This window comes from Leuresthes tenuis, unplaced genomic scaffold (genome assembly GCF_036924035.1).
Source record: "Leuresthes tenuis unplaced genomic scaffold, fLeuTen1.0.hap1 SCAF_15, whole genome shotgun sequence".
In the NCBI taxonomy this organism is placed as follows: domain Eukaryota; kingdom Metazoa; phylum Chordata; class Actinopteri; order Atheriniformes; family Atherinopsidae; genus Leuresthes; species Leuresthes tenuis.
This window is the reverse complement of record NW_027325369.1, coordinates 12,050,274-12,626,989: the sequence shown is the minus strand read 5'-3', so window position 1 is coordinate 12,626,989 and position 576,716 is coordinate 12,050,274. Positions and strand designations below refer to the sequence as shown.

Below are 576,716 nucleotides of genomic sequence, written 5' to 3'. Positions count from 1 at the left end.
CGCTATTGATTGTGTACAGTTGGGTATTTTAACCTTTTCTTACCCGCTTTTTACCAACTATGGTCGGACATTCACACCGTCTTACAGCGGAACATCTCCGCTCCCGCTTTTGATGGTGTATAGTCAGGCATTTGAACCTTTTCTTACCCGCTTTTTACAAACTATGGTCGGACATTCAAACCTTCTTGTAGCCGAAAACCTCTGCTCCCTCTTTTGATTATACATTGTCGGGCATTCGCACCTTATCTTACCCGCTTTTTACAAACTATAGTCAGACATTCACACCTTGGTGCTGAACCACCTCAGCTCCCTGTTTTGATAGTGTATGGTCTGGCAATACTACCTTTTCTTACCCGTTTGTGAGTAATTATGGCTGGACATTCACACCTACTTGCAGTCGAACAGCTCTGCTCCCGCTTTTGATTATGTTTGGTTGGATATTTGAACCTTTTCTTAACTGCTTTTTACAAACTTTGGTCGGACGTTCACACCTTCTTGCAGCCGAACACCTCCGCTTCCGCTTTTGATGGTATATATTCGGGCATTCGAACCTTTTCTTACCAGCTTTTTACAAACCATGGTTGGACTTTCACACCTTCTTGTAGCCGAACAACTCCGCTCCCCCTATTGATTGTGTACACTCGGGTATTTTAACCTTTTCTTACCCACTTTTTACCAACTATGGTCGGACATTCACACCTTCTTACAGCGGAACACCTCCGCTCCCTCTTTTGATGGTGTATGTTTGGGCATTCGAACCTTTTCTTACCCGCTTTTTACAAACTATGCTCGGACATTCAAACCTTCTTGTAGCCGAACACATCCACTCCTTCTTTTGATGATGTATGCTTGGGCATTCAAACCTACTTTTTGCCCGCTATTCATTAATTTTGGGTGGACATTCACACCTTGTCACAGCCAAACACCTCCGCTCCCTGTTTTGATCATGTATGGTTGGACATTCGCACCTTGTCTCACCCGCTTTTTGCAAACTATGGTCGGCTGTTCACAGCTTCCTCTCCACCATACTTGTATGGAGGGATGTTCACACCCAGTTGCATCCGAAGACCTCCGCCCCCACTTTTGTTGATATTTAGTTGGTCATTCGCAGCTTACCCGCTTTTGGCAAACTATGGCCTTCTTGCAGCCAAACACCTCTGATCTCGCTTTTGATAATGTAAGGTTGGGCATTCAGACCTTGCTTCACCTGCTTTTCACCAAATATAGTCGGACATTCACACCTTCTTGCAGCCGAACACTTCCGCTCCACCTTTTAGTGTTCTATCACACCTTTTTTTCACCGAATTTTATAGATTATGGTTGGAAATTCTCAACCACTCTCATCCGAAGACCTCTCCTCCCGCTTTTGTTAATATATTTGAACTTTAGTCGGACATTCACACCTTCTTGCAGCTGAACCACCTCCGCTCCCTGTTTTGATCATGTATGGTCTGGCAATACTACCTTTTCTTACCCGTTTGTGAGTAATTATGGCTGGACATTCACACCTACTTGCAGCCGAACACCACCTCTCTCGCTTTTGATGATGTATGGACCGGCATTCTTACCTTTTCTAACACATTTTTCAGAAATTACGGTCGGAGATTCACACCTACTCACAGCCGAACAACTCCGCTCCCGCATTTGATGGTGTGCAGTCGGACATTCTCACCCTTTCTCATCAGCTTTTTGCAAATTATGATCTGACATTCACACCTACTTGCAGTCAAAAAGCTATGCTCCCGCTTTTGATTATGTTTGGTTGGATATTCAAACCTTTTCTTAACTGCTTTTTACAAACTTTGGTTGGACGTTCACACCTTCTTGTAGCCGAACACATCCACTCCTGCTTTTGATGATGTATGGTTGGGCATTCGCACCTTTTTTTACCCATTTGTCAGGAATAATGGGTGGACATTCACACCTTCTTGCAGCTGAACACCTCCTCTCCCACTTATGATCATGTGCGGTTTGATTTTCGAAAATTTTCTTTCATGTTTTCTAGCAATTATTGATGGACATTTAGACCTTCTTGCAGCTGAACACCTCCGCTCCTGCTTTTGATCATACCTTGTCAGGCATTCGCACCATGTCTTACCCACTTTTTACAAACTTTAGTCGAACATTTACACCTTTTTGCAGCCGAACACCACCTCTCTCGCTTTTGATGATGTATGGTCCGGCATTCTTTCCTTTTCTAACACATTTTTCAGCAATTATGGTCGGACATTCACACCTACTCAGAGCCGAACACCTCCGCTCCCGCATTTGATGGTGTATAGTCGGGCATTCTCACACTTTCTCATCAGCTTTTTGCAAATTATGATCTGACATTCACACCTGCTTTTGATAATGTATGGTTGGGCATTCGCACCTTTTTTTACCCATTTTTCAGGAATTATGGGTGGACATTCACACCTTCTTGCAGCTGAACACCTCCTCTCCTTCTTATGATCATGTGCGGATGATATTCGAAAATTTTCTTTCATGTTTTAAAGCAATTATTGATGGACATTCAGACCTTCTTGCAGCTGAACCACTCTGCTCCCGCTTTTGATGGTGTATAGTCGGGCTTTCGAGCCTTTCCTTCCCGGTTTTTACAAACTATGGTCAGACATTCAACCCTTCTTGGAGCCGAACACATCCACTCCTGCTTTTGATTATGAATAGTTGGGCATTCGCACCTTTTCTTACCCATTTTTCAGTAATTATGGGTGTACATTCACACCTTCTTGCAGCCGAACACCTCCGCTCCCTCTTTTGATCATACATTTTCGGGCATTCGCACCTTTTCTTACCCGCTTTTTACAAACCATGGTCGGACTTTCACACCTTTTAGTAGCCGAACAACTCCGCACCCGCTACTGATTGTGTACAGTCGGGTATTTTAACCTTTTCTTACCCGTTTTTTACCAACTATGGTCGGACATTCACACCTTCTTACAGCGGAACACCTCCGCTCCCTCCTTTGATGGTGTATGTTCGGGCATTCGAACCTTTTCTTACCCGCTTTTTACAAACTATGGTCAGACGTTCAAACCTTCTTGTAGCCGAACATATCCACTCCTGCTTTTGATGATGTATGGTTGGGCATTCGAACCTACTTGTTGCCCGCTTTTCATTAATTATGGGTGGACATTCACACCTTGTCTCAGCCAAACACCTCCGCTCCCTGTTTTGATCATGTATGGTTTGACATTCGCACCTTTGCTTACCCTCTTTTTATACTGATTGCTCAAGATTAAGTTGTTCTTTCTCAAACTACAAATTTTTTTTAATTGTTGAAACTTGATTTGAAGTGGATAAATAAGGAAGACAAACAGTTTTAAGTCAGGCTGATAGCAATTAATTTTATAGCAAAATCTGTATTTCGTCATTTGTCGAGAGATGCTTATTGCTGAAGAAGTTCTTTCTCATTCTACAAAGTACAACGTTGTTTATCATTGAAACTTGATTAGACATGAATAAATATGAAGGACAAAGCAGTCTTAACTTGGTTTGAGTTAAGGAATTCGTTTTATAGGAGAATCCGAATTCGTGCATAACTCGTAAAATAGAGCTTATTTTCGGATTCCTGAAGAATGAGTCTGGTTCTTTCTCATAATACAAAGTTTGTTGTTTATTGTTGAAACTTCATCAGACCGTTAGATATAGTCGGACTCACCTCGACGCACGGCTTGGGATCTGGAACCAGTACTCTTGAGAGGGGTTGGACTCTCTTCCACTCTGGAGTTGCCCGTGGTGAGAGGCGCAGAGCAGGTGTGGGCATACTTATTGCCCCCCGGCTGTGTGCCAGTACATTGGGGTTTACCCCAGTGAACGAGAGGGTAGCCTCCCTCCGCCTTTGGGTGGGGGGACGAGTCCTGACTGTTGTTTGTGCCTATGCGCCAAACAGCAGTTCAGAGTACCTACCCTTTTTGGAGTCTCTGGGGGAGGCACTGGAGAATGCTCCTACCGGAGACTCCCTCATTCTGCTGGGGGACTTCAATGCTCACGTGGGCAATGACAGTGAGACCTGGAGGGGTGTGATTGGGAGGAACGGCCCCCCCGATCTGAATCAGAGTGGTGTTATGTTGTTGGACTTCTGTGCCAGTCATAGACTGTCCATAACGAACACCATGTTCAGGCATAAGGGTGTCCATATGTGCACTTGGCACCAGGACACCCTTGGCCGCAGTTCGATGATCGACTTTGTGGTTGTATCATCGGACTTGCGGCCGTATGTCCTGGACACTCGGGTGAAGAGAGGGGCGGAGCTGTCAACTGATCACCACCTGGTGGTGAGTTGGCTCCGCTGGTGGGGGAGGATGCCGATCAGACCTGGCAGGCCCAAACGTATTGTGAGGGTCTGCTGGGAGCGTTTGTCAGAATCCCCCGTCAGAAGGAGCTTTAACTCCCACCTCCGGCAGAGCTTCAACCATATTTGAGGTGGGGGACATTGAGTCCGAATGGGCCATGTTCCGTGACTCCATTGCCGATGCAGCTGGTCGGAGTTGTGGCCGTAAGGTGGTCGGTGCCTGTCGTGGCGGCAACCCTCGAACCTGCTGGTGGACACCAGTGGTGAGGGAAGCCATCAAGCTGAAGAAGGAGTCCTATCGGGCCTTTTTGGCCAGTGGGACCCTGGAAGAAGCTGATAGGTACCGACGGGCCAGACAGGCCACGGCTTCGGCAGTTGCTGAGGCAAAAACTCGGGCCTGGGAGGAGTTCGGTGAGACCATGGAGAACGATTTCCGGACGGCATCGAAAAGATTCTGGTCCACCATCCGGCGTCTCAGGGGGGGGGAAGCGGCTCACAGTCAACACTGTTTACAGTGGGGACGGGGCTTTGCTGACCTCAACTAGGGATGTTGTGAGTCGGTGGGGGGAGTACTTCGAGGAACTCCTCAATCCTACCAACACGTGCTCGGAAGAGGCAGAGTCGGAGAGCTCGGAGAAGGGGCCTCCCATTTCTGGGGCTGAGGTTGCCGAGGTGGTTAAAAAGCTCCTCGGTGGCAAGGCCCCGGGGGTGGATGAGGTCCGTCCTGAGTTTCTCAAGGCTCTGGATGTTGTAGGGCTGTCTTGGCTGACACGCCTCTGCAGTATCGCGTGGACATCGGGGACAGTGCCTCTGAACTGGCAGATTGGGGTGGTGGTCCCCCTCTTTAAAAATGGGGACCGGAGGGTGTGTTCCAACTATAGGGGTATCACACTCCTCAGCCTCCCTGGTAAGGTCTATTCGGGGGTATTGGAGAGGAGGATCCATCGGATAATCGAGCCTCGGATTCAGGAGATGCAGTGTGGCTTTCGTCCTGGCCGTGGAACAGTGGACCAGCTCTATACCCTCGGCAGGATCCTGGAGGGTGCATGGGAGTTCGCCCAACCAGTCTACATGTGTTTTGTGGACTTGGAGAAAGCGTTCGACCGTGTCCCTCGTGGAGTCCTGTGGGGGGTGCTCCGGGAATATGGAGTGCCGGACCCCTTGATAGGGGCCGTTCGGTCTCTGTATGACCGGTGCCAGAGTTTGGTCCGCATTGCCGGCAGTAAGTCGGATACATTTCCGGTGAGAGTTGGACTCCGTCAGGGCTGCCCTTTGTCACCGATTCTGTTCCTAACTTTTATGGACAGAATTTCTAGGCGGAGCCAGGGCGTTGAGGGTGTCCCATTTGGCGACCTCAGAATCGGGTCTCTGCTTTTTGCAGATGATGTGGTTCTGTTAGCGTCGTCAGGCCGTGACCTTCAGCTCTCACTGGAGTGATTCGCAGCCGAGTGTGAAGCGGCTGGGATGAGAATCAGCACCTCCAAATCCGAGACTATGGTTCTCAGCCGGAAAAGGGTGGAATGCTCTCTCCGGGTCGGGAATGAGATCCTTCCCCAAGAGGAGGAGTTCAAGTATCTCGGGGTCTTGTTCACGAGTGACGGACGAATGGAGCGGGAGATTGACGGGCGGATCGGTGCGGCGCCTGCAGTGTTGCAGGCTCTGCACCGACCCGTCGTTGTGAAGAGGGAGCTGAGCCAGAAGGCGAAGCTCTCTACTTACTGGTCAATCTACGTTCCCATCCTCACCTATGGTCACGAGTTGTGGGTAGTGACCGAAAGAACAAGATCGCGAATACAAGCGGCCGAAATGGGTTTCCTCCGCAGGGTGTCTGGGCTCTCCCTTAGAGATAGGGTGAGAAGCTCAGTCATCCGGGAGGGGCTCGGAGTAGAACCGCTGCTCCTCCGCATTGAGAGGAGTCAGATGAGGTGGCTCGGGCATCTGGTTAGGATGCCCCCTGGGCGCCTCCCTGGGGAGGTGTTCCGGGCACGTCCCACTGGGAGGAGACCCCGGGGGAGACCCAGGACACGTTGGAGAGACTATGTCTCTCGGCTGGCCTGGGAACGCCTCGGGGTCCCCCCGGAAGAGCTGGAGGAAGTGGCCGGGGACAGAGACGTCTGGGTTTCTCTGCTCAAGCTGCTGCCCCCGCGACCCGACCCCCGGATAAGCGGCAGATGATGGATGGATGGATGGATATATCCTCCACCAACCAGACTTACAACCCCCGACTAGGGTAGCAGAATTTCTAAGCATCTGTACCCCAAAACTACTATCAAAAAATATATAAATTATTGTCTAAGATAGATGACACAATGTCTCTTCCATCCTCAAAATGGGAGGCAGATTTATCCATCAGTTCTGGTCATAGCTTCTAACCACAAATATGTTTGAACACCTTCATAAAGACTCGAAATCCTAATTTACAGCTCATACAATACAAAATCCTTCATAGAACACACTATACAGGACAAAGGATGTTCAGGATGGGTCTAACACACTCAAACATCTGCTCACATTGCACAGATAACACACCTGATGATTATGCACACGCTTTGTGGTTTTCTGCGCCTGTCCAGAAGTTCTGGCTTGAAGTCTGTGAGGACCTATCAACATGGCTAAAGTGTAGCATCCCTGCATGCCCCACACTGTGCATACTGGGTGACTTAGACAACATCAACATGGAAATTAACTCAGCACACATGGTTGTCACAGTGTTATGTATCGCAAAGAAAACTATTCTCATGAACTGGAAAGCGAAGAACAATCTGTGTATTAACCAGTTTAGAAATTTTCTTTTAGATTATATTAGCATGGAAACAATGTCTGCCTCCTCAAAACATCAATTGGCTGAATTTCATTCTCTCTGGTCCCCTCTGATTAGTTTTATCACATAGTGGTGGTGGTGGGTTGCTGGGTGATGGTGGGTCTCAGGCCCGGGCTGCTGCGACTGGTGTGACCGGGTGGTTTGTTTGTTTGTTTTTTGATGTTGTTTGTTTGTTTTTTGTAGAGGTCCTCCTGGGTGGGGTTGGGTTGAGTGGGGTGGGGCGGGATGGGTACCTTCTGGGGGTACAGTAGCTCCCGGAATATGGTCGCTGCAGGCCCCGAGCCTGGTGGACATCAGGCCCTCCTGCCCATTGTTGGCTCCCAGGTAGCGGGGATGCCTATTGCAGCCAGTCCCTGGCTGCCCTCTCTGGGGGAGAGTAGCTCCCCCGGTATATATCCCCATACCCCTCTCCCTTCTGGCTCCTGTACACAGCACACACTCACACATGAAGGGTTTTGGGGGCCTGTGTGTTCGGTGGGGTGTAGTGGATGGGGCCACGTAGGTGGTCCCCTTTGGTTGCACTCTGCAGTTCCCTGCCCCTGTTTTAATTACACCTTAGACATTACTACTTATCAAACTCACTCACACACACACATTAGGTCTTGGGGGGTGTTTACACTGAGTGGCATCTGGTGGGCGGGGCTCTTTGGGTATGTAGGCTGCCCAGAGTGCCGCGCTCCCAGTTCTACAAGTTTGGCTGCCCCTCAATTTTAATTGCTCACTATTAGAAAATATTGAAGAGCCAGAAGGGTGAGGGGAGGGGTCTTCTTCGCACACCCCTGCTTCCTGGTGTCTGCTCGGGGCAGGAGGGGCCAGGAGGATTAATTAATTGTTCTGCTGGTTCGGGGTCTGTGGTGGCTGGGGGGTTGCTGGCCTCCTGGTGTGCCCGCTGCACTACACCCCAGCAGAGTCGAGGGAGGTAGGATGTGTGGATGTGTGGATGTATGGGACGTGAAAGTGTGTGTGGTAATGATTGGGCCTGGATCTGGGACTTGCTGTCGCCTGGCCTGCCTGTGTTTCTCCCGATGGGGCATCAGCGTTGCCTCTCCCCACTGCTCGCGACTTCACCCACCTGTGGGCACGTCTTGACTCCCAGGGCACTTGGCCAGGGGCGCTGGGGCAGGCGCTGACCCACTTTGTGGCTGTCTGGGGCGCTTGGCCCTCCTGGGTATTGGGTGGGGCCTCTGCCGGGGGGTTTGGGGGCGCTCGGGCTCCTGGGGCCCAGGTCCAGTGCACGGCCCATGTCTGGGCGGCTGGGGCCTGGCGGGGTCGGGGGGCTGTTACCCCTGGTTCCCGGAGTGCCTCTGCCCTATGCTTATGGGGGCTCTTTCCGGGGGCTTCCTCTGCAGTCTTCTGGGTGGATGCGTGGTTGCCCCTGCAGTGGGCTGCCTGGGTTCTGTGCTCTGTGGGGGCTGCTGGTGGCCTGGGTCTTGTGGCCCTCTCTGCCTGCTTCTGATTGCTTGGGGGGGGGGGCTGTGGATTGTGGCCCTGTACGCTTATACACTCATAACTAAGCACGGTTTTCATGTAGGTCCTGTGCCATGGGTGTTGCATGTTCTCACACACACACACACACATTCATTAGTCCAGTAGCATGGTCACTAAGCAGTTGATGTATTATCATGTCGTCTCAGGTCATCTATATCCACAGCTGTGTTGTATGCGATTGCCGCTTCTTGTGCTTGTTTTTATTTGTTTGTGTGTTTGTTTTTTCTCTGCTTGTCTGCTTTCAGGTGCTCCTGGTGGCGCTAAGGCTGGATTCCCCTCATAGGCCATGGATTGTTGTCTGTTTTGTTTTTTACAGGTGTAGCAGCTGGTTGTCTGGTTTTTGTTTCTATTTTTGTTCTGTTTCCTCTTCTTTCCTCTTCTTCTTTCCTTGTCCCCCGGTCCGGTTCAGTTCAGTTCATGTCATATATTGTAAACAGAAATAAATAAATGGGCATCAAGGGGAGCTTTACATTTATAAAACTTCCCTTGGCAAAACAAATCTGTTTGGCATCAAAGGTATTCAGACTACAATTCTTCTGACATAATGCTGAACAGGACAAGGGGAAAAAAAAGTAAAGAAGACAGTTCTGCCGAAAGCCAGGGATAGACCTGTTCTAAGTTCTATACTTTTTAAAAGGGGCGTGTTTATCAACTATGGAATTAGAAGATTTACAAAAACGGTCAAGTGCTAGATCTTCATCTGGGATTTTAACAGTGTCATATAACTATTCAACAGATCAGTTAAAAAAAAGCCTGCTCATGGAGATGTTTCAGGATCTGGATACCAAGCGTGGACCTAATGTTTTCATTTTTGCAATTCTGATACAGGCTATTGAGCAGTGATAACTAACACCAAGTTCAGATACTGCGGATTTTCTACCTTTGATATGTTAAGATTGAGCCAATCAGGGACAACCTTAAAGGATCTCTTTGGTTTTGTAGGATCAGTAATTACCTGAGAAAGGTTGATATTGGTACACACCTTTTTTAAATGATCAGAGGCAGAGTTCAACTTGTTTAAATTAAAATTGCCACACAGAGATTGGGTTTAGGCCACATGCACACAGAATGACATCAACAAATATAAGAAATATTAAACATTTACACATAGATTTTTGAATACATGTAGAGGAATGATACTTTGAAATGTGCTCATTGCGGAGTTATGATCAGTTGAGTAATGAAGGTTGAACTATTCTAGGAAAGAGGTTCTATTCCCAGCATCATGATGGACACTCCTGATATAGAAGGTTTCGCTAACGCATTGGAATTGTTTTACTATTTTCATATGCATGTGCAATGAAGAATTGCTTGCTGCTGATAAATGCAAAGAAGAACAGCTTACACATAGATGCTCACATATAGGCTGCTGAATGCAATGAAGACCTGCTTATCAAGTAAAGTTCAATGTCAATGTGTAATATTCAATTAGGATTTGCAAAACAGTGAAGTTAAACAATGAATGGGTCCATAGTCGGTATGAGAAGACTACAGGAATATTTACCTGGGTGTACGTTCAAACAGAGATGAGAAAATTGCGATAAATAATTGTTTGTTTGTTTGTTAGTATGTATAGGAATGTTATGTGTATAAACTGTGTTGAGTTATAGTTACTCAGTAGTGTCTCAGTGAAACAACCGACGGGGGAAGCCTTGCGGTGACAACAAAAGCAGTGTTTTACTGATCAGTCAAGTTGCTCCAGTGTACTCCATACAAACTGGTTGGCTACTGAAGGGATAGAAAATGGGGAATACTTGTTTTAAAGCAAACAAGGAATTAGATGGGAAAAATACATGTTTTAACGGGACCCAGACAATATTAAATACTCAGACAGATGGGAGAAGAAGTGTAGTTTTGTAGGAAATCACAAAATTATTACATAGAATTAGTGAAATCAATTGAAGAATGCCTTTCTGAAGAGCTGTTTACCACAGATGAGCAGCTTTGCGACCAAGCACATTGTAGATCGCTTTACTGCCAAAATGATCTAATTTAATGGATTGGTTTAGACATGCATAACAGCATTTTAAGAATAAAGAGAGAAACAAAAAGGGACAACGCTTCATGGTGGAAGGGGATGTATAAATAACTGTGTATATGATGAAGGGGGTGGCAACACCCATTCCGAAATCCCGCCATTCCGACATTCCGCTATTCTGACATCCCACCATTCCGACATACCACCATTCCGACATACCACCATTCCGACATGCAAACGTCCCACCATTCCGACATCCCACCATTGCGACATCCCGCTATTCTGACGTTCAAATGTCCCACCATTCCGACAAGGCTTTCCGTATAAGGAAATGTGTGTTACTCAACAGGTGAGTCCCTTCTTTCTGTTCATGCAATTTATATGTTTAACACATGTTTATAGACAAGCGTTATTAAAAACACAAAGTCTCGGCAACTGGAGGAGGAGAAGCAGTCCGCGGTGGTTTTCAATCACACACTCCAATGCCACTTGTTTCAACTTCCGAAAATTTAATCCAGGAAAAAAAGGCTTACAAACATGGACCAAAACGGCTCCATAACACGCACAAGAATCCAAAAGAAACGAAAGTTAACTAAAAGAAAGCAAATAAACAGTATGAAGTGGTCAAAATTGGTTTTACGCATGCCTATGTGCGTCTGGCACATGCGTCTTCGGGCTCTCCCACGTTGGTTTGTGGATGAAAGCTATATGTTCAGCTGTAATGTCATGTAAAAACAATCTCTACATGACATTTACTCCCAGGTGTGACCAGTTAGGTCCTTAAGATATCAACAGGCTGTATAAAGCTACAACCGTTGCGGCTGTGTGTTTGTGCCAAATGCGCAAAGCCCATCCGCGCTTCCCAAAATTGGAGTGAGTACTCATAAATCACGTGAATAACATGAATAAACGTTTTTACTGAATTTTGTTGTGTTTTATACGTTCTATGCTGTCATTTCTCTCTTCTCCTATTAGCAAGGCAAGGCAGAGTGCTCGCAACTGTGTCCTGTGCAGTAGCCGTGATATCTGTAATTGCAATTATTACTTTTGCATATGATGACAGCGTGCAAAAGACGCATGGGCTTTGTGGAGAGCTCCGCTCCAGCTGGCTGCTGTGACAGCTCACTGACACTGTATTTCTGCTTAATCAGTTTCAGTCTCGCCAGAGTTACATTAATATCTGTATTTTTATATTTGAAATTCAGGGGATTTTGATAATAGATTATTAAAGTTTGTTTGCGAGGCTGTGGCCTCTGCATGTGCAAAGCTTGTGCGCCAAACTTTAGGGCGTATTTGCGCCGGCATATCATTAGTGCAAAATGTTTTGGGTAAAAAATAGGCTATTAAAAGGAACTGTCGGAATGGCGGTATGTTAAAAAAAACAAAAAACATACCGCCATTCCGACCATAGGAGGAAAAAAGTGTCGGAATGGTGGGACGTTTGATAAAAAATTAAGTGTCGCCATTCCGACAATTGGAGACCCATGTCGGAATGGCGAGATGTCGGAATGGCAGCATGTAACCATGATGAAGGAGAGACCATTTGAGCAGCACAGCCATTTCGCAGCACAGGGACAGCAGTCCAAGTTACAGGATCTCCCACGTGGTATCACCTGTCACATTGTGTCAAGGCATCAAAAGAAGAAAAAATCACCAAACTCAAGGACAAAAAGACAAAGACTCCGGTGAACGAAGACAGAGGACTGACAAACCAGAAATACAAAAGGATTCTCGATATCAAGATCCAGAAGAAGAGGCTAACAATGCCACGAACACTTATGATGCTGGGAATGATGCCAGCAATGAACAGAGAAGAAGATTCAGTGTCATCAATCTGCATTACGTGCCTCTAATGAGGGGGTGAATATAGAATCCTCAACGATTACAACGTCTCTGGGAACTGTGACAACAACAAGGTTTAAACCATTTTGATATATATTGTAACCTATTGTCTAAGGAATAGTGCTGAAAATGAGGTAAATCTAATCCACCGCTGTCCTTGGTCTTCTGTAGGGTTTTTAAACTGGTTTGTTTTTCCACAGAAATTTGGAGATGCATGAATCTAGTGACTTAAACCAAGTAGCAGATGGTTTTATGGGGATCATTGAGAACAAATAGTTAACTTTTGGTAGTATCATCATTTTAATGGATGTAACTCTCCCCATAAGTGATATAGGTAAGGACTTCCAACGAGAGATCGTTCTCTACTGTCTTTAATAATTGCACATAATTTAGCTTTGTTAGCTCTGAGAGCCTGGAGGAAATGTTTATGCCTAAATATCTAATATTTCCTGACTGTAAAGTGATCGCAGGTATATTATGGACCCTACAGTTAATGGGCAGAACTGTGGTCTTAGACCAGTTGATAGAGTAGTCAGAAAGTGCTGAGAATTTATTTATGAGTGTGATCGTGTGACTGAGAGACGTCTGTGAGTTCTGAAGGAAAAGTAATACATCATCAGCACAAAGACTTATTTTATGCTCAATATTTTGGGATTAATTACTCACAAACGGGTAAGAAAAGGTAGTATTGCCACACCATACATGATCAAAACAGGGAGCGGAGGTGGTTCAGCTGCAAGGTGTGAATGTCTGACTATAGTTTGTAAAAAGCGGGTAAGATAAGGTGCGAATGCCCGACAATGTATGATCAAAAGAGGGAGCGGAGGTTTTCGGCTGCAAGAAGGTCTGACTGTCCACCCAAAATTCCTGAAAAATGGGTAAAAAAAGGGTGCGAATGCCAAACCATACATCATCAAAAGCAGGAGTGGATGTGTTCGGCTACAAGAAGATTTGAATGTCCATCAATAATTGCTTTAAAACATGAAAGAAAATTTTCGAATATCAAACCGCATATGATCATAAGCGGGAGAGGAGTTGTTCAGCTGCAAGAAGGTGTGAATGTCCACCCATAATTACTGAAAAATGGGTAAGAAAAGGTGAAAATGCCCAACCATACATCATCAAAAGCAGGAGTGGATGTGTTCGGCTACAAGAAGGTTTGAATGTCCGACCATAGTTTGTAAAAAGCGGGTAAGAAAAGGTTCGAATGCCCGAACATAGACCATCAAAAGAGGGAGCGGAGGTGTTCCGCTGTAAGAAGGTGTAAATGTCCGACCATAGTTGGTAAAAAGCGGGTAAGAAAAGGTTAAAATACCCGACTGTACACAATCAATAGCGGGAGCGGAGTTGTTTGGCTACAAGAAGGTGTGAAATTCCGACCACGGTTTGTAAAAAGCGGGTAAGAAAAGGTTCGAATGCCCGAATATATACCATCAAAAGTGGAAGTGGATGTGTTCGGCTGCAAGAAGGTGTGAACGTCCGACCAAAGTTTGTAAAAAGCAGTTAAGAAAAGGTTCGAATATCCAACCAAACATAATCAAAAGCGGGAGCAGAGCTGTTCGACTGCAAGTAGGTGTGAATGTCCAGCCATAATTACTCACAAACGGGTAAGAAAAGGTAGTATTGCCAGACCATACATGATCAAAACAGGGAGCTGAGGTGGTTCAGCACCAAGGTGTGAATGTCTGACTATAGTTTGTAAAAAGCGGGTAAGATAAGGTGCGAATGCCCGACAATGTATAATCAAAAGAGGGAGCAGAGGTTTTCGTCTACAAGAAGGTTTGAATGTCCGACCATAGTTGGTAAAAAGCGGGTAAGAAAAGGTTAAAATACCCGACTGTACACAATCAATAGCGGGAGCGGAGTTGTTCGGCTACAAGAAGGTGTGAAAGTCCAACCATCGTTTGTAAAAAGCTGGTAAGAAAAGGTTCGAATGCCCGAATATATACCATCAAAAGCGGAAGCGGAGGTGTTAATTTTATAGCAAAATCCCAAATCATGCAGAACGTATGAAAATAAGCTTGTTTTCGGATTCCTGATCCTTCAGTGTTGCTATTTCTTCTACTGCAAAATACAATGTTGTTCTTTGTTGAAGTCAATCTAGACATTGATAAATATGAAGGACAAAGCAGTTTTAACATAGTTTGAGTAAAGGAATTCATTTAATACATAAAATCCCAAATCATGCAGAACGTATGAAAATAAGCTTATTCTCGGATTCCTGATCCTTCAGTGTTGCTCTTTCTACTACTGCAAAATACAATGTTGTTCTTTGTTGAAGTCGATCTAGACATTGATTAATATGAAGGACAAAGCAGTTTTAACTTGGTTTGAGTGAAGGAATTAATTTTATACATAAAATCCCAAATCATGCAGAACGTATGAAAATAAGCTTATTCTCGGATTACTGATCCTTCAGTGTTGCTCTTTCTTCTACTGCAAAATCCAGTGTTGTTCTTTGTTGAAGTCAATCTAGACATTGATAAATATGAAGGACAAAGCAGTTTTAACATAGTTTGAGTGAAGGCATTCATTTATAGTAAAATCAATAATCGTGCAGAACTCATGAAAATAAGCTTATTCTCGGATTCCTAAAACTTTTGATTTGCTCTTTCTTTACTGCAAAGTACAATGTTGTTCTTTGTTGAAGTCGATCTAGACATTGATAAATATGAAGGACAAAGCAGTTTTCACTTGGTTTGAGTGAAGGATTTGCAGCTGAAAACCTCCCGCTCCCGCTTTTGATTGTGTATAGTCGGGCTTTCGAGCCTTTTCTTACCCGGTTTTTAGAAATTATGGTTGGACATTCAGACCTTGCAGCCGAAGACCTCCACTCCCTCTTTTGATCATACATTGTCGGGCATTCGCACCTTGTCTTACCCGCTTTTTACAAACTATAGTCAGACATTCACACCTTGCAGCTGAACCACCTCAGCTCCCTGTTTTGATCATGTATGGTCTGGCAATACTACCTTTTCTTACCCGTTTGTGAGTAATTATGGCTGGACATTCACACCTACTTGCAGTCGAACAGCTCTGCTCCCGCTTTTGATGGTATATATTCGGGCATTCGAACCTTTTCTTAACTGCTTTTTACAAACTTTGGTCGGACGTTCACACCTTCTTGCAGCCGAACACCTCCGCTTCCGCTTTTGATGGTATATATTCGGGCATTCGAACCTTTTCTTAGCAGCTTTTTACAAACCATGGTTGAACTTTCACACCTTCTTGTAGCCGAACACCTCCGCTCCCGCTTTTGATGGTGTATAGTCAGGCATTTGAACCTTTTCTTACCCGCTTTTTACAAACTATGGTCGGACATTCAAACCTTCTTGTAGCCGAAAACCTCCGCTCCCTCTTTTGATTGCACATTGTCGGGCATTCGCACCTTTTCTTACCGGTTTTTTACAAACCATGGTCGGACTGTCACACATTTTTGTAGCCAAACACCTCCTCTCCCGCTATTGATTGTGTACAGTCGGGTATTTTAACCTTTTCTTACCCGTGTTTTACCAACTATGGTCGGACATTCACACCTTCTTACAGCGGAACACCTCCGCTCCCTCTTTTGATGGTGTATGTTTGGGCATTCGAACCTTTTCTTACCCGCTTTTTACAAACTATGCTCGGACATTCAAACCTTCTTGTAGCCGAACACATCCATTCCTGCTTTTGATGATGTATGGTTGGGCATTCAAACCTACTTGTTGCCCGCTTTTCATTAATTTTGGGTGGACATTCACACCTTGTCACAGCCAAACACCTCCGCTCCCTGTTTTGATCATGTATGGTTGGACATTCGCACCTTTTCTCACCCGCTTTTTGCCAACTATGGTCGGCTGTTCACAGCTTCCTCTCCACCATACTTGTATGGTGGGATATTCACACCCACTTGCATCCGAAGACCTTTTGTTGATATTTAGTCGGTCATTCGCAGCTTACCCGCTTTTGGCAAACTATGGCCTTCATGCAGCCAAACACCTCTGATCTCGCTTTTGATGATGTAAGGTTGGGCATTCAGACCTTGCTTCACCTGCTTTTCACCAAATATAGTCGGACATTCACACCTTCTTGCAGCCGAACACTTCCGCTCCACCTTTTAGTGTTCTATCACACCTTTTTTTTCACCGCATTTTATAGATTATGGTTGGAAATTCTCAACCACTCTCATCCGAAGACCTCTCCTCCCGCTTTTGTTAATATATTTGAACTTTAGTCGGACATTCACACATTCTTGCAGCTGAACCACCTCCGCTCCCTGTTTTGATCATGTATGGTCTGGCAATACTACCTTTTCTTACCCGTTTGTTAGTAATTATGGCTGGACATTCACACCTACTTGCAGCCGAACACCACCTCTCCCGCTTTTGATGATGTATGGACCGGCATTCTTACCTTTTCTAACACATTTTTCAGCAATTATGGTCGGAGATTCACACTTACTCACAGCCGAACAACTCCGCTCCCGCATTTGATGGTGTATAGTCGGGCATTCTCACCCTTTCTCATCAGCTTTTTGCAAATTATGATCTGACATTCACACCTGCTTTTGATAATGTATGGTTGGGCATTCGCACCTTTTCTTACCCATTTTTCAGTAATTATGGGTGGACATTCACACCTTCTTGCAGCTGAAAACCTCCTCTCCCGCTATTGATTGTGTACAGTCGGGTATTTTAACCTTTTGTTACCCGCTTTTTACCAACTATGGTCGGACATTTACACCGTCTTACAGCGGAACACCTCTGCTCCCGCTTTTGATGGTGTATAGTCAGGCATTTGAACCTTTTCTTACCCGCTTTTTACAAACTATGGTCGGACATTCAAACCTTCTTGTAGCCGAAAACCTCCGCTCCCTCTTTTGATTATACATTGTTGGGCATTCGCACCTTATTTACAAACTATAGTCAGACATTCACAACTTGCAGCTGAGCCACCTCAGCTCCCTGTTTTGATAGTGTATGTTCGGGCATTCGAACCTATTCTTACCCCCTTTTTACAAACTATGCTCGGAGATTCACACCTACTCACAGCCGAACAACTCCGCTCCCGCATTTGATGATGTCTTGTCCGGCATTCTAGTCTCTTCTAACACATTTTTCAGCAATTATGGTCGGACATTCACACCTACTCACAGCCGAACACTTCCGCTCCCGCATTTGATGGTGTATAGCCGGGCATTCTCACCCTTTCTCATCAGCTTTTTGCAAATTATGATCTGACATTCACACCTACTTGCAGTCGAACAGCTCTGCTCCCGCTTTTGATTATGTTTGGTTGGATATTCGAACCTTTTCTTAACTGCTTTTTACAAACTTTGGTCGGACGTTCACACCTTCTTGCAGCCGAACACATCCACTTCCACTTTTGATGGTATATATTCGGGCATTCGAACCTTTTCTTACCCGCTTTTTACAAACCGTGGTCGGACTTTCACACCTTCTTGTAGCCAAACAACTCCGCTCCCGCTATTGATTGTGTACAGTCGGGTATTTTAACCTTTTCTTACCCGCTTTTTACCAACTATGGTTGGACATTTACACCTTCTTACAGCGGAACACCTCCGCTCCCTCTTTTGATGGTCTATGTTCGGGCATTCGAACCTTTTCTTACCCGCTTTTTACAAACTATGGTCGGACATTCAAACCTTCTTGTAGCCGAACACATCCACTCCTGCTTTTGATGATGTATGGTTGGGCATTTTCACCTTTTCTTACCCATTTTTCAGTAATTATGGGTGGACATTCACACCTTCTTGCAGCTGAACAACTCCTCTCCCGCTTATGATCATGTGCGGTTTGATATTCGAAAATTTTCTTTCATGTTTTAAAGCAATTATTGATGGACATTCAAATCTTCTTGTAGCCGAACACATCCACTCCTGCTTTTGATGATGTATGGTTTGGCATTCGCACCCTTTTTTTACCCATTTTTCAGGAATTTTGGGTGGACATTCAGACCTTCTTGCAGCCGAAAACCTCCGCTCCCTCTTTTGATCATACATTGTCGGGCATTCGCACCTTATCTTACCCGCTTTTTACAAACTATAGTCAGACATTCACACCTTGCAGCTGAACCACCTCCGCTCCCTGTTTTGATCATGTATGGTCTGGCAATACTACCTTTTCTTACCCGTTTGTGAGTAATTAATCCCAAAATATTGAGCATAAAATAAGTCTTTATGCTGATGATGTATTACTTTTCCTTCAGAACTCACAGACATCTCTCAGTCACACGATCACACTCATAAATAAATTCTCAGCACTTTCTGACTACTCTATCAACTGGTCTAAGACCACAGTTCTGCCCATTAACTGTAGGGTCCATAATATACCTGCGATCACTTTACAGTCAGGAAATATTAGATATTTAGGCATAAACATTTCCTCCAGGCTCTCAGAGCTAACAAAGCTAAATTATGTGCAATTATTAAAGACAGTAGAGGACGATCTCTCGTTGGAAGTCCTTACCTATATCACTTATGGGGAGAGTTACATCCATTAAAATGATGATACTACCAAAAGTTAACTATTTGTTCTCAATGATCCCCATAAAACCATCTGCTACTTGGTTTAAGTCACTAGATTCATGCATCTCCAAATTTCTGTGGAAAAACAAACCACCACGTATTAGTTTAAAAACCCTACAGAAGACCAAGGACAGTGGTGGATTAGATTTACCTCATTTTCAGCACTATTCCTTAGACAATAGGTTACAATATATATCAAAATGGTTTAAACCTTGTTGTTGTCACAGTTCCCAGAGACGTTGTAATCGTTGAGGATTCTATATTCACCCCCTCATTAGAGGCACGTAATGCAGATTGATGACACTGAATCTTCTTCTCTGTTCATTGCTGGCATCATTCCCAGCATCGTAAGTGTTCGTGGCATTGTTAGCCTCTTCTTCTGGATCTTGATATCGAGAATCCTTTTTTATTTCTGGTTTGTCAGTCCTCTGTCTTCGTTCACCGGAGTCTTTGTCTTTTTGTCCTTGAGTTTGGTGATTTTTTCTTCTTTTGATGCCTTGACACAATGTGACAGGTGATACCACGTGGGAGATCCTGTAACTTGGATTGCTGTCCCTGTGCTGCGAAATGGCTGTGCTGCTCAAATGGTCTCTCCTTCATCATGGTTACATGCTGCCATTCCGACATCTCGCCATTCCGACATGGGTCTCCAATTGTCGGAATGGCGACACTTAATTTTTTATCAAACGTCCCACCATTCCGACACTTTTTTCCTCCTATGGTCGGAATGGCGGTATGTTTTTTTTTTTTTTTTTAACATACCGCCATTCCGACAGTTCCTTTTAATAGCCTATTTTTTACCCAAAACATTTTGCACTAATGATATGCCGGCGCAAATACGCCCTAAAGTTTGGCGCACAAGCTTTGCACATGCAGAGGCCACAGCCTCGCAAACAAACTTTAATAATCTATTATCAAAATCCCCTGAATTTCAAATATAAAAATACAGATATTAATGTAACTCTGGCGAGACTGAAACTGATTAAGCAGAAATACAGTGTCAGTGAGCTGTCACAGCAGCCAGCTGGAGCGGAGCTCTCCACAGAGCCCATGCGTCTTTTGCACGCTGTCATCATATGCAAAAGTAATAATTGCAATTACAGATATCACGGCTACTGCACAGGACACAGTTGCGAGCACTCTCCCTTGCCTAGCCAATAGGAGAAGAGAGAAATGACAGCATAGAACGTATAAAACACAACAAAATGCAGTAAAAACGTTTATTCATGTTATTCACGTGATTTATGAGTACTCACTCCAATTTTGGGAAGCGCGGATGGGTTTTGCGCATTTGGCACAAACACACAGCCGCAACGGTTGTAGCTTTATACAGCCTGTTGATATCTTAAGGACCTAACTGGTCACACCTGGGAGTAAATGTCATGTAGAGATTGTTTTTACATGACATTACAGCTGAACATATAGCTTTCATCCACAAACCAACGTGGGAGAGCCCGAAGACGCATGTGCCAGACGCACATAGGCATGCGTAAAACCAATTTTGACCACTTCATACTGTTTATTTGCTTTCTTTTAGTTAACTTTCGTTTCTTTTGGATTCTTGTGCGTGTTATGGAGCCGTTTTGGTCCATGTTTGTAAGCCTTTTTTTCCTGGATTAAATTTTCGGAAGTTGAAACAAGTGGTATTGGAGTGTGTGATTGAAAACCACCGCGGACTGCTTCTCCTCCTCCAGTTGCCGAGACTTTGTGTTTTTAATAACGCTTGTCTATAAACATGTGTTAAACATATAAATTGCATGAACAGAAAGAAGGGACTCACCTGTTGAGTAACACACATTTCCTTATACGGAAAGCCTTGTCGGAATGGTGGGACATTTGAACGTCAGAATAGCGGGATGTCGCAATGGTGGGATGTCGGAATGGTGGGACGTTTGCATGTCGGAATGGTGGTATGTCGGAATGGTGGGATGTCGGAATGGTGGGATGTCGGAATAGCGGGATGTCGGAATGGCGGGATTTCTGAATGGGTGTTGCCACCCCCTTCATCATATACACAGTTATTTATACATCACCTTCCACCATGAAGCGTTGTCCCTTTTTGTTTCTCTCTTTGTTCTTAAAATGCTGTTATGCATGTCTAAACCAATCCATTAAATTAGATCATTTTGGCAGTAAAGCGATCTACAATGTGCTTGGTCGCAAAGCTGCTCATCTATGGTAAACAGCTCTTCAGAAAGGCATTCTTCAATTGATTTCACTAATTCTATGTAATAATTTTGTGATTTCCTACAAAACTACACTTCTTCTCCCATCTGTCTGAGTATTTAATATTGTCTGGGTCCCGTTAAAACATGTATTTTTCCCATCTAATTCCTTGTTTGCTTTAAAACAAGTATTCCCCATTTTCTATCCCTTCAGTAGCCAACCAGTTTGTATGGAGTACACTGGAGCAACTTGACTGATCAGTAAAACACTGCTTTTGTTGTCACCGCAAGGCTTCCCCCGTCGGTTGTTTCACTGAGACACTACTGAGTAACTATAACTCAACACAGTTTATACACATAACATTCATATACATACTAACAAACAAACAAACAATTATTTATCGCAATTTTCTCATCTCTGTTTGAACGTACACCCAGGTAAATATTCCTGTAGTCTTCTCATACCGACTATGGACCCATTCATTGTTTAACTTCACTGTTTTGCAAATCCTAATTGAATATTACACATTGACATTGAACTTTACTTGATAAGCAGGTCTTCATTGCATTCAGCAGCCTATATGTGAGCATCTATGTGTAAGCTGTTCTTCTTTGCATTTATCAGCAGCAAGCAATTCTTCATTGCACATGCATATGAAAATAGTAAAACAATTCCAATGCGTTAGCGAAACCTTCTATATCAGGAGTGTCCATCATGATGCTGGGAATAGAACCTCTTTCCCAGAATAGTTCAACCTTCATTACTCAACTGATCATAACTCCGCAATGAGCACATTTCAAAGTATCATTCCTCTACATATATTCAAAATTCTTATATTTGTTGATGTCATTCTGTGTGCATGTGGCCTAAACCCAATCTCTGTGTGGCAATTTTAATTTAAACAAGTTGAACTCTGCCTCTGATCATTTAAAAAAGGTGTGTACCAATATCAACCTTTCTCAGGTAATTACTGATCCTACAAAACCAAAGAGATCCTTCAAGGTTGTCCCTGATTGGCTCAATCTTAACAAATCAAAGGTAGAAAATCCGCAGTATCTGAACTTGGTGTTAGTTATCACTGCTCAATAGCCTGTATCAGAATTGCAAAAATGAAAACATTAGGTCCACGCTTGGTATCCAGATCCTGAAACATCTCCATGAGCAGGCTTTTTTTTAACTGATCTGTTGAATAGTTATATGACACTGTTAAAATCCCAGATGAAGATCTAGCACTTGACCATTTTTGTAAATCTTCTAATTCCATAGTTGATAAACACGCCCCTTTTAAAAAGTATAGAACTTAGAACAGGTCTATCCCTGGCTTTCGGCAGAACTGTCTTCTTTACTTTTTTTCCCCTTGTCCTGTTCAGCATTATGTCAGAAGAATTGTAGTCTGAATACCTTTGATGCCAAACAGATTTGTTTTGCCAAGGGAAGTTTTATAAATGTAAAGCTCCCCTTGATGCCCATTTATTTATTTCTGTTTACAATATATGACATGAACTGAACTGAACCGGACCGGGGGACAAGGAAAGAAGAAGAGAAAAGAAGAGGAAACAGAACAAAAATAGAAACAAAAACCAGACAACCAGCTGCTACACCTGTAAAAAACAAAACAGACAACAATCCATGGCCTATGAGGGGAATCCAGCCTTAGCGCCACCAGGACCACCTGAAAGCAGACAAGCAGAGAAAAAACAAACACACAAACAAACAAAAACAAGCACAAGAAGCGGCAATCGCATACAACACAGCTGTGGATATAGATGACCTGAGACGACATGATAATACATCAACTGCTTAGTGACCATGCTACTGGACTAATGAATGTGTGTGTGTGTTTGTGAGAACATGCAACACCCATGGCACAGTACCTACATGATAACCGTGCTTAGTTATGAGTGTATAAGCGTACAGGGCCACAATCCACAGCCCCCCCCAAGCAATCAGAAGCAGGCAGAGAGGGCACGACCCAGAACACCAGCAACCCCCACAGAGCACAGAACCCAGGCAGCCCACCGCAGGGGCAACCACGCATCCACCCAGAAGACTGCAGAGGAAGCCCCCGGAAAGAGCCCCCATAAGCATAGGGCAGAGGCACTCCGGGACCTGGGCCCCAGGAGCCCGAGCGCCCCCAAACCCCCCGGCAGAGGCCCCACCCAATACCCAGGAGGGCCAAGCGCCCCAGACAGCCACAAAGTGGGTCAGCGCCTGCCCCAGCGCCCCTGGCCAAGTGCCCTGGGAGTCAAGACGTGCCCACAGGTGGGTGAAGTCGCGAGCAGTGGGGAGAGGCAACGCTGATGCCCCATCGGGAGAAACACAGGCAGGCCAGGCGACAGCAAGTCCCAGATCCAGGCCCAATCATTACCACACACACTTTCACGTCCCATACATCCACACATCCACACATCCTACCTCCCTCGACTCTGCTGGGGTGTAGTGCAGCGGGCACACCAGGAGGCCAGCAACCCCCCAGCCACCACAGACCCCGAACCAGCAGAAAAATTAATTAATCCTCCTGGCCCCTCCTGCCCCGAGCAGACACCAGGAAGCAGGGGTGTGCGAAGAAGACCCCTCCCCTCACCCTTCTGGCTCTTCAATATTTTCTAATAGTGAGCAATTAAAATTGAGGGGCAGCCAAACTTGTAGAACTGGGATCGCGGCACTCTGGGCAGCCTACATACCCAAAGAGCCCCGCCCACCCGATGCCACCCCCCAAGACCTAATGTGTGTGTGTGAGTGTGTTTGATAAGTAGTAATGTCTAAGGTGTAATTAAAACAGGGGCAGGGAACTGCAGAGTGCAACCAAAGGGGACCACCTACGTGGCCCCATCCACTACATCACGTCATCTATCTTAGACAATAATTTATATATTTTTGATAGTAGTTTTGGGGTACAGATGCTTAGAAATTCTGCTACCCTAGTCGGGGGTTGTAAGTCTGGTTGGTGGAGGATATATCCATCCATCCATCCATCATCTGCCGCTTGTCCGGGGGTCGGGTCGCGGGGGCAGCAGCTTGAGCAGAGAAACCCAGACGTCTCTGTCCCCGGCCACTTCCTCCAGCTCTTCCGGGGGGACCCCGAGGCGTTCCCAGGCCAGCCGAGAGACATAGTCTCTCCAACGTGTCCTGGGTCTCCCCCGGGGTCTCCTCCCAGTGGGACGTGCCCGGAACACCTCCCCAGGGAGGCGCCCAGGGGGCATCCTAACCAGATGCCCGAGCCACCTCATCTGACTCCTCTCAATGCGGAGGAGCAGCGGTTCTACTCCGAGCCCCTCCCGGATGACTGAGCTTCTCACCCTATCTCTAAGGGAGAGCCCAGACACCCTGCGGAGGAAACCCATTTCGGCCGCTTGTATTCGCGATCTTGTTCTTTCGGTCACTACCCACAACTCGTGACCATAGGTGAGGATGGGAACGTAGATTGACCAGTAAGTAGAGAGCTTCGCCTTCTGGCTCAGTTCCCTCTTCACAGCGACGGGACGGTGCAGAGCCTGCAACACTGCAGGCGCCGCACCGATCCGCCCGTCAATCTCCCGCTCCATTCGTCCGTCACTCGTGAACAAGACCCCGAGATACTTGAACTCCTCCTCTTGGGGAAGGATCTCATTCCCGACCCGGAGAGAGCATTCCACCCTTTTCCGGCTGAGAACCATAGTCTCGGATTTGGAGGTGCTGATTCTCATCCCAGCCGCTTCACACTCGGCTGCGAATCACTCCAGTGAGAGCTGAAGGTCACGGCCTGACGACGCTAACAGAACCACATCATCTGCAAAAAGCAGAGACCCGATTCTGAGGTCGCCAAATGGGACACCCTCAACGCCCTGGCTCCGCCTAGAAATTCTGTCCATAAAAGTTAGGAACAGAATCGGTGACAAAGGGCAGCCCTGACGGAGTCCAACTCTAACCGGAAACGTATCCGACTTACTGCCGGCAATGCGGACCAAACTCTGGCACCGGTCATACAGAGACCGAACGGCCCCTATCAAGGGGTCCGGCACTCCATATTCCTGGAGCACCCCCCACAGGACTCCACGAGGGACACGGTCGAACGCTTTCTCCAAGTCCACAAAACACATGTAGACTGGTTGGGCGAACTCCCATGCACCCTCCAGGATCCTGCCGAGGGTATAGAGCTGGTCCACTGTTCCACGGCCAGGACGAAAGCCACACTGCATCTCCTGAATCCGAGGCTCGATTATCTGACGGATCCTCCTCTCCAATACCCCCGAATAGACCTTACCAGGGAGGCTGAGGAGTGTGATACCCCTATAGTTGGAACACACCCTCCGGTCCCCCTTTTTAAAGAGGGGGACCACCACCCCAATCTGCCAGTCCAGAGGCACTGTCCCCGATGTCCACGCGATACTGCAGAGGCGTGTCAGCCAAGACAGCCCTACAACATCCAGAGCCTTGAGAAACTCAGGACGGACCTCATCCACCCCCGGGGCCTTGCCACCGAGGAGCTTTTTAACCACCTCGGCAACCTCAGCCCCAGAAATGGGAGGCCCCGTCTCCGAGCTCTCCGACTCTGCCTCTTCCGAGCACGTGTTGGTAGGATTGAGGAGTTCCTCGAAGTACTCCCCCCACCGACTCACAACATCCCGAGTTGAGGTCAGCAAAGCCCCGTCCCCACTGTAAACAGTGTTGACTGTGAGCCGCTTCCCCCCCCTGAGACGCCGGATGGTGGACCAGAATCTTTTCGAGGCCGTCCGGAAATCGTTCTCCATGGTCTCACCGAACTCCTCCCAGGCCCGAGTTTTTGCCTCAGCAACCGCCGAAGCCGCGGCCCGTCTGGCCCGTCGGTACCTATCAGCTTCTTCCAGGGTCCCACTGGCCAAAAAGGCCCGATAGGACTCCTTCTTCAGCTTGACGGCTTCCCTCACCACTGGTGTCCACCAGCAGGTTCGAGGGTTGCCGCCACGACAGGCACCGACCACCCTACGGCCACAACTCCGACCAGCTGCCTCGGCAATGGAGTCACGGAACATGGCCCATTCAATGTCCCCCACCTCAAATATGGTTGAAGCTCTGCCGGAGGTGGGAGTTAAAGCTCCTTCTGACGGGGGATTCTGACAAACGCTCCCAGCAGACCCTCACAATACGTTTGGGCCTGCCAGGTCTGATCGCCATCCTCCCCCACCAGCGGAGCCAACTCACCACCAGGTGGTGATCAGTTGACAGCTCCGCCCCTCTCTTCACCCGAGTGTCCAGGACATACGGCCGCAAGTCCGATGATACAACCACAAAGTCGATCATCGAACTGCGGCCAAGGGTGTCCTGGTGCCAAGTGCACATATGGACACCCTTATGCCTGAACATGGTGTTCGTTATGGACAGTCTATGACTGGCACAGAAGTCCAACAACATAACACCACTCTGATTCAGATCGGGGGGGCCGTTCCTCCCAATCACACCCCTCCAGGTCTCACTGTCATTGCCCACGTGAGCATTGAAGTCCCCCAGCAAAATGAGGGAGTCTCCGGTAGGAGCATTCTCCAGTGCCTCCCCCAGAGACTCCAAAAAGGGTAGGTACTCTGAACTGCTGTTTGGCGCATAGGCACAAACAACAGTCAGGACTAGTCCCCCCACCCAAGGCGGAGGGAGGCTACCCTCTCGTTAACTGGGGTAAACCCCAATGTACTGGCACACAGCCGGGGGGCAATAAGTATGCCCACACCTGCTCTGCGCCTCTCACCACGGGCAACTCCAGAGTGGAAGAGAGTCCAACCCCTCTCAAGAGTACTGGTTCCAGATCCCAAGCCGTGCGTCGAGGTGAGTCCGACTATATCTAACGGTCTGATGAAGTTTCAACAATAAACAACAAACTTTGTATTATGAGAAAGAACCAGACTCATTCTTCAGGAATCCGAAAATAAGCTCTATTTTACGAGTTATGCACGAATTCGGATTCTCCTATAAAACAAATTCCTTAACTCAAACCAAGTTAAGACTGCTTTGTCCTTCATATTTATTCATGTCTAATCAAGTTTCAATGATAAACAACGTTGTACTTTGTAGAATGAGAAAGAACGTCTTCAGCAATAAGCATCTCTCGACAAATGACGAAATACAGATTTTGCTATAAAATTAATTGCTATCAGCCTGACTTAAAACTGTTTGTCTTCCTTATTTATCCACTTCAAATCAAGTTTCAACAATTAAAAAAAATTTGTAGTTTGAGAAAGAACAACTTAATCTTGAGCAATCAGTATAAAAAGAGGGTAAGCAATGGTCGAATGTCAAACCATACATGATCAAAACAGGGAGCGGAGGTGTTTGGCTGAGACAAGGTGTGAATGTCCACCCATAATTAATGAAAAGCGGGCAACAAGTAGGTTCGAATGCCCAACCATACATCATCAAAAGCAGGAGTGGATATGTTCGGCTACAAGAAGGTTTGAACGTCTGACCATAGTTTGTAAAAAGCGGGTAAGAAAAGGTTCGAATGCCCGAACATACACCATCAAAGGAGGGAGCGGAGGTGTTCCGCTGTAAGAAGGTGTGAATGTCCGACCGTAGTTGGTAAAAAACGGGTAAGAAAAGGTTAAAATACCCGACTGTACACAATCAGTAGCGGGTGCGGAGTTGTTCGGCTACTAAAAGGTGTGAAAGTCCAACCATGGTTTGTAAAAAGCGGGTAAGAAAAGGTGCTGATGCCCGAAAATGTATGATCAAAAGAGGGAGCGGAGGTGTTCGGCTGCAAGAAGGTGTGAATGTACACCCATAATTACTGAAAAAGGGGTAAGAAAAGGTGCGAATGCCCAACTATTCATAATCAAAAGCAGGAGTGGATGTGTTCGGCTCCAAGAAGGGTTGAATGTCTGACCATAGTTTGTAAAAAGCAGGTAAGAAAAGGTTTGACTGCCCGAACATACACCATCAAAAGAGGGAGCGGAGGTGTTCCGCTGTAAGAAGGTGTGAATGTTCGACCATAGTTGGTAAAAAGCGGGTAAGAAAAGGTTAAAATACCCGACTGTACACAATCAATAGCGGGAGCGGAGTTGTTCGGCTACTAAAAGATGTGAAAGTCCGACTATGGTTTGTAAAAAGCGGGTAAGAAAAGGTGCTAATGCCCGATAATGTATGATCAAAAGAGGGAGTGGAGGTTTTCGGCTGTAAGAAGGTCTGAATGTCCAACTATAATTTGTAAAAACCGGGTAAGAAAAGGCTTGAAAGCCCGACTATACACCATCATAAGCGGGAGAGGAGGTGTTCAGCTGCAAGAAGGTGTGAATGTCCACCCATAATTACTGAAAAATGGGTAAGAAAAGGTGCGAATGCCCAAACATACATCATCAAAAGCAGGAGCGGAGGTTTTTGGCTACAAGAAGGTTTGAATGTCCAACCATAGTTTGTAAAAAGCGGGTAAGAAAAGGTTCAAATGCCTGACAATACACCATCAAAAGCGGGAGCGGAGGTGTTCCGCTGTAAGACGGTGTGAATGTCCGACCATAGTTGGTAAAAAGCGGGTAAGAAAAGGTTAAAATACCTGACTGTACACAATCAATAGCGGGAGCGGAGTTGTTCGGCTACAAGAAGGTGTGAAAGTCAAACCATGGTTTGTAAAAAGCTGCTAAGAAAAGGTTCGAATGCCCGAATATATACCATCAAAAGCGGAAGCGGAGGTGTTCGGCTGCAAGAAGGTGTGAACGTCCGACCAAAGTTTGTAAAAAGCAGTTAAGAAAAGGTTCGAATATCCAACCAAACATAATCAAAAGCGGGAGCAGAGCTTTTCGACTGCAAGTAGGTGTGAATGTCCAGCCATAATTACTCACAAACGGGTAAGAAAAGGTAGTATTGCCAGACCATACATGATCAAAACAGGGAGCTGAGGTGGTTCAGCACCAAGGTGTGAATGTCTGACTATAGTTTGTAAAAAGCGGGTAAGATAAGGTGCGAATGCCCGACAATGTATGATCAAAAGAGGGAGCGGAGGTTTTTGGCTACAAGAAGGTTTGAATGTCCGACCATAGTTTGTTAAAAGCGGGTAAGAAAAGGTTCAAATGCCTGACTTTACACCATCAAAAGCGGGAGCGGAGGTTTTCCGCTGTAAGACGGTGTGAATGTCCGACCATAGTTGGTAAAAAGCGGGTAAGAAAAGGTTAAAATACCCGACTGTACACAATCAATAGCGGGAGCGGAGTTGTTTGGCTACAAGAAGGTGTGAAAGTCCGACCACGGTTTGTAAAAAGCGGGTAAGAAAAGGTTCGAATGCCCGAATATATACCATCAAAAGTGGAAGTGGATGTGTTCGGCTGCAAGAAGGTGTGAACGTCCGACCAAAGTTTGTAAAAAGCAGTTAAGAAAAGGTTCGAATATCCAACCAAACATAATCAAAAGCGGGAGCAGAGCTGTTCGACTGCAAGTAGGTGTGAATGTCAGATCATAATTTGCAAAAAGCTGATGAGAAAGGGTGAGAATGCCCGGCTATACACCATCAAATGCGGGAGCGGAAGTGTTCGGCTGTGAGTAGGTGTGAATCTCCGACCATAGTTTGTAAAAATGGGGTAAGAATAGGTTCGAATGCCCGAACATACACTATCAAAACAGGGAGCTGAGGTGGCTCAGCTGCAAGGTGTGAATGTCTGACTATAGTTTGTAAATAAGGTGCGAATGCCCAACAATGTATAATCAAAAGAGGGAGCGGAGGTTTTCGGCTACAAGAAGGTTTGAATGTCCGACCATAGTTTGTAAAATGCGGGTAAGAAAAGGTTCAAGCGACTGACTATACACCATCAAAAGCGGGAGCAGAGGTGTTCCGCTGTAAGACGGTGTGAATGTCCGACCATATTTGGTAAAAAGCGGGTAAGAAAAGGTTAAAATACCCGACTGTACACAATCAATAGCGGGAGAGGAGGTGTTCAGCTGCAAGAAGGTGTGAATGTCCACCCATAATTACTGAAAAATGGGTAAGAAAAGGTGCGAATGCCCAACCATACATTATCAAAAGCAGGTGTGAATGTCAGATCATAATTTGCAAAAAGCTGATGAGAAAGGGTGAGAATGCCCGACTATACACCATCAAATGCGGGAGCGGAGTTGTTCGGCTGTGAGTAAGTGTGAATCTCCGACCATAATTGCTGAAAAATGTGTTAGAAAAGGTAAGAATGCCGGTCCATACATCATCAAAAGCGGGAGAGGTGGTGTTCAGCTGCAAGTAGGTGTGAATGTCCAGCCATAATTACTAACAAACGGGTAAGAAAAGGTAGTATTGCCATACCATATATGATCAAAACAGGGAGCGGAGGTGGTTCAGCTGCAAGAAGGTGTGAATGTCCGACTAAAGTTCAAATATATTAACAAAAGCGGGAGGAGAGGTCTTCTGATGAGAGTGGTTGAGAATTTCCAACCATAATCTATAAAATGCGGTGAAAAAAAGGTGTGATAGAACACTAAAAGGTGGAGCGGAAGTGTTCGGCTGCAAGAAGGTGTGAATGTCGTCCTATATTTAGTGAAAAGCAGGTGAAGCAAGGTCTGAATGCCCAACCTTACATCATCAAAAGCGAGATCAGAGGTGTTTGGCTGCATGAAGGCCATAGTTTGCCAAAAGCGGGTAAGCTGCGAATGACCGACTAAATATCAACAAAAGGTCTTCGGATGCAAGTGGGTGTGAATATCCCACCATACAAGTATGGTGGAGAGGAAGCTGTGAACAGCCGACCATAGTTGGCAAAAAGCGGGTGAGAAAAGGTGCGAATGTCCAACCATACATGATCAAAACAGGGAGCGGAGGTGTTTGGCTGTGACAAGGTGTGAATGTCCACCCAAAATTAATGAAAAGCGGGCAACAAGTAGGTTTGAATGCCCAACCATACACCATCAAAAGCAGGAGTGGATGTGTTCGGCTACAAGGTTTGTATGTCCGAGCATAGTTTGTAAAAAGCGGGTAAGAAAAGGTTCGAATGCCCAAACATACACCATCAAAAGAGGGAGCGGAGGTGTTCCGCTGTAAGAAGGTGTGAATGTCCGACCATAGTTGGTAAAAAACGGGTAAGAAAAGGTTAAAATACCCGACTGTACACAATCAATAGCGGGAGCGGATGTGTTTGGCTACAAGAATGTGTGACAGTCCGACCATGGTTTGTAAAAAAAGGGTAAGAAAAGGTGCGAATGCCCGACAATGTATGATCAAAAGAGGGAGCGGAGGTTTTCGGCTACAAGAAGGTTTGAATGTCCGACCATAGTTTGTAAAAAGCGGGTAAGAAAAGGTTCAAATGCCTGACTATACACCATCAAAAGCGGGAGCGGAGGTGTTCCGCTGTAAGACGGTGTGAATGTCCGACCATAGTTGGTAAAAAGCGGGTAAGAAAAGGTTAAAATACCTGACTGTACACAATCAATAGCGGGAGCGGAGTTGTTCGGCTACAAGAAGGTGTGAAAGTTCAACCATGGTTTGTAAAAAACGGGTAAGAAAAGGTGCGAATGCCCGACAATGTATGATCAAAAGAGGGAGCGGAGGTTTTCGGCTACAAGAAGGTTTGAATGTCCGACCAAAGTTTGCAAAAAGCAGTTAAGAAAAGGTTCGAATGCCCGAATATATACCATCAAAAGCGGGAGCAGAGCTTTTTCGACTGCAAGTAGGTGTGAATGTCCAGCCATAATTACTCACAAACGGGTAAGGAAAGGTAGTATTGCCAGACCATACATGATCAAAACAGGGAGCTGAGGTGGTTCAGCTGCAAGGTGTGAATGTCTGACTATAGTTTGTAAAAAGCGGGTAAGACAAGGTGCGAATGCCCGACAATGTATGATCAAAAGAGGGAGTGGAGGTCTTCGGCTGCAAGGTCTGAATGTCCAACCATAATTTCTAAAAACCGGGTAAGAAAAGGCTCGAAAGTCCGACTATACACAATCAAAAGCGGGAGCAGGAGGTTTTCAGCAGCAAATCCTTCACTCAAACCAAGTGAAAACTGCTTTGTCCTTCATATTTATCAATGTCTAGATCGACTTCAACAAAGAACAACATTGTACTTTGCAGTAAAGAAAGAGCAAATCAAAAGTTTTAGGAATCCAAGAATAAGCTTATTTTCATGAGTTCTGCACGATTATTGATTTTACTATAAATGAATGCCTTCACTCAAACTATGTTAAAACTGCTTTGTCCTTCATATTTATCAATGTCTAGATTGACTTCAACAAAGAACAACACTGGATTTTGCAGTAGAAGAAAGAGCAACACTGAAGGATCAGTAATCCGAGAATAAGCTTATTTTCATACGTTCTGCATGATTTGGGATTTTATGTATAAAATGAATTCCTTCACTCAAACCAAGTTAAAACTGCTTTGTCCTTCATATTTATCAATGTCTAGATCGACTTCAACAAAGAACAACATTGTATTTTGCAGTAGAAGAAAAAGCAACACTGAAGGATCAGGAATCCGAGAATAAGCTTATTTTCATACGTTCTGCATGATTTGGGATTTTATGTATAAAATGAATTCCTTCACTCAAACCAAGTGAAAACTTCTTTGTCCTTCATATTTATCAATGTCTAGATTTACTTCAACAAAGAACAACATTGTATTTTGCAGTAGAAGAAATAGCAACACTGAAGGATCAGGAATCCGAAAACAAGCTTATTTTCATACGTTCTGCTTGATTTGGGATTTTGCTATAAAATTAATTCCTTCACTCAAACAAAGTGGAAACTGCTTTGTCCTTCATATTTATCCATGTCTATATCGATTTCAACAAAGAACAAGGCTGTATTTTGCAGTATAGTAAAGAGCAACACTGGAGGATCAGGAATCCGAGAATAAGCTTACTTTCATGAGTCCTGCACGATTTCGGATTTTCCTATAAAATGAATTGCTTTGCTCAAACCAAGTTAAAATTGCTTTGTCCTTCATAGTTATCCATGTCTAAAATGTATCAAGCATAAAGTTCCTCATATTACCCTGAATGAGAAAGAAGCATCCCTTTGGTTGAGCAATACGTTCCTTTTGCGGAGTTATGCATGATTTCGGATTTTGCTATAAAATTCATTCCTATTGATTGTGTACGGTCGGGTATTTTAACCTTATCTTACCCGCTTTTTACAAACTATAGTCAGACATTCACACCTTGGTGCTGAACCACCTCAGCTCCCATTTTGATCATGTATGGTCTGGCAATACTACCTTTTCTTACCCGTTTGTGAGTAATTATGGCTGGACATTCACACCTACTTGCAGTCGAACAGCTGTGCTCCCGCTTTTGATTATGTTTGGTTGGATATTCGAACCTTTTCTTAACTGCTTTTTACAAACTTTGGTCGGACGTTCACACCTTCTTGCAGCCGAACACCTGCGCTTCCGCTTTTGATGGTATATATTCGGGCATTCGAACCTTTTCTTAGCAGCTTTTTACAAACCATGGTTGGACTTTCACACCTTCTTGTAGCCGAACAACTCCGCTCCCCCTATTGATGGTGTATAGTCAGGCATTTAAACCTTTTCTTACCCGCTTTTTACAAACTATGGTCGGACATTCAAACCTTCTTGTAGCCAAAAACCTCCGCACCCTCTTTTGATCATACATTGTCGGGTATTCGCACCTTTTCTTACCCGTTTTTTACAAACCATGGTCGGACTTTCACACATTCTTGTAGCCAAACACATCCGCTCCCGCTATTGATTGTGTACAGTCGGGTATTTTAACCTTTTCTTACCCACTTTTTACGAACTATGGTCGGACATTCACACCGTCTTACAGCGGAACATCTCCGCTCCCGCTTTTGATGGTGTATAGTCAGGCATTTGAACCTTTTCTTACCCGCTTTTTACAAACTATGGTCGGACATTCAAACCTTCTTGTAGCCGAAAACCTCTGCTCCCTCTTTTGATTATACATTGTCGGGCATTCGCACCTTATCTTACCCGCTTTTTACAAACTATAGTCAGACATTCACACCTTGGTGCTGAACCACCTCAGCTCCCTGTTTTGATCATGTATGGTCTGGCAATACTACCTTTTCTTACCCGTTTGTGAGTAATTATGGCTGGACATTCACACCTACTTGCAGTCGAACAGCTCTGCTCCCGCTTTTGATTATGTTTGGTTGGATATTCGAACCTTTTCTTAACTGCTTTTTACAAACTTTGGTCGGACGTTCACACCTTCTTGCAGCCGAACACTTCCGCATCCGCTTTTGATGGTATATATTCGGGCATTCGAACCTTTTCTTAACTGCTTTTTACAAACTTTGGTCGGACGTTCACACCTTCTTGCAGCCGAACACTTCCGCATCCGCTTTTGATGGTATATATTCGGGCATTCGAACCTTTTCTTAACTGCTTTTTACAAACTTTTGTCGGACGTTCACACCTTCTTGCAACCGAACACTTCCGCTTCCGCTTTTGATGGTATATATTCGGGCATTCGAACCTTTTCTTAGCAGCTTTTTACAAACCATGGTTGGACTTTCACACCTTCTTGTAGCCGAACAACTCCGCTCCCCCTATTGATTGTGTACAGTCGGGTATTTTAACCTTTTCTTACCCGCTTTTTACCAACTATGGTCGGACATTCACACCGTCTTACAGCGGAACACCTCCGCTCCCGCTTTTGATGGTGTATAGTCAGGCATTTGAACCTTTTCTTAGCAGCTTTTTACAAACCATGGTTGAACTTTCACACCTTCTTGTAGCCGAACAACTCCGCTCCCGCTATTGATTGTGTACAGTCAGGTATTTTAACCTTTTCTTACCCGCTTTTTACCAACTATGGTCGGACATTCACACCGTCTTACAGCGGAACACCTCCGCTCCCGCTTTTGATGGTGTATAGTCAGGCATTTGAACCTTTTCTTACCCGCTTTTTACAAACTATGGTCGGACATTCAAACCTTCTTGTAGCCGAAAACCTCCGCTCCCTCTTTTGATCATACATTGTCGGGCATTCGCACCTTTTCTTACCCGCTTTTTACAAACCATGGTCGTACTTTCACACCTTTTAGTAGCCGAACAACTCCGCACCCGCTACTGATTGTGTACAGTCGGGTATTTTAACCTTTTCTTACCCGTTTTTTACCAACTATGGTCGGACATTCACACCTTCTTACAGCGGAACACCTCCGCTCCCTCCTTTGATGGTGTATGTTCGGGCATTTGAACCTTTTTTTACCCGCTTTTTACAAACTATGGTCAGACGTTCAAACCTTCTTGTAGCCGAACATATCAACTCCTGCTTTTGATGATGTATGGTTGGGCATTCGAACCTACTTGTTGCCCGCTTTTCATTAATTATGGGTGGACATTCACACCTTGTCTCAGCCAAACACCTCCGCTCCCTGTTTTGATCATGTATGGTTTGACATTCGCACCTTTGCTTACCTTCTTTTTATACTGATTGCTCAAGATTAAGTTGTTCTTTCTCAAACTACAAATTTTTTTTAATTGTTGAAACTTGATTTGAAGTGGATAAATAAGGAAGACAAACAGTTTTAAGTCAGGCTGATAGCAATTAATTTTATAGCAAAATCTGTATTTCGTCATTTGTCGAGAGATGCTTATTGCTGAAGAAGTTCTTTCTCATTCTACAAAGTACAACGTTGTTTATCATTGAAACTTGATTAGACATGAATAAATATGAAGGACAAAGCAGTCTTAACTTGGTTTGAGTTAAGGAATTCGTTTTATAGGAGAATCCGAATTCGTGCATAACTCGTAAAATAGAGCTTATTTTCGGATTCCTAAAGAATAAGTCTGGTTCTTTCTCATAATACAAAGTTTGTTGTTTATTGTTGAAACTTCATCAGACCGTTAGATATAGTCGGACTCACCTCGACGCACGGCTTGGGATCTGGAACCAGTACTCTTGAGAGGGGTTGGACTCTCTTCCACTCTGGAGTTGCCCGTGGTGAGAGGCGCAGAGCAGGTGTGGGCATACTTATTGCCCCCCGGCTGTGTGCCAGTACATTGGGGTTTACCCCAGTGAACGAGAGGGTAGCCTCCCTCCGCCTTGAGTGGGGGGACGAGTCCTGACTGTTGTTTGTGCCTATGCGCCAAACAGCAGTTCAGAGTACCTACCCTTTTTGGAGTCTCTGGGGGAGGCACTGGAGAATGCTCCTACCGGAGACTCCCTCATTCTGCTGGGGGACTTCAATGCTCACGTGGGCAATGACAGTGAGACCTGGAGGGGTGTGATTGGGAAGAACGGCCCCCCCGATCTGAATCAGAGTGGTGTTATGTTGTTGGACTTCTGTGCCAGTCATAGACTGTCCATAACGAACACCATGTTCAGGCATAAGGGTGTCCATATGTGCACTTGGCACCAGGACACCCTTGGCCGCAGTTCGATGATCGACTTTGTGGTTGTATCATCGGACTTGCGGCCGTATGTCCTGGACACTCGGGTGAAGAGAGGGGCGGAGCTGTCAACTGATCACCACCTGGTGGTGAGTTGGCTCCGCTGGTGGGGGAGGATGCCGATCAGACCTGGCAGGCCCAAACGTATTGTGAGGGTCTGCTGGGAGCGTTTGTCAGAATCCCCCGTCAGAAGGAGCTTTAACTCCCACCTCCGGCAGAGCTTCAACTATATTTGAGGTGGGGGACATTGAATGGGCCATGTTCCATGACTCCATTGCCGAGGCAGCTGGTCGGAGTTGTGGCCGTAAGGTGGTCGGTGCCTGTCGTGGCGGCAACCCTCCAACCTGCTGGTGGACACCAGTGGTGAGGGAAGCCGTCAAGCTGAAGAAGGAGTCCTATCGGGCCTTTTTGGCCAGTGGGACCCTGGAAGAAGCTGATAGGTACCGACGGGCCAGACGGGCCGCGGCTTCGGCGGTTGCTGAGGCAAAAACTCGGGCCTAGGAGGAGTTCGGTGAGACCATGGAGAACGATTTCCGGACGGCCTCGAAAAGATTCTGGTCCACCATCCGGCGTCTCAGGGGGGGGAAGCGGCTCACAGTCAACACTGTTTACAGTGCGGACGGGGCTTTGCTGACCTCAACTAGGGATGTTGTGAGTCGGTGGGGGGAGTACTTCGAGGAACTCCTCAATCCTACCAACACGTGCTCGGAAGAGGCAGAGTCGGAGAGCTCGGAGACGGGGCCTCCCATTTCTGGGGCTGAGGTTGCCGAGGTGGTTAAAAAGTTCCTCGGTGGCAAGGCCCCGGGGGTGGATGAGGTCCGTCCTGAGTTTCTCAAGGCTCTGGATGTTGTAGGGCTGTCTTGGCTGACACGCCTCTGCAGTATCGCGTGGACATCGGGGACAGTGCCTCTGGACTGGCAGATTGGGGTGGTGGTCCCCCTCTTTAAAAAGAGGGACCGGAGGGTGTGTTCCAACTATAGGGGTATCACACTCCTCAGCCTCCCTGGTAAGGTCTATTCGGGGGTATTGGAGAGGAGGATCCGTCGGATAATCGAGCCTCGGATTCAGGAGATGCAGTGTGGCTTTCGTCCTGGCCGTGGAACAGTGGACCAGCTCTATACCCTCGACAGGATCCTGGAGGGTGCATGGGAGTTCGCCCAACCAGTCTACATGTGTTTTGTGGACTTGGAGAAAGCGTTCGACCGTGTCCCTCGTGGAGTCCTGTGGGGGGTGCTCCGGGAATATGGAGTGCCGGACCCCTTGATAGGGGCCGTTTGGTCTCTGTATGACCGGTGCCAGAGTTTGGTCCGCATTACCGGCAGTAAGTCGGATACGTTTCCGGTGAGAGTTGGACTCCGTCAGGGCTGCCCTTTGTCACCGATTCTGTTCCTAACTTTTATGGACAGAATTTCTAGGCGGAGCCAGGGCGTTGAGGGTGTCCCATTTGGCGACCTCAGAATCGGGTCTCTGCTTTTTGCAGATGATGTGGTTCTGTTAGCGTCGTCAGGCCGTGACCTTCAGCTCTCACTGGAGTGATTCGCAGCCGAGTGTGAAGCGGCTCGGATGAGAATCAGCACCTCCAAATCCGAGACTATGGTTCTCAGCCGGAAAAGGGTGGAATGCTCTCTCCGGGTCGGGAATGAGATCCTTCCCCAAGAGGAGGAGTTCAAGTATCTCGGGGTCTTGTTCACGAGTGACGGACGAATGAAGCGGGAGATTGACGGGCGGATCGGTGCGGCGCCTGCAGTGTTGCAGGCTCTGCACCGACCCGTCGTTGTGAAGAGGGAGCTGAGCCAGAAGGCGAAGCTCTCTACTTACTGGTCAATCTACGTTCCCATCCTCACCTATGGTCACGAGTTGTGGGTAGTGACCGAAAGAACAAGATCGCGAATACAAGCGGCCGAAATGGGTTTCCTCCGCAGGGTGTCTGGGCTCTCCCTTAGAGATAGGGTGAGAAGCTCAGTCATCCGGGAGGGGCTCGGAGTAGAACCGCTGCTCCTCCGCATTGAGAGGAGTCAGATGAGGTGGCTCGGGCATCTGGTTAGGATGCCCCCTGGGCGCCTCCCTGGGGAGGTGTTCCGGGCACGTCCCACTGGGAGGAGACCCCGGGGGAGACCCAGGACACGTTGGAGAGACTATGTCTCTCGGCTGGCCTGGGAACGCCTCGGGGTCCCCCCGGAAGAGCAGGAGGAAGTGGCCGGGGACAGAGACGTCTGGGTTTCTCTGCTCAAGCTGCTGCCCCCGCGACCCGACCCCCGTATAAGCGGCAGATGATGGATGGATGGATGGATATGTCCTCCACCAACCAGACTTACAACCCCCGACTAGGGTAGCAGAATTTCTAAGCAGCTGTACCCCAAAACTACTATCAAAAATATATAAATTATTGTCTAAGATAGATGACACAATGTCTCTTCCATCCTCAAAATGGGAGGCAGATTTATCCATCAGTTCTGGTCATAGCTTCTAACCACAAATATGTTTGAACACCTTCATAAAGACTCAAAATCCTAATTTACAGCTCATACAATACAAAATCCTTCATAGAACACACTATACAGGACAAAGGATGTTCAGGATGGGTCTAACACACTCAAACATCTGCTCACATTGCACAGATAACACACCTGATGATTATGCACACGCTTTGTGGTTTTCTGCGCCTGTCCAGAAGTTCTGGCTTGAAGTCTGTGAGGACCTGTCAACATGGCTAAAGTGTAGCATCCCTGCATGCCCCACACTGTGCATACTGGGTGACTTAGACAACATCAACATGGAAATTAACTCAGCACACATGGTTGTCACAGTGTTATGTATCGCAAAGAAAACTATTCTCATGAACTGGAAAGCGAAGAACAATCTGTGTATTAACCAGTTTAGAAATTTTCTTTTAGATTATATTAGCATGGAAACAATGTCTGCCTCCTCAAAACATCAATTGGCTGAATTTCATTCTCTCTGGTCCCCTCTGATTAGTTTTATCACATAGTGGTGGTGGTGGGTTGCTGGGTGATGGTGGGTCTCAGGCCCAGGCTGCTGCAACTGGTGTGACCGGGTGGTTTGTTTGTTTGTTTTTTGTAGAGGTCCTCCTGGGTGGGGTTGGGTTGAGTGGGGTGGGGCGGGATGGGTACCTTCTGGGGGTACAGTAGCTCCCGGAATATGGTCGCTGCAGGCCCCGAGCCTGGTGGACATCAGGCCCTCCTGCCCATTGTTGGCTCCCAGGTAGCGGGGATGCCTATTGCAGCCAGTCCCTGGCTGCCCTCTCTGGGGGAGAGTAGCTCCCCCGGTATATATCCCCATACCCCTCTCCCTTCTGGCTCCTGTACACAGCACACACTCACACATGAAGGGTTTTGGGGGCGTGTGTGTTCGGTGGGGTGTAGTGGATGGGGCCACGTAGGTGGTCCCCTTTGGTTGCACTCTGCAGTTCCCTGCCCCTGTTTTAATTACACCTTAGACATTACTACTTATCAAACACACTCACACACACACATTAGGTCTTGGGGGGTGGTTACACTGAGTGGCATCTGGTGGGCGGGGCTCTTTGGGTATGTAGGCTGCCCAGAGTGCCGCGCTCCCAGTTCTACAAGTTTGGCTGCCCCTCAATTTTAATTGCTCACTATTAGAAAATATTGAAGAGCCAGAAGGGTGAGGGGAGGGGTCTTCTTCGCACACCCCTGCTTCCTGGTGTCTGCTCGGGGCAGGAGGGGCCAGGAGGATTAATTAATTGTTCTGCTGGTTCGGGGTCTGTGGTGGCTGGGGGGTTGCTGGCCTCCTGGTGTGCCCGCTGCACTACACCCCAGCAGAGTCGAGGGAGGTAGGATGTGTGGATGTGTGGATGTATGGGACGTGAAAGTGTGTGTGGTAATGATTGGGCCTGGATCTGGGACTTGCTGTCGCCTGGCCTGCCTGTGTTTCTCCCGATGGGGCATCAGCGTTGCCTCTCCCCACTGCTCGCGACTTCACCCACCTGTGGGCACGTCTTGACTCCCAGGGCACTTGGCCAGGGGCGCTGGGGCAGGCGCTGACTCACTTTGTGGCTGTCTGGGGCGCTTGGCCCTCCTGGGTATTGGGTGGGGCTTCTGCCGGGGGGTTTGGGGGCGCTCGGGCTCCTGGGGCCCAGGTCCAGTGCACGGCCCATGTCTGGGCGGCTGGGGCCTGGCGGGGTCGGTGGGCTGTTTCCCCTGGTTCCCGGAGTGCCTCTGCCCTATGCTTATGGGGGCTCTTTCCGGGGGCTTCCTCTGCAGTCTTCTGGATGGATGCGTGGTTGCCCCTGCGGTGGGCTGCCTGGGTTCTGTGCTCTGTGGGGGCTGCTGGTGGCCTGGGTCTTGTGGCCCTCTCTGCCTGCTTCTGATTGCTTGGGGGGGGGGGGGCTGTGGATTGTGGCCCTGTACGCTTATACACTCATAACTAAGCACGGTTATCATGTAGGTCCTGTGCCATGGGTGTTGCATGTTCTCACACACACACACACACATTCATTAGTCCAGTAGCATGGTCACTAAGCAGTTGATGTATTATCATGTCGTCTCAGGTCATCTATATCCACAGCTGTGTTGTATGCGATTGCCGCTTCTTGTGCTTATTTTTGTTTGTTTGTGTGTTTGTTTTTTCTCTGCTTGTCTGCTTTCAGGTGCTCCTGGTGGCGCTAAGGCTGGATTCCCCTCATAGGCCATGGATTGTTGTCTGTTTTGTTTTTTACAGGTGTAGCAGCTGGTTGTCTGGTTTTTGTTTCTATTTTTGTTCTGTTTCCTCTTCTTTCCTCTTCTTCTTTCCTTGTCCCCCGGTCCGGTTCAGTTCATGTCATATATTGTAAACAGAAATAAATAAATTGGCATCAAGGGGAGCTTTACATTTATAAAACTTCCCTTGGCAAAACAAATCTGTTTGGCATCAAAGGTATTCAGACTACAATTCTTCTGACATAATGCTGAACAGGACAAGGGGAAAAAAAAGTAAAGAAGACAGTTCTGCCGAAAGCCAGGGATAGACCTGTTCTAAGTTCTATACTTTTTAAAAGGGGCGTGTTTATCAACTATGGAATTAGAAGATTTACAAAATTGGTCAAGTGCTAGATCTTCATCTGGGATTTTAACAGTGTCATATAACTATTCAACAGATCAGTTAAAAAAAAGCCTGCTCATGGAGATGTTTCAGGATCTGGATACCAAGCGTGGACCTAATGTTTTCATTTTTGCAATTCTGATACAGGCTATTGAGCAGTGATAACTAACACCAAGTTCGGATACTGCGGATTTTCTACCTTTGATTTGTTAAGATTGAGCCAATCAGGGACAACCTTGAAGGATCTCTTTGGTTTTGTAGGATCTGTAATTACCTGAGAAAGGTTGATATTGGTACACACCTTTTTTAAATGATCAGAGGCAGAGTTCAACTTGTTTAAATTAAAATTGCCACACAGAGATTGGGTTTAGGCCACATGCACACAGAATGACATCAACAAATATAAGAAATATTAAACATTTACACATAGATTTTTGAATATATGTAGAGGAATGATACTTTGAAATGTGCTCATTGCGGAGTTATGATCAGTTGAGTAATGAAGGTTGAACTATTCTGGGAAAGAGGTTCTATTCCCAGCATCATGATGGACACTCCTGATATAGAAGGTTTCGCTAACGCATTGGAATTGTTTTACTATTTTCATATGCATGTGCAATGAAGAATTGCTTGCTGCTGATAAATGCAAAGAAGAACAGCTTACACATAGATGCTCACATATAGGCTGCTGAATGCAATGAAGACCTGCTTATCAAGTAAAGTTCAATGTCAATGTGTAATATTCAATTAGGATTTGCAAAACAGTGAAGTTAAACAATGAATGGGTCCATAGTCGGTATGAGAAGACTACAGGAATATTTACCTGGGTGTACGTTCAAACAGAGATGAGAAAATTGCGATAAATAATTGTTTGTTTGTTTGTTAGTATGTATATGAATGTTATGTGTATAAACTGTGTTGAGTTATAGTTACTCAGTAGTGTCTCAGTGAAACAACCGACGGGGGAAGCCTTGCGGTGACAACAAAAGCAGTGTTTTACTGATCAGTCAAGTTGCTCCAGTGTACTCCATACAAACTGGTTGGCTACTGAAGGGATAGAAAATGGGGAATACTTGTTTTAAAGCAAACAAGGAATTAGATGGGAAAAATACATGTTTTAATGGGACCCAGACAATATTAAATACTCAGACAGATGGGAGAAGAAGTGTAGTTTTGTAGGAAATCACAAAATTATTACATAGAATTAGTGAAATCAATTGAAGAATGCCTTTCTGAAGAGCTGTTTACCACAGATGAGCAGCTTTGCGACCAAGCACATTGTAGATCGCTTTACTGCCAAAATGATCTAATTTAATGGATTGGTTTAGACATGCATAACAGCATTTTAAGAACAAAGAGAGAAACAAAAAGGGACAACGCTTCATGGTGGAAGGTGATGTATAAATAACTGTGTATATGATGAAGGGGGTGGCAACACCCATTCCGAAATCCCGCCATTCCGACATCCCGCTATTCCGACATCCCACCATTCCGACATACCACCATTCCGACATACCACCATTCCGACATGCAAACGTCCCACCATTCCGACATCCCACCATTGCGACATCCTGCTATTCTGACGTTCAAATGTCCCACCATTCCGACAAGGCTTTCCGTATAAGGAAATGTGTGTTACTCAACAGGTGAGTCCCTTCTTTCTGTTCATGCAATTTATATGTTTAACACATGTTTATAGACAAGCGTTATTAAAAACACAAAGTCTCGGCAACTGGAGGAGGAGAAGCAGTCCGCGGTGGTTTTCAATCACACACTCCAATGCCACTTGTTTCAACTTCCGAAAATTTAATCCAGGAAAAAAAGGCTTACAAACATGGACCAAAACGGCTCCATAACACGCACAAGAATCCAAAAGAAACGAACGTTAACTAAAAGAAAGCAAATAAACAGTATGAAGTGGTCAAAATTGGTTTTACGCATGCCTATGTGCGTCTGGCACATGCGTCTTCGGGCTCTCCCACGTTGGTTTGTGGATGAAAGCTATATGTTCAGCTGTAATGTCATGTAAAAACAATCTCTACATGACATTTACTCCCAGGTGTGACCAGTTAGGTCCTTAAGATATCAACAGGCTGTATAAAGCTACAACCGTTGCGGCTGTGTGTTTGTGCCAAATGCGCAAAACCCATCCGCGCTTCCCAAAATTGGAGTGAGTACTCATAAATCACGTGAATAACATGAATAAACGTTTTTACTGCATTTTGTTGTGTTTTATACGTTCTATGCTGTCATTTCTCTCTTCTCCTATTGGCAAGGCAAGGCAGAGTGCTCGCAACTGTGTCCTGTGCAGTAGCCGTGATATCTGTAATTGCAATTATTACTTTTGCATATGATGACAGCGTGCAAAAGACGCATGGGCTCTGTGGAGAGCTCCGCTCCAGCTGGCTGCTGTGACAGCTCACTGACACTGTATTTCTGCTTAATCAGTTTCAGTCTCGCCAGAGTTACATTAATATCTGTATTTTTATATTTGAAATTCAGGGGATTTTGATAATAGATTATTAAAGTTTGTTTGCGAGGCTGTGGCCTCTGCATGTGCAAAGCTTGTGCGCCAAACTTTAGGGCGTATTTGCGCCGGCATATCATTAGTGCAAAATGTTTTGGGTAAAAAATAGGCTATTAAAAGGAACTGTCGGAATGGCGGTATGTTAAAAAAAACAAAAAACATACCGCCATTCCGACCATAGGAGGAAAAACGTGTCGGAATGGTGGGACGTTTGATAAAAAATTAAGTGTCGCCATTCCGACAATTGGAGACCCATGTCGGAATGGCGAGATGTCGGAATAGCAGCATGTAACCATGATGAAGGAGAGACCATTTGAGCAGCACAGCCATTTCGCAGCACAGGGACAGCAATCCAAGTTACAGGATCTCCCACGTGGTATCACCTGTCACATTGTGTCAAGGCATCAAAAGAAGAAAAAATCACCAAACTCAAGGACAAAAAGACAAAGACTCCGGTGAACGAAGACAGAGGACTGACAAACCAGAAATACAAAAGGATTCTCGATATCAAGATCCAGAAGAAGAGGCTAACAATGCCACGAACACTTACGATGCTGGGAATGATGCCAGCAATGAACAGAGAAGAAGATTCAGTGTCATCAATCTGCATTACGTGCCTCTAATGAGGGGGTGAATATAGAATCCTCAACGATTACAACGTCTCTGGGAACTGTGACAACAACAAGGTTTAAACCATTTTGATATATATTGTAACCTATTGTCTAAGGAATAGTGCTGAAAATGAGGTAAATCTAATCCACCACTGTCCTTGGTCTTCTGTAGGGTTTTTAAACTAATACGTAGTGGTTTGTTTTTCCACAGAAATTTGGAGATGCATGAATCTAGTGACTTAAACCAGATCATTGAGAACAAATAGTTAACTTTTGGTAGTATCATCATTTTAATGGATGTAACTCTCCCCATAAGTGATATAGGTAAGGACTTCCAACGAGAGATCGTCCTCTACTGTCTTTAATAATTGCACATAATTTAGCTTTGTTAGCTCTGAGAGCCTGGAGGAAATGTTTATGCCTAAATATCTAATATTTCCTGACTGTAAAGTGATCGCAGGTATATTATGGACCCTACAGTTAATAGGCAGAACTGTGGTCTTAGACCAGTTGATAGAGTAGTCAGAAAGTGCTGAGAATTTATTTATGAGTGTGATCGTGTGACTGAGAGACGTCTGTGAGTTCTGAAGGAAAAGTAATACATCATCAGCATAAAGACTTATTTTATGCTCAATATTTTGGGATTAATTACTCACAAACGGGTAAGAAAAGGTAGTATTGCCAGACCATACATGATCAAAACAGGGAGCGGAGGTTTTCGGCTACAAGAAGGTTTGAATGTCCGACCATAGTTTGTAAAAAGCGGGTAAGAAAAGGTTCAAATGCCTGACTATACACCATCAAAAGCGGGAGCGGAGATGTTCCGCTGTAAGACGGTGTGAATGTCCGACCATAGTTGGTAAAAAGCGGGTAAGAAAAGGTTAAAATACCCGACTGTACACAATCAATAGCGGGAGCGGAGTTGTTCGGCTACAAGAAGGTGTGAAAGTCCAACCATCATTTGTAAAAAGCTGGTAAGAAAAGGTTCGAATGCCCGAATATCTACCATCAAAAGCGGAAGCGGAGGTGTTCGGCTGCAAGAAGGTGTGAATGTCCGACCAAAGTTGTCAAAAAGCAGTAAAGAAAAGGTTCGAATATCCAAACATAATTAAAAGCGAGAGAGATTGTGTTCAGCTGCAAGTAGGTGTGAATATCCAGCCATAATTACTCACAAACGGGTAAGAAAATGTAGTATTGCCAGACCATACATGATCAAAACAGGGAGCGGAGGTGGTTTAGCTGCAAAAAGGGGTGAATGTCCAACTAAAGTTCAAATATATTAACAAAAGCGGGAGGAGAGGTCTTCGGATTAGAGTGGTTGAAATTTCCAACAATAATCTATAAAAGGCGGTGAAAAAAATAGGTGTGAAGGAATGAATTTTATAGCAAAACCGAAATCATGCATAACTCCGCAAAAGGAACGTATTGCTCAACCAAAGGGATGCTTCTTTCTCATTCAGGGTAATATGAGGAACTTTATGCTTGATACATTTTAGACATGGATAACTATGAAGGACAAAGCAATTTTAACTTGGTTTGAGCAAAGCAATTCATTTTATAGGAAAATCCGAAATCGTGCAGGACTCATGAAAGTAAGCTTATTCTCGGATTCCTGATCCTCCAGTGTTGCTCTTTCCTATACTGCAAAATACAGCCTTGTTCTTTGTTGAAATCGATATAGACATTGATAAATATGAAGGACAAAGCAGTTTCCACTTTGTATGAGTGAAGGAATTAATTTTATAGCAAAATCCCAAATCATGCAGAACGTATGAAAATAAGCTTGTTTTCGGATTCCTGATCCTTCAGTGTTGCTATTTCTTCTACTACAAAATACAATGTTGTTCTTTGTTGAAGTCAATCTAGACATTGATAAATATGAAGGACAAAGCCGTTTTAACATAGTTTGAGTAAAGGAATTCATTGTATACATAAAATCCCAAATCATGCAGAACGTATGAAAATAAGCTTATTCTCGAATTCCTGATCCTTCAGTGTTGCTCTTTCTACTACTGCAAAATACAATGTTGTTCTTTGTTGAAGTAAATCTAGACATTGATAAATATGAAGGACAAAGCAGTTTTCACTTGGTTTGAGTGAAGGAATTAATTTTATACATAAAATCCCAAATCATGCAGAACGTATGAAAAGAAGCTTATTCTCGGATTCCTGATCCTTCAGTGTTGTTTTTTCTTCTACTGCAAAATACAATGTTGTTCTTTGTTGAAGTCGATCTAGACATTGATAAATATGAAGGACAAAGCAGTTTTAACTTGGTTTGAGTGAAGGAATTCATTTTATACATAAAATCCCAAATCATGCAGAACGTATGAAAATAAGCTTATTCTCGGATTACTGATCCTTCAGTGTTGCTCTTTCTTCTACTGCAAAATCCAGTGTTTTTCTTTGAACTCATGAAAATAAGCTTATTCTCGGATTCCTAAAACTTTTGATTTGCTCTTTCTTTACTGCAAAGTACAATGTTGTTCTTTGTTGAAGTCGATCTAGACATTGATAAATATGAAGGACAAAGCAGTTTTCACTTGGTTTGAGTGAAGGATTTGCAGCTGAAAACCTCCCGCTCCCGCTTTTGATTGTGTATAGTCGGGCTTTCGACCCTTTTCTTACCCGGTTTTTAGAAATTATGGTTGGACATTCAGACCTTGCAGCCGAAGACCTCCACTCCCTCTTTTGATTATACATTGTCGGGCATTCGCACCTTGTCTTACCCGCTTTTTACAAACTATAGTCAGACATTCACACCTTGCAGCTGAACCACCTCAGCTCCCTGTTTTGATCATGTATGGTCTGGCAATACTACCTTTTCTTACCCGTTTGTGAGTAAATATGGCTGGACATTCACACCTACTTGCAGTCGAACAGCTCTGCTCCCGCTTTTGATGGTATATATTCGGGCATTCGAACCTTTTCTTAACTGCTTTCTACAAACTTTGGTCGGACGTTCACACCTTCTTGCAGCCGAACACCTCCGCTTCCGCTTTTGATGGTATATATTCGGGCATTCGAACCTTTTCTTAGCAGCTTTTTACAAACCATGGTTGAACTTTCACACCTTCTTGTAGCCGAACACCTCCGCTCCCGCTTTTGATGGTGTATAGTCAGGCATTTGAACCTTTTCTTACCCGCTTTTTACAAACTATGGTCGGACATTCAAACCTTCTTGTAGCCGAAAACCTCCGCTCCCTCTTTTGATCATACATTGTCGGGCATTCGCACCTTTTCTTACCCGTTTTTTACAAACCATGGTCGGACTGTCACACATTCTTGTAGCCAAACACCTCCTCTCCCGCTATTGATTGTGTACAGTCGGGTATTTTAACCTTTTCTTACCCGTGTTTTACCAACTATGGTCGGACATTCACACCTTCTTACAGCGGAACACCTCCGCTCCCTCTTTTGATGGTGTATGTTTGGGCATTCGAACCTTTTCTTACCCGCTTTTTACAAACTATGCTCGGACATTCAAACCTTCTTGTAGCCGAACACATCCACTCCTGCTTTTGATGATGTATGGTTGGGCATTCAAACCTACTTGTTGCCTGCTTTTCATTAATTTTGGGTGGACATTCACACCTTGTCACAGGCAAACACCTCCGCTCCCTGTTTTGATCATGTATGGTTGGACATTCGCACCTTTTCTCACCCGCTTTTTGCCAACTATGGTTGGCTCTTCACAGCTTCCTCTCCACCATACTTGTATGGTGGGATATTCACACCCACTTGCATCCGAAGACCTTTTGTTGATATTTAGTCGGTCATTCGCAGCTTACCCGCTTTTGGCAAACTATGGCCTTCATGCAGCCAAACACCTCTGATCTCGCTTTTGATGATGTAAGGTTGGGCATTCAGACCTTGCTTCACCTGCTTTTCACCAAATATAGTCGGACATTCACACCTTGCAGCCGAACACTTCCGCTCCACCTTTTAGTGTTCTATCACACCTTTTTTTTCACCGCATTTTATAGATTATGGTTGGAAATTCTCAACCACTCTCATCCGAAGACCTCTCCTCCCGCTTTTGTTAATATATTTGAACTTTAGTCGGACATTCACACCTTCTTGCAGCTGAACCACCTCCGCTCCCTGTTTTGATCATGTATGGTCTGGCAATACTACCTTTTCTTACCCGTTTGTTAGTAATTATGGCTGGACATTCACACCTACTTGCAGCCGAACACCACCTCTCCCGCTTTTGATGATGTATGGACCGGCATTCTTACCTTTTCTAACACATTTTTCAGCAATTATGGTCGGAGATTCACACTTACTCACAGCCGAACAACTCCGCTCCCGCATTTGATGGTGTATAGTCGGGCATTCTCACCCTTTCTCATCAGCTTTTTGCAAATTATGATCTGACATTCACACCTGCTTTTGATAATGTATGGTTGGGCATTCGCACCTTTTCTTACCCATTTTTCAGTAATTATGGGTGGACATTCACACCTTCTTGCAGCTGAACACCTCCTCTCCCGCTATTGATTGTGTACAGTCGGGTATTTTAACCTTTTCTTACCCGCTTTTTACCAAATATGGTCGGACATTCACGCCGTCTTACAGCGGAACACCTCTGCTCCCGCTTTTGATGGTGTATAGTCAGGCATTTGAACCTTTTCTTACCCGCTTTTTACAAACTATGGTCGGACAATCAAACCTTCTTGTAGCCGAAAACCTCCGCTTCCTCTTTTGATTATACATTGTTGGGCATTCGCACCTTATTTACAAACTATAGGCAGACATTCACACCTTGCAGCTGAGCCACCTCAGCTCCCTGTTTTGATAGTGTATGTTCGGGCATTCGAACCTATTCTTACCCCCTTTTTACAAACTATGCTCGGAGATTCACACCTACTCACAGCCGAACAACTCCGCTCCCGCATTTGATGATGTCTTGTCCGGCATTCTAGTCTCTTCTAACACATTTTTCAGCAATTATGGTCGGACATTCACACCTACTCACAGCCGAACACTTCCTCTCCCGCATTTGATGGTGTATAGCCGGGCATTCTCACCCTTTCTCATCAGCTTTTTGCAAATTATGATCTGACATTCACACCTACTTGCAGTCGAACAGCTCTGCTCCCGCTTTTGATTATGTTTGGTTGGATATTCGAACCTTTTCTTAACTGCTTTTTACAAACTTTGGTCGGACGTTCACACCTTCTTGCAGCCGAACACATCCACTTCCACTTTTGATGGTATATATTCGGGCATTCGAACCTTTTCTTACCCGCTTTTTACAAACCGTGGTCGGACTTTCACACCTTCTTGTAGCCAAACAACTCCGCTCCCGCTATTGATTGTGTACAGTCGGGTATTTTAACCTTTTCTTACCCGCTTTTTACCAACTATGGTCGGACATTTACACCTTCTTACAGCGGAACACCTCCGCTCCCTCTTTTGATGGTGTATGTTCGGGCAGTCAAACCTTTTCTTACCTGCTTTTTACAAACTATGGTCAGACGTTCAAACCTTCTTGTAGCCGAACATATCCAATCCTGCTTTTGATGATGTATGGTTGGGCATTCGAACCTACTTGTTGCCCGCTTTTCATTAATTATGGGTGGACATTCACACCTTGTCTCAGCCAAACACCTCCGCTCCCTGTTTTGATCATGTATGGTTTGACATTCGCACCTTTGCTTACCTTCTTTTTATACTGATTGCTCAAGATTAAGTTGTTCTTTCTCAAACTACAAATTTTTTTTAATTGTTGAAACTTTATTTGAAGTGGATAAATAAGGAAGACAAACAGTTTTAAGTCAGGCTGATAGCAATTAATTTTATAGCAAAATCTGTATTTCGTCATTTGTCGAGAGATGCTTATTGCTGAAGAAGTTCTTTCTCATTCTACAAAGTACAACGTTGTTTATCATTGAAACTTGATTAGACATGAATAAATATGAAGGACAAAGCAGTCTTAACTTGGTTTGAGTTAAGGAATTCGTTTTATAGGAGAATCCGAATTCGTGCATAACTCGTAAAATAGAGCTTATTTTCGGAATTCTAAAGAATGAGTCTGGTTCTTTCTCATAATACAAAGTTTGTTGTTTATTGTTGAAACTTCATCAGACCGTTAGATATAGTCGGACTCACCTCGACGCACGGCTTGGGATCTGGAACCAGTACTCTTGAGAGGGGTTGGACTCTCTTCCACTCTGGAGTTGCCCGTGGTGAGAGGCGCAGAGCAGGTGTGGGCATACTTATTGCCCCCCGGCTGTGTGCCAGTACATTGGGGTTTACCCCAGTGAACGAGAGGGTAGCCTCCCTCCGCCTTGGGTGGGGGGACGAGTCCTGACTGTTGTTTGTGCCTATGCGCCAAACAGCAGTTCAGAGTACCTACACTTTTTGGAGTCTCTGGGGGAGGCACTGGAGAATGCTCCTACCGGAGACTCCCTCATTCTGCTGGGGGACTTCAATGCTCACGTGGGCAATGAGAGTGAGACCTGGAGGGGTGTGATTGGGAGGAACGCCCCCCCGATCTGAATCAGAGTGGTGTTATGTTGTTGGACTTCTGTGCCAGTCATAGACTGTCCATAACGAACACCATGTTCAGGCATAAGGGTGTCCATATGTGCACTTGGCACCAGGACACCCTTGGCACAGTTCGATGATCGACTTTGTGGTTGTATCATCGGACTTGCGGCCGTATGTCCTGGACACTCGGGTGAAGAGAGGGGCGGAGCTGTCAACTGATCACCACCTGGTGGTGAGTTGGCTCCGCTGGTGGGGGAGGATGCCGATCAGACCTGGCAGGCCCAAACGTATTGTGAGGGTCTGCTGGGAGCGTTTGTCAGAATCCCCCGTCAGAAGGAGCTTTAACTCCCACCTCCGGCAGAGCTTCAACCATATTTGAGGTGGGGGACATTGAGTCCGAATGGGCCATGTTCCGTGACTCCATTGCCGAGGCAGCTGGTCGGAGTTGTGGCCGTAAGGTGGTCGGTGCCTGTCGTGGCGGCAACCCTCGAACCTGCTGGTGGACACCAGTGGTGAGGGAAGCCGTCAAGCTGAAGAAGGAGTCCTATCGGGCATTTTTGGCCAGTGGGACCCTGGAAGAAGCTGATAGGTATCGATGGGCCAGACGGGCCACGGCTTCGGCGGTTGCTGAGGCAAAAACTCGGGCCTGGGAGGAGTTCGGTGAGACCATGGAGAACGATTTCCGGACGGCCTCGAAAAGATTCTGGTCCACCATCCGGCGTCTCAGGGGGGGGGAAGCGGCTCACAGTCAACACTGTTTACAGTGGGGACGGGGCTTTGCTGACCTCAACTAGGGATGTTGTGAGTCGGTGGGGGGAGTACTTCGAGGAACTCCTCAATCCTACCAACACGTGCTCGGAAGAGGCAGAGTCGGAGAGCTCGGAGACGGGGCCTCCCATTTCTGGGGCTGAGGTTGCCGAGGTGGTTAAAAAGCTCCTCGGTGGCAAGGCCCCGGGGGTGGATGAGGTCCGTCCTGAGTTTCTCAAGGCTCTGGATGTTGTAGGGCTGTCTTGGCTGACACGCCTCTGCAGTATCGCGTGCACATCGGGGACAGTGCCTCTGGACTGGCAGATTGGGGTGGTGGTCCCCCTCTTTAAAAAGGGGGACCGGAGGGTGTGTTCCAACTATAGGGGTATCACACTCCTCAGCCTCCCTGGTAAGGTCTATTCGGGGGTATTGGAGAGGAGGATCCGTCGGATAATCGAGCCTCGGATTCAGGAGATGCAGTGTGGCTTTCGTCCTGGCCGTGGAACAGTGGACCAGCTCTATACCCTCGGCAGGATCCTGGAGGGTGCATGGGAGTTCGCCCAACCAGTCTACATGTGTTTTGTGGACTTGGAGAAAGCGTTCGACCGTGTCCCTCGTGGAGTCCTGTGGGGGGTGCTCCGGGAATATGGAGTGCCGGACCCCTTGATAGGGGCCGTTCGGTCTCTGTATGACCGGTGCCAGAGTTTGGTCCGCATTGCCGGCAGTAAGTCGGATACGTTTCCGGTGAGAGTTGGACTCCGTCAGGGCTGCCCTTTGTCACCGATTCTGTTCCTAACTTTTATGGACAGAATTTCTAGGCGGAGCCAGGGCGTTGAGGGTGTCCCATTTGGCGACCTCAGAATCGGGTCTCTGCTTTTTGCAGATGATGTGGTTCTGTTAGCGTCATCAGGCCGTGACCTTCAGCTCTCACTGGAGTGATTCGCAGCCGAGTGTGAAGCGGCTGGGATGAGAATCAGCACCTCCAAATCTGAGACTATGGTTCTCAGCCGGAAAAGGGTGGAATGCTCTCTCCGGGTCGGGAATGAGATCCTTCCCCAAGAGGAGGAGTTCAAGTATCTCGGGGTCTTGTTCACGAGTGACGGACGAATGGAGCGAGAGATTGACGGGCGGATCGGTGCGGCGCCTGCAGTGTTGCAGGCTCTGCACCAACCCGTCGTTTTGAAGAGGGAGCTGAGCCAGAAGGCGAAGCTCTCTACTTACTGGTCAATCTACGTTCCCATCCTCACCTATGGTCACGAGTTGTGGGTAGTGACCGAAAGAACAAGATCGCGAATACAAGCGGCCGAAATGGGTTTCCTCCGCAGGGTGTCTGGGCTCTCCCTTAGAGATAGGGTGAGAAGCTCAGTCATCCGGGAGGGGCTCGGAGTAGAACCGCTGCTCCTCCGCATTGAGAGGAGTCAGATGAGGTGGCTCGGGCATCTGGTTAGGATGCCCCCTGGGTGCCTCCCTGGGGAGGTGTTCCGGGCACGTCCCACTGGGAGGAGACCCCGGGGGAGACCCAGGACACGTTAGAGAGACTATGTCTCTCGGCTGGCCTGGGAACGCCTCGGGGTGCCCCCGGAAGAGCTGGAGGAAGTGGCCGGGGACAGAGACGTCTGGGTTTCTCTGCTCAAGCTGCTGCCCCCGCGACCCGACCCCCGGATAAGCGGCAGATGATGGATGGATGGATGGATATATCCTCCAACAACCAGACTTACAACCCCCGACTAGGGTAGCAGAATTTCTAAGCATCTGTACCCCAAATCTACTATCAAAAATATATAAATTATTGTCTAAGATAGATGACACAATGTCTCTTCCATCCTCAAAATGGGAGGCAGATTTATCCATCAGTTCTGGTCATAGCTTCTAACCACAAATATGTTTGAACACCTTCATAAAGACTCGAAATCCTAATTTACAGCTCATACAATACAAAATCCTTCATAGAACACACTATACAGGACAAAGGATGTTCAGGATGGGTCTAACACACTCAAACATCTGCTCACATTGCACAGATAACACACCTGATGATTATGCACACGCTTTGTGGTTTTCTGCGCCTGTCCAGAAGTTCTGGCTTGAAGTCTGTGAGGACCTATCAACATGGCTAAAGTGTAGCATCCCTGCATGCCCCACACTGTGCATACTGGGTGACTTAGACAACATCAACATGGAAATTAACTCAGCACACATGGTTGTCACAGTGTTATGTATCGCAAAGAAAACTATTCTCATGAACTGGAAAGCGAAGAACAATCTGTGTATTAACCAGTTTAGAAATTTTCTTTTAGATTATATTAGCATGGAAACAATGTCTGCCTCCTCAAAACATCAATTGGCTGAATTTCATTCTCTCTGGTCCCCTCTGATTAGTTTTATCACATAGTGGTGGTGGTGGGTTGCTGGGTGATGGTGGGTCTCAGGCCCGGGCTGCTGCGACTGGTGTGACCGGGTGGTTTGTTTGTTTGTTTTTTGATGTTGTTTGTTTGTTTTTTGTAGAGGTCCTCCTGGGTGGGGTTGGGTTGAGTGGGGTGGGGCGGGATGGGTACCTTCTGGGGGTACAGTAGCTCCCGGAATATGGTCGCTGCAGGCCCCGAGCCTGGGGACATCAGGCCCTCCTGCCCATTGTTGGCTCCCAGGTAGCGGGGATGCCTATTGCAGCCAGTCCCTGGCTGCCCTCTCTGGGGGAGAGTAGCTCCCCCGGTATATATCCCCATACCCCTCTCCCTTCTTGCTCCTGCACACAGCACACACTCACACATGAAGGGTTTTGGGGGCGTGTGTGTTCGGTGGGGTGTAGTGGATGGGGCCACGTAGGTGGTACCCTTTGGTTGCACTCTGCAGTTCCCTGCCCCTGTTTTAATTACACCTTAGACATTACTACTTATCAAACACACTCACACACACACATTAGGTCTTGGGGGGTGGTTACACTGAGTGGCATCTGGTGGGCGGGGCTCTTTGGGTATGTAGGCTGCCCAGAGTGCCGCGCTCCCAGTTCTACAAGTTTGGCTGCCCCTCAATTTTAATTGCTCACTATTGGAAAATATTGAAGAGCCAGAAGGGTGAGGGGAGGGGTCTTCTTCGCACACCCCTGCTTCCTGGTGTCTGCTTGGGGCAGGAGGGGCCAGGAGGATTAATTAATTGTTCTGCTGGTTCGGGGTCTGTGGTGGCTGGGGGGTTGCTGGCCTCCTGGTGTGCCCGCTGCACTACACCCCAGCAGAGTCGAGGGAGGTAGGATGTGTGGATGTGTGGATGTATGGGACGTGAAAGTGTGTGTGGTAATGATTGGGCCTGGATCTGGGACTTGCTGTCGCCTGGCCTGCCTGTGTTTCTCCCGATGGGGCATCAGCGTTGCCTCTCCCCACTGCTCGCGACTTCACCCACCTGTGGGCACGTCTTGACTCCCAGGGCACTTGGCCAGGGGCGCTGGGGCAGGCGCTGACCCACTTTGTGGCTGTCTGGGGCGCTTGGCCCTCCTGGGTATTGGGTGGGGCCTCTGCCGGGGGGTTTGGGGGCGCTCGGGCTCCTGGGGCCCAGGTCCAGTGCACGGCCCATGTCTGGGCGGCTGGGGCCTGGCGGGGTCGGTGGGCTGTTACCCCTGGTTCCTGGAGTGCCTCTGCCCTATGCTTATGGGGGCTCTTTCCGGGGGCTTCCTCTGCAGTCTTCTGGGTGGATGCGTGGTTGCCCCTGCAGTGGGCTGCCTGGGTTCTGTGCTCTGTGGGGGCTGCTGGTGGCCTGGGTCTTGTGGCCCTCTCTGCCTGCTTCTGATTGCTTGGGGGGGGGGGCTGTGGATTGTGGCCCTGTACGCTTATACACTCATAACTAAGCACGGTTATCATGTAGGTCTTGTGCCATGGGTGTTGCATGTTCTCACACACACACACACACATTCATTAGTCCAGTAGCATGGTCACTAAGCAGTTGATGTATTATCATGTCGTCTCAGGTCATCTATATCCACAGCTGTGTTGTATGCGATTGCCGCTTCTTGTGCTTGTTTTTGTTTGTTTGTTTTTTCTCTGCTTGTCTGCTTTCAGGTGCTCCTGGTGGCGCTAAGGCTGGATTCCCCTCATAGGCCATGGATTGTTGTCTGTTTTGTTTTTTACAGGTGTAGCAGCTGGTTGTCTGGTTTTTGTTTCTATTTTTGTTCTGTTTCCTCTTCTTTCCTCTTCTTCTTTCCTTGTCCCCCGGTCCGGTTCAGTTCAGTTCATGTCATATATTGTAAACAGAAATAAATAAATGGGCATCAAGGGGAGCTTTACATTTATAAAACTTCCCTTGGCAAAACAAATCTGTTTGGCATCAAAGGTATTCAGACTACAATTCTTCTGACATAATGCTGAACAGGACAAGGGGGAAAAAAAGTAAAGAAGACAGTTCTGCCGAAAGCCAGGGATAGACCTGTTCTAAGTTCTATACTTTTTAAAAGGGGCGTGTTTATCAACTATGGAATTAGAAGATTTACAAAAATGGTCAAGTCCTAGATCTTCATCTGGGATTTTAACAGTGTCATATAACTATTCAACAGATCAGTTAAAAAAAAGCCTGCTCATGGAGATGTTTCAGGATCTGGATACCAAGCGTGGACCTAATGTTTTCATTTTTGCAATTCTGATACAGGCTATTGAGCAGTGATAACTAACACCAAGTTCAGATACTGCGGATTTTCTACCTTTGATATGTTTAGATTGAGCCAATCAGGGACAACCTTGAAGGATCTCTTTGGTTTTGTAGGATCAGTAATTACCTGAGAAAGGTTGATATTGGTACACACCTTTTTTAAATGATCAGAGGCAGAGTTCAACTTGTTTAAATTAAAATTGCCACACAGAGATTGGGTTTAGGCCACATGCACACAGAATGACATCAACAAATATAAGAAATATTAAACATTTACACATAGATTTTTGAATACATGTAGAGGAATGATACTTTGAAATGTGCTCATTGCGGAGTTATGATCAGTTGAGTAATGAAGGTTGAACTATTCTAGGAAAGAGGTTTTATTCCCAGCATCATGATGGACACTCCTGATATAGAAGGTTTCGCTAACGCATTGGAATTGTTTTACTATTTTCATATGCATGTGCAATGAAGAATTGCTTGCTGCTGATAAATGCAAAGAAGAACAGCTTACACATAGATGCTCACATATAGGCTGCTGAATGCAATGAAGACCTGCTTATTAAGTAAAGTTCAATGTCAATGTGTAATATTCAATTAGGATTTGCAAAACAGTGAAGTTAAACAATGAATGGGTCCATAGTCGGTATGAGAAGACTACAGGAATATTTACCTGGGTGTACGTTCAAACAGAGATGAGAAAATTGCGATAAATAATTGTTTGTTTGTTTGTTAGTATGTATAGGAATGTTATGTGTATAAACTGTGTTGAGTTATAGTTACTCAGTAGTGTCTCAGTGAAACAACCGACGGGGGAAGCCTTGCGGTGACAACAAAAGCAGTGTTTTACTGATCAGTCAAGTTGCTCCAGTGTACTCCATACAAACTGGTTGGCTACTGAAGGGATAGAAAATGGGGAATACTTGTTTTAAAGCAAACAAGGAATTAGATGGGAAAAATACATGTTTTAACGGGACCCAGACAATATTAAATACTCAGACAGATGGGAGAAGAAGTGTAGTTTTGTAGGAAATCACAAAATTATTACATAGAATTAGTGAAATCAATTGAAGAATGCCTTTCTGAAGAGCTGTTTACCACAGATGAGCAGCTTTGCGACCAAGCACATTGTAGATCGCTTTACTGCCAAAATGATCTAATTTAATGGATTGGTTTAGACATGCATAACAGCATTTTAAGAACAAAGAGAGAAACAAAAAGGGACAACGCTTCATGGTGGAAGGGGATGTATAAATAACTGTGTACATGATGAAGGGGGTGGCAACACCCATTCCGAAATCCCGCCATTCCGAAATCCCGCTATTCCGACATCCCACCATTCTGACATACCACCATTCCGACATACCACCATTCCGACATGCAAACGTCCCACCATTCCGACATCCCACCATTGCGACATCCCGCTATTCTGACGTTCAAATGTCCCACCATTCCGACAAGGCTTTCCGTATAAGGAAATGTGTGTTACTCAACAGGTGAGTCCCTTCTTTCTGTTCATGCAATTTATATGTTTAACACATGTTTATAGACAAGCGTTATTAAAAACACAAAGTCTCGGCAACTGGAGGAGGAGAAGCAGTCCGCGGTGGTTTTCAATCACACACTCCAATGCCACTTGTTTCAACTTCCGAAAATTTAATCCAGGAAAAAAAGGCTTACAAACATGGACCAAAACGGCTCCATAACACGCACAAGAATCCAAAAGAAACGAAAGTTAACTAAAAGAAAGCAAATAAACTGTATGAAGAGGTCAAAATTGGTTTTACGCATGCCTATGTGCGTCTGGCACATGCGTCTTCGGGCTCTTCCACGTTGGTTTGTGGATGAAAGCTATATGTTCAGCTGTAATGTCATGTAAAAACAATCTCTACATGACATTTACTCCCAGGTGTGACCAGTTAGGTCCTTAAGATATCAACAGGCTGTATAAAGCTACAACCGTTGCGGCTGTGTTTGTGCCAAATGCGCAAAGCCCATCCGCGCTTCCCAAAATTGGAGTGAGTACTCATAAATCACGTGAATAACATGAATAAACGTTTTTACTGCATTTTGTTGTGTTTTATACGTTCTATGCTGTCATTTCTCTCTTCTCCTATTGGCAAGGCAAGGCAGAGTGCTCGCAACTGTGTCCTGTGCAGTAGCCGTGATATCTGTAATTGCAATTATTACTTTTGCATATGATGACAGCGTGCAAAAGACGCATGGGCTCTGTGGAGAGCTCCGCTCCAGCTGGCTGCTGTGACAGCTCACTGACACTGTATTTCTGCTTAATCAGTTTCAGTCTCGCCAGAGTTACATTAATATCTGTATTTTTATATTTGAAATTCAGGGGATTTTGATAATAGATTATTAAAGTTTGTTTGCGAGGCTGTGGCCTCTGCATGTGCAAAGCTTGTGCGCCAAACTTTAGGGCGTATTTGCGCCGGCATATCATTAGTGCAAAATGTTTTGGGTAAAAAATAGGCTATTAAAAGGAACTGTCGGAATGGCGGTATGTTAAAAAAAACAAAAAACATACCGCCATTCCGACCATAGGAGGAAAAAAGTGTCGGAATGGTGGGACGTTTGATAAAAAATTAAGTGTCGCCATTCCGACAATTGGAGACCCATGTCGGAATGGCGAGATGTCGGAATGGCAGCATGTAACCATGATGAAGGAGAGACCATTTGAGCAGCACAGCCATTTCGCAGCACAGGGACAGCAGTCCAAGTTACAGGATCTCCCACGTGGTATCACCTGTCACATTGTGTCAAGGCATCAAAAGAAGAAAAAATCACCAAACTCAAGGACAAAAAGACAAAGACTCCGGTGAACGAAGAGAGAGTACTGACAAACCAGAAATACAAAAGGATTCTCGATATCAAGATCCAGAAGAAGAGGCTAACAATGCCACGAACACTTACGATGCTGGGAATGATGCCAGCAATGAACAGAGAAGAAGATTCAGTGTCATCAATCTGCATTACGTGCCTCTAATGAGGGGGTGAATATAGAATCCTCAACGATTACAACGTCTCTGGGAACTGTGACAACAACAAGGTTTAAACCATTTTGATATATATTGTAACCTATTGTCTAAGGAATAGTGCTGAAAATGAGGTAAATCTAATCCACCACTGTCCTTGGTCTTCTGTAGGGTTTTTAAACTAATACGTGGTGGGTTTTTTTTCCACAGAAATTTGGAGATGCATGAATCTAGTGACTTAAACCAAGTAGCAGATGGTTTTATGGGGATCATTGAGAACAAATAGTTAACTTTTGGTAGTATCATCATTTTAATGGATGTAACTCTCCCCATAAGTGATATAGGTAAGGACTTCCAACGAGAGATCGTCCTCTACTGTCTTTAATAATTGCACATAATTTAGCTTTGTTAGCTCTGAGAGCCTGGAGGAAATGTTTATGCCTAAATATCTAATATTTCCTGACTGTAAAGTGATCGCAGGTATATTATGGACCCTACAGTTAATGGGCAGAACTGTGGTCTTAGACCAGTTGATAGAGTAGTCAGAAAGTGCTGAGAATTTATTTATGAGTGTGATCGTGTGACTGAGAGACGTCTGTGAGTTCTGAAGGAAAAGTAATACATCATCAGCATAAAGACTTATTTTATGCTCAATATTTTGGGATTAATTACTCACAAACGGGTAAGAAAAGGTAGTATTGCCAGACCATACATGATCAAAACAGGGAGCGGAGGTGGTTCAACTGCAAGGTGTGAATGTCTGACTATAGTTTGTAAAAACCGGGTAAGATAAGGTGCGAATGCCCGACAATGTATGATCAAAAGAGGGAGCGGAGGTTTTCGGCTGCAAGAAGGTCTGAATGTCCACCCAAAATTCCTGAAAAATGGGTAAAAAAAGGGTGCGAATGCCAAACCATACATCATCAAAAGCAGGAGTGGATGTGTTCGGCTACAAGAAGATTTGAATGTCCATCAATAATTGCTTTAAAACATGAAAGAAAATTTTCGAATATCAAACCGCACATGATCATAAGCGGAAGAGGAGTTGTTCAGCTGCAAGAAGGTGTGAATGTCCACCCATAATTACTGAAAAATGGGTAAGAAAAGGTGAAAATGCCCAACCATACATCATCAAAAGCAGGAGTGGATGTGTTCGGCTACAAGAAAGTTTGAATGTCCAAGCATAGTTTGTAAAAAGCGGGTAAGAAAAGGTTCGAATGCCCAAACATACACCATCAAAAGAGGGAGCGGAGGTGTTCCGCTGTAAGAAGGTGTGAATGTCCAACCATGGTTTGTAAAATGCTTGTAAGAAAAGGTTCGAATGCCCGAATATATACCATCAAAAGCGGAAGCGGAGGTGTTCGGCTGCAAGAAGGTGTGAACGTCCGACCAAAGTTTGTAAAAAGCAGTTAAGAAAAGGTTCGAATATCCAACCAAACATAATCAAAAGCGGGAGCAGAGCTGTTCGACTGCAAGTAGGTGTGAATGTCCAGCCATAATTACTCACAAACTGGTAAGAAAAGGTAGTATTGCCAGACCATACATGATCAAAACAGGGAGCTGAGGTGGTTCAGCACCAAGGTGTGAATGTCTGACTATAGTTTGTAAAAAGCGGGTAAGATAATGTGCGAATGCCCGACAATGTATAATCAAAAGAGGGAGCAGAGGTTTTCGGCTACAAGAAGGTTTGAATGTCCGACCATAGTTTGTAAAAAGCGGGTAAGAAAAGGTTCAAATGCCTGACAATACACCATCAAAAGCGGGAGCGGAGATGTTCCGCTGTAAGACGGTGTGAATGTCCGACCATATTTGGTAAAAAGCGGGTAAGAAAAGGTTAAAATACCCGACTGTACACAATCAATAGCGGGAGCGGAGTTGTTTGGCTACAAGAAGGTGTGAAAATCCGACCACGGTTTGTAAAAAGCGGGTAAGAAAAGGTTCGAATGCCCGAATATATACCATCAAAAGTGGAAGTGGATGTGTTCGACTGCAAGAAGGTGTGAACGTCCGACCAAAGTTTGTAAAAAGCAGTTAAGAAAAGGTTCGAATATCCAACCAAACATAATCAAAAGCGGGAGCAGAGCTGTTCGACTGCAAGTAGGTGTGAATGTCCAGCCATAATTACTCAAAAACGGGTAAGAAAAGGTAGTATTGCCAGACCATACATGATCAAAACAGGGAGCTGAGGTGGTTCAGCTGCAAGGTGTGAATGTCTGACTATAGTTTGTAAAAAGCGGGTAAGATAAGGTGCGAATGCCCGACAATGTATAATCAAAAGAGGGAGCAGAGGTTTTCGGCTACAAGAAGGTTTGAATGTCCGACCATAGTTTGTAAAAAGCGGGTAAGAAAAGGTTCAAATGCCTGACTATACACCATCAAAAGCGGGAGCGGAGATGTTCCGCTGTAAGACGGAGTGAATGTCCGACCATAGTTGGTAAAAAGCGGGTAAGAAAAGGTTAAAATACCCGACTGTACACAATCAATAGGAATGAATTTTATAGCAAAATCCGAAATCATGCATAACTCCGCAAAAGGAACGTATTGCTCAACCAAAGGGATGCTTCTTTCTCATTCAGGGTAATATGAGGAACTTTATGCTTTATACATTTTAGACATGGATAACTATGAAGGACAAAGCAATTTTAACTTGGTTTGAGCAAAGCAATTCATTTTATAGGAAAATCCGAAATCGTGGCCGTAAGGTGGTCGGTGCCTGTCGTGGCGGCAACCCTCGAACCTGCTGGTGGACACCAGTGGTGAGGGAAGCCGTCAAGCTGAAGAAGGAGTCCTATCGGGCCTTTTTGGCCAGTGGGACCCTGGAAGAAGCTGATAGGTACCGATGGGCCAGACGGGCCACGGCTTCGGCGGTTGCTGAGGCAAAAACTCGGGCCTGGGAGGAGTTCGGTGAGACCATGGAGAACGATTTCCGGACGGCCTCGAAAAGATTCTGGTCCACCATCCGGCGTCTCAGGGGGGGGGAAGCGGCTCACAGTCAACACTGTTTACAGTGGGGACGGGGCTTTGCTGACCTCAACTAGGGATGTTGTGAGTCGGTGGGGGGAGTACTTCGAGGAACTCCTCAATCCTACCAACACGTGCTCGGAAGAGGCAGAGTCGGAGAGCTCGGAGACGGGGCCTCCCATTTCTGGGGCTGAGGTTGCCGAGGTGGTTAAAAAGCTCCTCGTGGCAAGGCCCCGGGGGTGGATGAGGTCCGTCCTGAGTTTCTCAAGGCTCTGGATGTTGTAGGGCTGTCTTGGCTGACACGCCTCTGCAGTATCGCGTGCACATCGGGGACAGTGCCTCTGGACTGGCAGATTGGGGTGGTGGTCCCCCTCTTTAAAAAGGGGGACCGGAGGGTGTGTTCCAACTATAGGGGTATCACACTCCTCAGCCTCCCTGGTAAGGTGTATTCGGGGGTATTGGAGAGGAGGATCCGTCGGATAATCGAGCCTCGGATTCAGGAGATGCAGTGTGGCTTTCGTCCTGGCCGTGGAACAGTGGACCAGCTCTATACCCTCGGCAGGATCCTGGAGGGTGCATGGGAGTTCGCCCAACCAGTCTACATGTGTTTTGTGGACTTGGAGAAAGCGTTCGACCGTGTCCCTCGTGGAGTCCTGTGGGGGGTGCTCCGGGAATATGGAGTGCCGGACCCCTTGATAGGGGCCGTTCGGTCTCTGTATGACCGGTGCCAGAGTTTGGTCCGCATTGCCGGCAGTAAGTCGGATACGTTTCCGGTGAGAGTTGGACTCCGTCAGGGCTGCCCTTTGTCACCGATTCTGTTCCTAACTTTTATGGACAGAATTTCTAGGCGGAGCCAGGGCGTTGAGGGTGTCCCATTTGGCGACCTCAGAATCGGGTCTCTGCTTTTTGCAGATGATGTGGTTCTGTTAGCGTCATCAGGCCGTGACCTTCAGCTCTCACTGGAGTGATTCGCAGCCGAGTGTGAAGCGGCTGGGATGAGAATCAGCACCTCCAAATCTGAGACTATGGTTCTCAGCCGGAAAAGGGTGGAATGCTCTCTCCGGGTCGGGAATGAGATCCTTCCCCAAGAGGAGGAGTTCAAGTATCTCGGGGTCTTGTTCACGAGTGACGGACGAATGGAGCGAGAGATTGACGGGCGGATCGGTGCGGCGCCTGCAGTGTTGCAGGCTCTGCACCGACCCGTCGTTGTGAAGAGGGAGCTGAGCCAGAAGGCGAAGCTCTCTACTTACTGGTCAATCTACGTTCCCATCCTCACCTATGGTCACGAGTTGTGGGTAGTGACCGAAAGAACAAGATCGCAAATACAAGCGGCCGAAATGGGTTTCCTCCGCAGGGTGTCTGGGCTCTCCCTTAGAGATAGGGTGAGAAGCTCAGTCATCCGGGAGGGGCTCGGAGTAGAACCGCTGCTCCTCCGCATTGAGAGGAGTCAGATGAGGTGGCTCGGGCATCTGGTTAGGATGCCCCCTGGGTGCCTCCCTGGGGAGGTGTTCCGGGCACGTCCCACTGGGAGGAGACCCCGGGGGAGACCCAGGACACGTTAGAGAGACTATGTCTCTCGGCTGGCCTGGGAACGCCTCGGGGTGCCCCCGGAAGAGCTGGAGGAAGTGGCCGGGGACAGAGACGTCTGGGTTTCTCTGCTCAAGCTGCTGCCCCCGCGACCCGACCCCCGGATAAGCGGCAGATGATGGATGGATGGATGGATATATCCTCCAACAACCAGACTTACAACCCCCGACTAGGGTAGCAGAATTTCTAAGCATCTGTACCCCAAATCTACTATCAAAAATATATAAATTATTGTCTAAGATAGATGACACAATGTCTCTTCCATCCTCAAAATGGGAGGCAGATTTATCCATCAGTTCTGGTCATAGCTTCTAACCACAAATATGTTTGAACACCTTCATAAAGACTCGAAATCCTAATTTACAGCTCATACAATACAAAATCCTTCATAGAACACACTATACAGGACAAAGGATGTTCAGGATGGGTCTAACACACTCAAACATCTGCTCACATTGCACAGATAACACACCTGATGATTATGCACACGCTTTGTGGTTTTCTGCGCCTGTCCAGAAGTTCTGGCTTGAAGTCTGTGAGGACCTATCAACATGGCTAAAGTGTAGCATCCCTGCATGCCCCACACTGTGCATACTGGGTGACTTAGACAACATCAACATGGAAATTAACTCAGCACACATGGTTGTCACAGCGTTATGTATCGCAAAGAAAACTATTCTCATGAACTGGAAAGCGAAGAACAATCTGTGTATTAACCAGTTTAGAAATTTTCTTTTAGATTATATTAGCATGGAAACAATGTCTGCCTCCTCAAAACATCAATTGGCTGAATTTCATTCTCTCTGGTCCCCTCTGATTAGTTTTATCACATAGTGGTGGTGGTGGGTTGCTGGGTGATGGTGGGTCTCAGGCCCGGGCTGCTGCGACTGGTGTGACCGGGTGGTTTGTTTGTTTGTTTTTTGATGTTGTTTGTTTGTTTTTTGTAGAGGTCCTCCTGGGTGGGGTTGGGTTGAGTGGGGTGGGGCGGGATGGGTACCTTCTGGGGGTACAGTAGCTCCCGGAATATGGTCGCTGCAGGCCCCGAGCCTGGTGGACATCAGGCCCTCCTGCCCATTGTTGGCTCCCAGGTAGCGGGGATGCCTATTGCAGCCAGTCCCTGGCTGCCCTCTCTGGGGGAGAGTAGCTCCCCCGGTATATATCCCCATACCCCTCTCCCTTCTTGCTCCTGTACACAGCACACACTCACACATGAAGGGTTTTGGGGGCGTGTGTGTTCGGTGGGGTGTAGTGGATGGGGCCACGTAGGTGGTACCCTTTGGTTGCACTCTGCAGTTCCCTGCCCCTGTTTTAATTACACCTTAGACATTACTACTTATCAAACACACTCACACACACACATTAGGTCTTGGGGGGTGGTTACACTGAGTGGCATCTGGTGGGCGGGGCTCTTTGGGTATGTAGGCTGCCCAGAGTGCCGCGCTCCCAGTTCTACAAGTTTGGCTGCCCCTCAATTTTAATTGCTCACTATTGGAAAATATTGAAGAGCCAGAAGGGTGAGGGGAGGGGTCTTCTTCGCACACCCCTGCTTCCTGGTGTCTGCTTGGGGCAGGAGGGGCCAGGAGGATTAATTAATTGTTCTGCTGGTTCGGGGTCTGTGGTGGCTGGGGGGTTGCTGGCCTCCTGGTGTGCCCGCTGCACTACAACCCAGCAGAGTCGAGGGAGGTAGGATGTGTGGATGTGTGGATGTATGGGACGTGAAAGTGTGTGTGGTAATGATTGGGCCTGGATCTGGGACTTGCTGTCGCCTGGCCTGCCTGTGTTTCTCCCGATGGGGCATCAGCGTTGCCTCTCCCCACTGCTCGCGACTTCACCCACCTGTGGGCACGTCTTGACTCCCAGGGCACTTGGCCAGGGGCGCTGGGGCAGGCGCTGACCCACTTTGTGGCTGTCTGGGGCGCTTGGCCCTCCTGGGTATTGGGTGGGGCTTCTGCCGGGGGGTTTGGGGGCGCTCGGGCTCCTGGGGCCCAGGTCCAGTGCACGGCCCATGTCTGGGCGGCTGGGGCCTGGCGGGGTCGGTGGGCTGTTACCCCTGGTTCCCGGAGTGCCTCTGCCCTATGCTTATGGGGGCTCTTTCCGGGGGCTTCCTCTGCAGTCTTCTGGGTGGATGCGTGGTTGCCCCTGCGGTGGGCTGCCTGGGTTCTGTGCTCTGTGGGGGCTGCTGGTGGCCTGGGTCTTGTGGCCCTCTCTGCCTGCTTCTGATTGCTTGGGGGGGGGGGGGGGGGGGGGGGGGGGGGGGGGCTGTGGATTGTGGCCCTGTACGCTTATACACTCATAACTAAGCACGGTTATCATGTAGGTCCTGTGCCATGGGTGTTGCATGTTCTCACACACACACACACACATTCATTAGTCCAGTAGCATGGTCGCTAAGCAGTTGATGTATTATCATGTCGTCTCAGGTCATCTATATCCACAGCTGTGTTGTATGCGATTGCCGCTTCTTGTGCTTGTTTTTGTTTGTTTGTTTTTTCTCTGCTTGTCTGCTTTCAGGTGCTCCTGGTGGCGCTAAGGCTGGATTCCCCTCATAGGCCATGGATTGTTGTCTGTTTTGTTTTTTACAGGTGTAGCAGCTGGTTGTCTGGTTTTTGTTTCTATTTTTGTTCTGTTTCCTCTTCTTTCCTCTTCTTCTTTCCTTGTCCCCCGGTCCGGTTCAGTTCAGTTCATGTCATATATTGTAAACAGAAATAAATAAATGGGCATCAAGGGGAGCTTTACATTTATAAAACTTCCCTTGGCAAAACAAATCTGTTTGGCATCAATGGTATTCAGACTACAATTCTTCTGACATAATGCTGAACAGGACAAGGGGAAAAAAAAGTAAAGAAGACAGTTCTGCCGAAAGCCAGGGATAGACCTGTTCTAAGTTCTATACTTTTTAAAAGGGGCGTGTTTATCAACTATGGAATTAGAAGATTTACAAAAATGGTCAAGTGCTAGATCTTCATCTGGGATTTTAACAGTGTCATATAACTATTCAACAGATCAGTTAAAAAAAAGCCTGCTCATGGAGATGTTTCAGGATCTGGATACCAAGCGTGGACCTAATGTTTTCATTTTTGCAATTCTGATACAGGCTATTGAGCAGTGATAACTAACACCAAGTTCAGATACTGCGGATTTTCTACCTTTGATATGTTAAGATTGAGCCAATCAGGGACAACCTTGAAGGATCTCTTTGGTTTTGTAGGATCAGTAATTACCTGAGAAAGGTTGATATTGGTACACACCTTTTTTAAATGATCAGAGGCAGAGTTCAACTTGTTTAAATTAAAATTGCCACACAGAGATTGGGTTTAGGCCACATGCACACAGAATGACATCAACAAATATAAGAAATATTAAACATTTACACATAGATTTTTGAATACATGTAGAGGAATGATACTTTGAAATGTGCTCATTGCGGAGTTATGATCAGTTGAGTAATGAAGGTTGAACTATTCTGGGAAAGAGGTTCTATTCCCAGCATCATGATGGACACTCCTGATATAGAAGGTTTCGCTAACGCATTGGAATTGTTTTACTATTTTCATATGCATGTGCAATGAAGAATTGCTTGCTGCTGATAAATGCAAAGAAGAACAGCTTACACATAGATGCTCACATATAGGCTGCTGAATGCAATGAAGACCTGCTTATCAAGTAAAGTTCAATGTCAATGTGTAATATTCAATTAGGATTTGCAAAACAGTGAAGTTAAACAATGAATGGGTCCATAGTCGGTATGAGAAGACTACAGGAATATTTACCTGGGTGTACGTTCAAACAGAGATGAGAAAATTGCGATAAATAATTGTTTGTTTGTTTGTTAGTATGTATAGGAATGTTATGTGTATAAACTGTGTTGAGTTATAGTTACTCAGTAGTGTCTCAGTGAAACAACCGACGGGGGAAGCCTTGCGGTGACAACAAAAGCAGTGTTTTACTGATCAGTCAAGTTGCTCCAGTGTACTCCATACAAACTGGTTGGCTACTGAAGGGATAGAAAATGGGGAATACTTGTTTTAAAGCAAAAAAGCTATTCAAACCTTCTTGTAGCCGAAAACCTCCGCTCCCTCTTTTGATTATACATTGTTGGGCATTCGCACCTTATTTACAAACTATAGTCAGACATTCACACCTTGCAGCTGAGCCACCTCAGCTCCCTGTTTTGATAGTGTATGTTCGGGCATTCGAACCTATTCTTACCCCCTTTTTACAAACTATAGTCAGACATTCACACCTTGGTGCTGAACCACCTCAGCTCCATGTTTTGATCATGTATGGTCTGGCAATACTACCTTTTCTTACCCGTTTGTGAGTAATTATGGCTGGACATTCACACCTACTTGCAGTCGAACAGCTCTGCTCCCGCTTTTGATTATGTTTGGTTGGATATTCGAACCTTTTCTTAACTGCTTTTTACAAACTTTGGTCGGACGTTCAGACCTTCTTGCAGCCGAACACCTCCGCTTCCGCTTTTGATGGTATATATTCGGGCATTCGAACCTTTTCTTACCAGCTTTTTACAAACCATGGTTGGACTTTCACACCTTCTTGTAGCCGAACAACTCCGCTCCCCCTATTGATTGTGTACGGTCGGGTATTTTAACCTTTTCTTACCCGCTTTTTACCAACTATGGTCGGACATTCACACCGTCTTACAGCGGAACACCTCCGCTCCCGCTTTTCATGGTGTATAGTCAGGCATTTGAACCTTTTCTTACCCGCTTTTTACAAACTATGGTCGGACATTCAAACCTTCTTGTAGCCAAAAACCTCCACTCCCTCTTTTGATCATACATTGTCGGGCATTCGCACCTTTTCTTACCCGTTTTTTACAAACCATGGTTGGACTTTCACACATTCTTGTAGCCAAACACATCCGCTCCCGCTATTTATTGTGTACAGTCGGGTATTTTAACCTTTTCTTACCCACTTTTTACCAACTATGGTCGGACATTCACACCGTCTTACAGTGGAACATCTCCGCTCCCGCTTTTGATGGTGTATAGTCAGGTATTTGAACCTTTTCTTACCCGCTTTTTACAAACTATGGTCGGACATTCAAACCCTCTTGTAGCCGAAAACCTCTGCTCCCTCTTTTGATTATACATTGTCGTGCATTCGCACCTTATCTTACCCGCTTTTTACAAACTATAGTCAGACATTCACACCTTGGTGCTGAACCACCTCAGCTCCCTGTTTTGATCATGTATGGTCTGGCAATACTACCTTTTCTTACCCGTTTGTGAGTAATTATGGCTGGACATTCACACCTACTTGCAGTCGAACAGCTCTGCTCCCGCTTTTGATTATGTTTGGTTGGATATTCGAACCTTTTCTTAACTGCTTTTTACAAACTTTGGTCGGACGTTCACACCTTCTTGCAGCCGAACACCTCCGCTTCCGCTTTTGATGGTATATATTCGGGCATTCGAACCTTTTCTTACCAGCTTTTTACAAACCATGGTTGGACTTTCACACCTTCTTGTAGCCGAACAACTCCGCTCCCGCTATTGATTGTGTACAGTCGGGTATTTTAACCTTTTCTTACCCACTTTTTACCAACTATGGTCGGACATTCACACCGTCTTAAAGTGGAACATCTCCGCTCCCGCTTTTGATGGTGTATAGTCAGGTATTTGAACCTTTTCTTACCCGCTTTTTACAAACTATCGTCGGACATTCAAACCTTCTTGTAGCCGAAAACCTCTGCTCCCTCTTTTGATTATACATTGTCGGGCATTCGCACCTTATCTTACCCGCTTTTTACAAACTATATTCAGACATTCACACCTTGGTGCTGAACCACCTCAGCTCCCTGTTTTGATCATGTATGGTCTGGCAATACTACCTTTTCTTACCCGTTTGTGAGTAATTATGGCTGGACATTCACACCTACTTGCAGTCGAATAGCTCTGCTCCCGCTTTTGATTATGTTTGGTTGGATATTCGAACCTTTTCTTAACTGCTTTTTACAAACTTTGGTCGGACGTTCACACCTTCTTGCAGCCGAACACCTCCGCTTCCGCTTTTGATGGTATATATTCGGGCATTCGAACCTTTTCTTACCAGCTTTTTACAAACCATGGTTGGACTTTCACACCTTCTTGTAGCCGAACAACTCCGCTCCCCCTATTGATTGTGTACAGTCGGGTATTTTAACCTTTTCTTACCCGCTTTTTACCAACTATGGTCGGACATTCACACCGTCTTACAGCGGAACACCTCCGCTCCCGCTTTTGATGGTGTATAGTCAGGCATTTGAACCTTTTCTTACCCGCTTTTTACAAACTATGGTCGGACATTCAAACCTTCTTGTAGCCAAAAACCTCCACTCCCTCTTTTGATCATACATTGTCGGGCATTCGCACCTTTTCTTACCCGTTTTTTACAAACCATGGTCGGACTTTCACACATTCTTGTAGCCAAACACATCCGCTCCCGCTATTTATTGTGTACAGTCGGGTATTTTAACCTTTTCTTACCCACTTTTTACCAACTATGGTCGGACATTCACACCGTCTTACAGTGGAACATCTCCGCTCCCGCTTTTGATGGTGTATAGTCAGGTATTTGAACCTTTTCTTACCCGCTTTTTACAAACTATGGTCGGACATTCAAACCCTCTTGTAGCCGAAAACCTCTGCTCCCTCTTTTGATTATACATTGTCGGGCATTCGCACCTTATCTTACCCGCTTTTTACAAACTATAGTCAGACATTCACACCTTGGTGCTGAACCACCTCAGCTCCCTGTTTTGATCATGTATGGTCTGGCAATACTACCTTTTCTTACCCGTTTTTGAGTAATTATGGCTGGACATTCACACCTACTTGCAGTCGAATAGCTCTGCTCCCGCTTTTGATTATGTTTGGTTGGATATTCGAACCTTTTCTTAACTGCTTTTTACAAACTTTGGTCGGACGTTCACACCTTCTTGCAGCCGAACACCTCCGCTTCCGCTTTTGATGGTATATATTCGGGCATTCGAACCTTTTCTTACCAGCTTTTTACAAACCATGGTTGGACTTTCACACCTTCTTGTAGCCGAACAACTCCGCTCCCCCTATTGATTGTGTACAGTCGGGTATTTTAACCTTTTCTTACCCGCTTTTTACCAACTATGGTCAGACATTCACACCGTCTTACAGCGGAACACCTCCGCTCCCGCTTTTGATGGTGTATAGTCAGGCATTTGAACCTTTTCTTACCCGCTTTTTACAAACTATGGTCGGACATTCAAACCTTCTTGTAGCCAAAAACCTCCACTCCCTCTTTTGATCATACATTGTCGGGCATTCGCACCTTTTCTTACCCGTTTTTTACAAACCATGGTCGGACTTTCACACATTCTTGTAGCCAAACACATCCGCTCCCGCTATTGATTGTGTACAGTCGGGTATTTTAACCTTTTCTTACCCACTTTTTACCTACTATGGTCGGACATTCACACCGTCTTACAGCGGAACATCTCCGCTCCCGCTTTTAATGGTGTATAGTCAGGCATTTGAACCTTTTCTTACCCGCTTTTTACAAACTATGGTCGGCCATTCAAACCTTCTTGTAGCCGAAAACCTCTGCTCCCTCTTTTGATTATACATTGTCGTGCATTCGCACCTTATCTTACCCGCTTTTTACAAACTATAGTCAGACATTCACACCTTGGTGCTGAACCACCTCAGCTCCCTGTTTTGATCATGTATGGTCTGGCAATACTACCTTTTCTTACCCGTTTGTGAGTAATTATGGCTGGACATTCACACCTACTTGCAGTCGAACAGCTCTGCTCCCGCTTTTGATTATGTTTGGTTGGATATTCGAACCTTTTCTTAACTGCTTTTTACAAACTTTGGTCGGACGTTCACACCTTCTTGCAGCAGAACACTTCCGCTTCCGCTTTTGATGGTATATATTCGGGCATTCGAACCTTTTCTTACTCGCTTTTTACAAACTATGGTCGGACATTCAAACCTTCTTGTAGCCGAAAACCTCCGCTCCCTCTTTTGATTATACATTGTTGGGCATTCGCACCTTATTTACAAACTATAGTCAGACATTCACACCTTGCAGCTGAGCCACCTCAGCTCCCTGTTTTGATAGTGTATGTTCGGGCATTCGAACCTATTCTTACCCCCTTTTTACAAACTATGCTCGGAGATTCACACCTACTCACAGCCGAACAACTCCGCTCCCGCATTTGATGATGTCTTGTCCGGCATTCTAGTCTCTTCTAACACATTTTTCAGCAATTATGGTTGGACATTCACACCTACTCACAGCCGAACACTTCCGCTCCCGCATTTGATGGTGTATAGCCGGGCATTCTCACCCTTTCTCATCAGCTTTTTGCAAATTATGATCTGACATTCACACCTACTTGCAGTCGAACAGCTCTACTCCCGCTTTTGATTATGTTTGGTTGGATATTCGAACCTTTTCTTAACTGCTTTTTACAAACTTTGGTCGGACGTTCACACCTTCTTGCAGCCGAACACATCCACTTCCACTTTTGATGGTATATATTCGGGCATTCGAACCTTTTCTTACCCGCTTTTTACAAACCGTGGTCGGACTTTCACACCTTCTTGTAGCCAAACAACTCCGCTCCCGCTATTGATTGTGTACAGTCGGGTATTTTAACCTTTTCTTACCCGCTTTTTACCAAATATGGTCGGACATTCACACCGTCTTACAGCGGAACATCTCCGCTCCCGCTTTTGATGGTGTATTGTCAGGCATTTGAACCTTTTCTTACCCGCTTTTTACAAACTATGGTCGGACATTCAAACCTTCTTCGAGCCGAAAACCTCTGCTCCCTCTTTTGATTATACATTGTCGGGCATTCGCACCTTATCTTATCCGCTTTTTACAAACTATAGTCAGACATTCACACCTTGGTGCTGAACCACCTCAGCTCCCTGTTTTGATCATGTATGGTCTGGCAATACTACCTTTTCTTACCCGTTTGTGAGTAATTATGGCTGGACATTCACACCTACTTGCAGTCGAACAGCTCTGCTCCCGCTTTTGATTATGTTTGGTTGGATATTCGAACCTTTTCTTAACTGCTTTTTACAAACTTTGGTCGGACGTTCACACCTTCTTGCAGCCGAACACCTCCGCTTCCGCATTTGATGGTATATATTCGGGCATTCGAACCTTTTCTTACAAGCTTTTTAAAAACCATGGTTGGACATTCACACCTTCTTACAGCGGAACACCTCCGCTCCCTCTTTTGATGGTGTATGTTTGGGCATTCGAACCTTTTCTTACCCGCTTTTTACAAACTATGCTCGGACATTCAAACCTTCTTGTAGCCGAACACATCCACTCCTGCTTTTGATGATGTATGGTTGGGCATTTTCACCTTTTCTTACCCATTTTTCAGTAATTATGGGTGGACATTCACACCTTCTTGCAGCTGAACAACTCCTCTCCCGCTTATGATCATGTGCGGTTTGATATTCGAAAATTTTCTTTCATGTTTTAAAGCAATTATTGATGGACATTCAAATCTTCTTGTAGCCGAACAAATCCACTCCTGCTTTTGATGATGTATGGTTTGGCATTCGCACCCTTTTTTTACCCATTTTTCAGGAATTTTGGGTGGACATTAAGACCTTCTTGCAGCCGAAAACCTCCGCTCCCTCTTTTGATCATACATTGTCGGGCATTCGCACCTTATCTTACCCGGTTTTTACAAACTATAGTCAGACATTCACACCTTGCAGCTGAACCACCTCCGCTCCCTGTTTTGATCATGTATGGTCTGGCAATACTACCTTTTCTTACCCGTTTGTGAGTAATTATGGCTGGACATTCACACCTACTTGCAGTCGAACAGCTCTGCTCCCGCTTTTGATTATGTTTGGTTGGATATTCGAACCTTTTCTTACCAGCTTTTTACAAACCATGGTTGGACTTTCACACCTTCTTGTAGCCGAACAACTCCGCTCCCCCTATTGATTGTGTACAGTCGGGTATTTTAACCTTTTCTTACCCGCTTTTTACCAACTATGGTCGGACATTCACACCGTCTTACAGCGGAACACCTCCGCTCCCGCTTTTGATGGTGTATAGTCAGGCATTTGAACCTTTTCTTACCCGCTTTTTACAAACTATGGTCGGACATTCAAACCTTCTTGTAGCCAAAAACCTCCGCTCCCTCTTTTGATCATACATTGTCGGGCATTCGCACCTTTTCTTACCCGTTTTTTACAAACCATGGTCGGACTTTCACACATTCTTGTAGCCAAACACATCCGCTCCCGCTATTGATTGTGTACAGTCGGGTATTTTAACCTTTTCTTACCCACTTTTTACCAACTATGGTCGGACATTTACACCTTCTCACAGCGGAACACCTCCGCTCCCTCTTTTGATGGTCTATGTTCGGGCATTCGAACCATTTCTTACCCGCTTTTTACAAACTATGGTCGGACATTCAAACCTTCTTGTAGCCGAACACATCCACTCCTGCTTTTGATGATGTATGGTTTGGCATTTTCACCTTTTCTTACCCATTTTTCAGTAATTATGGGTGGACATTCACACCTTCTTGCAGCTGCACAACTCCTCTCCCGCTTATGATCATGTGCGGTTTGATATTCGAAAATTTTCTTTCATGTTTTAAAGCAATTATTGATGGATATTCAAATCTTCTTGTAGCCGAACACATCCACTCCTGCTTTTGATGATGTATGGTTTGGCATTCGCACCCTTTTTTTACCCATTTTTCAGGAATTTTGGGTGGACATTCAGACCTTCTTGCAGCCGAAAACCTCCGCTCCCTCTTTTGATTATACATTGTTGGGCATTCGCACCTTATTTACAAACTATAGTCAGACATTCACACCTTGCAGCTGAGCCACCTAAGCTCCCTGTTTTGATAGTGTATGTTCGGGCATTCGAACCTATTCTTACCCCCTTTTTACAAACTATGCTCGGAGATTCACACCTACTCACAGCCGAACAACTCCGCTCCCGCATTTGATGATGTATTGTCCGGCATTCTAGTCTCTTCTAACACATTTTTCAGCAATTATGGTCGGACATTCACACCTACTCACAGCCAAACACTTCCGCTCCCGCATTTGATGGTGTATAGCCGGGCATTCTCACCCTTTCTCATCAGCTTTTTGCAAATTATGATCTGACATTCACACCTACTTGCAGTCGAACAGCTCTTTTCCCGCTTTTGATTATGTTTGGTTGGATATTCGAACCTTTTCTTAACTGCTTTTTACAAACTTTGGTCGGACGTTCACACCTTCTTGCAGCCGAACACATCCACTTCCACTTTTGATGGTATATATTCGGGCATTCGAACCTTTTCTTACCCGCTTTTTACAATCCGTGGTCGGACTTTCACACCTTCTTGTAGCCAAACAACTCCGCTCCCGCTATTGATTGTGTAGAGTCGGGTATTTTAACCTTTTCTTACCCGCTTTTTACCAACTATGGTCGGACATTTACACCTTCTTACAGCGGAACACCTCCGCTCCCTCTTTTGATGGTCTATGTTCGGGCATTCGAACCATTTCTTACCCGCTTTTTACAAACTATGGTCGGACATTCAAACCTTCTTGTAGCCGAACACATCCACTCCTGCTTTTGATGATGTATGGTTTGGCATTTTCACCTTTTCTTACCCATTTTTCAGTAATTATGGGTGGACATTCACACCTTCTTGCAGCTGAACAACTCCTCTCCCGCTTATGATCATGTGCGGTTTGATATTCGAAAATTTTCTTTCATGTTTTAAAGCAATTATTGATGGACATTCAAATCTTCTTGTAGCCGAACACATCCACTCCTGCTTTTGATGATGTATGGTTTGGCATTCGCACCCTTTTTTTACCCATTTTTCAGGAATTTTGGGTGGACATTCAGACCTTCTTGCAGCCGAAAACCTCCGCTCCCTCTTTTGATCATACATTGTCGGGCATTCGCACCTTATCTTACCCGCTTTTTACAAACTATAGTCAGACATTCACACCTTGCAGCTGAACCACCTCCGCTCCCTGTTTTGATCATGTATGGTCTGGCAATACTACCTTTTCTTACCCGTTTGTGAGTAATTAATCCCAAAATATTGAGCATAAAATAAGTCTTTATGCTGATGATGTATTACTTTTCCTTCAGAACTCACAGACGTCTCTCAGTCACACGATCACACTCATAAATAAATTCTCAGCACTTTCTGACTACTCTATCAACTGGTCTAAGACCACAGTTCTGCCCATTAACTGTAGGGTCCATAATATACCTGCGATCACTTTACAGTCAGGAAATATTAGATATTTAGGCATAAACATTTCCTCCAGGCTCTCAGAGCTAACAAAGCTAAATTATGTGCAATTATTAAAGACAGTAGAGGACGATCTCTTGTTGGAAGTCCTTACCTATATCACTTATGGGGAGAGTTACATCCATTAAAATGATGATACTACCAAAAGTTAACTATTTGTTCTCAATGATCCCCATAAAACCATCTGCTACTTGGTTTAAGTCACTAGATTCATGCATCTCCAAATTTCTGTGGAAAAACAAACCACCACGTATTAGTTTAAAAACCCTACAGAAGACCAAGGACAGTGGTGGATTAGATTTACCTCATTTTCAGCACTATTCCTTAGACAATAGGTTACAATATATATCAAAATGGTTTAAACCTTGTTGTTGTCACAGTTCCCAGAGACGTTGTAATCGTTGAGGATTCTATATTCACCCCCTCATTAGAGGCACGTAATGCAGATTGATGACACTGAATCTTCTTCTCTGTTCATTGCTGGCATCATTCCCAGCATCGTAAGTGTTCGTGGCATTGTTAGCCTCTTCTTCTGGATCTTGATATCGAGAAACCTTTTGTATTTCTGGTTTGTCAGTCCTCTGTCTTCGTTCACCGGAGTCTTTGTCTTTTTGTCCTTGAGTTTGGTGATTTTTTCTTCTTTTGATGCCTTGACACAATGTGACAGGTGATACCACGTGGGAGATCCTGTAACTTGGACTGCTGTCCCTGTGCTGCGAAATGGCTGTGCTGCTCAAATGGTCTCTCCTTCATCATGGTTACATGCTGCCATTCCGACATCTCGCCATTCCGACATGGGTCTCCAATTGTCGGAATGGCGACACTTAATTTTTTATCAAACGTCCCACCATTCCGACACTTTTTTCCTCCTATGGTCGGAATGGCGGTATGTTTTTTGTTTTTTTTAACATTCCAACAGTTCCTTTTAATAGCCTATTTTTTACCCAAAACATTTTGCACTAATGATATGCCGGCGCAAATACGCCCTAAAGTTTGGCGCACAAGCTTTGCACATGCAGAGGCCACAGCCTCGCAAACAAACTTTAATAATCTATTATCAAAATCCCCTGAATTTCAAATATAAAAATACAGATATTAATGTAACTCTGGCGAGACTGAAACTGATTAAGCAGAAATACAGTGTCAGTGAGCTGTCACAGCAGCCAGCTGGAGCGGAGCTCTCCACAGAGCCCATGCGTCTTTTGCACGCTGTCATCATATGCAAAAGTAATAATTGCAATTACAGATATCACGGCTACTGCACAGGACACAGTTGCGAGCACTCTGCCTTGCCTTGCCAATAGGAGAAGAGAGAAATGACAGCATAGAACGTATAAAACACAACAAAATTCAGTAAAAACGTTTATTCATGTTATTCACGTGATTTATGAGTACTCACTCCAATTTTGGGAAGCGCGGATGGGCTTTGCGCATTTGGCACAAACACACAGCCGCAACGGTTGTAGCTTTATACAGCCTGTTGATATCTTAAGGACCTAACTGGTCACACCTGGGACTAAATGTCATGTAGAGATTGTTTTTACATGACATTACAGCTGAACATATAGCTTTCATCCACAAACCAACGTGGGAGAGCCCGAAGACGCATGTGCCAGACGCACATAGGCATGCGTAAAACCAATTTTGACCACTTCATACTGTTTATTTGCTTTCTTTTAGTTAACTTTCGTTTCTTTTGGATTCTTGTGCGTGTTATGGAGCCGTGTTGGTCAATGTTTGTAAGCCTTTTTTTCCTGGATTAAATTTTCGGAAGTTAAAACAAGTGGCATTGGAGTGTGTGATTGAAAACCACCGCGGACTGCTTCTCCTCCTCCAGTTGCAGAGACTTTGTGTTTTTAATAACGCTTGTCTATAAACATGTTAAACATATAAATTGCATGAACAGAAAGAAGGGACTCACCTGTTGAGTAACACACATTTCCTTATACGGAAAGCCTTGTCGGAATGGTGGGACATTTGAACGTCAGAATAGCGGGATGTCGCAATGGTGGGATGTCGGAATGGTGGGACGTTTGCATGTCGGAATGGTGGTATGTCGGAATGGTGGTATGTCGGAATGGTGGGATGTCGGAATAGCGGGATGTCGGAATGGCGAAATTTCGGAATGGGTGTTGCCACCCCCTTCATCATATACACAGTTATTTATACATCACCTTCCACCATGAAGCGTTGTCCCTTTTTGTTTCTCTCTTTGTTCTTAAAATGCTGTTATGCATGTCTAAACCAATCCATTAAATTAGATCATTTTGGCAGTAAAGCGATCTACAATGTGCTTAGTCGCAAAGCTGCTCATCTGTGGTAAACAGCTCTTCAGAAAGGCATTCTTCAATTGATTTCACTAATTCTATGTAATAATTTTGTGATTTCCTACAAAACTACACTTCTTCTCCCATCTGTCTGAGTATTTAATATTGTCTGGGTCCCGTTAAAACATGTATTTTTCCCATCTAATTCCTTGTTTGCTTTAAAACAAGTATTCCCCATTTTCTATCCCTTCAGTAGCCAACCAGTTTGTATGGAGTACACTGGAGCAACTTGACTGATCAGTAAAACACTGCTTTTGTTGTCACCGCAAGGCTTCCCCCGTCGGTTGTTTCACTGAGACACTACTGAGTAACTATAACTCAACACAGTTTATACACATAACATTCCTATACATACTAACAAACAAACAAACAATTATTTATCGCAATTTTCTCATCTCTGTTTGAACGTACACCCAGGTAAATATTCCTGTAGTCTTCTCATACCGACTATGGACCCATTCATTGTTTAACTTCACTGTTTTGCAAATCCTAATTGAATATTACACATTGACATTGAACTTTACTTGATAAGCAGGTCTTCATTGCATTCAGCAGCCTATATGTGAGCATCTATGTGTAAGCTGTTCTTCTTTGCATTTATCAGCAGCAAGCAATTCTTCATTGCACATGCATATGAAAATAGTAAAACAATTCCAATGCGTTAGCGAAACCTTCTATATCAGGAGTGTCCATCATGATGCTGGGAATAGAACCTCTTTCCCAGAATAGTTCAACCTTCATTACTCAACTGATCATAACTCCGCAATGAGCACATTTCAAAGTATCATTCCTCTACATATATTCAAAAATCTATGTGTAAATGTTTAATATTTCTTATATTTGTTGATGTCATTCTGTGTGCATGTGGCCTAAACCCAATCTCTGTGTGAAAATTTTAATTTAAACAAGTTGAACTCTGCCTCTGATCATTTAAAAAAGGTGTGTACCAATATCAACCTTTCTCAGGTAATTACTGATCCTACAAAACCAAAGAGATCCTTCAAGGTTGTCCCTGATTGGCTCAATCTTAACAAATCAAAGGTAGAAAATCCGCAGTATCTGAACTTGGTGTTAGTTATCACTGCTCAATAGCCTGTATCAGAATTGCAAAAATGAAAACATTAGGTCCACGCTTGGTATCCAGATCCTGAAACGTCTCCATGAGCAGGCTTTTTTTTAACTGATCTGTTTAATAGTTATATGACACTGTTAAAATCCCAGATGAAGATCTAGCACTTGACCATTTTTGTAAATCTTCTAATTCCACAGTTGATAAACACGCCCCTTTTAAAAAGTATAGAACTTAGAACAGGTCTATCCCTGGCTTTCGGCAGAACTGTCTTCTTTACTTTTTTTTCCCCTTGTCCTGTTCAGCATTATGTCAGAAGAATTGTAGTCTGAATACCTTTGATGCCAAACAGATTTGTTTTGCCAAGGGAAGTTTTATAAATGTAAAGCTCCCCTTGATGCCCATTTATTTATTTCTGTTTACAATATATGACATGAACTGAACTGAACCGGACCGGGGGACAAGGAAAGAAGAAGAGGAAAGAAGAGGAAACAGAACAAAAATAGAAACAAAAAACAGACAACCAGCTGCTACACCTGTAAAAAACAAAACAGACAACAATCCATGGCCTATGAGGGGAATCCAGCCTTAGCGCCACCAGGAGCACCTGAAAGCAGACAAGCAGAGAAAAAAACAAACACACAAACAAAAAAAAACAAGCACAAGAAGCGGCAATCGCATACAACACAGCTGTGGATATAGATGACCTGAGACGACATGATAATACATCAACTGCTTAGTGACCATGCTACTGGACTAATGAATGTGTGTGTGTGTGTGTGTGTGAGAACATGCAACACCCATGGCACAGGACCTACATGATAACCGTGCTTAGTTATGAGTGTATAAGCGTACAGGGCCACAATCCACAGCCCCCCCCCCCAAGCAATCAGAAGCAGGCAGAGAGGGCCACAAGACCCAGGCCACCAGCAGCCCCCACAGAGCACAGAACCCAGGCAGCCCACCGCAGGGGCAACCACGCATCCACCCAGAAGACTGCAGAGGAAGCCCCCGGAAAGAGCCCCCATAAGCATAGGGCAGAGGCACTCCGGGAACCAGGGGTAACAGCCCACCGACCCCGCCAGGCCCCAGCCGCCCAGACATGGGCCGTGCACTGGACCTGGGCCCCAGGAGCCCGAGCGCCCCCAAACCCCCCGGCAGAGGCCCCACCCAATACCCAGGAGGGCCAAGCGCCCCAGACAGCCACAAAGTGGGTCAGCGCCTGCCCCAGCGCCCCTGGCCAAGTGCCCTGGGAGTCAAGACGTGCCCACAGGTGGGTGAAGTCGCGAGCAGTGGGGAGAGGCAACGCTGATGCCCCATCGGGAGAAACACAGGCAGGCCAGGCGACAGCAAGTCCCAGATCCAGGCCCAATCATTACCACACACACTTTCACGTCCCATACATCTACACATCCACACATCCTACCTCCCTCGACTCTGCTGGGGTGTAGTGCAGCGGGCACACCAGGAGGCCAGCAACCCCCCAGCCACCACAGACCCCGAACCAGCAGAACAATTAATTAATCCTCCTGGCCCCTCCTGCCCCGAGCAGACACCAGGAAGAAGGGGTGTGCGAAGAAGACCCCTCCCCTCACCCTTCTGGCTCTTCAATATTTTCTAATAGTGAGCAATTAAAATTGAGGGGCAGCCAAACTTGTAGAACTGGGAGCGCGGCACTCTGGGCAGCGTACATACCCAAAGAGCCCCGCCCACCAGATGCCACTCAGTGTAACCACCCCCCAAGACCTAATGTGTGTGTGAGTGTGTTTGATAAGTAGTAATGTCTAAGGTGAAATTAAAACAGGGGCAGGGAACTGCAGAGTGCAACCAAAGGGGACCACCTACGTGGCCCCATCCACTACACCCCACCGAACACACACGCCCCCAAAACCCTTCATGTGTGAGTGTGTGCTGTGTACAGGAGCCAGAAGGGAGAGGGGTATGGGGATATATACCGGGGCAGCTACTCTCCCCCAGAGAGGGCAGCCAGGGACTGGCTGCAATAGGCATCCCCGCTACCTGGGAGCCAACAATGGGCAGGAGGGCCTGATATCCACCAGGCTCGGGGCCTGCAGCGACCATATTCCGGGAGCTACTGTACCCCCAGAAGGTACCCATCCCGCCCCACCCCACTCAACCCAACCCCACCCAGGAGGACCTCTACAAAAAACAAACAAACAACATCAAAAAACAAACAAACAAACCACCCGGTCACACCAGTCGCAGCAGCCCGGGCCTGAGACCCACCATCACCCAGCAACCCACCACCACCACTATGTGATAAAACTAATCAGAGGGGACCAGAGAGAATGAAATCCAGCCAATTGATGTTTTGAGGAGGCAGACATTGTTTCCATGCTAATATAATCTAAAAGAAAATTTCTAAACTGGTTAATACACAGATTGTTCTTCGCTTTCCAGTTCATGAGAATAGTTTTCTTTGCGATACATAACACTGTGACAACCATGTGTGCTGAGTTAATTTCCATGTTGATGTTGTCTAAGTCACCCAGTATGCACAGTGTGGGGCATGCAGGGATGCTACACTTTAGCCATGTTGATAGGTCCTCACAGACTTCAAGCCAGAACTTCTGGACAGGCGCAGAAAACCACAAAGCGTGTGCATAATCATCAGGTGTGTTATCTGTGCAATGTGAGCAGATGTTTGAGTGTGTTAGACCCATCCTGAACATCCTTTGTCCTGTATAGTGTGTTCTATGAAGGATTTTGTATTGTATGAGCTGTAAATTAGGATTTTGAGTCTTTATGAAGGTGTTCAAACATATTTGTGGTTAGAAGCTATGACCAGAACTGATGGATAAATCTGCCTCCCATTTTGAGGATGGAAGAGACATTGTGTCATCTATCTTAGACAATAATTTATATATTTTTGATAGTAGTTTTGGGGTACAGATGCGTAGAAATTCTGCTACCCTAGTCGGGGGTTGTAAGTCTGGTTGGTGGAGGATATATCCATCCATCCATCCATCATCTGCCGCTTATCCGGGGGTCGGGTCGCGGGGGCAGGAGCTTGAGCAGAGAAACCCAGACGTCTCTGTCCCCGGCCACTTCCTCCAGCTCTTCCGGGGGGACCCCGAGGCGTTCCCAGGCCAGCCGAGAGACATAGTCTCTCCAACGTGTCCTGGGTCTCCCCCGGGGTCTCCTCCCAGTGGGACGTGCCCGGAACACCTCCCCAGGGAGGCGCCCAGGGGGCATCCTAACCAGATGCCCGAGCCACCTCATCTGACTCCTCTCAATGCGGAGGAGCAGCGGTTCTACTCCGAGCCCCTCCCGGATGACTGAGCTTCTCACCCTATCTCTAAGGGAGAGCCCAGACACCCTGCGGAGGAAACCCATTTCGGCCGCTTGTATTCGCGATCTTGTTCTTTTGGTCACTACCCACAACTCGTGACCATAGGTGAGGATGGGAACGTAGATTGACCAGTAAGTAGAGAGCTTCGCCTTCTGGCTCAGCTCCCTCTTCACAACGACGGGTCGGTGCAGAGCCTGCAACACTGCAGGCGCCGCACCGATCCGCCCGTCAATCTCCCGCTCCATTCGTCCGTCACTCGTGAACAAGACCCCGAGATACTTGAACTCCTCCTCTTGGGGAAGGATCTCATTCCCGACCCGGAGAGAGCATTCCACCCTTTTCCGGCTGAGAACCATAGTCTCGGATTTGGAGGTGCTGATTCTCATCCCAGCCGCTTCACACTCGGCTGCGAATCACTCCAGTGAGAGCTGAAGGTCACGGCCTGACGACGCTAACAGAACCACATCATCTGCAAAAAAGCAGAGACCCGATTCTGAGGTCGCCAAATGGGACACCCTCAACGCCCTGGCTCCGCCTAGAAATTCTGTCCATAAAAGTTAGGAACAGAATCGGTGACAAAGGGCAGCCCTGACGGAGTCCAACTCTCACCGGAAACGTATCCGACTTACTGCCGGCAATGCGGACCAAACTCTGGCACCGGTCATACAGAGACCGAACGGCCCCTATCAAGGGGTCCGGCACTCCATATTCCCGGAGCACCCCCCACAGGACTCCACGAGGGACACGGTCGAACGCTTTCTCCAAGTCCACAAAACACATGTAGACTGGTTGGGCGAACTCCCATGCACCCTCCAGGATCCTGCCGAGGGTATAGAGCTGGTCCACTGTTCCACGGCCAGGACGAAAGCCACACTGCATCTCCTGAATCCGAGGCTCGATTATCCGACGGATCCTCCTCTCCAATACCCCCGAATAGACCTTACCAGGGAGGCTGAGGAGTGTGATACCCCTATAGTTGGAACACACCCTCCGGTCCCCCTTTTTAAAGAGGGGGACCACCACCCCAATCTGCCAGTCCAGAGGCACTGTCCCCGATGTCAACGCGATACTGCAGAGGCGTGTCAGCCAAGACAGCCCTACAACATCCAGAGCCTTGAGAAACTCAGGACGGACCTCATCCACCCCCGGGGCCTTGCCACCGAGGAGCTTTTTAACCACCTCGGCAACCTCAGCCCCAGAAATGGGAGGCCCCGTCTCCGAGCTCTCCGACTCTGCCTCTTCCGAGCACGTGTTGGTAGGATTGAGGAGTTCCTCGAAGTACTCCCCCCACCGACTCACAACATCCCTAGTTGAGGTCAGCAAAGCCCCGTCCCCACTGTAAACAGTGTTGACTGTGAGCCGCTTCCCCCCCCCCCCTGAGACGCCGGATGGTGGACCAGAATCTTTTCGAGGCCGTCCGGAAATCGTTCTCCATGGTCTCACCGAACTCCTCCCAGGCCCGAGTTTTTGCCTCAGCAACCGCCGAAGCCGTGGCCCGTCTGGCCCGTCAGCTTCTTCCAGGGTCCCACTGGCCAAAAAGGCCCGATAGGACTCCTTCTTCAGCTTGACGGCTTCCCTCACCACTGGTGTCCACCAGCAGGTTCGAGGGTTGCCGCCACGACAGGCACCGACCACCTTACGGCCACAACTCCGACCAGCTGCCTCGGCAATGGAGTCACGGAACATGGCCCATTCGGACTCAATGTCCCCCACCTCAAATATGGTTGAAGCTCTGCCGGAGGTGGGAGTTAAAGCTCCTTCTGACGGGGGATTCTGACAAACACTCCCAGCAGACCCTCACAATACGTATGGGCCTGCCAGGTCTGATCGGCATCCTCCCCCACCAGCGGAGCCAACTCACCACCAGGTGGTGATCAGTTGACAGCTCCGCCCCTCTCTTCACCCGAGTGTCCAGGACATACGGCCGCAAGTCCGATGATACAACCACAAAGTCGATCATCGAACTGCGGCCAAGGGTGTCCTGGTGCCAAGTGCACATATGGACACCCTTATGCCTGAACATGGTGTTCGTTATGGACAGTCTATGACTGGCACAGAAGTCCAACAACATAACACCACTCTGATTCAGATTGGGGGGGCCGTTCCTCCCAATCACACCCCTCCAGGTCTCACTGTCATTGCCCACGTGAGCATTGAAGTCCCCCAGCAGAATGAGGGAGTCTCCGGTAGGAGCATTCTCCAGTGCCTCCCCCAGAGACTCCAAAAAGGGTAGGTACTCTGAACTGCTGTTTGGCGCATAGGCACAAACAACAGTCAGGACTCGTCCCCCCACCCAAAGGCGGAGGGAGGCTACCCTCTCGTTCACTGGGGTAAACCCCAATGTATTGGCACACAGCCGGGGGGCAATAAGTATGCCCACACCTGCTCTGCGCCTCTCACCACGGGCAACTCCAGAGTGGAAGAGAGTCCAACCCCTCTCAAGAGTACTGGTTCCAGATCCCAAGCCGTGCGTCGAGGTGAGTCCGACTATATCTAACGGTCTGATGAAGTTTCAACAATAAACAACAAACTTTGTATTATGAGAAAGAACCAGACTCATTCTTCAGGAATCCGAAAATAAGCTCTATTTTACGAGTTATGCACGAATTCGGATTCTCCTATAAAACAAATTCCTTAACTCAAACCATGTTAAGACTGCTTTGTCCTTCATATTTATTCATGTCTAATCAAGTTTCAATGATAAACAACGTTGTACTTTGTAGAATGAGAAAGAACTTCTTCAGCAATAAGCATCTCTCGACAAATGACGAAATAAAGATTTTGCTATAAAATTAATTGCTATCAGCCTGACTTAAAACTGTTTGTCTTCCTTATTTATCCACTTCAAATCAAGTCTCAACACTTAAAAAAATTTTGTAGTTTGAGAAAGAACAACTTAATCTTGAGCAATCAGTATAAAAAGAGGGTAAGCAAAGGTGCGAATGTCAAACCATACATGATCAAAACAGGGAGTGGAGGTGTTTGGCTGAGACAAGGTGTGAATGTCCACCCATAATTAATGAAAAGCGGGCAACAAGTAGGTTCGAATGCCCAACCATACATCATCAAAAGCAGGAGTGGATATGTTCGGCTACAAGAAGGTTTGAACGTCTGACCATAGTTTGTATAAAGCGGGTAAGAAAAGGTTCGAATGCCCGAACATACACCATCAAAGGAGGGAGCGGAGGTGTTCCGCTGTAAGAAGGTGTGAATGTCCGACCATAGTTGGTAAAAAACGGGTAAGAAAAGGTTAAAATACCCGACTGTACACAATCATTAGCGGGTGCGGAGTTGTTCGGCTACTAAAAGGTGTGAAAGTCCGACCATGGTTTGTAAAAAGCAGGTAAGAAAAGGTGCGAATGCCCGAAAATGTATGATCAAAAGAGGGAGCGGAGGTGTTTGGCTGCAAGAAGGTGTGAATGTACACCCATAATTACTGAAAAATGGTTAAGAAAAGGTGCGAATGCCCAACTATACATAATCAAAAGCAGGAGTGGATGTGTTCGGCTCCAAGAAGGGTTGAATGTCTGACCATAGTTTGTAAAAAGCAGGTAAGAAAAGGTTTGACTGCCCGAACATACACCATCAAAAGAGGGAGCGGAGGTGTTCCGCTGTAAGAAGGTGTGAATGTCCGACCATAGTTGGTAAAAAGCGGGTAAGAAAAGGTTAAAATACCCAACTGTACACAATCAATAGCGGGAGCGGAGTTGTTCGGCTACTAAAAGATGTGAAAGTCCGACTATGGTTTGTAAAAAGCGGGTAAGAAAAGGTGCTAATGCCCGACAATGTATGATCAAAAGAGGGAGCAGAGGTGTTCGGCTGCAAGAAGGTCTGAATGTCCAACCATAATTTGTAAAAACCGGGAAGGAAAGGCTCGAAAGCCCGACTATACACCATCAAAAGCGGGAGCAGAGTGGTTCAGCTGCAAGAAGGTCTGAATGTCCATCAATAATTTCTTTAAAACATGAAAGAAAATTTTCGAATATCATCCGCACATGATCATAAGAAGGAGAGGAGGTGTTCAGCTGCAAGAAGGTGTGAATGTCCACCCTTAATTCCTGAAAAATGGGTAAAAAAAGGTGCGAATGCCCAACCATACATTATCAAAAGCAGGTGTGAATGTCAGATCATAATTTGCAAAAAGCTGATGAGAAAGGGTGAGAATGCCAGACTATACACCATCAAATGCGGGAGCGGAGGTGTTCGGCTCTTAGTAGGTGTGAATGTCCGACCATAATTATTGAAAAATGTGTTAGAAAAGGAAAGAATGCCGGACCATACATCATCAAAAGCGAGAGAGGTGGTGTTCGGCTGCAAAAAGGTGTAAATGTTCGACTAAAGTTTGTAAAAAGCGGGTAAGACATGGTGCGAATGCCTGACAAGGTATGATCAAAAGCAGGAGCGGAGGTGTTCAGCTGCAAGAAGGTCTAAATGTCCATCAATAATTGCTAGAAAACATGAAAGAAAATTTTCGAAAATCAAACCGCACATGATCATAAGTGGGAGAGGAGGTGTTCAGCTGCAAGAAGGTGTGAATGTCCACCCATTATTCCTGACAAATGGGTAAAAAAAGGTGCGAATGCCCAACCATACATCATCAAAAGCAGGAGTGGATGTGTTCGGCTACAAGAAGGTGTGAACGTCCAACCAAAGTTTGTAAAAAGCAGTTAAGAAAAGGTTTGAATATCCAACCAAACATAATCAAAAGCGGGAGCATAGCTTTTCGACTGCAAGTAGGTGTGAATGTCAGATCATAATTTGCAAAAAGCTGATGAGAAAGGGTGAGAATGTCCGACTGCACACCATCAAATGCGGGAGCGGAGTTGTTCGGCTGTGAGTAGGTGTGAATCTCCGACCGTAATTTCTGAAAAATGTGTTAGAAAAGGTAAGAATGCCGGTCCATACATCATCAAAAGCGAGAGAGGTGGTGTTCGGCTGCAAGTAGGTGTGAATGTCCAGCCATAATTACTCACAAACGGGTAAGAAAAGGTAGTATTGCCAGACTATACATGATCAAAACAGGGAGCGGAGGTGGTTCAGCTGCAAGAAGGTGTGAATGTCTCACTAAAGTTCAAATATATTAACAAAAGCGGGAGGAGAGGTCTTCGGATGAGAGTGGTTGAGAATTTCCAACCATAATCTATAAAATTCGGTGAAAAAAAGGTGTGATAGAACACTAAAAGGTGGAGCGGAAGTGTTCGGCTGCAAGAAGGTGTGAATGTCCGACTATATTTGGTGAAAAGCAGGTGAAGCAAGGTCTGAATGCCCAACCTTACATTATCAAAAGCGAGATCAGAGGTGTTTGGCTGCATGAAGGCCATAGTTTGCCAAAAGCGGGTAAGCTGCGAATGACCAACTAAATATCAACAAAAGTGGGGGCGGAGGTCTTCGGATGCAACTGGGTGTGAACATCCCACCATACAAGTATGGTGGAGAGGAAGCTGTGAACAGCCGACCATAGTTTGCAAAAAGCGGGTGAGACAAGGTGCGAATGTCCAACCATACATGATCAAAACAGGGAGCGGAGGTGTTTGGCTGTGACAAGGTGTGAATGTCCACCCAAAATTAATGAAAAGCGGGCAAAAAGTAGGTTTGAATGCCCAAGCATACATCATCAAACGAAGGAGTGGATGTGTTCGGCTACAAGAAGGTTTCAATGTCCGAGCATAGTTTGTAAAAAGCGGGTAAGAAAAGGTTCGAATGCCCAAACATACACCATCAAAAGAGGGAGTGGAGGTGTTCCGCTGTAAGAAGGTGTGAATGTCCGACCATAGTTGGTAAAAAGCGGGTAAGAAAAGGTTAAAATACCACTGTCCTTGGTCTTCTGTAGGGTTTTTAAACTAATACGTGGTGGTTTGTTTTTCCACAGAAATTTGGAGATGCATGAATCTAGTGACTTAAACCAAGTAGCAGATGGTTTTATGGGGATCATTGAGAACAAATAGTTAACTTTTGGTAGTATCATCATTTTAATGGATGTAACTCTCCCCATAAGTGATATAGGTAAGGACTTCCAACGAGAGATCGTCCTCTACTGTCTTTAATAATTGCACATAATTTAGCTTTGTTAGCTCTGAGAGCCTGGAGGAAATGTTTATGCCTAAATATCTAATATTTCCTGACTGTAAAGTGATCGCAGGTATATTATGGACGCTACAGTTAATGGGCAGAACTGTGGTCTTAGACCAGTTGATAGAGTAGTCAGAAAGTGCTGAGAATTTATTTATGAGTGTGATCGTGTGACTGAGAGACGTCTGTGAATTCTGAAGGAAAAGTAATACATCATCAGCATAAAGACTTATTTTATGCTCAATATTTTGGGATTAATTACTCACAAACGGGTAAGAAAAGGTAGTATTGCCAGACCATACATGATCAAAACAGGGAGCGGAGGTGGTTCAGCTGCAAGGTGTGAATGTCTGACTATAGTTTGTATAAAGCGGGTAAGATAAGGTGCGAATGCCCGACAATGTATGATCAAAAGAGGGAGCGGAGGGTTTTGGCTACAAGAAGGTTTGAATATCCGACCGTAGTTTGTAAAAAGCGGGTAAGAAAAGGTTACCATACATCATCAAAAGCAGGAGTGGATGTGTTCGGCTACAAGAAGATTTGAATGTCCATCAATAATTGCTTTAAAACATGAAAGAAAATTTTCGAATATCAAACCGCACATGATCATAAGGGGGAGAGGAGTTGTTCAGCTGCAAGAAGGTGTGAAAGTCCACCCATAATTACTGAAAAATGGGTAAGAAAAGGTGAAAATGCCCAACCATACATCATCAAAAGCAGGAGTGGATGTGTTTGGCTACAAGAAAGTTTGAATGTCCGACCATAGTTTGTAAAAAGCGGGTAAGAAAAGGTTCGAATGCCCGAACATAGACCATCAAAAGAGGGAGCGGAGGTGTTCCGCTGTAAGAAGGTGTAAATGTCCGACCATAGTTGGTAAAAAACGGGTAAGAAAAGGTTAAAATACCCGACTGTACACAATCAATAGGGGGAGCGGAGTTGTTTGGCTACAAGAAGGTGTGAAAGTCCGACCACGGTTTGTAAAAAGCGGGTAAGAAAAGGTTCGAATGCTCGAATATATACCATCAAAAGTGGAAGTGGATGTGTTCGGCTGCAAGAAGGTGTGAACGTCCGACCAAAGTTTGTAAAAAGCAGTTAAGAAAAGGTTCGAATATCCAACCAAACATAATCAAAAGCGGGAGCAGAGCTGTTCGACTGCAAGTAGGTGTGAATGTCAGATCATAATTTGCAAAAAGCTGATGAGAAAGGGTGAGAATGCCCGGCTATACACCATCAAATGCGGGAGCGGAAGTGTTCGGCTGTGAGTAGGTGTGAATGTCCAACCATAATTGCTGAAAAATGTGTTAGAAGAGACTAGAATGCCGGACAAGACATCATCAAATGCGGGAGCGGAGTTGTTCGGCTGTGAGTAGGTGTGAATCTCCGAGCATAGTTTGTAAAAAGGGGGTAAGAATAGGTTCGAATGCCCGAACATACACTTTCAAAACAGGGAGCTGAGGTGGCTCAGCTGCAAGGTGTGAATGTCTGACTATAGTTTGTAAATAAGGTGCGAATGCCCAACAATGTATAATCAAAAGAGGGAGCGGAGGTTTTCGGCTACAAGAAGGTTTGAATGTCCGACCAGAGTTTGTAAAAAGCGGGTAAGAAAAGGTTCAAATGCCTGACTATACACCATCAAAAGCGGGAGCAGAGGTGTTCCGCTGTAAGACGGTGTAAATGTCCGACCATATTTGGTAAAAAGCGGGTAAGAAAAGGTTAAAATACCCGACTGTACACAATCAATAGCGGGAGAGGAGGTGTTCAGCTGCAAGAAGGTGTGAATGTCCACCCATAATTACTGAAAAATGGGTAAGAAAAGGTGCGAATGCCAAACCATACATTATCAAAAGCAGGTGTGAATGTCAGATCATAATTTGCAAAAAGCTGATGAGAAAGGGTGAGAATGCCCGACTATACACCATCAAATGCGGGAGCGGAGTTGTTCGGCTGTGAGTAAGTGTGAATCTCCGACCATAATTGCTGAAAAATGTGTTAGAAAAGGTAAGAATGCCGGTCCATACATCATCAAAAGCGGGAGAGGTGGTGTTCGGCTGCAAGTAGGTGTGAATGTCCAGCCATTATTACTAACAAACGGGTAAGAAAAGGTAGTATTGCCAGACCATACATGATCAAAACAGGGAGCGGAGGTGGTTCAGCTGCAAGAAGGTGTGAATGTCCGACTAAAGTTCAAATATATTAACAAAAGCGGGAGGAGAGGTCTTCGGATGAGAGTGGTTGAGAATTTCCAACCATAATCTATAAAATGCGGTGAAAAAAAAGGTGTGATAGAACACTAAAAGGTGGAGCGGAAGTGTTCGGCTGCAAGAAGGTGTGAATGTCCGACTATATTTGGTGAAAAGCAGGTGAAGCAAGGTCTGAATGCCCAACCTTACATCATCAAAAGCGAGATCAGAGGTGTTTGGCTGCATGAAGGCCATAGTTTGCCAAAAGCGGGTAAGCTGCGAATGACCGACTAAATATCAACAAAAGGTCTTCGGATGCAAGTGGGTGTGAATATCCCACCATACAAGTATGGTGGAGAGGAAGCTGTGAACAGCCGACCATAGTTGGCGAAAAGCGGGTGAGAAAAGGTGCGAATGTCCAACCATACATGATCAAAACAGGGAGCGGAGGTGTTTGGCTGTGACAAGGTGTGAATGTCCACCCAAAATTAATGAAAAGCGGGCAACAAGTAGGTTTGAATGCCCAACCATACATCATCAAAAGCAGGAGTGGATGTGTTCGGCTACAAGAAGGTTTGAATGTCCGAGCATAGTTTGTAAAAAGCGGGTAAGAAAAGGTTCGAATGCCCGAATATATACCATCAAAAGCGGAAGCGGAGGTGTTCGACTGCAATGTCCAGCCATAATTACTCACAAACGGGTAAGAAAAGGTAGTATTGCCAGACCATACATGATCAAAACAGGGAGCTGAGGTGGTTCAGCTGCAAGGTGTGAATGTCTGACTATAGTTTGTAAAAAGCGGGTAAGACAAGGTGCGAATGCCCGACAATATATGATCAAAAGAGGGAGTGGAGGTCTTCGGCTGCAAGGTCTGAATGTCCAACCATAATTTCTAAAAACCGGGTAAGAAAAGGCTCGAAATTCCGACTATACACAATCAAAAGCGGGAGCGGGAGGTTTTCAGCTGCAAATCCTTCACTCAAACCAAGTTAAAACTGCTTTGTCCTTCATATTTATCAATGTCTAGATCGACTTCAACAAAGAACAACATTGTACTTTGCAGTAAAGAAAGAGCAAATCAAAAGTTTTAGGAATCCGAGAATAAGCTTATTTTCATGAGTTCTGCACGATTATTGATTTTACTATAAATGAATGCCTTCACTCAAACTATGTTAAAACTGCTTTGTCCTTCATATTTATCAATGTCTAGATTGACTTCAACAAAGAACAACACTGGATTTTGCAGTAGAAGAAAGAGCAACACTGAAGGATCAGTAATCCGAGAATAAGCTTATTTTCATACGTTCTGCATGATTTGGGATTTTATGTATAAAATGAATTCCTTCACTCAAACCAAGTTAAAACTGCTTTGTCCTTCATTTTTATCAATGTCTAGATCGACTTCAACAAAGAACAACATTGTATTTTGCAGTAGAAGAAAAAGCAACACTGAAGGATCAGGAATCCGAGAATAAGCTTCTTTTCATACGTTCTGCATTATTTGGGATTTTATGTATAAAATGAATTCCTTCACTCAAACCAAGTGAAAACTGCTTTGTCCTTCATATTTATCAATGTCTAGATTTACTTCAACAAAGAACAACATTGTATTTTGCAGTAGTAGAAAGAGCAACACTTGAAGGAACAGGAATCCGAGAATAAGCTTATTTTCATACGTTCTGCATGATTTGGGATTTTATGTATAAAATGAATTCCTTTACTCAAACTATGTTAAAACTGCTTTGTCCTTCATATTTATCAATGTCTAGATTGACTTCAACAAAGAACAACATTGTATTTTGCAGTAGAAGAAATAGCAACACTGAAGGATCAGGAATCCGAAAACACGCTTATTTTCATACGTTCTGCTTGATTTGGGATTTTGCTATAAAATTAATTCCTTCACTCAAACAAAGTGGAAACTGCTTTGTCCTTCATATTTATCAATGTCTATATCGATTTCAACAAAGAACAAGGCTGTATTTTGCAGTATAGGAAAGAGCAACACTGGAGGATCAGGAATCCGAGAATAAGCTTACTTTCATGAGTCCTGCACGATTTCGGATTTTCCTATAAAATGAATTGCTTTGCTCAAACCAAGTTAAAATTGCTTTGTCCTTCATAGTTATCCATGTCTAAAATTTATCAAGCATAAAGTTCCTCATATTACCCTGAATGAGAAAGAAGCATCCCTTTGGTTGAGCAATACGTTCCTTATGCGGAGTTATGCATGATTTCGGATTTTGCTATAAAATTCATTCCTTCACACCTTTTTTTTTCACCGCATTTTATAGATTATGGTTGGAAATTTCAACCACTCTAATCCGAAGACCTCTCCTCCCGCTTTTGTTAATATATTTGAACTTTAGTTGGACATTCACCCCTTTTTGCAGCTAAACCACCTCCGCTCCCTGTTTTGATCATGTATGGTCAAGCAATACTACATTTTCTTACCCGTTTGTGAGTAATTATGGCTGGATATTCACACCTACTTGCAGCTGAACACAATCTCTCTCGCTTTTAATTATGTTTGGATATTCGAACCTTTTCTTTACTGCTTTTTGCCAACTTTGGTCGGACGTTCACACCTTCTTCAAGTGGCTCAGCGCTAACAACTTAAAGCTGGCCCCGAAGAAATGCCATTTTCTAAGGAGATCAGTGAAATTCCTGTGGCACATTGTGACAGGTGATGGCATCAGCTCAGACCCGGAGAAAGTAGCCGCCATTACATCACTGACTGAAGCGGATCTGATGGAAGACCAGTCAGATGTCCCGTCCCCGCGAAAGATCCGGTCATTCCTAGGAATGGTAGTGTTCTACCTGCAGTTTATTGAAAGATGTTCGTCATTAGCTAAACCGCTGTTCGGGCTGGCATCAAATGTGAAGGGTCCCCGTGGAAAGGGTAGGAAGCGCCTCAAAACGCGGAGAGTGCTGAGGGCGGAGGACTGGACTGAGGAGTGCAGCCGGTCCTTTACTCAACTGAAGCAGGCTCTGCTGGATCAAGTCATCCTGGCTCACCCAGACTTCGAGAAGCCCTTCTTGTTGTCTGTGGATGCGTCGACAAACGGTCTCGGGGCGGTGCTGTCACAGGTTCCAGAGGGAGAATCGACCGCTAGACCAATTGCATTCGCTAGCAAGTCCCTCAGTCATGCACAGTCCAAATATCCAGCGCACAGACTGGAGTTTTTCGCACTGAAGTGGGCTGTGTGTTATAAATTCCATCATTGGCTGAGAGGACACACGTTTATGGTCTGGACGGATAACAACCCTCTGACTTACATTTTTTCTAAGCCGCGTCTGGATGCCTGTGAGCAGCGATGGATCGCAAAGCTGGCGTCCTTCATGTTTGGCATCAGCTACATACCAGGGCCGCAGAACATCGTGGCTGATGCCCTGAGCCGGGAGCCGTTCGTAGAGAGTACTGTGTCTCATAGGTTGACCAGAGTGGCTTGCGGAGATATCCTGGCGGAAGCAGCAGCCGTGTATGCATATGGTGTGCAGGACGCTTTTCGCTGCTCTGCTCACCCCGGAGAAAAGGCTGTGGATGGGTGCAAGTCAGTGACTTCAGAGGGCTCAGCTGCGGCAGTGGCTGGATCTCAGACAGCAGATGAAGTTTCAGCAGTTCTTCAGGTGCACGAGCGAACGGAGCCCAAGCTGTGTCACCAAGCCTTCCTTCTGCCACACTTCCCTCGGACGGTGCAGCCCCCAGATTACTCCGGCCTGAAGATCATTTCTCATGAGGAACTGCTGGAGAAGCAATGTGCTGACACTGTGCTGTGTAGGGTGCTCTTTTACGTGGAGAGGGGACGGAGACCCTCCCGGAGAGAGCGGGCTAAGGAGCCAGAAGAGGTCAATAGACTCCTGAGAGACTGGGACAAGTTGACAGTCAGAGATGGTATACTGTACCGCGTGGCGAGGAACGTGGTGACGAAAAACAAAACCTATCTGTATGTGGTCCCCACGTCGCTGCAAATCAGAGTCTTGAAAGGTGTTCACGATGAGGCTGGCCACCAGGGCCAACAGCGGATGCTGTACCTGGTGAGACAGAGATTCTATTGGCTCGGGCTGAGCAAGGATGTGGTGGATTATGTGCGGCGCTGTAGGCAGTGTGTCGTGGCGAAGTCACCAGATCCTGAGGCGAGAGCACCACTAGAAAACATTAGGACATCTGAACCCCTGGAGCTGGTGTGTGTAGACTTCTGGACAGCCGAGGATTCTTCCAACAGGTCGCTGGACGTCTTAGTGGTAACGGATCATTTTACCAAGATGGCCCACGCGTTCTTGTGTCCCAACCAGTCGGCGAAAGCTGTGGCACATCAACTTTGGCACAACTATTTTTCCATCTATGGTTTCCCCAAGATAATACACTCAGATCAGGGGGCCAATTTTGAGAGTGCCTTAATCGCTGAGCTGTTGGAGGCTTCCGGGGTCCAGAAATCGCACACCACTCCTTACCACCTCATGGGCAATGGTTCCTGTGAGAGAATGAATAGGACTCTGGGGAACATGATTCGAGCCTTACCACCGAAGGCTAAGCAGAAGTGGCCCACATCATTGAAGTCTCTCACGTTTGCCTACAATTGTACGGTTCACGAGACAACTGGCTACCCGCCATTCCTGCTGATGTTCGGCCGTGTCCCGAGGCTGCCTGTGGACCTAATCTTTGGCACTGTCCTGGACGTCCCAGAGGTTACCGATTACGACGATACATTCAGTCGTTAAGGACAGATCTGAAGGAGGCCATTGATGTGGTGAAGACTGTGGCAGCAAAACAGTTACACCGTCATGCTGTGCTATATAATAAGAAAGTGAGAGGTGCACCTGTGGAGATGGGAGACAGGGTGTTGCTGGTAAACAAAGGAGAACGTGGGAAGAGGAAGCTCGCTGACCGTTGGGAGAATGTGGTCTACGTGGTGACTGGGATACACGAAGGCAGTCACACCTTCAGGATCCAGAACCCTTCCACAGGTCAGGAGAAAGTGGTTCACCGCAACCTGATTATGCCAGTGAATTTTCTCCCATTGTGTGATCCAGCTTCTGGAGATGAGGTGGAGGATTCAACCCTGTCGGAATCGGATGATTCGGATGTGGAAGGAGCATCAGTGGATGTGTCGGAGGGCTTGTCAGACTATAGGACCAGAGTGTGGGTGTCCGGTTTGCCATCAGCGTTGACTGGAGGGACTGATGTTGAGGATTCGGTCTCAGTGATGGATGAGGATTCAGCTGCGCTGGATGGTGATGTTGCACCCCAGTCTTCTCCTGCTTCTGTGTTGGATGGTTTAGAGACCATTGCGGATTCTGGGCCGGGTTCTGGGTCAGTTGGGCCCGCAGAAGATCCATCATGTGGATCGGGAGTGGAGGATCTGGGTCCTCCGAGGATGGTAACGGCTACGGTTGTGGGTACCGTGCCTGTTCAGGACACCAGGAGTCGTGTCATGTCTCGGGCTGATAGAAATGATGCACCAGAGGATTGAGATGGCGTCATAAAAAAAAAATTTTTCTTCCTTTTTTGAGTCACAGACTTAAAGGTGCTTTAGCATTTTAGTGTCATGTTGATTTCCATTTTTTTGAAGGGTCTATTTGCATACTGTCTGTCTGATTATTCTGAGGTACTTAATGGGACATGGTGTGTATTATATGTAACTGGCATATTTTGCTCTGTGTGTGAATTGAGGTTTGGCCAACCCTTTTCTTCATACTGACTCCTTGGGAGTAGTCTTGTTGACTGAGTTTCTGTGTCCATTAGTGTGGTTACCTAAGCAGTGTAATAGTGTGCAAATTTACTGTTTTTGTTTAGTTTTTTTTGTGCTTATTTCCTGTACTTGTTTTGTAAAAGAGTGCTGGTCATTTTTTTTTTTTGAGTGTTAATCGGCAAGTGGAATTTGGCAGAGGGGAATGTAACGGAGTGAATGGTTGTCATTCCACTTGTGTTTATTGTTGTTGTGTGTGGCATGTTGGCTCTTGGGCGTGTCCTCCTTAATGCTGGCGTGGTTACGTCATCAGTTGCATCTGATGGACGTCAGTATTGGGACGGATGCGCCCGAGGTAAGTCGGTTCCTAGTTCCCAGTTTGTATGCTAGTTATTTTTAAATTCCTTTATTAAGTATTTCCATTCCTCTGCAGCTTGTGTGAGTTAACCGTGTCTGACCAGCATTCTCGCGTGTGTTATACAGGTAAATGTGTATTTTGTTCATTGTGTATATGTCAGTATTGGGACGGATGCGCCCGAGCTTGTGTGAGTTAACCGTGTCTGACCAGCATTCTCGCGTGTGTTATACAGGAGAGAATAAACGGCCGGTGCAGGCGAAACCAACAAGTTTCAATTGCTAACAAAACACAACGCAGGGTATCATTAAAGAGAACTGAACCTGTCATTACCAAGGGCTGGCATGGTTACATTCACACCTTCTGGTAGCCGAGCACATCCAGTCCCAATTTGATGATGTATGGTTGGACATTCGCAACTTTTCTCACCCGCTTTTTGCAAACTATGGCCGGCCATTCACAGCTTCCTCTCCACCATACTTGCATGGTGGGATATTCACACCCACTTGCATCCGAAGACCTCCGCCCCCACTTTTGTTGATATTTAGTCGGTCATTCGCACCTTACCCGCTTTTGGCAAACTATGGCCTTCTTGCAGCCAAATACCTCTGATCTCGCGTTTGATGATGTAAGGTTGGGCATTCAGACCTTGCTTCACCTGCTTTTCACCAAATATAGTCGGACATTCACACCTTCTTGCATCCGAACACTTACGCTCCTTTTAGTGTTCTACCACACCTTTTTTTTCACCGCATTTTATAGATTATGGTTGGAAATTCTCAACCACTCTCATCCGAAGACCTCTCCTCCCGCTTTTGTTAATATATTTGAACTTCAGTCAGACATTCACACCTGAATGTCCATCAATAATTGCTAGAAAACATGAAAGAAAATTTTCGAATATCAAACCACACTTGATCATAAGCGGTAGAGGAGGTGTTCAGCTGCAAGAAGGTGTGAATGTCCACACATAATTACTGAAAAATGGGTAAGAAAAGGTGCCAATGCCCAACCGTACATCATCAAAAGAGGGAGCGGAGGTGTTCGGCTGCAAGAAGGTGTGAACGTCCGACCAAATTTTTTAAAAAGCAGTTAAGAAAAGGTTCGAATATCCAACCAAAGATAATCAAAAGCGGGAGCAGAGCTGTTCGACTGCAAGTAGGCGTGAATGTCAGATCATAATTTGCAAAAAGCTGAAGAGAAAGGGTAAGAATGCCCGACTAAACACCATCAAATGCGGGAGCGGAAGTGTTCGGCTGTGAGTAGGTGTGAATGTCCGACCATAATTGCTCACAAACGGGTAAGAAAAGGTAGTATTGCCAGACCATACGTGATCAAAACAGGGAGCGGAGGTGGTTCAGCTGCAAGGTGTGAATGTCTGACTAAGGTTTGTAAAAAGCGGGTAAGACAAGGTGCGAATGCCCGACAATGTATGATCAAAAGAGGGAGCGGAGGTGTTCGGCTGCAAGGTCTGAATGTCCAACCATAATTTCTAAAAAGCGGGTAAGAAAAGGTTCGAATGCCCGAACATACACCATCAAAAGAGGCAGCTGAGGTGCTCCGCTGTAAGACGGTCTCAATGTCCATCAATAATTGCTAGAAAACATGAAAGAAAATTTTCGAATATCAAACCTTACTTGATCATAAGCGGGAGAGGAGGTGTTCAGCTGCAAGAAGGTGTGAATGTCCACCCATAATTACTGAAAAATGGGTAAGAAAAGGTGTCAATGCCCAACCATACATCATCAAAAGCAGTAGTGGAGGTGTTCGGCTACAAGAAGGTTTGAATGCCCGACCATAGTTTGTAAAAAGCGGGTAAGAAAAGGTTAGAATATCCAACCAAACATAATAAAAAGCGGGAGCAGAGCTGTTCGACTGCAAGTAGGTGTGAATGTGAGATCTTAATTTGCAAAAAGCTGATGAGAAAGGGTGAGAATGCCCGACTATACACCATCAAATGCGGGAGCGGAGTTTTTCGGCTGTGAGTAGGTGTGAATCTCCGACCATAATTGCTGAAAAATGTGTTAGAAAAGGTAAGAATGCCGGTCCATACATGATCAAAAGCGGTAGCGGAGGTGTTCAGCTGCAAGGTGTGAACGGTCGACCAAAGTTTGTAAAAAGCGGGTAAGAAAAGGTTAGAATTTCCAACCAAACATAATCAAAAGCGGGAGCAAAGCTGTTCGACTGCAAGTAGGTGTGAATGTCCAGCCATAATTACTCACAAACGGATAAGAAAAGGTAGTATTGCCAGACCATATATGATCAAAACAGGGAGAGGAGGTGGTTCACCTGCAAGGTGTGAATGTTCGACTAAAGTTTGTAAAAAGCAGGTAAGACAAGGTGCGAATGCCTGACAATGTATGATCAAAAGAGGGAGCGGAGGTGTTCATCTTCAAGAAGGTCTGAATGTCGATCAATAATTGCTAGAAAACATGAAAGAAAATTTTCGAATATCAAACCGCATATGATCATAAGCAGGAGTGGATGTGTTCGGCTACAAGAAGTTGTGAAAGTCCGACCATGGTTTGTAAAAAGCAGGTAAGAAAATCTTCAAATGCCCGAATATATACCATCAAAAGCGGAAGCGGAGGTGTTCCGCTGTAAGACGGTGTGAATGTCCGACCATAGTTGGTAAAAAGCGGGTAAGAAAAGGTTAAAATACTCGACTGTACACAATCAGTAGTAGGAGCGGAGTTGCTCAGCTACAAGATGGTGTGAACGTCCGACCAAAGTTTGTAAAAAGCGGGTAAGAAAAGGTTCGAATATCCAACCAAACATAATAAAAAGCGGGAGCAGAGCAGTTCGACTGCAAGTAGATGTGAATGTCCAGCCGTAATTACTCACTAACGGGTAAGAAAAGGTAGTAATGCCAGACCATACATGATCAAAACAGGGAGCGGAGGTGGTTCACCTGCAAGGTGTGAATGTTCGACTAAAGTTTGTAAAAAGCGGGTAAGACAAGGTGCGAATGCCTGACAATGTATGATCAAAAGAGGGAGCGGAGGTGTTCATCTTCAAGAAGGTCTGAATGTCCATCAATAATTGCTAGAAAACATGAAAGAAACTTTTAGAAAATCAAACCGCACATGATCATAAGTGGGAGAGGAGGTTTTCAGCTGCAAGAAGGTGTGAATGTCCACCCATACATCATCAAAAGCAGGAGTGGATGTGTTCGGCTACAAGAAGGTGTGAACGTCAAACCAAAGTTTGTAAAAAGCAATTAAGAAAAGGTTCGAATATCCAACCAAACATAATTAAAAGCGGGAGCAGAGCTGTTCGACTGCAAGTAGGTGTGAATGTCAGATGATAATTTGCAAAAAGCTGATGAGAAAGGGTGAGAATGCCCGACTATACACCATCAAATGCGGGAGCGGAGTTGTTCGGCTGTGAGTAGGTGTGAATCTCCGACCATAATGGCTGAAAAATGTGTTAGAAAAGGTAAGAATGCCGGTCCATACATCATCAAAAGCGAGAGAGGTGGTGTTCGGCTGCAAGTAGGTGTGAATGTCCAGCCATAATTATTCACAAACAGGTAAGAAAAGGTAGTATTGCCAGACCATACATGATCAAAACAGGGAGCGGAGGTGGTTCACTCGCAAGAATGTGTGAATGTCCGACTAAAGTTCAAATATATTAACAAAAGCGGGAGGAGAGGTCTTCGGATGAGAGTGGTTGAGAATTTCCAACCATAATCTATAAAATGCGGTGAAAAAAAAGGTGTGATGGAACACTAAAAGGTGGAGTGGAAGTGTTCGGCTGCAAGAAGGTGTGAATGTCCGACTATATTTGGTGAAAAACAGGTGAAGCAAGGTCTGAATGCCCAACCTTACATCATCAAAAGCGAGATCAGAGGTGTTTGGCTGCAAGAAGGCCATAGTTTGTCAAAAGCGGGTAAGGTGCGAATGACCGACTAAATATCAACAAAAGTGGGGGCGGAGGTCTTCGGATGCAAAAGGGTGTGAATATCCCACCATACAAGTATGGTGGAGAGGAAGCTGTGAATGGCCGACCATAGTTTGCAAAAAGCGGGTGAGAAAAGGTGCGAATGTCCAACCATACATGATCAAAACAGGAAGCGGAGGTGTTTGGCTGCGACAAGGTGTGAATGTTCACCCATAATTAATGAAAAGCGGGCAACAAGTAGGTTCGAATGCCCAACCATATATCATCAAAAGCAGGAGTGGATGTGTTCGGTTACAAGAAGGTTTGAATGTCCGAGCATAGTTTGTAAAAGGCGGGTAAGAAAAGGTTCGAATGCCCGAACATACACCATCAAAAGAGGGAGCGGAGGTGTTCCGTTGTAAGAAGGTGTGAATGTCCGACCATAGTTGGTAAAAAGCGGGTAAGAAAAGGTTAAAATACCCGACTGTACACAATCAAAAGAGGGAGCGGAGTTGTTCAGCTACAATAAAGGTGTGAAAGTCCGACCATAGTTTGTAAAAAGCGGGTAAGAAAAGGTTCGAATGCCCGACTGTACACAATCAAAAGAGGGAGCGGAGTTGTTCGGCTACAATAAGGTGTGAAAGTCAGACCATGGTTTGTAAAATGCGGGTAAGAAAAGGTTCGAATGCCCGAATATATACCATCAATAACGGAAGCGGAGGTGTTCGGCTGCAAGAAGGTGTGAACGTCCGACCAAAGTTTGTAAGAAGCAGTTAAGAAAAGGTTCGAATATCCAACCAAATATAATCAAATGCGGGAAAAGAGCTGTTCGACTGCAAGTAGGTGTGAATGTCAGATCATAATTTGCAAAAAGCTGATGAGAAAGGATGAGAATGCCTTACTATACACCATCAAATGCGGGAGCAGAAGTGTTCGGCTGTGGGTAGGTGTGAATATCCGACCATAATAGCTGAAAAATGTGTTAGAAAAGGTAAGAATGCCGGACCGTACATCATCAAAAGCGGGAGAAGTGGTGTTCGGCTGCAAGAAGGTGTGAATGTCCGACCATAGTTGGTAAAAAGCGGGTAAGAAAAGGTTAAAATACCCGACTGTACACAATCAAAAGAGGGAGCGGAGTTGTTCGGCTACAATAAAGGTGTGAAAGTCCGACCATAGTTTGTAAAAAGTGGGTAAGAAAAGGTTCGAATGCCCAACTGTACACAATCAAAAGAGGGAGCGGAGTTGTTCGGCTACAATAAGGTGTGAAAGTCAGACCATGGTTTGTAAAAAGCGGGTAAGAAAAGGTTCGAATGCCCAAATATATACCATCAATAACGGAAGCGGAGGTGTTCGGCTGCAAGAAGGTGTGAACGTCCGACCAAAGTTTGTAAGAAGCAGTTAAGAAAAGGTTCGAATATCCAACCAAACATAATCAAATGCGGGAAAAGAGCTGTTCGACTGCAAGTAGGTGTGAATGTCAGATCATAATTTGCAAAAAGCTGATGAGAAAGGATGAGAATGCCTTACTATACACCATCAAATGCGGGAGCGGAAGTGTTCGGCTGTGGGTAGGTGTGAATATCCGACCATAATAGCTGAAAAATGTGTTAGAAAAGGTAAGAATGCCGGACCGTACATCATCAAAAGCGGGAGAAGTGGTGTTCGGTTGCAAGAAGGTGTGAAAGTCCGACCATGGTTTGTAAAAAGCGGCTAAGAAAAGGTTCGAATGCCCGAATATACATCATAAAAAGCGGAAGCGGAGGTTTTCGGCTGCAAGAAGGTTTGAACGTCCGACCAAAGTTTGTAAAAAGCAGTGAAAAGCGAGAAAAAGACTTTCGTGAGTTCTGCATGATTTGGGATTTTGCTTATAAAATGCATTCCTTCACTCAAAATATGTTAAAACTGTTTTGTCCTTCATATTTACCATGTCTAGAAAGATTTAAACAAAAAAAACAAAAAACAACGTTGTACTTTGCAGTAAAAGAAAGAGCAAATCTAAAGTTTCAGGAATCCGAGTATAAGCTTGCTTTCATGAGCTCTGAACGATTTCGGATTTTGCTATAATATGAATTCCATCCCTCAAACCGAGTGAAAACTGCTTTTACCTTCATATTCATCAATGTCAAATTTTATAGGAAAATCCGAAATCGTGCAGAACTCTTGAAAGTAAGCTTGTTCTCGGATTCCTGATCCTCCAGTGTTGCTCTTTCCTATACTGCAAAATACAACGTTCTTCTTTGTTGAAATCGATCTAGACATTGATAAATATGAAGGACAAAGCAGTTTTCACTTGGTTTAAGTGAAGGAATTCATTTTTGTATAAATCTTTCTAGACATGGTAAATATGAAGGACAAAGCAGTTTTAACATAGTTTGAGTGAAGGAATTCATATTATAGCAAAATCCCAAATCATGCAGAACGTATGAAAATAAGCTTATTCTCGGATTCCTGATCCTAGAGTGTTGCTCTTTCTTCTACTGCAAAATACAATGTTGTTCTTTGTTGAAGTCGATCTAGACATTGATAAATATGAAGTTAAAAGCAGTTTTAACATAGTTTGAGAGAAGGAATTAATTTTAAAGTAAAATCCCAAATCATGCAGAACTCCTCAAAAGGGGCGTATGGCTTAATCACAAGTGTGGTTCTTTCTCATTCAGGGTAATATGAAGAAGTTTATGCTTGAAATGGGTACATATGAAGGACAAAGCAGTTTTCACTTGGTTTGAGTGAAGGAATTCATTTTATACATAAAATCCCAAATCATGCAGAACGTATGAAAATAAGCGTATTCTCGGATTCCTGATCCTTCAGTGTTGCTCTTTCTTCTACAGCAAAATACAATGTTGTTCTTTGTTGAAGTCGATCTAGACATTGATAAATATGAAGGACAAAGCAGTTTTAACTTGGTTTAAGTGAAGGAATTCACTTTATACATAAAATCCCAAATCATGCAGAACGTATGAAAAGAAGCTTATTCTCGGATTCCTAAAACTTTTGATTTGCTCTTTCTTTTACTGCAAAGTACAACGTTGTTTTTTTTTTTGTTTAAATCCATCTAGACATTGACAAATATGAACGTAAAAGCCGTTTTAACATAGTTTGGGTGAAGGAATTCATTTTATAGATACAATCCCAAATCATGCAGAACTCCTCAAAAGGGGCGTATGGCTTAATCACAAGTGTGGTTCTTTGTCATTCAGGGTAATATGAGGAAGTTTATGTTTTAAATATATGTAGAAATGGGTACATTTGAAGGACAAAGCAGTTTTAACATAGTTTGAATGAAAGAATTAATTTTAAAACAAAATCCCAATACATGCAGAACTCATGAAAAGCTTATTCTCGGATTCCTGATCCTTCAGTGTTGCTCTTTCTTATATTGCAAAGAACAACGTGGTTTTGTTTTGTTTAAATCTATCTCGACATTGATAAATATGGAAGGACAAAGCAGTTTTAACTTAGTTTGAGTGAAGGAATTCATATTATAGAAAAATCCCAAATCATGCAGAATGTATGAAAATAAGCTTATTCTCGGATTCCTCATCCTAGAGTGTTGCTCTTTCTTCTACTGCAAAATACAATGTTGTTCTTTGTTGAAGTCGATCTAGACATTGATAAATATGAAGTTAAAAGCAGTTTTAACATAGTGTGAAGGAGTGAAGGAATTAATTTTATAGTAAAATCCCAAATCATGCAGAACTCCTCAAAAGGGGCGTATGGCTTAATCACAAGTGTGGTTCTTTCTGAAGAAGTTTATGCTTGAAATGGGTACATATGAAGGACAAAGCAGTTTTAACATAGTTTGAGTGAAGGAATTCATTTTAAAACAAAATCCCAACACATGCAGAACTCATGGAAAGCTTATTCTTGGGTTCCTGATCCTTCAGTGTTGCTCTATCTTAAATTGCAACGTTGTTTTTTGTTGAAATCTATCTAGACATTGATAAATACCAGCCGAAAATCTCTGCTACCGCTTTTGATAATTTGTGGTTGGGCATTCTTACCTTTTCTTACCCGCTTTTTACAAATTATGATCTGACATTCACACCTACTTGTAGTCGAACACCTTCTCTCCCGCTTATGATCATGTGCGGTTTGATATTCATACATTTTCTTTCATGTTTTCTAGCAATTATTGATGGACATTCAGACCGTCTTACAGCGGAGCACCTCCGCTCCCGCTTTTGATAGTGTATATTTTGGCATTCAAACCTTTTCTTACCCGCTTTTTACAAACTATGGTCAGACATTCAAACCTTCTTGTAGCTAAACACATCCACTCCGGCTTATGATCATGTGCGGATTGATATTCGAAAATTTTCTTTCATGTTTTCAAGCAATTATTGATGGATATTCAGAACTTCTTGCAGCTGAACTCCTCCGCTCCCGCTTTTGATGGTATATAGTCGGGCTTTCGGTTTTTAGAAATTCTGGTTGGACATTCAGACCTTCTTGACGCCGAAAACCTCCGCTCCCTCTTTTGATCATACACTGTCGGGCATTCGCACCTTTTCTTACCCGCTTTTTAAAAACCACGGTTGGACATTCACACCTACTTACAGCGGAACACCTCCGCTCCCTCTTTTGATGGTGTATGTTCGGGCATTCAAACCTTTTCTTACCCGCCTTTTACGAACTATGCTCGGATATTCAAACCTTCTTGTAGCCGAACACATCCACTCCTGCTTTTGATGATATATGGTTGGGCATTTGAACCTACTTGTTGCCCGCTTTTCATTAATTATGGGTGGACATTCACACCTTCTTGCAGCCGAAAACCTCCGCTCCCTCTTTTGATCATACATTGTCGGGCATGCGCACCTTGTCTTACCCGCTTTTTACAAACTATAGTCAGACATTCACACCTTGCAGCTGAACCACCTCCGCTCCCTGTTTTGATCATGTATGGTCTGCCAATACTACCTTTTCTTAACCGTTTGTGAGTAATTATGGCTGGACATTCACACCTACTTGCAGTCGAACAGCTCTTCTCCCGCTTTTGATTATGTTTTGTTGGATATTCAAACCTTTTCTTAACTGCTTTTTACAAACTTTGGTTGGCCGTTCACACCTTCTTGCAGCCGAACACCCCCGCTCCCGCTTTTGATTATGTTTGGTTGGATATTCGAACCTTTTCTTATCCGCTTTTTACAAACTTTGGTTGGACGTTCACACCTTCTTGTAGCCGAACAACTCCGCTCCCGCTATTGATTGTGTACAGTCGGGTATTTTAACCTTTTCTTACCCGCTTTTTACCAACTATGGTCGGACATTCACACCTTCTTACAGCGGAGCACCTCCGCTCCCTCTTTTGATGGTGTATGTTCGGGCATTTGAACCTTTTCTTACCCACTTTTTACAATCTATGGTTGGACATTCAAACCTTCTTGTAGCCGAACACATCCACTCCCGCATATGATCATGTGCGGTTTGATATTCGAAAATATTCTTTCATGTTTTCTAGCAATTATTGATGGAAAATTCAGACCTTCTTGCAGCTGAACTCCTCCGCTCCCGCTTTTGATGATGTATAGTCTGGCTTTCGAGCCTTTTCTTCACCGGTTTTTACAAATTATGGTTGGACATTCACACCTTGTTGCAGCCAAACACCTCCGCTTCCTGTTTTGATCATGTATGGTTGGACATTCGCACCTTTTCTCACCCGCTTTTTGGAAACTATGGTCGGCCATTCATTCTTTCATTCATGTACATTGAGCTCCGTTTCATGGTGGGATATTCACACCCACTTGCATCCGAAAACCTCCGCCCCCACTTTTGTTGATATTTAGTCGGTCATTCGCACCTTACCCGCTTTTGGCAAACTATGGCCTTCTTGCAGCCAAACACCTCTGATCTCGCTTTTGATGATGTAAGGTTGGGCATTCAGACCTTGCTTCACCCGCTTTTCACCAAATATAGTCGGACATTCACACCTTCTTGCATCCGAACACTTCCGCTCCACCTTTTAGTGTTCTATCACACCTTTTTTTTCACCGCATTTTATAGATTATGGTTGGAAATTCTCAACCACTCTCATCCGAAGACCTCTCCTCCCGCTTTTGTTAATATATTTGAACTTTAGTCGGACATTCACACCTTCTTTCAGCTGAACCACCTCCGCTCCCTGTTTTGATCATGTATGGACCGGCATTCTTACCTTTTCTAACACATTTTTCAGCAATTATGGTCGGAGATTCACACCTTCTCACAGCCGAACAACTCCGCTCCCGGACAGCTCTTTTCTTAACTGCTTTTTTAAAACTTTGGTTGGACGTTCATGTAACGGTTGTCATTCCACTTGCGTTTATTGTTGTTGTGTGTGGTATGTTGGCTACTTACCTTTATTAAGTATTTCAATTCCTCTGCAGCTTCTGTGAGTTAACCGTGTCTGACCAGCATTCTCGCGTGTGTTATACAGGTAAATGTGTATTTTGTTCATTGTGTATATGTCAGTATTGCGACGGATGCGCCCGAGCTTGTGTGAGTTAACCGTGTCTGACGAGCATTCTCGCGTGTGTTATACAGGAGAGAATAAACGGCCGGTGCAGGCGAAACCAACAAGTCTCAATTGCTAACAAAACACAACGCAGGTTATCATTAAAGAGAACTGAACCTACCAGTACCAAGGGCTGGCATGGTTACACTGGTGCCGTGACCCGTTTAGCTTCTTTCTTCGTCGAGTTGGGTCGTCGGGTCCGTCTATTCCTTTGAGCTGTTGCTGCGGGCAGAGCCAGGCCGCGCAGTTGAGCGCGCTGCGGTGAGATCAAAGACTGCTAGACAATCGGTGGCGGGAACGGAGTCCCATGTTCATTGGTCAAGTCTACGTCAACTGTCTGCGTCAGGTGTAGTCACACATTACACCACGTGGGGACAGAGTGGTGCGCTGCAGTTCGCGGCGGCTTTGAGGAGTGTGAGTGTGTCATTCTGGATGCAGCGATCTCCAGCAGCTTCGACTTTTAAATGGTGGTGTATCCTAGTGATGACTGTATGGTTAGGCAGTCCAGGTTGTTAATGAACATTGTTGATATATTCAGAGTCGTTTGACTTAGGAGCCCCACCCAGCAGCCAGACGGGCACAAGCGCAGCAGCTCGGCTGAAAGGAAACTAGATGGCCTACGTTCAGAGGGGGAAAATGTGTGGCCAGAGAACGAGCCCCCTGTGTGTACTGAGAATGACCATGATTTGGAGTCGGTCTACAGGAGTGTATGTGAGGAGAGAGACCTGGGACGTAGACCGGTTCTCCAATACACTCAGAGATTAAAATCACATGATGACCTGTTTTATGAGACTGTTATGTTGGGTGGTAAACTACCGGTGAGAGCCATGATAGACAGTGGTTCAATGGTCTGTACATTGAGCTCCACGGTAATCCCACGACTGTGTGAATGTAATGTACTGAAAGGAAACGTTTTGGACCCCACTGATGTAGTCAGTGGTTCCAAAACGGTTCCATCTGGTATGTGTGAGCTATAGGTGGGGATATACGGCTGCAGAATGATCGTACCGACTCTGGTAGTTGATGGCCAGAGTGATGACATCATTTTGGGCAGTAATATCCTGCACTGCTTGGTTCACCAGTTGAAGTCAAAACAGAGTGAGCAGACTGGGGGCTCCTCCACTCCTACAGATGGGAGCATCCCTGAGAGAAAGCTGTTTAGCCTGTTGGCTGGGATGGAGAAGTACACTGAGGATCTGCCAGACAAAGTAGGTACTGTTAAGACGAAAAGAGCTATTGCGCTGGAGCCGCTGACCGAGCACCTGGTATGGGGTAAATTGCAGCGGTCAAGTGACATGCCCGCTGGCAGTACAGTGATGATGGAACCAACCAGTGCTGGGTCGGGTCCCAGGTCGGTAATAGTGGGCAGAACTGTCGCAGTATAATGCCCAATGGGATGGAGTCTGGGTTTCACTGAGGTTAAACTCATTGATCAATGTTGGTTCTGTTTATATTAATATGAATATAATTGATGAATGAGGCTGGGTTTCACTGAGGTTAAGCTTTGTGATCAATGATGATTCTGTTTATATTAATATGAATATAATTGATGAATGAGGCTGGGTTTCAATGAGGTTCAGCTTTGTGGTCAATGTTGGTTCTGTTTATATTAATATGAATATTATTGATGAATGAGGCTGGGTTTCACTGAGGTTCAGCTTTGTGATCAATGTTGGTTCTGTTTATATTAATATGAATATAATTGATGAATGAGGCTGGGTTTCACTGAGGTTCAGCTTTGTGATCAATGTTGGTTCTGTTTATATTAATATGAATATTACTGATGAATGAGGCTGCTTTTCACTGAGGTTCAGCTTTGTGATCAATGTTAGTTCTGTTTATATTAATATGAATATAATTGAGGAATGAGAATGGGTTTCAATGAGGTTAAACTCATTGATCAATGTTGGTTCTGTTTATATTAATATGAATATAATTGATGAATGAGGCTGGGTTTCAATGAGTTTAAGCTTTGTGATCAATGTTGATTCTGTTTATATTAATATGAGTATAATTGAGGAATGAGGCTGGGTTTCAATGAGGTTCAGCTTTGTGGTCAATGTTTTTTCTGTTTCTATTAATATGAATATAATTGATGAATGATACTGCTTTCACTGAGGTTCAGCTTTGTGATCAATGTTGGTTCTGTTTATATTAATATGAATATAATTGATGAATGAGGCTGGGTTTCACTGAGGTTCAGCTTTGTGATCAATGTTGGTGCTGTTTATATTAATATGAATATAATTGAGGAATGAGGCTGGGTTTCACTGAGGTTAAACTCATTGATCAATGTTGGTTCTGTTTATATTAATATGAATATAATTGAGGAATGAGGCTGGGTTTCAATGAGGTTAAACTCATTGATAAATGTTGGTTCTGTTTATGTTAATATGAATATAATTGATGAATGAGGCTGGGTTTCACTGAGGTAAAGCTTTGTGATCAATGTTGGTTCTGTTTATATTAATATGAAGATAACTGATGAATGAGGCTGGGTTTCAATGAGGTTCAGCTTTGTTGTCATAGTTTTTTCTGTTTCTATTAATATGAATATAATTGATGAATGATGCTGCTTTCACTGAGGTTCAGCTTTGTGATCAATGTTGGTTCTGTTTATATTAATATGAATTTAATTGAGGAATGAGGCTGGGTTTCAATGAGGTTAAACTCATTGATCAATGTTGGTTCTGTTTATATTAATATGAATATAATTGATGAATGAGGCTGGGTTTCACTGAGGTTAAACTCATTGATCAATGTTGGTTCTGTTTATATTAATATGAATATAACTGATGAATGAGGCTGGGTTTCACTGAGGTTCAGCTTTGCGATCAATGTTGGTTCTGTTTATATGAATATGAATATAATTGAGGAATGAGGCTGGGTTTCACTGAGGTTAAACTCATTGATCAATGTTGGTTCTGTTTATATTAATATGAATATAATTGAGGAATGAGGCTTTGTTTCAAAGAACTTAAACTCATTTATCAATTTTGGTTCTTTTTATATTAATATGAATATAATTGATGAATGAGGCTGGGTTTCACTGAGGTTAAACTCATTGATCAATGTTGGTTCTGTTTATGTTAATATTAATATAATTGATGAATGAGTCTGGGTTTCACTGAGGTAAAGCTTTGTGATCAATGTTGGTTCTGTTTATATGAATATGAATATAATTGAGGAATGAGGCTGGGTTTCACTGAGGTTAAACTCATTGATCAATGTTGGTTCTGTTTATATTATTATGAATATAATTGAGGAATGAGGCTGGGTTTCAATGAGGTTAAACTCATTGATCAATGTTGGTTCTGTTTCTATTAATATGAATATAATTGATGAATGAGGCTGGGTTTCACTGAGGTTCAGCTTTGTGATCAATGTTGGTTCTGTTTATAAGAATATGAATATAATTGAGGAATGAGGCTGGGTTTCACTGAGGTTAAACTCATTGATCAATGTTGGTTCTGTTTATACTAATATGAATATAATTGAGGAATGAGGCTGTGTTTCAAAAAACTTAAACTCATTTATCAATGTTGGTTCTTTTTATATTAATATGAATATAATTGATGAATGAGGCTGGGTTTCACTGAGGTTAAACTCATTGATCAATGTTGGTTCTGTTTATATTAATATGAATAAAATTGAGGAATGAGGCTGCTTTTCACTGAGGTTAAACTCATTGATCAATGTTGGTTCTGTTTATATTAATATTAATATAATTGATGAATGAGGCTGGGTTTCACTGAGGTACAGCTTTGTGATTAATGTTGGTTCTGTTTATATTAATATGAATATAATTGATGAATGAGGCTGGGTTTCAATGAGGTTCAGCTTTGTGGCCAATGCTGGTTCTGTTTCTATTAATATGAATATAATTGATGAATGAGGCTGGGTTTCACTGAGGTTCAGCTTTGTGGTCCATGTTTGTTCTGTTTCTATTAATATGAATATAATTGATGAATGAGGCTGGGTTTCACTGAGGTTAAGCTTTGTGATCAATGTTGGTTCTGTTTATACTAATATAAATATAATTGATGAATGAGTCTGGGTTTCAAAGAGGTTAAACTAATTGATCAATGTTGGTTCTTTTTATATTAATATGAATATAATTGATGAATAAGAGTGGGTTTCAATGAGGTTAAACTCATTGATCAATGTTGGTTCTGTTTATATTAATATGAATATAACTGATGAATGAGGCTGGGTTTCAATGAGGTTCAGCTTTGTGATCAATGTTGGTTCTGTATATATTTATATGAATATAATTAATGAATGAGGCCGTTTTTCAAAGAAGTTAAACTCATTGATCAATGTTGGTTCTGTTTATATTAATATGAATATAATTGAGGAATGAGGCTGGGTTTCAATGAGGTTAAACTCATTGATCAATGTTGGTTCTGTTTATATTAATATGAATATAATTGATGAATGAGGCTGGGTTTCAATGAGTTTAAGCTTTGTGATCAATGTTGATTCTGTTTATATTAATATGAGTATAATTGATGAATGAGGCTGGGTTTCAATGAGGTTCAGCTTTGTGGTCAATGTTGGTTCTGTTTCTATTAATATGATTATAATTGATGAATGATGCTGCGTTTCACTGAGGTTCAGCTTTGTGATCAATGTTGTTTCTGTTTATATTAATATGAATATAATTGAGGAATGAGGCTGGGTTTCAATGAGGTTATACTCATTGATCAATGTTGGTTCTGTTTATATTAATATGAATATAATTGATGAATGAGGCTGGGTTTCAATGAGGTTCAGCTTTGTGGCCAATGCTGGTTCTGTTTATATTAATATGAATATAATTGATGAATGAGGCTGGGTTTCACTGAGGTTCAGCTTTGTGGTCCATGTTTGTTCTGTTTCTATTAATATGAATATAATTGATGAATGAGGCTGGGTTTCACTGAGGTTAAGCTTTGTGATCAATGTTGGTTCTGTTTATACTAATATGAATATAATTGATGAATGAGTCTGGGTTTCAAAGAGGTTAAACTAATTGATCAATGTTGGTACTTTTTATATTAATATGAATATAATTGATGAATAAGAGTGGGTTTCAATGAGGTTAAACTCATTGATCAATGTTGGTTCTGTTTATATTAATATGAATATAACTGATGAATGAGGCTGGGTTTCAATGAGGTTCAGCTTTGTGATCAATGTTGGTTCTGTATATATTTATATGAATATAATTAATGAATGAGGCCGTTTTTCAAAGAAGTTAAACTCATTGATCAATGTTGGTTCTGTTTATATTAATATGAATATAATTGAGGAATGAGGCTGGGTTTCAATGAGGTTAAACTCATTGATCAATGTTGGTTATGTTTATATTAATATGAATATAATTGATGAATGAGGCTGGGTTTCAATGAGGTTCAGCTTTGTGGTCAATGTTGGTTCTGTTTCTATTAATATGAATATAATTGATGAATGATGCTGCGTTTCACTGAGGTTCAGCTTTGTGATCAATGTTGGTTCTGTTTATATTAATATGAATATAATTGAGGAATGAGGCTGGGTTTCAATGAGGTTATACTCATTGATCAATGTTGGTTCTGTTTATATTAATATGAATATAATTGATGAATGAGGCTGGGTTTCACCGAGGTTCAGCTTTGTGATCAATGTTGGTTCTGTTTATATGAATATGAATATAATTGAGGAATGAGGCTGGGTTTCACTGAGGTTAAACTCATTGATCAATGTTGGTTCTGTTTATATTAATATGAATATAATTGAGGAATGAGGCTGGGTTTCAATGAGGTTAAACTCATTGATCAATGTTGGTTCTGTTTATATGAATATGAATATAATTGAGGAATGAGGCTGGGTTTCACTGAGGTTAAACTCATTGATCAATGTTGGTTCTGTTTATATGAATATGAATATAATTGAGGAATGAGGCTGCGTTTCACTGAGGTTGAACTCATTGATCAATGTTGGTTCTGTTTATATTAATATGAATATAATTGATGAATGAGGCTGGGTTTCACTGAGGTTCATGTTTGTGGCCAATGTTGGTTCTGTTTCTATTAATATGAATATAATTGATGAATGAGTCTGGGTTTCACTGAGGTTCAGCTTTGTGGTCCATGTTTGTTCTGTTTCTATTAATATGAATATAATTGAGGAATGAGGCTGGGTTTCACTGAGGTTAAACTCATTGATCAATGTTGGTTCTGTTTATATTAATATTAATATAATTGATGAATGAGGCTGGGTTTCACTGAGGTACAGCTTTGTGATTAATGTTGGTTCTGTTTATATTAATATGAATATAATTGATGAATGAGGCTGGGTTTCAATGAGGTTCAGCTTTGTGGCCAATGCTGGTTCTGTTTCTATTAATATGAATATAATTGATGAATGAGGCTGGGTTTCACTGAGGTTCAGCTTTGTGGTCCATGTTTGTTCTGTTTCTATTAATATGAATATAATTGATGAATGAGGCTGGGTTTCACTGAGGTTAAGCTTTGTGATCAATGTTGGTTCTGTTTATACTAATATGAATATAATTGATGAATGAGTCTGGGTTTCAAAGAGGTTAAACTCATTGATCAATGTTGGTTCTGTTTATATTAATATGAATATAACTGATGAATGAGGCTGGGTTTCAATGAGGTTCAGCTTTGTGATCAATGTTGGTTCTGTATATATTTATATGAATTTAATTAATGAATGAGGCCGTTTTTCAAAGAAGTTAAACTGATTGATCAATGTTGGTTCTGTTTATATTAATATGAATATAATTGAGGAATGAGGCTGGGTTTCAATGAGGTTAAACTCATTGATCAATGTTGGTTCTGTTTATATTAATATGAATATAATTGATGAATGAGGCTGGGTTTCAATGAGTTTAAGCTTTGTGATCAATGTTGATTCTGTTTATATTAATATGAGTATAATTGATGAATGAGCCTGGGTTTCAATGAGGTTCAGCTTTGTGGTCAATGTTGGTTCTGTTTCTATTAATATGAATATAATTGATGAATGATGCTGCGTTTCACTGAGGTTCAGCTTTGTGATCAATGTTGTTTCTGTTTATATTAATATGAATATAATTGAGGAATGAGGCTGGGTTTCAATGAGGTTATACTCATTGATCAATGTTGGTTCTGTTTATATTAATATGAATATAATTGATGAATGAGGCTGGGTTTCAATGAGGTTCAGCTTTGTGGCCAATGCTGGTTCTGTTTATATTAATATGAATATAATTGATGAATGAGGCTGGGTTTCACTGAGGTTCAGCTTTGTGGTCCATGTTTGTTCTGTTTCTATTAATATGAATATAATTGATGAATGAGGCTGGGTTTCACTGAGGTTAAGCTTTGTGATCAATATTGGTTCTGTTTATACTAATATGAATATAATTGATGAATGAGTCTGGGTTTCAAAGAGGTTAAACTAATTGATCAATGTTGGTTCTTTTTATATTAATATGAATATAATTGATGAATAAGAGTGGGTTTCAATGAGGTTAAACTCATTGATCAATGTTGGTTCTGTTTATATTAATATGAATATAACTGATGAATGAGGCTGGGTTTCAATGAGGTTCAGCTTTGTGATCAATGTTGGTTCTGTATATATTTATATGAATATAATTAATGAATGAGGCCGTTTTTCAAAGAAGTTAAACTCATTGATCAATGTTGGTTCTGTTTATATTAATATGAATATAATTGAGGAATGAGGCTGGGTTTCAATGAGGTTAAACTCATTGATCAATGTTGGTTCTGTTTATATTAATATGAATATAATTGATGAATGAGGCTGGGTTTCACTGAGTTTAAGCTTTGTGATCAATGTTGATTCTGTTTATATTAATATGAGTATAATTGATGAATGAGGCTGGGTTTCAATGAGGTTCAGCTTTGTGGTCAATGTTGGTTCTGTTTCTATTAATATGAATATAATTGATGAATGATGCTGCGTTTCACTGAGGTTAAGCTTTGTGATCAATGTTGGTTCTGTTTATATTAATATGAATATAATTGAGGAATGAGGCTGGGTTTCAATGAGGTTATACTCATTGATCAATGTTGGTTCTGTTTATATTAATATGAATATAATTGATGAATGAGGCTGGGTTTCACTGAGGTTCAGCTTTGTGATCAATGTTGGTTCTGTTTATATGAATATGAATATAATTGATGAATGATGCTGCGTTTCACTGAGGTTCAGCTTTGTGATCAATGTTGGTTCTGTTTATATTAATATGAATATAATTGAGGAATGAGGCTGGGTTTCAATGAGGTTATACTCATTGATCAATGTTGGTTCTGTTTATATTAATATGAATATAATTGATGAATGAGGCTGGGTTTCACCGAGGTTCAGCTTTGTGATCAATGTTGGTTCTGTTTATATGAATATGAATATAATTGAGGAATGAGGCTGGGTTTCACTGAGGTTAAACTCATTGATCAATGTTGGTTCTGTTTATACTAATATGAATATAATTGAGGAATGAGGCTGGGTTTCAATGAGGTTAAACTCATTGATCAATGTTGGTTCTGTTTATATGAATATGAATATATTTGAGGAATGAGGCTGGGTTTCACTGAGGTTAAACTCATTGATCAATGTTGGTTCTGTTTATATGAATATGAATATAATTGAGGAATGAGGCTGCGTTTCACTGAGGTTGAACTCATTGATCAATGTTGGTTCTGTTTATATTAATATGAATATAATTGATGAATGAGGCTGGGTTTCACTGAGGTTCATGTTTGTGGCCAATGTTGGTTCTGTTTCTATTAATATGAATATAATTGATGAATGAGTCTGGGTTTCACTGAGGTTCAGCTTTGTGGTCCATGTTTGTTCTGTTTCTATTAATATGAATATAATTGAGGAATGAGGCTGGGTTTCACTGAGGTTAAACTCATTGATCAATGTTGGTTCTGTTTATACTAATATGAATATAATTGAGGAATGAGGCTGCGTTTCACTGAGGTTAAACTCATTGATCAATGTTGGTTCTGTTTATATTAATATGAATATAATTGAGGAATGAGGCTGGGTTTAATTGAGGTTAAACTCATTGATCAATGTTGGTTCTGTTTATATTAATATGAATAAAATTGAGGAATGAGGCTGCTTTTCACTGAGGTTAAACTCATTGATCAATGTTGGTTCTCTTTATATTAATATGAATATAATTGAGGAATGAGGCTGCTTTTCACTGATCTTCAGCTTTGTGATCATTGTTGGTTCTTTTTATATGAATATGAATATAATTGAGGAATGAGGCTTGGTTTCAATGAGGTTAAACTCATTGATCAATGTTGGTTCTGTTTGTATTAATATGAATATAATTGATGAATGAGGCTGGGTTTCACTGAGGTTCAGCTTTGTGATCAATGTAGGTTCTGTTTATATGAATATAAATATAATTGATGAATGAGGCTTGGTTTCACTGAGGTTAAACTCATTGATCAATGTTGGTTCTGTTTATACTAATATGAATATAATTGAGGAATGAGGCTTTGTTTCAAAGAACTTAAACTCATTTATCAATGTTGGTTCTTTTTATATTAATATGAATATAATTGATGAATGAGGCTGGGTTTCACTGAGGTACAGCTTTGTGATCAATGTTGGTTCTGTTTATATTAATATGAATATAATTAATGAATGAGGCTGTGTTTCAAAGAACTTAAACTCATTGATCAATGTTGGTTCTTTTTATATTAATATGAATATAATTGATGAATGAGGCTGGGTTTCACTGAGGTTCAGCTTTGTGTTCAATGTTGGTTCTGTTTATATTAATATGAATATAATTGATGAATGAGGCTGGGTTTCACTGATGTTCAGCTTTGTGATCAATGTTGGTTCTGTTTATATTAATATGAATATTATTGAGGAATGAGAATGCGTTTCACTGAGGTTAAACTCATTGATCCATGTTGGTTCTGTTTATATTAATATGAATATAATTGATGAATGAGGCTGGGTTTCACTGCGGTTCAGCTTTGTGATCAATGTTGGTTCTGTTTATATTAATATGAATATAATTGATGAATGAGGCTGGGTTTCACTGAGGTTCAGCTTTGTGATCAATATTGGTTCTGTTTATATGAATATGAATATAATTGAGGAATGAGGCTGGGTTTCACTGAGGTTAAACTCATTGATCAATGTTGGTTCTGTTTATATTAATATGAATAAAATTGAGGAATGAGGCTGCTTTTCACCGAGGTTAAACTCATTGATCAATGTTGGTTCTCTTTATATTAATATGAATATAATTGATGAATGAGGCTGGGTTTCACTGAGGTATAGCTTTGTGATCAATGTTGGTTCTGTTTATATTAATATGAATATAATTGATGAATGAGGCTGGGTTTCACTGAGGTTCAGCTTTGTGGCCAATGTTGGTTCTGTTTATATTAATATGAATATAATTGATGAATGAGGCTGGGTTTCACTGAGGTTCAGCTTTGTGGTCCATGTTTGTTCTGTTTATATTAATATGAATATAATTGATGAATGAGGCTGGGTTTCACTGAGGTTAAACTCATTGATCAATGTTGGTTCTGTTTATATTAATATGAATAAAATTGAGGAATGAGGCTGCTTTTCACTGAGGTTAAACTCATTGATCAATGTTGGTTCTGTTTATATTAATATGCATATAATTGATGAATGAGGCTGGGTTTCACTGAGGTACAGCTTTGTGATCAATGTTGGTTCTGTTTATATTAATATGAATATAATTGATGAATGAGGCTGGGTTTCACTGAGGTTCAGCTTTGTGGCCAATGCTGGTTCTGTTTCTATTAATATGAATATAATTGATGAATGAGGCTGGGTTTCACTGAGGTTCAGCTTTGTGGTCCATGTTTGTTCTGTTTCTATTAATATGAATATAATTGATGAATGAGGCTGGGTTTCACTGAGGTTAAACTCATTGATCAATGTTGGTTCTGTTTATACTAATATGAACATAATTGATGAATGAGTCTGGGTTTCAAAGAGGTTAAACTAATTGATCAATGTTGGTTCTGTTTATATTATTATGAATATAATTGATGAATAAGAGTGGGTTTCAATGAGGTTAAACTCATTGATCAATGTTGGTTCTGTTTATATTAATATGAATATAACTGATGAATGAGGTTGGGATTCAATGAGGTTAAGCTTTGTGATCAATGTTGGTTCTGTTTATATTAATATGAATATAATTGATGAATGAGGCTGGGTTTCACTGAGGTTCAGCTTTGTGATCAATGTTGCTTCTGTTTATATTAATATGAATAAAATTGAGGAATGAGGCTGGGTTTCACTGAGGTTAAACTCATTGATCAATGTTGGTTCTGTTTATATTAATATGAATAAAATTGAGGAATGAGGCTGCTTTTCACTGAGGTTCAGCTTTGTGATCAATGTTGGTTCTGTTTATATTAATATGAATATAATTGATGAATGAGGCTGGGTTTCACTGAGGTTCAGCTTTGTGATCAATGTTGGTTCTGTTTATATGAATATGAATATAATTGAGGAATGAGGCTGGGTTTCACTGAGGTTAAACTCATTGATCAATGTTGGTTCTGTTTATATTAATATGAATAAAATTGAGGAATGAGGCTGCTTTTCACCGAGGTTAAACTCATTGATCAATGTTGGTTCTCTTTATATTAATATGAATATAATTGATGAATGAGGCTGGGTTTCACTGAGGTATAGCTTTGTGATCAATGTTGGTTCTGTTTATATTAATATGAATATAATTGATGAATGAGGCTGGGTTTCACTGAGGTTCAGCTTTGTGGCCAATGTTGGTTCTGTTTATATTAATATGAATATAATTGATGAATGAGGCTGGGTGTCACTGAGGTTCAGCTTTGTGATCAATGTTGGTTCTGTTTATATTAATATGAATATAATTGATGAATGAGGCTGGGTTTCAATGAGGTTCAGCTTTGTGATCATTGTTGGTTCTGTTTATATCAATATGATATGATTGAGAAATGAGGCTGGGTTTCACTGAGGTTAAACTCATTGATCAATGTTGGTTCTGTTTATACTAATATGAATATAATTGAGGAATGAGTCTGGGTTTCAAAGAGGTTAAACTAATTGATCAATGTTGGTTCTGTTTATATTAATATGATATAATTGAGGAATGAGGCGGCGTTTCACTGAGGTTAAACTCATTGATCAATGTTGGTTCTGTTTATACTAATATGAATATAATTGAGGAATGAGGCGGCGTTTCACTGACGTTAAACTCATTGATCAATGTTGGTTCTGTTTATATTAATATGAATAAAATTGAGGAATGAGGCTGCTTTTCACTGAGGTTAAACTCATTGATCAATGTTGTTTCTGTTTATATTAATATGAATATAATTGATGAATGAGGCTGGGTTTCACTGAGGTTCAGCTTTGTGGTCAATGCTTGTTCTTTTTATATTAATATGTATATAATGGATGAATGAGGCTTGTTTCACTGAGGTTCAGCTTTGTGATCAATGTTGGTTCTGTTTATATTAATATGAATATAATTGAGGAATAAGGCTGCGTTTCACTGAGGTTAAACTAATTGATCAATTTTGGTTCTGTTTATATTAATATGAATATAATTGATGATTGAGGCTGGGTTTCACTGAGGTTAAGCTTTGTGATCAATGTTGGTTCTGTTTATACTAATATGAATATAATTGATGAATGAGTCGGGGTTTCTAAGAGGTTAAACTAATTGATCAATGTTGGTTCTGTTTATATTAATATGAATATAATTGATGAATGAGGCTGGGTTTCACTGAGGTTCAGCTTTGTGATCAATGTTGGTTCTGTTTATATTAATATGAATATAACTGATGAATGAGGCTGGGTTTCGCTGAGGTTCAGCTTTGTGATCAACGTTGGTTCTGTATATATGTATATGAATATAATTAATGAATGAGGCTGTTTTTCAAAGAAGTTAAACTCATTGATCAATGTTGGTTCTGTTTATATTAATATGAATATAATTTTGTATGAGGCTGGGTTTCACTGAGGTTCATCTTTGTGATCAATGTTGCTTCTGTTTATATTAATATGAATAAAATTGAGGAATGATGCTGGGTTTCACTGAGGTTAAACTCATTGATCAATGTTGGTTCTGTTTATATTAATATGAATAAAATTGAGGAATGAGGCTGCTTTTCACTGAGGTTAAGCTTTGTGATCAATGTTGGTTCTGTTTATATTACTATGAATATAACTGATGAATGAGGCTGGGTTTCACTGAGGTTCAGCTTTGTGGTCAATGTTGGTTCTGTTTATATTAATATGAATATAATTGATGAATGAGGCTGGGTTTCACTGAGGTAAACTCATTGATCAATGTTGGTTCTGTTTATATTCATATGAATATAATTGATGAATGAGGCTGGGTTTCACCGAGGTTCAGCTTTGTGATTAATGTTGGTTCTGTTTATATGAATATGAATATAATTGATGAATGAGGCTGGGTTTCACTGAGGTTCAGCTTTGTGATCAATGTTGGTTCTGTTTATATTAATATGAATATAATTGAGGAATGAGGCTGGGTTTCAATGAGGTTATACTCATTGATCAATGTTGGTTCTGTTTATATTAATATGAATATAATTGATGAATGAGGCTGGGTTTCACCGAGGTTCAGCTTTGTGATCAATGTTGGTTCTGTTTATATGAATATGAATATAATTGAGGAATGAGGCTGGGTTTCACTGAGGTTAAACTCATTGATCAATGTTGGTTCTGTTTATATTAATATGAATATAATTGAGGAATGAGGCTGGGTTTCAATGAGGTTAAACTCATTGATCAATGTTGGTTCTGTTTATATGAATATGAATATAATTGAGGAATGAGGCTGGGTTTCACTGAGGTTAAACTCATTGATCAATGTTGGTTCTGTTTATATGAATATGAATATAATTGAGGAATGAGGCTGCGTTTCACTGAGGTTGAACTCATTGATCAATGTTGGTTCTGTTTATATTAATATGAATATAATTGATGAATGAGGCTGGGTTTCACTGAGGTTCATGTTTGTGGCCAATGTTGGTTCTGTTTCTATTAATATGAATATAATTGATGAATGAGTCTGGGTTTCACTGAGGTTCAGCTTTGTGGTCCATGTTTGTTCTGTTTCTATTAATATGAATATAATTGAGGAATGAGGCTGGGTTTCACTGAGGTTAAACTCATTGATCAATGTTGGTTCTGTTTATATTAATATGAATAAAATTGAGGAATGAGGCTGCTTTTCACTGAGGTTAAACTCATTGATCAATGTTGGTTCTGTTTATATTAATATTAATATAATTGATGAATGAGGCTGGGTTTCACTGAGGTACAGCTTTGTGATTAATGTTGGTTCTGTTTATATTAATATGAATATAATTGATGAATGAGGCTGGGTTTCAATGAGGTTCAGCTTTGTGGCAAATGCTGGTTCTGTTTCTATTAATATGAATATAATTGATGAATGAGGCTGGGTTTCACTGAGGTTCAGCTTTGTGGTCCATGTTTGTTCTGTTTCTATTAATATGAATATAATTGATGAATGAGGCTGGGTTTCACTGAGGTTAAGCTTTGTGATCAATGTTGGTTCTGTTTATACTAATATGAATATAATTGATGAATGAGTCTGGGTTTCAAAGAGGTTAAACTAATTGATCAATGTTGGTTCTTTTTATATTAATATGAATATAATTGATGAATAAGAGTGGGTTTCAATGAGGTTAAACTCATTGATCAATGTTGGTTCTGTTTATATTAATATGAATATAACTGATGAATGAGGCTGGGTTTCAATGAGGTTCAGCTTTGTGATCAATGTTGGTTCTGTATATATTTATATGAATATAATTGATGAATGAGGCCGTTTTTCAAAGAAGTTAAACTCATTGATCAATGTTGGTTCTGTTTATATTAATATGAATATAATTGAGGAATGAGGCTGGGTTTCAATGAGGTTAAACTCATTGATCAATGTTGGTTCTGTTTATATTAATATGAATATAATTGATGAATGAGGCTGGGTTTCAATGAGTTTAAGCTTTGTGATCAATGTTTATTCTGTTTATATTAATATGAGTATAATTGATGAATGAGGCTGGGTTTCAATGAGGTTCAGCTTTGTGGTCAATGTTGGTTCTGTTTCTATTAATATGAATATAATTGATGAATGATGCTGCGTTTCACTGAGGTTCAGCTTTGTGATCAATGTTGTTTCTGTTTATATTAATATGAATATAATTGAGGAATGAGGCTGGGTTTCAATGAGGTTATACTCATTGATCAATGTTGGTTCTGTTTATATTAATATGAATATAATTGATGAATGAGGCTGGGTTTCAATGAGGTTCAGCTTTGTGGCCAATGCTGGTTATGTTTATATTAATATGAATATAATTGATGAATGAGGCTGGGTTTCACTGAGGTTCAGCTTTGTGGTCCATGTTTGTTCTGTTTCTATTAATATGAATATAATTGATGAATGAGGCTGGGTTTCACTGAGGTTAAGCTTTGTGATCAATGTTGGTTCTGTTTATACTAATATGAATATAATTGATGAATGAGTCTGGGTTTCAAAGAGGTTAAACTAATTGATCAATGTTGGTTCTTTTTATATTAATATGAATATAATTGATGAATAAGAGTGGGTTTCAATGAGGTTAAACTCATTGATCAATGTTGGTTCTGTTTATATTAATATGAATATAACTGATGAATGAGGCTGGGTTTCAATGAGGTTCAGCTTTGTGATCAATGTTGGTTCTGTATATATTTATATGAATATAATTAATGAATGAGGCCGTTTTTCAAAGAAGTTAAACTCATTGATCAATGTTGGTTCTGTTTATATTAATATGAATATAATTGAGGAATGAGGCTGGGTTTCAATGAGGTTAAACTCATTGATCAATGTTGGTTCTGTTTATATTAATATGAATATAATTGATGAATGAGGCTGGGTTTCAATGAGTTTAAGCTTTGTGATCAATGTTGATTCTGTTTATATTAATATGAGTATAATTGATGAATGAGGCTGGGTTTCAATGAGGTTCAGCTTTGTGGTCAATGTTGGTTCTGTTTCTATTAATATGAATATAATTGATGAATGAGGCTGGGTTTCAATGAGTTTAAGCTTTGTGATCAATGTTGATTCTGTTTATATTAATATGAATATAATTGATGAATGATGCTGCGTTTCACTGAGGTTAAGCTTTGTGATCAATGTTGGTTCTGTTTATATTAATATGAATATAATTGAGGAATGAGGCTGGGTTTCAATGAGGTTATACTCATTGATCAATGTTGGTTCTGTTTATATTAATATGAATATAATTGATGAATGAGGCTGGGTTTCACTGAGGTTCAGCTTTGTGATCAATGTTGGTTCTGTTTATATGAATATGAATATAATTGATGAATGATGCTGCGTTTCACTGAGGTTCAGCTTTGTGATCAATGTTGGTTCTGTTTATATTAATATGAATATAATTGAGGAATGAGGCTGGGTTTCAATGAGGTTATACTCATTGATCAATGTTGGTTCTGTTTATATTAATATGAATATAATTGATGAATGAGGCTGGGTTTCACCGAGGTTCAGCTTTGTGATCAATGTTGGTTCTGTTTATATGAATATGAATATAATTGAGGAATGAGGCTGGGTTTCACTGAGGTTAAACTCATTGATCAATGTTGGTTCTGTTTATATTAATATGAATATAATTGAGGAATGAGGCTGGGTTTCAATGAGGTTAAACTCATTGATCAATGTTGGTTCTGTTTATATGAATATGAATATAATTGAGGAATGAGGCTGGGTTTCACTGAGGTTAAACTCATTGATCAATGTTGGTTCTGTTTATATGAATATGAATATAATTGAGGAATGAGGCTGCGTTTCACTGAGGTTGAACTCATTGATCAATGTTGGTTCTGTTTATATTAATATGAATATAATTGATGAATGAGGCTGGGTTTCACTGAGGTTCATGTTTGTGGCCAATGTTGGTTCTGTTTCTATTAATATGAATATAATTGATGAATGAGTCTGGGTTTCACTGAGGTTCAGCTTTGTGGTCCATGTTTGTTCTGTTTCTATTAATATGAATATAATTGAGGAATGAGGCTGGGTTTCACTGAGGTTAAACTCATTGATCAATGTTGGTTCTGTTTATACTAATATGAATATAATTGAGGAATGAGGCTGCGTTTCACTGAGGTTAAACTCATTGATCAATGTTGGTTCTGTTTATATTAATATGAATATAATTGAGGAATGAGGCTGGGTTTCATTGAGGTTAAACTCATTGATCAATGTTGGTTCTGTTTATATTAATATGAATAAAATTGAGGAATGAGGCTGCTTTTCACTGAGGTTAAACTCATTGATCAATGTTGGTTCTCTTTATATTAATATGAATATAATTGAGGAATGAGGCTGCTTTTCACTGATCTTCAGCTTTGTGATCATTGTTGGTTCTTTTTATATGAATATGAATATAATTGAGGAATGAGGCTTGGTTTCAATGAGGTTAAACTCATTGATCAATGTTGGTTCTGTTTGTATTAATATGAATATAATTGATGAATGAGGCTGGGTTTCACTGAGGTTCAGCTTTGTGATCAATGTTGGTTCTGTTTATATGAATATAAATATAATTGATGAATGAGGCTTGGTTTCACTGAGGTTAAACTCATTGATCAATGTTGGTTCTGTTTATACTAATATGAATATAATTGAGGAATGAGGCTTTGTTTCAAAGAACTTAAACTCATTTATCAATGTTGGTTCTTTTTATATTAATATGAATATAATTGATGAATGAGGCTGTGTTTCAAAGAACTTAAACTCATTGATCAATGTTGGTTCTTTTTATATTAATATGAATATAATTGATGAATGAGGCTGGGTTTCACTGAGGTTCAGCTTTGTGTTCAATGTTGGTTCTGTTTATATTAATATGAATATAATTGATGAATGAGGCTGGGTTTCACTGATGTTCAGCTTTGTGATCAATGTTGGTTCTGTTTATATTAATATGAATATAATTAATGAATGAGGCTGTGTTTCAAAGAACTTAAACTCATTGATCAATGTTGGTTCTTTTTATATTAATATGAATATAATTGATGAATGAGGCTGGGTTTCACTGAGGTTCAGCTTTGTGTTCAATGTTGGTTCTGTTTATATTAATATGAATATAATTGATGAATGAGGCTGGGTTTCACTGATGTTCAGCTTTGTGATCAATGTTGGTTCTGTTTATATTAATATGAATATTATTGAGGAATGAGAATGCGTTTCACTGAGGTTAAACTCATTGATCCATGTTGGTTCTGTTTATATTAATATGAATAAAATTGAGGAATGAGGCTGCTTTTCACTGAGGTTAAACTCATTGATCAATGTTGGTTCTGTTTATATTAATATGAATATAACTGATGAATGAGGCTGGGTTTCAATGAGGTTCAGCTTTGTGATCAATGTTGGTTCTGTATATATTTATATGAATATAATTAATGAATGAGGCCGTTTTTCAAAGAAGTTAAACTCATTGATCAATGTTGGTTCTGTTTATATTAATATGAATAAAATTGAGGAATGAGGCTGCTTTTCACTGAGGTTAAGCTTTGTGATCAATGTTGGTTCTGTTTATATTACTATGAATATAACTGATGAATGAGGCTGGGTTTCACTGAGGTTCAGCTTTGTGGTCAATGTTGGTTCTGTTTATATTAATATGAATATAATTGATGAATGAGGCTGGGTTTCACTGAGGTAAACTCATTGATCAATGTTGGTTCTGTTTATATTCATATGAATATAATTGATGAATGAGGCTGGGTTTCACCGAGGTTCAGCTTTGTGATTAATGTTGGTTCTGTTTATATGAATATGAATATAATTGATGAATGAGGCTGGGTTTCACTGAGGTTCAGCTTTGTGATCAATGTTGGTTCTGTTTATATTAATATGAATATAATTGAGGAATGAGGCTGGGTTTCAATGAGGTTATACTCATTGATCAATGTTGGTTCTGTTTATATTAATATGAATTTAATTGATGAATGAGGCTGGGTTTCACCGAGGTTCAGCTTTGTGATCAATGTTGGTTCTGTTTATATGAATATGAATATAATTGAGGAATGAGGCTGGGTTTCACTGAGGTTAAACTCATTGATCAATGTTGGTTCTGTTTATATTAATATGAATATAATTGAGGAATGAGGCTGGGTTTCAATGAGGTTAAACTCATTGATCAATGTTGGTTCTGTTTATATGAATATGAATATAATTGAGGAATGAGGCTGGGTTTCACTGAGGTTAAACTCATTGATCAATGTTGGTTCTGTTTATATGAATATGAATATAATTGAGGAATGAGGCTGCGTTTCACTGAGGTTGAACTCATTGATCAATGTTGGTTCTGTTTATATTAATATGAATATAATTGATGAATGAGGCTGGGTTTCACTGAGGTTCATGTTTGTGGCCAATGTTGGTTCTGTTTCTATTAATATGAATATAATTGATGAATGAGTCTGGGTTTCACTGAGGTTCAGCTTTGTGGTCCATGTTTGTTCTGTTTCTATTAATATGAATATAATTGAGGAATGAGGCTGGGTTTCACTGAGGTTAAACTCATTGATCAATGTTGGTTCTGTTTATATTAATATGAATAAAATTGAGGAATGAGGCTGCTTTTCACTGAGGTTAAACTCATTGATCAATGTTGGTTCTGTTTATATTAATATTAATATAATTGATGAATGAGGCTGGGTTTCACTGAGGTACAGCTTTGTGATTAATGTTGGTTCTGTTTATATTAATATGAATATAATTGATGAATGAGGCTGGGTTTCAATGAGGTTCAGCTTTGTGGCAAATGCTGGTTCTGTTTCTATTAATATGAATATAATTGATGAATGAGGCTGGGTTTCACTGAGGTTCAGCTTTGTGGTCCATGTTTGTTCTGTTTCTATTAATATGAATATAATTGATGAATGAGGCTGGGTTTCACTGAGGTTAAGCTTTGTGATCAATGTTGGTTCTGTTTATACTAATATGAATATAATTGATGAATGAGTCTGGGTTTCAAAGAGGTTAAACTAATTGATCAATGTTGGTTCTTTTTATATTAATATGAATATAATTGATGAATAAGAGTGGGTTTCAATGAGGTTAAACTCATTGATCAATGTTGGTTCTGTTTATATTAATATGAATATAACTGATGAATGAGGCTGGGTTTCAATGAGGTTCAGCTTTGTGATCAATGTTGGTTCTGTATATATTTATATGAATATAATTGATGAATGAGGCCGTTTTTCAAAGAAGTTAAACTCATTGATCAATGTTGGTTCTGTTTATATTAATATGAATATAATTGAGGAATGAGGCTGGGTTTCAATGAGGTTAAACTCATTGATCAATGTTGGTTCTGTTTATATTAATATGAATATAATTGATGAATGAGGCTGGGTTTCAATGAGTTTAAGCTTTGTGATCAATGTTTATTCTGTTTATATTAATATGAGTATAATTGATGAATGAGGCTGGGTTTCAATGAGGTTCAGCTTTGTGGTCAATGTTGGTTCTGTTTCTATTAATATGAATATAATTGATGAATGATTCTGCGTTTCACTGAGGTTCAGCTTTGTGATCAATGTTGTTTCTGTTTATATTAATATGAATATAATTGAGGAATGAGGCTGGGTTTCAATGAGGTTATACTCATTGATCAATGTTGGTTCTGTTTATATTAATATGAATATAATTGATGAATGAGGCTGGGTTTCAATGAGGTTCAGCTTTGTGGCCAATGCTGGTTATGTTTATATTAATATGAATATAATTGATGAATGAGGCTGGGTTTCACTGAGGTTCAGCTTTGTGGTCCATGTTTGTTCTGTTTCTATTAATATGAATATAATTGATGAATGAGGCTGGGTTTCACTGAGGTTAAGCTTTGTGATCAATGTTGGTTCTGTTTATACTAATATGAATATAATTGATGAATGAGTCTGGGTTTCAAAGAGGTTAAACTAATTGATCAATGTTGGTTCTTTTTATATTAATATGAATATAATTGATGAATAAGAGTGGGTTTCAATGAGGTTAAACTCATTGATCAATGTTGGTTCTGTTTATATTAATATGAATATAACTGATGAATGAGGCTGGGTTTCAATGAGGTTCAGCTTTGTGATCAATGTTGGTTCTGTATATATTTATATGAATATAATTAATGAATGAGGCCGTTTTTCAAAGAAGTTAAACTCATTGATCAATGTTGGTTCTGTTTATATTAATATGAATATAATTGAGGAATGAGGCTGGGTTTCAATGAGGTTAAACTCATTGATCAATGTTGGTTCTGTTTATATTAATATGAATATAATTGATGAATGAGGCTGGGTTTCAATGAGTTTAAGCTTTGTGATCAATGTTGATTCTGTTTATATTAATATGAGTATAATTGATGAATGAGGCTGGGTTTCAATGAGGTTCAGCTTTGTGGTCAATGTTGGTTCTGTTTATATTAATATGCATATAATTGATGAATGAGGCTGGGTTTCACTGAGGTACAGCTTTGTGATCAATGTTGGTTCTGTTTATATTAATATGAATATAATTGATGAATGAGGCTGGGTTTCACTGAGGTTCAGCTTTGTGGCCAATGCTGGTTCTGTTTCTATTAATATGAATATAATTGATGAATGAGGCTGGGTTTCACTGAGGTTCAGCTTTGTGGTCCATGTTTGTTCTGTTTCTATTAATATGAATATAATTGATGAATGAGGCTGGGTTTCACTGAGGTTAAACTCATTGATCAATGTTGGTTCTGTTTATACTAATATGAACATAATTGATGAATGAGTCTGGGTTTCAAAGAGGTTAAACTAATTGATCAATGTTGGTTCTGTTTATATTATTATGAATATAATTGATGAATAAGAGTGGGTTTCAATGAGGTTAAACTCATTGATCAATGTTGGTTCTGTTTATATTAATATGAATATAACTGATGAATGAGGTTGGGATTCAATGAGGTTAAGCTTTGTGATCAATGTTGGTTCTGTTTATATTAATATGAATATAATTGATGAATGAGGCTGGGTTTCACTGAGGTTCAGCTTTGTGATCAATGTTGCTTCTGTTTATATTAATATGAATAAAATTGAGGAATGAGGCTGGGTTTCACTGAGGTTAAACTCATTGATCAATGTTGGTTCTGTTTATATTAATATGAATAAAATTGAGGAATGAGGCTGCTTTTCACTGAGGTTCAGCTTTGTGATCAATGTTGGTTCTGTTTATATTAATATGAATATAATTGATGAATGAGGCTGGGTTTCACTGAGGTTCAGCTTTGTGATCAATGTTGGTTCTGTTTATATGAATATGAATATAATTGAGGAATGAGGCTGGGTTTCACTGAGGTTAAACTCATTGATCAATGTTGGTTCTGTTTATATTAATATGAATAAAATTGAGGAATGAGGCTGCTTTTCACCGAGGTTAAACTCATTGATCAATGTTGGTTCTCTTTATATTAATATGAATATAATTGATGAATGAGGCTGGGTTTCACTGAGGTATAGCTTTGTGATCAATGTTGGTTCTGTTTATATTAATATGAATATAATTGATGAATGAGGCTGGGTTTCACTGAGGTTCAGCTTTGTGGCCAATGTTGGTTCTGTTTATATTAATATGAATATAATTGATGAATGAGGCTGGGTGTCACTAAGGTTCAGCTTTGTGATCAATGTTGGTTCTGTTTATATTAATATGAATATAATTGATGAATGAGGCTGGGTTTCAATGAGGTTCAGCTTTGTGATCATTGTTGGTTCTGTTTATATCAATATGATATGATTGAGAAATGAGGCTGGGTTTCACTGAGGTTAAACTCATTGATCAATGTTGGTTCTGTTTATACTAATATGAATATAATTGAGGAATGAGTCTGGGTTTCAAAGAGGTTAAACTAATTGATCAATGTTGGTTCTGTTTATATTAATATGATATAATTGAGGAATGAGGCGGCGTTTCACTGAGGTTAAACTCATTGATCAATGTTGGTTCTGTTTATACTAATATGAATATAATTGAGGAATGAGGCGGCGTTTCACTGACGTTAAACTCATTGATCAATGTTGGTTCTGTTTATATTAATATGAATAAAATTGAGGAATGAGGCTGCTTTTCACTGAGGTTAAACTCATTGATCAATGTTGTTTCTGTTTATATTAATATGAATATAATTGATGAATGAGGCTGGGTTTCACTGAGGTTCAGCTTTGTGGTCAATGCTTGTTCTTTTTATATTAATATGTATATAATGGATGAATGAGGCTTGTTTCACTGAGGTTCAGCTTTGTGATCAATGTTGGTTCTGTTTATATTAATATGAATATAATTGAGGAATAAGGCTGCGTTTCACTGAGGTTAAACTAATTGATCAATTTTGGTTCTGTTTATATTAATATGAATATAATTGATGATTGAGGCTGGGTTTCACTGAGGTTAAGCTTTGTGATCAATGTTGGTTCTGTTTATACTAATATGAATATAATTGATGAATGAGTCGGGGTTTCTAAGAGGTTAAACTAATTGATCAATGTTGGTTCTGTTTATATTAATATGAATATAATTGATGAATGAGGCTGGGTTTCACTGAGGTTCAGCTTTGTGATCAATGTTGGTTCTGTTTATATTAATATGAATATAACTGATGAATGAGGCTGGGTTTCGCTGAGGTTCAGCTTTGTGATCAACGTTGGTTCTGTATATATGTATATGAATATAATTAATGAATGAGGCTGTTTTTCAAAGAAGTTAAACTCATTGATCAATGTTGGTTCTGTTTATATTAATATGAATATAATTTTGTATGAGGCTGGGTTTCACTGAGGTTCATCTTTGTGATCAATGTTGCTTCTGTTTATATTAATATGAATAAAATTGAGGAATGATGCTGGGTTTCACTGAGGTTAAACTCATTGATCAATGTTGGTTCTGTTTATATTAATATGAATAAAATTGAGGAATGAGGCTGCTTTTCACTGAGGTTAAGCTTTGTGATCAATGTTGGTTCTGTTTATATTACTATGAATATAACTGATGAATGAGGCTGGGTTTCACTGAGGTTCAGCTTTGTGGTCAATGTTGGTTCTGTTTATATTAATATGAATATAATTGATGAATGAGGCTGGGTTTCACTGAGGTAAACTCATTGATCAATGTTGGTTCTGTTTATATTCATATGAATATAATTGATGAATGAGGCTGGGTTTCACCGAGGTTCAGCTTTGTGATTAATGTTGGTTCTGTTTATATGAATATGAATATAATTGATGAATGAGGCTGGGTTTCACTGAGGTTCAGCTTTGTGATCAATGTTGGTTCTGTTTATATTAATATGAATATAATTGAGGAATGAGGCTGGGTTTCAATGAGGTTATACTCATTGATCAATGTTGGTTCTGTTTATATTAATATGAATATAATTGATGAATGAGGCTGGGTTTCACCGAGGTTCAGCTTTGTGATCAATGTTGGTTCTGTTTATATGAATATGAATATAATTGAGGAATGAGGCTGGGTTTCACTGAGGTTAAACTATTTGATCAATGTTGGTTCTGTTTATATTAATATGAATATAATTGAGGAATGAGGCTGGGTTTCAATGAGGTTAAACTCATTGATCAATGTTGGTTCTGTTTATATGAATATGAATATAATTGAGGAATGAGGCTGGGTTTCACTGAGGTTAAACTCATTGATCAATGTTGGTTCTGTTTATATGAATATGAATATAATTGAGGAATGAGGCTGCGTTTCACTGAGGTTGAACTCATTGATCAATGTTGGTTCTGTTTATATTAATATGAATATAATTGATGAATGAGGCTGGGTTTCACTGAGGTTCATGTTTGTGGCCAATGTTGGTTCTGTTTCTATTAATATGAATATAATTGATGAATGAGTCTGGGTTTCACTGAGGTTCAGCTTTGTGGTCCATGTTTGTTCTGTTTCTATTAATATGAATATAATTGAGGAATGAGGCTGGGTTTCACTGAGGTTAAACTCATTGATCAATGTTGGTTCTGTTTATATTAATATGAATAAAATTGAGGAATGAGGCTGCTTTTCACTGAGGTTAAACTCATTGATCAATGTTGGTTCTGTTTATATTAATATTAATATAATTGATGAATGAGGCTGGGTTTCACTGAGGTACAGCTTTGTGATTAATGTTGGTTCTGTTTATATTAATATGAATATAATTGATGAATGAGGCTGGGTTTCAATGAGGTTCAGCTTTGTGGCAAATGCTGGTTCTGTTTCTATTAATATGAATATAATTGATGAATGAGGCTGGGTTTCACTGAGGTTCAGCTTTGTGGTCCATGTTTGTTCTGTTTCTATTAATATGAATATAATTGATGAATGAGGCTGGGTTTCACTGAGGTTAAGCTTTGTGATCAATGTTGGTTCTGTTTATACTAATATGAATATAATTGATGAATGAGTCTGGGTTTCAAAGAGGTTAAACTAATTGATCAATGTTGGTTCTTTTTATATTAATATGAATATAATTGATGAATAAGAGTGGGTTTCAATGAGGTTAAACTCATTGATCAATGTTGGTTCTGTTTATATTAATATGAATATAACTGATGAATGAGGCTGGGTTTCAATGAGGTTCAGCTTTGTGATCAATGTTGGTTCTGTATATATTTATATGAATATAATTGATGAATGAGGCCGTTTTTCAAAGAAGTTAAACTCATTGATCAATGTTGGTTCTGTTTATATTAATATGAATATAATTGAGGAATGAGGCTGGGTTTCAATGAGGTTAAACTCATTGATCAATGTTGGTTCTGTTTATATTAATATGAATATAATTGATGAATGAGGCTGGGTTTCAATGAGTTTAAGCTTTGTGATCAATGTTTATTCTGTTTATATTAATATGAGTATAATTGATGAATGAGGCTGGGTTTCAATGAGGTTCAGCTTTGTGGTCAATGTTGGTTCTGTTTCTATTAATATGAATATAATTGATGAATGATGCTGCGTTTCACTGAGGTTCAGCTTTGTGATCAATGTTGTTTCTGTTTATATTAATATGAATATAATTGAGGAATGAGGCTGGGTTTCAATGAGGTTATACTCATTGATCAATGTTGGTTCTGTTTATATTAATATGAATATAATTGATGAATGAGGCTGGGTTTCAATGAGGTTCAGCTTTGTGGCCAATGCTGGTTATGTTTATATTAATATGAATATAATTGATGAATGAGGCTGGGTTTCACTGAGGTTCAGCTTTGTGGTCCATGTTTGTTCTGTTTCTATTAATATGAATATAATTGATGAATGAGGCTGGGTTTCACTGAGGTTAAGCTTTGTGATCAATGTTGGTTCTGTTTATACTAATATGAATATAATTGATGAATGAGTCTGGGTTTCAAAGAGGTTAAACTAATTGATCAATGTTGGTTCTTTTTATATTAATATGAATATAATTGATGAATAAGAGTGGGTTTCAATGAGGTTAAACTCATTGATCAATGTTGGTTCTGTTTATATTAATATGAATATAACTGATGAATGAGGCTGGGTTTCAATGAGGTTCAGCTTTGTGATCAATGTTGGTTCTGTATATATTTATATGAATATAATTAATGAATGAGGCCGTTTTTCAAAGAAGTTAAACTCATTGATCAATGTTGGTTCTGTTTATATTAATATGAATATAATTGAGGAATGAGGCTGGGTTTCAATGAGGTTAAACTCATTGATCAATGTTGGTTCTGTTTATATTAATATGAATATAATTGATGAATGAGGCTGGGTTTCAATGAGTTTAAGCTTTGTGATCAATGTTGATTCTGTTTATATTAATATGAGTATAATTGATGAATGAGGCTGGGTTTCAATGAGGTTCAGCTTTGTGGTCAATGTTGGTTCTGTTTCTATTAATATGAATATAATTGATGAATGAGGCTGGGTTTCAATTAGTTTAAGCTTTGTGATCAATGTTGATTCTGTTTATATTAATATGAATATAATTGATGAATGATGCTGCGTTTCACTGAGGTTAAGCTTTGTGATCAATGTTGGTTCTGTTTATATTAATATGAATATAATTGAGGAATGAGGCTGGGTTTCAATGAGGTTATACTCATTGATCAATGTTGGTTCTGTTTATATTAATATGAATATAATTGATGAATGAGGCTGGGTTTCACTGAGGTTCAGCTTTGTGATCAATGTTGGTTCTGTTTATATGAATATGAATATAATTGATGAATGATGCTGCGTTTCACTGAGGTTCAGCTTTGTGATCAATGTTGGTTCTGTTTATATTAATATGAATATAATTGAGGAATGAGGCTGGGTTTCAATGAGGTTATACTCATTGATCAATGTTGGTTCTGTTTATATTAATATGAATATAATTGATGAATGAGGCTGGGTTTCACCGAGGTTCAGCTTTGTGATCAATGTTGGTTCTGTTTATATGAATATGAATATAATTGAGGAATGAGAATGGGTTTCACTGAGGTTAAACTCATTGATCAATGTTGGTTCTGTTTATATTAATATGAATATAATTGAGGAATGAGGCTGGGTTTCAATGAGGTTAAACTCATTGATCAATGTTGGTTCTGTTTATATGAATATGAATATAATTGAGGAATGAGGCTGGGTTTCACTGAGGTTAAACTCATTGATCAATGTTGGTTCTGTTTATATGAATATGAATATAATTGAGGAATGAGGCTGCGTTTCACTGAGGTTGAACTCATTGATCAATGTTGGTTCTGTTTATATTAATATGAATATAATTGATGAATGAGGCTGGGTTTCACTGAGGTTCATGTTTGTGGCCAATGTTGGTTCTGTTTCTATTAATATGAATATAATTGATGAATGAGTCTGGGTTTCACTGAGGTTCAGCTTTGTGGTCCATGTTTGTTCTGTTTCTATTAATATGAATATAATTGAGGAATGAGGCTGGGTTTCACTGAGGTTAAACTCATTGATCAATGTTGGTTCTGTTTATACTAATATGAATATAATTGAGGAATGAGGCTGCGTTTCACTGAGGTTAAACTCATTGATCAATGTTGGTTCTGTTTATATTAATATGAATATAATTGAGGAATGAGGCTGGGTTTCATTGAGGTTAAACTCATTGATCAATGTTGGTTCTGTTTATATTAATATGAATAAAATTGAGGAATGAGGCTGCTTTTCACTGAGGTTAAACTCATTGATCAATGTTGGTTCTCTTTATATTAATATGAATATAATTGAGGAATGAGGCTGCTTTTCACTGATCTTCAGCTTTGTGATCATTGTTGGTTCTTTTTATATGAATATGAATATAATTGAGGAATGAGGCTTGGTTTCAATGAGGTTAAACTCATTGATCAATGTTGGTTCTGTTTGTATTAATATGAATATAATTGATGAATGAGGCTGGGTTTCACTGAGGTTCAGCTTTGTGATCAATGTTGGTTCTGTTTATATGAATATAAATATAATTGATGAATGAGGCTTGGTTTCACTGAGGTTAAACTCATTGATCAATGTTGGTTCTGTTTATACCAATATGAATATAATTGAGGAATGAGGCTTTGTTTCAAAGAACTTAAACTCATTTATCAATGTTGGTTCTTTTTATATTAATATGAATATAATTGATGAATGAGGCTGTGTTTCAAAGAACTTAAACTCATTGATCAATGTTGGTTCTTTTTATATTAATATGAATATAATTGATGAATGAGGCTGGGTTTCACTGAGGTTCAGCTTTGTGTTCAATGTTGGTTCTGTTTATATTAATATGAATATAATTGATGAATGAGGCTGGGTTTCACTGATGTTCAGCTTTGTGATCAATGTTGGTTCTGTTTATATTAATATGAATATAATTAATGAATGAGGCTGTGTTTCAAAGAACTTAAACTCATTGATCAATGTTGGTTCTTTTTATATTAATATGAATATAATTGATGAATGAGGCTGGGTTTCACTGAGGTTCAGCTTTGTGTTCAATGTTGGTTCTGTTTATATTAATATGAATATAATTGATGAATGAGGCTGGGTTTCACTGATGTTCAGCTTTGTGATCAATGTTGGTTCTGTTTATATTAATATGAATATTATTGAGGAATGAGAATGCGTTTCACTGAGGTTAAACTCATTGATCCATGTTGGTTCTGTTTATATTAATATGAATAAAATTGAGGAATGAGGCTGCTTTTCACTGAGGTTAAACTCATTGATCAATGTTGGTTCTGTTTATATTAATATGAATATAACTGATGAATGAGGCTGGGTTTCAATGAGGTTCAGCTTTGTGATCAATGTTGGTTCTGTATATATTTATATGAATATAATTAATGAATGAGGCCGTTTTTCAAAGAAGTTAAACTCATTGATCAATGTTGGTTCTGTTTATATTAATATGAATAAAATTGAGGAATGAGGCTGCTTTTCACTGAGGTTAAGCTTTGTGATCAATGTTGGTTCTGTTTATATTACTATGAATATAACTGATGAATGAGGCTGGGTTTCACTGAGGTTCAGCTTTGTGGTCAATGTTGGTTCTGTTTATATTAATATGAATATAATTGATGAATGAGGCTGGGTTTCACTGAGGTAAACTCATTGATCAATGTTGGTTCTGTTTATATTCATATGAATATAATTGATGAATGAGGCTGGGTTTCACCGAGGTTCAGCTTTGTGATTAATGTTGGTTCTGTTTATATGAATATGAATATAATTGATGAATGAGGCTGGGTTTCACTGAGGTTCAGCTTTGTGATCAATGTTGGTTCTGTTTATATTAATATGAATATAATTGAGGAATGAGGCTGGGTTTCAATGAGGTTATACTCATTGATCAATGTTGGTTCTGTTTATATTAATATGAATATAATTGATGAATGAGGCTGGGTTTCACCGAGGTTCAGCTTTGTGATCAATGTTGGTTCTGTTTATATGAATATGAATATAATTGAGGAATGAGGCTGGGTTTCACTGAGGTTAAACTCATTGATCAATGTTGGTTCTGTTTATATTAATATGAATATAATTGAGGAATGAGGCTGGGTTTCAATGAGGTTAAACTCATTGATCAATGTTGGTTCTGTTTATATGAATATGAATATAATTGAGGAATGAGGCTGGGTTTCACTGAGGTTAAACTCATTGATCAATGTTGGTTCTGTTTATATGAATATGAATATAATTGAGGAATGAGGCTGCGTTTCACTGAGGTTGAACTCATTGATCAATGTTGGTTCTGTTTATATTAATATGAATATAATTGATGAATGAGGCTGGGTTTCACTGAGGTTCATGTTTGTGGCCAATGTTGGTTCTGTTTCTATTAATATGAATATAATTGATGAATGAGTCTGGGTTTCACTGAGGTTCAGCTTTGTGGTCCATGTTTGTTCTGTTTCTATTAATATGAATATAATTGAGGAATGAGGCTGGGTTTCACTGAGGTTAAACTCATTGATCAATGTTGGTTCTGTTTATATTAATATGAATAAAATTGAGGAATGAGGCTGCTTTTCACTGAGGTTAAACTCATTGATCAATGTTGGTTCTGTTTATATTAATATTAATATAATTGATGAATGAGGCTGGGTTTCACTGAGGTACAGCTTTGTGATTAATGTTGGTTCTGTTTATATTAATATGAATATAATTGATGAATGAGGCTGGGTTTCAATGAGGTTCAGCTTTGTGGCAAATGCTGGTTCTGTTTCTATTAATATGAATATAATTGATGAATGAGGCTGGGTTTCACTGAGGTTCAGCTTTGTGGTCCATGTTTGTTCTGTTTCTATTAATATGAATATAATTGATGAATGAGTCTGGGTTTCACTGAGGTTAAGCTTTGTGATCAATGTTGGTTCTGTTTATACTAATATGAATATAATTGATGAATGAGTCTGGGTTTCAAAGAGGTTAAACTAATTGATCAATGTTGGTTCTTTTTATATTAATATGAATATAATTGATGAATAAGAGTGGGTTTCAATGAGGTTAAACTCATTGATCAATGTTGGTTCTGTTTATATTAATATGAATATAACTGATGAATGAGGCTGGGTTTCAATGAGGTTCAGCTTTGTGATCAATGTTGGTTCTGTATATATTTATATGAATATAATTGATGAATGAGGCCGTTTTTCAAAGAAGTTAAACTCATTGATCAATGTTGGTTCTGTTTATATTAATATGAATATAATTGAGGAATGAGGCTGGGTTTCAATGAGGTTAAACTCATTGATCAATGTTGGTTCTGTTTATATTAATATGAATATAATTGATGAATGAGGCTGGGTTTCAATGAGTTTAAGCTTTGTGATCAATGTTTATTCTGTTTATATTAATATGAGTATAATTGATGAATGAGGCTGGGTTTCAATGAGGTTCAGCTTTGTGGTCAATGTTGGTTCTGTTTCTATTAATATGAATATAATTGATGAATGATGCTGCGTTTCACTGAGGTTCAGCTTTGTGATCAATGTTGTTTCTGTTTATATTAATATGAATATAATTGAGGAATGAGGCTGGGTTTCAATGAGGTTATACTCATTGATCAATGTTGGTTCTGTTTATATTAATATGAATATAATTGATGAATGAGGCTGGGTTTCAATGAGGTTCAGCTTTGTGGCCAATGCTGGTTATGTTTATATTAATATGAATATAATTGATGAATGAGGCTGGGTTTCACTGAGGTTCAGCTTTGTGGTCCATGTTTGTTCTGTTTCTATTAATATGAATATAATTGATGAATGAGGCTGGGTTTCACTGAGGTTAAGCTTTGTGATCAATGTTGGTTCTGTTTATACTAATATGAATATAATTGATGAATGAGTCTGGGTTTCAAAGAGGTTAAACTAATTGATCAATGTTGGTTCTTTTTATATTAATATGAATATAATTGATGAATAAGAGTGGGTTTCAATGAGGTTAAACTCATTGATCAATGTTGGTTCTGTTTATATTAATATGAATATAACTGATGAATGAGGCTGGGTTTCAATGAGGTTCAGCTTTGTGATCAATGTTGGTTCTGTATATATTTATATGAATATAATTAATGAATGAGGCCGTTTTTCAAAGAAGTTAAACTCATTGATCAATGTTGGTTCTGTTTATATTAATATGAATATAATTGAGGAATGAGGCTGGGTTTCAATGAGGTTAAACTCATTGATCAATGTTGGTTCTGTTTATATTAATATGAATATAATTGATGAATGAGGCTGGGTTTCAATGAGTTTAAGCTTTGTGATCAATGTTGATTCTGTTTATATTAATATGAGTATAATTGATGAATGAGGCTGGGTTTCAATGAGGTTCAGCTTTGTGGTCAATGTTGGTTCTGTTTCTATTAATATGAATATAATTGATGAATGAGGCTGGGTTTCAATGAGTTTAAGCTTTGTGATCAATGTTGATTCTGTTTATATTAATATGAATATAATTGATGAATGATGCTGCGTTTCACTGAGGTTATGCTTTGTGATCAATGTTGGTTCTGTTTATATTAATATGAATATAATTGAGGAATGAGGCTGGGTTTCAATGAGGTTATACTCATTGATCAATGTTGGTTCTGTTTATATTAATATGAATATAATTGATGAATGAGGCTGGGTTTCACTGAGGTTCAGCTTTGTGATCAATGTTGGTTCTGTTTATATGAATATGAATATAATTGATGAATGATGCTGCGTTTCACTGAGGTTCAGCTTTGTGATCAATGTTGGTTCTGTTTATATTAATATGAATATAATTGAGGAATGAGGCTGGGTTTCAATGAGGTTATACTCATTGATCAATGTTGGTTCTGTTTATATTAATATGAATATAATTGATGAATGAGGCTGGGTTTCACCGAGGTTCAGCTTTGTGATCAATGTTGGTTCTGTTTATATGAATATGAATATAATTGAGGAATGAGGCTGGGTTTCACTGAGGTTAAACTCATTGATCAATGTTGGTTCTGTTTATATTAATATGAATATAATTGAGGAATGAGGCTGGGTTTCAATGAGGTTAAACTCATTGATCAATGTTGGTTCTGTTTATATGAATATGAATATAATTGAGGAATGAGGCTGGGTTTCACTGAGGTTAAACTCATTGATCAATGTTGGTTCTGTTTATATGAATATGAATATAATTGAGGAATGAGGCTGCGTTTCACTGAGGTTGAACTCATTGATCAATGTTGGTTCTGTTTATATTAATATGAATATAATTGATGAATGAGGCTGGGTTTCACTGAGGTTCATGTTTGTGGCCAATGTTGGTTCTGTTTCTATTAATATGAATATAATTGATGAATGAGTCTGGGTTTCACTGAGGTTCAGCTTTGTGGTCCATGTTTGTTCTGTTTCTATTAATATGAATATAATTGAGGAATGAGGCTGGGTTTCACTGAGGTTAAACTCATTGATCAATGTTGGTTCTGTTTATACTAATATGAATATAATTGAGGAATGAGGCTGCGTTTCACTGAGGTTAAACTCATTGATCAATGTTGGTTCTGTTTATATTAATATGAATATAATTGAGGAATGAGGCTGGGTTTCATTGAGGTTAAACTCATTGATCAATGTTGGTTCTGTTTATATTAATATGAATAAAATTGAGGAATGAGGCTGCTTTTCACTGAGGTTAAACTCATTGATCAATGTTGGTTCTCTTTATATTAATATGAATATAATTGAGGAATGAGGCTGCTTTTCACTGATCTTCAGCTTTGTGATCATTGTTGGTTCTTTTTATATGAATATGAATATAATTGAGGAATGAGGCTTGGTTTCAATGAGGTTAAACTCATTGATCAATGTTGGTTCTGTTTGTATTAATATGAATATAATTGATGAATGAGGCTGGGTTTCACTGAGGTTCAGCTTTGTGATCAATGTTGGTTCTGTTTATATGAATATAAATATAATTGATGAATGAGGCTTGGTTTCACTGAGGTTAAACTCATTGATCAATGTTGGTTCTGTTTATACTAATATGAATATAATTGAGGAATGAGGCTTTGTTTCAAAGAACTTAAACTCATTTATCAATGTTGGTTCTTTTTATATTAATATGAATATAATTGATGAATGAGGCTGTGTTTCAAAGAACTTAAACTCATTGATCAATGTTGGTTCTTTTTATATTAATATGAATATAATTGATGAATGAGGCTGGGTTTCACTGAGGTTCAGCTTTGTGTTCAATGTTGGTTCTGTTTATATTAATATGAATATAATTGATGAATGAGGCTGGGTTTCACTGATGTTCAGCTTTGTGATCAATGTTGGTTCTGTTTATATTAATATGAATATAATTAATGAATGAGGCTGTGTTTCAAAGAACTTAAACTCATTGATCAATGTTGGTTCTTTTTATATTAATATGAATATAATTGATGAATGAGGCTGGGTTTCACTGAGGTTCAGCTTTGTGTTCAATGTTGGTTCTGTTTATATTAATATGAATATAATTGATGAATGAGGCTGGGTTTCACTGATGTTCAGCTTTGTGATCAATGTTGGTTCTGTTTATATTAATATGAATATTATTGAGGAATGAGAATGCGTTTCACTGAGGTTAAACTCATTGATCCATGTTGGTTCTGTTTATATTAATATGAATAAAATTGAGGAATGAGGCTGCTTTTCACTGAGGTTAAACTCATTGATCAATGTTGGTTCTGTTTATATTAATATGAATATAACTGATGAATGAGGCTGGGTTTCAATGAGGTTCAGCTTTGTGATCAATGTTGGTTCTGTATATATTTATATGAATATAATTAATGAATGAGGCCGTTTTTCAAAGAAGTTAAACTCATTGATCAATGTTGGTTCTGTTTATATTAATATGAATATAATTGAGGAATGAGGCTGGGTTTCAATGAGGTTAAACTCATTGATCAATGTTGGTTCTGTTTATATTAATATGAATATAATTGATGAATGAGGCTGGGTTTCAATGAGTTTAAGCTTTGTGATCAATGTTGATTCTGTTTATATTAATATGAGTATAATTGATGAATGAGGCTGGGTTTCAATGAGGTTCAGCTTTGTGGTCAATGTTGGTTCTGTTTCTATTAATATGAATATAATTGATGAATGAGGCTGGGTTTCAATGAGTTTAAGCTTTGTGATCAATGTTGATTCTGTTTATATTAATATGAATATAATTGATGAATGATGCTGCGTTTCACTGAGGTTAAGCTTTGTGATCAATGTTGGTTCTGTTTATATTAATATGAATATAATTGAGGAATGAGGCTGGGTTTCAATGAGGTTATACTCATTGATCAATGTTGGTTCTGTTTATATTAATATGAATATAATTGATGAATGAGGCTGGGTTTCACTGAGGTTCAGCTTTGTGATCAATGTTGGTTCTGTTTATATGAATATGAATATAATTGATGAATGATGCTGCGTTTCACTGAGGTTCAGCTTTGTGATCAATGTTGGTTCTGTTTATATTAATATGAATATAATTGAGGAATGAGGCTGGGTTTCAATGAGGTTATACTCATTGATCAATGTTGGTTCTGTTTATATTAATATGAATATAATTGATGAATGAGGCTGGGTTTCACCGAGGTTCAGCTTTGTGATCAATGTTGGTTCTGTTTATATGAATATGAATATAATTGAGGAATGAGGCTGGGTTTCACTGAGGTTAAACTCATTGATCAATGTTGGTTCTGTTTATATTAATATGAATATAATTGAGGAATGAGGCTGGGTTTCAATGAGGTTAAACTCATTGATCAATGTTGGTTCTGTTTATATGAATATGAATATAATTGAGGAATGAGGCTGGGTTTCACTGAGGTTAAACTCATTGATCAATGTTGGTTCTGTTTATATGAATATGAATATAATTGAGGAATGAGGCTGCGTTTCACTGAGGTTGAACTCATTGATCAATGTTGGTTCTGTTTATATTAATATGAATATAATTGATGAATGAGGCTGGGTTTCACTGAGGTTCATGTTTGTGGCCAATGTTGGTTCTGTTTCTATTAATATGAATATAATTGATGAATGAGTCTGGGTTTCACTGAGGTTCAGCTTTGTGGTCCATGTTTGTTCTGTTTCTATTAATATGAATATAATTGAGGAATGAGGCTGGGTTTCACTGAGGTTAAACTCATTGATCAATGTTGGTTCTGTTTATACTAATATGAATATAATTGAGGAATGAGGCTGCGTTTCACTGAGGTTAAACTCATTGATCAATGTTGGTTCTGTTTATATTAATATGAATATAATTGAGGAATGAGGCTGGGTTTCATTGAGGTTAAACTCATTGATCAATGTTGGTTCTGTTTATATTAATATGAATAAAATTGAGGAATGAGGCTGCTTTTCACTGAGGTTAAACTCATTGATCAATGTTGGTTCTCTTTATATTAATATGAATATAATTGAGGAATGAGGCTACTTTTCACTGATCTTCAGCTTTGTGATCATTGTTGGTTCTTTTTATATGAATATGAATATAATTGAGGAATGAGGCTTGGTTTCAATGAGGTTAAACTCATTGATCAATGTTGGTTCTGTTTGTATTAATATGAATATAATTGATGAATGAGGCTGGGTTTCACTGAGGTTCAGCTTTGTGATCAATGTTGGTTCTGTTTATATGAATATAAATATAATTGATGAATGAGGCTTGGTTTCACTGAGGTTAAACTCATTGATCAATGTTGGTTCTGTTTATACTAATATGAATATAATTGAGGAATGAGGCTTTGTTTCAAAGAACTTAAACTCATTTATCAATGTTGGTTCTTTTTATATTAATATGAATATAATTGATGAATGAGGCTGTGTTTCAAAGAACTTAAACTCATTGATCAATGTTGGTTCTTTTTATATTAATATGAATATAATTGATGAATGAGGCTGGGTTTCACTGAGGTTCAGCTTTGTGTTCAATGTTGGTTCTGTTTATATTAATATGAATATAATTGATGAACGAGGCTGGGTTTCACTGATGTTCAGCTTTGTGATCAATGTTGGTTCTGTTTATATTAATATGAATATAATTAATGAATGAGGCTGTGTTTCAAAGAACTTAAACTCATTGATCAATGTTGGTTCTTTTTATATTAATATGAATATAATTGATGAATGAGGCTGGGTTTCACTGAGGTTCAGCTTTGTGTTCAATGTTGGTTCTGTTTATATTAATATGAATATAATTGATGAATGAGGCTGGGTTTCACTGATGTTCAGCTTTGTGATCAATGTTGGTTCTGTTTATATTAATATGAATATTATTGAGGAATGAGAATGCGTTTCACTGAGGTTAAACTCATTGATCCATGTTGGTTCTGTTTATATTAATATGAATATAATTGATGAATGAGGCTGGGTTTCACTGCGGTTCAGCTTTGTGATCAATGTTGGTTCTGTTTATATTAATATGAATATAATTGATGAATGAGGCTGGGTTTCACTGAGGTTCAGCTTTGTGATCAATATTGGTTCTGTTTATATGAATATGAATATAATTGATGAATAAGAGTGGGTTTCACTGAGGTTAAACTCATTGATCAATGTTGGTTCTGTTTATATTAATATGAATAAAATTGAGGAATGAGGCTGCTTTTCACCGAGGTTAAACTCATTGATCAATGTTGGTTCTGTTTATATTAATATGAATATAATTGATGAATGAGGCTGGGTTTCACTGAGGTTCAGTTTTGTGGCCAATGTTGGTTCTGTTTATATTAATATGAATATAATTGATGAATGAGGCTGGGTTTCACTGAGGTTCAGCTTTGTGGTCCATGTTTGTTCTGTTTATATTAATATGAATATAATTGATGAATGAGGCTGGGTTTCACTGAGGTTAAACTCATTGATCAATGTTGGTTCTGTTTATATTAATATGAATAAAATTGAGGAATGAGGCTGGGTTTCACTGAGGTACAGCTTTGTGATCAATGTTGGTTCTGTTTATATTAAGATGAATATAATTGATGAATGAGGCTGGGTTTCACTGAGGTTCAGCTTTGTGGCCAATGCTGGTTCTGTTTCTATTAATATGAATATAATTGATGAATGAGGCTGGGTTTCACTGAGGTTCAGCTTTGTGGTCCATGTTTGTTCTGTTTCTATTAATATGAATATAATTGATGAATGAGGCTGCGTTTCACTGAGGTTAAACTCATTGATCAATGTTGGTTCTGTTTATACTAATATGAACATAATTGATGAATGAGTCTGGGTTTCAAAGAGGTTAAACTAATTGATCAATGTTGGTTCTGTTTATATTATTATGAATATAATTGATGAATAAGAGTGGGTTTCAATGAGGTTAAACTCATTGATCAATGTTGGTTCTGTTTATATTAATATGAATATAACTGATGAATGAGGTTGGGTTTCAATGAGGTTAAGCTTTGTGATCAATGTTGGTTCTGTTTATATTAATATGAATATAATTGATGAATGAGGCTGGGTTTCACTGAGGTTCAGCTTTGTGATCAATGTTGCTTCTGTTTATATTAATATGAATAAAATTGAGGAATGAGGCTGGGTTTCACTGAGGTTAAACTCATTGATCAATGTTGGTTCTGTTTATATTAATATGAATAAAATTGAGGAATGAGGCTGCTTTTCACTGAGGTTCAGCTTTGTGATCAATGTTGGTTCTGTTTATATTAATATGAATATAATTGATGAATGAGGCTGGGTTTCACTGAGGTTCAGCTTTGTGATCAATGTTGGTTCTGTTTATATGAATATGAATATAATTGAGGAATGAGGCTGGGTTTCACTGAGGTTAAATTCATTGATCAATGTTGGTTCTGTTTATATTAATATGAATAAAATTGAGGAATGAGGCTGCTTTTCACCGAGGTTAAACTCATTGATCAATGTTGGTTCTCTTTATATTAATATGAATATAATTGATGAATGAGGCTGGGTTTCACTGAGGTATAGCTTTGTGATCAATGTTGGTTCTGTTTATATTAATATGAATATAATTGATGAATGAGGCTGGGTTTCACTGAGGTTCAGCTTTGTGGCCAATGTTGGTTCTGTTTATATTAATATGAATATAATTGATGAATGAGGCTGGGTGTCACTGAGGTTCAGCTTTGTGATCAATGTTGGTTCTGTTTATATTAATATGAATATAATTGATGAATGAGGCTGGGTTTCAATGAGGTTCAGCTTTGTGATCATTGTCGGTTCTGTTTATATCAATATGATATGATTGAGAAATGAGGCTGGGTTTCACTGAGGTTAAACTCATTGATCAATGTTGGTTCTGTTTATACTAATATGAATATAATTGAGGAATGAGTCTGGGTTTCAAAGAGGTTAAACTAATTGATCAATGTTGGTTCTGTTTATATTAATATGATATAATTGAGGAATGAGGCGGCGTTTCACTGAGGTTAAACTCATTGATCAATGTTGGTTCTGTTTATACTAATATGAATATAATTGAGGAATGAGGCGGCGTTTCACTGACGTTAAACTCATTGATCAATGTTGGTTCTGTTTATATTAATATGAATAAAATTGAGGAATGAGGCTGCTTTTCACTGAGGTTAAACTCATTGATCAATGTTGTTTCTGTTTATATTAATATGAATATAATTGATGAATGAGGCTGGGTTTCACTGAGGTTCAGCTTTGTGGTCAATGCTTGTTCTTTTTATATTAATATGTATATAATGGATGAATGAGGCTTGTTTCACTGAGGTTCAGCTTTGTGATCAATGTTGGTTCTGTTTATATTAATATGAATATAATTGAGGAATAAGGCTGCGTTTCACTGAGGTTAAACTAATTGATCAATTTTGGTTCTGTTTATATTAATATGAATATAATTGATGATTGAGGCTGGGTTTCACTGAGGTTAAGCTTTGTGATCAATGTTGGTTCTGTTTATACTAATATGAATATAATTGATGAATGAGTCGGGGTTTCTAAGAGGTTAAACTAATTGATCAATGTTGGTTCTGTTTATATTAATATGAATATAATTGATGAATGAGGCTGGGTTTCACTGAGGTTCAGCTTTGTGATCAATGTTGGTTCTGTTTATATTAATATGAATATAACTGATGAATGAGGCTGGGTTTCACTGAGGTTCAGCTTTGTGATCAACGTTGGTTCTGTATATATGTATATGAATATAATTAATGAATGAGGCTGTTTTTCAAAGAAGTTAAACTCATTGATCAATGTTGGTTCTGTTTATATTAATATGAATATAATTTTGTATGAGGCTGGGTTTCACTGAGGTTCATCTTTGTGATCAATGTTGCTTCTGTTTATATTAATATGAATAAAATTGAGGAATGAGGCTGGGTTTCACTGAGGTTAAACTCATTGATCAATGTTGGTTCTGTTTATATTAATATGAATAAAATTGAGGAATGAGGCTGCTTTTCACTGAGGTTAAGCTTTGTGATCAATGTTGGTTCTGTTTATATTACTATGAATATAACTGATGAATGAGGCTGGGTTTCACTGAGGTTCAGCTTTGTGGTCAATGTTGGTTCTGTTTATATTAATATGAATATAATTGATGAATGAGGCTGGGTTTCACTGAGGTAAACTCATTGATCAATGTTGGTTCTGTTTATATTCATATGAATATAATTGATGAATGAGGCTGGGTTTCACCGAGGTTCAGCTTTGTGATCAATGTTGGTTCTGTTTATATGAATATGAATATAATTGATGAATGAGGCTGGGTTTCACTGAGGTTCAGCTTTGTGATCAATGTTGGTTCTGTTTATATTAATATGAATATAATTGAGGAATGAGGCTGGGTTTCAATGAGGTTATACTCATTGATCAATGTTGGTTCTGTTTATATTAATATGAATATAATTGATGAATGAGGCTGGGTTTCACCGAGGTTCAGCTTTGTGATCAATGTTGGTTGTGTTTATATGAATATGAATATAATTGAGGAATGAGGCTGGGTTTCACTGAGGTTAAACTCATTGATCAATGTTGGTTCTGTTTATATTAATATGAATATAATTGAGGAATGAGGCTGGGTTTCAATGAGGTTAAACTCATTGATCAATGTTGGTTCTGTTTATATGAATATGAATATAATTGAGGAATGAGGCTGGGTTTCACTGAGGTTAAACTCATTGATCAATGTTGGTTCTGTTTATATGAATATGAATATAATTGAGGAATGAGGCTGCGTTTCACTGAGGTTGAACTCATTGATCAATGTTGGTTCTGTTTATATTAATATGAATATAATTGATGAATGAGGCTGGGTTTCACTGAGGTTCATGTTTGTGGCCAATGTTGGTTCTGTTTCTATTAATATGAATATAATTGATGAATGAGGCTGGGTTTCACTGAGGTTCAGCTTTGTGGTCCATGTTTGTTCTGTTTCTATTAATATGAATATAATTGAGGAATGAGGCTGGGTTTCACTGAGGTTAAACTCATTGATCAATGTTGGTTCTGTTTATATTAATATGAATAAAATTGAGGAATGAGGCTGCTTTTCACTGAGGTTAAACTCATTGATCAATGTTGGTTCTGTTTATATTAATATTAATATAATTGATGAATGAGGCTGGGTTTCACTGAGGTACAGCTTTGTGATTAATGTTGGTTCTGTTTATATTAATATGAATATAATTGATGAATGAGGCTGGGTTTCAATGAGGTTCAGCTTTGTTGCCAATGCTGGTTCTGTTTCTATTAATATGAATATAATTGATGAATGAGGCTGGGTTTCACTGAGGTTCAGCTTTGTGGTCCATGTTTGTTCTGTTTCTATTAATATGAATATAATTGATGAATGAGGCTGGGTTTCACTGAGGTTAAGCTTTGTGATCAATGTTGGTTCTGTTTATACTAATATGAATATAATTGATGAATGAGTCTGGGTTTCAAAGAGGTTAAACTAATTGATCAATGTTGGTTCTTTTTATATTAATATGAATATAATTGATGAATAAGAGTGGGTTTCAATGAGGTTAAACTCATTGATCAATGTTGGTTCTGTTTATATTAATATGAATATAACTGATGAATGAGGCTGGGTTTCAATGAGGTTCAGCTTTGTGATCAATGTTGGTTCTGTATATATTTATATGAATATAATTAATGAATGAGGCCGTTTTTCAAAGAAGTTAAACTCATTGATCAATGTTGGTTCTGTTTATATTAATATGAATATAATTGAGGAATGAGGCTGGGTTTCAATGAGGTTAAACTCATTGATCAATGTTGGTTCTGTTTATATTAATATGAATATAATTGATGAATGAGGCTGGGTTTCAATGAGTTTAAGCTTTGTGATCAATGTTGATTCTGTTTATATTAATATGAGTATAATTGATGAATGAGGCTGGGTTTCAATGAGGTTCAGCTTTGTGGTCAATGTTGGTTCTGTTTCTATTAATATGAATATAATTGATGAATGATGCTGCGTTTCACTGAGGTTCAGCTTTGTGATCAATGTTGTTTCTGTTTATATTAATATGAATATAATTGAGGAATGAGGCTGGGTTTCAATGAGGTTATACTCATTGATCAATGTTGGTTCTGTTTATATTAATATGAATATAATTGATGAATGAGGCTGGGTTTCAATGAGGTTCAGCTTTGTGGCCAATGCTGGTTCTGTTTATATTAATATGAATATAATTGATGAATGAGGCTGGGTTTCACTGAGGTTCAGCTTTGTGGTCCATGTTTGTTCTGTTTCTATTAATATGAATATAATTGATGAATGAGGCTGGGTTTCACTGAGGTTAAGCTTTGTGATCAATGTTGGTTCTGTTTATACTAATATGAATATAATTGATGAATGAGTCTGGGTTTCAAAGAGGTTAAACTAATTGATCAATGTTGGTTCTTTTTATATTAATATGAATATAATTGATGAATAAGAGTGGGTTTCAATGAGGTTAAACTCATTGATCAATGTTGGTTCTGTTTATATTAATATGAATATAACTGATGAATGAGGCTGGGTTTCAATGAGGTTCAGCTTTGTGATCAATGTTGGTTCTGTATATATTTATATGAATATAATTAATGAATGAGGCCGTTTTTCAAAGAAGTTAAACTCATTGATCAATGTTGGTTCTGTTTATATTAATATGAATATAATTGAGGAATGAGGCTGGGTTTCAATGAGGTTAAACTCATTGATCAATGTTGGTTCTGTTTATATTAATATGAATATAATTGATGAATGAGGCTGGGTTTCAATGAGTTTAAGCTTTGTGATCAATGTTGATTCTGTTTATATTAATATGAGTATAATTGATGAATGAGGCTGGGTTTCAATGAGGTTCAGCTTTGTGGTCAATGTTGGTTCTGTTTCTATTAATATGAATATAATTGATGAATGATGCTGCGTTTCACTGAGGTTCAGCTTTGTGATCAATGTTGGTTCTGTTTATATTAATATGAATATAATTGAGGAATGAGGCTGGGTTTCAATGAGGTTATACTCATTGATCAATGTTGGTTCTGTTTATATTAATATGAATATAATTGATGAATGAGGCTGGGTTTCACTGAGGTTCAGCTTTGTGATCAATGTTGGTTCTGTTTATATGAATATGAATATAATTGATGAATGATGCTGCGTTTCATGGAGGTTCAGCTTTGTGATCAATGTTGGTTCTGTTTATATTAATATGAATATAATTGAGGAATGAGGCTGGGTTTCAATGAGGTTATACTCATTGATCAATGTTGGTTCTGTTTATATTAATATGAATATAATTGATGAATGAGGCTGGGTTTCACCGAGGTTCAGCTTTGTGATCAATGTTGGTTCTGTTTATATGAATATGAATATAATTGAGGAATGAGGCTGGGTTTCACTGAGGTTAAACTCATTGATCAATGTTGGTTCTGTTTATATTAATATGAATATAATTGAGGAATGAGGCTGGGTTTCAATGAGGTTAAACTCATTGATCAATGTTGGTTCTGTTTATATGAATATGAATATAATTGAGGAATGAGGCTGGGTTTCACTGAGGTTAAACTCATTGATCAATGTTGGTTCTGTTTATATGAATATGAATATAATTGAGGAATGAGGCTGCGTTTCACTGAGGTTGAACTCATTGATCAATGTTGGTTCTGTTTATATTAATATGAATATAATTGATGAATGAGGCTGGGTTTCACTGAGGTTCATGTTTGTGGCCAATGTTGGTTCTGTTTCTATTAATATGAATATAATTGATGAATGAGTCTGGGTTTCACTGAGGTTCAGCTTTGTGGTCCATGTTTGTTCTGTTTCTATTAATATGAATATAATTGAGGAATGAGGCTGGGTTTCACTGAGGTTAAACTCATTGATCAATGTTGGTTCTGTTTATACTAATATGAATATAATTGAGGAATGAGGCTGCGTTTCACTGAGGTTAAACTCATTGATCAATGTTGGTTCTGTTTATATTAATATGAATATAATTGAGGAATGAGGCTGGGTTTCATTGAGGTTAAACTCATTGATCAATGTTGGTTCTGTTTATATTAATATGAATAAAATTGAGGAATGTGGCTGCTTTTCACTGAGGTTAAACTCATTGATCAATGTTGGTTCTCTTTATATTAATATGAATATAATTGAGGAATGAGGCTGCTTTTCACTGATCTTCAGCTTTGTGATCATTGTTGGTTCTTTTTATATGAATATGAATATAATTGAGGAATGAGGCTTGGTTTCAATGAGGTTAAACTCATTGATCAATGTTGGTTCTGTTTGTATTAATATGAATATAATTGATGAATGAGGCTGGGTTTCACTGAGGTTCAGCTTTGTGATCAATGTTGGTTCTGTTTATATGAATATAAATATAATTGATGAATGAGGCTTGGTTTCACTGAGGTTAAACTCATTGATCAATGTTGGTTCTGTTTATACTAATATGAATATAATTGAGGAATGAGGCTTTGTTTCAAAGAACTTAAACTCATTTATCAATGTTGGTTCTTTTTATATTAATATGAATATAATTGATGAATGAGGCTGGGTTTCACTGAGGTACAGCTTTGTGATCAATGTTGGTTCTGTTTATATTAATATGAATATAATTAATGAATGAGGCTGTGTTTCAAAGAACTTAAACTCATTGATCAATGTTGGTTCTTTTTATATTAATATGAATATAATTGATGAATGAGGCTGGGTTTCACTGAGGTTCAGCTTTGTGTTCAATGTTGGTTCTGTTTATATTAATATGAATATAATTGATGAATGAGGCTGGGTTTCACTGATGTTCAGCTTTGTGATCAATGTTGGTTCTGTTTATATTAATATGAATATTATTGAGGAATGAGAATGCGTTTCACTGAGGTTAAACTCATTGATCCATGTTGGTTCTGTTTATATTAATATGAATATAATTGATGAATGAGGCTGGGTTTCACTGCGGTTCAGCTTTGTGATCAATGTTGGTTCTGTTTATATTAATATGAATATAATTGATGAATGAGGCTGGGTTTCACTGAGGTTCAGCTTTGTGATCAATATTGGTTCTGTTTATATGAATATGAATATAATTGAGGAATGAGGCTGGGTTTCACTGAGGTTAAACTCATTGATCAATGTTGGTTCTGTTTATATTAATATGAATAAAATTGAGGAATGAGGCTGCTTTTCACCGAGGTTAAACTCATTGATCAATGTTGGTTCTCTTTATATTAATATGAATATAATTGATGAATGAGGCTGGGTTTCACTGAGGTATAGCTTTGTGATCAATGTTGGTTCTGTTTATATTAATATGAATATAATTGATGAATGAGGCTGGGTTTCACTGAGATTCAGCTTTGTGGCCAATGTTGGTTCTGTTTATATTAATATGAATATAATTGATGAATGAGGCTGGGTTTCACTGAGGTTAAACTCATTGATCAATGTTGTTTCTGTTTATACTAATATGAATATAATTGAGGAATGAGTCTGGGTTTCAAAGAGGTTAAACTAATTGATCAATGTTGGTTCTGTTTATATTAATATGATATAATTGAGGAATGAGGCGGCGTTTCACTGAGGTTAAACTCATTGATCAATGTTGGTTCTGTTTATACTAATATGAATATAATTGAGGAATGAGGCGGCGTTTCACTGACGTTTAACTCATTGATCAATTTTGGTTCTGTTTATATTAATATGAATATAACTGAGGAATGAGGCTGGATTTCAATGAGGTTCAGCTTTGTGATCAATGTTGGTTCTGTTTATATTAATATGAATATAACTGATGAATGAGGCTGGGTTTCACTGAGGTTCAGCTTTGTGATCAACGTTGGTTCTGTATATATGTATATGAATATAATTAATGAATGAGGCTGTTTTTCAAAGAAGTTAAACTCATTGATCAATGTTGGTTCTGTTTATATTAATATGAATATAATTTTGTATGAGGCTGGGTTTCACTGAGGTTCATCTTTGTGATCAATGTTGCTTCTGTTTATATTAATATGAATAAAATTGAGGAATGAGGCTGGGTTTCACTGAGGTTAAACTCATTGATCAATGTTGGTTCTGTTTATATTAATATGAATAAAATTGAGGAATGAGGCTGCTTTTCACTGAGGTTAAACTCATTGATCAATGTTGTTTCTGTTTATATTAATATGAATATAATTGATGAATGAGGCTGGGTTTCAATGAGGTTCAGCTTTGTGATCAATGTTGGTTCTGTTTATATTAATATGATATAATTGAGGAATGAGGCACGGTTTCACTGAGGTTAAACTCATTGATCAATGTTGGTTCTGTTAATACTAATATGAATATAATTGAGGAATGAGGCTGTGTTTTACTGACGTTAAACTCATTGATCAATGTTGCTTCTGTTTATATTAATATGAATAAAATTGATGAATGAGGCTGGGTTTCACTGAGGTTCAGCTTTGTGATCAATGTCGGTTCTGTTTATATTAATATGAATATAATTGATGAATGAGGCTGGGTTTCACTGAGGTTCAGCTTTGTGGCCAATGCTTGTTCTGTTTATATTAATATGTATATAATTGATGAATGAGGCTGGGTTTCACTGAGGTTCAGCGTTGTGATCAATGTTGGTTCTGTTTATATTAATATGAATATAATTGAGGAATGAGGCTGCGTTTCAAAGAGGTTAAACTAATTGATCAATGTTGGTTCTGTTTATATTAATATGAATATAATTGATGAATGAGGCTGGGTTTCACTGAGGTTCAGCTTTGTGATCAATGTTGGTTCTGTTTATATTAATATGAATATAATTGATGAATGAGGCTGGGTTTCACAGAGGTTAAGCTTTGTGATCAATGTTGGTTCTGTTTATATTACTATGAATATAACTGATGAATGAGGCTGGGTTTCACTGAGGTTCAGCTTTGTGGTCAATGTTGGTTCTGTTTATATTAATATGAATATAATTGATGAATGAGGCTGGGTTTCACTGAGGTTAAACTCATTGATCAATGTTGGTTCTGTTTATATTCATATGAATATAATTGATGAATAAGAGTGGGTTTCAATGAGGTTAAACTCATTGATCAATGTTGGTTCTGTTTATATTAATATGAATATAACTGAGGAATGAGGCTGGATTTCAATGAGGTTCAGCTTTGTGATCAATGTTGGTTCTGTTTATATTAATATGAATATAACTGATGAATGAGGCTGGGTTTCACTGAGGTTCAGCTTTGTGATCAACGTTGGTTCTGTATATATGTATATGAATATAATTAATGAATGAGGCTGTTTTTCAAAGAAGTTAAACTCATTGATCAATGTTGGTTCTTTTTATATTAAAATGAATATAATTGATGAATGAGGCTGGGTTTCACTGAGGTTCAGCTTTGTGTTCAATGTTGGTTCTGTTTATATTAATATGAATATAATTGATGAATGAGGCTGGGTTTCACTGATCTTCAGCTTTGTGATCATTGTTGGTTCTGTTTATATTAATATGAATATAATTGAGGAATGAGGCTGGGTTTCACAGAGGTTAAGCTTTGTGATCAATGTTGGTTCTGTTTATATTACTATGAATATAATTGATGAATGAGGCTGGGTTTCACTGAGGTTCAGCTTTGTGATCAATGTTGGTTCTGTATATATTTATATGAATATAATTAATGAATGAGGCTGTGTTTTAAAGAAGTTAAACTCATTGATCAATGTTGGTTCTTTTTATATTAATATGAATATAATTGATGAATGAGGCTGGGTTTCACTGAGGTTCAGCTTTGTGATCAATGTTGGTTCTGTTTATATTAATATGAATATAATTGATGAATGAGGCTGGGTTTCACTGAGGTTCAGCTTTGTGATCAATGTTGGTTCTGTATATATTTATATGAATATAATTAATGAATGAGGCTGTGTTTTAAAGAAGTTAAACTCATTGATCAATGTTGGTTCTTTTTATATTAATATGAATATAATTGATGAATGAGGCTGGGTTTCACTGAGGTTCAGCTTTGTGATCAATGTTGGTTCTGTTTATATTAATATGAATATAATTGAGGAAGGAGGCTGCGTTTCACTGAGGTTAAACTAATTGATCAATGTTGGTTCTGTTTATATTAATATGAATATAATTGATGAATGAGGCTGGGTTTCACAGAGGTTAAGCTTTGTGATCAATGTTGGTTCTGTTTATATTACTATGAATATAATTGATGAATGAGGCTGGGTTTCACTGAGGTTCAGCTTTGTGGTCAATGTTGGTTCTGTTTATATTAATATGAATATAATTGAGGAATGAGGCTGTGTTTCACTGACGTTAAACTCATTGATCAATGTTGCTTCTGTTTATATTAATATGAATAAAATTGATGAATGAGGCTGGGTTTCACTGAGGTTCAGCTTTGTGATCAATGTCGGTTCTGTTTATATTAATATGAATATAATTGATGAATGAGGCTGGGTTTCACTGAGGTTCAGCTTTGTGGCCAATGCTTGTTCTGTTTATATTAATATGTATATAATTGATGAATGAGGCTGGGTTTCACTGAGGTTCAGCGTTGTGATCAATGTTGGTTCTGTTTATATTAATATGAATATAATTGAGGAATGAGGCTGCGTTTCAAAGAGGTTAAACTAATTGATCAATGTTGGTTCTGTTTATATTAATATGAATATAATTGATGAATGAGGCTGGGTTTCACTGAGGTTCAGCTTTGTGATCAATGTTGGTTCTGTTTATATTAATATGAATATAATTGATGAATGAGGCTGGGTTTCACAGAGGTTAAGCTTTGTGATCAATGTTGGTTCTGTTTATATTACTATGAATATAACTGATGAATGAGGCTGGGTTTCACTGAGGTTCAGCTTTGTGGTCAATGTTGGTTCTGTTTATATTAATATGAATATAATTGATGAATGAGGCTGGGTTTCACTGAGGTTAAACTCATTGATCAATGTTGGTTCTGTTTATATTCATATGAATATAATTGATGAATAAGAGTGGGTTTCAATGAGGTTAAACTCATTGATCAATGTTGGTTCTGTTTATATTAATATGAATATAACTGAGGAATGAGGCTGGATTTCAATGAGGTTCAGCTTTGTGATCAATGTTGGTTCTGTTTATATTAATATGAATATAACTGATGAATGAGGCTGGGTTTCACTGAGGTTCAGCTTTGTGATCAACGTTGGTTCTGTATATATGTATATGAATATAATTAATGAATGAGGCTGTTTTTCAAAGAAGTTAAACTCATTGATCAATGTTGGTTCTTTTTATATTAAAATGAATATAATTGATGAATGAGGCTGGGTTTCACTGAGGTTCAGCTTTGTGTTCAATGTTGGTTCTGTTTATATTAATATGAATATAATTGATGAATGAGGCTGGGTTTCACTGATCTTCAGCTTTGTGATCATTGTTGGTTCTGTTTATATTAATATGAATATAATTGAGGAATGAGGCTGGGTTTCACAGAGGTTAAGCTTTGTGATCAATGTTGGTTCTGTTTATATTACTATGAATATAATTGATGAATGAGGCTGGGTTTCACTGAGGTTCAGCTTTGTGATCAATGTTGGTTCTGTATATATTTATATGAATATAATTAATGAATGAGGCTGTGTTTTAAAGAAGTTAAACTCATTGATCAATGTTGGTTCTTTTTATATTAATATGAATATAATTGATGAATGAGGCTGGGTTTCACTGAGGTTCAGCTTTGTGATCAATGTTGGTTCTGTTTATATTAATATGAATATAATTGATGAATGAGGCTGGGTTTCACTGAGGTTCAGCTTTGTGATCAATGTTGGTTCTGTATATATTTATATGAATATAATTAATGAATGAGGCTGTGTTTTAAAGAAGTTAAACTCATTGATCAATGTTGGTTCTTTTTATATTAATATGAATATAATTGATGAATGAGGCTGGGTTTCACTGAGGTTCAGCTTTGTGATCAATGTTGGTTCTGTTTATATTAATATGAATAAAATTGAGGAAGGAGGCTGCGTTTCACTGAGGTTAAACTAATTGATCAATGTTGGTTCTGTTTATATTAATATGAATATAATTGATGAATGAGGCTGGGTTTCACAGAGGTTAAGCTTTGTGATCAATGTTGGTTCTGTTTATATTACTATGAATATAATTGATGAATGAGGCTGGGTTTCACTGAGGTTCAGCTTTGTGGTCAATGTTGGTTCTGTTTATATTAATATGAATATAATTGATGAATAAGAGTGGGTTTCAATGAGGTTAAACTCATTGATCAATGTTGGTTCTGTTTATATTAATATGAATATAACTGATGAATGAGGCTGGGTTTCACTGAGGTTCAGCTTTGTGATCAACGTTGGTTCTGTATATATGTATATGAATATAATTAATGAATGAGGCTGTTTTTCAAAGAAGTTAAACTCATTGATCAATGTTGGTTCTGTTTATATTAATATGAATATAATTTTGTATGAGGCTGGGTTTCACTGAGGTTCATCTTTGTGATCAATGTTGCTTCTGTTTATATTAATATGAATAAAATTGAGGAATGAGGATGGGTTTCACTGAGGTTAAGCTTTGTGATCAATGTTGGTTCTGTTTATATTACTATGAATATAACTGATCAATGAGGCTGGGTTTCACTGAGGTTTAGCTTTGTGGTCAATGTTGGTTCTGTTTATATTAATATGAATATAATTGATGAATGAGGCTGGGTTTCACTGAGGTTAAACTCATTGATCAATGTTGGTTCTGTTTATATTCATATGAATATAATTGATGAATAAGAGTGGGTTTCAATGAGGTTAAACTCATTGATCAATGTTGGTTCTGTTTATATTAATATGAATATAACTGATGAATGAGGCTGGGTTTCACTGAGGTTCAGCTTTGTGATCAACGTTGGTTCTGTATATATGTATATGAATATAATTAATGAATGAGGCTGTTTTTCAAAGAAGTTAAACTCATTGATCAATGTTGGTTCTGTTTATATTAATATGAATATAATTTTGTATGAGGCTGGGTTTCACTGAGGTTCATCTTTGTGATCAATGTTGCTTCTGTTTATATTAATATGAATAAAATTGAGGAATGAGGCTGGGTTTCACTGAGGTTAAACTCATTGATCAATGTTGGTTCTGTTTATATTAATATGAATAAAATTGAGGAATGAGGCTGCTTTTCACTGAGGTTAAACTCATTGATCAATGTTGTTTCTGTTTATATTAATATGAATATAATTGATGAATGAGGCTGGGTTTCAATGAGGTTCAGCTTTGTGATCAATGTTGGTTCTGTTTATATTAATATGATATAATTGAGGAATGAGGCTGGGTTTCACTGAGGTTAAACTCATTGATCAATGTTGGTTCTGTTAATACTAATATGAATATAATTGAGGAATGAGGCTGTGTTTCACTGACGTTAAACTCATTGATCAATGTTGGTTCTGTTTATATTAATATGAATATAATTGATGAATGAGGCTGGGTTTCACTGAGGTACAGCTTTGTGATCAATGTTGGTTCTGTTTATATTAATATGAATATAATTGATGAATGAGGCTGGGTTTCACTGAGGTTCAGCTTTGTGATCAATGTTGGTTCTGTATATATTTATATGAATATAATTAATGAATGAGGCTGTTTTTCAAAGAAGTTAAACTCATTGATCAATGTTGGTTCTTTTTATATTAATATGAATATAATTGATGAATGAGGCTGGGTTTCACTGATCTTCAGCTTTGTGATCATTGTTGGTTCTGTTTATATTAATATGAATATAATTGAGGAATGAGGCTGGGTTTCACTGAGGTTCAGCTTTGTGATCAATGTTGGTTCTGTTTATATTACTATGAATATAACTGATGAATGAGGCTGGGTTTCACTGAGGTTCATCTTTGTGATCAATGTTGCTTCTGTTTATATTAATATGAATAAAATTGAGGAATGAGGCTGGGTTTCACTGAGGTTAAGCTTTGTGATCAATGTTGGTTCTGTTTATATTACTATGAATATAACTGATGAATGAGGCTGGGTTTCACTGAGGTTTAGCTTTGTGGTCAATGTTGGTTCTGTTTATATTAATATGAATATAATTGATGAATGAGGCTGGGTTTCACTGAGGTTAAACTCATTGATCAATGTTGGTTCTGTTTATATTCATATGAATATAATTGATGAATAAGAGTGGGTTTCAATGAGGTTAAACTCATTGATCAATGTTGGTTCTGTTTATATTAATATGAATATAACTGATGAATGAGGCTGGGTTTCACTGAGGTTCAGCTTTGTGATCAACGTTGGTTCTGTATATATGTATATGAATATAATTAATGAATGAGGCTGTTTTTCAAAGAAGTTAAACTCATTGATCAATGTTGGTTCTGTTTATATTAATATGAATATAATTTTGTATGAGGCTGGGTTTCACTGAGGTTCATCTTTGTGATCAATGTTGCTTCTGTTTATATTAATATGAATAAAATTGAGGAATGAGGCTGGGTTTCACTGAGGTTAAACTCATTGATCAATGTTGGTTCTGTTTATATTAATATGAATAAAATTGAGGAATGAGGCTGCTTTTCACTGAGGTTAAACTCATTGATCAATGTTGTTTCTGTTTATATTAATATGAATATAATTGATGAATGAGGCTGGGTTTCAATGAGGTTCAGCTTTGTGATCAATGTTGGTTCTGTTTATATTAATATGATATAATTGAGGAATGAGGCTGGGTTTCACTGAGGTTAAACTCATTGATCAATGTTGGTTCTGTTAATACTAATATGAATATAATTGAGGAATGAGGCTGTGTTTCACTGACGTTAACCTCATTGATCAATGTTGGTTCTATTTATATTAATATGATATAATTGATGAATGAGGCTGGGTTTCACTGAGGTTCAGCTTTGTGATCAATGTTGGTTCTGTATATATTTATATGAATATAATTAATGAATGAGGCTGTTTTTCAAAGAAGTTAAACTCATTGATCAATGTTGGTTCTTTTTATATTAATATGAATATAATTGATGAATGAGGCTGGGTTTCACTGAGGTTCAGCTTTGTGTTCAATGTTGGTTCTGTTTATATTAATATGAATATAATTGATGAATGAGGCTGGGTTTCACTGATCTTCAGCTTTGTGATCATTGTTGGTTCTGTTTATATTAATATGAATATAATTGAGGAATGAAGCTGGGTTTCACTGAGGTTCAGCTTTGTGATCAATGTTGGTTCTGTTTATATTAATATGAATATAATTGATGAATGAGGCTGGGTTTCACTGAGGTTAAGCTTTGTGGTCAATGTTGGTTCTGTTTATATTAATATGAATATAATTGATGAATGAGGCTGTTTTTCAAAGAAGTTAAACTCATTGATCAATGTTGGTTCTGTTTATATTAATATGAATATAATTGAGGAATGAGGCTGGGTTTCAATGAGGTTAAACTCATTGATCAATGTTGGTTCTGTTTATATCAATATGAATATAATTGATGAATGAGGCTGGGTTTCAATGAGTTTAAGCTTTGTGATCAATGTTGATTCTGTTTATATTAATATGAGTATAATTGATGAATGAGGCTGGGTTTCAATGAGGTTCAGCTTTGTGGTCAATGTTGGTTCTGTTTCTATTAATATGAATATAATTGATGAATGATGCTGCGTTTCACTGAGGTTCAGCTTTGTGATCAATGTTGGTTCTGTTTATATTAATATGAATATAATTGAGGAATGAGGCTGGGTTTCAATGAGGTTATACTCATTGATCAATGTTGGTTCTGTTTATATTAATATGAATATAATTGATGAATGAGGCTGGGTTTCACTGAGGTTCAGCTTTGTGATCAATGTTGGTTCTGTTTATATGAATATGAATATAATTGAGGAATGAGGCTGGGTTTCACTGAGGTTAAACTCATTGATCAATGTTGGTTCTGTTTATATTAATATGAATATAATTGAGGAATGAGGCTGGGTTTCAATGAGGTTAAACTCATTGATCAATGTTGGTTCTGTTTATATTAATATGAATATAATTGATGAATGAGGCTGGGTTTCAATGAGTTTAAGCTTTGTGATCAATGTTGATTCTGTTTATATTAATATGAGTATAATTGATGAATGAGGCTGGGTTTCAATGAGGTTCAGCTTTGTGGTCAATGTTGGTTCTGTTTCTATTAATATGAATATAATTGATGAATGATGCTGCGTTTCACTGAGGTTCAGCTTTGTGATCAATGTTGGTTCTGTTTATATTAATATGAATATAATTGATGAATGAGGCTGGGTTTCACTGAGGTTCAGCTTTGTGATCAATGTTGGTTCTGTTTATATGAATATGAATATAATTGAGGAATGAGGCTGGGTTTCACTGAGGTTAAACTCATTGATCAATGTTGGTTCTGTTTATATTAATATGAATATAATTGAGGAATGAGGCTGGGTTTTAATGAGGTTAAACTCATTGATCAATGTTGGTTCTGTTTATATTAATATGAATATAATTGATGAATGAGGCTGGGTTTCACTGAGGTTCAGCTTTGTGATCAATGTTGGTTCTGTTTATATGAATATGAATATAATTGAGGAATGAGGCTGGGTTTCACTGAGGTTAAACTCATTGATCAATGTTGGTTCTGTTTATACTAATATGAATATAATTGAGGAATGAGGCTTTGTTTCAAAGAACTTAAACTCATTTATTAATGTTGGTTCTTTTTATATTAATATGAATATAATTGATGAATGAGGCTGGGTTTCACTGAGGTACAGCTTTGTGATCAATGTTGGTTCTGTTTATATTAATATGAATATAATTAATGAATGAGGCTGTGTTTCAAAGAACTTAAACTCATTGATCAATGTTGGTTCTTTTTATATTAATATGAATATAATTGATGAATGAGGCTGGGTTTCACTGAGGTTCAGCTTTGTGTTCAATGTTGGTTCTGTTTATATTAATATGAATATAATTGATGAATGAGGCTGGGTTTCACTGCTGTTCAGCTTTGTGATCAATGTTGGTTCTGTTTCTATTAATATGAATATAATTGATGAATGAGGCTGGGTTTCACTGAGGTTCAGCTTTGTGATCAATGTTGGTTCTGTTTATATGAATATGAATATAATTGAGGAATGAGGCTGGGTTTCACTGAGGTTAAACTCATTGATCAATGTTGGTTCTGTTTATATTAATATGAATATTATTGTGGAATGAGAATGCGTTTCACTGAGGTTAAACTCATTGATCCATGTTGGTTCTGTTTATATTAATATGAATATAATTGATGAATGAGGCTGGGTTTCACTGCGGTTCAGCTTTGTGATCAATGTTGGTTCTGTTTATATTAATATGAATATAATTGATGAATGAGGCTGGGTTTCACTGAGGTTCAGCTTTGTGATCAATGTTGGTTCTGTTTATATGAATATGAATATAATTGAGGAATGAGGCTGGGTTTCACTGAGGTTCAGCTTTGTGGCCAATGTTGGTTCTGTTTCTATTAATATGAATATAATTGATCAATGAGGCTGGGTTTCACTGAGGTTCAGCTTTGTGGTCCATGTTTGTTCTGTTTATTTTAATACGAATATAATTGATGAATGAGGCTGGGTTTCACTGAGGTACAGCTTTGTGATCAATGTTGGTTCTGTTTATATTAATATGAATATAATTGATGAATGAGGCTGGGTTTCACTGAGGTTCAGCTTTGTGGCCAATGTTGGTTCTGTTTCTATTAATATGAATATAATTGATGAATGAGGCTGGGTTTCACTGAGGTTCAGCTTTGTGGTCCATGTTTGTTATGTTTCTATTAATATGAATATAATTGATGGATGAGTCTGGGTTTCAAAGAGGTTAAACTAATTGATCAATGTTGGTTCTGTTTATATTAATATGAATATAATTGATGAATAAGAGTGGGAATCAATGAGGTTAAACTCATTGATCAATGTTGGTTCTGTTTATATTAATATGAATATAACTGATGAATGAGGTTGGGTTTCAGAGAGGTTAAGCTTTGTGATCAATGTTGGTTCTGTTTATATTAATATGAATATAACTGATGAATGAGGCTGGGTTTCACTGAGGTTCAGCTTTGTGATCAATGTTGGTTCTGTATATATTTATATGAATATAATTAACGAATGAGGCTGTTTTTCAATGAAGTTAAACTCATTGATCAATGTTGGTTCTGTTTATATTAATATGAATATAAATGATGTATGAGGCTGGGTTTCACTGAGGTTCAGCTTTGTGATCAATGTTGCTTCTGTTTATATTAATATGAATAAAATTGAGGAATGAGGCTGGGTTTCACTGAGGTTAAACTCATTGATCAATGTTGGTTCTGTTTATATTAATGTGAATAAAATTGAGGAATGAGGCTGCTTTTCACTGAGGTTAAACTCATTGATCAATGTTGTATCTGTTTATATTAATATGAATATAATTGATGAATGAGGCTGGGTTTCAATGAGGTTCAGCTTTGTGATCATTGTTGGTTCTGTTTATATTAATATGATATGATTGAGGAATGAGGCTGGGTTTCACTGAGGTTAAACTCATTGATCAATGTTGGTTCTGTTTATACTAATATGAATATAATTGAGGAATGAGTCTGGGTTTCAAAGAGGTTAAACTAATTGATCAATGTTGGTTCTGTTTATATTAATATGATATAATTGAGGAATGAGGCGGCGTTTCACTGAGGTTAAACTCATTGATCAATGTTGGTTCTGTTTATACTAATATGAATATAATTGAGGAATGAGGCGGCGTTTCACTGACGTTAAACTCATTGATCAATGTTGCTTCTGTTTATATTAATATGAATAAAATTGATGAATGAGGCTGGGTTTCACTGAGGTTAAACTAATTGATCAATGTTGGTTCTGTTTATATTAATATGAATATAATTGATGATTGAGGCTGGGTTTCACTGAGGTTAAGCTTTGTGATCAATGTTGGTTCTGTTTATACTAATATGAATATAATTGATGAATGAGTCTGGGTTTCAAAGAGGTTAAACTAATTGATCAATGTTGGTTCTGTTTATATTAATATGAATATAATTGATGAATGAGGCTGGGTTTCACTGAGGTTCAGCTTTGTGATCAATGTTGGTTCTGTTTATATTAATATGAATATAATTGATGAATGAGGCTGGGTTTCACAGAGGTTAAGCTTTGTGATCAATGTTGGTTCTGTTTATATTACTATGAATATAACGAATGAATGAGGCTGGGTTTCACTGAGGTTCAGCTTTGTGGTCAATGTTGGTTCTGTTTATATTAATATGAATATAATTGATGAATGAGGCTGGGTTTCAATGAGGTTAAACTCATTGATCAATGTTGGTTCTGTTTATATTAATATGAATATAACTGATGAATGAGGCTGGGTTTCACTGAGGTTCAGCTTTGTGATCAACGTTGGTTCTGTATATATTTATATGAATATAATTAATGAATGAGGCTGTTTTTCAAAGAAGTTAAACTCATTGATCAATGTTGGTTCTGTTTATATTAATATGAATATAATTTTGTATGAGGCTGGGTTTCACTGAGGTTCATCTTTGTGATCAATGTTGCTTCTGTTTATATTAATATGAATAAAATTGAGGAATGAGGCTGGGTTTCACTGAGGTTAAACTCATTGATATGTTGGTTCTGTTTATATTAATATGAATAAAACTGAGGAATGAGGCTGCTTTTCACTGAGGTTAAACTCATTGATCAATGTTGTTTCTGTTTATATTAATATGAATATAATTGATGAATGAGGCTGGGTTTCAATGAGGTTCAGCTTTGTGATCAATGTTGGTTCTGTTTATATTAATATGATATAATTGAGGAATGAGGCACGGTTTCACTGAGGTTAAACTCATTGATCAATGTTGGTTCTGTTAATACTAATATGAATATAATTGAGGAATGAGGCTGTGTTTCACTGACGTTAAACTCATTGATCAATGTTGCTTCAGTTTATATTAATATGAATAAAATTGATGAATGAGGCTGGGTTTCACTGAGGTTCAGCTTTGTGATCAATGTCGGTTCTCTTTATATTAATATGAATATAATTGATGAATGAGGCTGGGTTTCACTGAGGTTCAGCTTTGTGGCCAATGCTTGTTCTGTTTATATTAATATGTATATAATCGATGAATGAGGCTGGGTTTCACTGAGGTTCAGCGTTGTGATCAATGTTGGTTTTGTTTATATTAATATGAATATAATTGAGGAATGAGGCTGCGTTTCACTGAGGTTAAACTAATTGATCAATGTTGGTTCTGTTTATATTAATATGAATATAATTGATGAATGAGGCTGGGTTTCACTGAGGTTCAGCTTTGTGATCAATGTTGGTTCTGTATATATTTATATGAATATAATTAATGAATGAGGCTGTTTTTCAAAGAAGTTAAGCTCATTGATCAATATTGGTTCTTTTTATATTAATATGAATATAATTGATGAATGAGGCTGGGTTTCACTGAGGTTCAGCTTTGTGTTCAATGTTGGTTCTGTTTATATTAATATGAATATAATTCATGAATGAGGCTGGGTTTCACTGATCTTCAGCTTTGTAATCATTGTTGGTTCTGTTTATATTAATATGAATATAATTGAGGAATGAGGCTGCGTTTCACTGAGGTTAAACTCATTGATCAATGTTGGTTCTGTTTATATTAATATGAATATAATTGATGAATGAGGCTGGGTTTCACTGAGGTTCAGCTTTGTGATCAATGTTGGTTCTGTATATATTTATATGAATATAATTAATGAATGAGGCTGTGTTTGAAAGAAGTTAAACTCATTGATCAATGTTGGTTCTTTTTATATTAATATTAATATAATTGATGAATGAGGCTGGGTTTCACTGAGGTTCAGCTTTGTGATCAATGTTGGTTCTGTTTATATTAATATGAATATAATTGAGGAAGGAGGCTGTTTTTCAATGAGGTTAAACTTATTGATCAATGTTGGTTCTGTTTATAATAATATGAATATAACTGATGAATGAGGCTGGGTTTCAATGAGGTTCAGCTTTGTGATCAATGTTGGTTCTGTTTATATTAATATGAATATAACTGATGAATGAGGCTGGGTTTCACTGAGGTTCAGCTTTGTGATCAATGTTGGTTCTGTATATATTTATATGAATATAATTAATGAATGAGGCTGTTTTTCAAAGAAGTTAAACTCATTGATCAATGTTGGTTCTGTTTATATTAATATGAATATAATTGATGTATGAGGCTGGGTTTCACTGAGGTTCAGCTTTGTGATCAATGTTGGTTCTGTTTATATGAATATGAATATAATTGAGGAATGAGGCTGGGTTTCACTGAGGTTAAACTCATTGATCAACGTTGGTTCTGTTTATACTAATATGAATATAATTGATGAATGAGTCTGGGTTTCACTGAGGATAAACTAATTGATCAATGTTGGTTCTGTTTATATTAATATGAATATAATTGATGAATGAGGCTGGGTTTCACTGAGGTTCAGCTTTGTGATCAATGTTGGTTCTGTTTATATTAATATGAATATAATTGAGGAAAGAGGCTGTTTTTCAATGAGGTTAAACTCATTGATCAATGTTGGTTCTGTTTATAATAATATGAATATAATTGATGAATGAGGCTGGGTTTCATTGAGGTTCAGCTTTGTGGCCAATGCTTGTTCTGTTTATATTAATATGAATATAATTGATGAATGAGGCTGGGTTTCACTGAGGTTCAGCTTTGTGGCCAATGCTTGTTCTGTTTATATTAATATGTATATAATTGATGAATGAGGCTGGGTTTCACTGAGGTTCAGCGTTGTGATCAATGTTGGTTCTGTTTATATTAATATGAATATAATTGAGGAATGAGGCTGCGTTTCACTGAGGTTAAACTAATTGATCAATGTTGGTTCTGTTTATATTAATATGAATATAATTGATGAATGAGGCTGGGTTTCACTGAGGTTCAGCTTTGTGATCAATGTTGGTTCTGTATATATTTATATGAATATAATTAATGAATGAGGCTGTTTTTCAAAGAAGTTAAACTCATTGATCAATGTTGGTTCTTTTTATATTAATATGAATATAATTGATGAATGAGGCTGGGTTTCACTGAGGTTCAGCTTTGTGTTCAATGTTGGTTCTGTTTATATTAATATGAATATAATTGATGAATGAGGCTGGGTTTCACTGATCTTCAGCTTTGTGATCATTGTTGGTTCTGTTTATATTAATATGAATATAATTGAGGAATGAGGCTGCGTTTCACTGAGGTTAAACTCATTGATCAATGTTGGTTCTGTTTATATTAATATGAATATAATTGATGAATGAGGCTGGGTTTCACTGAGGTTCAGCTTTGTGATCAATGTTGGTTCTGTATATATTTATATGAATATAATTAATGAATGAGGCTGTGTTTTAAAGAAGTTAAACTCATTGATCAATGTTGGTTCTTTTTATATTAATATGAAGATAATTGATGAATGAGGCTGGGTTTCACTGAGGTTCAGCTTTGTGATCAATGTTGGTTCTGTTTATATTAATATGAATATAATTGAGGAAGGAGGCTGGGTTTCACTGAGGTTAAACTAATTGATCAATGTTGGTTCTGTTTATATTAATATGAATATAATTGATGAATGAGGCTGGGTTTCACTGAGGTTCAGCTTTGTGATCAATGTTGGTTCTGTATATATTTATATGAATATAATTAATGAATGAGGCTGTTTTTCAATGAGGTTAAACTCATTGATCAATGTTGGTTCTGTTTATAATAATATGAATATAACTGATGAATGAGGCTGGGTTTCAAAGAGGTTAAACTAATTGATCAATGTTGGTTCTGTTTATATTAATATGAATATAATTGATGAATGAGGCTGGGTTTCACTGAGGTTCAGCTTTGTGATCAATGTTGGTTCTGTTTATATTAATATGAATATAATTGATGAATGAGGCTGGGTTTCACTGAGGTTCAGCTTTGTGATCAATGTTGGTTCTGTTTATATTAATATGAATATAATTGATGAATGAGGCTGGGTTTCACTGAGGTTAAGCTTTGTGATCAATGTTGGTTCTGTTTATATTACTATGAATATAACTGATGAATGAGGCTGGGTTTCACTGAGGTTCAGCTTTGTGGTCAATGTTGGTTCTGTTTATATTAATATGAATATAATTGAAGAATGAGGCTGGGTTTCACTGAGGTTAAACTCATTGATCAATGTTGGTTCTGTTTATATTTATATGAATATAATTGATGAATAAGAGTGGGTTTCAATGAGGTTAAACTCATTGATCAATGTTGGTTCTCTTTATATTAATATGAATATAACTGATGAATGAGGCTGGGTTTCAATGAGGTTCAGCTTTGTGATCAATGTTGGTTCTGTTTATATTAATATGAATATAATTGATGAATGAGGCTGGGTTTCACTGAGGTTCAGCTTTGTGATCAATGTTGGTTCTGTTTATATTAATATGAATATAATTGATGAATGAGGCTGGGTTTCACTGAGGTTAAACTCATTGATCAATGTTTGTTCTGTTTATATTTATATGAATATAATTGATGAATAAGGCTGGGTTTCAATGAGGTTAAACTCATTGGTCAATGTTGGTTCTGTTTATACTAATATGAATATAATTGAGGAATGAGGCTGCGTTTCACTGAGGTTAAACTCATTGATCAATGTTGGTTCTGTTTATATTAATATCAATATAACTGATGAATGAGGCTGCTTTTCACTGAGGTTCACCGTTGTGATCAATGTTGGTTCTGTTTATATTAATATGAATATAATTGATGAATAAGGCTGGGTTTCAATGAGGTTAAACTCATTGATCAATGTTGGTTCTGTTTATACTAATATGAATATAATTGAGGAATGATGTTGCGTTTCACTGAGGTTAAACTCATTGATCAATGTTGGTTCTGTTTATATTAATATGAATATAATTGATGAATGAGGCTGGGTTTCACTGAGGTTCAGCTTTGTGATCAATGTTGGTTCTGTTTATATGAATATGAATATAATTGAGGAATGAGGCTGGGTTTCACTGAGGTTAAACTCATTGATCAATGTTGGTTCTGTTTATATTAATATGAATAAAATTGAGGATTGAGGCTGCTTGTCACTGAGGTTAAACTCATTGATCAATGTTGGTTCTGTTTATATTAATATGAATATAATTGATGAATGAGGCTGGGTTTTACTGAGGTACAGCTTTGTGATCAATGTTGGTTCTGTTTATATTAATATGAATATAATTGATGAATGAGGCTGGGTTTCACTGATGTTCAGCTTTGTGATCAATGTTGGTTCTGTATATATTTATATGAATATAATTAATGAATGAGGCTGTTTTTCAAAGAAGTTAAACTCATTGATCAATGTTGGTTCTTTTTATATTAATATGAATATAATTGATGAATGAGGCTGGGTTTCACTGAGGTTCAGCTTTGTGTTCAATGTTGGTTCTGTTTATATTAATATGAATATAATTGATGAATGAGGCTGGGTTTCACTGATCTTCAGCTTTGTGATCATTGTTGGTTCTGTTTATATTAATATGAATATGATTGAGGAATGAGGCTGGGTTTCACTGAGGTTCAGCTTTGTGATCAATGTTGGTTCTGTTTATATTAATATGAATATAATTGATGAATGAGGCTGGGTTTCACTGAGGTTAAGCTTTGTGATCAATGTTGGTTCTGTTTATATTAATATGAATATAACTGATGAATGAGGCTGGGTTTCAATGAGGTTCAGCTTTGTGATCAATGTTGGTTCTGTTTATATTAATATGAATATAATTGATGAATAAGGCTGGGTTTCAATGAGGTTAAACTCATTGATCAATGTTGGTTCTGTTTATACTAATATGAATATAATTGAGGAATGAGGCTGCGTTTCACTGAAGTTAAATTCATTGATCAATGTTGGTTCTGTTTATATTAATATGAATATAATTGATGAATGAGGCTGGGTTTCACTGAGGTTCAGCTTTGTGATCAATGTTGGTTCTGTTTATATGAATATGAATATAATTGAGGAATGAGGCTGGGTTTCACTGAGGTTAAACTCATTGATCAATGTTGGTTCTGTTTATATTAATATGAATAAAATTGAGGATTGAGGCTGCTTGTCACTGACGTTAAACTCATTGATCAATGTTGGTTCTGTTTATATTAATATGAATATAATTGATGAATGAGGCTGGGTTTCACTGAGGTACAGCTTTGTGATCAATGTTGGTTCTGTTTATATTAATATGAATATAATTGATGAATGAGGCTGGGTTTCACTGAGGTTCAGCTTTGTGGCCAATGTTTTGTTTCTATTAATATGAATATAATTGATGAATGAGGCTGGGTTTCACTGAGGTTAAACTCATTGATCAATGTTGGTTCTGTTTATATTAATATGAATAAAATTGAGGAATGAGGCTGCTTTTCACTGAGGTTAAACTCATTGATCAATGTTGGTTCTGTTTATATTAATATGAATATAATTGATGAATGAGGCTGGGTTTCACTGAGGTTATGCTTTGTGGCCAATGCTGGTTCTGTTTCTATTAATATGAATATAATTGATGAATGAGGCTGGGTTTCACTGAGGTTCAGCTTTGTGGTCCATGTTTGTTCTGTTTCTATTAATATGAATATAATTGATGAATGAGGCTGGGTTTCACTGAGGTTAAGCTTTGTGATCAATGTTGGTTCTGTATATATTTATATGAATATAATTAATGAATGAGGCTGTTTTTCAAAGAAATTAAACTCATTGATCAATGTTGGTTCTGTTTATATTAATATGAATATAATTGATGTATGAGGCTGGGTTTCACTGAGGTTCAGCTTTGTGATCAATGTTGCTTCTGTTTATATTAATATGAATACAATTGAGGAATGAGGCTGGGTTTCACTGAGGTTAAACTCATTGATCAATGTTGGTTCTGTTTATATTAATATGAATAAAATTGAGGAATGAGGCTGCTTTTCACTGAGGTTAAACTCATTGATCAATGTTGTTTCTGTTTATTTTAATATGAATATAATTGATGAATGAGGCTGGGTTTCAATGAGGTTTAGCTTTGTGATCAATGTTGGTTCTGTTTATATTAATATGATATAATTGAGGAATGAGGCTGGGTTTCACTGAGGTTAAACTCATTGATCAATGTTGGTTCTGTTTATACTAATATGAATATAATTTATGAATGAGTCTGGGTTTCAAAGAGGTTAAACTAATTGATCAATGTTGGTTCTGTTTATACTAATATGAATATAATTGAGGAATGAGGCGGCGTTTCACTGACGTTAAACTCATTGATCAATGTTGCTTCTGTTTATATTAATATGAATATAATTGATGAATGAGGCTGGGTTTCACTGAGGTTCAGCTTTGTGATCAATGTCGGTTGTGTTTATATTAATATGAATATATTTGATGAATGAGGCTGGGTTTCACTGAGGTTCAGCTTTGTGGTCAATACTTGTTCTGTTTATATTAATATGAATATAATTGATGAATGAGGCTGGGTTTCACTGAGGTTCAGCTTTTTGGTCCATGTTTGTTCAGTTTCTATTAATATGAATATAATTGATGAATGAGGCTGGGTTTCACTGAGGTTAAACTCATTGATCAATGTTGGTTCTGTTTATATTAATATGAATAAAATTGAGGAATGAGGCTGCTTTTCACTGAGGTAAAACTCATTGATCAATGTTGGTTCTGTTTATATTAATATGAATATAATTGATGAATGAGGCTGGGTTTCACTGAGGTTCAGCTTTGTGGCCAATGCTGGTTCTGTTTCTATTAATATGAATATAATTGATGAATGAGGCTGGGTTTCATTGAGGTTCAGCTTTGTGGCCAATGCTTGTTCTGTTTATATTAATATGAATATAATTGATGAATGAGGCTGGGTTTCACTGAGGTTCAGCTTTGTGGCCAATGCTTGTTCTGTTTATATTAATATGTATATAATTGATGAATGAGGCTGGGTTTCACTGAGGTTCAGCATTGTGATCAATGTTGGTTCTGTTTATATTAATATGAATATAATTGAGGAATGAGGCTGCGTTTCACTGAGGTTAAACTAATTGATCAATGTTGGTTCTGTTTATATTAATATGAATATAATTGATGAATGAGGCTGGGTTTCACTGAAGTTCAGCTTTGTGATCAATGTTGGTTCTGTATATATTTATATGAATATAATTAATGAATGAGGCTGTTTTTCAAAGAAGTTAAACTCATTGATCAATGTTGGTTCTTTTTATATTAATATGAATATAATTGATGAATGAGGCTGGGTTTCACTGAGGTTCAGCTTTGTGTTCAATGTTGGTTCTGTTTATATTAATATGAATATAATTGATGAATGAGGCTGGGTTTCACTGATCTTCAGCTTTGTGATCATTGTTGGTTCTGTTTATATTAATATGAATATAATTGAGGAATGAGGCTGCGTTTCACTGAGGTTAAACTCATTGATCAATGTTGGTTCTGTTTATATTAATATGAATATAATTGATGAATGAGGCTGGGTTTCACTGAGGTTCAGCTTTGTGATCAATGTTGGTTCTGTATATATTTATATGAATATAATTAATGAATGAGGCTGTGTTTTAAAGAAGTTAAACTCATTGATCAATGTTGGTTCTTTTTATATTAATATGAAGATAATTGATGAATGAGGCTGGGTTTCACTGAGGTTCAGCTTTGTGATCAATGTTGGTTCTGTTTATATTAATATGAATATAATTGAGGAAGGAGGCTGCGTTTCACTGAGGTTAAACTAATTGATCAATGTTGGTTCTGTTTATATTAATATTAATATAATTGATGAATGAGGCTGGGTTTCACTGAGGTTCAGCTTTGTGATCAATGTTGGTTCTGTATATATTTATATGAATATAATTAATGAATGAGGCTGTTTTTCAATGAGGTTAAACTCATTGATCAATGTTGGTTCTGTTTATAATAATATGAATATAACTGATGAATGAGGCTGGGTTTCAAAGAGGTTAAACTAATTGATCAATGTTGGTTCTGTTTATATTAATATGAATATAATTGATGAATGAGGCTGGGTTTCACTGAGGTTCAGCTTTGTGATCAATGTTGGTTCTGTTTATATTAATATGAATATAATTGATGAATGAGGCTGGGTTTCACTGAGGTTCAGCTTTGTGATCAATGTTGGTTCTGTTTATATTAATATGAATATAATTGATGAATGAGGCTGGGTTTCACTGAGGTTAAGCTTTGTGATCAATGTTGGTTCTGTTTATATTACTATGAATATAACTGATGAATGAGGCTGGGTTTCACTGAGGTTCAGCTTTGTGGTCAATGTTGGTTCTGTTTATATTAATATGAATATAATTGAAGAATGAGGCTGGGTTTCACTGAGGTTAAACTCATTGATCAATGTTGGTTCTGTTTATATTTATATGAATATAATTGATGAATAAGAGTGGGTTTCAATGAGGTTAAACTCATTGATCAATGTTGGTTCTCTTTATATTAATATGAATATAACTGATGAATGAGGCTGGGTTTCAATGAGGTTCAGCTTTGTGATCAATGTTGGTTCTGTTTATATTAATATGAATATAATTGATGAATGAGGCTGGGTTTCACTGAGGTTCAGCTTTGTGATCAATGTTGGTTCTGTTTATATTAATATGAATATAATTGATGAATGAGGCTGGGTTTCACTGAGGTTAAACTCATTGATCAATGTTTGTTCTGTTTATATTTATATGAATATAATTGATGAATAAGGCTGGGTTTCAATGAGGTTAAACTCATTGATCAATGTTGGTTCTGTTTATACTAATATGAATATAATTGAGGAATGAGGCTGCGTTTCACTGAGGTTAAACTCATTGATCAATGTTGGTTCTGTTTATATTAATATCAATATAACTGATGAATGAGGCTGCTTTTCACTGAGGTTCAGCGTTGTGATCAATGTTGGTTCTGTTTATATTAATATGAATATAATTGATGAATAAGGCTGGGTTTCAATGAGGTTAAACTCATTGATCAATGTTGGTTCTGTTTATACTAATATGAATATAATTGAGGAATGATGTTGCGTTTCACTGAGGTTAAACTCATTGATCAATGTTGGTTCTGTTTATATTAATATGAATATAATTGATGAATGAGGCTGGGTTTCACTGAGGTTCAGCTTTGTGATCAATGTTGGTTCTGTTTATATGAATATGAATATAATTGAGGAATGAGGCTGGGTTTCACTGAGGTTAAACTCATTGATCAATGTTGGTTCTGTTTATATTAATATGAATAAAATTGAGGATTGAGGCTGCTTGTCACTGAGGTTAAACTCATTGATCAATGTTGGTTCTGTTTATATTAATATGAATATAATTGATGAATGAGGCTGGGTTTTACTGAGGTACAGCTTTGTGATCAATGTTGGTTCTGTATATATTTATATGAATATAATTAATGAATGAGGCTGTTTTTCAAAGAAGTTAAACTCATTGATCAATGTTGGTTCTTTTTATATTAATATGAATATAATTGATGAATGAGGCTGGGTTTCACTGAGGTTCAGCTTTGTGTTCAATGTTGGTTCTGTTTATATTAATATGAATATAATTGATGAATGAGGCTGGGTTTCACTGATCTTCAGCTTTGTGATCATTGTTGGTTCTGTTTATATTAATATGAATATAATTGAGGAATGAGGCTGGGTTTCACTGAGGTTCAGCTTTGTGATCAATGTTGGTTCTGTTTATATTAATATGAATATAATTGATGAATGAGGCTGGGTTTCAATGAGGTTCAGCTTTGTGATCAATGTTGGTTCTGTTTATATTAATATGAATATAATTGATGAATGAGGCTGCTTTTCACTGAGGTTCAGCTTTGTGATCAATGTTGGTTCTGTTTATATTAATATGAATATAATTGATGAATGAGGCTGCTTTTCAATGAGGTTCAGCTTTGTGATCAATGTTGGTTCTGTTTATATTAATATGAATATAATTGATGAATAAGGCTGGGTTTCAATGAGGTTAAACTCATTGATCAATGTTGGTTCTGTTTATACTAATATGAATATAATTGAGGAATGAGGCTGCGTTTCACTGAAGTTAAATTCATTGATCAATGTTGGTTCTGTTTATATTAATATGAATATAATTGATGAATGAGGCTGGGTTTCACTGAGGTTCAGCTTTGTGATCAATGTTGGTTCTGTTTATATGAATATGAATATAATTGAGGAATGAGGCTGGGTTTCACTGAGGTTAAACTCATTGATCAATGTTGGTTCTGTTTATATTAATATGAATAAAATTGAGGATTGAGGCTGCTTGTCACTGACGTTAAACTCATTGATCAATGTTGGTTCTGTTTATATTAATATGAATATAATTGATGAATGAGGCTGGGTTTCACTGAGGTACAGCTTTGTGATCAATGTTGGTTCTGTTTATATTAATATGAATATAATTGATGAATGAGGCTGGGTTTCACTGAGGTTCAGCTTTGTGGCCAATGTTTTGTTTCTATTAATATGAATATAATTGATGAATGAGGCTGGGTTTCACTGAGGTTAAACTCATTGATCAATGTTGGTTCTGTTTATATTAATATGAATAAAATTGAGGAATGAGGCTGCTTTTCACTGAGGTTAAACTCATTGATCAATGTTGGTTCTGTTTATATTAATATGAATATAATTGATGAATGAGGCTGGGTTTCACTGAGGTTATGCTTTGTGGCCAATGCTGGTTCTGTTTCTATTAATATGAATATAATTGATGAATGAGGCTGGGTTTCACTGAGGTTCAGCTTTGTGGTCCATGTTTGTTCTGTTTCTATTAATATGAATATAATTGATGAATGAGGCTGGGTTTCACTGAGGTTAAGCTTTGTGATCAATGTTGGTTCTGTATATATTTATATGAATATAATTAATGAATGAGGCTGTTTTTCAAAGAAGTTAAACTCATTGATCAATGTTGGTTCTGTTTATATTAATATGAATATAATTGATGTATGAGGCTGGGTTTCACTGAGGTTCAGCTTTGTGATCAATGTTGCTTCTGTTTATATTAATATGAATACAATTGAGGAATGAGGCTGGGTTTCACTGAGGTTAAACTCATTGATCAATGTTGGTTCTGTTTATATTAATATGAATAAAATTGAGGAATGAGGCTGCTTTTCACTGAGGTTAAACTCATTGATCAATGTTGTTTCTGTTTATTTTAATATGAATATAATTGATGAATGAGGCTGGGTTTCAATGAGGTTTAGCTTTGTGATCAATGTTGGTTCTGTTTATACTAATATGAATATAATTGATGAATGAGTCTGGGTTTCAAAGAGGTTAAACTAATTGATCAATGTTGGTTCTGTTTATACTAATATGAATATAATTGAGGAATGAGGCGGCGTTTCACTGACGTTAAACTCATTGATCAATGTTGCTTCTGTTTATATTAATATGAATAAAATTGATGAATGAGGCTGGGTTTCACTGAGGTTCAGCTTTGTGATCAATGTCGGTTGTGTTTATATTAATATGAATATATTTGATGAATGAGGCTGGGTTTCACTGAGGTTCAGCTTTGTGGTCAATACTTGTTCTGTTTATATTAATATGAATATAATTGATGAATGAGGCTGGGTTTCACTGAGGTTCAGCTTTGTGGTCCATGTTTGTTCAGTTTCTATTAATATGAATATAATTGATGAATGAGGCTGGGTTTCACTGAGGTTAAACTCATTGATCAATGTTGGTTCTGTTTATATTAATATGAATAAAATTGAGGAATGAGGCTGCTTTTCACTGAGGTAAAACTCATTGATCAATGTTGGTTCTGTTTATATTAATATGAATATAATTGATGAATGAGGCTGGGTTTCACTGAGGTTCAGCTTTGTGGCCAATGCTGGTTCTGTTTCTATTAATATGAATATAATTGATGAATGAGGCTGGGTTTCACTGAGGTTCAGCTTTGTGGTCCATGTTTGTTCTGTTTCTATTAATATGAATATAATTGATGAATGAGGCTGGGTTTCACTGAGGTTAAGCTTTGTGATCAATGTTGGTTCTGTTTATACTAATATGAATATAATTGATGAATGAGTCTGGGTTTCAAAGAGGTTAAACTAATTGATCAATGTTGGTTCTGTTTATATTAATATGAATATAACTGATGAATGAGGCTGGGTTTCAATGAGGTTCAGCTTTGTGATCAATGTTGGTTCTGTTTATATTAATATGAATATAACTGATGAATGAGGCTGGGTTTCACTGAGGTTCAGCTTTGTGATCAATGTTGGTTCTGTATATATTTATATGAATATAATTAATGAATGAGGCTGTTTTTCAAAGAAATTAAACTCATTGATCAATGTTGGTTCTGTTTATATTAATATGAATATAATTGATGTATGAGGCTGGGTTTCACTGAGGTTCAGCTTTGTGATCAATGTTGCTTCTGTTTATATTAATATGAATACAATTGAGGAATGAGGCTGGGTTTCACTGAGGTTCAGCTTTGTGATCAATGTTGGTTCTGTTTATATTAATATGAATATAATTGATGAATGAGGCTGGGTTTCACTGAGGTTAAACTCATTGATCAATGTTGGTTCTGTTTATACTAATATGAATATAATTGAGGAATGAGGCTGCGTTTCACTGAGGTTAAACTCATTGATCAATGTTGGTTCTGTTTCTATTAATATCAATATAACTGATGAATGAGGCTGCTTTTCACTGAGGTTCAGCTTTTTGATCAATGTTGGTTCTGTTTATATTAATATGAATATAATTGATGAATAAGGCTGGGTTTCAATGAGGTTAAACTCATTGATCAATGTTGGTTCTGTTTATACTAATATGAATATAATTGAGGAATGAGGCTGCGTTTCACTGAGGTTAAACTCATTGATCAATGTTGGTTCTGTTTATATTAATATGAATATAATTGATGAATGAGGCTGGGTTTCACTGAGGTTCAGCTTTGTGATCAATGTTGGTTCTGTTTATATGAATATGAATATAATTGAGGAATGAGGCTGGGTTTCACTGAGGTTAAACTCATTGATCAATGTTGGTTCTGTTTATATTAATATGAATAAAATTGAGGATTGAGGCTGCTTGTCACTGAGGTTAAACTCATTGATCAATGTTGGTTCTGTTTATATTAATATGAATATAATTGATGAATGAGGCTGGGTTTCACTGAGGTACAGCTTTGTGATCAATGTTGGTTCTGTTTATATTAATATGAATATAATTGATGAATGAGGCTGGGTTTCACTGAGGTTAAACTCATTGATCAATGTTGGTTCTGTTTATATTAATATGAATAAAATTGAGGAATGAGGCTGCTTTTCACTGAGGTAAAACTCATTGATCAATGTTGGTTCTGTTTATATTAATATGAATATAATTGATGAATGAGGCTGGGTTTCACTGAGGTTCAGCTTTGTGATCAATGTTGGTTCTTTATATATTTATATGAATATAATTAATGAATGAGGCTGTTTTTCAATGAGGTTAAACTCATTGATCAATGTTGGTTCTGTTTATAATAATATGAATATAACTGATGAATGAGGCTGGGTTTCAATGAGGTTAAGCTTTGTGATCAATGTTGGTTCTGTTTATATTAATATGAATATAACTGATGAATGAGGCTGGGTTTCACTGAGGTTCAGCTTTGTGATCAATGTTGGTTCTGTATATATTTATATGAATATAATTAATGAATGAGGCTGTTTTTCAATGAGGTTAAACTCATTGATCAATGTTGGTTCTGTTTATAATAATATGAATATAACTGATGAATGAGGCTGGGTTTCACTGAGGTTCAGCTTTGTGGTGCATATTTGTTCTGTTTATATTAATATGAATATAATTGATGTATGAGGCTGGGTTTCACTGAGGTTCAGCTTTGTGATCAATGTTGGTTCTGTTTATATGAATATGAATATAATTGAGGAATGAGGCTGGGTTTCACTGAGGTTAAACTCATTGATCAATGTTGGTTCTGTTTATACTAATATGAATATAATTAATGAATGAGTCTGGGTTTCAAAGAGGTTAAACTAATTGATCAATGTTGGTTCTGTTTATATTAATATGAATATAATTGATGAATAAGAATGGGTTTCACTGAGGTTAAACTCATTGATCAATGTTGGTTCTGTTTATATTAATATGAATATAACTGATGAATGAGGCTGGGTTTCAATGAGGTTCAGCTTTGTGATCAATGTTGGTTCTGTTTATATTAATATGAATATAATTGATGAATGAGGCTGGGTTTCACTGAGGTTAAACTCATTGATCAATGTTGGTTCTGTTTATATTTATATGAATATAATTGATGAATAAGGCTGGGTTTCAATGAGGTTAAACTCATTGATCAATGTTGGTTCTGTTTATATTTATATGAATATAATTGATGAATAAGAGTGGGTTTCAATGAGGTTAAACTCATTGATCAATGTTGGTTCTGTTTATATTAATATGAATATAACTGATGAATGAGGCTGGGTTTCAATGAGGTTCAGCTTTGTGATCAATGTTGGTTCTGTTCATATGAATATGAATATAATTGAGGAATGAGGCTGGGTTTCACTGAGGTTAAACTCATTGATCAATGTTGGTTCTGTTTATATTAATATGAATAAAATTGAGGATTGAGGCTGCTTGTCACTGAGGTTAAACTCATTGATCAATGTTAGTTCTGTTTATATTAATATGAATATAATTGATGAATGAGGCTGGGTTTCACTGAGGTTCAGCTTTGTGATCAATGTTGGTTCTGTTTATATGAATATGAATATAATTGAGGAATGAGGCTGGGTTTCACTGAGGTTAAACTCATTGATCATTTTTGGTTCTGTTTATATTAATATGAATAAAATTGAGGATTGAGGCTGCTTGTCACTGAGGTTAAACTCATTGATCAATGTTGGTTCTGTTTATATTAATATGAATATAATTGATGAATGAGGCTGGGTTTCACTGAGGTACAGCTTTGTGATCAATGTTGGTTCTGTTTATATTAATATGAATATAATTGATGAATGAGGCTGGGTTTCACTGAGGTTAAACTCATTGATTAATGTTGGTTCTGTTTATATTAATATGAATAAAATTGAGGAATGAGGCTGCTTTTCACTGAGGTTAAACTCATTGATCAATGTTGGTTCTGTTTATATTAATATGATTATAATTGATGAATGAGGCTGGGTTTCACTGAGGTTCAGCTTTGTGGTGCATATTTGTTCTGTTTCTATTAATATGAATATAATTGATGAATGAGGCTGGGTTTCACTGAGGTTAAGCTTTGTGATCAATGTTGGTTCTGTTTATACTAATATGAATATAATTGATGAATGAGTCTGGGTTTCAAAGAGGTTAAACTAATTGATCAATGTTGGTTCTGTTTATATTAATATGAATATAATTGATGAATAAGAGTGGGTTTCAATGAGGTTAAACTCATTGATCAATTTTGGTTCTGTTTATATTAATATGAATATAACTGATGAATGAGGCTGGGTTTCAATGAGGTTCAGCTTTGTGATCAATGTTGGTTCTGTTTATATTAATATGACTATAACTGATGAATGAGGCTGGGTTTCACTGAGGTTAAACTCATTGATCAATGTTGGTTCTGTTTATATTTATATGAATATAATTGATGAATAAGAGTGGGTTTCAATGAGGTTAAACTCATTGATCAATGTTGGTTCTGTTTATATTAATATGAATATAACTGATGAATGAGGCTGGGTTTCAATGAGGTTCAGCTTTGTGATCAATGTTGGTTCTGTTTATATTAATATGAATATAATTGATGAATGAGGCTGGGTTTCACTGAGGTTAAACTCATTGATCAATGTTGGTTCTGTTTATATTTATATGAATATAATTGATGAATAAGGCTGGGTTTCAATGAGGTTAAACTCATTGATCAATGTTGGTTCTGTTTATATTTATATGAATATAATTGATGAATGAGGCTGGGTTTCACTGAGGTTCAGCTTTGTGGCCAATGCTGGTTCTGTTTCTATTAATATGAATATAATTGATGAATGAGGCTGGGTTTCACTGAGGTTCAGCTTTGTGGTCCATGTTTGTTCTGTTTCTATTAATATGAATATAATTGATGGATGAGGCTGGGTTTCACTGAGGTTAAACTCATTGATCAATGTTGGTTCTGTTTATACTAATATGAATATAATTGAGGAATGAGGCTGGGTTTCACTGAGGTTAAACTCATTGATCAATGTTGGTTCTGTTTATACTAATATGAATATAATTAATGAATGAGTCTGGGTTTCAAAGAGGTTAAACTAATTGATCAATGTTGGTTCTGTTTATATTAATATGAATATAATTGATGAATAAGAATGGGTTTCACTGAGGTTAAACTCATTGATCAATGTTGGTTCTGTTTATATTAATATGAATATAACTGATGAATGAGGCTGGGTTTCAATGAGGTTCAGCTTTGTGATCAATGTTGGTTCTGTTTATATTAATATGAATATAATTGATGAATGAGGCTGGGTTTCACTGAGGTTAAACTCATTGATCAATGTTGGTTCTGTTTATATTTATATGAATATAATTGATGAATAAGGCTGGGTTTCAATGAGGTTAAACTCATTGATCAATGTTGGTTCTGTTTATATTTATATGAATATAATTGATGAATAAGAGTGGGTTTCAATGAGGTTAAACTCATTGATCAATGTTGGTTCTGTTTATATTAATATGAATATAACTGATGAATGAGGCTGGGTTTCAATGAGGTTCAGCTTTGTGATCAATGTTGGTTCTGTTCATATGAATATGAATATAATTGAGGAATGAGGCTGGGTTTCACTGAGGTTAAACTCATTGATCAATGTTGGTTCTGTTTATATTAATATGAATAAAATTGAGGATTGAGGCTGCTTGTCACTGAGGTTAAACTCATTGATCAATGTTAGTTCTGTTTATATTAATATGAATATAATTGATGAATGAGGCTGGGTTTCACTGAGGTTCAGCTTTGTGATCAATGTTGGTTCTGTTTATATGAATATGAATATAATTGAGGAATGAGGCTGGGTTTCACTGAGGTTAAACTCATTGATCATTTTTGGTTCTGTTTATATTAATATGAATAAAATTGAGGATTGAGGCTGCTTGTCACTGAGGTTAAACTCATTGATCAATGTTGGTTCTGTTTATATTAATATGAATATAATTGATGAATGAGGCTGGGTTTCACTGAGGTACAGCTTTGTGATCAATGTTGGTTCTGTTTATATTAATATGAATATAATTGATGAATGAGGCTGGGTTTCACTGAGGTTAAACTCATTGATTAATGTTGGTTCTGTTTATATTAATATGAATAAAATTGAGGAATGAGGCTGCTTTTCACTGAGGTTAAACTCATTGATCAATGTTGGTTCTGTTTATATTAATATGATTATAATTGATGAATGAGGCTGGGTTTCACTGAGGTTCAGCTTTGTGGTGCATATTTGTTCTGTTTCTATTAATATGAATATAATTGATGAATGAGGCTGGGTTTCACTGAGGTTAAGCTTTGTGATCAATGTTGGTTCTGTTTATACTAATATGAATATAATTGATGAATGAGTCTGGGTTTCAAAGAGGTTAAACTAATTGATCAATGTTGGTTCTGTTTATATTAATATGAATATAATTGATGAATAAGAGTGGGTTTCAATGAGGTTAAACTCATTGATCAATTTTGGTTCTGTTTATATTAATATGAATATAACTGATGAATGAGGCTGGGTTTCAATGAGGTTCAGCTTTGTGATCAATGTTGGTTCTGTTTATATTAATATGACTATAACTGATGAATGAGGCTGGGTTTCACTGAGGTTAAACTCATTGATCAATGTTGGTTCTGTTTATATTTATATGAATATAATTGATGAATAAGAGTGGGTTTCAATGAGGTTAAACTCATTGATCAATGTTGGTTCTGTTTATATTAATATGAATATAACTGATGAATGAGGCTGGGTTTCAATGAGGTTCAGCTTTGTGATCAATGTTGGTTCTGTTTATATTAATATGAATATAATTGATGAATGAGGCTGGGTTTCACTGAGGTTAAACTCATTGATCAATGTTGGTTCTGTTTATATTTATATGAATATAATTGATGAATAAGGCTGGGTTTCAATGAGGTTAAACTCATTGATCAATGTTGGTTCTGTTTATATTTATATGAATATAATTGATGAATGAGGCTGGGTTTCACTGAGGTTCAGCTTTGTGGCCAATGCTGGTTCTGTTTCTATTAATATGAATATAATTGATGAATGAGGCTGGGTTTCACTGAGGTTCAGCTTTGTGGTCCATGTTTGTTCTGTTTCTATTAATATGAATATAATTGATGGATGAGGCTGGGTTTCACTGAGGTTAAACTCATTGATCAATGTTGGTTCTGTTTATACTAATATGAATATAATTGATGAATGAGTCTGGGTTTCAAAGAGGTTAAACTAATTGATCAATGTTGGTTCTGTTTATATTAATATGAATATAATTGATGAATAAGAGTGGGAATCAATGAGGTTAAACTCATTGATCAATGTTGGTTCTGTTTATATTAATATGAATATAACTGATGAATGAGGTTGGGTTTCAGAGAGGTTAAGCTTTGTGATCAATGTTGGTTCTGTTTATATTAATATGAATATAACTGATGAATGAGGCTGGGTTTCACTGAGGTTCAGCTTTGTGATCAATGTTGGTTCTGTATATATTTATATGAATATAATTAACGAATGAGGCTGTTTTTCAAAGAAGTTAAACTCATTGATCAATGTTGGTTCTGTTTATATTAATATGAATATAAATGATGTATGAGGCTGGGTTTCACTGAGGTTCAGCTTTGTGATCAATGTTGCTTCTGTTTATATTAATATGAATAAAATTGAGGAATGAGGCTGGGTTTCACTGAGGTTAAACTCATTGATCAATGTTGGTTCTGTTTATATTAATATGAATATAATTGATGAATGAGGCTGGGTTTCACTGAGGTTCAGCTTTGTGGCCAATGCTGGTTCTGTTTCTATTAATATGAATATAATTGATGAATGAGGCTGGGTTTCACTGAGGTTCAGCTTTGTGGTCCATGTTTGTTCTGTTTCTATTAATATGAATATAATTGATGAATGAGGCTGGGTTTCACTGAGGTTAAGCTTTGTGATCAATGTTGGTTCTGTTTATACTAATATGAATATAATTGATGAATGAGTCTGGGTTTCAAAGAGGTTAAACTAATTGATCAATGTTGGTTCTGTTTATATTAATATGAATATAATTGATGAATAAGAGTGGGTTTGAATGAGGTTAAACTCATTGATCAATGTTGGTTCTGTTTATATTAATATGAATATAACTGATGAATGAGGCTGGGTTTCAATGAGGTTCAGCTTTGTGATCAATGTTGGTTCTGTTTATATTAATATGAATATAACTGATGAATGAGGCTGGGTTTCACTGAGGTTCAGCTTTGTGATCAATGTTGGTTCTGTATATATTTATATGAATATAATTAATGAATGAGGCTGTTTTTCAAAGAAATTAAACTCATTGATCAATGTTGGTTCTGTTTATATTAATATGAATATAATTGATGTATGAGGCTGGGTTTCACTGAGGTTCAGCTTTGTGATCAATGTTGCTTCTGTTTATATTAATATGAATACAATTGAGGAATGAGGCTGGGTTTCACTGAGGTTCAGCTTTGTGATCAATGTTGGTTCTGTTTATATTAATATGAATATAATTGATGAATGAGGCTGGGTTTCACTGAGGTTAAACTCATTGATCAATGTTGGTTCTGTTTATACTAATATGAATATAATTGAGGAATGAGGCTGCGTTTCACTGAGGTTAAACTCATTGATCAATGTTGGTTCTGTTTCTATTAATATCAATATAACTGATGAATGAGGCTGCTTTTCACTGAGGTTCAGCTTTTTGATCAATGTTGGTTCTGTTTATATTAATATGAATATAATTGATGAATAAGGCTGGGTTTCAATGAGGTTAAACTCATTGATCAATGTTGGTTCTGTTTATACTAATATGAATATAATTGAGGAATGAGGCTGCGTTTCACTGAGGTTAAACTCATTGATCAATGTTGGTTCTGTTTATATTAATATGAATAAAATTGAGGATTGAGGCTGCTTGTCACTGAGGTTAAACTCATTGATCAATGTTGGTTCTGTTTATATTAATATGAATATAATTGAGGAATGAGGCTGGGTTTCACTGAGGTTAAACTCATTGATCAATGTTGGTTCTGTTTATATTAATATGAATAAAATTGAGGATTGAGGCTGCTTGTCACTGAGGTTAAACTCATTGATCAATGTTGGTTCTGTTTATATTAATATGAATATAATTGATGAATGAGGCTGGGTTTCACTGAGGTACAGCTTTGTGATCAATGTTGGTTCTGTTTATATTAATATGAATATAATTGATGAATGAGGCTGGGTTTCACTGAGGTTAAACTCATTGATCAATGTTGGTTCTGTTTATATTAATATGAATAAAATTGAGGAATGAGGCTGCTTTTCACTGAGGTAAAACTCATTGATCAATGTTGGTTCTGTTTATATTAATATGAATATAATTGATGAATGAGGCTGGGTTTCACTGAGGTTCAGCTTTGTGATCAATGTTGGTTCTTTATATATTTATATGAATATAATTAATGAATGAGGCTGTTTTTCAATGAGGTTAAACTCATTGATCAATGTTGGTTCTGTTTATAATAATATGAATATAACTGATGAATGAGGCTGGGTTTCAATGAGGTTAAGCTTTGTGATCAATGTTGGTTCTGTTTATATTAATATGAATATAACTGATGAATGAGGCTGGGTTTCACTGAGGTTCAGCTTTGTGATCAATGTTGGTTCTGTATATATTTATATGAATATAATTAATGAATGAGGCTGTTTTTCAATGAGGTTAAACTCATTGATCAATGTTGGTTCTGTTTATAATAATATGAATATAACTGATGAATGAGGCTGGGTTTCACTGAGGTTCAGCTTTGTGGTGCATATTTGTTCTGTTTATATTAATATGAATATAATTGATGTATGAGGCTGGGTTTCACTGAGGTTCAGCTTTGTGATCAATGTTGGTTCTGTTTATATGAATATGAATATAATTGAGGAATGAGGCTGGGTTTCACTGAGGTTAAACTCATTGATCAATGTTGGTTCTGTTTATACTAATATGAATATAATTAATGAATGAGTCTGGGTTTCAAAGAGGTTAAACTAATTGATCAATGTTGGTTCTGTTTATATTAATATGAATATAATTGATGAATAAGAATGGGTTTCACTGAGGTTAAACTCATTGATCAATGTTGGTTCTGTTTATATTAATATGAATATAACTGATGAATGAGGCTGGGTTTCAATGAGGTTCAGCTTTGTGATCAATGTTGGTTCTGTTTATATTAATATGAATATAATTGATGAATGAGGCTGGGTTTCACTGAGGTTAAACTCATTGATCAATGTTGGTTCTGTTTATATTTATATGAATATAATTGATGAATAAGGCTGGGTTTCAATGAGGTTAAACTCATTGATCAATGTTGGTTCTGTTTATATTTATATGAATATAATTGATGAATAAGAGTGGGTTTCAATGAGGTTAAACTCATTGATCATTGTTGGTTCTGTTTATATTAATATGAATATAACTGATGAATGAGGCTGGGTTTCAATGAGGTTCAGCTTTGTGATCAATGTTGGTTCTGTTCATATGAATATGAATATAATTGAGGAATGAGGCTGGGTTTCACTGAGGTTAAACTCATTGATCAATGTTGGTTCTGTTTATATTAATATGAATAAAATTGAGGATTGAGGCTGCTTGTCACTGAGGTTAAACTCATTGATCAATGTTGGTTCTGTTTATATTAATATGAATATAATTGATGAATGAGGCTGGGTTTCACTGAGGTTCAGCTTTGTGATCAATGTTGGTTCTGTTTATATGAATATGAATATAATTGAGGAATGAGGCTGGGTTTCACTGAGGTTAAACTCATTGATCATTTTTGGTTCTGTTTATATTAATATGAATAAAATTGAGGATTGAGGCTGCTTGTCACTGAGGTTAAACTCATTGATCAATGTTGGTTCTGTTTATATTAATATGAATATAATTGATGAATGAGGCTGGGTTTCACTGAGGTACAGCTTTGTGATCAATGTTGGTTCTGTTTATATTAATATGAATATAATTGATGAATGAGGCTGGGTTTCACTGAGGTTAAACTCATTGATTAATGTTGGTTCTGTTTATATTAATATGAATAAAATTGAGGAATGAGGCTGCTTTTCACTGAGGTTAAACTCATTGATCAATGTTGGTTCTGTTTATATTAATATGATTATAATTGATGAATGAGGCTGGGTTTCACTGAGGTTCAGCTTTGTGGTGCATATTTGTTCTGTTTCTATTAATATGAATATAATTGATGAATGAGGCTGGGTTTCACTGAGGTTAAGCTTTGTGATCAATGTTGGTTCTGTTTATACTAATATGAATATAATTGATGAATGAGTCTGGGTTTCAAAGAGGTTAAACTAATTGATCAATGTTGGTTCTGTTTATATTAATATGAATATAATTGATGAATAAGAGTGGGTTTCAATGAGGTTAAACTCATTGATCAATTTTGGTTCTGTTTATATTAATATGAATATAACTGATGAATGAGGCTGGGTTTCAATGAGGTTCAGCTTTGTGATCAATGTTGGTTCTGTTTATATTAATATGACTATAACTGATGAATGAGGCTGGGTTTCACTGAGGTTAAACTCATTGATCAATGTTGGTTCTGTTTATATTTATATGAATATAATTGATGAATAAGAGTGGGTTTCAATGAGGTTAAACTCATTGATCAATGTTGGTTCTGTTTATATTAATATGAATATAACTGATGAATGAGGCTGGGTTTCAATGAGGTTCAGCTTTGTGATCAATGTTGGTTCTGTTTATATTAATATGAATATAATTGATGAATGAGGCTGGGTTTCACTGAGGTTAAACTCATTGATCAATGTTGGTTCTGTTTATATTTATATGAATATAATTGATGAATAAGGCTGGGTTTCAATGAGGTTAAACTCATTGATCAATGTTGGTTCTGTTTATATTTATATGAATATAATTGATGAATGAGGCTGGGTTTCACTGAGGTTCAGCTTTGTGGCCAATGCTGGTTCTGTTTCTATTAATATGAATATAATTGATGAATGAGGCTGGGTTTCACTGAGGTTCAGCTTTGTGGTCCATGTTTGTTCTGTTTCTATTAATATGAATATAATTGATGGATGAGGCTGGGTTTCACTGAGGTTAAACTCATTGATCAATGTTGGTTCTGTTTATACTAATATGAATATAATTGATGAATGAGTCTGGGTTTCAAAGAGGTTAAACTAATTGATCAATGTTGGTTCTGTTTATATTAATATGAATATAATTGATGAATAAGAGTGGGAATCAATGAGGTTAAACTCATTGATCAATGTTGGTTCTGTTTATATTAATATGAATATAACTGATGAATGAGGTTGGGTTTCAGAGAGGTTAAGCTTTGTGATCAATGTTGGTTCTGTTTATATTAATATGAATATAACTGATGAATGAGGCTGGGTTTCACTGAGGTTCAGCTTTGTGATCAATGTTGGTTCTGTATATATTTATATGAATATAATTAACGAATGAGGCTGTTTTTCAAAGAAGTTAAACTCATTGATCAATGTTGGTTCTGTTTATATTAATATGAATATAAATGATGTATGAGGCTGGGTTTCACTGAGGTTCAGCTTTGTGATCAATGTTGCTTCTGTTTATATTAATATGAATAAAATTGAGGAATGAGGCTGGGTTTCACTGAGGTTAAACTCATTGATCAATGTTGGTTCTGTTTATATTAATGTGAATAAAATTGAGGAATGAGGCTGCTTTTCACTGAGGTTAAACTCATTGATCAATGTTGTATCTGTTTATATTAATATGAATATAATTGATGAATGAGGCTGGGTTTCAATGAGGTTCAGCTTTGTGATCATTGTTGGTTCTGTTTATATTAATATGATATGATTGAGGAATGAGGCTGGGTTTCACTGAGGTTAAACTCATTGATCAATGTTGGTTCTGTTTATACTAATATGAATATAATTGAGGAATGAGTCTGGGTTTCAAAGAGGTTAAACTAATTGATCAATGTTGGTTCTGTTTATATTAATATGATATAATTGAGGAATGAGGCGGCGTTTCACTGAGGTTAAACTCATTGATCAATGTTGGTTCTGATTATACTAATATGAATATAATTGAGGAATGAGGCGGCGTTTCACTGACGTTAAACTCATTGATCAATGTTGCTTCTGTTTATATTAATATGAATAAAATTGATGAATGAGGCTGGGTTTCACTGAGGTTAAACTAATTGATCAATGTTGGTTCTGTTTATACTAATATGAATATAATTGATGAATGAGTCTGGGTTTCAAAGAGGTTAAACTAATTGATCAATGTTGGTTCTGTTTATATTAATATGAATATAATTGATGAATAAGAGTGGGAATCAATGAGGTTAAACTCATTGATCAATGTTGGTTCTGTTTATATTAATATGAATATAACTGATGAATGAGGCTGGGTTTCACTGAGGTTCAGCTTTGTGATCAATGTTGGTTCTGTATATATTTATATGAATATAATTAACGAATGAGGCTGTTTTTCAAAGAAGTTAAACTCATTGATCAATGTTGGTTCTGTTTATATTAATATGAATATAAATGATGTATGAGGCTGGGTTTCACTGAGGTTCAGCTTTGTGATCAATGTTGCTTCTGTTTATATTAATATGAATAAAATTGAGGAATGAGGCTGGGTTTCACTGAGGTTAAACTCATTGATCAATGTTGGTTCTGTTTATATTAATGTGAATAAAATTGAGGAATGAGGCTGCTTTTCACTGAGGTTAAACTCATTGATCAATGTTGTATCTGTTTATATTAATATGAATATAATTGATGAATGAGGCTGGGTTTCAATGAGGTTCAGCTTTGTGATCATTGTTGGTTCTGTTTATATTAATATGATATGATTGAGGAATGAGGCTGGGTTTCACTGAGGTTAAACTCATTGATCAATGTTGGTTCTGTTTATACTAATATGAATATAATTGAGGAATGAGTCTGGGTTTCAAAGAGGTTAAACTAATTGATCAATGTTGGTTCTGTTTATATTAATATGATATAATTGAGGAATGAGGCGGCGTTTCACTGAGGTTAAACTCATTGATCAATGTTGGTTCTGTTTATACTAATATGAATATAATTGAGGAATGAGGCGGCGTTTCACTGACGTTAAACTCATTGATCAATGTTGCTTCTGTTTATATTAATATGAATAAAATTGATGAATGAGGCTGGGTTTCACTGAGGTTAAACTAATTGATCAATGTTGGTTCTGTTTATATTAATATGAATATAATTGATGATTGAGGCTGGGTTTCACTGAGGTTAAGCTTTGTGATCAATGTTGGTTCTGTTTATACTAATATGAATATAATTGATGAATGAGTCTGGGTTTCAAAGAGGTTAAACTAATTGATCAATGTTGGTTCTGTTTATATTAATATGAATATAATTGATGAATGAGGCTGGGTTTCACTGAGGTTCAGCTTTGTGATCAATGTTGGTTCTGTTTATATTAATATGAATATAATTGATGAATGAGGCTGGGTTTCACAGAGGTTAAGCTTTGTGATCAATGTTGGTTCTGTTTATATTACTATGAATATAACGAATGAATGAGGCTGGGTTTCACTGAGGTTCAGCTTTGTGGTCAATGTTGGTTCTGTTTATATTAATATGAATATAATTGATGAATGAGGCTGGGTTTCACTGAGGTTAAACTCATTGATCAATGTTGGTTCTGTTTATATTCATATGAATATAATTGATGAATAAGAGTGGGTTTCAATGAGGTTAAACTCATTGATCAATGTTGGTTCTGTTTATATTAATATGAATATAACTGAGGAATGAGGCTGGATTTCAATGAGGTTCAGCTTTGTGATCAATGTTGGTTCTGTTTATATTATTATGAATATAACTGATGAATGAGGCTGGGTTTCACTGAGGTTCAGCTTTGTGATCAACGTTGGTTCTGTATATATTTATATGAATATAATTAATGAATGAGGCTGTTTTTCAAAGAAGTTAAACTCATTGATCAATGTTGGTTCTGTTTATATTAATATGAATATAATTTTGTATGAGGCTGGGTTTCACTGAGGTTCATCTTTGTGATCAATGTTGCTTCTGTTTATATTAATATGAATAAAATTGAGGAATGAGGCTGGGTTTCACTGAGGTTAAACTCATTGATATGTTGGTTCTGTTTATATTAATATGAATAAAACTGAGGAATGAGGCTGCTTTTCACTGAGGTTAAACTCATTGATCAATGTTGTTTCTGTTTATATTAATATGAATATAATTGATGAATGAGGCTGGGTTTCAATGAGGTTCAGCTTTGTGATCAATGTTGGTTCTGTTTATATTAATATGATATAATTGAGGAATGAGGCACGGTTTCACTGAGGTTAAACTCATTGATCAATGTTGGTTCTGTTAATACTAATATGAATATAATTGAGGAATGAGGCTGTGTTTCACTGACGTTAAACTCATTGATCAATGTTGCTTCAGTTTATATTAATATGAATAAAATTGATGAATGAGGCTGGGTTTCACTGAGGTTCAGCTTTGTGATCAATGTCGGTTCTCTTTATATTAATATGAATATAAATGATGAATGAGGCTGGGTTTCACTGAGGTTCAGCTTTGTGGCCAATGCTTGTTCTGTTTATATTAATATGTATATAATTGATGAATGAGGCTGGGTTTCACTGAGGTTCAGCGTTGTGATCAATGTTGGTTCTGTTTATATTAATATGAATATAATTGAGGAATGAGGCTGCGTTTCACTGAGGTTAAACTAATTGATCAATGTTGGTTCTGTTTATATTAATATGAATATAATTGATGAATGAGGCTGGGTTTCACTGAGGTTCAGCTTTGTGATCAATGTTGGTTCTGTATATATTTATATGAATATAATTAATGAATGAGGCTGTTTTTCAAAGAAGTTAAACTCATTGATCAATATTGGTTCTTTTTATATTAATATGAATATAATTGATGAATGAGGCTGGGTTTCACTGAGGTTCAGCTTTGTGTTCAATGTTGGTTCTGTTTATATTAATATGAATATAATTGATGAATGAGGCTGGGTTTCACTGATCTTCAGCTTTGTAATCATTGTTGGTTCTGTTTATATTAATATGAATATAATTGAGGAATGAGGCTGCGTTTCACTGAGGTTAAACTCATTGATCAATGTTGGTTCTGTTTATATTAATATGAATATAATTGATGAATGAGGCTGGGTTTCACTGAGGTTCAGCTTTGTGATCAATGTTGGTTCTGTATATATTTATATGAATATAATTAATGAATGAGGCTGTGTTTGAAAGAAGTTAAACTCATTGATCAATGTTGGTTCTTTTTATATTAATATTAATATAATTGATGAATGAGGCTGGGTTTCACTGAGGTTCAGCTTTGTGATCAATGTTGGTTCTGTTTATATTAATATGAATATAATTGAGGAAGGAGGCTGTTTTTCAATGAGGTTAAACTTATTGATCAATGTTGGTTCTGTTTATAATAATATGAATATAACTGATGAATGAGGCTGGGTTTCAATGAGGTTCAGCTTTGTGATCAATGTTGGTTCTGTTTATATTAATATGAATATAACTGATGAATGAGGCTGGGTTTCACTGAGGTTCAGCTTTGTGATCAATGTTGGTTCTGTATATATTTATATGAATATAATTAATGAATGAGGCTGTTTTTCAAAGAAGTTAAACTCATTGATCAATGTTGGTTCTGTTTATATTAATATGAATATAATTGATGTATGAGGCTGGGTTTCACTGAGGTTCAGCTTTGTGATCAATGTTGGTTCTGTTTATATGAATATGAATATAATTGAGGAATGAGGCTGGGTTTCACTGAGGTTAAACTCATTGATCAACGTTGGTTCTGTTTATACTAATATGAATATAATTGATGAATGAGTCTGGGTTTCACTGAGGATAAACTAATTGATCAATGTTGGTTCTGTTTATATTAATATGAATATAATTGATGAATGAGGCTGGGTTTCACTGAGGTTCAGCTTTGTGATCAATGTTGGTTCTGTTTATATTAATATGAATATAATTGAGGAATGAGGCTGTTTTTCAATGAGGTTAAACTCATTGATCAATGTTGGTTCTGTTTATAATAATATGAATATAATTGATGAATGAGGCTGGGTTTCATTGAGGTTCAGCTTTGTGGCCAATGCTTGTTCTGTTTATATTAATATGAATATAATTGATGAATGAGGCTGGGTTTCACTGAGGTTCAGCTTTGTGGCCAATGCTTGTTCTGTTTATATTAATATGTATATAATTGATGAATGAGGCTGGGTTTCACTGAGGTTCAGCGTTGTGATCAATGTTGGTTCTGTTTATATTAATATGAATATAATTGAGGAATGAGGCTGCGTTTCACTGAGGTTAAACTAATTGATCAATGTTGGTTCTGTTTATATTAATATGAATATAATTGATGAATGAGGCTGGGTTTCACTGAGGTTCAGCTTTGTGATCAATGTTGGTTCTGTATATATTTATATGAATATAATTAATGAATGAGGCTGTTTTTCAAAGAAGTTAAACTCATTGATCAATGTTGGTTCTTTTTATATTAATATGAATATAATTGATGAATGAGGCTGGGTTTCACTGAGGTTCAGCTTTGTGTTCAATGTTGGTTCTGTTTATATTAATATGAATATAATTGATGAATGAGGCTGGGTTTCACTGATCTTCAGCTTTGTGATCATTGTTGGTTCTGTTTATATTAATATGAATATAATTGAGGAATGAGGCTGCGTTTCACTGAGGTTAAACTCATTGATCAATGTTGGTTCTGTTTATATTAATATGAATATAATTGATGAATGAGGCTGGGTTTCACTGAGGTTCAGCTTTGTGATCAATGTTGGTTCTGTATATATTTATATGAATATAATTAATGAATGAGGCTGTGTTTTAAAGAAGTTAAACTCATTGATCAATGTTGGTTCTTTTTATATTAATATGAAGATAATTGATGAATGAGGCTGGGTTTCACTGAGGTTCAGCTTTGTGATCAATGTTGGTTCTGTTTATATTAATATGAATATAATTGAGGAAGGAGGCTGCGTTTCACTGAGGTTAAACTAATTGATCAATGTTGGTTCTGTTTATATTAATATGAATATAATTGATGAATGAGGCTGGGTTTCACTGAGGTTCAGCTTTGTGATCAATGTTGGTTCTGTATATATTTATATGAATATAATTAATGAATGAGGCTGTTTTTCAATGAGGTTAAACTCATTGATCAATGTTGGTTCTGTTTATAATAATATGAATATAACTGATGAATGAGGCTGGGTTTCAAAGAGGTTAAACTAATTGATCAATGTTGGTTCTGTTTATATTAATATGAATATAATTGATGAATGAGGCTGGGTTTCACTGAGGTTCAGCTTTGTGATCAATGTTGGTTCTGTTTATATTAATATGAATATAATTGATGAATGAGGCTGGGTTTCACTGAGGTTCAGCTTTGTGATCAATGTTGGTTCTGTTTATATTAATATGAATATAATTGATGAATGAGGCTGGGTTTCACTGAGGTTAAGCTTTGTGATCAATGTTGGTTCTGTTTATATTACTATGAATATAACTGATGAATGAGGCTGGGTTTCACTGAGGTTCAGCTTTGTGGTCAATGTTGGTTCTGTTTATATTAATATGAATATAATTGAAGAATGAGGCTGGGTTTCACTGAGGTTAAACTCATTGATCAATGTTGGTTCTGTTTATATTTATATGAATATAATTGATGAATAAGAGTGGGTTTCAATGAGGTTAAACTCATTGATCAATGTTGGTTCTCTTTATATTAATATGAATATAACTGATGAATGAGGCTGGGTTTCAATGAGGTTCAGCTTTGTGATCAATGTTGGTTCTGTTTATATTAATATGAATATAATTGATGAATGAGGCTGGGTTTCACTGAGGTTCAGCTTTGTGATCAATGTTGGTTCTGTTTATATTAATATGAATATAATTGATGAATGAGGCTGGGTTTCACTGAGGTTAAACTCATTGATCAATGTTTGTTCTGTTTATATTTATATGAATATAATTGATGAATAAGGCTGGGTTTCAATGAGGTTAAACTCATTGATCAATGTTGGTTCTGTTTATACTAATATGAATATAATTGAGGAATGAGGCTGCGTTTCACTGAGGTTAAACTCATTGATCAATGTTGGTTCTGTTTATATTAATATCAATATAACTGATGAATGAGGCTGCTTTTCACTGAGGTTCAGCGTTGTGATCAATGTTGGTTCTGTTTATATTAATATGAATATAATTGATGAATAAGGCTGGGTTTCAATGAGGTTAAACTCATTGATCAATGTTGGTTCTGTTTATACTAATATGAATATAATTGAGGAATGATGTTGCGTTTCACTGAGGTTAAACTCATTGATCAATGTTGGTTCTGTTTATATTAATATGAATATAATTGATGAATGAGGCTGGGTTTCACTGAGGTTCAGCTTTGTGATCAATGTTGGTTCTGTTTATATGAATATGAATATAATTGAGGAATGAGGCTGGGTTTCACTGAGGTTAAACTCATTGATCAATGTTGGTTCTGTTTATATTAATATGAATAAAATTGAGGATTGAGGCTGCTTGTCACTGACGTTAAACTCATTGATCAATGTTGGTTCTGTTTATATTAATATGAATATAATTGATGAATGAGGCTGGGTTTTACTGAGGTACAGCTTTGTGATCAATGTTGGTTCTGTTTATATTAATATGAATATAATTGATGAATGAGGCTGGGTTTCACTGATGTTCAGCTTTGTGATCAATGTTGGTTCTGTATATATTTATATGAATATAATTAATGAATGAGGCTGTTTTTCAAAGAAGTTAAACTCATTGATCAATGTTGGTTCTTTTTATATTAATATGAATATAATTGATGAATGAGGCTGGGTTTCACTGAGGTTCAGCTTTGTGTTCAATGTTGGTTCTGTTTATATTAATATGAATATAATTGATGAATGAGGCTGGGTTTCACTGATCTTCAGCTTTGTGATCATTGTTGGTTCTGTTTATATTAATATGAATATAATTGAGGAATGAGGCTGGGTTTCACTGAGGTTCAGCTTTGTGATCAATGTTGGTTCTGTTTATATTAATATGAATATAATTGATGAATGAGGCTGGGTTTCACTGAGGTTAAGCTTTGTGATCAATGTTGGTTCTGTTTATATTAATATGAATATAAACTGATGAATGAGGCTGGGTTTCAATGAGGTTCAGCTTTGTGATCAATGTTGGTTCTGTTTATATTAATATGAATATAATTGATGAATGAGGCTGCTTTTCACTGAGGTTCAGCTTTGTGATCAATGTTGGTTCTGTTTATATTAATATGAATATAATTGATGAATGAGGCTGCTTTTCACTGAGGTTCAGCTTTGTGATCAATGTTGGTTCTGTTTATATTAATATGAATATAATTGATGAATAAGGCTGGGTTTCAATGAGGTTAAACTCATTGATCAATGTTGGTTCTGTTTATACTAATATGAATATAATTGAGGAATGAGGCTGCGTTTCACTGAAGTTAAATTCATTGATCAATGTTGGTTCTGTTTATATTAATATGAATATAATTGATGAATGAGGCTGGGTTTCACTGAGGTTCAGCTTTGTGATCAATGTTGGTTCTGTTTATATGAATATGAATATAATTGAGGAATGAGGCTGGGTTTCACTGAGGTTAAACTCATTGATCAATGTTGGTTCTGTTTATATTAATATGAATAAAATTGAGGATTGAGGCTGCTTGTCACTGACGTTAAACTCATTGATCAATGTTGGTTCTGTTTATATTAATATGAATATAATTGATGAATGAGGCTGGGTTTCACTGAGGTACAGCTTTGTGATCAATGTTGGTTCTGTTTATATTAATATGAATATAATTGATGAATGAGGCTGGGTTTCACTGAGGTTCAGCTTTGTGGCCAATGTTTTGTTTCTATTAATATGAATATAATTGATGAATGAGGCTGGGTTTCACTGAGGTTCAGCTTTGTGGTCCATGTTTGCTCAGTTTCTATTAATATGAATATAATTGATGAATGAGGCTGGGTTTCACTGAGGTTAAACTCATTGATCAATGTTGGTTCTGTTTATATTAATATGAATAAAATTGAGGAATGAGGCTGCTTTTCACTGAGGTTAAACTCATTGATCAATGTTGGTTCTGTTTATATTAATATGAATATAATTGATGAATGAGGCTGGGTTTCACTGAGGTTATGCTTTGTGGCCAATGCTGGTTCTGTTTCTATTAATATGAATATAATTGATGAATGAGGCTGGGTTTCACTGAGGTTCAGCTTTGTGGTCCATGTTTGTTCTGTTTCTATTAATATGAATATAATTGATGAATGAGGCTGGGTTTCACTGAGGTTAAGCTTTGTGATCAATGTTGGTTCTGTATATATTTATATGAATATAATTAATGAATGAGGCTGTTTTTCAAAGAAGTTAAACTCATTGATCAATGTTGGTTCTGTTTATATTAATATGAATATAATTGATGTATGAGGCTGGGTTTCACTGAGGTTCAGCTTTGTGATCAATGTTGCTTCTGTTTATATTAATATGAATACAATTGAGGAATGAGGCTGGGTTTCACTGAGGTTAAACTCATTGATCAATGTTGGTTCTGTTTATATTAATATGAATAAAATTGAGGAATGAGGCTGCTTTTCACTGAGGTTAAACTCATTGATCAATGTTGTTTCTGTTTATTTTAATATGAATATAATTGATGAATGAGGCTGGGTTTCAATGAGGTTTAGCTTTGTGATCAATGTTGGTTCTGTTTATATTAATATGATATAATTGAGGAATGAGGCTGGGTTTCACTGAGGTTAAACTCATTGATCAATGTTGGTTCTGTTTATACTAATATGAATATAATTGATGAATGAGTCTGGGTTTCAAAGAGGTTAAACTAATTGATCAATGTTGGTTCTGTTTATACTAATATGAATATAATTGAGGAATGAGGCGGCGTTTCACTGACGTTAAACTCATTGATCAATGTTGCTTCTGTTTATATTAATATGAATAAAATTGATGAATGAGGCTGGGTTTCACTGAGGTTCAGCTTTGTGATCAATGTCGGTTGTGTTTATATTAATATGAATATATTTGATGAATGAGGCTGGGTTTCACTGAGGTTCAGCTTTGTGGTCAATACTTGTTCTGTTTATATTAATATGAATATAATTGATGAATGAGGCTGGGTTTCACTGAGGTTCAGCTTTGTGGTCCATGTTTGTTCAGTTTCTATTAATATGAATATAATTGATGAATGAGGCTGGGTTTCACTGAGGTTAAACTCATTGATCAATGTTGGTTCTGTTTATATTAATATGAATAAAATTGAGGAATGAGGCTGCTTTTCACTGAGGTAAAACTCATTGATCAATGTTGGTTCTGTTTATATTAATATGAATATAATTGATGAATGAGGCTGGGTTTCACTGAGGTTCAGCTTTGTGGCCAATGCTGGTTCTGTTTCTATTAATATGAATATAATTGATGAATGAGGCTGGGTTTCACTGAGGTTCAGCTTTGTGGTCCATGTTTGTTCTGTTTCTATTAATATGAATATAATTGATGAATGAGGCTGGGTTTCACTGAGGTTAAGCTTTGTGATCAATGTTGGTTCTGTTTATACTAATATGAATATAATTGATGAATGAGTCTGGGTTTCAAAGAGGTTAAACTAATTGATCAATGTTGGTTCTGTTTATATTAATATGAATATAATTGATGAATAAGAGTGGGTTTGAATGAGGTTAAACTCATTGATCAATGTTGGTTCTGTTTATATTAATATGAATATAACTGATGAATGAGGCTGGGTTTCAATGAGGTTCAGCTTTGTGATCAATGTTGGTTCTGTTTATATTAATATGAATATAACTGATGAATGAGGCTGGGTTTCACTGAGGTTCAGCTTTGTGATCAATGTTGGTTCTGTATATATTTATATGAATATAATTAATGAATGAGGCTGTTTTTCAAAGAAATTAAACTCATTGATCAATGTTGGTTCTGTTTATATTAATATGAATATAATTGATGTATGAGGCTGGGTTTCACTGAGGTTCAGCTTTGTGATCAATGTTGCTTCTGTTTATATTAATATGAATACAATTGAGGAATGAGGCTGGGTTTCACTGAGGTTCAGCTTTGTGATCAATGTTGGTTCTGTTTATATTAATATGAATATAATTGATGAATGAGGCTGGGTTTCACTGAGGTTAAACTCATTGATCAATGTTGGTTCTGTTTATACTAATATGAATATAATTGAGGAATGAGGCTGCGTTTCACTGAGGTTAAACTCATTGATCAATGTTGGTTCTGTTTCTATTAATATCAATATAACTGATGAATGAGGCTGCTTTTCACTGAGGTTCAGCTTTTTGATCAATGTTGGTTCTGTTTATATTAATATGAATATAATTGATGAATAAGGCTGGGTTTCAATGAGGTTAAACTCATTGATCAATGTTGGTTCTGTTTATACTAATATGAATATAATTGAGGAATGAGGCTGCGTTTCACTGAGGTTAAACTCATTGATCAATGTTGGTTCTGTTTATATTAATATGAATATAATTGATGAATGAGGCTGGGTTTCACTGAGGTTCAGCTTTGTGATCAATGTTGGTTCTGTTTATATGAATATGAATATAATTGAGGAATGAGGCTGGGTTTCACTGAGGTTAAACTCATTGATCAATGTTGGTTCTGTTTATATTAATATGAATAAAATTGAGGATTGAGGCTGCTTGTCACTGAGGTTAAACTCATTGATCAATGTTGGTTCTGTTTATATTAATATGAATATAATTGATGAATGAGGCTGGGTTTCACTGAGGTACAGCTTTGTGATCAATGTTGGTTCTGTTTATATTAATATGAATATAATTGATGAATGAGGCTGGGTTTCACTGAGGTTCAGCTTTGTGATCAATGTTGGTTCTGTATATATTTATATGAATATAATTAATGAATGAAGCTGTTTTTCAAAGAAGTTAAACTCATTGATCAATGTTGGTTCTTTTTATATTAATATGAATATAATTGATGAATGAGGCTGGGTTTCACTGAGGTTCAGCTTTGTGTTCAATGTTGGTTCTGTTTATATTAATATGAATATAATTGATGAATGAGGCTGGGTTTCACTGATCTTCAGCTTTGTGATCATTGTTGGTTCTGTTTATATTAATATGAATATAATTGAGGAATGAGGCTGCGTTTCACTGAGGTTAAACTCATTGATCCATGTTGGTTCTGTTTATATTGATATGAATATAATTGATGAATGAGGCTGGGATTCACTGAGGTTCAGCTTTGTGATCAATGTTGGTTCTGTATATATTTATATGAATATAATTAATGAATGAGGCTGTGTTTTAAAGAAGTTAAACTCATTGATCATTGTTGGTTCTTTTTATATTAATATGAATATAATTGATGAATGAGGCTGGGTTTCACTGAGGTTCAGCTTTGTGATCAATGTTGGTTCTGTTTATATTAATATGAATATAATTGAGGAAGGAGGCTGCGTTTCACTGAGGTTAAACTAATTGATCAATGTTGGTTCTGTTTATATTAATATGAATATAATTGATGAATGAGGCTGGGTTTCACTGAGGTTAAACTCATTGATCAATGTTGGTTCTGTTTATACTAATATGAATATAATTGAGGAATGAGGCTGCGTTTCACTGAGGTTAAACTCATTGATCAATGTTGGTTCTGTTTCTATTAATATCAATATAACTGATGAATGAGGCTGCTTTTCACTGAGGTTCAGCTTTTTGATCAATGTTGGTTCTGTTTATATTAATATGAATATAATTGATGAATAAGGCTGGGTTTCAATGAGGTTAAACTCATTGATCAATGTTGGTTCTGTTTATACTAATATGAATATAATTGAGGAATGAGGCTGCGTTTCACTGAGGTTAAACTCATTGATCAATGTTGGTTCTGTTTATATTAATATGAATATAATTGATGAATGAGGCTGGGTTTCACTGAGGTTCAGCTTTGTGATCAATGTTGGTTCTGTTTATATGAATATGAATATAATTGAGGAATGAGGCTGGGTTTCACTGAGGTTAAACTCATTGATCAATGTTGGTTCTGTTTATATTAATATGAATAAAATTGAGGATTGAGGCTGCTTGTCACTGAGGTTAAACTCATTGATCAATGTTGGTTCTGTTTATATTAATATGAATATAATTGATGAATGAGGCTGGGTTTCACTGAGGTACAGCTTTGTGATCAATGTTGGTTCTGTTTATATTAATATGAATATAATTGATGAATGAGGCTGGGTTTCACTGAGGTTCAGCTTTGTGATCAATGTTGGTTCTGTATATATTTATATGAATATAATTAATGAATGAAGCTGTTTTTCAAAGAAGTTAAACTCATTGATCAATGTTGGTTCTTTTTATATTAATATGAATATAATTGATGAATGAGGCTGGGTTTCACTGAGGTTCAGCTTTGTGTTCAATGTTGGTTCTGTTTATATTAATATGAATATAATTGATGAATGAGGCTGGGTTTCACTGATCTTCAGCTTTGTGATCATTGTTGGTTCTGTTTATATTAATATGAATATAATTGAGGAATGAGGCTGCGTTTCACTGAGGTTAAACTCATTGATCCATGTTGGTTCTGTTTATATTGATATGAATATAATTGATGAATGAGGCTGGGTTTCACTGAGGTTCAGCTTTGTGATCAATGTTGGTTCTGTATATATTTATATGAATATAATTAATGAATGAGGCTGTGTTTTAAAGAAGTTAAACTCATTGATCATTGTTGGTTGTTTTTATATTAATATGAATATAATTGATGAATGAGGCTGGGTTTCACTGAGGTTCAGCTTTGTGATCAATGTTGGTTCTGTTTATATTAATATGAATATAATTGAGGAAGGAGGCTGCGTTTCACTGAGGTTAAACTAATTGATCAATGTTGGTTCTGTTTATATTAATATGAATATAATTGATGTATGAGGCTGGGTTTCACTGAGCTTCAGCTTTGTGGTCTATGTTTGTTCTGTTTCTATTAATATGAATATAATTGATGAATGAGGCTGGGTTTCACTGAGGTTAAGCTTTGTGATCAATGTTGGTTCTTTATATATTTATATGAATATAATTAATGAATGAGGCTGTTTTTCAATCAGGTTAAACTCATTGATCAATGTTGGTTCTGTTTATAATAATATGAATATAACTGATGAATGAGGCTGGGTTTCAATGAGGTTAAGCTTTGTGATCAATGTTGGTTCTGTTTATATTAATATGAATATAACTGATGAATGAGGCTGGGTTTCACTGAGGTTCAGCTTTGTGATCAATGTTGGTTCTGTATATATTTATATGAATATAATTAATGAATGAGGCTGTTTTTCAATGAGGTTAAACTCATTGATCAATGTTGGTTCTGTTTATAATAATATGAATATAACTGATGAATGAGGCTGGGTTTCACTGAGGTTCAGCTTTGTGGTGCATATTTGTTCTGTTTATATTAATATGAATATAATTGATGTATGAGGCTGGGTTTCACTGAGGTTCAGCTTTGTGATCAATGTTGGTTCTGTTTATATGAATATGAATATAATTGAGGAATGAGGCTGGGTTTCACTGAGGTTAAACTCATTGATCAATGTTGGTTCTGTTTATACTAATATGAATATAATTAATGAATGAGTCTGGGTTTCAAAGAGGTTAAACTAATTGATCAATGTTGGTTCTGTTTATATTAATATGAATATAATTGATGAATAAGAATGGGTTTCACTGAGGTTAAACTCATTGATCAATGTTGGTTCTGTTTATATTAATATGAATATAACTGATGAATGAGGCTGGGTTTCAATGAGGTTCAGCTTTGTGATCAATGTTGGTTCTGTTTATATTAATATGAATATAATTGATGAATGAGGCTGGGTTTCACTGAGGTTAAACTCATTGATCAATGTTGGTTCTGTTTATATTTATATGAATATAATTGATGAATAAGGCTGGGTTTCAATGAGGTTAAACTCATTGATCAATGTTGGTTCTGTTTATATTTATATGAATATAATTGATGAATAAGAGTGGGTTTCAATGAGGTTAAACTCATTGATCAATGTTGGTTCTGTTTATATTAATATGAATATAACTGATGAATGAGGCTGGGTTTCAATGAGGTTCAGCTTTGTGATCAATGTTGGTTCTGTTCATATGAATATGAATATAATTGAGGAATGAGGCTGGGTTTCACTGAGGTTAAACTCATTGATCAATGTTGGTTCTGTTTATATTAATATGAATAAAATTGAGGATTGAGGCTGCTTGTCACTGAGGTTAAACTCATTGATCAATGTTGGTTCTGTTTATATTAATATGAATATAATTGATGAATGAGGCTGGGTTTCACTGAGGTTCAGCTTTGTGATCAATGTTGGTTCTGTTTATATGAATATGAATATAATTGAGGAATGAGGCTGGGTTTCACTGAGGTTAAACTCATTGATCATTTTTGGTTCTGTTTATATTAATATGAATAAAATTGAGGATTGAGGCTGCTTGTCACTGAGGTTAAACTCATTGATCAATGTTGGTTCTGTTTATATTAATATGAATATAATTGATGAATGAGGCTGGGTTTCACTGAGGTACAGCTTTGTGATCAATGTTGGTTCTGTTTATATTAATATGAATATAATTGATGAATGAGGCTGGGTGTCACTGAGGTTCAGCTTTGTGGCCAATGTTTTGTTTCTATTAATATGAATATAATTGATGAATGAGGCTGGGTTTCACTGAGGTTCAGTTTTGTGGTCCATGTTTGCTCAGTTTCTATTAATATGAATATAATTGATGAATGAGGCTGGGTTTCACTGAGGTTAAACTCATTGATTAATGTTGGTTCTGTTTATATTAATATGAATAAAATTGAGGAATGAGGCTGCTTTTCACTGAGGTTAAACTCATTGATCAATGTTGGTTCTGTTTATATTAATATGATTATAATTGATGAATGAGGCTGGGTTTCACTGAGGTTCAGCTTTGTGGTGCATATTTGTTCTGTTTCTATTAATATGAATATAATTGATGAATGAGGCTGGGTTTCACTGAGGTTAAGCTTTGTGATCAATGTTGGTTCTGTTTATACTAATATGAATATAATTGATGAATGAGTCTGGGTTTCAAAGAGGTTAAACTAATTGATCAATGTTGGTTCTGTTTATATTAATATGAATATAATTGATGAATAAGAGTGGGTTTCAATGAGGTTAAACTCATTGATCAATTTTGGTTCTGTTTATATTAATATGAATATAACTGATGAATGAGGCTGGGTTTCAATGAGGTTCAGCTTTGTGATCAATGTTGGTTCTGTTTATATTAATATGACTATAACTGATGAATGAGGCTGGGTTTCACTGAGGTTAAACTCATTGATCAATGTTGGTTCTGTTTATATTTATATGAATATAATTGATGAATAAGAGTGGGTTTCAATGAGGTTAAACTCATTGATCAATGTTGGTTCTGTTTATATTAATATGAATATAACTGATGAATGAGGCTGGGTTTCAATGAGGTTCAGCTTTGTGATCAATGTTGGTTCTGTTTATATTAATATGAATATAATTGATGAATGAGGCTGGGTTTCACTGAGGTTAAACTCATTGATCAATGTTGGTTCTGTTTATATTTATATGAATATAATTGATGAATAAGGCTGGGTTTCAATGAGGTTAAACTCATTGATCAATGTTGGTTCTGTTTATATTTATATGAATATAATTGATGAATAAGAGTGGGTTTCAATGAGGTTAAACTCATTGATCAATGTTGGTTCTGTTTATATTAATATAAATATAACTGATGAATGAGGCTGGGTTTCAATGAGGTTCAGCTTTGTGATCAATGTTGGTTCTGTTCATATTAATATGAATATAATTGATGAATGAGGCTGGGTTTCACTGAGGTTAAACTCATTGATCAATGTTGGTTCTGTTTATATTTATATGAATATAATTGATGAATAAGGCTGGGTTTCAATGAGGTTAAACTCATTGATCAATGTTGGTTCTGTTTATACTAAAATGAATATAATTGAGGAATGAGGCTGCGTTTCACTGAGGTTAAACTCATTGATCAATGTTGGTTCTGTTTATATTAATATCAATATAACTGATGAATGAGGCTGCTTTTCACTGAGGTTCAGCTTTGTGATCAATGTTGGTTCTGTTTATATTAATATGAATATAATTGATGAATAAGGCTGGGTTTCAATGAGGTTAAACTCATTGATCAATGTTGGTTCTGTTTATACTAATATGAATATAATTGAGGAATGAGGCTGCCTTTCACAGAGGTTAAACGCATTGATCAATGTTGGTTCTGTTTATATTAATATGAATATAATTGATGAATGAGGCTGGGTTTCACTGAGGTTCAGCTTTGTGATCAATGTTGGTTCTGTTTATATGAATATGAATATAATTGAGGAATGAGGCTGGGTTTCACTGAGGTTAAACTCATTGATCAATGTTGGTTCTGTTTATATTAATATGAATAAAATTGAGGATTGAGGCTGCTTGTCACTGAGGTTAAACTCATTGATCAATGTTGGTTCTGTTTATATTAATATGAATATAATTGATGAATGAGGCTGGGTTTCACTGAGGTACAGCTTTGTGATCAATGTTGGTTCTGTTTATATTAATATGAATATAATTGATGAATGAGGCTGGGTGTCACTGAGGTTCAGCTTTGTGGCCAATGTTTTGTTTCTATTAATATGAATATAATTGATGAATGAGGCTGGGTTTCACTGAGGTTCAGCTTTGTGGTCCATGTTTGCTCAGTTTCTATTAATATGAATATAATTGATTAATGAGGCTGGGTTTCACTGAGGTTAAACTCATTGATTAATGTTTGTTCTGTTTATATTAATATGAATAAAATTGAGGAATGAGGCTGCTTTTCACTGAGGTTAAACTCATTGATCAATGTTGGTTCTGTTTATATTAATATGATTATAATTGATGAATGAGGCTGGGTTTCACTGAGGTTATGCTTTGTGGCCAATGCTGGTTCTGTTTCTATTAATATGAATATAATTGATGAATGAGGCTGGGTTTCACTGAGGTTCAGCTTTGTGTTGCATATTTGTTCTGTTTCTATTAATATGAATATAATTGATGAATGAGGCTGGGTGTCACTGAGGTTCAGCTTTGTGGCCAATGTTTTGTTTCTATTAATATAAATATAACTGATGAATGAGGCTGGGTTTCAATGAGGTTCAGCTTTGTGATCAATGTTGGTTCTGTTCATATTAATATGAATATAATTGATGAATAAGAGTGGGTTTCAATGAGGTTAAAGTCATTGATCAATGTTGGTTCTGTTTATATTAATATAAATATAACTGATGAATGAGGCTGGGTTTCAATGAGGTTCAGCTTTGTGATCAATGTTGGTTCTGTTCATATTAATATGAATATAATTGATGAATGAGGCTGGGTTTCACTGAGGTTAAACTCATTGATCAATGTTGGTTCTGTTTATATTTATATGAATATAATTGATGAATAAGGCTGGGTTTCAATGAGGTTAAACTCATTGATCAATGTTGGTTCTGTTTATACTAATATGAATATAATTGAGGAATGAGGCTGCTTTTCACTGAGGTTAAACTCATTGTTCAATGTTGGTTCTGTTTATATTAATATGATTATAATTGATGAATGAGGCTGGGTTTCACTGAGGTTCAGCTTTGTGGTCCATGTTTGCTCAGTTTCTATTAATATGAATATAATTGATGAATGAGGCTGGGTTTCACTGAGGTTAAACTCATTGATTAATGTTTGTTCTGTTTATATTAATATGAATAAAATTGAGGAATGAGGCTGCTTTTCACTGAGGTTAAACTCATTGATCAATGTTGGTTCTGTTTATATTAATATGATTATAATTGATGAATGAGGCTGGGTTTCACTGAGGTTATGCTTTGTGGCCAATGCTGGTTCTGTTTCTATTAATATGAATATAATTGATGAATGAGGCTGGGTTTCACTGAGGTTCAGCTTTGTGGTGCATATTTGTTCTGTTTCTATTAATATGAATATAATTGATGAATGAGACTGGGTTTCACTGAGGTTAAGCTTTGTGATCAATGTTGGTTCTGTTTATACTAATATGAATATAATTGATGAATGAGTCTGGGTTTCAAAGAGGTTAAACTAATTGATCAATGTTGGTTCTGTTTATATTAATATGAATATAATTGATGAATAAGAGTGGGTTTCAATGAGGTTAAACTCATTGATCAATTTTGGTTCTGTTTATATTAATATGAATATAACTGATGAATGAGGCTGGGTTTCAATGAGGTTCAGCTTTGTGATCAATGTTGGTTCTGTTTATATTAATATGACTATAACTGATGAATGAGGCTGGGTTTCACTGAGGTTAAACTCATTGATCAATGTTGGTTCTGTTTATATTTATATGAATATAATTGATGAATAAGAGTGGGTTTCAATGAGGTTAAACTCATTGATCAATGTTGGTTCTGTTTATATTAATATGAATATAACTGATGAATGAGGCTGGGTTTCAATGAGGTTCAGCTTTGTGATCAATGTTGGTTCTGTTTATATTAATATGAATATAATTGATGAATGAGGCTGGGTTTCACTGAGGTTAAACTCATTGATCAATGTTGGTTCTGTTTATATTTATATGAATATAATTGATGAATAAGGCTGGGTTTCAATGAGGTTAAACTCATTGATCAATGTTGGTTCTGTTTATATTTATATGAATATAATTGATGAATGAGGCTGGGTTTCACTGAGGTTCAGCTTTGTGGCCAATGCTGGTTCTGTTTCTATTAATATGAATATAATTGATGAATGAGGCTGGGTTTCACTGAGGTTCAGCTTTGTGGTCCATGTTTGTTCTGTTTCTATTAATATGAATATAATTGATGGATGAGGCTGGGTTTCACTGAGGTTAAACTCATTGATCAATGTTGGTTCTGTTTATACTAATATGAATATAATTGATGAATGAGTCTGGGTTTCAAAGAGGTTAAACTAATTGATCAATGTTGGTTCTGTTTATATTAATATGAATATAATTGATGAATAAGAGTGGGAATCAATGAGGTTAAACTCATTGATCAATGTTGGTTCTGTTTATATTAATATGAATATAACTGATGAATGAGGTTGGGTTTCAGAGAGGTTAAGCTTTGTGATCAATGTTGGTTCTGTTTATATTAATATGAATATAACTGATGAATGAGGCTGGGTTTCACTGAGGTTCAGCTTTGTGATCAATGTTGGTTCTGTATATATTTATATGAATATAATTAACGAATGAGGCTGTTTTTCAAAGAAGTTAAACTCATTGATCAATGTTGGTTCTGTTTATATTAATATGAATATAAATGATGTATGAGGCTGGGTTTCACTGAGGTTCAGCTTTGTGATCAATGTTGCTTCTGTTTATATTAATATGAATAAAATTGAGGAATGAGGCTGGGTTTCACTGAGGTTAAACTCATTGATCAATGTTGGTTCTGTTTATATTAATGTGAATAAAATTGAGGAATGAGGCTGCTTTTCACTGAGGTTAAACTCATTGATCAATGTTGTATCTGTTTATATTAATATGAATATAATTGATGAATGAGGCTGGGTTTCAATGAGGTTCAGCTTTGTGATCATTGTTGGTTCTGTTTATATTAATATGATATGATTGAGGAATGAGGCTGGGTTTCACTGAGGTTAAACTCATTGATCAATGTTGGTTCTGTTTATACTAATATGAATATAATTGAGGAATGAGTCTGGGTTTCAAAGAGGTTAAACTAATTGATCAATGTTGGTTCTGTTTATATTAATATGATATAATTGAGGAATGAGGCGGCGTTTCACTGAGGTTAAACTCATTGATCAATGTTGGTTCTGTTTATACTAATATGAATATAATTGAGGAATGAGGCGGCGTTTCACTGACGTTAAACTCATTGATCAATGTTGCTTCTGTTTATATTAATATGAATAAAATTGATGAATGAGGCTGGGTTTCACTGAGGTTAAACTAATTGATCAATGTTGGTTCTGTTTATATTAATATGAATATAATTGATGATTGAGGCTGGGTTTCACTGAGGTTAAGCTTTGTGATCAATGTTGGTTCTGTTTATACTAATATGAATATAATTGATGAATGAGTCTGGGTTTCAAAGAGGTTAAACTAATTGATCAATGTTGGTTCTGTTTATATTAATATGAATATAATTGATGAATGAGGCTGGGTTTCACTGAGGTTCAGCTTTGTGATCAATGTTGGTTCTGTTTATATTAATATGAATATAATTGATGAATGAGGCTGGGTTTCACAGAGGTTAAGCTTTGTGATCAATGTTGGTTCTGTTTATATTACTATGAATATAACGAATGAATGAGGCTGGGTTTCACTGAGGTTCAGCTTTGTGGTCAATGTTGGTTCTGTTTATATTAATATGAATATAATTGATGAATGAGGCTGGGTTTCACTGAGGTTAAACTCATTGATCAATGTTGGTTCTGTTTATATTCATATGAATATAATTGATGAATAAGAGTGGGTTTCAATGAGGTTAAACTCATTGATCAATGTTGGTTCTGTTTATATTAATATGAATATAACTGAGGAATGAGGCTGGATTTCAATGAGGTTCAGCTTTGTGATCAATGTTGGTTCTGTTTATATTATTATGAATATAACTGATGAATGAGGCTGGGTTTCACTGAGGTTCAGCTTTGTGATCAACGTTGGTTCTGTATATATTTATATGAATATAATTAATGAATGAGGCTGTTTTTCAAAGAAGTTAAACTCATTGATCAATGTTGGTTCTGTTTATATTAATATGAATATAATTTTGTATGAGGCTGGGTTTCACTGAGGTTCATCTTTGTGATCAATGTTGCTTCTGTTTATATTAATATGAATAAAATTGAGGAATGAGGCTGGGTTTCACTGAGGTTAAACTCATTGATATGTTGGTTCTGTTTATATTAATATGAATAAAACTGAGGAATGAGGCTGCTTTTCACTGAGGTTAAACTCATTGATCAATGTTGTTTCTGTTTATATTAATATGAATATAATTGATGAATGAGGCTGGGTTTCAATGAGGTTCAGCTTTGTGATCAATGTTGGTTCTGTTTATATTAATATGATATAATTGAGGAATGAGGCACGGTTTCACTGAGGTTAAACTCATTGATCAATGTTGGTTCTGTTAATACTAATATGAATATAATTGAGGAATGAGGCTGTGTTTCACTGACGTTAAACTCATTGATCAATGTTGCTTCAGTTTATATTAATATGAATAAAATTGATGAATGAGGCTGGGTTTCACTGAGGTTCAGCTTTGTGATCAATGTCGGTTCTCTTTATATTAATATGAATATAAATGATGAATGAGGCTGGGTTTCACTGAGGTTCAGCTTTGTGGCCAATGCTTGTTCTGTTTATATTAATATGTATATAATTGATGAATGAGGCTGGGTTTCACTGAGGTTCAGCGTTGTGATCAATGTTGGTTCTGTTTATATTAATATGAATATAATTGAGGAATGAGGCTGCGTTTCACTGAGGTTAAACTAATTGATCAATGTTGGTTCTGTTTATATTAATATGAATATAATTGATGAATGAGGCTGGGTTTCACTGAGGTTCAGCTTTGTGATCAATGTTGGTTCTGTATATATTTATATGAATATAATTAATGAATGAGGCTGTTTTTCAAAGAAGTTAAACTCATTGATCAATATTGGTTCTTTTTATATTAATATGAATATAATTGATGAATGAGGCTGGGTTTCACTGAGGTTCAGCTTTGTGTTCAATGTTGGTTCTGTTTATATTAATATGAATATAATTGATGAATGAGGCTGGGTTTCACTGATCTTCAGCTTTGTAATCATTGTTGGTTCTGTTTATATTAATATGAATATAATTGAGGAATGAGGCTGCGTTTCACTGAGGTTAAACTCATTGATCAATGTTGGTTCTGTTTATATTAATATGAATATAATTGATGAATGAGGCTGGGTTTCACTGAGGTTCAGCTTTGTGATCAATGTTGGTTCTGTATATATTTATATGAATATAATTAATGAATGAGGCTGTGTTTGAAAGAAGTTAAACTCATTGATCAATGTTGGTTCTTTTTATATTAATATTAATATAATTGATGAATGAGGCTGGGTTTCACTGAGGTTCAGCTTTGTGATCAATGTTGGTTCTGTTTATATTAATATGAATATAATTGAGGAAGGAGGCTGTTTTTCAATGAGGTTAAACTTATTGATCAATGTTGGTTCTGTTTATAATAATATGAATATAACTGATGAATGAGGCTGGGTTTCAATGAGGTTCAGCTTTGTGATCAATGTTGGTTCTGTTTATATTAATATGAATATAACTGATGAATGAGGCTGGGTTTCACTGAGGTTCAGCTTTGTGATCAATGTTGGTTCTGTATATATTTATATGAATATAATTAATGAATGAGGCTGTTTTTCAAAGAAGTTAAACTCATTGATCAATGTTGGTTCTGTTTATATTAATATGAATATAATTGATGTATGAGGCTGGGTTTCACTGAGGTTCAGCTTTGTGATCAATGTTGGTTCTGTTTATATGAATATGAATATAATTGAGGAATGAGGCTGGGTTTCACTGAGGTTAAACTCATTGATCAACGTTGGTTCTGTTTATACTAATATGAATATAATTGATGAATGAGTCTGGGTTTCACTGAGGATAAACTAATTGATCAATGTTGGTTCTGTTTATATTAATATGAATATAATTGATGAATGAGGCTGGGTTTCACTGAGGTTCAGCTTTGTGATCAATGTTGGTTCTGTTTATATTAATATGAATATAATTGAGGAATGAGGCTGTTTTTCAATGAGGTTAAACTCATTGATCAATGTTGGTTCTGTTTATGATAATATGAATATAATTGATGAATGAGGCTGGGTTTCATTGAGGTTCAGCTTTGTGGCCAATGCTTGTTCTGTTTATATTAATATGAATATAATTGATGAATGAGGCTGGGTTTCACTGAGGTTCAGCTTTGTGGAAAATGCTTGTTCTGTTTATATTAATATGTATATAATTGATGAATGAGGCTGGGTTTCACTGAGGTTCAGCGTTGTGATCAATGTTGGTTCTGTTTATATTAATATGAATATAATTGAGGAATGAGGCTGCGTTTCACTGAGGTTAAACTAATTGATCAATGTTGGTTCTGTTTATATTAATATGAATATAATTGATGAATGAGGCTGGGTTTCACTGAGGTTCAGCTTTGTGATCAATGTTGGTTCTGTATATATTTATATGAATATAATTAATGAATGAGGCTGTTTTTCAAAGAAGTTAAACTCATTGATCAATGTTGGTTCTTTTTATATTAATATGAATATAATTGATGAATGAGGCTGGGTTTCACTGAGGTTCAGCTTTGTGTTCAATGTTGGTTCTGTTTATATTAATATGAATATAATTGATGAATGAGGCTGGGTTTCACTGATCTTCAGCTTTGTGATCATTGTTGGTTCTGTTTATATTAATATGAATATAATTGAGGAATGAGGCTGCGTTTCACTGAGGTTAAACTCATTGATCAATGTTGGTTCTGTTTATATTAATATGAATATAATTGATGAATGAGGCTGGGTTTCACTGAGGTTCAGCTTTGTGATCAATGTTGGTTCTGTATATATTTATATGAATATAATTAATGAATGAGGCTGTGTTTTAAAGAAGTTAAACTCATTGATCAATGTTGGTTCTTTTTATATTAATATGAAGATAATTGATGAATGAGGCTGGGTTTCACTGAGGTTCAGCTTTGTGATCAATGTTGGTTCTGTTTATATTAATATGAATATAATTGAGGAAGGAGGCTGCGTTTCACTGAGGTTAAACTAATTGATCAATGTTGGTTCTGTTTATATTAATATGAATATAATTGATGAATGAGGCTGGGTTTCACTGAGGTTCAGCTTTGTGATCAATGTTGGTTCTGTATATATTTATATGAATATAATTAATGAATGAGGCTGTTTTTCAATGAGGTTAAACTCATTGATCAATGTTGGTTCTGTTTATAATAATATGAATATAACTGATGAATGAGGCTGGGTTTCAAAGAGGTTAAACTAATTGATCAATGTTGGTTCTGTTTATATTAATATGAATATAATTGATGAATGAGGCTGGGTTTCACTGAGGTTCAGCTTTGTGATCAATGTTGGTTCTGTTTATATTAATATGAATATAATTGATGAATGAGGCTGGGTTTCACTGAGGTTCAGCTTTGTGATCAATGTTGGTTCTGTTTATATTAATATGAATATAATTGATGAATGAGGCTGGGTTTCACTGAGGTTAAGCTTTGTGATCAATGTTGGTTCTGTTTATATTACTATGAATATAACTGATGAATGAGGCTGGGTTTCACTGAGGTTCAGCTTTGTGGTCAATGTTGGTTCTGTTTATATTAATATGAATATAATTGAAGAATGAGGCTGGGTTTCACTGAGGTTAAACTCATTGATCAATGTTGGTTCTGTTTATATTTATATGAATATAATTGATGAATAAGAGTGGGTTTCAATGAGGTTAAACTCATTGATCAATGTTGGTTCTCTTTATATTAATATGAATATAACTGATGAATGAGGCTGGGTTTCAATGAGGTTCAGCTTTGTGATCAATGTTGGTTCTGTTTATATTAATATGAATATAATTGATGAATGAGGCTGGGTTTCACTGAGGTTCAGCTTTGTGATCAATGTTGGTTCTGTTTATATTAATATGAATATAATTGATGAATGAGGCTGGGTTTCACTGAGGTTAAACTCATTGATCAATGTTTGTTCTGTTTATATTTATATGAATATAATTGATGAATAAGGCTGGGTTTCAATGAGGTTAAACTCATTGATCAATGTTGGTTCTGTTTATACTAATATGAATATAATTGAGGAATGAGGCTGCGTTTCACTGAGGTTAAACTCATTGATCAATGTTGGTTCTGTTTATATTAATATCAATATAACTGATGAATGAGGCTGCTTTTCACTGAGGTTCAGCGTTGTGATCAATGTTGGTTCTGTTTATATTAATATGAATATAATTGATGAATAAGGCTGGGTTTCAATGAGGTTAAACTCATTGATCAATGTTGGTTCTGTTTATACTAATATGAATATAATTGAGGAATGATGTTGCGTTTCACTGAGGTTAAACTCATTGATCAATGTTGGTTCTGTTTATATTAATATGAATATAATTGATGAATGAGGCTGGGTTTCACTGAGGTTCAGCTTTGTGATCAATGTTGGTTCTGTTTATATGAATATGAATATAATTGAGGAATGAGGCTGGGTTTCACTGAGGTTAAACTCATTGATCAATGTTGGTTCTGTTTATATTAATATGAATAAAATTGAGGATTGAGGCTGCTTGTCACTGACGTTAAACTCATTGATCAATGTTGGTTCTGTTTATATTAATATGAATATAATTGATGAATGAGGCTGGGTTTTACTGAGGTACAGCTTTGTGATCAATGTTGGTTCTGTTTATATTAATATGAATATAATTGATGAATGAGGCTGGGTTTCACTGATGTTCAGCTTTGTGATCAATGTTGGTTCTGTATATATTTATATGAATATAATTAATGAATGAGGCTGTTTTTCAAAGAAGTTAAACTCATTGATCAATGTTGGTTCTTTTTATATTAATATGAATATAATTGATGAATGAGGCTGGGTTTCACTGAGGTTCAGCTTTGTGTTCAATGTTGGTTCTGTTTATATTAATATGAATATAATTGATGAATGAGGCTGGGTTTCACTGATCTTCAGCTTTGTGATCATTGTTGGTTCTGTTTATATTAATATGAATATAATTGAGGAATGAGGCTGGGTTTCACTGAGGTTCAGCTTTGTGATCAATGTTGGTTCTGTTTATATTAATATGAATATAATTGATGAATGAGGCTGGGTTTCACTGAGGTTAAGCTTTGTGATCAATGTTGGTTCTGTTTATATTAATATGAATATAACTGATGAATGAGGCTGGGTTTCAATGAGGTTCAGCTTTGTGATCAATGTTGGTTCTGTTTATATTAATATGAATATAATTGATGAATGAGGCTGCTTTTCACTGAGGTTCAGCTTTGTGATCAATGTTGGTTCTGTTTATATTAATATGAATATAATTGATGAATGAGGCTGCTTTTCACTGAGGTTCAGCTTTGTGATCAATGTTGGTTCTGTTTATATTAATATGAATATAATTGATGAATAAGGCTGGGTTTCAATGAGGTTAAACTCATTGATCAATGTTGGTTCTGTTTATACTAATATGAATATAATTGAGGAATGAGGCTGCGTTTCACTGAAGTTAAATTCATTGATCAATGTTGGTTCTGTTTATATTAATATGAATATAATTGATGAATGAGGCTGGGTTTCACTGAGGTTCAGCTTTGTGATCAATGTTGGTTCTGTTTATATGAATATGAATATAATTGAGGAATGAGGCTGGGTTTCACTGAGGTTAAACTCATTGATCAATGTTGGTTCTGTTTATATTAATATGAATAAAATTGAGGATTGAGGCTGCTTGTCACTGACGTTAAACTCATTGATCAATGTTGGTTCTGTTTATATTAATATGAATATAATTGATGAATGAGGCTGGGTTTCACTGAGGTACAGCTTTGTGATCAATGTTGGTTCTGTTTATATTAATATGAATATAATTGATGAATGAGGCTGGGTTTCACTGAGGTTCAGCTTTGTGGCCAATGTTTTGTTTCTATTAATATGAATATAATTGATGAATGAGGCTGGGTTTCACTGAGGTTCAGCTTTGTGGTCCATGTTTGCTCAGTTTCTATTAATATGAATATAATTGATGAATGAGGCTGGGTTTCACTGAGGTTAAACTCATTGATCAATGTTGGTTCTGTTTATATTAATATGAATAAAATTGAGGAATGAGGCTGCTTTTCACTGAGGTTAAACTCATTGATCAATGTTGGTTCTGTTTATATTAATATGAATATAATTGATGAATGAGGCTGGGTTTCACTGAGGTTATGCTTTGTGGCCAATGCTGGTTCTGTTTCTATTAATATGAATATAATTGATGAATGAGGCTGGGTTTCACTGAGGTTCAGCTTTGTGGTCCATGTTTGTTCTGTTTCTATTAATATGAATATAATTGATGAATGAGGCTGGGTTTCACTGAGGTTAAGCTTTGTGATCAATGTTGGTTCTGTATATATTTATATGAATATAATTAATGAATGAGGCTGTTTTTCAAAGAAGTTAAACTCATTGATCAATGTTGGTTCTGTTTATATTAATATGAATATAATTGATGTATGAGGCTGGGTTTCACTGAGGTTCAGCTTTGTGATCAATGTTGCTTCTGTTTATATTAATATGAATACAATTGAGGAATGAGGCTGGGTTTCACTGAGGTTAAACTCATTGATCAATGTTGGTTCTGTTTATATTAATATGAATAAAATTGAGGAATGAGGCTGCTTTTCACTGAGGTTAAACTCATTGATCAATGTTGTTTCTGTTTATTTTAATATGAATATAATTGATGAATGAGGCTGGGTTTCAATGAGGTTTAGCTTTGTGATCAATGTTGGTTCTGTTTATATTAATATGATATAATTGAGGAATGAGGCTGGGTTTCACTGAGGTTAAACTCATTGATCAATGTTGGTTCTGTTTATACTAATATGAATATAATTGATGAATGAGTCTGGGTTTCAAAGAGGTTAAACTAATTGATCAATGTTGGTTCTGTTTATACTAATATGAATATAATTGAGGAATGAGGCGGCGTTTCACTGACGTTAAACTCATTGATCAATGTTGCTTCTGTTTATATTAATATGAATAAAATTGATGAATGAGGCTGGGTTTCACTGAGGTTCAGCTTTGTGATCAATGTCGGTTGTGTTTATATTAATATGAATATATTTGATGAATGAGGCTGGGTTTCACTGAGGTTCAGCTTTGTGGTCAATACTTGTTCTGTTTATATTAATATGAATATAATTGATGAATGAGGCTGGGTTTCACTGAGGTTCAGCTTTGTGGTCCATGTTTGTTCAGTTTCTATTAATATGAATATAATTGATGAATGAGGCTGGGTTTCACTGAGGTTAAACTCATTGATCAATGTTGGTTCTGTTTATATTAATATGAATAAAATTGAGGAATGAGGCTGCTTTTCACTGAGGTAAAACTCATTGATCAATGTTGGTTCTGTTTATATTAATATGAATATAATTGATGAATGAGGCTGGGTTTCACTGAGGTTCAGCTTTGTGGCCAATGTTGGTTCTGTTTCTATTAATATGAATATAATTGATGAATGAGGCTGGGTTTCACTGAGGTTCAGCTTTGTGGTCCATGTTTGTTCTGTTTCTATTAATATGAATATAATTGATGAATGAGGCTGGGTTTCACTGAGGTTAAGCTTTGTGATCAATGTTGGTTCTGTTTATACTAATATGAATATAATTGATGAATGAGTCTGGGTTTCAAAGAGGTTAAACTAATTGATCAATGTTGGTTCTGTTTATATTAATATGAATATAATTGATGAATAAGAGTGGGTTTGAATGAGGTTAAACTCATTGATCAATGTTGGTTCTGTTTATATTAATATGAATATAACTGATGAATGAGGCTGGGTTTCAATGAGGTTCAGCTTTGTGATCAATGTTGGTTCTGTTTATATTAATATGAATATAACTGATGAATGAGGCTGGGTTTCACTGAGGTTCAGCTTTGTGATCAATGTTGGTTCTGTATATATTTATATGAATATAATTAATGAATGAGGCTGTTTTTCAAAGAAATTAAACTCATTGATCAATGTTGGTTCTGTTTATATTAATATGAATATAATTGATGTATGAGGCTGGGTTTCACTGAGGTTCAGCTTTGTGATCAATGTTGCTTCTGTTTATATTAATATGAATACAATTGAGGAATGAGGCTGGGTTTCACTGAGGTTCAGCTTTGTGATCAATGTTGGTTCTGTTTATATTAATATGAATATAATTGATGAATGAGGCTGGGTTTCACTGAGGTTAAACTCATTGATCAATGTTGGTTCTGTTTATACTAATATGAATATAATTGAGGAATGAGGCTGCGTTTCACTGAGGTTAAACTCATTGATCAATGTTGGTTCTGTTTCTATTAATATCAATATAACTGATGAATGAGGCTGCTTTTCACTGAGGTTCAGCTTTTTGATCAATGTTGGTTCTGTTTATATTAATATGAATATAATTGATGAATAAGGCTGGGTTTCAATGAGGTTAAACTCATTGATCAATGTTGGTTCTGTTTATACTAATATGAATATAATTGAGGAATGAGGCTGCGTTTCACTGAGGTTAAACTCATTGATCAATGTTGGTTCTGTTTATATTAATATGAATATAATTGATGAATGAGGCTGGGTTTCACTGAGGTTCAGCTTTGTGATCAATGTTGGTTCTGTTTATATGAATATGAATATAATTGAGGAATGAGGCTGGGTTTCACTGAGGTTAAACTCATTGATCAATGTTGGTTCTGTTTATATTAATATGAATAAAATTGAGGATTGAGGCTGCTTGTCACTGAGGTTAAACTCATTGATCAATGTTGGTTCTGTTTATATTAATATGAATATAATTGATGAATGAGGCTGGGTTTCACTGAGGTACAGCTTTGTGATCAATGTTGGTTCTGTTTATATTAATATGAATATAATTGATGAATGAGGCTGGGTTTCACTGAGGTTCAGCTTTGTGATCAATGTTGGTTCTGTATATATTTATATGAATATAATTAATGAATGAAGCTGTTTTTCAAAGAAGTTAAACTCATTGATCAATGTTGGTTCTTTTTATATTAATATGAATATAATTGATGAATGAGGCTGGGTTTCACTGAGGTTCAGCTTTGTGTTCAATGTTGGTTCTGTTTATATTAATATGAATATAATTGATGAATGAGGCTGGGTTTCACTGATCTTCAGCTTTGTGATCATTGTTGGTTCTGTTTATATTAATATGAATATAATTGAGGAATGAGGCTGCGTTTCACTGAGGTTAAACTCATTGATCCATGTTGGTTCTGTTTATATTGATATGAATATAATTGATGAATGAGGCTGGGATTCACTGAGGTTCAGCTTTGTGATCAATGTTGGTTCTGTATATATTTATATGAATATAATTAATGAATGAGGCTGTGTTTTAAAGAAGTTAAACTCATTGATCATTGTTGGTTCTTTTTATATTAATATGAATATAATTGATGAATGAGGCTGGGTTTCACTGAGGTTCAGCTTTGTGATCAATGTTGGTTCTGTTTATATTAATATGAATATAATTGAGGAAGGAGGCTGCGTTTCACTGAGGTTAAACTAATTGATCAATGTTGGTTCTGTTTATATTAATATGAATATAATTGATGAATGAGGCTGGGTTTCACTGAGGTTAAACTCATTGATCAATGTTGGTTCTGTTTATACTAATATGAATATAATTGAGGAATGAGGCTGCGTTTCACTGAGGTTAAACTCATTGATCAATGTTGGTTCTGTTTCTATTAATATCAATATAACTGATGAATGAGGCTGCTTTTCACTGAGGTTCAGCTTTTTGATCAATGTTGGTTCTGTTTATATTAATATGAATATAATTGATGAATAAGGCTGGGTTTCAATGAGGTTAAACTCATTGATCAATGTTGGTTCTGTTTATACTAATATGAATATAATTGAGGAATGAGGCTGCGTTTCACTGAGGTTAAACTCATTGATCAATGTTGGTTCTGTTTATATTAATATGAATATAATTGATGAATGAGGCTGGGTTTCACTGAGGTTCAGCTTTGTGATCAATGTTGGTTCTGTTTATATGAATATGAATATAATTGAGGAATGAGGCTGGGTTTCACTGAGGTTAAACTCATTGATCAATGTTGGTTCTGTTTATATTAATATGAATAAAATTGAGGATTGAGGCTGCTTGTCACTGAGGTTAAACTCATTGATCAATGTTGGTTCTGTTTATATTAATATGAATATAATTGATGAATGAGGCTGGGTTTCACTGAGGTACAGCTTTGTGATCAATGTTGGTTCTGTTTATATTAATATGAATATAATTGATGAATGAGGCTGGGTTTCACTGAGGTTCAGCTTTGTGATCAATGTTGGTTCTGTATATATTTATATGAATATAATTAATGAATGAAGCTGTTTTTCAAAGAAGTTAAACTCATTGATCAATGTTGGTTCTTTTTATATTAATATGAATATAATTGATGAATGAGGCTGGGTTTCACTGAGGTTCAGCTTTGTGTTCAATGTTGGTTCTGTTTATATTAATATGAATATAATTGATGAATGAGGCTGGGTTTCACTGATCTTCAGCTTTGTGATCATTGTTGGTTCTGTTTATATTAATATGAATATAATTGAGGAATGAGGCTGCGTTTCACTGAGGTTAAACTCATTGATCCATGTTGGTTCTGTTTATATTGATATGAATATAATTGATGAATGAGGCTGGGTTTCACTGAGGTTCAGCTTTGTGATCAATGTTGGTTCTGTATATATTTATATGAATATAATTAATGAATGAGGCTGTGTTTTAAAGAAGTTAAACTCATTGATCATTGTTGGTTCTTTTTATATTAATATGAATATAATTGATGAATGAGGCTGGGTTTCACTGAGGTTCAGCTTTGTGATCAATGTTGGTTCTGTTTATATTAATATGAATATAATTGAGGAAGGAGGCTGCGTTTCACTGAGGTTAAACTAATTGATCAATGTTGGTTCTGTTTATATTAATATGAATATAATTGATGTATGAGGCTGGGTTTCACTGAGCTTCAGCTTTGTGGTCTATGTTTGTTCTGTTTCTATTAATATGAATATAATTGATGAATGAGGCTGGGTTTCACTGAGGTTAAGCTTTGTGATCAATGTTGGTTCTTTATATATTTATATGAATATAATTAATGAATGAGGCTGTTTTTCAATCAGGTTAAACTCATTGATCAATGTTGGTTCTGTTTATAATAATATGAATATAACTGATGAATGAGGCTGGGTTTCAATGAGGTTAAGCTTTGTGATCAATGTTGGTTCTGTTTATATTAATATGAATATAACTGATGAATGAGGCTGGGTTTCACTGAGGTTCAGCTTTGTGATCAATGTTGGTTCTGTATATATTTATATGAATATAATTAATGAATGAGGCTGTTTTTCAATGAGGTTAAACTCATTGATCAATGTTGGTTCTGTTTATAATAATATGAATATAACTGATGAATGAGGCTGGGTTTCACTGAGGTTCAGCTTTGTGGTGCATATTTGTTCTGTTTATATTAATATGAATATAATTGATGTATGAGGCTGGGTTTCACTGAGGTTCAGCTTTGTGATCAATGTTGGTTCTGTTTATATGAATATGAATATAATTGAGGAATGAGGCTGGGTTTCACTGAGGTTAAACTCATTGATCAATGTTGGTTCTGTTTATACTAATATGAATATAATTAATGAATGAGTCTGGGTTTCAAAGAGGTTAAACTAATTGATCAATGTTGGTTCTGTTTATATTAATATGAATATAATTGATGAATAAGAATGGGTTTCACTGAGGTTAAACTCATTGATCAATGTTGGTTCTGTTTATATTAATATGAATATAACTGATGAATGAGGCTGGGTTTCAATGAGGTTCAGCTTTGTGATCAATGTTGGTTCTGTTTATATTAATATGAATATAATTGATGAATGAGGCTGGGTTTCACTGAGGTTAAACTCATTGATCAATGTTGGTTCTGTTTATATTTATATGAATATAATTGATGAATAAGGCTGGGTTTCAATGAGGTTAAACTCATTGATCAATGTTGGTTCTGTTTATATTTATATGAATATAATTGATGAATAAGAGTGGGTTTCAATGAGGTTAAACTCATTGATCAATGTTGGTTCTGTTTATATTAATATGAATATAACTGATGAATGAGGCTGGGTTTCAATGAGGTTCAGCTTTGTGATCAATGTTGGTTCTGTTCATATGAATATGAATATAATTGAGGAATGAGGCTGGGTTTCACTGAGGTTAAACTCATTGATCAATGTTGGTTCTGTTTATATTAATATGAATAAAATTGAGGATTGAGGCTGCTTGTCACTGAGGTTAAACTCATTGATCAATGTTGGTTCTGTTTATATTAATATGAATATAATTGATGAATGAGGCTGGGTTTCACTGAGGTTCAGCTTTGTGATCAATGTTGGTTCTGTTTATATGAATATGAATATAATTGAGGAATGAGGCTGGGTTTCACTGAGGTTAAACTCATTGATCATTTTTGGTTCTGTTTATATTAATATGAATAAAATTGAGGATTGAGGCTGCTTGTCACTGAGGTTAAACTCATTGATCAATGTTGGTTCTGTTTATATTAATATGAATATAATTGATGAATGAGGCTGGGTTTCACTGAGGTACAGCTTTGTGATCAATGTTGGTTCTGTTTATATTAATATGAATATAATTGATGAATGAGGCTGGGTGTCACTGAGGTTCAGCTTTGTGGCCAATGTTTTGTTTCTATTAATATGAATATAATTGATGAATGAGGCTGGGTTTCACTGAGGTTCAGTTTTGTGGTCCATGTTTGCTCAGTTTCTATTAATATGAATATAATTGATGAATGAGGCTGGGTTTCACTGAGGTTAAACTCATTGATTAATGTTGGTTCTGTTTATATTAATATGAATAAAATTGAGGAATGAGGCTGCTTTTCACTGAGGTTAAACTCATTGATCAATGTTGGTTCTGTTTATATTAATATGATTATAATTGATGAATGAGGCTGGGTTTCACTGAGGTTCAGCTTTGTGGTGCATATTTGTTCTGTTTCTATTAATATGAATATAATTGATGAATGAGGCTGGGTTTCACTGAGGTTAAGCTTTGTGATCAATGTTGGTTCTGTTTATACTAATATGAATATAATTGATGAATGAGTCTGGGTTTCAAAGAGGTTAAACTAATTGATCAATGTTGGTTCTGTTTATATTAATATGAATATAATTGATGAATAAGAGTGGGTTTCAATGAGGTTAAACTCATTGATCAATTTTGGTTCTGTTTATATTAATATGAATATAACTGATGAATGAGGCTGGGTTTCAATGAGGTTCAGCTTTGTGATCAATGTTGGTTCTGTTTATATTAATATGACTATAACTGATGAATGAGGCTGGGTTTCACTGAGGTTAAACTCATTGATCAATGTTGGTTCTGTTTATATTTATATGAATATAATTGATGAATAAGAGTGGGTTTCAATGAGGTTAAACTCATTGATCAATGTTGGTTCTGTTTATATTAATATGAATATAACTGATGAATGAGGCTGGGTTTCAATGAGGTTCAGCTTTGTGATCAATGTTGGTTCTGTTTATATTAATATGAATATAATTGATGAATGAGGCTGGGTTTCACTGAGGTTAAACTCATTGATCAATGTTGGTTCTGTTTATATTTATATGAATATAATTGATGAATAAGGCTGGGTTTCAATGAGGTTAAACTCATTGATCAATGTTGGTTCTGTTTATATTTATATGAATATAATTGATGAATAAGAGTGGGTTTCAATGAGGTTAAACTCATTGATCAATGTTGGTTCTGTTTATATTAATATAAATATAACTGATGAATGAGGCTGGGTTTCAATGAGGTTCAGCTTTGTGATCAATGTTGGTTCTGTTCATATTAATATGAATATAATTGATGAATGAGGCTGGGTTTCACTGAGGTTAAACTCATTGATCAATGTTGGTTCTGTTTATATTTATATGAATATAATTGATGAATAAGGCTGGGTTTCAATGAGGTTAAACTCATTGATCAATGTTGGTTCTGTTTATACTAAAATGAATATAATTGAGGAATGAGGCTGCGTTTCACTGAGGTTAAACTCATTGATCAATGTTGGTTCTGTTTATATTAATATCAATATAACTGATGAATGAGGCTGCTTTTCACTGAGGTTCAGCTTTGTGATCAATGTTGGTTCTGTTTATATTAATATGAATATAATTGATGAATAAGGCTGGGTTTCAATGAGGTTAAACTCATTGATCAATGTTGGTTCTGTTTATACTAATATGAATATAATTGAGGAATGAGGCTGCCTTTCACAGAGGTTAAACGCATTGATCAATGTTGGTTCTGTTTATATTAATATGAATATAATTGATGAATGAGGCTGGGTTTCACTGAGGTTCAGCTTTGTGATCAATGTTGGTTCTGTTTATATGAATATGAATATAATTGAGGAATGAGGCTGGGTTTCACTGAGGTTAAACTCATTGATCAATGTTGGTTCTGTTTATATTAATATGAATAAAATTGAGGATTGAGGCTGCTTGTCACTGAGGTTAAACTCATTGATCAATGTTGGTTCTGTTTATATTAATATGAATATAATTGATGAATGAGGCTGGGTTTCACTGAGGTACAGCTTTGTGATCAATGTTGGTTCTGTTTATATTAATATGAATATAATTGATGAATGAGGCTGGGTGTCACTGAGGTTCAGCTTTGTGGCCAATGTTTTGTTTCTATTAATATGAATATAATTGATGAATGAGGCTGGGTTTCACTGAGGTTCAGCTTTGTGGTCCATGTTTGCTCAGTTTCTATTAATATGAATATAATTGATTAATGAGGCTGGGTTTCACTGAGGTTAAACTCATTGATTAATGTTTGTTCTGTTTATATTAATATGAATAAAATTGAGGAATGAGGCTGCTTTTCACTGAGGTTAAACTCATTGATCAATGTTGGTTCTGTTTATATTAATATGATTATAATTGATGAATGAGGCTGGGTTTCACTGAGGTTATGCTTTGTGGCCAATGCTGGTTCTGTTTCTATTAATATGAATATAATTGATGAATGAGGCTGGGTTTCACTGAGGTTCAGCTTTGTGTTGCATATTTGTTCTGTTTCTATTAATATGAATATAATTGATGAATGAGGCTGGGTGTCACTGAGGTTCAGCTTTGTGGCCAATGTTTTGTTTCTATTAATATAAATATAACTGATGAATGAGGCTGGGTTTCAATGAGGTTCAGCTTTGTGATCAATGTTGGTTCTGTTCATATTAATATGAATATAATTGATGAATAAGAGTGGGTTTCAATGAGGTTAAAGTCATTGATCAATGTTGGTTCTGTTTATATTAATATAAATATAACTGATGAATGAGGCTGGGTTTCAATGAGGTTCAGCTTTGTGATCAATGTTGGTTCTGTTCATATTAATATGAATATAATTGATGAATGAGGCTGGGTTTCACTGAGGTTAAACTCATTGATCAATGTTGGTTCTGTTTATATTTATATGAATATAATTGATGAATAAGGCTGGGTTTCAATGAGGTTAAACTCATTGATCAATGTTGGTTCTGTTTATACTAATATGAATATAATTGAGGAATGAGGCTGCTTTTCACTGAGGTTAAACTCATTGTTCAATGTTGGTTCTGTTTATATTAATATGATTATAATTGATGAATGAGGCTGGGTTTCACTGAGGTTCAGCTTTGTGGTCCATGTTTGCTCAGTTTCTATTAATATGAATATAATTGATGAATGAGGCTGGGTTTCACTGAGGTTAAACTCATTGATTAATGTTTGTTCTGTTTATATTAATATGAATAAAATTGAGGAATGAGGCTGCTTTTCACTGAGGTTAAACTCATTGATCAATGTTGGTTCTGTTTATATTAATATGATTATAATTGATGAATGAGGCTGGGTTTCACTGAGGTTATGCTTTGTGGCCAATGCTGGTTCTGTTTCTATTAATATGAATATAATTGATGAATGAGGCTGGGTTTCACTGAGGTTCAGCTTTGTGGTGCATATTTGTTCTGTTTCTATTAATATGAATATAATTGATGAATGAGACTGGGTTTCACTGAGGTTAAGCTTTGTGATCAATGTTGGTTCTGTTTATACTAATATGAATATAATTGATGAATGAGTCTGGGTTTCAAAGAGGTTAAACTAATTGATCAATGTTGGTTCTGTTTATATTAATATGAATATAATTGATGAATAAGAGTGGGTTTCAATGAGGTTAAACTCATTGATCAATTTTGGTTCTGTTTATATTAATATGAATATAACTGATGAATGAGGCTGGGTTTCAATGAGGTTCAGCTTTGTGATCAATGTTGGTTCTGTTTATATTAATATGACTATAACTGATGAATGAGGCTGGGTTTCACTGAGGTTAAACTCATTGATCAATGTTGGTTCTGTTTATATTTATATGAATATAATTGATGAATAAGAGTGGGTTTCAATGAGGTTAAACTCATTGATCAATGTTGGTTCTGTTTATACTAATATGAATATAATTGAGGAATGAGGCTGCGTTTCACTGAGGTTAAACTCATTGATCAATGTTGGTTCTGTTTATATTAATATCAATATAACTGATGAATGAGGCTGCTTTTCACTGAGGTTCAGCTTTGTGATCAATGTTGGTTCTGTTTATATTAATATGAATATAATTGATGAATAAGGCTGGGTTTCAATGAGGTTAAACTCATTGATCAATGTTGGTTCTGTTTATACTAATATGAATATAATTGAGGAATGAGGCTGCCTTTCACAGAGGTTAAACTCATTGATCAATGTTGGTTCTGTTTATATGAATATGAATATAATTGATGAATGAGGCTGGGTTTCACTGAGGTTCAGCTTTGTGATCAATGTTGGTTCTGTTTATATGAATATGAATATAATTGAGGAATGAGGCTGGGTTTCACTGAGGTTAAACTCATTGATCAATGTTGGTTCTGTTTATACTAATATGAATATAATTAATGAATGAGTCTGGGTTTCAAAGAGGTTAAACTAATTGATCAATGTTGGTTCTGTTTATATTAATATGAATATAATTGATGAATAAGAATGGGTTTCACTGAGGTTAAACTCATTGATCAATGTTGGTTCTGTTTATATTAATATGAATATAACTGATGAATGAGGCTGGGTTTCACTGAGGTTAAACTCATTGATCAATGTTGGTTCTGTTTATATTAATATGAATAAAATTGAGGATTGAGGTTGCTTGTCACTGAGGTTAAACTCATTGATCAATGTTGGTTCTGTTTATATTAATATGAATATAATTGATGAATGAGGCTGGGTTTCACTGAGGTACAGCTTTGTGATCAATGTTGGTTCTGTTTATATTAATATGAATATAATTGATGAATGAGGCTGGGTGTCACTGAGGTTCAGCTTTGTGGCCAATGTTTTGTTTCTATTAATATGAATATAATTGATGAATGAGGCTGGGTTTCACTGAGGTTCAGCTTTGTGGTCCATGTTTGCTCAGTTTCTATTAATATGAATATAATTGATGAATGAGGCTGGGATTCACTGAGGTTAAACTCATTGATTAATGTTGGTTCTGTTTATATTAATATGAATAAAATTGAGGAATGAGGCTGCTTTTCACTGAGGTTAAACTCATTGATCAATGTTGGTTCTGTTTATATTAATATGATTATAATTGATGAATGAGGCTGGGTTTCACTGAGGTTATGCTTTGTGGCCAATGCTGGTTCTGTTTCTATTAATATGAATATAATTGATGAATGAGGCTGGGTTTCACTGAGGTTCAGCTTTGTGTTGCATATTTGTTCTGTTTCTATTAATATGAATATAATTGATGAATGAGGCTGGGTGTCACTGAGGTTCAGCTTTGTGGCCAATGTTTTGTTTCTATTAATATGAATATAATTGATGAATGAGGCTGGGTTTCACTGAGGTTCAGCTTTGTGGTCCATGTTTGCTCAGTTTCTATTAATATGAATATAATTGATGAATGAGGCTGGGTTTCACTGAGGTTAAACTCATTGATTAATGTTGGTTCTGTTTATATTAATATGAATAAAATTGAGGAATGAGGCTGCTTTTCACTGAGGTTAAACTCATTGATCAATGTTGGTTCTGTTTATATTAATATGATTATAATTGATGAATGAGGCTGGGTTTCACTGAGGTTATGCTTTGTGGCCAATGCTGGTTCTGTTTCTATTAATATGAATATAACTGATGAATGAGGCTGGGTTTCACTGAGGTTCAGCTTTGTGGTCCATGTTTGTTCTGTTTCTATTAATATGAATATAATTGATGAATGAGGCTGGGTTTCACTGAGGTTAAGCTTTGTGATCAATGCTGGTTCTGTTTATACTAATATGAATATAATTGATGAATGAGTCTGGGTTTCAAAGAGGTTAAACTAATTGATCAATGTTGGTTCTGTTTATATTAATATGAATATAATTGATGAATAAGAGTGGGTTTGAATGAGGTTAAACTCATTGATCAATGTTGGTTCTGTTTATATTAATATGAATATAACTGATGAATGAGGCTGGGTTTCAATGAGGTTCAGCTTTGTGATCAATGTTGGTTCTGTTTATATTAATATGAATATAACTGATGAATGAGGCTGGGTTTCACTGAGGTTCAGCTTTTTGATCAATGTTGGTTCTGTATATATTTATATGAATATAATTAATGAATGAGGCTGTTTTTCAAAGAAATTAAACTCATTGATCAATGTTGGTTCTGTTTATATTAATATGAATATAATTGATGTATGAGGCTGGGTTTCACTGAGGTTCAGCTTTGTGATCAATGTTGCTTCTGTTTATATTAATATGAATACAATTGAGGAATGAGGCTGGGTTTCACTGAGGTTCAGCTTTGTGATCAATGTTGGTTCTGTTTATATTAATATGAATATAATTGATGAATGAGGCTGGGTTTCAATGAGGTTAAACTCATTGATCAATGTTGGTTCTGTTTATACTAATATGAATATAATTGAGGAATGAGGCTGCGTTTCACTGAGGTTAAACTCATTGATCAATGTTGGTTCTGTTTCTATTAATATCAATATAACTGATGAATGAGGCTGCTTTTCACTGAGGTTCAGCTTTTTGATCAATGTTGGTTCTGTTTATATTAATATGAATATAATTGATGAATAAGGCTGGGTTTCAATGAGGTTAAACTCATTGATCAATGTTGGTTCTGTTTATACTAATATGAATATAATTGAGGAATGAGGCTGCGTTTCACTGAGGTTAAACTCATTGATCAATGTTGGTTCTGTTTATATTAATATGAATATAATTGATGAATGAGGCTGGGTTTCACTGAGGTTCAGCTTTGTGATCAATGTTGGTTCTGTTTATATGAATATGAATATAATTGAGGAATGAGGCTGGGTTTCACTGAGGTTAAACTCATTGATCAATGTTGGTTCTGTTTATATTAATATGAATAAAATTGAGGATTGAGGCTGCTTGTCACTGAGGTTAAACTCATTGATCAATGTTGGTTCTGTTTATATTAATATGAATATAATTGATGAATGAGGCTGGGTTTCACTGAGGTACAGCTTTGTGATCAATGTTGGTTCTGTTTATATTAATATGAATATAATTGATGAATGAGGCTGGGTTTCACTGAGGTTCAGCTTTGTGATCAATGTTGGTTCTGTATATATTTATATGAATATAATTAATGAATGAAGCTGTTTTTCAAAGAAGTTAAACTCATTGATCAATGTTGGTTCTTTTTATATTAATATGAATATAATTGATGAATGAGGCTGGGTTTCAATGAGGTTCAGCTTTGTGTTCAATGTTGGTTCTGTTTATATTAATATGAATATAATTGATGAATGAGGCTGGGTTTCACTGATCTTCAACTTTGTGATCATTGTTGGTTCTGTTTATATTAATATGAATATAATTGAGGAATGAGGCTGCGTTTCACTGAGGTTAAACTCATTGATCCATGTTGGTTCTGTTTATATTGATATGAATATAATTGATGAATGAGGCTGGGTTTCACTGAGGTTCAGCTTTGTGATCAATGTTGGTTCTGTATATATTTATATGAATATAATTAATGAATGAGGCTGTGTTTTAAAGAAGTTAAACTCATTGATCATTGTTGGTTCTTTTTATATTAATATGAATATAATTGATGAATGAGGCTGGGTTTCACTGAGGTTCAGCTTTGTGATCAATGTTGGTTCTGTTTATATTAATATGAATATAATTGAGGAAGGAGGCTGCGTTTCACTGAGGTTAAACTAATTGATCAATGTTGGTTCTGTTTATATTAATATGAATGTAATTGATGAATGAGGCTGGGTTTCACTGAGGTTCAGCTTTGTGATCAATGTTGGTTCTGTATATATTTATATGAATATAATTAATGAATGAGGCTGTTTTTCAATGAGGTTAAACTCATTGATCAATGTTGGTTCTGTTTATAATAATATGAATATAACTGATGAATGAGGCTGGGTTTCAATGAGGTTCAGCTTTGTGATCAATGTTGGTTCTGTTTATATTAATATGAATATAATTGATGAATGAGGCTGGGTTTCACTGAGGTTCAGCTTTGTGATCAATGTTGGTTCTGTATATATTTATATGAATATAATTAATGAATGAGGCTGTTTTTCAAAGAAGTTAAACTCATTGATCAATGTTGGTTCTGTTTATATTAATATGAATATAATTGATGTATGAGGCTGGGTTTCACTGAGGTTCAGCTTTGTGATCAATGTTGGTTCTGTTTATATGAATATGAATATAATTGAGGAATGAGGCTGGGTTTCACTGAGATTAAACTCATTGATCAATGTTGGTTCTGTTTATACTAATATGAATATAATTGATGAATGAGTCTGGGTTTCAAAGAGGTTAAACTAATTGATCAATGTTGGTTCTGTTTATATTAATATGAATATAATTGATGAATGAGGCTGGGTTTCACTGAGGTTCAGCTTTGTGATCAATGTTGGTTCTGTTTATATTAATATGAATATAATTGATGAATGAGGCTGGGTTTCACTGAGGTTAAGCTTTGTGATCAATGTTGGTTCTGTTTATATTACTATGAATATAACTGATGAATGAGGCTGGGTTTCACTGAGGTTCAGCTTTGTGGTCAATGTTGGTTCTGTTTATATTAATATGAATATAATTGATGAATGAGGCTGGGTTTCACTGAGGTTAAACTCATTGATCAATGTTGGTTCTGTTTATATTTATATGAATATAATTGATGAATAAGAGTGGGTTTCAATGAGGTTAAAGTCATTGATCAATGTTGGTTCTTTTTATATTAATATGAATATAACTGATGAATGAGGCTGGGTTTCAATGAGGTTCAGCTTTGTGATCAATGTTGGTTCTGTTTATATTAATATGAATATAATTGATGAATGAGGCTGGGTTTCACTGAGGTTCAGCTTTGTGATCAATGTTGGTTCTGTTCATATTAATATGAATATAACTGATGAATGAGGCTGGGTTTCACTGAGGTTAAACTCATTGATCAATGTTGGTTCTGTTTATATTTATATGAATATAATTGATGAATAAGGCTGGGTTTCAATGAGGTTAAACTCATTGATCAATGTTGGTTCTGTTTATACTAATATGAATATAATTGAGGAATGAGGCTGCGTTTCACTGAGGTTAAACTCATTGATCAATGTTGGTTCTGTTTATATTAATATCAATATAACTGATGAATGAGGCTGCTTTTCACTGAGGTTCAGCTTTGTGATCAATGTTGGTTCTGTTTATATTAATATGAATATAATTGATGAATAAGGCTGGGTTTCAATGAGGTTAAACTCATTGATCAATGTTGGTTCTGTTTATACTATTATGAATATAATTGATGAATAAGGCTGGGTTTCAATGAGGTTAAACTCATTGATCAATGTTGGTTCTGTTTATACTAATATGAATATAATTGAGGAATGAGGCTGCGTTTCACTGAGGTTAAACTCATTGATCAATGTTGGTTCTGTTTATATTAATATCAATATAACTGATGAATGAGGCTGCTATTCACTGAGGTTCAGCTTTGTGATCAATGTTGGTTCTGTTTATATTAATATGAATATAATTGATGAATAAGGCTGGGTTTCAATGAGGTTCAGCTTTGTGATCAATGTTGGTTCTGTTTATATGAATATGAATATAATTGAGGAATGAGGCTGGGTTTCACTGAGGTTAAACTCATTGATCAATGTTGGTTCTGTTTATATTAATATGAATAAAATTGAGGATTGAGGCTGCTTGTCACTGAGGTTAAACTCATTGATCAATGTTGGTTCTGTTTATATTAATATGAATATAATTGATGAATGAGGCTGGGTTTCACTGAGGTTCAGCTTTGTGATCAATGTTGGTTCTGTTTATATGAATATGAATATAATTGAGGAATGAGGCTGGGTTTCACTGAGGTTAAACTCATTGATCAATGTTGGTTCTGTTTATATTAATATGAATAAAATTGAGGATTGAGGCTGCTTGTCACTGAGGTTAAACTCATTGATCAATGTTGGTTCTGTTTATATTAATATGAATATAATTGATGAATGAGGCTGGGTTTCACTGAGGTACAGCTTTGTGATCAATGTTGGTTCTGTTTATATTAATATGAATATAATTGATGAATGAGGCTGGGTTTCACTGAGGTTCAGCTTTGTGGCCAATGTTTTGTTTCTATTAATATGAATATAATTGATGAATGAGGCTGGGTTTCACTGAGGTTCAGCTTTGTGGTCCATGTTTGCTCAGTTTCTATTACTATGAATATAATTGATGAATGAGGCTGGGTTTCACTGATGTTAAACTCATTGATCAATGTTGGTTCTGTTTATATTAATATGAATAAAATTGAGGAATGAGGCTGCTTTTCACTGAGTTAAACTCATTGATCAATGTTGGTTCTGTTTATATTAATATGATTATAATTGATGAATGAGGCTGGGTTTCACTGAGGTTATGCTTTGTGGCCAATGCTGGTTCTGTTTCTATTAATATGAATATAATTGATGAATGAGGCTGGGTTTCACTGAGGTTCAGCTTTGTGGTCCATGTTTGTTCTGTTTCTATTAATATGAATATAATTGATGAATGAGGCTGGGTTTCACTGAGGTTAAGCTTTGTGATCAATGTTTGTTCTGTTTCTATTAATATGAATATAATTGATGAATGAGGCTGGGTTTCACTGAGGTTAAGCTTTGTGATCAATGTTGGTTCTGTTTATACTAATATGAATATAATTGATGAATAAGAATGGGTTTCAATGAGGTTAAACTCATTGATCAATTTTGGTTCTGTTTATATTAATATGAATATAACTGATGAATGAGGCTGGGTTTCAATGAGGTTCAGCTTTGTGATCAATGTTGGTTCTGTTTATATTAATATGAATATAATTGATGAATGAGGCTGGGTTTCACTGAGGTTCAGCTTTGTGATCAATGTTGGTTCTGTATATATTTATATGAATATAATTAATGAATGAGGCTGTTTTTCAATGAGGTTAAACTCATTGATCAATGTTGGTTCTGTTTATAATAATATGAATATAACTGATGAATGAGGCTGGGTTTCAATGAGGTTCAGCTTTGTGATCAATGTTGGTTCTGTTTATATTAATATGAATATAACTGATGAATGAGGCTGGGTTTCACTGAGGTTCAGCTTTGTGATCAATGTTGGTTCTGTTTATATGAATATGAATATAATTGAGGAATGAGGCTGGGTTTCACTGAGGTTAAACTCATTGATCAATGTTGGTTCTGTTTATATTAATATGAATAAAATTGAGGATTGAGGCTGCTTGTCACTGAGGTTAAACTCATTGATCAATGTTGGTTCTGTTTATATTAATATCAATATAACTGATGAATGAGGCTGCTTTTCACTGAGGTTCAGCTTTGTGATCAATGTTGGTTCTGTTTATATTAATATGAATATAATTGATGAATAAGGCTGGGTTTCAATGAGGTTAAACTCATTGATCAATGTTGGTTCTGTTTATACTATTATGAATATAATTGATGAATAAGGCTGGGTTTCAATGAGGTTAAACTCATTGATCAATGTTGGTTCTGTTTATACTAATATGAATATAATTGAGGAATGAGGCTGCGTTTCACTGAGGTTAAACTCATTGATCAATGTTGGTTCTGTTTATATTAATATCAATATAACTGATGAATGAGGCTGCTTTTCACTGAGGTTCAGCTTTGTGATCAATGTTGGTTCTGTTTATATTAATATGAATATAATTGATGAATAAGGCTGGGTTTCAATGAGGTTCAGCTTTGTGATCAATGTTGGTTCTGTTTATATGAATATGAATATAATTGAGGAATGAGGCTGGGTTTCACTGAGGTTAAACTCATTGATCAATGTTGGTTCTGTTTATATTAATATGAATAAAATTGAGGATTGAGGCTGCTTGTCACTGAGGTTAAACTCATTGATCAATGTTGGTTCTGTTTATATTAATATGAATATAATTGATGAATGAGGCTGGGTTTCACTGAGGTTCAGCTTTGTGATCAATGTTGGTTCTGTTTATATGAATATGAATATAATTGAGGAATGAGGCTGGGTTTCACTGAGGTTAAACTCATTGATCAATGTTGGTTCTGTTTATATTAATATGATTATAATTGATGAATGAGGCTGGGTTTCACTGAGGTTATGCTTTGTGGCCAATGCTGGTTCTGTTTATATTAATATGAATATAATTGATGTATGAGGCTGGGTTTCACTGAGGTTCAGCTTTGTGATCAATGTTGGTTCTGTTTATATGAATATGAATATAATTGAGGAATGAGGCTGGGTTTCACTGAGATTAAACTCATTGATCAATGTTGGTTCTGTTTATACTAATATGAATATAATTGATGAATGAGTCTGGGTTTCAAAGAGGTTAAACTAATTGATCAATGTTGGTTCTGTTTATATTAATATGAATATAATTGATGAATGAGGCTGGGTTTCACTGAGGTTCAGCTTTGTGATCAATGTTGGTTCTGTTTATATTAATATGAATATAATTGATGAATGAGGCTGGGTTTCACTGAGGTTAAGCTTTGTGATCAATGTTGGTTCTGTTTATATTACTATGAATATAACTGATGAATGAGGCTGGGTTTCACTGAGGTTCAGCTTTGTGGTCAATGTTGGTTCTGTTTATATTAATATGAATATAATTGATGAATGAGGCTGGGTTTCACTGAGGTTAAACTCATTGATCAATGTTGGTTCTGTTTATATTTATATGAATATAATTGATGAATAAGAGTGGGTTTCAATGAGGTTAAAGTCATTGATCAATGTTGGTTCTTTTTATATTAATATGAATATAACTGATGAATGAGGCTGGGTTTCAATGAGGTTCAGCTTTGTGATCAATGTTGGTTCTGTTTATATTAATATGAATATAATTGATGAATGAGGCTGGGTTTCACTGAGGTTCAGCTTTGTGATCAATGTTGGTTCTGTTCATATTAATATGAATATAACTGATGAATGAGGCTGGGTTTCACTGAGGTTAAACTCATTGATCAATGTTGGTTCTGTTTATATTTATATGAATATAATTGATGAATAAGGCTGGGTTTCAATGAGGTTAAACTCATTGATCAATGTTGGTTCTGTTTATACTAATATGAATATAATTGAGGAATGAGGCTGCGTTTCACTGAGGTTAAACTCATTGATCAATGTTGGTTCTGTTTATATTAATATCAATATAACTGATGAATGAGGCTGCTTTTCACTGAGGTTCAGCTTTGTGATCAATGTTGGTTCTGTTTATATTAATATGAATATAATTGATGAATAAGGCTGGGTTTCAATGAGGTTAAACTCATTGATCAATGTTGGTTCTGTTTATACTATTATGAATATAATTGATGAATAAGGCTGGGTTTCAATGAGGTTAAACTCATTGATCAATGTTGGTTCTGTTTATACTAATATGAATATAATTGAGGAATGAGGCTGCGTTTCACTGAGGTTAAACTCATTGATCAATGTTGGTTCTGTTTATATTAATATCAATATAACTGATGAATGAGGCTGCTATTCACTGAGGTTCAGCTTTGTGATCAATGTTGGTTCTGTTTATATTAATATGAATATAATTGATGAATAAGGCTGGGTTTCAATGAGGTTCAGCTTTGTGATCAATGTTGGTTCTGTTTATATGAATATGAATATAATTGAGGAATGAGGCTGGGTTTCACTGAGGTTAAACTCATTGATCAATGTTGGTTCTGTTTATATTAATATGAATAAAATTGAGGATTGAGGCTGCTTGTCACTGAGGTTAAACTCATTGATCAATGTTGGTTCTGTTTATATTAATATGAATATAATTGATGAATGAGGCTGGGTTTCACTGAGGTTCAGCTTTGTGATCAATGTTGGTTCTGTTTATATGAATATGAATATAATTGAGGAATGAGGCTGGGTTTCACTGAGGTTAAACTCATTGATCAATGTTGGTTCTGTTTATATTAATATGAATAAAATTGAGGATTGAGGCTGCTTGTCACTGAGGTTAAACTCATTGATCAATGTTGGTTCTGTTTATATTAATATGAATATAATTGATGAATGAGGCTGGGTTTCACTGAGGTACAGCTTTGTGATCAATGTTGGTTCTGTTTATATTAATATGAATATAATTGATGAATGAGGCTGGGTTTCACTGAGGTTCAGCTTTGTGGCCAATGTTTTGTTTCTATTAATATGAATATAATTGATGAATGAGGCTGGGTTTCACTGAGGTTCAGCTTTGTGGTCCATGTTTGCTCAGTTTCTATTACTATGAATATAATTGATGAATGAGGCTGGGTTTCACTGATGTTAAACTCATTGATCAATGTTGGTTCTGTTTATATTAATATGAATAAAATTGAGGAATGAGGCTGCTTTTCACTGAGTTAAACTCATTGATCAATGTTGGTTCTGTTTATATTAATATGATTATAATTGATGAATGAGGCTGGGTTTCACTGAGGTTATGCTTTGTGGCCAATGCTGGTTCTGTTTCTATTAATATGAATATAATTGATGAATGAGGCTGGGTTTCACTGAGGTTCAGCTTTGTGGTCCATGTTTGTTCTGTTTCTATTAATATGAATATAATTGATGAATGAGGCTGGGTTTCACTGAGGTTAAGCTTTGTGATCAATGTTTGTTCTGTTTCTATTAATATGAATATAATTGATGAATGAGGCTGGGTTTCACTGAGGTTAAGCTTTGTGATCAATGTTGGTTCTGTTTATACTAATATGAATATAATTGATGAATAAGAATGGGTTTCAATGAGGTTAAACTCATTGATCAATTTTGGTTCTGTTTATATTAATATGAATATAACTGATGAATGAGGCTGGGTTTCAATGAGGTTCAGCTTTGTGATCAATGTTGGTTCTGTTTATATTAATATGAATATAATTGATGAATGAGGCTGGGTTTCACTGAGGTTCAGCTTTGTGATCAATGTTGGTTCTGTATATATTTATATGAATATAATTAATGAATGAGGCTGTTTTTCAATGAGGTTAAACTCATTGATCAATGTTGGTTCTGTTTATAATAATATGAATATAACTGATGAATGAGGCTGGGTTTCAATGAGGTTCAGCTTTGTGATCAATGTTGGTTCTGTTTATATTAATATGAATATAACTGATGAATGAGGCTGGGTTTCACTGAGGTTCAGCTTTGTGATCAATGTTGGTTCTGTTTATATGAATATGAATATAATTGAGGAATGAGGCTGGGTTTCACTGAGGTTAAACTCATTGATCAATGTTGGTTCTGTTTATATTAATATGAATAAAATTGAGGATTGAGGCTGCTTGTCACTGAGGTTAAACTCATTGATCAATGTTGGTTCTGTTTATATTAATATCAATATAACTGATGAATGAGGCTGCTTTTCACTGAGGTTCAGCTTTGTGATCAATGTTGGTTCTGTTTATATTAATATGAATATAATTGATGAATAAGGCTGGGTTTCAATGAGGTTAAACTCATTGATCAATGTTGGTTCTGTTTATACTATTATGAATATAATTGATGAATAAGGCTGGGTTTCAATGAGGTTAAACTCATTGATCAATGTTGGTTCTGTTTATACTAATATGAATATAATTGAGGAATGAGGCTGCGTTTCACTGAGGTTAAACTCATTGATCAATGTTGGTTCTGTTTATATTAATATCAATATAACTGATGAATGAGGCTGCTTTTCACTGAGGTTCAGCTTTGTGATCAATGTTGGTTCTGTTTATATTAATATGAATATAATTGATGAATAAGGCTGGGTTTCAATGAGGTTCAGCTTTGTGATCAATGTTGGTTCTGTTTATATGAATATGAATATAATTGAGGAATGAGGCTGGGTTTCACTGAGGTTAAACTCATTGATCAATGTTGGTTCTGTTTATATTAATATGAATAAAATTGAGGATTGAGGCTGCTTGTCACTGAGGTTAAACTCATTGATCAATGTTGGTTCTGTTTATATTAATATGAATATAATTGATGAATGAGGCTGGGTTTCACTGAGGTTCAGCTTTGTGATCAATGTTGGTTCTGTTTATATGAATATGAATATAATTGAGGAATGAGGCTGGGTTTCACTGAGGTTAAACTCATTGATCAATGTTGGTTCTGTTTATATTAATATGAATAAAATTGAGGATTGAGGCTGCTTGTCACTGAGGTTAAACTCATTGATCAATGTTGGTTCTGTTTATATTAATATGAATATAATTGATGAATGAGGCTGGGTTTCACTGAGGTACAGCTTTGTGATCAATGTTGGTTCTGTTTATATTAATATGAATATAATTGATGAATGAGGCTGGGTTTCACTGAGGTTCAGCTTTGTGGCCAATGTTTTGTTTCTATTAATATGAATATAATTGATGAATGAGGCTGGGTTTCACTGAGGTTCAGCTTTGTGGTCCATGTTTGCTCAGTTTCTATTACTATGAATATAATTGATGAATGAGGCTGGGTTTCACTGATGTTAAACTCATTGATCAATGTTGGTTCTGTTTATATTAATATGAATAAAATTGAGGAATGAGGCTGCTTTTCACTGAGTTAAACTCATTGATCAATGTTGGTTCTGTTTATATTAATATGATTATAATTGATGAATGAGGCTGGGTTTCACTGAGGTTATGCTTTGTGGCCAATGCTGGTTCTGTTTCTATTAATATGAATATAATTGATGAATGAGGCTGGGTTTCACTGAGGTTCAGCTTTGTGGTCCATGTTTGTTCTGTTTCTATTAATATGAATATAATTGATGAATGAGGCTGGGTTTCACTGAGGTTAAGCTTTGTGATCAATGTTTGTTCTGTTTCTATTAATATGAATATAATTGATGAATGAGGCTGGGTTTCACTGAGGTTAAGCTTTGTGATCAATGTTGGTTCTGTTTATACTAATATGAATATAATTGATGAATAAGAATGGGTTTCAATGAGGTTAAACTCATTGATCAATTTTGGTTCTGTTTATATTAATATGAATATAACTGATGAATGAGGCTGGGTTTCAATGAGGTTCAGCTTTGTGATCAATGTTGGTTCTGTTTATATTAATATGAATATAATTGATGAATGAGGCTGGGTTTCACTGAGGTTCAGCTTTGTGATCAATGTTGGTTCTGTATATATTTATATGAATATAATTAATGAATGAGGCTGTTTTTCAATGAGGTTAAACTCATTGATCAATGTTGGTTCTGTTTATAATAATATGAATATAACTGATGAATGAGGCTGGGTTTCAATGAGGTTCAGCTTTGTGATCAATGTTGGTTCTGTTTATATTAATATGAATATAACTGATGAATGAGGCTGGGTTTCACTGAGGTTCAGCTTTGTGATCAATGTTGGTTCTGTATATATTTATATGAATATAATTAATGAATGAGGCTGTTTTTCAAAGAAGTTAAACTCATTGATCAATGTTGGTTCTGTTTATATTAATATGAATATAATTGATGTATGAGGCTGGGTTTCACTGAGGTTCAGCTTTGTGATCAATGTTGGTTCTGTTTATATGAATATGAATATAATTGAGGAATGAGGCTGGGTTTCACTGAGGTTAAACTCATTGATCAATGTTGGTTCTGTTTATACTAATATGAATATAATTAATGAATGAGTCTGGGTTTTAAAGAGGTTAAACTAATTGATCAATGTTGGTTCTGTTTATATTAATATGAATATAATTGATGAATAAGAATGGGTTTCACTGAGGTTAAACTCATTGATCAATGTTGGTTCTGTTTATATTAATATGAATATAACTGATGAATGAGGCTGGGTTTCAATGACGTTCAGCTTTGTGATCAATGTTGGTTCTGTTTATATTAATATGAATATAATTGATGAATGAGGCTGGGTTTCACTGAGGTTAAACTCATTGATCAATGTTGGTTCTGTTTATATTTATATGAATATAATTGATGAATAAGGCTGGGTTTCAATGAGGTTAAACTCATTGATCAATGTTGGTTCTGTTTATATTAATATGAATATAACTGATGAATGAGGCTGGGTTTCAATGAGGTTCAGCTTTGTGATCAATGTTGGTTCTGTTCATATGAATATGAATATAATTAGGGAATGAGGCTGGGTTTCACTGAGGTTAAACTCATTGATCAATGTTGGTTCTGTTTATATTAATATGAATAAAATTGAGGATTGAGGCTGCTTGTCACTGAGGTTAAACTCATTGATCAATGTTGGTTCTGTTTATATTAATATGAATATAATTGATGAATGAGGCTGGGTTTCACTGAGGTTCAGCTTTGTGATCAATGTTGGTTCTGTTTATATGAATATGAATATAATTGAGGAATGAGGCTGGGTTTCACTGAGGTTAAACTCATTGATCATTTTTGGTTCTGTTTATATTAATATGAATAAAATTGAGGATTGAGGCTGCTTGTCACTGAGGTTAAACTCATTGATCAATGTTGGTTCTGTTTATATTAATATGATTATAATTGATGAATGAGGCTGGGTTTCACTGAGGTACAGCTTTGTGATCAATGTTGGTTCTGTTTATATTAATATGAATATAATTGATGAATGAGGCTGGGTGTCACTGAGGTTCAGCTTTGTGGCCAATGTTTTGTTTCTATTAATATGAATATAATTGATGAATGAGGCTGGGTTTCACTGAGGTTCAGCTTTGTGGTCCATGTTTGCTCAGTTTCTATTAATATGAATATAATTGATGAATGAGGCTGGGTTTCACTGAGGTTAAACTCATTGATTAATGTTGGTTCTGTTTATATTAATATGAATAAAATTGAGGAATGAGGCTGCTTTTCACTGAGGTTAAACTCATTGATCAATGTTGGTTCTGTTTATATTAATATGATTATAATTGATGAATGAGGCTGGGTTTCACTGAGGTTCAGCTTTGTGGTGCATATTTGTTCTGTTTCTATTAATATGAATATAATTGATGAATGATGCTGGGTTTCACTGAGGTTAAGCTTTGTGATCAATGTTGGTTCTGTTTATACTAATATGAATATAATTGATGAATGAGTCTGGGTTTCAAAGAGGTTAAACTAATTGATCAATGTTGGTTCTGTTTATATTAATATGAATATAATTGATGAATAAGAGTGGGTTTCAATGAGGTTAAACTCATTGATCAATTTTGGTTCTGTTTATATTAATATGAATATAACTGATGAATGAGGCTGGGTTTCAATGAGGTTCAGCTTTGTGATCAATGTTGGTTCTGTTTATATTAATATGACTATAACTGATGAATGAGGCTGGGTTTCACTGAGGTTAAACTCATTGATCAATGTTGGTTCTGTTTATATTTATATGAATATAATTGATGAATAAGAGTGGGTTTCAATGAGGTTAAACTCATTGATCAATGTTGGTTCTGTTTATATTAATATGAATATAACTGATGAATGAGGCTGGGTTTCAATGAGGTTCAGCTTTGTGATCAATGTTGGTTCTGTTTATATTAATATGAATATAATTGATGAATGAGGCTGGGTTTCACTGAGGTTAAACTCATTGATCAATGTTGGTTCTGTTTATATTTATATGAATATAATTGATGAATAAGGCTGGGTTTCAATGAGGTTAAACTCATTGATCAATGTTGGTTCTGTTTATATTTATATGAATATAATTGATGAATAAGAGTGGGTTTCAATGAGGTTAAACTCATTGATCAATGTTGGTTCTGTTTATATTAATATAAATATAACTGATGAATGAGGCTGGGTTTCAATGAGGTTCAGCTTTGTGATCAATGTTGGTTCTGTTCATATTAATATGAATATAATTGATGAATGAGGCTGGGTTTCACTGAGGTTAAACTCATTGATCAATGTTGGTTCTGTTTATATTTATATGAATATAATTGATGAATAAGGCTGGGTTTCAATGAGGTTAAACTCATTGATCAATGTTGGTTCTGTTTATACTAATATGAATATAATTGAGGAATGAGGCTGCGTTTCACTGAGGTTAAACTCATTGATCAATGTTGGTTCTGTTTATATTAATATCAATATAACTGATGAATGAGGCTGCTTTTCACTGAGGTTCAGCTTTGTGATCAATGTTGGTTCTGTTTATATTAATATGAATATAATTGATGAATAAGGCTGGGTTTCAATGAGGTTAAACTCATTGATCAATGTTGGTTCTGTTTATACTAATATGAATATAATTGAGGAATGAGGCTGCCTTTCACAGAGGTTAAACGCATTGATCAATGTTGATTCTGTTTATATTAATATGAATATAATTGATGAATGAGGCTGGGTTTCACTGAGGTTCAGCTTTGTGATCAATGTTGGTTCTGTTTATATGAATATGAATATAATTGAGGAATGAGGCTGGGTTTCACTGAGGTTAAACTCATTGATCAATGTTGGTTCTGTTTATATTAATATGAATAAAATTGAGGATTGAGGCTGCTTGTCACTGAGGTTAAACTCATTGATCAATGTTGGTTCTGTTTATATTAATATGAATATAATTGATGAATGAGGCTGGGTTTCACTGAGGTACAGCTTTGTGATCAATGTTGGTTCTGTTTATATTAATATGAATATAATTGATGAATGAGGCTGGGTGTCACTGAGGTTCAGCTTTGTGGCCAATGTTTTGTTTCTATTAATATGAATATAATTGATGAATGAGGCTGGGTTTCACTGAGGTTCAGCTTTGTGGTCCATGTTTGCTCAGTTTCTATTAATATGAATATAATTGATTAATGAGGCTGGGTTTCACTGAGGTTAAACTCATTGATTAATGTTGGTTCTGTTTATATTAATATGAATAAAATTGAGGAATGAGGCTGCTTTTCACTGAGGTTAAACTCATTGATCAATGTTGGTTCTGTTTATATTAATATGATTATAATTGATGAATGAGGCTGGGTTTCACTGAGGTTATGCTTTGTGGCCAATGCTGGTTCTGTTTCTATTAATATGAATATAATTGATGAATGAGGCTGGGTTTCACTAAGGTTCAGCTTTGTGTTGCATATTTGTTCTGTTTCTATTAATATGAATATAATTGATGAATGAGGCTGGGTGTCACTGAGGTTCAGCTTTGTGGCCAATGTTTTGTTTCTATTAATATGAATATAATTGATGAATGAGGCTGGGTTTCACTGAGGTTCAGCTTTGTGGTCCATGTTTGCTCAGTTTCTATTAATATGAATATAATTGATTAATGAGGCTGGGTTTCACTGAGGTTAAACTCATTGATTAATGTTGGTTCTGTTTATATTAATATGAATAAAATTGAGGAATGAGGCTGCTTTTCACTGAGGTTAAACTCATTGATCAATGTTGGTTCTGTTTATATTAATATGATTATAATTGATGAATGAGGCTGGGTTTCACTGAGGTTATGCTTTGTGGCCAATGCTGGTTCTGTTTCTATTAATATGAATATAATTGATGAATGAGGCTGGGTTTCACTAAGGTTCAGCTTTGTGTTGCATATTTGTTCTGTTTCTATTAATATGAATATAATTGATGAATGAGGCTGGGTGTCACTGAGGTTCAGCTTTGTGGCCAATGTTTTGTTTCTATTAATATGAATATAATTGATGAATGAGGCTGGGTTTCACTGAGGTTCAGCTTTGTGGTCCATGTTTGCTCAGTTTCTATTAATATGAATATAATTGATGAATGAGGCTGGGTTTCACTGAGGTTAAACTCATTGATTAATGTTGGTTCTGTTTATATTAATATGAATAAAATTGAGGAATGAGGCTGCTTTTCACTGAGGTTAAACTCATTGATCAATGTTGGTTCTGTTTATATTGATATGATTATAATTGATGAATGAGGCTGGGTTTCACTGAGGTTATGCTTTGTGGCCAATGCTGGTTCTGTTTCTATTAATATGAATATAATTGATGAATGAGGCTGGGTTTCACTGAGGTTCAGCTTTGTGGTGCATATTTGTTCTGTTTCTATTAATATGAATATAATTGATGAATGAGACTGGGTTTCACTGAGGTTAAGCTTTGTGATCAATGTTGGTTCTGTTTATAGTAATATGATTATAATTGATGAATGAGTCTGGGTTTCAAAGAGGTTAAAGTAATTGATCAATGTTGGTTCTGTTTATATTAATATGAATATAATTGATGAATAAGAGTGGGTTTCAATGAGGTTAAACTCATTGATCAATTTTGGTTCTGTTTATATTAATATGAATATAACTGATGAATGAGGCTGGGTTTCAATGAGGTTCAGCTTTGTGATCAATGTTGGTTCTGTTTATATTAATATGACTATAACTGATGAATGAGGCTGGGTTTCACTGAGGTTAAACTCATTGATCAATGTTGGTTCTGTTTATATTTATATGAATATAATTGATGAATAAGAGTGGGTTTCAATGAGGTTAAACTCATTGATCAATGTTGGGTCTGTTTATATTAATATGAATATAACTGATGAATGAGGCTGGGTTTCAATGAGGTTCAGCTTTGTGATCAATGTTGGTTCTGTTTATATTAATATGAATATAATTGATGAATGAGGCTGGGTTTCACTGAGGTTAAACTCATTGATCAATGTTGGTTCTGTTTATATTTATATGAATATAATTGATGAATAAGGCTGGGTTTCAATGAGGTTAAACTCATTGATCAATGTTGGTTCTGTTTATATTTATATGAATATAATTGATGAATAAGAGTGGGTTTCAATGAGGTTAAAGTCATTGATCAATGTTGGTTCTGTTTATATTAATATAAATATAACTGATGAATGAGGCTGGGTTTCAATGAGGTTCAGCTTTGTGATCAATGTTGGTTCTGTTCATATTAATATGAATATAATTGATGAATGAGGCTGGGTTTCACTGAGGTTAAACTCATTGATCAATGTTGGTTCTGTTTATATTTATATGAATATAATTGATGAATAAGGCTGCTTTTCACTGAGGTTAAACTCATTGTTCAATGTTGGTTCTGTTTATATTAATATGATTATAATTGATGAATGAGGCTGGGTTTCACTGAGGTTCAGCTTTGTGGTCCATGTTTGCTCAGTTTCTATTAATATGAATATAATTGATGAATGAGGCTGGGTTTCACTGAGGTTAAACTCATTGATTAATGTTGGTTCTGTTTATATTAATATGAATAAAATTGAGGAATGAGGCTGCTTTTCACTGAGGTTAAACTCATTGATCAATGTTGGTTCTGTTTATATTAATATGATTATAATTGATGAATGAGGCTGGGTTTCACTGAGGTTATGCTTTGTGGCCAATGCTGGTTCTGTTTCTATTAATATGAATATAATTGATGAATGAGGCTGGGTTTCACTGAGGTTCAGCTTTGTGGTGCATATTTGTTCTGTTTCTATTAATATGAATATAATTGATGAATGAGACTGGGTTTCACTGAGGTTAAGCTTTGTGATCAATGTTGGTTCTGTTTATACTAATATGAATATAATTGATGAATGAGTCTGGGTTTCAAAGAGTTTAAACTAATTGATCAATGTTGGTTCTGTTTATATTAATATGAATATAATTGATGAATAAGAGTGGGTTTCAATGAGGTTAAACTCATTGATCAATTTTGGTTCTGTTTATATTAATATGAATATAACTGATGAATGAGGCTGGGTTTCAATGAGGTTCAGCTTTGTGATCAATGTTGGTTCTGTTTATATTAATATGACTATAACTGATGAATGAGGCTGGGTTTCACTGAGGTTAAACTCATTGATCAATGTTGGTTCTGTTTATATTTATATGAATATAATTGATGAATAAGAGTGGGTTTCAATGAGGTTAAACTCATTGATCAATGTTGGTTCTGTTTATATTAATATGAATATAACTGATGAATGAGGCTGGGTTTCAATGAGGTTCAGCTTTGTGATCAATGTTGGTTCTGTTTATATTAATATGAATATAATTGATGAATGAGGCTGGGTTTCACTGAGGTTAAACTCATTGATCAATGTTGGTTCTGTTTATATTTATATGAATATAATTGATGAATAAGGCTGGGTTTCAATGAGGTTAAACTCATTGATCAATGTTGGTTCTGTTTATATTTATATGAATATAATTGATGAATAAGAGTGGGTTTCAATGAGGTTAAACTCATTGATCAATGTTGGTTCTATTTATATTAATATAAATATAAATGATGAATGAGGCTGGGTTTCAATGAGGTTCAGCTTTGTGATCAATGTTGGTTCTGTTCATATTAATATGAATATAATTGATGAATGAGGCTGGGTTTCACTGAGGTTAAACTCATTGATCAATGTTGGTTCTGTTTATATTTATATGAATATAATTGATGAATAAGGCTGGATTTCAATGAGGTTAAACTCATTGATCAATGTTGGTTCTGTTTATACTAATATGAATATAAGTGAGGAATGAGGCTGCGTTTCACTGAGGTTAAACTCATTGATCAATGTTGGTTCTGTTTATATTAATATCAATATAACTGATGAATGAGGCTGCTTTTCACTGAGGTTCAGCTTTGTGATCAATGTTGGTTCTGTTTATATTAATATGAATATAATTGATGAATAAGGCTGGGTTTCAATGAGGTTAAACTCATTGATCAATGTTGGTTCTGTTTATACTAATATGAATATAATTGAGGAATGAGGCTGCCTTTCACAGAGGTTAAACTCATTGATCAATGTTGGTTCTGTTTATATTAATATGAATATAATTGATGAATGAGGCTGGGTTTCACTGAGGTTCAGCTTTGTGATCAATGTTGGTTCTGTTTATATGAATATGAATATAATTGAGGAATGAGGCTGGGTTTCACTGAGGTTAAACTCATTGATCAATGTTGGTTCTGTTTATATTAATATGAATAAAATTGAGGATTGAGGCTGCTTGTCACTGAGGTTAAACTCATTGATCAATGTTGGTTCTGTTTATATTAATATGAATATAATTGATGAATGAGGCTGGGTTTCACTGAGGTTAAACTCATTGATCAATGTTGGTTCTGTTTATATTAATATGAATAAAATTGAGGATTGAGGCTGCTTGTCACTGAGGTTAAACTCATTGATCAATGTTGGTTCTGTTTATATTAATATGAATATAATTGATGAATGAGGCTGGGTGTCACTGAGGTTCAGCTTTGTGGCCAATGTTTTGTTTCTATTAATATGAATATAATTGATGAATGAGGCTGGGTTTCACTGAGGTTCAGCTTTGTGGTCCATGTTTGCTCAGTTTCTATTAATATGAATATAATTGATGAATGAGGCTGGGTTTCACTGAGGTTAAACTCATTGATTAATGTTGGTTCTGTTTATATTAATATGAATAAAATTGAGGAATGAGGCTGCTTTTCACTGAGGTTAAACTCATTGATCAATGTTGGTTCTGTTTATATTAATATGATTATAATTGATGAATGAGGCTGGGTTTCACTGAGGTTATGCTTTGTGGCCAATGCTGGTTCTGTTTCTATTAATATGAATATAATTGATGAATGAGGCTGGGTTTCACTGAGGTTCAGCTTTGTGTTGCATATTTGTTCTGTTTCTATTAATATGAATATAATTGATGAATGAGGCTGGGTGTCACTGAGGTTCAGCTTTGTGGCCAATGTTTTGTTTCTATTAATATGAATATAATTGATGAATGAGGCTGGGTTTCACTGAGGTTCAGCTTTGTGGTCCATGTTTGCTCAGTTTCTATTAATATGAATATAATTGATGAATGAGGCTGGGTTTCACTGAGGTTAAACTCATTGATTAATGTTGGTTCTGTTTATATTAATATGAATAAAATTGAGGAATGAGGCTGCTTTTCACTGAGGTTAAACTCATTGATCAATGTTGGTTCTGTTTATATTAATATGATTATAATTGATGAATGAGGCTGGGTTTCACTGAGGTTATGCTTTGTGGCCAATGCTGGTTCTGTTTCTATTAATTAGAATATAACTGATGAATGAGGCTGGGTTTCACTGAGGTTAAACTAATTGATCAATGTTGGTTCTTTTTATATTAATATGAATATAATTGATGAATAAGAGTGGGTTTCAATGAGGTTAAACTCATTGATCAATGTTGGTTCTGTTTATATTAATATGAATATAACTGATGAATGAGGCTGGGTTTCAATGAGGTTCAGCTTTGTGATCAATGTTGGTTCTGTTTATATTAATATGACTATAACTGATGAATGAGGCTGGGTTTCACTGAGGTTAAACTAATTGATCAATGTTGGTTCTTTTTATATTAATATGAATATAATTGATGAATAAGAGTGGGTTTCAATGAGGTTAAACTCATTGATCAATGTTGGTTCTGTTTATATTAATATGAATATAACTGATGAATGAGGCTGCTTTTCACTGAGGTTCAGCTTTGTGATCAATGTTGGTTCTGTTTATATTAATATGAATATAATTGATGAATGAGGCTGGGTTTCACTGAGGTTAAACTCATTGATCAATGTTGGTTCTGTTTATATTTATATGAATATAATTGATGAATAAGGCTGGGTTTCAATGAGGTTAAACTCATTGATCAATGTTGGTTCTGTTTATATTTATATGAATATAATTGATGAATAAGAGTGGGTTTCAATGAGGTTAAACTCATTGATCAATGTTGGTTCTGTTTATATTAATATGAATATAACTGATGAATGAGGCTGGGTTTCAATGAGGTTCAGCTTTGTGATCAATGTTGGTTCTGTTCATATGAATATGAATATAATTAGGGAATGAGGCTGGGTTTCACTGAGGTTAAACTCATTGATCAATGTTGGTTCTGTTTATATTAATATGAATAAAATTGAGGATTGAGGCTGCTTGTCACTGAGGTTAAACTCATTGATCAATGTTGGTTCTGTTTATATTAATATGAATATAATTGATGAATGAGGCTGGGTTTCACTGAGGTTCAGCTTTGTGATCAATGTTGGTTCTGTTTATATGAATATGAATATAATTGAGGAATGAGGCTGGGTTTCACTGAGGTTAAACTCATTGATCATTTTTGGTTCTGTTTATATTAATATGAATAAAATTGAGGATTGAGGCTGCTTGTCACTGAGGTTAAACTCATTGATCAATGTTGGTTCTGTTTATATTAATATGATTATAATTGATGAATGAGGCTGGGTTTCACTGAGGTACAGCTTTGTGATCAATGTTGGTTCTGTTTATATTAATATGAATATAATTGATGAATGAGGCTGGGTGTCACTGAGGTTCAGCTTTGTGGCCAATGTTTTGTTTCTATTAATATGAATATTATTGATGAATGAGGCTGGGTTTCACTGAGGTTCAGCTTTGTGGTCCATGTTTGCTCAGTTTCTATTAATATGAATATAATTGATGAATGAGGCTGGGTTTCACTGAGGTTAAACTCATTGATTAATGTTGGTTCTGTTTATATTAATATGAATAAAATTGAGGAATGAGGCTGCTTTTCACTGAGGTTAAACTCATTGATCAATGTTGGTTCTGTTTATATTAATATGATTATAATTGATGAATGAGGCTGGGTTTCACTGAGGTTATGCTTTGTGGCCAATGCTGGTTCTGTTTCTATTAATATGAATATAATTGATGAATGAGGCTGGGTTTCACTAAGGTTCAGCTTTGTGTTGCATATTTGTTCTGTTTCTATTAATATGAATATAATTGATGAATGAGGCTGGGTGTCACTGAGGTTCAGCTTTGTGGCCAATGTTTTGTTTCTATTAATATGAATATAATTGATGAATGAGGCTGGGTTTCACTGAGGTTCAGCTTTGTGGTCCATGTTTGCTCAGTTTCTATTAATATGAATATAATTGATTAATGAGGCTGGGTTTCACTGAGGTTAAACTCATTGATTAATGTTGGTTCTGTTTATATTAATATGAATAAAATTGAGGAATGAGGCTGCTTTTCACTGAGGTTAAACTCATTGATCAATGTTGGTTCTGTTTATATTAATATGATTATAATTGATGAATGAGGCTGGGTTTCACTGAGGTTATGCTTTGTGGCCAATGCTGGTTCTGTTTCTATTAATATGAATATAATTGATGAATGAGGCTGGGTTTCACTAAGGTTCAGCTTTGTGTTGCATATTTGTTCTGTTTCTATTAATATGAATATAATTGATGAATGAGGCTGGGTGTCACTGAGGTTCAGCTTTGTGGCCAATGTTTTGTTTCTATTAATATGAATATAATTGATGAATGAGGCTGGGTTTCACTGAGGTTCAGCTTTGTGGTCCATGTTTGCTCAGTTTCTATTAATATGAATATAATTGATGAATGAGGCTGGGTTTCACTGAGGTTAAACTCATTGATTAATGTTGGTTCTGTTTATATTAATATGAATAAAATTGAGGAATGAGGCTGCTTTTCACTGAGGTTAAACTCATTGATCAATGTTGGTTCTGTTTATATTGATATGATTATAATTGATGAATGAGGCTGGGTTTCACTGAGGTTATGCTTTGTGGCCAATGCTGGTTCTGTTTCTATTAATATGAATATAATTGATGAATGAGGCTGGGTTTCACTGAGGTTCAGCTTTGTGGTGCATATTTGTTCTGTTTCTATTAATATGAATATAATTGATGAATGAGACTGGGTTTCACTGAGGTTAAGCTTTGTGATCAATGTTGGTTCTGTTTATAGTAATATGATTATAATTGATGAATGAGTCTGGGTTTCAAAGAGGTTAAAGTAATTGATCAATGTTGGTTCTGTTTATATTAATATGAATATAATTGATGAATAAGAGTGGGTTTCAATGAGGTTAAACTCATTGATCAATTTTGGTTCTGTTTATATTAATATGAATATAACTGATGAATGAGGCTGGGTTTCAATGAGGTTCAGCTTTGTGATCAATGTTGGTTCTGTTTATATTAATATGACTATAACTGATGAATGAGGCTGGGTTTCACTGAGGTTAAACTCATTGATCAATGTTGGTTCTGTTTATATTTATATGAATATAATTGATGAATAAGAGTGGGTTTCAATGAGGTTAAACTCATTGATCAATGTTGGTTCTGTTTATATTAATATGAATATAACTGATGAATGAGGCTGGGTTTCAATGAGGTTCAGCTTTGTGATCAATGTTGGTTCTGTTTATATTAATATGAATATAATTGATGAATGAGGCTGGGTTTCACTGAGGTTAAACTCATTGATCAATGTTGGTTCTGTTTATATTTATATGAATATAATTGATGAATAAGGCTGGGTTTCAATGAGGTTAAACTCATTGATCAATGTTGGTTCTGTTTATATTTATATGAATATAATTGATGAATAAGAGTGGGTTTCAATGAGGTTAAAGTCATTGATCAATGTTGGTTCTGTTTATATTAATATAAATATAACTGATGAATGAGGCTGGGTTTCAATGAGGTTCAGCTTTGTGATCAATGTTGGTTCTGTTCATATTAATATGAATATAATTGATGAATGAGGCTGGGTTTCACTGAGGTTAAACTCATTGATCAATGTTGGTTCTGTTTATATTTATATGAATATAATTGATGAATAAGGCTGCTTTTCACTGAGGTTAAACTCATTGTTCAATGTTGGTTCTGTTTATATTAATATGATTATAATTGATGAATGAGGCTGGGTTTCACTGAGGTTCAGCTTTGTGGTCCATGTTTGCTCAGTTTCTATTAATATGAATATAATTGATGAATGAGGCTGGGTTTCACTGAGGTTAAACTCATTGATTAATGTTGGTTCTGTTTATATTAATATGAATAAAATTGAGGAATGAGGCTGCTTTTCACTGAGGTTAAACTCATTGATCAATGTTGGTTCTGTTTATATTAATATGATTATAATTGATGAATGAGGCTGGGTTTCACTGAGGTTATGCTTTGTGGCCAATGCTGGTTCTGTTTCTATTAATATGAATATAATTGATGAATGAGGCTGGGTTTCACTGAGGTTCAGCTTTGTGGTGCATATTTGTTCTGTTTCTATTAATATGAATATAATTGATGAATGAGACTGGGTTTCACTGAGGTTAAGCTTTGTGATCAATGTTGGTTCTGTTTATACTAATATGAATATAATTGATGAATGAGTCTGGGTTTCAAAGAGGTTAAACTAATTGATCAATGTTGGTTCTGTTTATATTAATATGAATATAATTGATGAATAAGAGTGGGTTTCAATGAGGTTAAACTCATTGATCAATTTTGGTTCTGTTTATATTAATATGAATATAACTGATGAATGAGGCTGGGTTTCAATGAGGTTCAGCTTTGTGATCAATGTTGGTTCTGTTTATATTAATATGACTATAACTGATGAATGAGGCTGGGTTTCACTGAGGTTAAACTCATTGATCAATGTTGGTTCTGTTTATATTTATATGAATATAATTGATGAATAAGAGTGGGTTTCAATGAGGTTAAACTCATTGATCAATGTTGGTTCTGTTTATATTAATATGAATATAACTGATGAATGAAGCTGGGTTTCAATGAGGTTCAGCTTTGTGATCAATGTTGGTTCTGTTTATATTAATATGAATATAATTGATGAATGAGGCTGGGTTTCACTGAGGTTAAACTCATTGATCAATGTTGGTTCTGTTTATATTTATATGAATATAATTGATGAATAAGGCTGGGTTTCAATGAGGTTAAACTCATTGATCAATGTTGGTTCTGTTTATATTTATATGAATATAATTGATGAATAAGAGTGGGTTTCAATGAGGTTAAACTCATTGATCAATGTTGGTTCTATTTATATTAATATAAATATAACTGATGAATGAGGCTGGGTTTCAATGAGGTTCAGCTTTGTGATCAATGTTGGTTCTGTTCATATTAATAGGAATATAATTGATGAATGAGGCTGGGTTTCACTGAGGTTAAACTCATTGATCAATGTTGGTTCTGTTTATATTTATATGAATATAATTGATGAATAAGGCTGGATTTCAATGAGGTTAAACTCATTGATCAATGTTGGTTCTGTTTATACTAATATGAATTTAATTGAGGAATGAGGCTGCGTTTCACTGAGGTTAAACTCATTGATCAATGTTGGTTCTGTTTATATTAATATCAATATAACTGATGAATGAGGCTGCTTTTCACTGAGGTTCAGCTTTGTGATCAATGTTGGTTCTGTTTATATTAATATGAATATAATTGATGAATAAGGCTGGGTTTCAATGAGGTTAAACTCATTGATCAATGTTGGTTCTGTTTATACTAATATGAATATAATTGAGGAATGAGGCTGCCTTTCACAGAGGTTAAACTCATTGATCAATGTTGGTTCTGTTTATATTAATATGAATATAATTGATGAATGAGGCTGGGTTTCACTGAGGTTCAGCTTTGTGATCAATGTTGGTTCTGTTTATATGAATATGAATATAATTGAGGAATGAGGCTGGGTTTCACTGAGGTTAAACTCATTGATCAATGTTGGTTCTGTTTATATTAATATGAATAAAATTGAGGATTGAGGCTGCTTGTCACTGAGGTTAAACTCATTGATCAATGTTGGTTCTGTTTATATTAATATGAATATAATTGATGAATGAGGCTGGGTTTCACTGAGGTACAGCTTTGTGATCAATGTTGGTTCTGTTTATATTAATATGAATATAATTGATGAATGAGGCTGGGTGTCACTGAGGTTCAGCTTTGTGGCCAATGTTTTGTTTCTATTAATATGAATATAATTGATGAATGAGGCTGGGTTTCACTGAGGTTCAGCTTTGTGGTCCATGTTTGCTCAGTTTCTATTAATATGAATATAATTGATGAATGAGGCTGGGTTTCACTGAGGTTAAACTCATTGATTAATGTTGGTTCTGTTTATATTAATATGAATAAAATTGAGGAATGAGGCTGCTTTTCACTGAGGTTAAACTCATTGATCAATGTTGGTTCTGTTTATATTAATATGATTATAATTGATGAATGAGGCTGGGTTTCACTGAGGTTATGCTTTGTGGCCAATGCTGGTTCTGTTTCTATTAATATGAATATAATTGATGAATGAGGCTGGGTTTCACTGAGGTTCAGCTTTGTGTTGCATATTTGTTCTGTTTCTATTAATATGAATATAATTGATGAATGAGGCTGGGTGTCACTGAGGTTCAGCTTTGTGGCCAATGTTTTGTTTCTATTAATATGAATATAATTGATGAATGAGGCTGGGTTTCACTGAGGTTAAACTCATTGATTAATGTTGGTTCTGTTTATATTAATATGAATAAAATTGAGGAATGAGGCTGCTTTTCACTGAGGTTAAACTCATTGATCAATGTTGGTTCTGTTTATATTAATATGATTATAATTGATGAATGAGGCTGGGTTTCACTGAGGTTATGCTTTGTGGCCAATGCTGGTTCTGTTTCTATTAATATGAATATAACTGATGAATGAGGCTGGGTTTCACTGAGGTTAAACTAATTGATCAATGTTGGTTCTTTTTATATTAATATGAATATAATTGATGAATAAGAGTGGGTTTCAATGAGGTTAAACTCATTGATCAATGTTGGTTCTGTTTATATTAATATGAATAAAACTGATGAATGAGGCTGGGTTTCAATGAGGTTCAGCTTTGTGATCAATGTTCGTTCTGTTTATATTAATATGACTATAACTGATGAATGAGGCTGGGTTTCACTGAGGTTAAACTAATTGATCAATGTTGGTTCTTTTTATATTAATATGAATATAATTGATGAATAAGAGTGGGTTTCAATGAGGTTAAACTCATTGATCAATGTTGGTTCTGTTTATATTAATATGAATATAACTGATGAATGAGGCTGGGTTTCAATGAGGTTCAGCTTTGTGATCAATGTTGGTTCTGTTTATATTAATATGAATATAATTGATGAATGAGGCTGGGTTTCACTGAGGTTAAACTCATTGATCAATGTTGGTTCTGTTTATATTAATATGAATATAACTGATGAATGAGGCTGCTTTTCACTGAGGTTCAGCTTTGTGATCAATGTTGGTTCTGTTTATATTAATATGAATATAATTGATGAATAAGGCTGGGTTTCAATGAGGTTAAACTCATTGATCAATGTTGGTTCTGTTTATACTAATATGAATATAATTGAGGAATGAGGCTGCGTTTCACTGAGGTTAAACTCATTGATCAATGTTGGTTCTGTTTATATGAATATGAATATAATTGAGGAATGAGGCTGGGTTTCACTGAGGTTCAGCTTTGTGGCCAATGTTTTGTTTCTATTAATATGAATATAATTGATGAATGAGGCTGGGTTTCACTGAGGTTCAGCTTTGTGGTCCATGTTTGCTCAGTTTCTATTAATATGAATATAATTGATGAATGAGGCTGGGTTTCACTGAGGTTAAACTCATTGATCAATGTTGGTTCTGTTTATATTAATATGAATAAAATTGAGGAATGAGGCTGCTTTTCACTGAGGTTAAACTCATGGATCAATGTTGTTTCTGTTTATATTAATATGAATATAATTGATGAATGAGGCTGGGTTTCAATGAGGTTCAGCTTTGTGATCAATGTTGGTTCTGTTTATATTAATATGATATAATTGAGGAATGAGGCTGGGTTTCACTGAGGTTAAACTCATTGATCAATGTTGGTTCTGTTTATACTTATATGAATATCATTGATGAATGAGTCTGGGTTTCAAAGAGGATAAACTTATTGATCAATGTTGGTTCTGTTTATATTAATATGATATAATTGAGGAATGAGGCTGGGTTTCACTGAGGTTAAACTAATTGATCAATGTTGGTTCTGTTTATACTAATATGAATATAATTGAGGAATGAGGCGGCGTTTCACTGACGTTAAACTCATTGATCAATGTTGCTTCTGTTTATATTAATATGAATAAAATTGATGAATGAGGCTGGGTTTCACTGAGGTTCAGCTTTGTGATCAATGTCGGTTCTGTTTATATTTATATGAATATAATTGATGAATGAGGCTGGGTTTCACTGAGGTTCAGCTTTGTGGTCAATGCTTGTTCTGTTTATATTAATATGAATATAATTGATGAATGAGGCTGGGTTTCACTGAGGTTCAGCTTTGTGGTCCATGTTTGTTCAGTTTCTATTAATATGAATATAATTGATGAATGAGGCTGGGTTTCACTGAGGTTAAACTCATTGATCAATGTTGGTTCTGTTTATATTAATATGAATAAAATTGAGGAATGAGGCTGCTTTTCACTGAGGTTAAACTCATTGATCAATGTTGGTTCTGTTTATATTAATATGAATATAATTGATGAATGAGGCTGGGTTTCACTGAGGTTCAGCTTTGTGGCCAATGCTGGTTCTGTTTCTATTAATATGAATATAATTGATGAATGAGGCTGGGTTTCACTGAGGTTAAGCTTTGTGATCAATGTTGGTTCTGTTTATACTAATATGAATATAATTGATGAATGAGTCTGGGTTTCAAAGAGGTTAAACTAATTGATCAATGTTGGTTCTGTTTATATTAATATGATATAATTGAGGAATGAGGCTGGGTTTCACTGAGGTTAAACTAATTGATCAATGTTGGTTCTGTTTATACTAATATGAACATAATTGAGGAATGAGGCGGCGTTTCACTGACGTTAAACTCATTGATCAATGTTGCTTCTGTTTATATTAATATGAATAAAATTGATGAATGAGGCTGGGTTTCACTGAGGTTCAGCTTTGTGATCAATGTCGGTTCTGTTTATATTAATATGAATATAATTGATGAATGAGGCTGGGTTTCAGTGAGGTTCAGCTTTGTGGTCAATGCTTGTTCTGTTTATATTAATATGAATATAATTGATGAATGAGGCTGGGTTTCACTGAGGTTCAGCTTTGTGGTCCATGTTTGTTCAGTTTCTATTAATATGAATATAATTGATGAATGAGGCTGTGTTTCACTGAGGTTAAACTCATTGATCAATGTTGGTTCTGTTTATATTAATATGAATATAATTGATGAATGAGGCTGGGTTTCACTGAGGTTCAGCTTTGTGGCCAATGCTGGTTCTGTTCCTATTAATATGAATATAATTGATGAATGAGGCTGGGTTTCACTGAGGTTAAGCTTTGTGATCAATGTTGGTTCTGTTTATACTAATATGAATATAATTGATGAATGAGTATGGGTTTCAAAGAGGTTAAACTAATTGATCAATGTTGGTTCTGTTTATATTAATATGAATATAATTGATGAATAAGAGTGGGTTTCAATGAGGTTAAACTCATTGATCAATGTTGGTTCTGTTTATATTAATATGAATATAACTGATGAATGAGGCTGGGTTTCAATGAGGTTCAGCTTTGTGATCAATGTTGGTTCTGTTTATATTAATATGAATATAACTGATGAATGAGGCTGGGTTTCACTGAGGTTCAGCTTTGTGATCAATGTTGGTTCTGTATATATTTATATGAATATAATTAATGAATGAGGCTGTTTTTCAAAGAAGTTAAACTCATTGATCAATGTTGGTTTTGTTTATATTAATATGAATATAATTGATGTATGAGGCTGGGTTTCACTGAGGTTCAGCTTTGTGATCAATGTTGCTTCTGTTTATATTAATATGAATACAATTGAGGAATGAGGCTGGGTTTCACTGAGGTTAAACTCATTGATCAATGTTGGTTCTGTTTATATTAATATGAATAAAATTGAGGAATGAGAATGCTTTTCACTGAGGTTAAACTCATTGATCAATGTTGTTTCTGTTTATATTAATATGAATATAATTGATGAATGAGGCTGGGTTTCAATGAGGTTCAGCTTTGTGATCAATGTTGGTTCTGTTTATATTAATATGATATAATTGAGGAATGAGGCTGGGTTTCACTGAGGTTAAACTCATTGATCAATGTTGGTTCTGTTTATACTAATATGAATATAATTGATGAATGAGTCTGGGTTTCAAAGAGGTTAAACTAATTGATCAATGTTGGTTCTGTTTATATTAATATGATATAATTGAGGAATGAGGCTGGGTTTCCCTGAGGTTAAACTAATTGATCAATGTTGGTTCTGTTTATACTAATATGAATATAATTGAGGAATGAGGCGGCGTTTCACTGACGTTAAACTCATTGATCAATGTTGCTTCTGTTTATATTAATATGAATAAAATTGATGAATGAGGCTGGGTTTCACTCAGGTTCAGCTTTTTGATCAATGTCGGTTCTGTTTATATTAATATGAATATAATTGATGAATGAGGCTGGGTTTCACTGAGGTTCAGCTTTGTGGTCAATGCTTGTTCTGTTTATATTAATATGTATATTATTGATGAATGAGGCTGGTTTCACTGAGGTTCAGCTTTGTGATCAATATTGGTTCTGTTTATATTAATATGAATATAATTGAGGAATAAGGCTGCGTTTCACTGAGGTTAAAATAATTGATCAATGTTGGTTCTGTTTATATTAATATGAATATAATTGATGAATGAGGCTAGGTTTCACTGAGGTTAAACTCATTGATCAATGTTGGTTCTGTTTATATTAATATGAATAAAATTGATGAATGAGGCTGGGTTTAACTGATGTTCAGCTTTGTGATCAATGTCGGTTCTGTTTATATTAATATGAATATAATTGATGAATGAGGTTGGGTTTCACTGAGGTTCAGCTTTGATGTCAATGCTTGTTTTGTTTATATTAATATGTATATAATTGATGAATGAGGCTGGGTTTCACTGAGGTTCAGCTTTGTGATCAATGTTGGTTCTGTTTATATTAATATGAATATAATTGAGGAATGAGTCTGGGTTTCAAAGAGGTTAAACTAATTGATCAATGTTGGTTCTGTTTATATTAATATGATATAATTGAGGAATGAGGCTGGGTTTCACTGAGGTTAAACTAATTGATCAATGTTGGTTCTGTTTATACTAATATGAATATAATTGAGGAATGAGGCGGCGTTTCACTGACGTTAAACTCATTGATCAATGTTGCTTCTGTTTATATTAATATGAATAAAATTGATGAATGAGGCTGGGTTTCACTGAGGTTCAGCTTTGTGATCAATGTCGGTTCTGTTTATATTAATATGAATATAATTGATGAATGAGGCTGGGTTTCACTGAGGTTCAGCTTTGTGGTCAATGCTTGTTCTGTTTATATTAATAAGAATATAATTGATGAATGAGGCAGGGTTTCACTGAGGTTCAGCTTTGTGGTCCATGTTTGTTCAGTTTCTATTAATATGAATATAATTGATGAATGAGGCTGGGTTTCACTGAGGTTAAACTCATTGATCAATGTTGATTCTGTTTATATTAATATGAATAAAATTGAGGAATGAGGCTGCTTTTCACTGAGGTTAAACTCATTGATCAATGTTGGTTCTGTTTATATTAATATGAATATAATTGATGAATGAGGCTGGGTTTCACTGAGGTTCAGCTTTGTGGCCAATGCTGGTTCTGTTTCTATTAATATGAATATAATTGATGAATGAGGCTGGGTTTCACTGAGGTTAAGCTTTGTGATCAATGTTGTTTCTGTTTATACTAATATGAATATAATTGATGAATGAGTCCGGGTTTCAAAGAGGTTAAACTAATTGATCAATGTTGGTTCTGTTTATATTAATATGATATAATTGAGGAATGAGGCTGGGTTTCACTGAGGTTAAACTAATTGATCAATGTTGGTTCTGTTTATACTAATATGAACATAATTGAGGAATGAGGCGGCGTTTCACTGACGTTAAACTCATTGATCAATGTTGCTTCTGTTTATATTAATATGAATAAAATTGATGAATGAGGCTGGGTTTCACTGAGGTTCAGCTTTGTGATCAATGTCGGTTCTGTTTATATTAATATGAATATAATTGATGAATGAGTATGGGTTTCAAAGAGGTTAAACTAATTGATCAATGTTGGTTCTGTTTATATTAATATGAATATAATTGATGAATAAGAGTGGGTTTCAATGAGGTTAAACTCATTGATCAATGTTGGTTCTGTTTATATTAATATGAATATAACTGATGAATGAGGCTGGGTTTCAATGAGGTTCAGCTTTGTGATCAATGTTGGTTCTGTTTATATTAATATGAATATAACTGATGAATGAGGCTGGGTTTCACTGAGGTTCAGCTTTGTGATCAATGTTGGTTCTGTATATATTTATATGAATATAATTAATGAATGAGGCTGTTTTTCAAAGAAGTTAAACTCATTGATCAATGTTGGTTCTGTTTATATTAATATGAATATAATTGATGTATGAGGCTGGGTTTCACTGAGGTTCAGCTTTGTGATCAATGTTGCTTCTGTTTATATTAATATGAATACAATTGAGGAATGAGGCTGGGTTTCACTGAGGTTAAACTCATTGATCAATGTTGGTTCTGTTTATATTAATATGAATAAAATTGAGGAATGAGGCTGCTTTTCACTGAGGTTAAACTCATTGATCAATGTTGTTTCTGTTTATATTAATATGAATATAATTGATGAATGAGGCTGGGTTTCAATGAGGTTCAGCTTTGTGATCAATGTTGGTTCTGTTTATATTAATATGATATAATTGAGGAATGAGGCTGGGTTTCACTGAGGTTAAACTCATTGATCAATGTTGGTTCTGTTTATACTAATATGAATATAATTGATGAATGAGTCTGGGTTTCAAAGAGGTTAAACTAATTGATCAATGTTGGTTCTGTTTATATTAATATGATATAATTGAGGAATGAGGCTGGGTTTCCCTGAGGTTAAACTAATTGATCAATGTTGGTTCTGTTTATACTAATATGAATATAATTGAGGAATGAGGCGGCGTTTCACTGACGTTAAACTCATTGATCAATGTTGCTTCTGTTTATATTAATATGAATAAAATTGATGAATGAGGCTGGGTTTCACTCAGGTTCAGCTTTTTGATCAATGTCGGTTCTGTTTATATTAATATGTATATTATTGATGAATGAGGCTGGTTTCACTGAGGTTCAGCTTTGTGATCAATATTGGTTCTGTTTATATTACTATGAATATAATTGAAGAATAAGGCTGCGTTTCACTGAGGTTAAAATAATTGATCAATGTTGGTTCTGTTTATATTAATATGAATATAATTGATGAATGAGGCTGGGTTTAACTGATGTTCAGCTTTGTGATCAATGTCGGTTCTGTTTATATTAATATGAATATAATTGATGAATGAGGTTGGGTTTCACTGAGGTTCAGCTTTGATGTCAATGCTTGTTTTGTTTATATTAATATGTATATAATTGATGAAAGAGGCTGGGTTTCACTGAGGTTCAGCTTTGTGTTCAATGTTGGTTCTGTTTATATTAATATGAATATAATTGAGGAATGAGTCTGGGTTTCAAAGAGGTTAAACTAATTGATCAATGTTGGTTCTGTTTATATTAATATGATATAATTGAGGAATGAGGCTGGGTTTCACTGAGGTTAAACTAATTGATCAATGTTGGTTCTGTTTATACTAATATGAATATAATTGAGGAATGAGGCGGCGTTTCACTGACGTTAAACTCATTGATCAATGTTGCTTCTGTTTATATTAATATGAATAAAATTGATGAATGAGGCTGGGTTTCACTGAGGTTCAGCTTTGTGATCAATGTCGGTTCTGTTTATATTAATATGAATATAATTGATGAATGAGGCTTGGTTTCACTGAGGTTCAGCTTTGTGGTCAATGCTTGTTCTGTTTATATTAATAAGAATATAATTGATGAATGAGGCTGGGTTTCACTGAGGTTAAGCTTTGTGATCAATGTTGTTTCTGTTTATACTAATATGAATATAATTGATGAATGAGTCCGGGTTTCAAAGAGGTTAAACTAATTGATCAATGTTGGTTCTGTTTATATTAATATGATATAATTGAGGAATGAGGCTGGGTTTCACTGAGGTTAAACTAATTGACCAATGTTGGTTCTGTTTATACTAATATGAACATAATTGAGGAATGAGGCGGCGTTTCACTGACGTTAAACTCATTGATCAATGTTGCTTCTGTTTATATTAATATGAATAAAATTGATGAATGAGGCTGGGTTTCACTGAGGTTCAGCTTTGTGATCAATGTTGGTTCTGTTTATATTAATATGAATATAATTGAGGAATGAGGCTGGGTTTCACTGAGGCTAAACTCATTGATCAATGTTGGTTCTGTTTATACTAATATGAATATAATTGAGGAACGAGGCTGCGTTTCACTGAGGTTAAACTCATTGATCAATGTTGGTTCTGTTTATATTAATATGAATAAAATTGATGAATGAGGCTGGGTTTCACTGAGGTTCAGCTTTGTGATCAATGTTGGTTCTGTTTATATTAATATGAATAAAATTGATGAATGAGGCTGGATTTCACTGAGATTCAGCTTTGTGGTCAATGTTGGTTCTTTTTATATTAATATGAATATAATTGATGAATGAGGCTGGGTTTCACTGAGGTTAAACTCATTGATCAATATTGGTTCTCTTTATATTAATATGAATATAATTGATGAATTAGGCTGGGTTTCATTGAGGTTCAGCTTTGTGATCAATGTTGGTTCTGTTTATATTAATATGAATATGATTGATGAATGAGGCTGGGTTTCACTGAGGTTCAGCTTTGTGATCAATGTTGGTTCTGTTTATATTAATATGAATATAATTGATGAATGAGGCTGGGTTTCACTGAGATTCAGCTTTGTGATCAATGTTGGTTCTGTTTATATTAATATGAATATAACTGATGAATGAGGCTGGGTTTCACTGAGATTCAGCTTTGTGGTCAATGTTGGTTTTGTTTATATTAATATGAATACAATTGATGAATGAGGCTGGGTTTCACTGCGGTTCAGCTTTGTGTTCAATGTTGGTTCTGTTTATATTAATATGAATATAATTGAGGAATGTGGCTGGGTTTCACTGATGTTCAGCTTTGTGATCAATGTTGGTTCTCTTTATATTAATATGAACATAATTGAGGAATGAGGCTGCGTTTCACTGAGGTTAAACTCATTGATCAATGTTGGTTCTGTAAATATTTATATGAATATAATTAATGAATGAGGCTGTGTTTCACTGAGGTTAAACTCATTGATCAATGTTGGTTCTTTTTATATTAATATGAATATAATTGATGAATGAGGCTGGGTTTCACTGAGGTTCAGCTTTGTGATCAATGTCGGTTCTGTTTATATTAATATGAATATAATTGATGAATGAGGCTGGGTTTCACTGAGGTTAAACTCATTGATCAATATTGGTTCTGTTTATATTAATATGAATATAATTGATGAATTAGGCTGGGTTTCACTGAGGTTCAGCTTTGTGATCAATGTTGGTTCTGTTTATATTAATATGAATATAATTGATGAATGAGGCTGGGTTTCACTGAGGTTCAGCTTTGTGATCAATGTTGGTTCTGTTTATATTAATATGAATATAATTGATGAATGAGGCTGGGTTTCACTGAGATTCAGCTTTGTGATCAATGTTGGTTCTGTTTATATTAATATGAATATAATTGATGAATGAGGCTGGGTTTCACTGAGATTCAGCTTTGTGGTCAATGTTGGTTCTGTTTATATTAATATGAATATAATTGATGAATGAGGCTGGGTTTCACTGAGGTTCAGCTTTGTGTTCAATGTTGGTTCTGTTTATATTAACATGAATATAATTGAGGAATGTGGCTGGGTTTCACTGATGTTCAGCTTTGTGATCAATGTTGGTTCTGTTTATATTAATATGAACATAATTGAGGAATGAGGCTGCGTTTCACTGAGGTTAAACTCATTGATCAATGTTGGTTCTGTAAATATTTATATGAATATAATTAATGAATGAGGCTGTTTTTCACTGAGGTTAAACTCATTGATCAATGTTGGTTCTTTTTATATTAATATGAATATAATTGATGAATGAGGCTGGGTTTCACTGAGGTTCAGCTTTGTGATCAATGTCGGTTCTGTTTATATTAATATGAATATAATTGATGAATGAGGCTGGGTTTCACTGAAGTTCAGCTTTTTGATCAATGCTTGTTCTGTTTATATTAATATGTATATAATTGATGATTGAGGCTTGGTTTCACTGAGGTTCAGCTTTGTGATCAATGTTGGTTCTGTATATATTTATATGAATATAATTAATGAATGAGGCTGTGTTTCAAAGAACTTAAACTCATTGATCAATGTTGGTTCTGTTTATAATAATATGAATATAATTGATGAATGAGGCTGGGTTTCACTGAGGTTAAACTCATTGATCAATGTTGGTTCTGTTTATATTAATATGAATATAATTGATGAATGAGGCTGGGTTTCACTGAGGTTCAGCTTTGTGATCAATGTTTGTTCTGTTTATATTAATATGAATATAATTGATGAATGAGGCTGGGTTTCACTGAGGTTCAGCTTTGTGGTCAATGCTTGTTCTGTTTATATTGATATGTATATAATTGATGAATGAGGCTGGGTTTCACTGAGGTTCAGCTTTGTGATCAATGTTGGTTCTGTTTATATTAATATGAATATAATTGAGGAATAAGGCTGCGTTTCACTGAGGTTAAACTCATTGATCAATGATGGTTCTGTTTATATTAATATGAATATAATTGATGAATGAGGCTGGGTTTTACTGATGTTCAGCTTTGTGATCAATGTTGGTTCTCTTTATATTAATATGAATATAATTGAGGAATAAGGCTGCGTTTCACTGAGGTTAAACTCATTGATCAATGATGGTTCTGTCTATATTAAAATGAATATAATTGATGATTGAGGCTTGGTTTCACTGAGGTTCAGCTTTGTGATCAATGTTGGTTCTGTATATATTTATATGAATATAATTAATGAATGAGGCTGTGTTTCAAAAAAATTAAACTCATTGATCAATGTTAGTTCTGTTTATAATAATATGAATATAATTGATGAATGAGGCTGGGTTTCACTGAGGTTAAACTCATTGATCAATGTTGGTTCTGTTTATATTAATATGAATATAATTGATGAATGAGGCTGGGTTTCACTGAGGTTCAGCTTTTTGATCAATGTTGGTTCTGTATATATTTATATGAATATAATTAATGAATGAGGCTGTGTTTCAAAGAACTTAAACTCATTGATCAATGTTGGTTCTGTTTATAATAATATGAATATAATTGATGAATGAGGCTGGGTTTCACTGAGGTTAAACTCATTGATCAATGTTGGTTCTGTTTATATTAATATGAATATAATTGATGAATGAGGCTGGGTTTCACTGAGGTTCAGCTTTGTGATCAATGTTGGTTCTGTTTATATTAATATGAATATAATTGATGAATGAGGCTGGGTTTCACTGAGGTTCAGCTTTGTGGTCAATGCTTGTTCTGTTTATATTAATATGTATATAATTGATGAATGAGGCTGGGTTTCACTGAGGTTCAGCTTTGTGATCAATGTTGGTTCTGTTTATATTAATATGAATATAATTGATGAATGAGGCTGGGTTTCACTGAGGTTCAGCTTTGTGGTCAATGCTTGTTCTGTTTATATTAATATGTATATAATTGATGAATGAGGCTGGGTTTCACTGAGGTTCAGCTTTGTGATCAATGTTGGTTCTGTTTATATTAATATGAATATAATTGAGGAATAAGGCTGCGTTTCACTGAGGTTAAACTCATTGATCAATGATGGTTCTGTCTATATTAAAATGAATATAATTGATGATTGAGGCTTGGTTTCACTGAGGTTCAGCTTTGTGATCAATGTTGGTTCTGTATATATTTATATGAATATAATTAATGAATGAGGCTGTGTTTCAAAAAAATTAAACTCATTGATCAATGTTAGTTCTGTTTATAATAATATGAATATAATCGATGAATGAGGCTGGGTTTCACTGAGGTTAAACTCATTGATCAATGTTGGTTCTGTTTATATTAATATGAACATAATTGATGAATGAGGCTGGGTTTCACTGAGGTTCAGCTTTTTGATCAATGTTGGTTCTGTATATATTTATATGAATATAATTAATGAATGAGGCTGTGTTTCAAAGAACTTAAACTCATTGATCAATGTTGGTTCTGTTTATAATAATATGAATATAATTGATGAATGAGGCTGGGTTTCACTGAGGTTAAACTCATTGATCAATGTTGGTTCTGTTTATATTAATATGAATATAATTGATGAATGAGGCTGGGTTTCACTGAGGTTCAGCTTTGTGATCAATGTTGGTTCTGTTTATATTAATATGAATATAATTGATGAATGAGGCTGGGTTTCACTGAGGTTCATTTTTGTGATCAATGTTGGTTCTGTTTATATTAATATGAATATAATTGAGGAATGAGGCTGGGTTTCACTGAAGTTCAGCTTTTTGATCAATGCTTGTTCTGTTTATATTAATATGTATATAATTGATGATTGAGGCTTGGTTTCACTGAGGTTCAGCTTTGTGATCAATGTTGGTTCTGTATATATTTATATGAATATAATTAATGAATGAGGCTGTGTTTCAAAGAACTTAAACTCATTGATCAATGTTGGTTCTGTTTATAATAATATGAATATAATTGATGAATGAGGCTGGGTTTCACTGAGGTTAAACTCATTGATCAATGTTGGTTCTGTTTATATTAATATGAATATAATTGATGAATGAGGCTGGGTTTCACTGAGGTTCAGCTTTGTGATCAATGTTTGTTCTGTTTATATTAATATGAATATAATTGATGAATGAGGCTGGGTTTCACTGAGGTTCAGCTTTGTGGTCAATGCTTGTTCTGTTTATATTAATATGTATATAATTGATGAATGAGGCTGGGTTTCACTGAGGTTCAGCTTTGTGATCAATGTTGGTTCTGTTTATATTAATATGAATATAATTGAGGAATAAGGCTGCGTTTCACTGAGGTTAAACTCATTGATCAATGATGGTTCTGTTTATATTAATATGAATATAATTGATGAATGAGGCTGGGTTTCACTGATGTTCAGCTTTTTGATCAATGTTGGTTCTCTTTATATTAATATGAATATAATTGAGGAATAAGGCTGCGTTTCACTGAGGTTAAACTCATTGATCAATGATGGTTCTGTCTATATTAAAATGAATATAATTGATGATTGAGGCTTGGTTTCACTGAGGTTCAGCTTTGTGATCAATGTTGGTTCTGTATATATTTATATGAATATAATTAATGAATGAGGCTGTGTTTCAAAAAAATTAAACTCATTGATCAATGTTAGTTCTGTTTATAATAATATGAATATAATTGATGAATGAGGCTGGGTTTCACTGAGGTTAAACTCATTGATCAATGTTGGTTCTGTTTATATTAATATGAATATAATTGATGAATGAGGCTGGGTTTCACTGAGGTTCAGCTTTTTGATCAATGTTGGTTCTGTATATATTTATATGAATATAATTAATGAATGAGGCTGTGTTTCAAAGAACTTAAACTCATTGATCAATGTTGGTTCTGTTTATAATAATATGAATATAATTGATGAATGAGGCTGGGTTTCACTGAGGTTAAACTCATTGATCAATGTTGGTTCTGTTTATATTAATATGAATATAATTGATGAATGAGGCTGGGTTTCACTGAGGTTCAGCTTTGTGATCAATGTTGGTTCTGTTTATATTAATATGAATATAATTGATGAATGAGGCTGGGTTTCACTGAGGTTCAGCTTTGTGGTCAATGCTTGTTCTGTTTATATTAATATGTATATAATTGATGAATGAGGCTGGGTTTCACTGAGGTTCAGCTTTGTGATCAATGTTGGTTCTGTTTATATTAATATGAATATAATTGAGGAATAAGGCTGCGTTTCACTGAGGTTAAACTCATTGATCAATGATGGTTCTGTTTATGTTAATATGAATATAATTGATGAATGAGGCTGGGTTTCACTGATGTTCAGCTTTGTGATCAATGTTGGTTCTGTTTATATTAATATGAATATAATTGATGAATGAGGCTGGGTTTCACTGAGATTCAGCTTTGTGATCAATGTTGGTTCTGTTTATATTAATATGAATATAATTGATGAATGAGGCTGGGTTTCACTGAGATTCAGCTTTGTGGTCAATGTTGGTTCTGTTTATATTAATATGAATATAATTGATGAATGAGGCTGGGTTTCACTGAGGTTCAGCTTTGTGTTCAATGTTGGTTCTGTTTATATTAATATGAATATAATTGAGGAATGTGGCTGGGTTTCACTGATGTTCAGCTTTGTGATCAATGTTGGTTCTCTTTATATTAATATGAACATAATTGAGGAATGAGGCTGGGTTTCACTGAGGTTAAACTCATTGATCAATGTTGGTTCTGTTTATACTAATATGAATATAATTGATGAATGAGTCTGGGTTTCAAAGAGGTTAAACTAATTGATCAATGTTGGTTCTGTTTATATTAATATGAATATAATTGATGAATGAGGCTGGGTTTCACTGAGGTTCAGCTTTGTGATCAATGTTGGTTCTGTTTATATTAATATGAATATAATTGATGAATGAGGCTGGGTTTCACTGAGGTTAAACTCATTGATCAATATTGGTTCTGTTTATATTAATATGAATATAATTGATGAATTAGGCTGGGTTTCACTGAGGTTCAGCTTTGTGATCAATGTTGGTTCTGTTTATATTAATATGAATATAATTGATGAATGAGGCTGGGTTTCACTGAGGTTCAGCTTTGTGATCAATGTTGGTTCTGTTTATATTAATATGAATATAATTGATGAATGAGGCTGGGTTTCACTGAGATTCAGCTTTGTGATCAATGTTGGTTCTGTTTATATTAATATGAATATAATTGAGGAATAAGGCTGCGTTTCACTGAGGTTAAACTCATTGATCAATGATGGTTCTGTCTATATTAAAATGAATATAATTGATGATTGAGGCTTGGTTTCACTGAGGTTCAGCTTTGTGATCAATGTTGGTTCTGTATATATTTATATGAATATAATTAATGAATGAGGCTGTGTTTCAAAAAAATTAAACTCATTGATCAATGTTAGTTCTGTTTATAATAATATGAATATAATTGATGAATGAGGCTGGGTTTCACTGAGGTTAAACTCATTGATCAATGTTGGTTCTGTTTATATTAATATGAATATAATTGATGAATGAGGCTGGGTTTCACTGAGGTTCAGCTTTTTGATCAATGTTGGTTCTGTATATATTTATATGAATATAATTAATGAATGAGGCTGTGTTTCAAAGAACTTAAACTCATTGATCAATGTTGGTTCTGTTTATAATAATATGAATATAATTGATGAATGAGGCTGGGTTTCACTGAGGTTAAACTCATTGATCAATGTTGGTTCTGTTTATATTAATATGAATATAATTGATGAATGAGGCTGGGTTTCACTGAGGTTCAGCTTTGTGATCAATGTTGGTTCTGTTTATATTAATATGAATATAATTGATGAATGAGGCTGTGTTTCACTGAGGTTCATTTTTGTGATCAATGTTGGTTCTGTTTATATTAATATGAATATAATTGAGGAATGAGGCTGGGTTTCACTGAGGCTAAACTCATTGATCAATGTTGGTTCTGTTTATACTAATATGAATATAATTGAGGAACGAGGCTGCGTTTCACTGAGGTTAAACTCATTGATCAATGTTGGTTCTGTTTATATTAATATGAATATAATTGATGAATGAGGCTGGGTTTCACTGAGGTTCAGCTTTGTGATCAATGTTTGTTCTGTTTATATTAATATGAATATAATTGATGAATGAGGCTGGGTTTCACTGAGGTTCAGCTTTGTGGTCAATGCTTGTTCTGTTTATATTAATATGTATATAATTGATGAATGAGGCTTGGTTTCACTGAGGTTCAGCTTTGTGATCAATGTTGGTTCTGTTTATATTAATATGAATATAATTGAGGAATGAGGCTGGGTTTCACTGAGGTTAAACTCATTGATCAATGTTGGTTCTGTTTATATTAATATGAATATAATTGATGAATGAGGCTGGGTTTCACTGAGGTTCAGCTTTGTGATCAATGTTGGTTCTGTTTATATTAATATGAATATGATTGATGAATGAGGCTGGGTTTCACTGAGGTTCAGCTTTGTGATCAATGTTGGTTCTGTTTATATTAATATGAATATAATTGATGAATGAGGCTGGGTTTCACTGAGATTCAGCTTTGTGATCAATGTTGGTTCTGTTTATATTAATATGAATATAACTGATGAATGAGGCTGGGTTTCACTGAGATTCAGCTTTGTGGTCAATGTTGGTTCTGTTTATATTAATATGAATATAATTGATGAATGAGGCTGGGTTTCACTGCGGTTCAGCTTTGTGTTCAATGTTGGTTCTGTTTATATTAATATGAATATAATTGAGGAATGTGGCTGGGTTTCACTGATGTTCAGCTTTGTGATCAATGTTGGTTCTCTTTATATTAATATGAACATAATTGAGGAATGAGGCTGCGTTTCACTGAGGTTAAACTCATTGATCAATGTTGGTTCTGTAAATATTTATATGAATATAATTAATGAATGAGGCTGTGTTTCACTGAGGTTAAACTCATTGATCAATGTTGGTTCTTTTTATATTAATATGAATATAATTGATGAATGAGGCTGGGTTTCACTGAGGTTCAGCTTTGTGATCAATGTCGGTTCTGTTTATATTAATATGAATATAATTGATGAATGAGGCTGGGTTTCACTGAGGTTAAACTCATTGATCAATATTGGTTCTGTTTATATTAATATGAATATAATTGATGAATTAGGCTGGGTTTCACTGAGGTTCAGCTTTGTGATCAATGTTGGTTCTGTTTATATTAATATGAATATAATTGATGAATGAGGCTGGGTTTCACTGAGGTTCAGCTTTGTGATCAATGTTGGTTCTGTTTATATTAATATGAATATAATTGATGAATGAGGCTGGGTTTCACTGAGATTCAGCTTTGTGATCAATGTTGGTTCTGTTTATATTAATATGAATATAATTGATGAATGAGGCTGGGTTTCACTGAGGTTCAGCTTTGTGTTCAATGTTGGTTCTGTTTATATTAATATGAATATAATTGAGGAATGTGGCTGGGTTTCACTGATGTTCAGCTTTGTGATCAATGTTGGTTCTGTTTATATTAATATGAACATAATTGAGGAATGAGGCTGCGTTTCACTGAGGTTAAACTCATTGATCAATGTTGGTTCTGTAAATATTTATATGAATATAATTAATGAATGAGGCTGTGTTTCACTGAGGTTAAACTCATTGATCAATGTTGGTTCTTTTTATATTAATATGAATATAATTGATGAATGAGGCTGGGTTTCACTGAGGTTCAGCTTTGTGATCAATGTCGGTTCTGTTTATATTAATATGAATATAATTGATGAATGAGGCTGGGTTTCACTGAAGTTCAGCTTTTTGATCAATGCTTGTTCTGTTTATATTAATATGTATATAATTGATGATTGAGGCTTGGTTTCACTGAGGTTCAGCTTTGTGATCAATGTTGGTTCTGTATATATTTATATGAATATAATTAATGAATGAGGCTGTGTTTCAAAGAACTTAAACTCATTGATCAATGATGGTTCTGTTTATATTAATATGAATATAATTGATGAATGAGGCTGGGTTTCACTGATGTTCAGCTTTGTGATCAATGTTGGTTCTCTTTATATTAATATGAACATAATTGAGGAATGAGGCTGCGTTTCACTGAGGTTAAACTCATTGATCAATGTTGGTTCTGTTTATATTAATATGAATATAATTGATGAATGAGGCTGGGTTTCACTGAGGTTCAGCTTTGTGATCAATGTTTGTTCTGTTTATATTACTATGAATATAATTGAGGAATGAGGCTGCGTTTCACTGAGGTTAAACTCATTGATCAATGTTGGTTCTGTTTATATTAATATGAATATAACTGATGAATGAGGCTGGGTTTCACTGAGGTTCAGCTTTGTGATCAATGTTGGTTCTGTTTATATGAATATGAATATAATTGAGGAATGAGGCTGGGTTTCACTGAGGTTAAACTCATTGATCAATGTTGGTTCTGTTTATATTAATATGAATATAATTGATGAATGAGGCTGGGTTTCACTGAGGTTCAGCTTTGTGATCAATGTTTGTTCTGTTTATATTAATATGAATATAATTGATGAATGAGGCTGGGTTTCACTGAGGTTCAGCTTTGTGGTCAATGCTTGTTCTGTTTATATTAATATGTATATAATTGATGAATGAGGCTGGGTTTCACTGAGGTTCAGCTTTGTAATCAATGTTGGTTCTGTTTATATTAATATGAGTATAATTGAGGAATAAGGCTGCGTTTCACTGAGGTTAAACTCATTGATCAATGATGGTTCTGTCTATATTAAAATGAATATAATTGATGATTGAGGCTTGGTTACACTGAGGTTAAGCTTTGTGATCAATGTTGGTTCTGTATATATTTATATGAATATAATTAATGAATGAGGCTGTGTTTCAAAGAACTTAAACTCATTGATCAATGTTGGTTCTGTTTATAATAATATGAATATAATTGATGAATGAGGCTGGGTTTCACTGAGGTTAAACTCATTGATCAATGTTGGTTCTGTTTATATTAATATGAATATAATTGATGAATGAGGCTGGGTTTCACTGAGGTTCAGCTTTGTGATCAATGTTTGTTCTGTTTATATTAATATGAATATAATTGATGAATGAGGCTGGGTTTCATTGAGGTTCAGCTTTGTGGTCAATGCTTGTTCTGTTTATATTAATATGTATATAACTGATGAATGAGGCTGGGTTTCACTGAGGTTCAGCTTTGTGATCAATGTTGGTTCTGTTTATATTAATATGAAGATAATTGAGGAATAAGGCTGCGTTTCACTGAGGTTAAACTCATTGATGAATGATGGTTCTGTTTATATTAAAATGAATATAATTGATGATTGAGGCTTGGTTTCACTGAGGTTCAGCTTTGTGATCAATGTTGGTTCTGTATATATTTATATGAATATAATTGATGAATGAGGCTGGGTTTCACTGAGGTTAAACTCATTGATCAATGTTGGTTCTGTTTATATTAATATGAATATAATTGATGAATGAGGCTGGGTTTCACTGAGGTTCAGCTTTTTGATCAATGTTGGTTCTGTATATATTTATATGAATATAATTAATGAATGAGGCCGTGTTTCAAAGAACTTAAACTCATTGATCAATGTTGGTTCTGTTTATATTAATATGAAAATAATTGATGAATGAGGCTGGGTTTCACTGAGGTTCAGCTTTGTGATCAATGTTGGTTCTGTTTATATTAATATGAATATAATTGATGAATGAGGCTGGGTTTCACTGAGGTTCAGCTTTGTGATCAATGTTGGTTCTGTTTATATTAATATGAATATAATTGAGGAATGAGGCTGGGTTTCACTTAGGTTAAACTCATTGATCAATGTTGGTTCTGTTTATATTAATATGAATAAAATTGATGAATGAGGCTGGGTTTCACTGAGGTTCAGCTTTGTGATCAATGTTGGTTCTGTTTATATTAATATGAATATAATTGATGAATGAGGCTGGGTTTCAATGAGGTTCAGCTTTGTGATCAATGTTGGTTCTGTTTATATTAATATGAATATAATTGATGAATGAGGCTGTGTTTCACTGAGATTCAGCTTTGTGATCAATGTTGGTTCTGTTTATATTAATATGAATATAATTGATGAATGAGGCTTGGTTTCACTGAGGTTCAGCTTTGTGATCAATGTTGGTTCTGTATATATTTATATGAATATAATTAATGAATGAGGCTGTGTTTCAAAGAACTTAAACTCATTGATCAATGTTGGTTCTGTTTATAATAATATGAATATAATTGATGAATGAGGCTGGGTTTCACTGAGGTTAAACTCATTGATCAATGTTGGTTCTGTTTATATTAATATGAATATAATTGATGAATGAGGCTGGGTTTCACTGAGGTTCAGCTTTGTGATCAATGTTGGTTCTGTTTATATTAATATGAATATAATTGATGAATGAGGCTGGGTTTCACTGAGGTTCAGCTTTGTGATAAATGTTGGTTCTGTTTATATTAATAGGAATATAATTGAGGAATGAGGCTGGGTTTCACTGAGGCTAAACTCATTGATCAATGTTGGTTCTGTTTATACTAATATGAATATAATTGATGAATGAGGCTGGGTTTCACTGAGGTTCAGCTTTGTGATCAATGTTGGTTCTGTTTATATTAATATGAATAAAATTGATGAATGAGGCTGGATTTCACTGAGATTCAGCTTTGTGGTCAATGTTGGTTCTTTTTATATTAATATGAATATAATTGATGAATGAGTCTGGAATTCACTGAGGTTAAACTCATTGATCAATATTGGTTCTGTTTATATTAATATGAATATAATTGATGAATTAGGCTGGGTTTCACTGAGGTTCAGCTTTGTGATCAATGTTGGTTCTGTTTATATTAATATGAATATAATTGATGAATGAGGCTGGGTTTCACTGAGGTTCAGCTTTGTGATCAATGTTGGTTCTGTTTATATTAATATGAATATAATTGATGAATGAGGCTGGGTTTCACTGAGATTCAGCTTTGTGATCAATGTTGGTTCTGTTTATATTAATATGAATATAATTGATGAATGAGGCTGGGTTTCACTGAGATTCAGCTTTGTGGTCAATGTTGGTTCTGTTTATATTAATATGAATATAATTGATGAATGAGGCTGGGTTTCACTGAGGTTCAGCTTTGTGTTCAATGTTGGTTCTGTTTATATTAATATGAATATAATTGAGGAATGTGGCTGGGTTTCACTGATGTTCAGCTTTGTGATCAATGTTGGTTCTCTTTATATTAATATGAACATAATTGAGGAATGAGGCTGGGTTTCACTGAGGTTAAACTCATTGATCAATGTTGGTTCTGTTTATACTAATATGAATATAATTGATGAATGAGTCTGGGTTTCAAAGAGGTTAAACTAATTGATCAATGTTGGTTCTGTTTATATTAATATGAATATAATTGATGAATGAGGCTGGGTTTCACTGAGGTTCAGCTTTGTGATCAATGTTGGTTCTGTTTATATTAATATGAATATAATTGATGAATGAGGCTGGGTTTCACTGAGGTTAAACTCATTGATCAATATTGGTTCTGTTTATATTAATATGAATATAATTGATGAATTAGGCTGGGTTTCACTGAGGTTCAGCTTTGTGATCAATGTTGGTTCTGTTTATATTAATATGAATATAATTGATGAATGAGGCTGGGTTTCACTGAGGTTCAGCTTTGTGATCAATGTTGGTTCTGTTTATATTAATATGAATATAATTGATGAATGAGGCTGGGTTTCACTGAGATTCAGCTTTGTGATCAATGTTGGTTCTGTTTATATTAATATGAATATAATTGAGGAATAAGGCTGCGTTTCACTGAGGTTAAACTCATTGATCAATGATGGTTCTGTCTATATTAAAATGAATATAATTGATGATTGAGGCTTGGTTTCACTGAGGTTAAGCTTTGTGATCAATGTTGGTTCTGTTTATATTAATATGAATATAATTGATGAATGAGGCTGGGTTTCACTGAGGTTCAGCTTTGTGATCAATGTTGGTTCTGTTTATATTAATATGAATATAATTGAGGAATGAGGCTGGGTTTCACTTAGGTTAAACTCATTGATCAATGTTGGTTCTGTTTATATTAATATGAATAAAATTGATGAATGAGGCTGGGTTTCACTGAGGTTCAGCTTTGTGATCAATGTTGGTTCTGTTTATATTAATATGAATATAATTGATGAATGAGGCTGGGCTTCAATGAGGTTCAGCTTTGTGATCAATGTTGGTTCTGTTTATATTAATATGAATATAATTGATGAATGAGGCTGTGTTTCACTGAGATTCAGCTTTGTGATCAATGTTGGTTCTGTTTATATTAATATGAATATAATTGATGAATGAGGCTTGGTTTCACTGAGGTTCAGCTTTGTGATCAATGTTGGTTCTGTATATATTTATATGAATATAATTAATGAATGAGGCTGTGTTTCAAAGAACTTAAACTCATTGATCAATGTTGGTTCTGTTTATAATAATATGAATATAATTGATGAATGAGGCTGGGTTTCACTGAGGTTAAACTCATTGATCAATGTTGGTTCTGTTTATATTAATATGAATATAATTGATGAATGAGGCTGGGTTTCACTGAGGTTCAGCTTTGTGATCAATGTTGGTTCTGTTTATATTAATATGAATATAATTGATGAATGAGGCTGGGTTTCACTGAGGTTCAGCTTTGTGATAAATGTTGGTTCTGTTTATATTAATAGGAATATAATTGAGGAATGAGGCTGGGTTTCACTGAGGCTAAACTCATTGATCAATGTTGGTTCTGTTTATACTAATATGAATATAATTGATGAATGAGGCTGGGTTTCACTGAGGTTCAGCTTTGTGATCAATGTTGGTTCTGTTTATATTAATATGAATAAAATTGATGAATGAGGCTGGATTTCACTGAGATTCAGCTTTGTGGTCAATGTTGGTTCTTTTTATATTAATATGAATATAATTGATGAATGAGTCTGGAATTCACTGAGGTTAAACTCATTGATCAATATTGGTTCTGTTTATATTAATATGAATATAATTGATGAATTAGGCTGGGTTTCACTGAGGTTCAGCTTTGTGATCAATGTTGGTTCTGTTTATATTAATATGAATATAATTGATGAATGAGGCTGGGTTTCACTGAGGTTCAGCTTTGTGATCAATGTTGGTTCTGTTTATATTAATATGAATATAATTGATGAATGAGGCTGGGTTTCACTGAGATTCAGCTTTGTGATCAATGTTGGTTCTGTTTATATTAATATGAATATAATTGATGAATGAGGCTGGGTTTCACTGAGATTCAGCTTTGTGGTCAATGTTGGTTCTGTTTATATTAATATGAATATAATTGATGAATGAGGCTGGGTTTCACTGAGGTTCAGCTTTGTGTTCAATGTTGGTTCTGTTTATATTAATATGAATATAATTGAGGAATGTGGCTGGGTTTCACTGATGTTCAGCTTTGTGATCAATGTTGGTTCTCTTTATATTAATATGAACATAATTGAGGAATGAGGCTGGGTTTCACTGAGGTTAAACTCATTGATCAATGTTGGTTCTGTTTATACTAATATGAATATAATTGATGAATGAGTCTGGGTTTCAAAGAGGTTAAACTAATTGATCAATGTTGGTTCTGTTTATATTAATATGAATATAATTGATGAATGAGGCTGGGTTTCACTGAGGTTCAGCTTTGTGATCAATGTTGGTTCTGTTTATATTAATATGAATATAATTGAGGAATGAGGCTGGGTTTCACTTAGGTTAAACTCATTGATCAATGTTGGTTCTGTTTATATTAATATGAATAAAATTGATGAATGAGGCTGGGTTTCACTGAGGTTCAGCTTTGTGATCAATGTTGGTTCTGTTTATATTAATATGAATATAATTGATGAATGAGGCTGGGTTTCAATGAGGTTCAGCTTTGTGATCAATGTTGGTTCTGTTTATATTAATATGAATATAATTGATGAATGAGGCTGTGTTTCACTGAGATTCAGCTTTGTGATCAATGTTGGTTCTGTTTATATTAATATGAATATAATTGATGAATGAGGCTTGGTTTCACTGAGGTTCAGCTTTGTGATCAATGTTGGTTCTGTATATATTTATATGAATATAATTAATGAATGAGGCTGTGTTTCAAAGAACTTAAACTCATTGATCAATGTTGGTTCTGTTTATAATAATATGAATATAATTGATGAATGAGGCTGGGTTTCACTGAGGTTAAACTCATTGATCAATGTTGGTTCTGTTTATATTAATATGAATATAATTGATGAATGAGGCTGGGTTTCACTGAGGTTCAGCTTTGTGATCAATGTTGGTTCTGTTTATATTAATATGAATATAATTGATGAATGAGGCTGGGTTTCACTGAGGTTCAGCTTTGTGATAAATGTTGGTTCTGTTTATATTAATAGGAATATAATTGAGGAATGAGGCTGGGTTTCACTGAGGCTAAACTCATTGATCAATGTTGGTTCTGTTTATACTAATATGAATATAATTGATGAATGAGGCTGGGTTTCACTGAGGTTCAGCTTTGTGATCAATGTTGGTTCTGTTTATATTAATATGAATAAAATTGATGAATGAGGCTGGATTTCACTGAGATTCAGCTTTGTGGTCAATGTTGGTTCTTTTTATATTAATATGAATATAATTGATGAATGAGTCTGGAATTCACTGAGGTTAAACTCATTGATCAATATTGGTTCTGTTTATATTAATATGAATATAATTGATGAATTAGGCTGGGTTTCACTGAGGTTCAGCTTTGTGATCAATGTTGGTTCTGTTTATATTAATATGAATATAATTGATGAATGAGGCTGGGTTTCACTGAGGTTCAGCTTTGTGATCAATGTTGGTTCTGTTTATATTAATATGAATATAATTGATGAATGAGGCTGGGTTTCACTGAGATTCAGCTTTGTGATCAATGTTGGTTCTGTTTATATTAATATGAATATAATTGATGAATGAGGCTGGGTTTCACTGAGATTCAGCTTTGTGGTCAATGTTGGTTCTGTTTATATTAATATGAATATAATTGATGAATGAGGCTGGGTTTCACTGAGGTTCAGCTTTGTGTTCAATGTTGGTTCTGTTTATATTAATATGAATATAATTGAGGAATGTGGCTGGGTTTCACTGATGTTCAGCTTTGTGATCAATGTTGGTTCTCTTTATATTAATATGAACATAATTGAGGAATGAGGCTGGGTTTCACTGAGGTTAAACTCATTGATCAATGTTGGTTCTGTTTATACTAATATGAATATAATTGATGAATGAGTCTGGGTTTCAAAGAGGTTAAACTAATTGATCAATGTTGGTTCTGTTTATATTAATATGAATATAATTGATGAATGAGGCTGGGTTTCACTGAGGTTCAGCTTTGTGATCAATGTTGGTTCTGTTTATATTAATATGAATATAATTGATGAATGAGGCTGGGTTTCACTGAGGTTAAACTCATTGATCAATATTGGTTCTGTTTATATTAATATGAATATAATTGATGAATTAGGCTGGGTTTCACTGAGGTTCAGCTTTGTGATCAATGTTGGTTCTGTTTATATTAATATGAATATAATTGATGAATGAGGCTGGGTTTCACTGAGGTTCAGCTTTGTGATCAATGTTGGTTCTGTTTATATTAATATGAATATAATTGATGAATGAGGCTGGGTTTCACTGAGATTCAGCTTTGTGATCAATGTTGGTTCTGTTTATATTAATATGAATATAATTGAGGAATAAGGCTGCGTTTCACTGAGGTTAAACTCATTGATCAATGATGGTTCTGTCTATATTAAAATGAATATAATTGATGATTGAGGCTTGGTTTCACTGAGGTTAAGCTTTGTGATCAATGTTGGTTCTGTATATATTTATATGAATATAATTAATGAATGAGGCTGTGTTTCAAAGAACTTAAACTCATTGATCAATATTGGTTCTGTTTATAATAATATGAATATAATTGATGAATGAGGCTGGGTTTCACTGAGGTTAAACTCATTGATCAATGTTGGTTCTGTTTATATTAATATGAATATAATTGATGAATGAGGCTGGGTTTCACTGAGGTTCAGCTTTGTGATCAATGTTTGTTCTGTTTATATTAATATGAATATAATTGATGAATGAGGCTGGGTTTCATTGAGGTTCAGCTTTGTGGTCAATGCTTGTTCTGTTTACATTAATATGTATATAATTGATGAATGAGGCTGGGTTTCACTGAGGTTCAGCTTTGTGATCAATGTTGGTTCTGTATATATTTATATGAATATAATTGATGAATGAGGCTGGGTTTCACTGAGGTTAAACTCATTGATCAATGTTGGTTCTGTTTATATTAATATGAATATAATTGATGAATGAGGCTGGGTTTCACTGAGGTTCAGCTTTTTGATCAATGTTGGTTCTGTATATATTTATATGAATATAATTAATGAATGAGGCCGTGTTTCAAAGAACTTAAACTCATTGATCAATGTTGGTTCTGTTTATATTAATATGAAAATAATTGATGAATGAGGCTGGGTTTCACTGAGGTTCAGCTTTGTGATCAATGTTGGTTCTGTTTATATTAATATGAATATAATTGATGAATGAGGCTGGGTTTCACTGAGGTTCAGCTTTGTGATCAATGTTGGTTCTGTTTATATTAATATGAATATAATTGAGGAATGAGGCTGGGTTTCACTGAGGTTAAACTCATTGATCAATGTTGGTTCTGTTTATATTAATATGAATAAAATTGATGAATGAGGCAAGGTTTCACTGAGGTTCAGCTTTGTGATCAATGTTGGTTCTGTTTATATTAATATGAATATAATTGATGAATTAGGCTGGGTTTCACTGAGGTTCAGCTTTGTGATCAATGTTGGTTCTGTTTATATTAATATGAATATAATTGATGAATGAGGCTGGGTTTCAATGAGGTTCAGCTTTGTGATCAATGTTGGTTCTGTTCATATTAATATGAATATAATTGATGAATGAGGCTGTGTTTCACTGAGATTCAGCTTTGTGATCAATGTTAGTTCTGTTTATATTAATATGAATATAATTGATGAATGAGGCTTGGTTTCACTGAGGTTCAGCTTTGTGATCAATGTTGGTTCTGTATATATTTATATGAATATAATTAATGAATGAGGCTGTGTTTCAAAGAACTTAAACTCATTGATCAATGTTGGTTCTGTTTATAATAATATGAATATAATTGATGAATGAGGCTGGGTTTCACTGAGGTTAAACTCATTGATCAATGTTGGTTCTGTTTATATTAATATGAATATAATTGATGAATGAGGCTGGGTTTCACTGAGGTTCAGCTTTGTGATCAATGTTGGTTCTGTTTATATTAATATGAATATAATTGATGAATGAGGCTGGGTTTCACTGAGGTTCAGCTTTGTGATAAATGTTGGTTCTGTTTATATTAATATGAATATAATTGAGGAATGAGGCTGGGTTTCACTGAGGCTAAACTCATTGATCAATGTTGGTTCTGTTTATACTAATATGAATATAATTGAGGAACGAGGCTGCGTTTCACTGAGGTTAAACTCATTGATCAATGTTGGTTCTGTTTATATTAATATGAATATAATTGATGAATGAGGCTGGGTTTCACTGAGGTTCAGCTTTGTGATCAATGTTTGTTCTGTTTATATTAATATGAATATAATTGATGAATGAGGCTGGGTTTCATTGAGGTTCAGCTTTGTGGTCAATGCTTGTTCTGTTTATATTAATATGTATATAATTGATGAATGAGGCTGGGTTTCACTGAGGTTCAGCTTTGTGATCAATGTTGGTTCTGTATATATTTATATGAATATAATTGATGAATGAGGCTGGGTTTCACTGAGGTTAAACTCATTGATCAATGTTGGTTCTGTTTATATTAATATGAATATAATTGATGAATGAGGCTGGGTTTCACTGAGGTTCAGCTTTTTGATCAATGTTGGTTCTGTATATATTTATATGAATATAATTAATGAATGAGGCCGTGTTTCAAAGAACTTAAACTCATTGATCAATGTTGGTTCTGTTTATATTAATATGAAAATAATTGATGAATGAGGCTGGGTTTCACTGAGGTTCAGCTTTGTGATCAATGTTGGTTCTGTTTATATTAATATGAATATAATTGATGAATGAGGCTGGGTTTCACTGAGGTTCAGCTTTGTGATCAATGTTGGTTCTGTTTATATTAATATGAATATAATTGAGGAATGAGGCTGGGTTTCACTGAGGTTAAACTCATTGATCAATGTTGGTTCTGTTTATATTAATATGAATAAAATTGATGAATGAGGCTGGGTTTCACTGAGGTTCAGCTTTGTGATCAATGTTGGTTCTGTTTATATTAATATGAATAAAATTGATGAATGAGGCTGGATTTCACTGAGATTCAGCTTTGTGGTCAATGTTGGTTCTTTTTATATTAATATGAATATAATTGATGAATGAGGCTGGGTTTCACTGAGGTTAAACTCATTGATCAATGTTGGTTCTGTTTATATTAATATGAATAAAATTGATGAATGAGGCTGGGTTTCACTGAGGTTCAGCCTAGTGATCAATGTTGGTTCTGTTTATATTAATATGAATATAATTGATGAATGAGGCTGGGTTTCAATGAGGTTCAGCTTTGTGATCAATGTTGGTTCTGTTTATATTAATATGAATATAATTGATGAATGAGGCTGTGTTTCACTGAGATTCAGCTTTGTGGTCAATGTTGGTTCTTTTTATATTAATATGAATATAATTGATGAATGAGTCTGGAATTCACTGAGGTTAAACTCATTGATCAATATTGGTTCTGTTTATATTAATATGAATATAATTGATGAATTAGGCTGGGTTTCACTGAGGTTCAGCTTTGTGATCAATGTTGGTTCTGTTTATATTAATATGAATATAATTGATGAATGAGGCTGGGTTTCACTGAGGTTCAGCTTTGTGATCAATGTTGGTTCTGTTTATATTAATATGAATATAATTGAGGAATGAGGCTGGGTTTCACTGAGATTCAGGTTTGTGATCAATGTTGGTTCTGTTTATATTAATATGAATATAATTGATGAATGAGGCTGGGTTTCACTGAGATTCAGCTTTGTGGTCAATGTTGGTTCTGTTTATATTAATATGAATATAATTGATGAATGAGGCTGGGTTTCACTGCGGTTCAGCTTTGTGTTCAATGTTGGTTCTGTTTATATTAATATGAATATAATTGAGGAATGTGGCTGGGTTTCACTGATGTTCAGCTTTGTGATCAATGTTGGTTCTCTTTATATTAATATGAACATAATTGAGGAATGAGGCTGCGTTTCACTGAGGTTAAACTCATTGATCAATGTTGGTTCTGTTTATACTAATATGAATATAATTGATGAATGAGTCTGGGTTTCAAAGAGGTTAAACTAATTGATCAATGTTGGTTCTGTTTATATTAATATGAATATAATTGATGAATGAGTCTGGGTTTCAAAGAGGTTAAACTAATTGATCAATGTTGGTTCTGTTTATATTAATATGAATATAATTGATGAATGAGGCTGGGTTTCACTGAGGTTCAGCTTTGTGATCAATGTTGGTTCTGTTTATATTAATATGAATATAATTGATGAATGAGGCTGGGTTTGACTGAGGTTAAACTCATTGATCAATATTGGTTCTGTTTATATTAATATGAATATAATTGATGAATTAGGCTGGGTTTCACTGAGGTTCAGCTTTGTGATCAATGTTGGTTCTGTTTATATTAATATGAATATAATTGATGAATGAGGCTGTGTTTCACTGAGATTCAGCTTTGTGATCAATGTTGCTTCTGTTTATATTAATATGAATATAATTGATGAATGAGGCTGGGTTTCACTGAGGTTCATCAGTTAAACCCAGCCTCATTCATCAATTATATTCATATTAATAGAAACTGAACAAACATGGACCACAAAGCTGAACCTCAGTGAAACCCAGCCTCATTCATCAATTATATTCAGATTAATATAAACAGAACAAGCATTGACCACAAAGCTGAACCTCAGTGAAACCCAGCCTCATTCCTCAATTATATCATATTAATATAAACAGAACCAACATTGATCACAAAGCTGAACCTCATTGAAACGCATCCTCATTCATCAATTATATTCATATTAATATAAACAGAAACAACATTGATCAATGAGTTTAACCTCAGTGAAAAGCAGCCTCGTTCCTCAATTTTATTCATATTAATATAAACAGAACCAACATTGATCAATGAGTTTAACCTCAGTGAAACCCAGCCTCATTCATCAATTATATTCATATTAATAGAAACTGAGCAAACATGGACCACAAAGCTGAACCTCAGTGAAACCCAGCCTCATTCCTCAATTATATCATATTAATATAAACAGAACCAACATTGATCACAAAGCTGAACCTCATTGAAACGCAGCCTCATTCATCAATTATATTCATATTAATATAAACAGAAACAACATTGATCAATGAGTTTAACCTCAGTGAAAAGCAGCCTCGTTCCTCAATTTTATTCATATTAATATAAACAGAACCAACATTGATCAATGAGTTTAACCTCAGTGAAACCCAGCCTCATTCATCAATTATATTCATATTAATAGAAACTGAGCAAACATGGACCACAAAGCTGAACCTCAGTGAAACCCAGCCTCATTCATCAATTATATTCATATTAATAGAAACAAAACATTGGCCACAAAGCTGAACCTCAGTGAAACCCAGCCTCATTCATCAATTATATTCATATTAATATAAACAGAACCAACATTGATCACAAAGCTGTACCTCAGTGAAACCCAGCCTCATTCATTAATTATATTCATATTAATATAAACAGAACCAACATTGATCAATGAGTTTAACCTCAGTGACAAGCAGCCTCAATCCTCAATTTTATTCATATTAATATAAACAGAACCAACATTGATCAATGAGTTTAACCTCAGTGAAACCCAGCCTCATTCCTCAATTATATTCATATTCATATAAACAGAACCAACATTGATCACAAAGCTGAACCTCAGTGAAACCCATCCTCATTCATCAATTATATTCATATTAATATAAACAGAACCAACATTGATCAATGAGTTTAACCTCAGTGAAACGCAGCCTCATTCCTCAATTATATTCATATTAGTATAAACAGAACCAACATTGATCAATGAGTTTAACCTCATTAAAACCCAGCCTTATTCATCAATTATATTCATATTAATATAAACAGAACCAACATTGATCACAAAGCTGAACCTCAGTGAAAAGCAGCCTCATTCATCAGTTATATTCATATTAATATAAACAGAACCAACATTGATCAATGAGTTTAACCTCAGTGAAACCCAGCCTCATTCCTCAATTATATCATATTAATATAAACAGAACCAACATTGATCACAAAGCTGAACCTCATTGAAACCCAGCCTCATTCATCAATTATATTCATATTAATATAAACAGAAACAACATTGATCAATGAGTTTAACCTCAGTGAAAAGCAGCCTCATTCCTCAATTTTATTCATATTAATATAAACAGAACCAACATTGATAAATGAGTTTAACCTCAGTGAAACCCAGCCTCATTCCTCAATTGTATTCATATTAATATAAACAGAAGCAACATTGATCACAAAGCTGAACCTCAGTGAAACCCAGCCTCATATATCAATTATATTCATATTAATATAAACAGAACCAACATTGATCAATGAGTTTAACTTCTTTGAAAAACAGCCTCATTCATCAATTATATTCATATAAATATATACAGAACCAACATTGATCACAAAGCTTAACCTCAGTGAAACCCAGCCTCATTCATCAGTTATATTCATATTAATATAAACAGAACCAACATTGATCAATTAGTTTAACCTCTTTGAAACCCAGACTCATTCATCAATTATATTCATATTAGTATAAACAGTACCAACATTGATCACAAAGCTTAACCTCAGTGAAACCCAGCCTCACTCATCAATTATATTCATATTAATAGAAACAGAACAAACATGGACCACAAAGCTGAACCTCAGTGAAACCCAGCCTCATTCATCAATTATATTCATATTAATAGAAACAGAACCAGAATTGGCCACAAAGCTGAACCTCAGTGAAACCCAGCCTCATTCATCAATTATATTCATATTAATAGAAACAGAACCAGAATTGGCCACAAAGCTGAACCTCAGTGAAACCCAGCCTCATTCATCAATTATATTCATATTAATATAAACAGAACCAACATTGATCAATGAGTTTAACCTCAGTGAAAAGCAGCCTCATTCCTCAATTTTATTCATATTAATATAAACAGAACCAACATTGATCAATGAGTTTAACCTCAGTGAAACCCAGCCTCATTCATCAATTATATTCATATTAATAGAAACTGAACAAACATGGACCACAAAGCTGAACCTCAGTGAAACCAAGCCTCATTCATCAATTATATTCATATTAATATAAACAGAACAAGCATTGACCACAAAGCTGAACCTCAGTGAAACCCAGCCTCATTCATCAATTTTATTCATATTAATATAAACAGAACCGACATTGATCACAAAGCTGAACCTCAGTGAAACCCAGCCTCATTCATCAATTTTATTCATATTAATATAAACAGAACCAACATTGATCAATGAGTTTAACGTCAGTGAAACGCCGCCTCATTCCTCAATTATATTCATATTAGTATAAACAGAACCAACATTGATCAATTAGTTTAACCTCAGTGAAACCCACCCTCATTCCTCAATTATATCATATTAATATAAACAGAACCAACATTGATCAATTAGTTTATCCTCTTTGAAACCCAGACTCATTCATCAATTATATTCATATTAGTATAAACAGAACCAACATTGATCAATGAGTTTAACCTCAGTGAAACCCAGCCTCATTCCTCAATTATATCATATTAATATAAACAGAACCAACATTGATCACAAAGCTGAACCTCATTGAAACCCAGCCTCATTCATCAATTATATTCATATTAATATAAACAGAAACAACATTGATCAATGAGATTAACCTCAGTGAAAAGCAGCCTCATTCCTCAATTATATTCATATTAATATAAACAGAAACAACATTGATCAATGAGATTAACCTCAGTGAAAAGCAGCCTCATTCATCAATTATATTCATATTAATAGAAACTGAGCAAACATGGACCACAAAGCTGAACCTCAGTGAAACCCAGCCTCATTCATCAATTATATTCATAATAATAGAAACAAAACATTGGCCACAAAGCTGAACCTCAGTGAAACCCAGCCTCATTCATCAATTATATTCATATTAATATAAACAGAACCAACATTGATCACAAAGCTGTACCTCAGTGAAACCCAGCCTCATTCATCAATTATATTCATATTAATATAAACAGAACCAACATTGATCAATGAGTTTAACCTCAGTGACAAGCAGCCTCAATCCTCAATTTTATTCATATTAATATAAACAGAACCAACATTGATCAATGAGTTTAACCTCAGTGAAACCCAGCCTCATTCCTCAATTATATTCATATTCATATAAACAGAACCAACATTGATCACAAAGCTGAACCTCAGTGAAACCCAGACTCATTCATCAATTATATTCATATTAGTATAAACAGTAACAACATTGATCACAAAGCTTAACCTCAGTGAAACCCAGCCTCATTCATCAATTATATTCATATTAATAGAAACAGAACAAACATGGACCACAAAGCTGAACCTCAGTGAAACCCAGCCTCATTCATCAATTATATTCATAATAATAGAAACAAAACATTGGCCACAAAGCTGAACCTCAGTGAAACCCAGCCTCATTCATCAATTATATTCATATTAATATAAACAGAACCAACATTGATCACAAAGCTGTACCTCAGTGAAACCCAGCCTCATTCATCAATTATATTCATATTAATATAAACAGAACCAACATTGATCAATGAGTTTAACCTCAGTGACAAGCAGCCTCAATCCTCAATTTTATTCATATTAATATAAACAGAACCAACATTGATCAATGAGTTTAACCTCAGTGAAACCCAGCCTCATTCCTCAATTATATTCATATTCATATAAACAGAACCAACATTGATCACAAAGCTGAACCTCAGTGAAACCCATCCTCATTCATCAATTATATTCATATTAATATAAACAGAACTGACATTGATCAATGAGTTTAACCTCAGTGAAACGCAGCCTCATTCCTCAATTATATTCATATTAGTATAAACAGAACCAACATTGATCAATGAGTTTAACCTCATTGAAACCCAGCCTTATTCATCAATTATATTCATATTAATATAAACAGAACCAACATTGATCACAAAGCTGAACCTCAGTGAAAAGCAGCCTCATTCATCAGTTATATTCATATTAATATAAACAGAACCAACATTGATCAATGAGTTTAACCTCAGTGAAACCCAGCCTCATTCCTCAATTATATCATATTAATATAAACAGAACCAACATTGATCACAAAGCTGAACCTCATTGAAACCCAGCCTCATTCATCAATTATATTCATATTAATATAAACAGAAACAACATTGATCAATGAGTTTAACCTCAGTGAAAAGCAGCCTCATTCCTCAATTTTATTCATATTAATATAAACAGAACCAACATTGATCAATGAGTTTAACCTCAGTGAAACCCAGCCTCATTCCTCAATTGTATTCATATTAATATAAACAGAAGCAACATTGATCACAAAGCTGAACCTCAGTGAAACCCAGCCTCATACATCAATTATATTCATATTAATATAAACAGAACCAACATTGATCAATGAGTTTAACTTCTTTGAAAAACAGCCTCATTCATTAATTATATTCATATAAATATATACAGAACCAACATTGATCACAAAGCTGAACCTCAGTGAAACCCAGCCTCATTCATCAGTTATATTCATATTAATATAAAAAGAACCAACATTGATCACAAAGCTGAACCTCATTGAAACCCAGCCTCATTCATCAGTTATATTCATATTAATATAAACAGAACCAACATTGATCAATTAGTTTAACCTCTTTGAAACCCAGACTCATTCATCAATTATATTCATATTAGTATAAACAGTAACAACATTGATCACAAAGCTTAACCTCAGTGAAACCCAGCCTCATTCATCAATTATATTCATATTAATAGAAACAGAACAAACATGGACCACAAAGCTGAACCTCAGTGAAACCCAGCCTCATTCATCAATTATATTCATATTAATAGAAACAGAACCAGAATTGGCCACAAAGCTGAACCTCAGTGAAACCCAGCCTCATTCATCAATTATATTCATATTAATATAAACAGAACCAATATTGATCAATGAGTTTAACCTCAGTTAAAAGCAGCCTCATTCCTCAATTTTATTCATATTAATATAAACAGAACCAACATTGATCAATGAGTTTAACCTCAGTGAAACCCAGCCTCATTCATCAATTATATTCATATTAATAGAAACTGAACAAACATGGACCACAAAGCTGAACCTCAGTGAAACCCAGCCTCATTCATCAATTATATTCATATTAATATAAACAGAACAAGCATTGACCACAAAGCTGAACCTCAGTGAAACCCAGCCTCATTCATCAATTATATTCATATTAATATAAACAGAACCGACATTGATCACAAAGCTGAACCTCAGTGAAACCCAACCTCATTCATCAATTATATTCATATTAATATAAACAGAACCAACATTGATCAATGAGTTTAACCTCAGTGACAAGCAGCCTCAATCCTCAATTTTATTCATATTAATATAAACAGAACCAACATTGATCAATGAGTTTAACCTCAGTGAAACCCAGCCTCATTCCTCAATTATATTCATATTCATATAAACAGAACCAACATTGATCACAAAGCTGAACCTCAGTGAAACCCATCCTCATTCATCAATTATATTCATATTAATATAAACAGAACCGACATTGATCAATGAGTTTAACCTCAGTGAAACGCAGCCTCATTCCTCAATTATATTCATATTAGTATAAACAGAACCAACATTGATCAATGAGTTTAACCTCATTGAAACCCAGCCTTATTCATCAATTATATTCATATTAATATAAACAGAACCAACATTGATCACAAAGCTGAACCTCAGTGAAAAGCAGCCTCATTCATCAGTTATATTCATATTAATATAAACAGAACCAACATTGATCAATGAGTTTAACCTCAGTGAAACCCAGCCTCATTCCTCAATTATATCATATTAATATAAACAGAAACAACATTGATCAATGAGTTTAACCTCAGTGAAAAGCAGCCTCATTCCTCAATTTTATTCATATTAATATAAACAGAACCAACATTGATCAATGAGTTTAACCTCAGTGAAACCCAGCCTCATTCCTCAATTGTATTCATATTAATATAAACAGAAGCAACATTGATCACAAAGCTGAACCTCAGTGAAACCCAGCCTCATACATCAATTATATTCATATTAATATAAACAGAACCAACATTGATCAATGAGTTTAACTTCTTTGAAAAACAGCCTCATTCATTAATTATATTCATATAAATATATACAGAACCAACATTGATCACAAAGCTGAACCTCAGTGAAACCCAGCCTCATTCATCAGTTATATTCATATTAATATAAAAAGAACCAACATTGATCACAAAGCTGAACCTCATTGAAACCCAGCCTCATTCATCAGTTATATTCATATTAATATAAACAGAACCAACATTGATCAATTAGTTTAACCTCTTTGAAACCCAGACTCATTCATCAATTATATTCATATTAGTATAAACAGTAACAACATTGATCAATGAGTTTAACCTCAGTGAAACCCAGCCTCATTCATCAATTATATTCATATTAATAGAAACTGAACAAACATGGACCACAAAGCTGAACCTCAGTGAAACCCAGCCTCATTCATCAATTATATTCATATTAATATAAACAGAACAAGCATTGACCACAAAGCTGAACCTCAGTGAAACCCAGCCTCATTCATCAATTATATTCATATTAATATAAACAGAACCGACATTGATCACAAAGCTGAACCTCAGTGAAACCCAACCTCATTCATCAATTATATTCATATTAATATAAACAGAACCAACATTGATCAATGAGTTTAACCTCAGTGACAAGCAGCCTCAATCCTCAATTTTATTCATATTAATATAAACAGAACCAACATTGATCAATGAGTTTAACCTCAGTGAAACCCAGCCTCATTCCTCAATTATATTCATATTCATATAAACAGAACCAACATTGATCACAAAGCTGAACCTCAGTGAAACCCATCCTCATTCATCAATTATATTCATATTAATATAAACAGAACCGACATTGATCAATGAGTTTAACCTCAGTGAAACGCAGCCTCATTCCTCAATTATATTCATATTAGTATAAACAGAACCAACATTGATCAATGAGTTTAACCTCATTGAAACCCAGCCTTATTCATCAATTATATTCATATTAATATAAACAGAACCAACATTGATCACAAAGCTGAACCTCAGTGAAAAGCAGCCTCATTCATCAGTTATATTCATATTAATATAAACAGAACCAACATTGATCAATGAGTTTAACCTCAGTGAAACCCAGCCTCATTCCTCAATTATATCATATTAATATAAACAGAAACAACATTGATCAATGAGTTTAACCTCAGTGAAAAGCAGCCTCATTCCTCAATTTTATTCATATTAATATAAACAGAACCAACATTGATCAATGAGTTTAACCTCAGTGAAACCCAGCCTCATTCCTCAATTGTATTCATATTAATATAAACAGAAGCAACATTGATCACAAAGCTGAACCTCAGTGAAACCCAGCCTCATACATCAATTATATTCATATTAATATAAACAGAACCAACATTGATCAATGAGTTTAACTTCTTTGAAAAACAGCCTCATTCATTAATTATATTCATATAAATATATACAGAACCAACATTGATCACAAAGCTGAACCTCAGTGAAACCCAGCCTCATTCATCAGTTATATTCATATTAATATAAAAAGAACCAACATTGATCACAAAGCTGAACCTCATTGAAACCCAGCCTCATTCATCAGTTATATTCATATTAATATAAACAGAACCAACATTGATCAATTAGTTTAACCTCTTTGAAACCCAGACTCATTCATCAATTATATTCATATTAGTATAAACAGTAACAACATTGATCACAAAGCTTAACCTCAGTGAAACCCAGCCTCATTCATCAATTATATTCATATTAATAGAAACAGAACAAACATGGACCACAAAGCTGAACCTCAGTGAAACCCAGCCTCATTCATCAATTATATTCATATTAATAGAAACAGAACCAGAATTGGCCACAAAGCTGAACCTCAGTGAAACCCAGCCTCATTCATCAATTATATTCATATTAATATAAACAGAACCAACATTGATCAATGAGTTTAACCTCAGTGAAAAGCAGCCTCATTCCTCAATTTTATTCATATTAATATAAACAGAACCAACATTGATCAATGAGTTTAACCTCAGTGAAACCCAGCCTCATTCATCAATTATATTCATATTAATAGAAACTGAACAAACATGGACCACAAAGCTGAACCTCAGTGAAACCCAGCCTCATTCATCAATTATATTCATATTAATATAAACAGAACAAGCATTGACCACAAAGCTGAACCTCAGTGAAACCCAGCCTCATTCATCAATTATATTCATATTAATATAAACAGAACCGACATTGATCACAAAGCTGAACCTCAGTGAAACCCAACCTCATTCATCAATTTTATTCATATTAATATAAACAGAACCAACATTGATCAATGAGTTTAACGTCAGTGAAACGCCGCCTCATTCCTCAATTATATTCATATTAGTATAAACAGAACCAACATTGATCAATTAGTTTAACCTCAGTGAAACCCAGCCTCATTCCTCAATTATATCATATTAATATAAACAGAACCAACATTGATCAATTAGTTTATCCTCTTTGAAACCCAGACTCATTCATCAATTATATTCATATTAGTATAAACAGAACCAACATTGATCAATGAGTTTAACCTCAGTGAAACCCAGCCTCATTCCTCAATTATATCATATTAATATAAACAGAACCAACATTGATCACAAAGCTGAACCTCATTGAAACCCAGCCTCATTCATCAATTATATTCATATTAATATAAACAGGAACAACATTGATCAATGAGTTTAACCTCAGTGAAAAGCAGCCTCATTCCTCAATTTTATTCATATTAATATAAACAGAACCAACATTGATCAATGAGTTTAACCTCAGTGAAACCCAGCCTCATTCATCAATTATATTCATATTAATAGAAACTGAGCAAACATGGACCACAAAGCTGAACCTCAGTGAAACCCAGCCTCATTCATCAATTATATTCATATTAATAGAAACAAAACATTGGCCACAAAGCTGAACCTCAGTGAAACCCAGCCTCATTCATCAATTATATTCATATTAATATAAACAGAACCAACATTGATCACAAAGCTGTACCTCAGTGAAACCCAGCCTCATTCATCAATTATATTCATATTAATATAAACAGAACCAACATTGATCAATGAGTTTAACCTCAGTGACAAGCAGCCTCAATCCTCAATTTTATTCATATTAATATAAACAGAACCAACATTGATCAATGAGTTTAACCTCAGTGAAACCCAGCCTCATTCCTCAATTATATTCATATTCATATAAACAGAACCAACATTGATCACAAAGCTGAACCTCAGTGAAACCCAGCCTCATTCATCAATTATATTCATATTAATATAAACAGAACCAACATTGATCAATGAGTTTAACCTCAGTGAAACGCAGCCTCATTCCTCAATTATATTCATATTAGTATAAACAGAACCAACATTGATCAATGAGTTTAACCTCATTGAAACCCAGCCTTATTCATCAATTATATTCATATTAATATAAACAGAACCAACATTGATCACAAAGCTGAACCTCAGTGAAAAGCAGCCTCATTCATCAGTTATATTCATATTAATATAAACAGAACCAACATTGATCAATGAGTTTAACCTCATTGAAACCCACTCTTATTCATCAATTATATTCATATTAATATAAAAAGAACCAACATTGATCAATTAGTTTAACCTCAGTGAAACCCAGCCTCATTCATCAGTTATATTCATATTAATATAAACAGAACCAACATTGATCACAAAGCTGAACCTCATTGAAACCCAGCCTCATTCCTCAATTATATTCATATTAGTATAAACAGAACCAACATTGATCAATGAGTTTAACCTCATTGAAACCCAGCCTTATTCATCAATTATATTCATATTAATATAAACAGAACCAACATTGATCACAAAGCTGAACCTCAGTGAAAAGCAGCCTCATTCATCAGTTATATTCATATTAATATAAACAGAACCAACATTGATCAATGAGTTTAACCTCAGTGAAACCCAGCCTCATTCCTCAATTATATCATATTAATATAAACAGAACCAACATTGATCACAAAGCTGAACCTCATTGAAACCCAGCCTCATTCATCAATTATATTCATATTAATATAAACAGAAACAACATTGATCAATGAGTTTAACCTCAGTGAAAAGCAGCCTCATTCCTCAATTTTATTCATATTAATATAAACAGAACCAACATTGATCAATGAGTTTAACCTCAGTGAAACCCAGCCTCATTCCTCAATTGTATTCATATTAATATAAACAGAAGCAACATTGATCACAAAGCTGAACCTCAGTGAAACCCAGCCTCATACATCAATTATATTCATATTAATATAAACAGAACCAACATTGATCAATGAGTTTAACTTCTTTGAAAAACAGCCTCATTCATTAATTATATTCATATAAATATATACAGAACCAACATTGATCACAAAGCTGAACCTCAGTGAAACCCAGCCTCATTCATCAGTTATATTCATATTAATATAAAAAGAACCAACATTGATCACAAAGCTGAACCTCATTGAAACCCAGCCTCATTCATCAATTATATTCATATTAATAGAAACAGAACCAGAATTGGCCACAAAGCTGAACCTCAGTGAAACCCAGCCTCATTCATCAATTATATTCATATTAATATAAACAGAACCAACATCGATCAATGAGTTTAACCTCAGTGAAAAGCAGCCTCATTCCTCAATTTTATTCATATTAATATAAACAGAACCAACATTGATCAATGAGTTTAACCTCAGTGAAACCCAGCCTCATTCATCAATTATATTCATATTAATAGAAACTGAACAAACATGGACCACAAAGCTGAACCTCAGTGAAACCCAGCCTCATTCATCAATTATATTCATATTAATATAAACAGAACAAGCATTGACCACAAAGCTGAACCTCAGTGAAACCCAGCCTCATTCATCAATTATATTCATATTAATATAAACAGAACCGACATTGATCAAAAAGCTGAACCTCAGTGAAACCGAACCTCATTCATCAATTTTATTCATATTAATATAAACAGAACCAACATTGATCAATGAGTTTAACGTCAGTGAAACGCCGCCTCATTCCTCAATTATATTCATATTAGTATAAACAGAACCAACATTGATCAATTAGTTTAACCTCAGTGAAACCCAGCCTCATTCCTCAATTATATCATATTAATATAAACAGAACCAACATTGATCAATTAGTTTATCCTCTTTGAAACCCAGACTCATTCATCAATTGTATTCATATTAATATAAACAGAAGCAACATTGATCACAAAGCTGAACCTCAGTGAAACCCAGCCTCATACATCAATTATATTCATATTAATATAAACAGAACCAACATTGATCAATGAGTTTAACTTCTTTGAAAAACAGCCTCATTCATTAATTATATTCATATAAATATATACAGAACCAACATTGATCACAAAGCTGAACCTCAGTGAAACCCAGCCTCATTCATCAGTTATATTCATATTAATAGAAACAGAACAAACATGGACCACAAAGCTGAACCTCAGTGAAACCCAGCCTCATTCATCAATTATATTCATATTAATAGAAACAGAACCAGAATTGGCCACAAAGCTGAACCTCAGTGAAACCCAGCCTCATTCATCAATTATATTCATATTAATATAAACAGAACCAACATCGATCAATGAGTTTAACCTCAGTGAAAAGCAGCCTCATTCCTCAATTTTATTCATATTAATATAAACAGAACCAACATTGATCAATGAGTTTAACCTCAGTGAAACCCAGCCTCATTCATCAATTATATTCATATTAATAGAAACTGAACAAACATGGACCACAAAGCTGAACCTCAGTGAAACCCAGCCTCATTCATCAATTATATTCATATTAATATAAACAGAACAAGCATTGACCACAAAGCTGAACCTCAGTGAAACCCAGCCTCATTCATCAATTATATTCATATTAATATAAACAGAACCGACATTGATCAAAAAGCTGAACCTCAGTGAAACCGAACCTCATTCATCAATTTTATTCATATTAATATAAACAGAACCAACATTGATCAATGAGTTTAACGTCAGTGAAACGCCGCCTCATTCCTCAATTATATTCATATTAGTATAAACAGAACCAACATTGATCAATTAGTTTAACCTCAGTGAAACCCAGCCTCATTCCTCAATTATATCATATTAATATAAACAGAACCAACATTGATCAATTAGTTTATCCTCTTTGAAACCCAGACTCATTCATCAATTATATTCATATTAGTATAAACAGAACCAACATTGATCAATGAGTTTAACCTCAGTGAAACCCAGCCTCATTCCTCAATTATATCATATTAATATAAACAGAACCAACATTGATCACAAAGCTGAACCTCATTGAAACCCAGCCTCATTCATCAATTATATTCATATTAATATAAACAGAAACAACATTGATCAATGAGTTTAACCTCAGTGAAAAGCAGCCTCATTCCTCAATTTTATTCATATTAATATAAACAGAACCAACATTGATCAATGAGTTTAACCTCAGTGAAACCCAGCCTCATTCATCAATTATATTCATATTAATAGAAACTGAGCAAACATGGACCACAAAGCTGAACCTCAGTGAAACCCAGCCTCATTCATCAATTATATTCATATTAATAGAAACAAAACATTGGCCACAAAGCTGAACCTCAGTGAAACCCAGCCTCATTCATCAATTATATTCATATTAATATAAACAGAACCAACATTGATCACAAAGCTGTACCTCAGTGAAACCCAGCCTCATTCATCAATTATATTTATATTAATATAAACAGAACCAACATTGATCAATGAGTTTAACCTCAGTGACAAGCAGCCTCAATCCTCAATTTTATTCATATTAATATAAACAGAACCAACATTGATCAATGAGTTTAACCTCAGTGAAACCCAGCCTCATTCATCAATTATATTCATATTAATATAAACAGAACCAACATTGATCAATGAGTTTAACCTCAGTGAAACGCAGCCTCATTCCTCAATTATATTCATATTAGTATAAACAGAACCAACATTGATCAATGAGTTTAACCTCATTGAAACTCAGCCTTATTCATCAATTATATTCATATTAATATAAACAGAACCAACATTGATCACAAAGCTGAACCTCAGTGAAAAGCAGCCTCATTCATCAGTTATATTCATATTAATATAAACAGAACCAACATTGATCAATGAGTTTAACCTCATTGAAACCCACTCTTATTCATCAATTATATTCATATTAATATAAAAAGAACCAACATTGATCAATTAGTTTAACCTCAGTGAAACCCAGCCTCATTCATCAGTTATATTCATATTAATATAAACAGAACCAACATTGATCACAAAGCTGAACCTCATTGAAACCCAGCCTCATTCATCAGTTATATTCATATTAATATAAACAGAACCAAAATTGATCAATGAGTTTAACCTCATTGAAACCCACTCTTATTCATCAATAATATTCATATTAATATAAACAGAACCAACATTGATCAATTAGTTTAACCTCTTTGAAACCCAGCCTCATTCCTCAATTATATTCATATTAGTATAAACAGAACCAACATTGATCAATGAGTTTAACCTCATTGAAACCCAGCCTTATTCATCAATTATATTCATATTAATATAAACAGAACCAACATTGATCACAAAGCTGAACCTCAGTGAAAAGCAGCATCATTCATCAGTTATATTCATATTAATATAAACAGAACCAACATTGATCAATGAGTTTAACCTCAGTGAAACCCAGCCTCATTCCTCAATTATATCATATTAATATAAACAGAACCAACATTGATCACAAAGCTGAACCTCATTGAAACCCAGCCTCATTCATCAATTATATTCATATTAATATAAACAGAAACAACATTGATCAATGAGTTTAACCTCAGTGAAAAGCAGCCTCATTCCTCAATTTTATTCATATTAATATAAACAGAACCAACATTGATCAATGAGTTTAACCTCAGTGAAACCCAGCCTCATTCCTCAATTGTATTCATATTAATATAAACAGAAGCAACATTGATCACAAAGCTGAACCTCAGTGAAACCCAGCCTCATACATCAATTATATTCATATTAATATAAACAGAACCAACATTGATCAATGAGTTTAACTTCTTTGAAAAACAGCCTCATTCATTAATTATATTCATATAAATATATACAGAACCAACATTGATCACAAAGCTGAACCTCAGTGAAACCCAGCCTCATTCATCAGTTATATTCATATTAATATAAAAAGAACCAACATTGATCACAAAGCTGAACCTCATTGAAACCCAGCCTCATTCATCAGTTATATTCATATTAATATAAACAGAACCAACATTGATCAATTAGTTTAACCTCTTTGAAACCCAGACTCATTCATCAATTATATTCATATTAGTATAAACAGTAACAACATTGATCACAAAGCTTAACCTCAGTGAAACCCAGCCTCATTCATCAATTATATTCATATTAATAGAAACAGAACAAACATGGACCACAAAGCTGAACCTCAGTGAAACCCAGCCTCATTCATCAATTATATTCATATTAATAGAAACAGAACCAGAATTGGCCACAAAGCTGAACCTCAGTGAAACCCAGCCTCATTCATCAATTATATTCATATTAATATAAACAGAACCAACATCGATCAATGAGTTTAACCTCAGTGAAAAGCAGCCTCATTCCTCAATTTTATTCATATTAATATAAACAGAACCAACATTGATCAATGAGTTTAACCTCAGTGAAACCCAGCCTCATTCATCAATTATATTCATATTAATAGAAACTGAACAAACATGGACCACAAAGCTGAACCTCAGTGAAACCCAGCCTCATTCATCAATTATATTCATATTAATATAAACAGAACAAGCATTGACCACAAAGCTGAACCTCAGTGAAACCCAGCCTCATTCATCAATTATATTCATATTAATATAAACAGAACCGACATTGATCACAAAGCTGAACCTCAGTGAAACCCAACCTCATTCATCAATTTTATTCATATTAATATAAACAGAACCAACATTGATCAATGAGTTTAACGTCAGTGAAACGCCGCCTCATTCCTCAATTATATTCATATTAGTATAAACAGAACCAACATTGATCAATTAGTTTAACCTCAGTGAAACCCAGCCTCATTCCTCAATTATATCATATTAATATAAACAGAACCAACATTGATCAATTAGTTTATCCTCTTTGAAACCCAGACTCATTCATCAATTATATTCATATTAGTATAAACAGAACCAACATTGATCAATGAGTTTAACCTCAGTGAAACCCAGCCTCATTCCTCAATTATATCATATTAATATAAACAGAACCAACATTGATCACAAAGCTGAACCTCATTGAAACCCAGCCTCATTCATCAATTATATTCATATTAATATAAACAGAAACAACATTGATCGATGAGTTTAACCTCAGTGAAAAGCAGCCTCATTCCTCAATTTTATTCATATTAATATAAACAGAACCAACATTGATCAATGAGTTTAACCTCAGTGAAACCCAGCCTCATTCATCAATTATATTCATATTAATAGAAACTGAGCAAACATGGACCACAAAGCTGAACCTCAGTGAAACCCAGCCTCATTCATCAATTATATTCATATTAATAGAAACAAAACATTGGCCACAAAGCTGAACCTCAGTGAAACCCAGCCTCATTCATCAATTATATTCATATTAATATAAACAGAACCAACATTGATCACAAAGCTGTACCTCAGTGAAACCCAGCCTCATTCATCAATTATATTCATATTAATATAAACAGAACCAACATTGATCAATGAGTTTAACCTCAGTGAAACGCAGCCTCATTCCTCAATTATATTCATATTAGTATAAACAGAACCAACATTGATCAATGAGTTTAACCTCATTGAAACTCAGCCTTATTCATCAATAATATTCATATTAATATAAACAGAACCAACATTGATCACAAAGCTGAACCTCAGTGAAAAGCAGCCTCATTCATCAGTTATATTCATATTAATATAAACAGAACCAACATTGATCAATGAGTTTAACCTCATTGAAACCCACTCTTATTCATCAATTATATTCATATTAATATAAAAAGAACCAACATTGATCAATTAGTTTAACCTCAGTGAAACCCAGCCTCATTCATCAGTTATATTCATATTAATATAAACAGAACCAACATTGATCACAAAGCTGAACCTCATTGAAACCCAGCCTCATTCATCAGTTATATTCATATTAATATAAACAGAACCAAAATTGATCAATGAGTTTAACCTCATTGAAACCCACTCTTATTCATCAATAATATTCATATTAATATAAACAGAACCAACATTGATCAATTAGTTTAACCTCTTTGAAACCCAGACTCATTCATCAATTATATTCATATTAGTATAAACAGAACCAACATTGATCACAAAGCTTAACCTCAGTGAAACCCAGCCTCATTCATCAATTATATTCATATTAATAGAAACAGAACAAACATGGACCACAAAGCTGAACCTCAGTGAAACCCAGCCTCATTCATCAATTATATTAATATTAATAGAAACAGAACCAGCATTGGCCACAAAGCATAACCTCAGTGAAACCCAGCCTCATTCATCAATTATAATCATATTAATATAAACAGAACCAACATTGATCAATGAGTTTAACCTCAGTGAAAGGGCAGCCTCATTCCTCAATTTTATTCATATTAATATAAACAGAACCAACATTGATCAATGAGTTTAACCTCAGTGAAACCCAGCCTCATTCATCAATTATATTCATATTAATAGAAACTGAGCAAACATGGACCACAAAGCTGAACCTCAGTGAAACCCAGCCTCATTCATCAATTATATTCATATTAATAGAAACAAAACATTGGCCACAAAGCTGAACCTCAGTGAAACCCAGCCTCATTCATCAATTATATTCATATTAATATAAACAGAACCAACATTGATCACAAAGCTGTACCTCAGTGAAACCCAGCCTCATTCATCAATTATATTCATATTAATATAAACAGAACCAATATTGATCAATGAGTTTAACCTCAGTGACAAGCAGCCTCAATCCTCAATTTTATTCATATTAATATAAACAGAACGAACATTGATCAATGAGTTTAACCTCAGTGAAACCCAGCCTCATTCCTCAATTATATTCATATTCATATAAACAGAACCAACATTGATCACAGAGCTGAACCTCAGTGAAACCCAGCTTCATTAATCAATTATATTCATATTAATATAAACAGAACCAACATTGATCAATGAGTTTAACCTCAGTGAAACGCAGCCTCATTCCTCAATTATATTCATATTAGTATAAACAGAACCAACATTGATCAATGAGTTTAACCTCATTGAAACCCAGCCTTATTCATCAATTATATTCATATTAATATAAACAGAACCGACATTGATCAATGAGTTTAACCTCAGTGAAACCCAGCCTCATTCATCAATTATATTCATATTAATAGAAACTGAGCAAACATGGACCACAAAGCTGAACCTCAGTGAAACCCAGCCTCATTCATCAATTATATTCATATTAATAGAAACAAAACATTGGCCACAAAGCTGAACCTCAGTGAAATCCAGCGTCATTCATCAATTATATTCATATTAATATAAACAGAACCAACATTGATCACAAAGCTGTACCTCAGTGAAACCCAGCCTCATTCATCAATTATATTCATATTAATATAAACAGAACCAACATTGATCAATGAGTTTAACCTCAGTGAAACGCAGCCTCATTCCTCAATTATATTCATATTAGTATAAACAGAACCAACATTGATCAATGAGTTTAACCTCATTGAAACCCAGCCTTATTCATCAATTATATTCATATTAGTATAAACAGAACCAACATTGATCACAAAGCTGAACCTCAGTGAAAAGCAGCCTCATTCATCAGTTATATTGATATTAATATAAACAGAACCAACATCGATCAATGAGTTTAACCTCAGTGAAACGCAGCCTCATTCCTCAATTATATTCATATTAGTATAAACAGAACCAACATTGATCAATGAGTTTAACCTCATTGAAACCCAGCCTTATTCATCAATTATATTCATATAAATATAAACAGAACCAACATTGATCAATGAGTTTAACCTCAGTGAAACCCAGCCTCATTCATCAATTATATTCATATTAATATGAACAGATCCAACATTGATCACAAAGCTGAACCTCAGTGAAACCCAGCCTCATTCATCAATTATATTCATATTAATATAAACAGAACCAACATTGATCACAAAGCTGAACCTCATTGAAACCCAGCCTCATTCATCAGTTATATTCATATTAATATAAACAGAACCAACATTGATCAATGAGTTTAACCTCATTGAAACCCACTCTTATTCATCAATTATATTCATATAAATATAAACAGAACCAACATTTAATCAATGAGTTTAACCTCAGTGAAACCCAGCCTCATTCATCAATTATATTCATATTAATATAAACAGAACCAACATTGACCACAAAGCTGAACCTCAGTGAAACCCAGCCTCATTCATCCGTTATATTCATAGTAATATAGACAGAACCAACATTGATCACAAAGCTTAACCTCAGTGAAACCCAGCCTCATTCATCAATTATATTCATATTAATAGAAACTGAGCAAACATGGACCACAAAGCTGAACCTCAGTGAAACCCAGCCTCATTCATCAATTATATTCATATTAATAGAAACAAAACATTGGCCACAAAGCTGAACCTCAGTGAAATCCAGCCTCATTCATCAATTATATTCATATTAATATAAACAGAACCAACATTGATCACAAAGCTGTACCTCAGTGAAACCCAGCCTCATTCATCAATTATATTCATATTAATATAAACAGAACCAACATTGATCAATGAGTTTAACCTCAGTGACAAGCAGCCTCAATCATCAATTATATTCATATTAATTTAAACAGAACCAACATTGATCAATGAGTTTAACCTCAGTGAAACCCAGCCTCATTCCTCAATTATATTCATATTCATATAAACAGAACCAACATTGATCACAAAGCTGAACCTCAGTGAAACCCAGCTTCATTAATCAATTATATTCATATTAATATAAACAGAACCAACATTGATCAATGAGTTTAACCTCAGTGAAACGCAGCCTCATTCCTCAATTATATTCATATTAGTATAAACAGAACCAACATTGATCAATGAGTTTAACCTCATTGAAACCCAGCCTTATTCATCAATTATATTCATATTAGTATAAACAGAACCAACATTGATCACAAAGCTGAACCTCAGTGAAAAGCAGCCTCATTCATCAGTTATATTGATATTAATATAAACAGAACCAACATTGATCAATGAGTTTAACCTCAGTGAAACGCAGCCTCATTCCTCAATTATATTCATATTAGTATAAACAGAACCAACATTGATCAATGAGTTTAACCTCATTGAAACCCAGCCTTATTCATCAATTATATTCATATAAATATAAACAGAACCAACATTGATCAATGAGTTTAACCTCAGTGAAACCCAGCCTCATTCATCAATTATATTCATATTAATATGAACAGATCCAACATTGATCACAAAGCTGAACCTCAGTGAAACCCAGCCTCATTCATCAATTATATTCATATTAATATAAACAGAACCAACATTGATCACAAAGCTGAACCTCATTGAAACCCAGCCTCATTCATCAGTTATATTCATATTAATATAAACAGAACCAACATTGATCAATGAGTTTAACCTCATTGAAACCCACTCTTATTCATCAATTATATTCATATAAATATAAACAGAACCAACATTGATCAATGAGTTTAACCTCAGTGAAACCCAGCCTCATTCATCAATTATATTCATATTAATATAAACAGAACCAACATTGACCACAAAGCTGAACCTCAGTGAAACCCAGCCTCATTCATCAGTTATATTCATAGTAATATAAACAGAACCAACATTGATCACAAAGCTTAACCTCAGTGAAACCCAGCCTCATTCATCAATTATATTCATATCAATATAAACAGAACCAACATTGATCACAAAGCTGAACCTCAGTGAAACCCAGCCTCATTCATCAATTATATTCATATTAATATAAACAGAACCAACATTGATCAATTAGTTTAACCTCTTTGAAACCCAGACTCATTCATCAATTATATTCATATTAGTATAAACAGAACCAACATTGATCAATGATTTTAACCTCAGTGAAACCCAGCCTCATTCCTCAATTATATTCATATTCATATAAACAGAACCAACATTGATCACAAAGCTGAACCTCAGTGAAACCCAGCCTCATTCATAAGTTATATTCATATTAATATAAACAGAACCAACATTGATCACAAAGCTGAACCTCATTGAAACCCAGCCTCATTCATCAGTTATATTCATATTATTATAAACAGAACCAACATTGATCAATGAGTTTAACCTAATTGAAAAACAGCCTCATTCATTAATTATATTCATATAAATATATACAGAACCAACATTGATCACAAAGCTGAACCTCAGTGAAACCCAGCCTCATTCATCAGTTATATTCATATTAATATAAACAGAACCAACATTGATCACAAAGCTGAACCTAATTGAAACCCAGCCTCATTCATCAGTTATATTCATATTATTATAAACAGAACCAACATTGATCAATGAGTTTAACCTAATTGAAAAACAGCCTCATTCATTAATTATATTCATATAAATATATACAGAATCAACATTGATCACAAAGCTGAACCTCAGTGAAACCCAGCCTCATTCAACAATTATATTCATATTAATATAAACAGAACCAACATTGATCAATGAGTTTAACCTCAGTGAAACGCAGCCTCCTTCCTCAATTATATTCATATTAATATAAACAGAACCAACATTGATCACAAAGCTGAACCTCAGTGAAACCCAGCCTCATTTATCAATTATATTCATATTAATATAAAAAGAACCAACATTGATCAATGAGTTTAACTTCTTTAAAACACAGCCTCATTCATTAATTATATTCATATAAATATATACAGAACCAACATTGATCACAAAGCTGAACCTCAGTGAAACCCAGCCTCATTCAACAATTATATTCATATCAATATAAACAGAACCAACATTGATCAATGAGTTTAACCTCAGTGAAACGCAGCCTCATTCCTCAATTATATTCATATTAATATAAACAGAACCAACAATGATCACAAAGCTGAAGATCAGTGAAACCCAGCCTCATTCATCAATTATATTCATATTAATATAAAGAGAACCAACATTGAACACAAAGCTGAACCTCAGTGAAACCCAGCCTCATTCATCAATTATATTCATATTAATATAAACAGAACCAACATTGATCAATTAGTTTAACCTCTTTGAAACCCAGACTCATTCATCAATTATATTCATATTAGTATAAACAGAACCAACATTGATCAATGAGTTTAACCTCAGTGAAACCCAGCCTCATTCCTCAATTATATTCATATTCATATAAACAGAACCAACATTGATCACAAAGCTGAACCTCAGTGAAACCCAGCCTCATACATCAATTATATTCATATTAATATAAAGAGAACCAACATTGATCAATGAGTTTAACTTCTTTGAAAAACAGCCTCATTCATTAATTATATTCATATAAATATATCCAGAACCAACATTGATCACAAAGCTGAACCTCAGTGAAACCCAGCCTCATTCATCAGTTATATTCATATTAATATAAACAGAACCAACATTGATCACAAAGCTGAACCTCATTGAAACCCAGCCTCATTCATCAATTATATTCATATTATTATAAACAGAACCAACATTGATCAATAAGTTTAACCTCATTGAAAAACAGCCTCATTCATTAATTATATTCATATAAATATATACAGAATCAACATTGATCACAAAGCTGAACCTCAGTGAAACCCAGCCTCATTCATCAATTATATTCATATTAATATAAACAGAACCAACATTGATCAATTAGTTTAACCTCAGTGAAACGCAGCCTCCTTCCTCAATTATATTCATATTAATATAAACAGAACCAACATTGATCACAAAGCTGAACCTCAGTGAAACCCAGCCTCATTTATCAATTATATTCATATTAATATAAAAAGAACCAACATTGATCAATGAGTTTAACTTCTTTAAAACACAGCCTCATTCATTAATTATATTCATATAAATATATACAGAACCAACATTGATCACAAAGCTGAACCTCAGTGAAACCCAGCCTCATTCATCAATTATATTCATATCAATATAAACAGAACCAACATTGATCAATGAGTTTAACCTCAGTGAAACGCAGCCTCATTCCTCAATTATATTCATATTAATATAAACAGAACCAACAATGATCACAAAGCTGAAGATCAGTGAAACCCAGCCTCATTCATCAATTATATTCATATTAATATAAAAAGAACCAACATTGATCAATGAGTTTAACTTCTTTGAAAAACAGCCTCATTCATTAATTATATTCATATAAATATATACAGAACCAACATTGATCACAAAGCTGAACCTCAGTGAAACCCAGCCTCATTCATCAATTATATTCATATTAATATAAACAGAACCAACATTGATCACAAAGCTGTACCTCAGTGAAACCCAACCTCATTCATCAATTATATTCATATTAATATAAACAGAACCAACATTGATCAATGAGTTTAACCTCAGTGACAAGCAGCCTCAATCCTCAATTTTATTCATATTAATATAAACAGAACCAACATTGATCAATGAGTTTAACCTCAGTGAAACCTAGCCGCATTCCTCAATTATATTCATATTCATATAAACAGAACCAACATTGATCACAAAGCTGAACCTCAGTGAAACCCAGCCTCATACATCAATTATATTCATATTAATATAAAGAGAACCAACATTGATCAATGAGTTTAACTTCTTTGAAAAACAGCCTCATTCATTAATTATATTCATATAAATATATCCAGAACCAACATTGATCACAAAGCTGAACCTCAGTGAAACCCAGCCTCATTCATCAGTTATATTCATATTAATATAAACAGAACCAACATTGATCACAAAGCTGAACCTCATTGAAACCCAGCCTCATTCATCAATTATATTCATATTATTATAAACAGAACCAACATTGATCAATAAGTTTAACCTCATTGAAAAACAGCCTCATTCATTAATTATATTCATATAAATATATACAGAATCAACATTGATCACAAAGCTGAACCTCAGTGAAACCCAGCCTCATTCATCAATTATATTCATATTAATATAAACAGAACCAACATTGATCAATTAGTTTAACCTCAGTGAAACGCAGCCTCCTTCCTCAATTATATTCATATTAATATAAACAGAACCAACATTGATCACAAAGCTGAACCTCAGTGAAACCCAGCCTCATTTATCAATTATATTCATATTAATATAAAAAGAACCAACATTGATCAATGAGTTTAACTTCTTTAAAACACAGCCTCATTCATTAATTATATTCATATAAATATATACAGAACCAACATTGATCACAAAGCTGAACCTCAGTGAAACCCAGCCTCATTCATCAATTATATTCATATCAATATAAACAGAACCAACATTGATCAATGAGTTTAACCTCAGTGAAACGCAGCCTCATTCCTCAATTATATTCATATTAATATAAACAGAACCAACAATGATCACAAAGCTGAAGATCAGTGAAACCCAGCCTCATTCATCAATTATATTCATATTAATATAAAAAGAACCAACATTGATCAATGAGTTTAACTTCTTTGAAAAACAGCCTCATTCATTAATTATATTCATATAAATATATACAGAACCAACATTGATCACAAAGCTGAACCTCAGTGAAACCCAGCCTCATTCATCAATTATATTCATATTAATATAAACAGAACCAACATTGATCACAAAGCTGTACCTCAGTGAAACCCAACCTCATTCATCAATTATATTCATATTAATATAAACAGAACCAACATTGATCAATGAGTTTAACCTCAGTGACAAGCAGCCTCAATCCTCAATTTTATTCATATTAATATAAACAGAACCAACATTGATCAATGAGTTTAACCTCAGTGAAACCTAGCCGCATTCCTCAATTATATTCATATTCATATAAACAGAACCAACATTGATCACAAAGCTGAACCTCAGTGAAACCCAGCCTCATACATCAATTATATTCATATTAATATAAAGAGAACCAACATTGATCAATGAGTTTAACTTCTTTGAAAAACAGCCTCATTCATTAATTATATTCATATAAATATATACAGAACCAACATTGATCACAAAGCTGAACCTCAGTGAAACCCAGCCTCATTCATCAGTTATATTCATATTATTATAAACAGAACCAACATTGATCAATGAGTTTAACCTCATTGAAAAATAGCCTCATTCATTAATTATATTCATATAAATATATACAGAATCAACATTGATCACAAAGCTGAACCTCAGTGAAACCCAGCCTCATTCATCAATTATATTCATATTAATATAAACAGAACCAACATTGATCAATTAGTTTAACCTCAGTGAAACGCAGCCTCCTTCCTCAATTATATTCATATTAATATAAACAGAACCAACATTGATCACAAAGCTGAACCTCAGTGAAACCCAGCCTCATTTATCAATTATATTCATATTAATATAAAAAGAACCAACATTGATCAATGAGTTTAACTTCTTTAAAACACAGCCTCATTCATTAATTATATTCATATAAATATATACAGAACCAACATTGATCACAAAGCTGAACCTCAGTGAAACCCAGCCTCATTCATCAATTATATTCATATCAATATAAACAGAACCAACATTGATCAATGAGTTTAACCTCAGTGAAACGCAGCCTCATTCCTCAATTATATTCATATTAATATAAACAGAACCAACAATGATTACAAAGCTGAATATCAGTGAAACCCAGCCTCATTCATCAATTATATTCATATTAATATAAACAGAACCAACATTGAAAACAAAGCTGAACCTCAGTGAAACCCAGCCTCATTCATCAATTATATTCATATTAATATAAACAGAACCAACATTGATCAATTAGTTTAACCTCAGTGAAACGCAGCCTCCTTCCTCAATTATATTCATATTAATATAAACAGAACCAACATTGATCACAAAGCTGAACCTCAGTGAAACCCAGCCTCATTTATCAATTATATTCATATTAATATAAAAAGAACCAACATTGATCAATGAGTTTAACTTCTTTAAAACACAGCCTCATTCATTAATTATATTCATATAAATATATACAGAACCAACATTGATCACAAAGCTGAACCTCAGTGAAACCCAGCCTCATACATCAATTATATTCATATTAATATAAAGAGAACCAACATTGATCAATGAGTTTAACTTCTTTGAAAAACAGCCTCATTCATTAATTATATTCATATAAATATATCCAGAACCAACATTGATCACAAAGCTGAACCTCAGTGAAACCCAGCCTCATTCATCAGTTATATTCATATTAATATAAACAGAACCAACATTGATCACAAAGCTGAACCTCATTGAAACCCAGCCTCATTCATCAATTATATTCATATTATTATAAACAGAACCAACATTGATCAATAAGTTTAACCTCATTGAAAAACAGCCTCATTCATTAATTATATTCATATAAATATATACAGAATCAACATTGATCACAAAGCTGAACCTCAGTGAAACCCAGCCTCATTCATCAATTATATTCATATTAATATAAACAGAACCAACATTGATCAATTAGTTTAACCTCAGTGAAACGCAGCCTCCTTCCTCAATTATATTCATATTAATATAAACAGAACCAACATTGATCACAAAGCTGAACCTCAGTGAAACCCAGCCTCATTTATCAATTATATTCATATTAATATAAAAAGAACCAACATTGATCAATGAGTTTAACTTCTTTAAAACACAGCCTCATTCATTAATTATATTCATATAAATATATACAGAACCAACATTGATCACAAAGCTGAACCTCAGTGAAACCCAGCCTCATTCATCAATTATATTCATATCAATATAAACAGAACCAACATTGATCAATGAGTTTAACCTCAGTGAAACGCAGCCTCATTCATCAATTATATTCATATTAATATAAACAGAACCAACATTGATCACAAAGCTGAACCTCAGTGAAACCCAGCCTCATTCCTCAATTGTATTCATATTAATATAAACAGAAGCAACATTGATCACAAAGCTGAACCTCAGTGAAACCCAGCCTCATACATCAATTATATTCATATTAATATAAACAGAACCAACATTGATCAATGAGTTTAACCTCATTGAAACCCACTCTTATTCATCAATTATATTCATATTAATATAAACAGAACCAACATTGATCAATTAGTTTAACCTCTTTGAAACCCAGACTCATTCATCAATTATATTCATATTAGTATAAACAGAACCAACATTGATCACAAAGCTTAACCTCAGTGAAACCCAGCCTCATTCATCAATTATATTCATATTAATAGAAACAGAACCAGCATTGGCCACAAAGCTGAACCTCAGTGAAACCCAGCCTCATTCATCAATTATATTCATATTAATAGAAACAGAACCAGCATTGGCCACAAAGCTGAACCTCAGTGAAACCCAGCCTCATTCATCAATTATATTCATATTAATATAAACAGAACCAACATTGATCAATGAGTTTTACCTCAGTGAAAAGCAGCCTCATTCCTCAATTTTATTCATATTAATATAAACAGAACCAACATTGATCAATGAGTTTAACCTCAGTGAAACCCAGCCTCATTCATCAATTATATTCATATTAATAGAACCTGAACAAACATGGACCACAAAGCTGAACCTCAGTGAAACCCAGCCTCATTCATCAATTATATTCATATTAATATAAACAGAACAAGTATTGACCACAAAGCTGAACCTCAGTGAAACCCAGCCTCATTCATCAAATATATTCATATTAATATAAACAGAACCGACATTGATCACAAAGCTGAACCTCAGTGAAACCCAGCCTCATTCCTCAATTGTATTCATATTAATATAAACAGAACCGACATTGATCACAAAGCTGAACCTCAGTGAAACCCAGCCTCATTCCTCAATTATATTCATATTAATATAAACAGAAGCAACATTGATCACAAAGCTGAAACTCAGTGAAACCCAGCCTCATACATCAATTATATTCATATTAATATAAACAGAACCAACATTGATCAATGAGTTTAATTTCTTTGAAAAACAGCCTCATTCATTAATTATATTCATATAAATATATACAGAACCAACATTGATCACAAAGCTCAACCTCAGTGAAACCCAGCCTCATTCATCAGTTATATTCATATTAATATAAACAGAACCAACATTGATCACAAAGCTGAACCTCATTGAAACCCAGCCTCATTCATCAGTTATATTCATATTAATATAAACAGAACCAACATTGATCAATGAGTTTAACCTCATTGAAACCCACTCTTATTCATCAATTATATTCATATTAATATAAACAGAACCAACATTGATCAATTAGTTTAACCTCTTTGAAACCCAGACTCATTCATCAATTATATTCATATTAGTATAAACAGAACCAACATTGATCACAAAGCTTAACCTCAGTGAAACCCAGCCTCATTCATCAATTATATTCATATTAATAGAAAAAGAACAAACATGGACCACAAAGCTGAACCTCAGTGAAACCCAGCCTCATTCATCAATTATATTCATATTAATAGAAACAGAACCAGCATTGGCCACAAAGCTGAACCTCAGTGAAACCCAGCCTCATTCATCAATTATATTCATATTAATATAAACAGAAACAACATTGATCAATGAGTTTTACCTCAGTGAAAAGCAGCCTCATTCCTCAATTTTATTCATATTAATATAAACAGAACCAACATTGATCAATGAGTTTAACCTCAGTGAAACCCAGCCTCATTCATCAATTATATTCATATTAATAGAAACTGAACAAACATGGACCACAAAGCTGAACCTCAGTGAAACCCAGCCTCATTCATCAATTATATTCATATTAATATAAACAGAACAAGTATTGACCACAAAGCTGAACATCAGTGAAACCCAGCCTCAATCATCAAATATATTCATATTAATATAAACAGAACCGACATTGATCACAAAGCTGAACCTCAGTGAAACCCAGCCTCATTCATCAATTTTATTCATATTAATAGAAACAGAAGCAACATTGATCAATGAGTTTAACGTCAGTGAAACGCCGCCTCATTCCTCAATTATATTCATATTAGTATAAACAGAACCAACATTGATCAATTAGTTTAACCTCTTTGAAACCCAGACTCATTCATCAATTATATTCATATTAGTATAAACAGAACCAACATTGATCAATGAGTTTAACCTCAGTGAAACCCAGCCTCATTCCTCAATTATATCATATTAATATAAACAGAACCAACATTGATCACAAAGCTGAACCTCATTGAAACCCAGCCTCATTCATCAATTATATTCATATTAATATAAACAGAAACAACATTGATCAATGAGTTTAACCTCAGTGAAACCCAGCCTCATTCCTCAATTGTATTCATATTAATATAAACAGAAGCAACATTGATCACAAAGCTGAACCTCAGTGAAACCCAGCCTCATACATCAATTATATTCATATTAATATAAACAGAACCAACATTGATCAATGAGTTTAACTTCTTTGAAAAACAGCCTCATTCATTAATTATATTCATATAAATATATACAGAACCAACATTGATCACAAAGCTTAACTCAGTGAAACCCAGCCTCATTCATCAATTATATTCATATTAATAGAAACAGAACAAACATGGACCACAAAGCTGAACCTCAGTGAAACCCAGCCTCATTCATTAATTATATTCATATTAATAGAACCAGAACCAGCATTGGCCACAAATCATAACCTCAGTGAAACCCAGCCTCATTCATCAATTATATGCATATTAATATAAACAGAACAAACATTGATCAATGAGTTTAACCTCAGTGAAAAGCAGCCCCATTCCTCAATTTTATTCATATTAATATAAACAGAACCAACATTGATCAATGAGTTTAACCTCAGTGAAACCCAGCCTCATTCATCAATTATATTCATATTAATAGAAAATGAGCAAACATGGACCACAAAGCTAAACCTCAGTGAAACCCAGCCTCATTAATCAATTATATTCATATTAATAGAAACAAAACATTGGCCACAAAGCTGAACCTCAGTGAAACCCAGCCTCATTCATCAATTATATTCATATTAATATAAACAGAACCAACATTGATCACAAAGCTGTACCTCAGTGAAACCCAGCCTCATTCATCAATTATATTCATATTAATATAAACAGAACCAACATTGATCAATGAGTTTAACGTCAGTGACAAGCAGCCTCAATCCTCAATTTTATTCATATTAATATAAACAGAACCAACATTGATCAATGAGTTTAACCTCAGTGAAACCCAGCCTCATTCCTCAATTATATTCATATTCATATAAACAGAACAAACATTGATCACAAAGCTGAACCTCAGTGAAACCCAGCCTCATTCATCAATTATATTCATATTAATATAAACAGAACCAACATTGATCAATGAGTTTAACCTCAGTGAAACGCAGCCTCATTCCTCAATTATATTCATATTAGTATAAACAGAACCAACATTGATCAATGAGTTTAACCTCATTGAAACCCAGCCTTATTCATCAATTATATTCATATTAATATAAACAGAACCAACATTGATCACAAAGCTGAACCTCAGTGAAAAGCAGCCTCATTCATCAGTTATATTGATATTAATATAAACAGAACCAACATTGATCAATGAGTTTAACCTCAGTGAAACGCAGCCTCATTCCTCAATTATATTCATATTAGTATAAACAGAACCAACATTGATCAATGAGTTTAACCTCAGTGAAACGCAGCCTCATTCCTCAATTATATTCATATTAATATAAACAGAACCAACAATGATTACAAAGCTGAATATCAGTGAAACCCAGCCTCATTCATCAATTATATTCATATTAATATAAACAGAACCAACATTGAAAACAAAGCTGAACCTCAGTGAAACCCAGCCTCATTCATCAATTATATTCATATTAATATAAAAAGAACCAACATTGATCAATGAGTTTAACTTCTTTGAAAAACAGCCTCATTCATTAATTATATTCATATAAATATATACAGAACCAACATTGATCACAAAGCTGAACCTCAGTGAAACCCAGCCTCATTCATCAATTATATTCATATTAATATAAACAGAACCAACATTGATCACAAAGCTGTACCTCAGTGAAACCCAGCCTCATTCATCAATTATATTCATATTAATATAAACAGAACCAACATTGATCAATGAGTTTAACCTCAGTGACAAGCAGCCTCAATCCTCAATTTTATTCATATTAATATAAACAGAACCAACATTGATCAATGAGTTTAACCTCAGTGAAACCTAGCCGCATTCCTCAATTATATTCATATTCATATAAACAGAACCAACATTGATCACAAAGCTGAACCTCAGTGAAAAGCAGCCTCATTCATCAGTTATATTGATATTAATATAAACAGAACCAACATTGATCAATGAGTTTAACCTCAGTGAAACGCAGCCTCATTCCTCAATTATATTCATATTAGTATAAACAGAACCAACATTGATCAATGAGTTTAACCTCATTGAAACCCAGCCTTATTAATCAATTATATTCATATAAATATAAACAGAACCAACATTGATCAATGAGTTTAACCTCAGTGAAACCCAGCCTCATTCATCAATTATATTCATATTAATATAAACAGAACCAACATTGATCACAAAGCTGAACCTCAGTGAAACCCAGCCTCATTCCTCAATTGTATTCATATTAATATAAACAGAAGCAACATTGATCACAAAGCTGAACCTCAGTGAAACCCAGCCTCATACATCAATTATATTCATATTAATATAAACAGAACCAACATTGATCAATGAGTTTAACCTCATTGAAACCCACTCTTATTCATCAATTATATTCATATTAATATAAACAGAACCAACATTGATCAATTAGTTTAACCTCTTTGAAACCCAGACTCATTCATCAATTATATTCATATTAGTATAAACAGAACCAACATTGATCACAAAGCTTAACCTCAGTGAAACCCAGCCTCATTCATCAATTATATTCATATTAATAGAAACAGAACCAGCATTGGCCACAAAGCTGAACCTCAGTGAAACCCAGCCTCATTCATCAATTATATTCATATTAATAGAAACAGAACCAGCATTGGCCACAAAGCTGAACCTCAGTGAAACCCAGCCTCATTCATCAATTATATTCATATTAATATAAACAGAACCAACATTGATCAATGAGTTTTACCTCAGTGAAAAGCAGCCTCATTCCTCAATTTTATTCATATTAATATAAACAGAACCAACATTGATCAATGAGTTTAACCTCAGTGAAACCCAGCCTCATTCATCAATTATATTCATATTAATAGAACCTGAACAAACATGGACCACAAAGCTGAACCTCAGTGAAACCCAGCCTCATTCATCAATTATATTCATATTAATATAAACAGAACAAGTATTGACCACAAAGCTGAACCTCAGTGAAACCCAGCCTCATTCATCAAATATATTCATATTAATATAAACAGAACCGACATTGATCACAAAGCTGAACCTCAGTGAAACCCAGCCTCATTCCTCAATTGTATTCATATTAATATAAACAGAACCGACATTGATCACAAAGCTGAACCTCAGTGAAACCCAGCCTCATTCCTCAATTATATTCATATTAATATAAACAGAAGCAACATTGATCACAAAGCTGAACCTCAGTGAAACCCAGCCTCATACATCAATTATATTCATATTAATATAAACAGAACCAACATTGATCAATGAGTTTAATTTCTTTGAAAAACAGCCTCATTCATTAATTATATTCATATAAATATATACAGAACCAACATTGATCACAAAGCTCAACCTCAGTGAAACCCAGCCTCATTCATCAGTTATATTCATATTAATATAAACAGAACCAACATTGATCACAAAGCTGAACCTCATTGAAACCCAGCCTCATTCATCAGTTATATTCATATTAATATAAACAGAACCAACATTGATCAATGAGTTTAACCTCATTGAAACCCACTCTTATTCATCAATTATATTCATATTAATATAAACAGAACCAACATTGATCAATTAGTTTAACCTCTTTGAAACCCAGACTCATTCATCAATTATATTCATATTAGTATAAACAGAACCAACATTGATCACAAAGCTTAACCTCAGTGAAACCCAGCCTCATTCATCAATTATATTCATATTAATAGAAACAGAACAAACATGGACCACAAAGCTGAACCTCAGTGAAACCCAGCCTCATTCATCAATTATATTCATATTAATAGAAACAGAACCAGCATTGGCCACAAAGCTGAACCTCAGTGAAACCCAGCCTCATTCATCAATTATATTCATATTAATATAAACAGAACCAACATTGATCAATGAGTTTTACCTCAGTGAAAAGCAGCCTCATTCCTCAATTTTATTCATATTAATATAAACAGAACCAACATTGATCAATGAGTTTAACCTCAGTGAAACCCAGCCTCATTCATCAATTATATTCATATTAATAGAACCTGAACAAACATGGACCACAAAGCTGAACCTCAGTGAAACCCAGCCTCATTCATCAATTATATTCATATTAATATAAACAGAACAAGTATTGACCACAAAGCTGAACCTCAGTGAAACCCAGCCTCATTCATCAAATATATTCATATTAATATAAACAGAACCGACATTGATCACAAAGCTGAACCTCAGTGAAACCCAGCCTCATTCCTCAATTGTATTCATATTAATATAAACAGAACCGACATTGATCACAAAGCTGAACCTCAGTGAAACCCAGCCTCATTCCTCAATTATATTCATATTAATATAAACAGAAGCAACATTGATCACAAAGCTGAAACTCAGTGAAACCCAGCCTCATACATCAATTATATTCATATTAATATAAACAGAACCAACATTGATCAATGAGTTTAATTTCTTTGAAAAACAGCCTCATTCATTAATTATATTCATATAAATATATACAGAACCAACATTGATCACAAAGCTCAACCTCAGTGAAACCCAGCCTCATTCATCAGTTATATTCATATTAATATAAACAGAACCAACATTGATCACAAAGCTGAACCTCATTGAAACCCAGCCTCATTCATCAGTTATATTCATATTAATATAAACAGAACCAACATTGATCAATGAGTTTAACCTCATTGAAACCCACTCTTATTCATCAATTATATTCATATTAATATAAACAGAACCAACATTGATCAATTAGTTTAACCTCTTTGAAACCCAGACTCATTCATCAATTATATTCATATTAGTATAAACAGAACCAACATTGATCACAAAGCTTAACCTCAGTGAAACCCAGCCTCATTCATCAATTATATTCATATTAATAGAAACAGAACAAACATGGACCACAAAGCTGAACCTCAGTGAAACCCAGCCTCATTCATCAATTATATTCATATTAATAGAAACAGAACCAGCATTGGCCACAAAGCTGAACCTCAGTGAAACCCAGCCTCATTCATCAATTATATTCATATTAATATAAACAGAACCAACATTGATCAATGAGTTTTACCTCAGTGAAAAGCAGCCTCATTCCTCAATTTTATTCATATTAATATAAACAGAACCAACATTGATCAATGAGTTTAACCTCAGTGAAACCCAGCCTCATTCATCAATTATATTCATATTAATAGAAACTGAACAAACATGGACCACAAAGCTGAACCTCAGTGAAACCCAGCCTCATTCATCAATTATATTCATATTAATATAAACAGAACAAGTATTGACCACAAAGCTGAACATCAGTGAAACCCAGCCTCAATCATCAAATATATTCATATTAATATAAACAGAACCGACATTGATCACAAAGCTGAACCTCAGTGAAACCCAGCCTCATTCATCAATTTTATTCATATTAATAGAAACAGAAGCAACATTGATCAATGAGTTTAACGTCAGTGAAACGCCGCCTCATTCCTCAATTATATTCATATTAGTATAAACAGAACCAACATTGATCAATTAGTTTAACCTCTTTGAAACCCAGACTCATTCATCAATTATATTCATATTAGTATAAACAGAACCAACATTGATCAATGAGTTTAACCTCAGTGAAACCCAGCCTCATTCCTCAATTATATCATATTAATATAAACAGAACCAACATTGATCACAAAGCTGAACCTCATTGAAACCCAGCCTCATTCATCAATTATATTCATATTAATATAAACAGAAACAACATTGATCAATGAGTTTAACCTCAGTGAAACCCAGCCTCATTCCTCAATTGTATTCATATTAATATAAACAGAAGCAACATTGATCACAAAGCTGAACCTCAGTGAAACCCAGCCTCATACATCAATTATATTCATATTAATATAAACAGAACCAACATTGATCAATGAGTTTAACTTCTTTGAAAAACAGCCTCATTCATTAATTATATTCATATAAATATATACAGAACCAACATTGATCACAAAGCTTAACTCAGTGAAACCCAGCCTCATTCATCAATTATATTCATATTAATAGAAACAGAACAAACATGGACCACAAAGCTGAACCTCAGTGAAACCCAGCCTCATTCATTAATTATATTCATATTAATAGAACCAGAACCAGCATTGGCCACAAATCATAACCTCAGTGAAACCCAGCCTCATTCATCAATTATATGCATATTAATATAAACAGAACAAACATTGATCAATGAGTTTAACCTCAGTGAAAAGCAGCCCCATTCCTCAATTTTATTCATATTAATATAAACAGAACCAACATTGATCAATGAGTTTAACCTCAGTGAAACCCAGCCTCATTCATCAATTATATTCATATTAATAGAAAATGAGCAAACATGGACCACAAAGCTAAACCTCAGTGAAACCCAGCCTCATTAATCAATTATATTCATATTAATAGAAACAAAACATTGGCCACAAAGCTGAACCTCAGTGAAACCCAGCCTCATTCATCAATTATATTCATATTAATATAAACAGAACCAACATTGATCACAAAGCTGTACCTCAGTGAAACCCAGCCTCATTCATCAATTATATTCATATTAATATAAACAGAACCAACATTGATCAATGAGTTTAACGTCAGTGACAAGCAGCCTCAATCCTCAATTTTATTCATATTAATATAAACAGAACCAACATTGATCAATGAGTTTAACCTCAGTGAAACCCAGCCTCATTCCTCAATTATATTCATATTCATATAAACAGAACAAACATTGATCACAAAGCTGAACCTCAGTGAAACCCAGCCTCATTCATCAATTATATTCATATTAATATAAACAGAACCAACATTGATCAATGAGTTTAACCTCAGTGAAACGCAGCCTCATTCCTCAATTATATTCATATTAGTATAAACAGAACCAACATTGATCAATGAGTTTAACCTCATTGAAACCCAGCCTTATTCATCAATTATATTCATATTAATATAAACAGAACCAACATTGATCACAAAGCTGAACCTCAGTGAAAAGCAGCCTCATTCATCAGTTATATTGATATTAATATAAACAGAACCAACATTGATCAATGAGTTTAACCTCAGTGAAACGCAGCCTCATTCCTCAATTATATTCATATTAGTATAAACAGAACCAACATTGATCAATGAGTTTAACCTCAGTGAAACGCAGCCTCATTCCTCAATTATATTCATATTAATATAAACAGAACCAACAATGATTACAAAGCTGAATATCAGTGAAACCCAGCCTCATTCATCAATTATATTCATATTAATATAAACAGAACCAACATTGAAAACAAAGCTGAACCTCAGTGAAACCCAGCCTCATTCATCAATTATATTCATATTAATATAAAAAGAACCAACATTGATCAATGAGTTTAACTTCTTTGAAAAACAGCCTCATTCATTAATTATATTCATATAAATATATACAGAACCAACATTGATCACAAAGCTGAACCTCAGTGAAACCCAGCCTCATTCATCAATTATATTCATATTAATATAAACAGAACCAACATTGATCACAAAGCTGTACCTCAGTGAAACCCAGCCTCATTCATCAATTATATTCATATTAATATAAACAGAACCAACATTGATCAATGAGTTTAACCTCAGTGACAAGCAGCCTCAATCCTCAATTTTATTCATATTAATATAAACAGAACCAACATTGATCAATGAGTTTAACCTCAGTGAAACCTAGCCGCATTCCTCAATTATATTCATATTCATATAAACAGAACCAACATTGATCACAAAGCTGAACCTCAGTGAAAAGCAGCCTCATTCATCAGTTATATTGATATTAATATAAACAGAACCAACATTGATCAATGAGTTTAACCTCAGTGAAACGCAGCCTCATTCCTCAATTATATTCATATTAGTATAAACAGAACCAACATTGATCAATGAGTTTAACCTCATTGAAACCCAGCCTTATTAATCAATTATATTCATATAAATATAAACAGAACCAACATTGATCAATGAGTTTAACCTCAGTGAAACCCAGCCTCATTCATCAATTATATTCATATTAATATAAACAGAACCAACATTGATCACAAAGCTGAACCTCAGTGAAACCCAGCCTCATTCCTCAATTGTATTCATATTAATATAAACAGAAGCAACATTGATCACAAAGCTGAACCTCAGTGAAACCCAGCCTCATACATCAATTATATTCATATTAATATAAACAGAACCAACATTGATCAATGAGTTTAACCTCATTGAAACCCACTCTTATTCATCAATTATATTCATATTAATATAAACAGAACCAACATTGATCAATTAGTTTAACCTCTTTGAAACCCAGACTCATTCATCAATTATATTCATATTAGTATAAACAGAACCAACATTGATCACAAAGCTTAACCTCAGTGAAACCCAGCCTCATTCATCAATTATATTCATATTAATAGAAACAGAACCAGCATTGGCCACAAAGCTGAACCTCAGTGAAACCCAGCCTCATTCATCAATTATATTCATATTAATAGAAACAGAACCAGCATTGGCCACAAAGCTGAACCTCAGTGAAACCCAGCCTCATTCATCAATTATATTCATATTAATATAAACAGAACCAACATTGATCAATGAGTTTTACCTCAGTGAAAAGCAGCCTCATTCCTCAATTTTATTCATATTAATATAAACAGAACCAACATTGATCAATGAGTTTAACCTCAGTGAAACCCAGCCTCATTCATCAATTATATTCATATTAATAGAACCTGAACAAACATGGACCACAAAGCTGAACCTCAGTGAAACCCAGCCTCATTCATCAATTATATTCATATTAATATAAACAGAACAAGTATTGACCACAAAGCTGAACCTCAGTGAAACCCAGCCTCATTCATCAAATATATTCATATTAATATAAACAGAACCGACATTGATCACAAAGCTGAACCTCAGTGAAACCCAGCCTCATTCCTCAATTGTATTCATATTAATATAAACAGAACCGACATTGATCACAAAGCTGAACCTCAGTGAAACCCAGCCTCATTCCTCAATTATATTCATATTAATATAAACAGAAGCAACATTGATCACAAAGCTGAACCTCAGTGAAACCCAGCCTCATACATCAATTATATTCATATTAATATAAACAGAACCAACATTGATCAATGAGTTTAATTTCTTTGAAAAACAGCCTCATTCATTAATTATATTCATATAAATATATACAGAACCAACATTGATCACAAAGCTCAACCTCAGTGAAACCCAGCCTCATTCATCAGTTATATTCATATTAATATAAACAGAACCAACATTGATCACAAAGCTGAACCTCATTGAAACCCAGCCTCATTCATCAGTTATATTCATATTAATATAAACAGAACCAACATTGATCAATGAGTTTAACCTCATTGAAACCCACTCTTATTCATCAATTATATTCATATTAATATAAACAGAACCAACATTGATCAATTAGTTTAACCTCTTTGAAACCCAGACTCATTCATCAATTATATTCATATTAGTATAAACAGAACCAACATTGATCACAAAGCTTAACCTCAGTGAAACCCAGCCTCATTCATCAATTATATTCATATTAATAGAAACAGAACAAACATGGACCACAAAGCTGAACCTCAGTGAAACCCAGCCTCATTCATCAATTATATTCATATTAATAGAAACAGAACCAGCATTGGCCACAAAGCTGAACCTCAGTGAAACCCAGCCTCATTCATCAATTATATTCATATTAATATAAACAGAACCAACATTGATCAATGAGTTTTACCTCAGTGAAAAGCAGCCTCATTCCTCAATTTTATTCATATTAATATAAACAGAACCAACATTGATCAATGAGTTTAACCTCAGTGAAACCCAGCCTCATTCATCAATTATATTCATATTAATAGAAACTGAACAAACATGGACCACAAAGCTGAACCTCAGTGAAACCCAGCCTCATTCATCAATTATATTCATATTAATATAAACAGAACAAGTATTGACCACAAAGCTGAACATCAGTGAAACCCAGCCTCAATCATCAAATATATTCATATTAATATAAACAGAACCGACATTGATCACAAAGCTGAACCTCAGTGAAACCCAGCCTCATTCATCAATTTTATTCATATTAATATAAACAGAAGCAACATTGATCAATGAGTTTAACGTCAGTGAAACGCCGCCTCATTCCTCAATTATATTCATATTAGTATAAACAGAACCAACATTGATCAATTAGTTTAACCTCTTTGAAACCCAGACTCATTCATCAATTATATTCATATTAGTATAAACAGAACCAACATTGATCAATGAGTTTAACCTCAGTGAAACCCAGCCTCATTCCTCAATTATATCATATTAATATAAACAGAACCAACATTGATCACAAAGCTGAACCTCATTGAAACCCAGCCTCATTCATCAATTATATTCATATTAATATAAACAGAAACAACATTGATCAATGAGTTTAACCTCAGTGAAACCCAGCCTCATTCCTCAATTGTATTCATATTAATATAAACAGAAGCAACATTGATCACAAAGCTGAACCTCAGTGAAACCCAGCCTCATACATCAATTATATTCATATTAATATAAACAGAACCAACATTGATCAATGAGTTTAACTTCTTTGAAAAACAGCCTCATTCATTAATTATATTCATATAAATATATACAGAACCAACATTGATCACAAAGCTTAACTCAGTGAAACCCAGCCTCATTCATCAATTATATTCATATTAGTAGAAACAGAACAAACATGGACCACAAAGCTGAACCTCAGTGAAACCCAGCCTCATTCATTAATTATATTCATATTAATAGAACCAGAACCAGCATTGGCCACAAATCATAACCTCAGTGAAACCCAGCCTCATTCATCAATTATATTCATATTAATATAAACAGAACAAACATTGATCAATGAGTTTAACCTCAGTGAAAAGCAGCCCCATCCCTCAATTTTATTCATATTAATATAAACAGAACCAACATTGATCAATGAGTTTAACCTCAGTGAAACCCAGCCTCATTCATCAATTATATTCATATTAATAGAAAATGAGCAAACATGGACCACAAAGCTAAACCTCAGTGAAACCCAGCCTCATTAATCAATTATATTCATATTAATAGAAACAAAACATTGGCCACAAAGCTGAACCTCAGTGAAACCCAGCCTCATTCATCAATTATATTCATATTAATATAAACAGAACCAACATTGATCACAAAGCTGTACCTCAGTGAAACCCAGCCTCATTCATCAATTATATTCATATTAATATAAACAGAACCAACATTGATCAATGAGTTTAACGTCAGTGACAAGCAGCCTCAATCCTCAATTTTATTCATATTAATATAAACAGAACCAACATTGATCAATGAGTTTAACCTCAGTGAAACCCAGCCTCATTCCTCAATTATATTCATATTCATATAAACAGAACCAACATTGATCACAAAGCTGAACCTCAGTGAAACCCAGCCTCATTCATCAATTATATTCATATTAATATAAACAGAACCAACATTGATCAATGAGTTTAACCTCATTGAAACCCAGCCTTATTCATCAATTATATTCATATTAATATAAACAGAACCAACATTGATCACAAAGCTGAACCTCAGTGAAAAGCAGCCTCATTCATCAGTTATATTGATATTAATATAAACAGAACCAACATTGATCAATGAGTTTAACCTCAGTGAAACGCAGCCTCATTCCTCAATTATATTCATATTAGTATAAACAGAACCAACATTGATCAATGAGTTTAACCTCATTGAAACCCAGCCTTATTCATCAATTATATTCATATAAATATAAACCGAACCAACATTGATCAATGAGTTTAACCTCAGTGAAACCCAGCCTCATTCATCAATTATATTCATATTAATATAAACAGAACTAACATTGATCACAAAGCTGAACCTCATTGAAACCCAGCCTCATTCATCAGTTATATTCATATTAATATAAAGAGAACAAACATTGATCAATGAGTTTAACCTCATTGAAACCCACTCTTATTCATCAATTATATTCATATAAATATAAACAGAACCAACATTGATCAATGAGTTTAACCTCAGTGAAACCCAGCCTCATTCTTCAATTATATTCATATTAATATAAACAGAACCAACATTGACCACAAAGCTGAACCTCAGTGAAACCCAGCCTCATTCATCAGTTATATTCATAGTAATATAAACAGAACCAACATTGATCACAAAGCTTAACCTCAGTGAAACCCAGCCTCATTCATCAATTATATTCATATTAATATAAACAGAACCAACATTGATCACAAAGCTGAACCTCGGTGAAACCCAGCCTCATTGATCAATTATATTCATATTAATATAAACAGAACCAACATTGATCAATTAGTTTAACCTCTTTGAAACCCAGACTCATTCATCAATTATATTCATATTAGTATAAACAGAACCAACATTGATCAATGAGTTTAACCTCAGTGAAACCCAGCCTCATTCCTCAATTATATCATATTAATATAAACAGAACCAACATTGATCACAAAGCTGAACCTCATTGAAACCCAGCCTCATTCATCAAATATATTCATATTAATATAAACAGAAACAACATTGATCAATGAGTTTAACCTCAGTGAAAAGCAGCCTCATTCCTCAATTTTATTCATATTAATATAAACAGAACCAACATTGATCAATGAGTTTAACCTCATTGAAACCCAGCCTTATTCATCAATTATATTCATATTAATATAAACAGAACCAACATTGATCACAAAGCTGAACCTCAGTGAAAAGCAGCCTCATTCATCAGTTATATTGATATTAATATAAACAGAACCAACATTGATCAATGAGTTTAACCTCAGTGAAACGCAGCCTCATTCCTCAATTATATTCATATTAGTATAAACAGAACCAACATTGATCAATGAGTTTAACCTCAGTGAAACCCAGCCTCATTCCTCAATTATATCATATTAATATAAACAGAACCAACATTGATCACAAAGCTGAACCTCATTGAAACCCAGCCTCATTCATCAAATATATTCATATTAATATAAACAGAAACAACATTGATCAATGAGTTTAACCTCAGTGAAAAGCAGCCTCATTCCTCAATTTTATTCATATTAATATAAACAGAACCAACATTGATCAATGAGTTTAACCTCAGTGAAACCCAGCCTCATACATCAATTATATTCATATTAATATAAACAGAACCAACATTGATCAATGAGTTTAACTTCTTTGAAAAACAGCCTCATTCATTAATTATATTAATATAAATATATACAGAACCAACATTGATCACAAAGCTTAACTCAGTGAAACCCAGCCTCATTCATCAATTATATTCATATTAATAGAAACAGAACAAACATGGACCACAAAGCTGAACCTCAGTGAAACCCAGCCTTATTCATTAATTATATTCATATTAATAGAAACAGAACCAGCATTGGCCAAAAAGCATAACCTCAGTGAAACCCAGCCTCATTCATCAATTATATTCATATTAATATAAACAGAACCAACATTGATCAATGAGTTTAACCTCAGTGAAAAGCAGCCCCATTCCTCAATTTTATTCATATTAATATAAACAGAACCAACATTGATCAATGAGTTTAACCTCAGTGAAACCCAGCCTCATTCATCAATTATATTCATATTAATAGAAACTGAGCAAACATGGACCACAAAGCTGAACCTCAGTGAAACCCAGCCTCATTCATCAATTATATTCATATTAATATAAACAGAACCAACATTGATCAATGAGTTTAACGTCAGTGACAAGCAGCCTCAATCCTCAATTTTATTCATATTTATATAAACAGAACCAACATTGATCAATGAGTTTAACCTCAGTGAAACCCAGCCTCATTCATCAATTATATTCATATTAATAGAAACTGAGCAAACATGGACCACAAAGCTGAACCTCAGTGAAACCCAGCCTCATTCATCAATTATATTCATATTAATATAAACAGAACCAACATTGATCACAAAGCTGTACCTCAGTGAAACCCAGCCTCATTCATCAATTATATTCATATTAATATAAACAGAACCAACATTGATCAATGAGTTTAACATCAGTGACAAGCAGCCTCAATCCTCAATTTTATTCATATTTTTATAAACAGAACCAACATTGATCAATGAGTTTAACCTCAGTGAAACCCAGCCTCATTCCTCAATTATATTCATATTCATATAAACAGAACCAACATTGATCAAAAAGCTGAACCTCAGTGAAACCCAGCCTCATTCATCAATTATATTCATATTAATATAAACAGAACCAACATTGATCAATGAGTTTAACCTCAGTGAAACGCAGCCTCATTCCTCAATTATATTCATATTAGTATAAACAGAACCAACATTGATCAATGAGTTTAACCTCATTGAAACCCAGCCTTATTCATCAATTATATTCATATTAATATAAACAGAACCAACATTGATCACAAAGCTGAACCTCAGTGAAAAGCAGTCTCATTCATCAGTTATATTGATATTAATATAAACAGAACCAACATTGATCAATGAGTTTAACCTCAGTGAAACGCAGCCTCATTCCTCAATTATATTCATATTAGTATAAACAGAACCAACATTGATCAATGAGTTTAACCTCATTGAAACCCAGCCTTATTCATCAATTATATTCATATAAATATAAACAGAACCAACATTGATCAATGAATTTAACCTCAGTGAAACCCAGCCTCATTCATCAATTATATTCATATTAATATAAACAGAACCAACATTGATCACAAAGCTGAACCTCAGTGAAACCCAGCCTCATTCATCAATTATATACATATTAATATAAACAGAACCAACATTGATCACAAAGCTGAACCTCATTGAAACCCAGCCTCATTCATCAGTTATATTCATATTAATATAAAGAGAACCAACATTGATCAATGAGTTTAACCTCATTGAAACCCACTCTTATTCATCAATTATATTCATATAAATATAAACAGAACCAACATTGATCAATGAGTTTAACCTCAGTGAAACCCAGCCTCATTCTTCAATTATATTCATATTAATATAAACAGAACCAACATTGACCACAAAGCTGAACCTCAGTGAAACCCAGCCTCATTCATCAGTTATATTCATAGTAATATAAACAGAACCAACATTGATCACAAAGCTTAACCTCAGTGAAACCCAGCCTCATTCATCAATTATATTCATATTAATATAAACAGAACCAACATTGATCACAAAGCTGAACCTCAGTGAAACCCAGCCTCATTCATCAATTATATTCATATTAATATAAACAGAACCAACATTGATCAATTAGTTTAACCTCTTTGAAACCCAGACTCATTCATCAATTATATTCATATTAGTATAAACAGAACCAACGTTGATCAATGAGTTTAACCTCAGTGAAACCCAGCCTCATTCCTCAATTATATTCATATTCATATAAACAGAACCAACATTGATCAAAAAGCTGAACCTCAGTGAAACCCAGCCTCATACATCAATTATATTCATATTAATATAAACAGAACCAACATTGATCAATGAGTTTAACTTCTTTGAAAAACAGCCTCATTCATTAATTATATTCATATAAATATATACAGAACCAACATTGATCACAAAGCTGAACCTCAGTGAAACCCAGCCTCATTCATCAGTTATATTCATATTAATATAAACAGAACCAACATTGATCACAAAGCTGAACCTCATTGAAACCCAGCCTCATTCATCAGTTATATTCATATTATTATAAACAGAACCAACATTGATCAATGAGTTTAACCTCATTGAAAAACAGCCTCATTCATTAATTATAATCATATAAATATATACAGAACCAACATTGATCACAAAGCTGAACCTCAGTGAAACCCAGCCTCATTCATCAGTTATATTCATATTAATATAAACAGAACCAACATTGATCACAAAGCTGAACCTCATTGAAACCCAGCCTCATTCCTCAGTTATATTCATATTAATATAAACAGAACCAACATTGATCAATGAGTTTAACCTCATTGAAACCCACTCTTATTCATCAATTATATTCATATGAATATAAACAGAATCAACATTGATCAATGAGTTTAACCTCAGTGAAACCCAGCCTCATTCATCAATTATATTCATATTAATATAAACAGAACCAACATTGACCACAAAGCTGAACCTCAGTGAAACCCAGCCTCATTCATCAGTTATATTCATAGTAATATAAACAGAACCAACATTGATCACAAAGCTTAACCTCTGTGAAACCCAGCCTCATTCATCTATTATATTCATATTAATATAAACAGAACCAACATTTATCACAAAGCTGAACCTCAGTGAAACCCAGCCTCATTCATCAATTATATTCATATTAATATAAACAGAACCAACATTGATCAATTAGTTTAACCTCTTTGAAACCCAGACTCATTCATCAATTATATTCATATTAGTATAAACAGAACCAACATTGATCACAAAGCTTGACCTCAGTGAAAACCAGCCTCAATCATCAATTATATTCATATTAATATAAACAGAACCAAAATTGATCAATTACTTTAACCTCAGTGAAACGCAGCCTTATTCCTCAATTATATTCATATTAATATAAACAGAACCAACATTGATCACAAAGCTGAACCTCAGTGAAACAAGCCTCATTCATCCATTATATACATATTAATATAAAAAGAACAAGCATTGACCACAAAGCTGAACCTCAGTGAAACCCAGCCTCATTCATCAATTATATTCATATTAATATAAACAGAACCGACATTGATCACAAAGCTGAACGTCAGTGAAACCCAGCCTCATTCATCAATTTTATTCATATTAATATAAACAGAACCAACATTGATCAATGAGTTTAACCTCAGTGAAACCCAGCCTCATTCTTCAATTATATTCATATTAATATAAACAGAACCAACATTGACCACAAAGCTGAACCTCAGTGAAACCCAGCCTCATTCATCAGTTATATTCATAGTAATATAAACAGAACCAACATTGATCACAAAGCTTAACCTCAGTGAAACCCAGCCTCATTCATCAATTATATTCATATTAATATAAACAGAACCAACATTGATCACAAAGCTGAACCTCAGTGAAACCCAGCCTCATTCATCAATTATATTCATATTAATATAAACAGAACCAACATTGATCAATTAGTTTAACCTCTTTGAAACCCAGACTCATTCATCAATTATATTCATATTAGTATAAACAGAACCAACGTTGATCAATGAGTTTAACATCAGTGAAACCCAGCCTCATTCATCAATTATATTCATATTCATATAAACAGAACCAACATTGATCACAAAGCTGAACCTCAGTGAAACCCAGCCTCATACATCAATTATATTCATATTAATATAAACAGAACCAACATTGATCAATGAGTTTAACTTCTTTGAAAAACAGCCTCATTCATTAATTATATTCATATAAATATATACAGAACCAACATTGATCACAAAGCTGAACCTCAGTGAAACCCAGCCTCATTCATCAGTTATATTCATATTAATATAAAACAGAACCAACATTGATCACAAAGCTGAACCTCATTGAAACCCAGCCTCATTCATCAGTTATATTCATATTATTATAAACAGAACCAACATTGATCAATGAGTTTAACCTCATTGAAAAACAGCCTCATTCATTAATTATAATCATATAAATATATACAGAACCAACATTGATCACAAAGCTGAACCTCAGTGAAACCCAGCCTCATTCATCAATTATATTCATATTAATATAAACAGAACCAACATTGATCAATGAGTTTAACTTCTTTGAAAAACAGCCTCATTCATTAATTATATTCATATAAATATATACAGAACCAACGTTGATCACAAATTTGAACCTCAGTGAAACCCAGCCTCATTCATCAGTTATATTCATATTAATATAAACAGAACCAACATTGATCACAAAGCTGAACCTCATTGAAATCCAGCCTCATTCCTCAGTTATATTCATATTAATATAAACAGAACCAACATTGATCAATGAGTTTAACCTCATTGAAACCCACTCTTATTCATCAATTATATTCATATGAATATAAACAGAATCAACATTGATCAATGAGTTTAACCTCAGTGAAACCCAGCCTCATTCATCAATTATATTCATATTAATATAAACAGAACCAACATTGACCACAAAGCTGAACCTCAGTGAAACCCAGCCTCATTCATCAGTTATATTCATAGTAATATAAACAGAACCAACATTGATCACAAAGCTTAACCTCTGTGAAACCCAGCCTCATTCATCTATTATATTCATATTAATATAAACAGAACCAACATTGATCACAAAGCTGAACCTCAGTGAAACCCAGCCTCATTCATCAATTATATTCATATTAATATAAACAGAACCAACATTGATCAATTAGTTTAACCTCTTTGAAACCCAGACTCATTCATCAATTATATTCATATTAGTATAAACAGAACCAACATTGATCACAAAGCTTGACCTCAGTGAAACCCAGCCTCAATCATCAATTATATTCATATTAATATAAACAGAACCAAAATTGATCAATTACTTTAACCTCAGTGAAACGCAGCCTTATTCCTCAATTATATTCATATTAATATAAACAGAACCAACATTGACCACAAAGCTGAACCTAAGTGAAACAAGCCTCATTCATCCATTATATTCATATTAATATAAACAGAACCAACATTGATCACAAAGCTGAACCTCAGTGAAACCCAGCCTCATTCATCAATTATATTCATATTAATATAAACAGAACCAAAATTGATCAATTAGTTTAACCTCTTTGAAACCCAGACTCATTCATCAATTATATTCATATTAGTATAAACAGAACCAACGTTGATCAATGAGTTTAACATCAGTGAAACCCAGCCTCATTCATCAATTATATTCATATTCATATAAACAGAACCAACATTGATCACAAAGCTGAACCTCAGTGAAACCCAGCCTCATACATCAATTATATTCATATTAATATAAACAGAACCAACATTGATCAATGAGTTTAACTTCTTTGAAAAACAGCCTCATTCATTAATTATATTCATATAAATATATACAGAACCAACATTGATCACAAAGCTGAACCTCAGTGAAACCCAGCCTCATTCATCAGTTATATTCATATTAATATAAAACAGAACCAACATTGATCACAAAGCTGAACCTCATTGAAACCCAGCCTCATTCATCAGTTATATTCATATTATTATAAACAGAACCAACATTGATCAATGAGTTTAACCTCATTGAAACCCAGCCTCATTCATTAATTATAATCATATAAATATATACAGAACCAACATTGATCACAAAGCTGAACCTCAGTGAAACCCAGCCTCATTCATCAATTATATTCATATTAATATTAACAGAACCAACATTGATCAATGAGTTTAACCTCATTGAAAAACAGCCTCATTCATTAATTATATTCATATAAATATATACAGAACCAACGTTGATCACAAAGCTGAACCTCAGTGAAACCCAGCCTCATTCATCAGTTATATTCATATTAATATAAACAGAACCAACATTGATCACAAAGCTGAACCTCATTGAAATCCAGCCTCATTCCTCAGTTATATTCATATTAATATAAACAGAACCAACATTGATCAATGAGTTTAACCTCATTGAAACCCACTCTTATTCATCAATTATATTCATATGAATATAAACAGAATCAACATTGATCAATGAGTTTAACCTCAGTGAAACCCAGCCTCATTCATCAATTATATTCATATTAATATAAACAGAACCAACATTGACCACAAAGCTGAACCTCAGTGAAACCCAGCCTCATTCATCAGTTATATTCATAGTAATATAAACAGAACCAACATTGATCACAAAGCTTAACCTCTGTGAAACCCAGCCTCATTCATCTATTATATTCATATTAATATAAACAGAACCAACATTGATCACAAAGCTGAACCTCAGTGAAACCCAGCCTCATTCATCAATTATATTCATATTAATATAAACAGAACCAACATTGATCAATTAGTTTAACCTCTTTGAAACCCAGACTCATTCATCAATTATATTCATATTAGTATAAACAGAACCAACATTGATCACAAAGCTTGACCTCAGTGAAACCCAGCCTCAATCATCAATTATATTCATATTAATATAAACAGAACCAAAATTGATCAATTACTTTAACCTCAGTGAAACGCAGCCTTATTCCTCAATTATATTCATATTAATATAAACAGAACCAACATTGACCACAAAGCTGAACCTCAGTGAAACAAGCCTCATTCATCCATTATATACATATTAATATAAAAAGAACAAGCATTGACCACAAAGCTAAACCTCAGTGAAACCCAGCCTCATTCATCAATTATATTCATATTAATATAAACAGAACCGACATTGATCACAAAGCTGAACGTCAGTGAAACCCAGCCTCATTCATCAATTTTATTCATATTAATATAAACAGAAGCAACATTGATCAATGAGTTTAACGTCAGTGAAACGCCGCCTCATTCCTCAATTATATTCATATTAGTATAAACAGAACCAACATTGATCAATGAGTTTAACCTCAGTGAAACCCAGCCTCATTCCTCAATTATATCATATTAATATAAACAGAACCAACACTTATCAATTAGTTTAACCTCTTTGAAACCCAGACTCATTCCTCAATTATATTCATATTAGTATAAACAGAACCAACATTGATCAATGAGTTTAACCTCAGTGAAACCCAGCCTCATTCCTCAATCATATCATATTAATATAAACAGAACCAACAATGATCACAAAGCTGAACCTCATTGAAACCCAGCCTCATTCATCAATTATATTCATATTAATATAAACAGAAACAACATTGATCAATGAGTTTAACCTCAGTGAAAAGCAGCCTCATTCCTCAATTTTACTCATATTAATATAAACAGAACCAACATTGATCAATGAGTTTAACCTCAGTGAAACCCAGCCTCATTCCTCAATTTTATTCATATTAATATAAACAGAACCAACATTGATCAATTAGTTTAACCTCTTTGAAACCCAGACTCATTCATCAATTATATTCATATTAGTATAAACAGAACCAACATTGATCACAAAGCTTAACCTCAGTGAAACCCAGCCTCATTCATCAATTATATTCATATTAATAGAAAAAGAACAAACATGGACCACAAAGCTGAACCTCAGTGAAACCCAGCCTCATTCATCAATTATATTCATATTAATAGAAACAGAACCAGCATTGGCCACAAAGCTGAACCTCAGTGAAACCCAGCCTCATTCATCAATTATATTCATATTAATATAAACAGAAACAACATTGATCAATGAGTTTTACCTCAGTGAAAAGCAGCCTCATTCCTCAATTTTATTCATATTAATATAAACAGAACCAACATTGATCAATGAGTTTAACCTCAGTGAAACCCAGCCTCATTCATCAATTATATTCATATTAATAGAAACTGAACAAACATGGACCACAAAGCTGAACCTCAGTGAAACCCAGCCTCATTCATCAATTATATTCATATTAATATAAACAGAACAAGTATTGACCACAAAGCTGAACATCAGTGAAACCCAGCCTCAATCATCAAATATATTCATATTAATATAAACAGAACCGACATTGATCACAAAGCTGAACCTCAGTGAAACCCAGCCTCATTCATCAATTTTATTCATATTAATAGAAACAGAAGCAACATTGATCAATGAGTTTAACGTCAGTGAAACGCCGCCTCATTCCTCAATTATATTCATATTAGTATAAACAGAACCAACATTGATCAATTAGTTTAACCTCTTTGAAACCCAGACTCATTCATCAATTATATTCATATTAGTATAAACAGAACCAACATTGATCAATGAGTTTAACCTCAGTGAAACCCAGCCTCATTCCTCAATTATATCATATTAATATAAACAGAACCAACATTGATCACAAAGCTGAACCTCATTGAAACCCAGCCTCATTCATCAATTATATTCATATTAATATAAACAGAAACAACATTGATCAATGAGTTTAACCTCAGTGAAACCCAGCCTCATTCCTCAATTGTATTCATATTAATATAAACAGAAGCAACATTGATCACAAAGCTGAACCTCAGTGAAACCCAGCCTCATACATCAATTATATTCATATTAATATAAACAGAACCAACATTGATCAATGAGTTTAACTTCTTTGAAAAACAGCCTCATTCATTAATTATATTCATATAAATATATACAGAACCAACATTGATCACAAAGCTTAACTCAGTGAAACCCAGCCTCATTCATCAATTATATTCATATTAATAGAAACAGAACAAACATGGACCACAAAGCTGAACCTCAGTGAAACCCAGCCTCATTCATTAATTATATTCATATTAATAGAACCAGAACCAGCATTGGCCACAAATCATAACCTCAGTGAAACCCAGCCTCATTCATCAATTATATGCATATTAATATAAACAGAACAAACATTGATCAATGAGTTTAACCTCAGTGAAAAGCAGCCCCATTCCTCAATTTTATTCATATTAATATAAACAGAACCAACATTGATCAATGAGTTTAACCTCAGTGAAACCCAGCCTCATTCATCAATTATATTCATATTAATAGAAAATGAGCAAACATGGACCACAAAGCTAAACCTCAGTGAAACCCAGCCTCATTAATCAATTATATTCATATTAATAGAAACAAAACATTGGCCACAAAGCTGAACCTCAGTGAAACCCAGCCTCATTCATCAATTATATTCATATTAATATAAACAGAACCAACATTGATCACAAAGCTGTACCTCAGTGAAACCCAGCCTCATTCATCAATTATATTCATATTAATATAAACAGAACCAACATTGATCAATGAGTTTAACGTCAGTGACAAGCAGCCTCAATCCTCAATTTTATTCATATTAATATAAACAGAACCAACATTGATCAATGAGTTTAACCTCAGTGAAACCCAGCCTCATTCCTCAATTATATTCATATTCATATAAACAGAACAAACATTGATCACAAAGCTGAACCTCAGTGAAACCCAGCCTCATTCATCAATTATATTCATATTAATATAAACAGAACCAACATTGATCAATGAGTTTAACCTCAGTGAAACGCAGCCTCATTCCTCAATTATATTCATATTAGTATAAACAGAACCAACATTGATCAATGAGTTTAACCTCATTGAAACCCAGCCTTATTCATCAATTATATTCATATTAATATAAACAGAACCAACATTGATCACAAAGCTGAACCTCAGTGAAAAGCAGCCTCATTCATCAGTTATATTGATATTAATATAAACAGAACCAACATTGATCAATGAGTTTAACCTCAGTGAAACGCAGCCTCATTCCTCAATTATATTCATATTAGTATAAACAGAACCAACATTGATCAATGAGTTTAACCTCAGTGAAACGCAGCCTCATTCCTCAATTATATTCATATTAATATAAACAGAACCAACAATGATTACAAAGCTGAATATCAGTGAAACCCAGCCTCATTCATCAATTATATTCATATTAATATAAACAGAACCAACATTGAAAACAAAGCTGAACCTCAGTGAAACCCAGCCTCATTCATCAATTATATTCATATTAATATAAAAAGAACCAACATTGATCAATGAGTTTAACTTCTTTGAAAAACAGCCTCATTCATTAATTATATTCATATAAATATATACAGAACCAACATTGATCACAAAGCTGAACCTCAGTGAAACCCAGCCTCATTCATCAATTATATTCATATTAATATAAACAGAACCAACATTGATCACAAAGCTGTACCTCAGTGAAACCCAGCCTCATTCATCAATTATATTCATATTAATATAAACAGAACCAACATTGATCAATGAGTTTAACCTCAGTGACAAGCAGCCTCAATCCTCAATTTTATTCATATTAATATAAACAGAACCAACATTGATCAATGAGTTTAACCTCAGTGAAACCTAGCCGCATTCCTCAATTATATTCATATTCATATAAACAGAACCAACATTGATCACAAAGCTGAACCTCAGTGAAAAGCAGCCTCATTCATCAGTTATATTGATATTAATATAAACAGAACCAACATTGATCAATGAGTTTAACCTCAGTGAAACGCAGCCTCATTCCTCAATTATATTCATATTAGTATAAACAGAACCAACATTGATCAATGAGTTTAACCTCATTGAAACCCAGCCTTATTAATCAATTATATTCATATAAATATAAACAGAACCAACATTGATCAATGAGTTTAACCTCAGTGAAACCCAGCCTCATTCATCAATTATATTCATATTAATATAAACAGAACCAACATTGATCACAAAGCTGAACCTCAGTGAAACCCAGCCTCATTCCTCAATTGTATTCATATTAATATAAACAGAAGCAACATTGATCACAAAGCTGAACCTCAGTGAAACCCAGCCTCATACATCAATTATATTCATATTAATATAAACAGAACCAACATTGATCAATGAGTTTAACCTCATTGAAACCCACTCTTATTCATCAATTATATTCATATTAATATAAACAGAACCAACATTGATCAATTAGTTTAACCTCTTTGAAACCCAGACTCATTCATCAATTATATTCATATTAGTATAAACAGAACCAACATTGATCACAAAGCTTAACCTCAGTGAAACCCAGCCTCATTCATCAATTATATTCATATTAATAGAAACAGAACCAGCATTGGCCACAAAGCTGAACCTCAGTGAAACCCAGCCTCATTCATCAATTATATTCATATTAATAGAAACAGAACCAGCATTGGCCACAAAGCTGAACCTCAGTGAAACCCAGCCTCATTCATCAATTATATTCATATTAATATAAACAGAACCAACATTGATCAATGAGTTTTACCTCAGTGAAAAGCAGCCTCATTCCTCAATTTTATTCATATTAATATAAACAGAACCAACATTGATCAATGAGTTTAACCTCAGTGAAACCCAGCCTCATTCATCAATTATATTCATATTAATAGAACCTGAACAAACATGGACCACAAAGCTGAACCTCAGTGAAACCCAGCCTCATTCATCAATTATATTCATATTAATATAAACAGAACAAGTATTGACCACAAAGCTGAACCTCAGTGAAACCCAGCCTCATTCATCAAATATATTCATATTAATATAAACAGAACCGACATTGATCACAAAGCTGAACCTCAGTGAAACCCAGCCTCATTCCTCAATTGTATTCATATTAATATAAACAGAACCGACATTGATCACAAAGCTGAACCTCAGTGAAACCCAGCCTCATTCCTCAATTATATTCATATTAATATAAACAGAAGCAACATTGATCACAAAGCTGAACCTCAGTGAAACCCAGCCTCATACATCAATTATATTCATATTAATATAAACAGAACCAACATTGATCAATGAGTTTAATTTCTTTGAAAAACAGCCTCATTCATTAATTATATTCATATAAATATATACAGAACCAACATTGATCACAAAGCTCAACCTCAGTGAAACCCAGCCTCATTCATCAGTTATATTCATATTAATATAAACAGAACCAACATTGATCACAAAGCTGAACCTCATTGAAACCCAGCCTCATTCATCAGTTATATTCATATTAATATAAACAGAACCAACATTGATCAATGAGTTTAACCTCATTGAAACCCACTCTTATTCATCAATTATATTCATATTAATATAAACAGAACCAACATTGATCAATTAGTTTAACCTCTTTGAAACCCAGACTCATTCATCAATTATATTCATATTAGTATAAACAGAACCAACATTGATCACAAAGCTTAACCTCAGTGAAACCCAGCCTCATTCATCAATTATATTCATATTAATAGAAACAGAACAAACATGGACCACAAAGCTGAACCTCAGTGAAACCCAGCCTCATTCATCAATTATATTCATATTAATAGAAACAGAACCAGCATTGGCCACAAAGCTGAACCTCAGTGAAACCCAGCCTCATTCATCAATTATATTCATATTAATATAAACAGAACCAACATTGATCAATGAGTTTTACCTCAGTGAAAAGCAGCCTCATTCCTCAATTTTATTCATATTAATATAAACAGAACCAACATTGATCAATGAGTTTAACCTCAGTGAAACCCAGCCTCATTCATCAATTATATTCATATTAATAGAACCTGAACAAACATGGACCACAAAGCTGAACCTCAGTGAAACCCAGCCTCATTCATCAATTATATTCATATTAATATAAACAGAACAAGTATTGACCACAAAGCTGAACCTCAGTGAAACCCAGCCTCATTCATCAAATATATTCATATTAATATAAACAGAACCGACATTGATCACAAAGCTGAACCTCAGTGAAACCCAGCCTCATTCCTCAATTGTATTCATATTAATATAAACAGAACCGACATTGATCACAAAGCTGAACCTCAGTGAAACCCAGCCTCATTCCTCAATTATATTCATATTAATATAAACAGAAGCAACATTGATCACAAAGCTGAAACTCAGTGAAACCCAGCCTCATACATCAATTATATTCATATTAATATAAACAGAACCAACATTGATCAATGAGTTTAATTTCTTTGAAAAACAGCCTCATTCATTAATTATATTCATATAAATATATACAGAACCAACATTGATCACAAAGCTCAACCTCAGTGAAACCCAGCCTCATTCATCAGTTATATTCATATTAATATAAACAGAACCAACATTGATCACAAAGCTGAACCTCATTGAAACCCAGCCTCATTCATCAGTTATATTCATATTAATATAAACAGAACCAACATTGATCAATGAGTTTAACCTCATTGAAACCCACTCTTATTCATCAATTATATTCATATTAATATAAACAGAACCAACATTGATCAATTAGTTTAACCTCTTTGAAACCCAGACTCATTCATCAATTATATTCATATTAGTATAAACAGAACCAACATTGATCACAAAGCTTAACCTCAGTGAAACCCAGCCTCATTCATCAATTATATTCATATTAATAGAAACAGAACAAACATGGACCACAAAGCTGAACCTCAGTGAAACCCAGCCTCATTCATCAATTATATTCATATTAATAGAAACAGAACCAGCATTGGCCACAAAGCTGAACCTCAGTGAAACCCAGCCTCATTCATCAATTATATTCATATTAATATAAACAGAACCAACATTGATCAATGAGTTTTACCTCAGTGAAAAGCAGCCTCATTCCTCAATTTTATTCATATTAATATAAACAGAACCAACATTGATCAATGAGTTTAACCTCAGTGAAACCCAGCCTCATTCATCAATTATATTCATATTAATAGAAACTGAACAAACATGGACCACAAAGCTGAACCTCAGTGAAACCCAGCCTCATTCATCAATTATATTCATATTAATATAAACAGAACAAGTATTGACCACAAAGCTGAACATCAGTGAAACCCAGCCTCAATCATCAAATATATTCATATTAATATAAACAGAACCGACATTGATCACAAAGCTGAACCTCAGTGAAACCCAGCCTCATTCATCAATTTTATTCATATTAATAGAAACAGAAGCAACATTGATCAATGAGTTTAACGTCAGTGAAACGCCGCCTCATTCCTCAATTATATTCATATTAGTATAAACAGAACCAACATTGATCAATTAGTTTAACCTCTTTGAAACCCAGACTCATTCATCAATTATATTCATATTAGTATAAACAGAACCAACATTGATCAATGAGTTTAACCTCAGTGAAACCCAGCCTCATTCCTCAATTATATCATATTAATATAAACAGAACCAACATTGATCACAAAGCTGAACCTCATTGAAACCCAGCCTCATTCATCAATTATATTCATATTAATATAAACAGAAACAACATTGATCAATGAGTTTAACCTCAGTGAAACCCAGCCTCATTCCTCAATTGTATTCATATTAATATAAACAGAAGCAACATTGATCACAAAGCTGAACCTCAGTGAAACCCAGCCTCATACATCAATTATATTCATATTAATATAAACAGAACCAACATTGATCAATGAGTTTAACTTCTTTGAAAAACAGCCTCATTCATTAATTATATTCATATAAATATATACAGAACCAACATTGATCACAAAGCTTAACTCAGTGAAACCCAGCCTCATTCATCAATTATATTCATATTAATAGAAACAGAACAAACATGGACCACAAAGCTGAACCTCAGTGAAACCCAGCCTCATTCATTAATTATATTCATATTAATAGAACCAGAACCAGCATTGGCCACAAATCATAACCTCAGTGAAACCCAGCCTCATTCATCAATTATATGCATATTAATATAAACAGAACAAACATTGATCAATGAGTTTAACCTCAGTGAAAAGCAGCCCCATTCCTCAATTTTATTCATATTAATATAAACAGAACCAACATTGATCAATGAGTTTAACCTCAGTGAAACCCAGCCTCATTCATCAATTATATTCATATTAATAGAAAATGAGCAAACATGGACCACAAAGCTAAACCTCAGTGAAACCCAGCCTCATTAATCAATTATATTCATATTAATAGAAACAAAACATTGGCCACAAAGCTGAACCTCAGTGAAACCCAGCCTCATTCATCAATTATATTCATATTAATATAAACAGAACCAACATTGATCACAAAGCTGTACCTCAGTGAAACCCAGCCTCATTCATCAATTATATTCATATTAATATAAACAGAACCAACATTGATCAATGAGTTTAACGTCAGTGACAAGCAGCCTCAATCCTCAATTTTATTCATATTAATATAAACAGAACCAACATTGATCAATGAGTTTAACCTCAGTGAAACCCAGCCTCATTCCTCAATTATATTCATATTCATATAAACAGAACAAACATTGATCACAAAGCTGAACCTCAGTGAAACCCAGCCTCATTCATCAATTATATTCATATTAATATAAACAGAACCAACATTGATCAATGAGTTTAACCTCAGTGAAACGCAGCCTCATTCCTCAATTATATTCATATTAGTATAAACAGAACCAACATTGATCAATGAGTTTAACCTCATTGAAACCCAGCCTTATTCATCAATTATATTCATATTAATATAAACAGAACCAACATTGATCACAAAGCTGAACCTCAGTGAAAAGCAGCCTCATTCATCAGTTATATTGATATTAATATAAACAGAACCAACATTGATCAATGAGTTTAACCTCAGTGAAACGCAGCCTCATTCCTCAATTATATTCATATTAGTATAAACAGAACCAACATTGATCAATGAGTTTAACCTCAGTGAAACGCAGCCTCATTCCTCAATTATATTCATATTAATATAAACAGAACCAACAATGATTACAAAGCTGAATATCAGTGAAACCCAGCCTCATTCATCAATTATATTCATATTAATATAAACAGAACCAACATTGAAAACAAAGCTGAACCTCAGTGAAACCCAGCCTCATTCATCAATTATATTCATATTAATATAAAAAGAACCAACATTGATCAATGAGTTTAACTTCTTTGAAAAACAGCCTCATTCATTAATTATATTCATATAAATATATACAGAACCAACATTGATCACAAAGCTGAACCTCAGTGAAACCCAGCCTCATTCATCAATTATATTCATATTAATATAAACAGAACCAACATTGATCACAAAGCTGTACCTCAGTGAAACCCAGCCTCATTCATCAATTATATTCATATTAATATAAACAGAACCAACATTGATCAATGAGTTTAACCTCAGTGACAAGCAGCCTCAATCCTCAATTTTATTCATATTAATATAAACAGAACCAACATTGATCAATGAGTTTAACCTCAGTGAAACCTAGCCGCATTCCTCAATTATATTCATATTCATATAAACAGAACCAACATTGATCACAAAGCTGAACCTCAGTGAAAAGCAGCCTCATTCATCAGTTATATTGATATTAATATAAACAGAACCAACATTGATCAATGAGTTTAACCTCAGTGAAACGCAGCCTCATTCCTCAATTATATTCATATTAGTATAAACAGAACCAACATTGATCAATGAGTTTAACCTCATTGAAACCCAGCCTTATTAATCAATTATATTCATATAAATATAAACAGAACCAACATTGATCAATGAGTTTAACCTCAGTGAAACCCAGCCTCATTCATCAATTATATTCATATTAATATAAACAGAACCAACATTGATCACAAAGCTGAACCTCAGTGAAACCCAGCCTCATTCCTCAATTGTATTCATATTAATATAAACAGAAGCAACATTGATCACAAAGCTGAACCTCAGTGAAACCCAGCCTCATACATCAATTATATTCATATTAATATAAACAGAACCAACATTGATCAATGAGTTTAACCTCATTGAAACCCACTCTTATTCATCAATTATATTCATATTAATATAAACAGAACCAACATTGATCAATTAGTTTAACCTCTTTGAAACCCAGACTCATTCATCAATTATATTCATATTAGTATAAACAGAACCAACATTGATCACAAAGCTTAACCTCAGTGAAACCCAGCCTCATTCATCAATTATATTCATATTAATAGAAACAGAACCAGCATTGGCCACAAAGCTGAACCTCAGTGAAACCCAGCCTCATTCATCAATTATATTCATATTAATAGAAACAGAACCAGCATTGGCCACAAAGCTGAACCTCAGTGAAACCCAGCCTCATTCATCAATTATATTCATATTAATATAAACAGAACCAACATTGATCAATGAGTTTTACCTCAGTGAAAAGCAGCCTCATTCCTCAATTTTATTCATATTAATATAAACAGAACCAACATTGATCAATGAGTTTAACCTCAGTGAAACCCAGCCTCATTCATCAATTATATTCATATTAATAGAACCTGAACAAACATGGACCACAAAGCTGAACCTCAGTGAAACCCAGCCTCATTCATCAATTATATTCATATTAATATAAACAGAACAAGTATTGACCACAAAGCTGAACCTCAGTGAAACCCAGCCTCATTCATCAAATATATTCATATTAATATAAACAGAACCGACATTGATCACAAAGCTGAACCTCAGTGAAACCCAGCCTCATTCCTCAATTGTATTCATATTAATATAAACAGAACCGACATTGATCACAAAGCTGAACCTCAGTGAAACCCAGCCTCATTCCTCAATTATATTCATATTAATATAAACAGAAGCAACATTGATCACAAAGCTGAACCTCAGTGAAACCCAGCCTCATACATCAATTATATTCATATTAATATAAACAGAACCAACATTGATCAATGAGTTTAATTTCTTTGAAAAACAGCCTCATTCATTAATTATATTCATATAAATATATACAGAACCAACATTGATCACAAAGCTCAACCTCAGTGAAACCCAGCCTCATTCATCAGTTATATTCATATTAATATAAACAGAACCAACATTGATCACAAAGCTGAACCTCATTGAAACCCAGCCTCATTCATCAGTTATATTCATATTAATATAAACAGAACCAACATTGATCAATGAGTTTAACCTCATTGAAACCCACTCTTATTCATCAATTATATTCATATTAATATAAACAGAACCAACATTGATCAATTAGTTTAACCTCTTTGAAACCCAGACTCATTCATCAATTATATTCATATTAGTATAAACAGAACCAACATTGATCACAAAGCTTAACCTCAGTGAAACCCAGCCTCATTCATCAATTATATTCATATTAATAGAAACAGAACAAACATGGACCACAAAGCTGAACCTCAGTGAAACCCAGCCTCATTCATCAATTATATTCATATTAATAGAAACAGAACCAGCATTGGCCACAAAGCTGAACCTCAGTGAAACCCAGCCTCATTCATCAATTATATTCATATTAATATAAACAGAACCAACATTGATCAATGAGTTTTACCTCAGTGAAAAGCAGCCTCATTCCTCAATTTTATTCATATTAATATAAACAGAACCAACATTGATCAATGAGTTTAACCTCAGTGAAACCCAGCCTCATTCATCAATTATATTCATATTAATAGAAACTGAACAAACATGGACCACAAAGCTGAACCTCAGTGAAACCCAGCCTCATTCATCAATTATATTCATATTAATATAAACAGAACAAGTATTGACCACAAAGCTGAACATCAGTGAAACCCAGCCTCAATCATCAAATATATTCATATTAATATAAACAGAACCGACATTGATCACAAAGCTGAACCTCAGTGAAACCCAGCCTCATTCATCAATTTTATTCATATTAATATAAACAGAAGCAACATTGATCAATGAGTTTAACGTCAGTGAAACGCCGCCTCATTCCTCAATTATATTCATATTAGTATAAACAGAACCAACATTGATCAATTAGTTTAACCTCTTTGAAACCCAGACTCATTCATCAATTATATTCATATTAGTATAAACAGAACCAACATTGATCAATGAGTTTAACCTCAGTGAAACCCAGCCTCATTCCTCAATTATATCATATTAATATAAACAGAACCAACATTGATCACAAAGCTGAACCTCATTGAAACCCAGCCTCATTCATCAATTATATTCATATTAATATAAACAGAAACAACATTGATCAATGAGTTTAACCTCAGTGAAACCCAGCCTCATTCCTCAATTGTATTCATATTAATATAAACAGAAGCAACATTGATCACAAAGCTGAACCTCAGTGAAACCCAGCCTCATACATCAATTATATTCATATTAATATAAACAGAACCAACATTGATCAATGAGTTTAACTTCTTTGAAAAACAGCCTCATTCATTAATTATATTCATATAAATATATACAGAACCAACATTGATCACAAAGCTTAACTCAGTGAAACCCAGCCTCATTCATCAATTATATTCATATTAGTAGAAACAGAACAAACATGGACCACAAAGCTGAACCTCAGTGAAACCCAGCCTCATTCATTAATTATATTCATATTAATAGAACCAGAACCAGCATTGGCCACAAATCATAACCTCAGTGAAACCCAGCCTCATTCATCAATTATATTCATATTAATATAAACAGAACAAACATTGATCAATGAGTTTAACCTCAGTGAAAAGCAGCCCCATCCCTCAATTTTATTCATATTAATATAAACAGAACCAACATTGATCAATGAGTTTAACCTCAGTGAAACCCAGCCTCATTCATCAATTATATTCATATTAATAGAAAATGAGCAAACATGGACCACAAAGCTAAACCTCAGTGAAACCCAGCCTCATTAATCAATTATATTCATATTAATAGAAACAAAACATTGGCCACAAAGCTGAACCTCAGTGAAACCCAGCCTCATTCATCAATTATATTCATATTAATATAAACAGAACCAACATTGATCACAAAGCTGTACCTCAGTGAAACCCAGCCTCATTCATCAATTATATTCATATTAATATAAACAGAACCAACATTGATCAATGAGTTTAACGTCAGTGACAAGCAGCCTCAATCCTCAATTTTATTCATATTAATATAAACAGAACCAACATTGATCAATGAGTTTAACCTCAGTGAAACCCAGCCTCATTCCTCAATTATATTCATATTCATATAAACAGAACCAACATTGATCACAAAGCTGAACCTCAGTGAAACCCAGCCTCATTCATCAATTATATTCATATTAATATAAACAGAACCAACATTGATCAATGAGTTTAACCTCATTGAAACCCAGCCTTATTCATCAATTATATTCATATTAATATAAACAGAACCAACATTGATCACAAAGCTGAACCTCAGTGAAAAGCAGCCTCATTCATCAGTTATATTGATATTAATATAAACAGAACCAACATTGATCAATGAGTTTAACCTCAGTGAAACGCAGCCTCATTCCTCAATTATATTCATATTAGTATAAACAGAACCAACATTGATCAATGAGTTTAACCTCATTGAAACCCAGCCTTATTCATCAATTATATTCATATAAATATAAACCGAACCAACATTGATCAATGAGTTTAACCTCAGTGAAACCCAGCCTCATTCATCAATTATATTCATATTAATATAAACAGAACTAACATTGATCACAAAGCTGAACCTCATTGAAACCCAGCCTCATTCATCAGTTATATTCATATTAATATAAAGAGAACAAACATTGATCAATGAGTTTAACCTCATTGAAACCCACTCTTATTCATCAATTATATTCATATAAATATAAACAGAACCAACATTGATCAATGAGTTTAACCTCAGTGAAACCCAGCCTCATTCTTCAATTATATTCATATTAATATAAACAGAACCAACATTGACCACAAAGCTGAACCTCAGTGAAACCCAGCCTCATTCATCAGTTATATTCATAGTAATATAAACAGAACCAACATTGATCACAAAGCTTAACCTCAGTGAAACCCAGCCTCATTCATCAATTATATTCATATTAATATAAACAGAACCAACATTGATCACAAAGCTGAACCTCGGTGAAACCCAGCCTCATTGATCAATTATATTCATATTAATATAAACAGAACCAACATTGATCAATTAGTTTAACCTCTTTGAAACCCAGACTCATTCATCAATTATATTCATATTAGTATAAACAGAACCAACATTGATCAATGAGTTTAACCTCAGTGAAACCCAGCCTCATTCCTCAATTATATCATATTAATATAAACAGAACCAACATTGATCACAAAGCTGAACCTCATTGAAACCCAGCCTCATTCATCAAATATATTCATATTAATATAAACAGAAACAACATTGATCAATGAGTTTAACCTCAGTGAAAAGCAGCCTCATTCCTCAATTTTATTCATATTAATATAAACAGAACCAACATTGATCAATGAGTTTAACCTCATTGAAACCCAGCCTTATTCATCAATTATATTCATATTAATATAAACAGAACCAACATTGATCACAAAGCTGAACCTCAGTGAAAAGCAGCCTCATTCATCAGTTATATTGATATTAATATAAACAGAACCAACATTGATCAATGAGTTTAACCTCAGTGAAACGCAGCCTCATTCCTCAATTATATTCATATTAGTATAAACAGAACCAACATTGATCAATGAGTTTAACCTCAGTGAAACCCAGCCTCATTCCTCAATTATATCATATTAATATAAACAGAACCAACATTGATCACAAAGCTGAACCTCATTGAAACCCAGCCTCATTCATCAAATATATTCATATTAATATAAACAGAAACAACATTGATCAATGAGTTTAACCTCAGTGAAAAGCAGCCTCATTCCTCAATTTTATTCATATTAATATAAACAGAACCAACATTGATCAATGAGTTTAACCTCAGTGAAACCCAGCCTCATACATCAATTATATTCATATTAATATAAACAGAACCAACATTGATCAATGAGTTTAACTTCTTTGAAAAACAGCCTCATTCATTAATTATATTAATATAAATATATACAGAACCAACATTGATCACAAAGCTTAACTCAGTGAAACCCAGCCTCATTCATCAATTATATTCATATTAATAGAAACAGAACAAACATGGACCACAAAGCTGAACCTCAGTGAAACCCAGCCTTATTCATTAATTATATTCATATTAATAGAAACAGAACCAGCATTGGCCAAAAAGCATAACCTCAGTGAAACCCAGCCTCATTCATCAATTATATTCATATTAATATAAACAGAACCAACATTGATCAATGAGTTTAACCTCAGTGAAAAGCAGCCCCATTCCTCAATTTTATTCATATTAATATAAACAGAACCAACATTGATCAATGAGTTTAACCTCAGTGAAACCCAGCCTCATTCATCAATTATATTCATATTAATAGAAACTGAGCAAACATGGACCACAAAGCTGAACCTCAGTGAAACCCAGCCTCATTCATCAATTATATTCATATTAATATAAACAGAACCAACATTGATCAATGAGTTTAACGTCAGTGACAAGCAGCCTCAATCCTCAATTTTATTCATATTTATATAAACAGAACCAACATTGATCAATGAGTTTAACCTCAGTGAAACCCAGCCTCATTCATCAATTATATTCATATTAATAGAAACTGAGCAAACATGGACCACAAAGCTGAACCTCAGTGAAACCCAGCCTCATTCATCAATTATATTCATATTAATATAAACAGAACCAACATTGATCACAAAGCTGTACCTCAGTGAAACCCAGCCTCATTCATCAATTATATTCATATTAATATAAACAGAACCAACATTGATCAATGAGTTTAACATCAGTGACAAGCAGCCTCAATCCTCAATTTTATTCATATTTTTATAAACAGAACCAACATTGATCAATGAGTTTAACCTCAGTGAAACCCAGCCTCATTCCTCAATTATATTCATATTCATATAAACAGAACCAACATTGATCAAAAAGCTGAACCTCAGTGAAACCCAGCCTCATTCATCAATTATATTCATATTAATATAAACAGAACCAACATTGATCAATGAGTTTAACCTCAGTGAAACGCAGCCTCATTCCTCAATTATATTCATATTAGTATAAACAGAACCAACATTGATCAATGAGTTTAACCTCATTGAAACCCAGCCTTATTCATCAATTATATTCATATTAATATAAACAGAACCAACATTGATCACAAAGCTGAACCTCAGTGAAAAGCAGTCTCATTCATCAGTTATATTGATATTAATATAAACAGAACCAACATTGATCAATGAGTTTAACCTCAGTGAAACGCAGCCTCATTCCTCAATTATATTCATATTAGTATAAACAGAACCAACATTGATCAATGAGTTTAACCTCATTGAAACCCAGCCTTATTCATCAATTATATTCATATAAATATAAACAGAACCAACATTGATCAATGAATTTAACCTCAGTGAAACCCAGCCTCATTCATCAATTATATTCATATTAATATAAACAGAACCAACATTGATCACAAAGCTGAACCTCAGTGAAACCCAGCCTCATTCATCAATTATATACATATTAATATAAACAGAACCAACATTGATCACAAAGCTGAACCTCATTGAAACCCAGCCTCATTCATCAGTTATATTCATATTAATATAAAGAGAACCAACATTGATCAATGAGTTTAACCTCATTGAAACCCACTCTTATTCATCAATTATATTCATATAAATATAAACAGAACCAACATTGATCAATGAGTTTAACCTCAGTGAAACCCAGCCTCATTCTTCAATTATATTCATATTAATATAAACAGAACCAACATTGACCACAAAGCTGAACCTCAGTGAAACCCAGCCTCATTCATCAGTTATATTCATAGTAATATAAACAGAACCAACATTGATCACAAAGCTTAACCTCAGTGAAACCCAGCCTCATTCATCAATTATATTCATATTAATATAAACAGAACCAACATTGATCACAAAGCTGAACCTCAGTGAAACCCAGCCTCATTCATCAATTATATTCATATTAATATAAACAGAACCAACATTGATCAATTAGTTTAACCTCTTTGAAACCCAGACTCATTCATCAATTATATTCATATTAGTATAAACAGAACCAACGTTGATCAATGAGTTTAACCTCAGTGAAACCCAGCCTCATTCCTCAATTATATTCATATTCATATAAACAGAACCAACATTGATCAAAAAGCTGAACCTCAGTGAAACCCAGCCTCATACATCAATTATATTCATATTAATATAAACAGAACCAACATTGATCAATGAGTTTAACTTCTTTGAAAAACAGCCTCATTCATTAATTATATTCATATAAATATATACAGAACCAACATTGATCACAAAGCTGAACCTCAGTGAAACCCAGCCTCATTCATCAGTTATATTCATATTAATATAAACAGAACCAACATTGATCACAAAGCTGAACCTCATTGAAACCCAGCCTCATTCATCAGTTATATTCATATTATTATAAACAGAACCAACATTGATCAATGAGTTTAACCTCATTGAAAAACAGCCTCATTCATTAATTATAATCATATAAATATATACAGAACCAACATTGATCACAAAGCTGAACCTCAGTGAAACCCAGCCTCATTCATCAGTTATATTCATATTAATATAAACAGAACCAACATTGATCACAAAGCTGAACCTCATTGAAACCCAGCCTCATTCCTCAGTTATATTCATATTAATATAAACAGAACCAACATTGATCAATGAGTTTAACCTCATTGAAACCCACTCTTATTCATCAATTATATTCATATGAATATAAACAGAATCAACATTGATCAATGAGTTTAACCTCAGTGAAACCCAGCCTCATTCATCAATTATATTCATATTAATATAAACAGAACCAACATTGACCACAAAGCTGAACCTCAGTGAAACCCAGCCTCATTCATCAGTTATATTCATAGTAATATAAACAGAACCAACATTGATCACAAAGCTTAACCTCTGTGAAACCCAGCCTCATTCATCTATTATATTCATATTAATATAAACAGAACCAACATTTATCACAAAGCTGAACCTCAGTGAAACCCAGCCTCATTCATCAATTATATTCATATTAATATAAACAGAACCAACATTGATCAATTAGTTTAACCTCTTTGAAACCCAGACTCATTCATCAATTATATTCATATTAGTATAAACAGAACCAACATTGATCACAAAGCTTGACCTCAGTGAAAACCAGCCTCAATCATCAATTATATTCATATTAATATAAACAGAACCAAAATTGATCAATTACTTTAACCTCAGTGAAACGCAGCCTTATTCCTCAATTATATTCATATTAATATAAACAGAACCAACATTGATCACAAAGCTGAACCTCAGTGAAACAAGCCTCATTCATCCATTATATACATATTAATATAAAAAGAACAAGCATTGACCACAAAGCTGAACCTCAGTGAAACCCAGCCTCATTCATCAATTATATTCATATTAATATAAACAGAACCGACATTGATCACAAAGCTGAACGTCAGTGAAACCCAGCCTCATTCATCAATTTTATTCATATTAATATAAACAGAACCAACATTGATCAATGAGTTTAACCTCAGTGAAACCCAGCCTCATTCTTCAATTATATTCATATTAATATAAACAGAACCAACATTGACCACAAAGCTGAACCTCAGTGAAACCCAGCCTCATTCATCAGTTATATTCATAGTAATATAAACAGAACCAACATTGATCACAAAGCTTAACCTCAGTGAAACCCAGCCTCATTCATCAATTATATTCATATTAATATAAACAGAACCAACATTGATCACAAAGCTGAACCTCAGTGAAACCCAGCCTCATTCATCAATTATATTCATATTAATATAAACAGAACCAACATTGATCAATTAGTTTAACCTCTTTGAAACCCAGACTCATTCATCAATTATATTCATATTAGTATAAACAGAACCAACGTTGATCAATGAGTTTAACATCAGTGAAACCCAGCCTCATTCATCAATTATATTCATATTCATATAAACAGAACCAACATTGATCACAAAGCTGAACCTCAGTGAAACCCAGCCTCATACATCAATTATATTCATATTAATATAAACAGAACCAACATTGATCAATGAGTTTAACTTCTTTGAAAAACAGCCTCATTCATTAATTATATTCATATAAATATATACAGAACCAACATTGATCACAAAGCTGAACCTCAGTGAAACCCAGCCTCATTCATCAGTTATATTCATATTAATATAAAACAGAACCAACATTGATCACAAAGCTGAACCTCATTGAAACCCAGCCTCATTCATCAGTTATATTCATATTATTATAAACAGAACCAACATTGATCAATGAGTTTAACCTCATTGAAAAACAGCCTCATTCATTAATTATAATCATATAAATATATACAGAACCAACATTGATCACAAAGCTGAACCTCAGTGAAACCCAGCCTCATTCATCAATTATATTCATATTAATATAAACAGAACCAACATTGATCAATGAGTTTAACTTCTTTGAAAAACAGCCTCATTCATTAATTATATTCATATAAATATATACAGAACCAACGTTGATCACAAATTTGAACCTCAGTGAAACCCAGCCTCATTCATCAGTTATATTCATATTAATATAAACAGAACCAACATTGATCACAAAGCTGAACCTCATTGAAATCCAGCCTCATTCCTCAGTTATATTCATATTAATATAAACAGAACCAACATTGATCAATGAGTTTAACCTCATTGAAACCCACTCTTATTCATCAATTATATTCATATGAATATAAACAGAATCAACATTGATCAATGAGTTTAACCTCAGTGAAACCCAGCCTCATTCATCAATTATATTCATATTAATATAAACAGAACCAACATTGACCACAAAGCTGAACCTCAGTGAAACCCAGCCTCATTCATCAGTTATATTCATAGTAATATAAACAGAACCAACATTGATCACAAAGCTTAACCTCTGTGAAACCCAGCCTCATTCATCTATTATATTCATATTAATATAAACAGAACCAACATTGATCACAAAGCTGAACCTCAGTGAAACCCAGCCTCATTCATCAATTATATTCATATTAATATAAACAGAACCAACATTGATCAATTAGTTTAACCTCTTTGAAACCCAGACTCATTCATCAATTATATTCATATTAGTATAAACAGAACCAACATTGATCACAAAGCTTGACCTCAGTGAAACCCAGCCTCAATCATCAATTATATTCATATTAATATAAACAGAACCAAAATTGATCAATTACTTTAACCTCAGTGAAACGCAGCCTTATTCCTCAATTATATTCATATTAATATAAACAGAACCAACATTGACCACAAAGCTGAACCTAAGTGAAACAAGCCTCATTCATCCATTATATTCATATTAATATAAACAGAACCAACATTGATCACAAAGCTGAACCTCAGTGAAACCCAGCCTCATTCATCAATTATATTCATATTAATATAAACAGAACCAAAATTGATCAATTAGTTTAACCTCTTTGAAACCCAGACTCATTCATCAATTATATTCATATTAGTATAAACAGAACCAACGTTGATCAATGAGTTTAACATCAGTGAAACCCAGCCTCATTCATCAATTATATTCATATTCATATAAACAGAACCAACATTGATCACAAAGCTGAACCTCAGTGAAACCCAGCCTCATACATCAATTATATTCATATTAATATAAACAGAACCAACATTGATCAATGAGTTTAACTTCTTTGAAAAACAGCCTCATTCATTAATTATATTCATATAAATATATACAGAACCAACATTGATCACAAAGCTGAACCTCAGTGAAACCCAGCCTCATTCATCAGTTATATTCATATTAATATAAAACAGAACCAACATTGATCACAAAGCTGAACCTCATTGAAACCCAGCCTCATTCATCAGTTATATTCATATTATTATAAACAGAACCAACATTGATCAATGAGTTTAACCTCATTGAAACCCAGCCTCATTCATTAATTATAATCATATAAATATATACAGAACCAACATTGATCACAAAGCTGAACCTCAGTGAAACCCAGCCTCATTCATCAATTATATTCATATTAATATTAACAGAACCAACATTGATCAATGAGTTTAACCTCATTGAAAAACAGCCTCATTCATTAATTATATTCATATAAATATATACAGAACCAACGTTGATCACAAAGCTGAACCTCAGTGAAACCCAGCCTCATTCATCAGTTATATTCATATTAATATAAACAGAACCAACATTGATCACAAAGCTGAACCTCATTGAAATCCAGCCTCATTCCTCAGTTATATTCATATTAATATAAACAGAACCAACATTGATCAATGAGTTTAACCTCATTGAAACCCACTCTTATTCATCAATTATATTCATATGAATATAAACAGAATCAACATTGATCAATGAGTTTAACCTCAGTGAAACCCAGCCTCATTCATCAATTATATTCATATTAATATAAACAGAACCAACATTGACCACAAAGCTGAACCTCAGTGAAACCCAGCCTCATTCATCAGTTATATTCATAGTAATATAAACAGAACCAACATTGATCACAAAGCTTAACCTCTGTGAAACCCAGCCTCATTCATCTATTATATTCATATTAATATAAACAGAACCAACATTGATCACAAAGCTGAACCTCAGTGAAACCCAGCCTCATTCATCAATTATATTCATATTAATATAAACAGAACCAACATTGATCAATTAGTTTAACCTCTTTGAAACCCAGACTCATTCATCAATTATATTCATATTAGTATAAACAGAACCAACATTGATCACAAAGCTTGACCTCAGTGAAACCCAGCCTCAATCATCAATTATATTCATATTAATATAAACAGAACCAAAATTGATCAATTACTTTAACCTCAGTGAAACGCAGCCTTATTCCTCAATTATATTCATATTAATATAAACAGAACCAACATTGACCACAAAGCTGAACCTCAGTGAAACAAGCCTCATTCATCCATTATATACATATTAATATAAAAAGAACAAGCATTGACCACAAAGCTAAACCTCAGTGAAACCCAGCCTCATTCATCAATTATATTCATATTAATATAAACAGAACCGACATTGATCACAAAGCTGAACGTCAGTGAAACCCAGCCTCATTCATCAATTTTATTCATATTAATATAAACAGAAGCAACATTGATCAATGAGTTTAACGTCAGTGAAACGCCGCCTCATTCCTCAATTATATTCATATTAGTATAAACAGAACCAACATTGATCAATGAGTTTAACCTCAGTGAAACCCAGCCTCATTCCTCAATTATATCATATTAATATAAACAGAACCAACACTTATCAATTAGTTTAACCTCTTTGAAACCCAGACTCATTCCTCAATTATATTCATATTAGTATAAACAGAACCAACATTGATCAATGAGTTTAACCTCAGTGAAACCCAGCCTCATTCCTCAATCATATCATATTAATATAAACAGAACCAACAATGATCACAAAGCTGAACCTCATTGAAACCCAGCCTCATTCATCAATTATATTCATATTAATATAAACAGAAACAACATTGATCAATGAGTTTAACCTCAGTGAAAAGCAGCCTCATTCCTCAATTTTACTCATATTAATATAAACAGAACCAACATTGATCAATGAGTTTAACCTCAGTGAAACCCAGCCTCATTCCTCAATTTTATTCATATTAATATAAACAGAAGCAACATTGATCACAAAGCTGAACCTCAGTGAAACCCAGCCTCATACATCGATTATTTTCATATTAATATAAACAGAACCAACATTGATCAATGAGTTTAACTTCTTTGAAAAACAGCCTCATTCGTTAATTATATTCATATAAATATATACAGAACCAACATTGATCACAAAGCTGAACCTCAGTGAAACCCAGCCTCATTCATCAGTTATATTCATATTAATATAAACAGAACCAACATTGATCACAAAGCTTAACCTCATTGAAATTCTCAACCACTCTTCATCCGAAGACCTCTCCTCCCGCTTTTGTTAATATATTTGAACTTTAGTCGGACATTCACACCTTCTTGCAGCTGAACCACCTCCGCTCCCTGTTTTGATCATGTATGGTCTGGCAATACTACCTTTTCTTACCTGTTTGTGAGTAATTATGGCTGGACATTCACACCTACTTGCAGCCGAACACCACCTCTCTCGCTTTTGATGATGTATGGACCGGCATTCTTACCTTTTCTAACACATTTTTCAGAAATTACGGTCGGAGATTCACACCTACTCACAGCCGAACAACTCCGCTCCCGCATTTGATGGTGTGCAGTCGGACATTCTCACCCTTTCTCATCAGCTTTTTGCAAATTATGATCTGACATTCACACCTACTTGCAGTCGAAAAGCTATGCTCCCGCTTTTGATTATGTTTGGTTGGATGTTCAAACCTTTTCTTTACTGCTTTTTACAAACTTTGGTTGGACGTTCACACCTTCTTGTAGCCGAACACATCCACTCCCGCTTTTGATCATGTGCGGTTTGATTTTCGAAAATTTTCTTTCATGTTTTCTAGCAATTATTGATGGACATTTAGACCTTCTTGCAGCTGAACACCTCCGCTCCTGCTTTTGATCATACCTTGTCAGGCATTCGCACCATGTCTTACCCGCTTTTTACAAACTTTAGTCGAACATTTACACCTTTTTGTAGCCGAACACCACCTCTCTCGCTTTTGATGATGTATGGTTCGGCATTCTTTCCTTTTCTAACACATTTTTCAGCAATTATGGTCGGACATTCACACCTACTCAGAGCCGAACACCTCCGCTCCCGCATTTGATGGTGTATAGTCGGGCATTCTCACCCTTTCTCATCAGCTTTTTGCAAATTATGATCTGACATTCACACCTGCTTTTGATAATGTATGGTTGGGCATTCGCACCTTTTTTTACCCATTTTTCAGGAATTATGGGTGGACATTCACACCTTCTTGCAGCTGAACACCTCCTCTCCTTCTTATGATCATGTGCGGATGATATTCGAAAATTTTCTTTCATGTTTTAAAGCAATTATTGATGGACATTCAGACCTTCTTGCAGCTGAACCACTCTGCTCCCGCTTTTGATGGTGTATAGTCGGGCTTTCGAGCCTTTCCTTCCCGGTTTTTACAAATTATGGTTGGACATTCAGACCTTCTTGCAGCCGAACACCTCCGCTCCCTCTTTTGATCATACATTGTCGGGCATTAGCACCTTTTCTTACCCGCTTTTTACAAACCATAGTCGGACTTTCACATCTTTTAGTAGCCGAACAACTCCGCTCCCGCTATTGATTGTGTACAGTCGGGTATTTTAACCTTTTCTTACCCGCTTTTTACCAACTATGGTTGGACATTCACACCTTCTTACAGCGGAACACCTCCGTTCCCTCTTTTGATGGTGTATGTTCGGGCAGTCAAACCTTTTCTTACCTGCTTTTTACAAACTATGGTCAGACATTCAACCCTTCTTGGAGCCGAACACATCCACTCCTGCTTTTGATTATGTATAGTTGGGCATTCGCACCTTTTCTTACCCATTTTTCAGTAATTATGGGTGTACATTCACACCTTCTTGCAGCCAAACACCTCCGCTCCCTCTTTTGATCATACATTTTCGGGCATTCGCACCTTTTCTTACCCGCTTTTTACAAACCATGGTCGGACTTTCACACCTTTTAGTAGCCGAACAACTCTGCACCCGCTACTGATTGTGTACAGTCGGGTATTTTAACCTTTTCTTACCCGTTTTTTACCAACTATGGTCGGACATTCACACCTTCTTACAGCAGAACACCTCCGCTCCCTCCTTTGATGGTGTATGTTCGGGCATTCGAACCTTTTCTTACCCGCTTTTTACAAACTATGGTCAGACGTTCAAACCTTCTTGTAGCCGAACATATCCACTCCTGCTTTTGATGATGTATGGTTGGGCATTCGAACCTACTTGTTGCCCGCTTTTCATTAATTATGGGTGGACATTCACACCTTGTCTCAGCCAAACACCTCCGCTCCCTGTTTTGATCATGTATGGTTTGACATTCGCACCTTTGCTTACCCTCTTTTTATACTGATTGCTCAAGATTAAGTTTTTTTTTAATTGTTGAAACTTGATTTGAAGTGGATAAATAAGGAAGACAAACAGTTTTAAGTCAGGCTGATAGCAATTAATTTTATAGCAAAATCTGTATTTCGTCATTTGTCGAGAGATGCTTATTGCTGAAGAAGTTCTTTCTCATTCTACAAAGTACAACGTTGTTTATCATTGAAACTTGATTAGACATGAATAAATATGAAGGACAAAGCAGTCTTAACTTGGTTTGAGTTAAGGAATTCGTTTTATAGGAGAATCCGAATTCGTGCATAACTCGTAAAATAGAGCTTATTTTCGGATTCCTGAAGAATGAGTCTGGTTCTTTCTCATAATACAAAGTTTGTTGTTTATTGTTGAAACTTCATCAGACCGTTAGATATAGTCGGACTCACCTCGACGCACGGCTTGGGATCTGGAACCAGTACTCTTGAGAGGGGTTGGACTCTCTTCCACTCTGGAGTTGCCCGTGGTGAGAGGCGCAGAGCAGGTGTGGGCATACTTATTGCCCCCCGGCTGTGTGCCAGTACATTGGGGTTTACCCCAGTGAACGAGAGGGTAGCCTCCCTCCGCCTTTGGGTGGGGGGACGAGTCCTGACTGTTGTTTGTGCCTATGCGCCAAACAGCAGTTCAGAGTACCTACCCTTTTTGGAGTCTCTGGGGGAGGCACTGGAGAATGCTCCTACCGGAGACTCCCTCATTCTGCTGGGGGACTTCAATGCTCACGTGGGCAATGACAGTGAGACCTGGAGGGGTGTGATTGGGAGGATCGGGGGGCCCCCCCGATCTGAATCAGAGTGGTGTTATGTTGTTGGACTTCTGTGCCAGTCATAGACTGTCCATAACGAACACCATGTACAGGCATAAGGGTGTCCATATGTGCACTTGGCACCAGGACACCCTTGGCCGCAGTTCGATGATCGACTTTGTGGTTGTATCATCGGACTTGCGGCCGTATGTCCTGGACACTCGGGTGAAGAGAGGGGCGGAGCTGTCAACTGATCACCACCTGGTGGTGAGTTGGCTCCGCTGGTGGGGGAGGATGCCGATCAGACCTGGCAGGCCCAAACGTATTGTGAGGGTCTGCTGGGAGCGTTTGTCAGAATCCCCCGTCAGAAGGAGCTTTAACTCCCACCTCCGGCAGAGCTTCAACCATATTTGAGGTGGGGGACATTGAGTCCGAATGGGCCATGTTCCGTGACTCCATTGCCGAGGCAGCTGGTCGGAGTTGTGGCCGTAAGGTGGTCGGTGCCTGTCGTGGCAGCAACCCTCGAACCTGCTGGTGGACACCAGTGGTGAGGGAAGCCGTCAAGCTGAAGAAGGAGTCCTATCGGGCCTTTTTGGCCAGTGGGACCCTGGAAGAAGCTGATAGGTACCGACGGGCCAGACGGGCCACGGATTCGGCGGTTGCTGAGGCAAAAACTCGGGCCTGGGAGGAGTTCGGTGAGACCATGGAGAACGATTTCCGGACGGCCTCGAAAAGATTCTGGTCCACCATCCGGCGTCTCAGGGGGGGGGGGAAGCGGCTCACAGTCAACACTGTTTACAGTGGGGACGGGGCTTTGCTGACCTCAACTAGGGATGTTGTGAGTCGGTGGGGGGAGTACTTCGAGGAACTCCTCAATCCTACCAACACGTGCTCGGAAGACGCAGAGTCGGAGAGCTCGGAGACGGGGCCTCCCATTTCTGGGGCTGAGGTTGCCGAGGTGGTTAAAAAGCTCCTCGGTGGCAAGGCCCCGGGGGTGGATGAGGTCCGTCCTGAGTTTCTCAAGGCTCTGGATGTTGTAGGGCTGTCTTGGCTGACACGCCTCTGCAGTATTGCGTGGACATCGGGGACAGTGCCTCTGGACTGGCAGATTGGGGTGGTGGCCCCCCTCTTTAAAAAGGGGGACCGGAGGGTGTGTTCCAACTATAGGGGTATCACACTCCTCAGCCTCCCTGGTAAGGTCTATTCGGGGGTATTGGAGAGGAGGATCCGTCGGATAATCGAGCCTCGGATTCAGGAGATGCAGTGTGGCTTTCGTCCTGGCCGTGGAACAGTGGACCAGCTCTATACCCTCGGCAGGATCCTGGAGGGTGCATGGGAGTTCGCCCAACCAGTCTACATGTGTTTTGTGGACTTGGAGAAAGCGTTCGACCGTGTCCCTCGTGGAGTCCTGTGGGGGGTGCTCCGGGAATATGGAGTGCCGGACCCCTTGATAGGGGCCGTTCGGTCTCTGTATGACCGGTGCCAGAGTTTGGTCCGCATTGCCGGCAGTAAGTCGGATACGTTTCCGGTGAGAGTTGGACTCCGTCAGGGCTGCCCTTTGTCACCGATTCTGTTCCTAACTTTTATGGACAGAATTTCTAGGCGGAGCCAGGGCGTTGAGGGTGTCCCATTTGGCGACCTCAGAATCGGGTCTCTGCTTTTTTGCAGATGATGTGGTTCTGTTAGCGTCGTCAGGCCGTGACCTTCAGCTCTCACTGGAGTGATTCGCAGCCGAGTGTGAAGCGGCTGGGATGAGAATCAGCACCTCCAAATCCGAGACTATGGTTCTCAGCCGGAAAAGGGTGGAATGCTCTCTCCGGGTCGGGAATGAGATCCTTCCCCAAGAGGAGGAGTTCAAGTATCTCGGGGTCTTGTTCACGAGTGACGGACGAATGGAGCGGGAGATTGACGGGCGGATCGGTGCGGCGCCTGCAGTGTTGCAGGCTCTGCACCGACCCGTCGTTGTGAAGAGGGAGCTGAGCCAGAAGGCGAAGCTCTCTACTTACTGGTCAATCTATGTTCCCATCCTCACCTATGGTCACGAGTTGTGGGTAGTGACCGAAAGAACAAGATCGCGAATACAAGCGGCCGAAATGGGTTTCCTCCGCAGGGTGTCTGGGCTCTCCCTTAGAGATAGGGTGAGAAGCTCAGTCATCCGGGAGGGGCTCGGAGTAGAACCGCTGCTCCTCCGCATTGAGAGGAGTCAGATGAGGTGGCTCGGGCATCTGGTTAGGATGCCCCCTGTGCGCCTCCCTGGGGAGGTGTTCCTGGCACGTCCCACTGGGAGGAGACCCCGGGGGAGACCCAGGACACGTTGGAGAGACTATGTCTCTCGGCTGGCCTGGGAACGCCTCGGGGTCCCCCCGGAAGAGCTGGAGGAAGTGGCCGGGGACAGAGACGTCTGGGTTTCTCTGCTCAAGCTCCTGCCCCCGCGACCCGACCCCCGGATAAGCGGCAGATGATGGATGGATGGATGGATATATCCTCCACCAACCAGACTTACAACCCCCGACTAGGGTAGCAGAATTTCTAAGCATCTGTACCCTAAAACTACTATCAAAAATATATAAATTATTGTCTAAGATAGATGACACAATGTCTCTTCCATCCTCAAAATGGGAGGCAGATTTATCCATCAGTTCTGGTCATAGCTTCTAACCACAAATATGTTTGAACACCTTCATAAAGACTCAAAATCCTAATTTACAGCTCATACAATACAAAATCCTTCATAGAACACACTATACAGGACAAAGGATGTTCAGGATGGGTCTAACACACTCAAACATCTGCTCACATTGCACAGATAACACACCTGATGATTATGCACACGCTTTGTGGTTTTCTGCGCCTGTCCAGAAGTTCTGGCTTGAAGTCTGTGAGGACCTATCAACATGGCTAAAGTGTAGCATCCCTGCATGCCCCACACTGTGCATACTGGGTGACTTAGACAACATCAACATGGAAATTAACTCAGCACACATGGTTGTCACAGTGTTATGTATCGCAAAGAAAACTATTCTCATGAACTGGAAAGCGAAGAACAATCTGTGTATTAACCAGTTTAGAAATGTTCTTTTAGATTATATCAGCATGGAAACAATGTCTGCCTCCTCAAAACATCAATTGGCTGGATTTCATTCTCTCTGGTCCCCTCTGATTAGTTTTATCACATAGTGGTGGTGGTGGGTTGCTGGGTGATGGTGGGTCTCAGGCCCGGGCTGCTGCGACTGGTGTGACCGGGTGGTTTGTTTGTTTGTTTTTTGATGTTGTTTGTTTGTTTTTTGTAGAGGTCCTCCTGGGTGGGGTTGGGTTGAGTGGGGTGGGGCGGGATGGGTACCTTCTGGGGGTACAGTAGCTCCCGGAATATGGTCGCTGCAGGCCCCGAGCCTGGTGGATATCAGGCCCTCCTGCCCATTGTTGGCTCCCAGGTAGCGGGGATGCCTATTGCAGCCAGTCCCTGGCTGCCCTCTCTGGGGGAGAGTAGCTCCCCCGGTATATATCCCCATACCCCTCTCCCTTCTGGCTCCTGTACACAGCACACACTCACACATGAAGGGTTTTGGGGGCGTGTGTGTTCGGTGGGGTGTAGTGGATGGGGCCACGTAGGTGGTCCCCTTTGGTTGCACTCTGCAGTTCCCTGCCCCTGTTTTAATTTCACCTTAGACATTACTACTTATCAAAGTACACACACACATTAGGTCTTGGGGGGTGGTTACACTGAGTGGCATCTGGTGGGCGGGGCTCTTTGGGTATGTAGGCTGCCCAGAGTGCCGCGCTCCCAGTTCTACAAGTTTGGCTGCCCCTCAATTTTAATTGCTCACTATTAGAAAATATTGAATAGCCAGAAGGGTGAGGGGAGGGGTCTTCTTCGCACACCCCTGCTTCCTGGTGTCTGCTCGGGGCAGGAGGGGCCAGGAGGATTAATTAATTGTTCTGCTGGTTCGGGGTCTGTGGTGGCTGGGGGGTTGCTGGCCTCCTGGTGTGCCCGCTGCACTACACCCCAGCAGAGTCGAGGGAGGTAGGATGTGTTGATGTGTGGATGTATGGGACGTGAAAGTGTGTGTGGTAATGATTGGGCCTTGATCTGGGACTTTCTGTCGCCTGGCCTGCCTGTGTTTCTCCCGATGCCTCTCCCCACTGCTCGCGACTTCACCCACCTGTGGGCACGTCTTGACTCCCAGGGCACTTGGCCAGGGGCGCTGGGGCAGGCGCTGACCCACTTTGTGGCTGTCTGGGGCGCTTGGCCCTCCTGGGTATTGGGTGGGGCCTCTGCCGGGGGGTTTGGCGGCGCTCGGGCTCCTGGGGCCCAGGTCCAGTGCACGGCCCATGTCTGGGCGGCTGGGGCCTGGCGGGGTCGGTGGGCTGTTACCCCTGGTTCCCGGAGTGCCTCTGCCCTATGCTTATGGGGGCTCTTTCCGGGGGCTTCCTCTGCAGTCTTCTGGGTGGATGCGTGGTTGCCCCTGCGGTGGGCTGCCTGGGTTCTGTGCTCTGTGGGGGCTGCTGGTGGCCTGGGTCTTGTGGCCCTCTCTGCCTGCTTCTGATTGCTTGGGGGGGGGGGCTGTGGATTGTGGCCCTGTACGCTTATACACTCATAACTAAGCACGGTTATCATGTAGGTCCTGTGCCATGGGTGTTGCATGTTCTCACACACACACACACACATTCATTAGTCCAGTAGCATGGTCACTAAGCAGTTGATGTATTATCATGTCGTCTCAGGTCATCTATATCCACAGCTGTGTTGTATGCGATTGCCGCTTCTTGTGCTTGTTTTTGTTTGTTTGTGTGTTTGTTTTTTCTCTGCTTGTCTGCTTTCAGGTGCTCCTGGTGGCGCTAAGGCTGGATTCCCCTCATAGGCCATGGATTGTTGTCTGTTTTGTTTTTTACAGGTGTAGCAGCTGGTTGTCTGGTTTTTGTTTCTATTTTTGTTCTGTTTCCTCTTCTTTCCTCTTCTTCTTTCCTTGTCCCCCGGTCCGGTTCAGTTTAGTTCATGTCATATATTGTAAACAGAAATAAATAAATGGGCATCAAGGGGAGCTTTACATTTATAAAACTTCCCTTGGCAAAACAAATCTGTTTGGCATCAAAGGTATTCAGACTACAATTCTTCTGACATAATGCTGAACAGGACAAGGGGAAAAAAAAGTAAAGAAGACAGTTCTGCCGAAAGCCAGGGATAGACCTGTTCTAAGTTCTATACTTTTTAAAAGGGGCGTGTTTATCAACTGTGGAATTAGAAGATTTATAAAAATGGTCAAGTGCTAGATCTTCATCTGGGATTTTAACAGTGTCATATAACTATTCAACAGATCAGTTAAAAGAAAGCCTGCTCATGGAGATGTTTCAGGATCTGGATACCAAGCGTGGACCTAATGTTTTCATTTTTGCAATTCTGATACAGGCTATTGAGCAGTGATAACTAACACCAAGTTCAGATACTGCGGATTTTCTACCTTTGATTTGTTAAGATTGAGCCAATCAGGGACAACCTTGAAGGATCTCTTTGGTTTTGTAGGATCAGTAATTACCTGAGAAAGGTTGATATTGGTACACACCTTTTTTAAATGATCAGAGGCAGAGTTCAACTTGTTTAAATTAAAATTGCCACACAGAGATTGGGTTTAGGCCACATGCACACAGAATGACATCAACAAATATAAGAAATATTAAACATTTACACATAGATTTTTGAATATATGTAGAGGAATGATACTTTGAAATGTGCTCATTGCGGAGTTATGATCAGTTGAGTAATGAAGGTTGAACTATTCTGGGAAAGAGGTTCTATTCCCAGCATCATGATGGACACTCCTGATATAGAAGGTTTCGCTAACGCATTGGAATTGTTTTACTATTTTCATATGCATGTGCAATGAAGAATTGCTTGCTGCTGATAAATGCAAAGAAGAACAGCTTACACATAGATGCTCACATATAGGCTGCTGAATGCAATGAAGACCTGCTTATCAAGTAAAGTTCAATGTCAATGTGTAATATTCAACTAGAAAATTTCTGAAGAAATTTTGATGGGTGCCCAGCTGCTGCCCGTCTTCTGCCCGTCCACACACACACACAGATGAGAGCTGAGAGCTGCTAGTTGCCAGATATTTCAAATCCAGTCTGAAAAATGAGATTTTGGCTTGTTCTGGTGAAACCTGCCTGCTTTATACAGCATGAGTGAGGTTAACCACACAGAAGCCAGAGAGAGACAGAGGAGGACAGGCTGTGTCCCCTGACAACAAACAGCTGTTTCAATGGATTTAAAAGTCAAAATAAAAAAAAAATGAACTTTTCAGTAAGAGAAAGGTCTGCTGAAGACACTGATGTGATTTATATCAAGGTACTGTGTAAAATATAGGTTTTATAGCAGTTTGAATGCAGCCCTCACTGTCACTTTAAATGAGTGAAGGAGGGCCTGTTTATCATGGAAATGTGTGATTTTGCTCTGAATCTGAGGTGATTTGAGAGAAAAAGCATAAGTTAAAGCACAAATATGGAAAGAAGACATAAATAGCTTCATGTTAAGCTAGAATTTATCCAGTTTTAAGAGAAATTGTGGATGTTAAGGAGGTTTTAGGCTGTGATTAGTGTGGTTTCTGTGGATTTCTAATGGAGAGGGCCTGTTTTTAATGAAAATGTGTGACTTTGCTCTGAATCTGAGGTGATTTGAAAGAAAAAGCATAATTTATAGCACAAATATGGAAAGAAGACATAAATAGCTTCATCTTAAGCAATAATTTATCCAGTTTTAACAAAAATAGTGGATGTTAGGGAGGTTTGGGCCTGTGATTAGTGTGGTTTCTGTGGATTTCCCTGTATTTCTAATGGAGAGGGACAGTGCTGATTCTAAGGTCAATTTCTCAAAAAACATTTTAGTAATGAGAGAGAAAGATACAAGCACACTTCTGCAGACCCAGACGCACGTTTTGATGTATGATGTGTATGGGTTTGGCGAAAACTGTGGGAGGAGAAGCGCGTCGACCGTGGTGACACGTGATGGAACTTTCAGTTGTAATGGTAATACTAGAAAATTTCTGAAGAAATTTTGATGGGTGCCCAGCTGCTGCCCGTCTTCTGCCCGTCCACACACACACACAGATGAGAGCTGAGAAGCTGGTAGTTGCCAGTCAAGCATTATATGATCATAATCCAGTCTTATATATGAGATTCAGGCTTGTTCTGGTGAAACCTGCCTGCTTTATACAGCATGAGTGAGGTTAACCACACAGGAGCCAGAGAGAGACAGAGGAGGACAGGCTGTGTCCCCTGAACACAAACAGCTGTTTCAATGGATTTAAAAGTCAAAATTAAAAAAAAATTAACTTTTCAGTAAGAGAAAGGTCTGCTGAAGACACTCATGTGATTTATATCAAGGTCCTGTGTAAAATATAGGTTTTATAGCAGTTTGAATGCAGCCCTCACTGTCACTTTAAATGAGTGAAGGAGGGCCTGTTTCACATGGAAATGTGTGATTTTGCTCTGAATCTGAGGTGATTTGAGAGAAAAAGCATAAGTTAAAGCACAAATATGGAAAGAAGACATAAATAGCTTCACGTTAAGCTAGAATTGATCCAGTTTTAAGAGAAATTGTGGATGTTAAGGAGGTTTTAGGCTGTGATTAGTGTGGTTTCTGTGGATTTCTAATGGAGAGGGCCTGTTTTTAGTGAAAATGTGTGACTTTGCTCTGAATCTGAGGTGATTTTAAAGAAAAAGCATAATTTATAGCACAAATATGGAAAGAAGACATAAATAGCTTCATTTTGAGCAAGAATTTATCCAGTTTTAACAGAAATTGTGGATGTTAAGGAGGTTTTAGGCTGTGATTAGTGTGGTTTCTGTGGATTTCCCTGTATTTCTAATGGAGAGGGACAGTGCTGATTCTAAGGTCAATTTCTCAAAAACCATTTTAGTAATGAGAGAGAAAGATACAAGCACACTTCTGCAGACCCAGACGCACGTTTTGATGTATGATGTGTATGGGTTTGGCGAAAACTGTGGGAGGAGAAGCGCGTCGACCGTGGTGACACGTGATGGAACTTTCAGTTGTAATGGTAATACTAGAAAATTTCTGAAGAAATTTTGATGGGTGCCCAGCTGCTGCCCGTCTTCTGCCCGTCCACACACACACACAGATGAGAGCTGAGAAGCTGGTAGTTGCCAGTCAAGCATTATATGATCATAATCCAGTCTTATATATGAGATTCAGGCTTGTTCTGGTGAAACCTGCCTGCTTTATACAGCATGAGTGAGGTTAACCACACAGGAGCCAGAGAGAGACAGAGGAGGACAGGCTGTGTCCCCTGAACACAAACAGCTGTTTCAATGGATTTAAAAGTCAAAATTAAAAAAAAATTAACTTTTCAGTAAGAGAAAGGTCTGCTGAAGACACTCATGTGATTTATATCAAGGTCCTGTGTAAAATATAGGTTTTATAGCAGTTTGAATGCAGCCCTCACTGTCACTTTAAATGAGTGAAGGAGGGCCTGTTTCACATGGAAATGTGTGATTTTGCTCTGAATCTGAGGTGATTTGAGAGAAAAAGCATAAGTTAAAGCACAAATATGGAAAGAAGACATAAATAGCTTCACGTTAAGCTAGAATTGATCCAGTTTTAAGAGAAATTGTGGATGTTAAGGAGGTTTTAGGCTGTGATTAGTGTGGTTTCTGTGGATTTCTAATGGAGAGGGCCTGTTTTTAGTGAAAATGTGTGACTTTGCTCTGAATCTGAGGTGATTTTAAAGAAAAAGCATAATTTATAGCACAAATATGGAAAGAAGACATAAATAGCTTCATTTTGAGCAAGAATTTATCCAGTTTTAACAGAAATTGTGGATGTTAAGGAGGTTTTAGGCTGTGATTAGTGTGGTTTCTGTGGATTTCCCTGTATTTCTAATGGAGAGGGACAGTGCTGATTCTAAGGTCAATTTCTCAAAAACCATTTTAGTAATGAGAGAGAAAGATACAAGCACACTTCTGCAGACCCAGACGCACGTTTTGATGTATGATGTGTATGGGTTTGGCGAAAACTGTGGGAGGAGAAGCGCGTCGACCGTGGTGACACGTGATGGAACTTTCAGTTGTAATGGTAATACTAGAAAATTTCTGAAGAAATTTTGATGGGTGCCCAGCTGCTGCCCGTCTTCTGCCCGTCCACACACACACACACACACACACACACACACAGATGAGAGCTGTGCTGTGCTGAGAGACCTGCTAGTTGCCAGTCAAGCATTAGGTATTTCAAATCCAGTATTAAACTAAGGTACAGAGATAAGCTGAAACATAGTTTAACATTTCAGATCCTGGCCTGCTGTGGTGAAACCTGCCTGCTTTGGGCAGCATGAGGGACAGACGGCTGGCTTAATAGATGGCTTAAACAAGGTTTTTAATGTCTTAATCACACAATGAACCACTTTACACTTTAAATGGTGGCAGCCATTATGTTTACCTGATTAAGGAGGAGAGTTTAAACAGCCAATCACCTGCTCAGTTACTGGTCTTTTAGCCAACCGAGTCCCCTTTTGGGGGGGTTGAAGCAGAGATCCCAGAGGAGGAGGACAGAAAGTAATGTTCAGACATACTGACAGTTTAAATGTGTTTATTTAGCAACAACAGCTCATTATAATTCAGTCAGTTTTGATAAACTTTAACATGTCACAGTCTATAATAGGGGTCCCTGTGTAGAGAACTATCTGTAAGCATTCACCATCACAGTAAGAGGAAGACATGAGGACATTAAACCCAACAACATTCAAATCTTACCTCTGTCCTATGGTGATAGAAAGTCCAGTCTTCATCGGAGTCCTCGGTCACATCTGTGTTTGCTCAAGGTTGTTTGGGTCACTGCAGCTGATGGGAGTCCTTCTCTGCTTCATAAGACAAAAAGAGAGGAAACCAAATGTTGAGTTTCATGTAGATAAATTTTCTTGTTTTTGATTCATCACAAAAAATATCCAAAGTACAATCAATGTATTGAGTAAAGATAAAAACACTCACCTTTTTTCATAGTTCTTCTCCTTGGACACGTCACGATGCAGTTTGAATCCTCCTGTGGAAGGGCAGGTGTTCGGTTCAGCAGGACCTCAGATGGAAAGCTGGACACACAATCATTAACAGCATTAATCATAAACAGACATCCTTACTGTATGTGAGCTGTGAGGGGAAGTGTCAGTACTTACTTTAGACCTTTTTGTCTGTCTCTGCAGCATCTGCATGATGACTGTAGTCTGGATTCATGCTGGTTGCTCATGTTTTAAAAGCTGGAGACAACAATCATGAAATTAGCACCAAGCACACATGATGAAAAGCACTGAAACTGTCTTCATACATGTAGAAGTCTCACCTGTAAGTGCAGCGTTACATCTAATGAGGTCCTGCTTCTCCAACCGAAGATGCTGCATCAGTGTTTTCTGGTGGGGGGGGGGGTGTTTGGTTTCTCTGACAGAAGAAAAACAAAAGCATGATAACTTGTAATGAATAAATGGAACAATCTGGTGATGTTATGAGTTAAGGATTCACGTTAAACAGAGTGAAGTGTGAGGTGTAACTCTGAACCTTTGACTCCAACATTTACCTCAGTTTCATCTTTTTCTCTGTCTGACTGAAGCTTCTCCGTCTCTGTCCTGTCTGCCTTCTCTGAGCTTCTCATCACTGGTGGTGTAGCTCTCCGACTGAACAAACTCATGATGCTCTTCTCACAAAAACATGGTCAAGGATGATAAACTAATTGTCAAAGCATCACCGTGCCAGCACGGTACAGCAATCAGGAGGAATCACACTCTACTAGTTAAGCCATGATCCTCAAAGTTCATATTTCACTGATTGGAAGATATGTACAATAATTAACATAATTGCCAACTGTCAAATAAAATACCATGATTATAATTCAAAAGTGCTCATGATTTGAGAATATATAGACGAATAAATAGATGAATAAATAGACATAAAAATGGATAAATAAGCAAAATGAGCACTGAACACAAGCCATATTCTGTTCAAATCACAATGCATTCACATTCTGACTCATTCAACACCAGCACATAGCAAAATGAGCAGTCAAAACAAGCCATATTCTGTTCAAATCACAATGCATTCACATTCTGACTCATTCGACACCAGCACATAGCTTTTGCCGTCGAGAGCGTTCAAGTTCAGGCTGCGGGCTAACAATGTAGCATGCTAAACAAGGCAGTCACACCGAAACATCGGCGGAAGGAAAATGAGCAAATACCTTGTCTTTATTTAACTGGAAGACGATCATATTTCCGCCACGATCAACGACAGATAATGTTCAATATAACCACTCAACGTAAATTCATAGCCTTCATAGCATTCCACGCCAAACAGCGGGTTTATAGTGTAGCATGCTAAACAAGGCAGTCACACCGAAACATCGGCGGAAGGAAAATTAGCAAATAGCTCGTCTTTATTTAACTCGAAGACGGTCGTATTTCCGCCACGATCAACGACAGATAATGTTCAATATAATCACAACGTAAATTCATAGCTTTCACAGCATTCCACGCCAGACAGCGGGCTAATAGTGTGGCATGCTAAACAAGGCAGTCACACCGAAACATCGGCGGAAGGAAAATTAGCAAATACCTCGTCTTTATTTAACTCGAAGACGATCGTATTTCCGCCACGATCAACGACAGATAACGTTCAATATAACCACTCAACGTAAATTCATAGCCTTCATAGCATTCCACGCCAAACAGCGGGTTTATAGTGTAGCATGCTAAACAAGGCAGTCACACCGAAACATCGGCGGAAGGAAAATTAGCAAATAGCTCGTCTTTATTTAACTCGAAGACGGTCGTATTTCCGCCACGATCAACGACAGATAATGTTCAATATAACCACAACGTAAATTCATAGCTTTCACAGCATTCCACGCCAGACAGCGGGCTAATAGTGTAGCATGCTAAACAAGGCAGTCACACCGAAACATCGGCGGAAGGAAAATTAGCAAATACCTCGTCTTTATTTAACTGGAAGACGGTCATCTTTCCGCCACGATCAACGACAGATAATGTTCAATATAACCAAACCAAGCAAAAAATAGATCTTACCTGAACAAAGCTCGCCAGACAGAAAGACTACTCAAGAATATTCGAAGAACCAGGGGCGAAGTGACGATCCAACAACCAATGAAAACAGTGGAATTGCTGACGTATGTCGTCAGCGTCTGGTATGAAGCTGTTAAAACAGCTGATGTGTTGATCATAACGGAAAACATATGAGTCCGTGCGCGCTGTCGCGCGCATTTGTCTCGTGAGTGGCACGAACCTGTTATCACAGCTGATGTGTTGATCATAATGGAAAACATATGAGTCCGTGCGCGCTATCGCGCGCATTTGTCTCGTGAGGGCTAGCATGACGCTGTTGATAGCTGATGTGTTGATCATAATGGAAAACATATGAGTCAGTGCGCGCTGTCGCGCGCATTTGTCTCGCTGTTATGATAGCTGATGTGTTGATCATAATGGAAAACATATGAGTCCGTGCGCGCTGTCGCGCGCATTTGTCTCGTGAGTGGCACGAACCTGTTATCACAGCTGATGTGTTGATCATAATGGAAAACATATGAGTCAGTGCGCGCTGTCGCGCGCATTTGTCTCGTGAGGGCTGTTATGATAGCTGATGTGTTGATCATAATGGAAAACATATGAGTCAGTGCGCGCTATCGCGCGCATTTGTTTCGTGAGCGGCTAGCATGACGCTGTTGGGTCAGTGCGCGCTATCGCGCGCATTTGTCTCCTGAGCGGCTAGCATGACGCTGTTGGGTCAGTGCGCGCTGTCGCGCGCATTTGTCTCGTGAGCAGCTGGCATGAAGCGGTTTTCACAGTTTTGGCTGCCTGCTGACAGACAGAGGCTGTCATGTTATATTGTATTAGGAGCACAGATAAAACAGGCTGGCATAATGCTGTTACAGCAGGCCAGCCTGCTTGGCTCTGGCTTCATCAGCTGTGATAGAACAGGGCAGACATCTTGAGTGAGCTCCCAATTAGTTGCTATGGGCAACAGCTGTGCCTGCCAACTGCCATTCTGCACCTCACTTTGTCCCCTTAAAATCATGGGGTTTTCATTTTGAGCAGGAAATCTGGAACAAACGCTCGCTGTTCGAAAAGTAGAAGTCGTATCCGAATAATTCTTTGACCGTGAGCGCCAGAAGGCCCGGGGGAAGCCAGCGGTGTCATTTTTATTCTTCTAACCCCCGTGGCTCCTTTATTATGGCAGTTTTAAAATGATTTTTCCGACTGATTTCAGGCCTCGCCCGTTTTATAATGGGATTTAATGTTCCCTCTCTGCGCTCAGAGGGGATTTGTGAGAAATCTGTGAGGCCCAGCTCAATGACAGTCACATTGGGTGAAAGACAACTAAAATACCTACGTTTTGATGTATAATTTATCCAGATCAGGCAGATATTTTGGACGTGAGAGGCATTTGTTTGAAAAATAATTTTTTAAAGATTTTTAGAGTGAGAGGTAGAGTGCAGAGGCACAAAATGAGCTCCTCTGGACACCTAAAACGTAAACTGCCGTTGTGTCAAAGCCGTATAAGCTATTAACAAGCCCTTTACACCAGTTAAAGCTGAGTCTTTCCTGTCACACACAAACTTTGAATGATGTGTGTATGACCTTGTATGGCTGAGTTCAGAGGCCTCCAAGGGGAGGCAGTTTTGGGCTCTTCGAGCCCAAAACTGCCTCGTTAAGGCCTTCTCCATTCATTTTCCCATTGACAATTTGCCCGCTTTTTCCCATTTATCCGCTATTCCGGTCGAGTAATGAGAGAGAAAAATACAAGCACACCTCTCCCGATCGGCGCGCACGCAGCCATGTATTTTTTATTTGAGTCGGACCTTCGCTGTGGGACGAGTAGCGCGCCGAAAAACGGGCGGAAACGGAAGAATAATAATAAGTATGAGCAATAGTAATATGTGTGCCCTGCCTTTGGCATGGGGCACCCATAACTAGAAAATTTCTGAAGAAATTTTGATGGGTGCCCAGCTGCTGCCCGTCTTCTGCCCGTCCACACACACACACACACACACACACACACACAGATGAGAGCTGTGCTGTGCTGAGAGACCTGCTAGTTGCCAGTCAAGCATTAGGTATTTCAAATCCAGTATTAAACTAAGGTACAGAGATAAGCTGAAACATAGTTTAACATTTCAGATCCTGGCCTGCTGTGGTGAAACCTGCCTGCTTTGGGCAGCATGAGGGACAGACGGCTGGCTTAATAGATGGCTTAAACAAGGTTTTTAATGTCTTAATCACACAATGAACCACTTTACACTTTAAATGGTGGCAGCCATTATGTTTACCTGATTAAGGAGGAGAGTTTAAACAGCCAATCACCTGCTCAGTTACTGGTCTTTTAGCCAACCGAGTCCCCTTTTGGGGGGGTTGAAGCAGAGATCCCAGAGGAGGAGGACAGAAAGTAATGTTCAGACATACTGACAGTTTAAATGTGTTTATTTAGCAACAACAGCTCATTATAATTCAGTCAGTTTTGATAAACTTTAACATGTCACAGTCTATAATAGGGGTCCCTGTGTAGAGAACTATCTGTAAGCATTCACCATCACAGTAAGAGGAAGACATGAGGACATTAAACCCAACAACATTCAAATCTTACCTCTGTCCTATGGTGATAGAAAGTCCAGTCTTCATCGGAGTCCTCGGTCACATCTGTGTTTGCTCAAGGTTGTTTGGGTCACTGCAGCTGATGGGAGTCCTTCTCTGCTTCATAAGACAAAAAGAGAGGAAACCAAATGTTGAGTTTCATGTAGATAAATTTTCTTGTTTTTGATTCATCACAAAAAATATCCAAAGTACAATCAATGTATTGAGTAAAGATAAAAACACTCACCTTTTTTCATAGTTCTTCTCCTTGGACACGTCACGATGCAGTTTGAATCCTCCTGTGGAAGGGCAGGTGTTCGGTTCAGCAGGACCTCAGATGGAAAGCTGGACACACAATCATTAACAGCATTAATCATAAACAGACATCCTTACTGTATGTGAGCTGTGAGGGGAAGTGTCAGTACTTACTTTAGACCTTTTTGTCTGTCTCTGCAGCATCTGCATGATGACTGTAGTCTGGATTCATGCTGGTTGCTCATGTTTTAAAAGCTGGAGACAACAATCATGAAATTAGCACCAAGCACACATGATGAAAAGCACTGAAACTGTCTTCATACATGTAGAAGTCTCACCTGTAAGTGCAGCGTTACATCTAATGAGGTCCTGCTTCTCCAACCGAAGATGCTGCATCAGTGTTTTCTGGTGGGGGGGGGGGTGTTTGGTTTCTCTGACAGAAGAAAAACAAAAGCATGATAACTTGTAATGAATAAATGGAACAATCTGGTGATGTTATGAGTTAAGGATTCACGTTAAACAGAGTGAAGTGTGAGGTGTAACTCTGAACCTTTGACTCCAACATTTACCTCAGTTTCATCTTTTTCTCTGTCTGACTGAAGCTTCTCCGTCTCTGTCCTGTCTGCCTTCTCTGAGCTTCTCATCACTGGTGGTGTAGCTCTCCGACTGAACAAACTCATGATGCTCTTCTCACAAAAACATGGTCAAGGATGATAAACTAATTGTCAAAGCATCACCGTGCCAGCACGGTACAGCAATCAGGAGGAATCACACTCTACTAGTTAAGCCATGATCCTCAAAGTTCATATTTCACTGATTGGAAGATATGTACAATAATTAACATAATTGCCAACTGTCAAATAAAATACCATGATTATAATTCAAAAGTGCTCATGATTTGAGAATATATAGACGAATAAATAGATGAATAAATAGACATAAAAATGGATAAATAAGCAAAATGAGCACTGAACACAAGCCATATTCTGTTCAAATCACAATGCATTCACATTCTGACTCATTCAACACCAGCACATAGCAAAATGAGCAGTCAAAACAAGCCATATTCTGTTCAAATCACAATGCATTCACATTCTGACTCATTCGACACCAGCACATAGCTTTTGCCGTCGAGAGCGTTCAAGTTCAGGCTGCGGGCTAACAATGTAGCATGCTAAACAAGGCAGTCACACCGAAACATCGGCGGAAGGAAAATGAGCAAATACCTTGTCTTTATTTAACTGGAAGACGATCATATTTCCGCCACGATCAACGACAGATAATGTTCAATATAACCACTCAACGTAAATTCATAGCCTTCATAGCATTCCACGCCAAACAGCGGGTTTATAGTGTAGCATGCTAAACAAGGCAGTCACACCGAAACATCGGCGGAAGGAAAATTAGCAAATAGCTCGTCTTTATTTAACTCGAAGACGGTCGTATTTCCGCCACGATCAACGACAGATAATGTTCAATATAATCACAACGTAAATTCATAGCTTTCACAGCATTCCACGCCAGACAGCGGGCTAATAGTGTGGCATGCTAAACAAGGCAGTCACACCGAAACATCGGCGGAAGGAAAATTAGCAAATACCTCGTCTTTATTTAACTCGAAGACGATCGTATTTCCGCCACGATCAACGACAGATAACGTTCAATATAACCACTCAACGTAAATTCATAGCCTTCATAGCATTCCACGCCAAACAGCGGGTTTATAGTGTAGCATGCTAAACAAGGCAGTCACACCGAAACATCGGCGGAAGGAAAATTAGCAAATAGCTCGTCTTTATTTAACTCGAAGACGGTCGTATTTCCGCCACGATCAACGACAGATAATGTTCAATATAACCACAACGTAAATTCATAGCTTTCACAGCATTCCACGCCAGACAGCGGGCTAATAGTGTAGCATGCTAAACAAGGCAGTCACACCGAAACATCGGCGGAAGGAAAATTAGCAAATACCTCGTCTTTATTTAACTGGAAGACGGTCATCTTTCCGCCACGATCAACGACAGATAATGTTCAATATAACCAAACCAAGCAAAAAATAGATCTTACCTGAACAAAGCTCGCCAGACAGAAAGACTACTCAAGAATATTCGAAGAACCAGGGGCGAAGTGACGATCCAACAACCAATGAAAACAGTGGAATTGCTGACGTATGTCGTCAGCGTCTGGTATGAAGCTGTTAAAACAGCTGATGTGTTGATCATAACGGAAAACATATGAGTCCGTGCGCGCTGTCGCGCGCATTTGTCTCGTGAGTGGCACGAACCTGTTATCACAGCTGATGTGTTGATCATAATGGAAAACATATGAGTCCGTGCGCGCTATCGCGCGCATTTGTCTCGTGAGGGCTAGCATGACGCTGTTGATAGCTGATGTGTTGATCATAATGGAAAACATATGAGTCAGTGCGCGCTGTCGCGCGCATTTGTCTCGCTGTTATGATAGCTGATGTGTTGATCATAATGGAAAACATATGAGTCCGTGCGCGCTGTCGCGCGCATTTGTCTCGTGAGTGGCACGAACCTGTTATCACAGCTGATGTGTTGATCATAATGGAAAACATATGAGTCAGTGCGCGCTGTCGCGCGCATTTGTCTCGTGAGGGCTGTTATGATAGCTGATGTGTTGATCATAATGGAAAACATATGAGTCAGTGCGCGCTATCGCGCGCATTTGTTTCGTGAGCGGCTAGCATGACGCTGTTGGGTCAGTGCGCGCTATCGCGCGCATTTGTCTCCTGAGCGGCTAGCATGACGCTGTTGGGTCAGTGCGCGCTGTCGCGCGCATTTGTCTCGTGAGCAGCTGGCATGAAGCGGTTTTCACAGTTTTGGCTGCCTGCTGACAGACAGAGGCTGTCATGTTATATTGTATTAGGAGCACAGATAAAACAGGCTGGCATAATGCTGTTACAGCAGGCCAGCCTGCTTGGCTCTGGCTTCATCAGCTGTGATAGAACAGGGCAGACATCTTGAGTGAGCTCCCAATTAGTTGCTATGGGCAACAGCTGTGCCTGCCAACTGCCATTCTGCACCTCACTTTGTCCCCTTAAAATCATGGGGTTTTCATTTTGAGCAGGAAATCTGGAACAAACGCTCGCTGTTCGAAAAGTAGAAGTCGTATCCGAATAATTCTTTGACCGTGAGCGCCAGAAGGCCCGGGGGAAGCCAGCGGTGTCATTTTTATTCTTCTAACCCCCGTGGCTCCTTTATTATGGCAGTTTTAAAATGATTTTTCCGACTGATTTCAGGCCTCGCCCGTTTTATAATGGGATTTAATGTTCCCTCTCTGCGCTCAGAGGGGATTTGTGAGAAATCTGTGAGGCCCAGCTCAATGACAGTCACATTGGGTGAAAGACAACTAAAATACCTACGTTTTGATGTATAATTTATCCAGATCAGGCAGATATTTTGGACGTGAGAGGCATTTGTTTGAAAAATAATTTTTTAAAGATTTTTAGAGTGAGAGGTAGAGTGCAGAGGCACAAAATGAGCTCCTCTGGACACCTAAAACGTAAACTGCCGTTGTGTCAAAGCCGTATAAGCTATTAACAAGCCCTTTACACCAGTTAAAGCTGAGTCTTTCCTGTCACACACAAACTTTGAATGATGTGTGTATGACCTTGTATGGCTGAGTTCAGAGGCCTCCAAGGGGAGGCAGTTTTGGGCTCTTCGAGCCCAAAACTGCCTCGTTAAGGCCTTCTCCATTCATTTTCCCATTGACAATTTGCCCGCTTTTTCCCATTTATCCGCTATTCCGGTCGAGTAATGAGAGAGAAAAATACAAGCACACCTCTCCCGATCGGCGCGCACGCAGCCATGTATTTTTTATTTGAGTCGGACCTTCGCTGTGGGACGAGTAGCGCGCCGAAAAACGGGCGGAAACGGAAGAATAATAATAAGTATGAGCAATAGTAATATGTGTGCCCTGCCTTTGGCATGGGGCACCCATAACTAGAAAATTTCTGAAGAAATTTTGATGGGTGCCCAGCTGCTGCCCGTCTTCTGCCCGTCCACACACACACACAGATGAGAGCTGTGCTGTGCTGAGAGACCTGCTAGTTGCCAGTCAAGCATTAGGTATTTCAAATCCAGTATTAAACTAAGGTACAGAGATAAGCTGAAACATAGTTTAACATTTCAGATCCTGGCCTGCTGTGGTGAAACCTGCCTGCTTTGGGCAGCATGAGGGAGAGACGGCTGGCTTAATAGATGGCTTAAACAAGGTTTTTAATGTCTTAATCACACAATGAACCACTTTACACTTTAAATGGTGGCAGCCATTATGTTTACCTGATTAAGGAGGAGAGTTTAAACAGCCAATCACCTGCTCAGTTACTGGTCTTTTAGCCAACCGAGTCCCCTTTTGGGGGGGTTGAAGCAGAGATCCCAGAGGAGGAGGACAGAAAGTAATGTTCAGACATACTGACAGTTTAAATGTGTTTATTTAGCAACAACAGCTCATTATAATTCAGTCAGTTTTGATAAACTTTAACATGTCACAGTCTATAATAGGGGTCCCTGTGTAGAGAAATATCTGTAAGCATTCACCATCACAGTAAGAGGAAGACATGAGGACATTAAACCCAACAACATTCAAATCTTACCTCTGTCCTATGGTGATAGAAACTCCAGTCTTCATGGGAGTCCTCGGTGATATCTGTGTTTGCTGAAGGTTGTTTGGGTCGCTGCAGCTGATGGGAGTCTTTCTCTGCTTCATTCTGCTTTGAATCCTCCTGTGGAAGCGCAGGTGTTCGGTTCAGCAGGACCTCAGATGGAAAGCTGGACACACAATCATTAACAGCATTAATCATAAACAGACATCCTTACTGTATGTGAGCTGTGAGGGGAAGTGTCAGTACTTACTTTAGACCTTTTTGTCTGTCTCTGCAGCATCTGCATGATGACTGTAGTCTGGATTCATGCTGCTTTCCATCTGGTTGCTCATGTTTTAAAAGCTGGAGACAACAATCATGAAATTAGCACCAAGCACACATGATGAAAAGCACTGAAACTGTCTTCATACATGTAGAAGTCTCACCTGTAAGTGCAGCGTTACATCTAATGAGGTCCTGCTTCTCCAACTGAAGATGCTGCATCAGTGTTTTCTGGTGGGGGGGGGGTGTTTGGTTTCTCTGACAGAAGAAAAACAAAAGCATGATAACTTCTAATGAATAAATGGAACAATCTGGTGATGTTATGAGTTAAGGATTCACGTTAAACAGAGTGAAGTGTGAGGTGTAACTCTGAACCTTTGACTCCAACATTTACCTCAGTTTCATCTTTTTCTCTGTCTGACTGAAGCTGCTCCATCTCTGTCCTGTCTGCCTTCTCTGAGCTTCTCATCACTGGTGGTGTAGCTCTCCGACTGAACAAACTCATGATACTCTTCTCACAAAAACATGGTCAAGGATGATAAACTAATTGTCAAAGCATCACCGTGCCAGCACGGTACAGCAATCAGGAAGAACCACACTCTACTAGTTAAGCCATGATCCTCAAAGTTCATATTTCACTGATTGGAAGATATGTACAATAATTAACATAATTGCCAACTGTCAAATAAAATACCATGATTATAATTCAAAAGTGCTCATGACTTGAGAATACATAGACGAATAAATAGACATAAAAATGGATAAATAAGCAAAATGAGCACTGAACACAAGCCATATTCTGTTCAAATCACAATGCATTCACATTCTGACTCATTCAACACCAGCACATAGCAAAATGAGCAGTCAAAACAAGCCATATTCTGTTCAAATCACAATGCATTCACATTCTGACTCATTCAACACCAGCACATAGCAAAATGAGCAGTCAAAACAAGCCATATTCTGTTCAAATCACAATGCATTCACATTCTGACTCATTCGACACCAGCACATAGCTTTTGCCGTCGAGAGCGTTCAAGTTCAGGCTGCGGGCTAACAATGTAGCATGCTAAACAAGGCAGTCACACAGAAACATCGGCGGAAGGAAAATGAGCAAATACCTTGTCTTTATTTAACTGGAAGACGGTCATATTTCCGCCACGATCAACGACAGATAATGTTCAATATAACCACTCAACGTAAATTCATAGCCTTCATAGCATTCCACGCCAGACAGCGGGTTTATAGTGTAGCATGCTAAACAAGGCAGTCACACCGAAACATCGGCGGAAGGAAAATTAGCAAATAGCTCGTCTTTATTTCACTCGAAGACGGTCGTATTTCCGCCACGATCAACGACAGATAATGTTCAATATAACCACAACGTAAATTCATAGCTTTCACAGCATTCCACGCCAGACAGCGGGCTAATAGTGTAGCATGCTAAACAAGGCAGTCACACCGAAACATCGGCGGAAGGAAAATTAGCAAATACCTCGTCTATATTTAACTCGAAGACGATCATATTTCCGCCACGATCAACGACAGATAATGTTCAATATAACCAAACCAAGCAAAAAATAGATCTTACCTGAACAAAGCTCGCCAGACAGAAAGACTACTCAAGAATATTCGAAGAACCAGGGGCGAAGTGACGATCCAACAACCAATGAAAACAGTGGAATTTGCTGACGTATGTCGTCAGCGTCTGGTATGAAGCTGTTAAAACAGCTGATGTGTTGATCATAATGGAAAACATATGAGTCCGTGCGCGCTGTCGCGCGCATTTGTCTCGTGAGTGGCACGAACCTGTTATCACAGCTGATGTGTTGATCATAATGGAAAACATATGAGTCAGTGCGCGCTGTCGCGCGCATTTGTCTCGTGAGGGCTAGCATGAAGCTGTTGATAGCTGATGTGTTGATCATAATGGAAAACATATGAGTCCGTGCGCGCTGTCGCGCGCATTTGTCTCGTGAGTGGCACGAACCTGTTATCACAGCTGATGTGTTGATCATAATGGAAAACATATGAGTCCGTGCGCGCTGTCGCGCGCATTTGTCTCGTGAGTGGCACGAACCTGTTATCACAGCTGATGCGTTGATCATAATGGAAAAACATATGAGTCCGTGCGCGCTGTCGCGCGCATTTGTCTCGTGAGGGCTAGCATGACGCTGTTGATAGCTGATGTGTTGATCATAATGGAAAACATATGAGTCAGTGCGCGCTGTCGCGCGCATTTGTCTCGCTGTTATGATCGCTGATGTGTTGATCATAATGGAAAACATATGAGTCCGTGCGCGCTATCGCGCGCATTTGTCTCGTGAGTGGCACGAACCTGTCATCACAGCTGATGTGTTGATCATAATGGAAAACATATGAGTCAGTGCGCGCTGTCGCGCGCATTTGTCTCGTGAGGGCTGTTATGATAGCTGATGTGTTGATCATAATGGAAAACATATGAGTCAGTGCGCGCTATCGCGCGCATTTGTTTCGTGAGCGGCTAGCATGACGCTGTTGGGTCAGTGCGCGCTGTCGCGCGCATTTGTCTCCTGAGCGGCTAGCATGACGCTGTTGGGTCAGTGCGCGCTGTCGCGCGCATTTGTCTCGTGAGCAGCTGGCATGAAGCTGTTTTCACAGTTTTGGCTGCCTGCTGACAGACAGAGGCTGTCATGTTATATTGTATTTGGAGCACAGATAAAACAGGCTGGCATAATGCTGTTACAGCAGGCCAGCCTGCTTGGCTCTGGCTTCATCAGCTGTGATAGAACAGGGCAGACATCTTGAGTGAGCTCCCAATTAGTTGCTATGGGCAACAGCTGTGCCTGCCAACTGCCATTCTGCACCTCACTTTGTCCCCTTAAAATCATGGGGTTTTCATTTTGAGCAGGAAATCTGGAACAAACGCTCGCTGTTCGAAAAGTAGAAGTCGTATCCGAATAATTCTTTGACCGTGAGCGCCAGAAGGCCCGGGGGAAGCCAGCGGTGTCATTTTTATTCTTCTAACCCCCGTGGCTCCTTTATTATGGCAGTTTTAAAATGATTTTTCCGACTGATTTCAGGCCTCGCCCGTTTTATAATGGGATTTAATGTTCCCTCTCTGCGCTCAGAGGGGATTTGTGAGAAATCTGTGAGGCCCAACTCAATGACAGTCGCATTGGATGAAAGACAACTAAAATACCTACGTTTTGATGTATAATTTATCCAAATCAGGCAGATATTTTGGACGTGAGAGGCATTTGTTTGAAAAATAATTTTTTAAAGATTTTTAGAGTGAGAGGTAGAGTGCAGAGGCACAAAATTTGCTCCTCTGGACACCTAAAACGTAAACTGCCGTTGTGTCAAAGCCGTATAAGCTATTAACAAGCCCTTTACACCAGTTAAAGCTGAGTCTTTCCTGTCACACACAAACTTTGAATGATGTGTGTATGACCTTGTATGGCTGAGTTCAGAGGCCTCCAAGGGGAGGCAGTTTTGGGCTCTTCGAGCCCAAAACTGCCTCGTTAAGGCCTTCTCCATTCATTTTCCCATTGACAATTTGCCCGCTTTTTCCCATTTATCCGCTATTCCGGTCGAGTAATGAGAGAGAAAAGTAATAGCACACCTCTCCCGATCGGCGCGCACGCAGCCATGTATTTTTTATTTGAGTCGGACCTTCGCTGTGGGACGAGTAGCGCGCCGAAAAACGGGCGGAAACGGAAGAATAATAATAATAAGTATGAGCAATAGTAATATGTGTGCCCTGCCTTTGGCATGGGGCACCCATAACTAGAAAATTTCTGAAGAAATTTTGATGGGTGCCCAGCTGCTGCCCGTCTTCTGCCCGTCCACACACACACACACAGATGAGAGCTGTGCTGTGCTGAGAGACCTGCTAGTTGCCAGTCAAGCATTAGGTATTTCAGTATTAAACTAAGGTACAGAGATAAGCTGAAACATAGTTTAACATTTGAGATCCTGGCCTGCTGTGGTGAAACCTGCCTGCTTTGGGCAGCATGAGGGAGAGACGGCTGGCTTAATAGATGGCTTAAACAAGGTTTTTAATGTCTTAATCACACAATGAACCACTTTACACTTTAAATGGTGGCAGCCATTATGTTTACCTGATTAAGGAGGAGAGTTTAAACAGCCAATCACCTGCTCAGTTACTGGTCTTTTAGCCAACCGAGTCCCCTTTTGGGGGGGGTTGAAGCAGAGATCCCAGAGGAGGAGGACAGAAAGTAATGTTCAGACATACTGACAGTTTAAATGTGTTTATTTAGCAACAACAGCTCATTATAATTCAGTCAGTTTTGATAAACTGATAAACTTTAACATGTCACAGTCTATAATAGGGGTCCCTGTGTAGAGAAATATCTGTAAGAATTCACCATCACAGTAAGAGGAAGACATGAGGACATTAAACCTAACAACATTCAAATCTTACCTCTGTCCTATGGTGATAGAAACTCCAGTCTTCATCGGAGTCCTCTGTGATATCTGTGTTTGCTGAAGGTTGTTTGGGTCGCTGCAGCTGATGGGAGTCTTTCTCTGCTTCATTCTGCTTTGAATCCTCCTGTGAAAGCGCAGGTGTTCGGTTCAGCAGGACCTCAGATGGAAAGCTGGACACACAATCATTAACAGCATTAATCATAAACAGACATCCTTACTGTATGTGAGCTGTGAGGGGAAGTGTCAGTACTTACTTTAGACCTTTTTGTCTGTCTCTGCAGCATCTGCATGATGACTGTAGTCTGGATTCATGCTGCTTTCCATCTGGTTGCTCATGTTTTAAAAGCTGGAGACAACAATCATGAAATTAGCACCAAGCACACATGATGAAAAGCACTGAAACTGTCTTCATACATGTAGAAGTCTCACCTGTAAGTGCAGCGTTACAGCTAATGAGGTCCTGCTTCTCCAACCGAAGATGCTGCATCAGTGTTTTCTGGTGGGGGGGGGTGTTTGGCTATTTGACAGAAGAAAAACAAAAGCATGATAACTTCTAATGAATAAATGGGACAATCTGGTGATGTTATGAGTTAAGGATTCACGTTAAACAGAGTGAAGTGTGAGGTGTAACTCTGAACCTTTGACTCCAACATTTACCTCAGTTTCATCTTTTTCTCTGTCTGACTGAAGCTGCTCCGTCTCTGTCCTGTCTGCCTTCTCTGAGCTTCTCATCACTGGTGGTGTAGCTCTCCGACTGAACAAACTCATGATACTCTTCTCACAAAAACATGGTCAAGGATGATAAACTAATTGTCAAAGCATCACCGTGCCAGCACGGTACAGCAATCAGGAGGAATCACACTCTACTAGTTAAGTCATGATCCTCAAAGTTCATATTTCACTGATTGGAAGATATGTACAATAATTAACATAATTGCCAACTGTCAAATAAAATACCATGATTATAATTCAAAAGTGCTCATGACTTGAGAATACATAGACGAATAAATAGATGAATAAATAGACATAAAAATGGATAAATAAGCTAAATGAGCACTGAACACAAGCTATATTCTGTTCAAATCACAATGCATTCACATTCTGACTCATTCAACACCAGCACATAGCAAAATGAGCAGTCAAAACAAGCCATATTCTGTTCAAATCACAATGCATTCACATTCTGACTCATTCGACACCAGCACATAGCTTTTGCCGTCGAGAGCGTTCAAGTTCAGGCTGCGGGCTAACAATGTAGCATGCTAAACAAGGCAGTCACACAGAAACATCGGCGGAAGGAAAATGAGCAAATACCTTGTCTTTATTTAACTGGAAGACGGTCATATTTCCGCCACGATCAACGACAGATAATGTTCAATATAACCACTCAACGTAAATTCATAGCCTTCATAGCATTCCACGCCAGACAGCGGGTTTATAGTGTAGCATGCTAAACAAGGCAGTCACACCGAAACATCGGCGGAAGGAAAATTAGCAAATACCTCGTCTATATTTAACTCGAAGACGATCATATTTCCGCCACGATCAACGACAGATAATGTTCAATATAACCACTCAACGTAAATTCATAGCCTTCATAGCATTCCACGCCAAACAGCGGGTTTATAGTGTAGCATGCTAAACAAGGCAGTCACACCGAAACATCGGCGGAAGGAAAATTAGCAAATAGCTCGTCTTTATTTCACTCGAAGACGGTCGTATTTCCGCCACGATCAACGACAGATAATGTTCAATATAACCACAACGTAAATTCATAGCTTTCACAGCATTCCACGCCAGACAGCGGGCTAATAGTGTAGCATGCTAAACAAGGCAGTCACACCGAAACATCGGCGGAAGGAAAATTAGCAAATACCTCGTCTTTATTTAACTCGAAGACGGTCGTATTTCCGCCACGATCAACGACAGATAATGTTCAATATAACCACAACGTAAATTCATAGCTTTCACAGCATTCCACGCCAGACAGCGGGCTAATAGTGTAGCATGCTAAACAAGGCAGTCACACCGAAACATCGGCGGAAGGAAAATTAGCAAATACCTCGTCTTTATTTAACTCGAAGACGATCATATTTCCGCCACGATCAACGACAGATAATGTTCAATATAACCAAACCAAGCAAAAAATAGATCTTACCTGAACAAAGCTCGCCAGACAGAAAGACTACTCAAGAATATTCGAAGAACCAGGGGCGAAGTGACGATCCAACAACCAATGAAAACAGTGGAATTGCTGACGTATGTCGTCAGCGTCTGGTATGAAGCTGTTAAAACAGCTGATGTGTTGATCATAATGGAAAACATATGAGTCCGTGCGCGCTATCGCGCGCATTTGTCTCGTGAGTGGCACGAACCTGTTATCACAGCTGATGTGTTGATCATAATGGAAAACATATGAGTCAGTGCGCGCTGTCGCGCGCATTTGTCTCGTGAGGGCTGGCATGACGCTGTTGATAGCTGATGTGTTGATCATAATGGAAAACATATGAGTCCGTGCGCGCTGTCGCGCGCATTTGTCTCGTGAGTGGCACGAACCTGTTATCACAGCTGATGTGTTGATCATAATGGAAAACATATGAGTCAGTGCGCGCTGTCGCGCGCATTTGTCTCGTGAGTGGCACGAACCTGTTATCACAGCTGATGTGTTGATCATAATGGAAAACATATGAGTCAGTGCGCGCTGTCGCGCGCATTTGTCTCGTGAGGGCTGTTATGATAGCTGATGTGTTGATCATAATGGAAAACATATGAGTCAGTGCGCGCTATCGCGCGCATTTGTTTCGTGAGCGGCTAGCATGACGCTGTTGGGTCAGTGCGCGCTGTCGCGCGCATTTGTCTCCTGAGCGGCTAGCATGACGCTGTTGGGTCAGTGCGCGCTGTCGCGCGCATTTGTCTCGTGAGCAGCTGGCATGAAGCTGTTTTCACAGTTTTGGCTGCCTGCTGACAGACAGAGGCTGTCATGTTATATTGTATTAGGAGCACAGATAAAACAGGCTGGCATAATGCTGTTACAGCAGGCCAGCCTGCTTGGCTCTGGCTTCATCAGCTGTGATAGAACAGGGCAGACATCTTGAGTGAGCTCCCAATTAGTTGCTATGGGCAACAGCTGTGCCTGCCAACTGCCATTCTGCACCTCACTTTGTCCCCTTAAAATCATGGGGTTTTCATTTTGAGCAGGAAATCTGGAACAAACGCTCGCTGTTCGAAAAGTAGAAGTCGTATCCGAATAATTCTTTCACCGTGAGCGCCAGAAGGCCCGGGGGAAGCCAGCGGTGTAATTTTTATTCTTCTAACCCCCGTGGCTCCTTTATTATGGCAGTTTTAAAATGATTTTTCCGACTGATTTCAGGCCTCGCCCGTTTTATAATGGGATTTAATGTTCCCTCTCTGCGCTCAGAGGGGATTTGTGAGAAATCTGTGAGGCCCAGCTCAATGACAGTCACATTGGGTGAAAGACAACTAAAATACCTACGTTTTGATGTATAATTTATCCAGATCAGGCAGATATTTTGGACCTGAGAGGCATTTGTTTGAAAAATAATTTTTTAAAGATTTTTAGAGTGAGAGGTAGAGTGGAGGAGGCACAAAATGAGCTCCTCTGGACACCTAAAACGTAAACTGCCGTTGTGTCAAAGCCGTATAAGCTATTAACAAGCCCTTTACACCAGTTAAAGCTGAGTCTTTCCTGTCACACACAAACGTTGAATGATGTGTGTGTGACCTTGTATGGCTGAGTTCAGAGGCCTCCAAGGGGAGGCAGTTTTGGGCTCTTCGAGCCCAAAACTGCCTCGTTAAGGCCTTCTCCATTCATTTTCCCATTGACAATTTGCCCGCTTTTTCCCATTTATCCGCTATTCCGGTCGAGTAATGAGAGAGAAAAGTAATAGCACACTTCTGCCCATCGGCGCGCACGCAGCCATGTATTTTTTATTTTAGTCGGACCTTCGCTGTGGGACGAGTAGCGCGCCGAAAAACGGGCGGAAACGGAAGAATAATAACTAGAAAATTTCTGAAGAAATTTTGATGGGTGCCCAGCTGCTGCCCGTCTTCTGCCCGTCCACACACACACACAGATGAGAGCTGAGAAGCTGCTAGTTGCCAGATATTTCAAATCCAGTCTGGAAAATGACATTTTGGATTGTTATGGTGAAACCTGCCTGCTTTATACAGCATGAGTGAGGTTAACCACACACAGAAGCCAGAGAGAGACAGAGGAGGACAGGCTGTGTCCCCTGAGAACAAACAGCTGTTTGAATGGATTTAAAAGTCAAAATTAAAAAAAAATTAACTTTTCAGTAAGAGAAAGGTCTGCTGAAGACACTGATGTGATTTATATCAAGGTCCTGTGTAAAATATAGGTTTTATAGCAGTTTTAATGCAGCCCTCACTGTCACTTTAAATGAGTGAAGGAGGGCCTGTTTATCATGGAAATGTGTGATTTTGCTCTGAATCTGAGGTGATTTGAGAGAAAAAGCATAAGTTAAAGCACAAATATGGAAAGAAGACATAAATAGCTTCACGTTAAGCTAGAATTTATCCAGTTTTAAGAGAAATTGTGGATGTTAAGGAGGTTTTAGGCTGTGATTAGTGTGGTTTCTGTGGATTTCTAATGGAGAGGGCCTGTTTTTAATGAAAATGTGTGACTTTGCTCTGAATCTGAGGTGATTTGAAAGAAAAAGCATAATTTATTGCACAAATATGGAAAGAAGACATAAATAGCTTCATTTTGAGCAAGAATTTTTCCAGTTTTAACAAAAATAGTGGATGTTAGGGAGGTTTTAGGCTGTGATTAGTGTGGTTTCTGTGGATTTCCCTGTATTTCTAATGGAGAGGGACAGTGCTGATTCTAAGGTCATTTTCTCAAAAACCATTTTAGTAATGAGAGAGAAAGATACAAGCACACCTCTGCAGACCCAGACGCACGTTTTGATGTATGATGTGTATGGGTTTGGCGAAAACTGTGGGAGGAGAAGCGCGTCGACCGTGGTGACACGTGATGGAACTTTCAGTTGTAATGGTAATACTAGAAAATTTCTGAAGAAATTTTGATGGGTGCCCAGCTGCTGCCCGTCTTCTGCCCGTCCACACACACACACAGATGAGAGCTGTGCTGTGCTGAGAGACCTGCTAGTTGCCAGTCAAGCATTAGGTATTTCAGTATTAAACTAAGGTACAGAGATAAGCTGAAACATAGTTTAACATTTGAGATCCTGGCCTGCTGTGGTGAAACCTGCCTGCTTTGGGCAGCATGAGGGAGAGACGGCTGGCTTAATAGATGGCTTAAACAAGGTTTTTAATGTCTTAATCACACAATGAACCACTTTACACTTTAAATGGTGGCAGCCATTATGTTTACCTGATTAAGGAGGAGAGTTTAAACAGCCAATCACCTGCTCAGTTACTGGTCTTTTAGCCAACCGAGTCCCCTTTTGGGGGGGTTGAAGCAGAGATCCCAGAGGAGGAGGACAGAAAGTAATGTTCAGACATACTGACAGTTTAAATGTGTTTATTTAGCAACAACAGCTCATTATAATTCCGTCAGTTTTGATAAACTTTAACATGTCACAGTCTATAATAGGGGTCCCTGTGTAGAGAAATATCTGTAAGCATTCACCATCACAGTAAGAGGAAGACATGAGGACATTAAACCCAACAACATTCAAATCTTACCTCTGTCCTATGGTGATAGAAACTCCAGTCTTCATGGGAGTCCTCGGTGATATCTGTGTTTGCTGAAGGTTGTTTGGGTCGCTGCAGCTGATGGGAGTCTTTCTCTGCTTCATTCTGCTTTGAATCCTCCTGTGGAAGCGCAGGTGTTCGGTTCAGCAGGACCTCAGATGGAAAGCTGGACACACAATCATTAACAGCATTAATCATAAACAGACATCCTTACTGTATGTGAGCTGTGAGGGGAAGTGTCAGTACTTACTTTAGACCTTTTTGTCTGTCTCTGCAGCATCTGCATGATGACTGTAGTCTGGATTCATGCTGCTTTCCATCTGGTTGCTCATGTTTTAAAAGCTGGAGACAACAATCATGAAATTAGCACCAAGCACACATGATGAAAAGCACTGAAACTGTCTTCATACATGTAGAAGTCTCACCTGTAAGTGCAGCGTTACATCTAATGAGGTCCTGCTTCTCCAAACAAAGATGCTGCATCAGTGTTTTCTGGTGGGGGGGGGTGTTTGGTTTCTCTGACAGAAGAAAAACAAAAGCATGATAACTTCTAATGAATAAATGGAACAATCTGGTGATGTTATGAGTTAAGGATTCACGTTAAACAGAGTGAAGTGTGAGGTGTAACTCTGAACCTTTGACTCCAACATTTACCTCAGTTTCATCTTTTTCTCTGTCTGACTGAAGCTGCTCCATCTCTGTCCTGTCTGCCTTCTCTGAGCTTCTCATCACTGGTGGTGTAGCTCTCCGACTGAACAAACTCATGATACTCTTCTCACAAAAACATGGTCAAGGATGATAAACTAATTGTCAAAGCATCACCGTGCCAGCACGGTACAGCAATCAGGAAGAACCACACTCTACTAGTTAAGCCATGATCCTCAAAGTTCATATTTCACTGATTGGAAGATATGTACAATAATTAACATAATTGCCAACTGTCAAATAAAATACCATGATTATAATTCAAAAGTGCTCATGATTTGAGAATATATAGACGAATAAATAGATGAATAAATAGACATAAAAATGGATAAATAAGCAAAATGAGCACTGAACACAAGCCATATTCTGTTCAAATCACAATGCATTCACATTCTGACTCATTCGACACCAGCACATAGCAAAATGAGCAGTCAAAACAAGCCATATTCTGTTCAAATCACAATGCATTCACATTCTGACTCATTCGACACCAGCACATAGCTTTTGCCGTCGAGAGCGTTCAAGTTCAGGCTGCGGGCTAACAATGTAGCATGCTAAACAAGGCAGTCACACAGAAACATCGGCGGAAGGAAAATGAGCAAATACCTTGTCTTTATTTAACTGGAAGACGGTCATATTTCCGCCACGATCAACGACAGATAATGTTCAATATAACCACTCAACGTAAATTCATAGCCTTCATAGCATTCCACGCCAGACAGCGGGTTAATAGTGTAGCATGCTAAACAAGGCAGTCACACCGAAACATCGGCGGAAGGAAAATTAGCAAATAGCTCGTCTTTATTTAACTGGAAGACGGTCGTATTTCCGCCACGATCAACGACAGATAATGTTCAATATAACCACAACGTAAATTCATAGCTTTCACAGCATTCCACGCCAGACAGCGGGCTAATAGTGTGGCATGCTAAACAAGGCAGTCACACCGAAACATCGGCGGAAGGAAAATTAGCAAATACCTCGTCTATATTTAACTCGAAGACGATCATATTTCCGCCACGATCAACGACAGATAATGTTCAATATAACCACTCAACGTAAATTCATAGCCTTCATAGCATTCCACGCCAAACAGCGGGTTTATAGTGTAGCATGCTAAACAAGGCAGTCACACCGAAACATCGGCGGAAGGAAAATTAGCAAATAGCTCGTCTTTATTTAACTGGAAGACGGTCGTATTTCCGCCACGATCAACGACAGATAATGTTCAATATAACCACAACGTAAATTCATAGCTTTCACAGCATTCAACGGCAGACAGCGGGCTAATAGTGTAGCATGCTAAACAAGGCAGTCACACCGAAACATCGGCGGAAGGAAAATTAGCAAATACCTCGTCTTTATTTAACTGGAAGACGGTCATATTTCCGCCACGATCAACGACAGATAATATTCAATATAACCAAACCAAGCAAAAAATAGATCTTACCTGAACAAAGCTCGCCAGACAGAAAGACTACTGAAGAATATTCGAAGAACCAGGGGGAAGTGACGATCCAACAACCAATGAAAACAGTGGAATTGCTGACGTATGTCGTCAGCGTCTGGTATGAAGCTGTTAAAACAGCTGATGTCTTGATCATAATGGAAAACATATGAGTCCGTGCGCGCTGTCGCGCGCATTTGTCTCGTGAGTGGCACGAACCTGTTGTCACAGCTGATGTGTTGATCATAATGGAAAACATATGAGTCCGTGCGCGCTATCGCGCGCATTTGTCTCGTGAGTGGCACGTACCTGTTATCACAGCTGATGTGTTGATCATAATGGAAAACATATGAGTCAGTGCGCGCTATCGCGCGCATTTGTCTCGTGAGGGCTAGCATGACGCTGTTGATAGCTGATGTGTTGATCATAATGGAAAACATATGAGTCCGTGCGCGCTGTCGCGCGCATTTGTCTCGTGAGTGGCACGAACCTGTTATCACAGCTGATGTGTTGATCATAATGGAAAACATATGAGTCAGTGCGCGCTGTCGCGCGCATTTGTCTCGCTGTTATGATAGCTGATGTGTTGATCATAGTGGAAAACATATGAGTCAGTGCGCGCTATCGCGCGCATTTGTTTCGTGAGCGCTAGCATGACGCTGTTGGGTCAGTGCGCGCTATCGCGCGCATTTGTCTCGTGAGCGGCTAGCATGACGCTGTTGGGTCAGTGCGCGCTGTCGCGCGCATTTGTCTCGTGAGCAGCTGGCATGAAGCTGTTTTCACAGTTTTGGCTGCCTGCTGACAGACAGAGGCTGTCATGTTATATTGTAATAGGAGCACAGATAAAACAGGCTGGCATAATGCTGTTACAGCAGGCCAGCCTGCTTGGCTCTGGCTTCATCAGCTGTGATAGAACAGGGCAGACATCTTGAGTGAGCTCCCAATTAGTTGCTATGGGCAACAGCTGTGCCTGCCAACTGCCATTCTGCACCTCACTTTGTCCCCTTAAAATCATGGGGTTTTCATTTTGAGCAGGAAATCTGGAACAAACGGTCGCTGTTCGAAAAGTAGAAGTCGTATCCGAATAATTCTTTCACCGTGAGCGCCAGAAGGCCCGGGGGAAGCCAGCGGTGTCATTTTTATTCTTCTAACCCCCGTGGCTCCTTTATTATGGCAGTTTTAAAATGATTTTTCCGACTGATTTCAGGCCTCGCCCGTTTTATAATGGGATTTAATGTTCCCTCTCTGCGCTCAGAGGGGATTTGTGAGAAATCTGTGAGGCCGAGCTCAATGACAGTCACATTGGGTGAAAGACAACTAAAATACCTACGTTTTGATGTATAATTTATCCAAATCAGGCAGATATTTTGGACGTGAGAGGCATTTGTTTGAAAAATCATTTTTTAAAGATTTTTAGAGTGAGAGGTAGAGTGCAGAGGCACAAAATTTGCTCCTCTGGACACCTAAAACGTAAACTGCCGTTGTGTCAAAGCCGTATAAGCTATTAACAAGCCCTTTACACCAGTTAAAGCTGAGTCTTTCCTGTCACACACAAACTTTGAATGATGTGTGTATGACCTTGTATGGCTGAGTTCAGAGGCCTCCAAGGGGAGGCAGTTTTGGGCTCTTCGAGCCCAAAACTGCCTCGTTAAGGCCTTCTCCATTCATTTTCCCATTGACAATTTGCCCGCTTTTTCCCATTTATCCGCTATTCCGGTCGAGTAATGAGAGAGAAAAGTAATAGCACACCTCTCCCGATCGGCGCGCACGCAGCCATGTATTTTTTATTTGAGTCGGACCTTCGCTGTGGGACGAGTAGCGCGCCGAAAAACGGGCGGAAACGGAAGAATAATAATAAGTATGAGCAATAGTAATATGTGTGCCCTGCCTTTGGCATGGGGCACCCATAACTAGAAAATTTCTGAAGAAATTTTGATGGGTGCCCAGCTGCTGCCCGTCTTCTGCCCGTCCACACACACACACAGAGAGAAGCTGCACACCATGAACCACTTTACATGGTGGCAGCCATTATGTTTACCTGATTAAGGAGGAGAGTTTAAACAGCCAATCACCTGCTCAGTTACTGGTCTTTTAGCCAACCGAGTCCCCTTTTGGGGGGGTTGAAGCAGAGATCCCAGAGGAGGAGGACAGAAAGTAATGTTCAGACATACTGACAGTTTAAATGTGTTTATTTAGCAACAACAGCTCATTATAATTCAGTCAGTTTTGATAAACTTTAACATGTCACAGTCTATAATAGGGGTCCCTGTGTAGAGAAATATCTGTAAGCATTCACCATCACAGTAAGAGGAAGACATGAGGACATTAAACCCAACAACATTCAAATCTTACCTCTGTCCTATGGTGATAGAAACTCCAGTCTTCATGGGAGTCCTCGGTGATATCTATGTTTGCTGAAGGTTGTTTGGGTCGCTGCAGCTGATGGGAGTCTTTCTCTGCTTCATTCTGCTTTGAATCCTCCTGTGGAAGCGCAGGTGTTCGGTTCAGCAGGACCTCAGATGGAAAGCTGGACACACAATCATGAACAGCATTAATCATAAACAGACATTCTTACTGTATGTGAGCTGTGAGGGGAAGTGTCAGTACTTACTTTAGACCTTTTTGTCTGTCTCTGCAGCATCTGCATGATGACTGTAGTCTGGATTCATGCTGGTTTCCATCTGGTTGCTCATGTTTTAAAAGCTGGAGACAACAATCATGAAATTAGCACCAAGCACACATGATGAAAAGCACTGAAACTGTCTTCATACATGTAGAAGTCTCACCTGTAAGTGCAGCGTTACATCTAATGAGGTCCTGCTTCTCCAACCGAAGATGCTGCATCAGTGTTTTCTGGTGGGGGGGGGGGTGTTTGGCTATTTGACAGAAGAAAAACAAAAGCATGATAACTTCTAATGAATAAATGGAACAACCTGGTGATGTTATGAGTTAAGGATTCACGTTAAACAGAGTGAAGTGTGAGGTGTAACTCTGAACCTTTGACTCCAACATTTACCTCAGTTTCATCTTTTTCTCTGTCTGACTGAAGCTGCTCCGTCTCTGTCCTGTCTGCCTTCTCTGAGCTTCTCATCACTGGTGGTGTAGCTCTCCGACTGAACAAACTCATGATACTCTTCTCACAAAAACATGGTCAAGGATGATAAACTAATTGTCAAAGCATCACCGTGCCAGCACGGTACAGCAATCAGGAGGAATCACACTCTACTAGTTAAGCCATGATCCTCAAAGTTCATATTTCACTGATTGGAAGATATGTACAATAATTAACATAATTGCCAACTGTCAAATAAAATACCATGATTATAATTCAAAAGTGCTCATGACTTGAGAATATATAGACGAATAAATAGATGAATAAATAGACATAAAAATGGATAAATAAGCTAAATGAGCACTGAACACAAGCCATATTCTGTTCAAATCACAATGCATTCACATTCTGACTCATTCGACACCAGCACATAGCTTTTGCCGTCGAGCGCGTTCAAGTTCAGGCTGCGGGCTAACAATGTAGCATGCTAAGCTAAGGCAGGCACACAGAAACATCGGCGGAAGGAAAATTAGCAAATACGTTGTCTTTATTTAACTCGAAGACGTCATATTTCCGCCACGATCAACGACAGATAATGTTCAATATAACTGGTCAACACAAGCCTTATACTGAAATAAACTCATTAAATTCATATTCCAACAAGTTCAATTTGAACAAGCTTTTGCCGTCGAGCGCGTTCAAGTTCAGGCTGCGGGCTAACAATGTAGCATGCTAAGCTAAGGCAGGCACACAGAAACATCGGCGGAAGGAAAATTAGCAAATACCTCGTCTTTATTTAACTGGGAGACGGTCATATTTCCGCCACGATCAACGACAGATAATGTTCAATATAACCACAACGTAAATTCATAGCTTTCACAGCATTCCACGCCAGACAGCGGGCTAATAGTGTAGCATGCTAAACAAAGCAGTCACACCGAAACATCGGCGGAAGGAAAATTAGCAAATACCTCGTCTTTATTTAACTGGGAGACGGTCATATTTCCGCCACGATCAACGACAGATAATGTTCAATATAACCACAACGTAAATTCATAGCTTTCACAGCATTCCACGCCAGACAGCGGGCTAATAGTGTAGCATGCTAAACAAGGCAGCCACACCGAAACATCGGCGGAAGGAAAATTAGCAAATACCTTGTCTTTATTTAACTGGAAGACGGTCATATTTCCGCCACGATCAACGACAGATAATGGTCAATATAACCACAACGTAAATTCATAGCCTTCATAGCATTCCACGCCAAACAGCGGGTTTATAGTGTAGCATGCTAAACAAAGCAGTCACACCGAAACATCGGCGGAAGGAAAATTAGCAAATACCTCGTCTTTATTTAACTGGGAGACGGTCATATTTCCGCCACGATCAACGACAGATAATGTTCAATATAACCACAACGTAAATTCATAGCTTTCACAGCATTCCACGCCAGACAGCGGGCTAATAGTGTAGCATGCTAAACAAGGCAGCCACACCGAAACATCGGCGGAAGGAAAATTAGCAAATACCTTGTCTTTATTTAACTGGAAGACGGTCATATTTCCGCCACGATCAACGACAGATAATGGTCAATATAACCACAACGTAAATTCATAGCCTTCATAGCATTCCACGCCAAACAGCGGGTTTATAGTGTAGCATGCTAAACAAAGCAGTCACACCGAAACATCGGCGGAAGGAAAATTAGCAAATACCTCGTCTTTATTTAACTGGAGGACGGTCATATTTCCGCCACGATCAACGACAGATAATGTTCAATATAACCAAACCAAGCAAAAAATAGATCTTACCTGAACAAAGCTCGCCAGACAGAAAGACTACTCAAGAATATTCGAAGAAGCAGGGGCGAAGTGACGATCCAACAACCAATGAAAACAGTGGAATTGCTGACGTGTGTCGTCAAGCGTCTGGTATGAAGCTGTTAAAACAGCTGAAGTGTTGATCATAATGGAAAACATATGAGTCCGTGCGCGCTGTCGCGCGCATTTGTCTCGTGAGTGGCACGAACCTGTTATCACAGCTGATGTGTTGATCATAATGGAAAACATATGAGTCAGTGCGCGCTATCGCGCGCATTTGTTTCGTGAGGGCTAGCATGACGCTGTTGATAGCTGATCATAATGGAAAACATATGAGTCCGTGCGCGCTGTCGCGCGCATTTGTCTCGTGAGTGGCACGAACCTGTTATCACAGCTGATGTGTTGATCATAATGGAAAACATATGAGTCAGTGCGCGCTGTCGCGCGCATTTGTCTCGTGAGGGCTAGAATGACGCTGTTATGATAGATGTGTTGATCATAATGGAAAGCATATGAGTCAGTGCGCGCTATCGCGCGCATTTGTTTCGTGAGCGGCTAGCATGACGCTGTTGGGTCAGTGCGCGCTGTCGCGCGCATTTGTCTCGTGAGCGGCTAGCATGACGCTGTTGGGTCAGTGCGCGCTGTCGCGCGCATTTGTCTCGTGAGCGGCTAGCATGAAGCTGTTTTCACAGTTTTGGCTGCCTGCTGACAGACAGAGGCTGTCATGTTATATTGTATTAGGAGCACAGATAAAACAGGCTGGCATAATGCTGTTACAGCAGGCCAGCCTGCTTGGCTCTGCCCTCATCCGCCATCTTGGCTCTGCCCTCATCAGCTGTGATAGAACAGGGCAGCCTTCTTGGGTGTGGTCAGCATTAGTTGCTATGGGCAACAGCTGTGCCTGCCAACTGCCAACTGCCGAATTCTGCACCTCACTTTGTCCCCTTAAAATCATGGGGTTTTCATATTGAGGCAGAAATCTGGAACAAAACGCTCGCTGTTCGAAAAGTAGAAGTCGTATCCGAATAATTCTTTCACCGTGAGCGCCAGAAGGCCCGGGGGAAGCCAGCGGTGTCATTTTTATTCTTCTAACCCCCGTGGCTCCTTTATTATGGCAGTTTTAAAATGATTTTTCACACTGATTTCAGGGCTCGGCCGTTTTATAATGGGATGGAATGTTCCCTCTCTGCGCTCAGAGGGGATTTGTGAGAAATCTGTGAGGCCCAGCTCAATGACAGTCACATTGGGTGAAAGACAACTAAAATACCTACGTTTTGATGTATAATTTATCAAGATCAGGCAGATATTTTGGACGTGAGAGGCATTTGTTCGAGAAATTGTTTTTTAAAGATTTTTAGAGTGACAGTTAGAGTGTAACTGACATTAGACGACCTCCTCTGGACACCTAAAACGTAAACTGCCGTTGTGTCAAAGCCGTATAAGCTATTAACAAGCCCTTTACCACAGTTAAAGCTGAGTCTTTCCTGTCACACACAAACTTTGAATGATGTGTGTGTGACCTTGTATGGCTGAGTTCAGAGGCCTCCAATGTGAGGCAGTTTTGGGCTCTTCGAGCCCAAAACTGCCTCGTTAAGGCCTTCTCCATTCATTTTCCCATTGACAATTTGCCCGCTTTTTCCCATTTATCCGCTATTTCTTTCGAGTAATGAGAGAGAAAAGTAATAGCACACTTCTGCCCATCGGCGCGCACGCAGCCATGTATTTTTTATTTTAGTCGGACCAACGCTGTGGGACGAGTAGCGCGCCGAAAAACGTGACGGAAGCGGAAAAATAATAATAAGTATGAGCAATAGTAATATGTGTGCCCTGCCTATGGCATGGGGCACCCATAACTAGAAAATTTCTGAAGAAATTTTGATGGGTGCCCAGCTGCTGCCCGTCTTCTGCCCGTCCACACACACACACAGATGAGAGCTGAGAGCTGCTAGTTGCCAGTCAAGCATTATATGATCATAATCCAGTCTTAAATATGAGATTCAGGTTTGTTCTGGTGAAATCTGCCTGCTTTATACAGCATGAGTGAGGTTAACCACACAGAAGCCAGAGAGAGACAGAGGAGGACAGGCTGTGTCCCCTGACAACAAACAGCTGTTTCAATGGATTTAAAAGTCAAAATTAAAAAAAAAATTGAACTTTTCAGTAAGAGAAAGCTCTGCTGAAGACACTGATGTGATTTATATCAAGGTCCTGTGTAAAATAAAGGTTTTATAGCAGTTTGAATGCAGCCCTCACTGTCACTTTAAATGAGTGAAGGAGGGCCTGTTTATCATGGAAATGTGTGATTTTGCTCTGAATCTGAGGTGATTTGAGAGAAAAAGCATAAGTTAAAGCACAAATATGGAAAGAAGACATAAATAGCTTCATGTTAAGCTAGAATTTATCCAGTTTTAAGAGAAATTGTGGATGTTAAGGAGGTTTTAGGCTGTGATTAGTGTGGTTTCTGTGGATTTCTAATGGAGAGGGCCTGTTTTTAATGAAAATGTGTGACTTTGCTCTGAATCTGAGGTGATTTGATAGAATAGGAATAATTTATAGCACAAATATGGAAAGAAGACATAAATAGCTTCATTTTGAGCAAGAATTCATCCAGTTTTAACAAAAATTGTGGATGTTAAGGAGGTTTTAGGCTGTGATTAGTGTGGTTTCTGTGGATTTCCCTGTATTTCTAATGGAGAGGGACAGTGCTGATTCTAAGGTCAATTTCTCAAAAACCATTTTAGTAATGAGAGAGAAAGATACAAGCACACTTCTGCAGACCCAGACGCACGTTTTGATGTATGATGTGTATGGGTTTGGCGAAAACTGTGGGAGGAGAAGCGCGTCGACCGTGGTGACACGTGATGGAACTTTCAGTTGTAATGGTAATACTAGAAAATTTCTGAAGAAATTTTGATGGGTGCCCAGCTGCTGCCCGTCTTCTGCCCGTCCACACACACACACAGAGAGACAGAGAAGCTGGTAGTTGCCAGATATTTCAAATCCAGTCTGGAAAATGAGATTTTGGCTTGTTCTGGTGAAACCTGCCTGCTTTATACAGCATGAGTGAGGTTAACCACACAGGAGCCAGAGAGAGACAGGAGGACAGGCTGTGTCCCCTGACAACAAACAGCTGTTTCAATGGATTTAAAAGTCAAAATTAAAAAAAAATTAACTTTTCAGTAAGAGAAAGGTCTGCTGAAGACACTGATGTGATTTATATCAAGGTCCTGTGTAAAATATAGGTTTTATAGCAGTTTGAATGCAGCCCTCACTGTCACTTTAAATGAGTGAAGGAGGGCCTGTTTATCATGGAAATGTGTGATTTTGCTCTGAATCTGAGGTGATTTGAGAGAAAAAGCATAAGTTAAAGCACAAATATGGAAAGAAGACATAAATAGCTTCATGTTAAGCTAGAATTTATCCAGTTTTAAGAGAAATTGTGGATGTTAAGGAGGTTTTAGGCTGTGATTAGTGTGGTTTCTGTGGATTTCTAATGGAGAGGGCCTGTTTTTAATGAAAATTTGTGACTTTGCTCTGAATCTGAGGTGATTTGAAAGAGAAAGCATAATTTATAGCACAAATATGGAAAGAAGACATAAATAGCTTCATTTTGAGCAAGAATTTATCCAGTTTTAACAAAAATTGTGGATGTTAAGGAGGTTTTAGGCTGTGATTAGTGTGGTTTCTGTGGATTTCCCTGTATTTCTAATGGAGAAGGACAGTGCTGATTCTAAGGTCATTTTCTCAAAAACCATTTTAGTAATGAGAGAGAAAGATACAAGCACACCTCTGCAGACCCAGACGCACGTTTTGATGTATGATGTGTATGGGTTTGGCGAAAACTGTGGGAGGAGAAGCGCGTCGACCGTGGTGACACGTGATGGAACTTTCAGTTGTAATGGTAATACTAGAAAATTTCTGAAGAAATTTTGATGGGTGCCCAGCTGCTGCCCGTCTTCTGCCCGTCCACACACACACACACAGATGAGAGCTGTGCTGTGCTGAGAGACCTGCTAGTTGCCAGTCAAGCATTAGGTATTTCAAATCCAGTATTAAACTAAGGTACAGAGATAAGCTCAAACATAGTTTAACATTTGAGATCCTGGCCTGCTGTGGTGAAACCTGCCTGCTTTGGGCAGCATGAGGGACAGACGGCTGGCTTAATAGATGGCTTAAACAAGGTTTTTAATGTCTTAATCACACAATGAACCACTTTACACTTTAAATGGTGGCAGCCATTATGTTTACCTGATTAAGGATGAGAGTTTAAACAGCCAATCACCTGCTCAGTTACTGGTCTTTTAGCCAACCGAGTCCCCTTTTGGGGGGGGGTTGAAGCAGAGATCCCAGAGGAGGAGGACAGAAAGTAATGTTCAGACATACTGACAGTTTAAATGTGTTTATTTAGCAACAACAGCTCATTATAATTCAGTCAGTTTTGATAAACTTTAACATGTCACAGTCTATAATAGGGGTCCCTGTGTAGAGAAATATCTGTAAGCATTCACCACCACAGTAAGAGGAAGACATGAGGACATTAAACCCAACAACATTCAAATCTTACCTCTGTCCTATGGTGATAGAAACTCCAGTCTTCATCGGAGTCCTCGGTGATATCTGTGTTTGCTGAAGGTTGTTTGGGTCGCTGCAGCTGATGGGAGTCTTTCTCTGCTTCATTCTGCTTTGAATCCTCCTGTGGAAGCGCAGGTGTTCGGTTCAGCAGGACCTCAGATGGAAAGCTGGACACACAATCATTAACAGCATTAATCATAAACAGACATCCTTACTGTATGTGAGCTGTGAGGGGAAGTGTCAGTACTTACTTTAGACTTTTTTGTCTGTCTCTGCAGCATCTGCATGATGACTGTAGTCTGGATTCATACTGGTTTCCATCTGGTTGCTCATATTTTAAAAGCTGGAGACAACAATCATGAAATTAGCACCAAGCACACATGATGAAAAGCACTGAAACTGTCTTCATACATGTAGAAGTCTCACCTGTAAGTGCAGCGTTACATCTAATGAGGTCCTGCTTCTCCAACTGAAGATGCTGCATCAGTGTTTTCTGGTGGGGGGGGGGGTGTTTGGTTTCTCTGACAGAAGAAAAACAAAAGCATGATAACTTCTAATGAATAAATGGAACAATCTGGTGATGTTATGAGTTAAGGATTCACGTTAAACAGAGTGAAGTGTGAGGTGTAACTCTGAACCTTTGACTCCAACATTTACCTCAGTTTCATCTTTTTCTCTGTCTGACTGAAGCTGCTCCGTCTCTGTCCTGTCTGCCTTCTCTGAGCTTCTCATCACTGGTGGTGTAGCTCTCCGACTGAACAAACTAATGATACTCTTCTCACAAAAACATGGTCAAGGATGATAAACTAATTGTCAAAGCATCACCGTGCCAGCACGGTACAGCAATCAGGAGGAATCACACTCTACTAGTTAAGCCATGATCCTCAAAGTTCATATTTCACTGATTGGAAGATATGTACAATAATTAACATAATTGCCAACTGTCAAATAAAATACCATGATTATAATTCAAAAGTGCTCATGATTTGAGAATATATAGACGAATAAATAGATGAATAAATAGACATAAAAATGGATAAATAAGCAAAATGAGCACTGAACACAAGCCATATTCTGTTCAAATCACAATGCATTCACATTCTGACTCATTCAACACCAGCACATAGCAAAATGAGCAGTCAAAACAAGCCATATTCTGTTCAAATCACAATGCATTCACATTCTGACTCATTCGACACCAGCACATAGCTTTTGCCGTCGAGAGCGTTCAAGTTCAGGCTGCGGGCTAACAATGTAGCATGCTAAACAAGGCAGTCACACAGAAACATCGGCGGAAGGAAAATTAGCAAATACCTTGTCTTTATTTAACTGGAAGACGGTCATATTTCCGCCACGATCAACGACAGATAATGTTCAATATAAGCACTCAACGTAAATTCATAGCCTTCATAGCATTCCACGCCAGACAGCGGGTTAATAGTGTACCATGCTAAACAAGGCAGTCACACCGAAACATCGGCGGAAGGAAAATTAGCAAATAGCTCGTCTTTATATAACTCGAAGACGGTCGTATTTCCGCCACGATCAACGACAGGTAATGTTCAATATAACCACAACGTAAATTCATAGCTTTCACAGCATTCCACGCCAGACAGCGGGCTAATAGTGTAGCATGCTAAACAAGGCAGTCACACCGAAACATCGGCGGAAGGAAAATTAGCAAATACCTCGTCTTTATTTAACTCGAAGACGGTCGTATTTCCGCCACGATCAACGACAGATAATGTTCAACTTAACCACAACGTAAATTCATAGCTTTCACAGCATTCCACGCCAGACAGCGGGCTAATAGTGTAGCATGCTAAACAAGGCAGTCACACCGAAACATCGGCGGAAGGAAAATTAGCAAATACCTCGTCTTTATTTAACTGGAAGACGGTCATATTTCCGCCACGATCAACGACAGATAATGTTCAATATAACCAAACCAAGCAAAAAATAGATCTTACCTGAACAAAGCTCGCCAGACAGAAAGACTACTGAAGAATATTCGAAGAACCAGGGGGAAGTGACGATCCAACAACCAATGAAAACAGTGGAATTGCTGACGTATGTCGTCAGCGTCTGGTATGAAGCTGTTAAAACAGCTGATGTGTTGATCATAATGGAAAACATATGAGTCCGTGCGCGCTGTCGCGCGCATTTGTCTCGTGAGTGGCACGAACCTGTTATCACAGCTGATGTGTTGATCATAATGGAAAACATATGAGTCAGTGCGCGCTGTCGCGCGCATTTGTCTCGTGAGGGCTAGCATGACGCTGTTGATAGCTGATGTGTTGATCATAATGGAAAACATATGAGTCCGTGCGCGCTGTCGCGCGCATTTGTCTCGTGAGTGGCACGAACCTGTTATCACAGCTGATGTGTTGATCATAATGGAAAACATATGAGTCAGTGCGCGCTGTCGCGCGCATTTGTCTCGCTGTTATGATCGCTGATGTGTTGATCATAATGGAAAACATATGAGTCCGTGCGCGCTGTCGCGCGCATTTGTCTCGTGAGTGGCACGAACCTGTTATCACAGCTGACGTGTTGATCATAATGGAAAACATATGAGTCAGTGCGCGCTGTCGCGCGCATTTGTCTCGTGAGGGCTGTTATCACAGCTGATGTGTTGATCATAATGGAAAACATATGAGTCAGTGCGCGCTATCGCGCGCATTTGTTTCGTGAGCGGCTAGCATGACGCTGTTGGGTCAGTGCGCGCTGTCGCGCGCATTTGTCTCCTGAGCGGCTAGCATGACGCTGTTGGGTCAGTGCGCGCTGTCGCGCGCATTTGTCTCGTGAGCAGCTGGCATGAAGCTGTTTTCACAGTTTTGGCTGCCTGCTGACAGACAGAGGCTGTCATGTTATATTGTATTAGGAGCACAGATAAAACAGGCTGGCATAATGCTGTTACAGCAGGCCAGCCTGCTTGGCTCTGGCTTCATCAGCTGTGATAGAACAGGGCAGACATCTTGAGTGAGCTCCCAATTAGTTGCTATGGGCAACAGCTGTGCCTGCCAACTGCCATTCTGCACCTCACTTTGTCCCCTTAAAATCATGGGGTTTTCATTTTGAGCAGGAAATCTGGAACAAACGGTCGCTGTTCGAAAAGTAGAAGTCGTATCCGAATAATTCTTTGACCGTGAGCGCCAGAAGGCCCGGGGGAAGCCAGCGGTGTCATTTTTATTCTTCTAACCCCCGTGGCTCCTTTATTATGGCAGTTTTAAAATGATTTTTCCGACTGATTTCAGGCCTCGCCCGTTTTATAATGGGATTTAATGTTCCCTCTCTGCGCTCAGAGGGGATTTGTGAGAAATCTGTGAGGCCCAGCTCAATGACAGTCACATTGGGTGAAAGACAACTAAAATACCTACGTTTTGATGTATAATTTATCCAAATCAGGCAGATATTTTGGACGTGAGAGGCATTTGTTTGAAAAATCATTTTTTAAAGATTTTTAGAGTGAGAGGTAGAGTGGAGGAGGCACAAAATGAGCTCCTCTGGACACCTAAAACGTAAACTGCCGTTGTGTCAAAGCCGTATAAGCTATTAACAAGCCCTTTACACCAGTTAAAGCTGAGTCTTTCCTGTCACACACAAACTTTGAATGATGTGTGTATGACCTTGTATGGCTGAGTTCAGAGGCCTCCAAGGGGAGGCAGTTTTGGGCTCTTCGAGCCCAAAACTGCCTCGTTAAGGCCTTCTCCATTCATTTTCCCATTGACAATTTGCCCGCTTTTTCCCATTTATCCGCTATTCCGGTCGAGTAATGAGAGAGAAAAGTAATAGCACACTTCTGCCCATCGGCGCGCACGCAGCCATGTATTTTTTATTTTAGTCGGACCTTCGCTGTGGGACGAGTAGCGCGCCGAAAAACGGGCGGAAACGGAAGAATAATAATAATAAGTATGAGCAATAGTAATATGTGTGCCCTGCCTATGGCATGGGGCACCCATAACTAGAAAATTTCTGAAGAAATTTTGATGGGTGCCCAGCTGCTGCCCGTCTTCTGCCCGTCCACACACACACACACACACAGATGAGAGCTGTGCTGTGCTGAGAGACCTGCTAGTTGCCAGTCAAGCATTAGGTATTTCAAATCCACTATTAAACTAAGGTACAGAGATAAGCATGAAACATTTCAGATCCTGGCCTGCTGTGGTGAAACCTGCCTGCTTTGGGCAGCATGAGGGACAGACGGCTGGCTTAATAGATGGCTTAAACAAGGTTTTTAATGTCTTAATCACACAATGAACCACTTTACACTTTAAATGGTGGCAGCCATTATGTTTACCTGATTAAGGAGGAGAGTTTAAACAGCCAATCACCTGCTCAGTTACTGGTCTTTTAGCCAACCGAGTCCCCTTTTGGGGGGGTTGAAGCAGAGATCCCAGAGGAGGAGGACAGAAAGTAATGTTCAGACATACTGACAGTTTAAATGTGTTTATTTAGCAACAACAGCTCATTATAATTCAGTCAGTTTTGATAAACTGATAAACTTTAACATGTCACAGTCTATAATAGGGGTCCCTGTGTAGAGAAATATCTGTAAGCATTCACCACCACAGTAAGAGGAAGACATGAGGACATTAAACCCAACAACATTCAAATCTTACCTCTGTCCTATGGTGATAGAAACTCCAGTCTTCATCGGAGTCCTCGGTGATATCTGTGTTTGCTGAAGGTTGTTTGGGTCGCTGCAGCTGATGGGAGTCTTTCTCTGCTTCATTCTGCTTTGAATCCTCCTGTGGAAGCGCAGGTGTTCGGTTCAGCAGGACCTCAGATGGAAAGCTGGACACACAATCATTAACAGCATTAATCATAAACAGACATCCTTACTGTATGTGAGCTGTGAGGGGAAGTGTCAGTACTTACTTTAGACCTTTTTGTCTGTCTCTGCAGCATCTGCATGATGACTGTAGTCTGGATTCATGCTGGTTGCTCATGTTTTAAAAGCTGGAGACAACAATCATGAAATTAGCACCAAGCACACATGATGAAAAGCACTGAAACTGTCTTCATACATGTAGAAGTCTCACCTGAAAGTGCAGCGTTAAATCTAATGAGGTCCTGCTTCTCCAACTGAAGATGCTGCATCAGTGTTTTCTGGTGGGGGGGGGGGGGGTGTTTGGTTTCTCTGACAGAAGAAAAACAAAAGCATGATAACTTCTAATGAATAAATGGAACAATCTGGTGATGTTATGAGTTAAGGATTCACGTTAAACAGAGTGAAGTGTGAGGTGTAACTCTGCACCTTTGACTCCAACATTTACCTCAGTTTCATCTTTTTCTCTGTCTGACTGAAGCTGCTCCGTCTCTGTCCTGTCTGCCTTCTCTGAGCTTGTCATCACTGGTGGTGTAGCTCTCCGACTGAACAAACTCATGATACTCTTCTCACAAAAACATGGTCAAGGATGATAAACTAATTGTCAAAGCATCACCGTGCCAGCACGGTACAGCAATCAGGAGGAATCACACTCTACTAGTTAAGCCATGATCCTCAAAGTTCATATTTCACTGATTGGAAGATATGTACAATAATTAACATAATTGCCAACTGTCAAATAAAATACCATGATTATAATTCAAAAGTGCTCATGACTTGAGAATATATAGACGAATAAATAGATGAATAAATAGACATAAAAATGGATAAATAAGCTAAATGAGCACTGAACACAAGCCATATTCTGTTCAAATCACAATGCATTCACATTCTTACTCATTCGACACCAGCACATAGCTTTTGCCGTCGAGCGCGTTCAAGTTCAGGCTGCGGGCTAACAATGTAGCATGCTAAGCTAAGGCAGGCACACAGAAACATCGGCGGAAGGAAAATTAGCAAATACGTTGTCTTTATTTAACTCGAAGACGTCATATTTCCGCCACGATCAACGACAGATAATGTTCAATATAACTGGTCAACACAAGCCTTATACTGAAATAAACTCATTAAATTCATATTCCAACAAGTTCAATTTGAACAAGCTTTTGCCGTCGAGCGCGTTCAAGTTCAGGCTGCGGGCTAACAATGTAGCATGCTAAGCTAAGGCAGGCACACAGAAACATCGGCGGAAGGAAAATTAGCAAATACCTCGTCTTTATTTAACTGGGAGACGGTCATATTTCCGCCACGATCAACGACAGATAATGTTCAATATAACCACAACGTAAATTCATAGCTTTCACAGCATTCCACGCCAGACAGCGGGCTAATAGTGTAGCATGCTAAACAAAGCAGTCACACCGAAACATCGGCGGAAGGAAAATTAGCAAATAGCTCGTCTTTATTTAACTGGGAGACGGTCATATTTCCGCCACGATCAACGACAGATAATGTTCAATATAACCACAACGTAAATTCATAGCCTTCATAGCATTCCACGCCAAACAGCGGGTTTATAGTGTAGCATGCTAAACAAAGCAGTCACACCGAAACATCGGCGGAAGGAAAATTAGCAAATACCTCGTCTTTATTTAACTGGGAGACGGTCATATTTCCGCCACGATCAACGACAGATAATGTTCAATATAACCACAACGTAAATTCATAGCTTTCACAGCATTCCACGCCAGACAGCGGGCTAATAGTGTAGCATGCTAAACAAGGCAGCCACACCGAAACATCGGCGGAAGGAAAATTAGCAAATACCTCGTCTTTATTTAACTGGAGGACGGTCATATTTCCGCCACGATCAACGACAGATAATGTTCAATATAACCAAACCAAGCAAAAAATAGATCTTACCTGAACAAAGCTCGCCAGACAGAAAGACTACTCAAGAATATTCGAAGAAGCAGGGGCGAAGTGACGATCCAACAACCAATGAAAACAGTGGAATTGCTGACGTGTGTCGTCAAGCGTCTGGTATGAAGCTGTTAAAACAGCTGATTGTGTTGATCATAATGGAAAACATATGAGTCCGTGCGCGCTGTCGCGCGCATTTGTCTCGTGAGTGGCACGAACCTGTTATCACAGCTGATGTGTTGATCATAATGGAAAACATATGAGTCAGTGCGCGCTATCGCGCGCATTTGTTTCGTGAGGGCTAGCATGACGCTGTTGATAGCTGATCATAATGGAAAACATATGAGTCCGTGCGCGCTGTCGCGCGCATTTGTCTCGTGAGTGGCACGAACCTGTTATCACAGCTGATGTGTTGATCATAATGGAAAACATATGAGTCAGTGCGCGCTGTCGCGCGCATTTGTCTCGTGAGGGCTAGAATGACGCTGTTATGATAGATGTGTTGATCATAATGGAAAGCATATGAGTCAGTGCGCGCTATCGCGCGCATTTGTCTCGTGAGCGGCTAGCATGACGCTGTTGGGTCAGTGCGCGCTGTCGCGCGCATTTGTCTCGTGAGCGGCTAGCATGACGCTGTTGGGTCAGTGCGCGCTGTCGCGCGCATTTGTCTCGTGAGCAGCTGGCATTAAGCTGTTTTCACAGTTTTGGCTGCCTGCTGACAGACAGAGGCTGTCATGTTATATTGTATTAGGAGCACAGATAAAACAGGCTGGCATAATGCTGTTACAGCAGGCCAGCCTGCTTGGCTCTGCCCTCATCCGCCATCTTGGCTCTGCCCTCATCAGCTGTGATAGAACAGGGCAGCCTTCTTGGGTGTGGTCAGCATTAGTTGCTATGGGCAACAGCTGTGCCTGCCAACTGCCAACTGCCGAATTCTGCACCTCACTTTGTCCCCTTAAAATCATGGGGTTTTCATATTGAGGCAGAAATCTGGAACAAAACGCTCGCTGTTCGAAAAGTAGAAGTCGTATCCGAATAATTCTTTCACCGTGAGCGCCAGAAGGCCCGGGGGAAGCCAGCGGTGTCATTTTTATTCTTCTAACCCCCGTGGCTCCTTTATTATGGCAGTTTTAAAATGATTTTTCACACTGATTTCAGGGCTCGGCCGTTTTATAATGGGATGGAATGTTCCCTCTCTGCGCTCAGAGGGGATTTGTGAGAAATCTGTGAGGCCCAGCTCAATGACAGTCACATTGGGTGAAAGACAACTAAAATACCTACGTTTTGATGTATAATTTATCAAGATCAGGCAGATATTTTGGACGTGAGAGGCATTTGTTCGAGAAATTGTTTTTTAAAGATTTTTAGAGTGACAGTTAGAGTGTAACTGACATCAGACGACCTCCTCTGGACACCTAAAACGTAAACTGCCGTTGTGTCAAAGCCGTATAAGCTATTAACAAGCCCTTTACCACAGTTAAAGCTGAGTCTTTCCTGTCACACACAAACTTTGAATGATGTGTGTGTGACGCTGTATGGCTGAGTTCAGAGGCCTCCCGTGTGAGGCAGTTTGGGGCTCTTCGAGCCCCAAACTGCCTCTTTTTGGCCTTCTCCATTCATTTTCCCATTGACAATTTGCCCGCTTTTTCCCATTTATCCGCTATTTCTTTCGAGTAATGAGAGAGAAAAGTAATAGCACACTTCTGCCCATCGGCGCGCACGCAGCCATGTATTTTTTATTTTAGTCGGACCTTCGCTGCGGGCCGAGTAACGCGCCGAAAAACGTGACGGAAACGGAAGAATAATAATAATAAGTATGAGCAATAGTAATATGTGTGCCCTGCCTATGGCATGGGGCACCCATAACTAGAAAATTTCTGAAGAAATTTTGATGGGTGCCCAGCTGCTGCCCGTCTTCTGCCCGTCCACACACACACACAGATGAGAGCTGTGCTGAGAGACCTGCTAGTTGCCAGTCAAGCATTAGGTATTTCAAATCCACTATTAAACTAAGGTACAGAGATAAGCTCAAACATAGTTTAACATTTCAGATCCTGGCCTGCTGTGGTGAAACCTGCCTGCTTTGGGCAGCATGAGGGAGAGACGGCTGGCTTAATAGATGGCTTAAACAAGGTTTTTAATGTCTTAATCACACAATGAACCACTTTACACTTTAAATGGTGGCAGCCATTATGTTTACCTGATTAAGGAGGAGAGTTTAAACAGCCAATCACCTGCTCAGTTACTGGTCTTTTAGCCAACCGAGTCCCCTTTTGGGGGGGTTGAAGCAGAGATCCCAGAGGAGGAGGACAGAAAGTAATGTTCAGACATACTGACAGTTTAAATGTGTTTATTTAGCAACAACAGCTCATTATAATTCAGTCAGTTTTGATAAACTTTAACATGTCACAGTCTATAAATGTAGATACAATGAAACAATGACAAATATGATTGGAAAACAGAAATTGATGATCCTCATGTCCCTCCAGGCTCTGCTCTGCGTGTGTGGGGGGGGTCCCTGTGTAGAGAAATATCTGTAAGCATTCACCATCACAGTAAGAGGAAGACATGAGGACATTAAACCCAACAACATTCAAATCTTACCTCTGTCCTATGGTGATAGAAACTCCAGTCTTCATCGGAGTCCTCGGTCACATCTGTGTTTGCTCAAGGTTGTTTGGGTCACTGCAGCTGATGGGAGTCCTTCTCTGCTTCATAAGACAAAAAGAGAGGAAACCAAATGTTGAGTTTCATGTAGATAAATTTTCTTGTTTTTGATTCATCACAAAAAATATCTAAAGTACAATCAATGTATTGAGTAAAGATAAAAACACTCATCTTTTTTCATAGTTCTTCTCCTTGGACACGTCACGATGCAGTTTGAATCCTCCTGTGGAAGCGCAGGTGTTCGGTTCAGCAGGACCTCAGATGGAAAGCTGGACACACAATCATTAACAGCATTAATCATAAACAGACATCCTTACTGTATGTGAGCTGTGAGGGGAAGTGTCAGTACTTACTTTAGACCTTTTTGTCTGTCTCTGCAGCATCTGCATGATGACTGTAGTCTGGATTCATGCTGGTTGCTCATGTTTTAAAAGCTGGAGACAACAATCATGAAATTAGCACCAAGCACACATGATGAAAAGCACTGAAACTGTCTTCATACATGTAGAAGTCTCACCTGTAAGTGCAGCGTTACATCTAATGAGGTCCTGCTTCTCCAACCGAAGATGCTGCATGAGTGTTTTTCCCGGGGGGGGGGGGTTGTGTTGGTTTCTCTGAGAGAAGAAAAACAAAAGCATGATAACTTCTAATGAATAAATGGAACAATCTGGTGATGTTATGAGTTAAGGATTCACGTTAAACAGAGTGAAGTGTGAGGTGTAACTCTGAACCTTTGACTCCAACATTTACCTCAGTTTCATCTTTTTCTCTGTCTGACTGAAGCTGCTCCGTCTCTGTCCCGTCTGCCTTCTCTGAGCTTCTCATCACTGGTGGTGTAGCTCTCCGACTGAACAAACTCATGATGCTCTTCTCACAAAAACATGGTCAAGGATGATAAACTAATTGTCAAAGCATCACCGTGCCAGCACGGTACAGCAATCAGGAAGAATCACACTCTACTAGTTAAGCCATGATCCTCAAAGTTCATATTTCACTGATTGGAAGATATGTACAATAATTAACATAATTGCCAACTGTCAAATAAAATACCATGATTATAATTCAAAAGTGCTCATGACTTGAGAATATATAGACGAATAAATAGATGAATAAATAGACATAAAAATGGATAAATAAGCTAAATGAGCACTGAACACAAGCTATATTCTGTTCAAATCACAATGCATTCACATTCTGACTCATTCAACACCAGCACATAGCAAAATGAGCAGTCAAAACAAGCCATATTCTGTTCAAATCACAATGCATTCACATTCTGACTCATTCGACACCAGCACATAGCTTTTGCCGTCGAGAGCGTTCAAGTTCAGGCTGCGGGCTAACAATGTAGCATGCTAAACAAGGCAGTCACACAGAAACATCGGCGGAAGGAAAAGTAGCAAATACCTCGTCTTTATTTAACTGGAAGACGGTCATATTTCCGCCACGATCAACGACAGATAATGTTCAATATAACCACTCAACGTAAATTCATAGCCTTCATAGCATTCCACGCCAGACAGCGGGTTTATAGTGTAGCATGCTAAACAAGGCAGTCACACCGAAACATCGGCGGAAGGAAAATTAGCAAATAGCTCGTCTTTATTTAACTCGAAGACGGTCGTATTTCCGCCACGATCAACGGCAGATAATGTTCAATATAACCACAACGTAAATTCATAGCTTTCACAGCATTCCACGCCAGACAGCGGGCTAATAGTGTAGCATGCTAAACAAGGCAGTCACACCGAAACATCGGCGGAAGGAAAATTAGCAAATACCTCGTCTTTATTTAACTCGAAGACGGTCGTATTTCCGCCACGATCAACGGCAGATAATGTTCAATATAACCACAACGTAAATTCATAGCTTTCACAGCATTCCACGCCAGACAGCGGGCTAATAGTGTAGCATGCTAAACAAGGCAGTCACACCGAAACATCGGCGGAAGGAAAATTAGCAAATACCTTGTCTTTATTTAACTGGAAGACGGTCATATTTCCGCCACGATCAACGACAGATAATGTTCAATATAACCAAACCAAGCAAAAAATAGATCTTACCTGAACAAAGCTCGCCAGACAGAAAGACTACTCAAGAATATTCGAAGAACCAGGGGCGAAGTGACGATCCAACAACCAATGAAAACAGTGGAATTGCTGACGTGTGTCGTCAAGCGTCTGGTATGAAGCTGTTAAAACAGCTGACGTGTTGATCATAATGGAAAACATATGAGTCCGTGCGCGCTATCGCGCGCATTTGTCTCGTGAGTGGCACGAACCTGTTATCACAGCTGATGTGTTGATCATAATGGAAAACATATGAGTCCGTGCGCGCTATCGCGCGCATTTGTCTCGTGAGTGGCACGAACCTGTTATCACAGCTGATGTGTTGATCATAATGGAAAAACATATGAGTCCGTGCGCGCTGTCGCGCGCATTTGTCTCGTGAGGGCTAGCATGACGCTGTTGATAGCTGATGTGTTGATCATAATGGAAAACATATGAATCAGTGCGCGCTATCGCGCGCATTTGTCTCGCTGTTATGATAGCTGATGTGTTGATCATAATGGAAAACATATGAGTCCGTGCGCGCTGTCGCGCGCATTTGTCTCGTGAGTGGCACGAACCTGTTATCACAGCTGATGTGTTGATCATAATGGAAAACATATGAGTCAGTGCGCGCTGTCGCGCGCATTTGTCTCGTGAGGGCTGTTATGATAGCTGATGTGTTGATCATAATGGAAAACATATGAGTCAGTGCGCGCTATGGCGCGCATTTGTTTCGTGAGCGGCTAGCATGACGCTGTTGGGTCAGTGCGCGCTGTCGCGCGCATTTGTCTCCTGAGCGGCTAGCATGACGCTGTTGGGTCAGTGCGCGCTGTCGCGCGCATTTGTCTCGTGAGCAGCTGGCATGAAGCTGTTTTCACAGTTTTGGCTGCCTGCTGACAGACAGAGGCTGTCATGTTATATTGTATTAGGAGCACAGATAAAACAGGCTGGCATAATGCTGTTACAGCAGGCCAGCCTGCTTGGCTCTGGCTTCATCAGCTGTGATAGAACAGGGCAGACATCTTGAGTGAGCTCCCAATTAGTTGCTATGGGCAACAGCTGTGCCTGCCAACTGCCATTCTGCACCTCACTTTGTCCCCTTAAAATCATGGGGTTTTCATTTTGAGCAGGAAATCTGGAACAAACGGTCGCTGTTCGAAAAGTAGAAGTCGTATCCGAATAATTCTTTCACCGTGAGCGCCAGAAGGCCCGGGGGAAGCCAGCGGTGTCATTTTTATTCTTCTAACCCCCGTGGCTCCTTTATTATGGCAGTTTTAAAATGATTTTTCCGACTGATTTCAGGCCTCGCCCGTTTTATAATGGGATTTAATGTTCCCTCTCTGCGCTCAGAGGGGATTTGTGAGAAATCTGTGAGGCCCAGCTCAATGACAGTCACATTGGGTGAAAGACAACTAAAATACCTACGTTTTGATGTATAATTTATCCAGATCAGGCAGATATTTTGGACGTGAGTGGCATTTGTTTGAAAAATAATTTTTTAAAGATTTTTAGAGTGAGAGGTAGAGTGGAGGAGGCACAAAATGAGCTCCTCTGGACACCTAAAACGTAAACTGCCGTTGTGTCAAAGCCGTATAAGCTATTAACAAGCCCTTTACACCAGTTAAAGCTGAGTCTTTCCTGTCACACACAAACTTTGAATGATGTGTGTATGACCTTGTATGGCTGAGTTCAGAGGCCTCCAAGGGGAGGCAGTTTTGGGCTCTTCGAGCCCAAAACTGCCTCGTTAAGGCCTTCTCCATTCATTTTCCCATTGACAATTTGCCCGCTTTTTCCCATTTATCCGCTATTCCGGTCGAGTAATGAGAGAGAAAAGTAATAGCACACTTCTGCCCATCGGCGCGCACGCAGCCATGTATTTTTTATTTTAGTCGGACCTTCGCTGTGGGACGAGTAGCGCGCCGAAAAACGGGCGGAAACGGAAGAATAATAAGTATGAGCAATAGTAATATGTGTGCCCTGCCTATGGCATGGGGCACCCATAACTAGAAAATTTCTGAAGAAATTTTGATGGGTGCCCAGCTGCTGCCCGTCTTCTGCCCGTCCACACACACACACAGAGAGGCTATGGTGAAGGTTAAGCATTACATACTTCAAATCCAGTCTGAAAAATGAGATTTTGGCTTGTTCTGGTGAAACCTGCCTGCTTTATACAGCATGAGTGAGGTTAACCACACAGAAGCCAGAGAGAGACAGAGGAGGACAGGCTGTGTCCCCTGACAACAAACAGCTGTTTCAATGGATTTATAAGTCAAAATGAAAACAAAACTGAACTTTTCAATAAGAGAAAGGTCTGCTGGAGACACTGATGTGATTTATATCAAGGTCCTGTGTAAAATATAGGTTTTATAGCAGTTTGAATGCAGCCCTCACTGTCACTTTAAATGAGTGAAGGAGGGCCTGTTTCACATGGAAATGTGTGATTTTGCTCTGAATCTGAGGTGATTTGAGAGAAAAAGCATAAGTTAAAGCACAAATATGGAAAGAAGACATAAATAGCTTCATGTTAAGCTAGAATTTATCCAGTTTTAAGAGAAATTGTGGATGTTAAGGAGGTTTTAGGCTGTGATTAGTGTGGTTTCTGTGGATTTCTAATGGAGAGGGCCTGTTTTTAATGAAAATGTGTGACTTTGCTCTGAATCTGAGGTGATTTGAAAGAAAAAGCATAATTTATAGCACAAATATGGAAAGAAGACATAAATAGCTTCATTTTGAGCAAGAATTTATCCAGTTTTAACAAAAATAGTGGATGTTAGGGAGGTTTGGGCCTGTGATTAGTGTGGTTTCTGTGGATTTCCCTGTATTTCTAATGGAGAGGGACAGTGCTGATTCTAAGGTCAATTTCTCAAAAACCATTTTAGTAATGAGAGAGAAAGATACAAGCACACCTCTGCAGACCCAGACGCACGTTTTGATGTATGATGTGTATGGGTTTGGCGAAAACTGTGGGAGGAGAAGCGCGTCGACCGTGGTGACACGTGATGGAACTTTCAGTTGTAATGGTAATACTAGAAAATTTCTGAAGAAATTTTGATGGGTGCCCAGCTGCTGCCCGTCTTCTGCCCGTCCACACACACACACAGATGAGAGCTGAGACCTACTAGTTGCCAGATATTTCAAATCCAGTCTGAAAAATGAGATTTTGGCTTGTTCTGGTGAAACCTGCCTGCTTTATACAGCATGAGTGAGGTTAACCACACAGGAGCCAGAGAGAGACAGAGGAGGACAGGCTGTGTCCCCTGAGAACAAACAGCTGTTTCAATGGATTTATAAGTCAAAATTTAAAAAAAAATTAACTTTTCAGTAAGAGAAAGGTCTGCTGAAGACACTGATGTGATTTATATCAAGGTCCTGTGTAAAATATAGGTTTTATAGCAGTTTGAATGCAGCCCTCACTGTCACTTTAAATGAGTGAAGGAGGGCCTGTTTATCATGGAAATGTGTGATTTTGCTCTGAATCAGAGGTGATTTGAGAGAAAAAGCATAAGTTAAAGCACAAATATGGAAAGAAGACATAAATAGCTTCATGTTAAGCTAGAATTTATCCAGTTTTAAGAGAAATTGTGGATGTTATGGAGGTTTTAGGCTGTGATTAGTGTGGTTTCTGTGGATTTCTAATGGAGAGGGCCTGTTTTTAATGAAAATGTGTGACTTTGCTCTGAATCTGAGGTGATTTGAAAGAAAAAGCATAATTTATAGCACAAATGTGGAAAGAAGACATAAATAGCTTCATTTTGAGCAAGAATTTATCCAGTTTTAACAAAAATAGTGGATGCTAGGGAGGTTTGGGCCTGTGATTAGTGTGGTTTCTGTGGATTTCCCTGTATTTCTAATGGAGAGGGACAGTGCTGATTCTAAGGTCAATTTCTCAAAAACCATTTTAGTAATGAGAGAGAAAGATACAAGCACACTTCTGCAGACCCAGACGCACGTTTTGATGTATGATGTGTATGGGTTTGGCGAAAACTGTGGGAGGAGAAGCGCGTCGACCGTGGTGACACGTGATGGAACTTTCAGTTGTAATGGTAATACTAGAAAATTTCTGAAGAAATTTTGATGGGTGCCCAGCTGCTGCCCGTCTTCTGCCCGTCCACACACACACACAGATGAGAGCTGGGAGCTGCTAGTTGCCAGATATTTCAAATCCAGTCTGAAAAATGAGATTTTGGATTGTTCTGGTGAAACCTGCCTGCTTTATACAGCATGAGTGAGGTTAAGCACACAGAAGCCAGAGACAGACAGAGGAGGACAGGCTGTGTCCCCTGAGAACAAACAGCTGTTTCAATAAGTCCCATTGAAAAAAAATTTAACTTTTCAATAAGAGAAAGGTCTGCTGAAGACACTGATGTGATTTATATCAAGGTCCTGTGTAAAATATAGGTTTTATAGCAGTTTGAATGCAGCCCTCACTGTCACTTTAAATGAGTGAAGGAGGGCCTGTTTATAATGGAAATGTGTGATTTTGCTCTGAATCTGAGGTGATTTGAGAGAAAAAGCATAAGTTAAAGCACAAATATGGAAAGAAGACATAAATAGCTTCATGTTAAGCTAGAATTGATCCAGTTTTAAGAGAAATTGTGGATGTTAAGGAGGTTTTAGGCTGTGATTAGTGTGGTTTCTGTGGATTTCTAATGGAGAGGGCCTGTTTTTAATGAAAATGTGTGACTTTGCTCTGAATCTGAGGTGATTTGAAAGAAAAAGCATAATTTATAGCACAAATATGGAAAGAAGACATAAATAGCTTCATTTTGAGCAAGAATTTATCCAGTTTTAACAAAAATAGTGGATGTTAGGGAGGTTTGGGCCTGTGATTAGTGTGGTTTCTGTGGATTTCCCTGTATTTCTAATGGAGAGGGACAGTGCTGATTCTAAGGTCAATTTCTCAAAAACCATTTTAGTAATGAGAGAGAAAGATACAAGCACACCTCTGCAGACCCAGACGCACGTTTTGATGTATGATGTGTATGGGTTTGGCGAAAACTGTGGGAGGAGAAGCGCGTCGACCGTGGTGACACCTGATGGAACTTTCAGTTGTAATGGTAATACTAGAAAATTTCTGAAGAAATTTTGATGGGTGCCCAGCTGCTGCCCGTCTTCTGCCCGTCCACACACACACACACACAGATGAGAGCTGAGAAGCTGGTAGTTGCCAGTCAAGCATTATATGATCATAATCCAGTCTTAAATATGAGATTCAGGCTTGTTCTGGTGAAACCTGCCTGCTTTATACAGCATGAGTGAGGTTAACCACACAGAAGCCAGAGAGAGACAGAGGAGGACAGGCTGTGTCCCCTGAGAACAAACAGCTGTTTCAAAGGATTTATAAGTCCCATTGAAAAAAAAAATTAACTTTTCAATAAGAGAAAGGTCTGCTGAAGACACTGATGTGATTTATATCAAGGTCCTGTGTAAAATATAGGTTTTATAGCAGTTTGAATGCAGCCCTCACTGTCACTTTAAATGAGTGAAGGAGGGCCTGTTTATAATGGAAATGTGTGATTTTGCTCTGAATCTGAGGTGATTTGAGAGAAAAAGCATAAGTTAAAGCACAAATATGGAAAGAAGACATAAATAGCTTCACGTTAAGCTAGAATTTATCCAGTTTTAAGAGAAATTGTGGATGTTAAGGAGGTTTTAGGCTGTGATTAGTGTGGTTTCTGTGGATTTCTAATGGAGAGGGCCTGTTTTTAATGAAAATGTGTGACTTTGCTCTGAATCTGAGGTGATTTGATAGAATAGGAATAATTTATAGCACAAATATGGAAAGAAGAAATAAATAGCTTCATTTTGAGCAAGAATTCATCCAGTTTTAACAAAAATTGTGGATGTTAAGGAGGTTTTAGGCTGTGATTAGTGTGGTTTCTGTGGATTTCCCTGTATTTCTAATGGAGAGGGACAGTGCTGATTCTAAGGTCAATTTCTCAAAAACCATTTTAGTAATGAGAGAGAAAGATACAAGCACACTTCTGCAGACCCAGACGCACGTTTTGATGTATGATGTGTATGGGTTTGGCGAAAACTGTGGGAGGAGAAGCGCGTCGACCGTGGTGACACGTGATGGAACTTTCAGTTGTAATGGTAATACTAGAAAATTTCTGAAGAAATTTTGATGGGTGCCCAGCTGCTGCCCGTCTTCTGCCCGTCCACACACACACACAGATGAGAGCTGTGCTGTGCTGAGAGACCTGCTAGTTGCCAGTCAAGCATTAGGTATTTCAGTATTAAACTAAGGTACAGAGATAAGCTCAAACATAGTTTAACATTTGAGATCCTGGCCTGCTGTGGTGAAACCTGCCTGCTTTGGGCAGCATGAGGGAGAGACGGCTGGCTTAAACAAGGTTTTTAATGTCTTAATCACACAATGAACCACTTTACATGGTGGCAGCCATTATGTTTACCTGATTAAGGAGGAGAGTTTAAACAGCCAATCACCTGCTCAGTTACTGGTCTTTTAGCCAACCGAGTCCCCTTTTGGGGGGGTTGAAGCAGAGATCCCAGAGGAGGAGGACAGAAAGTAATGTTCAGACATACTGACAGTTTAAAATGTGTTTATTTAGCAACAACAGCTCATTATAATTCAGTCAGTTTTGATAAACTGATAAACTTTAACATGTCACAGTCTATAATAGGGGTCCCTGTGTAGAGAAATATCTGTAAGCATTCACCACCACAGTAAGAGGAAGACATGAGGACATTAAACCCAACAACATTCAAATCTTACCTCTGTCCTATGGTGATAGAAACTCCAGTCTTCATCGGAGTCCTCGGTGATATCTGTGTTTGCTGAAGGTTGTTTGGGTCGCTGCAGCTGATGGGAGTCTTTCTCTGCTTCATTCTGCTTTGAATCCTCCTGTGGAAGCGCAGGTGTTCGGTTCAGCAGGACCTCAGATGGAAAGCTGAACACACAATCATTAACAGCATTAATCATAAACAGACATCCTTACTGTATGTGAGCTGTGAGGGGAAGTGTCAGTACTTACTTTAGACTTTTTTGTCTGTCTCTGGAGCATCTGCATGATGACTGTAGTCTGGATTCATGCTGGTTTCCATCTGGTTGCTCATATTTTAAAAGCTGGAGACAACAATCATGAAATTAGCACCAAGAACACATGATGAAAAGCACTGAAACTGTCTTCATACATGTAGAAGTCTCACCTGTAAGTGCAGCGTTACATCTAATGAGGTCCTGCTTCTCCAACCAAAGATGCTGCATCAGTGTTTTCTGGGGGGGGGGGGGGGGTGTTTGGTTTCTCTGACAGAAGAAAAACAAAAGCATGATAACTTCTAATGAATAAATGGAACAATCTGGTGATGTTATGAGTTAAGGATTCACGTTAAACAGAGTGAAGTGTGAGGTGTAACTCTGAACCTTTGACTCCAACATTTACCTCAGTTTCATCTTTTTCTCTGTCTGACTGAAGCTGCTCCGTCTCTGTCCTGTCTGCCTTCTCTGAGCTTCTCATCACTGGTGGTGTAGCTCTCCGACTGAACAAACTAATGATGCTCTTCTCACAAAAACATGGTCAAGGATGATAAACTAATTGTCAAAGCATCACCGTGCCAGCACGGTACAGCAATCAGGAGGAATCACACTCTACTAGTTAAGCCATGATCCTCAAAGTTCATATTTCACTGATTGGAAGATATGTACAATAATTAACATAATTGCCAACTGTCAAATAAAATACCATGATTATAATTCAAAAGTGCTCATGATTTGAGAATATATAGACTAATAAATAGATGAATAAATAGACATAAAAATGGATAAATAAGCAAAATGAGCACTGAACACAAGCCATATTCTGTTCAAATCACAATGCATTCACATTCTGACTCATTCAACACCAGCACATAGCAAAATGAGCAGTCAAAACAAGCCATATTCTGTTCAAATCACAACGCATTCACATTCTGACTCATTCGACACCAGCACATAGCTTTTGCCGTCGAGAGCGTTCAAGTTCAGGCTGCGGGCTAACAATGTAGCATGCTAAACAAGGCAGTCACACAGAAACATCGGCGGAAGGAAAATGAGCAAATACCTCGTCTTTATTTAACTGGAAGACGATCATATTTCCGCCACGATCAACGACAGATAATGTTCAATATAAGCACTCAACGTAAATTCATAGCCTTCATAGCATTCCACGCCAAACAGCGGGTTTATAGTGTAGCATGCTAAACAAGGCAGTCACACCGAAACATCGGCGGAAGGAAAATTAGCACATAGCTCGTCTTTATTTAACTCGAAGACGGTCGTATTTCCGCCACGATCAACGACAGATAATGTTCAATATAACCACAACGTAAATTCATAGCTTTCACAGCATTCCACGCCAGACAGCGGGCTAATAGTGTAGCATGCTAAACAAGGCAGTCACACCGAAACATCGGCGGAAGGAAAATTAGCAAATAGCTCGTCTTTATTTAACTCGAAGACGGTCGTATTTCCGCCACGATCAACGACAGATAATGTTCAATATAACCACAACGTAAATTCATAGCTTTCACAGCATTCCACGCCAGACAGCGGGCTAATAGTGTAGCACGCTAAACAAGGCAGTCACACCGAAACATCGGCGGAAGGAAAATTAGCAAATACCTCGTCTTTATTTAACTCGAAGACGGTCGTATTTCCGCCACGATCAACGACAGATAATGTTCAATATAACCACAACGTAAATTCATAGCTTTCACAGCATTCCACGCCAGACAGCGGGCTAATAGTGTAGCATGCTAAACAAGGCAGTCACACCAAAACATCGGCGGAAGGAAAATTAGCAAATACCTCGTCTTTATTTAACTGGAAGACGGTCATATTTCCGCCACGATCAACGACAGATAATGTTCAATATAACCAAACCAAGCAAAAAATAGATCTTACCTGAACAAAGCTCGCCAGACAGAAAGACTACTCAAGAATATTCGAAGAACCAGGGGCGAAGTGACGATCCAACAACCAATGAAAACAGTTGAATTGCTGACGTATGTCGTCAGCGTCTGGTATGAAGCTGTTAAAACAGCTGATGTGTTGATCATAATGGAAAACATATGAGTCCGTGCGCGCTGTCGCGCGCATTTGTCTCGTGAGTGGCACGAACCTGTTATCACAGGTGATGTGTTGATCATAATGGAAAACATATGAGTCAGTGCGCGCTGTCGCGCGCATTTGTCTCGTGAGGGTTAGCATGACGCTGTTGATAGCTGATGTGTTGATCATAATGGAAAACATATGAGTCCGTGCGCGCTGTCGCGCGCATTTGTCTCGTGAGTGGCACGAACCTGTTATCACAGCTGATGTGTTGATCATAATGGAAAACATATGAGTCAGTGCGCGCTGTCGCGCGCATTTGTCTCGCTGTTATGATCGCTGATGTGTTGATCATAATGGAAAACATATGAGTCCGTGCGCGCTGTCGCGCGCATTTGTCTCGTGAGTGGCACGAACCTGTTATCACAGCTGATGTGTTGATCATAATGGAAAACATATGAGTCAGTGCGCGCTGTCGCGCGCATTTGTCTCGTGAGGGCTGTTATGATAGCTGATGTGTTGATCATAATGGAAAACATATGAGTCAGTGCGCGCTGTCGCGCGCATTTGTTTCGTGAGCGGCTAGCATGACGCTGTTGGGTCAGTGCGCGCTGTCGCGCGCATTTGTCTCCTGAGCGGCTAGCATGACGCTGTTGGGTCAGTGCGCGCTGTCGCGCGCATTTGTCTCGTGAGCAGCTGGCATGAAGCTGTTTTCACAGTTTTGGCTGCCTGCTGACAGACAGAGGCTGTCATGTTATATTGTATTAGGAGCACAGATAAAACAGGCTGGCATAATGCTGTTACAGCAGGCCAGCCTGCTTGGCTCTGGCTTCATCAGCTGTGATAGAACAGGGCAGACATCTTGAGTGAGCTCCCAATTAGTTGCTATGGGCAACAGCTGTGCCTGCCAACTGCCATTCTGCACCCCACTTTGTCCCCTTAAAATCATGGGGTTTTCATTTTGAGCAGGAAATCTGGAACAAACGCTCGCTGTTCGAAAAGTAGAAGTCGTATCCGAATAATTCTTTCACCGTGAGCGCCAGAAGGCCCGGAGGAAGCCAGCGGTGTCATTTTTATTCTTCTAACCCCCGTGGCTCCTTTATTATGGCAGTTTTAAAATGATTTTTCCGACTGATTTCAGGCCTCGCCCGTTTTATAATGGGATTTAATGTTCCCTCTCTGCGCTCAGAGGGGATTTGTGAGAAATCTGTGAGGCCCAGCTCAATGACAGTCACATTGGGTGAAAGACAACTAAAATACCTACGTTTTGATGTATAATTTATCCAAATCAGGCAGATATTTTGGACGTGAGAGGCATTTGTTTGAAAAATAATTTTTTAAAGATTTTTAGAGTGAGAGGTAGAGTGCAGAGGCACAAAATTTGCTCCTCTGGACACCTAAAACGTAAACTGCCGTTGTGTCAAAGCCGTATAAGCTATTAAGAAGCCCTTTACACCAGTTAAAGCTGAGTCTTTCCTGTCACACACAAACTTTGAATGATGTGTGTATGACCTTGTATGGCTGAGTTCAGAGGCCTCCAAGGGCAGGCAGTTTTGGGCTCTTCGAGCCCAAAACTGCCTCGTTAAGGCCTTCTCCATTCATTTTCCCATTGACAATTTGCCCGCTTTTTCCCATTTATCCGCTATTCCGGTCGAGTAATGAGAGAGAAAAGTAATAGCACACCTCTCCCGATCGGCGCGCACGCAGCCATGTATTTTTTATTTGAGTCGGACCTTCGCTGTGGGACGAGTAGCGCGCCGAAAAACGGGCGGAAACGGAAGAATAATAAGTATGAGCAATAGTAATATGTGTGCCCTGCCTATGGCATGGGGCACCCATAACTAGAAAATTTCTGAAGAAATTTTGATGGGTGCCCAGCTGCTGCCCGTCTTCTGCCCGTCCACACACACACACAGATGAGAGCTGTGCTGTGCTGAGAGACCTGCTAGTTGCCAGTCAAGCATTAGGTATTTCAGTATTAAACTAAGGTACAGAGATAAGCTGAAACATAGTTTAACATTTGAGATCCTGGCCTGCTGTGGTGAAACCTGCCTGCTTTGGGCAGCATGAGGGACAGACGGCTGGCTTAATAGATGGCTTAAACAAGGTTTTTAATGTCTTAATCACACAATGAACCACTTTACACTTTAAATGGTGGCAGCCATTATGTTTACCTGATTAAGGAGGAGAGTTTAAACAGCCAATCACCTGCTCAGTTACTGGTCTTTTAGCCAACCGAGTCCCCTTTTGGGGGGGTTGAAGCAGAGATCCCAGAGGAGGAGGACAGAAAGTAATGTTCAGACATACTGACAGTTTAAATGTGTTTATTTAGCAACAACAGCTCATTATAATTCAGTCAGTTTTGATAAACTGATAAACTTTAACATGTCACAGTCTATAATAGGGGTCCCTGTGTAGAGAAATATCTGTAAGCATTCACCATCACAGTAAGAGGAAGACATGAGGACATTAAACCCAACAACATTCAAATCTTACCTCTGTCCTATGGTGATAGAAACTCCAGTCTTCATGGGAGTCCTCGGTGATATCTGTGTTTGCTGAAGGTTGTTTGGGTCGCTGCAGCTGATGGGAGTCTTTCTCTGCTTCATTCTGCTTTGAATCCTCCTGTGGAAGCGCAGGTGTTCGGTTCAGCAGGACCTCAGATGGAAAGCTGGACACACAATCATTAACAGCATTAATCATAAACAGACATCCTTACTGTATGTGAGCTGTGAGGGGAAGTGTCAGTACTTACTTTAGACCTTTTTGTCTGTCTCTGCAGCATCTGCATGATGACTGTAGTCTGGATTCATGCTGGTTTCCATCTGGTTGCTCATGTTTTAAAAGCTGGAGACAACAATCATGAAATTAGCACCAAGCACACATGATGAAAAGCACTGAAACTGTCTTCATACATGTAGAAGTCTCACCTGTAAGTGCAGCGTTACATCTAATGAGGTCCTGCTTCTCCAACCGAAGATGCTGCATCAGTGTTTTCTGGTGGGGGGGGGGTGTTTGGCTATTTGACAGAAGAAAAACAAAAGCATGATAACTTCTAATGAATAAATGGAACAATCTGGTGATGTTATGAGTTAAGGATTCACGTTAAACAGAGTGAAGTGTGAGGTGTAACTCTGAACCTTTGACTCCAACATTTACCTCAGTTTCATCTTTTTCTCTGTCTGACTGAAGCTGCTCCGTCTCTGTCCTGTCTGCCTTCTCTGAGCTTCTCATCACTGGTGGTGTAGCTCTCCGACTGAACAAACTCATGATACTCTTCTCACAAAAACATGGTCAAGGATGATAAACTAATTGTCAAAGCATCACCGTGCCAGCACGGTACAGCAATCAGGAGGAATCACACTCTACTAGTTAAGCCATGATCCTCAAAGTTCATATTTCACTGATTGGAAGATATGTACAATAATTAACATAATTGCCAACTGTCAAATAAAATACCATGATTATAATTCAAAAGTGCTCATGACTTGAGAATACATAGACGAATAAATAGATGAATAAATAGACATAAAAATGGATAAATAAGCAAAATGAGCACTGAACACAAGCCATATTCTGTTCAAATCACAATGCATTCACATTCTGACTCATTCAACACCAGCACATAGCAAAATGAGCAGTCAAAACAAGCCATATTCTGTTCAAATCACAATGCATTCACATTCTGACTCATTCAACACCAGCACATAGCAAAATGAGCAGTCAAAACAAGCCATATTCTGTTCAAATCACAATGTATTCACATTCTGACTCATTCGACACCAGCACATAGCTTTTGCCGTCGAGAGCGTTCAAGTTCAGGCTGCGGGCTAACAATGTAGCATGCTAAACAAGGCAGTCACACCGAAACATCGGCGGAAGGAAAATTAGCAAATAGCTCCTCTTTATTTAACTCGAAGACGATCATATTTCCGCCACGATCAACGACAGATAATGTTCAATATAACCACTCAACGTAAATTCATAGCCTTCATAGCATTCCACGCCAGACAGCGGGTTTATAGTGTAGCATGCTAAACAAGGCAGTCACACCGAAACATCGGCGGAAGGAAAATTAGCAAATACCTCGTCTATATTTAACTCGAAGACGATCATATTTCCGCCACGATCAACGACAGATAATGTTCAATATAACCACTCAACGTAAATTCATAGCCTTCATAGCATTCCACGCCAAACAGCGGGTTTATAGTGTAGCATGCTAAACAAGGCAGTCACACCGAAACATCGGCGGAAGGAAAATTAGCAAATAGCTCGTCTTTATTTAACTCGAAGACGGTCGTATTTCCGCCACGATCAACGACAGATAATGTTCAATATAACCACAACGTAAATTCATAGCTTTCACAGCATTCAACGGCAGACAGCGGGCTAATAGTGTAGCATGCTAAACAAGGCAGTCACACCGAAACATCGGCGGAAGGAAAATTAGCAAATACCTCGTCTTTATTTAACTGGAAGACGGTCATATTTCCGCCACGATCAACGACAGATAATATTCAATATAACCAAACCAAGCAAAAAATAGATCTTACCTGAACAAAGCTCGCCAGACAGAAAGACTACTGAAGAATATTCGAAGAACCAGGGGGAAGTGACGATCCAACAACCAATGAAAACAGTGGAATTGCTGACGTATGTCGTCAGCGTCTGGTATGAAGCTGTTAAAACAGCTGATGTGTTGATCATAATGGAAAACATATGAGTCCGTGCGCGCTGTCGCGCGCATTTGTCTCGTGAGTGGCACGAACCTGTTGTCACAGCTGATGTGTTGATCATAATGGAAAACATATGAGTCCGTGCGCGCTGTCGCGCGCATTTGTCTCGTGAGTGGCACGAACCTGTTATCACAGCTGATGTGTTGATCATAATGGAAAACATATGAGTCCGTGCGCGCTATCGCGCGCATTTGTCTCGTGAGTGGCACGTACCTGTTATCACAGCTGATGTGTTGATCATAATGGAAAACATATGAGTCAGTGCGCGCTATCGCGCGCATTTGTCTCGTGAGGGCTAGCATGACGCTGTTGATAGCTGATGTGTTGATCATAATGGAAAACATATGAGTCCGTGCGCGCTGTCGCGCGCATTTGTCTCGTGAGTGGCACGAACCTGTTATCACAGCTGATGTGTTGATCATAATGGAAAACATATGAGTCAGTGCGCGCTGTCGCGCGCATTTGTCTCGCTGTTATGATAGCTGATGTGTTGATCATAGTGGAAAACATATGAGTCAGTGCGCGCTATCGCGCGCATTTGTCTCGTGAGCGGCTAGCATGACGCTGTTGGGTCAGTGCGCGCTGTCGCGCGCATTTGTCTCGTGAGCAGCTGGCATGAAGCTGTTTTCACAGTTTTGGCTGCCTGCTGACAGACAGAGGCTGTCATGTTATATTGTAATAGGAGCACAGATAAAACAGGCTGGCATAATGCTGTTACAGCAGGCCAGCCTGCTTGGCTCTGGCTTCATCAGCTGTGATAGAACAGGGCAGACATCTTGAGTGAGCTCCCAATTAGTTGCTATGGGCAACAGCTGTGCCTGCCAACTGCCATTCTGCACCTCACTTTGTCCCCTTAAAATCATGGGGTTTTCATTTTGAGCAGGAAATCTGGAACAAACGGTCGCTGTTCGAAAAGTAGAAGTCGTATCCGAATAATTCTTTGACCGTGAGCGCCAGAAGGCCCGGGGGAAGCCAGCGGTGTAATTTTTATTCTTCTAACCCCCGTGGCTCCTTTATTATGGCAGTTTTAAAATGATTTTTCCGACTGATTTCAGGCCTCGCCCGTTTTATAATGGGATTTAATGTTCCCTCTCTGCGCTCAGAGGGGATTTGTGAGAAATCTGTGAGGCCCAGCTCAATGACAGTCACATTGGGTGAAAGACAACTAAAATACCTACGTTTTGATGTATAATTTATCCAGATCAGGCAGATATTTTGGACGTGAGAGGCATTTGTTTGAAAAATAATTTTTTAAAGATTTTTAGAGTGAGAGGTAGAGTGCAGAGGCACAAAATGAGCTCCTCTGGACACCTAAAACGTAAACTGCCGTTGTGTCAAAGCCGTATAAGCTATTAACAAGCCCTTTACACCAGTTAAAGCTGAGTCTTTCCTGTCACACACAAACTTTGAATGATGTGTGTATGACCTTGTATGGCTGAGTTCAGAGGCCTCCAAGGGGAGGCAGTTTTGGGCTCTTCGAGCCCAAAACTGCCTCGTTAAGGCCTTCTCCATTCATTTTCCCATTGACAATTTGCCCGCTTTTTCCCATTTATCCGCTATTCCGGTCGAGTAATGAGAGAGAAAAGTAATAGCACACCTCTCCCGATCGGCGCGCACGCAGCCATGTATTTTTTATTTGAGTCGGACCTTCGCTGTGGGACGAGTAGCGCGCCGAAAAACGGGCGGAAACGGAAGAATAATAACTAGAAAATTTCTGAAGAAATTTTGATGGGTGCCCAGCTGCTGCCCGTCTTCTGCCCGTCCACACACACACACAGATGAGAGCTGAGAAGCTGGTAGTTGCCAGTCAAGCATTATATGATCATAATCCAGTCTTAAATATGAGATTCAGGCTTGTTCTGGTGAAACCTGCCTGCTTTATACAGCATGAGTGAGTTTAACCACACAGAAGCCAGAGAGAGACAGAGGAGGACAGGCTGTGTCCCCTGACAACAAACAGCTGTTTCAATGGATTTAAAAGTCAAAATTAAAAAAAAATTAACTTTTCAGTAAGAGAAAGCTCTGCTGAAGACACTCATGTGATTTATATCAAGGTCCTGTGTAAAATATAGGTTTTATAGCAGTTTGAATGCAGCCCTCACTGTCACTTTAAATGAGTGAAGGAGGGCCTGTTTATCATGGAAATGTGTGATTTTGCTCTGAATCTGAGGTGATTTGAGAGAAAAAGCATAAGTTAAAGCACAAATATGGAAAGAAGACATAAATAGCTTCATGTTAAGCTAGAATTTATCCACTTTTAAGAGAAATTGTGGATGTTAAGGAGGTTTTAGGCTGTGATTAGTGTGGTTTCTGTGGATTTCTAATGGAGAGGGCCTGTTTTTAATGAAAATGTGTGACTTTGCTCTGAATCTGAGGTGATTTGAAAGAAAAAGCATAATTTATAGCACAAATATGGAAAGAAGACATAAATAGCTTCATTTTGAGCAAGAATTTATCCAGTTTTAACAAAAATTGTGGATGTTAAGGAGGTTTTAGGCTGTGATTAGTGTGGTTTCTGTGGATTTCCCTGTATTTCTAATGGAGAGGGACAGTGCTGATTCTAAGGTCATTTTCTTAAAAACCATTTTAGTAATGAGAGAGATAGATACAAGCACACTTCTGGCCTGCTGTGGTGAAACCTGCCTGCTTTGGGCAGCATGAGGGAGAGACGGCTGGCTTAATAGATGGCTTAAACAAGGTTTTTAATGTCTTAATCACACAATGAACCACTTTACACTTTAAATGGTGGCAGCCATTATGTTTACCTGATTAAGGAGGAGAGTTTAAACAGCCAATCACCTGCTCAGTTACTGGTCTTTTAGCCAACCGAGTCCCCTTTTGGGGGGGTTGAAGCAGAGATCCCAGAGGAGGAGGACAGAAAGTAATGTTCAGACATACTGACAGTTTAAATGTGTTTATTTAGCAACAACAGCTCATTATAATTCAGTCAGTTTTGATAAACTTTAACATGTCACAGTCTATAATAGGGGTCCCTGTGTAGAGAAATATCTGTAAGCATTCACCATCACAGTAAGAGGAAGACATGAGGACATTAAACCCAACAACATTCAAATCTTACCTCTGTCCTATGGTGATAGAAACTCCAGTCTTCATCGGAGTCCTCGGTCACATCTGTGTTTGCTGAAGGTTGTTTGGGTCACTGCAGCTGATGGGAGTCTTTCTCTGCTTCATAAGACAAAAAGAAAGGAAACCAAATGTTGAGTTTCATGTAGATAAATTTTCTTGTTTTTGATTCATCACAAAAAATATCCAAAGTACAATCAATGTATTGAGTAAAGATAAAAACACTCACCTTTTTTCATAGTTCTTCTCCTTGGACACGTCACGATGCAGTTTGAATCCTCCTGTGGAAGCGCAGGTGTTCGGTTCAGCAGGACCTCAGATGGAAAGCTGGACACACAATCATTAACAGCATTAATCATAAACAGACATCCTTACTGTATGTGAGCTGTGAGGGGAAGTGTCAGTACTTACTTTAGACCTTTTTGTCTGTCTCTGCAGCATCTGCATGATGACTGTAGTCTGGATTCATGCTGGTTGCTCATGTTTTAAAAGCTGGAGACAACAATCATGAAATTAGCACCAAGCACACATGATGAAAAGCACTGAAACTGTCTTCATACATGTAGAAGTCTCACCTGTAAGTGCAGCGTTACATCTAATGAGGTCCTGCTTCTCCAACTGAAGATGCTGCATCAGTGTTTTCTGGTGGGGGGGGGTGTTTGGTTTCTCTGACAGAAGAAAAACAAAAGCATGATAACTTCTAATGAATAAATGGAACAATCTGGTGATGTTATGAGTTAAGGATTCACGTTAAACAGAGTGAAGTGTGAGGTGTAACTCTGAACCTTTGACTCCAACATTTACCTCAGTTTCATCTTTTTCTCTGTCTGACTGAAGCTGCTCCGTCTCTGTCCTGTCTGCCTTCTCTGAGCTTCTCATCACTGGTGGTGTAGCTCTCCGACTGAACAAACTAATGATACTCTTCTCACAAAAACATGGTCAAGGATGATAAACTAATTGTCAAAGCATCACCGTGCCAGCACGGTACAGCAATCAGGAGGAATCACACTCTACTAGTTAAGCCATGATCCTCAAAGTTCATATTTCACTGATTGGAAGATATGTACAATAATTAACATAATTGCCAACTGTCAAATAAAATACCATGATTATAATTCAAAAGTGCTCATGATTTGAGAATATATAGACGAATAAATAGATGAATAAATAGACATAAAAATGGATAAATAAGCAAAATGAGCACTGAACACAAGCCATATTCTGTTCAAATCACAATGCATTCACATTCTGACTCATTCGACACCAGCACATAGCAAAATGAGCAGTCAAAACAAGCCATATTCTGTTCAAATCACAATGCATTCACATTCTGACTCATTCGACACCAGCACATAGCTTTTGCCGTCGAGAGCGTTCAAGTTCAGGCTGCGGGCTAACAATGTAGCATGCTAAACAAGGCAGTCACACAGAAACATCGGCGGAAGGAAAATGAGCAAATACCTTGTCTTTATTTAACTGGAAGACGGTCATATTTCCGCCACGATCAACGACAGATAATGTTCAATATAACCACTCAACGTAAATTCATAGCCTTCATAGCATTCCACGCCAGACAGCGGGTTAATAGTGTAGCATGCTAAACAAGGCAGTCACACCGAAACATCGGCGGAAGGAAAATTAGCAAATAGCTCGTCTTTATTTAACTGGAAGACGGTCGTATTTCCGCCACGATCAACGACAGATAATGTTCAATATAACCACAACGTAAATTCATAGCTTTCACAGCATTCCACGCCAGACAGCGGGCTAATAGTGTGGCATGCTAAACAAGGCAGTCACACCGAAACATCGGCGGAAGGAAAATTAGCAAATACCTCGTCTATATTTAACTCGAAGACGATCATATTTCCGCCACGATCAACGACAGATAATGTTCAATATAACCACTCAACGTAAATTCATAGCCTTCATAGCATTCCACGCCAAACAGCGGGTTTATAGTGTAGCATGCTAAACAAGGCAGTCACACCGAAACATCGGCGGAAGGAAAATTAGCAAATAGCTCGTCTTTATTTAACTCGAAGACGGTCGTATTTCCGCCACGATCAACGACAGATAATGTTCAATATAACCACAACGTAAATTCATAGCTTTCACAGCATTCAACGGCAGACAGCGGGCTAATAGTGTAGCATGCTAAACAAGGCAGTCACACCGAAACATCGGCGGAAGGAAAATTAGCAAATACCTCGTCTTTATTTAACTGGAAGACGGTCATATTTCCGCCACGATCAACGACAGATAATGTTCAATATAACCAAACCAAGCAAAAAATAGATCTTACCTGAACAAAGCTCGCCAGACAGAAAGACTACAAGAATATTCGAAGAACCAGGGGGAAGTGACGATCCAACAACCAATGAAAACAGTGGAATTGCTGACGTATGTCGTCAGCGTCTGGTATGAAGCTGTTAAAACAGCTGATGTGTTGATCATAATGGAAAACATATGAGTCCGTGCGCGCTGTCGCGCGCATTTGTCTCGTGAGTGGCACGAACCTGTTGTCACAGCTGATGTGTTGATCATAATGGAAAACATATGAGTCCGTGCGCGCTGTCGCGCGCATTTGTCTCGTGAGTGGCACGAACCTGTTATCACAGCTGATGTGTTGATCATAATGGAAAACATATGAGTCCGTGCGCGCTGTCGCGCGCATTTGTCTCGTGAGTGGCACGTACCTGTTATCACAGCTGATGTGTTGATCATAATGGAAAACATATGAGTCAGTGCGCGCTATCGCGCGCATTTGTCTCGTGAGGGCTAGCATGACGCTGTTGATAGCTGATGTGTTGATCATAATGGAAAACATATGAGTCCGTGCGCGCTGTCGCGCGCATTTGTCTCGTGAGTGGCACGAACCTGTTATCACAGCTGATGTGTTGATCATAATGGAAAACATATGAGTCAGTGCGCGCTGTCGCGCGCATTTGTCTCGTGAGGGCTGTTATGATAGCTGATGTGTTGATCATAATGGAAAACATATGAGTCAGTGCGCGCTATCGCGCGCATTTGTTTCGTGAGCGGCTAGCATGACGCTGTTGGGTCAGTGCGCGCTGTCGCGCGCATTTGTCTCGTGAGCGGCTAGCATGACGCTGTTGGGTCAGTGCGCGCTGTCGCGCGCATTTGTCTCGTGAGCAGCTGGCATGAAGCTGTTTTCACAGTTTTGGCTGCCTGCTGACAGACAGAGGCTGTCATGTTATATTGTATTAGGAGCACAGATAAAACAGGCTGGCATAATGCTGTTACAGCAGGCCAGCCTGCTTGGCTCTGGCTTCATCAGCTGTGATAGAACAGGGCAGACATCTTGAGTGAGCTCCCAATTAGTTGCTATGGGCAACAGCTGTGCCTGCCAACTGCCATTCTGCACCCCACTTTGTCCCCTTAAAATCATGGGGTTTTCATTTTGAGCAGGAAATCTGGAACAAACGGTCGCTGTTCGAAAAGTAGAAGTCGTATCCGAATAATTCTTTCACCGTGAGCGCCAGAAGGCCCGGGGGAAGCCAGCGGTGTAATTTTTATTCTTCTAACCCCCGTGGCTCCTTTATTATGGCAGTTTTAAAATGATTTTTCCGACTGATTTCAGGCCTCGCCCGTTTTATAATGGGATTTAATGTTCCCTCTCTGCGCTCAGAGGGGATTTGTGAGAAATCTGTGAGGCCCAGCTCAATGACAGTCACATTGGGTGAAAGACAACTAAAATACCTACGTTTTGATGTATAATTTATCCAAATCAGGCAGATATTTTGGACGTGAGAGGCATTTGTTTGAAAAATAATTTTTTAAAGATTTTTAGAGTGAGAGGTAGAGTGCAGAGGCACAAAATTTGCTCCTCTGGACACCTAAAACGTAAACTGCCGTTGTGTCAAAGCCGTATAAGCTATTAACAAGCCCTTTACACCAGTTAAAGCTGAGTCTTTCCTGTCACACACAAACTTTGAATGATGTGTGTATGACCTTGTATGGCTGAGTTCAGAGGCCTCCAAGGGGAGGCAGTTTTGGGCTCTTCGAGCCCAAAACTGCCTCGTTAAGGCCTTCTCCATTCATTTTCCCATTGACAATTTGCCCGCTTTTTCCCATTTATCCGCTATTCCGGTCGAGTAATGAGAGAGAAAAATACAAGCACACCTCTCCCGATCGGCGCGCACGCAGCCATGTATTTTTTATTTCAGTCGGACCTTCGCTGTGGGACGAGTAGCGCGCCGAAAAACGGGCGGAAACGGAAGAATAATAATAAGTATGAGCAATAGTAATATGTGTGCCCTGCCTTTGGCATGGGGCACCCATAACTAGAAAATTTCTGAAGAAATTTTGATGGGTGCCCAGCTGCTGCCCGTCTTCTGCCCGTCCACACACACACACAGATGAGAGCTGAGAAGCTGGTAGTTGCCAGTCAAGCATTATATGATCATAATCCAGTCTTATATATGAGATTCAGGCTTGTTCTGGTGAAACCTGCCTGCTTTATACAGCATGAGTGAGGTTAACCACACAGGAGCCAGAGAGAGACAGAGGAGGACAGGCTGTGTCCCCTGAACACAAACAGCTGTTTCAATGGATTTAAAAGTCAAAATTAAAAAAAAATTAACTTTTCAGTAAGAGAAAGGTCTGCTGAAGACACTCATGTGATTTATATCAAGGTCCTGTGTAAAATATAGGTTTTATAGCAGTTTGAATGCAGCCCTCACTGTCACTTTAAATGAGTGAAGGAGGGCCTGTTTCACATGGAAATGTGTGATTTTGCTCTGAATCTGAGGTGATTTGAGAGAAAAAGCATAAGTTAAAGCACAAATATGGAAAGAAGACATAAATAGCTTCACGTTAAGCTAGAATTGATCCAGTTTTAAGAGAAATTGTGGATGTTAAGGAGGTTTTAGGCTGTGATTAGTGTGGTTTCTGTGGATTTCTAATGGAGAGGGCCTGTTTTTAGTGAAAATGTGTGACTTTGCTCTGAATCTGAGGTGATTTTAAAGAAAAAGCATAATTTATAGCACAAATATGGAAAGAAGACATAAATAGCTTCATTTTGAGCAAGAATTTATCCAGTTTTAACAGAAATTGTGGATGTTAAGGAGGTTTTAGGCTGTGATTAGTGTGGTTTCTGTGGATTTCCCTGTATTTCTAATGGAGAGGGACAGTGCTGATTCTAAGGTCAATTTCTCAAAAACCATTTTAGTAATGAGAGAGAAAGATACAAGCACACTTCTGCAGACCCAGACGCACGTTTTGATGTATGATGTGTATGGGTTTGGCGAAAACTGTGGGAGGAGAAGCGCGTCGACCGTGGTGACACGTGATGGAACTTTCAGTTGTAATGGTAATACTAGAAAATTTCTGAAGAAATTTTGATGGGTGCCCAGCTGCTGCCCGTCTTCTGCCCGTCCACACACACACACACACACACACACACACACAGATGAGAGCTGTGCTGTGCTGAGAGACCTGCTAGTTGCCAGTCAAGCATTAGGTATTTCAAATCCAGTATTAAACTAAGGTACAGAGATAAGCTGAAACATAGTTTAACATTTCAGATCCTGGCCTGCTGTGGTGAAACCTGCCTGCTTTGGGCAGCATGAGGGACAGACGGCTGGCTTAATAGATGGCTTAAACAAGGTTTTTAATGTCTTAATCACACAATGAACCACTTTACACTTTAAATGGTGGCAGCCATTATGTTTACCTGATTAAGGAGGAGAGTTTAAACAGCCAATCACCTGCTCAGTTACTGGTCTTTTAGCCAACCGAGTCCCCTTTTGGGGGGGTTGAAGCAGAGATCCCAGAGGAGGAGGACAGAAAGTAATGTTCAGACATACTGACAGTTTAAATGTGTTTATTTAGCAACAACAGCTCATTATAATTCAGTCAGTTTTGATAAACTTTAACATGTCACAGTCTATAATAGGGGTCCCTGTGTAGAGAACTATCTGTAAGCATTCACCATCACAGTAAGAGGAAGACATGAGGACATTAAACCCAACAACATTCAAATCTTACCTCTGTCCTATGGTGATAGAAAGTCCAGTCTTCATCGGAGTCCTCGGTCACATCTGTGTTTGCTCAAGGTTGTTTGGGTCACTGCAGCTGATGGGAGTCCTTCTCTGCTTCATAAGACAAAAAGAGAGGAAACCAAATGTTGAGTTTCATGTAGATAAATTTTCTTGTTTTTGATTCATCACAAAAAATATCCAAAGTACAATCAATGTATTGAGTAAAGATAAAAACACTCACCTTTTTTCATAGTTCTTCTCCTTGGACACGTCACGATGCAGTTTGAATCCTCCTGTGGAAGGGCAGGTGTTCGGTTCAGCAGGACCTCAGATGGAAAGCTGGACACACAATCATTAACAGCATTAATCATAAACAGACATCCTTACTGTATGTGAGCTGTGAGGGGAAGTGTCAGTACTTACTTTAGACCTTTTTGTCTGTCTCTGCAGCATCTGCATGATGACTGTAGTCTGGATTCATGCTGGTTGCTCATGTTTTAAAAGCTGGAGACAACAATCATGAAATTAGCACCAAGCACACATGATGAAAAGCACTGAAACTGTCTTCATACATGTAGAAGTCTCACCTGTAAGTGCAGCGTTACATCTAATGAGGTCCTGCTTCTCCAACCGAAGATGCTGCATCAGTGTTTTCTGGTGGGGGGGGGGGTGTTTGGTTTCTCTGACAGAAGAAAAACAAAAGCATGATAACTTGTAATGAATAAATGGAACAATCTGGTGATGTTATGAGTTAAGGATTCACGTTAAACAGAGTGAAGTGTGAGGTGTAACTCTGAACCTTTGACTCCAACATTTACCTCAGTTTCATCTTTTTCTCTGTCTGACTGAAGCTTCTCCGTCTCTGTCCTGTCTGCCTTCTCTGAGCTTCTCATCACTGGTGGTGTAGCTCTCCGACTGAACAAACTCATGATGCTCTTCTCACAAAAACATGGTCAAGGATGATAAACTAATTGTCAAAGCATCACCGTGCCAGCACGGTACAGCAATCAGGAGGAATCACACTCTACTAGTTAAGCCATGATCCTCAAAGTTCATATTTCACTGATTGGAAGATATGTACAATAATTAACATAATTGCCAACTGTCAAATAAAATACCATGATTATAATTCAAAAGTGCTCATGATTTGAGAATATATAGACGAATAAATAGATGAATAAATAGACATAAAAATGGATAAATAAGCAAAATGAGCACTGAACACAAGCCATATTCTGTTCAAATCACAATGCATTCACATTCTGACTCATTCAACACCAGCACATAGCAAAATGAGCAGTCAAAACAAGCCATATTCTGTTCAAATCACAATGCATTCACATTCTGACTCATTCGACACCAGCACATAGCTTTTGCCGTCGAGAGCGTTCAAGTTCAGGCTGCGGGCTAACAATGTAGCATGCTAAACAAGGCAGTCACACCGAAACATCGGCGGAAGGAAAATGAGCAAATACCTTGTCTTTATTTAACTGGAAGACGATCATATTTCCGCCACGATCAACGACAGATAATGTTCAATATAACCACTCAACGTAAATTCATAGCCTTCATAGCATTCCACGCCAAACAGCGGGTTTATAGTGTAGCATGCTAAACAAGGCAGTCACACCGAAACATCGGCGGAAGGAAAATTAGCAAATAGCTCGTCTTTATTTAACTCGAAGACGGTCGTATTTCCGCCACGATCAACGACAGATAATGTTCAATATAATCACAACGTAAATTCATAGCTTTCACAGCATTCCACGCCAGACAGCGGGCTAATAGTGTGGCATGCTAAACAAGGCAGTCACACCGAAACATCGGCGGAAGGAAAATTAGCAAATACCTCGTCTTTATTTAACTCGAAGACGATCGTATTTCCGCCACGATCAACGACAGATAACGTTCAATATAACCACTCAACGTAAATTCATAGCCTTCATAGCATTCCACGCCAAACAGCGGGTTTATAGTGTAGCATGCTAAACAAGGCAGTCACACCGAAACATCGGCGGAAGGAAAATTAGCAAATAGCTCGTCTTTATTTAACTCGAAGACGGTCGTATTTCCGCCACGATCAACGACAGATAATGTTCAATATAACCACAACGTAAATTCATAGCTTTCACAGCATTCCACGCCAGACAGCGGGCTAATAGTGTAGCATGCTAAACAAGGCAGTCACACCGAAACATCGGCGGAAGGAAAATTAGCAAATACCTCGTCTTTATTTAACTGGAAGACGGTCATCTTTCCGCCACGATCAACGACAGATAATGTTCAATATAACCAAACCAAGCAAAAAATAGATCTTACCTGAACAAAGCTCGCCAGACAGAAAGACTACTCAAGAATATTCGAAGAACCAGGGGCGAAGTGACGATCCAACAACCAATGAAAACAGTGGAATTGCTGACGTATGTCGTCAGCGTCTGGTATGAAGCTGTTAAAACAGCTGATGTGTTGATCATAACGGAAAACATATGAGTCCGTGCGCGCTGTCGCGCGCATTTGTCTCGTGAGTGGCACGAACCTGTTATCACAGCTGATGTGTTGATCATAATGGAAAACATATGAGTCCGTGCGCGCTATCGCGCGCATTTGTCTCGTGAGGGCTAGCATGACGCTGTTGATAGCTGATGTGTTGATCATAATGGAAAACATATGAGTCAGTGCGCGCTGTCGCGCGCATTTGTCTCGCTGTTATGATAGCTGATGTGTTGATCATAATGGAAAACATATGAGTCCGTGCGCGCTGTCGCGCGCATTTGTCTCGTGAGTGGCACGAACCTGTTATCACAGCTGATGTGTTGATCATAATGGAAAACATATGAGTCAGTGCGCGCTGTCGCGCGCATTTGTCTCGTGAGGGCTGTTATGATAGCTGATGTGTTGATCATAATGGAAAACATATGAGTCAGTGCGCGCTATCGCGCGCATTTGTTTCGTGAGCGGCTAGCATGACGCTGTTGGGTCAGTGCGCGCTATCGCGCGCATTTGTCTCCTGAGCGGCTAGCATGACGCTGTTGGGTCAGTGCGCGCTGTCGCGCGCATTTGTCTCGTGAGCAGCTGGCATGAAGCGGTTTTCACAGTTTTGGCTGCCTGCTGACAGACAGAGGCTGTCATGTTATATTGTATTAGGAGCACAGATAAAACAGGCTGGCATAATGCTGTTACAGCAGGCCAGCCTGCTTGGCTCTGGCTTCATCAGCTGTGATAGAACAGGGCAGACATCTTGAGTGAGCTCCCAATTAGTTGCTATGGGCAACAGCTGTGCCTGCCAACTGCCATTCTGCACCTCACTTTGTCCCCTTAAAATCATGGGGTTTTCATTTTGAGCAGGAAATCTGGAACAAACGCTCGCTGTTCGAAAAGTAGAAGTCGTATCCGAATAATTCTTTGACCGTGAGCGCCAGAAGGCCCGGGGGAAGCCAGCGGTGTCATTTTTATTCTTCTAACCCCCGTGGCTCCTTTATTATGGCAGTTTTAAAATGATTTTTCCGACTGATTTCAGGCCTCGCCCGTTTTATAATGGGATTTAATGTTCCCTCTCTGCGCTCAGAGGGGATTTGTGAGAAATCTGTGAGGCCCAGCTCAATGACAGTCACATTGGGTGAAAGACAACTAAAATACCTACGTTTTGATGTATAATTTATCCAGATCAGGCAGATATTTTGGACGTGAGAGGCATTTGTTTGAAAAATAATTTTTTAAAGATTTTTAGAGTGAGAGGTAGAGTGCAGAGGCACAAAATGAGCTCCTCTGGACACCTAAAACGTAAACTGCCGTTGTGTCAAAGCCGTATAAGCTATTAACAAGCCCTTTACACCAGTTAAAGCTGAGTCTTTCCTGTCACACACAAACTTTGAATGATGTGTGTATGACCTTGTATGGCTGAGTTCAGAGGCCTCCAAGGGGAGGCAGTTTTGGGCTCTTCGAGCCCAAAACTGCCTCGTTAAGGCCTTCTCCATTCATTTTCCCATTGACAATTTGCCCGCTTTTTCCCATTTATCCGCTATTCCGGTCGAGTAATGAGAGAGAAAAATACAAGCACACCTCTCCCGATCGGCGCGCACGCAGCCATGTATTTTTTATTTGAGTCGGACCTTCGCTGTGGGACGAGTAGCGCGCCGAAAAACGGGCGGAAACGGAAGAATAATAATAAGTATGAGCAATAGTAATATGTGTGCCCTGCCTTTGGCATGGGGCACCCATAACTAGAAAATTTCTGAAGAAATTTTGATGGGTGCCCAGCTGCTGCCCGTCTTCTGCCCGTCCACACACACACACAGATGAGAGCTGGGAGCTGCTAGTTGCCAGATATTTCAAATCCAGTCTGAAAAATGAGATTTTGGATTGTTCTGGTGAAACCTGCCTGCTTTATACAGCATGAGTGAGGTTAAGCACACAGAAGCCAGAGACAGACAGAGGAGGACAGGCTGTGTCCCCTGAGAACAAACAGCTGTTTCAATAAGTCCCATTGAAAAAAAATTTAACTTTTCAATAAGAGAAAGGTCTGCTGAAGACACTGATGTGATTTATATCAAGGTCCTGTGTAAAATATAGGTTTTATAGCAGTTTGAATGCAGCCCTCACTGTCACTTTAAATGAGTGAAGGAGGGCCTGTTTATAATGGAAATGTGTGATTTTGCTCTGAATCTGAGGTGATTTGAGAGAAAAAGCATAAGTTAAAGCACAAATATGGAAAGAAGACATAAATAGCTTCATGTTAAGCTAGAATTGATCCAGTTTTAAGAGAAATTGTGGATGTTAAGGAGGTTTTAGGCTGTGATTAGTGTGGTTTCTGTGGATTTCTAATGGAGAGGGCCTGTTTTTAATGAAAATGTGTGACTTTGCTCTGAATCTGAGGTGATTTGAAAGAAAAAGCATAATTTATAGCACAAATATGGAAAGAAGACATAAATAGCTTCATTTTGAGCAAGAATTTATCCAGTTTTAACAAAAATAGTGGATGTTAGGGAGGTTTGGGCCTGTGATTAGTGTGGTTTCTGTGGATTTCCCTGTATTTCTAATGGAGAGGGACAGTGCTGATTCTAAGGTCAATTTCTCAAAAACCATTTTAGTAATGAGAGAGAAAGATACAAGCACACCTCTGCAGACCCAGACGCACGTTTTGATGTATGATGTGTATGGGTTTGGCGAAAACTGTGGGAGGAGAAGCGCGTCGACCGTGGTGACACCTGATGGAACTTTCAGTTGTAATGGTAATACTAGAAAATTTCTGAAGAAATTTTGATGGGTGCCCAGCTGCTGCCCGTCTTCTGCCCGTCCACACACACACACACACAGATGAGAGCTGAGAAGCTGGTAGTTGCCAGTCAAGCATTATATGATCATAATCCAGTCTTAAATATGAGATTCAGGCTTGTTCTGGTGAAACCTGCCTGCTTTATACAGCATGAGTGAGGTTAACCACACAGAAGCCAGAGAGAGACAGAGGAGGACAGGCTGTGTCCCCTGAGAACAAACAGCTGTTTCAAAGGATTTATAAGTCCCATTGAAAAAAAAAATTAACTTTTCAATAAGAGAAAGGTCTGCTGAAGACACTGATGTGATTTATATCAAGGTCCTGTGTAAAATATAGGTTTTATAGCAGTTTGAATGCAGCCCTCACTGTCACTTTAAATGAGTGAAGGAGGGCCTGTTTATAATGGAAATGTGTGATTTTGCTCTGAATCTGAGGTGATTTGAGAGAAAAAGCATAAGTTAAAGCACAAATATGGAAAGAAGACATAAATAGCTTCACGTTAAGCTAGAATTTATCCAGTTTTAAGAGAAATTGTGGATGTTAAGGAGGTTTTAGGCTGTGATTAGTGTGGTTTCTGTGGATTTCTAATGGAGAGGGCCTGTTTTTAATGAAAATGTGTGACTTTGCTCTGAATCTGAGGTGATTTGATAGAATAGGAATAATTTATAGCACAAATATGGAAAGAAGAAATAAATAGCTTCATTTTGAGCAAGAATTCATCCAGTTTTAACAAAAATTGTGGATGTTAAGGAGGTTTTAGGCTGTGATTAGTGTGGTTTCTGTGGATTTCCCTGTATTTCTAATGGAGAGGGACAGTGCTGATTCTAAGGTCAATTTCTCAAAAACCATTTTAGTAATGAGAGAGAAAGATACAAGCACACTTCTGCAGACCCAGACGCACGTTTTGATGTATGATGTGTATGGGTTTGGCGAAAACTGTGGGAGGAGAAGCGCGTCGACCGTGGTGACACGTGATGGAACTTTCAGTTGTAATGGTAATACTAGAAAATTTCTGAAGAAATTTTGATGGGTGCCCAGCTGCTGCCCGTCTTCTGCCCGTCCACACACACACACAGATGAGAGCTGTGCTGTGCTGAGAGACCTGCTAGTTGCCAGTCAAGCATTAGGTATTTCAGTATTAAACTAAGGTACAGAGATAAGCTCAAACATAGTTTAACATTTGAGATCCTGGCCTGCTGTGGTGAAACCTGCCTGCTTTGGGCAGCATGAGGGAGAGACGGCTGGCTTAAACAAGGTTTTTAATGTCTTAATCACACAATGAACCACTTTACATGGTGGCAGCCATTATGTTTACCTGATTAAGGAGGAGAGTTTAAACAGCCAATCACCTGCTCAGTTACTGGTCTTTTAGCCAACCGAGTCCCCTTTTGGGGGGGTTGAAGCAGAGATCCCAGAGGAGGAGGACAGAAAGTAATGTTCAGACATACTGACAGTTTAAAATGTGTTTATTTAGCAACAACAGCTCATTATAATTCAGTCAGTTTTGATAAACTGATAAACTTTAACATGTCACAGTCTATAATAGGGGTCCCTGTGTAGAGAAATATCTGTAAGCATTCACCACCACAGTAAGAGGAAGACATGAGGACATTAAACCCAACAACATTCAAATCTTACCTCTGTCCTATGGTGATAGAAACTCCAGTCTTCATCGGAGTCCTCGGTGATATCTGTGTTTGCTGAAGGTTGTTTGGGTCGCTGCAGCTGATGGGAGTCTTTCTCTGCTTCATTCTGCTTTGAATCCTCCTGTGGAAGCGCAGGTGTTCGGTTCAGCAGGACCTCAGATGGAAAGCTGAACACACAATCATTAACAGCATTAATCATAAACAGACATCCTTACTGTATGTGAGCTGTGAGGGGAAGTGTCAGTACTTACTTTAGACTTTTTTGTCTGTCTCTGGAGCATCTGCATGATGACTGTAGTCTGGATTCATGCTGGTTTCCATCTGGTTGCTCATATTTTAAAAGCTGGAGACAACAATCATGAAATTAGCACCAAGAACACATGATGAAAAGCACTGAAACTGTCTTCATACATGTAGAAGTCTCACCTGTAAGTGCAGCGTTACATCTAATGAGGTCCTGCTTCTCCAACCAAAGATGCTGCATCAGTGTTTTCTGGGGGGGGGGGGGGGGTGTTTGGTTTCTCTGACAGAAGAAAAACAAAAGCATGATAACTTCTAATGAATAAATGGAACAATCTGGTGATGTTATGAGTTAAGGATTCACGTTAAACAGAGTGAAGTGTGAGGTGTAACTCTGAACCTTTGACTCCAACATTTACCTCAGTTTCATCTTTTTCTCTGTCTGACTGAAGCTGCTCCGTCTCTGTCCTGTCTGCCTTCTCTGAGCTTCTCATCACTGGTGGTGTAGCTCTCCGACTGAACAAACTAATGATGCTCTTCTCACAAAAACATGGTCAAGGATGATAAACTAATTGTCAAAGCATCACCGTGCCAGCACGGTACAGCAATCAGGAGGAATCACACTCTACTAGTTAAGCCATGATCCTCAAAGTTCATATTTCACTGATTGGAAGATATGTACAATAATTAACATAATTGCCAACTGTCAAATAAAATACCATGATTATAATTCAAAAGTGCTCATGATTTGAGAATATATAGACTAATAAATAGATGAATAAATAGACATAAAAATGGATAAATAAGCAAAATGAGCACTGAACACAAGCCATATTCTGTTCAAATCACAATGCATTCACATTCTGACTCATTCAACACCAGCACATAGCAAAATGAGCAGTCAAAACAAGCCATATTCTGTTCAAATCACAACGCATTCACATTCTGACTCATTCGACACCAGCACATAGCTTTTGCCGTCGAGAGCGTTCAAGTTCAGGCTGCGGGCTAACAATGTAGCATGCTAAACAAGGCAGTCACACAGAAACATCGGCGGAAGGAAAATGAGCAAATACCTCGTCTTTATTTAACTGGAAGACGATCATATTTCCGCCACGATCAACGACAGATAATGTTCAATATAAGCACTCAACGTAAATTCATAGCCTTCATAGCATTCCACGCCAAACAGCGGGTTTATAGTGTAGCATGCTAAACAAGGCAGTCACACCGAAACATCGGCGGAAGGAAAATTAGCACATAGCTCGTCTTTATTTAACTCGAAGACGGTCGTATTTCCGCCACGATCAACGACAGATAATGTTCAATATAACCACAACGTAAATTCATAGCTTTCACAGCATTCCACGCCAGACAGCGGGCTAATAGTGTAGCATGCTAAACAAGGCAGTCACACCGAAACATCGGCGGAAGGAAAATTAGCAAATAGCTCGTCTTTATTTAACTCGAAGACGGTCGTATTTCCGCCACGATCAACGACAGATAATGTTCAATATAACCACAACGTAAATTCATAGCTTTCACAGCATTCCACGCCAGACAGCGGGCTAATAGTGTAGCACGCTAAACAAGGCAGTCACACCGAAACATCGGCGGAAGGAAAATTAGCAAATACCTCGTCTTTATTTAACTCGAAGACGGTCGTATTTCCGCCACGATCAACGACAGATAATGTTCAATATAACCACAACGTAAATTCATAGCTTTCACAGCATTCCACGCCAGACAGCGGGCTAATAGTGTAGCATGCTAAACAAGGCAGTCACACCAAAACATCGGCGGAAGGAAAATTAGCAAATACCTCGTCTTTATTTAACTGGAAGACGGTCATATTTCCGCCACGATCAACGACAGATAATGTTCAATATAACCAAACCAAGCAAAAAATAGATCTTACCTGAACAAAGCTCGCCAGACAGAAAGACTACTCAAGAATATTCGAAGAACCAGGGGCGAAGTGACGATCCAACAACCAATGAAAACAGTTGAATTGCTGACGTATGTCGTCAGCGTCTGGTATGAAGCTGTTAAAACAGCTGATGTGTTGATCATAATGGAAAACATATGAGTCCGTGCGCGCTGTCGCGCGCATTTGTCTCGTGAGTGGCACGAACCTGTTATCACAGGTGATGTGTTGATCATAATGGAAAACATATGAGTCAGTGCGCGCTGTCGCGCGCATTTGTCTCGTGAGGGTTAGCATGACGCTGTTGATAGCTGATGTGTTGATCATAATGGAAAACATATGAGTCCGTGCGCGCTGTCGCGCGCATTTGTCTCGTGAGTGGCACGAACCTGTTATCACAGCTGATGTGTTGATCATAATGGAAAACATATGAGTCAGTGCGCGCTGTCGCGCGCATTTGTCTCGCTGTTATGATCGCTGATGTGTTGATCATAATGGAAAACATATGAGTCCGTGCGCGCTGTCGCGCGCATTTGTCTCGTGAGTGGCACGAACCTGTTATCACAGCTGATGTGTTGATCATAATGGAAAACATATGAGTCAGTGCGCGCTGTCGCGCGCATTTGTCTCGTGAGGGCTGTTATGATAGCTGATGTGTTGATCATAATGGAAAACATATGAGTCAGTGCGCGCTGTCGCGCGCATTTGTTTCGTGAGCGGCTAGCATGACGCTGTTGGGTCAGTGCGCGCTGTCGCGCGCATTTGTCTCCTGAGCGGCTAGCATGACGCTGTTGGGTCAGTGCGCGCTGTCGCGCGCATTTGTCTCGTGAGCAGCTGGCATGAAGCTGTTTTCACAGTTTTGGCTGCCTGCTGACAGACAGAGGCTGTCATGTTATATTGTATTAGGAGCACAGATAAAACAGGCTGGCATAATGCTGTTACAGCAGGCCAGCCTGCTTGGCTCTGGCTTCATCAGCTGTGATAGAACAGGGCAGACATCTTGAGTGAGCTCCCAATTAGTTGCTATGGGCAACAGCTGTGCCTGCCAACTGCCATTCTGCACCCCACTTTGTCCCCTTAAAATCATGGGGTTTTCATTTTGAGCAGGAAATCTGGAACAAACGCTCGCTGTTCGAAAAGTAGAAGTCGTATCCGAATAATTCTTTCACCGTGAGCGCCAGAAGGCCCGGAGGAAGCCAGCGGTGTCATTTTTATTCTTCTAACCCCCGTGGCTCCTTTATTATGGCAGTTTTAAAATGATTTTTCCGACTGATTTCAGGCCTCGCCCGTTTTATAATGGGATTTAATGTTCCCTCTCTGCGCTCAGAGGGGATTTGTGAGAAATCTGTGAGGCCCAGCTCAATGACAGTCACATTGGGTGAAAGACAACTAAAATACCTACGTTTTGATGTATAATTTATCCAAATCAGGCAGATATTTTGGACGTGAGAGGCATTTGTTTGAAAAATAATTTTTTAAAGATTTTTAGAGTGAGAGGTAGAGTGCAGAGGCACAAAATTTGCTCCTCTGGACACCTAAAACGTAAACTGCCGTTGTGTCAAAGCCGTATAAGCTATTAAGAAGCCCTTTACACCAGTTAAAGCTGAGTCTTTCCTGTCACACACAAACTTTGAATGATGTGTGTATGACCTTGTATGGCTGAGTTCAGAGGCCTCCAAGGGCAGGCAGTTTTGGGCTCTTCGAGCCCAAAACTGCCTCGTTAAGGCCTTCTCCATTCATTTTCCCATTGACAATTTGCCCGCTTTTTCCCATTTATCCGCTATTCCGGTCGAGTAATGAGAGAGAAAAGTAATAGCACACCTCTCCCGATCGGCGCGCACGCAGCCATGTATTTTTTATTTGAGTCGGACCTTCGCTGTGGGACGAGTAGCGCGCCGAAAAACGGGCGGAAACGGAAGAATAATAAGTATGAGCAATAGTAATATGTGTGCCCTGCCTATGGCATGGGGCACCCATAACTAGAAAATTTCTGAAGAAATTTTGATGGGTGCCCAGCTGCTGCCCGTCTTCTGCCCGTCCACACACACACACAGAGAGACAGAGAAGCTGGTAGTTGCCAGATATTTCAAATCCAGTCTGGAAAATGAGATTTTGGCTTGTTCTGGTGAAACCTGCCTGCTTTATACAGCATGAGTGAGGTTAACCACACAGGAGCCAGAGAGAGACAGGAGGACAGGCTGTGTCCCCTGACAACAAACAGCTGTTTCAATGGATTTAAAAGTCAAAATTAAAAAAAAATTAACTTTTCAGTAAGAGAAAGGTCTGCTGAAGACACTGATGTGATTTATATCAAGGTCCTGTGTAAAATATAGGTTTTATAGCAGTTTGAATGCAGCCCTCACTGTCACTTTAAATGAGTGAAGGAGGGCCTGTTTATCATGGAAATGTGTGATTTTGCTCTGAATCTGAGGTGATTTGAGAGAAAAAGCATAAGTTAAAGCACAAATATGGAAAGAAGACATAAATAGCTTCATGTTAAGCTAGAATTTATCCAGTTTTAAGAGAAATTGTGGATGTTAAGGAGGTTTTAGGCTGTGATTAGTGTGGTTTCTGTGGATTTCTAATGGAGAGGGCCTGTTTTTAATGAAAATTTGTGACTTTGCTCTGAATCTGAGGTGATTTGAAAGAGAAAGCATAATTTATAGCACAAATATGGAAAGAAGACATAAATAGCTTCATTTTGAGCAAGAATTTATCCAGTTTTAACAAAAATTGTGGATGTTAAGGAGGTTTTAGGCTGTGATTAGTGTGGTTTCTGTGGATTTCCCTGTATTTCTAATGGAGAAGGACAGTGCTGATTCTAAGGTCATTTTCTCAAAAACCATTTTAGTAATGAGAGAGAAAGATACAAGCACACCTCTGCAGACCCAGACGCACGTTTTGATGTATGATGTGTATGGGTTTGGCGAAAACTGTGGGAGGAGAAGCGCGTCGACCGTGGTGACACGTGATGGAACTTTCAGTTGTAATGGTAATACTAGAAAATTTCTGAAGAAATTTTGATGGGTGCCCAGCTGCTGCCCGTCTTCTGCCCGTCCACACACACACACACAGATGAGAGCTGTGCTGTGCTGAGAGACCTGCTAGTTGCCAGTCAAGCATTAGGTATTTCAAATCCAGTATTAAACTAAGGTACAGAGATAAGCTCAAACATAGTTTAACATTTGAGATCCTGGCCTGCTGTGGTGAAACCTGCCTGCTTTGGGCAGCATGAGGGACAGACGGCTGGCTTAATAGATGGCTTAAACAAGGTTTTTAATGTCTTAATCACACAATGAACCACTTTACACTTTAAATGGTGGCAGCCATTATGTTTACCTGATTAAGGATGAGAGTTTAAACAGCCAATCACCTGCTCAGTTACTGGTCTTTTAGCCAACCGAGTCCCCTTTTGGGGGGGGGTTGAAGCAGAGATCCCAGAGGAGGAGGACAGAAAGTAATGTTCAGACATACTGACAGTTTAAATGTGTTTATTTAGCAACAACAGCTCATTATAATTCAGTCAGTTTTGATAAACTTTAACATGTCACAGTCTATAATAGGGGTCCCTGTGTAGAGAAATATCTGTAAGCATTCACCACCACAGTAAGAGGAAGACATGAGGACATTAAACCCAACAACATTCAAATCTTACCTCTGTCCTATGGTGATAGAAACTCCAGTCTTCATCGGAGTCCTCGGTGATATCTGTGTTTGCTGAAGGTTGTTTGGGTCGCTGCAGCTGATGGGAGTCTTTCTCTGCTTCATTCTGCTTTGAATCCTCCTGTGGAAGCGCAGGTGTTCGGTTCAGCAGGACCTCAGATGGAAAGCTGGACACACAATCATTAACAGCATTAATCATAAACAGACATCCTTACTGTATGTGAGCTGTGAGGGGAAGTGTCAGTACTTACTTTAGACTTTTTTGTCTGTCTCTGCAGCATCTGCATGATGACTGTAGTCTGGATTCATACTGGTTTCCATCTGGTTGCTCATATTTTAAAAGCTGGAGACAACAATCATGAAATTAGCACCAAGCACACATGATGAAAAGCACTGAAACTGTCTTCATACATGTAGAAGTCTCACCTGTAAGTGCAGCGTTACATCTAATGAGGTCCTGCTTCTCCAACTGAAGATGCTGCATCAGTGTTTTCTGGTGGGGGGGGGGGTGTTTGGTTTCTCTGACAGAAGAAAAACAAAAGCATGATAACTTCTAATGAATAAATGGAACAATCTGGTGATGTTATGAGTTAAGGATTCACGTTAAACAGAGTGAAGTGTGAGGTGTAACTCTGAACCTTTGACTCCAACATTTACCTCAGTTTCATCTTTTTCTCTGTCTGACTGAAGCTGCTCCGTCTCTGTCCTGTCTGCCTTCTCTGAGCTTCTCATCACTGGTGGTGTAGCTCTCCGACTGAACAAACTAATGATACTCTTCTCACAAAAACATGGTCAAGGATGATAAACTAATTGTCAAAGCATCACCGTGCCAGCACGGTACAGCAATCAGGAGGAATCACACTCTACTAGTTAAGCCATGATCCTCAAAGTTCATATTTCACTGATTGGAAGATATGTACAATAATTAACATAATTGCCAACTGTCAAATAAAATACCATGATTATAATTCAAAAGTGCTCATGATTTGAGAATATATAGACGAATAAATAGATGAATAAATAGACATAAAAATGGATAAATAAGCAAAATGAGCACTGAACACAAGCCATATTCTGTTCAAATCACAATGCATTCACATTCTGACTCATTCAACACCAGCACATAGCAAAATGAGCAGTCAAAACAAGCCATATTCTGTTCAAATCACAATGCATTCACATTCTGACTCATTCGACACCAGCACATAGCTTTTGCCGTCGAGAGCGTTCAAGTTCAGGCTGCGGGCTAACAATGTAGCATGCTAAACAAGGCAGTCACACAGAAACATCGGCGGAAGGAAAATTAGCAAATACCTTGTCTTTATTTAACTGGAAGACGGTCATATTTCCGCCACGATCAACGACAGATAATGTTCAATATAAGCACTCAACGTAAATTCATAGCCTTCATAGCATTCCACGCCAGACAGCGGGTTAATAGTGTACCATGCTAAACAAGGCAGTCACACCGAAACATCGGCGGAAGGAAAATTAGCAAATAGCTCGTCTTTATATAACTCGAAGACGGTCGTATTTCCGCCACGATCAACGACAGGTAATGTTCAATATAACCACAACGTAAATTCATAGCTTTCACAGCATTCCACGCCAGACAGCGGGCTAATAGTGTAGCATGCTAAACAAGGCAGTCACACCGAAACATCGGCGGAAGGAAAATTAGCAAATACCTCGTCTTTATTTAACTCGAAGACGGTCGTATTTCCGCCACGATCAACGACAGATAATGTTCAACTTAACCACAACGTAAATTCATAGCTTTCACAGCATTCCACGCCAGACAGCGGGCTAATAGTGTAGCATGCTAAACAAGGCAGTCACACCGAAACATCGGCGGAAGGAAAATTAGCAAATACCTCGTCTTTATTTAACTGGAAGACGGTCATATTTCCGCCACGATCAACGACAGATAATGTTCAATATAACCAAACCAAGCAAAAAATAGATCTTACCTGAACAAAGCTCGCCAGACAGAAAGACTACTGAAGAATATTCGAAGAACCAGGGGGAAGTGACGATCCAACAACCAATGAAAACAGTGGAATTGCTGACGTATGTCGTCAGCGTCTGGTATGAAGCTGTTAAAACAGCTGATGTGTTGATCATAATGGAAAACATATGAGTCCGTGCGCGCTGTCGCGCGCATTTGTCTCGTGAGTGGCACGAACCTGTTATCACAGCTGATGTGTTGATCATAATGGAAAACATATGAGTCAGTGCGCGCTGTCGCGCGCATTTGTCTCGTGAGGGCTAGCATGACGCTGTTGATAGCTGATGTGTTGATCATAATGGAAAACATATGAGTCCGTGCGCGCTGTCGCGCGCATTTGTCTCGTGAGTGGCACGAACCTGTTATCACAGCTGATGTGTTGATCATAATGGAAAACATATGAGTCAGTGCGCGCTGTCGCGCGCATTTGTCTCGCTGTTATGATCGCTGATGTGTTGATCATAATGGAAAACATATGAGTCCGTGCGCGCTGTCGCGCGCATTTGTCTCGTGAGTGGCACGAACCTGTTATCACAGCTGACGTGTTGATCATAATGGAAAACATATGAGTCAGTGCGCGCTGTCGCGCGCATTTGTCTCGTGAGGGCTGTTATCACAGCTGATGTGTTGATCATAATGGAAAACATATGAGTCAGTGCGCGCTATCGCGCGCATTTGTTTCGTGAGCGGCTAGCATGACGCTGTTGGGTCAGTGCGCGCTGTCGCGCGCATTTGTCTCCTGAGCGGCTAGCATGACGCTGTTGGGTCAGTGCGCGCTGTCGCGCGCATTTGTCTCGTGAGCAGCTGGCATGAAGCTGTTTTCACAGTTTTGGCTGCCTGCTGACAGACAGAGGCTGTCATGTTATATTGTATTAGGAGCACAGATAAAACAGGCTGGCATAATGCTGTTACAGCAGGCCAGCCTGCTTGGCTCTGGCTTCATCAGCTGTGATAGAACAGGGCAGACATCTTGAGTGAGCTCCCAATTAGTTGCTATGGGCAACAGCTGTGCCTGCCAACTGCCATTCTGCACCTCACTTTGTCCCCTTAAAATCATGGGGTTTTCATTTTGAGCAGGAAATCTGGAACAAACGGTCGCTGTTCGAAAAGTAGAAGTCGTATCCGAATAATTCTTTGACCGTGAGCGCCAGAAGGCCCGGGGGAAGCCAGCGGTGTCATTTTTATTCTTCTAACCCCCGTGGCTCCTTTATTATGGCAGTTTTAAAATGATTTTTCCGACTGATTTCAGGCCTCGCCCGTTTTATAATGGGATTTAATGTTCCCTCTCTGCGCTCAGAGGGGATTTGTGAGAAATCTGTGAGGCCCAGCTCAATGACAGTCACATTGGGTGAAAGACAACTAAAATACCTACGTTTTGATGTATAATTTATCCAAATCAGGCAGATATTTTGGACGTGAGAGGCATTTGTTTGAAAAATCATTTTTTAAAGATTTTTAGAGTGAGAGGTAGAGTGGAGGAGGCACAAAATGAGCTCCTCTGGACACCTAAAACGTAAACTGCCGTTGTGTCAAAGCCGTATAAGCTATTAACAAGCCCTTTACACCAGTTAAAGCTGAGTCTTTCCTGTCACACACAAACTTTGAATGATGTGTGTATGACCTTGTATGGCTGAGTTCAGAGGCCTCCAAGGGGAGGCAGTTTTGGGCTCTTCGAGCCCAAAACTGCCTCGTTAAGGCCTTCTCCATTCATTTTCCCATTGACAATTTGCCCGCTTTTTCCCATTTATCCGCTATTCCGGTCGAGTAATGAGAGAGAAAAGTAATAGCACACTTCTGCCCATCGGCGCGCACGCAGCCATGTATTTTTTATTTTAGTCGGACCTTCGCTGTGGGACGAGTAGCGCGCCGAAAAACGGGCGGAAACGGAAGAATAATAATAATAAGTATGAGCAATAGTAATATGTGTGCCCTGCCTATGGCATGGGGCACCCATAATAATAAGTATGAGCAATAGTAATATGTGTGCCCTGCCTTTGGCATGGGGCACCCATAACTAGAAAATTTCTGAAGAAATTTTGATGGGTGCCCAGCTGCTGCCCGTCTTCTGCCCGTCCACACACACACACAGATGAGAGCTGTGCTGTGCTGTGCTGAGAGACCTGCTAGTTGCCAGTCAAGCATTAGGTATTTCAAATCCAGTACTAAACTAAGGTACAGAGATAAGCTCAAACATAGTTTAACATTTCAGATCCTGGCCTGCTGTGGTGAAACCTGCCTGCTTTGGGCAGCATGAGGGAGAGACGGCTGGCTTAATAGATGGCTTAAACAAGGTTTTTAATGTCTTAATCACACAATGAACCACTTTACACTTTACATGGTGGCAGCCATTATGTTTACCTGATTAAGGAGGAGAGTTTAAACAGCCAATCACCTGCTCAGTTACTGGTCTTTTAGCCAACCAAGTCCCCTTTTGGGGGGGTTGAAGCAGAGATCCCAGAGGAGGAGGACAGAAAGTAATGTTCAGACATACTGACAGTTTAAATGTGTTTATTTAGCAACAACAGCTCATTATAATTCAGTCAGTTTTGATAAACTTTAACATGTCACAGTCTATAATAGGGGTCCCTGTGTAGAGAAATATCTGTAAGAATTCACCATCACAGTAAGAGGAAGACATGAGGACATTAAACCCAACAACATTCAAATCTTACCTCTGTCCTATGGTGATAGAAACTCCAGTCTTCATCGGAGTCCTCGGTGATATCTGTGTTTGCTGAAGGTTGTTTGGGTCGCTGCAGCTGATGGGAGTCTTTCTCTGCTTCATTCTGCTTTGAATCCTCCTGTGGAAGCGCAGGTGTTCGGTTCAGCAGGACCTCAGATGGAAAGCTGGACACACAATCATTAACAGCATTAATCATAAACAGACATCCTTACTGTATGTGAGCTGTGAGGGGAAGTGTCAGTACTTACTTTAGACCTTTTTGTCTGTCTCTGCAGCATCTGCATGATGACTGTAGTCTGGATTCATGCTGCTTTCCATCTGGTTGCTCATGTTTTAAAAGCTGGAGACAACAATCATGAAATTAGCACCAAGCACACATGATGAAAAGCACTGACACTGTCTTCATACATGTAGAAGTCTCACCTGTAAGTGCAGCGTTACATCTAATGAGGTCCTGCTTCTCCAACCGAAGATGCTGCATCAGTGTTTTCTGGGGGGGGGTGTGTGTTTGGTTTCTCTGACAGAAGAAAAACAAAAGCATGATAACTTCTAATGAATAAATGGAACAATCTGGTGATGTTATGAGTTAAGGATTCACGTTAAACAGAGTGAAGTGTGAGGTGTAACTCTGAACCTTTGACTCCAACATTTACCTCAGTTTCATCTTTTTCTCTGTCTGACTGAAGCTGCTCCGTCTCTGTCCTGTCTGCCTTCTCTGAGCTTCTCATCACTGGTGGTGTAGCTCTCCGACTGAACAAACTCATGATGCTCTTCTCACAAAAACATGGTCAAGGATGATAAACTAATTGTCAAAGCATCACCGTGCCAGCACGGTACAGCAATCAGGAGGAATCACACTCTACTAGTTAAGCCATGATCCTCAAAGTTCATATTTCACTGATTGGAAGATATGTACAATAATTAACATAATTGCCAACTGTCAAATAAAATACCATGATTATAATTCAAAAGTGCTCATGATTTGAGAATATATAGACGAATAAATAGATGAATAAATAGACATAAAAATGGATAAATAAGCTAAATGAGCACTGAACACAAGCCATATTCTGTTCAAATCACAATGCATTCACATTCTGACTCATTCAACACCAGCACATAGCAAAATGAGCAGTCAAAACAAGCCATATTCTGTTCAAATCACAATGCATTCACATTCTGACTCATTCAACACCAGCACATAGCAAAATGAGCAGTCAAAACAAGCCATATTCTGTTCAAATCACAATGCATTCACATTCTGACTCATTCGACACCAGCACATAGCTTTTGCCGTCGAGAGCGTTCAAGTTCAGGCTGCGGCAGTCACACAGAAACATCGGCGGAAGGAAAATGAGCAAATACCTTATCTTTATTTAACTGGAAGACGGTCATATTTCCGCCACGATCAACGACAGATAATGTTCAATATAACCACTCAACGTAAATTCATAGCCTTCATAGCATTCCACGCCAGACAGCGGGTTTATAGTGTAGCATGCTAAACAAGGCAGTCACACCGAAACATCGGCGGAAGGAAAATTAGCAAATAGCTCGTCTTTATTTAACTCGAAGACGGTCGTATTTCCGCCACGATCAACGGCAGATAATGTTCAATATAACCACAACGTAAATTCATAGCTTTCACAGCATTCCACGCCAAACAGCGGGTTTATAGTGTAGCATGCTAAACAAGGCAGTCACACCGAAACATCGGCGGAAGGAAAATTAGCAAATACCTCGTCTATATTTAACTCGAAGACGATCATATTTCCGCCACGATCAACGACAGATAATGTTCAATATAACCACTCAACGTAAATTCATAGCCTTCATAGCATTCCACGCCAGACAGCGGGTTTATAGTGTAGCATGCTAAACAAGGCAGTCACACCGAAACATCGGCGGAAGGAAAATTAGCAAATAGCTCGTCTTTATTTAACTCGAAGACGGTCGTATTTCCGCCACGATCAACGGCAGATAATGTTCAATATAACCACAACGTAAATTCATAGCTTTCACAGCATTCCACGCCAGACAGCGGGCTAATAGTGTAGCATGCTAAACAAGGCAGTCACACCGAAACATCGGCGGAAGGAAAATTAGCAAATAGCTCGTCTTTATTTAACTCGAAGACGGTCGTATTTCCGCCACGATCAACGACAGATAATGTTCAATATAACCACAACGTAAATTCATAGCTTTCACAGCATTCAACGGCAGACAGCGGGCTAATAGTGTAGCATGCTAAACAAGGCAGTCACACCGAAACATCGGCGGACGGAAAATTAGCAAATACCTCGTCTTTATTTAACTGGAAGACGGTCATATTTCCGCCACGATCAACGACAGATAATGTTCAATATAACCAAACCAAGCAAAAAATAGATCTTACCTGAACAAAGCTCGCCAGACAGAAAGACTACTGAAGAATATTCGAAGAACCAGGGGGAAGTGACGATCCAACAACCAATGAAAACAGTGGAATTGCTGACGTATGTCGTCAGCGTCTGGTATGAAGCTGTTAAAACAGCTGATGTGTTGATCATAATGGAAAACATATGAGTCCGTGCGCGCTGTCGCGCGCATTTGTCTCGTGAGTGGCACGAACCTGTTGTCACAGCTGATGTGTTGATCATAATGGAAAACATATGAGTCCGTGCGCGCTGTCGCGCGCATTTGTCTCGTGAGTGGCACGAACCTGTTATCACAGCTGATGTGTTGATCATAATGGAAAACATATGAGTCCGTGCGCGCTGTCGCGCGCATTTGTCTCGTGAGTGGCACGTACCTGTTATCACAGCTGATGTGTTGATCATAATGGAAAACATATGAGTCAGTGCGCGCTATCGCGCGCATTTGTCTCGTGAGGGCTAGCATGACGCTGTTGATAGCTGATGTGTTGATCATAATGGAAAACATATGAGTCCGTGCGCGCTGTCGCGCGCATTTGTCTCGTGAGTGGCACGAACCTGTTATCACAGCTGATGTGTTGATCATAATGGAAAACATATGAGTCAGTGCGCGCTGTCGCGCGCATTTGTCTCGCTGTTATGATAGCTGATGTGTTGATCATAGTGGAAAACATATGAGTCAGTGCGCGCTATCGCGCGCATTTGTTTCGTGAGCGCTAGCATGACGCTGTTGGGTCAGTGCGCGCTATCGCGCGCATTTGTCTCGTGAGCGGCTAGCATGACGCTGTTGGGTCAGTGCGCGCTGTCGCGCGCATTTGTCTCGTGAGCAGCTGGCATGAAGCTGTTTTCACAGTTTTGGCTGCCTGCTGACAGACAGAGGCTGTCATGTTATATTGTAATAGGAGCACAGATAAAACAGGCTGGCATAATGCTGTTACAGCAGGCCAGCCTGCTTGGCTCTGGCTTCATCAGCTGTGATAGAACAGGGCAGACATCTTGAGTGAGCTCCCAATTAGTTGCTATGGGCAACAGCTGTGCCTGCCAACTGCCATTCTGCACCTCACTTTGTCCCCTTAAAATCATGGGGTTTTCATTTTGAGCAGGAAATCTGGAACAAACGCTCGCTGTTCGAAAAGTAGAAGTCGTATCCGAATAATTCTTTGACCGTGAGCGCCAGAAGGCCCGGGGGAAGCCAGCGGTGTAATTTTTATTGTTCTAACCCCCGTGGCTCCTTTATTATGGCAGTTTTAAAATGATTTTTCCGACTGATTTCAGGCCTCGCCCGTTTTATAATGGGATTTAATGTTCCCTCTCTGCGCTCAGAGGGGATTTGTGAGAAATCTGTGAGGCCCAGCTCAATGACAGTCACATTGGGTGAAAGACAACTAAAATACCTACGTTTTGATGTATAATTTATCCAGATCAGGCAGATATTTTGGACGTGAGAGGCATTTGTTTGAAAAATAATTTTTTAAAGATTTTTAGAGTGAGAGGTAGAGTGCAGAGGCACAAAATGAGCTCCTCTGGACACCTAAAACGTAAACTGCCGTTGTGTCAAAGCCGTATAAGCTATTAACAAGCCCTTTACACCAGTTAAAGCTGAGTCTTTCCTGTCACACACAAACTTTGAATGATGTGTGTATGACCTTGTATGGCTGAGTTCAGAGGCCTCCAAGGGGAGGCAGTTTTGGGCTCTTCGAGCCCAAAACTGCCTCGTTAAGGCCTTCTCCATTCATTTTCCCATTGACAATTTGCCCGCTTTTTCCCATTTATCCGCTATTCCGGTCGAGTAATGAGAGAGAAAAATACAAGCACACCTCTCCCGATCGGCGCGCACGCAGCCATGTATTTTTTATTTCAGTCGGACCTTCGCTGTGGGACGAGTAGCGCGCCGAAAAACGGGCGGAAACGGAAGAATAATAATAAGTATGAGCAATAGTAATATGTGTGCCCTGCCTTTGGCATGGGGCACCCATAATAACTAGAAAATTTCTGAAGAAATTTTGATGGGTGCCCAGCTGCTGCCCGTCTTCTGCCCGTCCACACACACACACACACAGATGAGAGCTGTGCTGTGCTGAGAGACCTGCTAGTTGCCAGTCAAGCATTAGGTATTTCAGTATTAAACTAAGGTACAGAGATAAGCTGAAACATAGTTTAACATTTCAGATCCTGGCCTGCTGTGGTGAAACCTGCCTGCTTTGGGCAGCATGAGGGACAGACGGCTGGCTTAATAGATGGCTTAAACAAGGTTTTTAATGTCTTAATCACACAATGAACCACTTTACACTTTACATGGTGGCAGCCATTATGTTTACCTGATTAAGGAGGAGAGTTTAAACAGCCAATCACCTGCTCAGTTACTGGTCTTTTAGCCAACCGAGTCCCCTTTTGGGGGGGTTGAAGCAGAGATCCCAGAGGAGGAGGACAGAAAGTAATGTTCAGACATACTGACAGTTTAAATGTGTTTATTTAGCAACAACAGCTCATTATAATTCAGGCAGTTTTGATAAACTTTAACATGTCACAGTCTATAATAGGGGTCCCTGTGTAGAGAAATATCTGTAAGCATTCACCATCACAGTAAGAGGAAGACATGAGGACATTAAACCCAACAACATTCAAATCTTACCTCTGTCCTATGGTGATAGAAACTCCAGTCTTCATCGGAGTCCTCGGTGATATCTGTGTTTGCTGAAGGTTGTTTGGGTCGCTGCAGCTGATGGGAGTCTTTCTCTGCTTCATTCTGCTTTGAATCCTCCTGTGGAAGCGCAGGTGTTCGGTTCAGCAGGACCTCAGATGGAAAGCTGGACACACAATCATTAACAGCATTAATCATAAACAGACATCCTTACTGTATGTGAGCTGTGAGGGGAAGTGTCAGTACTTACTTTAGACCTTTTTGTCTGTCTCTGCAGCATCTGCATGATGACTGTAGTCTGGATTCATGCTGGTTTCCATCTGGTTGCTCATATTTTAAAAGCTGGAGACAACAATCATGAAATTAGCACCAAGCACACATGATGAAAAGCACTGAAACTGTCTTCATACATGTAGAAGTCTCACCTGTAAGTGCAGCGTTACATCTAATGAGGTCCTGCTTCTCCAAACAAAGATGCTGCATCAGTGTTTTCTGGTGGGGGGGGGGGGGTGTTTGGTTTCTCTGACAGAAGAAAAACAAAAGCATGATAACTTCTAATGAATAAATGGAACAATCTGGTGATGTTATGAGTTAAGGATTCACGTTAAACAGAGTGAAGTGTGAGGTGTAACTCTGAACCTTTGACTCCAACATTTACCTCAGTTTCATCTTTTTCTCTGTCTGACTGAAGCTGCTCCGTCTCTGTCCTGTCTGCCTTCTCTGAGCTTCTCATCACTGGTGGTGTAGCTCTCCGACTGAACAAACTCATGATACTCTTCTCACAAAAACATGGTCAAGGATGATAAACTAATTGTCAAAGCATCACCGTGCCAGCACGGTACAGCAATCAGGAGGAATCACACTCTACTAGTTAAGCCATGATCCTCAAAGTTCATATTTCACTGATTGGAAGATATGTACAATAATTAACATAATTGCCAACTGTCAAATAAAATACCATGATTATAATTCAAAAGTGCTCATGATTTGAGAATATATAGACGAATAAATAGATGAATAAATAGACATAAAAATGGATAAATAAGCTAAATGAGCACTGAACACAAGCCATATTCTGTTCAAATCACAATGCATTCACATTCTGACTCATTCGACACCAGCACATAGCTTTTGCCGTCGAGAGCGTTCAAGTTCAGGCTGCGGGCTAACAATGTAGCATGCTAAGCTAAGGCAGGCACACAGAAACATCGGCGGAAGGAAAATTAGCAAATACGTTGTCTTTATTTAACTGGAAGACGGTCATATTTCCGCCACGATCAACGACAGATAATGTTCAATATAAGCACTCAACGTAAATTCATAGCCTTCATAGCATTCCACGCCAGACAGCGGGTTTATAGTGTAGCATGCTAAACAAGGCAGTCACACCGAAACATCGGCGGAAGGAAAATTAGCAAATACCTCGTCTATATTTAACTCGAAGACGATCATATTTCCGCCACGATCAACGACAGATAATGTTCAATATAACCACTCAACGTAAATTCATAGCCTTCATAGCATTCCACGCCAAACAGCGGGTTTATAGTGTAGCATGCTAAACAAGGCAGTCACACCGAAACATCGGCGGAAGGAAAATTAGCAAATAGCTCGTCTTTATTTAACTCGAAGACGGTCGTATTTCCGCCACGATCAACGACAGATAATGTTCAATATAACCACAACGTAAATTCATAGCTTTCACAGCATTCCACGCCAGACAGCGGGCTAATAGTGTAGCATGCTAAACAAGGCAGTCACACCGAAACATCGGCGGAAGGAAAATTAGCAAATACCTCGTCTTTATTTAACTCGAAGACGGTCGTATTTCCGCCACGATCAACGACAGATAATGTTCAATATAACCACAACGTAAATTCATAGCTTTCACAGCATTCCACGCCAGACAGCGGGCTAATAGTGTAGCATGCTAAACAAGGCAGTCACACCGAAACATCGGCGGAAGGAAAATTAGCAAATACCTCGTCTTTATTTAACTGGAAGACGGTCATATTTCCGCCACGATCAACGACAGATAATGTTCAATATAACCAAACCAAGCAAAAAATAGGTCTTACCTGAACAAAGCTCGCCAGACAGAAAGACTACTCAAGAATATTCGAAGAACCAGGGGCGAAGTGACGATCCAACAACCAATGAAAACAGTGGAATTGCTGACGTATGTCGTCGGCGTCTGGTATGAAGCTGTTAAAACAGCTGATGTGTTGATCATAATGGAAAACATATGAGTCCGTGCGCGCTGTCGCGCGCATTTGTCTCGTGAGTGGCACGAACCTGTTATCACAGCTGATGTGTTGATCGTAATGGAAAACATATGAGTCCGTGCGCGCTGTCGCGCGCATTTGTCTCGTGAGGACTAGCATGACGCTGTTGATAGCTGATGTGTTGATCATAATGGAAAACATATGAGTCCGTGCGCGCTGTCGCGCGCATTTGTCTCGTGAGGGCTAGCATGACGCTGTTGATAGCTGATGTGTTGATCATAATGGAAAACATATGAGTCCGTGCGCGCTATCGCGCGCATTTGTCTCGTGAGTGGCACGGACCTGTTATCACAGCTGATGTGTTGATCATAATGGAAAACATATGAGTCCGTGCGCGCTATCGCGCGCATTTGTCTCGTGAGTGGCACGGACCTGTTATCACAGCTGATGTGTTGATCATAATGGAAAACATATGAGTCAGTGCGCGCTGTCGCGCGCATTTGTCTCGCTGTTATGATAGCTGATGTGTTGATCATAGTGGAAAACATATGAGTCAGTGCGCGCTATCGCGCGCATTTGTTTCGTGAGCGCTAGCATGACGCTGTTGGGTCAGTGCGCGCTGTCGCGCGCATTTGTCTCGTGAGCGGCTAGCATGACGCTGTTGGGTCAGTGCGCGCTGTCGCGCGCATTTGTCTCGTGAGCAGCTGGCATGAAGAGGTTTTCACAGTTTTGGCTGCCTGCTGACAGACAGAGGCTGTCATGTTATATTGTATTAGGAGCACAGATAAAACAGGCTGGCATAATGCTGTTACAGCAGGCCAGCCTGCTTGGCTCTGGCTTCATCAGCTGTGATAGAACAGGGCAGACATCTTGAGTGAGCTCCCAATTAGTTGCTATGGGCAACAGCTGTGCCTGCCAACTGCCATTCTGCACCTCACTTTGTCCCCTTAAAATCATGGGGTTTTCATTTTGAGCAGGAAATCTGGAACAAACGCTCGCTGTTCGAAAAGTAGAAGTCGTATCCGAATAATTCTTTGACCGTGAGCGCCAGAAGGCCCGGGGGAAGCCAGCGGTGTAATTTTTATTCTTCTAACCCCCGTGGCTCCTTTATTATGGCAGTTTTAAAATGATTTTTCCGACTGATTTCAGGCCTCGCCCGTTTTATAATGGGATTTAATGTTCCCTCTCTGCGCTCAGAGGGGATTTGTGAGAAATCTGTGAGGCCCAGCTCAATGACAGTCACATTGGGTGAAAGACAACTAAAATACCTACGTTTTGATGTATAATTTATCCAGATCAGGCAGATATTTTGGACGTGAGAGGCATTTGTTTGAAAAATAATTTTTTAAAGATTTTTAGAGTGAGAGGTAGAGTGCAGAGGCACAAAATGAGCTCCTCTGGACACCTAAAACGTAAACTGCCGTTGTGTCAAAGCCGTATAAGCTATTAACAAGCCCTTTACACCAGTTAAAGCTGAGTCTTTCCTGTCACACACAAACTTTGAATGATGTGTGTATGACCTTGTATGGCTGAGTTCAGAGGCCTCCAAGGGGAGGCAGTTTTGGGCTCTTCGAGCCCAAAACTGCCTCGTTAAGGCCTTCTCCATTCATTTTCCCATTGACAATTTGCCCGCTTTTTCCCATTTATCCGCTATTCCGGTCGAGTAATGAGAGAGAAAAGTAATAGCACACTTCTGCCCATCGGCGCGCACGCAGCCATGTGTTTTTTATTTTAGTCGGACCTTCGCTGTGGGACGAGTAGCGCGCCGAAAAACGGGCGGAAACGGAAGAATAATAATAATAAGTATGAGCAATAGTAATATGTGTGCCCTGCCTATGGCATGGGGCACCCATAACTAGAAAATTTCTGAAGAAATTTTGATGGGTGCCCAGCTGCTGCCCGTCTTCTGCCCGTCCACACACACACACACACAGATGAGAGCTGAGAGCTACTAGTTGCCAGATATTTCAAATCCAGTCTGAAAAATGAGCTTTTGGCTTGTTCTGGTGAAACCTGCCTGCTTTATACAGCATGAGTGAGGTTAACCACACAGGAGCCAGAGAGAGACAGAGGAGGACAGGCTGTGTCCCCTGAACACAAACAGCTGTTTCAATGGATTTAAAAGTCAAAATTTAAAAAAAATTAACTTTTCAGTAAGAGAAAGCTCTGCTGAAGACACCGATGTGATTTATATCAAGGTCCTGTGTAAAATATAGGTTTTATAGCAGTTTGAATGCAGCCCTCACTGTCACTTTAAATGAGTGAAGGAGGGCCTGTTTCACATGGAAATGTGTGATTTTGCTCTGAATCTGAGGTGATTTGAGAGAAAAAGCATAAGTTAAAGCACAAATATGGAAAGAAGACATAAATAGCTTCACGTTAAGCTAGAATTTATCCAGTTTTAAGAGAAATTGTGGATGTTAAGGAGGTTTTAGGATGTGATTAGTGTGGTTTCTGTGGATTTCTAATGGAGAGGGCCTGTTTTTAATGAAAATGTGTGACTTTGCTCTGAATCTGAGGTGATTTGAGAGAAAAAGCATAAGTTAAAGCACAAATATGGAAAGAAGACATAAATAGCTTCATGTTAAGCTAGAATTTATCCAGTTTTAAGAGAAATTGTGGATCTTAAGGAGGTTTTAGGCTGTGATTAGTGTGGTTTCTGTGGATTTCCCTGTATTTCTAATGGAGAGGGACAGTGCTGATTCTAAGGTCAATTTCTCAAAAACCATTTTAGTAATGAGAGAGAAAGATACAAGCACACCTCTGCAGACCCAGACGCACGTTTTGATGTATGATGTGTATGGGTTTTGCTGCCCATCTTCTGCCCGTCCACACACACACACAGATGAGAGCTGTGCTGTGCTGAGAGACCTGCTGGTTGCCAGTCAAGCATTAGGTATTTCAAATCCAGTATTAAACTAAGGTACAGAGATAAGCTGAAACATAGTTTAACATTTGAGATCCTGGCCTGCTGTGGTGAAACCTGCCTGCTTTGGGCAGCATGAGGGAGAGACGGCTGGCTTAATAGATGGCTTAAACAAGGTTTTTAATGTCTTAATCACACAATGAACCACTTTACACTTTAAATGGTGGCAGCCATTATGTTTACCTGATTAAGGAGGAGAGTTTAAACAGCCAATCACCTGCTCAGTTACTGGTCTTTTAGCCAACCGAGTCCCCTTTTGGGGGGGTTGAAGCAGAGATCCCAGAGGAGGAGGACAGAAAGTAATGTTCAGACATACTGACAGTTTAAATGTGTTTATTTAGCAACAACAGCTCATTATAATTCAGTCAGTTTTGATAAACTTTAACATGTCACAGTCTATAATAGGGGTCCCTGTGTAGAGAAATATCTGTAAGCATTCACCATCACAGTAAGAGGAAGACATGAGGACATTAAACCCAACAACATTCAAATCTTACCTCTGTCCTATGGTGATAGAAACTCCAGTCTTCATCGGAGTCCTCGGTCACATCTGTGTTTGCTCAAGGTTGTTTGGGTCACTGCAGCTGATGGGAGTCTTTCTCTGCTTCATTCTGCTTTGAATCCTCCTGTGGAAGCGCAGGTGTTCGGTTCAGCAGGACCTCAGATGGAAAGCTGGACACACAATCATTAACAGCATTAATCATAAACAGACATCCTTACTGTATGTGAGCTGTGAGGGGAAGTGTCAGTACTTACTTTAGACCTTTTTGTCTGTCTCTGCAGCATCTGCATGATGACTGTAGTCTGCATTCATGCTGGTTTCCATCTGGTTGCCCATGTTTTAAAAGCTGGAGACAACAATCATGAAATTAGCACCAAGCACACATGATGAAAAGCACTGAAACTGTCTTCATACATGTAGAAGTCTCACCTGTAAGTGCAGCGTTACATCTAACGAGGTCCTGCTTCTCCAACTGAAGATGCTGCATCAGTGTTTTCTGGTGGGGGGGGGGGGGGTGTTTGGTTTCTCTGACAGAAGAAAAACAAAAGCATGATAACTTGTAATGAATAAATGGAACAATCTGGTGATGTTATGAGTTAAGGATTCACGTTAAACAGAGTGAAGTGTGAGGTGTAACTCTGAACCTTTGACTCCAACATTTACCTCAGTTTCATCTTTTTCTCTGTCTGACTGAAGCTTCTCCGTCTCTGTCCTGTCTGCCTTCTCTGAGCTTCTCATCACTGGTGGTGTAGCTCTCCGACTGAACAAACTCATGATGCTCTTCTCACAAAAACATGGTCAAGGATGATAAACTAATTGTCAAAGCATCACCGTGCCAGCACGGTACAGCAATCAGGAGGAATCACACTCTACTAGTTAAGCCATGATCCTCAAAGTTCATATTTCACTGATTGGAAGATATGTACAATAATTAACATAATTGCCAACTGTCAAATAAAATACCATGATTATAATTCAAAAGTGCTCATGATTTGAGAATATATAGACGAATAAATAGATGAATAAATAGACATAAAAATGGATAAATAAGCAAAATGAGCACTGAACACAAGCCATATTCTGTTCAAATCACAATGCATTCACATTCTGACTCATTCAACACCAGCACATAGCAAAATGAGCAGTCAAAACAAGCCATATTCTGTTCAAATCACAATGCATTCACATTCTGACTCATTCGACACCAGCACATAGCTTTTGCCATCGAGAGCGTTCAAGTTCAGGCTGCGGGCTAACAATGTAGCATGCTAAACAAGGCAGTCACACCGAAACATCGGCGGAAGGAAAATGAGCAAATACCTTGTCTTTATTTAACTGGAAGACGATCATATTTCCGCCACGATCAACGACAGATAATGTTCAATATAACCACTCAACGTAAATTCATAGCCTTCATAGCATTCCACGCCAAACAGCGGGTTTATAGTGTAGCATGCTAAACAAGGCAGTCACACCGAAACATCGGCGGAAGGAAAATTAGCAAATAGCTCGTCTTTATTTAACTCGAAGACGGTCGTATTTCCGCCACGATCAACGACAGATAATGTTCAATGTAACCACAACGTAAATTCATAGCTTTCACAGCATTCCACGCCAGACAGCGGGCTAATAGTGTAGCATGCTAAACAAGGCAGTCACACCGAAACATCGGCGGAAGGAAAATTAGCAAATACCTCGTCTTTATTTAACTGGAAGACGGTCATATTTCCGCCACGATCAACGACAGATAATGTTCAATATAACCACAACGTAAATTCATAGCTTTCACAGCATTCCACGCCAGAATGCGGGCTAATAGTGTAGCATGCTAAACAAGGCAGTCACACCGAAACATCGGCGGAAGGAAAATTAGCAAATACCTCGTCTTTATTTAACTCGAAGACGGTCGTATTTCCGCCACGATCAACGACAGATAATGTTCAATATAACCACAACGTAAATTCATAGCTTTCACAGCATTCCACGCCAGACAGCGGGCTAATAGTGTAGCATGCTAAACAAGGCAGTCACACCGAAACATCGGCGGAAGGGAAATTAGCAAATACCTCGTCTTTATTTAACTGGAAGACGGTCATATTTCCGCCACGATCAACGACAGATAATGTTCAATATAACCAAACCAAGCAAAAAATAGATCTTACCTGAACAAAGCTCGCCAGACAGAAAGACTACTCAAGAATATTCGAAGAACCAGGGGCGAAGTGACGATCCAACAACCAATGAAAACAGTGGAATTGCTGACGTATGTCGTCAGCGTCTGGTATGAAGCTGTTAAAACAGCTGATGTGTTGATCATAATGGAAAACATATGAGTCCGTGCGCGCTGTCGCGCGCATTTGTCTCGTGAGTGGCACGAACCTGTTATCACAGCTGATGTGTTGATCATAATGGAAAACATATGAGTCAGTGCGCGCTGTCGCGCGCATTTGTCTCGCTGTTATGATCGCTGATGTGTTGATCATAATGGAAAACATATGAGTCCGTGCGCGCTGTCGCGCGCATTTGTCTCGTGAGTGGCACGAACCTGTTATCACAGCTGATGTGTTGATCATAATGGAAAACATATGAGTCAGTGCGCGCTGTCGCGCGCATTTGTCTCGTGAGGGCTGTTATGATAGCTGATGTGTTGATCATAATGGAAAACATATGAGTCAGTGCGCGCTATCGCGCGCATTTGTTTCGTGAGCGGCTAGCATGACGCTGTTGGGTCAGTGCGCGCTATCGCGCGCATTTGTCTCCTGAGCGGCTAGCATGACGCTGTTGGGTCAGTGCGCGCTGTCGCGCGCATTTGTCTCGTGAGCAGCTGGCATGAAGCTGTTTTCACAGTTTTGGCTGCCTGCTGACAGACAGAGGCTGTCATGTTATATTGTATTAGGAGCACAGATAAAACAGGCTGGCATAATGCTGTTACAGCAGGCCAGCCTGCTTGGCTCTGGCTTCATCAGCTGTGATAGAACAGGGCAGACATCTTGAGTGAGCTCCCAATTAGTTGCTATGGGCAACAGCTGTGCCTGCCAACTGCCATTCTGCACCTCACTTTGTCCCCTTAAAATCATGGGGTTTTCATTTTGAGCAGGAAATCTGGAACAAACGCTCGCTGTTCGAAAAGTAGAAGTCGTATCCGAATAATTCTTTCACCGTGAGCGCCAGAAGGCCCGGGGGAAGCCAGCGGTGTCATTTTTATTCTTCTAACCCCCGTGGCTCCTTTATTATGGCAGTTTTAAAATGATTTTTCCGACTGATTTCAGGCCTCGCCCGTTTTATAATGGGATTTAATGTTCCCTCTCTGCGCTCAGAGGGGATTTGTGAGAAATCTGTGAGGCCCAGCTCAATGACAGTCACATCGGGTGAAAGACAACTAAAATACCTACGTTTTGATGTATAATTTATTCAAATCAGGCAGATATTTTGGACGTGAGAGGCATTTGTTTGAAAAATAATTTTTTAAAGATTTTTAGAGTGAGAGGTAGAGTGCAGAGGCACAAAATGAGCTCCTCTGGACACCTAAAACGTAAACTGCCGTTGTGTCAAAGCCATATAAGCTATTAACAAGCCCTTTACACCAGTTAAAGCTGAGTCTTTCCTGTCACACACAAACTTTGAATGATGTGTGTATGACCTTGTATGGCTGAGTTCAGAGGCCTCCAAGGGGAGGCAGTTTTGGGCTCTTCGAGCCCAAAACTGCCTCGTTAAGGCCTTCTCCATTCATTTTCCCATTGACAATTTGCCCGCTTTTTCCCATTTATCCGCTATTCCGGTCGAGTAATGAGAGAGAAAAATACAAGCACACCTCTCCCGATCGGCGCGCACGCAGCCATGTATTTTTTATTTGAGTCGGACCTTCGCTGTGGGACGAGTAGCGCGCCGAAAAACGGGCGGAAACGGAAGAATAATAATAAGTATGAGCAATAGTAATATGTGTGCCCTGCCTTTGGCATGGGGCACCCATAACTAGAAAATTTCTGAAGAAATTTTGATGGGTGCCCAGCTGCTGCCCGTCTTCTGCCCGTCCACACACACACACACACACAGATGAGAGCTGTGCTGTGCTGAGAGACCTGCTAGTTGCCAGTCAAGCATTAGGTATTTCAAATCCACTATTAAACTAAGGTACAGAGATAAGCATGAAACATTTCAGATCCTGGCCTGCTGTGGTGAAACCTGCCTGCTTTGGGCAGCATGAGGGACAGACGGCTGGCTTAATAGATGGCTTAAACAAGGTTTTTAATGTCTTAATCACACAATGAACCACTTTACACTTTAAATGGTGGCAGCCATTATGTTTACCTGATTAAGGAGGAGAGTTTAAACAGCCAATCACCTGCTCAGTTACTGGTCTTTTAGCCAACCGAGTCCCCTTTTGGGGGGGTTGAAGCAGAGATCCCAGAGGAGGAGGACAGAAAGTAATGTTCAGACATACTGACAGTTTAAATGTGTTTATTTAGCAACAACAGCTCATTATAATTCAGTCAGTTTTGATAAACTGATAAACTTTAACATGTCACAGTCTATAATAGGGGTCCCTGTGTAGAGAAATATCTGTAAGCATTCACCACCACAGTAAGAGGAAGACATGAGGACATTAAACCCAACAACATTCAAATCTTACCTCTGTCCTATGGTGATAGAAACTCCAGTCTTCATCGGAGTCCTCGGTGATATCTGTGTTTGCTGAAGGTTGTTTGGGTCGCTGCAGCTGATGGGAGTCTTTCTCTGCTTCATTCTGCTTTGAATCCTCCTGTGGAAGCGCAGGTGTTCGGTTCAGCAGGACCTCAGATGGAAAGCTGGACACACAATCATTAACAGCATTAATCATAAACAGACATCCTTACTGTATGTGAGCTGTGAGGGGAAGTGTCAGTACTTACTTTAGACCTTTTTGTCTGTCTCTGCAGCATCTGCATGATGACTGTAGTCTGGATTCATGCTGGTTGCTCATGTTTTAAAAGCTGGAGACAACAATCATGAAATTAGCACCAAGCACACATGATGAAAAGCACTGAAACTGTCTTCATACATGTAGAAGTCTCACCTGAAAGTGCAGCGTTAAATCTAATGAGGTCCTGCTTCTCCAACTGAAGATGCTGCATCAGTGTTTTCTGGTGGGGGGGGGGGGGGGTGTTTGGTTTCTCTGACAGAAGAAAAACAAAAGCATGATAACTTCTAATGAATAAATGGAACAATCTGGTGATGTTATGAGTTAAGGATTCACGTTAAACAGAGTGAAGTGTGAGGTGTAACTCTGCACCTTTGACTCCAACATTTACCTCAGTTTCATCTTTTTCTCTGTCTGACTGAAGCTGCTCCGTCTCTGTCCTGTCTGCCTTCTCTGAGCTTGTCATCACTGGTGGTGTAGCTCTCCGACTGAACAAACTCATGATACTCTTCTCACAAAAACATGGTCAAGGATGATAAACTAATTGTCAAAGCATCACCGTGCCAGCACGGTACAGCAATCAGGAGGAATCACACTCTACTAGTTAAGCCATGATCCTCAAAGTTCATATTTCACTGATTGGAAGATATGTACAATAATTAACATAATTGCCAACTGTCAAATAAAATACCATGATTATAATTCAAAAGTGCTCATGACTTGAGAATATATAGACGAATAAATAGATGAATAAATAGACATAAAAATGGATAAATAAGCTAAATGAGCACTGAACACAAGCCATATTCTGTTCAAATCACAATGCATTCACATTCTTACTCATTCGACACCAGCACATAGCTTTTGCCGTCGAGCGCGTTCAAGTTCAGGCTGCGGGCTAACAATGTAGCATGCTAAGCTAAGGCAGGCACACAGAAACATCGGCGGAAGGAAAATTAGCAAATACGTTGTCTTTATTTAACTCGAAGACGTCATATTTCCGCCACGATCAACGACAGATAATGTTCAATATAACTGGTCAACACAAGCCTTATACTGAAATAAACTCATTAAATTCATATTCCAACAAGTTCAATTTGAACAAGCTTTTGCCGTCGAGCGCGTTCAAGTTCAGGCTGCGGGCTAACAATGTAGCATGCTAAGCTAAGGCAGGCACACAGAAACATCGGCGGAAGGAAAATTAGCAAATACCTCGTCTTTATTTAACTGGGAGACGGTCATATTTCCGCCACGATCAACGACAGATAATGTTCAATATAACCACAACGTAAATTCATAGCTTTCACAGCATTCCACGCCAGACAGCGGGCTAATAGTGTAGCATGCTAAACAAAGCAGTCACACCGAAACATCGGCGGAAGGAAAATTAGCAAATAGCTCGTCTTTATTTAACTGGGAGACGGTCATATTTCCGCCACGATCAACGACAGATAATGTTCAATATAACCACAACGTAAATTCATAGCCTTCATAGCATTCCACGCCAAACAGCGGGTTTATAGTGTAGCATGCTAAACAAAGCAGTCACACCGAAACATCGGCGGAAGGAAAATTAGCAAATACCTCGTCTTTATTTAACTGGGAGACGGTCATATTTCCGCCACGATCAACGACAGATAATGTTCAATATAACCACAACGTAAATTCATAGCTTTCACAGCATTCCACGCCAGACAGCGGGCTAATAGTGTAGCATGCTAAACAAGGCAGCCACACCGAAACATCGGCGGAAGGAAAATTAGCAAATACCTCGTCTTTATTTAACTGGAGGACGGTCATATTTCCGCCACGATCAACGACAGATAATGTTCAATATAACCAAACCAAGCAAAAAATAGATCTTACCTGAACAAAGCTCGCCAGACAGAAAGACTACTCAAGAATATTCGAAGAAGCAGGGGCGAAGTGACGATCCAACAACCAATGAAAACAGTGGAATTGCTGACGTGTGTCGTCAAGCGTCTGGTATGAAGCTGTTAAAACAGCTGATTGTGTTGATCATAATGGAAAACATATGAGTCCGTGCGCGCTGTCGCGCGCATTTGTCTCGTGAGTGGCACGAACCTGTTATCACAGCTGATGTGTTGATCATAATGGAAAACATATGAGTCAGTGCGCGCTATCGCGCGCATTTGTTTCGTGAGGGCTAGCATGACGCTGTTGATAGCTGATCATAATGGAAAACATATGAGTCCGTGCGCGCTGTCGCGCGCATTTGTCTCGTGAGTGGCACGAACCTGTTATCACAGCTGATGTGTTGATCATAATGGAAAACATATGAGTCAGTGCGCGCTGTCGCGCGCATTTGTCTCGTGAGGGCTAGAATGACGCTGTTATGATAGATGTGTTGATCATAATGGAAAGCATATGAGTCAGTGCGCGCTATCGCGCGCATTTGTCTCGTGAGCGGCTAGCATGACGCTGTTGGGTCAGTGCGCGCTGTCGCGCGCATTTGTCTCGTGAGCGGCTAGCATGACGCTGTTGGGTCAGTGCGCGCTGTCGCGCGCATTTGTCTCGTGAGCAGCTGGCATTAAGCTGTTTTCACAGTTTTGGCTGCCTGCTGACAGACAGAGGCTGTCATGTTATATTGTATTAGGAGCACAGATAAAACAGGCTGGCATAATGCTGTTACAGCAGGCCAGCCTGCTTGGCTCTGCCCTCATCCGCCATCTTGGCTCTGCCCTCATCAGCTGTGATAGAACAGGGCAGCCTTCTTGGGTGTGGTCAGCATTAGTTGCTATGGGCAACAGCTGTGCCTGCCAACTGCCAACTGCCGAATTCTGCACCTCACTTTGTCCCCTTAAAATCATGGGGTTTTCATATTGAGGCAGAAATCTGGAACAAAACGCTCGCTGTTCGAAAAGTAGAAGTCGTATCCGAATAATTCTTTCACCGTGAGCGCCAGAAGGCCCGGGGGAAGCCAGCGGTGTCATTTTTATTCTTCTAACCCCCGTGGCTCCTTTATTATGGCAGTTTTAAAATGATTTTTCACACTGATTTCAGGGCTCGGCCGTTTTATAATGGGATGGAATGTTCCCTCTCTGCGCTCAGAGGGGATTTGTGAGAAATCTGTGAGGCCCAGCTCAATGACAGTCACATTGGGTGAAAGACAACTAAAATACCTACGTTTTGATGTATAATTTATCAAGATCAGGCAGATATTTTGGACGTGAGAGGCATTTGTTCGAGAAATTGTTTTTTAAAGATTTTTAGAGTGACAGTTAGAGTGTAACTGACATCAGACGACCTCCTCTGGACACCTAAAACGTAAACTGCCGTTGTGTCAAAGCCGTATAAGCTATTAACAAGCCCTTTACCACAGTTAAAGCTGAGTCTTTCCTGTCACACACAAACTTTGAATGATGTGTGTGTGACGCTGTATGGCTGAGTTCAGAGGCCTCCCGTGTGAGGCAGTTTGGGGCTCTTCGAGCCCCAAACTGCCTCTTTTTGGCCTTCTCCATTCATTTTCCCATTGACAATTTGCCCGCTTTTTCCCATTTATCCGCTATTTCTTTCGAGTAATGAGAGAGAAAAGTAATAGCACACTTCTGCCCATCGGCGCGCACGCAGCCATGTATTTTTTATTTTAGTCGGACCTTCGCTGCGGGCCGAGTAACGCGCCGAAAAACGTGACGGAAACGGAAGAATAATAACTAGAAAATTTCTGAAGAAATTTTGATGGGTGCCCAGCTGCTGCCCGTCTTCTGCCCGTCCACACACACACACAGAGAGGCTATGGTGAAGGTCAAGCATTACATACTTCAAATCCAGTCTGAAAAATGAGATTTTGGTTTGTTCTGGTGAAACCTGCCTGCTTTATACAGAGTGAGTGAGGTTAACCACACAGGAGCCAGAGAGAGAGAGGAGGACAGGCTGTGTCCCCTGACAACAAACAGCTGTTTGAATGGATTTAAAAGTCAAAATTTAAAAAAAATTTAACTTTTCAGTAAGAGAAAGCCCTGCTGAAGACACTGATGTGATTTATATCAAGGTCCTGTGTAAAATATAGGTTTTATAGCAGTTTGAATGCAGCCCTCACTGTCACTTTAAATGAGTGAAGGAGGGCCTGTTTCACATGGAAATGTGTGATTTTGCTCTGAATCTGAGGTGATTTGAGAGAAAAAGCATAAGTTAAAGCACAAATATGGAAAGAAGACATAAATAGCTTCACGTTAAGCTAGAATTTATCCAGTTTTAAGAGAAATTGTGGATGTTAAGGAGGTTTTAGGCTGTGATTAGTGTGGTTTCTGTGGATTTCTAATGGAGAGGGCCTGTTTTTAATGAAAATGTGTGACTTTGCTCTGAATCCGAGGTGATTTGAAAGAAAAAGCATAATTTATAGCACAAATATGGAAAGAAGACATAAATAGCTTCATTTTGAGCAAGAATTTATCCAGTTTTAACAAAAATAGTGGATGTTAGGGAGGTTTGGGCCTGTGATTAGTGTGGTTTCTGTGGATTTCCCTGTATTTCTAATGGAGAGGGACAGTGCTGATTCTAAGGTCAATTTCTCAAAAACCATTTTAGTAATGAGAGAGAAAGATACAAGCACACCTCTGCAGACCCAGACGCACGTTTTGATGTATGATGTGTATGGGTTTGGCGAAAACTGTGGGAGGAGAAGCGCGTCGACCGTGGTGACACGTGATGGAACTTTCAGTTGTAATGGTAATACTAGAAAATTTCTGAAGAAATTTTGATGGGTGCCCAGCTGCTGCCCGTCTTCTGCCCGTCCACACACACACACAGATGAGAGCTGTGCTGTGCTGAGAGACCTGCTAGTTGCCAGTCAAGCATTAGGTATTTCAGTATTAAACTAAGGTACAGAGATAAGCTGAAACATAGTTTAACATTTGAGATCCTGGCCTGCTGTGGTGAAACCTGCCTGCTTTGGGCAGCATGAGGGACAGACGGCTGGCTTAATAGATGGCTTAAACAAGGTTTATTATGTCTTAATCACACAATGAACCACTTTACACTTTACATGGTGGCAGCCATTATGTTTACCTGATTAAGGAGGAGAGTTTAAACAGCCAATCACCTGCTCAGTTACTGGTCTTTTAGCCAACCGAGTCCCCTTTTGGGGGGGTTGAAGCAGAGATCCCAGAGGAGGAGGACAGAAAGTAATGTTCAGACATACTGACAGTTTAAATGTGTTTATTTAGCAACAACAGCTCATTATAATTCAGTCAGTTTTGATAAACTGATAAACTTTAACATGTCACAGTCTATAATAGGGGTCCCTGTGTAGAGAAATATCTGTAAGCATTCACCACCACAGTAAGAGGAAGACATGAGGACATTAAACCCAACAACATTCAAGTCTTACCTCTGTCCTATGGTGATAGAAACTCCAGTCTTCATCGGAGTCCTCGGTGATATCTGTGTTTGCTGAAGGTTGTTTGGGTCGCTGCAGCTGATGGGAGTCTTTCTCTGCTTCATTCTGCTTTGAATCCTCCTGTGGAAGCGCAGGTGTTCGGTTCAGCAGGACCTCAGATGGAAAGCTGGACACACAATCATTAACAGCATTAATCATAAACAGACATCCTTACTGTATGTGAGCTGTGAGGGGAAGTGTCAGTACTTACTTTAGACCTTTTTGTCTGTCTCTGCAGCATCTGCATGATGACTGTAGTCTGCATTCATGCTGCTTTCCATCTGGTTGCTCATGTTTTAAAAGCTGGAGACAACAATCATGAAATTAGCACCAAGAACACATGATGAAAAGCACTGAAACTGTCTTCATACATGTAGAAGTCTCACCTGTAAGTGCAGCGTTACATCTAATGAGGTCCTGCTTCTCCAACCGAAGATGCTGCATCAGTGTTTTCTGGGGGGGGGGTGTTTGGTTTCTCTGACAGAAGAAAAACAAAAGCATGATAACTTCTAATGAATAAATGGAACAATCTGGTGATGTTATGAGTTAAGGATTCACGTTAAACAGAGTGAAGTGTGAGGTGTAACTCTGCACCTTTGACTCCAACATTTACCTCAGTTTCATCTTTTTCTCTGTCTGACTGAAGCTTCTCCGTCTCTGTCCTGTCTGCCTTCTCTGAGCTTGTCATCACTGGTGGTGTAGCTCTCCGACTGAACAAACTCATGATACTCTTCTCACAAAAACATGGTCAAGGATGATAAACTAATTGTCAAAGCATCACCGTGCCAGCACGGTACAGCAATCAGGAGGAATCACACTCTACTAGTTAAGCCATGATCCTCAAAGTTCATATTTCACTGATTGGAAGATATGTACAATAATTAACATAATTGCCAACTGTCAAATAAAATACCATGATTATAATTCAAAAGTGCTCATGATTTGAGAATATATAGACGAATAAATAGACATAAAAATGGATAAATAAGCAAAATGAGCACTGAACACAAGCCATATTCTGTTCAAATCACAATGCATTCACATTCTGACTCATTCGACACCAGCACATAGCAAAATGAGCAGTCAAAACAAGCCATATTCTGTTCAAATCACAATGCATTGACATTCTGACTCATTCAACACCAGCACATAGCAAAATGAGCAGTCAAAACAAGCCATATTCTGTTCAAATCACAATGCATTCACATTCTGACTCATTCAATACCAGCATATAGCTTTTGCCGTCGAGAGCGTTCAAGTTCAGGCTGCGGGCTAACAATGTAGCATGTTAAACAAGGCAGTCACACAGAAACATCGGCGGAAGGAAAATGAGCAAATACATCGTCTTTATTTAACTGGAAGACGATCATATTTCCGCCACGATCAACGACAGATAATGTTCAATATAACCACTCAACGTAAATTCATAGCCTTCATAGCATTCCACGCCAGACAGCGGGTTTATAGTGTAGCATGCTAAACAAGGCAGTCACACCGAAACATCGGCGGAAGGAAAATTAGCAAATAGCTCGTCTTTATTTAACTGGAAGACGATCATATTTCCGCCACGATCAACGACAGATAATGTTCAATATAACCACTCAACGTAAATTCATAGCCTTCATAGCATTCCACGCCAGACAGCGGGTTTATAGTGTAGCATGCTAAACAAGGCAGTCACACCGAAACATCGGCGGAAGGAAAATTAGCAAATAGCTCGTCTTTATTTAACTGGAAGACGATCATATTTCCGCCACGATCAACGACAGATAATGTTCAATATAACCACTCAACGTAAATTCATAGCCTTCATAGCATTCCACGCCAGACAGCGGGTTTATAGTGTAGCATGCTAAACAAGGCAGTCACACCGAAACATCGGCGGAAGGAAAATTAGCAAATAGCTCGTCTTTATTTAACTCGAAGACGGTCGTATTTCCGCCACGATCAACGACAGATAATGTTCAATATAACCACAACGTAAATTCATAGCTTTCACAGCATTCCACGCCAGACAGCGGGCTAATAGTGTAGCACGCTAAACAAGGCAGTCACACCGAAACATCGGCGGAAGGAAAATTAGCAAATACCTCGTCTTTATTTAACTCGAAGACGGTCGTATTTCCGCCACGATCAACGACAGATAATGTTCAATATAACCACAACGTAAATTCATAGCTTTCACAGCATTCCACGCCAGACAGCGGGCTAATAGTGTAGCATGCTAAACAAGGCAGTCACACCGAAACATCGGCGGAAGGAAAATTAGCAAATACCTCGTCTTTATTTAACTGGAAGACGGTCATATTTCCGCCACGATCAACGACAGATAATGTTCAATATAACCAAACCAAGCAAAAAATAGATCTTACCTGAACAAAGCTCGCCAGACAGAAAGACTACTCAAGAATATTCGAAGAACCAGGGGCGAAGTGACGATCCAACAACCAATGAAAACAGTGGAATTGCTGACGTATGTCGTCAGCGTCTGGTATGAAGCTGTTAAAACAGCTGATGTGTTGATCATAATGGAAAACATATGAGTCCGTGCGCGCTGTCGCGCGCATTTGTCTCGTGAGTGGCACGAACCTGTTATCACAGGTGATGTGTTGATCATAATGGAAAACATATGAGTCAGTGCGCGCTGTCGCGCGCATTTGTCTCGTGAGGGTTAGCATGACGCTGTTGATAGCTGATGTGTTGATCATAATGGAAAACATATGAGTCCGTGCGCGCTGTCGCGCGCATTTGTCTCGTGAGTGGCACGAACCTGTTATCACAGCTGATGTGTTGATCATAATGGAAAACATATGAGTCAGTGCGCGCTGTCGCGCGCATTTGTCTCGCTGTTATGATCGCTGATGTGTTGATCATAATGGAAAACATATGAGTCCGTGCGCGCTGTCGCGCGCATTTGTCTCGTGAGTGGCACGAACCTGTTATCACAGCTGATGTGTTGATCATAATGGAAAACATATGAGTCAGTGCGCGCTGTCGCGCGCATTTTTCTCGTGAGGGCTGTTATGATAGCTGATGTGTTGATCATAATGGAAAACATATGAGTCAGTGCGCGCTATCGCGCGCATTTGTCTCGTGAGCGGCTAGCATGACGCTGTTGGGTCAGTGCGCGCTGTCGCGCGCATTTGTCTCGTGAGCAGCTGGCATGAAGCTGTTTTCACAGTTTTGGCTGCCTGCTGACAGACAGAGGCTGTCATGTTATATTGTATTAGGAACACAGATAAAACAGGCTGGCATAATGCTGTTACAGCAGGCCAGCCTGCTTGGCTCTGGCTTCATCAGCTGTGATAGAACAGGGCAGACATCTTGAGTGAGCTCCCAATTAGTTGCTATGGGCAACAGCTGTGCCTGCCAACTGCCATTCTGCACCTCACTTTGTCCCCTTAAAATCATGGGGTTTTCATTTTGAGCAGGAAATCTGGAACAAACGCTCGCTGTTCGAAAAGTAGAAGTCGTATCCGAATAATTCTTTGACCGTGAGCGCCAGAAGGCCCGGGGGAAGCCAGCGGTGTAATTTTTATTCTTCTAACCCCCGTGGCTCCTTTATTATGGCAGTTTTAAAATGATTTTTCCGACTGATTTCAGGCCTCGCCCGTTTTATAATGGGATTTAATGTTCCCTCTCTGCGCTCAGAGGGGATTTGTGAGAAATCTGTGAGGCCCAGCTCAATGACAGTCGCATTGGGTGAAAGACAACTAAAATACCTACGTTTTGATGTATAATTTATCCAGATCAGGCAGATATTTTGGACGTGAGAGGCATTTGTTTGAAAAATAATTTTTTAAAGATTTTTAGAGTGAGAGGTAGAGTGGAGGAGGCACAAAATGAGCTCCTCTGGACACCTAAAACGTAAACTGCCGTTGTGTCAAAGCCGTATAAGCTATTAACAAGCCCTTTACACCAGTTAAAGCTGAGTCTTTCCTGTCACACACAAACTTTGAATGATGTGTGTATGACCTTGTATGGCTGAGTTCAGAGGCCTCCAAGGGGAGGCAGTTTTGGGCTCTTCGAGCCCAAAACTGCCTCGTTAAGGCCTTCTCCATTCATTTTCCCATTGACAATTTGCCCGCTTTTTCCCATTTATCCGCTATTCCGGTCGAGTAATGAGAGAGAAAAGTAATAGCACACTTCTGCCCATCGGCGCGCACGCAGCCATGTATTTTTTATTTTACTCGGACCTTCGCTGTGGGACGAGTAGCGCGCCGAAAAACGGGCGGAAACGGAAGAATAATAATAACTAGAAAAAAAGCTGTTCCTGCGAAACAGCTGTGAGAATGCTTATTAGCTGAATGGGGATAGCTGACCATGCTGAAAAAGTTGAAAATAGTGAAAATTGAGCAGAAAACAGTTGCTTAAGTCTGGGTTGAAAGAATTTGAACATTTGAACATTGGAATGACTTGAACTTACTGGAAAAAAGGAAGAATTGATTAAATGTCTTATAAAAAAGTTACAAGACCTAGCAGAAAAAATTGAAGGTTTAAAGAAGGAGATGTGAGATGAATTCTGTTCATAATGCAGAAAAATGTGAATGTTTAAGCCACCTGAAGCTAGATGAAGGCATAAAAGTACAGGAAAGAGAAGGAAAATTCTAAACTAAAAGGGAAAAAGATCAGAAAGATGACAAACAATGCAGGAAAATGTGAATATTTAGCAGAAAATGATTTGCTGGAGTTTCAAAAGGCCTTAAATGTATGTTTGAAAGGAGCTGAAGCTTTATGAAGTCAGAAAAGTACAGAAAAGAGAAGAAACATGCAAAAAGGACTGGTTGTTGGAAGATGCTGTGCTGAGAGGCCAGCTAGTTACCAGTCAAGCATTAAATATGGCAAATCCAGTCTGAAATATGACAGTCATGATGCCAAAAGCAGTAAGGTTTTACCAGGCCAGTATGAGGGAAAGCACACAGAAGGACGTCCTAAGCCAGAGACACAGAGGAGGACAGGTTGTGCCTGTTCAGAACAATCAGCTGCTTCAATAGATTTATAAGTCATAGTAAAAGACAATTTTAACCTGTTAATAGCAGAAAGGTATGCTGCAGACAGTTAAGTCATTTCTATCAAGGTCCTGTGTAGAATACAGGTTTTATGGCAGTTTTAGCACAGCCCTCACTGTCAGTTTAAAGGAGAGAAGTGCAGCTTCTTTATCATGGAAGTTTGTGCTGTGATGGCTGAGAGACAGATAACGCCATGTTACATTGTATTAGGAGCACACGTAACACAGGCTGGCATAAAGCTTTTACATTAGGGCCGCCATGTTGGCTGGAGTAACTGTCAGCAAAGAAAAGCTGAAGGGTTAAAAACAACAAAAGGATTTCAAGCAGGTAATAAGTGAAAAGTCTTGACATTTCTAAAGTGTGACATTTCTAAAACTAAAAATAGTGAAAGTTTAGCAGAAAGCAAGTTGCTGAAATCCTGGTTGAAGCAGTGAAGATGAAAATAAAATAGTGGAATCATTTAAACCTTTTGGAAAAAAAACTGCAGAAGTCTTAGTTGAAGAAGTTGAAAGATTAAAAATTTTTGAGGAAAAATGTGCAGTTGAAATATTAGTAAAAAGTAATTTGCTGCAGTTTCAAAAGGCCAGAAATGTCCTTTTGAAAGGAGCTGGAGCTTTAAGAAGGCAGAAAAGTAGCTGAATGGGATTAGTTGAACATGCTCAAAAAGCTGAATGTAGTGGAAATTTATCAGAAATCAAGTGATTAATAGTTAAAATGGCTTCAGTGTAATATACAGCAGGGAGTGGAAGAGTGATGTCATCAGTGATAGCAATGTTTGTCAACAGCTGCAGCTCTCTCCCTGTATAACCTGCAGAAATTGCATTTTGGATACTATGACCTCCTGTGAGAAAACTGGAAGAGCGAGGAAAATAATTTGAAGACCGTAAGAAGCAGAAGGCTTGGAGGAACGCGGCAATGTAGTTTTTATTTCAATGGAGTGAAAAAAATTTAAACGGCAGCGAGTTGAACACAGTTGAACCTGTCTCTGGCGTTCCACCAAATTTACATTGGAGTTAGTGAGAGAAATTGAAAGGTTTCTCTGGCTTCAAGGCTCATAGCTGAAATTCTGTAAATGTGAGCTATTTAGTAGTTACATCAGCTGAAAGAGGACAAGTGTACCTACATTTTAAGGTATAATTTGTTGGTCTGAGTTAAACAGCATGAAAGTTAGAGTAATTTGTTTGAATATCAGAAAAAGTTAAAATGATCAGTCTGCCACTCTAATCTTCTCATTCATAAAAATCAAGAAGGAGCAAAAATGTTCATGTTTTTTAAACTGTCATATTTCAGAATTGGCTTAATATTTGAAAAAGCCGTATAATCAGATAATAGCTGAATGTCTTGTGAACATTTTAAAGTTTGAATGATGTCTCTGTGATACCGTATGGCTGAGTTACTGCCCTCTAAAATAGGACAGTTTGGGGCTCGTTGAGTGTGGCCTCCTCATTAGTTGCTGTGGGCAACAGCTGCACGTGCCCACTGCCAAATCTGCACCTCACTTTGTCCCCTTAAAATCTGGGGGTTTAATAATGAACGACAAGTCTGGAACAAACGGTCGCTGTTCGAAAAGTAGAAGTCGTATCCGAATAATTCTTTCACCGTGAGCGCCAGAAGGGATGTGGGAAGCCAGAGGTGTAATTTTTATTCTGATCTTGTGTAAGGTTTGTTTTTTATGGCAGTTTTAAAACGAGTCTTTCTCACTGATTTCATTGCTCAGCCTGTTTATAATGGAAAAGTATGTGAGCTGGAGTGCTGCTCTCTGCGCTTAGAGTTGATTTGTGAGAAATCTGTGAGGCCAAGCTCAATGAGAGTGACTTTGTGTGAAAGAGGACTAAAATACCTACGTTTTGATGTATAATTTGTCTAGATCAGGCAGACATTTTGGACGTGAGAGGCATTTGTTTGAGGAAGTTCTTTTTAAATCATTTTAGAGTGGGAATTAGAGTGTGCGCTCCATCAGACGAAGTCCTCTGGCTCCATAAAACGTAAACTGCCGTTGTGTCAAAGCTGTATAAGCTATTGACAAGCCCTTTACCACAGTTAAAGTTGAGTCTTTCCTGTCACATACAAACTTTGAATGATGTCTCTGTGATACCGTATGGCTGAGTTACAGCCCTCTAAAATAGGGCAGTTTGGGGCTCGTTGAGCCCCAAACTGCCCTGCTTTCATGCTTAAAAATCATGAAGGAGCAAAAATGTTCATGATTTTGAAACTGTCATATTTCAAAATTGGCTGAATATTTGAAAAAGCTGAAACATTTGGTAATAGCTGAATGTCTTGTGAACATTTTAAAGTTTGAATGGTGTCTCTAGCTGAACGTATGCTCAACTAGTTAGGTTGGAAAGAGGAGGAAGGTTTTGAAGAGTTGAAAGAAATTGCCATTCATTTGAATGAGGGGGAAATTTGAATAAAAGTTAAATAGTTTAAAAAGTATAAAAGTTATAAATATGAAAAATAATAGCCATCATCTCCTGAAGGAGCTGAACGTTTTGATACCAAATTTGTTGAAATCGGTCAAAGATTGTAGAACTAGTTGAGTGCCAAAAAACGTACGGAATAATAATAATAATAATAAAGAGAAACAGGAAAACAATAGTGAGAATGCCTTAAAGCATTCTCACAATAAGTATGAGCAATAGTAATATGTGTGCCCTGCCTTTGGCATGGGGCACCCATAATAACTAGAAAAAAAGCTGTTCCTGCGAAACAGCTGTGAGAATGCTTTTTAAGTTGAATGGATTAGTTGAACATGCTCAAATAGCTGAATCTAGTGGAAATTTATCAGAAATCAAGTGAATAATAGTTAAAATGGCTTCAGTGTAATATACAGCAGGGAGTGGAAGAGTGATGTCATCAGTGACAGCAATGTTTGTCAACAGCTGCAGCTTAATGAGGAAGGAGCAGGATTTATAACTAAGAGGGATGAAAATAATTTGAAGACAGTCAGCACCAGAAGGCTTGGAGGAACACAGTAATGTAGTTTTTATTTCAATGGAGTGAAAAATTTGTAAACGGCAGCAAGTTGAACAACTTATTACAATAGAGGATCTTATTAATGTGGCAACATTAAGGTTTGGCAGAAAGAAACTTCAACATGAGCCCCAACTGAGAAAATTAAAAAAAAAAAAATAAATAAGGGAAGGATTATAGGCTGAGACTTACCAGCTGGAGGAGGTGCACACAAAGGAAATCTTAAATGGGACAGGGACAGACACGCACGCACGCGCGCGCGCGTTACTCCAGGCTCTCCTTACTTGCTTTATGTTCATAAACTTCAGTTCAGTTGTGTCCCATCCAAAGAGGGAGAGGGGTGAATACAGTCGACGTAGCGGGGGAGACAGCCACCAAACACCATGCGACCAGCAGACTCTTAGAGGGAGAGGAGCGGAAAGCGGCTTAGCACCTGGCTACAAACAATTTAGCATAAAGGCTCACCATGACTCACCTATGCGCCGGTTGGCATTGGTACATGGCCAATACGATCGCATCGACCACAGTGAAAGTGCCGAATCTATAAAGGAGCTATGTTTGCATTAAATAAAAACTGACGAATGTGCACAACAGCACCCAAAGGTGTGCCTACCTGTGGTCCAAGATGAGCGGCGAACACAATGAACCGGAAGCAGAAGGTGCAAAGATGCAGGAAGCGAGAGGTCAGAGGGAGAGACGCAGCCTATTTTTATCCCGTCTACCTGAATGATGATTCGCTAATAAGCCACAGAGAGACAACATGGTGCAACAGAGGCTGGTATTCAATGTGACAGAGATGCCTCATGCCACTACATTAACATGCAAGTATTATTGATGCTATGTCTGCTTGATGGGTTTGCTGGCTAAATTGACAGGATTCTAATGTACATGTTTGGTTGTGTAAGGTTTTTTTCTTTAACATTTTCTGTCTGAATTATTGTTTTTTTCATTTGACACTTAGTTTTTTATCAAAAAAGTTCAGGTTGGATACTCACCTGCCAATGCCAAACTGGCTAAAAGATTAAAGTATTAACCGAATATCAGTTTTAATGCCAAACAGCCGCGATAAACCTGAGCAAACCATTCAGTTAAACCATATAACAATGTTTCACTGAAACATTTAAAATGAATTGAAGATAGTCTTTAGCGTGGGCCTCAGCATTTTGCTGTGAAACAATACCACACCATGCAAAACCATATATCACATACATTTTTATTTCACATTAAACAACTCTTAAGAACACGCAATGATAAATGAACTATTTACAATAACAAGGGAACTTTTCCATCTTTTACACTCTTTTGATTTCACTTATCATTTTCCCTTCAACCTTAATTTCCACTTTGACAGGATGTTTTTGGAGTTCCTCGTCAAAGGGCCTCCACAGCTTCTCCTCGATTTCAAGGCAAGTGTCTTCGGCTTCAAGGAGGAGATGAAGGGTGCCCGGTTTCCCACTCACTTCATCCACACCAATGATGGTCACCTCAGAAAAATCCATTTTCTTTTTCTGTTGAAACAGGAAACACACGTCTTGATATGAGAACTTTGTGAAAACATGAAGCAACAATAATAGCCTGCATACCACAGACTGATGTGCAGGGCTATAGAAAAGAAACTTTCACAAAAATGAAGACATATGCAACTTGGATGTTCATGAGATGAAAAGTTGAAAAATAGAGAACACACCCTGAATCTCTCAGTGAACTGATGGTGTTCATGTGGTAATATGTATAGTTTAAATCCACAATCAAAGTTAACAAAGAGCCATAGGCAACCAGACACACTCAGGCTCATACCTAAAGCTGTTTGGAATGACCAGTTAAGACGATTCATTCTCTGGTTGTGAGAAGAGCCTGGAGCAAACCCTCACAGACACAAGGTGTAAGTAAATGTTCATAAGTAAAGTGTGTGAAGTTTAAAAGAATCTTGATGCTCTGAGATCAAGTACTACATACTCCTTTATAAACAGAGGAAAATGCAGTAGCATTTATTGGCATATAACTTATCTACTTATGTCTTGAACAGCAAAGTACCTCCACTTTAGTGAGGCTAGATGACTGCAGCTGAACCCCATAGCTGGTCCTGGACACCTTCATATGCGTCAGTGTGAGGACTTCTCCCAGGCTGATGTCACTGCTTACTGATGCTTCCCTCCACAGGCAAATGTTCACAGTAACTTGGTCCTGTGGAAGATAATGTAAGAAGAATACATTTTCTTGTATGAAATATCCCAATAACATCTTTGTTAAAAGTAGTTAGACAAAAAAAAAAAGTTAAACCAGGACCAAGTCCTCACACATGACTCTTTAGCATGATTGTATTACACCTATCACCATTTAATTATTTCAGATTTGGTCTACCTGTTGCAGTCTCATGTTCCTCACTGGGATGTGTTCCCTTCCTGAAAGGACCTTCTTCACAGCTGAGACCTAAAAATCACAGCATATAAACGTGTTTCATTTTTCACTTTGTTCTCTGTCTTGATACTTTAAAAGCCCCGACAAAAAAAGAACAATGAAAGTTACCTCCACAACATTTCCTTCCACAGAAATGAGGCCTTTGACGTCCGTGCAGCTCCTCAGATGTGTAAGAGGGGCTGGTGGGTCCAGAACATCATCTACCTGGTTTAGCAGCTCCTCACACACAGTCACCTCCGATCCTCTGAAGAACTGCGTTCTGGATGTGATATTTATGTGGAATGGGGGAGCTTGGCCCCGCAGATTGTGCCCCCTCATTACATAATATGAACCTGCTTTTAGTTTTTCTGCAAATTCCTCATAAACGGTGACTCTGGCAAGGGAGTCACCGTCTGAGATTACAGCCAATTTATTGTTTTTTATTGTGGCTGGCCTGGCTCCAGATTCATCAAATTGCCAAGTAACCACCTTTGGCTGATCAATCAGCTTTAGGACAGCGATTGGAAGGGCTGGCGGTTTAAAATATGGGGTTTGTGGCTTCTCACTCAAAAGTTTTCTTAGAGCCATTCTGGAAAAGAAAAGGATGAAACAGCAGCATAAATGACACAAACTATATGGACATTTGCAACAATGCAGACATATTTTTTATGTATGCTAAGTATGTGTCTCCTCACATCTGCATTAAATGATGTATTATTCATTTAACTATCAGTCAATGTATTTAACTTACATATATATATATATAACATGTAAGTACAAGGCTTGCACATTGCTGACAGATTTTATATGTCTCTGATTATCTCTCTTTAACAGCATCTCTCCAGCATAACACCATTCATTTCATTTCATTTTTTGAAAAAAAATTAATGATGTAAATCCTACAATATACTGGCCTGTATATCTTCTCCCACATAGGATGAATAAATTCACTTACCTCTCAATTTTCTCTCTGTCCAGTGACTTCAAAACCAAATGTCCTTCTAGCAAATGTCCAGGAGAGTGAAGCCCAAGGTTTACAGTTATTTGTCAACACTGACTGTTGGTAAAGGTTACTAATTGGCTAATGCATTTGGTGTTTAATTCCTACTGGCTAAAGGATATGTCATCATGCATGTACAGCACGCTAGTGGTCAAGAAAGTGTAAACTTTGACTGTCATTCTCATGGACACCTGCAAGAAGGACAGTTGCACTCTATTTGTAAATGCAGCTTTGTTCATGTCTACATTTTTAGTTTCATGTTTTGGTGAGGCTTTTCAAAGATGTCATTTGAAGTTTCTTTTTGAAGACCTATACTGGAATTTTAATACCATACAGTCCACATATTCACACAGCAAAGGTTGAACCTGCACACTTCAAAGAACACATCTGCAACAAGGTTAGCCTGTTAAAACATAAAAGAGCTTACAGATACAAAGGCCTTTTCTATGTGCTACACCTTTTTGAGTTATATAAAATTCCATACAATATTCCATACGTTACTTTTAAGTATTATAATCTTCTCCGTTGAAGTGAAAAGTGAAAGAGAATGATTTAAAAGTAATCAACACAACATTAGATATAGGAATATATTTGTAATAAAACCATAAAAGGTAAGTGAAAATGTGTTTAACAGGATGCCTGTTGATGGTTGCTGAGAATAGTGAGCACTAACTTTGAACAAGTCATTGTATGTTATCTGAGTTTTAGGCTGACAGCTTCATTGTGTTTCATATAAGAAAATCTCATTTTGGCATCACAGTGTAAAAATTATATAAAGTGAAATTGGAATGAGTTTGCTATTTAAATTTTTCAGATATGGATTCTTTTTCTGATGAACAGCTAAAACAATACTTTTGATATCAATGACATGATATCACCATCTGGATGGGTTGGGTCAGGCTCGATAAGAGGTGTTCTTTGAAGTGTGCAGGTTCAACCTTTGCTGTGTGAATATGTGGACTGTATGGTATTAAGTTTCCAGTCTAGGTCTTCAAAAAGAAACTTCAAATGACATCTTTGAAAAGCCTCACCAAAACATGAAACTAAAAATGTAGACATGAACAAAGCTGCATTTACAAATAGAGTGCAACTGTCCTTCTTGCAGGTGTCCATGAGAATGACAGTCAAAGTTTACACTTTCTTGACCACTAGCGTGCCGTACATGCATGATGACATATCCTTTAGCCAGTAGGAATTAAACACCAAATGCATTAGCCAATTAGTAACCTTTACCAACAGTCAGTGTTGACAAATAACTGTAAACCTTGGGCTTCACTCTCCTGGACATTTGCTAGAAGGACATTTGGTTTTGAAGTCACTGGACAGAGAGAAAATTGAGAGGTAAGTGAATTTATTCATCCTATGTGGGAGAAGATATACAGGCCAGTATATTGTAGGATTTACATCAAAAAATGAAATGAAATGAATGGTGTTATGCTGGAGAGATGCTGTTAAAGAGAGATAATCAGAGACATATAAAATCTGTCAGCAATGTGCAAGCCTTGTACTTACATGTTATATATATATATATGTAAGTTAAATACATTGACTGATAGTGAAATGAATAATACATCATTTAATGCAGATGTGAGGAGACACATACTTAGCATACATAAAAAATATGTCTGCATTGTTGCAAATGTCCATATAGTTTGTGTCATTTATGCTGCTGTTTCATCCTTTTCTTTTCCAGAATGGCTCTAAGAAAACTTTTGAGTGAGAAGCCACAAACCCCATATTTTAAACCGCCAGCCCTTCCAATCGCTGTCCTAAAGCTGATTGATCAGCCAAAGGTGGTTACTTGGCAATTTGATGAATCTGGAGCCAGGCCAGCCACAATAAAAAACAATAAATTGGCTGTAATCTCAGACGGTGACTCCCTTGCCAGAGTCACCGTTTATGAGGAATTTGCAGAAAAACTAAAAGCAGGTTCATATTATGTAATGAGGGGGCACAATCTGCGGGGCCAAGCTCCCCCATTCCACATAAATATCACATCCAGAACGCAGTTCTTCAGAGGATCGGAGGTGACTGTGTGTGAGGAGCTGCTAAACCAGGTAGATGATGTTCTGGACCCACCAGCCCCTCTTACACATCTGAGGAGCTGCACGGACGTCAAAGGCCTCATTTCTGTGGAAGGAAATGTTGTGGAGGTAACTTTCATTGTTCTTTTTTTGTCGGGGCTTTTAAAGTATCAAGACAGAGAACAAAGTGGAAAATGAAACACGTTTATATGCTGTGATTTTTAGGTCTCAGCTGTGAAGAAGGTCCTTTCAGGAAGGGAACACATCCCAGTGAGGAACATGAGACTGCAACAGGTAGACCAAATCTGAAATAATTAAATGGTGATAGGTGTAAAACAATCATGCTAAAGAGTCATGTGTGAGGACTTGGTCCTGGTTTAACTTTTTTTTTTTGTCTAACTACTTTTAACAATGATGTTATTGGGATATTTCATACAAGAAAATGTATTCTTCTTACCTTATCTTCCACAGGACCAAGTTACTGTGAACATTTGCCTGTGGAGGGAAGCATCAGTAAGCAGTGACATCAGCCTGGGAGAAGTCCTCACACTGACGCATATGAAGGTGTCCAGGACCAGCTATGGGGTTCAGCTGCAGTCATCTAGCCTCACTAAAGTGGAGGTACTTTGCTGTTAAAGACATAAGTAGATAAGTTATATGCCAATAAATGCTACTGCATTTTCCTCTGTTTATAAAGGAGTATGTAGTACTTGATCTCAGAGCATCAAGATTCTTTTAAACTTCACACACTTTACTTATGAACATTTACTTACACCTTGTGTCTGTGAGGGTTTGCTCCAGCCTCTTCTCACAACCAGAGAATGAATCGTCTTAACTGGTCATTCCAAACAGCTTTAGGTATGAGCCTGAGTGTGTCTGGTTGCCTATGGCTCTTTGTTAACTTTGATTGTGGATTTAAACTATACATATTACCACATGAACACCATCAGTTCACTGAGAGATTCAGGGTGTGTTCTCTATTTTTCAACTTTTCATCTCATGAACATCCAAGTTGCATATGTCTTCATTTTTGTGAAAGTTTCTTTTCTATAGCCCTGCACATCAGTCTGTGGTATGCAGGCTATTATTGTTGCTTCATGTTTTCACAAAGTTCTCATATCAAGACGTGTGTTTCCTGTTTCAACAGAAAAAGAAAATGGATTTTTCTGAGGTGACCATCATTGGTGTGGATGAAGTGAGTGGGAAACCGGGCACCCTTCATCTCCTCCTTGAAGCCGAAGACACTTGCCTTGAAATCGAGGAGAAGCTGTGGAGGCCCTTTGACGAGGAACTCCAAAAACATCCTGTCAAAGTGGAAATTAAGGTTGAAGGGAAAACGATAAGTGAAATCAAAAGAGTGTAAAAGATGGAAAAGTTCCCTTGTTATTGTAAATAGTTCATTTATCATTGCGTGTTCTTAAGAGTTGTTTAATGTGAAATAAAAATGTATGTGATATATGGTTTTGCATGGTGTGGTATTGTTTCACAGCAAAGTGCTGAGGCCCACGCTAAAGACTATCTTCAATTCATTTTAAATGTTTCAGTGAAACATTGTTATATGGTTTAACTGAATTGTTTGCTCAGGTTTATCGCGGCTGTTTGGCATTAAAACTGATATTCGATTAATACTTTAATCTTTTAGCCAGTTTGGCATTGGCAGGTGAGTATCCAACCTGAACTTTTTTGATAAAAAACTAAGTGTGAAATGAAAAAAACAATAATTCAGACAGAAAATGTTAAAGAAAAAAACCTTACACAACCAAACATGTACATTAGAATCCTGTCAATTTAGCCAGCAAACCCATCAAGCAGACTTAGCATCAATAATGCTTGCATTAAGAAGATCTTCTGTTGTAATTTGCAAGTCTTTTTCTGTTACAGAAGATATTTGTGGTGTCATTATATAAAAGTAAAAGCCTTTCAGATTTTAAACTTTCATTGATTTCAGCAGGTTAAGTTCAGTTGTTACAGCAGCTCAGAGGTAGAAGCCGAGTGTCAATGAAAAAGTTCCACAGCAGGTATCTCTTCAAGGATGCTGACTCAGTGCATTTACTGTAGCTGACAGTACATCTGCAATTACTCTGGCTGTACTTGATGACCAGGACCTTTGTGTGTGATTTCTTATGTAGCTTCACAGATTTCTGTGTTAAACTGGTTGAGTAATCTTTTTCGAGTAGAATCTTTTATGGTTTTATTGCAAATACATTACTTAAGTCATGCTGTTTGGATAACGTTAACATTAATGTTTGAGTCTCAGTGGCATTTAACTGATTTCATGCCAATTATTGAAGCAGAAATGACATACATGGGAGCACAGAGCTAAAACGGAAGCAGCTTTCTTTGTTGGACAATGGCAACTATATGACATTTCTGATGATTTCCATTTTCATTTAGAAGTACAGATGGTGCTTAGACCTAAACTAATAACCCCGCAACGTCGTAAACACACTTTCAAAAGAGCTAATTGTACAATTACATTTTTCATAGTGGACAGTTTATTAAGAAGTCATTTTGGCTTTTTTTTCTGACATCTAAATCAGCCGTTTGACCTCAGGTGAGTTGCAAAACACAGGCAAACTGACATTGTTCCGTGTATAGATATAGATAAACTTGATATATCTCAAGCTGGGAAATTACAGTGGAGCATTAAATCAATTAGAAAAGGACAACCTGGACAAATTGAAAATAGCAATATTAAAGTGTATCAATAAACGGTGTTCTTCAGAGTCTCAGCTGTTATTGTACAGTGTGATGGCATGTGGCAGGAAAAATTTCCTGAATCTGTCCCTTTGACAGCGGAGCTGCAGCAGCCTGTGAGAGAAGGTACTCCGCTGTGTATCTTAACCTGTGATGGAGAGGGTGCTGGTCACTGTCCATGATGGAGAACAGTTTGGCTGTGTGAGTTTCTCGTGTCCTTTGTTTGATTCCTCGTCTGAAAGTCTAAAGTCTGACAAACAAATTCAACTGGATGACAGTTTGATTCAGTACGGAGTAGAAATACTGAAATAGCATCAGTTATCCCCACCACACATATAGAGATATACACAATTGCTTTTAGATATTCCCTGTTACAAACTGCATCCTCAGCATGGGACTTAGCTCAATGGATAAGCAACAGGTTTAGGATACAGAGCGCTTAGAGAGAAGAATTTCATCCCAGCTGTCAATTTAGAGATGTTCTTTTTTTCCTTTAAACATGAATCATGAAAGTATCTTGGGACACTGACAAACGTGGAAAAAGAAATAGCAAATATTTAGCTGAATGTCTTGTTTTCTGTTCTTACACATTACCTTAAGCCACCCAACTTGAAGGCTCAACACAGTATCTTAGCTGTTCCCAGAACTGAGAGCTTCAAGTTTGGGGCTCATACACCCCAAATTTGTGACTAGACATCTCCACGTGACAATATATAAGCTTGTCAAAGTAGAAAAGCAGGATCTTTTTCTTCTGCTTTGGATAAAAGTGTCTGCCAAATGCAGAAACATCAACAGCATCAACATTCTGCATATGTACTCAGATTCACAGTCACTGAGATTCAGAAAGGACAAAATTAAGAAAATGCTCAATTTCAATCTGCAGTTATTTTATTTAATTTATTTATTTTATTTTAATAATAACAGTAACACAGCCATGAATTGTTGAGTCATATTACAGCATACAAACATGGAGTCATACATAATGCTAATAAACTGATACATCTAAATATTGGTAGTCATTTTAGCACAAAATATGGTCAGAAAGGATAGATAGATAGATTTTGTAAATTACTTGTTGCAACTGTCATACCTTATTGGCCTTGTATACAACAGCCATGGAAAAGTAAACTTAAACTTGTGTGAAAACTTTAATAGTCAAAAGGTCAGATGACACTGATACTAATTATTGATTATCATGCACCCCCATTGTTAATGTGTAAAAAGCAACCTGAGGACACAAGTTAAATTTACAAATAAAATATACGATTTAAATGTTAAGGTTTTCTCTTTTTTTTAAAGAAACATTGGAACAATGTTTATGCTCACTTAATCCTGTTTAGGGTTGAGAGGTGTGGTAAATCTTGGACAGGTCATAAGTCAGTGACAGGGCTAGATCCCTACGATCAATTTAGAATCCTAATTTAACATAACATGCATGTTTTCTCAAATGTGGAAGGAAGCTAAAGAACACATAGAGAACTGAGACAGGGTAGGGGAGAGCATGTCAAGGCCTCAGCCAAGGTTCAGTCCATAAACCTTCTTGTTGGGATGCAACAGTGCACAAATACATGACAAAATGTATCAAAGTAAGAGTAGAACAATGACCAAATAACAACCACAAAACAATGTCTATGAAACTTGCAAAATGAAAATCCACACTGCAATAGTTTTTAAAGTTGGGATTTCAATAATATCAGTCACAATCTGTTACAATATCCTTTCTTCATCCATATTATCTACAATATACTGTTCATAGTAATATAGCGTGCAATAGTAACAAACTTGGAAACACTGATCCTTTGCTGAATATATTATTAATGTGTCAGATAGTTCAACACATCAAGGAGGTTGTGAATTCATATCCATGTGGAATATATATCTTAAACAAAGTAGGTGAAATAAATTTAAAAGATTATTTCCTATCTTTCATCCTCATCATTGTTGAATAAATTGAAAAACAAATAGCCCCCAACCCCAAAAGAAAGAGATAGTACTGAATAAATCAAAATAGTAGTGAAACATACCCCCCTCATCTTCACTAGAGATAGTCATGTTGTAATAATAAATTAATCAACTTGTGATAGTGTTTTTCTTTTAAGACATAAGTCCCCTGTGTGACCAAAGACAAGCAAACCCTCATATTACATGTGGTCTGTGTGACCTGATAGTTGGGAGCATTGTAAAAACATCGCTTAAAACGCTGAATTTAAATTTCACACTGGACTTATGCTGTATATAGATTAGTCTGGCCTAACTGCACAAATACGGAAAACACATCATACCTGTAAACCAGCTGATACCCCACGCTGAGGCAGGATTCACACAGACTTTTTTTCCATGCTTCAGTGGCTTAGCTTCTAATTCATTCATGAATGTCTGATGCTTTTAACTACCAAAGTTATCTTTAGGATCCGCTTTGCCTTGCTTGAATAACTCATTTGGGAAAGTTGTAAGAAGTTAATCTTTTCAAATGGCAGTCACCAGTCAGATTGGGTGAATGATTAAAATCCATTCCCAAACATAATGCATACCAACCATCAAGCTATAACACAAAATATGTATGTGTGAGTCCCGCCTTAAGCCTCCTGCAATTACTAAATGTTATTCTCTGTTATCGAGTTAACTTGCAAACGATAACTATATCAATTACCTTTTAATTTCAGCCTCACTACTTTCTTTACCGTTTAAACACTAAAAAGATACAGAGGAAATATGATTAAATGAAAAGTAAAAATACTGCACTGTTCTGAAACATAAAAAATAAACATACACTATACAGAAATACATAGCATGAAATGGGTTTTAGTTGTTAAATTACTGCTGCTATTCAGAGTCCTACATTTTGTAATGGTTCATTTTGTATTTGCGTTGTTTATTGAATCTTGTGATGCAAACCAAAGAGTCAAAGACGGGCCGTGGCAGTGTAAAGATGTAAGATAAGTTCACCATGTGACATTTTTCATGTTCAGTGACAAACTTCTGCTTCCATGAATCTGCTAATGAAGAGCACAGGCCTTAAAGAAAAAGAGAAATATGTATTTCTAACATCATTTGAGTTGTCAGTTCCTTTCTCAAAGTGAGATCTTTCACTAGTAGTCCGATGCTGCCTGAAGCTGGACAGAGGAGACAAAGGCAGTTTGAAAACAATGACTGATCTCGAGCAGTGTGTGTCCCTGCAGCCAAATGCCTGATCACCTGCTGAAGGGTTAAGAGTAGTCTCTCCCAGAGTGGTGAGGTGGACATGTGCAGACATGAAGACAGAGCTGTTCCTGAGAAAATAAGACAGAACAGATCTTATAATGAACTTTTGTTTAAAAAACACAGGTCAAAATATTACACCATGCAATAATTAAGTACCTTAAAGATTGCCGGAGAGCGTAAAATCACATTTTGTCCAACATGATTTTACATGTAGATGTTTCAGAAGTGTTGATGATAACTTTCTGTGCAACTGTGCGTATCTCAGCTATAAAGGATTCACAGGAGAGGAAGGCCTGAAGAAAGACTGTGAAAATGGACCATGAAATAATAGTTTCAATATAATGATATAAACAGTCAACACACTAGCATTTTTTTCTTTCCAAAGGGAAGATCTCCACTCTACCTTCTGTCAGCTGAGAAGAACCCTGGTCTCTGGCAGGAGGAGGACATGTCTCTGTGTGATGCAGCAGTGCTGAGTTCACTGTTGCTGGTGGTCTGAGGCAGCATGATGTGTGGTTTTTCTCAGGGTCAGCCAGGTGGTCAGGTGAGGGTTAACAGGGGCCATTTTATCCTCTGCTTTGAAGAAAGACTGGGATGGCAGGGTGTGAAAGTTTCTCTGTGATGGGTCTGGTTTGGACTGACAGTTCATGAAGATGACGTTGAAGTGTGTGTTGTTGTGCTGGAGTTGGTGCTGGAGGATGTTGCCATGGAGGATGTTGTCAAGGAGGATACAGGAGAACATGTCTCCTGTCTGGAGTAAATAAAGCTAAACATCTAAACAGTTTTAGTTATAAAACATAGTTATAGTTCTTTGATCGCCCACCCCACCCCCAACCCACTTTGCCCTCCACCCCAGTGGGGTATCAGCTGGTGTTGTTGGTATCAGAAAGCATGTGCTGCACGTAGAGCTCATGCTTTCTGATGTTTCTTCTATATTCTGGTAAATGTAGCAGCTTTTATAGAGCTGCTCAGACAGTTGTGGCCTGTGCATTTATCAACCCTGACCCAACCCACCCAGATAAATGCACAGGCCACAACATGTTGAAGTTCCTATAAATATATTTATATTATTCTATATGTATAAATATTATCATATACTGTGTTATATATTATATTATTTATAGTATACTATATATACTATATAGTATATAGTATAATAGATACTATTATTTTATTATTACGATATTCTATATTATACATTATATTATCAGTGTTATTTTATTATTATTTGTATAATTTATACTATTTATATTATAAGTATTGATATAGCATATGAGTATATATGATTATATACTGTATTATTTGTTATTATATTATTGATATCATCTGTCTATATATTATATTTATATTACTATATTCTACATTATACATTATTATAAGATGTAGTTTTATTATTATTCATTTAATATCTGTAAAATATCTAAATACAATTCTGGAAAAACATCTATTTCTATCAGTGTCTGAAAAATGTTCAATATCGGGTAAAATGTGTCTTTCTGATTAAAATAATTAAGTCCCATAATTTCATCCAACAGTTAAAAAATGAAAACACCAAACTGATACTAGTGTGACACCAAAATCAGATTATCTTCAGACAAATACAAAATACATTAAACAGGAACAGACATATCTCAGCCGTCAGCCTAAAAGTCAGATAACATACAGAGAGTCGTTCAAAGTTAATGCTCATTATTCTCAGCAATCATCAGCAGGCATCATGTTAAACACATTTTGACTATATCAAAACATTGTAAAGAAAACATTATTACCTCTTCACCAAAAATTCAAACTTCAGAAGATAATTTCTTATATTTTTCATGATTTCTAAGACTCACCGACCTCTTCACGGTTCACTGGTGGACAGGACACAGAACACCGGGTTGTGATAGCTGTAATACGTTCTCATGACACCTGAGTGGAGACATCTCTGTGGCTGGGAAATGAAAATGAGATCAAGCAGTGTGTTCTTGTCTGTGGTGGCAGAGGTGATCAGCTGCACATATCCCTTAGACTGAAACAGTTCTAGAATTGGCTTTGTTGACCCGTGCAGCTGATTCTCATTGAAGTCTCCACACACAATAACAGGGTGACAGTCCAACACCTCAAGTGCATCCAAAAGGCTTACCAGGTTTTCCAGGAACGGTCTCAGACTGTAGTCAGGAGGTCTGTACACAGCTGCAATCACTGCACAGAATGGAGCCTCAACCTTCAAAGCCACAAACTCAAGATCAGTCACATTATGCAAATACTGTCTTTCACGCACCTGGATGTGGTTTCTCACATAAACAGTAACTCCACCACCTCCTTTGCTGGCCATCTGAGGATAGTTAGTGTAGGACGTGTGTCTGTTGCGTTTGAACATGTTGTAGCCGTCCAGCTGAAGACTGTCTGCAACAAAGGAGCCTTGCAGGTGAGTCTCTGTCAGACACAGAACATCTGCTAGACACAGCTCATGATGTCTCTTGATGTCACCGATGTGAGATGGCAGTCCCTCTGTGTTGTGATGAACAAGGGTCAGAGTATCGGGCCTGTTTACTGTTTCTCTCACCTGAAGAAGAGGCATCATGTGATCCACATGGGCTTGTCTCATGGTCTCGAGCGCTGCAGTCACTTCAGGATTGGCGTATATTTTCTTTTCATCCAAATCTAGTAAATAAAGACCACTGAGAGACGTCACTCTGCTCAGAGCTACATAAGCCATACCTGCTTCAAAGATTTTCTGCAGTGACACCACAGCTGCACGTGTTGTGAGGCCCTGGGTTTTATGGACAGTGCATGCGAACGCCAGCCTGACAGGAAACTGTCTACGTACCACTCCGTTCTGTTTCAGCTTCTCCTCTGCTCTCTCGATGTAAACCAGATTGACAGATTCTGGAGCTCCACTCTGGTCTCTTGTTACACCGGTCTGATTATCCATCCTCAGGCCCAGCTTAGTGATGTGTTGATCATCCTCAGAAGTCACTACGCTCATCAGTGTGGCAAAAGCACCGTTAACCAGACCATTCTGAACATCAAAGTTTCTGGTGAGCATGACACGAGCACCTTCAGCAACTTTCAGAGTGTCTGCTAAATCATTTCGACCTCCCTTACATGGCGTGTCTTTTCGTGCCATTCTGCCTGTTCGGGGATCTTTCTGGAAGTCATCTGCATCTATGGTTATAATATTGGAATGGAACAGAGTCAGTGTTGCTGAGTTGTGTTCATCAACCAACTTATTTGTGGGGAAAATGTGCAGAACCTCAGTGGGACAACGAGCTGGTTCAGTGATGGCCTGTGACAACAAATCTCTGTCAGCCTGAGACAGCTCATCTGCCTTTTGTTTCACCCGAATCCTGTTCAGCACGTCTGCAAAGGCAACATCATCTTTCTGTCTCATGATCTCAGTCAGAGTGATCATCTGGAAATGTTCCTGCCACAGGTCAATATCTGCTGGATCGTGCACACAGAGCGGTTTAGACTGTCGCACAGGTGGCAGCTGATAAAAATCTCCAACAGCTAAAACTGACATTCCACCAAACGCTCTCTGATTGCCTTTGATCTGTTTCAGTCGTGCGTCCACATATGCAAAAAGAGGCTTTGAAACCATCGAGATCTCATCGATTATGATGATTTGAGCATTAAACAGTTCAGATCTGAGTTCATCCAGTTGGTTACCAAGTCCTTGGATTGGTGGTTTAAGACTGCGTGGAAGCTTCAGGAGGGAGTGAAGTGTTGTGCCACAGATGTTGAAAGCTGCAGTTCCAGTGAAAGAAGAGAGTAAAACAGTTGGGTTTGATATGTCAAACTCCTCTGAGTAGAGCTGCAGTTTGCTCAGTATCTTAGATGCCTCTGAGTAAATGCATTTGATCAGGTGTGACTTTCCTGTTCCTGCACCACCGTTAACATAGAAGAAAAACTGCTCTGGATTTAGCCCACACACAAGTTTATTGCACCAGTCTCTGATCGCATAGAACACACAGGCCTGCTTCTGGTTCAGGTTCTGATACATCTGTCGTAGCACAGCTGGATCCATAGCGGGGGGTTCTCTGGTGGCTCTCATTTCTGTTACAGCATCAGACTGAGGACAATAGTCGGGTACATTTTCCTGTTCATCGTCTGGCTCTCTTTCCTGCAGTTCATCATCACACTGCAACCTCACAACTTCAGATTCAGGAGCAAGATTACACCATTCATCAATCACATGGTCTCTGCTCTCCTCAAACTCTACAAGTGCATTCTCAATCTCCTCAGTGTTTTTCTCATATTTGTCTCTGTTTGCTTTGACAATACTTTTCACACTCTCAGGACGGTTTGAGCCTGGTAGCTGGACCCAGCCAGAGTTGTAAAAAGACTCGTAGGTCGGAAGATCGGCACTTCGTATTTCATACTCAGATCGGTGAGGAAGGTACAGTCTCAGTAATCTGGCATAAAATTGCTCAGGGTGTTTCTCCTTTGAACACTGGTAATATCTGATGATAGAGGGCTTATCATTTTTCCTCCTTTGGACAAATCCCAGCTCATTCAGAAGTGGTAAAACACCATCACGCTTTGAGTGGTCTGCACTGACAAACCTGCAGGTGGCAGCAAAATCAGCCGAGCACATCTCCTCATACTCTGGTGTCTCAGGTCTGGCTTTGTATTTGTCACTGAAACTCGTCATCCACACATTACAAGACTCTGACGGGGTGTCCTCCAAGAATGACATGGGGCGACTCATTTTCACTGGATTGTCATCAGTAGGAACGAACACAACACTGCGTGAACACTTTTTCATCTTTATTCCACATGCACGAGTCACACACTCCTGAGCACTGATCTCTCTCTTTTTTGAATAAGCCTGCATGACAGCTCTCATCTCATCACACTCATTAACTCTGTCCATGTTGGAATTCTCCATGACAGTTTTCAGGTACTCTGACAGACCACTTTCCTTCTTTGTGATGTATTTGGTCAGATACTGTATACACGAGTAAGCATTCAGAATGAAGGACACATCGATGTTACTGTCCCAGGCTTTAAGCAGATGTGGGTTGTACCCATTTATCCAGCTGTCTTTGGGATCACGCTTCAGGTAGATTGCAGTCTTTCTGTTCATACTCTGAAGGCACCGTTCATACTCTGCCAGCGTCAAGTTGCATCGAGAGAGGACCTGCTCTAGACTCAAGGAAGCAATTTCAGGTTGATTCAGCAGCTGCAGCAGAGGTCTGAGTTTGCTCTTTGCAGTTCCAGTGTTATCATCCTCACCGGGTCTGGTGATCATTGTGTTTGTGCAGGGTGGCTTTGGAAAACCAAACCGACAACCAGAGTTCACACTCTTGAAGCAGCTCCTAGTGTGGTTCTTACTGTGCTTCTGAACTTCAGAGACTTTCTGGAACAGTTCAGGTTGTGTTTCTGGGTCAGGCAGTTGTGCTGAGATGTATCTGTCTACAAAATTACACACAGTCTGATCATCACAAACATCCAGTTCAGGTGCTCCATCAACCCAAAGCATTGCATGAATATGTGGACTTCCTCTGTGCTGAAACTCAACTCTGTAGAAAAAGTCAATCACTTTCCCCAGTGGCTGAGCATCTGAGAGCAGCAGATCTCTGAATAGTGCCTCAACACGCTTATCAAACAAACGCATGCAGGTGACAGGGTTGGATCGCAGAATCTCACACTTTACAGTCCAGTCAAGTGATTCAAAATCAACCTGTTCTCCTTGCTGTCTCTTTATTGCTTCAATCACTTCAGGCCATCTGAACTCAGCAGCTGAAAATGTGCAGAAGAACGTCGGAGTTCCCAACTGTCTGATCATGGCAAACAGATCTTTAGTTGTTTTCTCCCAGTATACTGGAGTCCCTCTCAGTGGCTGCATGAATCTGACTGCATCTTTATTTCTCACCAGTCTCTCAACCTCTCGTTTGTCTTGTAACATGCCCGAGGTTATCATGCGTCCATCTCTGGTCATAGTTTTACCTTTTCTCAGCTGTATCGTCATGCTGTTATTAGCCAAGTGTATCTCTATCACAAACTGTGCAAAGAACAAGTAGTTTGGGTCTCTGGCAAAACGATCATCCACATTAAAAAGCCTTGACTTGAAATATCCACTTGGACTGACTTTAATGTGTCTCATTTGATCCAATGTGTTCTCACCCGTAGGAAATTGTACAGGGAATGACATTGATTCCAAATTTGGAGTCCTGAAGAAGCTAACTGGACTATTTCTTTGGGCAGGTGCCACACAATAAGTGTTATCACTGTAACAGAGGATCTCTTCTGATATGTCAAGAGGCTGAAGGCATGATTCTAAAGCAAACCCTCCATTTGGCAGATCACCTTCATCTCCATCATCTCTCTGCTGCTGTGGTTGTTCACATTCACAGTTCTGATCATTTTCAGGCTCATTTTCTGCCTCACACAGTGCATTTCTCTCACACATGTCAATTTCCATCAAATCTGCATCATCATAGTCATCCTCCCCCATGCTGACATCACTATCGTCATCATCCTCATCATCAGGAAGTGTTGGGTCACAGAGTTCTGCTTCATCTCTGATAGTAACGTCCTGATACTCTGGATGAACCTGCTTCAGTTTCAGTAATGCAGAGACTAGTTTAGACCAGGTTACAGTCTGAAAAAGCTGATGCCCTCTGTAAGACAAACGTCTTTTCAGTTTCACTCTCATCACCTGAGACTCACTCCTCAGTCTGGGTAATGCATTGACTGTTTCTTGGACCTCAGATGGTACACACACAACATTTCCCCTGATCAGTCTTTGTCTGCCTCTTGGAAGAGGAATGATCTTAGCAAACGGTATGCACTTAGCAATCAAATGTCTTTCCAGAATATTCAGATCTGACAGTTCACTGGGAATTTCAGACAACTGGAGTTTATTAGCTGCTGCGAGGCTTGGCATGCATCCTTTTTTTAGATGAGCGTGGCACGTGTGACAAATCCACTCTTTCCTTCTCTCATCAGGAACTGTGCATGGTTCATTTCTGCAGGCTTCATCACAAACATGAACATACTTTCCTGTCAGACACTGTGAAACCACATTAGGATTTTTGCCATAATTTGACCTTGTGCAGGTTCGTACCTGGTTGGGAAACGAGGCCTTATGACACACAGTGCAGACATAAGTGGGACCAGCCTTAATATTAGATCTGAACACAGATATGGCTTCATTGATCAACCTGTTCTCAACTGTCTCATGTTGAAGACTCTGCACTTCTCTGGTCTCTGTTTGAGTGTTTCTGTTCATTCGTCTGTATTTTCTTTTAATGCTCATAGCACGTCTGATGTTATCCATCATCCTGAAAGACTGACTGTTCCTGTATCTGTTTCTCATGATTTTTTTCATCAGCTGTCTGTGTCTGATTCTGTATAGTCTGTCATTCCCATAACGTTGAGTAATATAACTTCTCTGCCTCTGTCGAAAGCTTTCACTCTGTCTGTAACGGTTTATTATGTACATCTTTTGTCTTTGTGAAAATCCTTCTTTTTCTCTGTAAGATCTCCTGATGTATGACTTTTGTTTCTCTCTGAATCCTTCTTTTTCTCTGTAAGATCTCCTGATGTATGACTTTTGTTTCTCTCTGAATCCTTCTTTTTCTCTGTAAGATCTCTTGATGTATGACTTTTGTTTCTCTCTGAATCCTTCTTTTTCTCTGTAAGATCTCTTGATATATGACTTTTGTTTCTCTCTGAATCCTTCTTTTTCTCTGTAAGATCTCCTGATGTATGACTTTTGTTTCTCTCTGAATCCTTCTTTTTCTCTGTAAGATCTCTTGATGTATGACTTTTGTTTCTCTCTGAATTCTGCATTCTTTTGATATGACATTCTGATGCGTGATCTTTTCTTTTCTCTCTGCATTTCATTAGATGAATATATTTCCCTTTCTCTCCTTTTTTGATTCTCTTTTCTCTGGCTAGGTTTTTTTCTTGCCATCATTCTCCTTTTCATTTTTCTCCTCTTGTGTTTACTAAGTTTGGACAGATTACATGAGATTCCCTTCAAACCATTATCTGGAAGATCACTGTGACAGATATTTGATCCACTGTGAGAAGCATCATTTGGAGGGCAAACGATTTCAACACATGCTTCATGTTCAACTTGGGCACAAGGAACTGTGTTCTGTTCTTGTCTCACAGATGCTGGAGAAGTGATATCAGTGGATAATTCCTCCAAAACATTGCAACAGAGATCATTAAGAACAGTGGGCATCACTGAGGCAGATAAGTTTGGCTCATTCTGAGGAAAATTCTGTGATGGGAACGTTGTCATTTCAACTTGTTCAACATTTGTGTCAGCTGACATTTCTGGTGAAATGTTCTCAGACTGATCAGTGGCAGTGTGTGTGTTTGATTCATTGACAGCTTCCTGTAACAGAGGAGGTGCATCAACAGCTGTGTGTCTGCAGTCTGTGTCTGAAACAGCATTTCTCTGGTTGGATGTGTTCACACTGTGAAATGACAGAGGCTTGAGTTCGAACATACAAGATGACTGGATGTCAAACATTGTGTAGCACAACTTGATCCTGTCAATCATGTCTCTCAGATGTGTGAATTTCAGCATCACAGCAGTACCAAAGTTCAACAGCCTGGGTGAAAGTGGCAGTCCATCTTTGTTCCTGGAGTGTGGGTCAAAGTATCCGTACTGACCAGATCTGCATCTGAAAACTGCGACACATAACCCTGCCATGATCAGCAGCCCATACTGTACATCTGATGACAAAAAGCTCAGTCCATGTTCAAGGCTGAGAAGCCTCTCTCCACCTCCAAATGTTCCATACACCGACTGCTGAGTCAAGTCCACCTGATACTTTGACCTGCGTGCACTAACTTCATCTGGAAGTTCATCAGATGCCAAATGGACACTGTTAGGAAACCTTTCTCTGGCCTGTCTGTACACAGCATCTCCTTTATCCAGAACTAGGTCAAGATCTGCTCTGCTAATCTTTTCATTCTCATAAAGAAAGGACAGAAACACCAAACTGTTGGCCACACACTGACTGTTCCTGTATTTTCCATATTTTAATGAAGCCTGACTGCGTGAGGCACAGACATGTGTCACTGATGGCTGAGGTTCCACATTCACACTGTGTTGATGAGACGCTCCAGCTGCATCACGTCCTCTCTTTACCATGTCAGCATAAGACACCTGAGGCACACTCTGCTTTACCTGTTGCTCTTTACCATGCTGGAAAGCATTCATGACAGTGTTCCCATCAGAAACTGCACTCTGACCTCTGCTGTTTACCTGCTGTCCATCAGAAGACTCTCCAACACACACACCATCACTGTGATGATCTCTCTTTACAACCTCAGCATAAGATAACTTCTGTGACACTGGCACACGTTCTGGTTGTTCACTCTGAGATTCTTTCTCCTTCTGCCACCTGAGCTTACAAGCCTGAGAACGCCGACCCTTCTTTGGCATTATTGCTGCTTCAAAACCTCAAAACTTTATTTGTAGTGACGTCACCAACACACAGGTTTTATTCACAGTTGTGATATTTCAAATGTAACTTTGTGTAGTTTATTGGTATCAATGATCTTTTCAGTTAACAGATTTACACGTCTATCGATAGCAGAAAAATTCTTATCAAACAGAAAAAACAGACGTTTAGAGAAGAAGTTAAACTTTAATCTGAAGATTCCAACAGACCAAAACTTCAGCTAATTTTATTATGGAATAAGAAAGTATCCAATTAAAAGTTTGAACTTGTTTCACTTCTTTCCAATTTTTAAAATGTCAGGTTAGAATTACGTTCAGTGGTTCTTTATTTTCTTCCAAATTAGAACTATTATTTTGCAAAAAGTATGAAAGTTATGAAAATGTTAGCAGTATCTCAAAAGTAATGTGTTACAGAATGAACAAACCAAATATAAATGATCAGTAGTTCAATCAGCTACAATCTGTTGACGTACTCTCACTATTATTAGCTTCTGAATCACAGATGGATTTATTATTTCAGACAGATTTAATGACAACAAGCTGAATTCAAATCTCTGAAAGCTCTTATATATATATATATATATGAAGGGTTGTGATGCAGATCAGGATCTCAGCAGCAGCAGGATGACAGATGCTTCTGGTAGCTGGATTCCACTTCTGGTCAGTTCAGAGCAGACAGACTCCAATCCTCCTTACAGATGTGTTTTATTTCAACACTTGTATGAACAAACCTGCAGTGAGTCAGCAGCACAGGAACAGATGCAGTGCTTTTATTTGACTTCACTAAATGTGTTTCTTTGGGTCTATAACAAGAATTAACTGTTGAATTTCTGGAAGCACTGTTTTCAGATAGGAATTTATAGATTCAAAGATCAAGAATCTTTTAATTGATCTCTTTCAAATTAGTATCAGAATATCTTATCCAAAACAGAAGTTATGCTTTAGATTTCTACAAATCTGTGTATAAATTATATTTTGGGGGATTTCTCTTCAAGAATTAAATGTGTATCACAATATTTGAGACTTTGAGCCAAATTTGAATAAAGAAAATGTGCCAATTTTCTAAGATGTATGAGACAGGTAGACAGGTAGAGAGAGCAGTGAGAGTAGAGTCTCAGATTCCAAAAACAGCAAGACAAGGTTCCAATCAACCTCAAGTTTCCAAAACTGGAATCAGAACTTTCAACTTCCAAACAATTCGGTATCAGAACTTTGCAACTTCCAAACAATTGGATTTCAAGCTTTTCAAGTGAGTAAGTCTTTGGTCTTTATTAACAGATAGAAGGCGGTATTCAGACAGGAAAGGTAGAATGTCCAATGATAGAGGAGATCCAAAAAATGAGTTAGAGCAGGGATAGATGGATACAAGAGAGAATTTCCAAATATTAGATAGAGCGGGTAGGTGGGACAGGAAAGATAGAATTGCTGGTGATGGAGAAGGAGGAGGAGAAAGAGGTCTTGAACCGCAGGGCACCTGGAAGACACAAAAACATCACACCGTTTAATAGAGCAGATGATCTAAAGAAGTTCCTGCTGAAGAAACTTCTGAAGTGTTTTACTGTGGCTTATTTCCCACTTTCTGACTTAACCTATGATATTATGTTATGAACTATTCTCCAGCCAAGAAAGTGCTGATCTGCATCAATGTCCAGCACAGAAATGTGAATAACATTGAAAATGGCGGTATTTTCTGTCTGTTCTATAAATCAGGCTGTGAAGGAAATATGTTGCTGTGAGGCAGAGCTGCTGAACTGAACATTTGACTCACAGGGAGAGCAAAAACACGCTTCAAGTGAATCAGGATCATAAAATTTCCCTCTGTGCTGGCTTTTTGTTACTGATTCAGACACAACTGTCCAGTTTGGACGTGCTGATGTTGTCATCTTCTCACCACCGATCCCTTTAAGGTGTACTTTTCTTTTGTTTCCCATGCCAGAACAGCACATATGATTAAGTTTATCATAACCTTTACAACAAGATTTATATTAAAGTGTGAACTCGGTTTGAATCAGCAGGTCTGTTAAACCACTAAAACACTGAATTTAATCACAATGGAAAGGTTTTAAATATTAAATGATAAAATATTTGCAAATGAACAAAAGTGTAGGGTAGACTCAAAACATCTGATCTCACAGCTGATTGGTTCTGCTCTGTACTCTACAGGATCACATTTATATTTATATTCATGTGTGAACTCAGCAGTTGTGTTAAACCATAAAAACACTGACTAGAAATCTGCTCACCAGCCAACCAGGAGTTCTGGTCCAGTTCTCTCTGCCTCTGAGTTCTCTTTGGGTCTGAGAGGAGAAACAGTTTGTTAGTATCTGAGCAGAAGACTCTGAACACACACACATCACCTGATCTCACAGCTGATTGGTTCTGCTCCTGTCTGTACAGGATGAGCTTTGGTCCAGACTTTTGTAGACTTTAAGTAGTTAAATGTTGTCGGTTGATGATCACTTCAGAGAGGCTGAATGTGTTCATGATCAGAAACATGGAAACTTTCCCAGTTCTGCTCACAGAGACCATCCAAAGCTTTGGGGATCAGAGATCAGGTGGAAATCAGAGCAGTAACACATCAGCTGTGAAATCTGTTCTCTGACTAATGATCAATGTTTCACTTCATTCATGCAGTTTGAGAAGGACAGGTCTGCCAGATGTTACACAGCTGCACACTGACAGGAAGCAGAGCAGCTATCAGGAACACATCCATCAAAGAACTAACTGTTTGTCCTCACCAGGAGCAGGGGTCAGAGTTCAGGTAGTCTAAAGAAAGGAGGAAAAAAGAGTTGACAGTTAAATGCTTCCAGCTGAGGACACAGCAGGTTCACCAACAGGGAGACAATAAAACACCATGTAATGACACTGCAGCTTAGACTGTGTGTCACTGGGACATGGAGCTGCTGTTGTTGTGGGCTTTTCTAACTCAGCTGTTCCATCAGCATCCAGAACATGTAAAGAGCACAGCTGTGCTGTCATTTCAGCTTTATTTCCAGAGAAAATGACTGATGAGACAAAGTTAGAAGCAGCACAAAGTCCCATCTTCTGTCAGCTGCCCTGCAGTGAACATCATGTGCTGAGCTGCTGCAATTGGCTGCTTTATCTGTCAATCACTGACACCGCCCACAGGAACAGGAGAGTAAAATGGGGATATCCAGATGTGAGGAAATACTTGTTGCTGACATGGGAGACTCGTTGAGACAGTTGAAATATTTCAGTCTGAATGGAAAGTTTGGACTAAAACTGTCTGTGAAACATGCATCATAAACACAGTTTAATCATCACCAGTCCACACATCCATTCAGTATTTCCAGGTGACAGTTTCTGAATCCAACAGAAAATCTACCAACAAAGTGAAGATGTTTCCTAAAAGCTTCCGTAAGTGTGGACAGAATATTTCTGTGTTCATTAAATGTCTGTTCAGGAGGAAATTCACTCACAAACTCTGATGTAACCCAAACAAAGTTCATCTGATCAGAGTCCAATGATCTTTAAATACAGAACATATCAACTCAGTCGGCTTATGTGATCTACAGCCTGTTTAACTTTACAGTAACTCTGTACTTACCAGCCAAAGCAGCGATCAGGTTTCTCTCTCAGTCTGAAAAAAGACACAGTGTAAAGAGTGAATCTAGCTGAACCACAGAACACAGAGGGGGGTACTGCTCATTATCAGTCGTCTCTCTGATAATTTATAGTCATGAATTTAAATGGATTTACTATAATGTCTCAGAGACATTAACATGATGTGGTTTGTGTTATTTAATAGAACCAGTATCATAAAGTCCAGTTCAAGTGTCTGAGCCAAACTCACTATGAAACACAGCTGCTTCATGAGTTTTACTGGGTCTGTGTGATTATTATGTCACATCAACTTTCAATGACACAGAGACCTCCCCCAAGAGAACTGACAGGTTCAGCTTTGACCGACACTAAAAGGCACAATATAAAGACTCAGAAACAGATATTAGCTCTAACATCATTCATTATTCCATTAGCAAACCCAACAGGGGCTGAAAAAATTAAGACGACAGCAGCATATATGGTGTCAATGCCGAGGCATCATGGCACACAAATTACTGTTGTGCACACTTATTCCGCTTCTTCCGTTTCAAATGACGGGTGTTTTTAAACCTGCCATACAAAAAATATACTGTACATAGGAGCAGGATAAAAATGACACCAGTGGCTTCTGCCGTCCCTTTCAGATAAGACAGCCTCATCTAAAAAGAGACTATCCAAAGCTTTGGGAATCACAGATCTGTAACATCAGAACAATGACACATCAGCTGTAACACATGCTTCTTCATGAACTTCTGTCTCAAAGTGAGGGGTGTTTTTAAACTGCCATAACAAAAATACCGTACATACAAAGATACTTTCTTAGCAATTTTTGCCTGGTTAAATAAAGGTTACTACTACTACATAGAAGCAGCATAAAAATTACACCAGTGGCTTCTGCCATCCTTTCAGATTCTACTTATAGTTTTCAAACAAAGACTGTTTTTTCCACAAAGTTTTCTGGAGCCTTTCTGTCTTTTCGACCCATGTGTGGTGTCCTTATTTCCTCTTACATATGCAGCCGTCTTCATATCAACTAATGACCCAGCTGATTCTCATAAGGGCACAAGATGGCCGACAGTCAAAATGGCCGACATGTTATAACAGCCACTGTGTTATTTCTGCTCCTAATACAGCATGAGTAAAACATGGCAGCCTCTGTGTGAGCATTTAACCTCAATTTTTCTTTCTGTAACAATTATTTATATCTTATTGTTCATCAACAAAAATACTTCACATTTCTAACAACTCTCAGTTTAGATATTGTTACACATACATTGAGCCGATTGTCATTAAAAGGGCACAAGATGGCCGACAGTCAAGGTGGCAGACATGTTATAACAGCCACTGTGTTATTTCTGCTCCTAATACAGCATGAGTAAAACATGGCGGCCTCTGTGTGAGCATTTAACCTCTGATAGGATAGTAAAAGCATTCTACGACCTCTGCTTCTCTGAACACACTCACACATGGAGCCTACATACAGACACATGAAGGAAACACACACATTGAGCCGATTGTCATTAAAAGGGCACAAGATGGCCGACAGTCAAGGTGGCAGACATGTTATAACAGCCACTGTGTTATTTCTGCTCCCATTACAGCATGAGTAAAACATGGCAGCCTCTGTGTGAGCATTTAACCTCTGATAGGATAGTAAAAGCATTCTACGACCTCTGCTTCTCTGAACACACTCACGCATGGAGCCTACATACAGACACATGAAGGAAACATACATTGAGCCGATTCTCATTAAAAGGGCACAAGATGGCCGACAGTCAAGATGGCCGACATGTTATAACAGCCACTGTGTTATTTCTGCTCCCATTACAGCATGAGTAAAACATGGCAGCCTCTGTGTGAGCATTTAACCTCTGATAGGATAGTAAAAGCATACTACGACCTCTGCTTCTCTGAACACACTCACGCATGGAGCCTACATACAGACACATGAAGGAAACATACATTGAGCCGATTCTCATTAAAAGGGCACAAGATGGCCGACAGTCAAGATGGCCGACATGTTATAACAGCCACTGTGTTATTTCTGCTCCCATTACAGCATGAGTAAAACATGGCAGCCTCTGTGTGAGCATTTAACCTCTGATAGGATAGTAAAAGCATTCTACGACCTCTGCTTCTCTGAACACACTCACACATGGAGCCTACATACAGACACATGAAGGAAACACATACATTGAGCCGATTGTCATTAAAAGGGCACAAGATGGCCGACAGTCAAGGTGGCAGACATGTTATAACAGCCACTGTGTTATTTCTGCTCCTAATACAGCATGAGTAAAACATGGCAGCCTCTGTGTGAGCATTTAACCTCTGATAGGATAGTAAAAGCATACTACAACCTCTGCTTCTCTGAACACACTCACACATGGAGCCTACATACAGACACATGAAGGAAACACATACATTGAGCCGATTGTCATTAAAAGGGCACAAGATGGCCGACATGTTATAACAGCCACTGTGTTATTTCTGCTCCCATTACAGCATGAGTAAAACATGGCAGCTTCTGTGTGAGCATTTAACCTCTGATAGGATAGTAAAGCATACTACGACCTCTGCTTCTCTGAACACACTCACGCATGGAGCCTACATACAGACACATGAAGGAAACATACATTGAGCCGATTCTCATTAAAAGGGCACAAGATGGCCGACAGTCAAGATGGCCGACATGTTATAACAGCCACTGTGTTATTTCTGCTCCCATTACAGCATGAGTAAAACATGGCAGCCTCTGTGTGAGCATTTAACCTCTGATAGGATAGTAAAAGCATTCTACGACCTCTGCTTCTCTGAACACACTCACACATGGAGCCTACATACAGACACATGAAGGAAACACATACATTGAGCCGATTGTCATTAAAAGGGCACAAGATGGCCGACATGTTATAACAGCCACTGTGTTATTTCTGCTCCCATTACAGCATGAGTAAAACATGGCAGCCTCTGTGTGAGCATTTAACCTCTGATAGGATAGTAAAAGCATACTACGACCTCTGCTTCTCTGAACACACTCACGCATGGAGCCTACATACAGACACATGAAGGAAACATACATTGAGCCGATTCTCATTAAAAGGGCACAAGATGGCCGACAGTCAAGATGGCCGACATGTTATAACAGCCACTGTGTTATTTCTGCTCCCATTACAGCATGAGTAAAACATGGCAGCCTCTGTGTGAGCATTTAACCTCTGATAGGATAGTAAAAGCATTCTACGACCTCTGCTTCTCTGAACACACTCACACATGGAGCCTACATACAGACACATGAAGGAAACACACACATTGAATGAAGCAAACACATATCCACTCAGACAAACATTGTGAGGACATCCTCAGTTTCACCGTAGCAAGCCATTATATCATATGCCAAACTATATTTCGGTATATATATCTGTATCTTTGCTGTTTCATGTTGGATGTAATCTTAGGCAACAATAAGGTACCTAAGCGGATAGTAGCTCCATTGCCAGCCATCAAATGCTCTTCAGATTTTTTTTTTTGTTTTAAATTGTATTGCTTATTAACACCAGCCAGACTTAGCCAACGGTAGCATTGATGCTAATGCTAACGGCGTTAACGATAGCAAGCCAAAATGTCATATGTTACAGTGGCTCACAGAACAAGATATTTAACTGTTAAAAAACCCTATGTCATTTATTTAAACAGCAAAGATGTCACAGGGTTCATGAAATTCTCATTTACAACACGCACAGTTTGAGTTGTCTTACCTGGATCGACGATCGACGAAAAAGGATGAAGTGAAGTCTCCGCGAATGACGAGATAAACATCGAGAGACGTTCAGGGGCACTCGGAAACCTGCCCTTTCCTCCCCACAAGACCTTTCTGAGCAGGCTGCTATCAATCAGGCCAAAAACATCCTCACTGACACATGACGTGTGCTCAGTCCAGAATACACATTATTAAAGTCAGGAAGAAGGTACAGGGTTCCACTCTGTGAACATAATCGCCTCAAATACTAATTTATCCCCCTATCCATTAAGATCATTCATGAGAAGAAAAGGAAAGGAAGCTGAGGCCAAAGTAGTGGTGTATGGGTGTACTTTTCTGAATGTGTTTTGCACATTATGTCGAATTGTTTTGAGTGTATTTATTATGAGTTTTTGAGTGTGTGTCTATACATATGTTTTTAGTGTTTTCTTTTTTGTATTGCACTGCAATTTGGCTTTTATCCAAGACAAATTTCTCCAATGGAGACGAATAAAGTAACCTTGATCTTTACCTAATTTTTTAAAGGACCTGGAGCTAGATGAAGGCAGAAAAGTACAGGAAAGAGAAGATAAATGCTAAACAAAAAGTGAATACATTCAAAAAGAAGAGAAACACTGCAGAAAAATGTGAATATTTAGCAGAAAATTATTTGCTGGAGTTTCAAAAGGCCTGAAATGTATTTTTGAAAGGAGCTGAAGCTTTATGAAGTCAGAAAAGTAAAACATGCAAAAAGGACTGGTTGTTGGAAGATGCTGTGCTGAGAGGCCAGCTACTTACCAGTAAAACATAAAATATAGCAAATCCAGTCTGAAATATGACAGTCATGATGCCAAAAGCAGTAAGGTTTTACCAGGCCAGTATGAGGGAAAGCACACAGAAGGACGTCCTAAGCCAGAGACACAGAGGAGGACAGGTTGTACCTGTTCAGAACAATCAGCTGCTTCAATAGATTTATAAGTCATAGTAAAAGACTATTTTAACCTGTTAATAGCAGAAAGGTATGCTGCAGACAGTTAAGTCATTTCTATCAAGGTCCTGTGTAGAATACAGGTTTTATGGCAGTTTTAGCACAGCCCTCACTGTCAGTTTAAAGGAGAGAAGTGCAGCTTCTTTATCATGGAAGTTTGTGCTGTGATGGCTGAGAGACAGATAATGTCATGTTACATTGTATTAGGAGCACACATAACACAGGCTGGCATAAAGCTTTTACAATAGGGCCGCCATGTTGGCTGGAGTAACTGTCAGCAAAGAAAAGCTGAAGGGTTAAAAACAACAAAAGGATTTCAAGCAGGTAATAAGTGAAAAGTCTTGACATTTCTAAAGTGTGACATTTCTAAAACTAAAAATAGTGAAAGTTTAGCACAAAGCAAGTTGCTGAAATCCTGGTTGAAGCAGTGAAGGTGAAAATAAAATAGTGGAATCATTTAAACCTTTTGGAAAAAACTGCAGAAGTCTTAGTTGAAGAAGTTGAAAGGTTAAATTTTTATTGAGGAAAAATGTGCAGTTGAAATATTAGTAAAAAGTAATTTGCTGCAGTTTCAAAAGGCCTGAAATGTCTTTTTGAAAGGAGCTGGAGCTTTAAGAAGGCAGAAAAGTAGCTGAATGGGATTAGTTGAACATGCTCAAAAAGCTGAATCTAGTGGAAATTTATCAGAAATCAAGTGATTAATAGTTAAAATGGCTTCAGTGTAATATACAGCAGGGAGTGGAAGAGTGATGTCATCAGTGACAGCAATGTTTGTCAACAGCTGCAGCTCTCTCCCTGTATAACCTGCAGAAATTGCATTTTGGATACTATGACCTCCTGTGAGAAAACTGGAAGAGCGAGGAAAATAATTTGAAGACCGTAAGAAGCAGAAGGCTTGGAGGAACGCGGCAATGTAGTTTTTATTTCAATGGAGTGAAAATAATTTAAACGGCAGCGAGTTGAACACAGTTGAACCTGTCTCTGGCGTTCCACCAAATTTACATTGGAGTTAGTGAGAGAAATTGAAAGGTTTCTCTGGCTTCAAGGCTCATAGCGGAAATTCTGTAAATGTGAGCTATTTAGTAGTTACATCAGCTGAAAGAGGACAAGTGTACCTACATTTTAAGGTATAATTTGTTTGTCTGAGTTAAACAGCACGAAAGTTAGAGTAATTTGTTTGAATATCAGAAAAAGTTAAAATGATCAGTCTGCCACTCTAATCTTCTCATTCATAAAAATGAAGAAGGAGCAAAAATGTTCATGTTTTTTAAACTGTTATATTTCAGAATTGGCTTAATATTTGAAAAAGCTGTATAATCACATAATAGCTGAATGTCTTGTGAACATTTTAAAGTTTGAATGATGTCTCTGTGATACCGTATGGCTGAGTTACTGCCCGGCTCGTTGAGTCTGGCCTCCTCATTAGTTGCTGTGGGCAACAGCTGCACGTGCCCACTGGCAAATCTGCACCTCACTTTGTCCCCTTAAAATCTGGGGGTTTAATAATGAACGACAAGTCTGGAACAAACGGTCGCTGTTCGAAAAGTAGAAGTCGTATCCGAATAATTCTTTCACCGTGAGCGCCAGAAGGGATGTGGGAAGCCAGAGGTGTATTTTTATTCTGATCTTGTGTAAGGTTTGTTTTTTATGGCAGTTTTAAAACGAGGCTTTCACACTGATTTCATTGCTCGGCCTGTTTATAATGGAAAAGTATGTGAGCTGGAGTGCGCCTCTCTGCGCTTACAGGTGATTTGAGAGAAATCTGTGAGGCCAAGCTCAATGAGAGTGACTTTGTGTGAAAGAGGACTAAAATACCTACGTTTTGATGTATAATTTGTCTAGATCAGGCAAACATTTTGGACGTGAGAGGCATTTGTTTGAGGAAGTTTTTTTTAAATCATTTTAGAGTGGGAATTAGAGTGTGCGCTCCATCAGACGAAGTCCTCTGGCTCCATAAAACGTAAACTGCCGTTGTGTCAAAGCTGTATAAGCTATTGACAAGCCCTTTACCACAGTTAAAGTTGAGTCTTTCCTGTCACATACAAACTTTGAATGATGTCTCTGTGATACCGTATGGCTGAGTTACAGCCCTCTAAAATAGGGCAGTTTGGGGCTCGTTGAGCCCCAAACTGCCCTGCTTTCATGCTTAAAAATCATGAAGGAGCAAAAATGTTCATGATTTTGAAACTGTCATATTTCGAAATTGGCTGAATATTTGAAAAATCTGTATAATCAGATAATAGCTGAATGTCTTGTGAACATTTTAAAGTTTGAATGGTGTCTCTAGCTGAATGTATGCTCAACTAGTTAGGTTGGAAAGAGGAGGAAGTTTTTGAAGAGTTGAAAGAAATTGCCATTCATTTGAATGAGGGGGAAATTTGAATAAAAGTTAAATAGTTTAAAAAGTATAAAAGTTATAAACATAAAAAATAGTAGCACCAATCTCCTGAAGGAGCTGAACGTTTTGATACCAAATTTGTTGAAATCGGTGAAAGATTGCAGGAGTAGTTGAGTGTCAAAAAACGTACGGAATAATAATAATAATAATAATAATAATAAAGGGAAACAGGAAAACAATAGTGAGAATGCCTTAAAGCATTCTCACAATAAGTATGAGCAATAGTAATATGTGTGCCCTGCCTATGGCATGGGGCACCCATAACTAGAAAATTTCTGAAGAAATTTTGATGGGTGCCCAGCTGCTGCCCGTCTTCTGCCCGTCCACACACACACACAGATGAGAGCTGTGCTGTGCTGAGAGACCTGCTAGTTGCCAGTCAAGCATTAGGTATTTCAAATCCAGTATTAAACTAAGGTACAGAGATAAGCTGAAACATAGTTTAACATTTCAGATCCTGGCCTGCTGTGGTGAAACCTGCCTGCTTTGGGCAGCATGAGGGAGAGACGGCTGGCTTAATAGATGGCTTAAACAAAAGCTGTGAGGGGAAGTGTCAGTACTTACTTTAGACCTTTTTGTCTGTCTCTGCAGCATCTGCATGATGACTGTAGTCTGGATTCATGCTGCTTTCCATCTGGTTGCTCATGTTTTAAAAGCTGGAGACAACAATCATGAAATTAGCACCAAGCACACATGATGAAAAGCACTGAAACTGTCTTCATACATGTAGAAGTCTCACCTGTAAGTGCAGCGTTACATCTAATGAGGTCCTGCTTCTCCAACTGAAGATGCTGCATCAGTGTTTTCTGGTGGGGGGGGGTGTTTGGTTTCTCTGACAGAAGAAAAACAAAAGCATGATAACTTCTAATGAATAAATGGAACAATCTGGTGATGTTATGAGTTAAGGATTCACGTTAAACAGAGTGAAGTGTGAGGTGTAACTCTGAACCTTTGACTCCAACATTTACCTCAGTTTCATCTTTTTCTCTGTCTGACTGAAGCTGCTCCGTCTCTGTCCTGTCTGCCTTCTCTGAGCTTCTCATCACTGGTGGTGTAGCTCTCCGACTGAACAAACTCATGATGCTCTTCTCACAAAAACATGGTCAAGGATGATAAACTAATTGTCAAAGCATCACCGTGCCAGCACGGTACAGCAATCAGGAGGAATCACACTCTACTAGTTAAGCCATGATCCTCAAAGTTCATATTTCACTGATTGGAAGATATGTACAATAATTAACATAATTGCCAACTGTCAAATAAAATACCATGATTATAATTCAAAAGTGCTCATGACTTGAGAATATATAGACGAATAAATAGATGAATAAATAGACATAAAAATGGATAAATAAGCTAAATGAGCACTGAACACAAGCCATATTCTGTTCAAATCACAATGCATTCACATTCTGACTCATTCGACACCAGCACATAGCTTTTGCCGTCGAGAGCATTCAAGTTCAGGCTGCGGGCTAACAATGTAGCATGCTAACATGAGGCAGAGACACAGACACATTAGCCGAAGGAAATGTAGCAAATACCTTATTCTTTGTTTAACTCAAATACGTCCATATTTCCGCCAAGCTCAACGACATATAATGTTCAATATAACCACTAGACACAAGCCTTATACTGAAATAAAGTCATTAAATTCATGTTCCAACAAGTTCAATTGAACAAGCTTTTGCCGTCGAGAGCGTTCAAGTTCAGGCTGCGGGCTAACAATGTAGCATGCTAACATGAGGCAGAGACACAGACACATTAGCCGAAGGAAATGTAGCAAATACCTTATTCTTTGTTTAACTCAAATACGTTCATATTTCCGCCAAGCTCAACGACATATAATGTTCAATATAACCACTAGACACAAGCCTTATACTGAAATAAAGTCATTAAATTCATGTTCCAACAAGTTCAATTGAACAAGCTTTTGCCGTCGAGCGCGTTCAAGTTCAGGCTGCGGGCTAACAATGTAGCATGCTAAGCTAAGGCAGGCACACAGAAACATCGGCGGAAGGAAAATTAGCAAATACCTCGTCTTTATTTAACTGGGAGACGGTCATATTTCCGCCACGATCAACGACAGATAATGTTCAATATAACTAGTCAACACAAGCCTTATACTGAAATAAACTCATTAAATTCATATTCCAACAAGTTCAATTTGAACAAGCTTTTTCCGTCGAGCGCGTTCAAGTTCAGGCTGCGGGCTAACAATGTAGCATGCTAAACAAGGCAGTCACACCGAAACATCGGCGGAAGGAAAATTAGCAAATACCTCGTCTTTATTTAACTGGGAGACGGTCATATTTCCGCCACGATCAACGACAGATAATGTTCAATATAACCACAACGTAAATTCATAGCTTTCACAGCATTCCACGCCAGACAGCGGGCTAATAGCGTAGCATGCTAAACAAGGCAGTCACACCGAAACATCACCGGAAGGAAAATTAGCAAATACCTCGTCTTTATTTAACTCGAAGACGGTCGTATTTCCGCCACGATCAACGACAGATAATGTTCAATATAACCACAACGTAAATTCATAGCTTTCACAGCATTCCACGCCAGACAGCGGGCTAATAGCGTAGCATGCTAAACAAGGCAGACACACCGAAACATCGGCGGAAGGAAAATTAGCAAATAGCTCGTCTTTATTTAACTGGAGGACGGTCATATTTCCGCCACGATCAACGACAGATAATGTTCAATATAACCAAACCAAGCAAAAAATAGGTCTTACCTGAACAAAACTCGCCAGACAGAAAGACTACTCAAGAATATTCGAAGAAGCAGGGGCGAAGTGACGATCCAACAACCAATGAAAACAGTGGAATTGCTGACGTGTGTCGTCAAGCGTCTGGTATGAAGCTGTTAAAACAGCTGATATGTTGATCATAATGGAAAACATATGAGTCCGTGCGCGCTATCGCGCGCATTTGTCTCGTGAGCGGCTAGCATGACGCTGTTGGGTCAGTGCGCGCTGTCGCGCGCATTTGTCTCGTGAGGGCTAGAATGACGCTGTTATGATAGATGTGTTGATCATAATGGAAAGCATATGAGTCAGTGCGCGCTATCGCGCGCATTTGTTTCGTGAGCGGCTAGCATGACGCTGTTGGGTCAGTGCGCGCTGTCGCGCGCATTTGTCTCGTGAGCGGCTAGCATGACGCTGTTGGGTCAGTGCGCGCTGTCGCGCGCATTTGTCTCGTGAGCGGCTAGCATGACGCTGTTGGGTCAGTGCGCGCTGTCGCGCGCATTTGTCTCGTGAGCAGCTGGCATGAAGCTGTTTTCACAGTTTTGGCTGCCTGCTGACAGACAGAGGCTGTCATGTTATATTGTACTAGGAGCACAGATAAAACAGGCTGGCATAATGCTGTTACAGCAGGCCAGCCTGCTTGGCTCTGCCCTCATCAGCTGTGATAGAACAGGGCAGCCTTCTTGGGTGTGGTCAGCATTAGTTGCTATGGGCAACAGCTGTGCCTGCCAACTGCCGAATTCTGCACCTCACTTTGTCCCCTTAAAATCATGGGGTTTTCATATTGAGGCAGAAATCTGGAACAAAACGCTCGCTGTTCGAAAAGTAGAAGTCGTATCCGAATAATTCTTTCACCGTGAGCGCCAGAAGGCCCGGGGGAAGCCAGCGGTGTCATTTTTATTCTTCTAACCCCCGTGGCTCCTTTATTATGGCAGTTTTAAAATGATTTTTCACACTGATTTCAGGGCTCGGCCGTTTTATAATGGGATGGAATGTTCCCTCTCTGCGCTCAGAGGGGATTTGTGAGAAATCTGTGAGGCCCAGCTCAATGACAGTCACATTGGGTGAAAGACAACTAAAATACCTACGTTTTGATGTATAATTTATCAAGATCAGGCAGATATTTTGGACGTGAGAGGCATTTGTTCGAGAAATTGTTTTTTAAAGATTTTTAGAGTGACAGTTACAGTGTAACTGACATCAGACGACCTCCTCTGGACACCTAAAACGTAAACTGCCGTTGTGTCAAAGCCGTATAAGCTATTAACAAGCCCTTTACCACAGTTAAAGCTGAGTCTTTCCTGTCACACACAAACTTTGAATGATGTGTGTGTGACGCTGTATGGCTGAGTTCAGAGGCCTCCCGTGTGAGGCAGTTTGGGGCTCTTCGAGCCCCAAACTGCCTCTTTTTGGCCTTCTCCATTCATTTTCCCATTGACAATTTGCCCGCTTTTTCCCATTTATCCGCTATTCCGGTCGAGTAATGAGAGAGAAAAGTAATAGCACACTTCTGCCCATCGGCGCGCACGCAGCCATGTATTTTTTATTTTAGTCGGACCTTCGCTGTGGGACGAGTAGCGCGCCGAAAAACGTGACGGAAGCGGGAGAATAATAATAAGTATGAGCAATAGTAATATGTGTGCCCTGCCTATGGCATGGGGCACCCATAACTAGAAAATTTCTGAAGAAATTTTGATGGGTGCCCAGCTGCTGCCCGTCTTCTGCCCGTCCACACACACACACACACACAGATGAGAGCTGTGCTGTGCTGAGAGACCTGCTAGTTGCCAGTCAAGCATTAGGTATTTCAGTATTAAACTAAGGTACAGAGATAAGCTGAAACATAGTTTAACATTTGAGATCCTGGCCTGCTGTGGTGAAACCTGCCTGCTTTGGGCAGCATGAGGGAGAGACGGCTGGCTTAATAGATGGCTTAAACAAGGTTTTTAATGTCTTAATCACACAATGAACCACTTTACACTTTACATGGTGGCAGCCATTATGTTTACCTGATTAAGGAGGAGAGTTTAAACAGCCAATCACCTGCTCAGTTACTGGTCTTTTAGCCAACCGAGTCCCCTTTTGGGGGGGTTGAAGCAGAGATCCCAGAGGAGGAGGACAGAAAGTAATGTTCAGACATACTGACAGTTTAAATGTGTTTATTTAGCAACAACAGCTCATTATAATTCAGTCAGTTTTGATAAACTGATCAACTTTAACATGTCACAGTCTATAATAGGGGTCCCTGTGTAGAGAAATATCTGTAAGCATTCACCACCACAGTAAGAGGAAGACATGAGGACATTAAACCCAACAACATTCAAATCTTACCTCTGTCCTATGGTGATAGAAACTCCAGTCTTCATCGGAGTCCTCGGTGATATCTGTGTTTGCTGAAGGTTGTTTGGGTCGCTGCAGCTGATGGGAGTCTTTCTCTGCTTCATTCTGCTTTGAATCCTCCTGTGGAAGCGCAGGTGTTCGGTTCAGCAGGACCTCAGATGGAAAGCTGGACACACAATCATTAACAGCATTAATCATAAACAGACATCCTTACTGTATGTGAGCTGTGAGGGGAAGTGTCAGTACTTACTTTAGACCTTTTTGTCTGTCTCTGCAGCATCTGCATGATGACTGTAGTCTGGATTCATGCTGGTTTCCATCTGGTTGCTCATGTTTTAAAAGCTGGAGACAACAATCATGAAATTAGCACCAAGCACACATGATGAAAAGCACTGAAACTGTCTTCATACATGTAGAAGTCTCACCTGTAAGTGCAGCGTTACATCTAATGAGGTCCTGCTTCTCCAACTGAAGATGCTGCATCAGTGTTTTCTGGTGGGGGGGGGGTGTTTGGTTTCTCTGACAGAAGAAAAACAAAAGCATGATAACTTCTAATGAATAAATGGAACAATCTGGTGATGTTATGAGTTAAGGATTCACGTTAAACAGAGTGAAGTGTGAGGTGTAACTCTGAACCTTTGACTCCAACATTTACCTCAGTTTCATCTTTTTCTCTGTCTGACTGAAGCTGCTCCGTCTCTGTCCTGTCTGCCTTCTCTGAGCTTCTCATCACTGGTGGTGTAGCTCTCCGACTGAACAAACTCATGATGCTCTTCTCACAAAAACATGGTCAAGGATGATAAACTAATTGTCAAAGCATCACCGTGCCAGCACGGTACAGCAATCAGGAAGAATCACACTCTACTAGTTAAGCCATGATCCTCAAAGTTCATATTTCACTGATTGGAAGATATGTACAATAATTAACATAATTGCCAACTGTCAAATAAAATACCATGATTATAATTCAAAAGTGCTCATGATTTGAGAATATATAGACGAATAAATAGATGAATAAATAGACATAAAAACGGATAAATAAGCAAAATGAGCACTGAACACAAGCCATATTCTGTTCAAATCACAATGCATTCACATTCTGACTCATTCAACACCAGCACATAGCAAAATGAGCAGTCAAAACAAGCCATATTCTGTTCAAATCACAATGCATTCACATTCTGACTCATTCAACACCAGCACATAGCAAAATGAGCAGTCAAAACAAGCCATATTCTGTTCAAATCACAATGCATTCACATTCTGACTCATTCAATACCAGCATATAGCTTTTGCCGTCGAGAGCGTTCAAGTTCAGGCTGCGGGCTAACAATGTAGCATGTTAAACAAGGCAGTCACACAGAAACATCGGCGGAAGGAAAATGAGCAAATACCTCGTCTTTATTTAACTGGAAGACGATCATATTTCCGCCACGATCAACGACAGATAATGTTCAATATAACCACTCAACGTAAATTCATAGCCTTCATAGCATTCCACGCCAGACAGCGGGCTAATAGTGTAGCATGCTAAACAAGGCAGTCACACCGAAACATCGGCGGAAGGAAAATTAGCAAATAGCTCGTCTTTATTTAACTGGAAGACGATCATATTTCCGCCACGATCAACGACAGATAATGTTCAATATAACCACTCAACGTAAATTCATAGCCTTCATAGCATTCCACGCCAAACAGTGGGTTTATAGTGTAGCATGCTAAACAAGGCAGTCACACCGAAACATCGGCGGAAGGAAAATTAGCAAATAGCTCGTCTTTATTTAACTCGAAGACGGTCGTATTTCCGCCACGATCAACGACAGATAATGTTCAAAATAACCACAACGTAAATTCATAGCCTTCATAGCATTCCACGCCAGACAGCGGGTTTATAGTGTAGCATGCTAAACAAGGCAGTCACACCGAAACATCGGCGGAAGGAAAATTAGCAAATAGCTCGTCTTTATTTAACTGGAAGACGGTCGTATTTCCGCCACGATCAACGACAGATAATGTTCAAAATAACCACAACGTAAATTCATAGCTTTCACAGCATTCCACGCCAGACAGCGGGCTAATAGTGTAGCATGCTAAACAAGGCAGTCACACCGAAACATCGGCGGAAGGAAAATTAGCAAATACCTCGTCTTTATTTAACTGGGAGACGGTCATATTTCCGCCACGATCAACGACAGATAATGTTCAATATAACCAAACCAAGCAAAAAATAGATCTTACCTGAACAAAGCTCGCCAGACAGAAAGACTACTCAAGAATATTCGAAGAAGCAGGGGCGAAGTGACGATCCAACAACCAATGAAAACAGTGGAATTGCTGACGTGTGTCGTCAAGCGTCTGGTATGAAGCTGTTAAAACAGCTGATGTGTTGATCATAATGGAAAACATATGAGTCCGTGCGCGCTGTCGCGCGCATTTGTCTCGTGACTGGCACGAACCTGTTATCACAGCTGATGTGTTGATCATAATGGAAAACATATGAGTCAGTGCGCGCTATCGCGCGCATTTGTCTCGTGAGGGCTAGCATGACGCTGTTGATAGCTGATGTGTTGATCATAATGGAAAACATGAGTCCGTGCGCGCTATCGCGCGCATTTGTCTCGTGAGTGGCACGAAACTGTTATCACAGCTGATGTGTTGATCATAATGGAAAACATATGAGTCCGTGCGCGCTGTCGCGCGCATTTGTCTCGTGAGTGGCACGAACCTGTTATCACAGCTGATGTGTTGATCATAATGGAAAACATATGAGTCAGTGCGCGCTATCGCGCGCATTTGTCTCGTGAGGGCTAGCATGACGCTGTTGATAGCTGATGTGTTGATCATAATGGAAAACATATGAGTCAGTGCGCGCTGTCGCGCGCATTTGTCTCGTGAGGGCTAGAATGACGCTGTTATGATAGCCGATGTGTTGATCATAATGGAAAACATATGAGTCAGTGCGCGCTATCGCGCGCATTTGTTTCGTGAGCGGCTAGCATGACGCTGTTGGGTCAGTGCGCGCTGTCGCGCGCATTTGTCTCGTGAGTGGCTAGCATGACGCTGTTGGGTCAGTGCGCGCTGTCGCGCGCATTTGTCTCGTGAGCAGCTGGCATGAAGCTGTTTTCACAGTTTTGGCTGCCTGCTGACAGACAGAGGCTGTCATGTTATATTGTATTAGGAGCACAGATAAAACAGGCTGGCATAATGCTGTTACAGCAGGCCAGCCTGCTTGGCTCTGGCTTCATCAGCTGTGATAGAACAGGGCAGACATCTTGAGTGAGCTCCCAATTAGTTGCTATGGGCAACAGCTGTGCCTGCCAACTGCCATTCTGCACCCCACTTTGTCCCCTTAAAATCATGGGGTTTTCATTTTGAGCAGGAAATCTGGAACAAACGGTCGCTGTTCGAAAAGTAGAAGTCGTATCCGAATAATTCTTTCACCGTGAGCGCCAGAAGGCCCGGGGGAAGCCAGCGGTGTCATTTTTATTCTTCTAACCCCCGTGGCTCCTTTATTATGGCAGTTTTAAAATGATTTTTCCGACTGATTTCAGGCCTCGCCCGTTTTATAATGGGATTTAATGTTCCCTCTCTGCGCTCAGAGGGGATTTGTGAGAAATCTGTGAGGCCCAGCTCAATGACAGTCACATTGGGTGAAAGACAACTAAAATACCTACGTTTTGATGTATAATTTATCCAAATCAGGCAGATATTTTGGACGTGAGAGGCATTTGTTTGAAAAATAATTTTTTAAAGATTTTTAGAGTGAGAGGTAGAGTGCAGAGGCACAAAATTTGCTCCTCTGGACACCTAAAACGTAAACTGCCGTTGTGTCAAAGCCGTATAAGCTATTAACAAGCCCTTTACACCAGTTAAAGCTGAGTCTTTCCTGTCACACACAAACTTTGAATGATGTGTGTATGACCTTGTATGGCTGAGTTCAGAGGCCTCCAAGGGGAGGCAGTTTTGGGCTCTTCGAGCCCAAAACTGCCTCGTTAAGGCCTTCTCCATTCATTTTCCCATTGACAATTTGCCCGCTTTTTCCCATTTATCCGCTATTCCGGTCGAGTAATGAGAGAGAAAAGTAATAGCACACCTCTCCCGATCGGCGCGCACGCAGCCATGTATTTTTTATTTTAGTCGGACCTTCGCTGTGGGACGAGTAGCGCGCCGAAAAACGGGCGGAAACGGAAGAATAATAAGTATGAGCAATAGTAATATGTGTGCCCTGCCTATGGCATGGGGCACCCATAACTAGAAAATTTCTGAAGAAATTTTGATGGGTGCCCAGCTGCTGCCCGTCTTCTGCCCGTCCACACACACACACAGATGAGAGCTGAGAAGCTGGTAGTTGCCAGTCAAGCATTATATGATCATAATCCAGTCTTAAATATGAGATTCAGGCTTGTTCTGGTGAAACCTGCCTGCTTTATACAGCATGAGTGAGGTTAACCACACAGAAGCCAGAGAGAGACAGAGGAGGACAGGCTGTGTCCCCTGAACACAAACAGCTGTTTCAATGGATTTATAAGTCCCATTGAAAAAAAATGGAACTTTTCAATAAGAGAAAGGTCTGCTGAAGACACTGATGTGATTTATATCAAGGTCCTGTGTAAAATATAGGTTTTATAGCAGTTTGAATGCAGCCCTCACTGTCACTTTAAATGAGTGAAGGAGGGCCTGTTTATCATGGAAATGTGTGATTTTGCTCTGAATCTGAGGTGATTTGAGCGAAAAAGCATAAGTTAAAGCACAAATATGGAAAGAAGACATAAATAGCTTCATGTTAAGCTAGAATTTATCCAGTTTTAAGAGAAATTGTGGATGTTAAGGAGGTTTTAGGCTGTGATTAGTGTGGTTTCTGTGGATTTATAATGGAGAGGGCCTGTTTTTAATGAAAATGTGTGACTTTGCTCTGAATCTGAGGTGATTTGAAAGAAAAAGCATAATTTATAGCACAAATATGGAAAGAAGACATAAATAGCTTCATGTTAAGCTAGAATTTATCCAGTTTTAAGAGAAATTGTGGATGTTAAGGAGGTTTTAGGCTGTGATTAGTGTGGTTTCTGTGGATTTCCCTGTATTTCTAATGGAGAGGGACAGTGCTGATTCTAAGGTCAATTTCTCAAAAACCATTTTAGTAATGAGAGAGAAAGATACAAGCACACTTCTGCAGACCCAGACGCACGTTTTGATGTATGATGTGTATGGGTTTGGCGAAAACTGTGGGAGGAGAAGCGCGTCGACCGTGGTGACACGTGATGGAACTTTCAGTTGTAATGGTAATACTAGAAAATTTCTGAAGAAATTTTGATGGGTGCCCAGCTGCTGCCCGTCTTCTGCCCGTCCACACACACACACACACACAGATGAGAGCTGTGCTGTGCTGAGAGACCTGCTAGTTGCCAGTCAAGCATTAGGTATTTCAGTATTAAACTAAGGTACAGAGATAAGCTGAAACATAGTTTAACATTTGAGATCCTGGCCTGCTGTGGTGAAACCTGCCTGCTTTGGGCAGCATGAGGGAGAGACGGCTGGCTTAATAGATGGCTTAAACAAGGTTTTTAATGTCTTAATCACACAATGAACCACTTTACACTTTACATGGTGGCAGCCATTATGTTTACCTGATTAAGGAGGAGAGTTTAAACAGCCAATCACCTGCTCAGTTACTGGTCTTTTAGCCAACCGAGTCCCCTTTTGGGGGGGTTGAAGCAGAGATCCCAGAGGAGGAGGACAGAAAGTAATGTTCAGACATACTGACAGTTTAAATGTGTTTATTTAGCAACAACAGCTCATTATAATTCAGTCAGTTTTGATAAACTGATCAACTTTAACATGTCACAGTCTATAATAGGGGTCCCTGTGTAGAGAAATATCTGTAAGCATTCACCACCACAGTAAGAGGAAGACATGAGGACATTAAACCCAACAACATTCAAATCTTACCTCTGTCCTATGGTGATAGAAACTCCAGTCTTCATCGGAGTCCTCGGTGATATCTGTGTTTGCTGAAGGTTGTTTGGGTCGCTGCAGCTGATGGGAGTCTTTCTCTGCTTCATTCTGCTTTGAATCCTCCTGTGGAAGCGCAGGTGTTCGGTTCAGCAGGACCTCAGATGGAAAGCTGGACACACAATCATTAACAGCATTAATCATAAACAGACATCCTTACTGTATGTGAGCTGTGAGGGGAAGTGTCAGTACTTACTTTAGACCTTTTTGTCTGTCTCTGCAGCATCTGCATGATGACTGTAGTCTGGATTCATGCTGGTTTCCATCTGGTTGCTCATGTTTTAAAAGCTGGAGACAACAATCATGAAATTAGCACCAAGCACACATGATGAAAAGCACTGAAACTGTCTTCATACATGTAGAAGTCTCACCTGTAAGTGCAGCGTTACATCTAATGAGGTCCTGCTTCTCCAACTGAAGATGCTGCATCAGTGTTTTCTGGTGGGGGGGGGGTGTTTGGTTTCTCTGACAGAAGAAAAACAAAAGCATGATAACTTCTAATGAATAAATGGAACAATCTGGTGATGTTATGAGTTAAGGATTCACGTTAAACAGAGTGAAGTGTGAGGTGTAACTCTGAACCTTTGACTCCAACATTTACCTCAGTTTCATCTTTTTCTCTGTCTGACTGAAGCTGCTCCGTCTCTGTCCTGTCTGCCTTCTCTGAGCTTCTCATCACTGGTGGTGTAGCTCTCCGACTGAACAAACTCATGATGCTCTTCTCACAAAAACATGGTCAAGGATGATAAACTAATTGTCAAAGCATCACCGTGCCAGCACGGTACAGCAATCAGGAAGAATCACACTCTACTAGTTAAGCCATGATCCTCAAAGTTCATATTTCACTGATTGGAAGATATGTACAATAATTAACATAATTGCCAACTGTCAAATAAAATACCATGATTATAATTCAAAAGTGCTCATGATTTGAGAATATATAGACGAATAAATAGATGAATAAATAGACATAAAAACGGATAAATAAGCAAAATGAGCACTGAACACAAGCCATATTCTGTTCAAATCACAATGCATTCACATTCTGACTCATTCAACACCAGCACATAGCAAAATGAGCAGTCAAAACAAGCCATATTCTGTTCAAATCACAATGCATTCACATTCTGACTCATTCAACACCAGCACATAGCAAAATGAGCAGTCAAAACAAGCCATATTCTGTTCAAATCACAATGCATTCACATTCTGACTCATTCAATACCAGCATATAGCTTTTGCCGTCGAGAGCGTTCAAGTTCAGGCTGCGGGCTAACAATGTAGCATGTTAAACAAGGCAGTCACACAGAAACATCGGCGGAAGGAAAATGAGCAAATACCTCGTCTTTATTTAACTGGAAGACGATCATATTTCCGCCACGATCAACGACAGATAATGTTCAATATAACCACTCAACGTAAATTCATAGCCTTCATAGCATTCCACGCCAGACAGCGGGCTAATAGTGTAGCATGCTAAACAAGGCAGTCACACCGAAACATCGGCGGAAGGAAAATTAGCAAATAGCTCGTCTTTATTTAACTGGAAGACGATCATATTTCCGCCACGATCAACGACAGATAATGTTCAATATAACCACTCAACGTAAATTCATAGCCTTCATAGCATTCCACGCCAAACAGTGGGTTTATAGTGTAGCATGCTAAACAAGGCAGTCACACCGAAACATCGGCGGAAGGAAAATTAGCAAATAGCTCGTCTTTATTTAACTCGAAGACGGTCGTATTTCCGCCACGATCAACGACAGATAATGTTCAAAATAACCACAACGTAAATTCATAGCCTTCATAGCATTCCACGCCAGACAGCGGGTTTATAGTGTAGCATGCTAAACAAGGCAGTCACACCGAAACATCGGCGGAAGGAAAATTAGCAAATAGCTCGTCTTTATTTAACTGGAAGACGGTCGTATTTCCGCCACGATCAACGACAGATAATGTTCAAAATAACCACAACGTAAATTCATAGCTTTCACAGCATTCCACGCCAGACAGCGGGCTAATAGTGTAGCATGCTAAACAAGGCAGTCACACCGAAACATCGGCGGAAGGAAAATTAGCAAATACCTCGTCTTTATTTAACTGGGAGACGGTCATATTTCCGCCACGATCAACGACAGATAATGTTCAATATAACCAAACCAAGCAAAAAATAGATCTTACCTGAACAAAGCTCGCCAGACAGAAAGACTACTCAAGAATATTCGAAGAAGCAGGGGCGAAGTGACGATCCAACAACCAATGAAAACAGTGGAATTGCTGACGTGTGTCGTCAAGCGTCTGGTATGAAGCTGTTAAAACAGCTGATGTGTTGATCATAATGGAAAACATATGAGTCCGTGCGCGCTGTCGCGCGCATTTGTCTCGTGACTGGCACGAACCTGTTATCACAGCTGATGTGTTGATCATAATGGAAAACATATGAGTCAGTGCGCGCTATCGCGCGCATTTGTCTCGTGAGGGCTAGCATGACGCTGTTGATAGCTGATGTGTTGATCATAATGGAAAACATGAGTCCGTGCGCGCTATCGCGCGCATTTGTCTCGTGAGTGGCACGAAACTGTTATCACAGCTGATGTGTTGATCATAATGGAAAACATATGAGTCCGTGCGCGCTGTCGCGCGCATTTGTCTCGTGAGTGGCACGAACCTGTTATCACAGCTGATGTGTTGATCATAATGGAAAACATATGAGTCAGTGCGCGCTATCGCGCGCATTTGTCTCGTGAGGGCTAGCATGACGCTGTTGATAGCTGATGTGTTGATCATAATGGAAAACATATGAGTCAGTGCGCGCTGTCGCGCGCATTTGTCTCGTGAGGGCTAGAATGACGCTGTTATGATAGCCGATGTGTTGATCATAATGGAAAACATATGAGTCAGTGCGCGCTATCGCGCGCATTTGTTTCGTGAGCGGCTAGCATGACGCTGTTGGGTCAGTGCGCGCTGTCGCGCGCATTTGTCTCGTGAGTGGCTAGCATGACGCTGTTGGGTCAGTGCGCGCTGTCGCGCGCATTTGTCTCGTGAGCAGCTGGCATGAAGCTGTTTTCACAGTTTTGGCTGCCTGCTGACAGACAGAGGCTGTCATGTTATATTGTATTAGGAGCACAGATAAAACAGGCTGGCATAATGCTGTTACAGCAGGCCAGCCTGCTTGGCTCTGGCTTCATCAGCTGTGATAGAACAGGGCAGACATCTTGAGTGAGCTCCCAATTAGTTGCTATGGGCAACAGCTGTGCCTGCCAACTGCCATTCTGCACCCCACTTTGTCCCCTTAAAATCATGGGGTTTTCATTTTGAGCAGGAAATCTGGAACAAACGGTCGCTGTTCGAAAAGTAGAAGTCGTATCCGAATAATTCTTTCACCGTGAGCGCCAGAAGGCCCGGGGGAAGCCAGCGGTGTCATTTTTATTCTTCTAACCCCCGTGGCTCCTTTATTATGGCAGTTTTAAAATGATTTTTCCGACTGATTTCAGGCCTCGCCCGTTTTATAATGGGATTTAATGTTCCCTCTCTGCGCTCAGAGGGGATTTGTGAGAAATCTGTGAGGCCCAGCTCAATGACAGTCACATTGGGTGAAAGACAACTAAAATACCTACGTTTTGATGTATAATTTATCCAAATCAGGCAGATATTTTGGACGTGAGAGGCATTTGTTTGAAAAATAATTTTTTAAAGATTTTTAGAGTGAGAGGTAGAGTGCAGAGGCACAAAATTTGCTCCTCTGGACACCTAAAACGTAAACTGCCGTTGTGTCAAAGCCGTATAAGCTATTAACAAGCCCTTTACACCAGTTAAAGCTGAGTCTTTCCTGTCACACACAAACTTTGAATGATGTGTGTATGACCTTGTATGGCTGAGTTCAGAGGCCTCCAAGGGGAGGCAGTTTTGGGCTCTTCGAGCCCAAAACTGCCTCGTTAAGGCCTTCTCCATTCATTTTCCCATTGACAATTTGCCCGCTTTTTCCCATTTATCCGCTATTCCGGTCGAGTAATGAGAGAGAAAAGTAATAGCACACCTCTCCCGATCGGCGCGCACGCAGCCATGTATTTTTTATTTTAGTCGGACCTTCGCTGTGGGACGAGTAGCGCGCCGAAAAACGGGCGGAAACGGAAGAATAATAAGTATGAGCAATAGTAATATGTGTGCCCTGCCTATGGCATGGGGCACCCATAACTAGAAAATTTCTGAAGAAATTTTGATGGGTGCCCAGCTGCTGCCCGTCTTCTGCCCGTCCACACACACACACAGATGAGAGCTGAGAAGCTGTGCTGAGAGACCTGCTGGTTGCCAGTCAAGCATTAGGTATTTCAGTATTAAACTAAGGTACAGAGATAAGCTCAAACATAGTTTAACATTTCAGATCCTGGCCTGCTGTGGTGAAACCTGCCTGCTTTGGGCAGCATGAGGGACAGACGGCTGGCTTAATAGATGGCTTAAACAAGGTTTTTAATGTCTTAATCACACAATGAACCACTTTACACTTTAAATGGTGGCAGCCATTATGTTTACCTGATTAAGGAGGAGAGTTTAAACAGCCAATCACCTGCTCAGTTACTGGTCTTTTAGCCAACCGAGTCCCCTTTTGGGGGGGTTGAAGCAGAGATCCCAGAGGAGGAGGACAGAAAGTAATGTTCAGACATACTGACAGTTTAAATGTGTTTATTTAGCAACAACAGATCATTATAATTCAGTCAGTTTTGATAAACTTTAACATGTCACAGTCTATAATAGGGGTCCCTGTGTAGAGAAATATCTGTAAGCATTCACCATCACAGTAAGAGGAAGACATGAGGACATTAAACCCAACAACATTCAAATCTTACCTCTGTCCTATGGTGATAGAAACTCCAGTCTTCATCGGAGTCCTCGGTGATATCTGTGTTTGCTGAAGGTTGTTTGGGTCACTGCAGCTGATGGGAGTCTTTCTCTGCTTCATTCTGCTTTGAATCCTCCTGTGGAAGCGCAGGTGTTCGGTTCAGCAGGACCTCAGATGGAAAGCTGGACACACAATCATTAACAGCATTAATCATAAACAGACATCCTTACTGTATGTGAGCTGTGAGGGGAAGTGTCAGTACTTACTTTAGACCTTTTTGTCTGTCTCTGCAGCATCTGCATGATGACTGTAGTCTGGATTCATGCTGCTTTCCATCTGGTTGCTCATGTTTTAAAAGCTGGAGACAACAATCATGAAATTAGCACCAAGCACACATGATGAAAAGCACTGAAACTGTCTTCATACATGTAGAAGTCTCACCTGTAAGTGCAGCGTTACATCTAATGAGGTCCTGCTTCTCCAACCGAAGATGCTGCATCAGTGTTTTCTGGGGGGGGGGGTGTTTGGTTTCTCTGACAGAAGAAAAACAAAAGCATGATAACTTCTAATTAATAAATGGAACAATCTGGTGATGTTATGAGTTAAGGATTCACGTTAAACAGAGTGAAGTGTGAGGTGTAACTCTGAACCTTTGACTCCAACATTTACCTCAGTTTCATCTTTTTCTCTGTCTGACTGAAGCTTCTCCGTCTCTGTCCTGTCTGCCTTCTCTGAGCTTCTCATCACTGGTGGTGTAGCTCTCCGACTGAACAAACTCATGATACTCTTCTCACAAAAACATGGTCAAGGATGATAAACTAATTGTCAAAGCATCACCGTGCCAGCACGGTACAGCAATCAGGAGGAATCACACTCTACTAGTTAAGCCATGATCCTCAAAGTTCATATTTCACTGATTGGAAGATATGTACAATAATTAACATAATTGCCAACTGTCAAATAAAATACCATGATTATAATTCAAAAGTGCTCATGATTTGAGAATATATAGACGAATAAATAGACGAATAAATAGACATAAAAATGGATAAATAAGCAAAATGAGCACTGAACACAAGCCATATTCTGTTCAAATCACAATGCATTCACATTCTGACTCATTCAACACCAGCACATAGCAAAATGAGCAGTCAAAACAAGCCATATTCTGTTCAAATCACAATGCATTCACATTCTGACTCATTCGACACCAGCACATAGCTTTTGCCGTCGAGAGCGTTCAAGTTCAGGCTGCGGGCTAACAATGTAGCATGCTAAACAAGGCAGTCACACAGAAACATCGGCGGAAGGAAAATGAGCAAATACCTCGTCTTTATTTAACTGGAAGACGATCATATTTCCGCCACGATCAACGACAGATAATGTTCAATATAACCACTCAACGTAAATTCATAGCCTTCATAGCATTCCACGCCAGACAGCGGGCTAATAGTGTAGCATGCTAAACAAGGCAGTCACACCGAAACATCGGCGGAAGGAAAATTAGCAAATACCTCGTCTTTATTTAACTCGAAGACGGTCGTATTTCCGCCACGATCAACGACAGATAATGTTCAATATAACCACAACGTAAATTCATAGCTTTCACAGCATTCCACGCCAGACAGCGGGCTAATAGTGTAGCATGCTAAACAAGGCAGTCACACCGAAACATCGGCGGAAGGAAAATTAGCAAATACCTCGTCTTTATTTAACTCGAAGACGGTCGTATTTCCGCCACGATCAACGGCAGATAATGTTCAATATAACCACAACGTAAATTCATAGCTTTCACAGCATTCCACGCCAGACAGCGGGCTAATAGTGTAGCATGCTAAACAAGGCAGTCACACCGAAACATCGGCGGAAGGAAAATTAGCAAATACCTCGTCTTTATTTAACTCGAAGACGGTCGTATTTCCGCCACGATCAACGGCAGATAATGTTCAATATAACCACAACGTAAATTCATAGCTTTCACAGCATTCCACGCCAGACAGCGGGCTAATAGTGTAGCATGCTAAACAAGGCAGTCACACCGAAACATCGGCGGAAGGAAAATTAGCAAATACCTCGTCTTTATTTAACTGGAAGACGGTCATATTTCCGCCACGATCAACGACAGATAATGTTCAATATAACCAAACCAAGCAAAAAATAGATCTTACCTGAACAAAGCTCGCCAGACAGAAAGACTACTCAAGAATATTCGAAGAACCAGGGGCGAAGTGACGATCCAACAACCAATGAAAACAGTGGAATTGCTGACGTATATCGTCAGCGTCTGGTATGAAGCTGTTAAAACAGCTGATGTGTTGATCATAATGGAAAACATATGAGTCCGTGCGCGCTGTCGCGCGCATTTGTCTCGTGAGTGGCACGAACCTGTTATCACAGCTGATGTGTTGATCATAATGGAAAACATATGAGTCCGTGCGCGCTGTCGCGCGCATTTGTCTCGTGAGTGGCACGAACCTGTTATCACAGCTGATGTGTTGATCATAATGGAAAACATATGAGTCAGTGCGCGCTGTCGCGCGCATTTGTCTCGTGAGGGCTAGAATGACGCTGTTATGATAGATGTGTTGATCATAATGGAAAACATATGAGTCAGTGCGCGCTGTCGCGCGCATTTGTCTCGTGAGGGTTAGCATGACGCTGTTGATAGCTGATGTGTTGATCATAATGGAAAACATATGAGTCCGTGCGCGCTATCGCGCGCATTTGTCTCGTGAGTGGCACGAACCTGTTATCACAGCTGATGTGTTGATCATAATGGAAAACATATGAGTCAGTGCGCGCTGTCGCGCGCATTTGTCTCGCTGTTATGATCGCTGATGTGTTGATCATAATGGAAAACATATGAGTCCGTGCGCGCTGTCGCGCGCATTTGTCTCGTGAGTGGCACGAACCTGTTATCACAGCTGATGTGTTGATCATAATGGAAAACATATGAGTCAGTGCGCGCTGTCGCGCGCATTTGTCTCGTGAGGGCTGTTATGATAGCTGATGTGTTGATCATAATGGAAAACATATGAGTCAGTGCGCGCTATCGCGCGCATTTGTTTCGTGAGCGCTAGCATGACGCTGTTGGGTCAGTGCGCGCTGTCGCGCGCATTTGTCTCGTGAGCGGCTAGCATGACGCTGTTGGGTCAGTGCGCGCTGTCGCGCGCATTTGTCTCGTGAGCAGCTGGCATGAAGCTGTTTTCACAGTTTTGGCTGCCTGCTGACAGACAGAGGCTGTCATGTTATATTGTATTAGGAGCACAGATAAAACAGGCTGGCATAATGCTGTTACAGCAGGCCAGCCTGCTTGGCTCTGGCTTCATCAGCTGTGATAGAACAGGGCAGACATCTTGAGTGAGCTCCCAATTAGTTGCTATGGGCAACAGCTGTGCCTGCCAACTGCCATTCTGCACCTCACTTTGTCCCCTTAAAATCATGGGGTTTTCATTTTGAGCAGGAAATCTGGAACAAACGGTCGCTGTTCGAAAAGTAGAAGTCGTATCCGAATAATTCTTTCACCGTGAGCGCCAGAAGGCCCGGGGGAAGCCAGCGGTGTCATTTTTATTCTTCTAACCCCCGTGGCTCCTTTATTATGGCAGTTTTAAAATGATTTTTCCGACTGATTTCAGGCCTCGCCCGTTTTATAATGGGATTTAATGTTCCCTCTCTGCGCTCAGAGGGGATTTGTGAGAAATCTGTGAGGCCCAGCTCAATGACAGTCACATTGGGTGAAAGAGAACTAAAATACCTACGTTTTGATGTATAATTTATCCAGATCAGGCAGATATTTTGGACGTGAGTGGCATTTGTTTGAAAAATAATTTTTTAAAGATTTTTAGAGTGAGAGGTAGAGTGGAGGAGGCACAAAATGAGCTCCTCTGGACACCTAAAACGTAAACTGCCGTTGTGTCAAAGCCGTATAAGCTATTAACAAGCCCTTTACACCAGTTAAAGCTGAGTCTTTCCTGTCACACACAAACTTTGAATGATGTGTGTATGACCTTGTATGGCTGAGTTCAGAGGCCTCCAAGGGCAGGCAGTTTTGGGCTCTTCGAGCCCAAAACTGCCTCGTTAAGGCCTTCTCCATTCATTTTCCCATTGACAATTTGCCCGCTTTTTCCCATTTATCCGCTATTCCGGTCGAGTAATGAGAGAGAAAAGTAATAGCACACCTCTCCCGATCGGCGCGCACGCAGCCATGTATTTTTTATTTGAGTCGGACCTTCGCTGTGGGACGAGTAGCGCGCCGAAAAACGGGCGGAAACGGAAGAATAATAAGTATGAGCAATAGTAATATGTGTGCCCTGCCTATGGCATGGGGCACCCATAACTAGAAAATTTCTGAAGAAATTTTGATGGGTGCCCAGCTGCTGCCCGTCTTCTGCCCGTCCACACACACACACACAGATGAGAGCTGAGAGCTGCTAGTTGCCAGATATTTCAAATCCAGTCTGAAAAATGACATTTTGGGTTGTTCTGGTGAAACCTGCCTGCTTTATACAGCATGAGTGAGGTTAACCACACACAGAAGCCAGAGAGAGACAGAGGAGGACAGGCTGTGTCCCCTGAGAACAAACAGCTGTTTGAATGGATTTAAAAGTCAAAATTAAAAAAAAATTAACTTTTCAGTAAGAGAAAGGTCTGCTGAAGACACTGATGTGATTTATATCAAGGTCCTGTGTAAAATATAGGTTTTATAGCAGTTTGAATGCAGCCCTCACTGTCACTTTTAATGAGTGAAGGAGGGCCTGTTTATCATGGAAATGTGTGATTTTGCTCTGAATCTGAGGTGATTTGAGAGAAAAAGCATAAGTTAAAGCACAAATATGGAAAGAAGACATAAATAGCTTCATGTTAAGCTAGAATTTATCCAGTTTTAAGAGAAATTGTGGATGTTAAGGAGGTTTTAGGCTGTGATTAGTGTGGTTTCTGTGGATTTCTAATGGAGAGGGCCTGTTTTTAATGAAAATGTTTGACTTTGCTCTGAATCTGAGGTGATTTGAAAGAAAAAGCATAATTTATAGCACAAATATGGAAAGAAGACATAAATAGCTTCATCTTAAGCAAGAATTTTTCCAGTTTTAACAGAAATTGTGGATGTTAAGGAGGTTTTAGGCTGTGATTAGTGTGGTTTCTGTGGATTTCCCTGTATTTCTAATGGAGAGGGACAGTGCTGATTCTAAGGTCAAATTCTCAAAAACCATTTTAGTAATGAGAGAGAAAGATACAAGCACACTTCTGCAGACCCAGACGCACGTTTTGATGTATGATGTGTATGGGTTTGGCGAAAACTGTGGGAGGAGAAGCGCGTCGACCGTGGTGACACGTGATGGAACTTTCAGTTGTAATGGTAATACTAGAAAATTTCTGAAGAAATTTTGATGGGTGCCCAGCTGCTGCCCGTCTTCTGCCCGTCCACACACACACACACACACAGATGAGAGCTGTGCTGTGCTGAGAGACCTGCTAGTTGCCAGTCAAGCATTAGGTATTTCAGTATTAAACTAAGGTACAGAGATAAGCTGAAACATAGTTTAACATTTGAGATCCTGGCCTGCTGTGGTGAAACCAGCCTGCTTTGGGCAGCATGAGGGAGAGACGGCTGGCTTAATAGATGGCTTAAACAAGGTTTTTAATGTCTTAATCACACAATGAACCACTTTACACTTTACATGGTGGCAGCCATTATGTTTACCTGATTAAGGAGGAGAGTTTAAACAGCCAATCACCTGCTCAGTTACTGGTCTTTTAGCCAACCGAGTCCCCTTTTGGGGGGGGTTGAAGCAGAGATCCCACAGGAGGAGGACAGAAAGTAATGTTCAGACATACTGACAGTTTAAATGTGTTTATTTAGCAACAACAGCTCATTATAATTCAGTCAGTTTTGATAAACTGATAAACTTTAACATGTCACAGTCTATAATAGGGGTCCCTGTGTAGAGAAATATCTGTAAGAATTCACCATCACAGTAAGAGGAAGACATGAGGACATTAAACCTAACAACATTCAAATCTTACCTCTGTCCTATGGTGATAGAAACTCCAGTCTTCATCGGAGTCCTCTGTGATATCTGTGTTTGCTGAAGGTTGTTTGGGTCGCTGCGGCTGATGGGAGTCTTTCTCTGCTTCATTCTGCTTTGAATCCTCCTGTGGAAGCGCAGGTGTTCGGTTCAGCAGGACCTCAGATGGAAAGCTGGACACACAATCATTAACAGCATTAATCATAAACAGACATCCTTACTGTATGTGAGCTGTGAGGGGAAGTGTCAGTACTTACTTTAGACCTTTTTGTCTGTCTCTGCAGCATCTGCATGATGACTGTAGTCTGGATTCATGCTGGTTGCTCATGTTTTAAAAGCTGGAGACAACAATCATGAAATTAGCACCAAGCACACATGATGAAAAGCACTGAAACTGTCTTCATACATGTAGAAGTCTCACCTGTAAGTGCAGCGTTACATCTAATGAGGTCCTGCTTCTCCAACTGAAGATGCTGCATCAGTGTTTTCTGGTGGGGGGGGGGTGTTTGGTTTCTCTGACAGAAGAAAAACAAAAGCATGATAACTTCTAATGAATAAATGGAACAATCTGGTGATGTTATGAGTTAAGGATTCACGTTAAACAGAGTGAAGTGTGAGGTGTAACTCTGAACCTTTGACTCCAACATTTACCTCAGTTTCATATTTTTCTCTGTCTGACTGAAGCTGCTCCGTCTCTGTCCTGTCTGCCTTCTCTGAGCTTCTCATCACTGGTGGTGTAGCTCTCCGACTGAACAAACTCTTCTCACAAAAACATGGTCAAGGATGATAAACTAATTGTCAAAGCATCACCGTGCCAGCACGGTACAGCAATCAGGAGGAATCACACTCTACTAGTTAAGCCATGATCCTCAAAGTTCATATTTCACTGATTGGAAGATATGTACAATAATTAACATAATTGCCAACTGTCAAATAAAATACCATGATTATAATTCAAAAGTGCTCATGACTTGAGAATATATAGACGAATAAATAGATGAATAAATAGACATAAAAATGGATAAATAAGCTAAATGAGCACTGAACACAAGCCATATTCTGTTCAAATCACAATGCATTCACACACCAGCACATAGCTTTTGCCGTCGAGAGCATTCAAGTTCAGGCTGCGGGCTAACAATGTAGCATGCTAACATGAGGCAGAGACACAGACACATTAGCCGAAGGAAATGTAGCAAATACCTTATTCTTTGTTTAACTCAAATACGTTCATATTTCCGCCAAGCTCAACGACATATAATGTTCAATATAACCACTAGACACAAGCCTTATACTGAAATAAAGTCATTAAATTCATGTTCCAACAAGTTCAATTGAACAAGCTTTTGCCGTCGAGCGCGTTCAAGTTCAGGCTGCGGGCTAACAATGTAGCATGCTAAGCTAAGGCAGGCACACAGAAACATCGGCGGAAGGAAAATTAGCAAATACCTCGTCTTTATTTAACTGGGAGACGGTCATATTTCCGCCACGATCAACGACAGATAATGTTCAATATAACTAGTCAACACAAGCCTTATACTGAAATAAACTCATTAAATTCATATTCCAACAAGTTCAATTTGAACAAGCTTTTGCCGTCGAGCGCGTTCAAGTTCAGGCTGCGGGCTAACAATGTAGCATGCTAAACAAGGCAGTCACACCGAAACATCGGCGGAAGGAAAATTAGCAAATACCTCGTCTTTATTTAACTGGGAGACGGTCATATTTCCGCCACGATCAACGACAGATAATGTTCAATATAACCACAACGTAAATTCATAGCTTTCAAAGCATTCCACGCCAGACAGCGGGCTAATAGTGTAGCATGCTAAACAAAGCAGTCACACCGAAACATCGGCGGAAGGAAAATTAGCAAATACCTCGTCTTTATTTAACTGGGAGACGGTCATATTTCCGCCACGATCAACGACAGATAATGTTCAATATAACCACAACGTAAATTCATAGCTTTCACAGCATTCCACGCCAGACAGCGGGCTAATAGTGTAGCATGCTAAACAAGGCAGCCACACCGAAACATCGGCGGAAGGAAAATTAGCAAATACCTCGTCTTTATTTAACTGGAGGACGGTCATATTTCCGCCACGATCAACGACAGATAATGTTCAATATAACCAAACCAAGCAAAAAATAGATCTTACCTGAACAAAGCTCGCCAGACAGAAAGACTACTCAAGAATATTCGAAGAAGCAGGGGCGAAGTGACGATCCAACAACCAATGAAAACAGTGGAATTGCTGACGTGTGTCGTCAAGCGTCTGGTATGAAGCTGTTAAAACAGCTGATTGTGTTGATCATAATGGAAAACATATGAGTCCGTGCGCGCTGTCGCGCGCATTTGTCTCGTGAGTGGCACGAACCTGTTATCACAGCTGATGTGTTGATCATAATGGAAAACATATGAGTCAGTGCGCGCTATCGCGCGCATTTGTTTCGTGAGGGCTAGCATGACGCTGTTGATAGCTGATCATAATGGAAAACATATGAGTCCGTGCGCGCTGTCGCGCGCATTTGTCTCGTGAGTGGCACGAACCTGTTATCACAGCTGATGTGTTGATCATAATGGAAAACATATGAGTCAGTGCGCGCTGTCGCGCGCATTTGTCTCGTGAGGGCTAGAATGACGCTGTTATGATAGATGTGTTGATCATAATGGAAAGCATATGAGTCAGTGCGCGCTATCGCGCGCATTTGTCTCGTGAGCGGCTAGCATGACGCTGTTGGGTCAGTGCGCGCTGTCGCGCGCATTTGTCTCGTGAGCGGCTAGCATGACGCTGTTGGGTCAGTGCGCGCTGTCGCGCGCATTTGTCTCGTGAGCAGCTGGCATTAAGCTGTTTTCACAGTTTTGGCTGCCTGCTGACAGACAGAGGCTGTCATGTTATATTGTATTAGGAGCACAGATAAAACAGGCTGGCATAATGCTGTTACAGCAGGCCAGCCTGCTTGGCTCTGCCCTCATCCGCCATCTTGGCTCTGCCCTCATCAGCTGTGATAGAACAGGGCAGCCTTCTTGGGTGTGGTCAGCATTAGTTGCTATGGGCAACAGCTGTGCCTGCCAACTGCCGAATTCTGCACCTCACTTTGTCCCCTTAAAATCATGGGGTTTTCATATTGAGGCAGAAATCTGGAACAAAACGCTCGCTGTTCGAAAAGTAGAAGTCGTATCCGAATAATTCTTTCACCGTGAGCGCCAGAAGGCCCGGGGGAAGCCAGCGGTGTCATTTTTATTCTTCTAACCCCCGTGGCTCCTTTATTATGGCAGTTTTAAAATGATTTTTCACACTGATTTCAGGGCTCGGCCGTTTTATAATGGGATGGAATGTTCCCTCTCTGCGCTCAGAGGGGATTTGTGAGAAATCTGTGAGGCCCAGCTCAATGACAGTCACATTGGGTGAAAGACAACTAAAATACCTACGTTTTGATGTATAATTTATCAAGATCAGGCAGATATTTTGGACGTGAGAGGCATTTGTTCGAGAAATTGTTTTTTAAAGATTTTTAGAGTGACAGTTACAGTGTAACTGACATCAGACGACCTCCTCTGGACACCTAAAACGTAAACTGCCGTTGTGTCAAAGCCGTATAAGCTATTAACAAGCCCTTTACCACAGTTAAAGCTGAGTCTTTCCTGTCACACACAAACTTTGAATGATGTGTGTGTGACGCTGTATGGCTGAGTTCAGAGGCCTCCCGTGTGAGGCAGTTTGGGGCTCTTCGAGCCCCAAACTGCCTCTTTTTGGCCTTCTCCATTCATTTTCCCATTGACAATTTGCCCGCTTTTTCCCATTTATCCGCTATTTCTTTCGAGTAATGAGAGAGAAAAGTAATAGCACACTTCTGCCCATCGGCGCGCACGCAGCCATGTATTTTTTATTTTAGTCGGACCTTCGCTGCGGGCCGAGTAACGCGCCGAAAAACGTGACGGAAACGGAAGAATAATAATAACTAGAAAGAGCTGTTCCTGCGAAACAGCAGTGAGAATGCATTTTAAGTTGAATGGATTAGTTGAACATGCTCAAATAGCTGAATCTAGTTGAAATTTATCAGAAATCAAGTGAATAATAGTAAAAATGGCTTCAGTGTAATATACAGCAGGGAGTGGAAGAGTGATGTCATCAGTGACAGCAATGTTTGTCAACAGCTGCAGCTTAACGAGCTCTCTCCCTGTGTAACCTGCAGAAATTGCATATTTGGATACTATGACCTCCTGTGAGAAAACCGGAAGAGCGAGGAAAATAATTTGAAGACCGTAAGAAGCAGAAGGCTTGGAGGAACGCAGCAATGTAGTTTTTATTTGAATGGAGTGAAGAAAATTTAAACGGCAGCAGGTTGAACACAGTTGAAGCTGTCTCTGGCGTTCCACCAAATTTACATTGGAGTTAGTGAGAGAAATTGAAAAGTTTCTCTCGCTTCAAGGCTCATAGCTGAAATTCTGTAAATGTGAGCTATTTAGTAGTTACATCAGCTGAAAGAGGACAAGTGTACCTACATTTTAAGGTATAATTTGTTTATCTGAGTTGAACAGTTTTAAAGTTAGAGCAATTTGTTTGAATATCAGAAACAGTTAAAATGATCAGTCTGCCACTCTAATCTTCTCATGCATAAAAATCAAGAAGGAGCAAAAATGTTCATGTTTTTTAAACTGTCATATTTCGAAATTGGCTGAATATTTGAAAAATCTGTATAATCAGATAATAGCTGAATGTCTTGTGAACATTTTAAAGTTTGAATGGTGTCTCTAGCTGAATGTATGCTCAACTAGTTAGGTTGGAAAGAGGAGGAAGTTTTTGAAGAGTTGAAAGAAATTGCCATTCATTTGAATGAGGGGAAAATTTGAATAAAAGTTAAATAGTTTAAAAAGTATAAAAGTTATAAACATGAAAAATAGTAGCCATCATCTCCTGAAGGAGCTGAACGTTTTGATACCAAATTTGTTGAAATCGGTCAAAGATTGTAGAACTAGTTGAGTGCCAAAAAACGTACGGAATAATAATAATAATAAAGGGAAACAGGAAAACAATAGTGAGAATGCCTTAAAGCATTCTCACAACTAGAAAATTTCTGAAGAAATTTTGATGGGTGCCCAGCTGCTGCCCGTCTTCTGCCCGTCCACACACACACACAGAGAGGCTATGGTGAAGGTTAAGCATTACATACTTCAAATCCAGTCTGAAAAATGAGATTTTGGCTTGTTCTGGTGAAACCTGCCTGCTTTATACAGCATGAGTGAGGTTAACCACACAGAAGCCAGAGAGAGACAGAGGAGGACAGGCTGTGTCCCCTGACAACAAACAGCTGTTTCAATGGATTTATAAGTCAAAATGAAAACAAAACTGAACTTTTCAATAAGAGAAAGGTCTGCTGGAGACACTGATGTGATTTATATCAAGGTCCTGTGTAAAATATAGGTTTTATAGCAGTTTGAATGCAGCCCTCACTGTCACTTTAAATGAGTGAAGGAGGGCCTGTTTCACATGGAAATGTGTGATTTTGCTCTGAATCTGAGGTGATTTGAGAGAAAAAGCATAAGTTAAAGCACAAATATGGAAAGAAGACATAAATAGCTTCATGTTAAGCTAGAATTTATCCAGTTTTAAGAGAAATTGTGGATGTTAAGGAGGTTTTAGGCTGTGATTAGTGTGGTTTCTGTGGATTTCTAATGGAGAGGGCCTGTTTTTAATGAAAATGTGTGACTTTGCTCTGAATCTGAGGTGATTTGAAAGAAAAAGCATAATTTATAGCACAAATATGGAAAGAAGACATAAATAGCTTCATTTTGAGCAAGAATTTATCCAGTTTTAACAAAAATAGTGGATGTTAGGGAGGTTTGGGCCTGTGATTAGTGTGGTTTCTGTGGATTTCCCTGTATTTCTAATGGAGAGGGACAGTGCTGATTCTAAGGTCAATTTCTCAAAAACCATTTTAGTAATGAGAGAGAAAGATACAAGCACACCTCTGCAGACCCAGACGCACGTTTTGATGTATGATGTGTATGGGTTTGGCGAAAACTGTGGGAGGAGAAGCGCGTCGACCGTGGTGACACGTGATGGAACTTTCAGTTGTAATGGTAATACTAGAAAATTTCTGAAGAAATTTTGATGGGTGCCCAGCTGCTGCCCGTCTTCTGCCCGTCCACACACACACACAGATGAGAGCTGAGAGCTGCTAGTTGCCAGATATTTCAAATCCAGTCTGAAAAATGAGATTTTGGGTTGTTCTGGTGAAATCTGCCCGCTTTAGATACATAAGGCCCGGTTGATCTGTTCAGAATAATGGGAAACATATGAGTCAGCGGCTGGCATGAACCTATTATCACAACTGATGTGTTGAAAGTAATGGAAACATGAGTTAGTGCGTGCTATCGCACGCATTTGTCTCGTCACCAGCTGCCATGAACCTGTTAATCTGTTCAGATTAATGGAAATTTATGAGTTAGTGCGCGCTGTCGCGCGCATTTGTCTCGTCAGCAGCTGCCATGAACCTGTTAATCTGTTCAGATTAATGGAAATTTATGAGTTTGTGCGCGCTATCGCGCGCATTTGTCTCGTCAGCAGCTGCCATGAACCTGTTAATCTGTTCAGATTAATGAAAAACATGAGTTAGTGCGCGCTATCGCGCGCATTTGTGTCATCAGGGGCTGCCATGAAGCTGTTAATCTGTTCAGATTAATGGAAATTTATGAGTTAGTGCGCGCTATCGCGCGCATTTGTCTCATCAGGGGCTGGCATGAACCTATTAATCTGTTCAGATTAATGAAAAACATGAGTTAGTGCGCGCTATCGCGCGCATTTGTCTCATCAGGGGCTGGCATGAACCTGTTAATATGTTCTGAATAATGGAAAACATGAGTGAACACAGGCTGGCATAAAGCTTTTACAATAGGGCCGCCATGTTGTTTCAAAAGGCCTGAAATGTCTTTTTGAAAGGAGCTGGAGCTTTAAGAAAGAAAAGTAGCTGAATGGGATTAGTTGAACATGCTCAAAAAGCTGAATCTAGTGGAAATTTATCAGAAATCAAGTGATTAATAGTTAAAATGGCTTCAGTGTAATATACAGCAGGGAGTGGAAGAGTGATGTCATCAGTGATAGCAATGTTTGTCAACAGCTGCAGCTCTCTCCCTGTATAACCTGCAGAAATTGCATTTTGGATACTATGACCTCCTGTGAGAAAACCGGAAGACCGAGGAAAATAATTTGAAGACCGTAAGAAGCAGAAGGCTTGGAGGAACGCAGCAATGTAGTTTTTATTTCAATGGAGTGAAAAAAATTTAAACGGCAGCAGGTTGAACACAGTTGAACCTGTCTCTGGCGTTCCACCAAATTTACATTGGAGTTAGTGAGAGAAATTGAAAGGTTTCTCTCGCTTCAAGGCTCATAGCTGAAATTCTGTAAATGTGAGCTATTTAGTAGTTACATCAGCTGAAAGAGGACAAGTGTACCTACATTTTAAGGTATAATTTGTTTGTCTGAGTTAAACAGCATGAAAGTTAGAGCCATTTGTTTGAATATCAGAAAAAGTTAAAATGATCAGTCTGCCACTCTAATCTTCTCATTCATAAAAATCAAGGAGGAGCAAAAATGTTCATGGTTTTTTAAACTGTCATATTTCAGAATTGGCTTAATATTTGAAAAAGCTGTATAATCACATAATAGCTGAATGTCTTGTGAACATTTTAAAGTTTGAATGATGTCTCTGTGATACCGTATGGCTGAGTTACTGCCCTCTAAAATAGGACAGTTTGGGGCTCGTTGAGTCTGGCCTCCTAATTAGTTGCTGTGGGCAACAGCTGCACGTGCACACTGACAAATCTGCACCTCACTTTGTCCCCTTAAAATCATGGGGTTTTCATTTTGAGCAGGAAATCTGGAACAAACGGTCGCCGTTCGAAAAGTAGAAGTCGTATCCGAATAATTCTTTGACCGTGAGCGCCAGAAGGCCCGGGGGAAGCCAGCGGTGTCATTTTTATTCTTCTAACCCCCGTGGCTCCTTTATTATGGCAGTTTTAAAATGATTTTTCCGACTGATTTCAGGCCTCGCCCGTTTTATAATGGGATTTAATGTTCCCTCTCTGCGCTCAGAGGGGATTTGTGAGAAATCTGTGAGGCCCAGCTCAATGACAGTCACATTGGGTGAAAGACAACTAAAATACCTACGTTTTGATGTATAATTTATCCAGATCAGGCAGATATTTTGGACGTGAGAGGCATTTGTTTGAAAAATTATTTTTTAAAGATTTTTAGAGTGAGAGGTAGAGTGCAGAGGCACAAAATGAGCTCCTCTGGACACCTAAAACGTAAACTGCCGTTGTGTCAAAGCCATATAAGCTATTAACAAGCCCTTTACACCAGTTAAAGCTGAGTCTTTCCTGTCACACACAAACTTTGAATGATGTGTGTATGACCTTGTATGGCTGAGTTCAGAGGCCTCCAAGGGGAGGCAGTTTTGGGCTCTTCGAGCCCAAAACTGCCTCGTTAAGGCCTTCTCCATTCATTTTCCCATTGACAATTTGCCCGCTTTTTCCCATTTATCCGCTATTCCGGTCGAGTAATGAGAGAGAAAAATACAAGCACACCTCTCCCGATCGGCGCGCACGCAGCCATGTATTTTTTATTTGAGTCGGACCTTCGCTGTGGGACGAGTAGCGCGCCGAAAAACGGGCGGAAACGGAAGAATAATAATAATAATAATAAGTATGAGCAATAGTAATATGTGTGCCCTGCCTATGGCATGGGGCACCCATAACTAGAAAATTTCTGAAGAAATTTTGATGGGTGCCCAGCTGCTGCCCGTCTTCTGCCCGTCCACACACACACACAGATGAGAGCTGAGAAGCTGCTAGTTGCCAGATATTTCAAATCCAGTCTGGAAAATGACATTTTGGATTGTTATGGTGAAACCTGCCTGCTTTATACAGCATGAGTGAGGTTAACCACACACAGAAGCCAGAGAGAGACAGAGGAGGACAGGCTGTGTCCCCTGAGAACAAACAGCTGTTTGAATGGATTTAAAAGTCAAAATTAAAAAAAAATTAACTTTTCAGTAAGAGAAAGGTCTGCTGAAGACACTGATGTGATTTATATCAAGGTCCTGTGTAAAATATAGGTTTTATAGCAGTTTTAATGCAGCCCTCACTGTCACTTTAAATGAGTGAAGGAGGGCCTGTTTATCATGGAAATGTGTGATTTTGCTCTGAATCTGAGGTGATTTGAGAGAAAAAGCATAAGTTAAAGCACAAATATGGAAAGAAGACATAAATAGCTTCACGTTAAGCTAGAATTTATCCAGTTTTAAGAGAAATTGTGGATGTTAAGGAGGTTTTAGGCTGTGATTAGTGTGGTTTCTGTGGATTTCTAATGGAGAGGGCCTGTTTTTAATGAAAATGTGTGACTTTGCTCTGAATCTGAGGTGATTTGAAAGAAAAAGCATAATTTATTGCACAAATATGGAAAGAAGACATAAATAGCTTCATTTTGAGCAAGAATTTTTCCAGTTTTAACAAAAATAGTGGATGTTAGGGAGGTTTTAGGCTGTGATTAGTGTGGTTTCTGTGGATTTCCCTGTATTTCTAATGGAGAGGGACAGTGCTGATTCTAAGGTCATTTTCTCAAAAACCATTTTAGTAATGAGAGAGAAAGATACAAGCACACCTCTGCAGACCCAGACGCACGTTTTGATGTATGATGTGTATGGGTTTGGCGAAAACTGTGGGAGGAGAAGCGCGTCGACCGTGGTGACACGTGATGGAACTTTCAGTTGTAATGGTAATACTAGAAAATTTCTGAAGAAATTTTGATGGGTGCCCAGCTGCTGCCCGTCTTCTGCCCGTCCACACACACACACAGATGAGACAGAGAAGCTGGTAGTTGCCAGTCAAGCATTATATGATCATAATCCAGTCTTAAATATGAGATTCAGGCTTGTTCTGGTGAAATCTGCCTGCTTTAGACACATAAGGCCCGGTTGATCTGTTCAGAATAATGGAGAACATATGAGTGAATGCGTGCTATCGTGTGCATTTGTGTCGTCAGGGGCTGCCATGAAGCTGTTAATCTGTTCAGATTAATGGAAATTTATGAGTTAGTGCGCGCTATCGCGCGCATTTGTCTCATCAGGGTCTGGTTTGAACCTATTAATCTGTTCAGATTAATGAAAAACAAGAGTTAGTGCGCGCTATCACGCGCATTTGTCTCATCAGGGGCTGGCATGAACCTATCAATCTGTTCAGATTAATGAAAAACATGAGTTAGTGTGCGCTATCGCGCGCATTTGTGTCATCAGGGGCTGCCATGAAGCTGTTAATCTGTTCAGATTAATGGAAATTTATGAGTTAGTGCGCGCTATCGCGCGCATTTTTGTCGTCAGGGGCTGCCATGAAGCTGTTAATCTGTTCAGATTAATGGAAATTTATGAGTTAGTGCGTGCTATCGCACGCATTTGTCTCATCAGGGGCTGGCATGAAGCTATTAATCTGTTCAGATTAATGAAAAACATGAGTTAGTGCGCGCTATCGCGCGCATTTGTCTCATCAGGGGCTGGCATGAACCTGTTAATATGTTCTGAATAATGGAAAACATGAGTGAACACAGGCTGGCATAAAGCTTTTACAATAGGGCCGCCATGTTGTTTCAAAAGGCCTGAAATGTCTTTTTGAAAGGAGCTGGAGATTTAAGAAAGAAAAGTAGCTGAATAGGATTAGTTGAACATGCTCAAAAAGCTGAATCTAGTGGAAATTTATCAGAAATCAAGTGATTAATAGTTAAAATGGCTTCAGTGTAATATACAGCAGGGAGTGGAAGAGTGATGTCATCAGTGACAGCAATGTTTGTCAACAGCTGCAGCTCTCTCCCTGTATAACCTGCAGAAATTACATTTTGGATACTATGACCTCCTGTGAGAAAACCGGAAGAGCGAGGAAAATAATTTGAAGACCGTAAGAAGCAGAAGGCTTGGAGGAACGCAGCAATGTAGTTTTTATTTCAATGGATTGAAAAAAATTTAAACGGCAGCAGGTTGAACACAGTTGAACCTGTCTCTGGCGTTCCACCAAATTTACATTGGAGTTAGTGAGAGAAATTGAAAGGTTTCTCTCGCTTCAAGGCTCATAGCTGAAATTCTGTAAATGTGAGCTATTTAGTAGTTGCATCAGCTGAAAGAGGACAAGTGTACCTACATTTTAAGGTATAATTTGTTTGTCTGAGTTAAACAGCATGAAAGTTAGAGCCATTTGTTTGAATATCAGAAAAAGTTAAAATGATCAGTCTGCCACTCTAATCTTCTCATTCATAAAAATCAGGAAGGAGCAAAAATGTTCATGTTTTTTAAACTGTCATATTTCAGAATTGGCTTAATATTTGAAAAAAGCTGTATAATCACATAATAGCAGAATGTGTTGTGAACATTTTAAAGTTTGAATGATGTCTCTGTGATACCGTATGGCTGAGTTACTGCCCTCTAAAATAGGACAGTTTGGGGCTCGTTGAGTCTGGCCTCCTAATTAGTTGCTGTGGGCAACAGCTGCACGTGCCCACTGCCAAATCTGCACCTCACTTTGTCCCCTTAAAATCATGGGGTTTTCATTTTGAGCAGGAAATCTGGAACAAACGGTCGCTGTTCGAAAAGTAGAAGTCGTATCCGAATAATTCTTTCACCGTGAGCGCCAGAAGGGACGGGGGAAGCCAGCGGTGTCATTTTTATTCTTCTAACCCCCGTGGCTCCTTTATTATGGCAGTTTTAAAATGATTTTTCTGACTGATTTCAGGCCTCGCCCGTTTTATAATGGGATTTAATGTTCCCTCTCTGCGCTCAGAGGGGATTTGTGAGAAATCTGTGAGGCCCAGCTCAATGACAGTCACATTGGGTGAAAGACAACTAAAATACCTACGTTTTGATGTATAATTTATCCAGATCAGGCAGAGATTTTGGACATGAGAGGCATTTGTTTGAAAAATAATTTTTTAAAGATTTTTAGAGTGAGAGGTAGAGTGGAGAGGATCAAAATTTGCTCCTCTGGACACCTAAAACGTAAACTGCCGTTGTGTCAAAGCCGTATAAGCTATTAACAAGCCCTTTACACCAGTTAAAGCTGAGTCTTTCCTGTCACACACAAACTTTGAATGATGTGTGTGTGACCTTGTATGGCTGAGTTCAGAGGCCTCCAAGGGGAGGCAGTTTTGGGCTCTTCGAGCCCAAAACTGCCTCGTTAAGGCCTTCTCCATTCATTTTCCCATTGACAATTTGCCCGCTTTTTCCCATTTATCCGCTATTCCGGTCGAGTAATGAGAGAGAAAAGTAATAGCACACCTCTCCCGATCGGCGCGCACGCAGCCATGTATTTTTTATTTTAGTCGGACCTTCGCTGTGGGACGAGTAGCGCGCCGAAAAACGGGCGGAAACGGAAGAATAATAAGTATGAGCAATAGTAATATGTGTGCCCTGCCTATGGCATGGGGCACCCATAACTAGAAAATTTCTGAAGAAATTTTGATGGGTGCCCAGCTGCTGCCCGTCTTCTGCCCGTCCACACACACACACAGATGAGAGCTGTGCTGTGCTGAGAGACCTGCTAGTTGCCAGTCAAGCATTAGGTATTTCAGTATTAAACTAAGGTACAGAGATAAGCTGAAACATAGTTTAACATTTGAGATCCTGGCCTGCTGTGGTGAAACCTGCCTGCTTTGGGCAGCATGAGGGAGAGACGGCTGGCTTAATAGATGGCTTAAACAAGGTTTTTAATGTCTTAATCACACAATGAACCACTTTACACTTTAAATGGTGGCAGCCATTATGTTTACCTGATTAAGGAGGAGAGTTTAAACAGCCAATCACCTGCTCAGTTACTGGTCTTTTAGCCAACCGAGTCCCCTTTTGGGGGGGTTGAAGCAGAGATCCCAGAGGAGGAGGACAGAAAGTAATGTTCAGACATACTGACAGTTTAAATGTGTTTATTTAGCAACAACAGCTCATTATAATTCCGTCAGTTTTGATAAACTTTAACATGTCACAGTCTATAATAGGGGTCCCTGTGTAGAGAAATATCTGTAAGCATTCACCATCACAGTAAGAGGAAGACATGAGGACATTAAACCCAACAACATTCAAATCTTACCTCTGTCCTATGGTGATAGAAACTCCAGTCTTCATGGGAGTCCTCGGTGATATCTGTGTTTGCTGAAGGTTGTTTGGGTCGCTGCAGCTGATGGGAGTCTTTCTCTGCTTCATTCTGCTTTGAATCCTCCTGTGGAAGCGCAGGTGTTCGGTTCAGCAGGACCTCAGATGGAAAGCTGGACACACAATCATTAACAGCATTAATCATAAACAGACATCCTTACTGTATGTGAGCTGTGAGGGGAAGTGTCAGTACTTACTTTAGACCTTTTTGTCTGTCTCTGCAGCATCTGCATGATGACTGTAGTCTGGATTCATGCTGCTTTCCATCTGGTTGCTCATGTTTTAAAAGCTGGAGACAACAATCATGAAATTAGCACCAAGCACACATGATGAAAAGCACTGAAACTGTCTTCATACATGTAGAAGTCTCACCTGTAAGTGCAGCGTTACATCTAATGAGGTCCTGCTTCTCCAAACAAAGATGCTGCATCAGTGTTTTCTGGTGGGGGGGGGTGTTTGGTTTCTCTGACAGAAGAAAAACAAAAGCATGATAACTTCTAATGAATAAATGGAACAATCTGGTGATGTTATGAGTTAAGGATTCACGTTAAACAGAGTGAAGTGTGAGGTGTAACTCTGAACCTTTGACTCCAACATTTACCTCAGTTTCATCTTTTTCTCTGTCTGACTGAAGCTGCTCCATCTCTGTCCTGTCTGCCTTCTCTGAGCTTCTCATCACTGGTGGTGTAGCTCTCCGACTGAACAAACTCATGATACTCTTCTCACAAAAACATGGTCAAGGATGATAAACTAATTGTCAAAGCATCACCGTGCCAGCACGGTACAGCAATCAGGAAGAACCACACTCTACTAGTTAAGCCATGATCCTCAAAGTTCATATTTCACTGATTGGAAGATATGTACAATAATTAACATAATTGCCAACTGTCAAATAAAATACCATGATTATAATTCAAAAGTGCTCATGATTTGAGAATATATAGACGAATAAATAGATGAATAAATAGACATAAAAATGGATAAATAAGCAAAATGAGCACTGAACACAAGCCATATTCTGTTCAAATCACAATGCATTCACATTCTGACTCATTCGACACCAGCACATAGCAAAATGAGCAGTCAAAACAAGCCATATTCTGTTCAAATCACAATGCATTCACATTCTGACTCATTCGACACCAGCACATAGCTTTTGCCGTCGAGAGCGTTCAAGTTCAGGCTGCGGGCTAACAATGTAGCATGCTAAACAAGGCAGTCACACAGAAACATCGGCGGAAGGAAAATGAGCAAATACCTTGTCTTTATTTAACTGGAAGACGGTCATATTTCCGCCACGATCAACGACAGATAATGTTCAATATAACCACTCAACGTAAATTCATAGCCTTCATAGCATTCCACGCCAGACAGCGGGTTAATAGTGTAGCATGCTAAACAAGGCAGTCACACCGAAACATCGGCGGAAGGAAAATTAGCAAATAGCTCGTCTTTATTTAACTGGAAGACGGTCGTATTTCCGCCACGATCAACGACAGATAATGTTCAATATAACCACAACGTAAATTCATAGCTTTCACAGCATTCCACGCCAGACAGCGGGCTAATAGTGTGGCATGCTAAACAAGGCAGTCACACCGAAACATCGGCGGAAGGAAAATTAGCAAATACCTCGTCTATATTTAACTCGAAGACGATCATATTTCCGCCACGATCAACGACAGATAATGTTCAATATAACCACTCAACGTAAATTCATAGCCTTCATAGCATTCCACGCCAAACAGCGGGTTTATAGTGTAGCATGCTAAACAAGGCAGTCACACCGAAACATCGGCGGAAGGAAAATTAGCAAATAGCTCGTCTTTATTTAACTGGAAGACGGTCGTATTTCCGCCACGATCAACGACAGATAATGTTCAATATAACCACAACGTAAATTCATAGCTTTCACAGCATTCAACGGCAGACAGCGGGCTAATAGTGTAGCATGCTAAACAAGGCAGTCACACCGAAACATCGGCGGAAGGAAAATTAGCAAATACCTCGTCTTTATTTAACTGGAAGACGGTCATATTTCCGCCACGATCAACGACAGATAATATTCAATATAACCAAACCAAGCAAAAAATAGATCTTACCTGAACAAAGCTCGCCAGACAGAAAGACTACTGAAGAATATTCGAAGAACCAGGGGGAAGTGACGATCCAACAACCAATGAAAACAGTGGAATTGCTGACGTATGTCGTCAGCGTCTGGTATGAAGCTGTTAAAACAGCTGATGTCTTGATCATAATGGAAAACATATGAGTCCGTGCGCGCTGTCGCGCGCATTTGTCTCGTGAGTGGCACGAACCTGTTGTCACAGCTGATGTGTTGATCATAATGGAAAACATATGAGTCCGTGCGCGCTATCGCGCGCATTTGTCTCGTGAGTGGCACGTACCTGTTATCACAGCTGATGTGTTGATCATAATGGAAAACATATGAGTCAGTGCGCGCTATCGCGCGCATTTGTCTCGTGAGGGCTAGCATGACGCTGTTGATAGCTGATGTGTTGATCATAATGGAAAACATATGAGTCCGTGCGCGCTGTCGCGCGCATTTGTCTCGTGAGTGGCACGAACCTGTTATCACAGCTGATGTGTTGATCATAATGGAAAACATATGAGTCAGTGCGCGCTGTCGCGCGCATTTGTCTCGCTGTTATGATAGCTGATGTGTTGATCATAGTGGAAAACATATGAGTCAGTGCGCGCTATCGCGCGCATTTGTTTCGTGAGCGCTAGCATGACGCTGTTGGGTCAGTGCGCGCTATCGCGCGCATTTGTCTCGTGAGCGGCTAGCATGACGCTGTTGGGTCAGTGCGCGCTGTCGCGCGCATTTGTCTCGTGAGCAGCTGGCATGAAGCTGTTTTCACAGTTTTGGCTGCCTGCTGACAGACAGAGGCTGTCATGTTATATTGTAATAGGAGCACAGATAAAACAGGCTGGCATAATGCTGTTACAGCAGGCCAGCCTGCTTGGCTCTGGCTTCATCAGCTGTGATAGAACAGGGCAGACATCTTGAGTGAGCTCCCAATTAGTTGCTATGGGCAACAGCTGTGCCTGCCAACTGCCATTCTGCACCTCACTTTGTCCCCTTAAAATCATGGGGTTTTCATTTTGAGCAGGAAATCTGGAACAAACGGTCGCTGTTCGAAAAGTAGAAGTCGTATCCGAATAATTCTTTCACCGTGAGCGCCAGAAGGCCCGGGGGAAGCCAGCGGTGTCATTTTTATTCTTCTAACCCCCGTGGCTCCTTTATTATGGCAGTTTTAAAATGATTTTTCCGACTGATTTCAGGCCTCGCCCGTTTTATAATGGGATTTAATGTTCCCTCTCTGCGCTCAGAGGGGATTTGTGAGAAATCTGTGAGGCCGAGCTCAATGACAGTCACATTGGGTGAAAGACAACTAAAATACCTACGTTTTGATGTATAATTTATCCAAATCAGGCAGATATTTTGGACGTGAGAGGCATTTGTTTGAAAAATCATTTTTTAAAGATTTTTAGAGTGAGAGGTAGAGTGCAGAGGCACAAAATTTGCTCCTCTGGACACCTAAAACGTAAACTGCCGTTGTGTCAAAGCCGTATAAGCTATTAACAAGCCCTTTACACCAGTTAAAGCTGAGTCTTTCCTGTCACACACAAACTTTGAATGATGTGTGTATGACCTTGTATGGCTGAGTTCAGAGGCCTCCAAGGGGAGGCAGTTTTGGGCTCTTCGAGCCCAAAACTGCCTCGTTAAGGCCTTCTCCATTCATTTTCCCATTGACAATTTGCCCGCTTTTTCCCATTTATCCGCTATTCCGGTCGAGTAATGAGAGAGAAAAGTAATAGCACACCTCTCCCGATCGGCGCGCACGCAGCCATGTATTTTTTATTTGAGTCGGACCTTCGCTGTGGGACGAGTAGCGCGCCGAAAAACGGGCGGAAACGGAAGAATAATAATAAGTATGAGCAATAGTAATATGTGTGCCCTGCCTTTGGCATGGGGCACCCATAACTAGAAAATTTCTGAAGAAATTTTGATGGGTGCCCAGCTGCTGCCCGTCTTCTGCCCGTCCACACACACACACAGATGAGAGCTGAGAAGCTGGTAGTTGCCAGTCAAGCATTATATGATCATAATCCAGTCTTAAATATGAGATTCAGGCTTGTTCTGGTGAAACCTGCCTGCTTTATACAGCATTAGTGAGTTTAACCACACAGAAGCCAGAGAGAGACAGAGGAGGACAGGCTGTGTCCCCTGAACACAAACAGCTGTTTCAATGGATTTATAAGTCCCATTGAAAAAAAATTGAACTTTTCAATAAGAGAAAGGTCTGCTGAAGACACTGATGTGATTTATATCAAGGTCCTGTGTAAAATATAGGTTTTATAGCAGTTTGAATGCAGCCCTCACTGTCACTTTAAATGAGTGAAGGAGGGCCTGTTTATCATGGAAATGTGTGATTTTGCTCTGAATCTGAGGTGATTTGAGCGAAAAAGCATAAGTTAAAGCACAAATATGGAAAGAAGACATAAATAGCTTCACGTTAAGCTAGAATTTATCCAGTTTTAAGAGAAATTGTGGATGTTAAGGAGGTTTTAGGCAGTGATTAGTGTGGTTTCTGTGGATTTCTAATGGAGAGGGCCTGTTTTTAATGAAAATGTGTGACTTTGCTCTGAATCTGAGGTGATTTGAAAGAAAAAGCATAATTTATAGCACAAATATGGAAAGAAGACATAAATAGCTTCATTTTGAGCAAGAATTCATCCAGTTTTAACAAAGATAGTGGATGTTAAGGAGGTTTTAGGCTGTGATTAGTGTGGTTTCTGTGGATTTCCCTGTATTTCTAATGGAGAGGGACAGTGCTGATTCTAAGGTCATTTTCTCAAAAACCATTTTAGTAATGAGAGAGAAAGATACAAGCACACTTCTGCAGACCCAGACGCACGTTTTGATGTATGATGTGTATGGGTTTGGCGAAAACTGTGGGAGGAGAAGCGCGTCGACCGTGGTGACACGTGATGGAACTGCTGCGGTGAAACCTGCCTGCTTTGGGCAGCATGAGGGAGAGACGGCTGGCTTAATAGATGGCTTAAACAAGGTTTTTAATGTCTTAATCACACAATGAACCACTTTACACTTTACATGGTGGCAGCCATTATGTTTACCTGATTAAGGAGGAGAGTTTAAACAGCCAATCACCTGCTCAGTTACTGGTCTTTTAGCCAACCGAGTCCCCTTTTGGGGGGGGTGAAGCAGAGATCCCAGAGGAGGAGGACAGAAAGTAATGTTCAGACATACTGACAGTTTAAATGTGTTTATTTAGCAACAACAGCTCATTATAATTCAGTCAGTTTTGATAAACTTTAACATGTCACAGTCTATAATAGGGGTCCCTGTGTAGAGAAATATCTGTAAGCATTCACCATCACAGTAAGAGGAAGACATGAGGACATTAAACCCAACAACATTCAAATCTTACCTCTGTACTATGGTGATAGAAACTCCAGTCTTCATCGGAGTCCTCGGTGATATCTGTGTTTGCTGAAGGTTGTTTGGGTCGCTGCAGCTGATGGGAGTCTTTCTCTGCTTCATTCTGCTTTGAATCCTCCTGTGGAAGCGCAGGTGTTCGGTTCAGCAGGACCTCAGATGGAAAGCTGGACACACAATCATTAACAGCATTAATCATAAACAGACATCCTTACTGTATGTGAGCTGTGAGGGGAAGTGTCAGTACTTACTTTAGACCTTTTTGTCTGTCTCTGCAGCATCTGCATGATGACTGTAGTCTGGATTCATGCTGGTTTCCATCTGGTTGCTCGTGTCTTAAAAGCTGGAGAGAACAATCATGAAATTAGCACCAAGCACACATGATGAAAAGCACTGAAACTGTCTTCATACATGTAGAAGTCTCACCTGTAAGTGCAGCGTTACATCTAATGAGGTCCTGCTTCTCCAACTGAAGATGCTGCATCAGTGTTTTCTGGTGGGGGGGGGGGGGTGTTTGGTTTCTCTGACAGAAGAAAAACAAAAGCATGATAACTTCTAATGAATAAATGGAACAATCTGGTGATGTTATGAGTTAAGGATTCACATTAAACAGAGTGAAGTGTGAGGTGTAACTCTGAACCTTTGACTCCAACATTTACCTCAGTTTCATCTTTTTCTCTGTCTGACTGAAGCTGCTCCGTCTCTGTCCTGTCTGCCTTCTCTGAGCTTCTCATCACTGGTGGTGTAGCTCTCCGACTGAACAAACTAATGATACTCTTCTCACAAAAACATGGTCAAGGATGATAAACTAATTGTCAAAGCATCACCGTGCCAGCACGGTACAGCAATCAGGAGGAATCACACTCTACTAGTTAAGCCATGATCCTCAAAGTTCATATTTCACTGATTGGAAGATATGTACAATAATTAACATAATTGCCAACTGTCAAATAAAATACCATGATTATAATTCAAAAGTGCTCATGATTTGAGAATATATAGACTAATAAATAGATGAATAAATAGACATAAAAATGGATAAATAAGCAAAATGAGCACTGAACACAAGCCATATTCTGTTCAAATCACAATGCATTCACATTCTGACTCATTCAACACCAGCACATAGCAAAATGAGCAGTCAAAACAAGCCATATTCTGTTCAAATCACAATGCATTCACATTCTGACTCATTCAACACAAGCACATAGCAAAATGGGCAGTCAAAACAAGCCATATTCTGTTCAAATCACAATGCATTCACATTCTGACTCATTCGACACCAGCACATAGCTTTTGCCGTCGAGAGCGTTCAAGTTCAGGCTGCGGGCTAACAATGTAGCATGATAAACAAGGCAGTCACACCGAAACATCGGCGGAAGGAAAATTAGCAAATACCTCGTCTATATTTAACTCGAAGACGATCATATTTCCGCCACGATCAACGACAGATAATGTTCAATATAACCACTCAACGTAAATTCATAGCCTTCATAGCATTCCACGCCAAACAGCGGGTTTATAGTGTAGCATGCTAAACAAGGCAGTCACACTGAAACATCGGCGGAAGGAAAATTAGCAAATAGCTCGTCTTTATTTCACTCGAAGACGGTCGTATTTCCGCCACGATCAACGACAGATAATGTTCAATATAACCACAACGTAAATCCATAGCTTTCACAGCATTCCACGCCAGACAGCGGGCTAATAGTGTAGCATGCTAAACAAGGCAGTCACACCGAAACATCGGCGGAAGGAAAATGAGCAAATACCTCGTCTTTATTTAACTCGAAGACGGTCGTATTTCCGCCACGATCAACGACAGATAATGTTCAATATAACCACAACGTAAATTCATAGCTTTCACAGCATTCCACGCCAGACAGCGGGCTAATAGTGTAGCATGCTAAACAAGGCAGTCACACCGAAACATCGGCGGAAGGAAAATTAGCAAATACCTCGTCTATATTTAACTCGAAGACGATCATATTTCCGCCACGATCAACGACAGATAATGTTCAATATAACCAAACCAAGCAAAAAATAGATCTTACCTGAACAAAGCTCGCCAGACAGAAAGACTACTCAAGAATATTCGAAGAACCAGGGGCGAAGTGACGATCCAACAACCAATGAAAACAGTGGAATTGCTGACGTATGTCGTCAGCGTCTGGTATGAAGCTGTTAAAACAGCTGATGTGTTGATCATAATGGAAAACATATGAGTCCGTGCGCGCTGTCGCGCGCATTTGTCTCGTGAGTGGCACGAACCTGTTATCACAGCTGATGTGTTGATCATAATGGAAAACATATGAGTCAGTGCGCGCTGTCGCGCGCATTTGTCTCGTGAGGGCTAGCATGACGCTGTTGATAGCTGATGTGTTGATCATAATGGAAAACATATGAGTCCGTGCGCGCTGTCGCGCGCATTTGTCTCGTGAGTGGCACGAACCTGTTATCACAGCTGATGTGTTGATCATAATGGAAAACATATGAGTCAGTGCGCGCTGTCGCGCGCATTTGTCTCGCTGTTATGATCGCTGATGTGTTGATCATAATGGAAAACATATGAGTCCGTGCGCGCTGTCGCGCGCATTTGTCTCGTGAGTGGCACGAACCTGTTATCACAGCTGATGTGTTGATCATAATGGAAAACATATGAGTCAGTGCGCGCTGTCGCGCGCATTTGTCTCGTGAGGGCTAGCATGACGCTGTTGATAGCTGATGTGTTGATCATAATGGAAAACATATGAGTCCGTGCGCGCTGTCGCGCGCATTTGTCTCGTGAGTGGCACGAACCTGTTATCACAGCTGATGTGTTGATCATAATGGAAAACATATGAGTCAGTGCGCGCTGTCGCGCGCATTTGTCTCGCTGTTATGATCGCTGATGTGTTGATCATAATGGAAAACATATGAGTCCGTGCGCGCTGTCGCGCGCATTTGTCTCGTGAGTGGCACGAACCTGTTATCACAGCTGATGTGTTGATCATAATGGAAAACATGAGTCAGTGCGCGCTATCGCGCGCATTTGTTTCGTGAGCGGCTAGCATGACGTTGTTGGGTCAGTGCGCGCTGGCGCGCGCATTTGTCTCGTGAGCGGCTAGCATGACGCTGTTGGGTCAGTGCGCGCTGTCGCGCGCATTTGTCTCGTGAGCAGCTGGCATGAAGCTGTTTTCACAGTTTTGGCTGCCTGCTGACAGACAGAGGCTGTCATGTTATATTGTATTAGGAGCACAGATAAAACAGGCTGGCATAATGCTGTTACAGCAGGCCAGCCTGCTTGGCTCTGGCTTCATCAGCTGTGATAGAACAGGGCAGACATCTTGAGTGAGCTCCCAATTAGTTGCTATGGGCAACAGCTGTGCCTGCCAACTGCCATTCTGCACCTCACTTTGTCCCCTTAAAATCATGGGGTTTTCATTTTGAGCAGGAAATCTGGAACAAACGCTCGCTGTTCGAAAAGTAGAAGTCGTATCCGAATAATTCTTTGACCGTGAGCGCCAGAAGGCCCGGGGGAAGCCAGCGGTGTCATTTTTATTCTTCTAACCCCCGTGGCTCCTTTATTATGGCAGTTTTAAAATGATTTTTCCGACTGATTTCAGGCCTCGCCCGTTTTATAATGGGATTTAATGTTCCCTCTCTGCGCTCAGAGGGGATTTGTGAGAAATCTTTGAGGCCCAGCTCAATGACAGTCACATTGGGTGAAAGACAACTAAAATACCTACGTTTTGATGTATAATTTATCCAGATCAGGCAGATATTTTGGACGTGAGAGGCATTTGTTTGAAAAATAATTTTTTAAAGATTTTTAGAGTGAGAGGTAGAGTGCAGAGGCACAAAATGAGCTCCTCTGGACACCTAAAACGTAAACTGCCGTTGTGTCAAAGCCGTATAAGCTATTAACAAGCCCTTTACACCAGTTAAAGCTGAGTCTTTCCTGTCACACACAAACTTTGAATGATGTGTGTATGACCTTGTATGGCTGAGTTCAGAGGCCTCCAAGGGGAGGCAGTTTTGGGCTCTTCGAGCCCAAAACTGCCTCGTTAAGGCCTTCTCCATTCATTTTCCCATTGACAATTTGCCCGCTTTTTCCCATTTATCCGCTATTCCGGTCGAGTAATGAGAGAGAAAAATACAAGCACACCTCTCCCGATCGGCGCGCACGCAGCCATGTATTTTTTATTTGAGTCGGACCTTCGCTGTGGGACGAGTAGCGCGCCGAAAAACGGGCGGAAACGGAAGAATAATAATAAGTATGAGCAATAGTAATATGTGTGCCCTGCCTTTGGCATGGGGCACCCATAACTAGAAAATTTCTGAAGAAATTTTGATGGGTGCCCAGCTGCTGCCCGTCTTCTGCCCGTCCACACACACACACACACAGATGAGAGCTGTGCTGTGCTGACAGACCTGCTAGTTGCCAGTCAAGCATTAGGTATTTCAGTATTAAACTAAGGTACAGAGATAAGCTGAAACATAGTTTAACATTTGAGATCCTGGCCTGCTGTGGTGAAACCTGCCTGCTTTGGGCAGCATGAGGGACAGACGGCTGGCTTAATAGATGGCTTAAACAAGGTTTTTAATGTCTTAATCACACAATGAACCACTTTACACTTTAAATGGTGGCAGCCATTATGTTTACCTGATTAAGGAGGAGAGTTTAAACAGCCAATCACCTGCTCAGTTACTGGTCTTTTAGCCAACCGAGTCCCCTTTTGGGGGGGGTGAAGCAGAGATCCCAGAGGAGGAGGACAGAAAGTAATGTTCAGACATACTGACAGTTTAAATGTGTTTATTTAGCAACAACAGCTCATTATAATTCAGTCAGTTTTGATAAACTTTAACATGTCACAGTCTATAATAGGGGTCCCTGTGTAGAGAAATATCTGTAAGCATTCACCATCACAGTAAGAGGAAGACATGAGGACATTAAACCCAACAACATTCAAATCTTACCTCTGTCCTATGGTGATAGAAACTCCAGTCTTCATCGGAGTCCTCGGTGATATCTGTGTTTGCTGAAGGTTGTTTGGGTCGCTGCAGCTGATGGGAGTCTTTCTCTGCTTCATTCTGCTTTGAATCCTCCTGTGGAAGCGCAGGTGTTCGGTTCAGCAGGACCTCAGATGGAAAGCTGGACACACAATCATTAACAGCATTAATCATAAACAGACATCCTTACTGTATGTGAGCTGTGAGGGGAAGTGTCAGTACTTACTTTAGACCTTTTTGTCTGTCTCTGCAGCATCTGCATGATGACTGTAGTCTGGATTCATGCTGGTTTCCATCTGGTTGCTCATATTTTAAAAGCTGGAGACAACAATCATGAAATTAGCACCAAGAACACATGATGAAAAGCACTGAAACTGTCTTCATACATGTAGAAGTCTTACCTGTAAGTGCAGCGTTACATCTAATGAGGTCCTGCTTCTCCAACCGAAGATGCTGCATCAGTGTTTTCTGGGGGGGGGGGGGGGGGGTGTTTGGTTTCTCTGACAGAAGAAAAACAAAAGCATGATAACTTCTAATGAATAAATGGAACAATCTGGTGATGTTATGAGTTAAGGATTCACGTTAAACAGAGTGAAGTGTGAGGTGTAACTCTGCACCTTTGACTCCAACATTTACCTCAGTTTCATCTTTTTCTCTGTCTGACTGAAGCTGCTCCGTCTCTGTCCTGTCTGCCTTCTCTGAGCTTCTCATCACTGGTGGTGTAGCTCTCCGACTGAACAAACTAATGATACTCTTCTCACAAAAACATGGTCAAGGATGATAAACTAATTGTCAAAGCATCACCGTGCCAGCACGGTACAGCAATCAGGAGGAATCACACTCTACTAGTTAAGCCATGATCCTCAAAGTTCATATTTCACTGATTGGAAGATATGTACAATAATTAACATAATTGCCAACTGTCAAATAAAATACCATGATTATAATTCAAAAGTGCTCATGATTTGAGAATATATAGACGAATAAATAGATGAATAAATAGACATAAAAATGGATAAATAAGCAAAATGAGCACTGAACACAAGCCATATTCTGTTCAAATCACAATGCATTCACATTCTGACTCATTCGACACCAGCACATAGCAAAATGAGCAGTCAAAACAAGCCATATTCTGTTCAAATCACAATGCATTCACATTCTGACTCATTCGACACCAGCACATAGCTTTTGCCGTCGAGAGCGTTCAAGTTCAGGCTGCGGGCTAACAATGTAGCATGCTAAACAAGGCAGTCACACAGAAACATCGGCGGAAGGAAAATGAGCAAATACCTTGTCTTTATTTAACTGGAAGACGGTCATATTTCCGCCACGATCAACGACAGATAATGTTCAATATAACCACTCAACGTAAATTCATAGCCTTCATAGCATTCCACGCCAGACAGCGGGTTAATAGTGTAGCATGCTAAACAAGGCAGTCACACCGAAACATCGGCGGAAGGAAAATTAGCAAATAGCTCGTCTTTATTTAACTGGAAGACGGTCGTATTTCCGCCACGATCAACGACAGATAATGTTCAATATAACCACAACGTAAATTCATAGCTTTCACAGCATTCCACGCCAGACAGCGGGCTAATAGTGTAGCATGCTAAACAAGGCAGTCACACCGAAACATCGGCGGAAGGAAAATTAGCAAATACCTCGTTTATATTTAACTCGAAGACGATCATATTTCCGCCACGATCAACGACAGATAATGTTCAATATAACCACTCAACGTAAATTCATAGCCTTCATAGCATTCCACGCCAAACAGCGGGTTTATAGTGTAGCATGCTAAACAAGGCAGTCACACCGAAACATCGGCGGAAGGAAAATTAGCAAATAGCTCGTCTTTATTTAACGCGAAGACGGTCGTATTTCCGCCACGATCAACGACAGATAATGTTCAATATAACCACAACGTAAATTCATAGCTTTCACAGCATTCAACGGCAGACAGCGGGCTAATAGTGTAGCATGCTAAACAAGGCAGTCACACCGAAACATCGGCGGAAGGAAAATTAGCAAATACCTCGTCTTTATTTAACTGGAAGACGGTCATATTTCCGCCACGATCAACGACAGATAATGTTCAATATAACCAAACCAAGCAAAAAATAGATCTTACCTGAACAAAGCTCGCCAGACAGAAAGACTACTGAAGAATATTCGAAGAACCAGGGGGAAGTGACGATCCAACAACCAATGAAAACAGTGGAATTGCTGACGTATGTCGTCAGCGTCTGGTATGAAGCTGTTAAAACAGCTGATGTGTTGATCATAATGGAAAACATATGAGTCCGTGCGCGCTGTCGCGCGCATTTGTCTCGTGAGTGGCACGAACCTGTTGTCACAGCTGATGTGTTGATCATAATGGAAAACATATGAGTCCGTGCGCGCTGTCGCGCGCATTTGTCTCGTGAGTGGCACGAACCTGTTATCACAGCTGATGTGTTGATCATAATGGAAAACATATGAGTCCGTGCGCGCTATCGCGCGCATTTGTCTCGTGAGTGGCACGTACCTGTTATCACAGCTGATGTGTTGATCATAATGGAAAACATATGAGTCATTGCGCGCTATCGCGCGCATTTGTCTCGTGAGGGCTAGCATGACGCTGTTGATAGCTGATGTGTTGATCATAATGGAAAACATATGAGTCCGTGCGCGCTGTCGCGCGCATTTGTCTCGTGAGTGGCACGAACCTGTTATCACAGCTGATGTGTTGATCATAATGGAAAACATATGAGTCAGTGCGCGCTATCGCGCGCATTTGTCTCGCTGTTATGATAGCTGATGTGTTGATCATAGTGGAAAACATGAGTCAGTGCGCGCTATCGCGCGCATTTGTTTCGTGAGCGCTAGCATGACGCTGTTGGGTCAGTGCGCGCTATCGCGCGCATTTGTCTCGTGAGCGGCTAGCATGACGCTGTTGGGTCAGTGCGCGCTGTCGCGCGCATTTGTCTCGTGAGCAGCTGGCATGAAGCTGTTTTCACAGTTTTGGCTGCCTGCTGACAGACAGAGGCTGTCATGTTATATTGTATTAGGAACACAGATAAAACAGGCTGGCATAATGCTGTTACAGCAGGCCAGCCTGCTTGGCTCTGGCTTCATCAGCTGTGATAGAACAGGGCAGACATCTTGAGTGAGCTCCCAATTAGTTGCTATGGGCAACAGCTGTGCCTGCCAACTGCCATTCTGCACCTCACTTTGTCCCCTTAAAATCATGGGGTTTTCATTTTGAGCAGGAAATCTGGAACAAACGCTCGCTGTTCGAAAAGTAGAAGTCGTATCCGAATAATTCTTTGACCGTGAGCGCCAGAAGGCCCGGGGGAAGCCAGCGGTGTAATTTTTATTCTTCTAACCCCCGTGGCTCCTTTATTATGGCAGTTTTAAAATGATTTTTTCGACTGATTTCAGGCCTCGCCCGTTTTATAATGGGATTTAATGTTCCCTCTCTGCGCTCAGAGGGGATTTGTGAGAAATCTGTGAGGCCCAGCTCAATGACAGTCACATTGGGTGAAAGACAACTAAAATACCTACGTTTTGATGTATAATTTATCCAGATCAGGCAGATATTTTGGACGTGAGAGGCATTTGTTTGAAAAATAATTTTTTAAAGATTTTTAGAGTGAGAGGTAGAGTGCAGAGGCACAAAATGAGCTCCTCTGGACACCTAAAACGTAAACTGCCGTTGTGTCAAAGCCGTATAAGCTATTAACAAGCCCTTTACACCAGTTAAAGCTGAGTCTTTCCTGTCACACACAAACTTTGAATGATGTGTGTATGACCTTGTATGGCTGAGTTCAGAGGCCTCCAAGGGGAGGCAGTTTTGGGCTCTTCGAGCCCAAAACTGCCTCGTTAAGGCCTTCTCCATTCATTTTCCCATTGACAATTTGCCCGCTTTTTCCCATTTATCCGCTATTCCGGTCGAGTAATGAGAGAGAAAAATACAAGCACACCTCTCCCGATCGGCGCGCACGCAGCCATGTATTTTTTATTTGAGTCGGACCTTCGCTGTGGGACGAGTAGCGCGCCGAAAAACGGGCGGAAACGGAAGAATAATAATAAGTATGAGCAATAGTAATATGTGTGCCCTGCCTTTGGCATGGGGCACCCATAACTAGAAAATTTCTGAAGAAATTTTGATGGGTGCCCAGCTGCTGCCCGTCTTCTGCCCGTCCACACACAGACACAGAGAAGCTGGTAGTTGCCAGTCAAGCATTATATGATCATAATCCAGTCTTAAATATGAGATTCAGGCTTGTTCTGGTGAAATCTGCCTGCTTTAGACACATAAGTCCCGGTTGATCTGTTCAGATTAATGGAAATTTATGAGTTAGTGCGCGCTATCGCGCGCATTTGTGTCGTCAGCAGCTGCCATGAACCTGTTAATCTGTTCAGATTAAAGGAAATTTATGAGTAAGTGCGCGCTGTCACGCGCATTTGTCTCATCAGGGGCTGGCATGAAGCTGTTAATCTGTTCAGATTAATGAAAATTTATGAGTTAGTGCGCGCTATCGCGCGCATTTGTCTCGTCAGCAGCTGCCATGAACCTGTTAATCTGTTCAGATTAAAGGAAATTTATGAGTTAGTGCGCGCTATCGCGCGCATTTGTCTCGTCAGCAGCTGCCATGAACCTGTTAATCTGTTCAGATTAAAGGAAATTTATGAGTTAGTGCGCGCTATCGCGCGCATTTGTCTCATCAGGGGCTGGCATGAAGCTGTTAATCTGTTCAGATTAATGAAAATTTATGAGTTAGTGCGCGCTATCGCGCGCATTTGTCTCGTCAGCAGCTGCCATGAACCTGTTAATCTGTTCAGATTAAAGGAAATTTATGAGTTAGTGCGCGCTATCGCGCGCATTTGTCTCGTCAGCAGCTGCCATGAACCTGTTAATCTGTTCAGATTAAAGGAAATGTATGAGTTAGTGCGCGCTATCGCGCGCATTTGTCTCATCAGGGTCTGGCCTGAACCTATTAATCTGTTCAGATTAATGGAAAACATGAGTTAGTGCGCGCTATCGCGCGCATTTGTCTCATCAGGGGCTGGCATGAACCTGTTAATATGTTCTGAATAATGGAAAAGATGAGTGAACACAGGCTGGCATAAAGCTTTTACAATAGGGCCGCCATGTTGTTTCAAAAGGCCTGAAATGTCTTTTTGAAAGGAGCTGGAGCTTTAAGAAAGAAAAGTAGCTGAATGGGATTAGTTGAACATGCTCAAAAAGCTGAATCTAGTGGAAATTTATCAGAAATCAAGTGATTAATAGTTAAAATGGCTTCAGTGTAATATACAGCAGGGAGTGGAAGAGTGATGTCATCAGTGACAGCAATGTTTGTCAACAGCTGCAGCTTAACGAGCTCTCTCCCTGTATAACCTGCAGAAATTGCATTTTGGATACTATGACCTCCTGTGAGAAAACCGGAAGAGCGAGGAAAATAATTTGAAGACCGTAAGAAGCAGAAGGCTTGGAGGAACGCAGCAATGTAGTTTTTATTTCAATGGAGTGAAAAAAATTTAAACGGCAGCAGGTTGAACACAGTTGAACCTGTCTCTGGCGTTCCACCAAATTTACATTGGAGTTAGTGAGAGAAATTGAAAGGTATCTCTCGCTTCAAGGCTCATAGCTGAAATTCTGTAAATGTGAGCTATTTAGTAGTTACATCAGCTGAAAGAGGACAAGTGTACCTACAGTTTAAGGTATAATTTGTTTTTCTGCGTTAAACAGCATGAAACTTAGAGGCATTTGTTTGAATATCAGAAAAAGTTAAAATGATCAGTCTGCCACTCTAATCTTCTCATTCATAAAAATCAAGAAGGAGCAAAAATGTTCATGTTTTTTTAAACTGTCATATTTCAGAATTGGCTTAATATTTGAAAAAGCTGTATAATCACATAATAGCTGAATGTCTTGTGAACATTTTAAAGTTTGAATGATGTCTCTGTGATACCCTATGGCTGAGTTACTGCCCTCTAAAATAGGACAGTTTGGGGCTCGTTGAGTCTGGCCTCCTAATTAGTTGCTGTGGGCAACAGCTGCACGTGCCCACTGACAAATCTGCACCTCACTTTGTCCCCTTGAAATCATGGGGTTTTCATATTGAGGCAGAAATCTGGAACAAAACGCTCGCTGTTCGAAAAGTAGAAGTCGTATCCGAATAATTCTTTCACCGTGAGCGCCAGAAGGGACGAGGGAAGCCAGCGGTGTAATTTTTATTCTTCTACCCCCCGTGGCTCCTTTATTATGGCAGTTTTAAAATGATTTTTCCGACTGATTTCAGGCCTCGCCCGTTTTATAATGGGATTTAATGTTCCCTCTCTGTGCTCAGAGGGCATTTGTGAGAAATCTATGAGGCCCAGCTCAATGACAGTCACATTGGGTGAAAGACAACTAAAATACCTACGTTTTGATGTATAATTTATCCAGATCAGGCAGATATTTTGGACGTGAGAGGCATTTGTTTGAAAAATAATTTTTTAAAGATTTTTAGAGTGACAGTTAGAGTGGAGGAGCCACAAAATGAGCTCCTCTGGACACCTAAAACGTAAACTGCCGTTGTGTCAAAGCCGTATAAGCTATTAACAAGCCCTTTACACCAGTTAAAGCTGAGTCTCTCCTGTCACACACAAACTTTGAATGATGTGTGTGTGACCTTGTATGGCTGAGTTCAGAGGCCTCCAAGGGGAAGCAGTTTTGGGCTCTTCGAGCCCAAAACTGCCTCGTTAAGGCCTTCTCCATTCATTTTCCCATTGACAATTTGCCCGCTTTTTCCCATTTATCCGCTATTCCGGTCGAGTAATGAGAGAGAAAAATACAAGCACACCTCTCCCGATCGGCGCGCACGCAGCCATGTATTTTTTATTTTAGTCGGACCAACGCTGCGGGACGAGTAGCGCGCCGAAAAACGGGCGGAAACGGAAGAATAATAAGTATGAGCAATAGTAATATGTGTGCCCTGCCTATGGCATGGGGCACCCATAACTAGAAAATTTCTGAAGAAATTTTGATGGGTGCCCAGCTGCTGCCCGTCTTCTGCCCGTCCACACACACACACAGATGAGAGCTGGGAGCTGCTAGTTGCCAGATATTTCAAATCCAGTCTGAAAAATGAGATTTTGGATTGTTCTGGTGAAACCTGCCTGCTTTATACAGCATGAGTGAGGTTAAGCACACAGAAGCCAGAGACAGACAGAGGAGGACAGGCTGTGTCCCCTGAGAACAAACAGCTGTTTCAATAAGTCCCATTGAAAAAAAATTTAACTTTTCAATAAGAGAAAGGTCTGCTGAAGACACTGATGTGATTTATATCAAGGTCCTGTGTAAAATATAGGTTTTATAGCAGTTTGAATGCAGCCCTCACTGTCACTTTAAATGAGTGAAGGAGGGCCTGTTTATAATGGAAATGTGTGATTTTGCTCTGAATCTGAGGTGATTTGAGAGAAAAAGCATAAGTTAAAGCACAAATATGGAAAGAAGACATAAATAGCTTCATGTTAAGCTAGAATTGATCCAGTTTTAAGAGAAATTGTGGATGTTAAGGAGGTTTTAGGCTGTGATTAGTGTGGTTTCTGTGGATTTCTAATGGAGAGGGCCTGTTTTTAATGAAAATGTGTGACTTTGCTCTGAATCTGAGGTGATTTGAAAGAAAAAGCATAATTTATAGCACAAATATGGAAAGAAGACATAAATAGCTTCATTTTGAGCAAGAATTTATCCAGTTTTAACAAAAATAGTGGATGTTAGGGAGGTTTGGGCCTGTGATTAGTGTGGTTTCTGTGGATTTCCCTGTATTTCTAATGGAGAGGGACAGTGCTGATTCTAAGGTCAATTTCTCAAAAACCATTTTAGTAATGAGAGAGAAAGATACAAGCACACCTCTGCAGACCCAGACGCACGTTTTGATGTATGATGTGTATGGGTTTGGCGAAAACTGTGGGAGGAGAAGCGCGTCGACCGTGGTGACACCTGATGGAACTTTCAGTTGTAATGGTAATACTAGAAAATTTCTGAAGAAATTTTGATGGGTGCCCAGCTGCTGCCCGTCTTCTGCCCGTCCACACACACACACACAGATGAGAGCTGTGCTGTGCTGAGAGACCTGCTAGTTGCCAGTCAAGCATTAGGTATTTCAAATCCAGTATTAAACTAAGGTACAGAGATAAGCATGAAACATTTGAGATCCTGGCCTGCTGTGGTGAAACCTGCCTGCTTTGGGCAGCATGAGGGACAGACGGCTGGCTCAATAGATGGCTTAAACAAGGTTTTTAATGTCTTAATCACACAATGAACCACTTTACACTTTAAATGGTGGCAGCCATTATGTTTACCTGATTAAGGAGGACAGTTTAAACAGCCAATCACCTGCTCAGTTACTGGTCTTTTAGCCAACCGAGTCCCCTTTTGGGGGGGTTGAAGCAGAGATCCCAGAGGAGGAGGACAGAAAGTAATGTTCAGACATACTGACAGTTTAAATGTGTTTATTTAGCAACAACAGCTCATTATAATTCAGTCAGTTTTGATAAACTGATAAACTTTAACATGTCACAGTCTATAATAGGGGTCCCTGTGTAGAGAAATATCTGTAAGCATTCACCACCACAGTAAGAGGAAGACATGAGGACATTAAACCCAACAACATTCAAATCTTACCTCTGTCCTATGGTGATAGAAACTCCAGTCTTCATCGGAGTCCTCGGTGATATCTGTGTTTGCTGAAGGTTGTTTGGGTCGCTGCAGCTGATGGGAGTCTTTCTCTGCTTCATTCTGCTTTGAATCCTCCTGTGGAAGCGCAGGTGTTCGGTTCAGCAGGACCTCAGATGGAAAGCTGGACACACAATCATTAACAGCATTAATCATAAACAGACATCCTTACTGTATGTGAGCTGTGAGGGGAAGTGTCAGTACTTACTTTAGACCTTTTTGTCTGTCTCTGCAGCATCTGCATGATGACTGTAGTCTGGATTCATGCTGCTTTCCATCTGGTTGCTCATGTTTTAAAAGCTGGAGACAACAATCATGAAATTAGCACCAAGCACACATGATGAAAAGCACTGAAACTGTCTTCATACATGTAGAAGTCTCACCTGTAAGTGCAGCGTTACATCTAATGAGGTCCTGCTTCTCCAACTGAAGATGCTGCATCAGTGTTTTCTGGTGGGGGGGGGGGGGGTGTTTGGTTTCTCTGACAGAAGAAAAACAAAAGCATGATAACTTCTAATGAATAAATGGAACAATCTGGTGATGTTATGAGTTAAGGATTCACGTTAAACAGAGTGAAGTGTGAGGTGTAACTCTGCACCTTTGACTCCAACATTTACCTCAGTTTCATCTTTTTCTCTGTCTGACTGAAGCTGCTCCGTCTCTGTCCTGTCTGCCTTCTCTGAGCTTCTCATCACTGGTGGTGTAGCTCTCCGACTGAACAAACTCATGATGCTCTTCTCACAAAAACATGGTCAAGGATGATAAACTAATTGTCAAAGCATCACCGTGCCAGCACGGTACAGCAATCAGGAAGAATCACACTCTACTAGTTAAGCCATGATCCTCAAAGTTCATATTTCACTGATTGGAAGATATGTACAATAATTAACATAATTGCCAACTGTCAAATAAAATACCATGATTATAATTCAAAAGTGCTCATGACTTGAGAATATATAGACGAATAAATAGATGAATAAATAGACATAAAAATGGATAAATAAGCTAAATGAGCACTGAACACAAGCCATATTCTGTTCAAATCACAATGCATTCACATTCTTACTCATTCGACACCAGCACATAGCTTTTGCCGTCGAGAGCATTCAAGTTCAGGCTGCGGGCTAACAATGTAGCATGCTAACATGAGGCAGAGACACAGACACATTAGCCGAAGGAAATGTAGCAAATACCTTATTCTTTGTTTAACTCAAATACGTTCATATTTCCGCCAAGCTCAACGACATATAATGTTCAATATAACCACTAGACACAAGCCTTATACTGAAATAAAGTCATTAAATTCATGTTCCAACAAGTTCAATTGAACAAGCTTTTGCCGTCGAGAGCGTTCAAGTTCAGGCTCCGGGCTAACAATGTAGCATGCTAACATGAGGCAGAGACACAGACACATTAGCCGAAGGAAATGTAGCAAATACCTTATTCTTTGTTTAACTCAAATACGTTCATATTTCCGCCAAGCTCAACGACATATAATGTTCAATATAACCACTAGACACAAGCCTTATACTGAAATAAAGTCATTAAATTCATGTTCCAACAAGTTCAATTGAACAAGCTTTTGCCGTCGAGCGCGTTCAAGTTCAGGCTGCGGGCTAACAATGTAGCATGCTAAGCTAAGGCAGGCACACAGAAACATCGGCGGAAGGAAAATTAGCAAATACCTCGTCTTTATTTAACTGGGAGACGGTCATATTTCCGCCACGATCAACGACAGATAATGTTCAATATAACTAGTCAACACAAGCCTTATACTGAAATAAACTCATTAAATTCATATTCCAACAAGTTCAATTTGAACAAGCTTTTGCCGTCGAGCGCGTTCAAGTTCAGGCTGCGGGCTAACAATGTAGCATGCTAAACAAGGCAGTCACACCGAAACATCGGCGGAAGGAAAATTAGCAAATACCTCGTCTTTATTTAACTGGGAGACGGTCATATTTCCGCCACGATCAACGACAGATAATGTTCAATATAACCACAACGTAAATTCATAGCTTTCACAGCATTCCACGCCAGACAGCGGGCTAATAGTGTAGCATGCTAAACAAGGCAGACACACCGAAACATCGGCGGAAGGAAAATTAGCAAATACCTCGTCTTTATTTAACTGGAAGACGATCATATTTCCGCCACGATCAACGACAGATAATGTTCAATATAACCACTCAACGTAAATTCATAGCCTTCCACGCCAAACAGCGGGTTTATAGTGTAGCATGCTAAACAAAGCAGTCACACCGAAACATCGGCGGAAGGAAAATTAGCAAATACCTCGTCTTTATTTAACTGGGAGACGGTCATATTTCCGCCACGATCAACGACAGATAATGTTCAATATAACCACAACGTAAATTCATAGCTTTCACAGCATTCCACGCCAGACAGCGGGCTAATAGTGTAGCATGCTAAACAAGGCAGCCACACCGAAACATCGGCGGAAGGAAAATTAGCAAATACCTCGTCTTTATTTAACTGGAGGACGGTCATATTTCCGCCACGATCAACGACAGATAATGTTCAATATAACCAAACCAAGCAAAAAATAGATCTTACCTGAACAAAGCTCGCCAGACAGAAAGACTACTCAAGAATATTCGAAGAAGCAGGGGCGAAGTGACGATCCAACAACCAATGAAAACAGTGGAATTGCTGACGTGTGTCGTCAAGCGTCTGGTATGAAGCTGTTAAAACAGCTGAAGTGTTGATCATAATGGAAAACATATGAGTCCGTGCGCGCTGTCGCGCGCATTTGTCTCGTGAGTGGCACGAACCTGTTATCACAGCTGATGTGTTGATCATAATGGAAAACATATGAGTCAGTGCGCGCTATCGCGCGCATTTGTTTCGTGAGGGCTAGCATGACGCTGTTGATAGCTGATCATAATGGAAAACATATGAGTCCGTGCGCGCTGTCGCGCGCATTTGTCTCGTGAGTGGCACGAACCTGTTATCACAGCTGATGTGTTGATCATAATGGAAAACATATGAGTCAGTGCGCGCTGTCGCGCGCATTTGTCTCGTGAGGGCTAGAATGACGCTGTTATGATAGATGTGTTGATCATAATGGAAAGCATATGAGTCAGTGCGCGCTATCGCGCGCATTTGTTTCGTGAGCGGCTAGCATGACGCTGTTGGCTCAGTGCGCGCTGTCGCGCGCATTTGTCTCGTGAGCGGCTAGCATGACGCTGTTGGGTCAGTGCGCGCTGTCGCGCGCATTTGTCTCGTGAGCAGCTGGCATGAAGCTGTTTTCACAGTTTTGGCTGCCTGCTGACAGACAGAGGCTGTCATGTTATATTGTATTAGGAGCTCAGATAAAACAGGCTGGCATAATGCTGTTACAGCAGGCCAGCCTGCTTGGCTCTGCCCTCATCCGCCATCTTGGCTCTGCCCTCATCAGCTGTGATAGAACAGGGCAGCCTTCTTGGGTGTGGTCAGCATTAGTTGCTATGGGCAACAGCTGTGCCTGCCAACTGCCAACTGCCGAATTCTGCACCTCACTTTGTCCCCTTAAAATCATGGGGTTTTCATATTGAGGCAGAAATCTGGAACAAAACGCTCGCTGTTCGAAAAGTAGAAGTCGTATCCGAATAATTCTTTCACCGTGAGCGCCAGAAGGCCCGGGGGAAGCCAGCGGTGTCATTTTTATTCTTCTAACCCCCGTGGCTCCTTTATTATGGCAGTTTTAAAATGATTTTTCACACTGATTTCAGGGCTCGGCCGTTTTATAATGGGATGGAATGTTCCCTCTCTGCGCTCAGAGGGGATTTGTGAGAAATCTGTGAGGCCCAGCTCAATGACAGTCACATTGGGTGAAAGACAACTAAAATACCTACGTTTTGATGTATAATTTATCAAGATCAGGCAGATATTTTGGACGTGAGAGGCATTTGTTCGAGAAATTGTTTTTTAAAGATTTTTAGAGTGACAGTTACAGTGTAACTGACATTAGACGACCTCCTCTGGACACCTAAAACGTAAACTGCCGTTGTGTCAAAGCCGTATAAGCTATTAACAAGCCCTTTACCACAGTTAAAGCTGAGTCTTTCCTGTCACACACAAACTTTGAATGATGTGTGTGTGACGCTGTATGGCTGAGTTCAGAGGCCTCCCGTGTGAGGCAGTTTGGGGCTCTTCGAGCCCCAAACTGCCTCTTTTTGGCCTTCTCCATTCATTTTCCCATTGACAATTTGCCCGCTTTTTCCCATTTATCCGCTATTCCGGTCGAGTAATGAGAGAGAAAAATACAAGCACACCTCTCCCCATCGGCGCGCACGCAGCCATGTATTTTTTATTTTAGTCGGACCTTCGCTGTGGGACGAGTAGCGCGCCGAAAAACGTGACGGAAGCGGGAGAATAATAATAAGTATGAGCAATAGTAATATGTGTGCCCTGCCTATGGCATGGGGCACCCATAACTAGAAAATTTCTGAAGAAATTTTGATGGGTGCCCAGCTGCTGCCCGTCTTCTGCCCGTCCACACACACACACAGATGAGAGCTGGGAGCTGCTAGTTGCCAGATATTTCAAATCCAGTCTGAAAAATGAGATTTTGGATTGTTCTGGTGAAACCTGCCTGCTTTATACAGCATGAGTGAGGTTAAGCACACAGAAGCCAGAGACAGACAGAGGAGGACAGGCTGTGTCCCCTGAGAACAAACAGCTGTTTCAATAAGTCCCATTGAAAAAAAATTTAACTTTTCAATAAGAGAAAGGTCTGCTGAAGACACTGATGTGATTTATATCAAGGTCCTGTGTAAAATATAGGTTTTATAGCAGTTTGAATGCAGCCCTCACTGTCACTTTAAATGAGTGAAGGAGGGCCTGTTTATAATGGAAATGTGTGATTTTGCTCTGAATCTGAGGTGATTTGAGAGAAAAAGCATAAGTTAAAGCACAAATATGGAAAGAAGACATAAATAGCTTCATGTTAAGCTAGAATTGATCCAGTTTTAAGAGAAATTGTGGATGTTAAGGAGGTTTTAGGCTGTGATTAGTGTGGTTTCTGTGGATTTCTAATGGAGAGGGCCTGTTTTTAATGAAAATGTGTGACTTTGCTCTGAATCTGAGGTGATTTGAAAGAAAAAGCATAATTTATAGCACAAATATGGAAAGAAGACATAAATAGCTTCATTTTGAGCAAGAATTTATCCAGTTTTAACAAAAATAGTGGATGTTAGGGAGGTTTGGGCCTGTGATTAGTGTGGTTTCTGTGGATTTCCCTGTATTTCTAATGGAGAGGGACAGTGCTGATTCTAAGGTCAATTTCTCAAAAACCATTTTAGTAATGAGAGAGAAAGATACAAGCACACCTCTGCAGACCCAGACGCACGTTTTGATGTATGATGTGTATGGGTTTGGCGAAAACTGTGGGAGGAGAAGCGCGTCGACCGTGGTGACACCTGATGGAACTTTCAGTTGTAATGGTAATACTAGAAAATTTCTGAAGAAATTTTGATGGGTGCCCAGCTGCTGCCCGTCTTCTGCCCGTCCACACACACACACACACAGATGAGAGCTGTGCTGTGCTGACAGACCTGCTAGTTGCCAGTCAAGCATTAGGTATTTCAGTATTAAACTAAGGTACAGAGATAAGCTGAAACATAGTTTAACATTTGAGATCCTGGCCTGCTGTGGTGAAACCTGCCTGCTTTGGGCAGCATGAGGGACAGACGGCTGGCTTAATAGATGGCTTAAACAAGGTTTTTAATGTCTTAATCACACAATGAACCACTTTACACTTTAAATGGTGGCAGCCATTATGTTTACCTGATTAAGGAGGAGAGTTTAAACAGCCAATCACCTGCTCAGTTACTGGTCTTTTAGCCAACCGAGTCCCCTTTTGGGGGGGGTGAAGCAGAGATCCCAGAGGAGGAGGACAGAAAGTAATGTTCAGACATACTGACAGTTTAAATGTGTTTATTTAGCAACAACAGCTCATTATAATTCAGTCAGTTTTGATAAACTTTAACATGTCACAGTCTATAATAGGGGTCCCTGTGTAGAGAAATATCTGTAAGCATTCACCATCACAGTAAGAGGAAGACATGAGGACATTAAACCCAACAACATTCAAATCTTACCTCTGTCCTATGGTGATAGAAACTCCAGTCTTCATCGGAGTCCTCGGTGATATCTGTGTTTGCTGAAGGTTGTTTGGGTCGCTGCAGCTGATGGGAGTCTTTCTCTGCTTCATTCTGCTTTGAATCCTCCTGTGGAAGCGCAGGTGTTCGGTTCAGCAGGACCTCAGATGGA

At 38.6% G+C, this 576,716-nt stretch overlaps 1 long non-coding RNA gene across 1 annotated transcript; it reads right to left on the bottom strand.

The window, feature by feature from the left end:
* Positions 1–506,592: 506,592 nt before the first annotated feature.
* LOC140269934 (uncharacterized) lies at positions 506,593–508,164 on the bottom strand. Its single transcript, XR_011907676.1, has 3 exons — positions 508,136–508,164; positions 507,641–507,694; positions 506,593–506,871 (listed from the first exon to the last, which is right to left on the bottom strand). It is a non-coding gene; the product is annotated as an uncharacterized lncRNA (long non-coding RNA).
* Between the last annotated feature and the right edge of the window lie 68,552 nt (positions 508,165–576,716).